Source organism: Nyctibius grandis, chromosome 2 (assembly GCF_013368605.1).
Source record: "Nyctibius grandis isolate bNycGra1 chromosome 2, bNycGra1.pri, whole genome shotgun sequence".
NCBI classification, from domain to species: domain Eukaryota; kingdom Metazoa; phylum Chordata; class Aves; order Nyctibiiformes; family Nyctibiidae; genus Nyctibius; species Nyctibius grandis.
In genome coordinates, this window is record NC_090659.1 from 29,031,194 (window position 1) to 29,607,909 (window position 576,716).

General features: G+C 37.9%; 2 protein-coding genes across 4 annotated transcripts; one reads left to right on the forward strand and one right to left on the reverse strand.

The window, feature by feature from the left end:
* Positions 1–24,938: 24,938 nt before the first annotated feature.
* PRRG1 (proline rich and Gla domain 1) lies at positions 24,939–59,911 on the reverse strand. Of its 3 annotated transcripts, XM_068395382.1 has the most exons (7): positions 59,781–59,911; positions 52,834–52,955; positions 52,088–52,206; positions 51,649–51,782; positions 40,118–40,169; positions 35,744–35,904; positions 24,939–29,002 (listed from the first exon to the last, which is right to left on the reverse strand). In XM_068395382.1, the coding sequence occupies exons 5-7, from the start codon at positions 40,125–40,127 to the stop codon at positions 28,478–28,480; spliced, it is 696 nt and encodes a 231-aa protein (XP_068251483.1). In that variant the 5' UTR covers positions 40,128–40,169; positions 51,649–51,782; positions 52,088–52,206; positions 52,834–52,955; positions 59,781–59,911; the 3' UTR covers positions 24,939–28,477. The 3 variants fall into 3 exon arrangements, with proteins under 3 accessions (XP_068251483.1, XP_068251482.1, XP_068251484.1); XM_068395381.1 differs by lacking the exons at positions 51,649–51,782; positions 52,088–52,206; positions 52,834–52,955; XM_068395383.1 differs by lacking the exons at positions 51,649–51,782; positions 52,088–52,206; positions 52,834–52,955; positions 59,781–59,911 and adding an exon at positions 59,605–59,673.
* A 44,874-nt stretch (positions 59,912–104,785) lies between these two features.
* On the forward strand, positions 104,786–461,481 carry CFAP47 (cilia and flagella associated protein 47). The gene is made up of 64 exons (XM_068422067.1): positions 104,786–104,947; positions 108,301–108,452; positions 112,584–112,699; positions 114,747–114,885; positions 118,750–118,978; positions 119,608–119,768; positions 120,637–120,767; positions 121,368–121,603; positions 122,285–122,477; positions 124,611–124,824; positions 125,216–125,368; positions 126,833–127,022; positions 127,128–127,224; positions 128,458–128,674; positions 129,357–129,601; positions 130,631–130,761; positions 131,907–132,029; positions 133,395–133,526; positions 134,783–134,860; positions 135,387–135,531; positions 136,851–136,945; positions 146,798–146,966; positions 150,134–150,234; positions 151,465–151,630; positions 156,994–157,186; positions 159,132–159,341; positions 169,391–169,491; positions 171,320–171,448; positions 172,705–172,936; positions 173,746–173,955; positions 179,501–179,594; positions 180,188–180,328; positions 185,337–185,532; positions 209,435–209,532; positions 209,839–209,955; positions 226,879–227,013; positions 227,525–227,637; positions 236,592–236,742; positions 237,660–237,748; positions 240,346–240,432; positions 250,320–250,396; positions 252,577–252,722; positions 259,668–259,776; positions 260,656–260,882; positions 268,023–268,203; positions 279,564–279,760; positions 284,943–285,086; positions 286,246–286,419; positions 299,114–299,225; positions 309,410–309,547; positions 334,438–334,535; positions 353,552–353,727; positions 355,994–356,101; positions 363,162–363,273; positions 370,556–370,660; positions 377,445–377,601; positions 388,006–388,101; positions 420,386–420,545; positions 421,188–421,285; positions 424,659–424,820; positions 436,986–437,157; positions 438,625–438,786; positions 446,560–446,728; positions 461,263–461,481. Exons 1-64 carry the CDS (start codon positions 104,786–104,788, stop codon positions 461,479–461,481), a joined length of 9,570 nt encoding a protein of 3,189 aa, XP_068278168.1.
* Positions 461,482–576,716: the final 115,235 nt, after the last annotated feature.

The window sequence follows — 576,716 nt, forward strand, 5'->3', positions numbered from 1 at the left end:
TTATTTTTACAAGTCAAACTAAGGCTTTTTTGAATACCTCTGGACTTTGGTATTGAGCTGTTTCAAATAAGGGAAATAAATCTGCCACTTTCACTTGCATATTTAACCTTTGTAACCTCATTGAGTAATGACTAAAGCAACCTAAGAATGATATGTCATACTTATTTGCAAATTATCTTTTATGTGTTTATTGCAAGGCATGCAAAGATTGAGAATTAAAACTATAAATAAAATTTTATTTATTGTGTTTGTCACACACACACACACACACATGCACACTGGCTTTTTTTAATTTCTGGTGTTCGAAATAACCACAAGCAACGAACAGTTTGGAAAATCAGAAAAAGGTGAACATAAGAACCAAGATAAAATCATAATTATTGCATCCTTTGTAATTATTTAACCACTCCAGGATAATTCCTTTAGATATTGTTCTCTTCACATCTTCAGAGAGTGCAATACAGTTTTTCTGCTCGCAGGCATAAGCCCAACCGTCATTGTTCTTTTTATTCTGTATAAGGGAGATGAGTTAATATTTCTTCCAGATGGAGAATTCTGCATCATATGCGGAAAGTTGTCAAGAACGGTCAAATCAAACAGCAGTATAAAGTATATAACATAAACCAGCTGAAAAATAGAAAAGAAAATTTTTGCTATATTCCTATTCTCTTTGAATCGAAAGCTAGTTGAGAGTTTCTAACCACTCGTGTTTTTCAAATGATTGATCTCTCACTGAAGCAGACAAACAATGAAAATATTGCAAATCAACTCAACCTCCTCAGTATTTTATGCCACTGAAAAATGAAATGTGATTTGCTTTCAGACACTTGCCATAACTTGATTAATAGAACGGAGTCACATTTGGATCAATAGTTGCTTTCTCTCAAAGGACTGTTTACTCCCCACCTTTGATTGTACAACCTTATGAAGGAAGGGCAAGCATCATCGTTGCTGCCTATTCCTGGTGAAGCAAATCTATTCATCTTTATCACTGGCCAGAATTAGGGATTAAACATACCTATAGCGTGGTGGTTGCAGCACTGACCTGCTGACAGTGAACAAATGAGTTTGAGTCATTGCATCCATTGATTTTTAAGTATTTAATGTAAAAATGGTAGCTTCAGTGAGAGTTTTCAAGGCCAAGTATTGCAGCATCTACCTCCTTCAATTCCTTTCTCACTCGCCGCTAATGCTACAGCTCAAATTGAGGCCAGCTCCAAATTGTCTGCCACGTGAATTGTGCCAAGTGAACCCAGACTGCCTCTTCAGTTCATAAAATATTCATTCAGTCCCAGCTGGGACTGTGAAATATGAATGTTTGTTTATAATGTTTATAACCTATCCTTTTCGTTCTGTTACATACTTATTAAGGAAATAGATACACACCCACTCACAAGTACAGCTATACGATAAACTGTAGCTCTAAAAAAAATTTTAAGTTCTCCATCTCACTCTGCTGGAAGCCCATTTGACACTACAATCATCTGTCTAATCCAAATGATAGCAGTAACAAAAATGTTTCGACTTTTCACCCTGCCTTGAATTCCCACCCTCTCCCTTCATGTCCATCTCCCATGTGGGAGAATTTAAGTTCCTCAACATTACCTGCTCCTGGCATTCGATATTCCATATTGGACAAGTATTTGTGGTAGGATCAATGCAATGCAATTCAGAGCTAAAACGCTAATGGAACGTAGAGCTTTGGGATCTCCCAGAATATCCACTATAGTAGTTTAGAGAACTGGGGAGTGCTGAGATATACAACTTTAAACACAGAGAAGCTTAATGCATAGGAGAGTATTTTGGGACACATTTGAGAAATTTTGCCTGGATTACTCTTGTTTTTTCTTTCTCTTTTTTATTTATAGACAAGGATTAATGCAAATCTTTACACTTACAGAGATTAAAATATTCACCTCCCAAAATACCGTTAACGTATTCTGAAAAATATTTAAAATATGACTTTTAAGTAGAAAATAAAATACACACATATCTATCTGTACTAGGTGTGTTTATATGTGTGTAAATTAGATAGTGTTATGACATAATATATAGGTTTATTTGCAAGATTTGGGATGAACGTGTTGTCTTTACAGAGTCCAAAAAACTGCTAATAAAATGCTTAGAATGCCTCATGCTAAGAAGACTCAAGAGAGAAGAGCTGGGACAAGTTTGCCTTGTAGCCCCACTGGTGTGACATGAACAAGAATGACACAATGATAGACACTGCAATTTGAGTTAGACCTATACCTGTCACTTTTAAAGAAAGTGAATGTAGTGTGCTTTGTGAGGTGCTGAACTTTACTATTTGGTCTTTATTGGCATCTGATTTACACAATTCAACAACCTGCCATTTGACTTTAAATCAGAATAAGGTCCCACTCTAGATGAAACCAGTACTCACCACATGAGTGATAATAGGGGTACTTAAATGCTACTTTAAAAAAATGTGTTATATATTCTACTGCTGTTACATTTGGATCATCTCAAATACAAGTTCCTTGCTACTGCAGTTATCATACGATCTCTCTCTATTGGAGATAAAGAACTGAGGAAGGGCTGTATCCTATTTGAATAAAGAAAAAAATCCTATTTAACAGCTAGTCTGTGTTGTGTTGCCTCTGTTGCTGATAAAGGCTATTTTGGTCACAACCAGAGAAGGATAATTTTTTTGAATTAGGTAGGAATGAGAACCAGTTTGATTAAGAACTTTGGATATGTATGAAATGAAATGTCACACCATAGAAAAGCTTATACCAGGAGTAACAGTCATGTAGTAGTCATGAGAGTCTGAATCTCTCTGGCTTTTCTATCTAAAGTGATGAGAGAGAAAGGTAAGGGCAGACACTGGACATGCTGAGTTCAAATGTATGGCCCACTATCATTGCAAGAACCAAATTTAGGTCCCAGTCAGAGAGCAGATGCCTGACCAGCAGAGAAACTCTGAAGAGATGTGACAGTTGGTTGGACAAAGCACTTTTCTATGGGAAAGGGCAAGATGGCTACAGCTCAGGTGCACTTTCAATGATCTGATGAAGAGCTTTATGTTCTTAAGTTTCAGTAGGTACTGTAGGATCACGCTTAAAGAATCCCCCTGTGTGTCACAGGCACATTTATATATAATGTCACAAACCCAGTCCACTGGCCTTCCTTCAGATCTAGTAGACTCCTTTGTGTTCTGTATAAAGAGGTTTCAACCTAGGCAAGATCAGTCGTGCTCTCACCTCAAGAGTCTTCCAGCCACAGTGCTGTGAGATGCAGGGACTTGGGGTTTAGATGAAGCCACTCTTCCCAAAATCCCTTCACTGAAAGTCCAGGACTTTCTACCTTTCCAAGTCATAAGAATATTGATCATGAGGCATCCCTGATCACAGAAAATTTTGTGAAGATATACTTGTGACTTGTTTGTACTGACTTGGACTGTCTGTAAGAATGGTAACACAATCTGTAATTTGAGTGGTATAGAGGGGCAGACTGCATAAAACTGGGCAGGAACATCATGCCCCAGATACAGAGCTTTGCTGCTTCTCAACAAAGAGAACATGTCCTGGTACTTCTCTTTTTGCTTGTAGAATTAGCATTGGCCATCATTGCTTGGATATGAAAGGAAGCACTGGCACACTTTCCAGACAGCCCACATCTCTAGAGAACTGGTGGTGGCTCTTTGATGGGCAGAAAACTCAAATTTCTAAGAGTGAATAAATCCATACACTATATTCAAGTCTTGAGGAATCTGTTACATACTTCCTCCAGCTACTTAAAAGTTCATATTACTTGTCCTGGTTTTGCTGGGATAAAATCATAGAATCAATTTTCTGTTATGTTGTGTTTTAGTTCATGGCCAGCCATGGTATGCAGGTTTCCATGGTGATTAAGGCCATTAGCAGCATTGAGTTAGCCAGGTGCTAAAGCTATGAGGAGCAAAAGCCAGGGCAGCTGACCCAGGCTGGCCCACAGGTGTATTCTACACCATAAACATCACGTTCACTATAAATTGGAAAGTTTGCTGGGGATGGCTCCTGGGTTCTTTGCTTTCTTTGCTCTGCTCTCTTCTCTCCCTTCTCTCTTTTCAGTGGTTGCCATCCCTGGAGGGTCTTGCTATTGCTATATGGGCTGAGTATAACTTTGTGGGTTTTGTATTAGTATTGATATTGTTTTTTTTATTTTATTAAATCTGTTTCAATTCAACCCATGAGTCTCTCTCCTTTTCCTGATTACTTTTCTCAGCTGGGGAGGGGTCTTACGTGATAGAGCAACTGGTTATTGTTTAGCCCTGGGTGTGGGCTAATCAAAGACACTACTAGAAGCGGGATTACAGTCAGGCAGGGGACTGTCGAAAGTGGCTGACACCGAGAGTCTGCTGGTAGGTAATCCAAAGGGAATCCATTTTCTGAGGGAAAAGTCACTGATGTGAATTTCCTTCTTTCTGAGATGAGGGGACTGGTTGTCTAGCCCCTATGCTAGAAGAGAAGCCAGTTGCTGCAGAAGTTCAAACTGGTGAGAAGAGTGTCCAGAAAAGTGATGAGGAAGGTAAATAAGTAGCACCAAAGAAACCAGACTGCACTCTGTCTCCATGAGTTGCATTGCCCGACACCTCAGCCTCTGAAATGGTTGATTCTAAAGTAGAAAGGCACCTGGCTAATTAGTTATTGAGAGGGATTGATAATGAAGATTGATAGCATGGGGAGAGAGAAGACTGCATCCTTCAATATGCCTCCAAAGCTATTATGTCGAATACAAAAGTAGGAGAGGCTGGTAGGTACAAACAAGTGGCCTCCAGCAGCAGTGATGTCTAGCTGAATCTTAGTATCTCGAGACTGTATTGATATGCTGTCATGGAGGATGACTGGCTTCCGAACTGACCACGCTAAAAGATAAATATAGTTTACACTGTTACTTGTGCTTAGTGGCTCTAGATATTTCTAGAGATCAAATGGTAGCCTTTGACTTCTTGCACCACTGAGTCCCATCTGTTCTGGGACTAAAGATCTCCAGGCTCTCAAGAAGATCCTGACTGCCTGCTGTGTTTCTCTTGGCAATGCCTATATATACATTTTACCAAAACTGAAGCAGCAAAGCATTGAATGGCTGTGACCATGGCATCAAGTTTCACTTGTAGAACACTCATGAAGGCGACAGCTTGAATAAGGAAAAGATTAAAAGCTCTGCCTTGAGACAGATCATCAACAACTGCTGTCATTTAGATGAAGAAGAGATGTCTATAAAGGGTGAAAAGAACTCTGTACTTGGTGATTCTAAATAAAACTGTTTGCTATGTGCAACCTTTTACTTGCTATATCCTCTATCATCTCTCCAGAATTCTCATATAAGAATTATTGAACATTTTCATCTTTTCCAAGGCTCCTGCTGTCACTTACAAGTCCAGGATAAAGTGAATTTAGAAGAAAAACAATTTCAGATACAGAGTGCTGCTGTCGCTGTCTCACTTTTTGACTTAGGTGCTGCACAAGGTCCTCCAGATCAAGAAGGCTGTTTCCACCATGTTTGCATTGACTGATCCACTTGAAATGGTGCACGTGGATATAAAATGAATGTTACATCATACTTTATTCCTAGGACAGGGCAATCTGAGGGGGGCCTACTATTTAATCTCATAAGAGCCAAGGAACCTCCATAACTGTATACCTTGGAAGAAGCTGCAAAAAAACACATTCCTACCAAGGCAGAGAAATAAGAAGGTCTGTTGTAGGAAGATGGCCCTAAGTGAGAATGTGCACTTGCAGGGTCTGCTCTGGCTTGGGTGCTGAGAAAATGTGACCTCAACAGTCTGCCCACACTATCTACCAAACAGGCTGCAAAAGGGGATCCTGCTAGAAGGACCAGCATGGAGAAGAGGAAGGTATATATCACACAGCCACCATGTCATAAACCATCTCAAAGAAACTTGAGACTTGTTCTAGTATGTTTAGGCTTTTTTTTGGCAATTGGTGCAAGATTTGGAGGGAGATAGCCTGGGTGTGAGAAGCAGTCTGTATGGTCTTTCAGGGGCTGGAGAGGCTCTGGGAAAGAGCCTGGCCTAAGGCAAACTCCCAAGTTTACCTACCTGACTGGTGCCTCTGAGCCACATGTGGGACTATGAGAGTCCCTTTGGCAAAATCCCTTTCAGCTACCTGACAGCAAGGTCTTGCTCTGGCAGGCAGGAGAAGTTGAGAATAAAACCGGTGGTTTTGAAAAAAACCTTAAAAAAATATAATCTAGATTCCCTTGAGAGACATAAAGACCTCATTCAGTGCTTGCTGGTAAGTCTCAGGACTGAGGAAGTGCCTGAGAAGTGCCCTAAAATCCAGAGAAGGAGATGCTTTGGTGGGTGAAAGCAAAGCCATGTATTTTCTCTTCTCTTCTCTTCTCTTTCATTTTCGTCATATGCTGGAGACCAGCCATGCTGGTTTGGAAGCACTGACAAGGAAAGGAGCTCACTCAAACCTCTTTATATGCTCCAAAGATAAAGAGAGATCTCATATCATGAAGGTGTCAATAGTGATGGAGAAGCCGCTTTCCTGGGCTGCTTTGCAAGTGATTGATGCCTCCTTTCTAGCCCTGGAGTTATGGCTGGTAGAATTTCTGCAGTGTTGGGCCCCTCTTGTTTCTATGTAAGCCAGTGCTGAAGTTTCAGGAAATCATATACTTCCCAGGAACATGCTTTTTTTCTGAGGTAATGTAGTCATATACAGCGTATCTGTCAGAAAGGGAAATCTCTCTCCTGTAATCTGAACTCTACTGTATGTTTCTGAGGAGCCCACAGACAAGGAAAAAAGTCCAATTGCTAAATGAAAGAATGTAAGGATGAAACCAAGCTCAAAAAAGGAGTAAGGTCTGTGTGAGGGCAGGATAAAAAAAAAAAAAAGAAAAGCAAAGAAGCCTCATTTGGCTGGTAGAGAGGCAGTGGTGAGTGCGCTCATCTCTTATAATTATTATGCAACTAAGCAGGAGGTATGTCAGTATGGTTGTTGTTAGGGCTAAAAAATCGTCTTGCATGTTTGGATATATGCACACCACAGTTTGCACGCTCATATGGACAACCACTTGAAGGGAAAACACAATCTGCTATAATGCCTATCTGCTAGACAAAAATGTGCATGATTTGTTCCATATGGCTTTTCTTTCTGAAACAGTAGAGCTCCAAAGTGAGGACAGATTTCAAACAACAGAGGTGATGATGTATTTCAAAATCCCAGTTCAATAATGCACTTATGGAGGAAATTGGCCTCCAGTGGGATTTAAGCACACATTTGTGTGCTTTGCTGAATAGAGATGTCCTTAAACATCTGCTTAAAGACATGTACATACTAAGACGTGATCTTCTTTGGGTGCGCTTTGAATCAACTCCCAAGTGATTTGCTGAATGAGGATTCAGAAGAAGATTATCTGCTGTCCACAGAAAAAACAGGATCTGTGTTCTAATGTAACATTTTCCTTTACTGCTGAGCTGCATTATCAAGTAGGAAAGTGCTAATGCTATTCCTCCTCACACAGTCACGTTTAGGAGATACACTAATGTCCTGGTTTGGCCTATGTGCTCGCTTCGGCAGCACATATACTAAAATTGGCCTGGTTTAGGCCAAACCAGGACATTTACTTAGTGGAAGGAGGTGCCTAGTCTGGTTAAGTGCCTAGTCTTACAGTTACAGGGGAGAGAGTCCTGCAGAGGACAAATCAGAAAATCCAGATGTTGCACTGCATTTTAGTGTAACTCACTGCTGATGACTTCAAAACAGCCCCTGACCTTTAGTTCCAGCTTTGAAAAGTTTCTGGGTGAGTTTTCTTTCTCCACACACCGCAGAAGGGAAATAAGGCAGGCTAGCCTAATTTAGATGTCTAAATTTCTTGCCTAAATTTAAATGCTGTTAGTAAGCAACATAAATAACCCTTTTAGCATAGAATATTTTAGGGGAGATGGGCTCTAAAATCACTCTTTGTCATAAAGGCAAGAAAGAAAACAAAGCGGTCTGTCCAGCATGGCTGTTTGCTTCCAGCAGTCACTTCAGCAGGCGTTCAGCAACGGGCTGTAGGAGTTGCCACGTACAGGAAGTGGCATCTCTGTTATCAGTGCCGGTCCTGCCACTGCCATCTGCAAGGGTGATGTAGCAGGGTGACAGTCATCCCATCACAGAATCAACCAATCAGGTTGGAAGAGACCTCTGGGATCATCGAGTCCAACCATCGAACACAGGAAAATCAGGTATCCAAGTGGCAATGCCCAAAAGCAAATCGCTGAGCACAGAGGAGATTTAAACTAGTCAATCAGAAACACCACGTGTCTGAAACCTTGTCTTTGATGTTTCCCCAGAGAGAGGGACTCAGAGCCCCAAAAGCACTGTCTGCAGTGTCTTGCCTGCTCTCTTCCACAGCCAGGGACTAGGAAATGCGCCCAGGAGGAGAGGGCTAAATCCCAGACCAGCGTCACCCTTGCAGACATTTGAAGTCATGGCTCTGCATTACAGGAAAATAAGTTAGCTGCCAGCTTACGGGGCATTTTCCTCACAGGTGGTCCTCACCTCTCTCACAGAACTCAGACTGCACTGTAGTCAAAAGTGCTGAATTTGTGAGAGCAGACGGCAAGGGTCCCCACAGGGTACTGGGTCAGTAGCCTTGTGTATATGCACTTAGCTTGGGGAGGGGTACTCTGTGGTTCCTCAGGCTACCAAGAAAATTGAAACAGTGCTCGTAAAGCAGAGAAAATGCTCTAGAGCAGGAGCCAGAGTCCTGCCCTCAGGAAATACACAGCCCGCTGAGCTCCAGGTCATGGCTGCTCTCTGCTGGTGCCGTGGTCCTTCCATTCTCAGACGTACAATGGCCCAAGAGTAATGGGGACCATTCCCACCCCAAATATGCAATGCCTGATGGTTAGAGCATTTTTCTAAGCTCAGGGAGGTGGAGGCTCTAACTTCCATGGGATTAGAAGTGCCTAGGACACAGGTTTTGTGTTTTCTGGAGCAGTGCTCTAGGTTATTGGACAGAAGTAGGGCATCATGTTTTGAGATAAAGTCATCTTAATTGAACTCCAGGATAGTTCAGGCTTGTGAAATGAATTCTGAACAGTGTATCAGGCCCCCAACAGCCTCACAAATTTAGCGTACACCTAGCTGATCAGCTCTGTGAAGCCAAGACTGTGTATAGTGTGCCTGTGGACACTGCAGTAGGCTCTCAGGGAAGTTTTCCTCTGGGGATGCAGGTGTCTTGTGTGCATAAACTAAGGGAGGCAGGGTTTCCCTCCTTAGTCACAGCAGGGTAGGACAAGAGCTTATCTTGATTCCTTCCCCTCTGGGAGATTTGCAGGCTGTGTCTCCTCCTCCACCCCAATGTGATTGCTAGTAGCACAGGCTGTGCGTGAAGTCCTAGCTGAATGCAGTTTTATTTAGGAACTTCTATTTTGTATGCAGAAATAAATGGCTCATAACAAGAAGCTGAACCACTGTCATTTTTCCTTTCCCTCAGGCAGAGAAGGGAACTCCCTGCCAGCTTCCTGCACACCAGCAGACACCTCCAGCCATTGAATGAGGCTTTTTGCAATGTACATTTTGGATATAGACTCTTAAATTCTGCCTAAGCACCGCTTTGCATGCTTAAATCTCTTTTTTTTGGAGCTGAGAATTAATCCATGTGCCTCACTTTGTCATCTGCAAAATGGAGAATTTCCTTACCTGACAAGAAAAGTGAGAGGATAAATATTTCAGAGACCATGAAGTACTCAGACAGCTCTCAGTGCGGGTGACAAAAGTACCTTGGCTAGACAGGAAAACGCTGCTTTAAAATTCCCAGAAGAAGAGCACAGAATAGAGATGAGATATAACAACGCGGGAGGCAATGGCAGCAATCTGTGTGATAGATGGCATCATTCACACCAAAGCAAAATGGATCTGTGTGTAGACTTTCATCCCTAGTGCGCTGTCTTCGCTTCTGACACGCGCTTCATCCGTGCGCTATGCCACAAAATAATGTTGTTCCTCCTCCTGCTTTTTAATTACTGTTTGCTACATCAAGTCTCGGAGGAACACAACTGGGTAGAGGAGTTGTACCGTATGTGGACTGCTTGTTGTTTGGACATTATGGGACAATCTTTGCAATTCTGGCAAGGACCTAGCCTCGGAGCTGTTTTCTACAGAAATGCAGAAACAGAAGACTTGGGGGAAAAGCTGACTTATTTGACTAAGTATTTACCGTACGGAGGTCTCTGAACACTTTTTCTCAGTCTGGGCATCACCTGACCGGCAGCTCAGGCCGGTGGGAAGCCGTGACACTGCGGGAGGGCAGCTGGCAGCTCCGGCCCCTTCAGCTGCTGTTCCCAGCCTGGCCCCACGAGAGGGCAATATAGCAACATCCATGGCACTTCCCTGCCTTCATAAAGAAATTAAAAAAAAAAAAGGATCAGGCTCTTGAACTAAGAATTTCATTCTACAATATTTGCATAGTATTTATAGAAAGAGCAGTTACTCTTTTAAAGTGTTGCTATTTTGCTTATAGCAGTAACATATAATCAGTATGCATTAAATTTCTTTCATCTCACAGGAGCTAATATGACCCTCTGCTGCTAGCCAATCTAGGACAACTAAACATTGGAAGAAAACTTCGTGGTTTTTTTTTTTTATATCTCAGACACTCTATAAGACAACTAAATTGGAGGCTCAGTGCTACAACTCATCCTCAGGGGGTAGCCCGTTTACCAGTCATTTTAATAGGACTAACAGTGTGAATAAAATTCTATAGGTTCGTGTCCTTACTTTCATTGACCCTTATGCAATTAAATACCTTATTTTGTATCTCGCCCTCAGGTCTGTAACCTCCCTTGTTTAGCTGACAAATTTCTGTATCGCCTCCTAACCTGGTTGATCTGAATGTGCTTTTCGAAAGCTCCACTGACAGCAAATCACTGCTCCTACTGCAGTCTATAAAAGGTTTATCTTCCACTCAACTGGAAACTGCTACCGTATGCTAAACATTTTTGATAATGCCATCCAGAAATGTTTTTTTCCACGTATTTCATATTCTGTCTTATATTCCAAAAGGCCATGTGTATTTTGCAGCTGTCTTATCAGGTGCAGCTGAAATATTTTTCTTCTGAGTGACTCAGTTCTAGACGAGTGATTTGTCTTTGCCTTGTGTTACACAGAAGTTACTTGCCAGCTCCAGGCTCTGGTAGTGATTTGCAGTGTCACCAGCTATTAGACAGAACACAGAGTTGTTAACCAGAAGTTGAGAGGTAAATGAGAGACAAACCACATCAGAAATGCTTTGACTAATGCTGTTGGAAGGAGAAACACATTCTTACAAGAAACCACTTCAAATGAATAAGTAAGATGAGCTAAAGGACCGTACAGGCTATGACTGCACTATTTGCAGCAGGATGAGGGGCAGATGATGAGGCCGGGAAGGCAGGGTGGACATTGCAGGGATGCAGGGAGGTCTGGCAGGACTGACCCCTCCAGCGGAAACTGGCCGCTCAGCCTGCAGCCGAGCACACCAGCGTGGGCAGGTGGCAACGGGGACCAGGGTGTGGTTGTGCCAGGCTCACTGCCACAAAAGGGTCAACATTTTTAGCATGGCATAGGCATTACTATGTGTGCTTCTCCCACATATCATGCTATTTAATTGCTGTAAACCATCGGGCAGCTCTGTGGAATGGAGGAAGTAACTAGTGTGATTAGTCACTGTGAAATAGTTGCTCACGTACGTGGTCCCCTGCACACATCGCTTTAGATACACGCACTAAGCTGTCATTATGGTGCCTGGAGAGGCACCATACACTCACAGAGAAGTCTGATTTGGCATCTTTCCCCATGAGATGTACTTGAAAGTGTTCTTTAGTAAGTCTATAGTTTCCAAATTTACTTCAGAAAAGATGCCAGGAAGCTCTGCTCAGAAGAAAGACACAGGGATGCCCAGCCCGGACCCTGGGAGCAGTGCAGTGTGAAGCTGGAGCGATACCCCGGAATGCAGGGGGTGCTGAGCAGCTGCGGCTGGCTGTGTGCACCGAACACATGTGACACTGTCGGGGCAAAGAGGGGGAAAGTACTTCTGATTGATAGAAACATGCTTGGCAGAAATAGTGACACATCAGGACTGTGCCCAGGCATGACAAGAAGCAAAGGGCAGACCAGGGCTGGGCTGGGAGGCTGCTGTCCTCCTGTCTGCCCCATCGCACCCTTGCGGAGTAGGCAGAAGGCAACAGGTGGCACTGGAAGGAGGATCCTGATGCTTATGGGGATTAAACCATTCCCTGGGCCAGGTCTGGGGCACCCCAGGGCTCTGCAGCCCCTGCCCAGGTCTGCTCTGATGGGGAAAGCTGGTGAGGTCTCTACCCTGGACTGGGAGCAGACCCCGCTGCCCCAGCTTCACCTGCTGCAGCACCCGTCCCAGCCTCGGAGCTGCCCCATATCCCCGGCTGTGCCTGGTGGTCCCGGGGCTCTGCGGTGGTCCCCAGCCACCACCCCCATCCCGGCTCTGCCCTCGGACTGCTGGGGGAGGTCCCTGTCCCACTGCCAGCCCTTGCTGTGCTGGGACAGCCTGAAGACCAGTACAACCCTTTATAGGTTCATTCCTTTTCATGAAAATAGTGGCCTTCTACGGGCTAATTTTTACCAACTTTTCACTGTACTTTAGCAATAGCAAACTGCTGGCTGGAAAATTTCCTTTACATCAACAAGATTTGCTTAATGGAAAAGGACATTACCAGCAGGGAAAGCTATTTTTCCAGCTCACAGAACCAAATGCCAGCCAGCAATGAAAAAAGAGAAAAGGGGGGGAAAAAAGATGGAAACTATAAAAAGCTTTATGACTTTTTAAATGTGAAGTTTTATTTGTGTTATATATTTGACCATAAATTGAAATAAGCTTTTAAGCCAAAATAAATTTGAGTAGACTTTAAAGAAATTTTATCTGAGACACATATGTAAATAAAACTACACATTTTTTATTAAAGCATCATAAAGAAGAAAATACTGATTTAGTGTGACATGCAGTATGTAACCAATTCATAAATCTATAGTTAAATTTGTACACTGTGAGGGATGTGCATATGCAGAGACTGGACTCTGGATAATCCCCACTATTTAAATGCAGAAAAAAAAAAAGAAGAGTGGAGAAGCCTGAAGAGTTTTGTCAGCTCAGCCACTTCTGAAGTCACATCCCACCCATGCGCAGTCCCATTCTCACAGGACAAAGTGCTGTGCAAAGCCACTCAGACATGCTGGTCACAAAGCATAACCAAACAGGATCAGCTTCTGATTCAAGAAGCAGATAAGATTAAAATGAAACCAAGCTGAAACTTTAACCCAAATAAAGAACTTTTCATAGGACAGGGCTGGTTCTGCCTTGTGGCAGGGGACGGGAGCATTCTTCTGTCCTGGCTGACTTCTCCGGCCTCTCCCAGGCCTGCGCTTACAGCCGCAGCCTGTGTGGATGGTGCTACCCAAAGTTTGCATCTTTCCTGCTTTACAAAGGTTTGTTGCACCACAAAGGGCACAGATAGATATACTACTTCTAGCTGAATTATTTTAGCCTGTATCTAAAATACACTTCTTTAAATCAGCTAGCTTTCAAGGTGCCTCTTTACATATCCTCTTCCCACCACCCAGTTGAATAAATACGTGTTCTTAATAGCTAAACATAAGCAAAGAGGTTCATATTTTTATCTCTTATTTGATTACCACCTTTACTATGAGATTTACAATAAATATTCTACAGCATCCAGATGAATGGGTTGTTACAGAACTGGGGCATTAGCCACTACTAATTAACCACAGTTTCATTCTTTGTATTTTGCCCAGCTCAAATTTAACTGCCTGAATTGGCTCAATAGTAGGGGAATTTGCAGAATATTTAGAGCTTTTGCAGTCAAGTTCATGATAATTTCCTTTTCCCGCAACCGTAACTCTTTCCCTGAATACCTGCATACTTATTTTTTGCTTGGGATGTTTACCTGTTACACTAGGAAGGTCAGTAATTTCAGCTGAGACAGGTTGGGAGAGTTAAGCTCAACAGGAGCCTGACCCCAGGTTCCATAACCAATAGATTAGATAATTGAAGTTTATTACTTTTCAGAAGAAATGACAAAACTAAACATTAACAGACAGATTGACTTTCCTGTGGGGTCACTGTTCATTAAATTTCCCACTGCTTTTACAATCTGAGCCACTGCAGTCATTAAGCTTTTAGCTCAAGTTCTTAAAGTGAGAAGATTGTTTCTTTATTACCTTGTGACCATTCTTCATTTTAATGGCATTTTTCAAGCTCTCATCTTAAAACTGGCGAATGCTATAAAAAATGAAAACTGTGCCTTCTGCGGCTTAAACACAAACAAGCCCATAGCTTCCATCCCTCTCGTTTAAAATCCGACAGGCACCGATTTGTGCCAGGCAGGTAACTAGGTGCCTAATGGAGGCAGCTGGGTAAGGATGAAAACCTCCTTCACCAAAGTTGATGGTCCACTCACAGCAATTATCTATGAAGGTCTGACTCTGTAAAGCAGCAGGCTGTGCAGGAGGCTGTGGGAAAGGAACGAGGAACCAGGATGAGGAACTGGGGACATGTAGTTGCACTGAGAAAGACATGCCAGAGAAGGGTTTTGCCACTGGGAGTATGCACAGATGCCCCAAGTGATCATAGTGCTGTAGCTGGACCACAAAGTAGAGGCTTCAACAACCCTGACATCTTTTGTCTTCTTCTTTCTTCTCCCAGAAGGTCAATACCTGGACTTTGACCAGATACCATTACAGAAGGTCATCCAGGTACATTACAGAGGACTGTTGTGGGAAAGGGGACAGACAGAAAACAGTAAGAAACTGTGCAGAAACTCCCTGCAAGAGATCCTGCCCACCAAAGAAGAAAGATGTTTTTTTTATTTCTTACTAGGTAGATATGCCATAACATTTATAACCTTGCAACAAAAATAATTAAAATATTTATTACCCATCTTAATCACATTCTGTATCTACAGATTTCAATAGCTACAAGGACAGTATTTTATGGTCCTTTCTTTAAGGTCACAGGATATTTAAAATGCAAGGGCCATAATATTGAACGATTGAAGAGTGGTCAGAATAAGAGATGCCTCTTATCTCACACCACTGATTTCCCGAGGAAAACACATTTCCTGCATATACTATATGATTTACAGTAATCTAGTTGCCTCATTTTCTGATAATGCAGGGCTTGGCTTAGCTACTAGATTTTACATTGCTTTGATGGAAGATTGAACAAAACCTTGATTTCATGCTTACCTCCTGGCTAATAGTGACCTTTGAACTCTTGTTTCCTATCACTGATTGTGGAGCAATGCAACTTGACTGCCTGCCTTCCTGCCCATTCCAAAAATGAAAAGGTGCTAAAAGCAATAGACAAGATAGGAAGAAGCAAACATCTGTTGAATCAGTGTTCTTTGACTTAAAGATGTCTTTTAGAGCCCTTAACTCAGCAGACTATAACAGCTAAGGATGCCTAAACCAAGAAACACTTGGGAGAACTTTGCAGCAGAGAAACAGTGGGGGAAGGAGGATGTGTAACATCCTAGGCTGTTCCTAACATTACAAGCTCCGATCATTTTTCTTTTCTAAATCCAGATTTATTGTTGGGGGCCATCACCAAAATGTTCTTTGTTTCTCCACAATGAAACAGATGGCATAAATGTGCCCTGCAATTTTATTGCTATGTTACAATTTCATTGTGTCATGCTTGAACCAATAGGTTCATTCAGCCTACAATAAAACTTTCATTCTGCTGTGCTGCCTATGGATGCATCGAATAAAATGGCAGTTTAAAAAGTTTCAAGTTGCTAAATCAATATTTCATTATTTATCTCATATTGGTTTTATTAGCGATAGAAACAAAGTTCAACAGATAAAAGCTTGAAATAGTTACTTGGAAAGATGTGATGAGAATGGACTTGTGCACAACCACTGCATTTTTCATCTTTTCATTTCATAATACAAACTTAATACATCTTTTCCGACATGATGAGATTAGACAAAATTGCTCAACTCTGTTCTTTGTAAGGTTAGTCAAAGTACCAGCTACAAGAATCTTTCTCAAGGTTATACATAAGTGAAAGAAAACTTCTGTTATAAGTTTACCTTGGCATAGGCTGGAGTAAAAAAAGAAAGCCTGATCTGTGAAAAGATGTTCTGAAGAATGTTCAGTTAAAGAGGAACACGACTAAAGGGAAAATACCTGAAATAAAGTAAGATTTAACTCTCCTCAGATCTTTATCAGTTCTTTTCAACCACAGCAAGAGTCAACCATTCAACACATTTAATCATTTAAGGCCAAAGGCAGGTACAGGAACTTGCTACTCTAACTTCAGAGGTATTCTCATACCCAGGGCAGAGCAGAGTTGATACCTGAATACATAAACATATGTAGAAATCTGACTTCAGCCACAGTTGATTTCTTAAGGTGAAATACGGCAGGCCAGACTCTATTGTTACAGACAGAGCCTTAAAAGGGAAATGACAAGAGATATGTTGATGGCAAAAATTATTTTCTTCTACAAGAAAAACATTGCAAATCTCTTGGCTTTAGGGGACACTTTATCTACTTGCCCTGTAGAGATAGCCTTATACACACCCCAAAGGAGGAGAGAGGCAATTTCATAAATCCTAAGGAATGAAAACACTTATCAGGTTAGACAATCCATACACGTTTGGTGGGATAACCTCATCATTCCTGCTTGCCTCCTTCCCCACTGCCTCGCTCCACCTCAACAAGCCTCCGATTAACCCTCTCTGGAGACTGACTCTTTCACACACATACCACGAGTGCCTGCACTGGCCGATCCAGTTTAGCGGACCAGTATCTCTGGTTGCCCTTGAGGGTGGCTGGTACTGTGTGGCTGGTCCAATATTCCCATTCTGATGGTCTCCTCACTGTGGATTTGCTGAGTATCTCGGTATCAACTGCAGCACGAAGGCAGGCCAAGTCAAAGCGGAGAAGTGTGCATTAACTTGATCCAAATATAGACAATGAAGTTATAAAGATATCTGAGATATGTATACCTGAACAAAGCCAAGGAATTTGGAGGACTTTTAACACTCCTGTACTACTGCTAGTGTAATTGCTTCAATTGACCTGGCCTCTTCCTTTTCTTTTTCTCTCATTTTTTTTTAATTAAGAAAAAGACTAGACCATTATTTAATTGCATCACTTTCTTTAGATTTGACTAAAAGAGACCTTTTAACATTTCTGAGTGCCCTTCCAATAACTAGCCTTGCAAAACCCACCCTGTAGCATTCTATTAGAATTAATTAACTCACCTGCCAGCAGTTTGAATAACAAAGTGAAGAAGACAATTTGCATCAGGCACTGGACAGTGACAGCAGGAACCAAAGCACCCTCACATAATTTCCTTATACTCCCTTCAAAGCTGTGCAAAAAAAAAAGCAGCTTTTACGATGTGCCCCCAAGAAATTAAAATTAAAACCACACAAGTAAGAGAGAGAGAGAGGCAACTCCGTGGACCTGGAAAGCTTTTGGTGCTCACCTGACCTCCTTTGCAGCACTAATCCAGCTAAGATGTTGCAGAGCTATGGCACAAGGAGAGAAGTGATCTCTCAGGTAGAGAGGTCCATGGTAGCTTAGGGGTTTGTAAAGCAGAACAGCTACCTCAGGCCAATGGGCAGCCAGCACGTCTCACAGCCCTTCAGTTATGCGTCTTGCTTGTAGCTGAGCAGTTCTTTCCGCATTAGTTTTGGTCATGCAGAGCATGTTGCCATAGGCTGGTGCTGAAGCAATAAAGGCCTTTAAACAGTGACAGCATCTGCTGCTCAGAGGCATTACTTCATGGTCAAATGCAGTTAGCAGGCCAGGCAGAGTGGCTGCTACCATAGGGCATGCACCACAGCAGCCTTCACTTCAGGACCATGTCCCATTGATGAGTTCTCCATCAATGCTGGATGTCCTTCTCCAGGAGGGGGAAAGGACAGCATCTCTGCCATCTCTCTCATCCAGCAACGCCTCCATCGTGTCTATGCTGAATGTTAGCCAGCCTCAGATCAACATAGATAGTGGTTGTGATGGTGACATACAGTGTCATGGCAGCCTGAGGAGGCTATATGAGAAAGCAGAGGGGAATGCCATGAGGAGAAGGGGGATAGCAGGGTAGCATCTTGCAGCATCTCACCTGTGAAATCTTGTGGAAGAGGAGCATTTGTTCACAACTAACAGCAGCAATCTCTTTAAAAGAAAGGATAATCGAAATGATGTTGACTATCAGCAAGCCAATAATTTGCCATCGTCACTGGCACAGAGGAGATGCCAGATGAAATGTCCACAGGCTGTACATGACTCTGAAAACCCATGTCTGACAGCAGGATGAACTCCACAGGTCTCTCCTTTGCAAGCCCTGGCCCAAAAGTGCTGCTGGGGAAAGGCAGGCCAGAGGAAAGTGAATGTTTTGGTGATGTGGAGTAGTGCTACTCAGCTGCTTGGGAGGGCATTTTGTATATGTCTTGCCCTCGAAACAGGAGTCTGAGAAGGGGGCTTATACCTTTAGTGTTGCTCTCGGAGAAGCCTTTTCAACAGTAGGGGACTAAATTTGGTGCAGGGAGTACTATTGAAGTGAGATGGTTTAGTCAGCCTCATCAAGATAAACACAGCAATCTGGAAATCTCTGGACAAGTGAGCAATGTGGGATGATCTTTTTCCAGCGAAGTTGCTTGGAGACATCACTGCAGTCAATCATATAACCATTAACTACTGCTGCTCGGGAATTTTTTTAATAAACTCCTCTATACTGAAAAGTAATTCAGTGAAGCTAAAATTGCTCATGGGATCACACCAGTTTTGACAAAAACAAACAACAAAATCTGCACTGGCAAAGACGTTTCAGGTTCCAGATGGAATCTGTGATCCAAAAAGTATAATGGGAAGGCTGGTGTCACCATACAAAAAACCCAAGAGGAGCGGCTCAAACCCACACCCTGTGATATCCCTTAACAGAAAAATACTGGTCTGCTTTCCAACAACCCATAAGAAGCTAATAAGGAAATTAAGTCTATGGTAAGCCCCCACCTCATTCATCAGTGGGCCTACATTGCCTCTAGTGTTGGTTTTACCTGCAATGTATTTGAAGAAGCCCTTTCTGTTGTCCTTGACCTCTCTTGCAAGGTTTAATTCCAAGGAGGCCTTAGCTTTCCTAGTTGCCCCCCTACATCCTCTGACAACAGACTTATATTCCTCCCAAGTGGCCAGCCCCTCCTTCCATGATCTGTACACCCTCTTCTTCCACTTCAGTTTGCCCAGCAGTTCCCTGTTTAACCATGTAGGTCTCCTGGTACCCTTCCTTGACTTCCTACCTGCTGGGATGCTCTGATCTTGAGCTCGGAAGAAGCAGTCCTTGAATGCTAACCAACTATCTTGAGCCCCCTTACCTTCTAGTACCCTGTCCCATGGGATTTCCCCTAGCAATTGCTTGAAAAGGCCAAAGTTGGCCCTACTGAAGTCCAGGGTTGTAATTCTGCTAGCTATTCTGTTCCTGCCACATGAGATCCTGAACTCTACCATCTCATGGTCACTACAACCAAGGCTGCCCTCAACCTTCATTGCTTCAACCAGACCCTCCTTGTTAGTGAGGATAAGATCCAGCAGCGCTTCTCTCCTAGTTGGCTCACGAGGATGGAGCCAGGCTCTTCTCAGTGACATCCCTTGACAGGACAAGGGGCAATGGGTGCAAGCTGGAACACAGGAGGTTCCGCATAAATATGAGGAAAAACTTCTTTATGGTGAGGGTGACCGAACACTGGAACAGGCTGCCCAGAGAGGTTGTGGAGTCTCCTTCTCTGGAGACATTCAAAACCCGCCTGGACGCGTTCCTGTGTGATATGGTCTAGGTAATCCTGCTCCGGCAGGGGGATTGGACTACATGATCTTTCGAGGTCCCTTCCAATCCCTAACATTCTGTGATTCTGTAAGTAGTTTAAATTCACTATACTCAGAAATCTGCATATACTATAGGAAATGTCGAGGGAATTTGAAGTTTGAAAAAGATAAAGACTGCTAGACTAGTCTAATGTGCAAAGCTGCCTAATGACCTGCAATGGAGGAAAGCCAAGTTCAAATCCTTGCTCCAGGGCCGTGGGTGAATGGCAAGGTCAGAGCAAGAACCAGCCTTCCTCGTGGGCTGGGGGTTTGCTGACAGCCCCGAGCCACCGAGTATCTTGGCAGTTGTGTCATGATTTTGTGAACAGTCTTCAGGCTGCCAATGTTGTGCTGACGCAGAACAGTAAACGTTGAAATCTGAAAGCCTTGTGTAGGACAGAAAACCCTTTTTTAAACACTTCTACTGCCAATGGGGGAGATGGTAGCATTTTCACAGAGCCAAGCTGCCTGTGTGGAAAGGCTGAAAGGTAATGAAGGTGGCAGCACTAATAGGTAAGAAAAGGGAAACTGAGCTACAAGTAACACTTCATAAGGCTCAAAAAAATTATCGAAGAGAACGTAACATTAGAAATTATTTCCAAACCTACATTTCTTCTAAAGAATTTGCAAAATAAAACTATCAACTTTTATGCTCTTTGATATAAGAGCATGTGAAAGATTTTATGGGGGGACAGAACAAGGAGGTATCATTATTCAGCATTGTTATTAAACAAAATGCAAAAATCAGAAAGTTAAGAGAAAAAAAAAACACCCGGAAGTAGAAAACCAAAGCATCTCGCTTTTTACCATTACTAGTCAGATCTGACTAAACATGCTGGACATCCTTTCACTTTACAAAAGGTATTAAAACTGTTAAAAAAAATTCTGGAGCTCACATTGAGAGTAAAAAAGTTACATAAATGTTAATACCAATTCCTGTAGCCAGTAACAACTCTACTTGGAGTACGGCTTCGGTTGCCTTGCCCAGCGCAGGCTCCATAGAGCAGCGCAGGCTGTTCCGAGGGCACAGGGATGTTATGCCAGGCATGGTGGGCAGAGCCTGGCTGCGCCAACATGGTGCCGACGTGGAACAGCAGCAGTCCCTGGAGACTTTTAGGGGGAAGTAGACATTAAAGCAACGTTTTGTTCTCAGCTGCCCCCACACCTCAAATTTTGGTGAGCACCCACAGGCGGAGAACAGAACCTTAAAACATTACAATACGCTTACTGTGGGCAAAACCCACAGAAGGACCAACATACAATTGACTGGGTTGTGCTAATTGTCAGGATGACAGACCTTCTCCCTGCCCACGAGTCTCGCTATGCCGGCAGACAGGCTGCTGCCCGCAGAGCATGAGCAGCTGTGCCGCAGGTCGCCGGTCCTGTGCCAAACCCTCTCTGATGCAGCAGGACTGCCCAGGGCAGCAGAGTCAGGCTTAGGTCTGAGGTCAGCGTTTTGTTGCTCTGAAGGCAGCTGTTTTCATTTTAAAGTTGATATTTACCTTCAACCTTCCCCACTCCTCAGGTACTTTCACAGAGCAATTTGCTTACTGCTGCCTACACTGCTAGCAAATAACGTGCACATGTGCTCAGCCTCTATTATACTTTTACTAGCACTCTTGAAGTTGCAGGTGAGTTGGAATCGATCCAAAACACCATTTCACATGGCTGTTGGATGGAAGAAGTGAGTACATTTAGAGACATCAACCTAATGTTCAGGAACGCAAGCCTGCAAGACTGCCTGCGAAAAGGGGATACTGAGGTATAAGTATCACTATCAGGAGACACAGCAGACATCAGCGTGGAACTTTTTGGTTTAATTTAAAACTCTGCTGAGGTGGATACATGTGAAAAATGTAGTTTGACCAACTCTGATGCAAGGGGTTTTCTTACAGAGGGCAGATATATTTCATCTTCATCCACCTGTAAGGAAAAAAACTATGGTTACAGTAGAACTACGAACAGAAAAGCAGACAATACACAAATGAAAGAAATAAAAAACAATTCTAATAGTAAATGGAAATAAATTACTTGTGATAAGACAGTTTAGGGGTACCAGGCATGGAAAATTTTTTAAGCTGGTCACATTATCCTTGCTATTCTCTGACAGTATCACTTTTCACAGAAACTCCTGGCAAGAAATGTTGCCTGCAGTGGTTTTAATCTTGGAAATGATCCCTATGTGGCGGCTGCATTAAGACTGAGAGTTAAAAAGCCACGGGTGGTAACAGCTTCTGCCTCACCATGTGTCACAGCAGACTCATGCCTGCTTCTGGCCCCAAATCCCAGCATTCAGCCCCTCAGCTGTGTTTGTCCAGCACTGAAATATTGCATGGGGTGTGAGCAAGCCAGCAAGGCAAGGGGGCAAGGAAGGAAAGTAGGCAAGCTTGGGTCCCAGATCCTCATACATACGGACCTTGCAGTACGCAGTCACTGAGTGAACAACTTGAGTCCTTGTGCACAGCGAAGAGCGGGTGCTGTGCCACTGCCAGTGGCATCAGTTGAGTAAGAAAATAAAAATCAAATTGTGAGTCTTTGACCTATGGAATTGGTCCAGGGTCTGTTTTGTGGGAAAACACATCCTACACCATGGGAAAGGCCAGGGAGACAGTCTGGTACAGATTACTCCTTATGCAGAGAGAGATTTCACTGCTGGGAGTATCGAAATTTTTTGAGTACATGTGTCCTGGTTTGGCCTAAACCAGGCCGATTTTCCTTTCAGTGATTTTTACTTTCAGCTAAGTCTCCTCTAAGTAACTGCACTTTCTGAAACTAACTGCATGTTTGCAGACAGTGTCTGCTTCCAGGACTGATAACGCTCGAAGTTTGTAGTTATCGCTGAGGTACCGGTAGGGATGTTGTGCAGTAAGGCTCTTGCTGTACTTATTCTTAGAGAAACCAAGGTCACTGCTGAATTCCTCATGGCTTACAAGTGAAGAGCTGAAGGGGGGTCACAGCTGCAGCAGGGAGCAGACAGGGCAGGTGACCCAAAATTGACCGAGGGTATTCCATCCCATACACGTCATTCTCGGTATAAAGGGGGGGGATCACGAGGGTCTCGCTCTCTTTCTGCTATGGCCGGTGTCCAAGGAGGACTCCGTCTGTTTTCCTGCTGCCCCCGATCCCGATCCGTGCATCCCTGAATCCAGCTCTCGACCGTCGCTGGGCCCAGCCTGGGCCTTCCCGGAGCCTGCCCTGCAGTGCTGGTGGTGACGTGGCTGACTTCAGGGGAGCTCAATCTTGGTTTTGTATATATATTTGTATATATTTGATTATTTCTATTATTATTATACTTTTTTTTCATTATTATAGTTTATTAAAACTGTTTTAATTTTCCAACCCAGAAGTCTCTCTCCCTTTTCCCTTTCCCTCTGGGGGGAGGCGGGGGGATAACAGAGGGCATCTGCCACAGGTTTAATAGCTGGCCCAGCTTTAAACCGTGACAACATGTTTCCTTCTTGCTTTAAGCTCCTCAGCTAACCCTGGGAGCCACACAGGTACATACAAAGTTTCCACCTGGAGAAGGAAGAGGCAGGTCATGCTAAAAGGTTTTGATTCTTACATTTTGTTGTTTCTAAGACAGGGGAAATCAGCACAGCAGTCAGTGTTTTTATTGCATGATACACTGAGACAGGACAGGGAAAGAGAACACAGGTCCTAATATTATAGCAAAGTTAGAGAGCTAAATGGTAAGCAAATGCTACATAATATATACAATTAAAAGAATATAGGCAAGGCCTTTCATGCACAGACTTGTTACTTAGCATTCAATAACTCACTGCCAAATCAAAAATATAATTCCTGAGATCCTACTGCAGAAGAAAAGTGTAGTCAATTTTCTGTCAAAGCTCAAAGTTCAATTACCCTGTAGCAAATCAATCAAATGTGTGTGCAGCAAGCAATGAAATAGTACAGATGTCACCTCACTGCTTTCAGCTGAACATGGTTTTTCTTTTTACAAATCAGCAAGTCTGTGATTTAGAGTGGCAGAGAACGGTGTTCAGAGCATATGAAACAATAAATAATGAACATTCATCACTAGTAACCTGGTGCAATGATTTCTTATAGACACAGAGATTCACGATACCAATTGAACTTTACAGACGCCACGTTTCAATAGCTAGAAGCCAGGCATGCAGAGGCAACCATGCATTGAACCACGTGCAACGCATCAGCTGATGCTGATGGATGTATGGTCAGGACACTGAACGTGTCTATGCACAGCAAATGCCACTTAAGCGAACGCAGAGCGTTCTGTTTGGATGGCGTGGATCTGAGCTATGCAAATAAAAGCTTACCAAGGGGAGCAAGGTGCTACACTGTGCACGTGACGGCTTGGAAAGTCACACACACTTTGTTGCTTCAAGTGACCCTTTTTGCACTTTTGTTATGACCACTAAGAAACCGCACTCGTGTTCATGGAACTCTAAGATACGTACCTCCTGTCAGGCTTCACTAACACCTCCAATGGACTCCAGTCATGCGGTCAGCTGGTGAACAATACCAGGGACGTATTGTGCTATTTACTAGCAGCTAAGCAAGAAAGGATGACACAAAGTTTGTCTTGACTGGAATGGAAATCTTTAGTTTCCAGCAGGGATCATTATGCGAGGTCTTTTTTTTTTTTTCCTTGTTCACTATTAATGCATCAGTCACAGAGCTGATACAGAATTTCGCAATCACTTTCTTTCAAATGGCTGAAGCCAACTTTGAAATTAAGTCCTCCGACTTAAACATTTTCTCCTACATTGTACTGTTTCATTTTGTTGTAATAATTTCTGCTTTCCCTCTGCCTGTGACTGCTTTTTAGCTATGGCTACAACAAATGCTTTTTTTTAAAATACGGAAAAGAAACAAATTCACAAATCTAATAAAAAATGAGCCTGAATTTTCAACGAATGTCAAGTCTACCTGAAAACAAAATTATATTTAAAGTTATCATAAGAAAACAACTGATTCACTGCAAATGATCAAGTATATAAAACAATGGAAATTAAAAGAGCATCTCTTAAATACACAGTTAATTCTCACTGCAGTTATGTAGAACTGATATTTTGAAACATGAGGCATCTTAAAAAATTTTATTTAGCATATCCAAAAAGAAATGTTACAAAAAATTTGCTATAAACATAGGCAAAAATGTTTAAATAGGATAATTTAATGTAAACCAAACGCCTTTAAAATATGCAATACTGTAATCAGAGGTTATTTACATCCAGTGAAGACAGAACAATCTCCACTAATGCTAAATATCATCTAAGCAAATAATTAATTTCCATAATTACTTAAAACAGCGACACTTATATTTAAGTTAGTTTTAGTACATAAATCATCTCAATCCTAATACAAGATGAAATTCAATGTTACATTCAGAAGTGGGAAAGGCAGTATCCTGACTATTCATGTCATCAGTCAAGACAGTACTGCATTCAGATTTTCAAAACCTTTAGAGAGGTACAACTGTAAATTTATAGTATGTATTGCATGACAATGCAATTACAGGATAGGTAAAACTACTAAGTGGTCTGCAAAAAAAAGCTGTATAAAAACCCAGTACAAATTAAATTTTATTTTTCAGATTAGAAAAGCCAGGCACAAGACTAATCTATTTTCCCACATTTCACAAAAAAGAACAAAATATTTTGTAATTTGACATTATTACAGCATGAAGAAAGCTGTTGATGTCTTAGAGGAAATACATTTGGATAACTGACAAACACAAGTTTTGTTTAATTATGAAATTTATTCACCAAGACATAAGTTTATAGCCCACACTGGCGTTCATGCTCATGTACATGGAAAAGGCATAGCCCAACAAATTGAGCTCATAGATCATTTTGGATATTTGGTTGTGGCTTTTTTGGGAAGACAAGCATCATTTTGCATTGCACATAAAAGTACCTACAGGATACAGCAATATATTCAACTTAGGAGCCAGAAACATAAAGCCGTTAAAAATGGTAGTGGAATATAGGGGATGATGACAGCTGCTGAATGACCTACTGTGAAATGGGTGATCTCCATGCATTTCCTACAGGAAAGTCTTATATCCAAACAAAAAAGTTACTGCTAAAACCGCCAGCTGTGCTGGCAGGCACAGGAGATGCCAATATGGCACGAACATTGAAATACCAGCTCTTTCTGAGGTGGTTCCTGCACGTTGAGATGAGGCACTTTGTTTTGGTAATGTCTACCTACCTATAACTGTTGCTCAGTATAAAAGGAGCTTTAACTTCTACAAGTGGCAATTCAGGACACACAAGAGCTAAAACCACTTCAAAAGAAACAGTCAGACAGTCCAAAACCAAGACCCAGTCAATTCTTACTACAAGTGTCCAAAACATACTGTACTAATCTGCCTAATATCTATTATAAATAATAAATATAAGTAAGAGTTATCTTTTTGACAACAGTTTGGCCTGGAGTTCATCCATTAACTCTAATAACAACTTGCCTTAGCAACTGAAGATCCCCAGTAGACAACTTAGGCAATCTACTCTTTGCCAAAAATGAGAACGTAAAATTAATCATAAAATCCTTACTTCATCTGTCAATGGATTATATCATATTCTCACAGAAGTGTGCATATACACACCCATCTATGACCATATATTTCTTTTCAGCAGCTTTCTGTAAAATTCCTTAGGGAAAAGATGGGCCAAGCCCCCATGAGACGGTAGACACCAATACACATCTCAGATGTTAACAGCAATTTCAAATGGATAGCACTGGCATTTCATTTTGGGTCTTTGGAACAAGATGCAGTTTGGGTTTCTGTTGTAAGAAAGTCAACATAACACAGCAGTCCTTCAGGGCTAAATACATTTCAAGTGGTGCTAGCTGATCAGTAGAACACAGAACAATACTAAAGCTAATGCCATGCTACCTTGGTGTGGGGGGAAAGAAAACTGAAATGAATATTCACAAGCTAAACCAAGCAATGAACTTTTAAATCAAGCTGGGAAAAAATAATCGCCACACTACAACTTGCATCAGATTAATTATCACCAGCATCTAAACCAGGTGGTTGAAATTCTGCACAAGCCTCTATTCTAACTTGCATCAACTCTGACAGAAATCCATATCTCTTCAGCCTCAAAAAGTCACTGCAAACTAATGCCTGGGGCTACGCCTGTGTTGTGCTCTTAGAAATACAACAGAGTGGGTCCTCATGGTTCTACCCTATGTCAGGTGGGCTCCGCAGCTCACAACTGGAGAGAGCAGAGCCAGGCTGGCCACACAACTTCTGGAGCCAGCCTGGACTAACAGGCTTCCTAGCACCTCTCACTCTGAGGAGCACCTGTAACTTAATAACTTGTGAAAAAATGGCTTGTGTACACTGAGAACAGAGTGCGTTTTCAGAATTCATGCCATGGATAAAAGCACTACACTGGTCTTAGAAACAATGAAAAACGTACGTAGTTTTATTTCATTATAACATATTGTTAACTTTTGCAACAGAAGCACCTTGTTGGAGTGGATAAGTGATAAATACATTTGTTGTTGAAAAAAGGTATCTATATTCTCTGTAAGGGAATTCCATAGCCACCAATACAGGTGCACACATGGTACATGTAAGTATGCAAGAGGCAAAAGAATATCATGATTTGAGGAAGGGGTTTTTATTTCATAGTTGGGAAAAAAAAAAAGTCACACACACTGAATGCTTTCCTGTTTTTTTCCCTTTTAAAAAGAAAAGTAATACCTTTGGGTTTATGTGTTTATGGATAATATCCTAGTCCCAGTGAAGACTATGGTAGGAAGACTATAATCAGGATTTTATCCACTCTTGAGTATTTCAGTATTTCATTATTTACCATTGCATGAACTTTCAAGTTCTAAAGTTAACATATGCACACTTCTCACCTCTAGAATACACAAGTAAAAACAGAGAGGAAAGGCAGAACACAGACAAAAAAGTACACTATTAAATTCACTAATTAGTATCTTCCATTGTTAGCTTCTAAACATTTACAGAATTCTGAGTTGTAATAGCAAAAGCTTTAGAATACACCTCTTCCACTAGGACTCTGAAATTATTGCTATTACGCCAGCGTACTCTAATGAGCTACTGGTTTGAACACAAAGGCATACCGCGCTCATCCTTCCCAGGGCCCAGGACAGGGTACAGCATGTAACAAAAATCCAAGTGAGAAAAAGGAACCAACCAGACAAGAGGCAATACTGCAAAATCAGTCCCCTTCAGTGTAAATAACTATGTAAAATGTTGCTTAAGGATTCCCTGAAATAGGGAATTCTGGCAATTCTGCCAGTCTGCAGTAAGAAAGGGGAGGGGGATTCCACAAATCTTGTGAGGAATGTGAACAATGTTCAAAATAAAACAAGTGACATCCCTCAAAGCGGAGGTACTTTTGAGAAGTATGACAGAGCACCACATTTGTACCTGCACTACACTCTCAATACAGATTCCTTATCTTTTAAGACCTGCTATAGGGCAAAAAAATCCCAAACCCAAAGAACAAGTGAATCTAGAACAAAAGTGAAGTTCATTGTACAAGTCCATTAAATTACAGAAATGCATAATAAGCCAAGATAAAGTGCTACAAAATGATTAGTAATTTTTAAAAAAGTCCATAGCATTCTTGTTGCTTTACTTAGTACTAGTGATAATAGGAGATAGTGCAATTGCACTGGCTGAACTGGAATTCACAATGTCTTCATATTGCGGGGGTGGATCTAAATGTTGTTCAGTTTCATTTCCTCTCATACTGATTTCACCAGTGGCTTCCTCATATGAAGGAGGAGGATCACAGTTTGAGAGCCTTGTGGATATTGAGTCTGACCGTCCATCCGTATAGCTCAGACCTCCTGGAGAGAGCCCACTGACTTCATACAATTCCTCCTGTGGGGAATGAACAATGCTGAGAGGCGGCGGAAGAGGACCTCTGCCGTCAGCCACAGCACCATCACCCATTGCTTCGTGGGGTCCCCTATGCGCGTACACCGACTGTCTACGCATTTTCTTTTTAAACAGGCATCTCCATATGACAAAAATGACAATGAGGATAACAAAAAGGCCAATGATTAATGGAAATGCAAGGTAAAATGAATACCAGGTATGTCCTGTGTTACTTTCTCCCTGAAGTCCGTTTTTGTAGACTTTCCAGAACTCCTTCTAGAAAAGCAAGACAGGGTAAGTCAGAAACTATAAGACAGTTAAAAAAAAAAAAATCACTGTAATCAAGTTGTTTTAAATGAATGAGAAAAAAAAAGGCATTTCAAATACTGATGATTAAAACAAGAAACGGTATGGATAAGCACGCACAATAAACTTTCAAATTTTCTTCTGATGTGGTTAGTAATACAAAAGGGCGGGTTTTTTTATTTTCAAACCAACTCCTCACTGCTTTTAAGATTCCTTTACCTGAACTTAATATTTACAAACCTGCAGCACAGATAGGAGTAGGTAAGAAATCTAATCAGAATGCACATCAGACATCTGATGGATAAACATTTTTCAGCACCACTCAAAGTATGTTAGTTTTTTCTTTGTTTTAAAATTGTAATAATATGCTAATATAATTTGAGAAGAAAATACTGTTGTGGAATGACAGACCATTTTGCCAAAGCACAACTATGTTGTACCATCATCTCATAATTTAGACTTCCCCCACCCACTGGCTCATAAAGCAATTGTTGTCAGCTTATTTTGAGTTGATTCAAATCCTCTGTTTATAGCTAAAAATAGCTTCAGCAGTATAAGAATATTACACAGCTTATTATATTCTAGAAATTTTGACAACACAGCTACAGATAAATGGAACAGAAAGTGAAAAGTGAAAATACGAGCAAGGGAAAACAAAGATGAAGGGGGACACCAGTAGTTGAAAGTACTCTTTGCTGTATTAATACGCACAAGCAGGAGTACAAAGATCATGTCACCATCCAATTTCCTCTGCAGTGAATGCTATGAAAAGCTAGTACAAAGAAAAGCATACTCTGCCTCAAAAAAGGAGTCATCCTCACCTTTAAGATCTCTCCTACTAAGAAACACTTCCACTGTGTTTTAAAGCTATGTATAATTTAAGAAAAAAATAATGACCAAAAAAAACCCCAAATCCATGCCAGAAACTCTAAATTCTTTAGTTTCCTTTAAAAATGCAGAGACTTGACCCACTCATATTCATGCCATCATCTATTTTAAATGATAACACACATCTCATATGCAAGTATTTATAAAATATTGACCAGGTAAAATTGATATGGTCTTTGCTCAGTCATTAGTAAATTATGTATTCAGGTTGCAGACTGACTGACTTTGTGTGCACACAAAGCACGTCCATCAATTTTTTCAGTTCAGAACTGCTGCAACATGATCAGCACTAAACAGATAACGCCACCAAACTGATCTCAGAGGCAGCTTCAGTCCAGAAGCAGCATGGTCCCTCTAATGTGGAGGTTAAGCTTGCCCTGTGCAAAGGCAGGACCAGGACACCATGGCCAGAATTTACTAAGGTTAGGAGCAATGCCATGTGCATGAAACAACTGGCTACCATGTAATTTTTTTTTTTTTTTTTTTTAAAAAGATAAATTCAGTTGTTCTTATACCTATAGTCAGTGCAAGTTAAAAAAAAAAAGTTTTACTTAATTCCTATAGCAAACCAGGATCAGATCATCACAGTGCCCCTCTTTGATGTGAACCAGGGTCCAAATCATCTAAGCTAAGTCAGGTGGCCTTAACTTCAAAGTAAGCAAGAAGATGCACTAACCTCTCTAACAAAACTTCACCAAAAAGCAGTAAAAGATTCATTAGCTATTATCTGTACTGGAACCAAGCTTCCCACTTCACTGTTCTGCTGTCTCAACAGCAGCAAAGGAATAAAATGGTACAGTGTATGTTTTCAAGGTCAAAGTTGTGAAGATTTACGTAAAGTCATCAAATGTACTGTGCAAGGATGTGTAATTTTAAAGACTCTGCGGAGGAGAAAGGTAGTTTTGATGAAAAAGAAGAAATCACACTGTTCCCTTAGCAATGTATTTTGTGCTGCAGACTGCAGAGGAAATGCGCCCTCTCCAATGTAAGGGTAGCAAGTTGTGACTGATATTTCAGTAACGTTTCCATGTTACTTCTAACTCAGCTCTATCTCCTGGAGAAAATGTCTCTGTACCTTCTTCAGAAAGCTGAAATACCAGCATCTCTCCTTGTCACTCTGCAACAAGGCAAAGAAGCAGAAAAGGTGTTTTCCCAGAGTGGCAGGCAATTAGTTGAGACTATGGTGTGTGGCTGCAGAGGATGTTCAAGTTGATGGTGTGACCACACAGGTGCATAAGGAGCTTAAGGTAAGAGTTTAAACTGCCTTAAGGATAAAAGTAGTTTAGTGTCCACTTTTATTTGCATGCAAGGCAAAGGGAATTCCAAGACAGTTTAGACACACACACTCCTGTCAAAAATTACAGTGCTTCACATCTAAGGCTATCTTACAGAGACAGAGGAATAAAGTTCTGCACACAGGTGAAAAATACTAAGAAAGAAACACTTTATTCATTTTAAAAAAGCTTTCTTTAAATTTTCCTTTGGAAAAAAACAAAACAAAACAAAAAAAACACCCCCACAAAAAAAACACCAACCAAAAACTTACTAGTGTACTAAACCTGAGGCTTCCAGCTTGCATTTTTGCAAGCCAGATCTCAAAGAGAAGCACAAAGACTGTTAGTTCCAGACTGACAGAACTGACAGGAACTGCAGGAAACTAACACTTCAGGTTTGAGTTGCACAGCTGCCAAGCAGCTCCCCCTCCGCTCTGTCATCCCACAGCTATGCTGAACTGTAAAGGGAAGGCACAGAAGGAGGACAAGCCACCTGGTCAAAGTCAAATCATGCCCAACAAAACCATGGAGAACTTGGATGAATCTGCACAGTGTGAGGTGTGAGGATTTGTACAAACTGCTATGAAAAAAACCAAGAGGGGGAAATACTGAAAACCTAGGAAGTAGCCGTAGAACTCATACAGAAAGTTAAGGAGTAATTTAAAAGTTGGAAAACTCACAGCACAAAATCCCTTCCATAGCTGCTAGTCTCTTAAACCGACAACAAAAAGGACTTTCTTTCTACTTGACAAAATTATTAACTTGTGATTTATGAAAAGGACACTCTACTAACCATTTACCCTTGAGCACTGCACAGCTGGGAATACCAGGCGTATATGCCTTAAAAGGCTGAAAAACTAAGTTCAGTAGGCCACAGAATCAGATAACCGCAATGGAAAAGACTTAGAAAACATCTGACATATATTCCCACCAAGAACTACTTTTCTGAATGTTTCTTACTGCTTTGGCAAACCCAGTTTGAAATAATCAAAAGGAATTCTCAAGGGGATCCCACACAAAGACAGTTACAGCCAATTTGCCAGAATTTTGTTTCCCTTTTATTTCTAATACTTCTCAGAACAGAGTCAGCATCAGTCTGAACACTGAATCAAATAAGGGATCCACATGAAAGTTGAGAGACTCACACCCTGCTGAGAATTTCAGCTGAGGCCTTTACTACATCTGGCAGCCTTGTCAGCCTCAAATGATTCTTGGTCAATTGTCTTGACTTGTTTTAAAGGTGGACTAATAAGATGCCAGTCAGAAGACTGCTTGGTATTCAGCAGGTGGAGGACACAAACAAAACAATAATGGGAAGTGAGAGTACCTGCTACACTATTTTCTTCTGGCCTGGCCTCAATTTCAGGTGGCAGGAAAAGATTCACCTCTTCTCTTCTGGGTATTTATCCAGCATCCATAATTAGAGACAGACTGATGCTAGAAGTCTTACTTGATCACATCATTTTAGATCTGGTGCTGACAAGTCTTGAGTTGCTTGCTAAGCTTTTCAGTGGTTTGTTTGTTTGTTTTGCTAGAATAGAGCTATACAGAGAACCTTGCAATTTCTGTAATACTTAAAATTTGTGGGAAATTTGAAACACAAATAAAGATCTGTGATGTCTAGCTTTTAAAATCTTCATGCAGTATAATTTTAAAAATGAGTTAATGGAAATAAAATTAATATCAGTGCTTCAATCACACACAGATACTTTGCACAATAACCTTTGAACTGAGTCTCCCAATAACCTTTTACAACTGACCAGTGACCACATACAGTGCTGGCTACAGGTACTACAAATAAACAACTTACTAGATCAGACCTAGCGCTCACCTAATCTGTTACCTTCTCTCTGACAACAATCATTAGAGACTCCTGAAAGAAGAGGGGATACAAGCAGGCAGCGATACTCTCACAGCTTCCACATACTTGTACTTCAAGAACTTCCATTAGCCAAAGCTGACCCCTTTTATTCAATGGTCCCAGATTGATTTATCTTCCATTCATTTATATTGTTCTCTGAACCTATATAAGCTTTTAGCACTGAGACATCCTGTGGCAAGACAGTCCACAGCTCTATTATCTGTGGAGAGATGAGACACATCAATTTCCTGCAGGTGCTACCTGCACCTTCTTGTTTCCTTTGAGGCCCTCTTAAACTCTCCTGTCAGAAGGATGGCAAGTGACCAACTTCAGTTCAATTTTCATGCATCTCACAGACATCACCACATATTCCCTGATTTAACTCTTTTCCAATCTATTGTTGTTAAAGAAGTCTCTTCATATCTTTGGTCAACTGTCACACTTCTCTGGTCCTCTGGTCCTTCCTCAGCTACTAGTTTGCTTTTTAGGAGATAGGGAGATCAGAGCTGTACATGGCACATTTGAGACCCGGGTGTGCAATGACCTAATTATATTCTCCATTTTCATTCCTATTCCTTTCTTCAGATTCTTAGCACTCAGGTTTTTGTTTGACTGTTAATCATTAAATTCAAGTCTTCATAGGTTCAAACTCAGATCTTGTTCCCGATTTCAGTTCAGAGCTAATCATTTTATATAATGAATGTTCCCTTTTCCCCCACATGCATTACATTTGTCAACACTGAATTTCATATTCTATTTTATCTACAAAGTCCTGCAATTTCTTCCCTGTTGGTTCTAGCCTTACTAACATAACAGTATTATCTTTATAATTAGCTTTATTATTTTAAATAATAATTCTGAACCTATCAAAATCCCCAAGCCCCCACAATATTAAAGGCATTCAATATTTCCATGACAGCTATGCATGTACACCTAACATAGACAATGCTAGCTTCCAAGAAAAACTCATGCATCAAAAATAACTTGAGGGCACTGCTTGAAATTATTTTAGTATTACAAATCTGGATGTTGCCTACCTCCCCCAAAGACTGCAGAAAAAGAAAGAACCAAGTGGACAAGATAAAAACCACAAATTACACAAAGCAAAATTACCATGAGATAAATAAGCTACTGACCCTATTTTAATTCCAGTCTATTTATACTATGAAATCATTGCATCTTTGTTACTCTGAACATACATTACCATGAGATAAATAAGCTAATGACCCTATTTTAATTCCAGTCTATCTATACTATGAAATCATTGCATCTTTGTTACTCTGAACATACTATACCATGATCCTAGTCTACTGCATCCATTTCCTTCCCCTGGGACACAGAAGTTAAGTCTTCTAAGTGGCTGTAAGGATGGATGCCGCTGAGGGACAATGGACTAAATAAAGCCTAAGTAAATGAGATTGGTCAGGCATGAGTGCACATTAGCAGAGTCTGGCCCATTAGCAAGCTACCAACAACAGAATAAAGCAGCTAGGTAAAAAGGATACAGTAGTAGAAATGGACAAAGGGTCAGGACCTTATTGGAAGCTCTTTCTCCACTGTGAAGCAAAGGTTGTGGCAAGAGTGGATATGTAACTATTTCTATTTTACTATTTCACAAGTATCTCTGCAAGGGAAATGCTATCTATCAAAACACAAAATGTTCCTAAATGGGGAGAAAGAAGCTGAAAAAAAAAATTCTTGACTGTATTGCATTAAATAGGTCAGATGCCTGTGTGCTGTTTTTATTTCTTGGGAAGCAATATAAGATATGTTGGGTATGATGTGTGGCCATTGCTTGCAGAGCCATTAGCCCCACAAGCTTCTTTTAATTAGAGAAGCCAACAGACTTATGCAACAATTCTGTGTGGGCAGTATCTGCTTCATTCCTGTCAAGTTAATGTATCACTGCCCTTGCGTAACACACAGTAGCACTGAAATTATTGTTCTTTCCATGTTTTAGATCACTGCTGCTTAACAGAGTAACAATACCCTCTGGGGGCTTGCAGACTTTAGTTTGAAAGCGGCCACTAGTCCTTCCTTATTTTTAGACTATTAATAGTCTGGCCACTGAACACTTTGGCCAGCTACACCAGCACCTGGGATTCAAAGATGTATTTTAAATGGAAAGCTTTTTGAGTTGCTCGCTCATTTCATGTGAACATATTAATAAATAAGCTATTCCAGAAGGAGGGAGATAAGTGAAGACGTGTGCCCTCTGCTTCGATATGTTCCCCATAACAGTCTGAATCCCATCATTTCTTCCAAGCAAGACAAATGCATTTATGATATCCAGGTCAGACTTAAGTGTGTGATGATAGGAGAACCAGTACACAGGCTATTTGGGTAAACAGCGCTGCCAAACAGACAACAGTTTTGCCCACCTCTTCTCAAGTGGGGTTATTAATTCATGGTTTTTTTCTTCCCAGCTGCCAATTTTCACAGCACTTATGAGCATAATTATCTTTGAGACTTCTACCCCCTTCAAATTCAGTTTAATTGGGACGAAGGATTCGAAAGTTATTGCTGTGCAGTCTATCCATCTCCACTGTACATTTTATTTGCTTAAAGAAACAGGCCAAAAAGAAAAACAAATCTAATGTAATGTTGGAAAACACTCAAGCATTCAGCACACCCAAAAATTCAGTATCAATACACCCCACCCATCTTTAAATACACATCAAAACATACCGTTTTTTCCTCATTTTCAAATGCTTCTCTTGCTTCTTCGTAGCTACAGATTTCTTCTCTGCATTCATGTTCTATGTCACCTTGCTTTAATTCTTCCAGAAATGTGTTGGCTCTCGGGTATCTTCTTAACACAGAATTGGCTTTGTCCTCTGTTAAGAACACTGAATAAGAGGAGAGACAAGAAAGGTTGCTTCTAAAATAGATATCCAAAAACTCATGCTAAAATTGCTCAAAGAAAATGTGCTTTTGAGAAACAGCTTTTTCAAAGTCTTCCCCTTTATTTAATATGATAAAAGGCCTTTCCTAGTTTTGTTCACTATTGTTAAGTAGTTGGGCCTACAATTTCAGTGGTGATTGCTATAACATCATAAATGCGATGGACCTCAATTCAGCATCACAGTCGTGTATGCTTAAACAAGATTGAAGCCGGTGCCTAAGAGTGTTCAGAAGAGACAGGTACATGCTCAGCTCAAGTGACTTCTTAATCTAAGATGACTCAGAACAAACAAATCCTGCTTGTGACCATCCAAAAAGATATTTGCAACTGCCTGAAGGCGTCACAGCCAGAGTGCTCTGAAGTTTTTGATATAAATATTTACGAATATTCCCCAGAGATACACACACCAGAACAGCTGCATTTATCAAAGTTTAAGTCCATTAAGTTTTCTTAAGCAACTTTGAAGCAGACTTGCTCCCTTCACTCCAGAAATCCGAACAATGAAACAGTGACCCTTTTGGGGATGTGGGGGGACGTAGCCTCTATTTTCTTGAATCATACACAAAACCTTACCTTATTTGATGAATCAAATAGAACAACCCCAAAAGGCAACGAACATTCTGACACAGGTATTCTTTATTTGCTTTCCTCAGTTTTCTGTTCAAGGAAGAGAGCTGGAAGCAATCCTTTTTCTTCTGATGTTCCAGCTTTCCCTCAAACTCCCCAACCCAGTGATTTTTACAGTAATATGCAGCAACTGGAACACTCCAGAACCCAGCAGACTGAATTACCCAGGAGGTATATCTGCAGTGAATGATGCAGAAATTCTCCAGGTATTTCAAGTCAGGAAGCAAGAACATCATGTCAGTGCAATGCTGTTCTTGGGCTCTCACTGCCAGCAAGAGAGGCTAATTATTCAATGCACTGCCATACTAATACCACTCATACTACTTTCCTGGCCTATGTAATCACTTCTGCATTGGTTCATTTACAGCTAGTCTGGGACCACTGATATGCTATGAAAACAAACTCTCACTGCCTGCTGAAGGACAGAGACTGACTGGTTTAAGCAATGATTTATTGACAATTTTATATGAATCAGTTTGCTGGGTTTTTTTTCCTTAATCATCTGATTTTGAATTTTAAAAAAGGAAGGCAGCAAGTCTACAAAGATGGTCATTATACTTTTGCTTTCTTGTAAGATAGATGTGGTGACATTTTCCAGCAATGAGGCTACTATCATAATTAGGCTGATTTACTTTAATTTCGTTTAGTCTCTGTGGTACACTTTGTCATAAAATCGTTACACAGCCATCCTTCTTTTGCAAAGGATTAAATGAAGATTTGAAGATTAAACTCCAAACCACCAGTCACTCCTATACTTTCAGTTGAATACACATGGTACGTACACGCACCACACAAATTACACTACTCATGATGCCACGAGAGGTTCAGTGCATACAACTCTACAACTGTACCTATGGCAATTTTGGTTTTCTACAGCACTGCAGGTGAGCACATGGGCACCTCCTATTGTGTAAGTTCACTGACTAAATAAGGCAGAAATTAATATTCAAAAATCTCCTCAAAAAGGAAAGAAAAAAAAGAGGATGGCTTCTTTCCATTTCCCAAACAATTCTCCTGACTCCCCTCCAGGCCTGAAGAATTTGTGGTTCTTTCAATGTGACTCAGTGATCACCTACATGTGATGAGATGAGGGACTTATCCACATCAGGAAGCCAGCACAGCCATGTGTGGGGATGGACTGCCAGTGCCCTACGCACTTCTCACCAACTCCTCCTGTGGGCATTCCTGAAGCAGAACAAGCAACAGCCCGGACTCTCAAGAGTGCCCATATGTAGAGTCACCAAAGAGTAGATAATGCACTATAAATCAAGCCTCTCTTCCCTCAGCAGATAAAACCTAGAGAATTTCATTTCACAGGTGGAATCCATCCCTGAAAAGAGCAATGAGAGAAACTACGACAGCTTTGTACTGGATGCAGAGGGAAAAGAAATAAAGAGGAAACAGAAGCAATATACAAACCTTTGTTTCTGCATGCACTTTCCAATTTACCAAAGCAGCAAACTGAGAATAAAGGTTTAAAAGCTGGTGCGTTATGAAATATTACATTCGCTACACATTGGGATGAGTTTTTAGGTAATAGTTTAGTTTTCCAAAAAGAGCTAAGCATACATTTCTGCTTCAAAATGCATTGACGAAGAACAGCAAAGCACTAAAATAATTCAATATCCAAGAATGGCCAATATATGACTGTCTAAGAAACCCAACATTTTTATTTAGCAATTCATATTCATAAAGTGTCTCTCTTCTCTCACAATACCGTATAGAAAATGCATACATCACAAAGACAAAAAAGCCTACTGAGGAAAATAAACCACACCCCATATTAATTCTGAACATATCTGATAAATAATGATCTACGATTAGTCCAGACCAGGAATGGCTTTTGACCCTGCCAGGCTGGAAAAAATGAAGTATATTAATTTGTTTGGTTCGATTTGACATTTTTAAAGCTCTGCACACTCCCAGTGACTTAAAATCCTATTGAGAAGTCAATATAAATGTAGCAAGGAAACATAAAAATATACACTGATCAAAGCAATCTTGATGGAGATACTGATTGAAATACAATGATTTAATGAGAACCAGTCATTGCCTGATGAATCCTATAAAAAGAGATAATGGAACCATACTGCAGAAACCACTTTGACTTCTTAGTATTCCAGGACCATGATCATGTAGACATTCAGTTAAAATTGCATAGGAATGTGTAAAAAAAAACCCTCTTTGGGTTAGATGCCCACCTAGCCAAGCTACAGTGTGGCTGAATTCACTCTGCAGCTGTTACCATGGAGCTGAAGAGGATCAGAGAATAATTGCATGTGGCAAGAATAAAGTAATGAAGCAAGATAAAACTTAGTTTTTCACTTTGTTAAGGAGGTTTACTAGCAAATACAAGATAAAGGAAAAATCAAAATTATGATTTTGGCATTACATAAGATAGACACAGAAACAAATAATCTAAAGTCTCTTCCTCTCCCCCAATTTTCGTAGAATATACAAGAAGATACACAACTACCAAACTTAATGTGTTGGAATACATGTTTATTTCTTCAAACATGCTCGTGCTCTGTGTGCAACTGTAATACTTGGCTTTTAGGAATTTTTTATGCATCAGAAAGCTACCAAAAAAAAAAAACAACATTCCAAAGTCTTAGTTTGACTTACTCTTATTGAAGAGTAATACAGTCAGATCAATCTATTCTACATTCTCAGGAAAGCTGTGTGCTATTATAATAGTGAATAGATACTCTAGCAAGTTGAAATTCAATCAGAATCAGAAAGAGACAGGCAAGGACACAAGAGGATAAATATGTCCCAGCCTGCCAGCTGAAGCTGTCACATGCAAAGATAATATGCTTCAGGTCTTTAATGATAGAAGGGAGCAGCAGCACGGAAAAAGTATTCTGAGATACAGAAGTGTGGCTGAAGCAAAGCCCAGGGCATCCTGGACACCAAAACCAGCTTTATGGAGATCATTATTGCGGCTTCCTTTTTCTGACTCCTTACCAACACCCAAGCAGATCAAAAGCACCACTAAATACTAGAAATAAACATTTAATCTTAAATTTGAGGCTGCAGCTACTGATAAATTTGAATCTTTCTGTAGGTGATCTTAATACAACTATTTGGTTTGCAAAGGGCAGAAGGAAGAAAAATGATTTGAGCATTTACTTATAAAGCTTAAAAAGTGACTTCTGCTCTGAGATTCTGGAGTTACTGGGACAAGCTTAAGAAGAGTTAAAAGAAAGTTAAAAGAAAGTACTCAAGGCTGGAAATTCAGCTCTGTGGTCTTCATTCTGCAGCCAGCTTTCAAAGATCCACAAACGAATTTGTGATCATTACTATGGTCTGCATAGAATATCTCTCAGAACAGTAGTATGATTCCAGTTCAGTTTAGTGTGGGCAAAGATCTTCATCATATGTAACACCAAAAACAGTTCAACAGCAGAGGACATTTTTTGTGCAAACTGACTGGGATTTTGAGCAGAGGACAGTTTTGGGGTGTGTTAATGCCCACTTCATAGGGAATAACAAAGAATGCACACTCACGACTAAGTTAACAAACTTACCACTATCCATGATGATTATTTTGTCAAGGCAGGGAACTTGCAAATACGAAGTCTGTAAACAAAAGAGGAAACATCCTGTTGAGTTTGTGAATTGTGATGAACTTGGAAAAGTTTCTCTTAATTCCCAAATATTGTTACAAATATATCAGTGTTGGAAACCCCGTGGTCAAGATTAATCCCCCTTTTGAGTTGTACACTACTGCATGCAGACTAATTGCAGTAATATAGGAATACCATCCAAAAAAAGATAACTCTTGTGAAATGGTGAATGCTTTAACCTTTTTCAAAGCTTTCCATATTTAGAATATGCAAAAATGCTAATATGAAATAGAAGGTGTGTATAATTTTAAACTAATCTGCAACCTGTTTTACCTAATTGAACTTGAAAGTTATTACATCCTCCACTGTAATCACTCATGCCTTACCTAAGACTTAAATTCACTCTGCAGAGATCATCAAGTCAACTCATTATCTTTAGTCTATGGATCAGATTTTTTGAAATCAGAATGAACACATGCAAATTCAGTCAGGATGCCTGTATAAAGTTCAAGGGCAGAACAAGACCTGTGATTTGGCAAAGGAACTTCCAATACAACCTGCCCTACAAGAACTTACACGTCCTTTATACCTCATCTTGGAAGGAGAACAGACAAGAGATGCTCTCAGTCAAGAAAGTGCCTGAAGCTCACTGCACCCACCTGGCAGACTGTCAACAAGAACTACACCTGAGGGCAGCAATAGTAGTTTGAGGGACTGTTTTCAGTTTCTTGGAGTCTTTGTTAGTATGGGAAAAGTTAAGAAAATAAAAGCTTTCAGCAAAGTATGAGAAAGGTGCAGCTGTCTAACCAAGTTGGTAGAACACCACGAGGTTAAAGGTTTTTTTACTAATAAATTACCTACTCCAAAAGGTTAGCATTAGTTCTACTTCAGAGGCCAGGTTACATATCAACGTATCATACCATGCTAATGTCCTCACTCTCCATAAAACCAAAACCTCATAAACAAACGTCTCCATAAAAAAGTGATAACTATGCACAAAGGTTGGCCATAGCTGCTGTAATAAAAGAGGGAAAGTTAACACTTCGAGCATGGCTCGTCGAACACTAGAACTCGTCATGCAAGAGCAGACTGCAGTACTTGCAAGGACTGCCGAAGTAAATGGAGCTCTATAAAGACATACCAGTCTGCGAACAAAATTGTAGGATTGGGACTACAAAACATGTGGGATGGAGGAGTAAACTGATTTTAAAGCAAGTTCATCAAATCTCTGTAAAGGCAAATAAATGTGAATAATCAGCAGAGGTTAAAGCACTCAAGTCTTACCATCATAGTCTTTAGATTTTCAATACTAAGTATTGTAGGGTAACAGAAACAGAGGGCTTAAAAATATTCTTCAGAATATATATAACCTCTTTTAACAGCCTGATTTTTTCTTAGCAGACTACTCTAGGCAAAGACAAAACTGCCTTTGTCACTTGCTTCTTCAATAAAACCAAAACTAGTGTCATTTTCTGGGTAGTCACATTGTTACAACCCAAATATCTGTGCCGAAGAAATTGCCAAGCTTTTAACAGTAAACAGGTCACAAAAAAAAATGCCTATTGGTGTAACCATTCTCTTTACCTGTCACATCATGAGTTTCTTTTGCCATTTATTACCCTCCAGTTTCAGGTGGCTGCTTTTCCAACAGCACCTCAAATAAGATTCACAGCAATAGAAGAGCAAGACCCATGAGTGCTCACTCGCTCTGTTGAGCTACAGTAATACAGTGCATGAAATTCACCTTGTCTCTCTATGGAGACGTTTATCTGCATTAAATTTCAGTTAGTCTTTAATATTTCACCCTTTTAACAAATAACTTGGGTGTGGATTTCAACAACATTTACAAAAAAGCAAAACACACGCATCCACATTGATGCTCACTCAGTCATAACTAGACCGTTGTGCCTAGTGGGAACTTTGGCAGAAACAAGGGGACTAACGTGCCTCTCTCCTGCTACAGGACATTTTCCACCAGGAGCAGAGTGCGACACTGCCTAGGCATGCAGTGCTGCCTTTGCACCTAGGTGCTTGGTACATCATGATCTTTGGGAATGAACATCAGAATACTGACATACACAGATTGGGAAATTGGAGAAAACACGTGGAGGAGGAGAAGAAAAAAAGAACACAAAAGAAAAAACATTTTTTATTTTCTTCAGTGGAAATTGATGCAAGTATATTATGAGCTAGTGATAAAATAAAGATTTGCTGAATTGGCAGCAAAACACAAATTACGTTTCTTTTCACCCTTCCTTCATTACAAAAGGAACAAGTGTGCCCTTCTCTAGGAAATACCAAATAGAGCTTTCCAGCGATTGCGGTGCAGAAACTTCCCTTCGACAATCTACATTAGATTCTTACAGCAATTATAAGTATTTAGAGCCCCCTGGAACTAATTATGTCAATTTTCCTAAAAATGTGCGCCTTTTATATGCTCCCCTCCCTTCCCTCTCTGTATCTCCCCAAACTTCTTCATTTCCAACCTCCCACAAAACGTGGCTAGTTTCCTGCTACAACACCCAAATACCTGCTAGGCGAGAGGCTGACTGAGGACACAGGCAATTGGTTGTCCTGCCACTACATGGTCATTACACTCACAGAACAGACTCTCCCATGGCAGAGGAACCACTTGGGTCTTTGCCCTCTACTTAACTGCCCCTTCCCCTAAAGGGAAGGAGCTTAATTATATTTTCGTCCTCTACTCTCTGACAAGTCTTCCTTCAAATTGACTAAATAGTTCAAAGGCTGTTTGGAAGAAAGGACAGAACACAGACAAGTACATAAATCTTTTTTACCTCCATAAACCAGCTAATAAAACTGAAAAGGGCTGGCAACACTACAGGAACATCTGGACTTGCTACTGACTCACTTATTCCTCTACCCAACTCCTTATTTAGTTTTCTGCTTTTAAGTCTTCATGAACCTTACTGAAGGCTAGGATGGTCCTATGGTGTCAGAGCAATATTTTTCATATATATACACAAAAGCAAGATCCAAAAAACCACCAGATAGTATCTTACTAGTAATACCAATGTTTATTGTTTCAGGAATCCCTCTTCCAGCCATCTTCTACATATCATCCCCCACACATTCTCCAAGAGGTTATACATCACCTTAGGTCTGCTTGTGGAAGAAGTGACAACAGGGTGGACAGCATGGAGAGAGCTATAGCCAAGCTGAGTCTCAGATTCTGAGTTCAATAGCAAGCTGACAAACCTGACCAACAAGTGATCTGTTCTGACTGCCTACTTGGCTGTCAGTATAATGGTAAAAAAACCCACAAAACCTAAACTAAAACAATCAACCATCCACTTCTAGTAGAAAATATAATGACTCAATGAGAAATACAATGAGTTCTAAAGCATGTGAGACAGCAAAGGAGACATACCAACAAGGCCCATGCTATTTACCAGCAGTACTATGCTCACCAGGAAAGGGCTGTAAGATCTTACTGAGGAGAAACATTTTGTGTGAAAGTTTAAGAAACTAATATTGAAGTAACAAATCAAGCTGTACATTTCTTTTCACAACTAACCTAAATATTTTTTTCCTGAATCCTGAAAGTGCCCAAACCTTGTACACACTATGTATAAGCACAAAGCATAGAATATTTTTATACACATTTCCCAAGCTGGTAACCATACTCTAGCAGTGCAGTGTATCCCTTAAATTGGGGCTCTAACTAATTGGCATTAATTTAATTGGCATTAAAAGTTCTTGGCTCAAGACAATATTTCTGCAAGATCTTGTTGCATTTGGCGGGTACATCTCTTCTGGCTACATTTCCTGACTACAAGTTTAATGGAAACTTGTGTGTAGCACGTAGCATTAAAGGACAGAGGATCTGACGGAGGGCACCCAAGTCAAAACTGCCTTCACTATTCTCGCTCACTGGCTGTCATGTATTCTTAGAAGACAGAACATCGAGAACAAAGCACGTCCCTTAGGGAAGGGATGACAAAGAGAAGGGAAACAAGGATAACGTAGACCAGCAGCAGTATTTTCCCTCACTCAGTTTCTCACTTGCTGCGTTAACACAGATTTGAACGCTGCAAGGCCAGCACGGTCCTCTCCCAGCCGGCGAGGGATGACAGCATTACAGTACCCAGGTAGGAAAGAGGGAAGTGGCTTTTTTCGTTCTGCAATACAACTCTAACAAGGGATACAGCTGTTAATTTTAGCTTTGTAATCTGTACAATTAATGAGACTACTGGGATGCAATTTACAAGCAGATGCCACATGGAGCTATACAATTTCTTAAAATTATACACATTTAGGTTCTTCTGGAGCTTTTTATGAAAACAGGTACATTCAAGGGACACTGCTAGATAAAACATCAGTAGATGTTCAGTCTAAAAATAAACACCCCTTTTCTAGTCCCCAGCCCCAAACCAGGTGCAATGCAACAACTGAAACACTCCTGTGGGAGGTTTATTTAGAATAAAAATGAAAACATGAAGTAATTACACAGGAAGACAGATGATAATTATCTGACTTCCATTTATTTAAAATGAGTTATGTGCCTGCCTAAAAATCCCAGTCCCATCACATTTGGCTTTTACATTGTTGGAAAAAAATATTACAGAAGACTACAATTTTACTTATAACAATCTATTTCAAAAGAACTTCTTCCCCAGGAAAAGTGCACACAAGGATTTACATGGATTCAAACACTGGAGAAATATATTGATTTTTCTCTGAGCAGGAAGTCCACAGTTTAAGGATATGGGAGAAGCCTCTGCATTTGTTAAGTTTGGTTTGTTTGCAACAGCAAGGTTAGCCAGGGAATTTGGGTGGGAATAAAGAGGGGTGGAAAACTTTGTAAACTGCTCTATCAGACAAGGATGCAAAAGACTTGTCCCACCTGAGACTACACAGGATGAGGAAAAGAGTGAAATAGAGAACTGGAAAAAAAAAACAAACCTCTGCTTTGTAGGTGCTATCCAAACACACCATTTAAAACATCATCATTAATTTTGATTACACAGGGATCCGAACCCACAGGCCAGACCACTAAGAGAAACCTGTATTTAGCGGACTGCCATTACGCCTTAAAACCAATAAAATATATCATCACTCACAGAACTCGCATGCTGAGTACAACTTGAACACCTTCCTGTTAGCAGAGAGATGGTGCTTCCTCATGACTGCAGCTGGACAGGGCTTCAGCTGACTGAGACTGAACTCTAAGCTTCTGCCTCAACTCCATTACCCCTTCTTTAAGCTACTTTGTGGTTTTTGCTGGTTTAAAGCTGCCACAATATTCTGGCTGGCTATTCTCTGGTTACTTTCAGGCTTCTCCTGTTCAAAGGGGGAGTTGCTATAAGCTAAGACTTCTCTTCCTTCCCCTCCCATTCAAAACCAGACAAGAACAATCTCCTGATATATACATTTTGGCGAGGAGGACATCTGGGAGAAGAGGTAACAACGCTCTCCTTTTTGTGAGGGAGAATTTTGGTGGGTTTGTTTTCAAGCGTGTGAGGACCATGCGGGGCAGTTCCTGGGAGGCACAACTGAACACTTACATAAGTGTCTGCATTGAAAGCAGACCTGCACAAATCCTCAAGAGACCGTGCCTTTCTGAGCAGCCTACACAGCAGCATTTCAGATATCTCAGTCTTCTGTAAGCTAGATGTTAAAATGTTAAAAAGACATTGTTTTAGGTTAGATACTATGCTTTGGGAATTAAAATTTAGAGTATTTAAATTGATAATCCATTTAAGTGTTGACATAACAATAACCAATTCCTCTCCTTACTTAAGTGGGAATGGTGAACAATTAAATAAAACTTTCACAGTAGGATTTTTTTTATCCTGATTTTTTTCAGAAACAAAACTATTGACACTGTGTTACTTATCCATTCTACTTTCTGTGTCCCCCCCTCCCCCAAACCTTTTAACTAAATCTGACACAGATTTCTTCTTCTGTGTCTACCGGAGTCCCTCAAGGGTCGGTACTGGGACCAGTTCTATTCAATATATTCATTAATGACTTGGATGAGGGAATAGAGTGCACTGTCAGCAAGTTCACTGATGACACAAAACTGGGAGGAGTGGCTGACGCAATGGAAGGCTGTGCAGCCATTCAGAGGGACCTAGACAGGCTGGAGAGTTGGGCGGGGAGAAATTTAATGAAATATAACAAGGGCAAGTGTAGAGTCCTGCATCTGGGCAAGAACAACCCCATGTATGAGTACAAGTTGGGGGCAGACCTGTTGGAGAGCAGCGTAGGGGAAAGGGACCTGGGGGTCCTAGTGGACAGCAGGATGACCATGAGCCAGCAATGTGCCCTTGTGGCCAAGAAGGCCAATGGCATCCTGGGGTGTATTAGAAGGGGTGTGGTTAGCAGGTCGAGAGAGGTTCTCCTCCTCCTCTACTCTGCCCTGGTGAGGCCGCATCTGGAATATTGTGTCCAGTTCTGGGCCCCTCAGTTCAAGAAGGACAGGGAACTGCTAGAGAGAGTCCAGCGCAGAGCCACAAAGATGATTAAGGGAGTGGAACATCTCCCTTATGAGGAGAGGCTGAGGGAGCTGGGTCTCTTTAGCTTAGAGAAGAGGAGACTGAGGGGTGACCTCATTAATGTTTATAAATATGTAAAGGGCAAGTGTCAAGAGGATGGAGCCAGGCTCTTCTCAGTGACAACCCTTGACAGGACAAGGGGCAATGGGTGCAAGCTGGAACACAGGAGGTTCCACATAAATATGAGGAAAAACTTCTTCACGGTGAGGGTGACCGAACACTGGAACAGGCTGCCCAGAGAGGTTGTGGAGTCTCCTTCTCTGGAGACACTCAAAACCCGCCTGGACGCGTTCCTGTGTGACATGATCTAGGTAATCCTGCTCCGGCAGGGGGATTGGACTAGATGATCTTTCAAGGTCCCTTCCAATCCCTAACATTCTGTGATTCTGTGATTCTGTGATAAGTTTTCCACAAAAATCAATGGCCAAGAAGAACAGAGAAAACGCATTAATGTTCTCACTGAAGCGAAGATGGGGTTTCCCCAATTGCGGCAGTATCTCAGGAAGCATGGTGCCTTTGACGGCTGTAAATCATTATCCATTTTCGCCAGCAGAAAGTAGGTAGTCAGAAAGCACACACCACGCTCAGGACCAGCCACAGCCTGTACAGACCTTTGCAAGCTGGTAAGTCAAAAAAGTTGAAGAGATGAGAATAGGGAAAAAGCGCAGCCAGTACATAAGAGGTGTCAGAATATTGTGGTGATCTGGGTTAGTGACTGGGTCACAAGAATAAGCATGTTAGAGAATGGAGGAGAACGCAGATTAATGAAGTAGGAAAGGGCAAAAGGTAACAGAGACAGGAAAACAGCTTCGTTATAGCTCTGGTGCTCACTACCCTAATTACTGTTTGTGTGTCAGCTTCCAAATCAAATTCAAATTGTCAGCTACTTTGATATTATCTATTCTCACTTAGGCTTGAATAGCTGGACTCTCTAACTGAAGCAAGTACAGTGGTCATGAACAATAACTTCTAAGTGCTGTATATTTATCTCTATCCATGACTATACTCACATTAGCCAGGAATGCAGAGCAATAGGAGCAAATCTGAAGAACAAAACAGTTGGTGCTGAGGACGCAACATTAACACAACATGCACTTGCTGACAATTTTACTTTGGGGTAGCTCTAATTTGGTTCCATGAGCTGAACACTGTGCAGCGATGGGACTGCAGCAGGTATGCTCTTTGAGCGTATCTTCTGGTTTACTTTCATCCAGAAGTAATTCAGTCTGAGAGCTTTGAAATGATTTTTCAACGCAAACCAAAGCACAGTAGGTGGTGACAATAGAGAGTTTTTCTTCCAAAGCACGCTCCTAATCTGAACCAAAACGCCACTGCAGGTACACCGAGTGCGTACTGTATGACTATGCTCAAAGTAGTAAGAAGCTGTGAGGAAGGAAGCTCTAGATAAGCAATTCCTCAGCAAAGAACAAAAGGTTGATATGAGGCGACAGAAATGTCTGGCAAAACTTCCTGCAGAGCTACAAAATTACTTTGACAAACAAATTGACAAAAACAGAGGTAACATGAGGCTCTCCCTCAAACAAGAAAGTAAGTGCTGGAAAGCTAGTTAGGAGGAATACCTCCCAACCAGAACCTGCTGGGGTCACCACCCAAAACCACCAGACTTATCTACAGTATTGTTTGCAGGAGCAAAAAAACAAAACACAAAATAGACAAACAAAAAACCCCAACCCAGAAACAAAAAACCTCACCACAGTAAAAGAGATTTCTGAAGCAGTCTATGTGCTTGTCTCTTGTCTTCAAATGCTGTGTTCTCACTGTGGAAACGTGTCATGGTTTAAGGCTGGGCCGGCTATTAAACCGGTGGCAGACACTCCTGGTTTTGTCCAAACCAGGACAAAATGAAACACTGCTAATACACAGGATACCACAAGGCCCAATCTAAGAGATAAAAACCTAAAATACCAGTGTGTTTCCTCAGAAATACCAGAAAAAAAGAGACATCTATAGCTAATCTGAGAACTAGAAGACAATCTAGCCACCCCTCATCTCCCTCAAAAAATTCAGCAAACAAAAGCACATTCCCTCCCCAAGAGTGGAAACTTGCAATTACAGACTACAAAATTAACATCCAGTTTATGATCACCATTATCAAAATTTTCAATAACTCCCTCTCAGAAATCTGTTACCAGCTTCTAAAATAATAAAGTTACACACAAAGTCAATACACAATAAGCCAGGGAAATTACATTATGATCCTTCTGCCTCACATTTACAGGTGGCTGAAGTTTTAAATAATGTATTGATAAATTCTTATGTTATACTAGTAAAGTGACAGCTGCTTATTGAATAGCTGTCATGTATTTTTTTAAATTTATACTAAGAGAAAATAATAAATGGACCTGCTAGCTCTTTTCAAGAAAGAAAAAAAACACATGAACTGTATCAGAATTGCTGCAGACTGTTTTTATAGCATGTTTTCACTCACAACCTCCCTAAATGAGAAACAGCTTTGAATTTGCACTCATTTTATTTTCCTCCCCTATTTTGTCCCCTTGTTTTCATACAAATGAAATGTTTGCATGTATTTCCTAAATTACAAACAAGCCACCTTTCATTTTGCAGTTCAGACCATGTCCTGATGCCTTGCAGACAACAAATTGAGGAACATTACTCAGAAGCTCTCAACTCCAGTTGGAAACTGGATTGTATACGGATTAAAAATTACATGCTGCTTTTATTTTAAAAAAAAAAAAAGAGAAAAAGGAAAAAAATCCTTTGTGTTTAAATAATCACTGTATAACAAACAACTCAGTTTAGAGAAGGCAGACATTCAGCTGATCTAATCATAACACACAGAGAGACTGTCTGGGTAAATTGGTCTCTTGGCTATATACCTGTGACCAGAAAAGAGAAGACAAACACATTACAGCTAACCATTATTTCTCACAACATGAGAAACAGGAGGGTACCCACTGTCCTAAGCTGACATAGATATAATAAATCAAAGGACCTGAATTTTCACATAGTGCCTAAGTTATGGAACTTGCTGCCATAAGATGCTGTTCAGGACAAAAGCAGAAATAGGCTTAAAAAACAGAAAGGAAATCAGTAAATGAGGGAGAGATTTTATCATTACTATAACACAATTCTCTAGATGTATCCTCTATCCCATGAAGTTTCTGATCTACTGATAACCAGGACTTTATCGGGGAAGGCTTACTCTGTCCATGCTCTGCTCTAAGACTCTTCCCATAGCATCTCCTGCCAGCTTTTGGCACAACACACAACACTAGGCTGATTTTTTGGCTGATCTGGTATAGCAGTTCTTACTTATGTTCTCCAATACGCTAAGAAGGCTAACCATTTACCTTCCAACAATGCTAAAATGGCTGTTTAGCTTCCAACAACCTTCACGTTATTAATACCTAGTTTAGCATTTTCTGCAGTTTGTGGCCAGGCAAATTTCCCAAATGTTCCAACCATTTGCTAAAGTTCAGGAGCCAGTTAACATTCAGATTTTAGTATTACACAGTTTTTCAAAGAAAGTATGTATTATAACACACACAAGAAACACCACATACACCTTTTATTGGTAACTAGCTGGCTATGAAAGGAGGGAATCAGTCCAGTGCCCAGTATGGAATGAATAAATATATCCAGTTCCTCTCCAAAGTGGTTTAAAACTGGATTAGGAGCAGGTAAGTAAATACCAGCACATAATAGAAATCGAGTTGATAGATGGCAAGTGGTGTCTTTAATGGATCCTACTCACTTATCTACAATCTCCCTTTTTCATTTGGCTCTGGGTCTCGCATCTGCCCCCAAATCAACACATCAAAACATTTAGGATAAGCAGAAAGCAGATTATAACAGTGCTGTCTGCCTTTTAAAAGCATTTATAGGTCAGGTAGGGGAAAAAAAAAATTAAAAAAAAAAGAAAAAAGAGTACTACCTTTATTTCCAATTTTACTCCTCCATGTATGACAGAGAAGGGCCAAGCAACAGTACGTGGGCACAGTCCATTCACAAGAATATAATTTCTTTGCAGGTATGGTGTTTGTCCACTCAGAAAAGGTCACAAGATCAAGGCTAAATTTTTCCTACTTTGAAACTCTTATAGATACTTTCTTGCCCAACACATCTTAAAAAGCAACACCATGACCCAAATGTCACAAATAATACCTTTATGGATTTTCCAATAACACAAACTGGCTGTACAAAATCCAGCCTCCAACTGTATCAGTCTGTGTGCAATGTTCAAGTCTCTTCTTTTCACAGAAAGAAAGAGACCTGACAATTCTGTACATTTGAAAAAGATTCTCCTCAACTCACTGAAGTTTTCTTGAAATCATTACAATACTGTGAAGGGTATGGACCAATAGCTATTTTTAAAAATCAGTTTCCCTCTAAACTACTAGTATTTTTCAAGCAGCTATTAAAAAAAAAAGAAAACAGGAAGATTCTAGACCTCAGAATGTGAATTTTTTAGCCAAAGGAAACCTGGATAATTTCACATTGTCATCTTTGTTTTGCATGCAATAATTTTACCACAAACTTAAGCCTACTACTTCATAAAGTTTATTTTGCTTTTCTGTGATGAGGCAAAGGTGAGGCAAATATTTTACTCCATACAGAAATTGCATTTACCACTTGTTTGGTAGGCCAAATGAGTACAATGTCTTGTACCTCATTTAATTTAGAAAAATTAGCCAGAAAAAAAAAAAGAGTAATTTCTTTGTGAAGTGCTAAACTAAGCTAAGAGAAATGTGCAAACAAAGCCTTCTCTTCCAAATATTTATGCAGCATCAGCATGTTTTAATACAAGTTTCCACCCTGCCTGTCTTCCTCTGAAGCAAGGCACATATGACAGCATTTCAGAGCATGTTTTAATGAGATTTTCCAGTCAACCAAAAATCAATTGCATAGAAGTGATGGAAGAGTCATAACTACATATTTCATCTTATTAAATTATATGGTAACTAGGGAAAAGATAACGAGGCACAACACCTTTACAGATTTTTATGAAGTTTTCCGTCACACTGGGAAACTGCATAAAGAGAGTGCACAGAAAGGTGTACACCACCAGAATCCACAGAACAGCTGCAGTCATACTCCTCAGGAAAACAGAAGGGTAAACAGCCCTACAAACCACGGGGAAAAAAAAAATAAATTAAAATACTGCTATTTCCCTCCCTCACAACACCCATGCCCATATCCCCTCACATCAGCTTTACCTAAATTTCCAAATACGTTAAGATGCACACATTATGACTGCCTTTTTTACTGCATTACACTTGATTTTTCCTAATTAGGGTTTGAACAAACCTACACACAAAAGTACTCCAGCTGATTTACACATTTGGAATATAATAAAACATGATGTTTTGGCTTCAGCCTCAAAGGAGAGCCAAGGAATTTCTCCTCCCATGCTACCACTGCTACTCACCCTTTACTGGGGATCAGAGCCCCTGATGTGGGCTGATGCAGCTCTGTGCTCTGGACTACAGCTTCGCACCTCTCCCACTGGCCTCCTCTCCTCCTCTACCCCTTGTCTCTCGAAGACGGCTGCAGAAAGGAAGTATGAATTTCCTAGACTGTATCTGCGACCGAAGCCAACCTATCAGGCAACTAGTTTTGCACCCTCCTCAGTTACCTTGTAGCCTCAATAACATGGATTACACTTGGTTTAATAAGACTGAAATGAAGTTACCAATTTTTATTTAAATGGGTACAATTCTGTAAGAATTACTAGAAATGCAAAAATTGAAAACTTCAACAGTATTTCTTTTCAAAAGGTGTTAACACAGTTTTCCTATTTTGAGATTGTTTTCCTTCAGTAAAAGGGCTTTGTGTATACCTGGGGTTTCTCATGTCCTCTAGTCCAACAATTTTACTCATTGGTCCTTTCCAATCAACTACTATGGAACAGTAGAAAACCTTAAATTCATGGAAGTTTTCCTAAAGAAAGCACACTAGTATAGAGGATGGAGGCATTCTGAACATTGTAACTTGAGAAAAGACTGGAAGACAAATTAACATCTAATTCAAATTTGCCATTTATGAAGAAATAAATACCACAGTAAAGCTATAGTCACAGCTTATAAATGATCAACGACACAGTATAAATCCATAGAAAATGAAGATGCATGAGTTCCAGCAGTCACAAAACTACCAGTATCATGGCATACTTACAAAGAGTTTTCCACACTTTCCAGCACTGTGAGAACACTAGAGCAGCTCACAAAGCTAAAACAATAATTCTGCTGATGCTCTCCTACTCCTTATGAAGTGATTCAGTACAATACCCATTCTGCCTGTGAGTAGGAAGCACAAAAAAAAGTATACAACAAAAACAATTCAGAAGGATTTTAGCTTTAGAATCAGTTTTAAAAGATTTAAGGCAAGAAAAATTTTACACATATTGAAGTTCCCAAAACTGACATGCCAAATTAATGTGTCAAATTTGTGTGCAATTAACCGTATTTGAAGATATAATTTATCTTAGCTACGTCAAAAGCATACAAATATTTAAAATAAATTCTTGAAAACTTCATTCACAACTGAAAGATCCTCTACAGGATCTAGCATGACTAACATTTGTTCTTGGAGGATTTAAAGGGCGCTCCCCCCCACCCCCAAGAAGCTGTATACCTAACTCCAGCACCTAGAGAATGTGGAGGAGTCTTCTAATGCAAACAAATACATCACTGACATTTCTTAAATCTGGTAATTCTGTTGTATTCATTTACATATGTAATACATTGCAGAAGTCACTGGAGAACCTTCCTAGGCATGGTGCCCACCAGCAGATGCATCTCCACCTTTTGTATTTCTGGTGTGGATCACTTCACCCACACAAAAAATTCATAGAACCATAAAGCAGCCCAGGTTGGAAGGAACCTCAAAAGATCGGCTGGTCCAACTTTTCGTGGGAAAGGGAGCCTAGATGCAGTTATCTAGCACCCTGTCCAATTGCATCTTGAAAACCTCCAGTGATGGGGATTTCACCATGTCCCTGGGGAGGTTGTTCCAGTGAATGATTGTTCTCACTGTAAAAAATTTCTTTCTTATATTGAGATGAAAACTTTGATCAAACCTTTGCCAAGAGTTCCTAAAGAACCACCATAGTGAAAGTGCTTTGACACTTCTGTTTTTCTGAGACAACTGCAGATCCAATGAGCTTGTAGTTGGGCACTCCTTTACAGGTCGTCCTAAGTGGCCTTTCCATAAAAGATGAGTTTGTTCACCTTTCTTCCCACTTTCTGAGTTTGACCTGTTTGATCTGTTTGATCTGTTCACCAGGTTCTTGTCCCTCTTGAGGGACTTCCTTGTATCTTCCCCCTCGAACAGTTTACTGCTGTTCTTCAAAGATGTCAGCAGAGAAAGATACCGATACACTCCTGCTTCACTGATAGTTTTGGAGTCAGCACTTAAATCAATCCCAGCTAAAGCTGCCCTCTGAGCAGGTAATCCGCTCCACAGAGCCACATAGTCCCACTCCCTTGAGTCAACACAAGGTCCAGCAGGTAGCCCCCAAGGCTGGCCACCCAGCCAGCCAGAGGTAGCCCTGTGGAAAGCCTTGTGTGTGTGTGTGTGTGTGTGTGTCAACATGCTTCTTTTAGTTTGACTGGTTTCATTTTAAAACAAATCAGCTCCCTGGTTCAGTTGACTGCACAGCACTAAGAGTGCTAGTGCCAGCACAAGGGAAGCGGTCAAAATGCAAAACCTAGCAAGGATGGAGATGAAAAGCAAGAACTCGTTTTCAGGCAACAGGACATGCTCAAATCAGTTAAGCTGCTTACAAAGCCACACACTCAGCTCTCCAGACTAAGCCATGCCTTTATTCTGCTGCTGCCCACAGCTCTGACAACCAACAGTAGCAAACAGAAAACAGCACAGTGAGTTCGTTTCATTTCTGATACTCAGAACTGCTCAGCAGTACTGAAATAAAATGCCAAGGACTGTGCTAATTTCAGCTGCCACAGGGGAAATCTATAGGAAGACAGGCAAGAGAGTTAGCTAATAATTCTGCTGTTGAGACCTCTTTCAACTCTTCCCCGTAGCCATGAGAATGAAGACTAGGGACAGAAAGATGAACAGAAAGCTACTTCTCCTCCCAACTTTATTTAGCAAATAGTTTGAAGAGTAATACTCTGCAAATAGAAGCTGAAGAATACACACAAGGTTAGTAAATAGCACAGTGATAAACCTGGAGGTACAGGCAGGTGCAAAAGTTCACGTCTGATGAAGCCACTATTTCTGAATTTTCCTGGTAGCATTCCCATAAACTACCTCACACCGGCAAGCTAACAAATTCGCACTTTTTGAGCCAAAAAGGAATCATTCTTCAATGCCGAGTAGTAAACGTCTAGAAATACAGGTAATTGTAATAAATATCACCCAGTTTAGACAGTTATATTGGACAGTTAAATTAGCGATAGGGATTGAATGAGGAATTGCTGTAAAGTGAACCTTGAAACCCGTGCGTGGCATTCATTCTTACACTACAGGAAAACAAAGACCTCAGCAAAACAAGAACATCCAGAATTACGACAACAGGGTATAATGTCTTGGTGTAAACAAAAAAGTCTCACCTACCCTAGACTTCTGGCAAACAGAAGTTCTGCAGTTTCAGGCAACAAAATGAACTACTTCACCAGGATTAAGAAGTTTCCTCCTCCGTTACTACCTTTCACATGGTCTCTCTGGATTTTAGTATTACTTCATCTGACCACTGTTGGAGTGAGTAATCATATTGGTGCAGACTGACCACTACATTGAAAAACTGAAAGTATTTTGAGTGGGTGATCTTAAAACATGAGATGCCAACTTTCAAAAGTCATTTCAGAAGTGATGTGAGAAGGTTGATTCAAATGCTTGAAAAAAACCACTCCATTGAACAGGTACACAGCACAATGTAATGTATACAATGTGAGTGATCTCAAACTTTCAAGATGCAATTGGAGGACAGTCTGTTTCTCCTCCATGTAAAGACATCTACTCTCAAAAAAAAAAAAAAAAAAGACTTACACAAAGCAACATTCTTAGTTTGAAAACAGGCAACACTTTTCTTGTGCTACTATATTGTCCAGGAGTTTTAGCCCTGGATGCTAACTCCAATATGCTGGGCTGTGCAAACATGTTTCCTGTCTGATTTTACAAGTGTATTTCTGAAGAGATGCATAACTTTTATCCGAGGTTAAAGATATTTTACATAACGATTATCCATCATGAAAAACAAGCGATAGCCTGAAATACACATAAAATAGCTTTCAACAAACATGTTTCCTTAGCAAGCCAAAACACATTTTAGGTGGTTAGTATGTAATTTCTTTAACTTTCAGTATGAAGACAGGCTTCGCTTTCGAAATGTAGTTATTTTAATAATGGCATTCAGCAACCTTGATTAAAACACAGATCACTTGATAATCAGTACCATCAAAACCGTTGGCAACGAGAATGGGCTATGCATATTTCAGACCTCGCAAATGTATATCAAATTTTACTTAACAAGAATCAGTAAACAAACCAAAGGTAAACAAGGAAAGGGCTGGACACTGTCAGATTAGATTTTAAAAGGTCAAGTAGTTAACAACATCTGAACTCAAAAATAACTGGCAGGAGAACAGATATAGACATTAGGTCATTTAATCCACTCCATTGCCAGTTTTGTATTGTTCTTTATTGCACATTGCAAGTGCTTTTGTTTATAATGTGGAACAGGAGAGGAAGCAAGGGATGGGGGGAGAAAATCAGATTGTCTTTGGAGGCTGAAGCAAAAAAAAAACATTAACGAAGCACAAGCCAGAGAAAGATAGCATCCTGGAAACACAGCTGATAGGAATTCATGAAAGAGCAAGATGAAAAGCAGCAGAGAAGTTCAGAATGGAGATGAGAAACTGAAAGCAAAAGCTCTTCACAGGATGGTTCAAGAAAATAAAATTCTTGCCTATAGGAACCTGGTGTCATTTGTTGAGTAAATGGGAAGAAATGGAGCATATAAAATTTACAGAATTAAAGGAAGAGGGAAGTGAAGGGGCAAAACGGCTTAGGTTTTTCCCAGAACACATACTGAGGGTAAGTGGTACCAACTGTATCTCCTGTTCCCCTGCCCACCCAGCTGTTTATAAGAGCCAGGTAAGGGAAAAGATCCAGGGTCAAAAGTAAGTCATATGTATATTTTTTTTCAACCTGATCAATTCTGTGATCCACCTCACCGGACTATTTTGCTATCACAAGTGACGGAGATCACAGAGGTAGGCAGGACACAATGATGGAAAAGAAGACCACAGGAAAAGGGAGCTGTTTAAAAAGAGCAAACAAAAATGGTTCACAGTAGTGTGGTCTAAAATAAGTTAGCACTGTCCTAAAGAGTATTTTATCCCTGCTTTTGCCACAAAATTCCTTCATGACTCTACATAAATTACTTAAAAATGCTGTTTTCAGTGTGGACACTAACTGCATGCATTTTATTTTAAGGGTGCCTTTCCCAAAATCTGAGTGCTCAATTTGCAAAAGCAGCATAGGCTTAGATCAGATATTAAATTTATTTGCACCTGTGCACTTAATATAAACCAGGACACTGGACTCAATACCCTGAAAAAAAAATAATATCCTACCTGGACCAGATTTGGTCTCCATAGTTTTATCTTTCATTCTTCACATGGAGTTGGAAGATGATTGTCTCCCTTGTCTTGGGAGAGTTTTGTCAATTAAGGGGCGATTTGTCAAGTACTGAGATATTAAGGCGATAAGCACAAGAGAAGACACAAGGAAATTTATAATTCCACAGTCAAAGCAGAATTTGAACGCAGATTTATGTAATGTTCAGAAAATAAGTCTTCATGTCACACAATCAAAGTAATGAGGATAAGACCAAAATACTTAATGTCTTTCATACCTTGAGTATAACAGGGCTTTTTTTGCAACAAACAATGTTACTACGTAATAGAAAACTAGTTCAATGTAGAAGTACAAAGAGGCTGAATTAAAGCTAACTAAAAAACTTAGTTCTCCTCTTCTTCATTTGTGAGTGCTTCTGGAAATGACAATATTAGTATAGTTACTCTAACTCTGTGTAACTACCCACTTCTAGCAAAGGAAAACTGATGCCACCACATTATAATCTCAACACCTATAGGTGTTATAACCAGACGCAATGCTTTGCTGTTTGAACTAATACGTTATCTTGTAGCATTAGCTGGATGCAAATCTCAGGATGAACTTGTGTGAGAAACTGATAATCCATGTTTTGCCTGGGGACTTCCTGATATACGCTAATTCCAAGAAAACGGAGATACTCACAAATCCGGCTCTATCCTAATCAGTTCTGGAAAATAAACTTTTCATGTCTAAAAGAGGTTGAAGGGAGATGGCTGAATAGATGAGTAAAAAGTCTCACTCCTCTGTTTCCATGCAGCACCCTCACACAGAAATTCCCCATCCCCTCTTCTCTGGCTTCTAATATCACTCGCCTGGTCCAGCAAGAACAACTTGTGAAAACTCACCCTCACCAGATATGTCTACTCAGACTGCTACTCACCTCTCGCGCTTGTAAACCTCCCCCACAACCGCTTTATCAGTGGCACTCCCTCTGTTCAACACGAGACCCAGAATGCGCAACATCGCAGATGCACAATCCCTTTACACAGGTGTTTGTGTGCCTATGTGTATACATACACATACATACATAAAAAAACAGTGCTTTTACATACATACGTATTCATTTATATATAAAAAAATAAATTTTTTCCCTCCCCTATAACACACTGAGCTAACATAAGGATCCCTATGGCAGTGCAGAGAACCAGACACGAGTACTAACTCCGTTAATCAGAAAAAACGTTGAAAAGGTTAGTGTGAGCCTGTGGGTGATGCTCCATGCCACTTCACCCCACTGCTGTATAAACAATGGTCCTAGCATGGGGAGAAGACTGTACAGAAGGCAGCAACGAGCAGCAAGGCTGCAGAAAAAGCATGACTAGTTTTTTCTTTTTTCAGTGACAGCATCAGCCTATAGTAATAACAAATTTAAGGTGTTGGTTTTGATCCACAACACCAACATCTGCGTAACTGTCCCTCTTCTGTCCCCAGACTTATCTATAACAACAGGGTAACAAAAACTTGAGATTCTTTCAAGTGTCTTCATTTGCTTATAGTCTTCTTTGCTTTGCTCACTGGATCCATTCCCTCTGTTTTGTTTCAGACAAGCCTGGCCACAACTTGCTCTTCTACCCCTCAACCAACACACCACTCAATCCCAGTTTCAACTGTGATAACACTGAGGCTCCCTGCCCGACTACCTGTTTCCTGTGGATATGAATAAATTGTTCCCTTGCCAGCGCTAGGCCTAGGAGGGGTCTCAGACCTCTGGAGAACCAGGCTCATAGCCTCAATACACCTACCCATACTCAGCATCTTAAAAACTGCAGTGACTGCCCTGCCTACGGCAGATCTAACAGAGGGAGTCTGGGTGACCCTGCTAAAAGTAAAAAAAGTTTTAACAGAAACACGAAAGTGTCAGATGGCTGTGGTTTTATTTTGTGGTTTTGTGATGGTTGGACTCGATGATCCCAGAGGTCTCTTCCAACCTGATTGGTTCTGTGATTCTGTGATGTTTTTGAAAACTTAAGAGAAAAATTTAACAGTTGCCTATTTTGGAGGCAACCATTAACCTCTATCAAAAGTCCTCAGGATTTTTGCTCTGTTAAATACAGACAAAACACTTTCTTCCCTGGCTTAACTGGGAACGGCACAAACCCCTGGAGAGAAGTTTTTCGGGCGGCTCCGCCAGCGTCAGAAGCCGCCGGCCCAGCCGCCGGAGCCCGGCAAGGGGAGGAGGGCGGCCGGGTACGCTTCACCCTTTCTACCCCGCGGCCTCCCCGCCGGGCGCACCCCCCCGGGACCCCCGCCCCACGCACACCCGCCGGGCAGCGCCAAGCGCGCCCCGCCGCGCCCGCTCACCCCGGGGGCTCCAGCCCGGCTGCCCGTTCCGCTCCCGGGACACCGCGGCCCGGCCCGGCCCGGCCAGCTCTCCGCCGCCCGCCGCGCCGCGCCGTGCCGCCCGGCCCGGCCTGCGGGACGGGGCAGGAGCCCCGGCGGCGGCGAGGCGCCGACCGCCCGCGCTGCTCCGCACTCACCGCTGCCGCCCGAGGCGGGGATCCGCCGGCAGACGGTGTGCGGGCGACGGAGGTGGCCAAGTGCTACCGGCCCCGCGCTGCCGCCACCGCCCCGCTCGCTGCCCCCGAGCTCTCCGGTGCGTGGCCGGCGGAGCAGGCGACGCCACCGCGCATGCGCCGCGGGCAGCTCCCCCTGCCGGCCGCCAGGGGCCGCGACGGGAGGGCGGCCGCCAGGGCCGGGGAGCCCCCGGGCGACCGAGGGGAAGCGCGCCCGACTCCCCGCCCGCGCCCGCCGCTTCTCCCGCTGCCCCCTCGCTGCGCGGTGCCTGCAGCCGAGGCTCTCTGCCGAGCTGGCCTCGGGGTCAGCGGCCCCGGAGGGCGGGCGCGGGCCGCCTCCCTGGTGCAGAGTAATCCCTCCCGCTGCCTCCTGGGGGCCTCCCCTCGGCCGTCGCCCGGGGTCGAATAGGTCCCGTTAACGGTCGGAGGCGCGGGCTCGGCGGCAGTTTCCGCCGCGCAGCCGAAACGCCCCTCGGGCGTTTCTAGTCCTAAAGTTTGTGTCAGTTTGTCTGTGTAGACACGCAGCCTTTTCTGGTGGTAGGGAAGTCACTCCCCTCCCGCCCCGGCACTTGTGCCCTGTGATGGAAAGCTAAAAAACGTTACGATTTTCCCCTTCACTGTGTCCCCAGGCGTGGCTGTGTGGGGTGGTGGGTCTTGCTTCCCGGAGGTCTGGGCCTTTGGGTGCACTTTGATCTCACCTCCCTGACAGATGCATTTCAGGAACCCTGAAACCCTAATGCTCCACATTAAAAATTAAGGGATGTTGTGGGTTGGTTGTTTTTGTTTTTTTTTTTTTTTTATACTGCCCAGAATTGGCGCTAACTAACTTTCAGTCCTTAATCTGAAACCGAAGGGTATGTTAGCTTGAGGTTTTTGGTACCTTCATTTTTTGCCTCTGTGATTTTTAATGAATGTGTAATGAAAGAGGATAAAGATGCTCAGAAAATTTACAGTGGATTAATAGTCCCTGACTTCAAAGATGTTGTTGTCAGTGGTGCAGTGGCCTGGTTATAAACGACTTAGAAACTATTCACAAAAATAACAGCTTGGCTTGCCTGAAGAGAGATTGAGGTCTAAATGGTGTGGAGCGTAAAATACCATTCATTCTGTGAAAACAAAGTGAAGCTCCCTATAAATAACCAGTGTTTTTTGAAGTTTACATTGCTGCTGCCTTCATATTCAATGCTCTGTGGCTTCAATTTTTAGTGGACTAGTTACTGTGTACCAGTGCTTTTTACCTTTAATTTTATATTAACAGACAACTGGCAATCAGCAGAAAAAGCAATGAAGTAATAGTAGTGTCACATAGACGTTTAGGGAACTGAAAGATGAGACACAGTTTGCAACAGTTCAGACATGTCTCAGCTTCTTTAATGGATCTTGACCTATAATTAAAAGTTAATGCTTTTAAAGACGTCAGCTGAGACCTGACACTGAGACCATCAAGATTTAAACAAAAGAAATCACATTAATATGTCTGACAGTGCTTTGACAGAATTATCTAGAAACTCAAATCCCTTGAATCAATGGGAGACAAAATACCTTTGCTCTTTGAAAGTACACTGAGGCCCTGACAACAAATGGTCATCAATAAGTCCCATATAAATTTCATATGTAGCTGAATTGGTCAGGTTTACAATCAAGTTGAAGGAGAAAGAAAAAGATAAGGTGGTTGATAGTGGTTAATATTAGTATTATATGCTATACACCTTTCCTAGTTCACAGTTTCCTCAGTTTCTGAATCTTCAGTACCCTCCACTAGTGTTTAGTACGAGATCGTCCAAACAAAATATTTCACAGAGGACAGTTTTTCCTATGTGTTATTCAACTGATAGTAAAAAATACTCTGCAGAATTAATTCCAGTTGGATATTAAAAAGCATTTCAGTAAAGCGTCAATCTTATCCATTCATTTATGTCTGTGAAAGACAAAATCTGTGTCAAAGAAGAATGGTTCAAGTAAACAGAAGATTTAACATTGTCTACATAATTAGATTTTTGTTTATTTGTTTAAAGCATTGACTTTTATAAACTCAAGACTACACATCAAAAATCAAAGTTGAGAGGAGGAAAGGGGCTTTTAAAATTATAAAATTGTATTATGTTCTCTGTAATACAATACCATTAGCAGTGTAATACTTACTCTTATAGTTGAAATGCTGAGAAGGCAAGAAGAGACACACTGTACAAGCAAAGACTGGGTATAGAATAAAGGAAGAATGTCCTGAATCATTTTCAGGTTTCATTTTGTATTACATTTGTCACAGTAGGATGTATGTTTAGTGGACATGGGCACCTGTATGCTTATGATGTCTTTTTTTACCTTTTCCACATGGAAAAGTTGTAAACTCACAGAATCACAGAATGGTTAAGGGTTGGAAGGGACCTCTGGAGATCATCCAGTCCAACCCCCTGCTAAAGCACTTGATCTCTTGAGAATTATCACCTTTGTAAGTGGCATATACTTTCAGCCGTCTGCAAAGACAAAAGATGTTGAGTCATTTCTAAACTCCAGCAAACCTTGGTTGCTAAATAACCTCGGGGGGTATGAGCAATTTTAATGAATGACAACAATCACCAGGCATTTTAGTTTATCCTGAACACTAACCTACACAGAGGTGGTTTCATTACTGGAAGAACACAAAATTGATTCAAAGTTACTTTAAGTTGTTTCAGTCGCCTCTTGTCTGCAGCCAAAGTAGTAAAATGTTTGCCAAGAGAACACTGACAGCTCCTTGGGCAGTTAAGGACTGCCGAAGCAGCATGACAAAAACCATATGGTTTTCAAATGTTGAGCCTGATTTTTCGAGGAATGTTTAAGTTTTGCTGATAACAATTCAAAACTGAAGGTGAAAATATGATATATGCTTTGGAATAATGGCCTCAAGTTTGTACTAAAATAATACCACTTGAAATTTCCATGGTGTGAACAAAAAGCAGTGGCAAGGTCCATTAGGTTGCCTGAGAGTAAGTTGCCTTCATCAGGATGGTCTCATCTAACCTTTTGCATATTCTTGTAGGTGATTGGGACCAATTTCTGTGTAAAAGGCTGGATTTCTCTTCCTACCCGCCACAGCCTAATGCAGATATTTGCGATGCTTTTGTCCCTGCTGGTAAGTGAGAATGGGAATATCTGGTGGCTCATTCTGGCCTTCTCACAGGGCAGCAGCAGAGGCAGTCCACTCACCTCATCTCAGCCTCTTCCCTTCTCCTATGTGGATCAGCAGCTGTTCTGGGTCCCCCTTCCTGTGTTTTCTCCATAGTTGGCTGTAACCTGGAAATTGTTTGGCAAACTGCTGTTGCTGTTAGAGAGAATGAAAGGTGGAAAGCAACTGCTCATGCAGAGGTGTGGCGTAGGCTGCTGCAGCACTTGGAGTCCAGGATGCGTGTATGGCTGAGTCAAGAGACTTGGATTTGACTCCTAATCCCAATGCTGCCAAGGTTGGCCCGTCCTGAATCTAGGGCTTAACATTTTCTTCAATGTCTTAACACCTGATTCTAATGCCATGATACTTAATAACAAAGCACTTTCCATGCGTCTCCATTCTCTGTTTTTCCCATCAACCATGGCATCAGTCTGATTTCTTCCTAATACCGTGGTTCACATAGCAGGCAAAATGGCAGACTGTGATCCTTCACCATGATGAGGTTAGAGGTGAGAGCTGCAGTGTCCACACACACCCTTGAAATTTGTTTGTGGGGAACTACCCAGCTCTTCCATGCACCTCTGACGCATCCCATGAACATCTTGCAGACCCCTGAAAGTCTGGAAACAAGAGATGTGCACCATGTGAAGAAAGGAGGAGAAGTCAAAGCCATATGTGTAGGCAAGGCCTGAGAAAGAAGAGCACTAGAGAGTTTTTAGCAGAAAGGAAGGAACCTGTTGCCACTACCTCCTAAAATATCTGTGCAAAGGGGCTGTTCAGCAACTTGTGTGGAAGCTCATATTCATTAGGAGGCAGGTGAATGTGAAAGAAAGTACAGCAAAAGTAGAGTTTTTGTGGTGGAAAGCTGTTTGAAATATAGAAGACGGCAAAATAAAGAAAAGAAGATTTGGCAAGTCTGTATCAAAGGCAGCTGATCAGGATAGGCAAAAAGAGACAAGTCTTAGAAACTCTGTTAGGGAAAAAGGAGAAGCTTTGTTAATTGTTAAATTAATCTTTAAGGAATGAAGGAAACTCCCAGCCAGGTACAAGCTATGCGGATGCCTGGAATTCAACGATCTCCCTGCAGTTTGGCTGGACAATGGAGACAGGCACACACCACTGTAGGTTAGGTCTCCAAGAGTTGTGAATTTGCATCTGCCTTTCTTTGGAAGGCAGGGAGTTTTTCTGTAATAATTTATGAGTGCTTGCCACAGGTTGTTTGAATACGTGGTGTTCGACCATATCTATTAAACTTAATAGCAGGTGGCTGGGAAATAACCAGGAAAGGCAGTAGATTAAAAATCTCTTTATAAGGGCTAAGAGACAATATTTAACTTAACTAATTATGCAGTAGTTTCTTCCTTAATTCCAGATACATTACACATTTTGTTTGTGAAGGCTTAGAGCCAAAAGCTCAAAAGGGCAATGAAAAAGTTAAAAAGGACTCTGTGAACAGAGGACAAGAAATGTCACAGCTATATTGGAAGAGAGTGAACTGTCATTGAGCCTTGTTGAAAGGAGTAGAGGCATAAAAGCAGACCGATCCTTAAGTAGAACTCATTGGGGAATCTTACAGTTATGTAGACTTTCTCCTCAGAAATGAATCCATTTTTGTGGATATAGTTTAATAAAACTTAAATAGGGAGAGGTATCTTGATTCCAAGGTGGGATTTCCAGAGACTCATTAGTATGGGTAACAGATTTGCTGCGTACATACTTTCCTTGGATTTTTGAAAAGAAATTGAAATCTCTGTTCTTCTACTTGCCGTACATGAGATGGGGAAACATTTGGGTCCCACTTTTCAGAGATGTCTCACTTTATATAAATAATTACGTATTCACCGGAGCAGCAGTAGTAAACCCATCTACCACCAGGAGGTCTTAACTTCCTGTTAAGCTGTATGACTCTCAGTTTTCATGAAAAAGTCTTAAACCTCAGTTTCTCCTTGACTTCTGTTTTGGAATATAAATAATTTTGAAATTTTATGCTGTATCTGCTTTCATCTCTGAGAGTAAACAGTCATTTGTTTTCAAAAAGATTGTCATAGGCTTGTAACCCCAGGGTACCTTTAGGAGGTCCACTCCTATATCTTGAAGAAAAGAGGTATCAAAGTGAGAATACAGCCAGACTCTTCTAGGGTGAAATAATGATCATTATCACACAGCCCGGGAGCAGGACAGGAAGTGGGAGAAACAAGGATTCCAGCTGAAGGGACATGGAAGTCCAAAACCTATCTCAGTAAAAGAACTGATAAGACTTTAAAAAATGGAAGGAAGCAGAGTTGTGGCTAGCACAGTAACTGTGATACTATACTGTTTTATAGAAAAATATATTATAGTATATATGCTAAATTTAGGCACAGTGTACACATATAAAGAAAGTGTACCTTACAAAGTCTTCTTTTTTTATATGTATAATAGGATACAAGTAAAGATACTTTTAAATAGAGAACTTCCTTCAAACAAGCAAAGGGGAAAAATATAAAGTATCATTTACTGCCAAGAACAGTGCAAGTTTATTATGGGTGCTGTCTTTCAAACTCGCATATTAAGTTTTCCTGTTTATGCTGTGCATTGTGTTTGCACAGGTAAATTGTACCTTGCACTACAACATTTCCCTGGACATCACACTTTCACATAAATGTAACTTGTTTGTTATCTCTTTGTCATCAAACAAAGCAAACAAAGGTGAAACCAAGAGGTTTCTAAAAAGCTATGTGAGAGACAGATCCAATGTCCTCATTACTCAACATTTCCTGCTCTGTAACTTTTTCTCATCTGATAAATGACAAATTTCAGCACTGAAAGGGCTATTCTGACAACAAGAAAACTTGTCTTGTTTTGCCATCTAGTTTTGAAACTTCTGATGGCACAAAGAAGCAATAACCTCTGTGGGGAATTGTACAATATTTTCCAGCGTATTCAGCCATTTCTCCCCTCCAATCCCCTGCCTTGAGATCTTGGATTGGAGAAGCATTCCTCTCAGCCCTGTAGGGCTACAATAGCTTCTCTTTAGGGCCCATTAAAGTTGCCTCTTAATCAGGCAGAGGAGTTGGTCTGTCATGGCAGCACTGATGAGTGATGTTCCCAAGGAGCTGAGAGTGTTGCCTTGTAATGACCCCTAACCCTGCTGCCTTGCTAAATCTTGACATCAGCAGACAAGCTTCACTAAGCAGTTGCTTGCTGCATTATGTGAATTTGCACCACATCAATGACTTATGCACTCTTGAGCTATTTTCAAGTGCATTTAAATATCACTGTGTAATACATTAACTTGATTCAAATATTTTAAATTTCTTTATAATCCTTTATTATTCCAGCAGAGCGACATTGGAATGTTTAGTGTTCTGAATGACTGACTGCTCACATCTAAATGGCTTTGTACTTTCAGAAATTAATTTATGATTTGCTACACTCCCTTCCCAAACACAGACAGAATTTGCTGTATATTCCAGTTGTATTATGAATTGTTTAGAAAGCACCATTTTGCATCCATGAAGGTATTCACCTGAATCGCTGTAGATCACACAAGTGTGCTATTGATCAAAGCCAAACATTACAAAGTAATTGCAAGTGTATTTCTATTCTATAACCGGCAGTAAGGAGAGCAGGCTGCATATAATTCATATACTGTTGTTTTTATAGTGTATATTTTAGCTTGATTGGTGGCCTCCATGTGACCAATGAAAGTGCCATAATTATTTTTCTGATCCTGAGCATTTATATCCCTCAGAATTTCTTCTGTGCTGTTGAAATAAATAAAGGAAAAAAAAGAAAAATAAACAAATAAAGGGAAATATATAAAAACAAACTGGGTGCTTTAACTGTGCAGTTCTTCCCTACACATTAGCAACCACAAAACCCCAGCATTGTTGACATGAGTCTGCAAGTTAAGACAGTGGTAAACCTTGGAACTGAAGATTATGTGCCTAGATCCCTATTGGGGCAGCAAAATAGGCAACTTTCTAATCAGGGTTTCTGAGTAGCTTTGTTTCTCACTGGGAAAGAATGCGAGAATATTCAGACTAACACCCTGGAAGAAAAACAAAGAGCTGATGAAATAATACCATTCTTTAAAAAGTCTGACAACTGTTAGGAAAATTCCAGTTCCCATGATATTTGTAGAAATCAGTGATTTTGGATTCACACTGCTAGTCTCTGCCCTGTGAATTTGGAATATATTTCCACCCTGTTAAGAAGAGAGGAAGAATAGGAAATAGGTGAGTGACTTTTCATTTTATAACACCATAAAAAGCTTTTAAAAGTCCATTTGATATGAAAAATAAATAAGCAACTATGTTTAACAGGCTGTTCTAGAAATCTCAGCATCCCTGTAACATCACAAACAACTCAGATTTCTGTGGTTTATAGTGTCTCTCCAGAACATCTCAACAAAATAGCATCCTTGCAATGCTTTTTTTTTCTTAAAGTTTGTTATGCTGTTTGTAATATAAATTTGATACACACATTTAGCAACAAGATGAGCATACAAAAAGAGCAAATATCCCAAGTATAAAATCCAACATAAATTTAAACGACTGGAAATTGACTTATTTAGCACTTTGTTACTTCATGCTGTCAGAATTCCACTGACATGATCTTATAAGATGCAGCACTATGTGCGTTCTGATTGTTAACAAAAGTCTAAGGAGAATTATATTTATTCTGTATGATCCTCCAAGTACATGTTTTGAATTTACTCACAACACAATGGTGACAAAATCCTTTGTTGTGCTATAATTCTGCTAAATGAGAGACCTTATTAGAAGACCCCACTTCTTTTCTGGGAGAAGAATAAGTCTCTGGGATGAGTGACTGATAGACCAGATGGGTGTCTGCCATTCAGAGGGACCTTGGCAAGCTGGATTGATGGGCCAACACAAGTCTCATGAAGTTTAACAAAGAGAAATGACAAGTCCTGCCCCTGGGGAGGAATAATGCTGTACAACCGACGTCCTGGAAAGCAGCTTGGCAGAAAAGGTCCTGGGAGTCCTGGTGAATGCCTGCCTGACCATGAATGAGCCATGTGCCCTTGTGGCAAAGAAGGCCAACAGCATCCTGGTCTGCGTTAGGCAGGGCATCATCAGCAGATGGTGAAGGGAGGTGATACTTCCCCTCAGCTCAGCCTTGGTGAGACACATTTGGAGTGCTGGGTCCAGCTCTGTTCTCCACAGCATAAGGGAAACATGGTCTTAACTCGAGAGAGTCCGCTGAAGGGACATGAAGGTGATTGAGGGACTGGAGCATCTGTCATATGGGGAGAGGCTGGGAGAGCTGGGACTGCTCAGCCTGGAGAAAGGCATGCTCAGGGGAATCTTATCCGTGTGTATAAATATCTGATGGGATGTTTATCCCATAGAAGACGAAACCAGACTCTTCTCAGTGATGCCCAGTGAGAGGACAAGAGGCAATGGCACAAACTGAAATACAGGAAATTCCATTTAAATATAAGAAAAAACCCTCTTTTTTATGGTGAGGGTTGTCTAATACTGGCACAGGCTGCCCAAAGAGGCTGTGGAGTCTTCATCCTTGGAGATATTCAAAACCTGACTGGTCATAGCCTTGAGCAACCTGGTCTGAGCAGCGTTTTGGACTAGATGATCTACAGAGGTGCCTTCCTGCCTCAGCTGTTTTGTGCTTCTGTCTCCAGACTGATTCCACATAAATAAGAGTTTTGCAGGGATAAAGACTATAGCAGTGGGTCTGAAACATAGGACTGGGCCAGGTCTTGTGTTTTGAAACAAATTGTACATGTTTTGAGTAAAAGAGAAGAGACAGGTACGAGGAACGGAGTACATGTAGAATAGGTCTACCTGCAATACAAGGGTGTAGACCTGATTTACAGAAACAGGGTGCAGCAGGTGCCTGCCACCAGATGAGGACCAGGGAGCAAGAGCTGTGGGTGGCAGCGGAGGCAGACACCTCCCACTGCAGCCTCCTGGCCTGGGGCAGAGGCCTCCAACAAGGCTTCCTAATGCTCTTCATCACTGGCCCATGGTTTTCACTACCACCATCATCTCAGAGCCGGCCCCCTCTCCTGGTGCAGGTGTTGCAAAGTGCTGGGACACTTCAGGCCCTGACATCTAAATTGTGCCCACACTGGACTCACTGTCCAGTTTAAATCAGCAATTGCTTCACAGCTACCCATGAGTAACCTAACCAATTGGTCAAAAATGTGCAATGAAAGAGATTTTAGTGTCAGAAAAAATGTAACTACTACTGTTGGGAAAGATAGCAAGCAGAGGACCCCCTGGGGAAGAGCTAACTCCCCGTGTTAGTGAGTAAGCGTGTTAGTGAATGAAAGGCTTCCAGTTCACTGCACCCGCGCTGCATGAAATCATAAGGTTTGAGCTTCTGTATCAGCATCAGTGATGTAATCATTTGTCTTTGGCAACAGATACACTTCCATTGCTCAGGAGAGCCAAGAGAATCCTTAATGGTTTTCACTTTCCCTTTATGTGGTGTCTAGAAGTCTCATGGCTGTAAGGATCTCTCAATTTAAATCTTATTTGGTCTCTGTTTTATTACATGGAATGAAGACCTACATCTGATTGGCAAGACGAAATTCCTTAGAAAGAAGGTGACAGGTATCCCTGATATGTCTGTTTACCTGTTAGAAGAGCAGGCTTGCAAATTGACTGAAGACAACCTCTTCACTCTCTTTAATGCCACTGCATCTTGTAGTGAGGTGTTGAGAGAAGGATGGGGAAAAGAGATAGATGATAAAGCCATGTCAATCAATCAGGTTGGAAGAGACCTCAGGGATCATCGAGTCCAACCGTTGCCCTTACACCACCCTGTCAACTAGACCATGGCACTAAGTGCCATGGCCAGTCTTTTCTTAAACACATCCAGAGATGGTGACTCCACCACCTCCCTGGGCAGCCCATTCCAATGTCTAATAACCCTTTCTGAAAAGAAATTCTTCCTGATGTCCAACCTGAACCTCCCCTGGCGAAACTTGAGGCTGTGTCCTCTTGTCCTATCACTAGTTGCCCGGGAGAAGAGGCCAACTCCCACTTCACTACAACCTCCCTTCAAGTAGTTGTAGACTGCAATAAGGTCACCTCGGAGCTTTATTACATCTTTAGCTATTGTGATGTACAGTCCTGATGAATTAGATAGCCAGTTAACTTTATGAACAGTTTCTGCAGGCAGTGCACTGTACTCTGCAGTAGATGCTTTCTGTTTGTTGGCTCTGAGCTTCCCTGAACTTCCTCCTGCCAAGAAATGGACTTTGTGGACCTAGAGCATTCCCACCGACAGCCTTCAAAAGGAACAGCTGCCTTTTCCCAGCCTGTTGCTGTTACATATCATTCCCTCAGTGCAACTTTGGTGGTTTACTGTAGCACTTTTCTTATCTGTTGCAGTGCCAAGTGAAACAAGTTTATATAAACATTCAGAGGCAGTTTTGTGCAAACACATTTTATTTTGCTTTCCAGCCCTCTAGCAGTACGTACATTGTCAACTGTTACATTTCAGCTGTGGCGTAGCCCTTTCAAACTCAGGGCTGGTAAAATATCAGACTTTCATGACAAAAAGTGAAGTATTATAATACCTTTCAAATGTGTTAGTAATAGTATTTTAACCAAAGCATTTGATAAACAACATTTATTGTTGCCCCAAGGAAAAATATCACAAAATTTGTACTGTCATACAATCAATTACTGTATCTGGACTTAATAGCTAAGGAGAGAGGAGGGAGGGTTTTAAGAGGAAAACAGTTTAAACTAGTGTGTCAGGCAAACCAGGGAGATGATTAAAATTTTATTTTTCTTCCTGATACTTGTGATTTTACCAAATTCACTATATCAACATGAAGATCATATTTTTATCCTACAGGGTAATTTTTGCTAACACAGCATTCTGAATGTATCCTTGAAATCAGACTTAAAATGGTGAATGCACAAAAAAATATATAGCAGCTTTCATTTTTAGAATTTGTTTAAAAAGTCTGAATCAGGCCAAGTAAGCAGATGTTTGAATGCTTCCATAGTTGCACTTATATTACATTACGCCTAACTTGTCAGCTATAATGCAACATAGGGGGACAAATTCAGATTTGGCTGGAAAATAAACATTTTTGTATTGCTGTCTGAAGTGGTGTATTTCAGATCTCCATTAAGCAAACTGATATTGTAAAAATAAATTCAATTTCCTGCTTTCATATTCAATTTTCATGTTAACAATAGTTTGTATTACTGTTGTGTTGTATTGCTTTCCAGCATATGCTGATTATTAAATAAAATATCTAAAATATTCAAATAGGAAGTAATTTATTTGGCAGTTGAATACTGATTCAAAGTCAATGAATTTGTTCTTAGGTTTGATTCTTTCCAAATATGAGAAATTCATGACAACATTTGTATTAGCTCTTTAAGATAATATAAACCAACTCTGATTTCTTCTGGGAACTCTCTATAAATTTATACCATAGTTGCATTTTGCTAATGATTCCAGTTCAAGCCATGCAAATCATTAGTTCTGAAAACTATCAGGTTAAAATTCATACTATTCAAAAAAAAAAATTGTTACACATGGCTTCTGAATTTATTGCAATGGAAGATGTTAACAATATTTTCTTCCATTATCTATCCTTATGTTCACTTTGTGCCATGCAAAGAATATAAACAAAATGATCTGTTTCTTATCAACTTGTCTTTAGGCTTTACACACAAACACCCCCCTCTAAAAAAAAAAAGAAGACAAAGTTGTTGGTTTTAATTGAATTTATATATGCATCACAGAAAAATATTCATCTTTGCTATTGGTCTCAGTGTGTGCAAATATTTGTTCTTAAAATGTTTAGAACTTAAATTTCGGCTCAAAATTGATCTCACAGTGTTCTTTAAAATCTCTAGATCAAAGACACTTTGGAAAACACCTCTCTAATAATACCAGAAGACCAATGCTTTCAAACTTTAAGACTTAATTTAAAGGTTCAGTTCCACAGACAGCTAAGCTGATCTAATTACTTGCTGTGACTGAAAGGAGGAGAGCTTCCTTCACCTTTTCATCTTCCAGTCCCCCCTTATCCAGATCTCCTTTCTCCTTTTTTCTTACCTCAGCCTCCCTTCTCCATCTTCCCTCCTCCAGCCCTTCCCCAGTTCTGACCATTTGATCCATCATCCCCACTCCCCTACCTTATTCCATCTCTCTTGCTCCTCAGGACCTCACCCATAGTGGCAGCAGTGATTTTTTTAGTGACCCACCTTGTGGAAACGAACTCTGAGGTGCATTGGCATTGATAGACTTATAAGACATAGAAGTGACAAAGGTTTCGGGATTATTGTGTTCCCAATAGTCACCCACAAAAATTACTTTAACCTAGAGGTTAGCTATCCTACTGACAGAAAGCCCCAGAGTTCTTCAAACATAGGGTTGTGGTTTTCTGTACTTCATAGTATAGAGAAAATCTGCCTGCATCCCTGTTTTGTCACTTAGAGTTACACAATATGGCAATTTCAAAGAAATAAATAATGCTAATTATGTCCAGCACAGACTAATGAAATTCTTTTCAGTGCGAGGATTTTTGCACTCCATCAGCCTTTGTGGATGGCTTCCTGTAAAACAAAGATGGTGCATTCAGTACAAAATCTAATAAATTGGGAAGAACAGTTACAAGGTTTTGTTCTCCCTAATATAACGTGCTTGGCAACTAAGGACAGGAGAAATTTGACTGCATCAAGAAACTCCTAATGAGTTTGCCAAGATGCTATCATCCTCAGCATGTCTCTCTAATGAGGCTGAGGGCCTGTGGCTGGGGGTGAAATTATATTTATTCTACACACATAGAAACATTAGCAACCCTTCAGAAAGGTTAAGTTCCTTCCTAGCAGTATTAATGAATGCAAAATGAGGATTTTTTTCACAAAGAAAACAAATTAAGAAACAAACACAAGAACATTTGGTTCAAATCAACACCAGCAGTTTTCCATCCAAGAGGATTTTTGCATATTTATATTCTTCTGTCATTTAAAAACTAGATCAGTTTATTTTTTCTTTTAAACGGAAGCCCTGAGCAGTGACCTTACTCAACCCACCAAAATTCCACAGTAAGTGTTTTATAAATTATAACTATTTTCCATGTTAACGAAAGAGTCACCCCTTCCCTTTGCCTGAAGGAGCCTAAACATGCCAAAATACCTGATAATCAACCACACCTTCAACTAGTTTCGGTTAGTGCAGTTTAGAAGTTAATGTATTATGTTTTAAAATATCATAAGGGGTTTGTTTGCCTTATGGTTAGCAAGTATTTAGACATTTAGATTTTTAGCCTTCTACAAGAATTAGAATGAGGCTTCTCATCTTTTTCTTAATTGGAAGGCATACTTCTCAGGAAATTAATTACATCCATGAGAGTCTAAGGGAACAACAAATATTGTAAGATACTTAATAAAATCACAATAATTTTTAATAATTATAAAAAGCAATACGAATATCATTTTTTCAAAATCTCTGACTTACTTATACACAAATATGGTAGTATCTGAAACCTATCAATGTCAGTAAGGTGTTTTTCAGGTCACTGGATGGTGCTGTCAGGGAGCAGCAAGGGTCAGGTTCTCCCCAGGGACAGGCAGCCAGGGGCTGAGGGCAGTGACATGACCAAGCAGGCTGCAGGGCATCACTGGGGCAAGGACTGACGGCCATGGGCTGGGACTGACAGCCCCAGGCTGGGATGAAATGGGGCTCCTGAGCCCATGGACAGGGTTGGGGGAGGCCCTGGGGGTGCTGGGCAGGGCCGGTAAGGCTTCTTCATGCACTCAGGGCCTTTATAGATATGTAGGGGCTTTCCATTGATGGGCAGTAGACATCTTTTCACAGTTGCATTAGCTGGCTTGAACACAGTTCAAGGTCCAGATTGACATGGAAGAAACCTACATTTTTCCCTGCCTGTTTTGAGATAGAGTTGGAGGAAATCACTGGCATGGGAAAGCATTTACAGCTTGTATTGTATTTATCTGTTTTATGGATAAAGTATAAGTTCATTTTTTCTGTATTATGTTAAATACAAAATACATTGTGGAGGGTGAGCAAAATCTCTGAAGTCACAAAATTGCTATGAATGAATGTTTCTGTCATAATGTGAGCATATTACGTGTCTTGTCTAGTGTACAATAAGGACAAAATAACCATCGGTGATGTATTGAGGATTTGGTTTTTCAAGAATGTAATGCATCAGCAGTAACAGATGCTGGGAAAGGGGTTTTCCTGAGGTAGTGGAGCACCAGGAGCTGAGGTAATGTGCCACCCAATTCCAATATAGGTGTAACAGAACAAAGGTTAAAAACAACACTATTCAGAAGAAGAAATCTTTAATGGATTTATAATCTTAAATATTGTGACTGGTCACATATAGTAGTCATTAGAAGGTAAATGTGCTCAGCAGTGGGAGCTACATTACCTACACAAGAACAGTTAGTGCAACACTACTGAGATCAGTGTCAAGGTCCCAGAAGTCAGGAATGGCAGAAGTGAGTTGGGCTGTGGAATCTCAGTTAACGGCCTCTTGTGCTTATGTTATAAGATAGTCCTTGGTTACATCACCATCCCATTCAATTTGCAGAATAAGCAAAGCTTATCTAAAGTGAGATTCATCTTGTTTTCCATAACTATTTACACATTAGGCATCTAGTCTAACCTAGATTTGTAGGTTATCTTTCTAGTTGCTGGAGGAAAGTGGTTGTCTCCAGAGGGTAATACATCTCCCCTCTGAAGATGGATATCTAGGATTTTCAGAAAGGAAAAATTCTCAACTATCTTCATAGAGTGAACTTTCATTTTTTTTTGTAGACTAGAAATCTAAGATTCAAATCACTAGAGTTAGATGAGGTCAATTCCCTCCTGCGTACAGGAGTGTTTCCTTCTCTATGTTCTAGTCCTTGGATGCACACCAAAGCAAGGGGAGCAGAAGATACGAAATCTTTCTGAAATACTGTCTCCCATAGATGGAACACATGCGGTTTGGTTAGTCTGAGGAGCTGCAAGAGGTTGGCAATTCAGCAACATTAGACTCTGTATGGATTGTAGTTAGTTTTCGAATGAGGCTTTACCAGTATGTGCAATCTGAGATTTTTTTTCCTCACTGGCCAGTTGGACAGATTTTCACTAGGTTGCAAAAGAAAACTTTTCCCTGACAAAAAATTAATCCCCGAATAAAGGTCAAGCTCCTGCAGTAAAACCTGGAGAAAACAGAATGTTCAATGAAAAGGCTGACAGCACTGTTTTTTAACATGGGCAAAACAATATGATTCCCTAGCTTTATTCTCAGATACATCTGAATCATTAGTGCTGAAATTGTCCAAAGAAACAGCATTGTGCAAACACCAGATATGGGACAATTTCCGTGTAAGCAGTTGAAGCTTGCATAATCATAAGACCTCAAACCCAAGGTCTTTTAATAGCATATATGGCCCCATCTGTAATAGAATGTATTCCAGTTGCATGTATTGTGATGAATCCCTAAATAAGAAAGCATTACCCAGCTGTCTGGCAGACCCCCTGATTTTCATTATGTCCTGAACATTCAAAGTATATTGAGAAAGCTTCAGTGAGCATCCTGTTCTCAGAGATTTAAACAACCCTAGTGTCTTTTACAAGCAGATAGGAACTCACTCTCATCACATTCTAAGTCAACAGGGAGCTGTGCTGATGTTTTAGGACATTGTTGAGCCCAAGCTGATATACTCTCACCGGGTTTATTAGCTTTGTCCCTTGACAACAGCTCTACATAGCTTCTAGCTTGAAGATGGCTTGTCTCCAGTCTCTCCAGACCATGTCTGCCTGCAGAATCAGTGTAGAGGTGCCCATGGGAAAGAAGTTTAAGAAGTCCTGCCTATCTTGTACACAAGGGAGGCTGCTGAGACAGTGCTTATAATGTGAACAGTAAACTTGCTTACAGCTGTGAGATTTCTCTTTGGCAGCTTAGAGGGAACTGGCTGCAATCGTAAATGCACACTGTGCAAATGGTACTGCATTAACTCATTATAATGGTTTCTATTTTGTTACTACCCGGCACCGTTATGCACACTGCACAGAAACTGGATTATCAGGAAGAGTGAAAACCTGTCAAGGGACAGATATGTGCTGTTAAATCTGACCAACTAAATAACTTGCAATGGCTTTCAGAGCATATATTATTTATTATCAGTCATACAGTCTCCCTCAGCTGTTTTTCAGATTTGACCTGCACTGTGGACTTTTGCCAGCAGAGTTATTTCTGCTGCAAGTGTGAAAATAACCGTACTCCCTTGCTGATAGAGCCATGTTGCAGGAGAGAGATTTTGTTGGCTTGATTAATGTTGCAGGGGAAAAAACCATAACCAAATTGACAGAAAACCCCTCTTCAATGAATGCACGCTGCATCTTCACTAGGCTGCTGTGCCAGAATAGCTGTGCTCAAACTGGGGTGTCAACAAAGTCTCTGTAGGAGAGATGAGCTCTCTGAGATAAACAATCTTTAAAAAGCAGCCAAAATGGAACTTACATGTAAAAGGAGGAATAACAATTTTGCTTATTATGCATCACAGAGATGGTTACACATTCTGTGAAATCCTGGATATGTTGAATTCGTTAGCGAAGGCCGTCTTCTTGTAGGCACAGAACTAAATGCAGGATTCAGGCTGAAATTTATTCTTTGGCTCAGATTGTCCCTGTAGAACTAACTTGTTTATCTCTTCACATTACATCTTTTTTATTTTCCAAAAGAATTCTAGTATTTAATGCTTTAATATATTGAACTATAATATTTATTCTTCATTTCTGCTTACTGGAATGCCAATATGCTCTCTTTCTTTATTGTTGCTTTATTAATGTATTGGATAATGTATTGGATAATGGAAATCGCTAGCATAAGAAAACTATCCATGGGGAACTCTGAGCCTGTAGGGATTAATCATCTTTCTTATCCTTTGAGAGTTTGTTTTTAATTCAGGGAAATCTCTTAAGCTGAATGGACTGGGGGAATGGACTGAGGGTCAGATGAAGCCAGAAAAGTATAATGAACATTTGAAGAAGAGCATTGCTCTGCGCAGTGAACACAAAGATAACAGTCTGAACAGAGCAGAGGTGTAGAATATGCTTTGCAGATAACTACCCACTGGGTCCTGGCTGCAGCTTATTGCAATACACTGAAGTGCTGTCTTCATTAAAACTGCTTGATTTCCTGAGATGTATAAATTGTGCTTGTCTTCCTCCTGGTACAACGTATAAAGTCTCATGTCCTCAGTGGTGTTAGTCTTCTGTGCATGTGTCAAGTCAGTGTTTAATACCTTCAGATAGTCCTATGGTACTCCTCACCTTGCCTGAAGGCCTCAGATATAAACCTTAAAGTGATTAAAAAATCAGGATCAAACTATATTAAAGGCTGAATTTCAGTCTATGAACTACTGAGACTCCTGGGATGATGCAGCTTACAAATCAGAAGATAAAGCAGACAGAGCTGGGAGATTGGACAACCTGAGGATCACACACAATTTTTCTTCCTGAGGAAGCCTCTTCACATGCCTATCTTCTGGCTAACCCAGTCCTCAATTTTGGAGTCGAAATAATAATACTAACTTTATAAAGGGTAGATATATATACTGGAACCTGAGGGAGATCAGATATGTCATGAAACCCACTAAGGTCTTCATTGCTGGAAATCTGGGTTACAAGTAGAAGCTGTTTAACTATGACAGTGATGGGTAGGATTTTAAACCCCCAGATAACTTCATATGAGTTAGGAATAATGATGATAGTATTTAGTGACTTTTATTACAGAATCACAGAATCACAGAATGTTAGGGATTGGAAGGGACCTCGAAAGATCATCTAGTCCAATCCCCCTGCTGGAGCAGGATTACCTAGACCATATCACACAGGAACGCGTCCAGGCGGGTTTTGAATGTCTCCAGAGAAGGAGACTCCACAACCTCTCTGGACAGCCCGTTCCAGTGTTTGGTTACCCTCACTGTAAAGAAGTTTTTCCTCATATTTATGCGGAACCTCCTGTGTTCCAGCTTGCACCCATTGCCCCTTGTCCTGTCAATGGATGTCACTGAGAAGAGCCTGGCTCCATCCTCATGACACTTGCCCTTTACATATTTATAAACATTAATGAGGTCACCCCTCAGTCTCCTCTTCTCCAAGCTAAAGAGACCCAGCTCCCTCAGCCTCTCCTCATAAGGGAGATGTTTCACCCCCTTAATCATCTTTGTGGCTCTGCGCTGGACTCTCTCTAGCAGTTCCCTGTCCTTCTTGAACTGAGGGGCCCAGAACTGGACACAATATTCCAGATGCAGCCTCACCAGGGCAGAGTAGAGGAGGAGGAGAACCTCTCTCGACCTGCTAACCACACCCCTTCTAATACACCCCAGGATGCCATTGGTCTTCTTGGCCACAAGGGCACATTGCTGGCTCATGGTCATCCTGTTGTCCACTAGGACCCCCAGGTCCCTTTCCCCTACGCTGCTCTCCAACAGGTCTGTCCCCAACTTGTACTCATACATGGGGTTGTTCTTGCCCAGATGCAGGACTCTACACTTACCCTTGTTATATTTCATTAAATTTCTCCCCGCCCAACTCTCCAGCCTGTCCAGGTCTCTCCGAATGGCAGCACAGCCTTCTGGTGTGTCAGCCACTCCTCCCAGTTTTGTGTCATCTGCAAACTTGCTGACACTGCACTCTATTCCCTCATCCAAGTCATTAATGAATATATTGTATTTATATGAAATAGGAATGGTACAGTGTTAATTGCTTATGTTTTTGTCTGTTAGATTTATAATGGTATCATACAGATACACTCAGCTAATTGGGTGAGTAACATATTTTATGTCTCAGGGTGGTAAAGGATGAGTAGGACTGAATACAGAAGAAGTCCCAGTTTTGAACACTGATCTTTCATCAGAGACCATCAAAGGTCATTTATCTGCCTCACTGCCCTGTATCTGTCATCTGTCATTTGGATAGTATCCTTTAAATTTTTACATACTTATTGCCAAGGATAGCTGACTAGGAAAAAGAGTAAACTTCATATCTGTATAATAGTTCATTAGAGGAAATTATTCAAAATTCAATTCATTATATTAATTTCTTCTTAGAGATGTTAAAAGCTGTGTCTTTTGAAACGGAGCAGCTATTATTTGGATTTGAACTGAGATTTGAGAAAAACAAGCAAGTGCGATACATAAACTCAAAGGTTAGTCAAATGCAAAGGTAGGTGGATGTCATCTAACATACTAATTCTGTAGTCACAATTAAATCATAAAAATTAAAGTTAATAACAACAACCACAACTGCTTTCCATCCTACAATTTTTCTCTGGAAGTTACAGAAGCATAATTAAGCTAACATAACTGTACTAATATAACTGTCTATATAGATGCATATACCAGTATGAGAGTGGCTTTTTCTGGTCCAGCTGAAATCAGTTCTGAAGTAATTAATGCCAAAACTGGAAAAAAGACCTTCTATAATTAGATTAAAATGTCCACATATGAATTTGTATTAATGCCATTGAGGCACTTCAGAATCACAGCTTACCTTTTATTACCATAATTTTCCATGTGAACAATCTGTAACCTTCTGTCAAATGCCAGTAGCATTAACACAATCTGAGTTCAGTCTTGCATGAGGGTCCTATTCTAAAATAAATTCATCTGTGTTTCAAGCTGTTCCTTGCATTTCCATTCTTTTTTTTCTGGTTCTGGGAAACTGTGCTAAAAGCTGACTAGTCACGTTTTTTGACTTGCACTGCTGACATCTAAGTTCTTTTAGAACTTATGGTATTTTTTACTCTCTATTACAATTTTTCATTCTTCTTGAAGTGAAAATGTGTATTTACACATAGCGTGTCTAATATGATCTTGCCCGTTGAATAGATACTGCTTTGTATATACAAGAATATTAGGTTGCTTAAACAAACATGTAAAAGTGTATTAGTTGATCTAGGAGAAAAGCATTTGTGATCCTAGTGTCATGTTGGTTTCTCTGTGTTGATGAGGAGACATACTGGTTAAAGTAAGTGAATATGCATGTGCATTTTAGCAATAATATGACTCCATAATAATCCTGGTTTACTTTTGGGAAGACCTGAGAGATGTGTGCTTTGGGTATGATTGTGGAGTAAATGTCATCTCATATTTGTAGACACCTGCAACACGTACCAACAGAGCTGTTCATGAACAGGCTGTGTTCTTCATGTCACCAAAGTATCAAGCAGAAGGCAGTAGTGGTGCCTCCCAAGGAGCACTTTCATGTAATTCCTCCTTTCTCAACACTTCATTAGTTGCCATCACACTTTTAGATGTGACGCTTCATCAGCTGTATCAAGATACCAGTAACAGGAGGACTGTCTAAAAAAGAGGTCTCTGTATCTTTTCTGTCCCAGCTACACATGAGTCAGTGCATGTGGATCAGATTATTGACCTCTGCACTCTTGGGATCCTAGAAGGATGAGTTTCATAGCTGCTTAGTTGAGTCCCAGGGCCCAAGTCCCTGAAGGGTCTTGAGAATCCTTTCAGACTCTGGACTATGTCCCCTAAAAATAGCTGGAAGATGGCTTTTCCTTTATTTTCCTGTCAGTTGCTTTTCCAGATGTCTGGCAGCCTTGACAGTTGATGCAGGAATATCGTCTATTTCACGCATGCTGTACAGCTTCTCTGCGAAGGTGTGCATGCGTGCACAGTGAGCCTGCGCTAACTCACTCGATATGACAGCAGTGTGATCATCGTCTATGCACATCAGCTGTGTGAAACCACAGAGGCCCTCAGCCATCGTTGCTCAGGGCCTCCCAGTTCCCTTTGACAGCCTCCAGCAGGATCTCTTAGCCACTTTTTTTTCTCATCGAAGGCAAATTGCCTTTGGACCCGGTAGTTCACCTTCCTTTTCATCCACTTCAGGGACTTGTGTACTCGTACAAGTAGTTTTGCTGTAACTGCAATGCTGTGATGTACAGCCTCAAGAGGAATGTGGTCAAATATCTGGCTGGGACAGGTATTGATGATACCATACACTGTCCGGCTGGCTTACTCAGCCCCGACAAAGGTTGCCACCCTGTTGCAAAGCTGGCAGAAGTAAGTGCTCTTTAGCTCCTTCCCTTAGCAGCCTGGTGGTGTGGCACAAGACCATCTTTGTTGATAGTTTAAGGATTTGCTCTGGAGGAGTTGAACTATGTGCACATACCGCAGTCTGCCAACTCTTCTCTGAGGAAAATCGCCTCTGGCAGAAGAGGAGAGACAGTTTTGAGACAGAGATTATTGTACAGTGCTTTGGCAGGACTCTCTGGAGCTCTTCTGTTAAAGCCCTCTGTGCTACTGATGCTGAGGAGTCCTGCAGAATTCTGTAGGAAGAATAAAGTCCCATTTTATATACAATGACAATTTCTGATGTAAAACTCACATTCCTAGGTGTACTGGGAAAACATAGTCATTGTGGACACTGGGTTTCAGTGATGAAAGTTACAGCTGACTCATTATTTCATTATTTAATCTCATTATTCTGTGAATAATGAAAGCCATATTTAAGACTCTAGGAAAAAAGGAATAACCTGGATTGTTTTAAAGTTACAGAATGTTTCTGTAATACCTCAGAGAGATGAACTTTGGCCCTTTTATAGTTTCAAATAACTTATTCTTCCTTAATTACATAATTTGCTAAAACTTATAATGAAGTGATAAAGGTAATCCCATTTTTTAATGATAGAGTGGAAGAGGTTAAAGTAATTTCCAGTTACTCCAGCAAAGCACCAGGATCTATTTAGAGAAATAAATCGATTTAGATGCCATAAAAAGTGGCAGCACAAAGTTGAAACATTACTCATACTGTTAAATAATTTAGCTAGTAATTATCTGTCTCACTTGAGTATATCTGACTTGCTGCACTTCAGGATTTATATTTGTAGGTTTTGATCTCTCTGAGCTGGCTACCTTTCACACCTCTCCCACAAAACTCAAAGGAACATCTTTGAAATGAAGGCTATGCCTCAAAATGCTTCTATTTCTTTTTCCTATTCACTTCAGTTCCAAAGGGACAAGGCCATTCAGAAGTGTGAAGCACTTTTTCACCAACCATAATATTATTCTGGGCAGCTCTTCCTCCTCCTGCAGGAAAGGCTGTTGTTTATCTAAGGGAGATTTCCAACAGTTCAGTGGATGTCTCAACAGCAATCATGACATCTTGCAGTCAGTTTCTCTGACAAAGCTTCATTTGACTGCGGAGAAAGAGAAGGCTGGTCCCCTGCCTACCTGCTGTCTGTTTACAGGCAGTAGCTAATTTTAACTATGATGTAAGTGAAATCCAGCGTCTTATCCAATATAGTCAGGATGAGTTACTTAATTTCTTAATCACATGTCTATTTTGAACTCCAATGTGGCAGTTAAAAGATAAATGAATATTCTCTGGGCTTGAAGTTGATGGTTACCTTGGGACTCATACTCATCATAAACAAACCATGGGCAGTTCCATTCAGTGTTTTGTATTCACTTTATAGATGTATATATATATGTATGCTTCAAATAGCAAATTAATTTCCAAAGTTGAGCTAATTTCCTAGATAAACTAGCTTAAGACAAAAAATAACCCTGAAATTTGTGAAATAGACTCAGTACCAGGTTGATTCCACAGTCAGGTAAAAAGCCAAGTAAGTGTTTCGCAGTTTATTTTTGTTCAGTGGTAACTGAAGGAAGAAACTAAGGAAAAAAATGAGAGAAATTAAAGAAAGGAAAAAAAGTAAAATGCCAATATTAGCGAGTATGAATTACAAGTTAGAAAAAAGGGAATGTCAATAAGGAGAGATAAAGATATCAGAACAAATGAGACTGGAAGTTCTGAGGACAAAAATAACACCTTCTCGAGGATATTAAGGAGAATATAAAATGTAACTGGTATCCATTGTCACAAGGAGGTGGAAATTTTTGAAGAGCAAGAGGAAAAACTGTTTCTTCAATAAATGCTTTTGACTTCTGTTTGAAAAGAAGCAGAGGAACCTAGTCATAATACATGAGGATGGAAAAAGTACTTTCCAGTCTGCTAGAGTGAAGGGAATTCCACTAACTCTAGTTTGTGTTTGGCAGTCCAGCTCATGCTAGTTGGCTGTACCTCCTCTCCAGTCAAGGGCAGGTACTCCAGAGGGGAGTTTATTCCACTCTCTCTACTCAGGACTGTAGCATTCAAATTACCACCAGGCCTCAGGTGGGGAGGCAGGCCAGGTGTGCACATTACGTTGTCCTTTAATGACAATAAAATGATGCCTGCATTTGCAGCAGCACAGGCTACCACGGCACTCAGTTCTGCACCCCCAGGTCTGCAGCAAGGGAGGTGCACGGCTAGTGGCACTTGGTGTAGTGCCTGTGGGCACGGTCTGATGGCAGCTACGCCTGTTGTCACGGTTTAAAGCTGGGCCAGCTATTAACCTGGTGGCAGACGCTCTCTGTTAACCCTCCCCCCCCCCCCTCGCCCCCAAAGGGAAAGGGAAAAGGGAGAGAGACTTATGGGCTGGAAAGTTAAAACAGTTTTAATAAACTATAATAATGAAAAAGAGTATAATAATAATAATAGAAATAATCAAATATATACAAATATATACAAAACCAAGACTGAGAGCTTAGAAATCCTCCTCAGGCAGAGTTGCTCCCCCCATCACAGACAGAGGGGAAAATGCAGTAGCTGCCCCTGCCATCACACCTGCAGGCTTTTAACTGGAAAATTGGCAAAGCTGGTACCAATCAGTGGGAGACAGGAGGGCCCCTCCCTCCTGGGCCCCACCTCCAGGAGGCAGTGGGTTAGTGATAAATAGGAAAGTGAGAATGACGTGTATGGGATGGAATACCTCGTTGGTCAATCTTGGGTCATCTGCCCTGTCTGCTCCTCCCTGCAGGTGCGACCCCCCTTCGGCTCTTCACTCGTAAGCAGTGAGGAATTTAGCAGTGACCTTGGTTTCTCTAAGACTAATTGGCCTGGTTTGGGCCAAACCAGGACACCTGTGCAGTTAGTTAGGAGCAGCTTCAACATCTGCTGTTTGTGGTTAAATTACATGATCCCCCCTATACAAGGAATGACTTGGTCTCACATAGAAGGTGCCCTTTTTTAGCATCCATCAAGATAATAGTCTTTGATGGTATAACTGTTGTCTCTTCAGGCAGAGCTTATCATTCTTTAAGGTATTCTGGCAGTGTTTTCCAGCTGTGGCTTTGTGATAGCCTCAGCACTTTGCAGCACCTTCTTATTCTAGGGTCAGTGACTCAGTCACATACAAATTCTTGTTGTAGGATTCTAGAAAACTCCCTTTGCACAGCACTTTTTTCAAGAATATAGGTATACATGTATATAATGCTTTGTCACCCATGCATTATTAATATCTGTGTGCTTACAGCAATGTTACAGGTATGGGCTCAAATTAATTTGCTTCTCTTCAGGCTACAATTATTCTCTCCTTCATGGTGACCTGGTCTAATCACAATTTCCTTAAGAGTGCAGCTGGTCAAACTGTTCAGTCCCCAGTCTGCACATAATCACTGGCCTCTTGAGGAAACATTTGGGGTTTGCCTCATAAAGTATTGATTTTTCAGTGCCTTGCTGAAAATAACCTTGAGATAACATATGTAACAAATTACCACTATAGTACATAATACCATAACCTGCATTGCTAATAGTTCAACAATGGATGAAATAGTAAAAATAACAAGCTAGATGTTATAGGACTGTAGAACAGCCTGTCCACTGAGACTTACTAAATACTTAATCTTTGATGCCCATGTGGTAATTTCTTGCTGATCATATTCAGTTTTCTTGGTTTGTTGAGACATTGTCACTGATTAGTTTACTATGGATTCATAATAAAAAGCTTTCTTCCACAACTTGTTCCATTCAGCTCCTGTTGTTCCTGTTACAGTAGTCATTGTCATCCACTGGCAGGGTTTATGTGATATTTTCAGTCATTCTGATTGGAGAATGATCTTTGGTTGAACACCTAAAACTTGGTAAGTATTGACCACAATATCCTTGCAAAAAGTGGGTTTCAATTTTAAAATATGGTCTCACTCTGAAGACACCGTGATAGATGCTTTTTTTTCTGGGCCCTAACAGTTGGCTTTGGATCAGAATAAGTTTTTATGGTGAGTATTTGCTTCCATTGCTCTATAGCAAGAATGCATCCTAATACCTTTCTGAAACTACCCAGTCAGCTCCTTCTTGAGGAATGCCTGGTTTCCACTAGGGATGGATTTTACCAGTTCAAGGGTCATCAGTTTATGTGTGGTCCTTTCATGTATCTGCAATACAGCCCTACACAGTAAAGTAAAGCTATTGGTTTACAGCCTTCTAACATACAGTTAAGATGGTCGACATTTCTATATTTAATTAGGTCAACTTTGCTTCTATTAATCCTTGCAATAATGTATTTTAATATCAGCAAACCACATGGACCTGGTAATATTGCAATCAGATTCATCTGCTATTATTATAGCATTTGAAACTAATGAGAACACAGCTTTTTCAAGGAGCAATAATTCTCCTTGGCTATGTACTGAAACCTGTAGTCTTTCATTTCTCCGTAGGAAGGCTTTAATCACATCATTGCCCATCAGTGATAATTTATCCCAAATGGATTCAATGTCTATGGTATTCAGTGTTCCATTCACTACACCTAAATTTCCTAATAAAATACTTAAAATGCCACCTCTCCCTTTCACTTTCAAATATTTCTCAATGCCTTGCTTAAACAGGCTTTGCTCAGCATATATTCCAGTTGAATAATTAGGAAATTTAATGGAATAGTTTCTTGAGTTAATCTGAACCATATGTAACTCTCTACTCCAGATTTGAAAGACCTTCTGACTTTCCATATTGTCTTTGGAAAGTTAGGCTTCTGGGGGTTTCAGTTCCAACAGTAGTTTGTATTTGCCCAATAAAGGAAACAATATGAGCAGATGGGTAGGTCCAGCACTGATACAAAGCAATCTGACCTGATCTGTTCGTGAATAAGCCTGTTCTGGCAAAGCTAAACATTAGATGGAGTTAGTACTGTGTGATGGTGGCTGGTGCAGAGCAATGGGTGCACAGCTAGCTAACAGTACCAATTGTAAGTGCTCTAACACCTCAAAAACAAATCCAGCTGCAGTGTGTAGGAGGTTTTTGGGCCAGGGTACAGACTAACTCCATAGGACCACTTCGGAAAACCACCTGGGGAAACCAACACTGTTTAGTTATTTTTCACCCATTTACAAAGTGGAGGGAAGCCATTCCTGTGAAAAGAGCTATCACACAGCTTCGATGCAATTCTATAATGTGGCATTTTATCAATAGAAAATTCCCAAGGAAGCCATGTCAAGAGCAAATAATGAGAGAGTTACGCACAATCTTATGAATCAAGCAAAAATAAATCCCACGTAGCAGGACAACCCCGAAGTTCTGGACAAGCGGCATATTCATGCAGAACGAGCAAGGAAACTTAGAAAATGAGTAAAAGGTAGTGATAAAAATTGGGATGAAGGGCTGTCTACTGTACTCCTGGCCCTAAGAGCAACCACTGTGGGTTGATTGGTATACGCTTCTTGAGACTTGAAGAGAACTGAAAACAGGACAATGCAGCTAGCTGTAAGCAGAGTAGCTTGTTGAATGGCAATCTTAGATGAAATCTTGAAAAAGTTCAACCTAACTATCAAACTATGAATTGTTTGTTTTAGAATTTGAAGAATGAAGTTTTACATCTATGACACTGGAATTATACCACACAGATATCTTTTTGTTTAGGTGATTTCCAGCCAAGGTACCTGTGCAAATATCCTGAAACGTTTAAAAGTTAAAATCAGTGGGCTAACTGGACTATTAATGTTAACAAAAGTATTGTAAAAAGTCTAATTCATTTTGAATGTAAAAGGTGAGACCCAGATGGTCAATAATCACTGGTGCTGGTACATAAAACAGCCATACTATTTTTCCTACTGAGGTCCCTAATTCCTTTGCTGTTGCTTTAACTTCAGTGGCATCTAATTCCACTTTAACCATGATTTTCTCCATGTCTGCTGTTACAGTTAATTTATTTTTCAGTTGATTTTTTTTAGATGAAATCTTTTTGCTGTCTCCTTTTATTTCATAGTGTAATCCAAACAGCAGCCTGTGCCTCACTTAATTTTTGGCTTAACTCACTTCTTCTGGGAAGTGTCCTCCTTGTTCCATACTGGTGTCCTTTTCCTGGAAATCCCATAACATAGCTGCTGTCCTTAATCCTTCTGTGATTGCATCACATTCCCAGTTATGCCTGGGCTGGGATCCTGTTTTCAGCTTGCTTCCGAAACAATCCAGCGCCCAAACCACTCGTCCAATAAGCTCTTCGGATACCCTTGGTTATCATTAATATCCATGCCTTCAAAAATATGTTTTGCATTTCCTAACTGCCCATGGAAAGCATCCTCTGTCTGCAGATCAGGATCCTAATGCATCATGATTCTAATTAGCAAGAAATTTTTCACTTCTTAGAGATGGCAAGACAAAGATGCTGATCCTTTTGGTTTGTTGCTTATACCCCCCTCTTTCCACTACTGGACTGGTTACTGTTCCATTGCATATTCAGCAATCTCCCACTGCAGAGCTTATTTGGATGTTTGGACCTGGGTTGCAGTCAGAATAAGACAAAGAATATCTCTTTCCCTTCCCTCAGAGTTTCAGGAAAATCTTAACTGACTGTGCTGCCCACATTCTCCACCAAGCGTAGCAACCAAATTACCACCAGGCCTAAGGTGGGGAAGCAGGCCACGTGTGCATGTGTACATGTCTGAAGCTATGCGACCCCCTTACAATCCCACAGAAGGTGTCTGTTTTTCTTTAGCAGGCATCAAGATAATAGTCCTTAACGGCATAAATGGTGTTTGCTTGGTCACAGATGCATTCTTGTTTTAGAGTTCTTGAAAATTCCCTTTACACAGCACTGTGTACAAGAATATAGGTGTGTATGTATGCAATACTTTTTAACATAGTGTTATTAATATCTGTGCATTTACAGCAATGATACTGGTACATGTTTAAATTCATTTGAACTTCTCCAGGTTACATCAAGATAATTGGAATCAAATGGCTCTACAGGGGATCTTACCTTTCTCTGTTGTGTGGATCCTAGGTAACTTAGCTAATTTGAGATGAATTTAGGTGAGATGAATCACACCAGTAGTAGCCAATGTGGATGTTAAATGACATGTATTAGCAGAACAATATTTCATGTTGGCAAGCCTAGATAGCTTACACCCAGGATTCCTAAAAGCAATGACTTTTTGGTTTGTCTCCTGCAAATGTCAGGTTTGAATAAGTCTTTGCATATGGATGATTTTGAAGATCAAAAACATACTAGTATTTTATGAATATTCAAGAAGTTTAAGGCAGAAGAGAAGGTAACAGGAGGCTTGCTAGATAACATCAGTTCTTGGCAAAATAGTGGAAAAATGATAAAGATACTGTTGAAAAATTAAAAGAGAAGAGATTATAATTAAGCTGGGTAAACACGATTTTATGAAAAATAGGCTTTGTCAAATATATTTGATTTCTTTCTTACAATTATAGTTGATAAAAGTAAGTACATAATAGACTTCTGTAAAGCATTTGATTTACTATAAATGACATGCTGATAAAAATATTAGAACTATGCAGTATCAACAAAGTATATCTTAAATGGATTAAGAACTGTCTCACAGTACTCAAGGAGTACTTGTCAGCAGGGAGTTATTACTGATGATGACATTTTTAGGAAAGCTCTCTAGAGATTAGTCCTAGTTTTTAATCAGCTTTGTTTTCATCAGCTCCGTCCTCTTTATGATTTTCAACCAATTAGCAGAAATAAGTCAAAAATAAAGTCAGTGGTGTTAACATTTGTGAATGGTCCAAAGTTGTAAAAAGTGCAAAAAGGAAGTCACCCAAACAGAGTATTCTGGATTACAAAGGAGAAATTTGAGCTCAGTGAAACATATTGTAGTTTAACACAAACTGCTGGAAGGACATATGATGAAGAGAAAGACTGTAGATCTTACTTAACAGGAGAGAGTCTGTCCCCTGGAAAACAATAAGAGGTTTTAGTAGAGAAGCAGCATGGTCTCCCTGTGTGATTTGCTGTAGCAAAACATTTACGGTGCATAAAATACAGAACTATAAGCGAGGAATATGGAGATGATTTTACATCTCTATACAAAATGCCTAGTATATGAGGTTGTGATATCAACACTTTAAAAAAGTTAGTTGAAAGAACAGAGAGGGGCAGAGAAGAATCACAAAAATGACTCTGAGGTTTAAGAAAATATTTTACTGTAGCAGACATCTTTGTTGCATAGTCAATGCATCAGTGTCCCTGAATACTTCTCTTTCAATGGTGTAGTTCTGTCAATCAAGATTTTTGGTGCCCTCAAAAGATATTTATATATATTTATATAAACTCTCAAAAAGACTTTATATTGGTGCCCTCAGATGAGTTCTTTACATATATATATATGCATATATATATATATTCCTGACCTATATAGGATGAAGGTCAGATATTTTCCTTTGATCTGTTACTCTCACACTTCTCAGGAACATACTAACCACTGCTACACCTCTGTCTGTGCTCGATACAGTAAGAGGTTGTCTTACCTTACAGCAACACAAAAAATATGTAGTATGTGTCCTGAAGTCCTTATGTATTAAGCCAGTGAATTGAGCACTGATGGAAGACACACAATATCTGGCAAAGTTTTGCAACATGATTGTTAACATGTAGGCAGTGCTAAATTAAATGCTGTTCATCAGAAATAGCCCAACCACTAAAATGCACCCTGAGATGCTGAAAAAGCTGAACTTTAACTTATCAAATAGAAGGTGGCCTTATAAGAGTGTATAAGCATTTTCAAGGGAAAAGAATACTAAACAATAAAGGCTTCTCAGTGGAACCAAGCAAAACAATAATCTATGCTTGGTTATTAAGGCCAAAAATATTCAAAGTACAAATCTGACACATTTAGATTTTGTTACTTTTTTAACAGCAAGGCTGATAAACAACAAGAACAATTGTCAAAAGACGCTGAGGTTTCCACAGTTGATGTTATAAAATCAGTGGTAGATATCTCCTGGAAGACATGGTAGAAATTTTCTTTAGGAGTTACTGGAATCTACAAAAGTATTTCTGTGAAGTTTAATAGCCTGTGCTACAACGGAAATCAGACTAATACTGTCATCAAAGGAAATAATCTATGAATAAACTATAGTAAAAGTATTATGTGAGAAATCGGATTGGAAAGCACCATTCAATTATCTTATAAATCACACCAACAGCTGTTATCCTTTCTTGAAATTCTGGGACAGAATCTTTTTTTAATTTCCTACTAAAGCTCAAGTATTCAATCTTGAATTGCCAGGAAACATATATCAGTCATATATAGTGTCATATATTATGGTGATATTCAGAAAACTGAACTGTCTGGGAAGGCATGCTGTGCGATGTGATTGTTAGAGCTGGAAGAAACCCTACTAAGATCAAAGAGGTTGAGTAGAACAGAAAAAGAGGACATCTATCCTTCATTAAATGTAACTTGCAATAAAGGGAGGTAACGGAGAATTAATGTTGTTGGTTTTCTGATGCTTGAGATTAAAGCAGTATTACGCTACATTCATACAGTAGTTACTATTGCAGTGCTGACACAGTGCTTTGAAATTAACCAGCATTGCAGCAAGTATGAAAGATATTTCCCAAAATAAAAGTAAAAAGGATTGCTTTGCCAACTGCAATGATGTTGACTTACTAATTAATTTAATTTAAAGGAGTGATTTCATGATCACTGCCTGCTATTAAATTGTTTCTTGCAGGATCATGCAATGTGTTTGTTTTGAACAGCTACACCAATTTGCCATATAATTGCAAGATCTAAGTGGAGTAAAGTTGAAACAAATTGCAGGAGACAAATTCAAGAGCTATAACTTACAGATATAACAGAACAATTTGTTTTGTGATTCCTAATTGTTAAAAAGTCAGTGGGATGAAATGTGCTTTCAGAAGCTGCTTTGCTGACATCATCCTATTCAGCACAGAAGCCGTCTCTCTGTATTCACGCCCTTTGAAAGTTCCAGTAGTTGATGCTGAACAAGCGAAAAATACCTACAAATACAATAAAAGCACAAAGTATGGGAAACACAGGCTGAGTCATGGAGAGGAAAGAGAAGAAAAGATTAAAAATAAATGGGAAACGAATGAATCAAAAAAATGTTGCTCTGGGCAGGCTAGGATATGAAAAAATCACTGAATGAAAAAGAACTGACAAAATAATGACAATCAGAAAGAATGATGATAAATGAATATAGAATAGTGAATCAGACTAATATGAAACCTTACAACTAGAAAAAAACAAAAGGAAGAAACAAGATAGGGAGTAACTCAGGCAAAAAGAAAATCAACTTGGGAAAGGTAAATTAAAGAAGTGATTCATAGAGGAACAGATCTAAAAGCAGTGAGTTGGTCAAAGATAGATAAGAGGGTCATAACTAACAAAGAGGGCCGTAACTAACAAAGACAATTTTCAAAGGGTCATATTGAGGATGAAATAATCAGTTTTATTAGGTAACAAAGACAAAGAGTAAGGTCAAGAAGAGGGAAGAATCATTGTACTCTGAGCTTTCACAGCTGTGAAACCCTGGTGTATGCTGCAGCTTCCGATTGCTGCATAGGTAATGACAGGGTGGCCTGAAAAAGTAAAGGCAGACATTTTTTTAATTTTGTGTAAGTCCATGCCTTTCTGAAATTGTTTTTCTCATTTGAATAAGAGTAAGTTGAGATATCTGAGGGTTCTTTGTTTACTTTTTGTTTGTAACATTCCCTTTGTAGAGAATTACAAAAAAGCCTTTCGAAGTATGTGCTATATTTAGTCAATGAGTCATCTTAAAATACAAACTCATGTCTTTTGCAAAAATGCTTGCAGATTTTCAATATATAGATTTCTAAAAAATAATGCCAATTCTAGGACTCTCTTAGAACCCAGGAGTGAAAGATGTGCCCTTTTCTTCTTAACTCATTGAAAACCCTTTACTTTCGCTAAATGGCAGTCATGGATTAGTCTAATCCACGGATCTAAACAGGATATAGTTGACATGAAAGAGCCGTTGTCTTCAGAATCTTGTTGCCAAACAATGTGCATGATCTCCCCTCCTAAAAATGACTCATTGAGAGCAAAAGCTCAGAGCAGCTACAAAGAATTGCCCTTATTCAGAGAGACTAAATAACTTACGTAAGCTTTTGTGTTTGAATGCAGGCCACCTGATCACAATAGAGAAGGCTGTGTATGGCCCCTACATATTTTTGACAGAGAGGAAAAAGTAAAATTGTAGATTCTATTCCTCAGTCCCTTTTAGCTGAATGTGGTAGTATTTCTACAGTTTTACCCTTTTTGCTGTTTTACATATTATTTTCCTGAGTCAGGGTCTTGCTACCTACAGGTGGCTGTTTCCCTGGTCTCCTTGAGTCACCTCCCTAGCTGTGCAGCTACTCAGCTGTTTCTGGACCTCAGGCTCTTCTGCACCCTTGAGAGGGTGCCAGTATCACAGCACCTCACTTACTCTCTCTGACTCCTCTGGAGAGCCTTTGAAACCTCCAGATAAGGACTTCCTTTTAATCTCTTAGCAGCCAGTTTTCATCAGTAAAATTGACAGATTATCTTCACCAGCAGCTGCTTGGCTTTGCTGATGAAACTGCATTTACCAGGACTAAATCTCTTTAAGATCTACAAGCATAGGCTCAGCATACTGCAAGATCAGTTGCAGTGGGGAGTGGTAGGGAACCATTCCTCATGTATCATTTAAAGTCCGTGGACTGTACCTGGCTGTCTTATCCATGCCTTTTTCAACCCCCTCCCTTTCTTCTTTTGCCTCTCAGGTGGCACTGGAGCAGTCAGTGCCCTAGATCAGGATGCTCCACTGCCTCCATTGCTAACAACCCTTGCTGCCAAGGTTTTGTTCCCAAACAGCTATGAATTGTCAATGGCCAGTAACTTTTTGTCCAGACTACACCACCATCCTTAACTTTTTCCACTGTTAGAAAACATACATGCAAATCTAGAAAAACTGAGGCAACTGCAGTGAACATAAACCTGCATCCGAATATATTCTTCAATCTACTACAAACCTGTCAGTTAACCAATCCGGCTCTTCTTTATGCTTTACTGTTTGCATTGAGCTTAATGACTAATAAGTATTAACTTATTCTTTTACCATCTTATATACTGAATAGTATACATATTTGTTCAACTTTTCCAGCTTCTCAGTCTGCTATATTTCATGTGTGAATTCTTCTTCCATATCTTTCTAGGTTGCAGCTACTGACCTACAGCTTGTTTGTCTCCTTGCATAAATGTTTTCACATTAGTCTTTTGAAATGTTTTATTATTCTTCATTAATTATTTTGTTCTAGCAATGTGTGAAATGTTTTCTAGTTGCTTCAGATACTTAAGAGTTACTTCAGATACTTCAAGGACTTTGTGCCAAAACTTCTAGCAAACTTCCCTAGTAAGATCAGTTGAAAACACTCCGAGTTATGCTTCAGTTGTCATCTTGGTAGTGTGGGAGTGAGAAGAAAAGTTACTTATACAGGTATGTTTGTTACTTTTTTTTTTACATTCACATTTATATTTGTTTATCTTTCATCCATAGTGTTTAAAAGCTTCAGAAACAACAAAGACTTTCAATTTCTTATCTTTTATTGTCCTTTGTATCTGGAATATGTGTTTGTAAATTTTCACTACATGTTAATAGACTATTTTTATGCTTATGTGCCCTTGGACTTTCTGGTTTTTAAGTGGAGACTGAATATAAGTAAGATGAGGCTAATTAGAGATTTCTGGAATGACAGTAATGTATTTAAAATGCCAGAACAATGGTCTACTATGCAAAGTATCAATAAAACTTCTCTTGGTGTCCTTGATTACCTCTGTAGTCATGAGAGCATCTTTATTTGCAGCCACAGTTCTTGGATTTAGAGACGTAGTAAGTTTGTTCATAGATGATGGACTCTGATCTAGGACAGTACAGTGAATGAAGAAAGGAAGATAAGGATAATTATCTGTTGGAACCAACCAAGGAATACAAGTTCATCAGAACTGGAGATCTTGGTATAAAGATCTCTAGATGATAAGTTTTAGTACAACTCCAGCTACTGGAATTAAATAAGCGATTAGATCTTAGTAAATCACAAAGCTTTTATGTTGCTGAAAGTCTAATTAGATGGTCACAGGACCTTTTTTATCTTAAATGTTGTAAAAAGTCACTGATGACTATGAGAAAACAGCTTTGCTGACTACCAAGAAATGCTTCACAATCTCTGGCAAGACGTAACAAGAGATGTGGGTAGTTGGGCCCCTGAGGCTATACAAGATGACAGAGGAGTGCCAGCCTCATGATGTTATCGTAAAGAAATGCTTATCATGTCCTTGGCTAGAAACTTGAAAAACTTCGTAAGCTGTCTTCTAGCCCTGTGGGTAAGAACTTGGGGGGAAATGTTCCAGTGGTAGCTGAAAGCTCAATTTGAGTTAAATTATGCCACTGTGAAATATAAGCAGGTAATTCAAATATAGGGAATTTAAAATCAGTATTAAAATGTTATACTTCCTCAACAGATAATGGCATTGAGCAGATGAATTTATTTTCAGAATGTGGCCAAAAATATTAAAATATTGCAGTAATGGAATTCAGCAGTATAAAGTCCTATGCTACATCTGACCACTCTTTTGGAAACAGAGAAAAGAAGAGCACTGTCATAAAAACATAGTAGCTTTCTTGATCTCAGTGTACAGCTGTTCTCAGTGCTGGGAGGCCTGCAAGGCAAGACAAATGAGAAATAAGTCATGCATACAAATCCCTGATGAATTACCATTCTTGTGGCTGATAGGCTCAGCTAAGTGCCTCCTCTTAGGACCGATGGAGAGTTACAATCTGCGTACCATTGATTTGTGCAAAGTAAAAGACAAATCCTGAAACAAGGTTCATTAACGGTTGAGAATGCGGAAGAGCGTAAAAACACTCTCCTCATATACTTTGCTTATTTTGAAAATCTGAGACCCTGAAATATTTTTCAAGAAAACTCTGCAGAAAGTGTGTATGGTAACTGCTTTGGCTCTTACACGGATCTTTTCTGAGAACACATGGAGACATAAGAAACAAACACTGCTGAACTGATGAGGGCTGGGTCAGGGACCAATTAAACAATCTGGACGTCCATAAATCCATGGGCCCTGATGGGATGCACCCGCGGGTGCTGAGGGAGCTGGCGGAAGTCATTGCTAGGTCACTCTCCATCATCTTTGCTAAGTTGTGGGCAACGGGAGAGGTGCCTGAGGACTGGAGGAAAGCGAATGTCACTCCAGTCTTCAAAAAGGGCAAGAAGGAGGACCCAGGTAACTATAGAGCGGTCAGCCTCACCTCCATCCCCGGAAAGGTGATGGAACAACTTGTTCTTGGTGCTGTCTCTAGGCACATCAAGGATAGGGGGATCATTAGGGGCACTCAGCATGGCTTCACCAAGGGGAAGTCATGCTTAACCGACTTGATAGCCTTTTATGAGGACGTAACCCGGTGGATAGATGATGGTAAAGCAGTGGATGTGGTCTATCTCGATTTCAGTAAAGCGTTTGACACTGTCTCTCACAGCATCCTCGCAGCTAAACTGAGGAAGTGTGGTCTGGATGATCGGGTAGTGAGGTGGATTGTGAACTGGCTGAAGGAAAGAAGCCAGAGAGTGGTGGTCAATGGGACAGAGTCCAGTTGGAGGCCTGTGTCTAGCGGAGTCCCTCAAGGGTCGGTACTGGGACCAGTTCTATTCAATATATTCATTAATGACTTGGATGAGGGAATAGAGTGCACTGTCAGCAAGTTCACTGATGACACAAAACTGGGAGGAATGGCTGACGCACCAGAAGGCTGCGCAGCCATTCCGAGGGACCTAGACAGGCTGGAGAGTTGGGCGGGGAGAAATTTAATGAAATATAATAAGGGTAAGTGTAGAGTCCTGCATCTGGGCAAGAACAACCCCATGTATGAGTACAAGTTGGGGACAGACCTGTTGGAGAGCAGCGTAGGGGAAAGGGACCTGGGGGTCCTAGTGGACAGCAGGATGACCATGAGCCAGCAGTGTGCCCTTGTGGCCAAGAAGGCCAATGGCATCCTGGGGTGTATTAGAAGGGGTGTGGTTAGCAGGTCGAGAGAGGTTCTCCTCCTCCTCTACTCTGCCCTGGTGAGGCCGCATCTGGAATATTGTGTCCAGTTCTGGGCCCCTCAGTTCAAGAAGGACAGGGAACTGCTAGAGAGAGTCCAGCGCAGAGCCACGAAGATGATTAAGGGAGTGGAACATCTCCCTTATGAGGAGAGGCTGAGGGAGCTGGGTCTCTTTAGCTTAGAGAAGAGGAGACTGAGGGGTGACCTCATTAATGTTTATAAATATGTAAAGGGCAAGTGTCATGAGGATGGAGCCAGGCTCTTCTCAGTGACATCCCTTGACAGGACAAGGGGCAATGGGTGCAAGCTGGAACACAGGAGGTTCCACATAAATATGAGGAAAAACTTCTTTACGGTGAGGGTGACCGAACACTGGAACAGGCTGCCCAGAGAGGTTGTGGAGTCTCCTTCTCTGGAGACATTCAAAACCCGCCTGGACGCGTTCCTGTGTGATATGGTCTAGGTAATCCTGCTCCGGCAGGGGGATTGGACTAGATGATCTTTCGAGGTCCCTTCCAATCCCTAACATTCTGTGATTCTGTGATTCTGTGAACTTAATGTTTTATTTTAAAAATGCAAATATTAGAAGATCACACCGCAGTAGCTCACAGTGTATATGGACATGTGCCTGGCTGCGTGTCCAGCAGGAACAGAGACCTTTATCTTCACCTTTCCTCCTCCTCCTTCCCTTTCACTCCCTCTTCCATAGCAGGTCCGTTCCCTGCTGCACTGCCGTACAAGGTAGGACTCATGAGAGCAGAAGTCGATTCACTTTCAGCAGATTGATAAAAGATGCCAGTTTTTGCTCTCTGTAGGAGATTCATCAAGGTATGCTCAAAGTATTTGTTACCCTGCTAAATTACTTTAGTAGCTCTTAAATGGGATTTTTTCTCTGATTGAAAATGCCTCTCATCTGTAAGTGAGATTGCACTCATCCACACTAAGCTATTTATGAAGTCCAGGAAGAACTTATTTTCTTTGTTTCAGTATTTCCTAGGAATTCATAGTGCTCTTGGAAATAATTTTGTTTTACGTTTTCTTTCACCAAATAACTAAGCAGTTAGATCTCAGAGATATAGGCATATTCAGTTATAGTAAAGGAGCTGTAAAGTTTTGGAACCTCTCGCATTTCTAAAATGCACGTTGAACGTGCTGACCTGCAGGAGAGGCCACGCAATGCCCAGGTAAAGCTAACAAAATCACAACTTCTTCCTGAAAGTGTGAAATCTGCCTGCACACATGCAGATGGTTCTCTGGGTAGAAGAAAGAATTCCATAGGAGACACTGTCAATTTAATGTGTTTTAATTTTCACTGTAAACGTGTCTACAGTTCTAGGCATGTACCTATTGCAAAATTACTAAGAAAAAATACGTTTTCATCATGGCTTGCTCAATGAGTACTTTGAGCATGATTTTCCAGCAAGAATAACATCTGTCAGGACAGCACTGGGCTACGGAGAAGTTCACCACTGAGGGCTGCTTCTGGAAAGCAGCGTCCCTCTCGCTGGGTGCTCTGGGCAACCGGGGTTCTTTGAGCACCACCTGCTGCACCAGAACATGGCCGCACCACTTGCTGTGGGCGCAGGCATTTCAGCACGCAGCCAATGCTCAGGCAGAAGGTATATGCTTTTTTCATGATACAGCTAAGCATTTCTGATGTTTTCTACTGTTCTGCCTTATATGGTGCTTAGCCTGTGCTGCTTAGCTTTCATTTCCACCCACTTTTCAGTGAACCTTTAGCAAGATAGAAAGGTAATAGTTGGTACAGCAGGTCGTAGATGTTGCAGTGGTGGAAGCTCACTGTTGAGAGGACCTCTTCGCATATGAGACACTTGAACTTGTGCCAGCTATGAATTAATCTAGGATCTTTTGCAACAGTTTCTGTAATTTCAGGAACATGGATCCCCCTCCAGTTAATAGAAAGTAGTAAATACTGAAGAAATGAGATTCAGCTCTCAATAGTTCCCCAAACTATTAGCTCTGTGTGAATAGCCTTCAAGACTGGTAATACTGGTGACCTCTGTTCCCACTGGATAATTGCTTTTATTATGCATTGCTTGTTTCTGGGTGGATGTAATTACATCTTGATGGATGTAATTTTGTTGTATACTATACAGGTGCTTAATGAAATTGGTGAAAGAAAGTTTATTGCCAAGTTAAAAAAATGACGTCAACCCCTGAGTCTCAATGAGTGTCTTACCTACAAGCCTGCCTTTTTTTTTTTTCCCCTCATTGCATTCAATGCTTGTTACTATGTCTAGGGAAAATTAGAAAGTGCAAAATGCCCATCGTATGTAGCCTAAAATACAAACATATCTAATACTACCATAATGAATAGACATGCTATAACTGAAATGAAGTGTAGATAAGGTGAAAGTACTGCATGTTGAAAGAGGAGTCAAAGACCTGTGGAATCTCTATGTTGATATGACCAGTAAGAAAGAGAAATGGGAACCAGCAAGAAGAAATCAATTTAGTGTCTGCTTTATGCAAAATATCAATACAGACAGGATATTAAACTGCTTTAAGAAAAGTATCTACAGATAGATTTACAGGTAGACCGCAGCATTTAAAAATAGTGGGTGACTAGAAAAGGGGAAACAAATAGCATGGAAAAACCTTCAACTGATGAAAAAAATGCATAAATACAGGATTAAGCTGAGCAAGAAACATTAGGATAGAGATATATAAAATAAGGAATGGAATAGTGAAGGTCAGTTGAACATCCATGTTTCTCCTTTTTTCCTATTGTGAGACAAAATGCTAAAATAGCAATTTGAAAAAAAATCAGGTAAAATTAATAAAAGAAAGCAGATGTTGACACAATGGATCATTAACCTACTAAGTAGCATGAATTCCCCATAGTACGTATCTTCTATACTCTTCAAGTACATTCTACCCTAATTCCCATTTAATGCAATTCTGAAGCTTTGCTATTGATCTTCAAGGCCATCATTGGATAAGCGACCAGCTAAATTGGGTAGTATCCTTTAATCTGTAACTTATGAAGACAAATGAGCTCTCCCGGTATAATGCGACAAGCTACAATGACATTAATGAGGACTAGGGATAGTGTTTTCAGGCAAAGTGGATTGATAATCCAACAAGTAACCATAGAAGGTTATACTGAACCATAGTCTGATTGCTTTTAAAGTATATAGACATATCTGTTTGGTAATGGTTTCCAACTGTAATTGAAGTCAAGGAAATAAAAACATCAAGCAGCTCCGAAGGCTGAGTACCTAAAAAGCTGAAAACCAGGGAGTGATCTGACACTCCAGATGATCACAATGCAAATTTAATTTGTCTTATTAGGCATTTGGATTCTAAGGAAGTAAGCTGGATAAATTGAATATAAAATGTAAAAGATACATGTATAATAAAAATACACATAATTGTACCTCAAAATGACGAGGCAGTAATTTTCAGCCAGGCAAAATAAAATAAATTCACTAATATCTGAACATGCTCCTCAATAATTTTATCTTTACTGCCTAAGAAAAAGATTCTTGAAATTGTTTAAGTAACTAGATAGAAAGAGACCTGCATAGAGTCAATAGGATAAATAGAATTCTATTTTAAATACCTATGTAAGGAGAGGGGGATGATCATCCTCTGGAGGTACTTATCTCACTCCTAACCATAGTGGAAGCTTAAACTAGACATTGATTTTACATCCGTGAAGTGTGGGAAGATGAATCCCACCTTTAGTAACTTTAGGAAATCGCATCCTAGATGTGTATAGTGGAAATTTAATATTGATTCATTGATGCCAATAGCTGTTGACATCTTGAATTCAGCCTAGAAAGCCTACTGTTCTGTTTCAACTGGTAAATATCATGATTTTATGGGATTCTTTAAAAGCCACAGACAGCTGTTAAAGAACCTCTGATTTATATGAGAGATTTTCAGAACTATGCCTTTTCTGAATTCCCTGTTACCTATGTGTGTGCAGTTTCTCCATAGTTATGTTCTGTTTTGATCAGAGATGATCTGCCCAGCTCAGAAACATGCATCTTCATCATGTTTCTCAGTGTGGTTCAATGATTTTTCTTTCTACCCAGCAATTTTTATAATTGTCTAATACATTAAATCTGTGAGTGGATATGGATGCTTTTAGAGTTAATAAATTTTTCATGAACAAGGATATTTTCATACATTGTGACTAAACCAGATGCAGAAAGCATTTCCGTTGAAGCAGACTGTGGGAAACAAAGGGCACATTTGTACTTTGGTGCAGGAATCTTTGGACTAATTGCTGCGAGCTCGTAAGACCAAAATATTCAGCTCAGCACTGTGTGCTGGTACTAGTCTTGGTCCCCAAATTAGTATTGTCATGTTACAGCAGAACCATGACTTCCCTCCTAGTCAGGCTATTTAGCTAAACTGCAAGATTACACTGATAAAATCACTCTGCTTCTGCTCTATAGATACATGTAATAGCTCAGTATGTGGCTCTTGGAGCCCTAAACCATATTGCCGAATAATGGAGACTGTATGTATTTATGATACAGGTTTTTAATTTACCAATTTCTACAGAGTCACTCTAAAAAGAAAAAAAAGGGAAGGCATTTGTGATTGCCTTGTCTAACTGACAATCTCTCTGCCATTCACTTTTTTCAATAATTTTGGTCCTGCTCCTTTCAACTCAATCTGAGAAAGAAGGATGTCTCGGAGACTGGCAATTCTTACACATTTTGTGAAGACTGATGGTTTCATTGAGCAAAAAGATCCAATAAAATCTTCATTAGCTCTGCTTCTCGCAGAATGCTTTGTTTAGTGAAGAGACCTTTAGAGAGAATTAGAGCCCGAATCTGTCATTTTGAGCATTCTTGTTTTCCGTTAAACAGAGCAATATGCAAGATTAAATGCAAAGGAATATATCTTATTAGTAATCATGATTTGGACTTTGTCTGTTTCTGACTCCTAAAAGCTGATATAAAAATACACACACTTTATTTGTTTTACCAGTAAATGGCCCTATTTCCTTCTAGTATATTCTAAATATATTTATTCCTCCTGAAGTAGAATAAATAATTCAGCATTCACAGTTCAAATCACAGTTCTTCTGGATTCAGATTTCAGCAATGAAGTGCAGTATGAGTGTCAATTTGTTTAAATTAGTTTAATTGTCTCAGGTATTACTGTCATTTCTTGTTGCTGAATTATTGTCAAATAAACCACCCTTATGATCATTTTAACTGCTACTTTTTCTAAACTCCTGAATACTTTCTGAAGGGATTTTTCTATGTTTTCAGAGATTCATGGATGAGCGAGAGCTACTTCTGATCTAATGGATGACTCGGTGCACTTGCATCTTTGACTCACGTTTAGAACATGGGCAGATAGGACCAGTGTCTCAGGTCTCACTGTTTTTTAATACATGTTTTCTAATAATGTTTTCCCATGTGCAGCAGGGGAAAACAGACTGTTGATGGCTTTCAGATTCTGCATCTTGTTTTATGCTGGCCTTGGCCCCAGGATAGATCTGAACAAGTGGGAGCTATTTAATTTTAAACAAATTAGCCTTGTCTATTAATTAGAAAGAACTAATGATGCTATTCCAATTTTCTGCCTGGAACCTGGGAGGATAGTCAGATCAGCAGATAGTCAAACAAGTTTCAAGTCTGGAAAGTCTGGCTTATAAAAGTTGGAAGTAACTCAGAAACTGAGGTGTGGTGGAGATTTATATAAGGTTATACTCTCCACTCTGGTGACTATAATACAGTTTTGAGAAGTTTGCTGTGAAGCTTTATTATTCATCATCTGATACTGCTAAGGTGAATGCAATGTGAATTGTGCAGGTTATTGCACTATAAAATAGCATGAATTTCTGCAGAAGTAAAATCACTCTTAATGTGGTCATATGATTTAGTGATAAAGGAGAAAGAATATACATAATCCATACCTTAGCACTAGTTATAAAGGATTCTGTAATCAAAATAAAGTAAGCCTGTTCCTTTACAATAGTTTTCTCTTTGGAGATGATTATTAGATGACTAATAAAAAAAATTTATGAAGCCAGCATAAGTTGAGGAAACGAAGGAGCAGAGTCCATTATCTAATGTAATTTCATAATGAGATATCATAATGATGGCAATAGTAAGCATTTGGATATAATGGTTTGCAGAAGAGGAAGAGAGCCTAGCCAGACCATTTCAGAGAGATCAGGAGTCTTTTAATGCAGAACTTGGCTCCTCTATACACAAGCTAAATCACAGTTAAAATTTGTTTTTTAAAAATTTAGTTAAACTGATAAAAATTTTGTGTGGACATATCTATATTGAATCAAGTGAAAGTAAGGCTACAAAGTTCTTTGCTACAAACTCTTTTATGACAGAATCGATTTTTAAAGATATTGTCTCTGCTGCTTGCTCTGGCCTCCACTCACAATGTCAATTACCACCCTGTCAATAGTGCTGCTTCAACTGTTCATGAACTAGTGCTCTAAACTGAAGATAAGAAATCATCTTGCTAAAGGCAACCCTCTTCCATCAAAAAAGAAGTGCATGTATGAATGCTTTTACCCTGGATTGTTTCACAGGTCAGGTTTATTATATAGTCCCACATGGAGCTCAGTTACCAGAATGAAGGCTAGTGACTTCACTAGGAGGTGGATGGGAAAGTAAGACACCACCAAGGTCATAAGGAGTAGGGAGGGCAGGGACCTTCCAAGGATCTTCTTGTACTCCAGCAAGGCCTGAACTGAAATGAAAAATCATAACCAATTTTTGTTTCTAATATTTTTGCTAAAAATATTAAATGTTGCTAAATTCTCAGTGGAATGGAAAAAATAAGTTTGTGACTGACTACTTGGCTGTGAAATAGTATATAACAAGTGACATTTGACATTTTCTCTTAACTAGTTAGTTGCTCACTTTTGAATTTGATTATTTCCAAGTACCAGAATGTGTGATCAGAAAGACAGAACATTTCTATATTACTTTAATGTGAAAACTGAGGAATAACCCAAAGTGAGATAACCTAATGAGCTTGTGACCTTTTGGCACCATCATGATATCTGTATAAAGTCTCAAAGGTTTCTCTTTGTTTGGATCAGATATTTCTTAGGTCTGATCTTGTGTCCCTTGACTTCCCTCAAGAATTTATTCAAGAATCAGAGAAACTATGTAGGAGGGTTCTCAATTCTCTAGTGAAAAAGCAGAGAGAATTTAACTCTTTGATAAGGTAATCTTCTCTTTTAATTTTTTTCTTCTTTTTTTTGTGTGTCAGTTAAATACAATTATGTTATCACAAAGTAGATTCAAGTAGTCTTCCCAAAGAACTCCTCCATTCAGGTGCCTGAATTTTACCCTTAGTGCTTGCAATGTTGTATTCCCACTCATTCTTCAGTTATCTACAGATGGGTAGCTACCACTTGAATTTTTAAGAAGGATAAAAAGACCTGTTACCATCCTTCCCCAGCAACAGAAACAAAGGCTCTCCTCTCTCCTTGCTCCCTCTAGGTTTCCTGATCTATTAAAAGTAGGCTTTTTTTGCCTTTTTGTACTTTGTAGTTCTCCTGATCTGTGCCATCCATGTTTGCAGCTTCTCACATTTGACTTTTAAAATATAAATAATCTGAGTCCTCATGCACTTTCAGGGGATGAAGTAATCTGAGGCAAAACATACTGGGTTAATCAAACCTGATGTTTGGAGTTCTGTGTGCATTCTGTGTGTGCTGCTCCCCCTTCCTTGCTACATTGAAGCAAAGCACAGCATGGCCCATTATCTACCTCCAAGTCTGCCCAAGCGCTAAATTCTTGTCAACTTCATTTTACCACTTAAACTACAGCGTAGGAAGGCATAGGGATACAGAACAGGAACACATCTTTCACTATTCAGTAAATGCATGCAATGAATTATTAGCGTAGTCACTGGCACTACAGACACTGAGATTCCCATCAACAAACATGCATGTTAGTGCCCTGCTTTGGTTCTGTGTAGACCATGTCCAAGATTAACATGCATGCCCAGGAGATAAAACAGGCCACTTTTATTTCAATTTAATCCACCTTTACTTTAAGAAACCCAGGGCCAGAAGAGCATCTGTGTTTGTATCACCCTTCCCTGTCCCGGGCTGTTTTTGGAGAGAGACTTGTAGCAGGAAAACACCTCAGGTGAACAAGAGGGACCATGCTGGACAAGCCCGAGCCTGAGCTGTGTGGAGGGGCATCAGTTCAGGTATCTCTTTACTGGCAAACACAGGCTAAAAGGATGGGGTTTTAATTTCCTTTCAGCTCATGCCCCATCTGGCACCCATGAAATGGTAGCCCTCCACCAGCCCTAACAGGCCTACCTACTGCGGCCCCCTGCACCTGCCCAGGCGGTAGCGTGTCAGGGCATAGCAGAGCAGACTCTGGCTGCATGCCTGGGAAGACCACAAGGAAAAGCCACAGTTTCAGGCTAATAATCCCTTCCTTTGGGCAACGACACCGCGGGCCGGGGGCGCCCAGACCCCGCCTGCTCCGCTGCCACCGCCGGGCCGGGCTGGGCCGCTCGCCCCGCCCCTCCACCTCGTCTTTCCTCTTCCGATTGGTGGGTTTGGAAGCGCCGCTCTTTTGTTTCCAATCGGCGTCCTGCGTCCGTTGCGAAGCGACCGTTTCCAGGCCGCGCTGGCCGCGTGGCTGAGGCGGCGGCCATGGCGGGCGGGTGGCGGGACGTGGCCGGGGTGCGCATCTCCCCGGCCGAACTGTGCTTCAGGGACTCGGTGCCGGGGGGCCGCTACCGCGCCGCTCTCAGCATCCAGAACCGGCGGCGGGAATGCTGTCGTCTCCAGCTGCTGCCGCCGCACCGGCCCCAGGTGAGGGGTGGCCGGGGATGGTAAGCGGCGGGGAGTGTCTGCCCCGCCCCCCGGGCCCGGGCGGGGGTGGGTAACGGCGCCGAGGCCTGCTCCTCTCTGCAAGTCAGCTGTCGGCTCTGGTGTGTTTGTACAGCACCTCGCACCACTCCAGCGTGCGTGAATAACGGTAGTGCCTCGTGAGAACACCCCACCCCACCCTGCCCGAGTCCCGTGGGTCTGTATGTCCTCCCCGCCCGGGCTTGCCCTGAGGAGCTAGTACGCAGCCCACTCGCCTCGCGCTTGCCGGGCCCTCCTCGGGGCGCCGAACATTGGCAGGGGGAAAGGGTGTCTCGTGGTGCCGCTTTTATTTTCTGCAGTTTTGAGGGGGCACATCTGCCCAGAGGTTTGCCCAGCTAGGTGGGTCCTGTGTAAGAGGCTGCTTGGGCAGGTGTAAATGCTTTGTCTGCGTTGAGCCACCGCAAATGGAAAATGCTACCATGGATGCCTGAGCAGCTTTTGAGACTGACTGGAATTTGCCAGTGAATTGGAAATTAATTTAAAATAGTTGAATAACTGGATAAACTGGAAAGAATAAGAGGCAATTCTTGGAGCCAGAGTTGTCTGAACTGCCTCTTGTGTGGCAGTTTGGAAAGAGGGAGCCAGTGTCCTGGTTTATCTGTTTCTAGTGAAAATGTGTAGGTGTTATTTCTATGATACTTTAAAAATGTTCTTGTATAGTGCTTCAAATGAGGCTGGTCATTTGAAGCCTGTATGTCAGAATGGAATTGACTCCAGCCTTCACAGTTCTATATTTTCCTGCGGTTGTGAGGAATTTGAAGAGAGCTGCTTTGTTTGTTAAATCCACAGTTTCAGTAAAAGTAAATTAGCTTTCTTGTATGTCTCACTACATCAAGTCCTTTGTTGGTAACAAATCCTGCTTAGCTTTGTTGGCTGGCTTTGCAGTCTCCAGAAATTTTATCCCTCAAGAAGCCCGTGAGTTCCTTATTATTACAGGAGAGTTATGTAGACATGGATCACTTTGCTATGGTGTGAACACCAAATTTGTGAAGTGTTTCAGGTCAGCTGAAGGGCAGGCACAACTTTTGAAATTGTTTCCTTATTTCTGCATCATATTCTTCTAAGTTTTTCTAGTGGAGTAGTCCATTTGTGGTGCTTGCTTGTGGAGAGCTTTCTCAGAAAAGAGAGTTTTCCGATCTTTTCTCAGGATAATATGATTACTGTTAATAGCATCTCATTAGTTCTCAAAAAGTCGTTGCATAGCCAGACTTTTTAAAGACAAATGCATCTTTACAATTCTAACCAGTTTAGCCCTGGACTTGTAACCTATGTGGGCCCAGCAAAACCCAGGTGTGGTTAGTAGTTTTATATTGGTCTTTCATCTAGCTAGTTTATTATCTATTAATTACATTAAAATAAAGATCAAAAGGGTTGAACTGGCATTGGGGATTGAACAGAAGCTGATGTTGCTTTGTATTCACAGCAACTTGAACTATGAATAAGTATATTCCGGGTTAGTCATCAAAATTATTGTCAAACAATTGAAGTACCTTGGATAATTTCACTGAGTAGTCAGCCTTTCTTTTTGAGGGCAAGAGTGGCCAAGACTGTGTATGCATTTTATTCCCCCCTAAAATTTGCTAATTTGCATGACATAGCTTGATTTTTATTACATTGTAACTGAAGAATTTTGGAACAAGCTAGCAACTGTTGAGAGTGCTTGATTTGGTAGGGGTGTGCTTATTCTGTTTTGTTAGTTTTCATCAGACTTATCAATTTTTCGTGTGCTCCAGAAGTGGAAAGGCAGAGTCGGTTTTAGAAAAGAGAAAAGGTTACTCAATCATAACTTATGAGTTTTTACCTCTGTGAGCATCTCATGCCTTTTGCCAAGTATTTTAATGCTATTGTGCATGAGATGACCAATATGACAAATGTCAAGATTCCATTTCATGTGCTCGGTTCCAGAAAGGTCTGTTGTGTTGCCCTTTCTCATTCCCAGACCTTACGCTGCTATCTGTGATTACATAGCTTTGAAGTGTATGACTCATCTGTAAATTTTCTGTGATGTTACATTCATAGAGTACGAGAACTGAAAAATAACCTTCCTTGAGCTGTCATAGTGCATAGCCAAGAAATGCCTTTCAAGGAATTTAGCTCACAAAGCAGTTTTCCATAGGTTTCATTGAAAGTTCTTTGTACAATATATTCATTTGCCCTTGTATAGAATGAATATGCATGGCTGTTTAATTCTCTTTGTAGAAGAGAGAAATTTCACACACTTCAAAATTAAACCATGACTACTCTTTCAAAATCAAGCCCGTAATCACAATGCATATTACATAACAAATTTCCTTTAGCTTAGTGCTTATACTGCTAGGAAAATCTTAAAGGAACAGGAGGCGATGCTCAGACAATGGAATCAACAGGTAGTAAACTATATGTTTGCACATTTGGAACAGAAACTAGAATAGAAAACTTAAAGAATACTAGGATGACTCTCTTTCAGAAATAACCATTAATTAAACTGGACATATGAGCAGAGCCTATTGTGCATGGAGTGATGTGAATTGTAAGGAGACTGAAACACCAGAGAAGCTCTAGACCTTGCTGTGAGGCTTTCCCAGGAACATGGGAACTGCTGGATATCCCACTACATGCTAGTAGGTTACTTGTGTATTCTGTTCATGGAAAGATGTGCAGAGGGTGTTAGATATAAGTAGATGCTTACAGAAAACAACAAGTCACAGAATTTTTTTGAGAGAAAGTATAAAGGTGCTTTCTGTCAGCTGCTTCTGTTTTTTTTGTGGTTTTTTTTTTTTTTCTTTCATTTGACCCCCCAAATTGGAGGTGCCGTGGGCCTTTCAAGCAGATTTTCAATGTACAGTGAGACTTCCTGTTGACGTCAACTGAATGTCGGTCAGACCTAGGGAAAACTCTTATGCTGTCTCCTTTTTTTGCTGCTTTGGACTGAGACTTAATCCTTGTTACTTTCTCAGGTACTAGAAAGATTCTGCACTGAGTAGTAGCTGACTTAATTTTGTGTTGGTTCAGAAGGTTTATGGCAACAGTACGAAAAGCTAGAGCTCTCTTGGAAAGACTAGAAATGATATTTTGCTAAACCAGTTCTTCCGTGTAATTTGATGGGTTACTATTCATTCTGTCTTTCTGTTTTACTGTAAAAAGTCTGGACTTCAGTAAATAGGACGAGAAATTTTATAAAATCCTACATATTTTGAAGTTGCTTGTGAATTTTAAATCAATCTGCGTATTCTTCTGAAAATTACCACATATATATGTTTTTAAATCTAGAAGTGTTTAACAATGTTAACAATTTTTTTTTTTTTTTTAAATTGCAGTTTAAATTGATTGTGAAAAATCCAGAAAAACCTGTTGTGTCTGGGCTTCAAGTTACAGCTTTTGTGGAATATTATCCTGAGAGTGAAGAAGAACTTCGAGATAGACTACTTCTTTTAATAGAAGATGACATAGTTGAAATCCCCGTGCTTGGGTATGATGGTCAAAAGTTCATATGCTGTTACTATTTGCAGTTTAATCTTATGGAAAGTTTGCAAACAGGTGTCACATGGTTATGTAATTAATCTGTCAATTGCATTGAAAACAAATAGTAAGTTTCTTTACAAAAGCAAGATTTTTTTTTTTTCTTTTTTTTTTTTTTTTCAGAGCAGCACACAGGTAAGAAGTTAGCTGGGGTGATGTCCCTCTAAGATCCTGGAGAGAGTTTGGGTTTTTGTTTTTGCTTTATTCTAAGTTGGTTGAGATAACGTTGATAACTTCTAATCCTGTATCAACATCAGACAAGTTAACATCTACTCTTAATGTCTTCCTTCCTTACTGAACCACTTCTATAAAAGATTTTATAGTAATTGTCCAAATTTGCAAAACTGGATTATAGTGAAACATATGTTGCCTAATTCTAAAAATGTGGTGTGTGTTTTAGAATAAGTTCACGCATTCAAGGATCACTTTCATCAATCCGTATGTGATTGTGTGTGCCTATCTATGTGTGTGTATACGGATATATGTCTTGTATATATCGTATATTGCTTGGAAAAAGTAAGCTTCTAAATATAGTTTATCCGACTTAGACTAGGTGGTTATCTGAGGATGAGGGGAAATTGCTCTGGAGTACCTTTCTGTCCTTTGTCTATAAAGAGATATTAGAATGACAAACTTCTGTTTACCGGTCCAGCTTTCAGATGCCTGAATTAGGACAGATGAAGTCCATAAACTATTGTAAATCATAGTTTTTATGAAAATCTTAACATTGCAAATAACATGTACAGACAGAAAGGAATTTCCATGGAGATTAGTCAGTATATGGATTGTTTTTAAAAATCAAGCAGTCCCACAAACGTCTCATGCTAGCCTGAAATATGTGAGGTTTTTCCTTCAGATAAGCAATACTTATTCCTATGTTGCATCGATCTCTTATGTAATGCTCTCTTTCACTAGTTTGCTTTTCCTTGTTTCATCTTAAAATTTGTGGTATTTTTTTTTTTTAGTGTTATACTTTTGTTAATGTAGGACACAAATAGTTAAGTCTGACGTGGACTTTTCCAGTTGTTAATTTTGCCTCTTTTTAGCAAAAGACTATCTACCATCATAAGACTTGGAAATAACAATTTCAATTAGTTGTTTTTTCTGCGGTGTTTGTAAGCTCTTATTTTCTTAGAACACAATATTAAACATTTAGGGTTTTCCATTTAAATTTCTCTAAAGTTAATTAAAGAAAGCTATAAGAGCATTGTTTTTCTTTGACTGAAAGACAGGGGTGACTTTTCATAGGGTAATACAGAACCTAGTAATACAATATGATCACTTTACTATTAAAATTAGCTGTCTCTAAATATGTTCTCCCAACATATATTTTCCTAGAAGAAAAAAGTGATTAGGAAGCACTTTATATTTTTTTAATTTTTAATTTTTAAATTTTTAAATTTTAATTTTTCATTTTTTATTTTTTTAATTTCTTTTTTTACTTTTTGGTTTTGTGTTTACTTTTTAATTTTTCTAATTTAATTTTTTGAAAATTGTTTTTAGGGTAACGTTGTGGAGTTAAGACCACATAGGATGATAATGCTACTGGTGATTCCTTTCTGGAAAGGACTTCTAGTAGATTGTTAAGTATTTGAAATCTTCATGTTTAACTGGCTTTTGCAGGGAAAAAAATTGACAGGCTATAATAAATTTTTTTTTTTTGTTTGGAAAAAAAGCAATATACTTTATGACTCTCTTTTTAATTGGTCTTTTCCCAAATGTATTTTGTCATGCATGTCTGTTGTTTATAGATAGTGACACCTCAGTGCACTAATTGAATATCATCTAAATACATAATATATTTTTCTATACAAACATAGTGTAAAATGAATCATTAATCATTTTGAGAAAATAATGTACGTAGTGTAACACTGGTTGAGAAATACTAGTCAAAAGATTTTTTTGATAAAAACTGCATTGTCACTATGAAGTGCCCACAAAAATGTTTAATTTGATTCAATAACCCGTAAATATTTTCAGGGAAATATTTGCAATGTTCTGTTTTTGGGGACTTTCCCCCCCAAACCCTGAATTTATTTAATTCTGATTTAATTCCTATGTAAAAGTTTGTGTATTTTTTTTACATTTTTAATAACATACATCAGTAGAAATAATATCGATAATAATGTACTAAACACTAATGCTACTTTTCTTAAAACATCAAGAACTTAAATAAATTATTTAAAAAATTGTTAAGGCTATACTTAGATTTACATCAAATTGCTATATATTTTTGTGACACACAAACAAAATTCCTTATCAGCAACAAATTCTGATTTTTGGCCAGCTCAAATATAGTGTTTATTTTTATTTTTTCCAGTGAATGTTGTTCAGATTGTGTACTGGCGGTACCTTTGAAGAGTTGTACATCTGCAAAACAGAATTTTTTTATTTTAAAGCATGTCAGAGCAAGTTCAGAAAATTCATAAATGTAATCCAAGATAATGTGTTATTGTATAAGAAATATTTGGAAGTTGATGGTATTATTGGGACTGGCCTCTTTAGATGTCTGCTACTTCTCCCTTACCTGGTAGCTTATTTATAGTCTTATTTTTTTGAAATTATATTTTTTTTCAGCTTTTGTTTCTGTATGGGTTACAGGGTGATATGTACCTATACATCTAATTCACTATGAATTTGTAGAAATTGTGGGTCTGCATGTTTTGTCCATAGAATTTTATTGAAAGGAAAGTTCACTGGTGGTTTAGGAAAAAAGTGTGAAAAGAAAAAAACATGTTGGGACCTTTTTGCCAACAATTTGTGTGATTTATTCAATCACATCTACTGTTCATTTCAAGATAATCTTTAGTCTGGGATGAGATTCACAGAGAGTGTAGGAAAGGTTAGTTTCCCATACAACATTAAACTGCAGTAACACTCCACTTATTTTTGTAACTATTTATTTGGGAAAAAGTGCCACCAAGAGAATTTTACTTCTATTGTGCTCTAGTGACGTTAATATCACAGTTGTTTAGTTTGCAAGTAAAATAGCTGTTACGTATTTGCCTGGCTCATGAGACTAGATCCAGTGGTTAATCATATTGAATTGTGGCTCAAGTATTTGATATGTTTTGGAAACCAAACAACATTCTTAGCTTAATCTCTACAGCGCCATGGACTCATGACGTGCTTAGTAATAAAAGTGTAGTGATTTAATTATGTAAATATTTGATTGTCATAGAAAATACTTATACTCAAGGTTTGGGAATGTGTTTCAAACAAGCCAGTTACGGTTGTTTCTTTTTTTTTTTTTTTTTTTTTTTTGTGTGTGTGTGTGTGGTTTTTTTTTTTTAAATTTATTAACTGAAACTCTGCATCCAAACTCTTTTTTTTTGGAAATATAATAATTAAGAATTAATTTTAAAAATTAAGAAAACATTTGAAATTAGTAATTTCCAGGTGTAAATGCTATCTTCATAAAAAAACCCAACCAAACCAGCAAACCAAACCCCACCCAGTATTAAAAAAACAAACCCCCAAACCTTTAACTTTACTATCTCCCTTTTTGCATAGGCCTATATCTATTAGAAAATCTCATTGCAGTTAGAATTTATGCTTATTCCTGTCTACTTGGGAAGTGATATATTTGGACCTCAAGAGGAGAGACACCTGTGTTTCATTTTTCCAGCAAAGCTTCTTGGAAGAATGTCCGAATACTTGGAACATGTGAAGTTTTTACAGTCTTTTCAAGCTGATAATAAGATAAAATGAATGTTAACTTTGGTCTTATTTTGTGATGCAACTAATGCAAGATTGTTTTATTTAAAGTTCTTTATACTATAATGAAGTATTTAAAATCAAATAGAAATGTATACATTCCATTTCGACTAATTGTTTAAAGCTATATTATTTTAAAGTTACAGTAGTTAGTTATTAAAGTAAACAGCTTGATAGATAGCTAGATCTTTTTTATATCTTTCCTGTGTACGTTGCACTGCTGAAGTGAGTTGCATAAACATTGGTAGGAGAACTAGGAGAAAAGGAGAGCTCTTTTCCAATGGAATGCTTAATCAAATTTCTTTAAAATGCAAAAGTATTTTCCAGTTTTGGGAAAATATAACCATGTCTTTTTTTTCTGCAGATTAATTCCATGCTGTTGTCTGGAAATAGAGTCAGAGATTAATTTTGGTGCGGTGATTGCAGACAGTAAAATTATTAGTAAAGAAATTAGTATTGCTAACCATGGATCATCTTCAGGTAAATGTTTAGTATGCATTAAATTATACAAATATTTTATTTTTCTGGAAAATGTACTTTTATGCAAGCTAACACTTCAGTGGCCAAGTAGAAATTAACTGTAGTTCTGGGTTATGCAGATTATGAGTATTGTAGCTAAAGGTTCTATAAATGGCCTGTTGCTTCTGTGGACAGTACTATGTTTCCGCTTAGGGAAGAAAATTAATTTAGAACTTTGCCAAATTTCAGGAGTTCTCTAGAGTCCCACCTGAAAGATGTAGAAATAACAGTTGCTCATTGCCTTGCTATGCCCAAAAGAAATAGTAGCAAATCATGTCTGCTCTTGCTTTGTTTTCTTTGTGATTCTGTGGTTCCAATAGCTGTCTGTTAGAACAAACAAACGACTAAAAGCTCCCTGTACTTTCAGAGCTAAAGTCCTCTCATATGGGAATTGAACCATATTTGTTACCAGAAGATAATGAGAGGTTTTTTATCTTACTGCCGTAGCTTTTGAAATCATTCAGCTTTCAAAACGTGCACATCCTTCAACTTCTGTCAGGGACCCTTCCAAGGAGTATAAGCAACATGGAGAATGGAGCGTAAGAGTGTTTATATGATCCAAGTAACCTATTTGACTGCCTTTTCTGCTGGACAAAGCTGCAGACACTTTATTCAGAAGTAGGGTGGCAACTGTGCTGAGTTTCAAACCACAAATTTAAGGCAGTTAATTATTTTTGTTCCTCACTTGTACAGCTGTTTATTATATCACAAATCTTTACTTGCATTAGGCTAAGGTTGTGTGAACACTTCATAGATTTGCACAAGAAATATAGTACCAACAGAAAATACATTGTTTTAGAAACATGGGGACAGGTTGCAATATTAAAAAAAAAAAAAAAATTCCAATGGCTGTCTAGTTACAACAGATTCTATTTTATTTTTATTTTTTTTTCCAAAAAGCAGAGGAAAACTTTTTTTCCCTAGCCAGCTCAACTTAAAAGATGTAGTATGTAGTTTATATATTTAGCTCTAACTCGTACATACTACCTTCTTTGTTTGAGGAATCATGATTAGATAAAGAAAATGAGATAACCTACACTACATATACAACTAATTTGCATGATGTGAAATTTCTCATGTTGTATAGGAACTGTTTCTGGTTATAAAGTCTGTTGCATGATGCATACAGGCTGCATGATGGAGTTTTGCAGGACTGGACACAGGCAAAATTAGAATGAAAGTGGTGGTTAGTGAAGAATATATTGAGGGCAGACAAAGGAAGAGCTGCTGAATCTGTGTTTCTGTAGGCTCTGTAAATCGTAATCTGGCAGGTCACACTAACAGGCAGGACGTAAACTGTGTCAACAGGAAGTGCTGTATGCTGGCCTGTGACTCAAGGATTGCACTTCACGTGTCATCTCGTGTATAAAACTTTGTTCCTGCTTCTGATCTCACATCAGAGATTATTTGTTATCTGAGATGAAACAGTGTATTTTTTTTTTTTACAACATTTGAAACAATTTCTTGCTATTTATGATATAATGACAAGTAATTAGTGCTGCTGGTTAAATACACATTTAATAATTTTTTCATGTTTAAAAAAATATTTTTATATCCTAGAAATATTCACTGTTCTCTTCTGGAATAAGTTGTGTTATGTACATACCAGATCATGAAAACCATTGTTACCTGCAATATGCACTTAACTTTCTGGCTACAGTAGCTGCCTAGAGCTGTGTATAAAACAACTCATAACTTACAAAATATTACTTACAGCTGATTTATGAGATAGATACTCACATTCCAAACAAAAGTGACTAACTTTTCTGTTACAATCACAGCTTGCAAAGTGGCATTGGACATGTGGGTGTAATATTTAAAGAAACCCTGGAAATAATGATCTACTCTGTGTTAGAAATAGTTTTGAAAAAGATTAACTCTACGTTTCCTGTTTTCATAGGAAAATGTACTGCTTGTGAATATCTGCATTATGTGTTTTGTAACTCTAAATGTGTAATAGAAGACTATAAATCTGTGACTTTGTTGTGTAATATTCTGTTTATTTTAGGTACATTTAAAATATCATATGATGGGGTTGTCCTGCTTAACATAGAACCTACCAGTGGAGAGGTAGACCCAAAATCTATAAAGACGGTTAAAGTCGATATCTGCACAGATGTACCCAGAATCATCGAAGAAGTGATAAAGTGAGTGTATGACTAAAGAAATCCAGCTCTATAAATTACATTTTTGTCTGTTATTAATTCTAGTCTTTATTATGAATGTTTATCTGAAAAAGTTAAGCTCCTAGGTGTCAGTTGCTGTCTTCCACATTTATTTTTATTAAATTGATTTGAAGATTATATTATTTCCACAGAAGTGATGCATAAATTGTGTACCTGGCTGTGTTGTTAAAGATCTCTCACAAGTCGTAACGATATGGGATGCTTGCACAGCTCTCGGTATACAACTAACCAAGAGCTTTTGTATCTTTCACCTTTCTACACATCCCATGCTCCTTACTTTTTTTAGCTTCTGTAACTTCGCTGTTTTTCTTTTGGCTCCATATCTTTCAGGAGTCTCAGAAACATTATGATGTCCTTTGGTGTGTCTTATTTTAAATGTATTTGCAACAACTAACTCTTTTAAGAATAACCAGTTTTTAAATGCCTACCTTGTCTCTCTCCAAATGGTGAATATAGACTTTTCAGGAAAAGGCAGAATTGGGAAGTTGACCAATCTGGAAAGTCCTTTTCAATCCTATTTTCTGATAATAGTGCATAGGATGTGGTTGCGTTTTTCTGGGGGGACTGTATTTCCTGTTTTGTTTTTAAATTATTAAGATATATGACTTAAAGTTCAGTTCTTCCAGTTCTTGCTTTTTGTGGGAAAAGGAAATGAAGTGTAAGGAGAAAAATTCTATTAGAGTGACGGGGAAAACAATATCTGTATTTTGCCTCACAGTTATATCCTCCTTCATATCATATTTTCCTTGGTTACTGAGTTTGAACCCTTTGGTTGCAAAGTGTCATGCTTTCTGCCTTTCTTTTTCTGTCCAGGCTACCACCACTGTTTTCTACAACCCATCTTGCTTAAACGGCTGCTGTCTCCTGCAGTCCAGTAGACAGTTTATCTATAAAACTGAAAGCACATAGGTACACAGAGCTCAGATTTCATCTTTCACCCATTCCCTGCCTTAAATTGGGCATAACTCTGTCAGTGAATTTGGTGTTTCTTAGTAGTCATTGCTATATCGTTTAGACTAAATGAAATCTTAAGTTTCCTTGTCAAGCCTTGCACAAATATATATGTGTATACATGTGTGTGTATATATATATATTTAAACAAGTAGGGTAATACTGAAAGTTTTCCAATGGGTATTTGTCAGGAATTTGACTTTAAGAAATAGTACAGTTTTGGTGGAAACAACGTGGTTATTTCCATTTGCCTTGTCCTCTAAGCATTTTGCTCTATATATAAGCAAAATCCTTTTCAGAGGAATCTACTCTTATATTTTTTTGAGATTTCTTTTCTCTCTTAGAGAAACCCATAATCATGCTTCAGAAGCTGAAAGATAATGTAGACAGTTTGAGATCCTCTCCAAGATCCCTTGTGTAGTTATATGTGTGACTATTAAAAACAAAGATTTTTTTATTTTATTTTTTTCAGCTCAGAGGCTATTCAAAAGGATAGCTGACTATACTAGAACAATAAGTTTTATATTAGTAAATTTGATTCTTTTGTGCAACAAGAATGAATAAGCTTTCTTCCAGGAGAATTCAAATAAAGATTTGTACAATATCTGTATGGTCCTTTGGTGTTTTGTGGTAACTAAAACTGGCGAAGGAAGTAAAAGAGAACAAAAAGGACTTCTTCAAATATATCAGTAGCAAAAGGAAGAACAGGGAAAGTGTGGGCCCTCTGCTAAATGAGGCAGTAGCCCTAATATAACCAAGGGTGCAAGAGAAGGCAGAGTTGCTGAATACCTTCTTTGCTTCGGTCTTTAATCCTAAGACCAGCCCTTGTGATCTCCAGACCCTGGATGTAGGAGAGGAAGCCTGGAGGAGGGAAGACTCTCCACTAGTCAGTGAAGACTGGGTTAGTGATCAGTTACGGAAATTGAATACACACAAGTCCATGGGCCCCGATGAGATGCACCCAAGAGTGTAGAGAGAACTGGCTGATGTTGTTGCTCTACCACTCTCCATCGTTTTCGAAAGATCATGGCAAACAGGAGAGGTGCCTGAGGACTGGAGGAAAGCCAATGTCACTCCAGTCTTCAAAAAAGGCAAGAAGGAAGATCCAGCAAACTACAGACCAGTCAGCCTCACCTCCATCCCTGGAAAAATGATGGAGCGGCTCATTTTGGAGGTCATCTCTAAGCACATGGAAGAGAAGAAGGTTATCAAGAGTAGTCAGCATGGATTTACCAAGGGGAAATCATGCTTGACTAACCTGATAGCATTCTATGATGTCGTGATTGAATGGGTAGATGCAGGGAGACCAGTGGATGTAGTCTACCTTGACCTTAGCAAGGTGTTTGACACAGTTTCCCATGACATTGTCGTGAGCAAACTCAGGAAGTGTGAGGTAGAAGAACAGACAGTGAGATCGATTAAGAACTGGCTACACAATAGAGCCCAAAGGGTGGTAATCAATGGTGCCAAGTCCACCTGTAGACCTGTAACTAGTGGAGTCCCCCAGGGATCAGTGCTGGGTGCAGTCCTGTTCAACATCTTCATCAATGACCTTGATGAAGGGACAGAGTGTCTTCTCAGCAAGTTTGCTGATGATACGAAGCTGGGAGGTTTGGCTGATACACCTGAAGGCTGTGCGGCCATTCAGCGTGATTTGGACAGACTGGAGAGCTGGGCAAAGAGGAACCTAATGAGGTTCAACAAGAATAAGTGCAGAGTCCTGCACCTGGGAAGGAGTAATAAAATGCACCAGTACAGGTTAGGAGGCGATCTGCTAGAGAGCAGCTCCGTGGAGAAGGACCTTGGAGTCCTGGTGGACAAGAAGTTATCCATGGGACAGCAATGTGCCCTTGTGGCCAAGAAGACCAATGGTATCCTGGGGTGCATTAAGATAAGTATGTCTAGCAGATTGAGGGAGGTCCTCCTCCCCCTCTACTCTACCCTGGTGAGACCTCACCTGGAGTATTGCGTTCAGTTCTGGGCTCCCCAGTTCAAGAGGGACAGAGATCTACTGGAGAGAGTCCAACAGAGGGCTATGAGGATGATTAAGGGACTGGAACACCTGCCTTATGAGGAAAGATTGAGAGAACTGGAGCTTTTTAGTCTGAAGAAGAGAAGACTGAGAGGGGATCTGATTAATGTGTATAATTATTTGAGGGCTGGGTGTCAAGAGAAAAGGGGCAACCTCTTTTCACTTGTGCCCTGCAATAGGACAAGGGGCAATGAATGCAAGCTAGAGCACAGGAAGTTCAACCTCAACATGAGGAAGAACTTCTTTACCATAAGGGTTACAGAGCACTGGAACAAACTCCGCAGAGAGGTTGTGGAGTCTCCTTCTCTGGAGACTTTCAAGACCCATCTGGATGCGTTCCTGTGTAACCTGCCTTAGATTGGTCCTGCTCTGGCACGGGGGTTGGACTGGATGATCTCCAGAGGTCCCTTCCAACCCCTAACATTCTGTGATTTAGGTGAACTTCTAGCTCCAGCTGTCTAAGAGAAAATTACTAAGTATATGCAAAAATTGGTATCTAGATACAAAAATTCTCAGAAATAAGAGCAATGTATCACCTGATTCTTTTGATATGTCATTCCTATTGTTTCAAACATTAAAAAAGAGGAAAAACTCAAAAATCTCCCCAAGACTCTACCATGTAATGTGTGATTCTTCCTGTTAGGTAATATTCCTGTTAGGTATCACATGGTCAAGTACACTCTCTTCCCCTTCCCTTCTCTTCCCCTCCCTCCCCCCCCCAAGTTTATCTATGGAAAGCCAAAGATTTGGTTCAGTTTTGCATAAATTCTAATATAAACCAAACTTATTATTTCTAACACTTTTCTACATTAACTATTGCTGCTTGCTACTCTTATTGACAGAGTGGAGTTGGAAGGTCATGGCTGCACTGAAGTATGGATCAAGGCTGTTGTGGTTGAACAAGTTCTTAAAGTTCTAGGAGTGTCTTGTGGAAATGTATTGGAATGCATAAACTTTGGACCACTTTACTTTGGTTCTTCAAAGACTGAACAAATATCTTTATACAACGAAAGTCCTGAGCGTATGGACTGGGTAGCAGTACTGGAAGACAGTGCCATTGGAGGAGAGATGGTAAGAAGCTGTTCTGGTTTTTATTCTAGTTGAAAACATGTTTTAATTTCTGCTTTTTCATTTTTTGTTTCTCAACATTCGTCTTTAGTAGTGTTTACTACGTTATACTATTTCCTGATCAATAGGCTTTCTGAAACTTCTGGCCAACCAACAAGTTTTTTACTATAATTTAAACTTGGAGTTAAGTTTTTCAGATATTTCTGTTTCACTATGTGATATCTTAACCTTAACAATGTTAAGAAGGTTTCCTGGGTATGGGGTTTTTTTGTTTTGTTTTGGTTTTTTTTTGAGTGGTTTTTCTTGACCTACTGGATTTCCTATCATTTAGTAGGAGTTATCAAAATATTTTTTGGTATTCTAACATGTTAAGCATCTGTAGTTTCACTTGTTTTTCTCTGACAGTGAAATCATCTGACTGAGCATCACCTTTAAAAAAGGGAATTCAAAACATTGACATGAAATTGATGTTTAAAAATTGGTTAATTAGCCATGTGAGATGTAACTACGTCAGTGCTATTACTTAAGTTATGTCTTTCTACTTGTTGTGAAAACTATGAAAATGTATGTGTCCAAACACAAAAGGGGAAGCAGAACAGGCTGAACTATTCCACATTTTCATTATTTTTTAGGGGACTGATCTTCAAAGGAGTACAGATGCTGTTTTACAAGACTTAAGCCTCAACAATAGAACAGGAGATGTAGATGTTTCCACCTTGATCTTGTGCATTCCCAATCAAGGAACCTTGCTACCTTATGAGAAATCTTTGGTTACATTGTGCTTTAGTCCTAAGTGAGTGAGTGGTCCAAATTAGACACACACACACAAGCTGATTGGTCTAACCTATTCTGTAAAGACCTGTGTTAGAGAAAATAATTTTAAGTTAATGTGTCTGCAAATTTTTTTCTGAATGACTTCTTATGTATTTATGTATGTTAAAAGAAATTGCTTGGCATGATACTACAAATGAGAAAGCAAAGTCTGAAGTAATTTTCTGGGAGTTGTTTTGTAATACATTAAGGATGTATTTGAACAAAGAATTGGTTAAGCTTGTTTTGCAAGAACAAGAATTTCTTCAGATTTTGCCAAGAGAACTAATTGCAGCTCCCATTAAATACGTTGAATCTCTAAAGATTGTTGAGAGAGTTCTACAGTGTCAAATTAAGTGCCTTTTTAACGACTGCAGATTTATTTCATAAAGATATAGTATATACAGCATTATGAAAGAATATATATATTTCATCACCAAGAGACTGAAATATTTTGGAGAGCTTTCATTCCATTAAAAAAAAAAAGTAAGCATAAAGGAACATTTCTTCAGATAAGGAAAAGAAAAAGAAAATGCGCTCTTGCCATTTTCCCTTATTTAAACTCTAAGTGATTATTATGCATGTAATATTAGTTTAGAAAACTGTCGTAGACTAGAAAAGATATCAAATGATTAGTATAATAAGCCTACAGATATTGTTGAGCTTAAATATGTTACTGTTCCATTTTCTGAAAGGAAGTATAAAGATCATTTTTTCAAGCTGTAACCAACAGCAAAGAAGCCAGACTGGATGATGAAAAATAAGCCTTGATTTTTTTGTGGATTGGGGTTTAGTGGTTTGTTTTTTTTTTTTTTCCCCCATCTTGTAATTAGAGATTGTGACACCTACAGAAAATTTAAAAGGGACTTTGGAGTGAAAGACTCATCACGGAAACAAGATTACGTACTGTTTCTGAGATTTGAAGCTGTTGGGAGTAAAGATGGCTACCTGCAGGCCCTTGATGGGGCCACAGCAATCACAAGTATGTTATCAGAAATGTATAATCACCATCAGATAGGTATATATGGATGATAAAACTGTATATCTTGATTTTTTAAAATTTCTTCATCTTCTTAGCAGTTTTATGGGAAACCCATGTTTATTTTATTTATATAAGTAAATTATTGTAACTTACATCTTTAATGCTTTAGCACCAAAACCTCTTTGAACAGTGAATAGTAAGAAGGAGGGAATCATGCATGTCATGCATACACCTGCTGATAATGAACACCTAGAACTTAATTATAAATGTAAATATTTAGAGGACATAAAAAAAACCCAACCCCCAGCCATTTGCAAGTCATCAGCACTTTGGTAATACCAGTTGTGTGCATTTTCAAGTGAATATTTGATCACTCTCAACTTCCTTAATGAGAGAGTACGTTATCTGACAGCCATTAGAAGTAAGCATGTCTGTTTTAAATTTATAGAAAATTGCATTATAAATCATATTGTATTATAGTATTTTGTTTCTGCAACCATACAACTACAGTACAACTTTTTTTTTTTTTTTTGTAAGCTAATAGGTGTGTAAGGTTTTTTGCTTTGTTTCTTTTTTTTTTTTTTTGTTTGTCTAATGCAGTGAATCATCCTCATCACACGGAGTTAGCTTTGACAGGTTCTGGGCTTCCTGTCATGTTAACTTTTAATCCAGGACCAGTTATTAAGTTTATGGACTGTTTCTTGGGTGAACAAACACAAGTTCTATGCACACTCAAAAATGAATCTGAGTCCCTTCCAGTAACATTCAGCTTCCGCAAGACTGCTCACTTTCATATTTCTCCTGAAAAAGGAAAAATTAAAAAAAAATCTGCAAAGGTAACTACCTGTTTCTATTAGATTATGTGGGTATGCAGATTACGGTATAGTGGTCAGCAGTGGAATTTCTTGAAAGTAAACCAGAACAATTTCATTTCAGTAGCCATGACGTTTAATATCAGCCAAACATATATATTTTTTTTTCTCCTTATGTTAGGGTCTTTTGATGCTCTTTCCTGTACTCCAGGAAGCAACAAGTGTTATGTTTGGAAAAAATAATTGTAGTACTAAAGAAACTTTACCCAAGTTTTTCCTGGCTTTAAATTTTTTATATTTTACTGACTTGAAGATTGATTTATACTCAAACTTTTGCAGGATTTCAGTAAATCACAAATACTCGAGTAACATAACATCTATTTTAATGGAAGAAACTTTGCCAAATTTAAGTCAAATATGGAGACACTTATAATTTCACAAACCTGTAACTCAGGATACAAGAGAGAACAATTTGTCCCAGAAATGAGCAAGTGAGACTTTGTGGTGTTCTAATGTGTAGCAGTTTTATATTTCCTTATATTACTAATTCCTGTGTGGCAGTTGGCATATTCTAAAAGCCCAGTTTAGATCACCTATCTTAGAAGTAAGTGTGGAGAGAAGTGACTCAACTAAACAGAGAATTACATAAAACTTTTCTCTTTGCTTTTCTGCCTCATATGTCTCATAATGACTTTTCTTTTCCAGGATGTGATATTTTCATTTTTTCCACATCAAATAGGAACATTTAAAGTGAAGCAAGTTGTGGATATCATTGGTACAGGACTAGAGAAAAATGATTTACAGGTTTCGAAAACAAAACCCCTTCACCAAATATATTTGAGCTTTATTGGTCTGTGCAAATCTAAACGAAAACGCATTCTATTCAAAGTTAATCCTGGTAAGATGCTAAAAAGATAAGTGAAAAGTGATAAAATGTGTTAAAAGTAAAGTTTTAACATTTTCAAAGAGAATTTTTTACTATCTTTAGTTTGTTTTTAAAAAATAATATCTCTTTGGGAGTTGCAGGAATGCCTAATTGTATGACATGTACCCATAAGAATGAGTATAAAGCAATGGCTAAAACAATGGTACCCCCTCCACCATATTTTAACAAAAATTGAACTATTAAAGTGTAAATTTTCATCATATGATTATTTAACTTCTATAAATCAGAAAATAAATGCTTCAGTTTTTGGCAGTGATTCCATTACACAGTGCTAATATGTTTGAGTTGTAAGTAGAGAGATGGGTAAAGCACAGAAAGAAGTTAGGAAAGATAACAGGGTATTCTTTATTGATTGAAAGTTAATACTGCCAGATGAATTTGACAGTTAATACAGCCTGCTACCTGTCTCGTGTCCATTGACTCTTCCCATCCTATGAAGCCTATGCTAGCATAAATAATCTTTCAGGATATGCAATAATTAGTCTCTAATTTGTTCCTTGTGTTCCTAACGTGTCCCACAACCAACCACTTTACAGTAGATTTGACTAAGCCTGTCACCTGATTTTAAAACCAGTCATGGGAAGCGTAGCTTTTTCTAGCATCAAATATGCCATAGCATCTGCAGCTAGTACTAGTGCAATGGGACTGTCCTGTACAGTGGTACATCTGGTTTCTTTGTGTAGATAAGGAGGGGAGCTTGAATACTCCTTAACTGACTGCTTGAAGATGTAGTTGCTAATGAAAAACAGGAAGGCAATACCCTTTCTTTTCAAAGAGAGCAATGTGGGGAAGTAAAAAGAGCAAGTCATTAGAAAGTCAGGATAAAATGCTGTTCTTTCTACAAATACCAGAATGGTTGATAAGCTGCTGGACATCCTTGCTACTTTCAGAAAAGTATTTCAAGTCCATGGCAATCAAATATTGATAAGAAACTAAAGTTTTGAAATTTCTGGATTTTAGTGTTGAAATCCAGAACTCCTGCAGTTTTTCTGCTTCAAAAACACAACTAAAATTTGTTTCTGTGGATAAAAGATTCAATGTAGTATTTGAGTTTGTCAGCTTTTCTAAATGCTCTTGTCTACCATTTATTCTGTTAATGTCCCCATTCTGCTCCTGTTTGCAGGTTTATAAAGAAGTTATGAGGGGTATCTGTACTCTATAGGCTACTCTTACCTGTGTTTTACTTTTAAGCTTCCTTGAAGTGTGGAGGGAAAGTGAGTTTTTTCAGATGATTATGTAGATGGGTTCTATATCTTCCTGTTCTCTTTCTCCCAGTCTCTGTGAATGAGTATGTGTACTTTGCTCTCTATATTCTGTGGAGGGGGGAAGAGACTGGAATGAAGCTTCTTGCAAACTGTGCCTCCCTGGGCAGTGGAAGTTGTACTCACTTCTATAGTTTGGAGGCTGGAAAACAGGTTTTTTTTTTTTGGTAGCCATTTTAGAGTAAAGTAAGGCTAACGTGGTAAAACCAATATGTTAATTTAATGTATCCTTTTTTTTACATGTGAGGGAGGAAAGGGCAGTTGAAGAATGGATTTACTTATTTATAGTGCTGTTTTAAACGTGTGTATCTTTATGTAAGGAGAAGTGAGCAAACACATGGCCTAGTTTCTGTCGTAATTTTTCTCTTTAATGTGTATGTGCTTTTCTAGAACTAGAGTGAAAAAGATCTGAGCTTTCTTTTTAGTTGTGATAGCTTGAGAGTTTTTTGTCAAAAATCATGCCTGTATTTGCAGCCCCTTACAACAAGCTTTAGGACACTGCAGACAGTGTTGTGACAGAGGCAGCTCTGAGTGTTCGGTCATGTGCATGTGCAAGACAAAGTGTCACAGCTGAACATAATAGTAGTGATTTGGGCTCTAGTATTTGTTTGCCTGTGATCTAGGCCAGGGAAGGTGGTTGGTTTTTAGTATGGTCTGAATGCTGCCTTCCCCCTTGTCTGAGGAAAACATAATGGGATGGGTGACTGATTGTTGGGCTGCTGGGTGAACCAGTATAAATTAAGAAACATTGTTTGGATACTTTGAATTTTGTTTAGAAAGTATTAGTATAAGTGTATGTAACATGTTTTATTTGAATTTTAAGGTATAACACCAATGATTTCCAATGCAACTGGACAGTTTGTAGCTGATGGCACAGGACAGTGCACTGATACAGCACCTGTGGCAATACTTAAATCAACCCAAACACAAATTCATACTCACCGGATAAGCAGGAATTGTAAGGGTGATGCACTTATAGCTTTTCCTAATGACCGTGCTGCCAGCATTAGGCCTAGTGAAAGGAATAAAAAGTACAGGTAAAAATTATGCGAATATAATATTTAAAACCACACATTTGTTTATACTGTACAGTAGATCAAGATTGGTTACTCACATGACAGTTTACTGTTTTTACTTTTTCAGGCTGAATGTTCCTTAAAATTCATTGCATTCTACTCGACCTTGAGCCTCTTGCACATAAATTTCTTGAGTTGCTTTTCTTCTGTGAGACTACAAATGTAGCTATTACAGTTTCAATATTTCATTTTTATGGTTGCCTTTACAAGGTCAAACATTAATAATCAGTTGTGATAAAAAGAATGTTTGCAATGAAATATATATGTAACAAAATCAATATCTTTTCATTCTAACAAGACCCAGAATCATTTTGTACACGTTGTGAAACTACTATTCTCTTTAAATATTTAGGACTATTTTCACAAAGACAGAGAGATACAATTATATAGATCCAGAGTTTTCTTATACTGACTGTGAACGACTGTTAAAAGAAGCACATAAGCAATACTATGCAGACTTCATTTCTAGTTTAAGACGGCGTCGTTTACAGAAAGATGCTGCTAGGTAAGAACTTGTTTAAAGGATAAATACTTCAGGCTCATATGAAAAATATGTATATATACATTAGTGTGGATTAAGAATTAACTTAGTGGCACAAATCATACACCTAAATTTGTTCCATGCTGAAATGATTATGGTTTAGGGAACTTCATTTATAATGCATTCAAAACCTGTTTTGTTCAAATGTTCATTTAGACACTTAGAGATCACTTCCTGGGTAAAATGTAGGGTCAGAGGTATGGAACTTGAAATTAAACTTAAAATTAGCTTAAAATAAGATGCCAAGTTTTAAGAAGAGTTGGTTATGGTTAATAGGAAAAACATAACATTGATTGTGTTGGATTCTCTTTTTATATAGTAAATTGTACGTATTTTTAACTAGTATGTGTAGCTCACCCAAAGTGATGGATTCGGTATGTAAATTACGATATAATTTGTGGAATGAAGCAGATAAGATTAAAGGATTGTATTGGTCTTCTAGCATTATTTTATAGTAAATTCTCACTTCGTGCATTCGTGTATTTGGTTGGTATGCTGTGGAGAAAAATTGTGGAAAAGCAGATCTGACAGCTCTGCTACTTTTAAAAGATTTATTTAAAACAAAAAGCCTGTAAAGCCTCTAAAGCAAGAGAATTAATACCTTAAGAATGTTAAATTTGCAAGACACTTTATTTAAAAATTAATAAAGCCAGTGGATTATTCTTGTAATCTCAATTTACTTTGCTCTGTATATATAAATCATGATTTGAACAATGCCTGCATAGCTGGATTTATTTTTATGCATGCACATGATGCATGCCGTTCTTGAAAGGAATAGCTGTTGTGTAGTGGCTGAACTGTTGTTTATATGACTGTAATGCATATATTCAAGGTATATTGCACAAGGAGCAAGAACAGAAAGGAAAATTTCACAGTTATCAGATGAATTTCACTGTTACTATCAAACATAGTAATAATTTTCTGAATACTTGATACGAAACTTCTGTGTAAGATCTCTGGAAGTTTCAGATCTCTTGGTTGCAGGTGAAATTGATTGATTGGAGTTGAACTTTGACCGACAAAAGTTAATTGCTCTGAAAATTAGGCTATAAGTGGTCCAGCTCAGACCTATACAATTAAAGGATCTTTTGTAGTCTTGGCATTTGCTAACTTCTAAGTGCTTGACTTTACAACTTAATTGTTCTTTAAGAGGTATTTTAGACATGATATAATATTTATATTTTGGTAGCCATAATGCTTGCAACTCGTTTAGCTAAGCAATTGCCACAAATCTTAATCCTTGCCTAAACAATACAATAAAAGACTTTTTCAAGGCATTTTCAGTACCTGAGGTTTTTTTAATAATGAAATATTCCTGCTTAAAGTGTTATTTGTTATGTTTAAAAATCTTCAATAGTTTCATGTGTAGAAAATGGAATGCTCAAGCTTCTAGATTTCCATAATAATTTTTTTCCCCCTCCTCTATAGGCAGTTTTATATTTATAATAATCCTGTGAATATAGGCCTTAAACCAGCTGAAGGACTTCAGTCACCAAAGATCTCAATCACAGATTTTCACAAGGAGAAGCTACAGTTCAAAATGCTTCCTTTACCTGAGAATTGCCTATTAACTACTCGAAAATTGGCAGCAATTGGTTCTAAATCTTCAATCAAAGAAGTAAGTTAAGTGCTTGAGTAGTAATGTAAACATACTGTGTTTACCAGGTAAAAAAGCGTAAGAATTTTGATCCTTCTCTGAGAAGATGTCTTGTGCTTTTCACAGATTTCAAGTGGGCTTAGTGCTATGCCATCTTCTACCCAAGAGAAGGAAGACTGTAGTCTAACTTTGACACCCAAGCAGCTTCATCAAATACTCATTGGTAAGATTTTTAATTTGCTTACTAAATGCATACAGTTATTATAAAAGCACTTATTTATAGTAACACAATTTATGTTCATAATTGTTCACCTGAAATAGAAAATAGCTTAATTTGGAGACAGCTTAATATCTACAGTAATTTAACTAAAGCTTTGTACTCCTCAGAAAATGCTGAGATATGATTAGGTATGAACATGTAAAAGGAGAGCTTCCTTTAAAGACTGCTCATACTACAGCTTATTATAGAGATATCAATACAGCACAGCATGAGGGTTGATCATACGCTTATGCCTTGTTATTGGATAGTATCTGGACCAGCATTAATATTAGCAAGATTCATGGGAATGTTCAGAGTGTTTCTGGGAATTAACAGTGAACAGTGATACCCCAAAAGAGTAAAACTTCTTCAGGATCCTCCTTCAAAATAATTTCAGTGGAATGCTCTGTGATGGGGAGTAACACCTAAACTCTGTGAGGGACTTGTCTATTAACAACACTTGATACTGAAACTGGTCTATTTTAAGGTCAATTTTTCTTCAGTAAAATTATTTAGCAGCAAAGTGAAAATTTTCAGTACTTTCTGGGCTTTTTTTATTCTCTGTGAAGCCAAAACTTGAATAGTGTAGCAGTGTATACTGATACACTTGGGGAAAGGTAGAATGAGGTAAACATATTAATACAAAAATTATGTAGAGTTCTGTAAGATGTTTGATTAGTGCCATCAGCATTAAAGTTTGCAGATCAGCATAAAAACTGGTGATAGCAGTAAATAAAGTAGTGAGATAATTCTGTCACCATCAAATTACATGCATTATTAAACCAGATTGTCACACATCAGGGAGCAAATGAACAGGTTAAGTGTATAAAGTCTCAGTGAATTGCTGCTTGTCTAGCCATTTAAATTTCTGATTAATAAAAAGAGGTATTTATGGTAATTAATAATGTGTTTAGTAATTAGCACGTTGCTTTTTAGTAGCTGGCTAACACTGACAGAATTAAGAAATAAATGTTGGTGCTGGCTTTTGAGTTTTACTGCTGAAAACATTCACAAAACATGCATGGTATTTGCTTCCAAATTTTAGTGTGAATTTGTTCTGCTACAGTATTGTTCTAGCTGACTAATTCTGTAATTTGAGGAACTAAAATGTTTTGATCATAACATTTTAGTAGTTATGCTTCCTTACATTAACTTTTACTCTTTAATGTTGAAGATCTTATTTCTTATATATTCCAGGTCCTTCTACTATGGATTTTGGTGATGTTTGTGTGTATTCTACAACAGCCAGGAAACTGCACATCATCAATAACTTGTTAGTTCATATATGGATACAAATTGAGATTGAAATTGATGAATTACAGCAGACTAGTCCATTGTCTCAGGTGGTGCCTCCTCTTACAAAAACTCATGTTCCAATTGTATTCAAGACAAACACTCTTGGAATGTTTAAAAGGTAATGCTTCTTAGATTTGTCTTGATTTACATATTTTCTTTGCAGTAGTAGAGTAAAAAAATCATGTGGCTGGTTTAAACTCAGTGTAATTATGATAAGTGTTAATCGTATACACTCATTTGTGGTGATACTGCAATAATTAATGCAGTTTTATGTTGCAAAATTTTGCTAGTATAGTGATGTTTCTTAGGGTTTAAAAAAAAGAGAAAAAACTGTCCTGTCAAAACCCCATATAGCCACAGATATATCGGGGAAAAAAGTTTGCTATTACAGTGTATTTGTTAAGAGGAAATTTTATGGAAAATACTGTGCTCTCCCCAGCATAATGTTGAATCGCTGCATCTACGCTCAGATCTTTTGATGCACCTCATGGGTAAACGTATAGACAAACCGTTTTCTAGCCTTCTAGTATGGAGGTGGGACTCCAGCTTACTACTAATGCTGTTAAAATGACTGTATGAGATTGATAATCTTTTGGGATTATCTTCACTTTTGACATGATTTAAACTGTATGCAAAACAACTACAAAATGCTTTCTCTTGTCAGTCTTAACTGTGTGTTCACACTCAATTGTTTTGTTAAGTATTTTCTTGCTAATGATTACGTTCCACATAAATTTTAATCTGCCTACAACATAACAGATAAACAAAAATACTGAGAAATATGTATTTTTATGTTGCAGATCTTTCACTTACACAATAAACAAGCAACACCTTGGGCACGTGCTGGTAGTTGCAAAAGCAGTGTCTGTTGAACTTGAGCTGTCTGCAAGGGAACTGATTTTAAATCCTATTCCTGGCTACCTAGCAGAGACAGAGTTTAGAACAACTGTCAGGGTATACAATCCCAGAAACCATCTTGCTGAGTTTACTTGGAAACCTATAATTACAGATAGAGGAAATGCATTTTCTATACGGCCAGTCAAAGGTATGCTATGCAAGTACAGTGGGTGTGCATGTATCTTAAATGTCAATAATGTTAAATAAGACAAACATTCAGCTCATACTAGAAACTGTATATTTTAGATTTGGGTCAATATCAGTGTATCCCAAAAGTAGTATCAGATCAGAGTGATAATACCATAGTAGCACTCCCTGCATAAGCCCTGCTGTGAGTGCATACTCAGTCCAGTTCATTGTTTCTGTGTCCACCCAGTAGCGCTTATGTAAGCATTTTTCTCAGCACAGATTGCTGATATTTAATGGCTGTTTAATAGTAATATCCTACAGCTCATCAGGACATGAAATTTACCAAAAGCACTGTATTAATGAAGTTGATGTAGTATTAATGAAGTTGATGTAGTATTAATGAAGTTGATGTAGACAGTTTGAGTGACACAAGTGGAATTCAATCTGGGATTAGTTTCCACTTGCATTATGGATCAATATTTGTTAGAAGTGCATGAGACCTTAGCTTTTACCTTCTTTCCTTTGAAAGATAGTGTTCTGCAGGAGTATGTTGGAGCTCCATTATTAAAGAGCTAACTGCTAACTGAATTGGCATTACACAGTTCAAATAAGATTTGTCTGGATCAGGAGCTTGGTGTGCTCTGATTCTTAAGAAAATGTATTTCTGCTGATAGGAGTTCAAACTCAATTGCAAGCGAGAAAATGTATATGGTCTTTCCCAAAGCTGTAATTCTACAAGAAGGATAGTCTGTTCTTTTATTTTTTTAGATGTTGACTATTTGAGCAATTTATGGCTAAAAAATACCAGTGAACTCTGTGTGTTTTACTGCAAGATACTAATGAACAGATTATGCAATTGTCATGAGAATCCTGAAACTAATTTTACTTAATTCAGCATACTGTTCAACACCTTTGAAATGTAAGCTTAGTCTTTAGTAATAGAAGGTGATTTCACTTCAATGTACCTACATTATTTCTAATTATACAATGTAATTTGTTAATTGTACATGTGCATGCTGTAACATGTAAATTCTGCACATTTATTTAGGCTTTGTGGAGGCCTATAGAGATCTGGAGTGTGAAGTTGTTTGGCATCCAGGGTTCAACTCTCCAGAAGCAGGAGAATTCAACTTGTGTGTGCGTAAAGGAAACACAATTAGCTTGAAATGTTTTGCGAAGGTAACAGTTCATACAGCAGATTGATTTAGAGAAGAAAATGTGTGGTTTTTTTTTTTTTTTTAAACAAATAATTTCTTAAATATATTTCTATTATCATGTATTCAAAAAATTCAAATAATTTCATATGGCTTCTATTTGACATGTTTAATAAAAGAAGATTGCTCCAAAGATGTGATGGAGAAGGCAAGACAAAGACAATTTCCCTTTTTCTGGCTTTCAATGATATGCTTCCTTTGGCAGCACAACTTAGTGGTCCTTGTGTATTAAGTGGTAATTGTTTTTCTTGGCTCACTTAGTTTAACCAAAGGTTGAGAGGTGGTATAATAGTTCTTTAGATATAATTTAAAGGGATAAAAATCAAGGTGTGTGTGGGAAGATATGTTTCAGAGCTTCAGGGTAACAACAGGCTGTAATGTAATTTTGTATTGTTATTTGAACATGGTATTTGATAATTTGAAAAGCAATGTTCTGGATAGTCTTCTGAACAGTGAAATTCATCTTAGGTTAATAATTTGTTATCTTATGTTGCATTCCAGGGAATGTGCAGGAGAAAGATTTTTTTTTTTTTTTTTTTTTTGTACTGTATTCTACTGGCTGCATGCTCTAGAACTTCTATTTCGAGAGCCACAAAAACTTTTTCTTTTTTTTTTGTTGTGCCTGCTTTCTCTCTTTCTCTTTTTCTTTTTTTTTTTTTTTCCCCAGTACCTTTTTTCTTTTCTTCCTCTTCTTTTGAAGCCTTGGAAATTGCCATATCTAAACCAGGATGTTTGTAAATTAGAATATTGGCATTTCTACTGCTATTAAAATCTCTGAAGTATCTTGTTTTGATCACACGCTTAGGATTAAAAAAATCATGGCACTTGTGCTGTTAAATTAAATTTAATTAAAGTATTTTTATTTGTCTTGAAGTTAGCCCAGAAATATCTCCGGGGTTGTGTCTGTTCACTTTGAATCTAGATAAGCTCAATACATTGAGTAAATCTTGTCTCATGTTTAAACTGTTTGTCTATTTGAATAGTTCTAATTTATGCATTTCCACAAGTATATTTGCTCACTATGTAACGAAAAGAAAATTAGGCTGAATTATTTATTTGTACTTAGTAACAGGTTATTTAGTTTGCTTGTTTTCTCTTCTTTTTTTATAGCTTGGTACCACTAAAGTTCAGTTCATGGAACAAACGATACCCTTCAGTCATAGTCCAATGGGTTTATCTACTTGTAAGACAGCCATTCTTCAAAACATAGGACACAATCATGCATACTTCCAAGTAAACTAAAATTATTTTTAGCATATTTAATTTATTGGGGTGGGGAGGAAGAAGGGAGTTCATTTTAACAGATCGTGTTAGTTTTATGTTCTCAGTTATTGGATACACACCTACTTAAGTTTTTGGCTGGTTTTCTGAAGAAACAAGATTTATGTAAATAGGAATTCTATTCCTCTGTCAAATTTGGATTGATGGGTAGATGGACTGACAGACAAGCAAGGTGATAATGGTCTAAAAGATTCTGGAAGTTTCATGAGAACCAGTGGTGAGGGTAGAACCCCATACAGTTACAGCTTGGGTGTTTTTATATTTTGGGGGACAGAGCAAACTGGCTAGTCATCCTATTCATACTGGCTGCCCAGTCAGTGCATGCGTAGACCCAGACTAGTTGCAGCAAATGTGATTACTTTGCTAGACTAACATCTGATAGGAAGATAAGCTGTATTACGAATTGGATGAGATGAGAAGGATGCCACAGTAGGTAAAGACATAAAAAGCGAATTAGTAGGAAACCTAACCATACTAGTTCTCCTGATCACAGAATAATTTGCTGCATTTATTTAGTGAAGCAAAATAATTTTCATTAAAATCCTCATAATTTTTGTTAAATTATTATGGTACTAGAATCTTGATTGATTTATTTTGATTTGTACCACATTTCTCTGTTTATCAGCTGAGCATTGTAATAACGAGTATTATTACTACACTCTTGGAGGACGGACCTGAAAGAATAAATCAGCATAATCAATAAGACAAACAAACAGACATATCCAGCCTTTTAAGCCTCCACAATTATTCTTAAGCCAAGAGATGGCTGGTTGGTCTTGGTCAGTAGCACTTGTGTAGCTGTACTTCCAAAAGTTATCTGTTTGGAGTGCATTAGAAGAGAACAAATTTTTGTTTTATCCTAACTGATTGTGGGTAAACTGGATATTTACTCCTAGTATTATTACTGAATGTTACAGTATTAGGATCCTGTGTCTCATCTTCTTACTGTGAATGGCAGAAAAGAGGTGATGAATTTGTCTGTCACTGAAGAAATGCTTTGTAGAATATTCTGGAGACTTGCTAGATAGCAGGTCTTAATTTTAATAACTTCATGAAAACAACTTGAAAACCAGAATGTGAAATTTCCAACTGGTGTGCAAAAATTATTTCGTAGTAGAAACTGACAGTCGTCATGTTTAGGAATCTCTTCCTTTATTTTGTTTACCTGTATTTGTACCCCAAACTTCTAACTCCAAGTTAGCATTATATGTTCTCCTTGTAAGAACGTAAAATCTTCATGACAGATACATTGGTATTTTTTTTTAAAAAAACCCCATCTTTTTCAGTATTACTAATGTTTCATGTTTGTGTTTGAAGGTTCTTGATTCAAACCCACTGCCCGGAATGATGATCTCCCCTTCTGAAGGAGTGGTACCTGTGGGAGGCCATGCTGATCTCAAAATCTGTTTCATTCCGAATGCAAAAATGAGTTTTGATACAAGAGTGGAGGTATTCAAAACTGGAAGGACTTTGTCTTTTGAGTGTTAAGTTGTGTGTTTATGCGTGGAGATGTGTGTACATTTGAGCATCTTTTGGATTTTATCTCCGGTCTTCTAATGCTTTTTAATGGAAAAAAAAAAAAAAAAAAAGACAAAAGGTTTTCTTGCAGCAGTTGATGGCTGCTGTAACCTGTTCTGTTATTTTGGTCTCAGTCCTGCTCTGAAGTATCAAACAACCTCTCAGTTTGAGCTGATTCATATTATACCATTGGCTAGCTGTTGAAACTAACGTGTGATTGTCTTCAGAAGATCATGTAGACATATCTGCAGTTTTCATGATCTGTAGAGGAGCAGGACTGGAATACTGCAGTGTCTTTAATTTCTTGACTTCTTTTTGTGGTCATCTTAGAGGCAGATTTACTAGTCGATTTGATTTGATAAGGGGAGTACAATAAACATCTAATCCTATTATGTTTTCTGCATGCCTGCTTCATGAACTGTCCTTGGTCAGATAAATGAGAACAGGAAAAAGGATGCTATCATGGGGCTGATCTTTACTACCTTTTCTGACTCTAATCCTGGATTCTCCATTTTCTGTGGCTGCCTACATTATGCTCGCTAAACCTAGTATCCATTTCTTTTTTCCACTTCTAAAACAGAGTTAGCATTGCTTAGAACAATAGTATCTACTTTGTACCAGCACCTCCATCAAGCGATTTGTGTTGTGATATACTTGACAATCCTCACAGCTGCTGGATAGATCTAACCCATCCACTCAGCTTTCTGCTGTTGGAGAAAACTGTTCATTCTAGTGATACAGCCTCCTGCAATGTTATTTTTGTTTGCAGAAGACTGGTCTTTCCTAAAACTTTTTTGGTTTTGTTGTTGGTTGTTTGTTTTTTTTTTCTCCAATTGACAGTTATGACTATCCCAGACATGGTATGCCACAGAGGCATGAGTGGTTCTTCTTTGAAGCCACATCTCACTGGAATCTGTATATATATGCTCTAGGTATTTTCTTTACCTCTTTATATTTCAATAAAAAAAATGCATTATATTATAAGGGCAGAGTTATTTTCATATTTTCATTACAAATTATGCTGAATGTCTCTCTCCACTTTATGTCTGTGGGGTAGGTTCGTTGTGTTTTTGTTTGTTGGTTTTTTTTTAAAAAAAACTTTTTTTCCTTGTAATCATGACAGATTTGGCGAGATAGTTATGTTAAAATGACCTTGTCAACAATCACACTGTTGTCCATTCACTTAGGTAGCAGTGCGAAATTCAGGAGTACTAATGCTTAGGATTGGTGGATGTGTAGAGATCCCCGAAATAAACATTGATGTGGTACGTATGAAGAATTTGTAGCAATTGGTAAGATTTACAGTGTTTTGCTTTATCTAGATGTTGAAGTGGCTCATCCCTACTTCATATTTTTTGTTTTTTTCCTATACTAACTTCCTGAGAAAATTATCGAAGAACTTAGGAAGAGGAATTAAAAACTCAACGTACATATAACAGTTGCACTAAATGACAGCTGACAACTTTAACTTTTGAACTTGACACTCTATATAAGGTAGTTATAGGAAAAAAAAATGCAATAAGGGGAAAAGGAATCCTCTGATCTGATTACTGAATGATGAAAACTTCCCTGATGATGTAACTGTACTTACGTATTGAATTCTGAACTGTTGCAGTTTATGTCCTGGAAAGATCTTAAAGATAAGGGTTATGCAAGACAATTGATTAACCAAGACTCTTATTGTGTTATAAATTGTGAATCTTTGAACAACTATATTTTTCACATTCTGTTCAATTATAAACTTGACTTCACAGTCCTTTGACCCAAATATTTTTTACTTTAAACTTACAGGAACTATTTGACTTTGATGGTGTTTATGTGGGTTTTACAAAATCCATTCCCTTTTTGCTGCAGAACAAAGGACAAGCATGTACCAAAGTGGAGTTTGATTTTTCTATGTATAAGGATTTTAAATTGAATGCCAATGACCATTCAGGTATTTGCTTTTACTATATCAGAATTTTCATTAAATAAAGAATGGATAAGACTAAGAGAAAATCTGTCAGACTATTTCTGGTATACAAATTTTCTGATTTAAGAAAACCTAAAGCAATTATTTTAAAAGAGGAGACATTTTGGTTTGCCTATAAAATGACATTTGCGAAAAATAAGCATTTGGAAAATGTCAGGTTGCATGTAGATTTTTTTCCTAATGGTACAGGGTGTCTGCAAGTTAATCACAGGACCTCTGTTCTGCACGATGCTCAACAGAGAATGACATTGGGGCAATATGTGCAATTAGATTGCTATTCTTTGTTTCTTGATAGAACTAGCGCAGATTCTTATGCTTCACTCATTGTTGCTCATCCCTTTTCTACTTCAGTCCTCGCATCTCCTTTGCTGTTCCAACATCTTTATTCATGAGAGAATTTTGCAGCTATGCTTATATGGCCTCTTGTCCCTGAGAGCTCAGGAAATCAGGACTCTTTCTTTTGCAAGACAGTATTATAATATTTAGTTGTACCTTTATGTAGAACTGTATGTGGATGACGACAAAAAATGATCTGACGAGAACAGAGGGGTTTTCTTACTATGTGGTGGACTTCAAGGGAAGGTGAAGGCTCCTAGTCGGTCATCTTAACCTGGAAGAGAACTGTAAGACTGTCTACAACGGGAAAGTAGCCAGCATGGGAATTGACTCATTGCACATGATTTCTAGATCAGAGTTTGTGCTTGAAACAAGCAATGTGTCATCCAGTCAGGTCCAGTACTGTTCAAATGGTGAATACTGGATGAATACTGATCCTGGTGTTCCAGGAAGAATACTTGTCTCAGAGGAATGTTACCTTGTTTATTGGAAACCCATGCTTCTGCCAGTGCCTTAAAATTGGACATGAAAGTCTGAAAAATTAAGCACGCCTTACTGGTAAACTTCTATAGTGTAGATTATGATTAGAAAAACAGGTTGAGCCAACTATTTTTCTCCCTGTGGTATTAGTTTTCATTATTTAGTTAGCTATTTTTGCCTAACGCTTTTAGTCAAAGGTAAATGACTGATTTTTTTTTTTTTTCCTAAAATATAGTGTTCTCCCAATTTAATAACTTTAATGAAAGTTGCTGGTGATTAACACTTGTCAAAATTACCTCCAGAATCCTTATGAGAAATACTATATTCATTTGTAACTTTGTGAGTAATATTTAACATAAAAATATGTAGATACCTTATGTTGGAAATCACTTTGAAGTATTGCAACCATTACAAAGTTGATATTTAGTGTAATAACGTGTAATTTGATTCTGAATTTTGTTTGACAGTGGTTGACTGCTGTTCTTCAAAGCCTTATTTGTATTCGGTTAACTTAAAGGGAAAGTCAGCTTTGCAATGCTTATTGTCCTTCACACCAAAAGAGGTAGGTTTATGGGGCAGTGGTGACTATGCTAACTTAGAATAATGCTCTGTGATATTTCTGTGGTGAAAGAACATAGATATTTTAGAAGCACATTTTAGTGTGTGCAGTAGTTTTGTAACAGTAATCCAATTCTTAAGAAAACAAGTTCTGAAATAACCTTTATATAACTTTTGCTGGTTTCCTTAAATGTTTTCATACACAAAGAAAACACACTTTCTAAATGACTTAAAAATGGAAAAGGTATAAACTCAAATTGAAGTGGCTTACCACCCGTTTGTTAAATCATTCAACAAACTGGCAGCCATTTTCTTTTTGCAGCTGTTCGTGCTTTAACTCTCAGATGACTGAGGGACTGCAAAAGTAGAGGAGTTTTGTGTGTCGTAAAGATTGGCAAAGTTGCTTTCTGATTGAACTATTTGGGGGAAATAAACTGAAGAGATGAGACTTCATGGGTTAGTTTTAAATCAGTAAAATAGCATTTTATTGGCAGTAGGTGTCAACAGAGAGTGCTGTAGCAAATTTTAAATCTAAACCTATTGCACAACGCTTTAGAAATGGAGGGTTTGGGGTTTCCACATATTTGGAGAACAATGAACTGAAACAAAACTTAGTCTTTCACATTGTGAACCAGCTTCAGAACAAGCAACTGGGGACCACTTCTACAGCACATAAACCTATTGCATTAACTGCATTTTTACCTTAAAAATAACTGATTATTAGAGATAATGCATCTTGGAAGGGTCAACAATATTATTTTTTCACTTTTCCCCCTCCTCTCTCCTTTCCAGCACTTTAGTTTTTGAATAAAAGGGAATTGCTTTGTTCAAAGCATCATTCAAATAATATTTGCATATTACAGGCTGTGTCTGGTAACACTGTGATTTTTTTTCCTCTTATTACTGTCAGCTTAGATTCTGTGTACACGTGGAAGCTATTGTGAAATAACTGATGGTATGAATTTAGAGCACATTCACTACTCTGAGATAGTTTTTCCTGACAGAACATGAGTCAGTCGATTCAGAAAAAATGAGCTATTTCAAACCAAATTAATTTCCTCCTACAGCATAGCAGGCCTTGAGCTTAGGGGAGAAGCGGTAGATGTCATAACTTTAAGTATCTTGACACTGTCTGATGCAACATTCTCATAAGCAAGGTAGTCAGATTTAGACTAGATACAGTGTTAGGAAAGTATGTAATTGTTTGCAAAACGGTGCATACAGAATATCACCGGTGACCTATTGTCAAACTGGAGAGAAACTCAGTAAGGAGAAATGCTGACATTTTCATATAGGTAGGAAGGGTCAATAATAGAAATGCAAGACAAGATAATGCTGTTGGAGTAATCTATATGTGTGGTATTGTAGATCACAAGCTGAACAAAAATTAAGAGTAGAAGCAGACACCATACTGATTTATATAAATAGGAATAATGTTAGTAAAGCAAGTAAAATAATTATTCTAATCAGTGCTGACAGCACTTCAGCTGGAACGCTTTTCCCATATGGGATGCCATGCTTAAAGAAAGAAATGGGAAAACTTTCCTTGGAAAGAAATTCCAAAAGAAAGCAATGGAAATGATCAGAAATCCAGATAGCACAAACTGTGTTTAAAAAAAAAAAAAAACGGAACTGACTTCCAGTATTTTGTGGAATATAATTTATATATGCCTGTTCACTGCAGTAGATAGGTAATGAGTAGTGGGTTTAAATTATGCTGGGTGGATTAAGTTAGATATAAAAAATCATTGTAGCAAGAGTTGAATATTGGAATAAATTACCTGAGAGGATATCTCCAATATTGAAGACTCTTAAGAAGGGGTTGGATAAGCATCACCAGAAATGCTTCATTCTGTCCAAAGGGGACAAGTCATCTGTAAGACAATCACATTTATGCATTGTAAAATCATATTCTAACAGCATGTTGTTGCTCCAAAGATGAAATTCTGGCCCCACTAAGGCCAGTGTTAAGGCTTTTAGCAAGAGACAGTCACTAAGGAGTATTGTTATAATTGCTAAGTGTGACATTCAAACCAGTTAAACAAAAACTAATACAAAGAAATATATTTTTGGCTTAAAATGATGAAATTGGAATGTGGAAAGGCTAGCTTCCCTTATAAATAGAAAGAAGTACATAAAATAGTGTAGAGCCATGTAAAAGAAAAATGCGGAAAAGATTAATTGAACTTTTAAGGGGTAGGTATATATTATTACTGTTCTTACAGCCAAGCTTCGAAACTTAATTAGTTTTTATTTTTATTTTACCAGTAAAGTCCTCTGAGATGTGTTTTTCATTTACAAAAGGAACCTGTTGTAAGAGCGTTCTCTTAAAGAATATTTTTCAACTTAAAGTCATAAGTATTCAACATGATTTGAAATTTTTTATTCTTATTGAAAGGTTATCAATAGAAATGAGAAACAAAATGGTGCTTTGTAACTGCCAGTTAGCTTGTAGAAAGCCATAGCTATAACGCTAAACAGAGAAGGTAAACGGTTGCTAAAACTGTAATGCCCTTCTGTAAGAACTTTCCAAATCTCCAAGTTTCCATTCTTTCCTGTTTTTAATTTTGTGTCATCTGATTGCTGTGGAGTAGAATATGCTTTTGAGGAGTTTGTTCTGTTTGTGGATTAGATGGGAAGAAGGTAATGACGGTACAACTAATACACTAGCTTAGTTAAGCTAATGGTTCATTTTCTTGAATTTTTTTTTTTTGCTTCAGCATCTATACAGAAAATTCAGTTAGAAGTTCTATGAAAATAGAATGCCACAAACATACTGATTTTAAAATGGTAATAATTGAGAATAATTTTTTAGCAAACAGAACAACTTCCTTCAGAAGTAAGTGAATAAAGTACTTCAAAAAGGAAATTTTCTTGGGGTACCTTATACCTCATAACGAACTAATAAGTGCTGCTTTAATGAAATGTCTTTATTTCAGCTTCCCCTTCCCTCTGTGTGCTCACAGTCTTTCTGTCTCCCTTTGCGCAGAGTAACCTCACTGGACAACCAGTGCCTCCCTTCTGCTCCAAGTGTATTACTGCCTGCCTATCAGGGGACAGCTTACTTATTGCTAGGCAAGACATGCCCAAACACACTTACAACTTACAACCTGCAGGTGGTCACAAGTTAACATCACTGAGAGTTAGTGCAGCACTGATAGCTGGCTGCAGTAGCACTGACTAATGTTAAATTAAGTTAACTTTGAAAACTAAATGTGTTGCCCAGTATGGCATGACTAAAGAAAGCATCTGGAAGTATACATACCCCCCAGGATGCTGTAGCTTTTCTTTGATTTAAGTCCTGCAAAGTAGAATACTAATAGAAAGCATAATTCTATTAAGAAAGTGGTCCAGGTACCAGCATCTCTTACTGTGATCAGAAACTCTCAGTAGTTACTGATTCTTAAAACATTTCCCATCGGATCAGATTTCTTTATCATTCTACCTCATCTAGATTTCCCCCTTTTCTCACCAGATTTCTTCCTCTTTTTTCCTGACTTCCCAGTCTTGAAAAAACTCTAGTCTTCTCTGCATATTGAACTTCCCCTATTCAGGTTTCACACTTGCAACTGCTATTTTCTTCCTCTGCACTTCAACAGCTGTTTCTCTGATCTCCTCACCATTTTCTGGACAACTTCTCTTACCCAGCTTACCTCCCAGCTGCTACAAACCTTCTGTGTCCCATTGAGTCGCACTCTTTTCTGTCCACCTTCTGGTTCTACTAAAACTTCCTGCTGTTTTAGTCATTACTGACACCACTACCCTATAAACCAACAAAACCCCACTATATTGGTGTTATTGCTAAGAAAGCAGATACTAGAACTAAGGAAAAATTAAAACAAAATAATTCGGAAGCGTTGATTAAAAAAGTCACAAAAGCATGAAATTATTTTAATATGCTTTAAAATGTTATTAAAACTACTTGAATTATTAATGCAAGGTTTCAAGTAATTGAGTCTTGAATGCAATCTTGAATTCTGCTAAAAATCAACTTGGCAATAGCTTTCCTTCTGCCTCAAAAAGCTTCAAATCAACAAATGAAATAAATATATAGGAACTCTGAATACCTCCTACAATTCTCACTAAAACTTAGTATGTACAAATACATGTAACATCAAAAGACAGTCTTAGAAATGAAGTATATTGGCACGCTTATAAAATAATATCTAAAAATTTTTGAGATAATTCTCCCAATATTCTAAGTGGTAAAATGAAGTCAATGCATTATAGATAAGGCTAGGATGCTACTCATGGCCTAGCTGTGCCTTCCTGTTATTCCAGTGTCTCAGAAGGTGTTAGAGGTGACAGGGCTCTCCACCTCCCTTGAGAGAGTTTAACCTTGATGTTCGTTGGCTGTGAGTCAGAGCTGTAAGTGAAAGCAGTGTACAAATATATATATATATATATATATATATAAAAATAGGTAAGCTAGCAAATAATTCTTAATGTCATGTTTGTATACAGGTTGGATGCTGCTTTCTTTTCTGTTTTGATATAATTTTATTTGAGGGACACTTCAATTATGTTTTAGTTTTTTTTCACTGCAGTGTAAGGAGGTTTATCCAGCTGAATGTCTGATGGGCTAGGCAGCGTTCTCATTTCAGAGCTGAATAGAAAAAATTTCTAGTAATTAAACAAAACAACTGAACAAAACCAAACAAAAAACCCCATGACTATCTGGCCAAATATCTGTTGTAGCTCCTTCATCCCTATCCAGAGACAGAGCTAAGAATTATTACTAATAATATTATTTATTGATTGATTGCTAGCAATGCTTATTTTTGAAGTGAGTTTTAAATTGTACTGTCCAAGAAGTACAGAAGCATGGCTTTTCTGACCATGACTCTCTTTCTGCAAGCTACCTGTCCAGGTAACAGTGAGGAGCACCTCATTCCTTTGGTTTTATGCCGTGGAAAGAGGCACCATGTGATCACTTTAAATATTTACTCCTCTTCCTTTCTTAACTGTTACTGTGTTTCTCCAGACAGAATGTTCCACCTGCTAGCAGCAGTGTCATGTATGGTCTGGTAAGGAAAGCAGGCAAAGCAAGGTGCAGGAGTGTACTGCTTCAAAATTACTTTTTTTTTTTTTTTTTTTCACCCTGCTGGAAAATAACAAATTCCATCATCTTGGAAAAAAGACAAAATACACAGCTGTGTAATAATGAAGCCAATGAGGGCCTTTGATTGAGATAAACAGAGCAAGTCACACCTGCCAGGGCTTATTGCTTAAGCTTTGTGTAGAGAAGTGACAGGTGGTGGTTTTTTTTTGTGGGTTTTTTTTTTTTTTCATTTTTAATGATGTATTTTTTTTTTAAATGAAAGAACAGAATTCATGGTGTAAGAAATGAATTATACGGAAAATCTGCAGCTGTGGAATTACAGGGTATTGCTGGTGCATCATCTCTGTATACATGGGAAAGATTTATTTTTATTTCAGTGTTTTGAATGATGGCTTTGAACACTAGTTACATTATTCATTGTGGAAAGCTGCTTATCTGTGATATAAAGCTGGGGAATTTAGGCTGCATGAAAAATTTAAGTATGTTTTAAGGAAAAGATCATGTTAAATCTGAGGGGAGGTTGAGAATGTATGTTGTAAACAGTTATAGGACATAAATCCATGGTTTTGCAGTTAGGTTTACATTTGAATCAAACTTTTTTTTTTTTTAAATGTACATTACATTTTCTCTCCTTGTGTCACTGCTGAATCTGTATCTTGTTAGTGTTACAAATAATGAAACTTTAAAATCAGCCTTTGCCTTTACACAAAAATTCTATGACTTTTAATGCTTCAAGATAGTTGAATAGACTGCATGTTATTATATGATAAATACAGGAGTAGTATCCTTTTTGGATAATAATAAAACTATATTATTAACTATATATTAACTATAACTATATAATATTATGTAATAATAACTTAACTTTAAGTCCTAACTTAGCTTACTGCTTTGCTTGCAATTCCCTGTGAAGTTGCGCTTTAAAAGCAAGTACTGTAATTTCAGGAAGATGTCACGTATTCTTTGTGCTAAATGAACTATATGATTCCTGGATTTGACAGCAAAATTTTTATTCAACCTTGACAATATGTGCTATATTACAATAATAATTAGCAAAATATATTTTATAAAGCATAAAATATTGCATTGAGGTACTTAGTAAAGATAGAAATGAAGTAACTGCTTTGAAAGTGTTTTTTGAAAATAATTTTTTTTTTCTGCTCTCAGATTTCCCCACCTCAACCTGACAACTGCTCTTGAGTTTATTTTTTTATGCATGAATTTTATATAAAAGACTGTTTTAATTGTCATGGGTGCTGGGGTAGTTGTTCCCCCTTGTGTTTCTTTCAGTATATCGAGTATTTAGGCCTGAGGCAGGAAGCCATTCAGCTATGGTCACTTTCCGGTGTTGGGTTTAGAGCTACCACACACTTTGTATCAAACCTATTTCATAGATTCAGAAGAGTTTCGGTAGCAGAGCTTTCTTGATCAGATAGATATCTTAAAATCAACAACTTTTATTTGTTTAGTAATTCTAGCAAAAAAATTGGAAGGTGTTTTAAAATGCCCCCTAAATAAAAGTTTGGAGGAATATCAGTTTTATTTAAAGAATTGTTATCTTCTAGTGGCAGCCTACACAAGCATGTCCTTTTCTGGCATCCTGTGGAGGTGTTCTATGTGAACACATAACAAAAAGCCCCTTTGTCTCTTGTGACTATTCTTTTTAAAGCTTCTTTTGAAGTATTTTAAATGCTAAGACTACCACTTTGTAGATGATGCCTCGTTTCCAATTAACATGTGTTATTAGAGTAAATCAGGACAGGAAAAATATTTCTTATAATGATATAAGCAACCTTGAGTGTTTGTGAAAGAGCTCTCTCTAGGCTGCTTGCTTCCTGCCCTTCCATGTATTCTCTGGTTTAGGAAGTTAAATGCAACTTCAGAAAAACATCTCAATAGATAAATAACTGTAAAGTATTCATAGATTATTTAAAAAGCAACTGCAAGTCCAGTAATACTATAAGGACCTTTTTTTTTTTAAATATTGTCATTAATTTTGAGTATATAATCTTATAAGAGAGAATTTTCCATTATGGAGTTTTAGAGATTAAAAATGAATCATGAATTTTTTTCTTAAAATATGTACAGAAATAATGACTCTACTTACAAAGTGAAGTCCTAAAAAAATGAAATTAAGATTTAATTCTGTTTCAATAATGTGTGTGTATGTATATGAATTATAATATGATTTCTAGATATATAGAATTTTTAAAGAATTTTTCATTTGTAGTATAGGTTAGTTAATGTGCAGTTAATGAAGCAAAGATACATATGAATAAAAGAAAAGGTCTATGATTTGTTCTCAGTTATACAAATACATTTCTATGAGTTATGTTGGCTCTGAATTTGCACCATTGTACTTCAAAGCAAATGTAGGTTTTCAGTCAACTTTGTGTCCCACATGTAGTGAATTAAGTGATTGTCTTGCACATGGTTTTGTTTGCCAGTTCTTAGCAAATAAAACCCTTGTTGCATAGTAAGACTAAACCAAATTTTCCTGATAGTGGGGATGAAAACCAAATTTTGAATAGCTGCTTTGGGAGAGAGATAAAGGAATTCCACCTTTTGTTGTCTGACCTAAACATACCAAACATAACAGCAATGATGAAGAACAATTGCAGTGCAAGACTGTACTCTTCTGCATAGCCAATGATGTAATGATATCTATTATAGACTAAGCATTTGAATCTTACCAAACTTTAAAAAATTAGTATCATTATATTGTTATATATGTCATGCATGCTAAGGATGGAAAGGATTTTCTAGCTCACATTTTCACTGCAGTTCTTGACAACAGTGTTTCAAGTGTTAGAACTGCCCATGTAGGGAAGTACCCACTGACTATATGGAGCTGCCAAGGCTGGGAGGAATCTCAGAACCTGAGATGTGCACTGAGACTGCAGTCATCTGCTCTCTGTTCTCCTTACAGTGACCCATAATACTTAGGAGATGTGGCAGAATCCTCATATTGTGTCTATGTTGTGACACAGATGTACGAGATGCTTGACCTAGAGAGTCCTGTAAATTTTTTTTTCCTCCCTCTCTCTCTCTCTGGTATTGGTTCGCTTTACAGTTCTCTCTTACATATGCATTTTAACAGCTATCAAGGTTACCAAATAACTGTGTATTTGGCTTTATTCTATCAAACATCTTTTACGTTTTTGGAAAAAGTTTTAAAAGCTTTTTTGGACAGATTTCAGTCCTGAAATGCAATGGTTATTAGTTTCAACCGTAAGAAAACATAGTCAGCTGTTTCTTAAAACCGTAAGGAGCCACTGTTGTTAGTCATGTGAAATCATGTATTTCGCACATACTTTGAAGTGAAAGGAACTTCTAAAACTATGAAGAAAAGATCATTTTCAGTCTAATTTTTAATTATGTGGTTTTATGCCACAAGAGCATATTTTGAAAATGTAATTCGATGCAGTATTTTATATGGGTGATTTGAGGTACTAAAAATAGAAGAGTACGTAAATCAAACCAGGAGACTTTTACTCAATCTTTGTTTATGACACCCCTCAAGCATTAGTTACTAAAAAATATTAAATGGCATTTGTCATGTTAATTTTGAAAAGTGCAAATCTGTGTTATAAAATCTAATCATTATTAGTATATGTCAAGGGACTGTAGTGATCTTACTAGAAAAACTTGCCCTCATCCTGTGCTTTCCTCTTGCTAAGCATGAATACACAAAATGTTCCTCAGTGCTGAGCACACATCTCGCTTGGCAGGAGCTCGTAATTGTGTGTTACAAACCCTGCTGGAACTCCAAACACTAAGTGCTGCGTTACTTGCTTCTCATTATCTAAGCTCGGAGTTGCTTCTGTTACAGATGGGTACGTGCCTTGTTTCCTGGCTTAGAACAAAAATATTTTTTTCTTACCTGTCATTTGTAGTCATTTATGTATTCTACTCACTACCACATACATGAAAGTGAAGCATGATGTTTGCTATTTTCTGCAGTTTTTGAAAGCTTTTAAATGATTTATAACTTCTTCTGTATATCTGGTTTTACTGCAAATTTTAAGCAGCACACAGATTATACCGGCCAGAGTCCTTCCTGGAGATTTCATTGTTATTCAAGGTGAAAACAGGACTGTAGAATCTGAAGGACTCCAATGGTGGTTTCAGTGTTGAAGTTTTGTTTTTGCTTCTGTTACCTTTGTTATGCTTATCCATACGTTTTTGTTTGGAGAACATACTGCTCTAATGTGTTGACCCATGGAAAGACAGAGTGAGAGGCAAGAGATACCTCTTTGAAAATGAGCTGCAAAATAAATGACAAAGGTTTTAAAAGTATTTTTTTTGATGAGATTTCTCAGTTTTGAATCGTGCTCCATCTTGATCTTGGAGCCCATTTTGCTTATGCTGTGTATACTGTAACAGCTGACCTTTTCAACATTTGAGAAATTGAGAATTTATGTATCTTTGTTTCCTCCTCTTTGCTCATGCTCATCCATTTGGGCCACCATTCCAATATTTTTCTGCTCAGGAGAGCAGTTGGAAAGGAACACAATGCACTGATTTACCAGAAGCCTTATCTGTAGCTGTGCTGATAACCCTGATACTTTTGGGCATGCAGTTTCTTCATTGGTGGGAGAAAAGATGTCTGGCCATTGCTTACTTAAAGGACTGATACTGGATGCTAATAAACAGCCATCCTATTAATATCACGATCAGGTGTCCTAAGTTAATTTCAATAATTCTTCTGAAATAGTAATACCACTCAGGTGGTTCAAGAAGTACCTACAATTTCTTTGGGAAAGTGATCCACAATGATATTTTGTCCTTTAGGTGGCAGTATATGACTTCACTCTTCCACTTAATACTCCTCGAGCTGACTTCCCATCGACACAGCCAAGCCTGGTATCTGCAGCTTCTGTTGGATCTGTAAAGCACATCGTTGCTCCTCAGCCACAGGCGGTGACTGTGGCTGTTCCGTTCTGTAAAGTTAAAGCAGTTGGTAGGTAAACTAGGGACTTCAGCAGATGGTGGATACTTATATTTGTAGTGATGTTTTTGCTTGTATTCTAACTGCAGAGAATTACTGCTTAACTGAAATTTGATTGATAATTGTATAATTTGTAAATTTCTTGAAAACTTGTAAAATTTTCAAATTTTCATTTGTATTTTTATATACATGTAAAGCTGAACGTTCTATACGTAATTATGATGTGCTGGGAAAATATACTTTTTTTATACAGCCATTTGCCTTGTATAAAAATTAGTTTACCAAATCTCATTTGTGTTTCTACTAATTCATTAGTATTTCTAGACCTTATCATGCAGACCCCAGTATTTACAGCAATTAATCTGAAAAGTGTAGAATAGTAGTATGTCATTCATATACTCTTTTTCTAGTCTTACCCTGTCAAAACTAGGAGCTCTAGCTATATTTTAAACTCCTTAAAATGCCTCTGACTGGCCCTGATCCCATCTGAGAGAACTGGGGGTAATTTAGTCCATTTGCTTCTGTTTACTGCACTCTTCTGGCCTGTCAGAGTTTGTTAATGGCCGAAGTTACAGGCCATTTGCCTGCAGCAAGAAATTGATATCTTAAATGATTCTTCTCTGCTTCTCTTAGAAATAATTTGTCGTTCTCTTTAGTCTCCTGTATGATCCTTATAGTCATATAGACCTACACATTGTGAATACTTGAATCCACTAGCTTTCCTCATCTCAGTTTTTAATATGTAGTCACTGTTTAATTGAGATGAGACTTAAGTGCTGTCTTCCTGGAATGATGTTTGTATAATGTTTAAACATCTTGGGAGCACTGAAGGGGGCTTGGCTAATTAAATGCATAATGTGGGGTAAAAGCAATTCCGATTTATTAGGTTTTATCTATGTTGGGTTTTTTTGTTCTTTTTTTTTTTTTTTTTTTTTTCCTCTGTGGGGCTTTAACTTAAGTCTTACTTTTGAGATCTTTTAAGATATCAAGGGAATCAAAGAGACCTTTAGATCCTGTGATGGAAGTAAATTCATATTAAACATTTCTAAATATATCTATTTTAAGAACATGTAGGATAAAGATAAATGCACATATGTATATGAGATTATTAGAAAGCAAATCTCTAAGTAAAAAATCATGAATCGAAGTAACAAATTTCTAGTGTAGAAGTGATTTATGTGACCTGAAGAAAAAAAAGAAAATGCTTATTTCCTTTTCCCTCTCTCTGTGGAATAATGAATCTATACAATCAGTAAGTCTCATTAATAAAAGACAATCTTATCTAAATTTTATCACAAACTTGTAATTCTGCCACATAGAATTTCTTCAAAGTACCAGTATAGGCCAACAACAAGTAATCACAGTATTAAAGTGAATATATAATACAATGAATCAATCAATCAATCAGGTTGGAAGAGACCTCTGGGATCATAGAGTCCAACCATTGAATACTTTCAATTCTAAGAAAAAGTTGAAAAAATAAAGTATGGCTTCTATTTAACTTTGAGTATTGGAATTACATTCTTACTGGGAATTTTGATGGGCTGGGAGGAGAGAGAGAAATGTAAATAAATGTCTTGAGTACTCAGTATTTCACATAATCATACAGATGTAGACATCTAGTCAATTTATTTTTACTGTTAAAAAAGAACTTGATAATTTTATTACATTCTGACAACTTAAAAATTATATCTGTTATTGATTCATCATTTCAGATTATCACTTTAAAAGCTAGAAGTGGGTAAGATGCATCTTGCAAGGTCTAAATTTTGATTTGACAAATATGCCTAATTCTCACTACTGTGTGCTTTAAGGCACATTTGTTTTCCACTCTTACAATTTAGTTTTTTTCCCTGTGACAGTTTTTGTTGTTGACTGGGATTCAGACTGCACAGGACAGTGCAGTTGGCACTTAAATCAATAGCTTATATCTGATGTTTGTATTCGGGATTGGTCACCCTGAGAAAAGAATCACAATAATCTCAGAGTAGTCAACCCAGTCTTTTAACTTCAGTGTAGTCAATATGTATTCAATCCATCATTTTTTTTTTAATATTTTTGAGAACAAAGTTTGTAGACTCTTTCAGCACCTGGGAAAGAAAGCAGGTCTCTTAAATACTTGTAAGACTTTTCCCTTGGAGACTGCTTATCAGTATGTAAGAAAGCACTGAAAGAGGTAAAAAAAAAAAAAAAAAAAAAAAGACAAACCAAAACAGAAAACTCTACTGGAAAAGACACAAGCCCTGCCCTACGTCAGCCAGACACAAAGGAAGAGGACATATTATCAATGTAATGATCTCATGTGAGCTGACTTTTTTTTTTTTTTTTTAATAATCAATCTCTGTTTTTTTCATGGGGTAGATAATTTCCTTTCCTTTCCCCCCTTTAACTTGTACAGGCAGTTTCTGTGAGAGGTAAGGACTTCACGAGTGACATAGTTGCACATTGGTGGAAGCATTCCAGCAGATCAGGTTCCTACTTTGAAACAATATTGGTTTATAGAGTTTATATGCCTGTGCTTTAGAGAAATACCAATAGTATTGTTGTTTACATAATGAGAGATATGTGATTAGGAAATCCTTTGGGCTTTTTAGGGGGAGAAGAGAATTGATCAATACACTTCCTCACTGAGTATGAAACACTTGCAGATTTTAATAAAAGGGTACTGTATGCTTGCTATGTTCATTTCCAGTGTTTAATCAAGAGGCAAAAATGAGACTGTGGGAACATATTCCTTTGTTTTTCTAAATCCTCACTTTAAAATTAATTCCTTTGTGAGTTTCTTTGTTCCAGCTACATGAAATTAAGAGAAATGCTGTTTTTCACAAAATCTTTCTTTTCTGATTATTACCATTACAAAAGTAAATGCATTCATCTGCAATAGGAAGATCATGTGACTCTGTTTATAGCATCTGTATATGAAGGAGAGATGCTGTAAGTCTTGTAGATACAAAATTTAAAGAATTTTAATGTGACTAAAGGATCATAATAAGATAGGCAGTTAAATTACAGTAATTATGTATATAATATGGGCACAATAGAAAGAAAATACAGCTTTAAAACAAGGGGAGAAACATTTCTGGTAAACATGCAGAAACAATGATTTTTATGAAGGGACTTTGAGGAAATATTTGTCAAAATAATGCTGTATAAACATCTTAAATTATTTTTTCCAACAGTACTTAAATCACAATTGGAGTTCTCCTCAATGGAACTTAAATTTGTGCAACATTCAAGTGGCATACATTTCAATATTGCTGATGAAAGTCTGAATTCTCAGGTATGTAATCACAAGTGTTGTTATAGTTATTCTTGGTTATAGCTTTTAATTATTCAGAAATAACTTGGAAAAGAATACACTTTTGGAACTCAAAGTTCAATCATGATCCAAATATATAGTTTAAATATTTAAAAGTTTTCCCGTTGTCATTTTGTTCACTTTTTGATTTTGTGTTTGTCTTTTGATAACTAGAAATTTTTCCAAAACTCAAAACTGGGCTTGTCTTGACTTTCTGATATATGAGAAAGCGTGGGAACCATGAGAAACTGATGATCAATTGTATAAGAAATAGCTTACTTCCAAAGACTTTCTGTCTCTACCTGTACCAGTAAACTAGACAGTGACAGTACAGGAATGCAATGAATGTGCCATGATGATCCATACAGTTAAACTGCTGTCCCAGTAAGGTACTGATCTGTGCCACCTGGCACTCTCCCAAAAAATTCCTGTCCGTGATTTAGGGCTTAATGGGAAAAAGGCACCAAATCGGATATTTGGCCACAGCCATTCTGTTTTGGAGCATAGAGAATTTGACTGTACAAATGCAAAACATACCATAACATAATTTATTGTTTCTAGTTCCCAAAGGCTTTGTTTGGAAATTGTAAAAAATGATTTTTGACAATGATGAAAACACTTGAAACTCGTTTTCAAGTACCTTCAGAAAACATTGATAATACAAGGTCAAGGCCTTTTCCTAACTATGGCTGTGTTAAGAGTTGAAAGAGTAACTCTGAGATAAGAGAATGGAATTTTTTTTTTGTTTCCACCGTTGTCTTATTGAATTGAAAGAATGGGTTTTGAAAACCTATTCTGAACTTGCTTTTTCAACATATCCACCTGTAAGTCTAGATGTCATGAGCCACGTGTTTAGTGCTTGCTGTGCTTCATTTGTATCAGGAAAAACTCCTCATTTCTGTTTGGCTGAGCACTCCCACCATGATGCTTTGATCTATTTACCTCGCATAAATAAGATTTTTCCATTCTGCAATGAAACTATTGCTCTTTGTAAATGTGGTGAGTGACTGGAAAGCATCTAATCTGTGCTGATAGGCATACTCATCTTCTCACCTTACAGATACAATAAACTGGGTTCTTCATTGCTTTCTGGTGCGTTTTTGCTTTCACTCTGATCTGATTGCAAAAAGAATGCTTAGGATAGAGCAATGTGAGAAGTATCATGGTGTTTGCTGCTTTCCCTCTTTTGTGATGTCCTTTCTCTACAAATATTTACAGAAGCTTGACCTGAAGAATATCTCAAAGCAACAGTTGACATGGAAATTGAATTGTGATGATGCAGGCAAAAATATAGAAGATGGTATTTTTAAATTTAGTCTGCAGAGTGGATTTCTTGATCCAGGACAAAAAATCAGTATTGCTGTATTCTTCTGCCCTTGTAAGTAATCTTCTGAATTCTTCTACAGATAGTTTGGCCAATATACCATTTTCATAGATTTGTTTAAATGACTTTTAATGATGAATGCTAGTGCTTGATTTGTTTTTTTGAAACTAGTGCTTGTTTTGATTAACTTTGAGTTAACATGACTAAATAAACTAAAATGCCAAAAGGAAGGTTTGTTTTGGTTCTGAGAAAATAAGACAGCTGCAGATCTAACACAAGGCACAGAATCACTTGATAGCATTATTTGAGAAGTCTGGTTTGCACATATAAAGCATCAAGTTTTACACATATAAAGCATCAAAGGCTGGGATAGCTGAATTGTTTTCAGTACTATACCTTCATGTGTATTTATGTTGACTGACTTAGATACTAAAGCTTTCCAAGAGTAGTTGGAATGTGTGTGAATTTTTTTTTTGAAGTGTCCGTAATTTAGGTAAGAATGGAAATTTCCTGTCTCAATGAGATACAAAATCACTTAATGGTATTTTCTGAGTAGTCTGATCATGCAACCAGACCCTAAGTGAGAAACATAAAACAGATATCTAACAAAACTTGGGAGCATGCAGGAAGATGGTAATCAACCACATACATCAGAAGAGGAATGGCAGAACATGAATATTAGGATTCTCCCTTATTCCCAGTCAAGTGTTTAGGGTAGAGACTAATGTAACACTGTATTTAAGTTGATAAAACCCACCAGTGTATGCAGCTGACGCCTACAGAACTTGGTCATTTTGGCAGTTTTAAGTGGCTTACTTTTGGGGCCCCAGCATTCTCAAGAGGAAGAAAAGTTGTTTTGTCAGCTGGATCTGATCCCGAGTCAGCAAGTGAGCATTCCTGTCCTAAAGAAAGATGTTGCTGCTATCTTTATGACAGAATTGAAATCTATAACCTCAGTTAAGCACTGGGAACAACTTAATGTAATTATAATTAGACTTGGAAGATAAAAAGAGTAAATCTGTATTTCTAGATATCTGGTGATTTTTAGGGCCCAGATGAGCATAGGGTCTCATTTTCTCATTTCTAAGTACCACTCTGGCATTTAAGACAGAGGAAAATTAAAATAATTTTCTAATACTATTTTGTGCAGCAGCTGGAGAGGGATCATGAATAGGTGAAAGGATCATCCATAAGATGGTTCTTCTATTTAGGTGTTTACATCATGAGAATGTATTGAAATTGCTTGTATGTTGCAAAGACTGTGAAGCAGAGAACAGCATACAAAAATAAAAGCTAATGTTTTGAATTACTGAATAAATTGTATGTGTAAATGCAAATGTATATATGTAAATACAACTGATAAATAGTTGTCATTTGAAGTTTGTATTTTCGCTGTGTTCCCATGTCTTTACAGAAAATCATGAATAACTGTAAAAATCAATTGCCCTTAATTCAATGTTCTACGAATTTTCCCATGATTTATAACCTACTTGTGCTACACTGAATATAATTACTCTTTCTTGTAAGAGAACATTAGATACATCAAAACCCCCACAGGAGACCTAGTTCATAAATATAGTGTGCTAATCACCTTAATAGGTTTGTACTGTAAAGTCATAGTATGTGGGGGTGAATAAACTTTAAAATGAACTTTGTGTGTGCATTAATTTTATTTAAATATAGCCAACATTTATAATAATGAGAGTGCAAAATGCTATAGTAAGCTACAGTGTTAAATCAAATGCAAGAGTTTATATAATGCATGGTAATATGATGCTGCTTGTTTAAAAAAAGTATACTAAACTTAATAGAGATTCTCAGGAACTGAAGGTATATTAATATGATCCTCTTCTGCTGTACTATAGTATAATTCATTAACAGTATATGAAAAATTTCACTATATCTTATTATGATATGAAAAAACTTACCTGCAGCACAGTAAGTTACAATAAAATCTATACTCTGGATCCCATGTGAAAAAATGCGCCAGTAAGTTAAGAGGAGTTCAGTGCCCCTGGAAGATGTGATGATTATGTAATGGGCACAGATGACCATCGTGACCTCCATCTTCTAGTTGTTTTTTTTTTTTTTCTGCAATAGTAAGATATTAAATAACTATGCCCTTTAACAGTTTCTGTGGAGAAATAATTAGTTTACTTCTGATTTTTTTTTTATTTTATTGTTTGTAGGGCTTACTTTTAAGTTTTAACTGCCTGCGACTTTTCTTTGAAGTCTATATTTCAGTGTATGGAAGTTCTTCATTGGCACTCGTTTATGCTGAAAGTGTATATAGGCAATGAGGCATGAATTATCGGAAAGTCCAAGGCAACTAAACTAAAAATGTTTATTTGGGACAAATGTAGGAACTGAATAACAATCTAATACAAACTTGAGAGAGTGAGAAGAGCAGATGGTGATTTTAATATCTTCCCACACACTCTCGAAAGATCAAAACCCATGCTATTATATAGTTAAGATTTCTGGGGGGAAAAAAAAAGTCAAAAATTAGATTTGTGCTGCTAGAGAGGAAGAAGTATATGGGCATCCTTAAAGACGCGGCCATTTAAACTAACTTTTGCTGCTAGTTTAAATTGCAACTGAAACAGGTAGAGTGGAAGGTATGGGAATTTCCCTCCAGAAGTGTGTGAGCAATATCAGGAGAACTTACATATGTGTATAACTGACTTTCAGCAGAAATGTAATCTGTTTATGTTTCTATTAGCCAGGAATCTGCATAAATTATAGTCCCAGGGTAGCATGCTAGGGAATTGGGCATTCTGAACTGATGGGCTTTCTAGTGCAAATTTGACTGAAAATGAAGCAGCTAATGAATGTATGCACATATGTACTTTGAGAAGTTGTGTTCCTTTATTCAGAGTTTTTTCTAAGATAAGGCAATGGATGCTTATTTTCCCTAATAAGTACGTCTAGAAAAGACGAAGTGGCAATTTCCCATATAATTCTACAGATTTTGTTAGCCCTTGACAAATTTAGATTGGCAGATTTGTAAATACCATTACAACACCCTAGGAAAATTTTCACATCTGCTGGACTGCTTATTGTTTGCCCTATAGAAATTAATGGTGGTATATCAGAATAGTAACAGTCAAATAGTAACAATCAAAGTACTGTCAAAGCCTTGACAGTAGTCACGAAAGATGTGATTAATAGAATAAATTCATGACTTCAACTGTTAGTTCAGTACATAATTCTCATTAATTTCAAATTAATTTATTTAACATGAAATATCCTGAAAACATTGGTCCTAGGCATTATAAATGAATGAGCAAAGCTTAATGGAATCATTCACTTTTTTTCTCTTTGTGTCTGTTTACAATGAGGACAGTAACGCAACATCCTGGTGTTTCTGACATAAGCAATAAATTACTGGCTAACATATTATGCAGAAATTTGATGTTAGTAAGTGTGTGGAGCCACACACAGGATGATCAGCGATGCAGAATAAGTGCAGTCTGTTCTGCCTTCTGAGTCAGGGATTCTATGGTAAATGGATGTAATCATGTAGTTAATTGATTTGTTAAAACTGTTATGTACAGTATGGATGAACAGTTTGTAAAAGGAAAGTTTAACACTATTCTTTCCTAACTTTTGAGGGTTTAACTTTGGAACTATGGTAAATATAAATATTTTAAAATGTAAGTTAGTGAAAATTGCATATTCTTTGGTATTGACATATGCTCCTCTAGTTTTCTTCCATCATAGCATTCCATTCCTATAGCATTTATTGGTTATGGCCTTTCACTTTCCTTTACCATATGTCATACATGTATATGAAGATAGGATACCAGTTTAGTTAGAGCACAGCTGTAGGACAGCAGACTGTCTGGGTTGTATATGGGAGTAACTTGTATAGCACATCTTCTCTTACAAGCATGTCAAAAATATCCTGTTTGGCTCTTCATACGTCTCCATGACCTTTTCTGATGCTCTCTCATCTTTCTCTCATAAAAGGGCTAAGTCCCAGAAAAAGGTGTGTTCTTGCTGTATCAAAACCTAGAAGCGTAAGCTTCTTAGCCTTCTCAGCAGTATTGTCTCCTAAAGTTGATTTCCATTTAACAGGGAATTAGCTGGATGTTGCAAACACTGCAGCAAGTTCCCATTTAATCTGGTTTTCACTTTGCCAGTTTCATGTTTTCTGGTCTGAAACGAGAGGATCCGCAAGCTATGTTCTGGTGAGCTAACAGGCTTCCGTGAAGCTTCTCTGTTATCATCTCCATGAAGAAATTGGCTCTTATGAGGAGAGAATAAGACAAAATATTTTGAAGACGCTAGGTTTTCTTCTTTGTTTATGTAAACAATGGCAGCTTTTTCTCAGGCTGTGAAAATAATTATCTGAGCTAATCTCAGGAGAGCTTGTCACATGTCTTTTGTTTGCAGTGACACATATGTGCTCATACAGACACAGAAAATACAAAATTATTTGTTTTGCTAGCTCTTTCCTTCTTAAATATTAGGTGAGGATGTTTCCATACTTAGTAATCTGATGACAGAGGGGAATCAAAGGGAAAGGCGTTTGTCTTGAAAATTAAAAGATTGAACTTTTTTGGGTTGTCTTATAACATGTCATGCAGATTTGTTTCTAAATACAAGAGGTATTCATTAGTTGGCCCTCAAAATTGTTTATTTTGCTAGCACTTCAGCAGGCGGGAATGACTGAAAAATTTGGTAAATGGCACCGCATGGTTTGGAACACCATTTTGACAGTCTAACGGTTGCGGAAGGAAACACCTCACTCCTGTATCAGTGATTTTCCATTCCAGAGAAAACTGCCTTGCGGCAGTTAGCAAGATGTCATGGGAAGGGGGCAGAACACAAGGAAATGGGAGATGCTCTCAGGAAGGGTAGAACCAGTCCTGTTGGCTTGTGTGAGGCTAACTTGGCAACAGCATAGGTTTTAGAGTCATCTGTTAAAGTGTAGTGATTGCCATCTTTGAAGGCACCAACTTTTTCTTGTCTTGGCAGTCAGATGCTTCTGATATTTATTCCTTTATAAAATTAGCATTCACTGTGTTAGTTACTGTAATTTATAATATGACTGCAATTCTTAAAATGTTGAAAAGCGTTACATTGATGGTATATGTAAAGGCATATTAATACTGTAAATGAAGAACTCAAACTTTGAAAAATTCCTGACAAATTAAAAAAAGCATGTATATCTCTGTTTTGCTACAGGCAAGTGTTCTAAGCTTACTTAATAAATAATTCTTCTGATACAACATTTACTGAACGTTAAGCTACATTTTGAGTAAGAAAGCAATACTGATGACTTTTTAAAAAGAAGTCAAAAACAAACAAAGTCAAAAGCTCTTACTATAACTCTTTTAGTTGCATGTACTTATGGTAATATAATTTTGTGTTTTGTTTTTTTTTTTTTTTTTCCCCCACCTTTTTAACAGCTTGTCCTGGGACATACACATCTGAAATATCAGTGTGTCTAAAAGATAATCCATCACATTACAAAATAACATTGTCTGGCACTGTGATATCACCAAAAATAAATTTTGATCCTCCCTTTTTAATGCTGATGCCAGTTCCTTTGGATGTGAAAACTGAAACAGCCATCAATATCATTCCACAAGATTATTTAAGGTAAAACTCTCAAAATAAATTTATTACAGAAATCCTGAATAACTCTTGGTTTTGTTCTCTTCTGGAAAAGTGCATTAATTTTTGTTTGCGAAGCTCAGTATTAATTTTATGCTCAGAAGAGGAAAGAGTCTGCATATTTAAGAGAAAATTGATGTAATTAATATTGCTGTACATTCAACAAGCCGATGTTCTGTTCTCAAACCATTCCTGCTTCATGAAGTGACCATCTTCTGATATATTCACTCTGTCAGGTGCTTTTAGAATTACTTTGAATAGCACAAAAATTAAGAAGAGAGTCCTACCATGATTTTTTGTTAACTTTAACCAGATACTAAGCTCATACTCTTATTTCTTTTTTTTTCCCATTGTGGTCAGGTAAAATCTTTCTGTTGTTTTATTTTCTCTGTTTCACAGGTTATAAAGCACTGTTTTGAAAACTAGCTGTTTGAACAATTAGTGAGGTTGTGGTTTGGTGGGTTTTTTTGTTTGTTTGTTTTGTTGTTTTTTTTTTCTTCCTATGCAAGATTTTAGCACCAAAGAGGACATTACAAATGTTTTAATCCTGTCACTTAATATAATAAATAATCCATATATTTTTCATTTTTCTGTGGATCACCCATGTTATCCTGTTATTTGAATTTATAAAAGAGCCTTTTTGTAATCTTTATATTATGTAGCATAACCCAGCACCACGCCTATTCCAATGTGGTAGAAATGAGTCCTCGATGATCAGAGGACTGGAGCATCTCTCTTATGAGGAGAGGCTGAGGGAGCTGGGTCTGTTTAGTCTGGAGAAGACTGAGGGGTGGATCTTATCAATGCTTACAAATACCTTAGGGGCAGGTGTCAAGGGGATGGGGCCAGACTCTTCTCAGTGGTACCCAGTGACAGGACAAGGGGCAACGGGCACAAACTGAAACATGGGAAGTTCCATCTGAATATGAGGAGGAACTTCCTTACTTTGAGGGTGACAGAGCACTGGAACAGGCTGCCCAGGGAGGTTGTGAAGTCTCCTTCTCTGGAGATGTTCAAAACCCGCCTGGACATGTCCCTGTGCAACATGCTCTAGGGGAACCTGCTTTGGCAGGGGGTTGGACTAGATGATCTCCAGAGGTCCCTTCCAACCCTAACCATTCTGTGATTCTGTGAAATCTTAATATTTTAATCTTTCCAAGCACTTTTGTGTATATGTGTGTTGAAATATGCTTTTCTGGTCTCCTAAGATACAACCTTTCGGTTTGTAATTAGTAAAGAACAGTAACATTAGTTTGTTATGCTTATGTAGGCATTGTTTCAATGCCAGAAGAAGTGGACCAAAACTCTTTAAGTTGCTGTAAATTAATGAAATTAACTTTATCTTCAAATTATTATTGTCTTAACTCATTTGGGTTGTAGTAATTTATCAAGTGATTTGTCTATTGTCAGTAACTCAATGGTTGGAACTGGAAGGATTCCATAGGGGCCTTGACTGACTGCCATTCTCATTTCAGAACTGGAACCCACAATTACATATCTGGGGAAAGCATCTTAAGTATCTTAACGAATTTCCCATTAATATTTCTATTTTAAAACTTGCTTTACCTTGTTGTGCAATAATGCAGTTTAATCAATATTAATGAAAGCTTTAAGTTTAGGAAACCTAAAGTAAGGAATTAATATTTATGCCCTTCATAGCACAGTTAGTAGAAATTGCTCTTCATTTGGATGTTGAGCTATTGTGGGTCAGTATAAAACTTTCAGATACATATGTAGAAAACAAACTAACATCTAAATGCTAAAGGAATTTTAATTCTTTAGTTAGTTTCACTTGATCTATACATCAAAACAAGTTATTCTTCTGTATTTAACTCTGAAAAGCAGTTTCGTAAATGTGTGAATCTGTGAATCAACTTTGTGCTCACAGGATGATAGTAATAAACACCATTACTATTTATTTTTAACACAGGCAATCACGAATTCAAGTTGAACTTCCTGAGCTTGAACTTGAAGATGGTGACAGGATTTACCCTTTTTCTGTACAGTTCCCAGAAGAACAAGATATTATTCTTTCATCAGATGGCACAAATAAGGAACTAATTTGTTATATCAGCTTCAGATCATCTAGGCCAGTGTCATTTTTAGGGAAAATTTTCTTCATTGATGAAGAAGAAAACAGGTAATGTATGCAATTGAAATTCATTTGGGGGCAGGGTCCAAACTGACAAAGTCGGATATAAGACACAGAACTCATAGTGGTTGGGTAAAAGCATACAAGAACCATTCTGAAAAAAATGAAAATGAAACATAGAAATGTATTTCTTTTTTTTGAACTGAATTACAATTCAAAACCACAAAATTCAGCTTTGGTCTCTAAGGTAAACTTTATCTAAGTGGCCATCTTAAGGTCTTGAATCTCATTCATAACTACTGGTTATTCTTATGTCTACTTCAGTCTTCTCGGATTGCTTTGGAGAGATGTGGTCTTGACTCAGCAAATCCCAATGTTTTCTATTACAAAATATTTTGCTTTTTGAAAAATACCCTATTAAAATTTTACAGTCCATTCCATGCTGGATTTCAAGGTGGTCTGATTTTGGGTTGAGCCAAACTCTGTGAAATTTTATTCCATTGAACCTTTCTCTTACATTTCATTTTTTTTAAAACAATGAAATGTTTGTGACTGGTTTAGAGTCTCTTTTCTGGCTTTATCCTGATGGCATCTGGAAGAGCTCATGGTTCCTATCACCTATTTGCAAATCTTTACAAAGTTGCAGTGGAGTGATCTTGCAAAGGATTGCTCCATTTTCAGTCCTTTCAAAAGTTTCAAATGTTCCTCTGGTACACAAGAATTCAAGAAGAGACATCTCTGAGTAACTGAGCCGGTACTGTCTCTAAGTAAGAGATTCTGGTTATTTTAAAGACTGTCTGTACAATGTGGAACTGTGCAAGAGTATTAGTTTTAATTTTAATTTTTTTTTTTTTTTTGAGAATGCTTGTGAGAATTCATATGATTTATTATTAACACATGTGGTTTCTTGAGCCTCTGAGCTTCAGAGTAAAGGTAGGGAGACTTCTCATGGGGGAATTACACTGAAAGTCAGAATTTCATTTTGCTAGGGACCAGCAAAGAACATGTCCCAGTCTTATTTTAAAGTGACATCCCTCCCTCTTTGTGTATGTAATTCTTCAGTCTTTTGCTCTCCGTGTTGTCTTTTATTTTTCCCCTGCACTCCACTACTACTTATTTTTTACTTTTTTTTTTGTGTGTGAGAGTGTGTCCTCCCTTTCTTTGATGTTTTTACTTATTTTTAAATGCCAATTTTAACTCATCTTCTATTGTCATATCTTAATCCTTATTTTTTCCTTCTCTGCTTTTATGTTCTCTATTTGTAAGCTGTTTAGAGCAGGACAGTCTGAGGTTTTTATATTCTGAGCTGAGGCATTTCCTGATCTCTAGTTCTTCCTGCAATGTCTGTAATATACCTAATAAGCTAACTGAATAACAATCTGGAGGCTACTGTTCATACCGAAGATTAATATGGAGTCCTTCAGGTGGAAGAGTGTGGGTTGGTTTGATTTTCTTTTGTTTTGGTTGGAGGTTTTTTGTGTCTTTATTTATTTGTTTGTTTGTTTACTTGTGTTTTTTTTGTTAGTTTTGGGTTTTTGTGGTTTTTTTTTTTTTTGCTACTGAGAAGGAAAGCTGCATATCTGTGTTCCAAGAGAGGAACTGGGAACTACTAAGTGATGAATATATTAATGCTTCTGTCAATTTTTTTTTTTAAAATTTGCAAGGGGCAGGGCAGTATCTTTGAGCAGCTCTATAGGGAAACAGGTGGTTTATGCATAAAAAGGAGGCTGACTCCTGGTCTCAGTGAAGGCGTTCTTTGCGACATAAGACAGAAAGGAAGCATTTTAACAGCCAGGTGACACAAGACTTCATGAGTGCATGTAGCTCATCTATATCAGTGCAATTTATTGTTTACAGATTTTAATATATATATATATATGGGCTTTTGTGGGTTGTTTTTTGTATGTGTAATGCTAGGAGTTCGTAAAAGTACGCTAGGGATACATTTCAGCTTCAGACTACACTTCCTGTATGAAGAGTACACAAGATACTGTCTTTTCTCATATACTTCTGATATATGAGACACAGAACTGGATAACAAAGTATGGAAAACTCTTGGTGTCTTCTACCTCTCTCTGAGCTGGGCTCTTCAGTGTATTCTGCACGGCCTTAGAGGGACTTTCTAGACAGCAGCATCGGCAGAAGTGAGCACTATCAGAGAGAATGGATAAGGGACAGATGTGCTTTACATTCTTATTTATTTATTTATTTTATTCACTACCTCAAATGAAATCCTGTGCACAATTTCAGAACGAATTTGAAGTTTTCAAAAGTACTGGAATTATTTGGGAATATAAGCTCTATGTCTGAAAATACTTAGGAATTTACAGGTCTAATTCCCGTTAGACCTAAATTGCTTTAGGACATAACACCTAGAATTTGAAAGCAATTTATATGCAGTGACATACCAAAATTCATCTCTTTAAAACACTGTTTAGTGATGAAGACACATGAAATATGAAGTTCATCTTATTCATGCATCTTATTTTGATTTTAAAGTAGTAGGCTGTTTTTAAAGAAACTTTAACGGTGAAAAGCAATGCAGAAGGTCTCCCCTGCCCCTAGTAAATGAAGATCAAGTCTGTTATTAAATGTTCTGTGCAAAACCAACCGTTTTCAGCATTTGTCCCTTTTGTTCATCTCTTCCCTTGGCAGGATGAATGGGTTTATGCATGAGGAGGAAAGGTAGATACTGTTGTGATTAAAGGTCATTCCTGCAGTTACTATTTTCAGTAAAGCAGCTATTTTGAGGGTTAAATATCTCCACCCTACAGCTTAGGATGGGCTTTTTCCAAAGCATAAAATTAAAAATAATATAAAATTTAAGGGTTATGGAACCTTCAGTTATTGCTGCTCGCATTGGATTAGTATTTTATATTTTTCTGAATAGATTGTCAGCCAATAATCTATTTCTTCTTATTCATTTTATTTAATTCTAAGATTTAATCATTGTGTGGGATATGATTCATAAATGTGTGCTAAAGCTTGCAGTAATTGTGAGAAAAGGATAATTTAAGCTTATGATGAGATCTGAAATACAGCTGCTGAGCAGGCACAATATTTAGTTTTAATAACTGTTTTTATATGATGCACTAGCAGTTTCTCAAACCTTGTTATAGAGAAATAATCTTTTCTGCTGTGTAATAAACTTTTTTCTATATTTGCCATTAAAATGAAATAAAGGATACCATCCTCAATTTAAAGGCAAACTCAATGCATTTTTGAAAAAAAAAAAGATACCAAATGAAAGCCATCCAAGTAACCTTAAAAGGCACCCCTACTCGTGAAGATGAAAAAATTCATGCTCAGGAATTAAATTAAAATTGCGCAGCTGTATTTTAAAAATCAGTAGATAAGTATTTGTTAAAGGACAGAACTGATAACATTGGTTTGCCAATGCATATGTGATTTCCTGTCAGGGAGTTGCATGGGTGCATGGGCTGTAGGAGCAGATGATGTATAACCTGAACACAACTGGAGGCAGTAGCACACCATCCAAAACAAAGGTATTCTGTGTGTGCTGTTAGTCAGTGTAGTAGTTTTATGCATATTGACTTTTGGAAGAAATTCTTTGTATCATAACCAGAAAGAATTCTTTCCTTCAATTGGAAAAGTCTAAGTAAGTGTCCGATTCTCTAATCCTGAGTATATAGTTATTATTCTAATAAAGTCTGTGATAATTTATCCAGACTTGGGTTTCATTACTACTGTTAATATTGCTATGTGCTTTGATATTCCACTCCATAGTAATCTGTAGCTCCAATTGCTTGTTCTTTGCATTCTTCCCAGCTCCCCCCATGGGAGACCTATGCAATGTGTTCAAACTTCAAAACTGATTCAACTAATTATCTAAGAATTTGAGCAGTTTGTTTCAAGCCGTGTAACTAATGAATTTAAACTGCTTTGTTAATTTGAGTCTTTTAGGAAGACAAGGTTTTGGGGCCTTCTAGATCTTTAATAATAAAACAGTGAAACCTATAACCTTTTATAACACCTATAAAAGCTAACTGGTCTTGAATAGATTCCTGTTTGTTTAATAGGCTGTGAAATCTCACAGTATCAGTTGCTGAAGATGTATTAATTTTTCAGGTATTCTCTTTTTGCATTTCCGTTTTCAAAGTAATAATATGGATTTTTAAATGATTTGAACTAAAATTTTGAACTTCAACTCTTATTCTGTGTTCTGGGATGGAATTAAAATAAGTGAGTTAAAAAGTTATTTTCATATGTTAGTAAAATATGTCCTGTATTTAACTACTTAGAAGAGAAGCCTTAACTTCTAAGCAAAACTAATTCTAGGCATATTTCAAAGCATGAGTACTGAGCAGACAAGTACTCTGTTTTGGTCATTTTTTTACTTAGGCTCTGCAGTGTTTTGCTTTTCTAAATTCAGGTCTAAAACTTCAGTACGATTGATTTGCATAGTTCATTTTAAGTCCATCTAAATCATAATGGTTTTTTTCTTTAAATCAGAGTGAACATTGGGTAGAGGATAGATATTGTGAAATTTGGCTGCTTTACCGAAAACGTTTGAAAGACGAAAGGTAACCATGTTTTATAACAAAACCATGTTATATGTAGCTGTAAAAGAAAAGTGAAGGCATATATCATTGTCATTTATGCAAGTAATTTACTGTGTGCACAGATTCCATTAAATGGAACATAAGAAAGTGCTTTAATATTTATTTAATGACTGCCTTAAATGAGAATTTGCAGTTAATTTCTAATGTTATTTTTGATCTCTGTTCTTCCTTTTTGCCCCTTTGACTCCAAAACAGAATAAATGACTTTTCCTTGCATAGGGCTGATAATAATACAGAAGTAAAAGTTAACATAAAATCCAAAAATATCTTGAGCAAGTATTTGGTAAATGTGAAGAAATATTTAGCTATGACACTTATTTACTTCAACTTGAAAAACAAAACAAAAAGCCTCTGTGAATATGGCATGTTTATATAGTTGTCCTCTAATTGTTGTTGTATCTTTTAATTTGCTGATCAGATAAATAATTTAGTAGGAAAGAAAGTTTTCTGCCATCCTGACTGAAGTGACATTTAACTTATTCTTTCTAAAAAATAAGTAGTAAACAACAGGTACATGTTCTTTCATACAATCAAAGGTAGTGGTGCTTTAGGCAGCAAAATATCCAAACATGTGGTGGGTAGATAAATTGCTGTGATCATTGATGACACAGATGTGCTGAGGTCCTTGCCTCCCATGTTCTACAGTTCTCCATTTCCTTTCCATCTCCCACTGGGAAGCTGGGGAAAATCATGCAATTTCTGATGTTCTTCATGTTGTTCATGGCTGGAACTTCAGGAAGAGAGAATGTCTCAGCCTCTAATCACAGAATCACAGAATGTTAGGGATTGGAAGGGACCTCGAAAGTTCATCTAGTCCAATCCCCCTGCCGGGGCAGGATTGCCTAGACCATATCACACAGGAACGCGTCCAGGCGGGTTTTGAATGTCTCCAGAGAAGGAGACTCCACAACCTCTCTGGGCAGCCTGTTCCAGTGTTCAGTCACCCTTACAGTAAAGAAGTTTTTCCTCAAATTTAAGTGGAACCTCCTGTGCTCCAGCTTGCACCCATTGCCCCTTGTCCTGTCAAGGGATGTCACTGAGAAGAGCCTGGCTCCATCCTCTTGACACTTGCCCTTTACATATTTATAAACATTAATGAGGTCACCCCTCAGTCTCCTCTTCTCTAAGCTAAAGAGACCCAGCTCCCTCAGCCTCTCCTCATAAGGGAGATGTTCTACCCCCTTAATCATCTTCGTGGCTCTGCGCTGGACTCTCTCTAGCAGTTCCCTGTCCTTCTTGAACTGAGGGGCCCAGAACTGGACACAATACTCCAGATGCGGCCTCACCAGGGCAGAGTAGAGGAGGAGGAGAACCTCTCTCGACCTGCTGACCACACCCCTTCTAATACACCCCAGGATGCCATTGGCCTTCTTGGCCACAAGGGCACACTGCTGGCTCATGGTCATCCTGTTGTCCACTAGGACCCCCAGGTCCCTTTCCCCTACGCTGCTCTCCAACAGCTCTGTCCCCAACTTGTACTGGTACATGGGGTTGTTCTTGCCCAGATGCAGGACTCTACACTTGCCCTTGTTATATTTCATTAAATTTCTCCCCGCCCAACTCTCCAGCCTGTCCAGGTCTCTCTGAATGGCTGCGCAGCCTTCCGGCATCTCAGCCACTCCTCCCAGTTTTGTGTCATCAGCGAACTTGCTGACAGCGCACTCTAATCCCTCATCCAAGTCATTAATGAATATATTGAATAGTCCAAGTCATTAATGAATATATTGAATAGATAACAACAATATATTGAATAGATAATAACAACATGATGCAATTGAGACACAATCACTGAAAGGTACCCAGTTATGAATTGATTCCAGTTGTTTTGATAGTCCATGAGATCTCAGTGTCTCATGGAGGTAAACAGCACGTTCCCTTTTGCTGTTGGGAAATGTGCCTAAACCATGCAGCTCTTTAATAGGCACTGCTGGCAATTGTCAAATATATGTATTCTGCTAGCATGCCTTAGAGAATAAAAGCTGGCAATTTCTTTCAATATCATTTAAATTTGGAGAGAGCAGGGAGCTAGAAAACATTGGAGTTCTTGTTATTTGCATGCTTTTTTTTTTCTGCATTAATCTGACCTAATAATATATTGTCATTCTACTTCAGATAGTTGGGAGTACTTTTGAAAACCAGGATCCTCCAAACCCATTAATCACTCCTGTTCTTTTCCATGCTTGTGACTTTCTACCATTTTGATGGTCCTTGCCAGCTGAAGCTTCTGTTATTCAGGAATTAAGAACTGACATTACTGCTACTAGAAAAAACATGGCTACTTTCACAGCTATAAGTCTTGTATATTGTGCGAAACCATGTGTCTGTTGCTATTCATTATTGCATGATTTCGATTGCTGTGGAAGCCTGAGCTCCTGCTAGAAAGGATAAGGGCTTCTCAGTGTTAGGGAACTGCTCATTTGTGAATAGAAATGGCAGTTACTCTCATGGTAATTTTTTTTTTTTCTTATGACTAGACAGAATTTCATTTATTTCAATTTTGTGCTGTCACTGAGCACCACTGAGAAGAGTTTGGCTCCCTCCCATCAGATATTTCTACATGTAAATAAGATCCCCCTGAGCCTTCTCTTCTCCAGGCTGAATACTCACACCGCTCAGTCTCTCCCTGTATGGCAGGTTCTTCAGTCCATTCTTCATCCTTGTGGCTCTTTGCTGGCCAAAGTCTGCTCTTCTGAATTCCAGAGTTGTGATATGGCTTTTTGCCTCGTTTCCTCCTTTTGGAATCCTGAACTCCACCATCTCATGGTCACTGCAGCCATAGTAGACCCATGGTTACAGGAGCTAAATCCTTGCTGTCAATAGTCAGTCTTGGCTGTAGAATCAATTGTTGACTTGCAGGATCCATCCACTCATCCTCAAGCTCTTTCCTTCACCAGTATGATTGAAGGGAAGACCACCTGTGCCCCATTCCCTTGATCAAAGGCCATGCAGTCATGTCTGATATGTTCCAGGTCTCCCCATCAATTTCACTGGTGCCCATGTGGAAAAGTAGCAGGGCCAAGGATCGAACAAGCTGCATCGGTCTCTCAACAGCATCCTGGATCAAAGCCTCAGGAAGCAGCAAACCTCCCTAGATGAAGGGTCAGGTTGGCAAATGAGGTTCTCTGTCCCCTGCAGCAGGGATTTACTCACTACTATCACTTGCTGTTTCCTGGTGTTGCTTCACAGCTCATGCTCAGCCAGCACAGCTTCATTGTCCAATTGTTTTTTCATCTTATGAACACTCTGAAGCTTCTAAATTTCTTAGTTAGGAATATATTTGCGTTACATTTGCTATTGGCTGGGTGTATTCATTTTTCTTACTGTAATACCACAGCAGCCAAGGAGGCATGCCCTTATTGGATTGTTAGCAGCATGGAACAGGGAGGAGCTTCTTTTGCAGCAGCACTGTGAAGTCTGAGGCATTTATTTGTACACAAATGTTCTGTAGCGATGGCTGTTCTTTGTATTCTAGATTGTGCAATAGTATTTTTGCTTTGAGTAGTATCACTCATTGAATTGGGGTAACTAGTTAAGATGTACTGCAGTTGTTCTCAAGCACACTTTTCTGTGTTTCATTACTGTGCAAGTCAGAGCATGAATGAAGATTTGGCATATGGCCAAATCTTAAATCAGCATTGAGTATGGAGTAGGCTGAGGTGCTCACCTCAAACTGAGAAATCAGAAAGTTGACTTGAGTCCAATAATACAGACATATGTTACTTTCATATAACTTGAGAGTTATGTCTTTCATTAACCTTCACACAGCTTTCTTCCACCCCTGCCCCCAGTTCTGTTGTCTGAAGTTAACCTAATGTATGCCTCCAGAGTATTGAGAATTGTCGTTTATCACAGTAAAGTCATGATTTGGAAGCTGGCAAACATTTCTGTGTTGTAGTTATTGATCCTGCGTGTGTTCAAATGGCTTGTTAAAGGCAGTAAAAATATTATGCTCTGATACCTGGTTTGGGCATATACAAACGTACATTTTGTACATATAGATAGATGTACATATACCTCTCATATAGTCACCTGTTCTGCTAGTGTCCTGCTGCTGAGATTTTTGCTGAATAAAAGCAGAAAGCATGAAGTAAGCTGTGAAAGAAATACTGTGCTACAAGGTGAAACTGGCCAAGGCCCTTGTCCTGCTCCCAGCCAAGTTCCGATAGGATTGATGTGTCCTAAAAACAAACCAAAACATTGCAGAGATGGATTATTGATTTTAAATAACTGTTAGCTATGAAATCAGAATCTAAATGTGGATATTTACAAATAAGAAAGATGGTTATGGATTTTGTTGGCGCCTTTCTCTATTTAATAAAGTTCCCCTGAAAGTGGTATCTAAGAATATTGTGTTTGGAGAGGGACGTGTGAAAGAAGAAAGAAAAGCTACTTTCTGGTACTTTCAAAACATTTCTGTTTTCCTTGATTATGTTATTCTATAACAAAACAGCAGAAGCTAATTATGTCATATTATAAATTAATCTGAAAGGTCTTGTGATATTTTTAAATATTTGTCTAAATTTATATTTAATAGGAATTTATCCTTCAATACGTACTTTAAAGAAAATAGCAAATATTTTCTTTTATTCTGTGCAAGTTATATTTTCAATATACAGAATTCTCAGTATACTAAAGCAAGATAGATGTCAGCATGCTGTATGAATTATTAAAATACATTTTTATATGTATTTTTGACAGCTTAGTGAAAATAATTAATATTAATGTTAGTTAATAAGTTAATGTGGAGTGCAAAACCAGCTATGTGTTAACATAGGACTAAGTAAGCTCAGCTGAATTACCTGTCAGTTGCAATGAGCTAAGAACATACATACAGATGGCTAACAGGGATCCATTGATGGCAATAATTTGCTTGTTCGCTGCACCCTGCAAGACTGAGGTGGAGTATGAAAAAGGGTTAAAAGGTGAATTGCTAGACATTAATATGGCTGCTAAAGACAGAACAGACACTCTAGTGAACATTGGAGCATGTACATCAATTTCTATTATATTCTAGCAATTGCAGTCAATATCTCATTGTTTTTAAATTGATTCTATTTATTTCTAAATATTTGTTTTGAGATTTCTGTAAAGTCTTATAGAATTAACATTAAATCAAAACAGAAGTTGCTTTTCAAGAAAACTTCCCCTGTCAAAAGTTATAGGATATATTTAGCAAGTTAGCAGTCTCTGTTAGGACACTCATAAATGTCAGCTGTAACTTTGTTTTTTCTTTTCAGAGGGAAGGGTTCATTTATTTGATGAAATCTCTGCTAACTCTTGGACTTTCAGATTAATGGTAAATCCATGCTCATAGTAAAACTATGAAGTAGAAATACTATACTAAACTTCAACATTTCAGCATGTGCAGTCCCATCTGTGTGTTCTATTGAACCAGAATAGAAGAGAAAAGAAGTTACATGGACACCTTCATTGTCTATTTTATTCTTGTGCTGAAATATCTTGATTACCATGGCTAAATAGAAAACTATCACTTTTGTATTTTGTTTTGAACAGGTTTTCAATTCAAGTTGCTGCAACAGCAGAGAATTGTCTTCTTACTTTGTACCCGTATTTGGCATTTCACCGCTCTGATCAACAAATTATCTTAAGAAGCAGTAAGCAGTCAACATTCTACCTCTTAAAATTATATTATGCCCAGTAGTATTATCAATGTTTTCAGTGTGATAACAGGGATATTATCGTCAAGATAGTATCTCCTCATTAATTACAAGGGGATACTACAATGAAATTTTTAAAACAGTTTAATAGCTTTTGTTTTCTTGTTGAAAATGAGGAAAACTTATATAAATGATTAGATAATGTTTATTGAAAAATATTGGACAAGCCTAAATCTTACAGAATGTTTTGTGAAGTTTTTAAAGTATGAGTAGAGAACACAGCCCAAACAATAGAGAATAAATTAACATAGTTTAAATTATATTGATAGAGAGGGATCATCAGTAATTCCTTGGACAACAATTGGGTATATTTTGAAGAAAGCAAAAGAGAAGAAAGCCATATGATGTTATGATAAAATACAGTCATTATTTGCCTGTTGGAAGTAGTTTTCAGGTTTTTTTTAATTGCTGTCCTTGAAGACTGGAGAGCATAACCATATTTTAAGGCCTAATAAAAGCCTGCTATCAGAGACTAGAAATATTTTTATCTGCAATGTGTGTCTCTGCCTGCCTCTCTGTCTCTACATCTCTGCCTTGTTGTTGTGTTCCCCCTCCCCAGCCCTGTCTCTGCCTGCCTCCTGCCCCTCCCCTTTCTGCCTGCCTCAGTGATTGTGATCTCTTTATGTGTAGCTGTGTTTATGGGAAGAGATTAGGATCATTGATTAATTCAGGTCAGAATGGATCTCTAGGGGTCATCTAGTCAAACCTCCTGCTCAAAGCAGGTTCAAGTATGGGGTAAATTACTGTATTTTTATAGTTGTTGGGATCTGATATATTTTGATGAAATAGACAAGTTTTTCAGATAAGCAAGTCATTCCTTAGGTCTGAAATAGATTTAGCTTTGAAGACTGTAAATTCTAAGACTGCATTAACTTAAGTGTGTTACTTGGACTATCTAAGAGAAAAGAGAGTTGGTACTTGTGAAGTTGAAAAAGGGATTAGCAAGAAAACAAGTAATGATTCTTTTAAATTTTTTTTTTCATATAGAAGATAGGTATAGGTACCATATCATTAATGGATCATAGCACAATTAAATGAAGATAAGAAAGGGGGAAAATATTGTCTCTTATAAATGTGTGATGATTTTATTTTGTGACCAATAGATCATTTTTGCAAACTTGTCTTTTGAAGATGCTTTGTAGGTTTCCCTTGAGGATTAAGCCAAAAAAGGAGTAATGATATAAGAATTCATCTCCCATTAATAATGGGATATTTCTGTCCTGTATTGATTGTTTATTTGTTTGTTTACACTATTAGTTTGTATCAGTTTTGAAGCAAGTCATTACTGCTAAATTTCTTGAACCTGTTTTATGTGGTTTTGTATAGACTGTTTTGGTGTGGAATGCTGTTTAAGGTGACCAAACCATATCTATACAACACAGTGGCTTTGAAAGCTATTCAGGAAGGCTTTGCTTCCACATATCTGACACCATGCTCTTGTGTTACTTGCTCCAAACCAAGTTGTTACTTAGAATTCTTAAATTAGAGCTGTTCTGATTGATAGGTGCTTTTCAGCAAGCGTGAAGACCCATCCTGTAAAACATACAGTTAATGGAAAAAAAATTGCATGTGATTTTTTTTTTTTTTTTTGTCCCCGGCCTAATGACCAAAGTGAGATTTTCATCATGAGACAAATGAGAACTGTTACTTGATTAATTGAAGCACAAAATAGAAAAATATAGAAGCAGATATCTGTTTATAAACTGTTAAAGCATAGACAATAAAATATGTTTTCTTAACTGGAGCTTGTAATCTTGTTTTATAGACAGTAAAGACTACAGTAGTGGAGAAGTTGTTCTGCGTCCATGTTACACTCCGCAATCACTTTCCTGTAGTATTTCCTCAAGTTCCTTTGGAGCAGTCACTGACTCAACCTATGAAGATTCTCAGTCTGGTATAGTGCAGCTGTCCATGTTAAACACTTTGAGCTCTTACAACTGCTTTTCAACTTACTGCTTTAGAGAGAGATGTTTCACATTTGTAAGATTTGCCTGAAATGCTTCTGCACATATAATCAATGAATATTGCGGACACCCATGGTGACACCATGGGAAACCTGGCCTAGAGTACAGAAGCAGAAAAAACTCTCCTTCCTTTTAGCAGACTAAGTGGAAGGGAAGTCAGTCAAACTGTTTAAAAAAAAAAAAAAAAAAAAAAAAAAGAGAGAGAGAGAAAACGAACAAAAAAAAATTGCAAGGTCCCATTTGCAATAACATGGCCATGGTGGAGCCAGAAGAAAAATAACTACTGAACAAACCTAAGGTATTAATTGCTAAGAAGGGTATTGTTTCTGTAGTCATGAACTAACCAACCATATACGCTTTGTAAATATGTTATAATCTGCAAAGGTCTAGTTGTACACTCAGGTTGGACTTTGACATTTTTATTGCATTTATGAAGTCCTATATAAAAACCACTGTTGTCAGCAGGGCTGTGGTGGGTTGAGCCTGGCTGGATGCCAGGTGCCCAGCGAAGCTGCTCTATCACTCTGCCTCCTAAGCTGGACAGGGGAGCGAAAATATAATGAAAGGCTCATGGGTCGAGATAAGGAAATTTGTTCTGTTGTTATCTTTATGCAATATTGTTGTTGTTGTTGTTGTTAAAGACTAGTAGTTGATAAAATATATAATCTAAGTTTTTACTGTGTCAGAATTTAGGAGAGAGAAGGCCTAACAGAGGGGAGAAAAGTCTGAAGGCTTATAGATTGGGTTGTAGGCTTAGTTATACCTATACAATACCTGATAAACTGAACACAAGTCAGTTACTGAGCCATGATATGTGATTGGGGTGGAGAACTAGCATTGACTATCTGGTAAACCTATACCTACTGGAACTGTATGTAAGACTTTTTCTTTAAGATGGCTGTCTGTGGTTTTGTAAGCCATGCCTGAATTTATTTTTTTCTGATTGGGTAATAATTTTTTCTTTAAGAGAAATTAGATTCCAGGAATATAATTTGTTCTATTCCCAAGATGTGTACATGTCACTTAAATTGTTTACTCCTGAAATAAGTTGATCATTTGTTGTCTGACAGGTTTTTTTTTTTTTCTGAAAACAGTTGTGTGTTAAAAAAAGTAAATTGTTTTTACTAGACACAAATAGGAAAATAAGCAACCTTTCTGGATTTTTTTTTTTTTGCGTATCATTCAGAGTCAGATACTACTTTTGAAAGTGAGAGTGATGAAAAGACGAGTGAAGAGAGTGAAGCCAACAGTCAAAGTGATGGGAGAGAAAATAAATTTGAATTATCATTTCTTCCTGATGAAGACAAAGAGGAGTATATCTTCTTTCAGAAAACCCTAACTGCTGTTAAGAATTGGTTCACCCTCTTTGGTTGGCCTAAGGGACAAAATCCTATTTCAGTACCATATTCACTAAGACGGTAATTCATATCTGCTTAAAGCTAACTTACGTCTGCCTAATTAAATGTTAACATATATACTAAAGTGTTTTGGATATGATCTGAGTAATATAAACACTCTAATGCATATTAAAATTGTAGCATCTATGTGCTGTTTATATGAAAATGTCATTCAGGTGTTATTTTTAATTTTCTGAAATATATTTCCAACTATGATGCTCTGATATATCATAATGAGGTATATGTTAAATATGCAGTTCAAACTATATGTCACCCTCTTAACTGAAATTGATTCTCCTCCCAGAATGAACACAGTTCTAGCAATTGTCCCTTCTTTGGTGGCATAAATAAGTGTTTTAACAATATGTCTTTTTCCCCCCCACGTGCTCTGAAGATCAAGAAACAGATGGGAAAGCAAATTTCATAATCAACAGTCTTGCAAACACCCTGGAAATATATAAGTCATAGTGGCATCCCTTAGTTGATCTTATCTAGCTTGCTACTAAATAATGAAGAAGTAAATCTCCTGGGACACAGACACATGAGCATTTATAAACATGATAGAAATCAAACTTATGTTTGGCAGAAAGCAGTGACAAACACAAATTTATTTATGAAATATTTCACATATACTTATTAAATATTCCATGCAGTTCAAAATTCTTACATTATTATGAAAGTTCTGTAAAAAGGAAAAAGTACAGTACTTTTCAGCTTTCTTGCTGCTGTTTTTACTTCATGATTTATTAGAATTATCATCGTGATTATATATAATGTTAGCTTGTTTTGTGCATTTAAAAGAATAATATCAGAAACTTCTTCTCTCTTAGTAATGTGTATAAAGTCCAGATGACCTCTTCGCGAGAAAAGGTTTTTAAGCAAAACCTTGGCAGAGATACTAAGACTGTTTGTGACATGTTATTCCATCTGAGCGGACAGTTGTTACCAGGCACTGCATCGAGCCAGTCATTGCCCCTTGATCCAGTTGAACGAATGTTACAGCTCCACTGGCAGCATTCTACATTGCTTGCTTTCCTTAAGTAAGTACATGTATGATAACCTATGCCTGTCTTTTCTTTCCACTTTTTTTGTTAGCATAGTTCAAACATAATTCCAACTGAACAATACACAGTAGGTTTAGGGTTTCCCTTATACTGTATCTTTTGTGTTTTAAGATTTAAGTAATATATTTAAATTAATTTTTACCAAGGTTATCCTCTGCAGTTTATGCTAATAAAGGTGTCCTTTGGTAGAGTTATATCCAACACAGGACTTCCACAGGAACTCTGCTCCCTTAATTATGAAAGAAGATGACTCTCAACCTCATTTCTTAGACAAACTCAGTAGATAGTCGGACCAGGTTTGTCATTAATGATCTTACTGTTCCACTAATGCTCTTTGTCCTGTAATTACTGGCTTTAGGAAAAATTTTGTAGACTTTGTTATCTATTAGTCTTTTATATTAATAATATACCAAGAAATGGAAGCACTGCTACTGGTGCTGAACAGATTTAGCTAATAGCTATCTTCATGGATAATCTTATCTTGTCACATAATATGGAACGACTGTCAAAGACAGTGCAAATCAAAAAAGGCTAATAAATTCTTCTTCATCCTTCTTGGCTGTCACTGCTGTGAAACAGAGAAGAAAATTAACTTCAGAGAAAGTCTAATGTCATGACATCCTCAGAGATCATCAGAAGCCCCGAAACACAGTATCTCTGCTTCTTTTTACCATCCTCACCTAGTGTTCAAGAGGCTGTAAAGCCATTTAGAAACTGTCATTTACATGCTGTTCTAAATACAAGCTTTCCATCCGAGAATAACGAACAGTGATATAGCTGTATCTGAACTCATAATGAGACCAACACACACTGCTTATTATGTAACAGAAGGGCCAGTAGCTGCAGTGATATACCAGCAGACCCAACATGCAATGTGTCTGATGTTTTAAGGTCTGAAAGCATAATGATACTCAGTGTATCAACACTGAATACATTAACAGGTATCTTTTCCAGGGTATCTATCAACAGAAATATTCCAAATAATGATAAATTACAACTTTTAAAGTTTTATGGAAACAAGAAACTGGGCTGTTTATCTACCATTATCTCAAATACCTCTTTCTGTTTGGTTATAGAATTGTACTTTCAATAATTCCGTCTTCCTGGGAACACTGAGTTCCCTCATTAAATCCCATAAGCTTTCTCAATGCACTGAATCAAAAAGCCTGATGGAAAAGTGCTCTGCACAACTTGTTAAATTTAGCTATCTTAAAAAAAGATGTCTTCACATCAGTAGCAGAATGACTGCTATCTATAGCAGAGCAACCAAGTCTCTAGACACAGTGAAAATCATGGGCTTTGAGATAAAGTATTTACAACGTTAACAGGGAAATGAAAGCAAAGATTTCCTCTGGGTCCAACAACACTGGACCTGTATTTGCAACTTTCATCCATTTCATTTGTTTTTAAAAAGAGGCAGAATAGAATTCTTCTGTGCATCATAGATAATATAGTGGCAGATGATTTGGAGGAGCCATTGCAGCAATGGCAGAACAATATCTTTGCCTATCTTCAGTAATGAAGAACAATGCTTACAGATTCCTGTTGTTTTCACAACTTCAACATCCATTCTGAAACTAAATAAAGGAATCGATGGATATATCCCATTATATTTTGCCATTGTATCTTAAAGGCTAGAGCCATTAGGCAGTGGACTGCTGAAGAATGTCTTGCCATCATATCAATTGAAAACTCTCAATAATGCCACCCTGATGATTCTTCTGAAGGAGTGTTGCATCCTTCTGGAGAGCAAGACATTGAGTATGTGGCGATATGATGCTGAACGGTTCTCTAAGTAGATTCAAGAGATTTTCTTATTTATCTAATCAGTAAGTTGATGTTTTCCTGAGATCAGAGTGTCAAAAAACTTCTTTAGTTCCAGCCCAAGGAAAATCCTTTCTGTTGCCACTGCCTTAGGTCTAGTGTTAAGCTAATACTCTGCACAACTCCTAGGAGAGCAGTCAAGAATAACTTCAAGACATGCTTCCTCTTTTGAATCCAGTCACACTTGTTAACAGTTAAGTTTCATTAATCCTCGTATAGGCAGCTCAATTGATTCTGCTCAGTTCCTATCAAGAGAGAGACAAGTGTCTAACTACTTTTCAAGGGTGGAGCTGATGTACCTTTCAGAGCCTTTCACCCTGCAGTATGGCATTTTTGAAGCCTAATTCAAATTAACATAGACTTTGACTTTGGTCTTTTAGGACTTATATTTCTTCGGTCTAGCTTCAAATGTGTTAATATCTCTTCTGTAACTCATTGTTTGATGGATGAGGTCAGTATGAAGGAACCAAAATAACATCACTTTCATTGGATGACCATTAGTCATCTTCCAAGTTTGAGCATGCCACCCAATATCTACGAGTATACCAAAAAGCCTTTTTGGTTGTTGTCAGCTCTGGGAAACACTTCTTTTCCTCACCCTGATTGTGTCAGGTGGCTTGGGCAGACAAGGTAAATTCTTAGCACTTTTTGATTTAGATAAGAGTGGTGCGTATGCTGTGAGGCGGGGAGTATACTTTTTAATATGACCCAGTTTACTGAGTCATTGCACCTGAGAGAGAGAGAATGTCTCTATACTGTATTTGACTCAAGTTTGTTTATTGTAAAATGCAAATAGAAACATTTATTCATAACATTGAAAATAAACAACACAAGTGGAAATATTTCTTCAAGATATAGGTGAAGAAACAGAAGAACGTCATTAATCTACTTACATTAAGGTTGTACCAGGAAGGTCTTCCAGCATACCTTATTTTGTTTATATTCTGGCAGCTTCTGGCAAGGAGTCAGTCAGGTTTCTGTCCTTTTGCATACTTTATGCTTGAAGCTACTGCTAGCAAGCTTTGTTCAGGAGCTTCCATCAAAATATTCATTCACAGAAGTTTCCTTCCAAGAGTTTTCATGGGATACTTTTGGAGAACTCCTAGATAGGGTCAAAATTTTCTCCTAGTGGAGCCTGATGGCTCTTATGTCCAGTTTTGTCATTGAGATTTTCCAGGGAATCTAGGCATCTTGAAACTAGCATACCTGATGTTAGTTGTCTAGTTTAAAATGATCATGAGTATTGGGATAAGTGTTTCCAACCTCTTTTGCTAAGCATAACAGCAATTGGAAAGAAATACTTAAGTGTTTCTAAGGTAGTGTCTTGGGCAATTTAATAGCTAAATTTTAATAAAAGCCTTCAGTCTTACTGAGTTTTGTCTGTTAACTCACTGACATATTCAGAACAGAATTGGAGCAGCAGCCAATTGGTCAAGGCTAAGTTTAAGCGCCTCTGTACATGGATACGTCAAAGACTGATGATTGATGAGTCTGATGATTGGAAATGAAGTAGTAATACATAACAGTCCTAGCAAAATGATACAGGTTGCCACAGAAAAGCGGTTCTAACTGGACTCCTGTGCTTATATGTTTGATGCTAGATGATTAAATTGATGCTCAGTATGTGCTTAGCATTACCACATCCTGTTAGTTTCTGCCTCTTCTAGTTTGTGTGAATCCTATCAGATTTCTTCATTGTTCCTGATTTATGGAAATTCTTTTCCTGCTTGTGCATTTTAGGATCACCTAGAATGTTTGCATTTCTTCACAGGTTGTTATTTAAGAGTGTTTTTATAGATCATAGTACAAAAATGTCTGATATCTGCACTACTGGCACAACTGTATGTAATGATGGTAAGACATCCAGAGCCAGCCTAGATATGAGTAATTAATCTGTGATCTGCTATCCCTGCATGTTCATTGTGATTTGTGGAAAGTGCAAATACCCTCCTGAGGAAGCCCAGAAGAGCACTCTGAGATTAGAAACATACAGTCCTGTTTTCTTCTTCCAACCACAACTTTCTGGTCAAATAAAACATAATTAATCTTTCAAATTTTCCACTTGCTAAAGCAGGTGGGTGTTTGCTGTTTCAAGCAACATTCCAAGTATCAGTTTTATTTTCCTTCCCTCAGAAGGTTTCATTGGTACATGACCACAGCAGTAAAGGAAAAGTTTGGGTATTTTACAATACAACTAACTAATTTGTTGCAAACTTTGTGTCTTGAAGAAAAACATATTAACAGTGTGAAAATGCTGATCGTGGAGAACTGACATCATGTTAAATATTGACTGTAATGAGGAGGAATTTTTTAAGAAAGTCTTCCTCAATAACAAAATGCAGCCGATTATGAGAACATTCAGTTATATAGAACCCATCTTTACTATGATGTCATGTAACGTTATATAGCTTTCTGAAGATCAAAATTGTAGATTACACCTATTCCCATATATCTACTAAGTAAAAACATTGAAAGAAAGATAGGACACCTGAAAAGGTGAATGTTGTATAGCCTCCTTCTTTTATCATTTGGGGAATAACTGAAGTTTTAAAGGGATTTCATGGAACAGAATCTGAGTTAATGGAAAATGGAAATTTCAGACATGGTGAGTTTTAGAACCAGGCTACTAACTTGATGTTATTTTGGGTCCTTGATTAAAATATTTGTGTTTTAAAAAACATTCTAGATAACTGTATAAAGCATGGAATTTCAATAATCTGAGAAGATAATGTCACTATGTAAAATAGAGACAAAAAATATGCTGTTACCAGCATAATATAATTCTGTGGGAAGAGAAATAAATTGTCATGATCCCAATTTCAAACTGTGATGTATGACTTTTAATGTACAAAGTAAATTGAATTTGGACTGTATGGTACCGGAAATGTATGATCACTTAATTTGAATGAGAAACTGGTTATATAACAAGAACAGCTCATCTGATTGTTATTCACATTAACCTTGTGAAAAACACAGAGAACAATATAAATCTAGGTAAGCTAGGATAATCTTTCTGGCCTAAAAGTCAGGAAACTTTTCTGCTCTTCTGACAAAAATAAACTTAAGAATTCTTCATTATTTTCCTCTCTTTCCAGCAACATTTGTTTCAAATGAGTCATTTGAGGCAAAGATATTCTTTCTTCACTTGGAAGTTAGCTTTTTTTGGTTTCAGTCTAATGAAGATGCCTTTTGTTATTACAATTACTTTTCGTATTGCATTTATTAGTCACTTGAGAACACATGGCAGGTCAGTTTATCAATTAATGGAGTTTTGAAATACCTTTGCTTACACCCATAAGACTTCCAATATCAGACCTGCAGACAGATAAAAGCATCATGAAGTTTTAGTTCTACTAACATTATGTAACACTGGTCCTTTGGCTTTCACATGGAAATGGGTATTACGTGTTTTGATGCTTTGTGCTATAATAAATCCTTTATGGAGGAGCAATTCTCATAAAGAAGGCACTCTGTTCAGAGTTGTATGTGCTTTTAGTGTTTAGTTGTAGGCATAGGAATTGAACATGAACTTCGTAAATAGAAGCTATCTAAAGCAATTAATAGAACTGGATCATTAGTCCAACGTGTACTCAGATAGAACTCAGAAGAACTTACACATAGGTTGAGCATGTTGAAAAACTTTGATGGCTCTTAAGAATTGTCTTTCCTATTAACTTTTCCTGCTTTACAATTTCAGAAGCCAAGGAGCATATCTTCCCTATGTTATGCCAGAATTTCTGCTTGAACCTGATGATTATAAGAAATGGATTAAAGTGCAAACTGTACTGAAGGTAGGTTTGGGGTTTTATGTTTTATTTTTGTTTTGTTTCAGTTTTTGTTCCTTTTTTTTTTTTTTTAACAAAGACCATGTGCTTCATGTCAATCCTTTGAAGACTAATGGAAGTCCTCTGTGGACCGTGAGTATTTCTACTGTGGTTACTGTTTTGGATTGCATAAACCTAAGCACACGTGTGAGATTGAACAGAAATTTAAGCTGACACTAACATTTACACCCTCCTCCCTTGGTTTTTCTCTTCCATTCCTTCTGATACTGCTGATATCCACGATCATTTTCCAACAGATATGTTTTCTCAAAGTAAAATAATTTTACTGCTTTCTACTAATTTTTCTATTAAAAAAAATAAAAATATCCTTTGTGTTGCCTCTCTGTGCTGATTGCTGCTTTCAACTCCTGTCAATTCTGTATTGTGCTTCTTATTCCTGAGATAGCAGCAAACTAAATGGTTCTAATGCTGATCACTATTGCACTATAGTAGAAGTTATCAGTCATTCATGCCATTGATTCATCATTGTCCTCTTGTGAATTTCCTATCCAAACTGCTGAAATGAATATCCAAAATAAATGCTATTCCTTTATCTGAAGGGTCACACAGCTGAGCTTAAAAAAGGAGATGTGAAAAACTCAGACATATTTAGCGACAAGTATCTGTTCATTCTGGAGGACAGCATATTTGAGACAATGAGCAAACGAGCTTGGACAGATGTGCTACTGCAGATATACAAGGTAAATTGTAGATACATTTACTACTTAAATTCTGAAGAACTGATAGCAAAGAACTTGTTCTGAAAAAATCTGTGGTATATTCAAGTTCTTTTTTTTCCAAACAGATCTTTAAAACTCAATACTTTTAAGTACTATTTCTAGTACTTCTTACAGTAACAGTTTAAAGACATCTTCAAACCAAAAATAAAAAATGAATTTTTAATTTGATAATTTCTGTAGTGTATCATTAACTTTTTTTTTTTATATTGTTAGAAATGGGGTCTGATGAGGTTTTGTTTAAACTTAATAAATCAAACCAGTGAAGGAATAATATTTGTATACTATGTTCAAATAAATCTTCTGATTTATTTAGTATGATTAGGTAATATGAAAACATTACCTAATTAATCTAAGCAAAATATTTTCTCTGCATATTTTCACAACATTATCAGAGAGTGGCTAGACTGTTAACAACAGTCAAACCCAGTTGTGATTATTCTGCTCCTTCAAAGATAAGATTATAAGATATGAAATCAAGCAGCTGATAGTTTGATGCTCACCTGTTCTTTATAAGAAAAAAAATCAGGTCATTGTTGTGGAGAATACCAATGTCTTCATTGAAGTTTTGGCTTAGAGAAAAAAATTTGTGAGGGTTTTTTTTTCATTTGTGAGGGTGTTTTTTTTTTGTTTTGGTTTTTGTATGCATGGATGTGCAGTTGTTTATTGTGGGGTAGCAGAACGGTTTGTCCAAGATGTCTGTGGTTAGGGGGAAGATGAGAAGATGCAGGGAGAAAGTTGGAGGTTTATTGGTTATGTTCTCATAAATGAAACCTTCTTGCCTTGAAAGGCTTAAAATGTAAAATGAAATATAAGACAGGGTGTGGGAAATGACTTGAAGCTGCGTAGTAAGTGCTTACTTATATCTGTGGCCTTTTTTAATCTTCTAAAAATGTTGATATGATTAAATACTGGTTTTCATGTGGCAATGGTTCAGCTTTGCTGGTGCCTCAATTTTGCTCTAAAACTTTTAATCCTTTTTATCCCTTTTACCATTTTCTTCCATGTGTGCACGTCAAGTGCAAAATTTATCTTTTTAAATAAACTTTGTAGCCTTTCCAATATCTGAGAGCAAAGTATCATCATGAATTTACACTAATGTAGGTGTGGGCAGCAACTGAAAGAACATGTCTTAGATGGTGGGGAAAACCAGGTTTTCCTGGCTGCATTTTGCTGCCCCTTTCCTTATGCTAGAACTAGTGGAGTAGCGTGATGCTTCCAAATAGATCTTTCATCTCTCTGACCATTGGTGTAGACACAAGAATGGGACAGAACATGTGGCTGCTGGGGATATGAAAGAGTTCAGGTTTAGATCAAACAAACCTGTTGTGAAGATGTGCTCTTCATCATTCTAGTTCTGTTTCATGCATGAGAAGCATGTTTCAGCTTCTCATTCATTGTTCCTTCATCTTTCTGTCCTATAATAGTACATTTTTTACAGCCTTATAACATCACATTTATCTTCTTTGTCTCTCCTGCTAATGTTTTAGGAATTATACATCTCTGCTTTACTTTTTTATTGTAGTCTTATGCAGTTTTGCTAACATGGTATTTAATTCAATATAATAAAGCATAAACAGAATTCTTAAGATGATATGACTTTACACTGGAACTAGTCACTTAACATTCAAAGTCCTGTTCTCTCTTCCATACTCTTTTGTTCAAACCCATTCTTGACAGGGGTGACCATGACTGCTGCTGAACAAGATTTATTTATTTATTTTATTAAATTTGTAAGGAAAGCATCAGAACAATAAAGAAAAACAGGATATGTCAAGACAGCAAGACTGGTTTATGCAAAAAATACTTATTTGGGCTAGTGTTGAAATATTCTGAAGTTAAGAGAATGTTTTGTAGCTTAAAAGCAGTTTCATGAAAATGAAAGTAGTCACAAGCTTTCTTGTGATTACAATAGCCTGATTTCAAGCAAGGTAAGATGAAACAGAATCCTTTCTTACTCACATAGCTGCTGCAGATTTCAGAAAATGTTAAAAGAATTCTTCTCTTCACCAGAGATGTTTTGTTGTCCGATTTTATTTTAGAAATAAAATGCTGTTATTAGAAATACTTAATATTCTTTATCAAGTAAAATGTCATCCCACATTGCTTTCATGCACACACCTGATGCATTATGGCCCACTTATTTGTTATGAAAACTTCTGTTGCTGCAGAAGTTCCAGAGGAAAAAATGCATATATAAATTCAGATCAGAAAAATGGAAAATGAAGTTTATTCTGACGAAAGGGTAGAATCTGTGGAGAATAAAAGGGGAAGTTCATCAATCATAAAGATATGCTTTTGGTTTTCTCTTTGAGCAAGGTCTAAAATACTGGTGGTATTCTACCAATCTTGAAAGTCTAGGCTAATGGAAACACATGGACGCTGACAGCAGAAGTGGTAATTTAGCGCTTGGGTCAGGCCAGATTTTCAATAAAGGCAATCTATCTTTAAATTGAATGAGCGTGTAGTAATAAGGATGCTTTTTATAGTTATAATTAATACATTTCCTAACCTTATAGCTGATTTTTTTTATAAACACAGTGTGCTCCAAAAAGCTACTGTATGCTAATGTCCTGGTCACTCGACAAGATCTCAATAGGAATGTAGCCATCTTGTTAAGAGACAGTAAAAGAATGTTTTATGGGTAAATAATGTTTCATAGTTTCTTCTAAATGTAGTTGCCATTACTCTTTTCTGTTTTGATCCTTTTGATAGAACATCAGGTTATACCGATGAAGGAATGTTTCAATAAATTAACCTGCAAAGACACTGCCTTTTAAGAAAGAAGGAAATAGTATATATTTGCTTGCTTTTTTGGCAGTTGTTTTCTTCAGATTTGTATCTGAGGATGCTGATATAAAAGTTTGAGATTTCTTTTTTTCTTAAGATATTCTATGCAAATCAATAAAGTGCCATGGAGAGAAATCCAAATGTTTAAATTAAGTTCGCTCAGCCAACTCTGCATGGAACTAGATTATGCTGAACTGAAATGCTTCAGGGTTAAAAAAGGAATTTCAAAGTGACTCAAATTTTTTTTTCGATTGTAATTAAATATAGATGCTGTAATCTGGGTCTCGTGTACATTAATAGTTAACTAGGTTTTGTATATCAGTATATCACAAAAGATTTTCTTCAGAAAAACTTGAAAGCAAGGGATGACAGTCCTTCATGTCATCTGGAAAAAAAAATCCATATGTAAATGTGGAAGCTGTGAAACCATATGGCTGTAGCTGCATCATACCATATGGCTGTAGCTGCATCATACTATATGTAAGAGTGTTCCTCTCCATCTACAGCAAATGGAGGGATCAAAAAGTTTTAACTCTTTGCCTCAAGAAACTGATACTTTCTTTAATGTACTTGTTAAAGCCTGGTATTGGAAACTAATATGAAGAGAAACAATTATAGAAGGAGTGCAAGCTGTTTTCATTCTGATTAGATGAAATGAAATTAAATAACCTTTTCTTTATGTATATACATATCAGGGAATTAGACATCACTGGGAGTGTTTAAGGGAATGAGAAACTGGGCCCAATTCACACTTCAAAATAACATTTGACTGGATTTGCATTCATTGTCAATAGACATTGTCAATGACTAGGTTGTTACTCTTTTTTTCCCCCCCCCCTTCTTTTTTACCTCCTCCAAACAATTAGTCCTTTACAAACTCATCCTAAATTATCTGTGAATATATAACACTATGGAGCTGATACAGTGTAGTTAACATTTACGGCCATGGTCCTTGACAGTCTTAGTCACTGGTCACAGTGGTCAGGCCTGAGACCTCTTTGATGAGGGAGGATGGAACCAAAGCTGTTGACTTCATTATCATCCTAAAAATCAAATTCTGTGTTCCTCCTTCAAATACCTTTTTCTATGCTGCCATTTCAGTTGGTGAAAAAAAAATCAAAGGTATTGCGTAGAAGTTTTACTTTTAACTACTTCGTTTTTTATATATTTTATATACATATGTTTTTATATAATTTTTTTTAAATGTACGTTCATGCAAGACTTAATCAAGAACCTCTGAGTACCAAGAATTTTATTGTAGGCATTATAACATTTTTCAGGAGAAACAGTCAATGTAATTTGAACCTAAATGAGCAACTGAGTCATGAAAGATACCATTTTGAGATTATCTATAGATTGCACTGGAGATCAGTACAGTAGTTCAGTAATTAATGCTTTGGATAGAATATACACAGTAATTCCTGGAATCCAGATGGGTCCAGTGATTTCATCCGGTTCATCAAAACATGGAAAAAAGTTGTAAACAAAAAATATTTAGAATCAGAGAATCATAGAATATCTCAAATTGGAAGGAACCCATAAAGATCATCAAGTCCAACTCCCTGCTCCTCACAGGATTACCTAAAACTAAACTATATGACTAAGAGCATCATCCAGACGCTCCTTGAACTCTGACAGGCTTGGTACCATGACCACTTCCCTGGGGAGCCTGTTCCAGTGACTGACTACCCTCTCAGTGGGGAACCTTTTCATAATGTCCAATCTGAACTTCCACTGACGCAGCTTCATTCAGTTTCCTTGTGTCCTATCGCTGGGCACCAGGGAGAGGAGATCAGCACCTCCCTCTCTGCTGCCCCCCTTGAGGAAGTTGTAGACTGTGATGAGGTCACCCCTCAGCCTTCTCTTCTCCAAGCTGAACAAACCAAGTGACTTCAGCTGCTCCTTGTAAGTCTTGCCCTCGAGACCTTTCACCATCTTGGTCACCCTCCTCTGGACATGTTCTAATGCAAATAATAAGTTTGCATTTTGTTTAAGAAAGCAAAGGAATTCCCTAAAACCTCGGCATATCTGTGTGTATTATACATTTATGCTAATGTGTAGTCTCTTAAACCTTTTCTAAATTAGAAAACGTTTTGAGTCTGAAGTGTTTTTTTTTTTTATCATTCAACGTGAAATTGTTCTTTTTACAGTTCATGCTTAAAAACACTTTTTCTAATTTCAGGTGTTTGTTCTTCCACGTGTTTCTTCACGTAATATCACTGAACTGTTCAGCTTGGAAAGTGTGAAGAACATGCCAAGAATAAAATCAGAACCTTTATCCAGTAATATATATTCTCCATATGAACGAACCATCCTCACCTGGTTGAATATACATTATGAGAAGAATCGAAAAACTGTGTGGAAAGATTGTCAAAAAGGTGAAATAATTCTTTCACTATACTCTTCCTTCTAATACTCCTTTTGTAGACTTTTAAAATTGTTATTCATAGAGATATCATGACAACTTGCCACTGAAAGTTTTTTGGGGATAAATTATTGCCTATCCATACATATTTCCTTTCCTTGTGTTTCTGTGTTCCAAGATTAGCATCTTTTGACTAGCCCTGTTCATGAAATATCTTGTGTTCTGTGTGTTCTTACAGTGTCTAACTAGTCATAAAGGGTGAAGTGTGGTGAACCTTCTCACTTTCTTCTTTCCATTAATGATGTCAGGAAGGAAGTGCTAACAGTAATCACTTTCTCTTCATTTTCCTGTCTGTAGTCACATGCAGTTCTTAGAATTTGCGCTTATAGTGGTGTGTTTCAGAGCTAGATTTTCAGAATTTTTAGAATAATTTTTGTATTGCCTTTATTCTAATGGCATTTAGGAAGGTAAGAGAGACCAAGGTTCCAGCTTATAAAACTTGTCCTACTTGCAAGGTCAGTTTGATGCCTCATGATCACTTGAGTAAGGTTAGACAAAATGACCTGTTCACTTTAAGACTGAGCTAGGCAGTTCTGGTATTTAAATCTGATAAAACTGTCCAACCAGTAGTAATTATTACTTCTATTTCCTTGTATGTTTTTCTCCCTCTTGCTTCTTGACCCCAACTTCATTGTCTATTTCGGCGTTAATTTTGGATGGGTAGTTAACTCCAAGAAAGGGCAGTCTGATGATGAACAGGGAAGAATGGCTCATAAGCCACATATGGAAAAGATTGTCTAGTGTCATTTTTGCCTTGAATGATTTCTGACCTGTCTGAATTATGGATAATCTATTTGCATATAATCTTCCATAAGTCCTATTTGGGCATATTCTCTACTTTGCATATGCTTTGAATATCCTATTGCTTTTCTCATTTTATCTATATAGAAGCAAATTATACTAGATATTCTCAAATGTGTTGAGTAATTCTGCTGATAAGATTGAAAGGTCAGTCTATAGTCCCCTGCATCCAATAGCTGTCAACTCATAGTTTGGGTCTGTTATGATTATCTCAGGGAGATTCCCTAGCTAAAGTAACATGCCCTACAGTAAGTAGGTGTATTTGCAATGTATTATTTTCTTATCTGTGTCTAGTGCCTGCTTTAGGGGAGCTATCTTACAGTCACGAGCACTCTGCTCTGCTGGGTGTTATCTGAGCCTCGTGTGTATAGACGACAACTTGCAGAGAGAATGACTAGCTACCTGGCCAGGGTTGTGGCTCACCATAAATTCTGCATGGATATATTCCTCAAACCCGCTGTCTGTTCTCTTTATTGTAGACTCTAGTAATACCCAGATGTTGAGGCATGGCTAGCCTTGTTCTGTCGTGTGGGAACCCAGTGGGGAGAATATGAACGTCAAAATGCATTTTATTTAACATTAAACTTTTAATTGAGTTATAATGTATAAAGATGAGAGGGGTGAATCTGAACCATAAAGTGCAGATCTGGTGGACGCTACTGGGTAAAAACCCCAAATGTCTCAGTCCAAGTGAAATATCTACTGATGATGCATTTTAAGGAGCCAATTATTGAAAGTGTTGTTTTAGTTGCCTAACAGTATGTAACAAATTAGAATAATAAAATGAAGTTTTTCTAATGAGTTTTCATATGGTTATCAGCAATTGTAAAGTAGGCTTTTTACAATTATTTAGTTCTAAAGGCTCCCCAAAATTGGCACCCAAAAATAACAATTTAATTATAATATTAGGGTCTCAGAAAATAATAATAACTTCTATTAAATCATGCTAATAGGACAGATAACTCATTAGGTTAAAGTATTCATTTGTGCATACCTGGTTTCAGATTTGGCTCTGGGTCACAGGTAAAGACGAATTTTGTGTTTATTGCCAGTGGGCATTTATCTGTATGACAATTCTGTTTTACAATTTCACTTGATTATACTTTTCTGCTTTCAGAGAAGTGCAAGATTGCAACGAGAAGGCGGAGATTATATATGCTTTCTGTGTATGGGAAGTTACAGATACTGCCTTGCTATATCAACTTGTATACAACTTTTTTTGGTTCATGAGTTCTATATTCTGTTTGCTAGAGGGCACACAGAAATAACTTGGTGTATGCACATGAGCATGCTCTTTTCTTTTGCTTCTATTTCCATTTCTCTCACAAAACTACATAAATGAGCATTGCTAAAGATACCATAATTTTAAAGAAATGAGAAAATTCTGTCAAATTACAAAATTCATAGTCTTAATCTTATACCTCTGCATTACAAAAGTTTTTAATTGTGTGATCTTATTCTGTTTTGTTCCAGATGACCTGCCTCAATATCTCTTTGAATCCTCTGTTTTAGTCTTCATTTTCCTCTTACTTTTTGCTTTTACTGCCTCAGAATGAATTGGTGTCTGCTACTATGCTGTTCTTTCTGCTAAATGGGTTAGAGGATCTGATGACAAAGGACACAGAAAAGACTGAGGTACTCAGTGCCTTCTTCACCTTGGTCTTTATTGGTAAGACTGGTACTGAGCAAGCCCAGACCCTCAAGATGAGTGGGGAAGTCTGGAGCAAGGAAGATTTAGCCTTGGTGGAGGAGGATCAGATTAGGGAGCACTTAAGCAAATTGGACAAACACAAGTACATGGGACCTGATGGGATGCACCAATAAGTGCTGAGCGAGCTGGCCAGTGTCATTGCAAGGCCACGCTCAGTAATCTTGGAAAGGTCAGGACAATTGGGGGGAAGTTTGGAAGAGGTTTGTAAGAAAGCAAATGTCATTCCTATCTGGAAGAAGGAGGATGCGGTGAGCTACAGGCCAGTCACCCTCATCTTGTTCCTTGGGATGGTGGTGGAGTAAATAATCTTGGAAACCATTTCCAAACATATGAAGGACAAGAAATTGTTTGGGAGTAGTCGGCATGAATTTACAAACAGGAAATCATGCTTGACCAACCTCATTGCCTTCCACAGTGACATGATTATCTCAGTGGACAGATGGAGAGCAGTGGATGCTGTTTATCTCAACTTTGGCAAGGCTTTCAACAGCCTTCTGTAACATCCTCATAAACAAACTGATGAAGTACAGCCTAGATAAGAGGACAGTGAGGTTGATGGAAATTAGGCTGAACTGACAGGCTCAAAGGTTTATGGTCAGTGGCACAAAGTCCAGCTGGAGGCTGATCACCAGTAATGTACCTCAGGGGTTATTAGACTGAATTTGTTTTTTAAGATCATACACTGGAGAATAACTTACCTATCTCAGCAGATTTAATATTGTGATATACCATTGGTCCTTTACATTTTTTGATGTTAATAATCAAATTTATACTTAGGTATTAATGACATTTTAAATCATGTTAGTCTTAAATTAAGCATTTAAACAGACTTTTTCAGAGGAACATTTAAAAGTGTCACAAGGAAAAACATCAAAGTATAGTAAATGTTAATACAGCCCAACTGAAAGTCTCAAATATTCTCAATTTTGTATGAGTTTTTGTTGCCAATATTTGCTTAATATCACTAATTTTAAGAGAAGGATTAGTTCTTTTATTCTTGCTACAGTCCAGATCAGAGAGCAATTACACTTTTCGCTTAGCATTTTTGTGTCTGCATATTATCATGCAAACTCTCTGCTTTGAATAAAGAATTAGCCCTGACTAGCAGTATGTCTTGACCATGGAGCTGCTTTCAGCTCGAACTAGTCTGTTGGGTGATCCATGCCTACCACATAAATGAACATCTATCCAGGCCATATTTCTCAGTCTTCCCTTTGATACCTAAACTACTTAAAGTGAAATGTGATAGTGAGCCAAGCCAAAGCTACTGCAGTGCAGAAGGTTTTTAAATATACATCTTTTTTACTTCCTTCTGAAGTTGAAGATAACTATGTCATTCATCAGAACACTTCTCTTGCAAGAGTTAAGATCACAATAGCTTAGAGAGAACATTAGCAAGGAGTTTACTATCTCCATCTTCTGCCGTTACTGCTACTAAAAAAATAAATGTTTTAAAAGCAGTTTGGCATATGTTTTGGGAGAGCAGGCTTGTAATATGTCTTCTTGACCATAAAATGGAAAGCAATGTTGAAACTCGAGACCAAATGCTCTAAAACTGCAAAATGCAACTTTGCCTGTTTTGCTGAGGCCTTAATTATAAGTGAAATACAAGATTCAGTGCCACTTAAGGCATTATATGGGCAAGGGTAATGACAGGAGAGGAAGCATGAATTATTTGAGTGTAATAAATTTTCAGTTTACTTTCTACCATTCCTTATCGTCACATTCCTTTTCAGCTTTTCTCTCTGAAAGACTAACTACTAATAGTATGAAAAAATAAGAGTCAGGAAAAACCCTTAAAAAGTTTCTAGAGTATTGGAATGCCATGATTCATAACCTGTACTTCCTAAACAGAAGAAAATTTTGCAAATTAGTGAATTAAATTGCCACCTGAGAAGCTGTATGTCTCTTCCTTATTAATTATGATTCTTGCCATGGTGAAAAAGATAAATCATGTTTTGGGAAATAAGGGATTTTTCTTGAATGTATCCCAGGAAGATCTTGAAAAGAGTAGATAATTCTACATTTAATATAAAATTACTAGAGAATATTACAGCCAATAAATTGAACAATATCTGAACAGTCAACATAAGTCTGAGATGTAAGAGCTGTCTCCAGAGTAGATACATCTTCATTTGACTGGAAAATCTGCTTAGAATGGAGAGTCTACATAAGAGGAAAGAGAAGTGCTAATCCAGTGCCAATGTAGTTTGTCTGACAATGTTAGGCATAGTAGCATCCCTCAAGCTTCTTACTCTCAAGAGGGAAAGTTTTGGTTTTGATGCATTTTATTCACTTCACTTCACTGTAAGTGAGGTGGGTTTTTTAGTCGTATTTTTTATTTTTATTTTTTTAAATTTTGATATCAATTGAGCATGGCATCTGCAGTAAAAAGGTTGAGGATGGAGAGATTTTAGTGTGAGATGATGTCTTCACAAAACTGTATGAGAATTAAGTAGAATTCTTGGTTGTTTTAAAACTGATTCTCTAGAACTTTTACTTAGGGTTGTTTCTAGTATACCAATTAAAAAGCACACTTTTCTTTCCCCTTGTTTTCATGAATTTTTCTTTTTCTTTCCTCTCCCCATTTTTTGGGAAGGGTATTTATGGAGTCCATTAATTCTTTCTTCTCAATTTAATTGTTCTCAGAGACAATTGAGAAACAAGAGCTAAATGATATTTTTTATCTTTGAAGGGTAGAAGAGAAGAATCTTATATAATTTCATATAAAATTTCTTTCAGTTAAAATCACTGCAAGACAGGCTTTTCCCAAAGAATGAATCTTGCTTTTCTTTTTGCACACTTGATAAAAAGCTGAATTAAAGAAGGGGAAATGACGATCTAATGAACTGTCATCATGAGTATCATAAGTCTGCCTTCCAACAAAATATTATGAGAGAACATTGTTCTTGAGTGATAAGTTCTGGAAATTATTACCTGAAATATAAATGAACAAATTTTTTAACCATTTTTCTGTGTAATATTATTTAATGATTTGCACAGCAGAACACAAGAATGAAACATAATACGTAAATATGAAGTCCAGTAAGTAGGCTTTTCTGTCCTGCTCACCTTTCTTAGTCAACCTGAATACTCCATGTTTAAGGATTGTGTCACATCTCATTCCCTATAGCTGAAAAACCCACAAGATCATACCAGGATTTTATTTGATAGAAAAGAGAAAAAGAATTATTTTGTAAGTTTTAAGTTCATATGCAGTTGAAAAATAAGCAAAACTACATGTTTAATTTACTTTTTTAGACTTTGGAGTAGTATAAAAATATTTGTTTTGTACAGTTTTATTGTTTTATACCAGCTGGCATTGTGCTGCTTCATGGAAATAGAAGTATGAAGAAGGATAGTCCTTGGAGCCTGATATTGAAAAGATTCAAAGTGTTCATATTTGGAAAACTTAAAAAGATCTTTCAAACAAAAAAAAAGCCTCACTCTTAGGGCTGCATATGTGTTTGTATATATTTGTGTGTATATGTATATACATAAATATATGTGTGTGTGTAGACACGTATGCTTATATATAAAAATGTATATCTGTATATGCATATATGCTGACCCTCAAAAACCTAAATGACGTAAGTAGGAATAATTGGGTAAATATTTAAGAAGATATTTTGTTTCCTTACTTGCAATACACTTTGACATGCCTAGATGGCTATTCAACTTTCAGCTAAACAAGGCGCTTTGCAGTGTTTGTATGTTAATTGGAATAAATAAGCTTTCTGATTATTTATGTAATCAATGTACTTCTGCAGTTCATACCAAATATATCTATTGGTTGTGGTATAGCTGTGGATTTAGTAATACAACTTCAGATGTTTTGCAAGGAGATGACATATTTCAGACTATGAAGATTAAAAAAGGTTCTGTTAATTCATTGTAAGTATCAAACAGTGAATTTCATTGACAACAGTATTTAACTTTTTTTTTCGTTTCTAACTAAATAAGATCATGCAGGGATTATAGTATTCATTCTGAAGCCAGTATAGAAGCCAAGTATGTGGAAATGAATTGCTGTGTTTTATTGCATTTTAAATCAAAATCATCTCTAAGTGAAAGGCCATGATAAAAAAAAATAGTGTCAAAGGTGACATTTTAATCTAGAGGCTCTTAGTACCATTCAGTGGTTTTAAAACTAGTTCTCTTTACAAATGGAAGCTTTCTGTTGGAAAGCAACAAAATGGAGACTGATGTAAGGTAACACTATTATGTGATACATAAAAGCCTAAGGAATTTGTCAATTTAAGGTATTATTTGGGATAAGAATCAGCGAAAATAAAACAGAACTGTGTAGACAGCGAAAGACAGTTGGAAAATTTTAGTAGGACCAGAAAGGTAAATGTTGATGCCTCAGGGTAAAAGCCTTCTGCAACAGATGGGAATAAATGAGGCATACCTGCAATGTATCCATTTTTCTGTCGTTATCCCATGTGGTGCTTCTTGAACTTTTCTGCTTAGAAGAATTATGAATTGACAGCGGTATTAAATCGATCTGTCCCTGATATTTCAGGAGTTCTTAGAAGAATAACTATCAGTTTCCATGAGCAAGGGTTGTAGCAGCCTGCCTGAAGTAGGAACTGTAATTTGCCTGAGTCTCTAATAAAAGACTTAACTGTTTTCCATGTTAAGATAAACATAGCCTCACATGCTGTATATGCTGAAGGTAGATCCATTATCATTCTGTTAATCCTAAATACATTTTGGGAAAAACATAATAGCCTTTTTCAAAAAAATATTCAAAGGCATATTTCCTCTCATCTATCTTATGCTCTGTATTGTATATGTCAGTATCATCATTTTAAACCTTGTCCTAGTTCTAATATCAGCACTTACAGAAAAGGTTATTGCTACATATTTCTTCTATAAATGTTTGCATTATTCAGTACCAGATTTGAGCTGTTGAAACAGGACTATAAGCATTATTATAGCCATAGATTAGTTCCTCCTCCAGAGATTTTCAGATTCCAGAATAAGAAGTTGTTATATAATATTATAAAACATTATTACTGCAGTAATTTACATTAAAAAGGACATACTCCAATAGTTTAAAGTTCTATCTAGCTCAGTATTCTACCTCCAACAGAATCATAGAATCGGTTTGGTTGGAAAAGACCTTAAGATCATCAAGTCCAACCATTAAGCTAGCACAGCCAAGTTCACCACTAAACCGTGTCTCTAAGCACCACATCTACACTTCTTTTAAATACCTCCAGGGATGGTGACTCAACCACTTCCCTGGGCAGCTTGTTCCAGTGCTTGACAACCCTTTTGGTGAACAAATTTTTCCTGATATCCAATCTAAACCTCCCCTGATGCAACTTGAGACTGTTTCCTCTTGTCCTATTGCTTGTTACTTGGGAGAAGAGACTGACACCCACCTTGCTACAACCTCCTTTCGGGAGGTTGTAGGCAGCAATAAGCAATAAAGCCTCCTTTTCTCCAGACTAAACAACCCCAGTTCCCTCAGACACTCCTCATAAGACTTGTGCTCTAGACCCTTCACCAGCTTCATTGCCCTTCTTTGGATTCGCTCCTGCACCTCAATGTCTTTCTTGTAGTGAGGGGCTCAAAACTGAACATATTATTCGAGGTGTGGCCTCCGCAGTGCCGAATACAGGGGGACAGTCACTTCCTTACTCCTGCTGGCCACATGATTTCTGATACAAGCCAGGATGCTGTTGACCGCCTTGGCCGCCCGGGCATACTGCTGGCTCATACTCAGATGGCTATCGACCAACACTAACAGGTCCTTTTCTGCCAGGCAGCTTTCCAGCCACTCTTTTCCAAGCCTGTAGTGGTGCATGGGGTTGTTGTGACCCAAGTGCAGGACCTGACACTTCGCCTTCTTGAACCTCATACAGTTGGCCTCAGCCAATCGATCCAGCCTGTCGAGATCCCTCTGCAGAGCCTTCCTACCCTCAAGCAGATGAACACTCCCGCCCAACTTGATGTTGTCTGCAAACTTTCCAAGGGTGCACTAAATTCCCTCATCCAGATCATTGATAAAGATATTAAAGACAACTGGTCCCAGCACTGAGCCCTGGGGAACACCGCTTGTGAGCGGCCACCAACTGGATTTAATTCCATTCACCACAACTCTTTGGACCTGGCCATCCAGACAGTTTTTTGCGAAGAGTACACACATCCAAGACATGAGCAGCTAGTTTCTCCAGGAGAAACAGTGGGAAATGGTGTCAAAGGCTTTACTAAAATCTAGGTAGACAACATCCGCAGCCTTTCCCTCATTTACTGAGTGGGTCACCTTGTCATAGAAGGAGATCAGGTTAGTCAAGCAGGACCTGCCTTTCATAAACCCATGCTGACTGGGCCTAATTGCCTGGTTGTCCTGTACGTACCATGTGATGGCACTCAAGATGATCTGCTCCATAACCTTCCCTGGCACCGAGGTCAGACTGACAGGCCTTTAGTTCCCCAGATCCTCCTTCTGGCCCTTCTTGTAGATGGGCATCACATTTGCTAACCTCCAGTCCATTGGGACCTCCCTGGTTAGTCAGGACTGCTGATATAAACGATGGAAAGTGGCTTGGTGATCACTTCCGCCAACTCCCTCAGTACCCTTGGGTGGATCCTGTCCAGCCCCATAGACTTGTGTGTGCCTAAGTTGTGTAGCAGCTCACTAACCATTTCTGCTTGGATTACGGGGTCTTCATTCTGCTCCCCATCCCTGTCTTCCAGCTCAGGGGGCTGGGTACCCTGAGAACAACTGGTCTTACTATTAAAGACTGAGGCAAAGAAGGCATTAAGCACCTCAGCCTTTTCCTCATCTTTTGTCACAATGTTTCCCTTCACATCCAATAACGGGTGAAGGTTCTCCTTAGTCCTTCTTTTGTTGCTAATGTATTTATAGAAACATTTTTGTTGTCTTTTACGGCAGTAGTCAGATTAAGTTCAAATTGGGCTTTGACCTTTCTAATTTTCTCCCTGCATAGCCTCATGATATCCTTGTAGTCCTCCTGACTTTCCTGCCCCTTCTTCCAAAGCTCGTAAACTCTCCTTTTTTTCCTGAGTTCCAGCCAAAGTTCTCTGTTCAGCCAGGCCGGTCTTCTTCCCTGCCGGCTCATCTTCCGGCACATGGGGACAGCCTGCTCCTGTGGCTTTAAGATTTCCTTCTTGAAGAGTGTCCAGCCTTCCTGGACTCCTTTGCCCTTCAGGACTGCCTCCCAAGGGACTCTATCAACCAGGCTCCTAAACAGGCCAAAGCCTGCCCTCTGGAAGTCTAAGGTAGCAGTTGTGCTGATGCCCCTCCTTACTTCTCCAAGAACTGAAAACTCGATCATTTCATGATCACTATGCCCAAGACAGCCTCCAACCATCACATCACCCACAAGTTGTTCTCTGTTTGCAAACAAGAGGTCCAGCTGGGCACCTTCCCTAGTTGGCTCACTCACTAGCTGTGTCAGGAAGTTATCTTCCACACACTCCAGGAACCTCCTAGACTGTTTCCTCTCTGCTGTATTGTATTTACAGCAGACATCTGGTAAATTGAAGTCCCCCATGAGAACAAGGGTTAGCAATTGTGCGACTTCTCCCAGCTGCTTATAGAATATTTCATCTACCTCTTCATCCTGGTTGGGTGGTCTATAGCAGACTCCCATCATGATATCTGCCTTGTTGGCCTTCCCCCTGATCCTTGCCCATAAACACTCAACCCTATTGTCACCATCATCAAGCTCTAGACAATCAAAACACTCTCTAACATACAGGGCCACCCCACTGCCTCTCCTGCTTTGCCTCTCCCTGCTCGAGAGTTTATAGCCATCCATTGCAGCACTCCAGTTGTGTGAGTCATTCCACCATGTTTCCGTGATGGCAACTATGTCCTAGTTTTCCTGCTGCACAATGGCTTCCAGCTCCTCCTGCATGGGCAACAGCCCATGCTGCATGTGTTGGTGTAGAGGCACTTCAGTTGGGCTATTGATCCCACCATCTTTTTTGGGGGACAAGCCCTAATTCCTACATGACCATTGTCAGGCACTTCTGTGGTTTCTAACCAACCCATGGATTACCCTTGTGTCTTTGCTGTCACATGGCTCGTCATCCCCTACCTCCACTGAGGTGGCAGGCTCAAGGATCTAGCTAGTGCACTGTCCCACAAACATTGGTGTGCCATCCCCAGGCTTATCTCTAGCAAGCCTCGTTTTACCTCTTTCCCCTTTCAAATCTCTTTCAGTGAGCCCTGCTAACTCCGGCGCAAAGATCCTTTTCCCCCTTTGAGACAGGTGTACCAGCAGGTCTGGTGTCACGCAGACCAACCCGTGATCAAAAAACCCCAAATCCTGCCAGTGACAGCAGTCTTAGAGTCAGGTATTGATCTGATGGCTCTTCCTGTTTCTTCCCTCATCATTCCCTGCAACTAGAGGGATAGAAGAGAACACTGCCTTGTGCTCCTGATGCCTTAACCAGTCATCCCAAGGCCTTGAAGTCTCTCTTGATTGCCCTTGGACTACCTGTTGCAACTTCATTGCTGCCTACCTGAAAAATCAGTAATGGATAACCATCTGAGGGCTGTACCAGAGTGGGAAGATTTCTCATCACATCTTTAACCTGGGCCCCAGGGAGGCAGCAGACTTTCCTGTGAAGTGGGTCCGGTGTGCATATGGGGCCTTCTGTTCTCTTCAGAAGGGAGTCTCCTATGACAATGACCCATCTTTTTTTCTTTATGGAAGCAGTTTTGATGTAGAGCTTAGGCTGACTTTAACCTCAGTGACACTTCCAAGATAGATGATCCATCATTCTTGCTATTGTTCGGTTCCACTTGCAGAGTGCTGTACCTATTATGCAAGGGCACCACGGAAGATGGGGTAGACATGGAGGAGACGTGCCTGCTGCACCAGGCAGGAATTTGTTGCCATTCCTCCTTATCCTGTAAGTCCCTCTGTTCAGCCAGGTGGAGAGAGGACGGGGAATCCCCCGTGTCATGTGCTCTGTCTGCCTGTGGGGCCTGTCCCAGGGACGGTAGGGCGGATTCCCATAGTGTCTCTCTCTCTCTCACACTCGCTGGTAGTCCTTAACCTGCTCATCTTCTCCCAGAGCTGTTACTGAGCGGAGAAGTTTCCCCACCTGGGCGCACCTCCCACAGCTGTGCTTACCGCTGCCTTCTGGTGCTGCTGTGAGAGCAGGGCAGGCCCTGCAGCCGGACACCAGGGTGGCCGTGTGGTGCACACCCGATTCTCTATGCCACTTAGCTAAGATTTCAAAGTTTCATTGTGCTTATTCCCACTTCATTTCCATCTCAGTGTCCGGTGTTATTTCGCTCTCAAGTTCGAACCCTAGATTTCCCGAAGCGGACTCTCAGGCATCGGGTTTTATAAAATAGATAATTTAGTAGAGTGGTACAGCAGCATGGCCAGCTCATGTCTCTGGAGAAGGGCTGAAGAGGAGGGGAACAAAAAAATCCCTGGGCAATTACACCCTTACAGACTATTCACCTGCCCCTCACATGATGGTTTGGTCCAGTAGTAATATTTGGGTCCGGTCTGTCGTCTTGTTCCTCATTAGATTCCTTCACTATCTTCAGACACGCCATTGTCTTGTGTAGTTGCAGCTTGCTGTTTTGACTAAGTAGGTATATGTTCAGTAAACCTAAGTGGAAATAGTTTGCGCCCTAGGGCTTCAGCAAATCTAGCTACTCATACTAAGTAAGTAAAGCTAAGCAAGCAGCATACTAAATCACACAACATTGTAACTTTAGGTGATGCATTCTATTGAAAACTTACTTATTTAAGCTAAACAACTAACATTGAGAGGCATCCTGGCTAAAGGGGTGAATTGTCTGGCATTCAGTCCAGTCACCATCCAACGAGAATTCAAATTGGGATCATCCAGCAATCTGTCATCAGTAAAAGATCTCATTGCTTCGAGAAGCAGCCTCGAGAGGCGTCCTCGCTCAAAGGGAGATCATCTCCATGAAGCCACGCTGCCTGTCAGGGCCAGCTCAAAGAAGGCTCACTTAGGCTGTTATATATATGGGATAAAGGGGTTGGCTTGTAGTCAAGTTACATACAATGTGAAAGGTATGCACGAGACTCCTTGTACCCACAATTTATTGGTATTCACTGTGTCGCTCTACTTCTTTGTGGGTTTCCTAGAGGAGTTCTTGGCCCAGCTATGGCTCAGGCCTTTAATTCCTTTGGAGCCTGTATCAGATTGCTGCTGGTTTGGTTAAGGGGTAGTCAAGTGCATCTGTCAAAGCCCGCCCAGGTCTTGTCAGCCTGAAGATGCTTAGAGATGAGTAACAGTGCAAATATATGACAATACTTTCTTTATACGTACTCTGAAACTTCCTGATTTGAAATTCAAGACTAGTTGAGATGGAGGTGGTACTTCTGTAAGGTTGTATGAGATTTTTATTCTGAGAATTTATTTAATTGTATTTTGAACCTATGCAAACTGCTAGCATCACACCATTCTGATGCAGGAAGTAGATTTAAAATCTTTATTGTATGTAAAATATTTTGTTTTGAGCTTGCTGCTTAATACTGTAATTTGATACTTCCTTTAGTGACAAATTTGTGTAATCCACTGAGCTATTTAACAATAATGTCTGGTTCCCATTCTCAATGTCACACCTACTTATACAGACCGCTGTCATATCACCACTTGTTACTTTCCCTTTGTAGTTCCGTAGTCTAATTTATTAACTTCTTATAAAACACCATTTCATACCTTTGATCATTAAACGTCATCAGTTTCAAGATTTTTATGTGAATGTACTAGGTTTTTTTGGAAAGTCTTGTGGAATACTAGTCTAACCCTATATAATTTTACCTCTGTTTTTCAATAACTCAGAATTTGACAAAATTCCTTGTGGCTGTATAACAGAAGATTTATCATTTGCAGACATCTGTTGTGCCTACTTAGACATATATCAGTTGATTTTGCAACTGATAGCAAGAATTTAACTTTTTTATTGCTTGTGAAAACAGCAGAACAGCTTCACAAGAAATACAGTACTTTCTTTAAAGATTTATTGCTATTCTTACTTTTTTATATAAAATAACTCTGAAACTTAGTAGATTAAGCCAAATCTGCTCCTTTAAGAGTTTTAACGCTTGATATAAGACCCATTTTGTTCTTTTTGGATGGTCTTATTATCCAGATAATACCAATATGTCATACTTCTGTATTACAACTTTTTTTCCTTTTCTATTGGATTTTTTCTTTTAAGATTAATGGTAATTTTTCATGGTCATTTTTTTTCCAGAATGAAAGTAGTGTGGTGTGTGTGGTGGAAGAGGTGTTTTAAGTTTTTATTGTATAGTCTTCTTTGGGGAGGGCTAAACAGTGTTCTTTTACCAGAAAGAAGGTCATGATTTTGGCTTGCCAACCATTTTGTACTGTTTTTTGTTTGGTTGGTTTTTTTTTTGGTGGGACTGACGCCAAAGAATACCTTCATGTATCTATTTAGAATAAGATTGGATATTGTTTCTTCCTGGTTTTCAGGAGAGGGGCCAACAGATTTAAAGATTTTGTTTTCCCTGTTAGCAGTGGGATGTGTTAACTATTTTGAAACAGTGTAACGTTTGACTTCATGACTATTGGGAACAACGGCTTTTTCAGAGAATGCTGCAAACTCTTGATCCCATTAGCCATTTTTTCTGAGGTGTTTCTTTGAATAAAAACCCTACTATCTATCTTCAAAGACATACCTTTTTACAAAAAAAAAAAAAAAGAGAAGAAAAACATTTTTGTAAATATTTCTCTTTAAATTGTTTCTCTTAAAACAGATCTTCTGCAGTTGGTGAGGGATAGAATAGTGTGATATAGGAGGCATAAAGGTTGACTTCAAAACATTGGAGGAACTGGAATAAAAGTAGATAGTGGAAAGTAAATTGTACATTTCTGGTGTTTTGCAGTACAAAGTAGGTATAAACCAGTTTTAGTAAGTCAGTGGGATAAAGCATACTGATGGATCAGTGAATAAAAGTGAAATCTGAAAAAAACATACAAAAAAGCACAGAAGTCAGGAAAGGGAGAAATAAAACAGAAATAATGTTTCATTCTTGTGTGCAAAGGCTAAACTGACTATACCTGTAGTGTACTGGACAGGTATTTGCCTAGACTGTTATAAAAATCTCTGAAAAACGACACTCCATGGCCACTGTAGGCAATATCTGCCAATATTTTCCACTCATTTGCATTTGAAAGATTTTCCTATAGTCTAACCTAACCCAAAATTTTCCCTGCTAGAGTTTAAGTCCATCCTTTCTCTTCTAAAATGTGGTGTGCAGTGGATCATCTTTGCTTTTCTAGTAACTTTATACATATTCACAAATTACTATGTTCTGCTTCAGTTACTTCCTCTCCCTCCACTTGACAAAGCAATTCCATTCTTTCAGTCTTTCTCTGTACTCAGCTTATTTGTTTTCTAGTAAACTCTCTTAGCTGATCCATGACTTTCTTGAAGTTTGGTGCCAATTACTGGGTTTTGCACCAGTTGAGACTTTACTAGAACTGAAGAGAAGTGAATGGGTCAGTCTACCTGCCTAAGATACAACTCTTCCGTTTATTGCAGTCTACCACTACCTAAAGGGAGGTTGTAGCGGAGTGGGAGTTGGCCTCTTCTCCCTGGCAACTAGCGATAGGACAAGAGGACATAGCCTCAGGCTTCGCCAGGGGAGGTTCAGGTTGGACATTAGGAAGAATTTCTTCTCAGGAAGGGTCATTAGACTTTGAAACGGGCTGCCCAGGGAGGTGGTGGAGTCACCATCTCTGGATGTGTTTAAGAAAAGACTGGACATGGCACCACTTAGTGCCATGGTCTAGTTGACATGGTGGTGTCAGGGCAATGGTTGCACTCGATGATCCCAGAGGTCTCTTCCAACCTGATTGATTTTGTGATTCTGTGAAAATACTGAATAGTATACAATCTAGGACTTTGCAGTTTGATTTGTGGACAGCTAATAGTTAGGCTTACTGTATTTCAGTGAGTTTTGTGCTCCACCTAACAGTACCTTTTTCCTAGACTACCTTTTCATTGCTTCCTTATAAGAGAGAATGTGACCAAATTCTTACTGAAGTTAAAATGTGTAGCATTTCTCCTTTGTTCACGATATCTTCCACCTGTCAAAGAAACAGACAAAATTTGACCTAGAGGAATTTATGGTGGCTGTTGCTTGCTATTCTGCCAACAAGTACATTGTTTGTCATTTTCATGTAGAATTATTATAGATATTTCCTTGGTTATCTCCATTCGGAAAATAGTTTTCAGATCCTGCAAAAAATCTTGAGGCTTCAAATCTAATCATACAAATGTAAAAACATTTATTTTTGTTTTCTTGAAAACTAAGAAAGATTATGGCAAAAAAGCACTGCAAAACCCCTGTAGCCTTGTGTGCTATGATTCATCAGGGGAAGACCAAATCGAGCCCAAAAAGTGACAGCGAAGAGAGTTTGCTCTTTTCTTTCTCTTTGTGGGAGAAAAGAAGGAAAACATCTAAATCTGAAAACATTCCCACATAAATTTTGGTTTTGACAAATCTGATTTTTCTACATTCAGAATAATTTAGGAGTGAAACTATTAAGTAATTGATGTAAAATGTGGTTCAGGGACTTTTTAAAGGCCATAAATTTTTTAAAAACTCAAGAGATCTGGACTTTGGAAATAAAAAAAAATTAAAATATGGAAATGAATAATTAGAGTGCCACAGCAAAACTTAGCTTCTTCTATCTAGAAATACTTCATGAAAAAAGAAAGCAGTGTATCTTCAAGAGCTGGTTTAACCTGTTACAAGAAAGAGGATGACAATGCTGTTATGCTTGGTTACTGCATGCATGCCACATGATGCCATTACAAGTTAAAAATAAAATTGCCTATTAAAAATACATAAATACAGGAATTAAGTTAGTCCCAAATCACTGAATTGATTATGAATATTACTTCCTTCAGTGTTGAGTGGGTTCAACAACCGAAACAAAACTGCTCTCATTTTACATCACTTACAGAGGCCTCTTGCAGCATATTTTAGCTGTTAGTAACCGTAGTAAATGCCTGAGCACACTACATGAGTGGCTGCACATCCAGTCCAAGTTAATCCTGCTTGGTTATTTTCTTTTACGAAGTATTTTCACCTATTGTCATGGGTGAGACAGAGTAAATGACAGCCTGCGATGGATCAGGATACTGGGGTTTATTGAAGAACCAGGAAGGTCAGAGCTCTTATCCTATTTGATAATTTCACACACTCAGTCGCTCCACGCAGCGCTATGTTCACACAGTCTCAAATTCCCTCCCTGGCAGGGAGGTTCCTACTGGCCTGAGAAGATCAGGTAAAAGTCATGTCAATTCATGCTGTGCCAATGCTCATAGTTACCAGTCTCAGGCATCACCTTCCAAAGTCCCTGGGCATTTGCTGACATTTGTCTCTATGTTTCTCTCTGGTCTTCAGGATCTTCTCCCACTTCAAAGATCTTTCTTCCAGTTAGGAACTTCTTCACCTTCTTTCCAGTCCCCTTCTGTCTCTTCAAGACCACTGCTTCTTTTTGGGAATGCTTCTTTCTGGCCTCTTTCCATAACTCTAAGTCCCCAGTTTTCCCAATCTAAATAATCCATGTGCAGAAGCACAGCTCGTGATCAGCCTAGTTGGTGCTTCTGTCTCACACCTCTTCATTATGGAAGGATTCAGAACATGCCACGTCAGTCTAGGTGTTATTAAAATTTCCAGCCAGCCCCTATGGGATGCAGCTAGCAAGTAGCAGGAATTTGTCTCAGAATTCAAAAGTTCAGTTTTGGACAATTTCTTCTCCCTTTCCCCCCCGGCAACCACGCAGAGTTATCTGCTACCTGTTATTGTTCACGTTTTAATCTACTATTTTTGGCCTACAACACTCATCAGTCAAGTTTTCATCATGATATTGGCTGAGAATCTTCATCTTAAAGATGCATTAGTAATTTTTTATTTTATTTTTTTTTTTGCAAGAAGTACCAATACAAATGAAATTTAATACATTTATATGGTTAGAGGAAAATGAGGTATCCTACATAAGACTTCTGATTTCCATTGTTTATTTCTACTAAAATTAAGTAATTATATTAAGAAAATTAATTATCGTAGAGTGGTTAGCTGGCAGATTTTCTGCTAGATTTGATGTAATTAGGAAAATGCATTATGTTTTCTGCTAATTTATTCACAAGCATTTGAGTTAAGTAGGTTGATTGATAGTAGAAGGATTAACTGGAAAACAAAACATACTTATAAAAGTATTTAATTAGTCAAAATGGGAAAAAAATCCACTTCATGTTTTTTTTTCTTCATGCTCTAATTTACATAGGCTATAAAGCTATAGTTTAATAAATGCTTTTTAAACAATAGTGCTATCATGTTTCATTTTCACTGGCACAGCTGTTTGTGTGGCTGTGTGGTAAACTGGATTGGTGTAATCCAGATTAAAAAGTAAAGAAATGGTTTGCTCTTTCTTTTTAAACCAGTTTTGTTCCCACACCCACTTTGCTGCCACACAGACAATTCTACCAGCATGAAAGAAAGGATTAGTGGAGACAGAAGAAAGTGCATAGGTACTAGGGACAACTGGTATTGCTCAAGTACACTCAGGTAATATTCCCACCAGAAGCCTGAAGGTAGTTAATGGTACACTTAAAGTAAGATTTAAAGTTAAAATAGGATAAACAATAAAGTTTACTTTTTGATCAAAGCATCTGGTTTAATGAGTTTCCATAACCAGGCTGAGCAAATCAATCTAGATGACTAACCAGAAGAACAGTTCAATACTGGACCTAATCTAAAATGAAAACAGAAGTAGTTAATCTTAAAAAAGTTAAAAATGTGGAAATGGTGATTTATTAAAAATACCAGTACTGTGTGCTGAGAGTGAGTCTGAGTTCTATTAATAAAAAAAAAAAGACAGAAAGATTATTAAATTTTATAGGTCCCAACTATGATCAATAATATGATGGATTTGTATTAAAAAGACTAACTTTTTAGGAAGAAAGTTAGCCTTTAAAATTTTATTTTGCTATTTTTAAAGTATTTCTTTTTGCAATGACTGCATTAAATATTTTTGAAATAACTGCAAGCAATTTACCAAGGATTTGGAATGAAATTAATGTCTCCTACTATAAACATTTGCAAAATGGAGGTCTGAATTTAGGTAAAATTAAGTGTCCCAATTTAGATGTTGAGGCCCATACTTACTGTGTTCTGTTCCTGTCATAGGTAACAGGGAGATGTTATATATCAAGTTAGACTCCATCTTTGGTACCTTGCCCTTCAGAATTACCAAGGACGCTTAAACTTTGAGTTTTCTACTTGAAAAAAAAGTTGTTTCAGTTAAACAATAGGAAAAAAAATAATTCTGACACAGTGAAATGTTTTTTTCTTTATAAATTTATAAATTAATGTTTTAATTTTTATTTGAAATCTTACAGAAAATGAAATTTTCATTCTAATCCTCTTTAAATAATTTTTTTTAACTGAACATACATTTCATGAATATTTAGAATAACATGTAAATTGATTTAGTTTTCTTTCTGTTCATATTAGTGAAACAGCAACAATAAAATATCATTTGAAGTCTAAATTGAATTAAAACTTTCTTCAGAAAAGGAGATTTTTAAGACAGTAATTTTAAATAACTTTTTTTTAATGTTATAGAAGAAACTTGCTGTTTTCTGGAAAAGGGAGGAGAGAGCTTCTCTTTCTCTTTAAGCCAGTTCTTTTATTTAAGCTACTAGAGCTTATTTTTTAATAATGAAAATGAAACAAAATAACACTTTAGGGCTTTTCAGAAGAAAAGAGACTGTTTAAGAACCATGTATGATTAATATATGATAGAATGTACTTTATATAATGATTATTTTGTAGTAAGATTTTCATCTGTCTTCTGATATGGCGAATAGGTTTAGGTGGGGAGAGAAGGGGAAGATGTTGGCCAAGGCTACACCTGTTTAGATTCAAGAACTTACTGTTGTGAAAGCCATCTTGTTGAATGTAGTTGAATGTATAAACAATGAATGTTGGGAGGAGACTAAATAGTGTGATGAGGCAGAGAACTGCAGATAGAGGTGTGGGCAGTAGCAGGCATCGGCTTTCAAACTCATTGACCTGCTGGTCTTTTCTTTCATTTGAAATCGTGTTTGAAGACATTTTACAGCATGAATAGGAAAAAATAAGGGATTTTGGACCAAGCCTAAACATCATCATGCTGAAGAAGTGGCAAACTAAAATCATTATCAATGTCAGTGTTAAGCTCAGATGAATTTACATGCCCTTGTTGGTAAGCTTGTGCAGCGTCTGCTCCTATTCTTTCTTACTAGAGCAGTATGACTATGCTAAAGTGTCTGCAAATAGTTGATGCAATAGACATTTAAGGTTTTCAGATGCTGAGGCATTTGTATTCTATAAATGAACAAAAGAATCATGAAAGAGTTTTTGCTTAGAATACAGTACAGGAGTTTGTCACAGGTTAATTTTTTTTTAAGTGTAATTAGTTATTAATATTTGAATGACTTTCCCACTGAATTTTTGATACATTCTTCTTTCTACTGTAACAGAGTGTTTATTGAAGCAGTTAAAGAAATAATCTCTAGTACCCTGCTTAAAAGCATTTTGTAGAGGTAATGTTAACTCTCTAGTGCTTACTAAGTTAGACCAAACAGCATCTTTATTCCCACATAATTGTACCTGAGCATAAAATTAAAAAAAGACATCTGAAATGACTGCTACTAAAAGCAGCAGGTTGCAAGTTTGTTTTAAGGGTATGGTATTTTTCTTGTGATAGCACATTGAATCCTTCTGGGGCTCTTTATTTGGTGCTCATGTCACAAAGAAGGGTCTTTCCCTGCAGAGTATGTTTTTTTCTGAATGTCTACTTTCTTTCTGTGTTATGTCATAAGCAGTCCTGTACAGAATTGTCTTCTAAATAATTCTGTTTGACCTGTACCTCAAATGCAGTTTTAGATCACTAATGGAAGACTTGATTCCTCTGTAAATTTTGTTTCCTTTCAAAATCAGGAAAAGATAATCCAGAACTTCCTCACAAAGTACTTGGTAATGAAAAATGCTTCTGGTTTTTCTATTTTCTTGAAAGGGTACTTTTTTTTTTAAATGATAATTTTTAATTATATTGGTTTGGGGAGTTTCTCTCCAAATAGTATAAAAACCCTCAAACCATTAATATGTTGTAGTGATCCTAACAACTGGAAGATCATTGTACATAAAGGAGCTAAGTGATCCACACAGGAGTTAACTTGAGTAGGTGGAGGCCTGTGCTGTGCTATGTATATCCCTTGGCTACAGGATAAACTTGGGCAGCTAATTGTAACTGAGGAGCCTGTAGGCAGCTCCCACTTGGTACCAGTGATTACGCCACCTGCATGTCCTTGTCTTTAAGGAAAACTGCAGCACCAAGTTCTCATGTGAACATCCTTTTTATCTAATAGCAGAAATGATTAGCAGAATCGTTTTATTTTAACAAAATCCCATAAGAGGTCAAGAGACTGAAATGTCTAACCCTCCCACAGACTGCATCTGCACAGTGTGCTGCATCCTGACTGGAGGTCAGTTTCAATGCTGCATATCTGGGGGTTCCCAGTGTCTGAAGGACTGTAAGGTTATTTATAGTAACCTTTTTTTCCCTATAGCATCAGCTCCAATAACTGGCAGTGACACTTTATGAAGTTTGGGTGTCTGTCTTAGTGGGATCATAATGAACCAGCACCCTCTGGTGAAAAGCATATGTACATCAATATTTTACTTCTGGGTATTCATGAACAATCTTTGAAAATTCTGTAAGAATTTCAGTCTTCTATGACACATAAAGTCACAGTTTGATAAAATTCTATTCCGTGTTAACTAGCTTATTTTATGAAAGAAAGTACTTAAAAATTAGTATTTCCTGGAATTAATTTTTATTTGAGATTATAATTTGATATATTTACTTTGCATTAATATAGGATTTCATCTGAATGCACTTCCTATTTAATGATTAGCCCCATGGTTATTTTATTTCTTCTATTTGGTTCTGGAATAGTTTAACTCTTAAATTTAGTCTGAAGCATAATATTTACAGCACCGTAGATGAATTTTTAAAGCTTACAACTAACCTGTTTGGTATAAATGAGGAGTTCCACAACCAAATTTATACCTGTAGCTGATAATAGCTACTTATTTGCAAATTTGATTTAACTGTACTTCGTGGGGGACCAATTGAAGTTACTTGAGCTGATGTGGATACATTATGATCTGACATTAGCAGCAGCATTTCCAGCTACTTTTTCCCTGTCACTAATTACAATTTTGCAGCTGCACTTACTATTAAACAAAAGAAGTGGGTAAAGGCAACTGAGGAGGTATAAACTCAAGTAAAATAAGTGCTAGTAAGGGAAAAACTTTTTGAAGATTCATAGTGTCTTCAACACTACATAGAATGGTTACCACTGTTTCAGTTTAAGACCAAGTGTATTTATCCAGTTTTAATGTTTTTTGGATTTGTGGCCTGGCTTTTGGACAACAACTTGCTTGGTTACGTAAACCTGGCTGACATCTGAAGATACTTAGGAGTGAATAGGGTTAACTTAAGAAATTTAATAATTTTCAACATACAACAGCCTACTTGCTTTCTTAGTCAAAGTGGTTTTGATAGTTGTTGTTCATAAGGTATATAACATACCCCAAAATACTGTCTCACGTTTAAAACCCATAGTAACACTGATTGAAGTGTTACATCTATAGCATAGTGTCATCTAATTTGTGAGAGCAAAAGATTCAGCATTCTTGACCACTAAACGAGACCATTGTTTTCCAAATGCATAGAGAATCTCTCCTTTTCTCTTTCTTGAGCTTTCATTTAGTTTATAGTGTTCTTTCTGTAAAGGTGAAACATTTTATGCTTCTGCTGTTTTAAATTATTTCTATGTCAAGTACTGGTGCCTCCAAATTCTTGTTTTGCTAATGAAGATAGTGGGTGGTTCTGAACATCATTATATTACTGTCATAACAGTTTAGTGTTACAAACTTTTTTTATCTTTTAATGGTAGCATTTTAAAAGAACATTTCTTTGTATTATAACATTAAGATGTTTATGTGTTTATGATATGTAGGAGATTTTTGATCGTCTCATATTCTGTAGCATATTGGTGGGTTTTTTTCAACTTAGGAGGCTTCAAACTTGGTAAACAATACATCTCTGGATGTATGGTGAAATAAAAGCTATATAATATGTCTTATATGAGAAAGCATGATCCCAGTCTACCTGAAAACCTTGCCTGTAGCTGAAGTCCAAAGTGTTCTTTAAACTTAGGACTTTGGATCTGAGACAGTAAGGAAAACAAAGAAAATTAAACAATAGGTGTTTTTGCAATAGAAATTGCAAGAAACTGCAGATAGCACAACAGAGAGGGCATGACACAGTACCTGAATATTTGTGACCAGATTGCTCTCTTTAAAAAAGGATCAGCTTCTCTGTGTTCATGCTTCACAAAGTGCATATTATCTGGAGAGCAAAGTAGCAGTAATTGGGTATAGACAGTGATTTAAAACATTTAGTTGTTGGTATGTCAGTAACTTTTTTTAGAGAATATCGCAAATTGAGATTTTTCAAGTTACTGTATACTTCCTATAGTTTATTGTGATACTTAAGAACAAAAGTCTGTTGTTTAAATGCTGTGTTAAATATTTAAGATATGGAATGCTTCAAATAAGAAATACTAATAAATAAACTATATTTACTTTCTTAATAATCAGTTTTATTTTAAAAAAAAACCACTAGAAATATAAAAAATAATCTAACCTTGTGAGCCATAGGCCTTTACAACCCAATTGGAGAAGTAGTGATCTGTGCTGCCGGAACTGAGCTATTAGCTTGCATTTATATTGCATTTGTGCCATATAATTTAATATGACCTTAAGAAAATTAATAACCTTTCCTTCTTACATGCTTAAATGTTGCAACTTTAAAGGATTCATGCATATTTTCCTGAGTTTCAGTAGCCGTATGAATGTTATGCCTATAAAAATAAAAACAATTTACATGTTTAGGTTCCTAAATTTCACAGATATCTGTGAGGTTAAGTTTAACTTACCTACTTTCCCTTCCATTGTGATGAATACTCTTGCATGCTATATCAGAGTGTATGAGAAATAGTTACAATACTCTAGGTGAGATTTTTCATGTTTTCAGCAATGGCTATGGAAGAGAATTATGCCTGGGAAATTCTACATGTGATGGAAGTTTCCTTTTTCTGTTTTTTGCTATACTTGGTCATTTCAGATAGTCATCATATCTATCCAGAATAAAATTAGGCATCTCAGGGGAGAAGAGTCTAATTCATCTTGCTCTGTTTTTAAATCAGGTGAAGTACCACCAATGAGATGGATAGTAAATTTTGACCAAGATCTTCTAGATGGTCTGGTATTGGCAGCACAGCTGGCAGCTTATTGTCCATATTTGGTAAGTGCAAATAAGTACATACTGTGCAAGTTTTGTACAATGTATTAATATAAGTGGGTTTATTCAGGCCTTGTTTTCCTTTGGAACTGTTGGCTTATGTGGATTTTGAAAAGAAAAAAAACCCCAACATTTAGGAAGTATAGAGTGATTATTTCAGTATTAATTTTTCTTTTCTCTGGGTATATTCTTAATAGGGAATTTTAGTTCAAGATTTATATCTTTTTGGATTGCTAAAAGAGTGAAAATACAAACACAGTAATTTTGCTTACTGGAATATCAAGAGTTTAATTTCTCTGTCTTTGCTAGATTGCTACTCACTTTGTAAGGATGTATACTAATCCAAGAACTCCTGCACAGTTTCTGCACAACTGTTTGATTCTTGTGAATGCTATGCATGCTGTCAATCTGGCTATAGACATAAAGGTAAATGATTTTATACTAGCGGTATTTACATGCTTTTAATATTTTTTTTTCACTTTTTTGATAGTAATACTGTACATCAAATTAAGGCGAGGTTTCAGTGAAGCAGTTTTATTTCATGATGTGCTACAGTGCAATGGAAACCAAAATATACTTAATCACAAGTAATTTCCTTAATTCCTTGCTTTTGTAGAATTGTATATATGCAACTAGCTGAACATAACAAGATTAATTCAGTTCAGATTCTAGCATCATACATCACAAATTGAAAACCTGAGTGGAATTTTTTATTAGTATTCTAAGGCAGTTTAGAAAAAATATATTTAAGAACAAACATCATGCACTTAAACATAAAAAGGAGTGGTAAAAAAATTATATGAATTTCTGGTGACATTTAGGTGCATCTGTCTAATCAAGAAAGCCCACAAGGGTTCTGTCCCAGCTTTGATGCACACAGAAGTCAGTAGCTTTGGACTGCTCAGGGAGCAATGTAGAAAAGGAAAATAAGAGGGAATCAGCTATTTTAAATAGATAATAGTTCAGTAACTAACACACACAACCAGCACATGCAAGATAAGAGCATGAGTCCCTGTGAGCATGTAGCCTTGTAGTACAGTCTTGCCATTGCTATTAACAGGCTGCAAGCTTTGCACTGAGTTTACATGGCCTCAGGACTGGGGTTTGACAAGCCTTCTCCTTTGCTCCCTGAGTGATTAAAAATCCTGTCCTTACCAAAACTCGTGAAAACTCTTTCAGGTCTCATCTTTCTCTAAGAATTTGTGGAGTGCTGCAGCTTCCATCATAAGCAAAGTGAATGTCAGGGACTGTGATGGGCTGGGGTGAGTGTGCAGCATACTGGTCTGGCTAGAAGACCAGAGGAGGACATAGTAGAATAGACATAGTATTTGTCTGTGTATAAGGAAACTTTCCGAAGGAATTAATAGTATTAGAAATCAGAGGTAGAGATGTGGTGTGAACAATGTGGTATGAAAGGAAGCTCAGTTATAACTTTGTTTTTCCCATTCCATTTGATTGTGTTGTGATTACAGGGAAAAAGTAACGCTGCTATTTCCAGTTCTATCAGCTACTGTCTTGCTCCCGCATCCTGACATGGATATGCTGTTATAAATGGCTTTTCTCTCACAAACTAAACCAAGAAAATCTGCTGCTTCATATACTTGTGATTGAAAGGAAGCATAAAAAGATAATCTAGGTATAGTCCTCAAAATGAAGGTGTATTTTGCCTCAGCTTTTAATAAGAAAAACAGGCAGTTCAGCACATGAAAGCAGAGGCTTGATGCCTCATACACAAAAAGAGTTAACCACATTAAAGGTGGAAGCAGAACTCCAGGACATTCTCCTTAATACGCTTAGTGTGTTTTAAGACTACAATGTCTATGATACTACAATATTATTAGTTCAGCATATTTTTTAGGTATTGGTGTTTTTATAGATGGGAAAGTCCATCTCTGTACAGATTAGGAATTTTAAAAAAGCGATATAATCAGTTAACACCAGAAGAAAGAACAGATCTTGGAACTTCAAGGTCTGAATTTTAGTTCTAGCTAAGGCATGTTCTACAAACAAAATATCATGGGAAGTAAAGAAAAATAGAGCATGTAAAGAATACTTTTGACATAGATTTATTGGAATTCATATATGCTTTTCTAAGCCTACTGTAGAAATTTCTTAAGCTTCTTGTTCTTCAGCAGTAAAAGCAGCAAAATACATGAATCCTGTTGCTGAACTGTCCTAATTTGGGATTTTTCTGTTACTCTTGTTTCTTACATTTATCAGACTAAAACGTTCCAACAGTACTGACAAACTTCTTGACTATCAGGCAATCACTGCTTCTGAACTTTCAGGACAGCTTTGCAGTAATTAATGCAAGGTTGATGGTGACAGCACAACCCGAAAAACGTGTCAGGTCTGGAATAGATGACATTTTCAATCACTTCAAAATCTAAGATTCTGTAATCATAAAGAAGTTTAACTGTCTGGAAGACTTCAGCTGCAAGTTTAAATGATACCTCTAAGAGGGTTCAAGGCTTTTAAATCCTCTTAAGGATTAAGATATAGGCTTAAGATGGAATACTTTGGGCAAGAAATTCTTTGTTTCCACTTTCTAATCATGACTGACAGTCCAACCCTGGAGTATTAATGGTGTCTTTCTATGTATTTTTTTCTTTGTGTTTGATATTTTTAAGTTCTAAACTGCTTTGATTTGAAGAAGATTCAATTGAAAGCCCAAAATAAAATATGCAAGATAGGATGGTGGATAGCAGTGATGTGGAGGGAATGTACGTGACAAGGATAGATTAGGAGAAACGATGCAGTGATTGGGGATTGCCAGTAGAGGAACTCAACTTGTTACTGATTTAAAATTGGGACCAACAATACTGACATTTACATTTGGGACCAAGTAAAAGGGAGGGTATTTTCAAACAAGATATAGAAGATGTTGTGAGTAGTCGGAGAGTGTTAAGAAGCTGAAAATGAATGTGGCTATTCTGTTGAAATGAAGGGGGGAGTTCAGCACTGTTGTGGAGTAGAAAGCAGTGAAACTTGTCAATAACATGGTCATATAAGGAAGAAAGGAGGGTAGATGATAACCCCAAGACTTGAGTCTAAAATGAAGGAGAGAAAGAAAATGATGTCATCAGCCAATGGAGAAGAGGAAAGAAATTCAGTAACATAGAGTTTTTTGAATTTCCAGTATATGTAAGAAATTTTCCTTGAGGTAGTCTACAGATTATTATATACACTTAGAAAGGTAACTTCCTGACTGTCACTTAGGGTTTCACTCGTACTTTTATTGTAATAATCTCTAAGGAAGATTAACACTTTTTTGTCTTCAGTTTCCTGTACTTTAATAGGGAGCTATTAGCTCGGTAAATATGGCAACTTCTTGACAAAACTAACTTTAAGGAAAAGGATTTCTTTCTTAATTCTTAGTTATTTGACTATTCTGGAAAAAACAGTTGAAGAAAGTAGTAAAGGACTGAATCTCCCTAATCATTCTTACAAAAGTGGATGCAACAACTATTTGCTTTGATCTGTAAGACTGATAAATCAGAGCATTAGATAAGAACATTTGGCTGGAATTTAGCTTTATTGATAGTCCTGTGCAAAGCATTTGATTCTGTCCCACACAACATCTTTGTCTCTGAAATGGAGAGTCATGGATTTGACGGATGGACCACTCGGTGGATAAGGAATTGCCTGGATGGTCGAACTCAAAGAGTTGCAGTCAGCTGCTCAATGTCCAAGTGGACACCAGTGACGAGTGGTGTCTCTCAGGGGTCAGTACTGGGACCAGTATTATTCAACATCTTTTTTGGGGACATGGACAGTGGGATTGAGTGCACCCTCAGGAATTTTGTAGATGACACCAAGCTGAGTGGTGTGGTAGATACTCTAGAGGATGCCATCCAAGGACCTTGACAGGCTACAGAGGTGGGTCTGTGTGAACATCATGAAGTTCAACAAGGCCAATTGTAAGGCCCTGCACCTGGATCGGAGCAATCCCAAAGATGGATACAGGCTGGACGATAAGTGGATTGAGAGCAGCCCTGAGGAGAAGGACTTGGGGGTATTGGTGGATGAAAAACTAAATATGAGCTGGCAATGTGTGCTCAGAGCCCAGAAAGCCAATCACATCCTGGGCTGCATCAAAAGAATGTGGCCAGCAAGTGTCATAAGACCCTACGTGGAGTACTGTGTTCAGCTCTGGGGCCCCCAGCATAAGAAAGACATGGACCTGCTCAAGCAGGTCCAGAGGAGGGCCATGAAGAAGATAAGGGGGCTGGAGCACCTCTCCTATGAGGACAGGCTGACAGAGTTTGTGTTGTTCAACCTGGAGAAGAGAAGGCTCTACGTAGACATTCTAGCAGCCTTCCGGTACTTAAAGGGGACTTACAGGAAAGAAGGGGAGGGACTTTTTATCAGGGAGTGTAGTGATAGGATGAGGCATAATGGTTTTAAAATGAAAGAGGGTAGATTTAGATTAGATATTAGGAAGAAATTCTTGACTGTGAGGGTGGTGAGACACTGGAACAGGTTGGCTGGAGAAGTTATGGATGCCCTGTCCCTGGAAGTGTTCAAGGCCAGGTTGGATGAGGCTTTGAGCAACCTGGTCTAGTGGAAGGTGTCTCTGCCCATGTCAGGGGGATTGGAACTAGATGATCTCTAAGGTCCCTTCCAACCCAAACCATTCTGTGATTCTATTCTACGATTCTATCATTCACTGGCATGATGAGGTCTATGGAAACATATGCAATTGCAACAGACAAGTGATCTGTTCAGGCATGTCTAGTTTTAAGTTTACCTGGATTATATCCTTGGGCAACCCATAAACTTGTGGAAATGAAAGAATAGGAAAATGTATGTTTCAAAATCGGTGGTACGTTTTATTTCTGTGTGAGCAACTGAAAATTACTCAAATCTCATGATGGTCTCACCTGGGATATTTCTAAAGAGAAGCTGGATGTGTCTGGGATAGATATAGTCTTTTAATAAGGATATTAATATGTTTATACATTAGAATCATAGAATCATAGAATTGTTTAGGTTGGAAAAGACCTTTAAGATCATCAAGTCCAACCATTAACCCAGCACTGCCAAGTCACCACTAAACCATGTCCCTGAGCACCACATCTAAATGTCTTTTAAATACCTTCAGGGATGGTGACTCCACCATCCCTGGGCAGCCTGTTGCAATGGTTGATAACCCTTTTGGTGAACAAATTTTTCCTAATGTCCAATCTAAACCTCCCCTGGTGCAAATTGAGGCCGTTTCCTCTTGTCCTATCGTTTGTTACTTGGGAGAAGAGACTAGCACCCTCCTCGCTACAACCTCCTTTCAGGTGGTTGAAGACAGCAATAAGGTCTCCCCTGAGCCTCTTTTTCTTCAGACTAAACAACCCCAGTTCCCTCAGCTGCTCCTCATAAGACTTGTGCTCTAGACTCTTCACCAGCTTTGTTGCTCTTCTACAAACATACAAAAATATAGACTTTTAAGCTTTATTTAAACACTAAAATGACTATCTTTTTTTCCAGACTTGCTGACTGTTCCTTCCTCACATTGACTTTGAGCTTATTGAAAACTTGGCTGCTGGACTTGTATGAGCAAAGCCTTTATAAACTTGCGAAACTCCTTTTGTTCACAATCAACATTGTTTCCTATGTGTTTTCTCTTTCAAGTTCAGTGTTTAAGCTGTACATATCTGGAAATAATTAATAAAGATTAAATGTATGGCTTTCTGTTTCTGACATTAAATATAATATTTTTATTACCTTGTGTTTATTTAATACTTTTGCCGTAATTTTCAGTAGTCATTTGCCATTGTTGGTTAAATTTGATTACCTAGGTAACATCTCATGGCCACTGATTCCAAGCCTGTTCTATTTTTCAGTTTTTTTGTGCCCTGCCAGAAGCTGTTATTTGGCAGAGGATTTCTATTTTCATCAATGCTTTGTAGGCTTTGTAGTGGAGGAAGACTTCTGCATGATTTTTACATCTGTTCAGTAGTTTGCTTCATTACACTATTCAACTAATAATTACGTGTTCAGAAAAATTGCGAATGTTATTATCACAAGAACTGGTTCAGCGATCTTCTCCTTTCTGATATCTTCTAGTAAAGTTTTTCTCTGCTTTCCAAAGTCAGAACTTTGGCTTATAGTTACTGTGATTATTTTTGATTTAAAAAACCATGATCTGTTTTTTTCTTTTCCTTTTCCAGCTAGATAGATTAATATTGTTTATAACATATTCTACTATAAGCATCAATCCACTGCACTGCTATGCTAATAAAACAAAACGGGCAGCATTTTCTAAATATCAGGGAATGATTTAGAGGCAGTTAATGCCATTTAATTTTTGCATTAAGTTATAAACCTATTTTCATAAAATTAAAAGGCATTATTTGTAAGCAGCTACAAACTGTTTTCTGAGCCATAGTACCAGCAATACTAAAGACCAGACTTTTATAATATGCAGGTGATTGAAAACATGGAGAGCTGATTATGGAATTAAAGGCACAGAGCAGATGGTGTTGCAACAGTTAAACAACTCTGTTTTCACAATGGAACCTATCTACTAGCCCTTGAATTTCTTGTCCAGTTTTGATATAGTCCTAAATTGGAATATTTAGAATTTGAAGTATAATAATTTACCCAGTCTCCAGCAATTTCTTTAGCTAGGCAACATTAGAGCACAAATAAACACCTAAGAAGCAAGCACCCAACTCTGCAAGAAATGTGAGAAGCTTTTTCATATTTTGAGAAACTTTGTTATGGATACAATTTAAGGCATAAATCTGTTAAACTTTATTAATTACTATTGTTTGCTAAAACAGAATTTTCTAAAGCAAATAATGTGTATAGACTATGTGAATTTTCTGCTGAATGTTATGAAGTACACTGATGTTTATTTTTTTTATTTAGTTCCTAGAGTAGTAGATTAATGCAACAAATACAGTTTTATGAATTCAGCACAGAATAAAACAGAGTAATGTTTTCTGAGTGAATAATTTCAGATCTAAGTGGAAATAAGTAGAAGTAGGTGGCAAAAGAAAGTTAGGCTTCAACAGATAATCTGCTCTGGCATCTTTGCTATCTTAAATGAAAATGCAGGAAAGATGGACAGTAGACGTGTAAAACAACAGCTGCATTGGAATAACTTCTAGAAATACTTGTTCACATTCGATAGCCATTACTGAGATAAGTGAATGGAAAACATCAGAATATTTTTCAGACTTCAGGTTTGAAGAGTTTGGCAAAGAAGAATCTTTTTTACTTTGCATAGTAAGTGCACCCTAAAATTCCAAACTTAAAAAACAGTGGTGATGGAAATAAACAGAAATACAAGATGAGGCATGTGATTACAGCAGTGCAAGAAGAGTACATGAAATGATTCTTAAGCATTATGGGGATAAGCATTATCTAGGAAACTATGGAGAGTGACAGGGAAACTTCAGATCAGTGCCCAGTGATGCACTCACTCTCTTGGAAGGTTAGAGAAGGAGCTGTGCTAGAACTACTGGGAGTAGGGTGTGATGCCTGGCTGGGCACAGGGCAAGGAAAGAGGGAGAAAGCAGTCAGTAACTCTTCCTGCCTTTGTGCTTCATGGAGTCAATGGGTTTTCCAGCAGGGGAGCTCCAGTTCTGCCTTTTCTATGGAATCTCCTACCTGTTTCTGACTTAATAAAACAGAAGGAGAATTAAGAAAACTTGGAGGTTACCTAGTAAGATGTAATGCAAGATGAATTTGATATGTATCTGGGTAAAAATGCTATAAGGCTTGTCTGTTGTAATATATCTTGACAGGTTTCTCCTTCCTGTTGTACCAAACGAACAAAAATTCATGTTCCTTGTAGTACAAAGCACACAGAACACATTCATGCATAACTATAGGCATTTAATTTGCAGGACTACAGGCATTTATTTTAATCAGGGCTGAGCTGTAGTCAGTAATAAATCTGCGAAGCTTTCAGCACCTACATCACCTTTCCAAAATGTTTATCCTTTAGGAAAGGACTGCACCCCTTCTCTCCTTTTAGTCCATGAGCCAAGCCCCACCATCTTTTCCAGTACTCAGAATCTCTCTTTTCTCTTCTCACCCTGCCATATAATGCTTTAGGGTATGGAGAAGGAGAGGTTCCTCTTCCTAAAGTAGATATTAGGAATCTATTCAGGGATATGTCTCCTTCTGGTTTCCTTGCAAACAAGGAGATGAAGCCTTGTTAAAAATATGATTTTCTGAAATGTCTATCATAGAGTCATCAAATGATATAGTCTGAATGCTCTTCAGACTTAGCTACTGTCAAGGCCCTGGGGGCACCCAGCCCTGACTGCTCCTGCCCAGCCGCTCAAGACTCCCTCCACTCTGCCCACAGACCAGGACCCCATGTCAGCCCCCTGGGACCGTCAGCCCCTGTCCCAGCGATGCCACAGCAGGGCTGGTCTCCAGCTCCCCACAGCCCTGCCCTGCCCAGCCATGGGAGCTGCCAAGCCAGACCCACCCATAGGCCCTCATCCCAGCCTTGGCCTGTCCTGGTCCCTAGGGAGGTGCCTGATGGCTGTGGCTGGCGCTGCCCCAGTGCCCCCTGGCTGCCCTGCTCCTGGCTGGGGAGTGGGACAGGCCCTGACTGGCTTCTGCTCTGCAGCTGTGTTATATTGCCTTTGGCTTCTGGCTCCCTGGCCCAGAGAGAGCAGCTGGCCCTTGCTGTGCCCTGGAAACTCTCTCTGCCTTAGTTTCCCTTTCAAGTTTGGAGGAATTATAGCTTCACTGGCCTTTCTGGATTTGTTTTCTCCTACTGAATTGAGGATTCTTACATACAAGACATGGAACATCGCATTATAGCACAGTGCCTCATGGGCTGAAGGAGCCAGAGAAAACACTGCTGCGTTCATCTGTGAGAATTCTTTGATTTCTCCTTTTTGTAAAACACGATGGGAAACTTCTGGCCAGCTTGTAGACTGGATGGGAAAGAACGATTCGGAGAGCTTTAAACTAGATTCGAAGGGGGATGGGGTGGTAGCTGGGCTTGCACCACTGGGGCAACGCTCTAGTGTTGAGGTAGACCAGGAGGCCTCCCATCCCCCTGGGGTGAATTCAGGGGGTGAATCTGGGATGAAACCGGTGTGCCCAGCTCGCTCCCTGAAATGCCTGTACACCAATGCATGCAGCATGGGGAATAAGCAGGAGGAGTTAGAAATCCGTGTTCGGTCGGGGGGCTATGATCTAGTGGCAATTACAGAGACTTGGTGGGATGCCTCGCATGACTGGAATGTGGTCATGGATGGCTATGTCCTGTTCAGGAAAGACAGGCCGCTAAGGAGAGGTGGTGGAGTTGCTCTTTATGTGAGTGAGCAGCTAGAATGTATTGAGTTCTGTCCAGAGGCGGATCAGGAGCGAGTTGAGAGTTTGTGGGTGCGAATTAAGGGGCAGGCTGGCAGGGGTGATACTGTTGTGGGTGTCTATTACAGGCCACCGGATCAGGATGAGGAGGGTGATGAGGCCTTCTACAGGCAGCTGAGAGCAGTCTCGCAATTACAGGGCCTGGTTGTCATGGGGGATTTCAACTACCCTGATATTTGCTGGGAGGCCTACTCAGCCAGCCATCCCCAGTCCAGGAGGTTCCTCCAGTGCGTTGATGATAACTTTCTGATGCAAATGGTGGATGAGCCAACTAGGAGAGGAGCGCTGCTGGATCTGATCCTCACTAACAAGGAGGGTCTGGTTGAAGCAATGAAGGTTGAGGGCAGCCTTGGTTGTAGTGACCATGAGATGGTAGAGTTCAGGATCTCATGTGGCAGGAACAGAATAGCTAGCAGAATCACAACCCTGAACTTCAGGAGGGCCAACTTTGGCCTTTTCAAGCAATTGCTAGGGGAAATCCCATGGGACAGGGTACTAGAAGGTAAGGGGGCCCAAGATAGTTGGTTAGCATTCAAGGACTGCTTCTTCCGAGCTCAAGATCAGAGCATCCCAGCAGGTAGGAAGTCAAGGAAGGGTACCAGGAGACCTGCATGGTTGAACAGGGAACTGCTGGGCAAACTGAAGTGGAAGAAGAGGGTGTACAGATCGTGGAAGGAGGGGCTGGCCACTTGGGAGGAATATAAGTCTGTTGTCAGAGGATGTAGGGAGGCAACTAGGAAAGCTAAGGCCTCCTTGGAATTAAACGTTGCAAGAGAGGTCAAGGACAACAGAAAGGGCTTCTTCAAATACATTGCAGGTAAAGCCAACACTAGAGGCAATGTAGGCCCACTGATGAATGAGGTGGGGGTCCTGGAGACAGAGGATAAAAAGAAGGCGGAGTTACTGAATGCCTTCTTTGCCTCTGTCTATACTGTTGGAGGCTGTCCTGAGGAGCCCCGGACCCCTGTGGCCCCAGAAGAAGTCAGGATAGAGGAGGAATCTGTCTTGGTTGATGAGGGCTGGGTCAGGGACCAATTAAGCAACCTGGACGTCCATAAATCGATGGGCCCTGATGGGATGCACCCGCGGGTGCTGAGGGAGCTGGCAGAAGTCATTGCTAGGCCACTCTCCATCATCTTTGCTAAGTCGTGGGCAACGGGAGAGGTGCCTGAGGACTGGAGGAAAGCAAATGTCACTCCAGTCTTCAAAAAGGGCAAGAAGGAGGACCCGGGTAACTATAGACCGGTCAGCCTCACCTCCATCCCTGGAAAGGTGATGAAACAACTTGTTCTTGATGCTGTCTCTAGGTGCATCAAGGACAGGGGGATCATTAGGGGCAGTCAACATGGCTTCACCAACGGGAAGTCTTGCTCAACCAACTTGATAGCCTTTTATGAGGATGTTACCCGGTGGATAGATGAGGGTAAAGCTGTGGATGTGGTCTATCTCGATTTCAGTAAAGCGTTTGACACTGTCTCCCACAGCATCCTCGCAGCTAAACTGAGGAAGTGTGGTCTGGCTGATCGGGTAGTGAGGTGGATTGTGAACTGGCTGAAGGAAAGAAGCCAGAGAGTAGTGGTCAGTGGGACAGAGTCCAGTTGGAGGTCTGTGTCTAGCGGAGTTCCGCAAGGATCGGTTCTGGGACCAGTTCTATTCAATATATTCATTAATGACTTGGATGAGGGATTAGAGTGCGCTGTCAGCAAGTTCGCTGATGACACAAAACTGGGAGGAGTGGCTGATGTGCCGGAAGGCTGCGCAGCCATTCAGAGAGACCTGGACAGGCTGGAGAGTTGGGCGGGGAGAAATTTAATGAAATATAACAAGGGCAAGTGTAGAGTCCTGCATCTGAGCAAGAACAACCCCATGTACCAGTACAAGTTGGGGACAGAGCTGTTGGAGAGCAGCGTAGGGGAAAGGGACCTGGGGGTCCTAGTGGACAACAGGATGACCATGAGCCAGCAGTGTGCCCTTGTGGCCAAGAAGGCCAATGGCATCCTGGGGTGTATTAGAAGGGGTGTGGTCAGCAGGTCGAGAGAGGTTCTCCTCCCCCTCTACTCTGCCCTGGTGAGGCCGCATCTGGAGTATCGTGTCCAGTTCTGGGCCCCTCAGTTCAAGAAGGACAGGGAACTGCTAGAGAGAGTCCAGCGCAGAGCCACGAAGATGATTAAGGGAGTGGAACATCTCCCTTATGAGGAGAGGCTGAGGGAGCTGGGTCTCTTTAGCTTAGAGAAGAGGAGACTGAGGGGTGACCTCATTAATGTTTATAAATATGTAAAGGGCAAGTGTCAAGAAGATGGAGCCAGGCTCTTCTCAGTGACATCCCTTGACAGGACAAGGGGCAATGGGTGCAAGCTGGAACACAGGAGGTTCCACTTAAATTTGAGGAAAAACTTCTTTACGGTGAGGGTGACCGAACACTGGAACAGGCTGCCCAGAGAGGTTGTGGAGTCTCCTTCTCTGGAGACATTCAAAACCCGCCTGGACGCGTTCCTGTGTGATATGGTCTAGGCAATCCTGCTCCGGCAGGGGGATTGGACTAGATGATCTTTCGAGGTCCCTTCCAATCCCTAACATTCTGTGATTCTGTGATTCTGTGTGATTCTGTGATTATTCCTGCCTTGGAAATGCTGTGTTGGTTTGACTCCTTGCATTTCTGAATTTAGAATCCAGTTTATTCTAGATTTTTCTGGTTTGAAATGCAGAATTGTTTTCACCCATCTGTGACAACAAAAGAGCATCTTATTTTCCCTTTTCTATGTCAGATGTGGGTTCATTCTTGGTAGCAGAAGAGATGGGCACCCTGTTTTGATGACTTTTTAGGAAATGAAGAAAAAATAGTAAGCTCTTTTTATTTACTTCTTGGTGTTCTCTTGAATCTTCAAAAATAAAACTGTACTTTCTGTAGGGCTAGAATGCCATAGGCTGTTGAAAGTGAGCATTACTTCAAATGCTTGGTGTTATTGCATTTATTTAGAGCATGTTCATTAAGAAAAGTTAACTTATAGCTCCATCTTTTCTTCCAGATTCTTTCTTTCTTGTTTATACTGAACATGACTTCAAAAGGAGAGTGTTTTGTTAGGCTGCCTTTACAGTTTTTACACACAGTCAAAGGGAGACTGTGCATAGGCTTAGAATAAAAAGAAATTAAGATTTCTAGCTAGACAGAAATCATATGTGGTTCAGGAAGTCTCTTGCCTTAGCCTGGGAAAATACTCAAGTGTATATGTACTTACCGTATAATCATTTTCATTTAGGCATCAGATTCTAGTGGTGTCCTTTTGGCCCATGATCTGAGCCAATAGGCTGCTCTTAGGTTCTTATTTTGTATAAAGGTTTTTCTACATGGAATATTTGCTTTAAGCTACTGAGGTTTTTTGTGTCATGTGGAAGAATGTGGCTCCACTAGAGTTTCAAATGTTTGCCCTTTATACCCTTTCTCTTCACAAATTGTTGTATTAAAATGCAGCTTTTGCTAGCTGAAGAAAACCTTTGTCTGTTGCTGATTCAACAGCCATCAAGTAGAAGCTGTTTGAGGGTGGAGCTATTTGTACTTGTGCTCAGTAATGCATCATTTTGCTTTCTTAGCGCTCCTGCCGTAGAACTTAAGTCTCAGCTGCTTTTTATGGTGATGTGTTTTAGGCAATAGATTTCTGCCAATATTGCATTTTAATAACATCAAAAGAGGAAGAAAACTCAATAAGCAATTTATAATTAAAAAGAATTCATAAACTATTAATGACAGGCAGGCTTATTTCTGTATGTAAAGAATGAAACAGAGAAGAATTTAAAATAACGACAGAGAGGTGTTTAACAATAATCACTAAATCCTTAAGCCACTAATTTCCAGAAGCTGGCAAATTATGTCAATGGAAAGACCACTTTGTGTTTGCCCAATTTCTACACTCTTTACTCAAGCAACTGCTCTGTTGGCAGATGCAGAATAGTGTGATACCCAGTCTCTGATACTCCAAGGAGATCCATAAGCAATTAGATCTTGTGGATCCTTGTTCAATGTCATTACAGCTGCTTTTGTATTCTGCCAAGGAACATTAATGAAACTCCTTTTTGCCATACCTGCAGGAGGAACTAACTAGAGGAACAAGGGCCTTTCTGCAAAATATGAAGATAGACTCACTGTTGTGTTCTCTTTGGAATATATATTTACTTTTTCACAGAGTATTTTATTACATCTTGAGCTTTTAGTAATTAGGAAATCGAATTGCCTGGTTTGTAGAAGTGCTGCAATATATGCTCTAGTGTAAAATTTTAACTTGGAAATAAAAATTTACTCAGATAGTTAAGATGATAGACGATATGTCTATACATCTCTCTTGCTGCACTAGAGACAGTTCAGAAGAGGCAAAAATGTTTGCTCCCTTTTTCAGCCCATGTGGCTAATAAATGTGATGCCTTTTCCCAAACTCTCTTCATTGATATTTGGAAAGCAGAGTAACCGCAGTTATCCAAAAGTTTCTGATAATGAGAATGAAATTTTTACCTTGATTTCAAGGTTCCTAGTGGGAATCCACATGGGACTGGTTCTTCCAATGAAGTTTCTTTATTGAGTTGACTATTTTAGGCTTATTATCTCCCACTTTTTTTTTTTTTATTGCTAGAATTTTCTGTTCTCGGAAATGACAATCAAAAGAATTTTTAAGTAATTATCCAAAAAACATGTTTTATAGCCTTGGAGAAATATGAATGGAAGAGAGAGAAAAACATAATCCCATATCTATAATTAACTGTGTTAATTGACTTTAAATCCCATATCTATAATTGACTGTGTTTTAGTACATATGGGAACACTTAATTAAGTAATATTGTTTTCAGATGTTTCAATAATCTGGATTTCTATGCTTAATTTTATCTTCTTAATACTGAAAAGGAAAATATAATCTGTACAAGAATTTTATTAGATTAAAAAATTGCTACATTTTCTTAGTGTAATTTAAATGTGTAGCATTTTTCCCATACAATAAAATACAGAATTGGCTCATCTAGAAGCAGACATACACTAAGATGAGACATTAACTAATGCAAATAATTTTTCTACATAGACTCGCATGAGAGAGTAGGTGACTGACTAAATAGCTGCCCTGTTTCCTTCATCCTGCTACTTTAGAAAAAGTATCCACTCCCTTGATTAATCTGCTGGAGAGTATTGAGGTTCTGGAATAAATGGTTCATTATGAAAATTGCCTCATAAGAATCAATTAAAAAAAGATTTAAAGATCTTTTTTCCTCTAATGCTCCATTTAGGCAATAAACATCTTCACGTTGAGGACAAGAGTGTAGTTGGTCATAAAAATAAAATAAAGTGTGGGCTGCAAGTGTGGTCCTGTGAAAAATTGGTATAATGTAGTTTATATAAGAAATATTAATGTATAGGAATATTTGTTATTCTCAGAGATCCCTGGAAAATTTAATAGTATTGACAATAAGTATTAAAATGAGACTGTACTGGCAAAGAATCAAAAGAAAATTAAGTTGATATAACTTTTTCCTCATAGTTTACTATTAAGAGGTTTTGGTCCTAAAATGGTACAGTGGTAACAAAATTTACCCATGTTATCTAGAGTGATATTTTTTTTACAAAACGAGCAAAGTTTTTAAAATATTTCACAAAAGTGGTTGTGCCAAAAACCTGGGCTCCTTATTCAATATAGTTCAAGTAATGTCACATTTTATTAGATGGACTATATTTATTTACTTTAATTTTTTTATTAATCTGACCTTCTCAAAAGTGTCACATTACCATTTTTATTGCTTTCTTAACTTACCCAGAAAAGATAACCAAGGCTTCCGTTGGAGTATCACATTCTCTTTACATACTACCACAGCTGGAGTCATCTGGCAAATTTCAGTTTGAGTTGCCCTGTTCTCATGAGGGGTCTCACAGTATCACCATACACTCTTCTACCGCAAGTCTTTGCTTCATATCTAATAAGTTGCAGGCTTGCTGATTTTTCAGGTTACGTTACAAGACCTTCCTTGTAAAGCTATGCTTGGGGGAAGCATGTACGTGCAGAGAAGCAGGGAAATTGTATACTGGATTTACCAATAGATTACTAGTCTTGAATCAGCAAATATGTTTGTGCTTACAATGTGCATGAGAGATTTTTGTACATATGGAAGCTATACTTATGCAGCAGTTGTTGGTATGACTATTGCTTATCTGGAGAGATCTGTGTGCTGTTACAGCCTCAGCTGTAATTTCCTGACACACAATGTGGGCTAACATTGTGAGTGGGAGGTTTTATTGCTTGCAGTAGTTTCTGGAGGATGGGGGCTGGTGAATATTGAGAGCACACTGTTAATTCCATGCAACTTTTGATATCCCATTTTGCCTACAAGCTACAGACATTTTATCTAGACCTTTTTCCACTGATGTGCCTGCCATGTGTGCACATATGAGACAGATTCATGTACCCTATAGTATACTTGTTTCTAAATAACACTGGTGGTGTAAATACAACAGTTGCAAATAAAACTGATGTTCTAAATAGAACTAGTTATGTATTGTTCTTCATTCCTCTTCCAGATAAACAGAAAAGGCATGCCGTTCAAGATATTTTTTTGGTTTATTTTGTCTTTGTTTGTTTGTTTGTTAAGAAAGACAGTGCAAAAATAATGTAGTCTTCGATATCCCAAGTATGCCTCTTCTGCAAAAGAATGTTATATCACTTGAGACTTGTTTATTCATGTCCTTAGAAACAGATGTGAAACTTTTAATAGTTGCTGACTAGAGAAAGCTCTTTTTCCTTATTGCTAATGTATTTGAATATGAAATATCTGCTAGAGGCTGTTGAGTTCCTAGTAAGTTCAAAAAACAAGAAGTACAGCTGTTTCATAAAATAAAGTCTTGGGATTTAAAACTCTTGTACCTGTTTTCTTACTCTCTCACATAACGCTGCAGATCTAAAAGACGTTGACTTTACGTGTATACAATGCTTCTAACTAATGTACAGGTCAATATTAAAATAAATAAAAATGTGCTCTGTCTATTCTTTGAGTGGTTTAGAGGTGCAAATTCACGATATGATGAAACAATGTGAAGAAGGAAGCGTGATTCTAGAGCGATGGAGTGAGGTTACCTGTAGATATGTGCAACTCATCCAAGCTGCTTAGAGAGGGTGACAGTGACAATCAGCAACAGCACAATAGATCAGGGTTTTTTTTTCTTGAGAATTGGGCGTTTTTTCTTGTAAGGTGTGAGGATTTAGAATGGTAGTCACTTTCTAGGCATTAGGCAAAAGGAGGGTCTTTTTCAAAATATTGCTGTATTGAATGACTCTCAGTTATGTAAGGGATCCAAATAAAGTGTCTTGAATGAAAAAAGTACCTTTTAATGGGGTGACATGTTAATGCAGTGGTTTGCTGCTTAAATCTACTCCCAAGTGTGTATAGGAGAGAAATTAACTGCAGTTGTAAAAGTTTATTTAGTATATTATAGACAAGTTTATTATAATCACATTATATTATCAGTTACTAAGCATGAAGTTTTAAAAAGCTTCATTTAATTAATTTGATTTAGGAACTACAGAATCTTATTTATTTAAATATGTAGACAGATCTTTCCTGTCTGTATTTGTGGGAAACCACTTACATCATTAAGTCTCTTTACTATTTGATTAGCTTTCTGAAAAGTTCATGTGGAGGAGTTTCTACCTCTCTCTTTTCAGTGACTTACCAGAATTGCTGAGGACTAAAGCTTTGACATGTTTTGCAGTTGCCATTTAAATTAATTTCTGTAAATCAAATATTTAAGATTCAGTAATACTTGCTATCTTTTGTAGAGCAATTTGGCATCTGCAACAAAAATAACTATATAGTTGTTAGTTGGATGATTGGCCTAATCCAGTTATTAAAAGTTAGGTTGAAAATATTTTTATAATAAGAATTACCTTAAACTTTTTTGTTCTTCATGATCATATCTCTAAACTATACAGGCAAAATTTTAACTGAATATCTGGTTATTTTTTCTTCTTTTGGTTTCAATATTAGGCCACTGACATCTGTGATCCAAACCCAGTCATGATGCTTATTCTGTGTGTCTACCTATATGAAATTCTCCCTCATTACTTACCCAAGAAGACTATAGAATTTACATGTGCTCTCCATGCAACTGTTGTTAAACAGGTACTGATACCATTGCATTTAGATTTGTAGCATTACAAGGTTAAAACACTGTATGTATATATGTGTTTTTATTATGTATATACTACAACAAAGAATGAATGGGTTTCATGTCATTTAGATACTAAATATAGAAGATGGAAGCATGTATCTTCTTTTCTCTCTTCAAGCTTGGGATCGTGACTTCTGCTGCTGTTTTTTTCCTATGCCTGTAAGCACAGAAAAAAATCTACAATCTAACAAATCTAAGATCAAATATAGAGAGGAATAAGAGATTAATAAGCATAGGAGTGCAGTGTAAACTGCAAAGAGAGTACTCAGAAAAATTGAGGTTGGATAGTCTGTGGGAAATCTATATTCCTTAGGAAGAAAAATGATCTACCTAGTTATTTGAAGTACTTTCTTATTTTGTGATAACCTTAGTTTGTATTTTGGAACTTAGCTGCAGATCACACCTTTTATACTCTAAAAATTGAATAAAAATAAGCTGATTTTGTTGTTGTTGTTGTGACAGGTGTGTCTGAAAAACCCAAGCAGTAAAACTTTGATGTACAACGCTATTCTTGTAGGAAGAGATGCTGATGATTTCTCATTACCTAAAGGAAACACTGTCACCATTGCCCCTAAGTAAGTAATGTTTTTTTTAGTGTTATTAATAAGTCTAGTAGTATGGACATATAAACCTACTAATTTAATAGTGGTGGATCACTAGAAATGTGTTCATCTACAAATGGACAAGACTAGTCAGTATAAAGATCAGGCTTTTTCTCCTTAACCTAGAATAAATCCAGAGTAATTTATCAGTGGGACACTTGCAGTTTAGCTCAATAGAGCTTTAAGAGCAGAATACAAGCCTTCATATCATTAGAGGAGTCATCTGTGTCCAATAAATATTTTTGTCCCAATGTATCGAAAGCTTTAATTTTCAGTTTGGATCTGCTGTTCTTTTATTTTTTTTGCCCAACTAAAGTTGAAATATCTCCTCTGAACTGATTCACATTTTTTACATCAATGCATCGTGGAAACATGAGCAGGTAAAAATTCTTTCTTTGAAGACTGCAGTTTTTGTTTCTTATTCTTAATTGAAGCATGGCTCAGAATTTAAGAGACCATGACAGGTTTGACAGTAGTCTTGGACTGCTTCTTTTTGTCCCCATCCTCTCTCCCCACCAAGACGGAAACTGTTGCAGCTGCAACGTAGTTATTTCCCTATCTTACATTTCTGAAAGCCACCTTGGAGAGATTTAATTTTGGAAAAACATTAGGTTGTTAACATTTCTAGTAGCAGAAATACTCATAGTATGTTGCCATCTTTTTCTTTTTGTTCACTAAGTTAAGTTTTGCTCTTCCTGTGCTTTGTGGCTTTATGACTAGATACAGGAATTTCACTAATCCCTGTTTAACTATTGAAGATGAGGGATGTAGCAGTGACTCTGGCTGTCAGTTAAGATTTTTAAATTTAGACTGCAAGTCTATTTAAGATATTCCTTTGCAGATAAAATGGATTAAAGACTGTAAAAAAGGAAAACGAAGTTCAAGTTTTGTATGAAAATAACCTGTGAAGAAGAAAAATTCCAAATGTATGTAGTCAAATTCAAGAAGACACAACATAAATACAGTGCTCTTTAAGGAAGATCAATATTTCAGTATTAAATGACATGCCTGTTGTAAATATATGCAAAAGGGACAATAAGTAACACTATGTTTTCAGTGAGCTGTGAGGCTGATTTGATTCCATTTTGCCTGCAATTACTTCAAATAAGAATTAGCATAAAAATGTAATCCTTGAAAATATCATGTGTTTCTCTGAAAGGTCAGTACTGTGGTTATTTTTCACTTCATCTTTAAAAAAACCCCTCCAAAACAAGACACAAGTAAATGTGTGCGAACTTGTCATTGAGATAGTTGGCATTATATATAGCAACAAACGTTTGAGAAAATGCATAGAAATAGAAGCTTGTGGAAATGCCAGTCATCCACTGGTGACCTCTGCAGAATTTATCATAATGTAACCTTACTTGTAATCTTGGTCACTAAATGAATAATTGGTTCTTTGTAATGAATAGCTTTCTTAATACTCTGATGGAAGTATTTGAGAACTCCAAGCCTCAGTGGGATGGGAGGGAGTCTTGTAGGTGCTTTATATTAGATCATAATATCATAGGTGGGTTTGGAAGTGATAGTAACATGAATAATAAACCAACACCTCTGTTTAATTGATTTTGTATAGGCTTATTGCTATTAGTGCTGATTGATATTCAGTTGTATAAGGTAAAAAAAACAGTAGAGGATATGTAGGAGAGAATGCTCTGCTTTCTTTGGAAGGAATGCCTTCGGAGAAACTCAGTAATGAGGTAGGCTTGTAACAGACTTCTAGAAAAAAGAAATACATTTATGACCTAAATAAAAAGTAAGGGAGAATTTTCAGTGTATTCAGTTGTCCTGGTTTGGACTAAACCAGACCAATTTTCCTTTCAGTGATTTTTACTTTTGCTAAGCTGCTTCTAAGTAACTGCACTTTCTGAAACTAACTGCATGTTTTGCAGACAGTGTCTGCTTCTAGGACTGATAACGCTCAAAGTTTATAGTTATCACTGAGGCACCGGTAGGGATGTTGTGCAGAAAGGCTCTTGCTGTACTTATTCCTAGAGAAACCAAGGTCACTGCTAAATTCCTCACTAATTACGAGTGAAGAGCCGCAGGAGGGTCGCACCTCCAGGGAGGAGCGGACAAGGCAGATGACCCAAAATTAACCAGTGAGGTATTCCATCCCATACACATCATTCTGAGTATAAAGCGGGGGGATCACGAGGGTCTCGAGCCTTCTTTTCCCCTTCTCGCCCTGCTGGTAAGGCAGGTGTCCGAAGAGGACTCTGTCCATTTTCCTGCTGCCCCCGATCCCAATCTGTGCATCCCTGAATCCAGTTCCCGTCCGTTGCTGGGCCCAGCCTGGGCCTTCCTGAAACCTGCCCTGCAGTGCTGGTGGTGACGTGGCTGACATCAGGGGAGCTTGATCTTGGTTTTGTATATATTTGTATATATTTAATTATTTCTATTATTATACTCTTTTTCATTATTATAATTTATTAAAACTGTTTTAACTTTCCAACCCATAAGTCTCTCTCCCTCTTCCCTTTCCCTTCCCCTTCTGCGGGGGTGAGGGTTTATAGAGAGCATCTGACACCAGTTCAATAATCAGCCCAGCTTTAAACTGTGACATCAGTAAGAAGTTTGATGTCAGTGTATTAGTAAAATTTAATGTAGCTATTTTTTGACAGGAATGTTAGCATCACTGACTATAACCTGTTTAGGAATAAAAGATATTAAAATAGCTAGAAAGAGGCACTTCACATAAAAGTTATTTGTTCTACTGTTAGAAGTAAATAATCCATAAATACAGGATTGGAGGCAGATGAATCAGTGTGTCAAAAATCACTAGAAATTAGGAAAGCCTACTTGCTGTATCAGAGAACAGGAGTTCTAGTTTAAAAACAGGAGTCATACTTTAAAAAACTTTCTGAGTATCTGTAAAGGTTCCGAGAACTTAAGGTCAGATATCTCTGCATACTTGTTCCCCTGAATAGAGACTGTTCCTTATGAATTTATGAATATTATATATAAATATGGATTTGCCTTCACCACTAGTTCGTCTTTCACTGCAAGCTAGCTTGATACTAACCAGCTTTTTTTGCCCTGAAACAACAGGTACTTTATATAAACTAATAAAAAAGAAGCAGTTAAAAATAGCAGCTGTTGCCTGGTGAAGGCCTGCTGCAGGGCTGCATCAAGTTGTAAATCTTGGTTTGCCAAAGTTTCAGGGTAAAAGGTCAAGGGAAATGTTAGCAGTTCAGAGAACATTAACTCACTAGAGTTCAGGCAATTACAGCTGAAAAGACAAACCATAGCCTTGATAGGGAGGCTAAAGAAAATGAAACTTGTCAGTCTTCTCATTGGAGAGCTGGAAGATTTTAAGACATGTCCTGCATAGAGACTTGTCTCTAATTATCTGCCAAATATATATATTCCTATACTTAGACTGGAGTATAATTGGTTTTAAGATGACTGTGGGTCATTGTAATCACTAATGAGGAATAAATATGACTGATTAATCCTGTTGGACCTGCTGGGTGAGCACACTTGGCGTAGAGGATTCTGTAGATGAAGGCCCAGTCTGAAAGAACTGTGTTTACTTTCCAGGAGAGATAAACTGTAGGAAGCTGATAAGCTAAATGGATCAGGGAAAAAATTGAGCAGAAAGGCAAAGTGTAATGAAGAGAAGTTACTTAAATATATAAAGAAGCAGTGGTACAGCATTAGGTAGAGATGCCAACTATTTTAAAATAGTAATGGAGTGACAGAAATATGTAATATATGTCTGTCTGTATTTTCAAAGAAGCATGACAATGTATACTGTGGTCCACTACTATCTGGAGAAACTCATAATTGCTGTGGTGAGTTAAAACTTGGCCGGCTGCTAGACACACACCTAGCTGCTCTCTCACTCCTCCTCCTCAACAGGACAGGGGGAGAAAATATGAAAAACTTTGTGGGATGAGATGAAGATGGGGAGGCTTATTACCAGTTACTGTCACAGGCAAAACAGACTTGACTTAAGGAAAGTTGATTTAATTTATTGCTAATCAAAATAGACTTTTGTAGGGAGAAACAAAGGTAAAAATTAAAACATCACCTCACCTCTTCCCCACCCTCTCCTCCCAGACTTAACTTCACTGCTTTATTCCTGACTCCTCTACCTTCTCCCAATGCCACCCTGAATGGAGCAGGTATATTGGGGAGCGGGTAGCAGCAGTCACTACATAACAGTTCCTCTCTGCTGCTCCTTCCTCTTCATGCTTTTCTCCTGCTCCTTGAGTCCTTCCATGGGTTGCAGTCCTTCAGGAAAAATATGCTCCAGCATGGGCTATCCATGGGCCACAATTCCTTCATGAAATATCCAACTCCTCTGGCATGGGGTTCTCTATGGGCTGCAGTGTGAATATCTGCTCTGGTGTGGTCCTTTCCACACGCTGCAGGGAAATATGTGCTCTGGCAGCTGGAGCACCTCCTCTCATTCTCTACCCTTGATGTTCCCTCTGCTGTTTCTCACTGTTTTTTTCCTCACTCCTCTGCCTTCCTGATGTTTTTGCCCTTTCTTAACTATCTTTTCACAGTGGTGCCACCAACTTGGCCGATGCGCTTAGCTGTGGGTCCATTATGGAGTGAGCTGAACTGTCTCTGTCCTGCACAGTGCAGCTCCTCATCTCTTCTCACAGAGGCTGCCACTGCAGCCCCCTGCTACCAAAACCTTGCCACCTGCATCCGATATCTGCCAAGAATATATGTTTTATATCAATTGGCTGAGATGAAACTGGCTTTAATCCTAAACACCTGAACATCAGGGAAAGCTTCTGAAGACTATGCTGTTGTTCTGCTCTGGCTTTTGGGATGCATCAGAACATTCTCAGTGTAGCTGAGTATCAGATCTTGCATATAATGTAATTAATCTTTGATCTGAGGTTCCCACTCTCCAGGGCACTGCACTGCGCCATATAGACTTGCAGTTCACAACAATAAAAGCATAAACGTCTCTAAGCTCTCTTATGTGGTTTAGACATGTCTGTAAGTTACTCAGTCTGGGTACCGTAGCAAGAGAAATGATGAAGATGACCTGTTCAATATTTAAAAGTACCTTCCTGGAAAGGGACCTGTTTAACTGCAAACAATATAGAATGAAACTTTTTATAAGAAGAAAAGCTTGAAGATGGAATCATACAAATTCAACCTGGAAGTAGCAAAGGTGATTAGCTATTGAGAGGAAGAAACTGTATCTGAATGACAAATTCTTCAACTGTAGGGGTTTTGCAAATCACAGAACATTGAAAATAGTACGGGAAGTGACCTTAGAAAGTTATTTAATTCAGCCTTCTGCCTCAGATAGTATGAGATGCTTTCTCAGAAAAAATGCTTCTGTCAAACAATAGTTATTGGAAACTACTGAAGGATGATTGAGTTGCACATAATGGCCTGCAGTGTATAACTACTTCAGGTTGTGTTATCTAGTGATTTCTGTTGGCCTGAAACTCTGCTGATTTGATCCTCCCAAACAACTTTTTGTCTTTCTTTTCCTACACTGAAGTATAACAAATAGAAAAGAGAATTCGGTTGCTTCTTTTTTTGAAAGATGGTACAGGCTGAGCTGATAAAGAAATTAAGAATCTTTGACCCCTACAGTATATCAATGGAAATGAGTGCGGATGGAGCTAGTTATAATAATATGAGAATGAACAAGATTAGAGAACAATTCCATGAGCTGAATCTTCCCTCACTTTACATTGATCACAACACGGATGAATAGAGAGAATATAACTCTAAGCAACTCTATGTTTTCCCTGATGCTGGCTTTGCCACAGAAGGCAACAGTTCACAACTCAGATCAGATTTCTCTGCCATTGCATGAGCGACAGGGCAAAAATCAGGCACAATGTTCAATACACTCTGTTTCCCTGTCATTCCTATTTGTGACAAGAGCAGACTGCTTAAAACTTAGTCCTTAAAGTGGCTTTAGGAGTGGATGTTTCAGGCAGTATACTTCTCTGAGAGTCTGCAGTCCCAGGATGCTATTTCCAGGATGTTTTGAATGGCAGGGTGGCTTAGGAGCCTTAGACTATGGGGGGCTTAGCAACTTTTCACTCTCAAATGTCTGGAGGCTCTACAGCAGGAACATGAAAGAGGTGAGTGCCAGATTTTCAGATCTTCCAGGATTTCCTCACCAATTCTCAGAACTGAGACCCTGAGACTTTCAGTGTCAGGAAGAACTTTGGGCAATATCATACTCCTTTCTCCTAGGCGTTAAGCCTAGAGATCATGCTGGGTTAATTTTATTACCTATAGTCATTCTTCCTGCAGTTTGAGCTTTTTTCAGTTCTGCTATATCCTTTTTGAGGTAAAGAGGTGCAAACAATAATTAAGGTTTGAGCCCTTTGGGTGGGATCTGGTGGCCTAATGATGATCTCTATGTTGTTGTCTGTTCCTTTTCTAATTATTCCTAACACTTCATTTGCTTTATGGATGTTTCCTGGCACTATGCTGATGTTTTCATGAAACTATCTGTCACAAATTCCAAGTTCTCATTGGTGAGTTTTAATGGCTTGAAGGCCATCATTTTATGTAAACACAGAACTGCTTTCCCTGTGTGCATCTCTTTACAGAATTTCCTTGTAATTTTGTTGTCTTATAAGGTCCTGCAATCTTTGCACTGTCACAGTCTTTGTCTTTACAACCTGGAGCAAATTAGATCAGTAAACTTCCTTACTTTCAAGTTGTCACAGACCCTTAAAGACTCCATTAATGACCTTCCTATATAGTAAGAAGTGTTAGTTCTTACATTATCTCATCTTCCTTCTTTCTCTCTTTCCTCATTTCCCTCTTTCCTCCTTTCTCTCATTCATGTCTGCTAGTTTCCTTGTAAGTCTACATAAAGGGACTTTATTAGAAACAGAAGAATTAAATCACCCTTGATCATGTTCTTGTTGAACTCCTTTAATGAACTCCCATAGGTTTATAAGGGAGGACTACATTTTACAGATGTTGACTCCTGCCAGTTAGATCTTGTATATGTAGAACTTATATTAGATATCATTTATACTTATACTATTCTTTTATTCTTTATAGTTGTTTCTACTACATTACATGGTATACATTTGAGGCTTAAAGGTCTGTTATTCCCCTGATCTTCCCGAAATTTTTTTTAAGATACAGGTGTTCAGTTTGTCACCATCCAGTTCTCAGGTCCCAGGGTAGTTTAAAGTGAGAATGCTTTATATATATTTAATTTTTTTTTTCTCTGGTCCATCATAAGAATGAGATAAAGGACCTCCCAGGAAGTTTCCTTGACAGCAGCTGTCATCCAGGGACAAATCCTACCACTACTCCCATCAAAATAAGTTTATAGAACTTCTGCCATCATTGTGATTGCTCAGCTTACATGAAGAGATGTGTGCATTGAGTTCACTTGAAAAGTAGCTGTTGTTATGAAAGCTGTGAACCAAAGGTAAATTAACATGATTCCATTGAAGACATGGTAGGCTGATTGCTATTACAAGTCCTCTACTTCACCACTTGTGTAAGTATGTACATACAATATATAATAGGCATATTTCACATGCCACTGTTAGTTGATGGCCTCTGCTTTAGAATTCCCAGTTGGCAGAAGACCAATAAATCACACGTAATTTCTCTCTGCCTTCCATTTTAATTCTTTTCTGTCAGGCTGCACAGTTCCTATTAATCGTTTAATGGGGAAGGCTGATTTGGGTTGGGGATAGGCTTCCTTTTGACTTTAGTGTCTGCTATCTCTTCCAGAAAGACAACTAACAAGTCTGCACTTTATAAATACAACCTATATCCTAAGAATTCATTTGAAGTATTATTTAAGTAATATCAGCTTAAGTAAATTAAGAAATTTCAAGATTTTACTGGAGGTTATTTTCTTTCGACCATCTCTTTCATACAGTTTGTTGGAGGTTAAATTTTAAAATTTCTTTAACTACATAGAATGGCATTACAATAACAGTACAAACCAGTCAGCTGACTTTTGGGTACGTATTTTGAGATATTTACTTGCAGCCCCAAAAATTTATGTCTTTTTCTGTTTAGAGAAAGCTCTCTCCACTCTGGTCATATGTATAGAAAAGCAGAATATGTTTAGATTCTACGGTTGTCTTTCTTTTAGAACAAACCTACACACTATAATTTTTCAGACCTTCCTGCCGCCTTAAGACATTAATCTCAAAGTCAGAGAGTGATTTTGAGAGCTTCAAAGTGTGAGCTTCAGCCTCTAAACTTTTCTTATTGATCCTGCTTAAATGCAGGACTAATGCAAATCAAGTTACCTTTACCTAGAATAAACTCTCGTTCCATGTGGTCTAAACTCTCGTTCCATGTGGTCTCCCCTTCTCCAGTTTCTTTTCCCATCAGAGAGTTTAGCTGTTGCTTGTATAAGAGAACTTTGTTTTTTCCACTTCTTAATTACACAGCTTTACTAAATATTCTGAAGGGTTTTTTTCTCATTTCTTCCTCAGTTTTCAGTGAGGATTTGATTAAGAACATCTAGATCTGTCTCACAACAAGCATAACAGAATGTCCGACTGTTTAACTCACAAAAACCTATTCAAATTGGGGAACAAAAAGTAAATCAGTTGTTAACTTAGAGTAATACTGTAAGGAAAGAGAACTTTCTGTGCTAGTATGTGTGGGAAGAAAAAATAAACTACATGCTGAGGTCATAAAAAAGCAAGAAGGACTTAATATTGTTCTTTTTCTATATATAGTTCTTTTATTAGAATGTTTTAAGGTGCTCTTAGGCAGAAGACTGAACTACAACAAAGTATTTTGGAAGAAACAAGTGACTTTCTTTCCTAGCCCCCTTCCCTTACAAAGACTCTAAAATGTGCTCCTGAAATGACATTTCTGAGTAATTTCTGAGTCACAATTTTGTGTCTAACTATTTAAACTACTATTATTATTATTATTATTATTATTATTATTATTATTATTATTATTATTATTATTATTTTACCCAGGAGGCAAACGAGTATAACTGTGGAATTCACTAGTCGTTTTCTGCGCCCTGCTGAAGCAGTGTTGCTATTGGTCTCAAAGACTGTGGGTGGAATAAATGGTGCCACACTGACATTCTCTCTGAAATCTGAAGTCAAGCATATTGAGCCTGCTGTAAGTTTATGTGTGTATGATTAATATTTTCACAAAAATATGGTTCAGCTGTACATTGTATCAAACAAAAGTGAACTGAAGTAAGAATAAAAATGTGAGTTACCATCTCACCTATGAGTTTTCAGGGTTCCAATATTAGCCTGTGTACAGGCAGAGAAAAGCCTAGAGGAATATCTAAGATTCCTAAGTTTACAAATCACACTTAGATCCTGAATAAATCTAAAAATTTTTCACTGATTGCTCTGAAAACAAATCTGGAGCCCTTTCAGCATATGAATGCTTTTGGAAATTCCATTGCAAAAGTGGTGATATGCTCCTTCAGCCTAGTGATTTCAATTGTCAGATGTAGATGGACAGCAAACTTTTGTTAGATGTTGCTAGGTTTATTTGTGCTTTTTTAACTTTAGACAGTTTTTAGATTTATATGTCCCAGAAATAGTCAGAGCAGAGATAGGCATGTGTTCCAGCATTTGTTATCAAACATTCATTGAGCAGATCTGGATGGATCCTTTGCTGAAATTAGATGGAATTTATGCAATTCGTTTTTTTTTTACATGACTCTCTTTACACCATAGCAATAGACACTGATGTTAGAAAGGAAGGTTGGGGCAAGAGAAGAAAGTAGAGGACATGTAAAGATAAGAAGGAAAAAAGATAGCTTGATTCTTGGCCTTGTGTTATCATTTGGAAGAGCATTTAAAACGTGATGAAGTTTAATGCATGTTTAAAAAGAAATAGGCTTTAACTGTTCTTTGCTGACAACAAAGCCTAATGTTTAAATTATGTTAATTTTGTAGTCACCAGTGGTCAAACATATGGTTCTATTCTTTGTAATATTTTCCTGTTAGTTTATATGTTATACATGAATGTAGTTTTGCAACTTTTTCATACTGATATAAATTTTTGTTCTCTTTTAGGATATATTAAAATGCAAATCCCCATGTTATGAGCTGAAGAAAGTTATCCTAGATGTTACTAATCCCTTCAGAACTGATGGCATGTTCAGGTAGACAATGCTGTAAAGACAGGTCTTTAATGATCATGCTGCTTTATCAACCCTTTTCCATAGTTTTCTTCTTCTCCTTAAAAATGTAAAACCTTGAGGTTAAATTACAGAGGTTTAGATTACCAAAATTGTTACAAGCACTATGAAGTGGAAGATATAATAATGAATAAAGAAGATAAATAAGCCTTAATTGAAATCTGTCTCAGTGTAAGCAACAAAGCTAAAGCTTTAATCAAATGGAATTCATGAACCTTGCTTGTATTTTTGTTTTTGGCTGAGGTCCAGAAGAATTCCAAAGAGAAACAAGCCATGTTAATTAATAGTTGGTTATTTTTTCCCCAATCTGCTTTATCCTGCTGTTTGAATTATTAAGCATGCAAAAGAAAAAACATGCTTTTTCCTTGGGGCTCTCATCACTATCAGTTAATCTAATTTTTCATTTGTATTCGTCATAGATGTAACAACTGCAGAGTTATAAATGTTGCTTTCCTTAATACAAAAGAAATAGAGTGCTGTGCCCCTTTAAAATTTATTTACGTGATCTGACTCCATATTTTGTCTTTAGTCTATAGAGCTAAGCATTGGTTCATGTCATTCATTTATTTACAAGCACCATTTTCCATAATATTTTTAGCTTGTTTTACTGATCTGTTTAATATATATGTTGCACATGCTGCAAAATAAATTTCTCTTTCATCCACAGAATAAGTTTGGTATAGACACCTGTAACAGGATTGTTTTCGCTGCTCTAGCAACGTGCTCTGGCATAAGCCTCCGATGTGGGAATCCTACGAGTTTATTTAGCTTCTGTCTTTTTTTAAAGTTTTTGAGGTGGTCAGTGAGGCTGCCTGTAATTAGTTCTATGATGATGTGGATAACTCTCTTGGAAAGAGTAGATTAAAGACTATGAAGTAATTTGGTTTTATCCATATAATTCAAAAGATACTTGGCAACTACTTGAAGTAATTATCAATATGGGCAACATTTGAACCAGTAATTTAAAATAAAAGATTCTTTGTATCATGTTTCCAGTTTTTTGAAACATCTAGTATTCCATTGAGGGTGCATTGCTTAGTTGCAAATAACACTAGGGAATGCACTTGTGATACCAAGGAAGTAGCTCTTTTACAGAAAACTGGGCTGAAAATCTTAAAACGAGGTGTATAATGTAATACCATTTAAGAAAAGAAAAAATTAAAAATATGAGCACCTCTTTTACCTCGTGTCAATCATATAGCAAATGTCATATAGTTCCAAAAGCTGTAAATTCCGCAACTTTAAAGTAGTCCTTGCCTAGCATTTAACTATTTGTTAGGTGTTACTCATTGTATCAACTAAATAATATTTTCTGTTTTTTACAGTTCCTAGCTTTAATACTTATGTATAGATATATATTTCAAAGATTACTGAACGTTTGTACTTCATTAAGAAAAATTAATTGAATACTTTTAAAATTATCCGTTACATTTCTTTGTGAAGTACTGCAGCCATTTCTCTCCCAAGAATAGAAAAGTATTTCTATATACTATAGTAAGTAATGGTCATTATTATTTTTTTTTTAAATGGCAGATTAAAGGCTTGGGCAGAGAATCAACTAATGCTGATGTAGATTATCCTAACTATTGAAAAGTTTGAATTCCAATCCACAGCTAGTGCTAAGATAGTTGACATTGGCTTTTGTATTTTCACTATGTACTCTGTAACCTTCCTTCTGTTTTTACTGTCTGTAAGGGCAGAAAAAATGCAGAAGTCTGATTTAAAATGAATGAATTATATGCTGGTGCCATGTAACAGAAATTCTACAGTGGTACCAAAAACTAATTCTTGACTAATGACTATCAGTATGTCAATGGATTTCCGTTCCAATACCTAGAATGGAAACAATGTGTACACAATGTAATGTACATAAAACGAAAGAAGATCAGAATCTTCTAGGAAAAACTAAAGTGAAGCAGTTGCTTGTGGTTTGTCAGGGAAATCACAATTTACTCCATCTTATTCATTATTTACAAAAGCAAAATAAAATTAACTGAGCTTTTTTTCTTCAAATGTAAATGAATTGATTATTCAATCATGTAATTTAGTACAGATTATAGTACAAATTACATTTTAGAAAATTATTTCCAATTAAAATATGGGTATAATTTGTCTTCATATTGAAATGGGCATTATTTTTCTGGTTTGTAATTTTTCTTTTTCCTCAATTGTTTTAAAAGAAAATTGAAAATTGGTCTGCATGGCATGCTATGGCTGTAGACCATCTCTATGTTTACGAATCAACCTATGGTACTGATGAAGTAGTAGTTTATGATATTTCTCAATAACCCTTGAATAAGTGTCTCAGGATTTTGCATGCTTACATGCAAAAAATTGCATGACTTAAATTGTGCAAAATGTTATTAAATAAAGAAGAATTAATAAATTATTAATTAAAAAAATCTATGTAAGAATTTTTTTACAGTACTTTTAAAGTATCTCCAATTGAAAACAATAAGCTGCTTTACCAAACCTTCATTTAGATGTTTGAATAAACTGAGTTTTGTCTTCACTCTGCAATTTAAAAAATGTGGTGATTATGTGTACTTTCCATACTCCAGGGTCATTTTGCTGGAATCCACAAGTTACTTAATGCAGCCAGAGCAAGTATATCAAGCCAGGCAAGTAAAGCAAGAGCGAACGTTCAGGTAAGTTCTAAATGGTGATTGCTAATTATAATATATTGAATTATACATTTCTGTTAGTATTACATCTTTGTGTATAGTTGTGTGCGTACCTGTTGTAAGGAATTATAGGTTAGGACATGGAAATATTGTAGAATTATGAGACATTTTAAAAACACTTTACAGATAACTTACTCAAACAGTGCAGAAGACATAAATATGGTGTAAAAGATAAAAACGTGTGTAATGTGCTGTTCAGAAAAAGTGTTAGAGAATCTAGGATTGAAAAGAGAATTACTGATGCTGGGATAGGGGCAACTGTGGTAACTTAGGTGACTGAAATGATGAAAACTAGTTCCTGCAAGAGGATTTGTTCTGATTCTTGGGATGAAGAAGGTAGAGATATTTGAAGGTGCAACAGTAAGGTCAAGTTTTTATTTATAAATAGTCAGTCTATAGAATTCTAATTGTGCTGAAGTGTAAAATGTTATAGGTTCAGTAGGCTCTTGGAGATGTTAGGAGTTATTAGTACAGATATGTTGATGTAAGGTAATATAATTTTGTGTCAGGACATTATTACTTAGCTGCCCATGGACAGGTTTTCTATCATAGGAAATCTGGAAGGAGAAGGAGAGTTCAAAGTAAGCATGGTAAAGATAATAAAATGCCAAAGAATAAGAAACAGAGAGCAATTGGAATAGGAGCCAAGGATATAAAAGATATAAAGAAAAATCTATGCTTAAGACTTACAGTCTGAAAGAAGGTATTTCTGCCTTTCCTGTCTTTAGTGGTTAGACAATGAGGTAAATACCAATGAGCTTAGATGAACAAGCAGAAATCTTTGCGGGCGAAGAAGTGAGATGTAAATCAGAAGCACTGATAGTCAAAGTTAAAGGAGAAAGAGAGAATCAAAAAGGTTTGGGAACTAAAATTTGTGGTACTCTCTAGAAGTGGCCCAGCATAAAGAAAGAACTACCACAAATATCTAAAACAATGTTGGAACTTGCCAAATATTAAGAATTGCGTTGTTGTTTTAATAACTCTATTTTTCAGTCATAGACTGGAAGTGTTAATTCTAAGTCTTTTTGATGATAGTTTTTGCATTCACATATTGGGCAATTTATTTATAGAGATCCATTTCTCTAGTCTTCTGTCACTTCAACCGTGTTTTATAATTATTTATTCATAGAACAGTATTTATAATCTTCAGTTGGAATAGTATAGTAGCTAAAAAAAACCCCAACAGAAGTAAGAAGTCAGCTTACAGGAAAGATAGCCAAAGTATAACCAATCAGGTTTCTTCTCATAGAGGCGGAATCTAGCTTTGAAAATACACCATGAGCACTTCTCGCAATACATGTGAAAAATACTCCAGCCCAGAAATACTATCAAAAAAGAATACTATAGGCACCAGAACACTACTGCATAGACATTTTAGATGGATGCATTCAATGCTGTTCTGTCCCTCATTTGTGTTCTGTGGGCTGCGTTGATTGTCAGTGTCCTGTGTGCTTTGTGCACTTACAGCTAAGCTACACTTATCACATGTGCTACAGTGGATGAACCTCCAGTGATTAATGATTGTTAGTTTTGAAATGTGCAGCCAACACCAGCACAACGATATTTATACAAAACCTGCAGATATGTTTAGCAAGGCCTCTATCCAAGGGGGAATAGACATCCCTATTTCATGTAATGCATGCTAGAAAAAAAGTCTGGTCATAACTACCAGTTACTCTGATAAGATCTTCAAACTCAGCCTACTAAACAAATGTTGGACTGCTTTGATTGGATGTTACCTCTGTTCATATTTTTTGCCAAAAAGACATTTGGTCTTTTCTGAATGTAATTCAAAATGTGGTGTAGTAAAGAATCAATGTTCATATCTCCTATGCTATCGATTCTGATGGGGGAGATGGATAACATTTAACTCAAATGCCATTAGCATATGCCTCTATAAAGGGCTCCATCTTCAATTTAAGCAAGAGAAGAAATAAACTGGAAAACTGTTCAACTCTTATTAAAAATTCTCTTAGGACAAGACAGTGATTTTCTAAAGCTACTGTCCAAGGTCTCTTACAAACAAAGAAAACATAATAGAGCCGCTCTGGTAACTCCATCAATGTCTACAGATTTTACTAGTATGTTGTATTTAGAGGTATGAGAAGCTGTTGAAATAGAAAAGGATTTTTCATCATCCTGCATATTTCAGCTTAATTTATCTCTAGGAAATAAATCAGTCTAAAAAGTGTAATTTTAGTCATACATCCAGGCCTCACTCTTACTGAAATTGATTTGAGGGCATCTTAAGTCTTTAGAAATCTCCAGTACTGATTTGCTGTAATTTTAGATGTTTCTGTTATTTGTGATAATAGTAGCCACTTAGGAACTCTTCTTAAGAAGATTTTTTTCTTGAATGGAACATAACAAACTTCTGAAATTGTGTTAAAAAATTAGTATGTGTGCAATACATAACTGATCAGTAAGAAGATTGTACCTGCAATCATTTTTATTCTTTTGATAAATCCAGAAAATGCCTTCTACGAAATGGGGGCCCATTGCTCTATGTGCTCCATAAGCATAAAACTACCGTAAAATCAGTGCTTATACTGTAAGTAATTGTGTCTACATGATTGATACTATTTGCATGCTTTGATCCTAACGACTTAATCATCCATGCAGGTCCAAGTGGGTCTGCTCAGTCTCATAGTTGCTTCTGTGTTCTCATACTATGCCCCCAGTTGTGTCAGACACACCACTTTAAACCTTGCTGTAACAAGCTTTACCTGGCAGTTAGCCCTCTTACGTACTACCTTTCCCCTCTGGCAGTATCACAGGCACACAAAATGGTGTCATTCATACCAAAGAGGAGACCAACCCTTTAGTCACTGTGACACAGGCTCATACTGTGACTGGAAAGATATCCCAAACTGAAGCTAGACTTCAGACAAGCTATATCCTTACTGAGACACAGTGCTGTCTAAGCTAAAAGATCTTACAGTAGCCCATGTCTGAGGCAGGGTGTCATTCAGTGGTTGCAGGCAAGACCTCTTTGTCCGTGGGGAGTTGAAGGATGTTTGGTGAGAAGAATAGCGTTCTTTCTTTCATCCAGTTGTCATAGTTTTTCTTTTAAGTATACTGTGATAGACGTGCCTGGATTTCTTCAAATTATGCACTTTTCTATGCTTTTCCAAGCCCTTGACACTTCAGTTATTATCCTTGGCCTGCATCTGTGTGCCAGCATGGTCTACTCCCTGTGGGAGAAGGAGGACCAGGTGGAGAGATGCACACCACATGGCCCAGGAATTCTAGTATAAAACTACCCATAAGTAGTTTTCAAGCATGTTAGTATTTTGACTGGTGTCCATTAAAAAAAAAAAAGTGTTGAATGACAGTAAAATTTCAAGGTTACATTTAATATCTAACTTTTCCTTCATAGATTTCCTTCTGCAAAAGTAGGAAGTGGTCAATGTATACTAATGATTCACCATGACTAATCAGTTTAGAGTATGCATTACAGGATGGCTTATGATTGCACAGATTGATTTGCAAAAAATGCTGTGAATGTGGATAAATATTTTTACATCAAGAAAAACTCATTCTAAAACAAAAAAGGAACCATTAATTAATGAATTTCAAGACAAGCTTTACAGAATATTGTATATAGCTTCTTAATGTTAATTTATTTACTTCTTTTTTTAAGCACAGATAATACCAGGAATTCCAAATATTTTTGATTTTCTGAATTTTGTTCTTATACCTCCCTCATCATAAAGAGTTTCTTCCTTATATCTAATCTAAATCTACCCTCTTTCAGTTTAAAACTGTTACCCCTTGTCCTGTCACTACAGGCATTGGTAAAAAGCCTCTCTCCATCTTTTCTATAAACACACTTTAAGTACTGGAAGGCCAAAATAAGGTCTCCTGGAACCTTCCTTTCTCCAGGCTGAACCCCAAGTTTTTCAGCCTTTCTTTGTAGGAGAGGTGCTCCAGACCTCTGACCATTTTTGCAGCCCTCCTCTGGACCCACTCCAACAGGTCTGCGTCTTTCTTGTGGTGGGGACCCCAGAGCTGGATGCAGTACTCCAGGCAGGGTCTCACCAGAGCAGAGTAGAGGGGCAGAATACCCTCCCTTGACCTGCTGGCCGTGCTTTTTTTTTTTTTATGCAGCCCAGGATATGATTCGTTTTCTAGGCTGTGAGTGCACATTGCTGGCTCATACCTAATTTTTTGTCTACCAATACCCTCAAGTCCTCTTCCAGAGGCCTGCTCTAAAGCCATTCATCCCCCAGTCTGTATTGATACAGGGGACTGCCCTGACCCAGGTGCAGCAAACTGTCTATGTAGACTTATTTTATGGCAACACCGAGCTTTTCTGCCTAATCCATTTCCTTATATCTCTGTGTATTGAAAGGGGATGTATTGAGCCAGACTGAGAATATAACCATGCTTCTTACGCCTTCCTGATCTTAACTATATTTCTTTTGTTTTTATTATTGCATGAAACGCTATTTCTTTTTGTTACAGAAGAATGAGACAAAGCGTACATGTCTTCCACAACAGTTTTATTTCCCTTCACTTATCTGCAGGTGCTTTGTTCGTTGGGGTGAGAATGAATTTACAGAGACATTCAATACCATGTCAAATCAATGCAATGAGTTTCTCTGTCATTCAACTCTGAAAATAGGACTTATTCAATGTATAGTTCACCCCAGTGAAGAAATATGTTGTAATCTTTATGTTCTCAATGTGTAATGTATTTCCATGTAATATACTCATTATGTTATCATTTTTCATGCAGCTTTTGAGAAATTTGTTATTCTTACAGTGATTCTTCTGCTGTGGTCTCTGTTTTTGCAGTCATGACTTGGCATTCTGATTCAAAGATAAAGCATCAAAAGAGATGAAATTTTATATAAAATTCATATTTTTGTATTTCTATGTGAGATACTGATTTGTAAGTACAGAATAAATAGTATATTGTACTCGCATACCTCAGAGGACATTTTCCTTTCTGAAAAGTGGCCTTTAGGTATAGGTGAATGAATGAATCTCCAGGGTAACGTATTCTGAAAATTTTACAAGTCTATTTATTTAAGGTTGTGATTTTTTTCTTAGCCCAGCAAAATTAACTATTTATTTTTACAGAGACCCAATAGCTATCAAATGCTGTATGTAATAATTGTTTGCTATAAGCTGGTTCATCAAATTTTACTGCTAAAGGAGAATGATTTTTATGTGTGGATAATACTAAACCTGAGTCTAGAGCTGAAACTCTACTTGCAGTAATTTTTGAGATACATTACAGTATAGTTTTCAGCATCTATGAACTCTGTTCTTGTTGTAAATTAAACAAAACTCTCCTTCCATAAATGTAACTGCACAGTCTTAACTCCTGTCACCACTGATAGAAATTGTTTGTGAAGAAGGATAGAAAAATCTATAAAGTCATATCAAGGAAATATGATGGTAAGAAGCACAATTTGCTTTGGAGGGGATGAGAATAAGAAAAGATTTTGTTGTAAGCTGTTTTTTCTAGTATATCTGTTCTTTTCAAATACACTTGAGAAGCAATATTGTCATGAACAGAGCTAAGGTGTTTAGGTTAAGATTCATCCCCTTTATTCCTTTCTCAGACAAATCCTTGATTGCATTAGGTTCCTTGTGAATGATTAACTGCACTGTTAGTGAATATAGATCATTCTTGTAGCCTTGATGTAAAACAGGTACAAGGGACAAGCTTTGCTGTTCCCAGACTTTCTCATCCCCTCTTTTCAGGGCTATAACCTTGTGAAAATAAACCTTGCATGTGAACTAGATTAACTGAAACAAGAAGAGAATTATTTTTGGTAGAAATTACTTGAAGAGCTTCTCATAAGAGATTTGATGCTTCCTAGCAAGATCATGAACTACAAATTAACATGGGGATTTTACATCCCTAATTCCACATTATGTGGTATAAATTCCCAATACTTACTCAAAGAGCCAAGAGTAAAATTAACGTTTGTACAGAAAATCATGGAAAATTATGTCCCAGTTTATATTTATTCTGTGAGTAGAAATGTTGTAAACCATGTGTACACAAGTAAATTTCAAGTGTTTTTTTTCCTGTATAATAATTCTTGTAAAGACAAAAAAAAAGAGAAAAAGAAAAAAATCTGAGGAATATTTTAGAGAAAACTTACTTTAGGTAATTAAACTCCACTCCAGTATTAAAAGGACAAAGATTTTGAGAATGGCAAATACTAGATGCCAAATTCAGTCTGTTTGGAAATCAGCACTGCAAGAGAAACGATTTACAGAAGGTAGAGACAGTGGCAATATCAGTCCCCTATTTTTAGCCATGAAATATGCAAATGGTCCACTGTCTATGTTGCACTTCTTAAATAATTGTGCTCTGTTTTCTCTAAGAAAAAATCATGTCTCAGGAGTTTTAAATAATTTGTGTACTGTTGATTTGTTGCTGTTCATGAATCCCTGGTATACAAAATTGTGGGATTCTAATGGGATTTTTTTTCTGATGGTTTAAATCTGGATCTTGCACTTACTGGATTGAATTTGGATCACTCTTAATATTTATTAGAGTTAGTATAAAATCCATGTTTTACTTAGCTTTGCCGATTTTGTTTGTTTAAAAAAGGAATATTTTATCTTAAATAACAAAAGAAGTAGATTTCCAATTAAATTTCTTAAACATACTGCTGTCCTGGGACTTGGTTAGGTTAGATAACTTTGTATAAAGTCACCCTGGTTTTATAGTAAGATGTATTGTGATGTGTTTTTTACTATTACAATACGTCTGTCTGACTTAAAAAATGTAAATAAATAAATAAGAACTAGCATGTTATTTTTAAGATTGAATTTATAAAATTAGATTTTTATTTAAAAATCTATAGGGAAAATATGCAGGAAGCTGTCTTTGAATTTATTATATATTTATAATAAATGATAGATTAAAACATTTATCTGTCCCTTGTGAGTTATAAATACTCATGAAAAGCAGGGAGAAGGATGCCAAATCAAACCACTGTATGGCCCAGTGTATATGTCATAATTTGAAATCCCAGTGCCTAGTGAGATTATTTAAGTACCTTAGAGACTTTACTAAAATGCATGTGACTTGAAGTGGTGTGTCTTGAAGAAGTATTTATTTCAAATACTTAAATTAGAAAGTTGCATTTAGTGATAAACTTTTCTAAATTATTTAGAGAAATTTTTACTGTTGAGGTGTAGTAGTACAAAAACCAAAACATTACTGTCTTACACTCCAAAGAGAAATTATGAGACATCTTTTAAAGCCGATGATATGTCACACTACACAGGAGTTACTGAAATGGTTGACTTGCAGATTATAAAATTTAGTCTTCATAATTGCTAATATTCTATACAGTAACTAAAGTCTCCACATTTAAGAATATATATAAATGAAATATAAAAAATAAGGTAAAAAAAATCTCTTTGTCATGCTCTATTGACTTTACTGTCTAGGAAGGGTAAAATATAGGACTTTATAAACCAATGAGCCTCTCGTTTCCTTTACTATTGCAAAAGTAAACTTCCAAGTGATTAACTCCTTGTGCATTTCCAGCCAAGATCCACAGTTTACTTTTTCTTTATTTGTAAAAATACAATTTATTAAGTGGACAAAGAAAGGAAAAGAGGAATAATTCATTACAATCACAATATGTTACATTTAAAATAATATTCCCCACAGGTAAAATTTTCAAATTTAGATGGTAAAATACTCTGAGGCCAGAAATCTGCAGTTGCACTGAACAATAAATAACAACAACAGAAATATAACCAGTAACATTTTAATTGGAAAAACTGAAATGAGATAACATTTCAACAGTGTTGTATTTCAGGAAATGGAAGCAATTAAGGCCTAAACCTTCTTTAGGATTTGGTAGTGTTGCCCCCGTATAAATGCAGAATTCTGTTGAAATCAGTGGACCTTTGCACAGGAGTTGTGTTTCTTGTATTTCTCCAGGCCTAAGTAAGGAAACAAAAATGGGATTTGTTAGTTTTATTTGACATTTGTTGAAGTGGTGTTGGGGAATTTTTATTGTACCCCTTAAGTCAAATTAAGCACACGTTTGTGCTTGAATATAAAGATTTAATGAGCAAATGCATTGGACAGAGACTGCCACCATAAGTGGTTCTACTAGGAATCCACAAAGATGAGATATGAGCTGATTCCTCTTATACACTTGCACCAGTACCAATCCTGTGAGTGTCAGTATCAGGTGCATTAACTGGGTGTTTGGTTCATCCCCCAGCACCAGATCTGTTTACCATAAGTGGTTCTACTAGGAATCCACAAAGATGAGATATGAGCTGATTCCTCTTATACACTTGCACCAGTACCAATCCTGTGAGTGTCAGTATCAGGTGCATTAACTGGGTGTTTGGTTCATCCCCCAGCACCAGATCTGTTTACCAAAAGTGGCTCCTGAGCACTTGCATTCCATGATCCATTGCTACAAGATGCTGCTGCATCATTTCTTCTCTCTTCAGCAAGGGAAACTTCACCACCTTACAGGGAGTCTTTGGCATTCCTGCTTCCAGCCAGTTGGGCCTTCTTGCCCTCCATCCTAGATTGTTCCTTGGTCCTGAATTATCATTGCTGAGCAGTTAAAATTTTAATTTCCCCTTCACGGGACAGGGTTCCTTTCCAGATGGTATTGGAAACAGAGCTTAAATTTAGAGTTTAAACCGTGAATTCTGACTCTGGAATAATGGCTAGGGTATATCCAAGGTTTCAAGTAAGCCAAAGCCATAGACTAGAATATTCATTTACTAGATAGTTCTTATTTTTTCATATATGACCTGCTGATATGTTTTCTAATTAAGCTAATAAATGTAAAGTATTTGCCTAAAAGTGTGCATCACACACACACACAAAATCTAGTATTCTATAACATACAAATATATAGCCTGGAATTCAATTAATGTTTAACATAATTCTAACTTTAAATGTATTATTTTTCTTGTTTCTAAATATTAATGTTGTGTTAAGGTACTTTGACCTCTAGGTAGGCAGATAAAAGTGTATAGATTCAGTTAAGTCTCAGGTTGGTACCTGGATAAGGTAATTGAGTCAACATGAGTAAAGCAGAATGCTTACCTTGTCTTTAAAAAGAGGAGACTGTTGAGCTAGAAAGAAGGTAGAGAGAGCTAGAGAAAGAAAATTGGGCTTAAAAAATGTTTAGGTAAGAGGAGATCTAGTCTCTGAAGTATGTTCTGATAAGGGGCGAAGGACAACTGTTACTTTTGCAAATAATTTTCTGTAAGAAGCAGCAGTCTAAAGACATGTCCACAAGGACTATGAATGTGAGTGCTAAAATGAGCACAATATTTCTGAACTGAATTTGGTTTGCAGATATTTAGATGTATTTCTATAGAGTAGTTTTTTGGGGAAAAAATGGAATGACTGAATGGAAGACAACTGAGAGCATCAGAAGAATGCAAGACCTTGCCCCACTTCGTGATGTATCAAGGAACAATTCTTTGCCTATCCCCACAGGATGTTGAAATGATAGAGAAGACTTGGGACTGAAGTTCCCCAAAAGTGTTATTGGGCAGGAGTACTTTTGACTGGCAAAATATAATAGTATTTTTTTTTTAATGTGGAATTTTACTTCTAAGAGTATTACAGAGGTATTGTACTGGTTAATGGAAGGGAGCATGTTCTCTCTCTGCTGTAAATATGACTAGTAACTTAAGTGGAAGAGGTGGTATTTAACAGTATTGGTAGGTAGATGGTTCCAAAACGTGTTTTGTTGGTTTTTTATCTTTCTTGACAATATTTGCTTTTCCTTTTTTTCATAAAAAGGGGAACAAAGCTATCTATCAGTAACAGAAACGTCCAGCTTTAGAGTATTGCTTTCATTTTTATTTTTTCCTTTTAGTTCTGAAAATAACATATTCAATTTTAAAAATGGTGAACTGCCTAAAGATCCAAATGAAGAGAGCAACTTAAATTGCTGTAAGTACCTCTATACAATACTTCTTGTGTCACTACAGTAGAAATTAGACTATTTACATAAGCAAGATTGACATCTAAAGTATGTTCAGTAATTATTATTTATGGGTATGCTTAGTAACTTATTTATAGGAGAGTATCTTCTGATATATTTAATTTAGTGAAATGATTTCTAAGGTTGCACTGTAGTTTTAATGATTTTACCATTAAAAAAAAAAAAAGAAATCTATTTTTCTTTTTTTAAAGGCCCGTGGGCTGGCTTCATGGGAGTCTAATGTGGAGCCTTTGCAACTGACCTAATTTATTTTTGAAAATACTCATCAACAGGGATTGTGCATTTCCTACTCTTATTTCCTATGAAATGTCAGTCAACAGTTCTGTTAAAACATGAATCTAGAGCTACAGCCTTTTCTGAGACTGTCGAAAGTCCACTTGAGCAAAATTTGTAGGATGGCCTTATGAAATGAATTTTGTCCTCGTGGAAAATATTGTTGTGTTTCCATGAGGTCATCTGAATAGTCTAGCCCTTCTAGATATGTTGATTATCTCATATTGTATTCTGAGATGTGATTAACAACCAACTAATACACATTTCATAAAAATAAAAAGTATGTACCTTAAGTAATGAAGTGGGGTACAACAATTGTACCAGTTTATGAATAGCTTACAAAGTTTTTTATGGCTTCAATTGGATTGGAGCTACAGAGGCATTTTTGATGGCATTTCAGGTCTTTGGAATCAAATTTATGTTTTCATTTCTTGTAGAACTGAACGTCTGCTTTGAGAATAATTCCCTTTAATTTTCTCAATACCATGGCAAACAAAACCAAAATAAGAGTCTTCCACACATTTTACACCCTGACCTGAGAGAACATGTCCTATTAAGGGTCAAGAGTCCTAAATGGAGAGCAATAGGAATTAGGAATATTTTTTTTTTCTTTTGGAGCAGCCATAATAAAATGGAAGAAAACTCTAAAAAAAGAATCTAAATTATTTATTAAATGTTACTTTGGCAATTGTTTTAATTTCACAGAATCCAGAAAGAAGGTGAGGAGGGAAGGCTCTCACAAGACTAATTCAGTCTGCTGCACAGTTAGACATAGTTTGAATAAGGAACACTTGAAAAGCACACAAGTTTGGGAGTCAGTGCCTTATTCAGTCAAAAGTTGGTTGCTGTTAGGGCTGCCTTCCCCTGTTTGATGGAAGGGTAAAAATGGGACTTCAGTCCTGTTGGTATTTTTTGTTGGTGGGTTTTTTTGTCATTGTTTATGTAGGCTTTAGAAACACCAAATTCCTATCAAGTTTAGCTGTTGGTTAAAGAATGAATATTGGGAAATTTGTATTTCTATTTTTTGGAAAACAATCTGGACTATGGAAAGAAAAGGTGGGTGGTGGCTATGCCTGTCTTCAGCTTTATTCTTGATGGTTCTGAGGGGTGAAACAGTTCTATTTAATTGGCCAAAGTTTGGCACAGGTTTCTTACATGATCTTCACTCATTTCTGTTGCCTTTACTTTCACTTCTATTCTTAAGTCTGCTGAACTTCCTAGAAAGCTAACCAGCCAAGCTTGAATGAAAGTCTGGTTCAAAAGTAATCTGCGTTATCAAAATATGCCTAGCAGATGAAAAACATGCTGTGAGAAAGTAGTCAGATTCTGCCAGATTCAACGTTAAGATTCTTAGTGTCTTACGAAGAAAGCTCTTTGTCAGTATAATGCTTTTGTGAAAGCAACGCAAAGAGAGCAAGCTTGCCCGTATTTAGTTTTTGTGCATTCTGGAGGATTTCAGACTATAATGTTAACATAGTTACTGACACTGAGGGCAGGATTGTTTGTTTAAATAGTAGAAAACTGTACTCTTACTTCTGGCAGGAGTAGTCATTTGCTTATAGGCTGTACATCCTTAAAGAGTTTTTGATAGCGAGAACTATCTGTTTTCCCCAGTTTTGATTCAGTGCACAGAATAACACAAGGAGTTAGCAAAATATATTTAAATAATACAGCATGCAATATTGCAGCACATTTACACAACTGTAACTGTAAATACTGCTTACTGATTGCAAGTGTGCCTTAAATACCAATTACTACAGGAGGCTGTATACAGTATCCTTATATTTAAACAGGCAGCTACATTATTTTACAAGCCATGCTGTTGTATCTAAACAACCATTTGAAATTTTAACAGCTGACCAATCCAGCCTCCTGCATGAGTTCTTCAGTCCAATGGAAAAACTGTTCTTGGAAGGGAGAAGTTCTGCAAGCTTAGAGATTCAGTTCCTTCCCTTCAATCTGGAAAAACGTTACTGCACTGTCATTCTGGTTAATGAACTGGTAAGAATAGAAAGTATGTTCTGTGAGTGATTTTCATGTGATAGCCTAGCCAGTTGAGAATCAGGATATGTTTGCCAATTATGTGTGAAAAATGTAAATGAATATACAAATTGGTTATGTACATATTTTAGGGTAATGTTTTTGCACACATATGCAATTATAAAGATGTGATCTATGTGCTAACTTTTGGAAGTGAAAATATTTTCTCTTTCACTTTTTTGGTTGAAATACAGTATTCCTATAATTCTTGGAGGAAAATGTTGCTTAAGAAATTGGCCAGACATTTACATGAAATTACAGGCTTCAGCTAAGAAATTTAAACTGAAGTTTACTGCTCTTTTATTTTCCAATAATTAGAATCATATGAAATGCTGCACGTTACTTTTCACTGTAAAATCATTACAAATAAATGTAATAATGCAAGGAATGTTACTTTGATGGCTTTTCTAGGCAACTCAGCTTCAAAACAAATATGGAATTTAAATAATTTTTCTTGATGAGGGAGCAAGAATAATGCTTTTGGATGAGATATAAGCAGGGAAAGGACAAAGGTCTTTACTGTACTGTACTTCTCCTTGTATTTATCACTGTGTCTAGGATATGCTGTCAAAGTAGAATAATAATAATATTCCTTGCTCTGTCTCTTTTTAAATTATTCTCCCGATCCAAATTCCATTCAGTTCTTGTCATCAATGCAAGTAAAACTTTTGAACTGATTGTACATGAACACTGACTCCATTACGTTTCATTTTCTCTTGACTCTTGTGGCCTGGGTTTTGCCATATATACTTAATTGAAATTGATTTCATCAAATTACCAAGACCTGGTTTTGACCAACTTTCAGAGCTTAAAATTTGTACTCCAGCTTCTTTGATGTCCCTGTAATCCTTTATCTCAGTGGTCACAATCTTCTTATTTCTGTGTCTTTAATCCATCTTTTCACCTCTTTAACCTCTCTGTTGTGTTTTGTTTCTAGCTGTCAAAGTTTTTCAACACACTGTTGTTTTTCTAATCTTTCATGTGTCGTTGATCTCAAGGCTTGCATTCTGCTTCTTACTTTCATAATGCTTCCTCTGTGTTTCAGCTTTCCCTCTGTGCAGTTACATGCATCTGCCATTCTCTTTGCCATGTTTTCATGATTTGTAACAATACATCCAAAACTAAATTACCTGTTCTTTTTCTCCTGCATGTTCTCAACTTCCATATTTTTCATTACTATAGAACAAGGGACTCCTGCTAGTGTTTAGTGTTTGTATGTTTGGTGTTTATTTTTATTGTTTAACCAGGACTTTGTCTCTGCCACCTGGCCAACTTAATTTTTTCAGTTCTTTTAAAGGAAAATAAGACTAATGCAATGATGCCTAAGCGTGTCTATCTGACCCTATTCAATATTTGAAGCCACTGGCCATTTTTTAAGAAAGCAAGACATATGGCTGGAAGTCTTAGTGTACGGTTCACTTGAGTTTCTTGAAAATTAGCAGAGAGATAGAAAAGGGATAGTCTGTCAAAGCCTACAGTGAGCTCATGCCTGATTGACACCAGGGAATCACCCACAAACAGGCTGTATAAATGTCCCCATGTCAGATGATAGCGATCTTTGTGGATGGTTCAATGAAAAATCAGTCCAGTGCTCAGCATCATGCAAAAAGAGAAATTATTGGGAAAGAAACAGACATCAAAATGTGAAGCCTCAGTATACCTTTCTAAAGAGCTATGGTGTACACATCTTGAATATTGTATGCAGTTCTAGTCACCCTAGCAAACTATATAATAGGGATAGGGAAAAAAACAGAGAGAGAGAAACAAGGATGATCAGAAGGACGTAACAGTTTCTTTATAGAGACAGACACTTAAAAAACCATTAATTTCCTGTAATTAAAAAAGAGATTGTTAAGGGACATGACAGGTACATAAAATTATGAATAGTCTGCAGGAAGTTAATAGAGCAACTGTGGCAGGACATACAAACTGAACCAAATGAAGCACTTTTTCATACATAATGTTTAACTTATGTAACTCAGCTATCATAGGACACTTTGGATGCTAAAACTGTTAATTAGTTCAAAAGAAATTAGACAAACTCATGAAGGTTAGGTCCGTCAGTTTTATTAATGAAATATCTAGATGCAGTCTCTAGACAAGGAAGATCCTAACCTACTGGTTTCTGGGAGCAGATCTAAGAAGGATCTTCTTTTACTTGCTATGATTTTCTACTCTTTCTTTAAACCTCTGCTATTGGCATTCTGTCTGTTTGTTTCTTTATTAAAAGCAAAAGTGTATACCCTGGCTGAGAAGAGGAGACTTATGCTACATTAGGTATAGAGCCTGAAAACTAAATAATTTAATGAAAAGAAGGGAAATGGAGACATGTTAATGGGAGGAAAGCAAATCTAAGAGATGTGGTCAGAACTATGGGACAGTTATACTTCAGGTGGAAAGGGAACAGAACATCTCTGACAGCCCCAGTGTTGCCTCTAGTGGTGATGTACCACCGCCTAAATTTAGACATCTAGCTACTAGCCACTGTTCTTAAGAAAGAACTACTTGACCTTATCATAGTAGGAAGCATTTATGCCTCAGAGAAGCCACTGTTATGTCCTGTATAGTAACTATTTCTGGAACACCTGGTCCTTTCAGCTTAGCTGAGTAGGTGGAATGCATTTAAAGGCAGGTTAGAAAAATTAAGTCCCATCCACATAATTGTATCATTTGTACGAAAATGTGGTAAATGTCCAGGGAAAGATGAAAGTGCAAGATAGCTAGCATGATTGCAGAGCTGTACAGTAATGGCACAGGAAGAAATTGGCTTGCTTAAATATTGTGTATATGGCTGCAATATTTCAATCATATCATTATCTAATTGACAAACAAGTATAGCTACCATGCTGTATGACGATCATATGGCTTCACACAATGATGAGACTTTTATCATTCAAATATGGATTTATGCTGTATATAATCTAATAAATAATTTAATTTAGCATTTCTGTAATTTCTTCCTACCTACCTTTCCTTCCCTTTTTGACAAATGGACCAAAACAGAAATCAAAGTAAGACTGCTTCTTTGTTACAATCAATGACGAGGGTATTGAGATTCAAATCACTAGTTAGACTTGAATCTGACTAGGAATCCTATCTGTCATTGCATCAACTATATATCTGTAATAAAAGCAGAGAGATACACTGATTCAAGTTTGTTGGCCTACTCAAGTATGTTGCTTAAATTGTTTTGAAATCATAGAATCATAGAAACATAGAATGGTTTAGGTTGGAAGGGACTGTAAAGATCATCTAGTTCCAATGCCCCTGCCACAGGCAGGGACACCTTCCACTAGACCAGGTTGCTCAAAGCCTCATCCAACCTGGCCTAGAACACTGCCGGGGAGGAGGCATCCACAGCTTCTCTGGGCAACCTGTTCCAGTGTCTCACCACCCTCACAGTCAAGAATTTCTTCCTAAGATCTAATCTAAGTCTACCCTCTTTCAGTTTAAAACTGTTCCCCCTCATCCTATCACTACATGCCCTTGTAAAAAGTCCCTCTCCAGCTTTCCTGTAGGCCCCCTTCAGGTACTGGAAGGCTGCTAGAAGGTATCCCCGGAGCCTTCTCTTCTCCAGGCTGAAGAGCCCCAACTCTCTCAGCCTGTCTTCATAGGAGAAGTGCTTCAGCCCTCTGATCATATTCGTGGCCCTCCTCTGGAATCGTTCCAACAGGTCCATGTCCTTCTTCTGTTGTGGGCCCCAGAGCTGGATGCAGTATTCCAGGTGGGGTCTCACAAGAGTGGGGTAGAGGGGCAGAATCACCTCCCTTGACCTGCTGGCTATGCTGCTTTTGATGCAGCCCAGGATATGGTTGGCTTTCTGGGCTGCAAGCGCTCATTGCCAGCTCATGTTGAGCTTCTCATCAACCATCACCCCCAAGTCCTTTTTCTCAGGGCTGCTCTCCATCCATTCTCTGCCCAGCCTGTATTTGTGCTTGGGATTGCCCTGACCCATGTGCTGGACCTTGCACTTGGCCTTGTTGAACTTCATGTGGTTCACACAGGCCCACCTCTCAAGCCTGTCAAGGTCCCTCTGGATGGCATCACTTCCCTCCAGCATGTCAACTGCACCACACAGCTTGATGTCATTGGCAAATTTGCTGAGGATGCACTCAATCCCACTGTCCATGTCACTGACAAAGATGTTAAACAGTGCCGGTTCCAATACCAACCCCTGAGGAACGCCACTCGTCACTGGTCTCCACTTGGACATCAAACTGTTGACCACAACTCTTGAGTGCGACCATCCAGCCAATGCCTTATCCACTGAGTGGTCCATCTGTTGAGTCCATGTCTCTCCAATTTAGAGACAAGGGTGTTGTGCAGGACAGTATCAAATTCTTTGCACAAGTCCAGGTAGATGACATCAGTCACTCTTCCCCTATCCACCAACACTGTAACCCCGTCGCAGAAGGCCACCAAATTTGTCAGGCACAATTTGCCCTCAGTGAAGCCATGTTGCCTGTCACCAATCGCCTCCTTGTTTTCCGTGTCCCTTAGCATAGTTTCCAGGAGGATCTGCTCCATGATCTTGCCAGGCACAGAGGTGAGACTGACTGGCCTGTAGTTCCCCATGTCTGCCTTTTGTCCCTTTTTAAAAATGGGGGTCATGTTTGCCTTTTCCAGTCAGTGGGGACTTCACCGCCATATAATCCGTATGTTAACTTTTCTAAGGTTTGAAATGACACCACAAGTGGTTTATAACATTTCTCAAGGATTTGTTTCAATATTTCTTTTTTTTTTTTCAAAGAAAAATTGAAAGTGACTTTCTTCAAATTTTTAGCATAGATCTTTTCAGAGAAGAAATTCTATATTTGGTAAAATAACTGGGTTGCTTTTTCTCTATACCTTTGTTTCTGGGAGCTGATTTAAATGTGAACAACCTGTGATTTCAATGATAATAGTTTATTATGTCATAGTTTAAGGGTGTCAGTCCAGACATTCACAGCTAAATGTCTAATGTAAAATTTAATGGTTTATTAAAAGAACACTTTACTATCTGTTGTTCTTAATTACTGACTTGTGTGGAGAACTGCAAATTCCTAGCAGCTATACATTCTTTTGAAATATCAGTTAGCAATGGGATTAGATAAATAGCTAACGGCAGTTCAACAGCTATTTTATTAATTATTTTTGTTAACAGTAAACCCTACAAAATGTTGATGCTATCCTGTTTGCAGCTGATGGGAAAGGGAAATATAAAGCATTAAAACCATGGGGATACTACCTAAACTCTCAAAATACATTAAAATACCCATTCTGTTCCAAAGCATCAGGAAAAACCTTAGCAATAAGAAAACAGGATTTGCATTCTGTGGAGATCAAAAAGCAAGACTTTTTCAAAGCAAAGAGAGAAACAGTGGTTTGTTCCTACCTATAAGCATATTGATGTCAGCAATGACAAGAAAAGTGATAGTAAAATGGCATCCTAGCAACGAGTACCTTAATGAAATTAGTTATATATGCTGTGAGCTTGTTAATGGTCCTTACAGAGCCAAAACACTGTGTCAAACAGGAATAATTCCTGTTTAAATTGGTTCCCAGGAGTGGCTATTAGTTTTTGTGTGGGAAACCAGTTTTGCTGTAGGTTTCTTTAATCCTTCTCAAGGAAGATTTGTCTCAACGCTTGAATCAAGGAAGGGGAGAAAATGCCATCAAAGTTGAATAGCTTTCGTTCTGCTGGGTCAGAAACATAATTGCAATTTTTTCAGCCTTAACATAAATATCTGACAAAATTATGAATAAAGGTAAAACAAAAAGCAGACTTCTCTTATGTTATTGACCAATGTTAAAGGGAAAACGTTGCATTGGTTGGCAGATGGGATACATTATATAAATACATTATTTCCTTCATATCTGGAATGAAGAATAAAAGATAGAATATGCATTTTTAGGGCAGAGTCTTACAGAATGTGGTTTATGGAAATAAAGAGATGACCTTCTGTGCAAATTATACCCATTGTTGCAGCAGCGTTTGATCCTTTACCTTGCTATCAGTAGAAGCTAAACTTGTCCAAAAAATGTTTGTGGTAGACAAAAAGATGTTATCAAAGCAGTAGTATTATATGTGTTAAATTTCCTGCCTAGTTCAGAGAGATATATAGGTACCTAATTTAGATATTGTTTAGTTTGGGGATGTTCTGATTGTGGCATTTGTAATTTGGAGTACTTTTAGTGAGTTTTCTTTTTTTAAAAAAATACTCTCTGTCTTTCATTTGCACCCTATTTTTTTGTTTCTTCTATGATTCAAAGTGTTATTTTTCTGCTAGTTAGTTTATCCTTTCCTCTATGACAAGTTACTGTTTTCCTTTGTTCTAGGACATGAAGCTTCTGTAGGTTTTCCATTATTTTTGATGAAACAATTAAGATTTGTTAGCTTTATTTCTTCTTAATGGAGAATTTGTACATGATGCTAACCTTCCTTGACTTCTGCTGTTTTTTGCTCTCTAGAGAAGTGTTACAGGCTCAAAATGACTGTAAACATTTTCTTTAAAAAAATTCTTAACAGTGAAGAGCAGTGAAGTAAGCTCATGTATGTGTTTAAATTATATGTGACTATAGCACATAATTAGGCTTCACTTTATGGCTGTATTTATGGGTCACGGTATCCTCATTCAGTTAAAATGTATGAGGAGTTGGAAAGGATTCAACTCCTTGAAATTTCTTGACTCTTCAGATTTAATATTCTCAATTAAAGGTACTTTGTTATCATAGCAGGGTTTGAAATGATAATTTTCTTTTATTTAAACATTTTTTAAAAATAATGGGTCTCCTGAATATGTAAATTATTTCACAAGTCAGATCTTAAGTATTACTAGGATATCTTTGTTTTTAGTTTTAAGATTTTGCCTTCTGTTCTGTATGAGTTGCTTTCTGAATTGTGTGGATGTGTATGCTGTGTTTCAGATTGGAGAATTCATATACCTGATAGAGGGAACAGGTGATATACCTTTGCCTTCAAGATTGCTTCCAATGGATAGTCCAAATGTTTTGCATGTTAGCAGTACATTAGAAGGTAAAGTGAATAGAAGGGAGAAGAGTAAAATAGAGCAAATCATTCTCCTTTGCAAATATTCTTTAGTTCCCATGCATTTTTGTTAAAATTAATTAAATACATCTGGTAAAAGCAGTTGTTTATAGTGGAGGGTAAGAAAGATATTACATTCTAACTATCCGATATTTCTTTTAATGTTGTCCAGTCCATTCTCTTCAGAGCAGCAGACGGTTGTTAGCTATCTTCTTCAACTTGTATTGTTTTCATAAACATAAGGTCTACATAAATATTTTTTCATAATTTCTTTTATTTTCTACTTCAGAATATATGTTGTAGCCAGATGAACAAGGACAAGTCATCTTTTCCTAGCATCTGGTTCTAAACCAAAAGTTTTGTATGCAGTGTTGTGATTTGACAGGCAATCCAATACTTTTGTCTTCAAACAGCCAGTGATAAACTGCTGTCAGTCCTATTTCAAAAACAGTGTAGCTATTATTTGAAATAATTACTAGTGGCTTCTTTTAGAGGGGATGCAACATCATCTAGAGGGATAAAAGAGTGGTTGTGTTGTGTAGGTAGCAGAAAGATTGTTCTAAACTTTCATTGCTCTCATAATAGTAGTAACACTAAAGCCTGGGATTTTTCATTAACTATCAAAAGCAGCTTTTGGTTTGGATTTCAGTCTGTGATAATTTTTATTTTCCCATTAGGATTAAAAATAAAAAAGTATTACTAGAGTATATAGCATGTACTAGAGTAATAGTGTGTAACTAAACATGAAAGGGATTTTGTATTCCGGCTTCTCTTTGGAGATAAGGGATTTTAAATACGCTATGCAGTTACACTAGCAGCTGACAAATGGGGGGTTTTTGTTTGTGGTTTTTTTTTTTTATTTAACAGATTCAAGTGCAGTAGAGCCAATTTTATATTTGAAATGTGGTCTTGCTCAGATCCTTGAGGAAAATCTGAGGATTCCATTGATCAATGAGTCAAGAGAGAGAGCTCTGGCCATTGCTGCACAACAGCAGATGTCAACTGTTGAATATGAAAGAAGAAAGATCACGGGGACTCTGCAGAGCAGTAGTGTTCGAGTTGCAACAGCATTGTTGGGGCTGTCCAGAGTAGAGGTGAGAAACACAGTAATCTGTTACTGCAATTATTTAGTTGCTCTGAATTTTTTAAGTTTCAGGAAATAGTGTGAAGTTATGGGGTTTTTTCACTCATTCTGTAATCTGAAAGGTAATAATCCCTGTTCCTCTCAGACACTGCAATATTTTACATGTTCATTCTGAAGCTGCTTTCTCACTCATGCTATTAAGAAGTGTTTCCTTTAAGATGTCTTGGCTGCAGTTACAAAAAACTATTAACATTTTACTTCAGTTAGCTTCTGAAAAATACACGTGGATTAAAAAAACTTTCATAGTCTATATTCTATCTAATAGATATCTGTATTAGTACCTTCCTTATACAGATTTTTGTAAGAAATGAAAATTCTCAAACAGGATTTTTTTTTTTTTTTTTAAGAATAGACTTCAAGAGTAAATCAAGGAGCAGGAAAGACTTTTGCTTTTCTTGCAATCAATACAAAGTAGTTTTGGAAAACCACAAATCTTCCTTATAAGCTATAGCTCCCTACTTATACATCATTCCAACCTAGAGATATTTTCCCAAGATTTCAACATCTAGAACCAAAAAATCCTCCCAAGGTAGTCTGTTAAACATTCAATTAGTACTTGTAAATAAATTTATAATAGCAATATTGCCAAATAAGCAAGATTTTTTTCTCAAGTAGAATTCAAATGTAACCTTCTATGGATGATAGCCACACTCTGGGTTTTAATTTCCCTTGTGAACCTTATGTTACCTGGCCTCAGACAGATTGCTGGGCAGCTGTGTTATTCCAGTTTTCCAGTTAGACAGTTCCCTGAGTATACTTCCCAGTGCTACATGATTCCCAGTACAAGAGGAAGAGAATTTTCCCTGGTGTCTTGATGTTGCTAAATTTATGCCTCTTGTTTACAGATAAGTCTAAAAAGTAATATAAAACAAATTAAATGAGGAAAAATGAAAGAGCAGATTTAATCTGTTATATGTTTGTAGTGGGACAAGAATTGTAACTCTGTAATCTAGACTCAAATAGTCTCCTTGTGGATTATAGCTAATCCACTGCTGTGGTAACATTTTATAAATTTTTCATAGTTGAAGTCCCTTAATATCACAGTCACTTAGCAAATACTTGACTAAAGACCTGACTCTTCTGAAACCGTGGGTGTAATCAAGGCAGAACATAATAGGAACACGCTTTGTACCACTAGGTTTGTTAAGATATGAGTTCTAAAATTACTTGTATTGTAGAAGAATGCAGGATGTTAGTTATAAAATACATAATGATGGATACTAACACTGAATAAAATATCAAGTGAGAAGTGAAACTGATATGCAGAAAGAAGTATTTTGCTCCATGTACAGAAAGCCTTATAATTGCTTATGAGAAATAAAATGGAGATGTTCTGCTATATACTAATGTAGAAAAGACTTTACACATTAAAAATATCTCAATATGGTAATCCACTATGTAGATTAAATTCTCAAAAGTGTTCCTAATAACTTTTTGTTGTAAGTTCTTACTGTCTGTATAAAAGTGACAGTATAGGAATTCTGGCATTAATTGCTGTCACGGTTTAAAGCTGGGCTGGCGATTAAACCTGCGGCAGATGCCCTCTGTTATCCCCCCCCCCTCCCCCCAGAGGGAAAGGGAAAGGGAAAAGGGAGAGAGACTTCTGGGTTGGAAAATTAAAACAGTTTTAATAAACTATAATAATGAAAAAAAAGTATAATAATAATAATAGAAATAATCAAATATATACAAATATATATACAAAACCAAGATTGAGCTCCCCTGAAGTCAGCCACGTCACCACCGGCACTGCAGGGCAGGCTCCGGGAAGGCCCAGGCTGGGCCTAGCGACGGTCGAGAGCTGGATTCAGGAACGCACGGATCGGGATCGGGGGCAGCAGGAAAACAGACGGAGTCCTCCCTGGACACCGGCCATAGCAGAAAGAGAGCGAAACCCTCGTGATCCCCCCACTTTATACCGAGAATGACGTGTATGGGGATGGTATACCCTCGTTGGTCAATTTTGGGTCACCTGCCCTGTCCGCTCCCCTCTGCAGCTGCGACCCCCCTTCGGCTCTTCACTCATAAGCAATGAGGAATTCAGCAGTGACCTTGGTTTCTCTCAAGAATAAGTACAGCAAGAGCCTTTCTGCACAACATCCCTACCGGTGCCTCAGTGATAACTACAAACTTCGAGCGTTATCAGTCCTGGAAGCAGACACTGTCTGCAAAAACATGCAGTTAGTTTCAGAAAATGCAGTTACTTAGAGGAGACTTAGCTGAAAGTAAAAATCACTGAAAGGAAAATCGGCCTGGTTTAGGCCAAACCAGGACAATTGCATAAACTTTTTTTGAGGGGGGCTGATGTTCTGCAATTAAATTTGGAGTATGGTTTTAGGTTCATTGTCTAAATTGCCCCCCCCCCCACCAAAAAGATCCCATCCACAGCTGCTGTGGTTTGATGCATTATTTAGGCTCATGCAATCCTTTGGAACGTATGTTGTAGGTTAGAAATAAATCTATAATCTCTGGAAATATGTTACTCTCTTTTTGATTTCTATTCCACCTTTCTAGTCACTTGCTTCAGGTATAATTGTGTTATATAACCGATGGACAGAAGGGAAAATTCCCTTACATTATTACTATTTTGTCCATTTTTTGCCTGTAAAATGGAAGAATAAATAACTAAATAATTACATGCTTTCCATTCTTATTAAACTGTAGATTTTACTCATGTTTACTTAAATTAAACAGAAAGGAGTAATAAAGGTAGGCTATATTTTTGGAGTCTAACTGGATATGCATATTCAGGAACCTTGTGCTGTATGTTTTTGCTCGACCCATCTATACACATGGTTGAAAGTCCTAGCTATATTTGTACTGTGTTTTTACTGCTTCTTTTCTTTGCTGTAAGAAACAAAGATCTACTTTGATTGTCTTTAATTATTAGAGTTACTAAAAAAATAATGAATTTTTATCTCTTTCCCGTCAAAGTTGTGCTGATCAGAACCTATTTATCCTGTTGGGGTTTTGTGCTGAATGGTATTACTACTGGGACAGTATTAGATAATGTGCAATCAGAGTACAGAAGTGCTAGTCAACAAGTCTGAGGAGCTTGGAAATAGACATTCAATGGAAAGGAGCAGGAGTATTAGCTAAATCTTTATTTCTATCTTTTACTTTATAAATTAGGTTAAAGCCATCTCATTAAACATTTCTGCTAGAAATAGAATTTTAATAGTTTATTTTACAATCTTGGGCGCTGAAGGACTTACTAGCAGCAAGGTTAAGTAGTTAACCTGCCATTCTCCCTCCCTGTCCCCCTAAAGTAACTGCTGCTGCCAACACAATCCAAACCATTTGTTAAAGGATTTTTTTTTTGTGCTCAAATTTTGGTATAGTTAAAAAAATAAACAAATGTTAAACCAAATAGCATCAAAATTTAATAAAGCAGTTAGATAAGTTAAGTAATGAAGAGATAGGAAACAAGGATGCTAAAGCAATAGGAATCCAAAGATGAAGATCTCAATATTTAAAGGAAAATGAGAGATTAAAATCAGTGGCCTTATGCAATTTGATTCTATTAGTATACACCCTATAAATATATACAAGGCATAAAACCCGAGAAACTAAATAATAACCTGGTTACATGCCCATTTCTGACTGTGAATTTTTTATTGTTTTTAATGAAAAGCATTAGGAAACTTCTGAATTTTATTTTTTAATATACAGTTGTGTTAATTTCTCACCTGTTGAGTATTTCATTAATTTAATTCCTCCTAAAACATTTTAAAGTAGTAGTAGAGGGAATACAGGTTGGAACTCTCTGCCACTGTTAAGGCTGGGACTGTCATTATTGTGAATAATTACAAATTGCCTTTGTTAATGATGAAGAAGAGAAAGCTGTAGGTGGACGTTTAGGTGAACATAGATAACAAGGGAAGAAAAAGGGTATGTGGAAAGAAAGGGGACAGAATGTGGAAGAAGAACATAACTTGTTTAGATTGAAGTTGCTAATGGTGGTAAATAGAGGGAAATGAATAAAAGAAAGAATGAAAAAACAGAATAACTAGAATTCATTCACTTGGGTATGCAAGGGGAAGGATGTTGCAGTCAGTGAAGTGAAATTCAAAATAACATGCTTCAGTTTTCCTTTTTTCTAGACTCTACCTAAAGAGGCACAAATTAGATAGTTTCTAGATACAGAGATTGCTCTTCATGTTCAGAGATGCCAGTAATCTTCTTGTATAATTAGACATTACAATGGGAAAGGAAGTCCTGTTGTACAAGAATCCCAAAACTAAAGCTTGCACTTCCCATTGTGTCCAGGTATGTCCTCATGGTTAAGCTGTAAAAAGTAATTACTTGAGCTCCATTTTGCCTCCTGTCGAATGAGCAGAGAGCTTGTGCACATGAAGCTATGGCTTCCGCTGCTTGACTGATGTGACAGAATCTCATCCTACATCTGTCCAGCTCTGATCTTCAAAGTCTGTGCTCTTCATAGTCCCCCAGGATTTAAGAAGTATTTTGTGATCTTCCACGTGATTATGTAAAAGTTGTAAGCTCAGTTTGAACAGTTTACTTTTTTAAATACAGGTGTTTTGGTTTTTTTTTGAGAAAGAATCATGGTGTCCTTGAAGATACTGTAATTAAAAAGTTATATTAGATACATTTGAATGGGAACGAACTTTTCACAAAAGTATCTGTAGTCAGATTTCAATTCGTCAAAGTTGTAAGTGGGACTAATGTCTTATATTACATCACTTATTTTTTTGGTATGGGATTACGGGAGATGACAAACATGATTGATCACAGGGATTCTGAGAGATTGAGGTAATAAAATTCTTTTATTCATGATGAATGGTTTTAGAAGTTGATTCCTGGAAGGAACAAATGGGGCTAAATTAGGATTTGGAAAACTAATATGCAAGAAAAGAGTAAGCTGCCTCAGCACTCTGTAATAGAATCTGCCATCCTTTACACATCCTTTACACAATACAGATGGTAAATCTAAGAAAATACCTTGGAAAACCAATCAGTCTGAAAAATATCAAGTTTAATTCTGATGCTTTATATAACCTCCAATCCTTTTTCGAAAAATTATTCTAAAAAAGAAATTAATCCTGGAACTGAATGAAAATACTGTTCTTTACTGGTAATAACACTTCCACACTTGGAATATCATGAACTATTACACTGATGAAGTACATGTTGGAATCTGCCTTATTGTAGCACAACAGTCTTAGACCTGCAATTGCCAATTAGAGTTTAAAAATATTAAGTTCCATTTAACTCTCACTGCCCTGAAAAATACTAAAAAGAAGGAGAGCAGCTGCAACGTTTATCTGAATTGTGTTGGACACTTTCTTTTTTCTTGGAAATGTTACCCTTTGAGGCAACAGGGTTTAGTCTGTGTGTGTTTGTAGGATTTTCTTTTCCCCTTTCAAGAAGATCTATGTCTCTCACTAAAAATATAGTATTTTCATCCTTTACTTTATGACAAGGTACTAGGAAATATTTGAAATGTTCATAGGCTATGCAATACTAACCAGCTGTCTCTTTTCCTAACGTATCTTTAAGAATGAGATAGCATGAACAAGGATCTTAAAGTGAAGCACTTCAGTGATTTTTTTAAATCATAAGATATCTCTTCAAGATAATTATAATTTAAATGTGTTCAGTGTTCCACCAAAGGTCATCTTACAATCGTTTTGTCAATTAAGACTTCCCAAAACTTTTTAATCATATTGGATTTTTATTTCAGTGTTGGAAAATAATCTAATTACCAAAATCACATATAGTTATAAATTTATATTTGAATATGCAGAAGGTCAAAGTCAGATTTAAACTGTTAAATATGTGTAATTCTTTTGGCTTGGAACTTCACATTACAAGTGAGAATGTAATATCTTTTTCCCGCTGCAAAGTCTTCTGTCATTTCAGTCCTATCAGAGAGAAATGGAACTTGTTATTAATATTGCAACTGAATTGTTAGCACCTATGGATTTTTTAATTTATTTTGTATGTGTGTGAGAGAGTACTATCAGTGAACTTCCAGTCTTGCATTACAGAAATTAAAAAATAGTGAGTTCATGTTTTCAACTCACATAATGATTTTTCTTGTCCCTTCTGTAAATTATATTTGCACTGTACAAGTGGTGAAAATATAGTAAAAAAACCTTTGTTAACATTTTGTTTTCATGAGTATTTTTTTAGCCACATACAACTGTTCAGTTGTTCTTCATAGAACAAGAATCTTGTATAGTAATCTGTTTCTGTATGTATTGTGTCAAAAAACTAGATTTGCTTCAAGATAATAACAATAGTCATTAATTCAAAGACGTCTATAAAAAAATGCTACTAGTTTCAGACTTTAAGCTTTTTCAACTTGCAATTAATCTTGAGCATTGCAATTATACTGTGTTATTGGATTAAAAAATGGCAATTTTGAGCAAGTAGTGTATTAAATCCTTGCATTATTTCTGTAATGCTATCTTACAGGAGTCAAATTTAGTTCATTAAGAGTTTTAGATGCCTATTTTGAGCTTGCCTTCACATACTGTGCTAATCCGTTACTGATATGTTCCATGCTGCTGATTAGCAATGCTTTTTACCAAGAGGAGGAGCTTATTTGTCCCTAAAATCAATTCTAAATGCTTTGATTTCTAAAATATATTTTCAACATTAAAGTATCAAAGTTAGCTGAGCTAACTATATAGTTATCCCTCCCAAAATATCAAAGTAATTTTTCCTTTTTATGCTTTTTATTATTCAGAAAATTTATGAAATAATAGAAACATCTGTTTACATCTGATACAAAATATGTTTTGATTGTCATGCTTTTTCTCCCCTTTTCTTGCCTTCCCTGAATACTTATAAAGACTTGCAGAGTGGTTTCTGGGTAGGAGGTGGTTTTACTGTAAATCTCAAAATGCATTTTTCATAAATGAATGTTTCAGATGCATGATGTCTAAAAAAATTATACAAGACAGTTTTTATTTAGAAAGATCTCTCAACAATTTCTATATAATTTGCCTAATTACGAATTCAGTTTTAGAATTACACCCTTGTCTGTATAATTTTACATTTCTTAACCTGAAATTATTATGAGATGATTGTTCATATGTATACGTTATTCCTTCACTTGCAGAGACATGCACTCCTAAAACCTCGTAAATTCCCCCCAGAGCTGAAGTATGTGGATTACAGTGTAGAAGTGAGCATGCAAGAATTCTTTGAGGTTCCTGAGAAGTTCTCCATTCCAGTGTTGGCATCAAGCAGAGTTAATTTGAAAGTTTCATCAGCAAAAGACCTTTCACCTCAGAAAACAGGTAAGAATAGTCTTAAATATGATTAATTTGGGTTTTTTTCCTCCAAATCTGATTTTTAAGGGTTTCTAAAATAGATTCAGAAAATGATCCTTCTCTCTGTTCTACTGTTGATCAAATCCTCAGCCTTGTCTTTGTCATCACTACCCAAGTTCTGTCTTACTAGCTCAAAATAGTGCTTTCCACTTGCCCTTGGTTTTCTCAAAGGCACAAAACCACAGGAGTCTTGCTCTAAAAGAGAAATTTTTTTGGTTTGTTTATCTGACAGATCGTGAATTTGTGCTCGTTTCTCAGTTCCACTTCTTGTCCAGCACTGATATGTGCTCAAATTGTGCTAGTTATACCACATATCTCTTCTTGTTTGCCTCTCTTCAGTAAGCCAGAGGGACGTGTCAACTAATTGTATGCTATTTTTTCCCCTGCCCTTCATCAATAAAAAGTTGTGCATTAGTCTTCAGAGTGATCTTGTCAGCTTTGGTCAGTCTCCATGAGAAAGAAAAATGTGAAAAATCCATAGATTTGTTTCATCATTTATTTTTTTGGTCAATAGAGTCCGTCTGCATGTTTCTGCAGTTCACTTCTCCAAGCATCATTGGAATCAGTCATGAGCTTTTATGGTGTATGTTTGTTTTCATACTTGGTGTACCGCTTGTGTTTTTTGTTTCTTTTCTAGAATAAAAAAAAAGAATTTCTTGATTATTTCTGACAAGTGTTTTTGTTACAGATTCATTCTACCTAGATTACAGTATTTGTGCTGTAAAATATTTTAGGGTATCACTAGGCACGTTTTTAGGAACATGACAACAGTTAATGCAGTATTAGAAGCAAGACTAGCCTGATGAGTAACTGCAGGACTAGCAGTCAGTATAAGTTGTAGAATAGAAGTAACACAGGTTGGAGGGTGAAACATTTCTTGAATGACAGGACATTTGAATCCTAGTTAAAATCTGTTTGTTGCCAAGTTAAAAAATAATTTCTCGTGTTTGTAATAATTTACATAGAGGTGAATTAAAAGAAGTCATAATGGCTTTGCTGAGTGGCATAGGGAATTCTTTGGATTGCATTGTAGAAGAGGGGAACACCAGCTGGGAGAGAGTGCAAAATGTGCACATACAAATCTGACAAGGACATAATAAGTACTCCATCATAATCTCAGAGCAAAAGTTGTTAACTGACCAGATGGCAGGTCACTGTTGCTTAGCAACTTCTCAAATTATTTTTAAAGTTGAAATGTGAATGAACATATCTGAAAATTTTAGAATATTAATTGCTAAAATGTAGTGAAGAAACTACATTACAATAAGGAAGTGGTAATTTTTCTGTTAGTTCATGCTGCTTCTTTATCCGTCACAAGATATTATAAAAGTATCTGAAAGAAGGAAGTAACCAATGGAAGGTCAGAATCTAAATCATACTACAGGGAACACAATCTTTTTGATATTTATTTTTTCCTTCTAGGACGCTTAAGTAGCTACATGAGGGAGCAGAAATTTCAAGATGATGCAGAGAACTAAATGGGGCTTTGGTAGTGAATTCAGAGCAGTGATGAGCTAAAGAACAGCTAAAAAGGGAAACTGAGATAGCCAGCTGATAGCATGAAAACCAACAAAGATGTGTTCAGTACAAAGACAGAGCCAGCTGATTCAGTGTATTTGTTGTGCTAATGAGGAAACTCGGGAATATTTACAGGCACTTAGAAAATCTAATATTGTGACAGAATTCCCCAGACAGTGTTCCTGTGGATGGAAGCAAAATATTAGTCTCATCTGAAAATTTTAACTTCATTATCTGAAGATGAAGCAATATTTTAGCCATGGCGGTAGCTTTCCTTAGGGTGGGAGTAGCTGCTTCTCTGAAGAAATGAGAGAGTGCTTAGATTTATGAGGAAAAACAAAGGTCAAAGCAAGCTAACTAAAATCAATCCTTGGATCAGAATTTCTTAGACTTCAATAGCAGGAAAAGTGTCCAGCCAATATTTTAAGAACTCTGCCAACAGGGATTTAGAAGGTAAAAATCAAAGTCACTCAATATATTTTCTTGTAAAACAGATCTTGTTAAATAACCTTATTACATTTTTTGACAGTATTACAGATCTAATAGATAAAAAGAATACAGTATGTTTACTTCCAATATGACATCTTGATCAAAAACCAAACCATATGCTTGTATGGAACTAAAATAATACAATGGTCAGACTGAAAAACTGTAGCAAATTTTGTTGTTAATTCGTTGCTGGAGAGTCATCAGAAAGTGAGCAGTCAGGAACCCGTAATTGTTGGAAAATGTTAACTACTTTTCATCAGTAATTTAGAAGATTATATAAGTCTTTGTTGAGTTAGCAATGACCCAGATTTTGTGACAGAATAGTTAGTTGGAATTGCTACATACTTATAAACTATGTATTTTAGTGCAACCAAACATGTAGTAGTACATGTGGAACAGAGTCCGCACGCTAAACCAAGTAAGAGGCTGGTTTTGGAAAACAGTTGTTAGTGAAAAGGACTGACAGTCACACAAAATTATTATCTCCGTGTGAGCTCTTAATGCTGAAATGGCCAATGAGATCTATAGATAAATTAGAAGTGTTGTAAGAATTGGGGAGGTGGTCTTGTCTCAGTACATAGTATTGGCAGAAGAGCTAGTACAAAACTGAAGCGTCTGGTGTTTGTAGGAAGTTTATGGAAATTCTGGAAGAATTTGAAGAAGACAAACCACAAAAATGTTCCAGTGCTAGGAAATAAAGCTTAGGACAAGAGAAACCCTGTGATCACTTTGAATTCTGTGTGCCTGCCAAGCAGTTAAAGCACAGCCCCTATAGTGTGTCAGTGTTCTGTGACCCAAGGAGCCTGTATTTATTGCATGTGGAAGATCACATAGTAAGTCTGCCATTAGCAGAATGCCTAAGGACACAGTCTAATCCTCAGCCCAGCTCTGTTTCACACTGAGATTGTTAGGATCCTTTAATCTCATCTGTGCGTTGAACTACACCTTGAGTACCCCCATCCTCATAAAGCTCCTATTGATGATATGCAGAATGTATCCTGTAATTCTTTGCTGTGTAAGAATTTTGATATGTAAGAAGACCACATCACATACCACAGTGATAGTTCACTACTGTCTCAAATAGGATCCTTAAGAGCTTTAGTCTCTCTGGATCATCAGAAGTAGCCTGGGAAATAATTCAATCCTCATGTATAGCTCAGGAGGAAGGTAATTGACAGTAAAACTTTAATGCTTTATAAACCAAAGGATAGTGGATTGAGCATTTAGAAACTCATGTTAGGCATATTTAACTTTGGAATAAGTTGCCCTTTTCTTAGCGGTGTGTTATTAAAGAACGAAAAGGCTAAAATGTCAAGTGGAATTAAAATCATGTCTCCAGATTTTAAGCAACAGAGAAATAGCATCCAAAACCAGCTCCATGCTTCGCCAAACTAACAAGTTGCTAGTTTCCTTGGAGAAAGCATCCATAGAAAGGCTTTGACTGTCTTGCCTTATCTGTTTCTGTATGTGTGTGTTTCCAGAGCAAAACCAGTACAAGTTACACTCGGTTTGAGGTTTTAGCTAATGGATTCTATCCCTTTGTTTTCCTGTCTTTCTCCCCTCGCTTGCTGTAATCCCTTATTAGTCAGGGGGTCATTCCTTTTGTGGTTAATGGTGAAAGGAAGATGTGACATTGAAGTTAACAGAGAAATTGTTATGTGATAAGTGAAATTACAAACACAAGGAATGACAGCCAGTAAAAAACAAAAGGGTCATAAAACCATCAATATTGGACTATTGAATCATAGATCACAGAATGGTTTGGGTTGGAAGGTACCTTAAAGGTCATCTACATCTACATCTGCCTTCTAAAGGGCATCCACAGCTTCTCTGGGCAATCTGTTCCAGTGTCTCACCACCCTCACAGTAAAGAATTTATTTCTACTATCTAATCTAAATCTACTCTCTTTCAGTTTAAAACTGTTACCGCTTGCCCTATCACTACACTCCCTGATAAAGAGTCCCTCCCCATCTTTCCTGTAGGCCCCCTTCAGGTACTGGAAGGCTGCTAGAAGGTGTCCCTGGAGCTTTCTCTTCTCCACACTAAACAACCCCAACTCTCTCAGCCTGTCCTTGTAGGGTATGTGCTCCAGCCCCTTGATCATCTTAGTGGCCATCCTATGGACCCACCTGAGCAGGTCCATGTCCTTCCTCTGTTGGGGAACTCGGAGCTGGATGCAGTCCTCCAGGTGGGGTCTCACAAGATCCAAGTACAGTGGCAGAATCACCTCCTTTGACCTGCTGGTCATGCTTCTTTTGATGCAGCCCTATAACCTAGGGTAAAAGTTTTACTCATTATTGTGCAGTTATAATAAGGTATACCTGCTCCTATAATTCTTTCTTATCAAACCTGTCTTTTCTATTCTGCTTCCTTTTCTTTCCCAAAAAAGCTTTGACTTTTGATGAAATCAGAGAAAATTAAGAAAGGGTTGTGATAAGCTTTTCAGCAACATAATCAGCAGGTTTATTTCAGTGGCTGTCATACTACATGGAGCCCATTCATTACAGAACAGAATTTTATGTAACTAAGTGGTTTAAGGTACTCTTGACCTATTTTTTCCCCATAAACACTTTTTGTTGTCTATTTATAACAGTATGGGCTAGGCTAAATGTTGAAATAACAAGGTATAGTTGTGTTATGATCAGAAGTTTGCATGTATCGTACTTGATGTTGGAATGGGGAAGTTAATTTTTCGTATTCTATGCCTCTAGGATAGGAGGTTTTATTATTATTTTTATTGTTTATATTCTGTCTAACATAACAGGATATAAATTGTTACAAATAAATTGTATGTAGATTGTACAATATAAATACATTCTATTTGGTCACTTCATTATATGTAACATAATTTCATTTAGAGGAGCTCAGTAAATACCAAGATTGGCATGACTATTGAATTTTAGTTTGATATTTACTGGCAATTTAAAAAAGAGAAAGAAATACCAGACCTTTGAATGATATCTAAAGATAGGTATCATTCCCATTCCTTAGCAGAGAGGGTGTCAGTTTTGTATTCTGCCCCAAAATCTACATCTTCAGCAGCAACATGGCACCCACCAAACCTGATAGTTTTTGAATCTGTATATATTTATGAAAATGTTGCTTATGAATAACTGAGTCTATAAAGTTGATCTGCTCTCAGTCTTTTTCTTATGTAGACTAAATTATAGTCTATAGCTAGAAATATGTGATGTTATGTTTTTATTGCCATACTTTCCCATAAATAAAGTGCAGAATAACTAACAATCAAGATTAAATTTTAAATCATTATTTGGCATGCATCATTCTTACTGTTAGAGATTAAAATACTTTTCAGTGTTTTCCTTTTGGGTTTTATATAGTCATACCAGATAGCTAAGTAAAAATATATGCCTACTCTCTATCATCTATAGATGGACTTTTTCGTGTTAGTAATATTTTCTAATCACTATATATATATTTTCTTGATAGTTACATGCTATGTTTTAAAATTTTCATTAATATTTTTTCATGACCTGTGGTCAACCTTATCTCCTTCATTCTGTGACTTTTAAATGTTGTCTCACATACTTGTTCAGCATTGGGTTTAATCAGCGCAATCTTTTTTTAATCTTTTTTTTAATTTATTTATTTCTCCAAAGCAATTTCCTCGGACTTTAAATCTATTCTTCAATAAAGCATTATCAGTAATTCTGTTGTTTCTTCCTAGTATTCCATGGTCCACATGCTTTGTAAATTTTCCTGCATCTTAGTTTTTTTTCTGAATAATGTTTTAATCTTTTAAAGCAAAATTACATAGTCACTGTCCAATAACAAAAATTCTGTTATCTTTTCATTTTACTGTTTACATTTTGAGGTTTTGTTCTAGCTCCTTATCATGTTAAATTTCAGAGTTTTGTTCTATGATTTAACTGACAGTATAGTAATAAAAATTTAATTACATTTGGTGGTCTTAATAATCCAGGATAGTGAGGCACAAATGTGATTAAAAAGTGTAAGTGGTAGCACTCCTTTTTACTCTTCCTTCATACAAAGGTTTTATTTAAAATATGATTCCATTTTAAAATGTGGCTCTGAAAAATGATGATATAGGTCCTTATCTTAATAGTTTTCATTCCAGCTATGTCTGTTGAATAGCTATTTCTACTATATATGTATTAGTAGAAAGTTGTTTTGATCTTGCAATAGTGAGAGGGATTTAAATATTAGGCTAGATACGTTACTTTTCTGTTTAATACCTGCAATAATGAATTCATTGGAGAATAGTTGTATTTACTGCAGATATTTTTGTATTTTGAAAAACTTTTGGAAGTCCTCTCTCTTATGCTCGTGTGTGAATAGGCTTACTGCTGTGGCAAAGAAGGATGTTAATCCTCAGAAATATATCAGAGTATCCTTTACCTCATTCTCTGGTCAGAATTGAAATTTGGGAGATTCACTGAAACCTGGATTCTATCTAGAAGAAGAAGATGTAGATAGACAGCAAAGGCTTCAAGCTTCCTTGACAAATGAAGCCTTTAGGGCTCAGGATGCTGATATGTGATTTAGGTTTTCATCAGTGAACTCTGACATCTGCTCGCATGACTGTCAGTGTCAAGGCTTATCTTTGTCTTTGCTGCAATCTTGAGGCCATTGCATTTGTGAGGCTTAGAAAATACTGCTTCTCTAAAGCCAGTAATAGATCTGGTGTTGGCAGTGCCAGTTTCTCATCGTTGCTGGATTTGTGAGGAATACATTGACTTCCTTTCATTGTATTTATTTTATTAATTTTATTTTATTTGTTATTATGTGCGTATTTGGACTTGTCCCATGCTGTGACTGGAAGAATGTTGTGCTGTCACCATGTTGCGCTGTCACCGTGTTGCTCCTTGTCTTCCTTCTAAAGGTGAAAACACAAGAAACTTTGAATAGAGAGGTTTTATGGCTCAGAGTTGTAACTTGATAAGCACCCGCCTTCACACATTATGTGCACCTTTAGGATGAAACAATAATTTAAAATTTAGTACATTTTGCTGTTATTTTGTAAAGATACATGTTTTAAAGCTTTTTAATTTAGTTGCCAGTGTCACTGACTTTGTAATACATATATATGTTTATAATCTTGATAATTATTACGTTTTACAGTTTTGTCTAAAGATTTCCTGACATGCAGTCTTCATTTATAGAACTGTATCTGTATGAAAGAACATGCTCTTCCTGCAAGTAAGGAGCATGTTTGACAAGTCAGAGATGTATTATCTTTGTTTAATAGAGTTTATACGCAGTTTTTCTGCTGTGTATTTGCTGCTCCTGTTTAGCAGCACAACACTGATTATTGTGGGGAAAGATGGAAATGACTAGGGATTTTGGGGTAAAACTCTGAAAACCAAAAAAAAAATCCATCCTATTTGTCTTTTCAGCAGTTAATGAAAGATCAGCTTTAACTAAATTTTAACTAAGCAGAACAGCTTGCTTGGCAGTTGGATTTATTTGAACAACATGGCTTTTATACTAAATAGTGTTATGTATCAAGGATGAGATAACATAGATTGAAAGGGGAGGAAGGGCTTTGTTTAGCAAAGTGATGTCTCCGAAAATGTTTGAGAAATCTGCAAAGTAGCAGGGTATTTATCTCACAGTGTGAACTAAAGCTTTCAGCCTTATTTCCCGTTCTGTGTTTTTCTGACTTCAGCTCATTCTCACTCCTTCATTAAGGAATATTTTGGAAAATTTTGAAAAATAAGGATCCTTGAATGCATAACTGGAAAAATACAGTGTAGGTATTGAAAAGTGCTATTACCATTTTATGAGAGGGAGTGTATTACTGGAACATCACATCCAGTTTTGGTTTCCATACTTCAGAAGGGAGGTTACAAATGAGGAAGCGTTCAGGAAAGTGCTGTAGTAATTATTTCAAGGTCTCAAAAACTTGAATAGCTTGATCTCTCAGTGATATCTGAAGGAAAGAGGTCCTGTTCGGGTTACCTTTAAGTACTTAAAAAGAAAGAATATGTCTGACTGTAAAGGGCTCTATGCAGAAAGCATAGCACTTTCTACATAACACAGAGATTTGTAACGAAACAATTTATGATACCTGTAAAATGGTGTGTGTGAGGTTTATTAAATACTGACACAAACTCAAGAGAAACAACAATCTTTCTACCACTCAGTCTTATAAAAAAGAAGGTGGAAGCTTTTCTAAGATACACACCTTTTTTCCAACTGTCAACCTAAGGATTAATATAAGAATTATTTGGTGAAATACTAATGTTAAGATAAATGTCCAATAGTATGTCTTTTGGTATTGAAATAAACATTTGATGCAGTCAGATTATACAAACAGGGAAAGAAGAATAAAATACTTACAAGGTAAAAATACACAAAAATAAATAGAACTATACATTTATAGACATCAAGTTGGAATAAATAAAGACTGAAAAATCAAAGCAAAAGTGAAAATTAGTTGAGTGATTAGAGAAAAGAGAAAAATTTTTACTCTGGAAGATGGAAGTTGGTTATCAGATTTCTGAGTACTCATAAATTGTTTGCACCAAAGCTTAACAAAAATTAAGGACCATAATTTTAGTACACACTAGGTGTGGAAAATAAAATTCAGGCATATGTTTTACTTTTGCAAATACCCCTGTTTTGACAACTGTCTCATGACTAAACCCTATTCAGATAAGGATCAAGTAAATGTTTCCCATAGGCATTTGTCTAACACAAATCTATAAAATAAATCTGTTTTTCTATTTCATGTGAAATATCTCCCCATCAGATAATAAATATCCTGTCTAGGGAAGGAAACTGTACCAAAACCCTGTATTGTTCTGCTTGACTTTACACTGTCGGAGAAATGCTTGCAGTCTCATTCATTTCCATGGATGCAGGCTCTGCTTTCTGTTACACAGAAATAGCATAAATGCTGCCCATTTCTTACTGTTTCTACTTTTGTCTCAGAAATTGTTAGGCCAGTTGTGACCCCATGGATTATTTTCATTAAATCTTTGAATTAATTCCTAGACTAATCTTTGCTGAATATCTTATGAGGCTGAGAAAAAAGAAAACATGCTAAGCTGAGAAACTTTTAAGCCCAGTTTGCTTTATGGTATTTAAAATTGGCATGAAAAAGACGTTTTGCAGAAAAAAAAACAACCTTCACATATAATTCACAGGCAAGTGATTTCTGTAATCATCTTGATTTGGAGATACTGTCTCACTTCAGAAACCATGTCTTATTGCATAAAATACTTATTGCGTTAAATAACCATGACCAATTTACTTGCTTTCCTTTTCATTGATTGTAATTGATCGTAGTATTTCAATTATTCTTCTGACGTATTGTTCAATGTATTTTTTTTTAATGCATAAGAAACAAATATTTTAACAAAAGCAATGCCAAACTAAATATTATAAATATGGAATGGGATGGGTAGGAAGACTGCTCTTGTTTTTCTTTTTAATTTTTCTGTAGGAGGCATTTCTGTTTGAAAGTGTGCATTTCAAAGATGGGTCCAACTCAGAGAAAGATAACCCTAATTGTTAGTGATTACAATTTCCATTTAGTGAAAGAAAGTATAACTCATGCAGAAATTTTTTTGAGCTTCCAGTACACTGTGTTATCTTTCTTCAAATACATGTTTTAAACATCTACTTTGTCTTTAAACGCAAGTATTTAGAATGTATACTTTAAACTTTAAGTAAATATTTTGTTTCAACATCCTAAAATAGTTCTTGTAGACAGCGAAAATTAGGGACTGTACTAATGAACTGAAGAATGGAAAGGATACTTTAATTCCTTGCATAACTGACAAACTCAGGTCACTTTTGTGCAAGATAGCCAATGGGGATAATAACTTAGTGACAAAAAAAAAAAGTAATAATTCAAAAATTAGCAAGCCATTAATCTTGTCTTTAAAAGATAACAAACTGATTTATTTCTGAGAGGGTTAAACCTGAGGTGCAATTTATAATCTTTTTGATAACCTTGTAATTTTGAAAGATTAATGATGTCATTCTGTGTGATTCGTCTGTTGAACTTGACCTATTTTTGTGAAAAAAATGAAGTAGTGATGACATAAGGCAACAAGAAATCTTCAATTTGCTGTTCATTTGCGGAGAGGTGAGAACTAAATATATGAGGTGACCACTTTGTGAAAGAGAATGAGCAGCATCACAAATGAAGATTGATTGCACTTTCAAAATTCAGTAGTTGTCATTGAAGATACTCGAATAGAGTGCAGTTGTCATACATATCATCAGAAAAATAAGCCAAATTAGGCAAGAAGAAGGGAAATTCCACAAGAATTTGTTAGATGTTCCCCCTCAGAAAGAAGCGATTTATTTGGAGTTTTATCTGTAAGGTTCTGTTTTGTCATTGCACTCTCTCTGGCCTTCCTCATTATCTATTCCAACTTTTGGCATTGGTTTCTAACCTAGGAAAACAGTGAAAAGAAACAGTCTTTTTTTACATATAAAACTACAGTGAAGTTTTTACAGCTGCAGTCTTCATTTAGCTTTTCATGTTTCTTAGAGACTCTTGGGAGCACTGGACTGGAAAACTCTATGGCCAGCCACTGGAGTTCGTCATGTGCCTTCCCTTCTCCTTTGGGAAGTGTCCTACAAGGGCTAAAGAAGGGCTTAAAATAATGTGAAAGAGTCTGATCCTTTCCGTAAGCAAGAGCAGAAGAGGAAGTCTTTGCAACAGAACTGTTAAACCTGGCTATGTCCAAAGATGGACAGCATTTACATTGCTTCTTCCTTACTCAAGAGATTACTGTGGGGAGTTTTTCCTACATGCTGTGGATTGGGCAAATGGGACTTTTCATGATTCTGTTCCAACTTGGATGCCCCTGGCATTTTTGGAAACTCAGACCTTTCAATCCAAAACCGGGCATAGGCAAAGTCTAATGAGTAGCTCTCATGACAACTACTAAACTTAACAGAATTCCAGTCGTTGAGGCTGCTATTAGCCAAACATACTGTATTGTCTCTGATATCTTTCATGGTAACTGTTGGCAAAAGTATAGTAACTACTATAGGTTTTTGATGTTTACAGAAATTCATATACATTAAACTTTTCTAAGATTTAATAGATCTTTTAAAATACTTCTCTCTGTGCACTACTAAAAACAGTAGAAAATATTGTTTAGATGCTTAAATATACCTTTTTTAGGAAAACAAAAATTTGGCTGTGATTATATGACAACAGTCCTAAAATTCTATTGTTTGTTTTAAACTGTTGCATGTACTGCTGGGGAGACTCTCCTACAGTTTATTGGAACTGTCTCCAGATTCTGCTTGTGAATTCAATCTTTCTGAAAAGCTTTACAACATTGCAATTTTTTGGTTTTGTTTTTAGATAGAAGTGATGCAGTTGAGCTTCCTATAAAATTCATTCCTCCGAATGCTGGTTGCTACCACTGTCAGATTCTTCTGAAGTCCTCCTGCGATGTTCGTGTCTATGAGATTGAATGCGTAGTGAATGCAGACCATGTTGAAGCAGAGCTTGAATTTCTAACTCCAGCTTACCAGGCAGTGATTCAAGATATTCCAATAGTAAGATCATTTTACTACTAGAAACTAAAGAATCAGGATTTTTAAAAACTGGACTTCAGATAAGTACTGTTAAAATTTACAGTTGTAAAATGCACAAATGCATGTAAATACTGACCTGAGTATTATTGTTCAAAGTCCATACTGGGCATAAGATAACGCTTGTTGGGCAAAATAGTTTCTGGCAGTTCTTAAAGTAAATTATTAGTTTGATGGTCTTATTTCTGATGTTTCACTTCTGTCCTGACAATTGTTAATCTGTTATTTAATAATGTTATCACACTGAAAGTGAAAAAAGGAGTTGTTTAACCTAGGGAATAAATATATAGTTTCTGAAAAAAAGGAGAGATGTTGAGGAGTAAAATAGAAGAACTGGATTACATACAATTTAAATAATATGGCAAGCGTAGGCAGTGTATCATATGTAGTTTTATTTTATCTATTTTGTATATGAAACCCTTGACACATGAGAAGTAAAGACGTAAGTGTAAGTAAAGAGTGAAGATGGAGTGAAGGTAATCTCACTCAAAAAATTATTGCTCAAAATTTAGAGAACTTTTCCAATTAAAAAGAAAAAAAAAAAAACAAAAAATGATAGGGAAGGAGCTTAAGCTGCGAGAGAAAGGGTAAAAATTCTTTAAGAGATAAAACCAGTAAAATATTTCCTGATATTTGAACTACAGTTTCATCTATGTACTTGATGTAACCTTTTGATATTAGAGCCACTAAAGAATGCTAGTGAGTTAATTTATAGAAAAATTATTCGGAGATTTTGTAGCCAAAAGAGGAGGGGCAGATTCAAACAAGGAAACTTAATGTCTGGGGAAAGACCATACTGTGGATGCTCTGTGAAATCCTGAAAGTAGACAAGGAAAGAAAAGAAAGTAAGAAAAATGAAAGTAAATCATATTACAGTGCTATCTTTTCTTACACAAATTTTGAGGTATTCATATATTATTTATTAAACATTGATTTATTGAATGTTGCATTAGCTGAAAAACAGCTGGTATATAACACAGAAAGGTAAGGGTTTTTTCGACCTCCTTTAAACAGAGTTTCTAAACAGATTGGCTTTATTATTTTTTTTTTTTTTTTTTTATTTCTGAGTGTACCTAAGTATATGCTTTTAAATCCATGCAGGAGGCATACCTTTACACTTTTAATCCCTGCTTGTTTTCTTATCTAGGAAATAAAAGGTACCACAATTAGAACATATACTCTGTCTGTGTATATGTGTGTTTTTCTGAGAGAAGGAATCACAGAAAGTTTGGGCTGGAAGGGACCTTTAAAGATCATGTAGTCCGATCCCCCTGCAATCAGCAGGGACATCTTCAACTAGATCAGATTGCTCAGAGCCCCGTCCAACCTGACCTTGAATGTTTCCAGGGATGAGGCGTCTACCACCTCTCTGGGCAACCTGTTGCAGTGTTTCACCACCCTCATTGTAAAAAATTTCTTCTTTATATCTGGTCTAAATCTACCTTCTTTTAGTTTAAAACCATTACCCCTTGTCCTATTGCAAGAGGCCCTACTAAAAAGTTTGTCCCCATCTTTCTTATAAGCCCCCTTTAATTATTGAAAGGCTGCAATAAGGTCTTCCTGGAGCCTTATCTTCTTCAGGCTGAACAACCCCAATTCTCTCAGCGTTTCTTAATAGAAGAGGTGTTCCATCGCTCTGATGATTTTTGTGGCCCTCCTCTGGACTCACTCCAACAGGTCCATATCTTTCCTGTGCTGAGGACTCCAGAGCTGAATGCAGTGCTCCAGGTGGGGTCTCACCAGAGCAGAGTGGAGGGGTAGAAACAACTCCCTCGACCTGCTGGCCACACTTCTTTTGATGCAGCCCAGGATACAGCTGGCTTTCTGAACTGCAAGAGCACATTGCTAGCTCGCTCGTGTCTGGCTTTTCATCCAGCATTACCCCCAAGTCCTTCTCCTCATGGCTGCTCTCAATCCCTTCATCCCCCAACCTGTATTGATACCAGGGGTTGCTCTGACCCATGTGCAGGACCTTGCAGTTGGCCTTGTTGAACCTCATGAGGTTCTGTGGGCCCACTTTTTGAGCTTGTCTATGTCCCTCAAGCATGCATTCCCGTCCCTCAGGCGTGTCAACTGCACCACTCCGCTTGGTGTCGCCTGCAAACTTGCTGAGGGTGCACTTGATCCCACTGTGTCATTGATGAAGATAGTAAACAGTACTGGTCCCAGTAGGTAGCCCTGAGGGACACCACTTGTCACCGATCTCCATCTGGACATTGGGCCGTTGACCACTACCCTCTGGATGCAACCATCCAACCAATTCCTCATCCACTGAACAGTCTACCCATCAAATCTATATCTCTCCAATTCAGAGAGAAGAATGTTGTGGGGGACCTTGTCAAATATATATCAGATGTGCATCTCTGTTAGTCTGTCTGTTTCTATGGAATGCATACATGTGATCACAAATTCTGCTCTAAATGTTAGGCCCTAAATTTGCAAAATCAAGCGTTGATGAACAAATATAAAAATGTGACGTTGTTCCTGTCCTTTTACATCTTAAGCTTAATTTTGTGATTTCACATTATTTTTTTCACAAGGCTTCTTTCATTTTCAGTATAAGAAATGTGTGTTACTCTGGTAAGGATACTATACATTTTTATATACACTCCTTCTAACTGGAGCGTCTGCATCTATCAGAAATTTTTCCATACCTATGTTATTAGTTAGCACTGTTATATTTGTCATTCAAATTACTGAACTTTGAAATATGCTGTGGAAGAAGACAGATACTCATAGAGAGTGAAACTGATGTATGGCATTGTTCAATCTGCTAAACTTAGTTTCTTGAACCTAATATTTAGTTTTCAAAGCACTTTTTACAGACACTAGCAAACTAACTGTCATAACATCTGTGTGGTAGGTGGAACACTTTATAAATGGAGCAAATAAATGGTCAAGTGATTTTCTTAAAGGCACACAATGAGTTAGTGACAGAAGCAGAATAAGAACCCACCTGAATCTGAAATCTGTGATTTTTGCTTTGTATGGGAGTTGAGGCTGAACATCTGAAGTTTCTGCAATTCTCACAAGCATGAAATGAATTTAATTGTTCCCTCACTCACTTTCAGCCTCTTCAGTGAAAGAGGTATAGGTCCTATACATGCAGCCTTATTATGTATCTTGGATTTAATCACCTACCATACTGTGAAAATGTTCTAACAACTCCCTTAGCATTAATTGTGTTTCTCATTGACTTAACAGGCTTTGAATAAGATTTCACATTAACCAGAGATCCTGTAAGAATTCGATGATTAAGTAATTAAAATTATTGTTAATGGACAAGTTCAAGGGAGTAGAATTTAACAAATATTTTATTTTCACTTTCTATGTTTGTAGTTCACCTTAATATATTTCTTTAGAATATATTTTTAGATAAATTCATGCTGTATTAGAAGATTTGTTACAGAAGAATTTCAAAGTGACCATGTTTGTCAGCTACATTTCTCCAGTTGACAAATTTTTGTGTTTGAGATTAAGAAGAAATAATTATTGGTGTAATCATCATTAGTGTGGATAAAGGAAGCATCTGATACCAATGGCACTAGAAATAATCAAAAATAAGGCAATGTAAGCCCTCAAATTTTGACTGGCCTCCTGTTTTCCTTACCAAAGAACAATCGTGGTGATGTTTTTCCTCTATCCCACCTTTTAAAACAGCAGATTAGCAAAGGGGGATGACCTGCCAGTTTTAAAACTGGTCAGCCTGGTTTTCAAAAGGATAAAGTTGTTCCTGATGTTGTAGAGAAAAAAAGCATGAGAATAAAAATAAATCTTTTGATGCCTTTTTTCCCTTTGATTTTATCTTCAGCATGAGGATACCAGTTAATTATTTTTTTTTCTTGTTTTATTGTAATAACTGTTATAACTGTTAATATCTGTAATAACTGTTGTTATTACAGAATTGGAGACCACAGTGATGGAAGTATTTCGAAAAACTCAGGCACTGTACAAATCTCAACTTTCCAAACAGGCATTTGTGCTCAACTACTGGGAAATTTACCTCTTACCAACTAAGAATTAAGCATTATCATAGATATTAATCAAACCTTAGATATATGATACTGCATGTCTCGTGCCATGCCATGGGGTTCTGATGACCACAGGTGGTGGTTCTTAGTTTCTGAGGTTGAGATAGCTGAGCTTGAGAGATGTTCAAAGAAGGAAATGAGGGTTGAAGTATTGTCTCTATTCCCCAAAATCCATTGTTTATCTCTGACATTTATATACAGTTTTCCATGGATGAAAACCATTATAGGTCAAAGGATTAATTCCTCTTTTCATAGGGCAGATCAATCTTCTCTGTTTTGGCAAGGCAGATATTAGCTCTTGAATGCCAGTTTATTATCTTTTTCAGATGAATGTTAACCTTTTTGCAGGCTGGATGTTTGGTCATCTTATTCCTTCAAATAGTAGGAGGCCAGATAGCATTATTTTAGTTTTACTATTTTTATGCAGTTTCCAAGCATGTATTACAAAATATCTGGCTTTCTACCATAACCAAGCAGTGTTGTGATACATCTGGATGCAAGACAACCATGTTTCTTGAATAGGCTTTTATACTACTCAGTACAGGCATTCTTTAAAGTGGATTAGTCTCTCGAAAGACCAGTTTCTGAGAACATAGTAGTGTAAATACTCCTTTGGAGATGGGGTCCTTAATTCGTAAGCAAGACTGATCCTGTAATACAGTCAGTAGCCAAATGAGGCAATATATTCTAGTACACCACATCAGCACTTCAAAGAGGTACACTAAGATTTTCCACAGATGGAAAAGGGACAGAATTTTGGCAAGCATTAAACAGCATCATAAAGATACTTGTAAATGTGTATAATGATACTTATAAATGCCATCTTGACTATTAGTGATATCATGTACATATTCTTCTAATGAGTGTTCCTGCTGACAATATTGCTACTGATGGTATTGGTACCAGTACATCTGGCTGCCAGGCATAAGGGATTTATTTTTAGATTAATTAATTTTTAAAATACACTGTTTTATTCTCCCCAAAGGTGCTCTGAGCCAGTACTTTGGGAAAAAGAGTACTGTGCTTTAATGTGATGATAACTGCAAGTAAAAGCTGAAATGCATGTTGAGAACTTTAAATGCATAATCTAATTTCCATCTTTACTTTGATTTCAGAGTAACATGTCCTACCAGGACTGGAAACTTGAAGCAATTTTGGAAGGACAGGGTTTTTATGGCCCTCCTCTAATAAATGTGGGTCTAGGTGAAACAGCTCTGTATCCTCTCATGTTCAAGCCTATTGCTGAGTGCGTAACAATGGTAAGAGGGAAATTAGTTTTAACATTTGAAAAGGATGCTTCTGTCAATAAAATTTACATCAGTGTCCAAATTATGAAAGTGTTTAAGCAGTTATTAACATTAAGCGTCTTCTTGAGAGTCAGAAATTGAAAGATTGCCTACTAGCTGAAGTAAAAAACCAAAGGAACTAACTTTGCAAAGCTTAAGATTAGGCATCCCCACCACCCTTTATTGTCTCTTCCTTTATTTGCTCTTCTATTAAGCCCGCCATTTGAATGAAATGACCGGTTACTCTGTAAAGATTCTGAACTTTGATCATAAAAATATACATTGTATTAGTCTGAATTTAAGTACATATATTAAATTGTATTTCATTACCTAAGCTATAAAGTAGTAATATTGAGTATTTCTCATTGCATGCGTACATCACAAATGAATTTATGTGATGGGTACTTTGTTTCATAAGATAAATTCTGTTATAAGTTAAGCCACTATTTAGAAGCTGCTTTTGCCATCAGAGTAATCACTATTCTGAATGATAAAATGAAGAGCAGAGCAAAGGCTATGACACTTTTACCAAGAAGCAGTATACATATTTTTGCTGGTATACTAGCTGAGAGATTTTGAATGCAGCTTGTTATTTAAATGTGTGAATTGCCAGAGACAAAAAAAAAATTGTTTGTGAAACATTTGTAATCTTTCTGCATGCATTACCAACCAAATAGAATGTAGTTTAGGATTCCAGTGTTATAAAACCATTAAAAGCCAAAAGCCCTGAATCCTTTGACAACTAGTTGAAGGACAGATGGAAATGATTGAGAAAAATTATATTTTACGTGAGGAATAAGGATGCATGAGAACGTACTTTCTTGGATATTTGTTTTCCAGGAAGACGCCAAGAAGTATAAAATCTAGAAGTATAAAATCTAGAAGTATGAGGGCTTTATATTGTTAAATTTCATAATTTAGAAAAATTAAAAATAAAAGCTTTTGTTTCTTTAGTTTTCTTCCCTGTTTAAAAGCAGAGTTTACTTAAGAACCAGGAAAGTCAATAGGGACACTTTCGTGTAAGCATGCTTTGTTGCCTGGATTTAAGATTAATAGACTAAGGGATCTGGTTTGGCAGCCAAAGGGGACTTCTACAGTGCTGAAACTTTTTTTTCTTCTTTCTTTGTCTTAGGGAAGGCTTATTCTGCGAAATGGTACAGCTGGCACTGAAAATATCTTTAGCCTTAAGGGAATAGGGAAGAAACCTCTGGCACAGGATCATATCGTGATAGATTGCCAAGTGAGAGAGGTCACTCAAAAAATTTTATGGGTGCCCAACTATACCAAGAACAAGTTAACGTACAAGGTAAATTTTTGCAATATTGTGACATCTATTTTTCTATCCAAGGGCCTACAAATTATGTATTACAATAGCAAATATTATTGCAATTGCAGATACACTATTAAAATTCATGTATCCATGAGAAATTGTATCTAGCTATAATTTATAGTATACGGGTATGTTTATAGTGAGGAAGTCTGTGAGATAGTGTATGATTTTACTGTATGTTCTATGGAAAAAGATTTCTTAGTTTTTTAGTCTGTTCCTAAGGGGACAACACTTCCACAAGGGGACAACACTTCTACAAGTGCACTCTGTTCATTTGCTAGTCTTTCCTCCCTTCCCCCTCCACTGGTTTGAAACCACTGGCCAATTCCATTGGTTTTGAAATCAGAGAAGGGGCTTGAAAATTACAGAAAATCTTCATAAAGCATTGGAATATTACAGGAAAACTACAAAAAATATTGTCCTACTAAGGGAAAGATTTCATCATGAGCTCACTATATGTATGTTCCTTATGGCCTGGCAGTCAGTGCTTGCATTTCTTGAAAGAAATTATAGCAGTTAGTGTCTTTTGCCCAGCTATTGTTTCAGACATGTTGGAGGAGTTGGGAATACTTTGTATGTTTGTTGATGGGAAAGAAAATTCAGAGGAAATAACAAACTGGAGTTGTTGAAGGGCAACGGGACACGCGGGAGATGGAACAGGAGGTGCTGCGGTACTTATGATTTCAGTTGAGGGACATAAGATATAAATTCTTAGAAAATACACTTTTGTTAGTTTCCCTGCCCAAGAAGATCTTTTTACCATTAAATATAATCCTTATTATTTTTCACTGTTTTACTTAAGTATATTTTGTAACTGTAAATAAGAAAATGTGTTTGTATAAATAAAAACACTGTTGTATTACTGTAACTGCATGATTTTCCTACCATTTATCTTGTCTGCATGTTTAATTTGAAAGTGAGAAAAGTATTTCAGTAGTATTCTTCACCTTCCTTATCAATGTATAGGACCCCATTTCATATGCCAGCAGAGACAGAATGGAGATTAGGGCAAAAAAGATGTCTTCTGCTTTTCTTCTCAGCTACAGAGAAGGTTCCCGAGCAAGAACATCTTGGACCTTGCTCAACAAAAGCCATCTTTATGACTCTATTATGGCATTTAAAAATAGAGTAGATAGGTAGTATCTAGATACTATGTCTGTATGCTATTTGCTAGGAGAGCTCAATCTACGAAAACAAGGCAGGAGAGTGTGCTTTAAAAATTGTTAGCATATGTAAATATATATTTTTGAACTGAGGGGTTTGAGCGTTGGGGTTTTTTTTTGTAGCTTTTCTTTTGAGGGGAAGGAGGGAAAAAAGGAGAATGTAGGTCCTAGATGATAAAATCTGACTAGTTAACTAGTGTGGACTTGTGAAATGAGTGATCTTTTGTTCTCAGCCTGGGTACCAGTAGCACCAAATGCTGCTTTATTCAAAATTACAGCTATTGGTAAAGAGTGGCCTCACCTTATTTTATAAAGAGAGATCATGTATATACTAGGAGCACTCTTCTATTGGTTTGATAGGAATTCATGGCAATGTGAAATCCTTCCTTAAACTCTTGCTCATCTCCAATTTTTCACTGTTACAGGAGGATTTACATTTAATGAACTTAGTATAAAAGTCCATCTTCATGTTCATATTTTTTGACTCAACATTAAACCCTCCAGACAAAGTAGGAAATGTCTTTTTTGGGCATCACCAGCTTTGACATTTTTCTTTTCAACAATCTTAGCTTTTTAGATGTGAATGCATTTCCATTTCTTATCTCTGAAAGAAGTGAATGTTTTTGAAAGTTGACAACAGAACTATTTCCTCTGCTTTTGCATTTTGTGTGAACTGAATATTTTTTTCTGCCAATGAAAGTGAAAGACACTGAAATATCAAACGTCAAAATGAATACATCAAAATTATTCACTGTATGTCTTTTTCAGAAACATTGCATTGAATGGTTTTATGACAGTTGTAACTATTCCAGGGTGGGATGGATCTGATTGAACTTTGATCTCCTTGAGAGTGTTCTCTGGGTACTGAAATCTGTTTTTTGGGTGGGTTTTTCTTCCTCTTGGTGGTTTTTGTGGTGATTTGTTTTGTTTGTTGGTTTTTTTTTTTTTTCCCTCTGTGAAGTCCAGCTTGACAGTCCAACTGTGTGTGCTCTTTTTGCTCTGGAACTTTTGTGAGACAAGTAGTAAGGTCAGCTATTTCATGCTTGTATGCATGTAATAAATTAATCAGTGTGAATAATGTATTTTCTCTCTGCTAGAATTTTACCCAGAAACTGTTGCAGAACATTTGTTGAAGCAAGGTGGGCTGGAATTGTTGGAAAAGACATGATTACAAAACCTACCAGTGTCTGGAAACTGTGTCCAAACAATATTAATCACTTCCAGCATTCTCCAGCAGATGTCACATGGTGTCTTGTGCTATTGTAGTGAGTGAAACTCATTTGCTGGCTTTTAATTCCAAAAGGGTTATTCTGTAAATTAGGATTTAATCAGTAAATCCAGAACATGATCACCCTTATCTGTTGTTATTAGGAGAAAGGGGAAAGCCTTCTCTGAGAGGGAACTGTGACCAACAACCTTGTTAGAAATGCAAAATAAGCTTTATTTACTCAGAAGTGTGCAGCACAAAGGGCAACAGGAAGAAGAAGTGATACTAATTCTGTTGTTGTTCATTCCATGCTGCCTGATTACTGTAATTTCTGGATAGTCTGTTGTGAATCAGAGCACAACAGACTGTGATTTTGTCTTTGTCACTGTTTCCCTTGGGGGCAGCTACTGACAGCCCAATAACTCCTCCTCCTTTTTAATCCAGCATCTTTTGAAATTTTACCTTATTGTCTTTTAGCTAAATTGATGATTAGGTAGAGGAAATCATGTCAGCTTTGGTGGAGGCAGAACAAAGATAATCCAAAAAGTAATAGTTTTAGAAATGTTTTTGACAGGATCTTTTGTAATTTTGTTGGCTAGCATATATATCTTCATTATTGAATTGGTTGATTGATTTGCCCTGTACATCCTCCACTGAGGGAGTGTATCTGCTATACAAGGTGACTTCTCATAGATAAATTAGGACATAGATGATATTTTTAAAAAACATAAGTATTTCATTTACTGAAGTAATAAAGCTCAGCCTATATCAAGAATGGTATAAGATGTGCCAGTAGCTGACGAGCATAATAATTTGCAGGCATGTCCATAAACAATTTACTGAACAACGAATACTTACCAATAAGTAATTTAGCTGAATTAATAGTTGGGTAATTTTGTCTTTGAGGTATAAATTTAGCTTCACTATTCCATTTTAATAACTGAAGATAATAAACTTAATAAAAACTCATTTCATTAAAAAATTAATTACATTATATATCTATTACCCTGTTTCTCCGTATGCACTGTATATATCTAATAGCCTCAATCAAAATAAGGGTACTACTGTGAAAGTGACTATTTGAAATGAAAGTTAAGTCTGGGAGGAGGAAGAGGGAAATAATTCTTTCCTTTCCTCCATTAAGAAAGCCCTCTTCCCTCTGAATAATGGTTTTCACATTTCAAACATATATAGAGTGTTCATGTCTGGAGCAGCAACAATTTTTGTATGTGTGGTTGACTTGTCTGTGCAACCACTAGTACATATTAAGAGAGTTGGGGAGGGAAGAAGTGCCTTTGGTATTCAGTGGAGGTCACGTCCATGTATCCATCAGTCTACCTTTAAAAATGCGAAGCCAAACACTTTCAGTGCCCACAAAGTTTTCCATGATTAAAAAGACTATTTCTATAAATTCCCGTGAAAAACGTGAACATTTTATGAACTATTTTCTACTGATTGATATGTAAACCTTAGGGAAGCACTGCCACTATGCTCTTCATGGCTGGTTCTAGGGAATATTACAACAAATAGTCTTTCTCGTTATTAACTTACTCCTGGGTCTGAAAAAACATTACAACAGAATTCATAAAGAATTTGTGCACATATAACGTCAGCCAGAGAGCACATCCTTCTCTGATGCTGAATTAATATAAGGTTAGTTACTGTAATGTAAGTGGATTTTAGTGGCTGTAAAATTAGATTCAAATCATCCTACAAGAGTAGAAAGTGTAAAGTATTTCTATAAAAACTAATCTGTCAGTCTCATGACAATTTTTTATACAATTTTCTTTTGATTTTTATCTAAAACTCTGTCTGCTGGATATAAATAGTTGTCTGGTGTGTTGATGGTTGCTTCTAATGACACCTTTGATAGTAACTTTAGCTATAAAGGTGCCTAATTCTTTCAAGGCTTGGTTTTGCAGTAAAAATATAAAACAGCATAACTGTTTTTCTCAGTGCTGTTCAAAATAGATGTCATTAAAGTAAACTCTCCAGAGGAATCTCAAGGCTCAGTTAAATTACCTTTCAGGTATTAGGTTATACAAACTGTTAGTAATTTCCAAAAGTATTGTAGAATAAATACATAATCAAAAACTATGAAATCCCCTGTTCCTCAATGCATTTCTCTCTATATCCTCTATATATCCATTTTAGATCTTTACAATTTCAATGAAAGAATGACATGAAGGTTGGGTATTTGTAACAAATGTCTCAAAATAATAAAATTATATACTGTAAACCTTTAATGAGGGGCTTCCCTGTTCAGGCTAAGTCTTGTTTGGTAATGTATGTGAGATTTCCTGAGAATAAAATCCGTGCAACTCTAGTAACATGATTGATGAAGGTCCTATACCCTCATCAATTTTGTATTCTTTAACCACAGGTAAATCTGTGTATTCCGCAGTCCTTCTAATCTTATATGTCCTTCCAATTTCAATCCTTTTGGCTTGCACATTGCTCACTAGAACTTCTGTAACAGGCTTTACTACAGAAAAAGCATTCTTCATAGCAGTAATGAATGGTACAAAGGCCTACAGAATGTAAGAATAACTGTAGTTGTTGGCAGTTTTTTGTTTCTGATTACTAGATATGAAATTGTTTGATCAAGTAAGGGTATAGTAAGGTCTTAGATCTGATTTTTTTATTGAGATAGGTTACTGGTCTTGACTAGTCATCACTCTCTATTATCTACCAGCAGTCCTGGTTAACTGGAGAAGTTACAGCGGACTGGAAATTAGCAAGTGTAACGCCCACCTACAAGAAGGGTCGGAAGGATGATCCAGGGAACTATAGGCCTGTCAGCCTGACCTCGGTGCCAGGCAAGGTGATGGAACAGATCATCCTGAGTGCCATTACATGGCACATGCAGGACAATCGGGGCATCGGGGCCAGGTCCTGTTTCACCAACCTGATCTCCTTCTATGACAAAGTGACCCACTTAGTAGATGAGGGCAGGGCTGTGGATGTAGTCTATCTAGACTTCAGTAAGGCATTTGATACTGTCTCCCACAGCATCCTCCTAGACAAACTGGCTGCCCAGGGCTTGGATGGGTGGAATCTTCGACGGGTTAAAAACTGGCTGGATGGCTGAGCCCAGAGAGTGGTGGTGAATGGGGCAAAGTCCAGCTGGCGGCCGGTCACTAGCGGTGTTCCCCAGGGCTCAGTTCTGGGGCCGGTGCTGTTCAATATCTTTATAGATGATCTAGACGTAGGGATTGAATGCACTCTCAATAAATTTGCAGATGACACCAAGCTGGGTGGGAGTGTCGATCTGCTGGAGGGTAGGAAGGCCCTACAGAGGGATTTGGACAGGTTAGATAGATGGGCCAAGACCAACAGCATGAGGTTCAACAAGAAGAAGTGCCGGGTCTTACACTTGGGCCACAACAACCCCATGCAGCGCTACAGGCTGGGGGAGGAGTGGTTAGAAAGCGGCCCGGCGGAAAGAGACCTGGGGGTGCTGATCGACAGCCGGCTAAACATGAGGCAGCAGTGTGCCCAGGTGGCCAAGGCGGCCAACGGCACCCTGGCCTCCATTAGGAATAGTGTAGCCAGCCGGTCTAGGGAAGTGATCGTCCCTCTCTACTCAGCACTGGTGAGGCCGCACCTTGAGTACTGTGTGCAGTTCTGGGCCCTGCACTTGAAGAAAGATGTTGAGGTGTTGAAGCGAGTCCAGAAGAGGGCGATGAAGCTGGTGAAGGGTCTGGAGGGTCTGACCTATGAGGAACGGCTGAGGGAGCTGGGGTTGTTTAGCCTGGAGAAGAGGCTCCGAGGTGACCTTATTGCAGTCTACAACTACCTGAAGGGAGGTTGTAGTGGAGTGGGAGTCAGCCTCTTCTCCCAGGCAACTAGCGATAGGACAAGAGGACATAGCCTCAAGCTTCGCCAGGGGAGGTTCAGGTTGGACATTAGGAAGCATTTCTTCTCAGAAGGGGTCATTAGACGTTGGAATGGGCTGCCCAGGGAGGTGGTGGAGTCACCATCTCTGGATGTGTTTAAGAAAAGACTGGACATGGCACTTAGTGCCATGGTCTAGTTGACATGGTGGTGTCAGGGCAATGGTTGCACTCGATGATCCCAGAGGTCTCTTCCAACCTGACTGATTCTGTGATTCTGTGACAAGTGGTCTGGCTGGGTTACGAATATGGATTATGTAGCACTCTTCATTATACAGAATCCTCTTGCTTAGATAGTAGATTGTTAGGCACATTCAGGTACCTTTGGGAATGTGGTTTTGCAGATTATTATAGGATGTGAGATTATGTAACGCTACATCTGAGACTAAAATTGTGTCCTATTCTTATATAGAATTCTCATATAAATGCATTCTAATAAGAAATAGTTATTTCTAATATTTATAAGGAAGCTGACTTAAAGCTCATGGTATATAAAGTCTTTCATTGCTTCACTCCAGGCTTTCCTCTACAGTTATGAAATCTTTGCAAGAAGTTATTCTTATCAAAGTTTGAAATTTCTGGACTTTTTCCTATGTGTACTTTTACATTCTCCATCTTTTTCACTTTCTGAGTGTTCTTGTATGTATCGTTACTATATTAATATATGTGTAATATATCTACAGTTAAGCAGACAGGCATTACACAACATTATGCCATATTGGAACCTCAAACATCTGTGAACACTTCTCATTAAATAGGATTCTTGGTATGAATTCCAATATTAATATAAATTGCCTTGTGTGTGTGTGCAAGTGTGAGCATGCACATTTAGTATCCATTTGCCACCTGAGGCTGATGATTTAATTAGTCTCAGTAATACAGTTGATAAATCAGGTGGCCATGAGAGCAAGGCAAAGTTCAATTAAGGGATACATAAAAGGTAACTAGCGAGTGATGTCTACTACAACCATAGATCTTGTCAAGATGTTGGAGGTAGGAGACAATATTGTTGTGGGCACTGTTTGGAGATTGAAGTTCCTAAGGTGTGAATAACTTAAATAGTAGAGACAAATAGGGTTGCTTATAAAGATACATGAATGGGAGTGATTAATTAATGATAAGATGGTGAGTATTCATATTGGTAGGAATAGTGAGCAGCGTGGAGAATACTAGTGAGTTTAATGACTGCAATAGGGAAGGTGACAGAAGGCTCAGGGCAACATCAGTTATGTACAATTTTTAACATGGATTTATAATGGCCAGAGAAATAATGAAATGACCATTTCTTGGGTGCACTTTAGAACCTTACTCTCATATTCATTATAGTCAGTATATGGTCACAAAAGGTTTTAGAATGTGAACATGAATGAAAGAAAAAGACAAACATTTTTGATAATGGGGATCACAGCTGTAATGGTGTAAGAATCCTTTCTGTGGCAGTCTGAGAAACTCTTCTTGCGTTTCCAGTCATCTAAGAGAGTCCAGTGTGATATTACAGGAAGAGCCAGTAGTAACTGGCCATTAGTACTTTTCCCTAAGAGTTTACTGCAGAATCTTCTTGACTTCCAAAAGCAATGAGAATTGAGATACCCAAAAGTTCTTACTGTGATCTTAAGCACATTCCTTCTTTCACTCCAGAAAGTACTTGACTTGAGTTTGTCCATTATTTTTTATTTACACTGTGTTCTATCAGCAGAACACAATGGAGTGAATATCAGTTTGTTGAAGTTGTTTCTTTTTAAGCTTAGCTATATCTCACTAGAGCTAGAAAATAGGCAGAATAACTCCAGTATTTTTGCTATTTTGGCCTAATTTCTTAAAAATGCATTTTTATCAAGATCTGTCCCATTGTGGAAACACAATTCAGTATATAGCAGTTAAACAGGATAAGGGTGAGGAAACAGTGGCAATCACGGCTTAAGCCTTCAGTGAGTATTAGAAGCTGGAATACATTATGTCAGGATGTTCAGTCAGGGAAAGTCAATAGGGAGAACGATACAAAAGCAATACGTGTGTGGTGGTGGTGGGGTTGTTGCATATTTGGGCTTGTGAATTTGACAAAATTATGAACAGAACTATGAATTTATCTTTTGGCATAAAGGTTTAGGTAGTAATGTAGATTAGTTGATTCAGCATCAAGTTATATTAATGCTTAAATTAATACAGAAACAGACATTCAGATTTAAGGTTGCTCAGCTGAAACTCTAGATCATAAGGGAAGCCTTCAGTAATCAGTTGTATTTATTTCATACCCACGTTTTGTAATCTCTTTTTTAGTACTAATTGCTCTACAGCATAAATAGTATTAATGAAATTATGTGTATAACTAGAAAAAATGTTAAATACAGTACTGCTGATTGATGGTTTACTTCTGAATTCCTTTTGTAGTTTGTCATTTCAGATGTGCAAGTTTTTGTACTTTAATTTCCTATTTTGTGTTTTGTGAGAACAGAGATAGAATTCAAATTCTTTGGCTTGGCTTGCATAACTTAAAACAGTCTTCTTAAAATCTTCCTAACGCCTTAAAGAACTAAGGAAAGCTGTTTGTGTCCTTGCTGTAGTGACCATGAGATGGTAGAGTTCAGGATCTCATGTGGCAGGAACAGAATAGCTAGCAGAATTGCAACCCTGGACTTCAGGAGGGCCAACTTTGGCCTTTTCAAGCAATTGCTAGGGGAAATCCCATGGGACAGGGTACTAGAAGGTAAGGGGGCTCAAGATAGTTGGTTAGCATTCAAGGACTGCTTCTTCTGAGCTCAAGATCAGAGCATCCCAACAAGTAGGAAGTCAAGGAAGGGTACCAGGAGACCTGCATGGTTAAACAGGGAACTGCTGCGCAAACTGAAGTGGAAGAAGAGGGTGTACAGTTCATGGAAGGAGGGGCTGGCCACTTGGGAGGAATATAAGTCTGTTGTCAGAGGATGTAGGGAGGCAACTAGGAAAGCTAAGGCCTCCTTGGAATTAAACCTTGCAAGAGAACTCAAGGACAACAGAAAGGGCTTCTTCAAATACATTGCAGGTAAAGCCAACACTAGAGGCAATGTAGGCCCACTGATGAATGAGGTGGAGGCCCTGGAGACAGAGGATAAAAAGAAGGCGGAGTTACTGAATGCCTTCTTTGCCTCTGTCTATACTGCCGGAGGCTGTCCTGAGGAGCCCCAGACCCCTGAGGCCCCAGAAGAAGTCAGGATAGAGGAGGAATCTGTCTTGGTAGATGAGGGCTGGGTCAGGGACCAATTAAGCAATCTGGATATCCATAAATTCATGGGCCCTGATGGGATGCACCCGCGGGTGCTGAGGGAGCTGGCGGAAGTCATTGCTAGGCCACTCTCCATCATCTTTGCTAAGTCGTGGGCAACGGGAGAGGTGCCTGAGGACTGGAGGAAAGCGAATGTCACTCCAGTCTTCAAAAAGGGCAAGAAGGAGGACCCAGGTAACTATAGACCGGTCAGCCTCACCTCCATCCCCGGAAAGGTGATGGAACAACTTGTTCTTGATGCTGTCTCTAGGCAAATCAAGGATAGGGGGATCATTAGGGGCACTCAGCATGGCTTCACCAATGGGAAGTCATGCTCAACCAACTTGATAGCCTTTTATGAGGACGTAATCCGGTGGATAGATGATGGTAAAGCTGTGGATGTGGTCTATCTTGATTTCAGTAAAGCGTTTGACACTGTCTCCCACAGCATCCTCGCAGCTAAACTGAGGAAGTGTGGTCTGGATGATCGGGTAGTGAGGTGGATTGTGAACTGGCTGAAGGAAAGAAGCCAGAGAGTGGTGGTCGATGGGACAGAGTCCAGTTGGAGGCCTGTATCTAGCGGAGTCCCTCAAGGGTCGGTACTGGGACCAGTACTATTCAATATATTAATTAATGACTTGGATGAGGGAATAGAGTGCACTGTCAGCAAGTTCGCTGATGACACAGAACTGGGAGGAGTGGCTGATGCGCCGGAAGGCTGCGCAGCCATTCAGAGAGACCTGGACAGGCTGGAGAGTTGGGCGGGGAGAAACTTAATGAAATATAACAAGGGCAAGTGTAGAGTCCTGCATCTGGGCAAGAACAACCCCATGTACCAGTACAAGTTGGGGGCAGACCTGTTGGAGACCAGCGTAGGGGAAAGGGACCTGGGGGTCCTAGTGGACAACAGGATGACCATGAGCCAGCAATGTGCCCTTGTGGCCAAGAAGACCAATGGCATCCTGGGGTGTATTAGAAGGGGTGTGGTTAGCAGGTCGAGAGAGGTTCTCCTCCCCCTCTACTCTGCCCTGGTGAGGCCACATCTGGAATATTGTGTCCAGTTCTGGGCCCCTCAGTTCAAGAAGGACAGGGAACTGCTAGAGAGAGTCCAGCGCAGAGCCACGAAGATGATTAAGGGAGTGGAACATCTCCCTTATGAGGAGAGGCTGAGGGAGCTGGGTCTCTTTAGCTTAGAGAAGAGGAGACTGAGGGGTGACCTCATTAATGTTTATAAATATGTAAAGGGCAAGTGTCATGAGGATGGATCCAGGCTCTTCTCAGTGACATCCCTTGACAGGACAAGGGGCAATGGGTGCAAGCTGGAACACAGGAGGTTCCACATAAATATGAGGAAAAACTTCTTTACGGTGAGGGTGACTGAACACTGGAACAGGCTGCCCAGAGAGGTTGTGGAGTCTCCTTCTCTGGAGACATTCAAAACCCGCCTGGACGCGTTCCTGTGTGATATGGTCTAGGCAATCCTGCTCCGGCAGGGGGATTGGACTAGATGATCTTTCGAGGTCCCTTCCAATCCCTAACATTCTGTGATTCTGTGATTCTGTGATTCTGTGATTCTGTGAGGGTAGTTTACCTTGCATTCCCAGTTCTCTGATCACTTAGACTTGGGGAATTTTGAAGCATACCCACAGCTGTCTTTTTTCTACCCTTGAAGGGAAAACTGCATGAAATGGCAATGTGCACTCATTGGCATGCAGCTGTGAAGCAGTACATATGATGTGCTTGTGGGTGAGGACAATAGGATACACCTTCTTATGAGAACTTACTTTAGGAAAAGTTTGGGAAGTGTGATTGCAGAAGGCAGACTGACAGGAAAGAAGCTATTTAGGATTTTAAAATTCTGGGGTTGGTCTGTGTAGCACATTGGAAGCATGTATATTTATGGAGTAGTGTGGTTACAACTTAATTAGTAGAAACTTTGTTAAAACAAAGCATTAACAAGAAGACTAAATTTTAGACATGAGGGAAAAGAACACTTTCAGATGGAAAACTGGTATTTTTTTAAAGTCAAATTACTGTTAAGATATGCAGGGAACAGTGGAAAACCCATGGAAAAAAAGGAGAATTAGATGTGTATAAAGAGCAAAATCAATTAACAAATTTTACCAAATATTTCAAGTAGCATTAAATGATTTCCAGAGTTTGAGAGGTGAAAAGATTAAATAGATCAATTGAATGAATGACAAATTATGAAAAAAGAGCTCATGCACAGAGATAAGGAGTTAACTAGAGCTATCTCAAGGTAACAAGTCTACTTCTATCTTTATGAAAGAATTCCATTCTCTATAAATTAGTGAACTACTACACTTAACAAAGTATGACATATCAAAAAAGACGGTTTAATAACACTTGAGGTAAAGCAACTGATGTTAAAATGACACTTCAGATTTTGCTTTGCTCTGTCTAGTTAGATGGATCACTACTGTCAAACCTCTTTGTTGCACTTCTAAAGAAAATGTATGTGAAATAGTAAGGGCTTGACTGTGCAACTCCACGCATATGTAAGTAGTTCCATGGTGTAAGCAAGGTAGAATCATAGAATGTTAGGGGTTGGAAGGGACCTCTGGAGATCATCGAGTCCAACCCCCCTGCCAGAGCAAGACCAATCTAGGGCAGGTTACACAGGAACGCATCCAGATGGGTCTTGAAAGTCTCCAGAGAAGAAGATTCCACAACCTCTCTGTGGAGCTTGTTCCAGTGCTCTGTAACCCTTATGGTAAAGAAGTTCTTCCTCATGTTGAGGTTGAACTTCCTGTGCTCTAGCTTGCATCCATTGCCCCTTGTCCTATCGCAGTGCACAAGTGAAAAGAGGTTGCCCCTTTCCTCTTGACACCCAGCCCTCATATATTTATACACATTAATCAGATCCCCTCTCGGTCTTCTCTTCTCCAGACTAAAAAGCCCCAGGTTGGATACTTTTACTCATGTTGAGCAATGACTTCAAAATTTGTGCTTGATATGATCTGTATATGCCAACACTACTCTTACAGTATGTATTCTTTTCATGTGTGTAAAGGTTAGGACCTACCAATAGCATACTTTATATTCTACTTTTCAAAGGAAGTAGAATGGATATTGTGTTTATAATGTTCTTGCAACAGTAACTTTCTTTTGACGATTTTTCCTCTTTGTGAATTTTCTTCGCCAGGTATCTTCAGATCTTTCAATGGTGGGCGGTGCACCTATTATTACTGTAGAACCAGATGACACAGTTGCTTACACTTTGAATGTATCTCCGTGGAGACGAGGAATCTTTCAAGGTACAAAGTAGAATCCAAATATATAAAATCCCTATAAATTAGCAGATTAAATCTGTTTACAGTTAATGCTTACATTTCTGTTCAGCATAACCTTTCTTCTGGAAGTAAGGCTATAATTACTGGTGATACTGGTTTTTAAACTGGCTTATATTTTTATTTGTAAAGGTATATTACTGCTAAATATGTTGTCAAGACCTTCAAAAATGCCAGCATATGTGCGACTTTATGCATTTAACTGATCCCATGAAAACTGACTCAATGGGAATTAATAATTTTGAATTATCACCAAGTTCTTGGGTCTAAATTTAATTTTCCCAAACCTGTTGAGTAACTGTGGTTATCGTAGCAATGCTAGACCCAAAGATTTAAAGGCAGAGACCAGAATTTGATTCTTTCCCTTGATTAAAGTTCAATTTCTTGACCATGAGGCAAGAGTACATACATAGAATGTGGTGAACCCGATTCCTTCTTTGAGATATGTAGAAGCTAGGGATACCTAAAATTAGTTGCAAATAATTTGCGTTAGTCTGTGTTTATACTGGTATTCTTATGATGCAATAGCAAGACTCTTGCTTATTTTAACTAACATCAGCATGTCATATTTAATGTTTTGTCCTGAAAAGAATATTTTAAACAAATATTTTTTTAACAATTCAGATTTCATAATTTTCAAATGCTTAGTAACAATTCTGCAATTCCATGGTGCTCATTCTTTACTTCATGATATGAAAAGTAGGATTGTGAGAATGAGGCTGTACGATCAGTCTTTTTCTTCCTTGTAGAGTAGCTGTTGTAGTAACTTTCAGCAGAGCAAAGAACAAGAGTGTGTTTGGGAGGGACTTACGGGAACAGAAGAGACCATCTTAAAGTAACTGAATAGCACTCAGGAAACCTAGATTTGAACAACTTCTTAAACAAAAGGGTTTCTGATATTGGATACATCTCTTAATCCAAAATGCTTAGTGTATAGTTTTGATTTTTTGGGTTCCTAACCCCAAACACTTGAGTCTTCTACCTTCTTAGACAATTGAGATTAACGACAGCTTTTTTCTCAACATTAAAGAGCTATTAAATCTTGTCCCTGAGGATGCCAAACTAGTTTTCTCTTTTGGCCATTTTAGTTTTAGTATCTGATGTGTAAAATGTAAGTAATAATGTCATCTCAATTCACAGGTGATTTGTGAAAAGAAATTAATATTTCTAACAAAGCTTGGCCTAGTGCCACAGGAAGACTTCAGTGCCACCTTGCTAAATCTGTAGCCCTGAGACAAAATTCACTTTCTATGAATAGGAGTCAGCTTTCAATGAAATTTGTGACCAGGAAATATTGAGGGTGCACTATATTTTAACTGATGCCTTTTTTTCAGGCTTTAAAGATTTAGGAATATTCTCTTCTTCTGGCTTAGAAAACCCCCAGTTCTTTTATATATTTTGAAAGTTTCAGTAGAAGAGGTTCAAATTTACTATCATACAGTAAATTAATACCAGGTGAAAGCCATGCCTTCAAATCGACAGAGATGGCATGTTCAGGTTAACATCTCTTATGTTCTGTCATTCCTCTACTTCTATTACAATGGTTTCCATTATGTTTGGAAGTATTATATGTTCACTGAGGGAGAAAAAGAGAGAACAGTCAGTCTCTCTAACTTGACAGAAAAGTCATTTGTTCAAAGGTTGGGAAGCCATGTATGCTCTTTTTTTCAGAAAACAGTTCATTTATTTTATGCTTTAAAATAACTTGATAGAAGGCTAAAGTTATCCTTTGAAAAGAGGCAAGGCCCAGTTATCTACCATCCACCCCCTGGCTCAGTGCTTGCTCTAATCACTACCTTAGGAAATCATGTTCATTCTTCTTCTGGAGCAGGGACAGTTTTGGTTATGTCACAGAAATTTGTGCATGCTCTCTAATCATTCAGCTGCTATAGGAGGGAGAGGGGTGGAGGGAAGAGAAGCCACCGTCGCAAGTTTGAAAGGCAGCAGCTGATTTTGCTGTCTGATGCTAGATATGATATAAACCTAACTACCAGGTGTCCTATCTAAGGTAACATCAGTTAGGAAGTGCTTACTTTGTAGCTTTAAGGAGAATGGAAGTCTGTCTGCTTCATACTGTGCGAGGCTGGGATGTCATATTTGTTCCCCAAAGCATATTTTTCAGCTTCTGGGAATCTTTAATGTCAAAGCTGAGATATATGCACATTTTTGGCACTTTTAGGATTTTTCAGCAGCCAGCCTGAAGCTTGAGGATCACAGATTAGATGTAGGTGATTCAAGTGGGAATTAATTAGGACTCAGGAATCTTAGTCCTTTCTGCGTTCAAGGTAAAGTATAATTTAAACACCCAAAAAGAAAGGCACTCTTTATTCAGTTTGTTGAATTTGTTTAGAGGGAACTAAATATTATCTATGGGGCCAACACGATGAATGATTGAAAATAAAAAGCAATGCTCAAAAGCTATCCACAGAGTGAGTGAATTTTATCCTGTGGGGAAAAAAGAACAGCTATTTAGATATCTAGCTGAAGACTGTCATACTGCTGATGAATGATTTCAAGTTTAGAACTCCCTACCTTATAAGCATAAAACTTTGTAGCCTTGGTGGTCTAGTACTGTTTTTGTCATATTAAAATAAATTGTCATAAAAGGACTTTTACCATATAAATTATTGTACTGAGCAAATGGTCTGCATTTTTCCTTTATATTCAAGTCCTTTTCATTGCAAAATTATATAGCTGCAAAATTTTACTTCTTTGGCTTTCCTTCTTGCTATTTTATGATTGCTAAGCTAAAAATGGGCCCAGTTCTTTCCAAAAGTCAAATTGGAAGCATTTTCATAGAGGGCTAATATTATATGCTTTGGCTGGTATGTAGGTGTATGACAGCTTTAACATAGAAATAATAGCTAATAAACATCTCACACAAGATTCTGGCACCAGAAAAAAATCTTCAGCAATCTGTTTTCTAAGTAATAGAGCAATTTCCTTTAGGTTTGATAAAGCATCTTCTACATATTACTTCATCTTTTATCAAACTCTTATTTCTGCTTTTCACAGAATAGACCAGAATTTTTCCAGAACAGACCAAAGCTCCTAGTGCTTGAATATTTCTTGTGCAAAAAATACACAACTAGTATAGTCAGTGTCCTTTTATCAATAAAAGTTTTGTAGCTTTTGGAAAGGAGCTTTCTAATTTTATGTAGTGCTTTTTAAACTATGTCTGTACTTAGTAGGCAACACTTTTCCATGCTACTTGGAGCATTTTAAGCTTACATTGAGGAAAAAGGGCAGTATGTTACAGGCCATGGCCTGTCAGACTGCAGCTGTAAGAATTTTAATGAGATGGTGAAGATCATGCCAATACATTCTGGCTTGTAAATGAGTTGATTAAACTCATTTAACAGTATTTTCCATTCAACACTTGGGTGAAAACTGAGTTTAAAAAAAATATGTTCCATTTCTTTGTTTGATGAAATTCTGCAAATTGATCTACTGATCGTTGGAATTTCAATGGAATCAGAAAATCACATGTGGGAGGAAGACCATCTCTGTAGCTTCTTGCAGCCACTGCTGCATTTCCAGCACCTGTCCATACCTTTGCTTTAAGCACTTCCTCTTCAACCACGACACCCTAACAAATTAAGTCTAATTAATCTGTAATAAAGACAAAGTTAGAAGGATCTTCTGGTTGCTTGATTACCGTGAATGGCTCTGGCATACCTCCACTGCTGGATCACTGGAGTTCACTGAAGGAGGGCTGCTCTATTTGTACATGCCACTGTTGGCAAGATGATCCCCAGCATACCCTTTCCATCTATCCTAGTGCAGTTGGAGTTGCATACTCCTGTGCCCTTTCATATCGTAGTTTCATTGTCACATTAAGAACAGACAGTGAGAATTATAAATAAAACAATTTGCCTCTTTATTAAATGGCAGAAAATCATACATGAATGACAGTTGACAGTGATATTTGCCACTCACTCATTTCTCCTGTGTATGAGTCTTAAAGCTTATTCTGCTTCCTTTTCATTGATGCAGGGAGCAATTCATTTAGTCCCAGTGTACCAACTAGTGGTAGGATTTACAGAAATTCCTTAGAATTTCCATATATCATCATAGAGGTTTTCCTATGCAGGACAGAGATTACGAAGTTTTGTTGTAACCTACAGCAAATATCCTTTTTTCAGTATAAAAATTGCCAGAAGAAAAATTGGCCAAAGCAATAGCTTACTTAAATTACACTCATCTTCTTAATTTATTTTATCTCTTCTGTGGAACTTTTCTGAGGCAGCAACTATACATTGATTTCATTGGTCAGAAAAAGTCAGGAAAAAATAAAAACCCCTCCTCCTACTTCCAAGACCCATGCTTGTTAAGATTATGTTGGTATATTTAAACCACAAGCAAATCATTTCTGTATCTTCTCAGATTTGTATGATGCATTCTGTGGCCACATAGCCTTCTGTTCTTGTTTCCAGTTAAAATATTGGGATGTTGTGGGCTTTTATCATCTCTCTACACTGGAAAATAATAATGTACAATACATATCTTTCAAATAGTCCATTCAAATTATACAAAACACCTTTTGATTGGAATTTTGTTGTAGCCCGTAATTTGAATAAATTCATGTATTTATGTATCATCAGCTATCCTAATCTCCAATAGTGGTCGTTGGATAGCACCATTCACTCCCAAATCAGAAGAGCATTCTGCTTAAGACAATGTTATACTTCCTAGGAAAACATTCTACCTTAATTTAAAGAATCAAGTCATGCAGAGCATACTATATACTAAGCATTCTGTATTTGATGTGAAATTAGTACAATTTTTTTTTATTTAGAGTTCCTGCCAGCAGTGATTTTCTTTTTTTTTCCCTAATAAAAAAATTAAATAGCTTTGAGCCAGTAGTGGCACTTTGGTGCCCATGAAAATTATGGAAGACAATTTATTAATATTTTAAGATTAAGCAGATAAACCAAGTTTAAAAATTTATGCCATCTGTAGTAAAACTGATTATTTTTTATTGAAATACTTTGACAGATTTAATTGAGTGCCTTGCAGAGACCTGAATACATTACATCAATCCAGTCACCTTTATTGATCAAGATTTTAACCTCATTGTTATTAATTCTGTTTGTTTGAGATCTGTTTTCCATAAAGAAAGAAAATTGAGTGACAGCAATTATAGTGCAATTCTTCACTAATTTTTTGGTTGTGCGATTGCCGGATTATCAGCACAGTGGTTTAGCAATTAAAGCAGTTTTTAGTTACCATAGTTCTCCCACTAGCTCTTGAAATATTCTTGAGCATTAGCAATTTACAGTTCTGGAACTTTTCAAGCGTTCCAAGATTTGCTGCAAATTTATTATTCAGAGTTATTTAGCCAATTATTTTGAAGCTTTTGAGAGCAGAGTTTTGTGCAGAGCCAAAAAAGTTACTGTTGTTTTGCCATCCCCCTTTACTGATGAAATACAAATTTTTAAACTGTGAACACTGATGTTCTGTCCCTCTTTCTCTCACACACACATATGCAAAACACAATATTCTGAAATACCAGACAATTGGTAAAAAATACCCTCCATTGTCAATGAAAGCAAGAACTATAAGGAAAAAAAAATAGTTGCATTTTAAAATGAAATGAAACAAAATATTCTCTACTGTAAGGATGCTTTAGAATGTATTAATCTAGTGCTTTTCAGCATTTACTCAAATATTTTTAATCAACTTTAAAGCTATAATTCACCTTTTTTTTGCTAACTTGATTATAATTGTTGATGTCTCTCAAGTATGTTGATGGTTAGGATGGTATTTAAAATTAGTGAAGTCTTTCTCTTGTACTTTGCTTCTCTCTAATATTGTGCTGCAATAAACCAAAGTTATACTAGGATTATATATTGAGACATAAAATCAGATTAATTTGTTGGGGTCCGCGCGAGGAAGGAACTATAGCACACCAATATGGTGCTCTAGTAGCTTCTTTATTTTGGTTAACACACTCTTTTATAACCTACATACTCTATTATATAACGGTTACACACTAAGCTGTTGGCTACAAGTATTGTACACAATCTGGCTGCGTGCCACTTCTACTGTTCTAATTGGATACTTACTATAAACTTAAGCAAGCCACATCCTTATGCTTTCTTGCTATCTCATGCTGTTACATAACAGTGTACTGGTATGTTCTTTCTATAACTTTCCCACGGTCCAGGCCCCTACGTTAATTAGTCAGTATTTATCCTAATATCCATTAGCTATTAGTGCTATCAATATGTCCTCTTACATCAATATTTATATACCTTGACCATTTTCTTCATTGTTCTCCTGAGTTTTCCATAATGATTTTATTTTTTTATTGTACTTCCACATCTGAAGATTTTTTAAAACATATTCAGTAATTTCCTGAAATTGCAATCACTTTTCTGCTTATTTAGACACAATTTCTGGCTTCTGTACTGTGATTAATTTTAAGAATGTGTAAGAAATTTCTACTTATTTTTTTTTTGTTTTGGTTTTAATTATTTTTATCTTCTTATTTAATTTCTATTTTTATAGGTTTTTCTTAACAGACGGCAGAAAATCTGGGATGCTAATATTCTTTAACTTAAAACTATAGAGTTCCTTTCTCTGGATTTAAGTACACACCTATTTCCATTTTTTGGTTTTGTTTTGCATTTTCATGTTTTATACCTGTGCTACCCAGTTGCTGTCTCTCAGAGGAAAAAGACAGTGGTAATGTGAAGATGATAAACCTTGCTTCCCTGTGACAATTCAATGTAATCCTTCTTAGCAGAAATACCCTGTCAGTGTTTGTCATGTTGAAATGCCCACCTGATTATTGAATCACAGAATAGTTTGGGCTGGAAGGGACCTTTAAAGATCATGTAGTCCGATCCCCCTGCAATGAGCAGGGACATCTTCAACTAGATCAGATTGCTCAGAGCCCCGTCCAACCTGACCTTGAACATTTCCAGGGATGAGGCGTCTACCACCTCTCTGGGCAACCTGTTGCAGTGTTTCACCACCCTCATTGTAAAAAATTTCTTCTTTATATCTGGTCTAAATCTACCTTCTTTTAGTTTAAAACCATTACCCCTTGTCCTATTGCAAGAGGCCCTACTAAAAAGTTTGTCCCCATCTTTCTTATAAGCCCCCTTTAATTATTGAAAGGCTGCAATAAGGTCTTCCTGGAGCCTTATCTTATCTTCTTCAGGCTGAACAACCCCAATTCTCTCAGCGTTTCTTAATAGAAGAGGTGTTCCATCGCTCTGATGATTTTTGTGGCCCTCCTCTGGACTCACTCCAACAGGTCCATATCTTTCCTGTGCTGAGGACTCCAGAGCTGAATGCAGTGCTCCAGGTGGGGTCTCACCAGAGCAGAGTGGAGGGGTAGAAACAACTCCCTCGACCTGCTGGCCACACTTCTTTTGATGCAGCCCAGGATACAGCTGGCTTTCTGAACTGCAAGAGCACATTGCTAGCTCGCTCGTGTCTGGCTTTTCATCCAGCATTACCCCCAAGTCCTTCTCCTCATGGCTGCTCTCAATCCCTTCATCCCCCAACCTGTATTGATACCAGGGGTTGCTCTGACCCATGTGCAGAACCTTGCAGTTGGCCTTGTTGAACCTCATGAGGTTCTGTGGGCCCACTTTTTGAGCTTGTCTATGTCCCTCAGGAGTGCATTCCCATCCCTCAGGCGTGTCAACTGCACCACTCCGCTTGGTGTCGCCTGCAAACTTGCTGAGGGTGCACTTGATCCCACTGTCTCTGTCATTGATGAAGATATTAAATAGTACTGGTCCAAATACATGCCCCTCAGGGACACTACTTGTCACCAATCTCCATCTGGACATTGAGCTGTTGACCACTACCCTCTGGATGCGACCATCCAACCAATTCCGCATCCACCAAACAGTCCATCCATCCAATCCATGTAGCTACCTTTGAGCATATCATGAACAAATTTTGCTTTTCTAAGACTTCCTGATAGCATTTGACTTTAGTTATGTTTTATTTGCCTCCCTTTTTTCTTTTTTCTTTTATGAGTCACATCCTTCTGGCATAATGTTATTATCCAAACTAACTCTGGGGACATTTTATTAAGACTGATCCCTGCTGGAATGAAATTAAACTAGAAGGTTTAATGAAGCCTTTTGCAGAAGTGTGTGATTAAGGGAAGAAAGTTAAGCCTCAAGGATTGTAAATGAGATGGGTATGTTACAAGTATGTGGCCAGGAAGCTTGATCAGCTCCTGGCTGCTACAGTCACTGTGGCTTCTTGAGCCAGTTGCTGTGACCTGTGTGGTGCTGTCTCTCCCCCTCACCTCTGCTCCCTTTCCCAGGTTCCACGTGGGCCTTGCTATTTAGCTTTAGCTATTCCTGCTAGTAAGATGCTAAATTCAGCTAGTCAGGGAGCACAGCATGTCCTCTCTGCCATGTGATCTGTTACCACACATCTATCCCACACAAAGCTGGAGAAAAAAAAAATACCATTAAATGTAGATATTTTCAAATCAAATTGTTCTGGGACTCTCATAAAGTTATATTAATTCTCCATTTCAAATTAAAAAAAGCTCCACTATGAATAATTTTCCCAAACCCTTAATAAGACACAGTTACACAAGTTCCCTTTGGGAGACCATTTCGTATAAATTCTAATGATCTCGAATGGGAAAATTTCTCACTGTATAATATAAAATAAGTCACTTCCTCAAATTAGTTTTTCATTTTACGTATGAGGCAAGAATTAAACCTGTAACATACATTTATTTCAGCTTTGAAGCTCTCCAGAATGTACTGAAATATTGAGGGACAGTCATTTAGATAAAATAGTAATGATATCTAGTATTTCCAAAAAGTTGTGTAGGTTTAAAATTCTTAGTCAGAGGCACATAGTGCAAGAAACAAAACCTGCTTATTTAAAGTTGGTATATCAAATCTTCCAGAATAACATTAGTGTTTAAATGAACTGTGTACATAATAGATTTTTTAAAATTAGATTTTATATTATCAAATAGAAATATACCAATTTAGAAATCCTGGGTTTACAACCTGTATCTGTTTTATCTTCCCTAAATACTTGATTACAACTTTTGTCCTGGTTTCAACTGGGATAGAGCTATTTTCTTCTCAGTAGCTAGAATAGTGTTGTTGTTTGGATTTAGCATGGGATTTTGTTGTGAGAAGAATATTGTTAATACACTGATGTTTTCAGTTGTTGCTCAGAAATCAAGGACTTTTCAACTCCCCGTGCTTTGCTAGTGTGCAGGTGCACAAGAAGCTGGGAGGGAGCACAGCCAGAGCAACAGGTCCAAATTGGCCAGTGAGATATTCCATATCACGCAACATCATGCTCAGTGTATAGATGAGGGTTGGCTGGGAAGTCCCTCTCTCTCTCTTCTGGGATTGTGGTTTCAGGGTTTCTCTCCTCCGGGATCGCTAGCCAGGGATGGGCTGGGCATTGGTCACTGGGTGGTGAGCAGCTGTGCTGTGTATCACTTGTTTGTATATTCTGTTGTTGTTCTTGTTATTATTATAATTATTATTATAATAATTATTATAAATATTATTATAATTATTCTCTTTTATTTCAATTGTTAAATTGTTTTTATCTCAACCCATGAGTCCCTTTACCTTTACCTTTCTGATTCTTTACCCTATTCCCTGGGGGGTGGGAGGAGAGTGAGCGAGCTGCTGCGTGGTATTTAGCTGCCCGCTGGGTCAAACCACAACAGAACTTAACATACAATACAAAAATGTATCACAGAAATATTTTAACTATTAATTACATTTATTATCTTATAGCACTAGAATGAGACACTGTGATTTAAGAAAATGACAGAAACAATCAAGACTATGCATAGAAAATTGTGCTGGAAAGAAAGATACCATTATTGTCTGCCATATTTTATACTATCTGAAAATTTTATTTGCTTGTATTTCTTATTACTGATCTTTAGTTCAGGTAAGTAGAAAAACACTTTTGCGAGAAAAAAATGGTTAATTTCCTTGGACTCACTCAGGACATATTTTTTATTACCATAAATTATAATTGGATGGCTGACACCTGGAGTGGAAGTTTTACTTTGTTTTTTTATTAGTTTTAAACTGAGGAAATACTTGTACATGTCTGGCAGTCTGTTTTATAAAGCTAATGCCCTGGCTAATATAACACCTGGTATCTATTTGTTTTAGGTGTAATTTCATTTGTTGCTGAAGATGAAAACCAACAGCAGCCTCGACATAACAGCTCACCAGAGAAGACAGATGGTGAACAGGCCCTTCAGAAATTGTCAACAGAGACACCACAAACTGTTGATGCAGCAAACATGGGTATGTTTGTTATTATGGATAAGTTCATTGTCAGTTTGTATAAACTTATAATTTCTTTTTAAATTAAATGTATATTTAGCATGCCACGCCTTCAAACAGTGTTAAGTCAAATATTTATTCCAGGCATATATGAAACTTCTCCTTTTATGGTTTTTGAAACACTTTAATGAAACTTTAAGATGAGCTTGTTTTTTCTTTTTCTCTTTTTTGCAACAATGTCGCTGAATGTCACTTGTTGTTGGAGAGTGGCAACATTTGTTAAATGCTTTCTTTTAAAAGTATCCAATAATATTAATGGTGCTGATGTCAAGGCAGGTTGTTTCTGAAATTCACATTGATCCACTTGATTCCACTGTGGAAAAAACTTTCTTTTAACCATCAGTCACAGATGCTCCTTTGGTCAGTTACAGAAAATTAGGAAGAGAAAATTCCAGCATACCTGCTTACTTTCAGATTGTTACCTCCTGGTTTATTCTAAACAGTTTCTGCATTATTTTCGAGATTTTAAGTGTCCCAGAGGAATACTTTTGTGATTATGAATGTGCACACCAAATAGACAAAGGTAGGGTTTTTGTTTGGTTTTAAACTAATTTCTCCATTTTCTTTTTTACATTTGCAAGTAAAGCTTTGCCTATAGAACTGTGCTTTTTATGTTTTTAATACTTTTTGGATTAAAATCCAAATTTTAATACCTAATTTGGAATGTATTTGAATTATCAAGCATTATGTTAGAGGCCTAAAGCATATTTCTCAGAAGGAAAGCTATGAAGGAAAGTTCTTTTTAACCTGAAAAAGGTGTTATTTTAATCAACATTTAGTTTTTAGGAAATTGAGAAGAGCTTGCAATTGGACACCTCTTTGTCTTCTTTGTAACTGTATTTTCAATGTAACAGAATTTATCTAGTTTTAAAAAGAATTAAAAGCTAATTTTATTTTTAATAAATAATAAATAATTTGAGTTAATTCAATGTGAATATCAGAAAGTCTGTTCTTTTATAGTCTATTAATTTCTGCATTTAATCATATGTAGAGACTCAGAGATTAGTACCCCATATGAAGCAATTCCAAGAATTTACAATCTGTATAGACAGGACAGAGGCAGGAAGAAAACAGAAGCTCAGAGAGTGAAGTGGCTCTCCCTGATCATACCAGTAGCTTAATGTTGGGGAGTATTAAAAAAAAAAACCATTTTTTTTCCTCACAAGCCAGAGCCCTATCAATGGTATTCATTACCTCTCTAATCTACCATATTCGTTACCACATTTTTTTTTTGCTAAATATTTTATGTGAATTTTGAAACACTTTTTTTACACAGCTCAGACTCCTGGTGTACTTAGCTTTTTAGTGTGCAGTCTGCTGCTTCTTAACAGCTGTAGTTAAAACTAACAAAAGATATTAAAATGTTTTCTGTGATTATGTAGCTCTTATACAAAATCAGATCTTCTAAAATGTTATTTTTGTGCAAACAGTTGATAATACAATGAGAATTTAAAATAGAAAAGGAGTAGAAGTAGAAGAGAATAATGTAGCAGGACACGGCAAATTGCTGTTTTCAAAAGAGAGACAGGAAATAATCAAAAAGAAAAAAAAGTGACCAAAGAACTAAGATTTTTCCATAGTGCTTATGATACAGATAAGACTGTTGCAACAGTAGTAAAATTATAACAAAAAAAGCAAAAGGCAAGTCAATGCTTGACAAAATTAGGCACAGGGGGTTGAGAAGAAGTCTAAAAATTTTAAACAGAGGATTTTCAAAGCCAAAGGAAAAAAGTGTAAACTAAATCCAAAAAGAAATAGAGAGTTTTGTGAGGACAGTACAGATTCAGTTCTTCTGTCTGATATGTTTAAGGGGAACACTAGTAATGTTGTACAGTGGTCTTCTTTTAAATTCTGGCATGAAGAGAGCTAGAAATAGGACAAAGTCCTTAAGAAGACTATTAGAAAGAAAGGAAACAATCAGTATTTAGCTTTCACTGGTTTCCAAGTTTCAAGAATATTTCCTTGCATTGCCCTCCTACAGCTAGCTTTTGTATTTGAATTTTCATGTACAGCAACATGGAAGTTGGTTGACATTAAAACTCACAAAATGCATCACTGTAAGTTTACAGAAGGATTTTAAAGGATTGAATTAAGGCGACGTATGCAGACAATGCAGTAGAGGTGAGAATTAGCAGATTTCAAGATGTTAGGAGGAATTAATCATAAAAAAATATCAAGAGTGATGCTAAGTACAGGGAAATATTGGAGATAATCTTCAAATCTCTACTGAAAGTCTGCAAATGTTCGTTAATTTAATTATATTTCTGTTGTCCAAACTAAACACTTCTGCTTATGAGATATTTAGGCTTTGTAAAGTTAGGAATCATCAGTCCGAAACTAGTAGAGGCTGTAATTGAAAGTAACTGAAAATAGAAGTTTAAGTAAGAAAATAGAAGGTTATGTAAGTGAATTTCTCAATACTGTGTGTATCACTGATACGAATTGAGGGCATTATTCTTAAGTAGAAAATCCAATGCAAGTTCACTGCTGTTATTACTGATAAGTCTTTTGCTCAGTTTGGTTCCCCATTAACAATGTGAGACTAGCTGATCTACTTATGCATTTGGAATGTGTTTTGCAAATATGTTGGAGAGTGATTAGTCTAATAACTTGGTGAGAGGGTCCAGGTAATCAGCTCCAAGTCAGCTCCCTTTTTCACTGCATGCTAATTTACATGGATACAATCACTCCAGCACACAGGGTCCCGTTGGTGGTTGGAGTAATCTGCAAGCTTATTCATCTATGGCTGCGTCAAGTTACTGCATCTTATCTTTCAGTTACCATCTTTTGCTTGTTTTGTGCTACTGTAGAGTTATATCTTTGTCTGATTGTAACCTACGTGTTTCTAGTAAATTGTACTAACTCAAGTTTCATGACTGCTAGCAATGTTTAAGGCATCATTAGGATTGCTTTCTAAAGTGGACTTAAAGTAAGACATGAAATGACTTCCCTAATACAGTATCACTTAATAATAGGAGGGTTTTTTCTTCAATATGGAAGATATGGCCTTACAATGCCCATACCCTAGGAACAGCAAGCTTCCATCTCACCTTCCATCAACCAACTGCTTCTAGTCATTTCACAAAACATTATCTTCCATTACAACCATTCATTTGTACTAGACTTCTATAACTTTTACAAATGGGGAAAGTATCTGCTGAAAATGGCTAAATAGAGATGGAAGGTAACAAGGTGTGATCTAAATTATATGATAGTAGTAGCCTTTTTCTGAACTTACTTCAAAGAAGAACTAAGAGAGTCTTAGCTTTATCCCACAGAGTTTTCTTTTACACCTATATTGTTACTGTAGTTTTTCATAAAAATTAATTATTCTATGGCTTTTCAGAGTAGAATGACTGATGGATATTTCCGAGATTTAGGATTTCTTAATTGCAAGGTGCACACCATTAGTAGAATGCAAACCACTTGCATTTGATCAGAGGCATCACACACTGAAGTGCATCTCAGAACTGAGAATCCCAAGGGCTACTGTTACTGATATGGAGTAACAAAATAGTGGACTTCTGATTAGGAGAAAATTAATATACAGACTTGAATCAGTAGAGGCCAAAACAAGTGTGAGGCTGTCCATAGGTGAATAAGGTTAGAAAAAAATCTCTAATGATAAACACATGTACACCAAACATTTTTGTCTTGCTGTTGCTCAGTGAAAATTATTCTTTTTAAACATACTAGAAACTACTACCTTGTTATACACACCTTAACATTCAATATCATCTTCAGGTACACACACATGTGCATTATGTAAGTATGTATATGTGTACTTACCTTTTTTTATTTTTTTTTCTTCTTCAAATTACATTGTAAGTATGACTGTAGAAGATGATAATTTCTATAATAGTTTTTATATATTCTTTTCTATACTTCCAGTAAAATCACTCATTATGCTCTTCCAAAAAGCTAATGATTCTGAAATTTGTTCATGATTTTTTTCTCCTTCAGATGTAGTTAAGAAAAAACACATTTAGTGCTTGCAGAGAAAACCATTGATACAGCAATCTTTATGACAAAACCTTTTTATGCTGTGTTATACCAGAGGAAAAAAAGGAAAAGAAACGAAAACCTAAACAGAAAAATGTCTATAGTGCAGATGTAGTGAAGGGGCTTGCCCCTTTCTAAATGGACGTGGGTTTTTAGTTCTTTCCAAAGCATATTTCTGTCTTTTGAGAGAAGAGGTCCTCCTAGTTTTTTTTTCTCATGGGAGCCAAAAGTAAAACAAGGCCAAGTAGTTGCTAAGACTGAAAGTAGGATGCAGCTGGTCTTTCATGTAAGATTTATGTTTAGATAGTCCTATATACTAAAGTGCTAAAATCATAAATAAATATTAGTCATTAGTACATATTTGTTTCACAGTCTGAGTAAATGCTGTGAAGACTCCTATACTTAGTCAAAATTTCCTCTCAAAGTAGAGGAATTTTTTCTACTTTACTATGGAGTCCATGGTCACTTCTTAAACTGAACTGCCCTTGGACAATTGCCCCTGTGTTGCGCTGTTTGCTGTGTAGCATGTGGGCAATAGGGAGGATGCTTGGCTCAGCTTCTGCTAGACCAGCTCAGCCATCGTCAGGAATTTGATCCAACAGCTCCCCTGTGAAGAAGAGTCAAGAGCGTGGAGTTGGTGCAGTTGCTGCAGTGGCTAAGGCTTGCACTACAACTGCAAATCCCCCTCTCCTCTTCCAGAATCCCTCCTTCCCTTTCTCTTCAGCAGCAAGCCTCAGCACAGAGCTGGCACTTGAGCAACAGCTTTTAATGTTTCTGCCAGTGGTGATGTCTCACAGAGCTGAGCGCTACAGATGCAGAATGTTTGCTTTTGTACAACACAGGGGAATTTTGCATGTGCTGTTGTCTTATTCTGGCTGCCCTAAGCATTGCCTTTATCAAAAGATTATGCTTCCCATTGTGTTCATCTCACAGAAAGCATTTACATTTTTATGCCATTGCCAAGTTTTTGAACATCTTTGTACTTGAAAGGCATAATATCAAACAGATACACTACTTGTGAGTAAGCCATGATAAAAAAGCATAGTCAAAGTGGTTAGGCCAGGCATTCATTTTGGCAAAGCCTGTTTTAATTATCTTCTTAAAACTAATTTATCCTTCAACCAGGCCTTCAATGACAGGTGACATTTCCTAGTCTAAGTTGTCATTGTAGTTCTCATGATATGTCTCTGACAGTTAAATATCTTTCCTGTTGTCTTTAAAGACAACTGCTTCTGAGCAGATTCATTGAGGAACTGATGCCTTTGAAAGGTAATAATACTTGCACATGTGGTCCTCCTGGACTTTCAGGCTTGAAGTCAATCCCTGAGAGCTGGACGTCTGTGGTAGCACACTGGGGTATTCACATATGGAAGACAATGAAATAATTTCTTTGTTCTAGTAACTGTTAGAGGTGATTAAGAGGAGAACAGTACTCAGGATGGTGACAATTTAAAATAAGACTTTGCATTTATTCATGATAATTTTTAGAAAAGATCATAAGAACTGAGTATACAATGGTAAATGTTAAGATTTATTCAGTATTAATGCAGTAATATGATTAATATAACTTTAATATATTAGGCGTATAATTAATATATCTCACATACATATTTCTGGAATTGCTACCTTTCTAACAGGAATATTCTTAAAAATAATTTTCAGTTATTTACCTCATAAATTTTGATTGTGTAGTTAAGCTATTTTTCAGTCTTATCTGCACACTGTATGTTCAAGCATATTGTGCTCCACCCTCAGATTAGTTTGTTTTAATTAAGTCTCTCTCTTCAGGAAAAAAAAAAGTTACAGAAGAAATAGCCAAAGAAAATAATCCCTGTGTAAACTGCATGCATATTTGAAAATGTAAAATACCAACCAGGGCTTGCTTTTTTTTTTTTTTTAATAGCATTTTAACATTTGCAGCTATACTTATGCTAGTGCATACAAGCTTTTGAGGATGGTTTAGCATATGTAGAACATTAAAGATTAGACTGTTTTATGCTTTTTGTCAAAAAGAATGTTCAATTATTGTTAGCTTTCTCAGTAGGTGCCCTTCTGCAGTACTGCAGCCTGCGAAGTGTTATGCATTTTCCTGTGCCCTTTTGAGACTCAGGACAGCTTGATTCCCTAATAAACTCACATGTTGTTTTGAAACAATTCAGATGTAGCAATGCTTAAAGGACCTATGGCCCACGTGGGGTTTTGTGGGGCATGGTATGTGTGCAATTAAAAATCTGTGCAAACGAAGCGTGGTAGCCCATTTAAAATTAATAACAAAAGCAGTCTGTAATTGCTCAGAGTCTAAGGCTGCTGGTGAGCTTTAGGTTACATCATCCTTCATGCAGCAGGTGTTTTAATATTGCTGTGCTGAGAAGGCTAGTAATGTTGCATCTGCCCTAACCACAAATAAGTCACTCCATTTGTAAACCTGTACATCTGTATATTTTTGGATGTCATAGCATGTAGGATTGCATTTGGATATAAACAGATTCAATTTTCTTACCTAATTAAAAATGTCTGTGATATGTATTTTGCTTGTCTGCATAAACTATAAACTATATTACTGAGAAATGCATTCATTCTGTCGTGTCTGGCAGATCCCAAGTATTTGTGTATATATGGAATTTTGTCTATTAGTAGCCCATTTAATAAAAAAATATTCTGAAAAAAAAATCCTGAGTGAAAATAATGGGTATAGTTGTCATGGTTAAATGGCTAAATGTACTCTGGACTTCTGCCTGTCCCTCTCAACTTCACCTGTGAAATGACAGGTGACTTGCACCTTGCTGAATTGAAACAGCGTGGCAAGACCACACTTAAAATTCTTTCCCATTTCACACTTCACATTAGGTGCAGATTGGGTCTCCAGGTTGTTTAAGCATCAGACACTGGTAAACCTCTCTTGTATATATATACACAACAAAATAATTTTAAGAGAATAAACTTTGCAAAATTTGAGTGGATTTTCACAGAAAGAGTAAAAAAACATGTTTCTATATGTAAGGTGACTCCTTCAAAAAAATGTCATTTCTTGCTCTAAATGATGTGTTACAGCTTCTCAGCAAAATATACAAAAACTATTGCTGTAAGAAAAATGCTGTGTATTTTCTTAGCTGTTACTGGATTCCTTTGGCTAGAAAATTCCAGAAAAGCAACCGAGGAAAGACAACTGGCTTGGACAATTTTGAATTGGAAAGTTAGTTTAGCAAACATTAGCAAATGACACTGAGTTTTAAAATGGAAACAAGTAGGCTAAATTAATAACCTTTTACTTTCCCTATTATTTATTCTTGTCCTAAACCTCATTTGCTGCTGGTGTTGCAAAAACTTGATGTATTCATTCTATGACTTTTTAATTTGTGAGTGCTGCCTTTTGTACATTAGGGGAAATAAAAATGCAAACAACAATGTGAAGTGTCAAATTAAATTTACAATATGGAATCTGATGATTGTTCATTTAACATACCTTAAGAAAATAATAGAAATATAAATATGTAAAAATCATTTGAATGCTATTATAATATTAGCAGAAAGGATTGGAATAGTGCTATTATTTCCAGTTTTTACTTCTTTTGTACATAAAAAAAAGAATTAAAATGTATTACTGCAATGTTTATGTTTGCTAATATGCCACTTTTTGTGAGTTCAAACCATACAAAATCATAGGGTGCATGCATCAACAAATGTGTTAAATTCTATATTTAGGTAGTTTCGATATATATGTTAGAGATTTTGCAGCAACTATCAGTCAAAAGGTAGAGATGTCAGATCCTAGAATGTATCTGGCTAGCGATCACTTTGCTTTTATGTGAGTTGAGGAGATACTTTAGAAAATACTTCACGGCCTCATTATCTGTCTATTAAATATCCCACTTCAGTTCACATCCAAAATGCAATGAACGGGCACATTCTTTTCCTTTACCTTGAAGTAATTTTTTTTTTTACTGAAATATTAGTTTGACTGTCTATAATAAATTTACATATCCACAAACATTTTTTCTCTTGACAGTCATGGTGGGTTTTTTTTTCATGGGAGATTCTTTTTGAGAGAAATTTTGAGTCCCAAGCACATGCTTGTGTATCTGTACAAAAAGGTCCTTTCTTTTTCCTTTTGTTTTACATTAAGCTATATTTATTTTGTTCCACTGAACTTTTGACCTATATTTTCCCGTGAAGACTAAAGAAATCTCACTCTCATGCTTCTATATCAACTGGTTTGCCCAATTTCCTACCAATAAATTTATGGAGAGATCATGTAACTTTTTTTTTTTTATTACTCCTTATAATGTCTTGTGTGTCACAGTGGGGTTTATTAAAAGCATGGTTTGTAAGTGCTGATCATACAATCCTCACCTTTCTACAGGCAGGTGAAGAGATGAACAGGCAATATGTCACCAAATGCTGCAAGGATTCCTGTGTCCTATATGTTTAGAATTTTCTGGTCAAAGTTCATTTGTTTTGAATTAATGTTCACTTGTCAGAATTAATCATAGAATCATAGAATGGTTTGGGTTGGAAGGGACCTTAAAGATCATCTAGTTCCAAACCTCTGCCATGGGCAGGGACACCTTCCACTAGACCAGGTTGCTCAAAGCCCCATCCAACCTGGCGCTGAACACTGCCAGGGAGGGGGCAGCCACAACTTCTCTGGACCACCTCTTCCAGTGTCTCACCACCCCCATTGTAAAGAATTTCTTCCCAAGATCTAATCTAAATCTACGCTCTTTTAGTTTAAAACCATTCCCCCTCGTCCTATTACTACAAGCCCTTGTAAAAAGTCCCTCTTCTGCTTTCCTGTAGGCCCCCTCCAGGTACTGGAAGGCTGCTATAAGGTCTCCCCGGAGCCTTCTCTTCTCCAGGCTGAACAACCCCAACTCTCTCAGCCTGTCTTCACAGGAGAGGTGCTTCAGCCCTCTGATCATCTTAGTGGCCCTCCTCTAGACTCGTTCCAATAGCTCCACATCCTTCTGTTGTGGGCCCCAAAGCTGAATGCAGTACTCCTGGTGGGGTCTCATGAGAGCAGAATAGGGGGGCAGAATCACCTTACTGGACATGCTGGCCATGCTGCTTTTGATGCAGCCCAGGATATGGTTGGCCTTCTGGGCTGCAAGCGCTCATTGCCAGCTCATGTTGAGCTTCTCATCAACCATCACCCCCAAGTCCTTCTCCTCAGGGCTGCTCTCAATCCATTCTCCGCCCAGCCTGTATTTGTGTTTAGGATTGCCCCGACCCATATGCAGAACCTTGCACTTGGCCTTGTTGAACTTCATGTGGTTGGCACGGGCCCACCTCTCAAGCCTGTCAAGGTCCCTCTGGATGGCATCCCTTCCCTCCAGCGTGTTGACCGCACCACACAGCTTGATGTCATTGGCAAACTTGCTGAAGGCGCACTCAATCCCACTGTCCATGTTGCTGACAAAGATGTTAAACAGCGCCAGTCCCAATACGGACCCCTGAGAAACACCACTCATCACTAGTCTCCACTTGGGCATTGAGCTGTTGACCGCAACTCTTTGAGTGCGACTGTCCAGCCAATCAATGTTTGCATTTATACTGGAAAATGGAAATTATCCCTGAAACCAAACTTTGAAAAGCATTAATTTTACTCTTTGGAGATTTTTTTTGTGTTTTTCATACCAAATAATACTGAATGGTGTTTGCTTCTTTTTTAAGGAAGATATATGTTTTCTTTCTAAATATGAAGACATAAGCTGCATTCAGAGTCCCTCTTCTAGACTACACATAAACATTGTTATTACTCTTTGAAAGTATTATGATATTGCATTCAAATCAGTATCACATGCTGTACAATGTGGCAATTAGTATTACATTGTTTTGAAGTGTAAAATGAATATTTTAAACCACATCATACTTTTTGCTTAGGCTTCACATAGTAGTCACATTGTAATTGCAGTAAACCATCCTTTTTACAGAGCAGATGTTTTAAAGATACAGCTAAAGTAAAAGCACCTAACATAAATGTTTTGTATGTCACTGTGGTGGATATATGCAGTACCAAGTAATGTGCAGGGGACAGAACCTAGCCAGATCTGACTTAATTTTTTTTTTAAAATGTGCATAGTATGTATAAAACATGGAAAACGTGCATATGTAAATTGCTGTCCAGTCATTTTCAGTTGGCAATGCCTCATGGTCCCTTATGTCCATGTTATTTCAGACTCAGATTTCATGCATGTTTAAAAATATAGCCCCTAATAATGAGGAACCTCATAGAAAAGTTGCAGTCCAGTAAGTACAATAACAGTAATTCCGAGGGTTTTGGGAGGTTTACAAAGGCTTTTGTGTTTTTGACAATTAGAATGAATTAGAAAAACGTGATTAGCGTTCCTGGTAGGATATTAAAGTAAATTTGTGTTAAGAAGAATGCTTCTGCTTTTGTAGTGTAAGTGATATATATACTAGTTATTGTTGAACGTTAGAAAGAATTAGAGGATTGCTTTCACTAAACTCTCTGGGTTTATCAGTTACGTACACTTTATTTGACCAACTATATTGAGAAATTAGTAAGAACAACCTGATAAAGTTCAGCATCTGTAAATATGGCAGACAATATCCATGAAATTAATGAATGGCTGGTTTTATTTAGTGTGGAAGTACATGAACATAAAGCTCTACTACTTGAAGGCTAATGGAATTTGACTTCATCATCTCTTATTTTATTCAAAACATAAATTGCTCACACAACTCTACAATAGGTTTTGCTGAAATCTACTGAAAATCTGCCCACTTCTTCATTGTGATCAGGATTCTATTTCATATAATTCATTTTGTATTTTATGGATGTATGGAGGAATAAATATAGTTTTCCTAAAATGACTAAGGATTTTTTTCTAAAATGACCTAAATGTTCAACAGAAACATGTTAAAGAGGTCAGAAAATTATATTCATTAATAATATCTTCTTCAGGGAACACACAGTTTTTATCCCAGAATAATGTTGCCTTTTTTTTGTGTGTGTGTGTTGCCTTTTTGCCTTGCCTTAGGAGAATGAGGTCAAATGCCTACTCTGTGGTAGAGCTTGGAACAGAAAGTGATCCAAATCCCAGTGAACTTGATTAAAAGGTTCCTTTTAAACTAAAAGGATTATGCTGGAAAAGAAAATAAATGGACACTTGTCAGATTGAATGTCTTTGCATTTGCCTAGCTGTGTTTCTATGAAACATTGCAGTAAGACTATATTAGGGTTGATAAATTCTTTTGGTTAATTTCATATTTTTACCATACCACCTGTATTATGGAAAAATTAATTTTTATTGGTAAATACAGAATAAAAATTTTTCTAGTGAATGGTGGTCAGGAATCGCTCTGTAGGATGCATGAGTATGATTTTTTCTATAATTCTGGCTTATCTTCACTTAGGAGACAGGCATTCTTAGCCTTAAGATTTCGCATGTTTTTTTAAAGGAAACTGCATAGGGTTAGCCTGCTAGAACATGGTAGAGAATTTCAAAATGAACCCTGTCAGGAAGTGAGCTGTCTTCTCACTGAAGTCTCATGTAGGTTCATGTAATAAAATCAAAGTTAACTGGTAGTTAAAGGTTCATTTAGAAATTCATGTATATTCCAGGAAATGTTGTTAAACTATTTTCCCGGTAGCTAGAAGGGGTAAAATCTTTGAGTAATAATGAAATTCTATATTAAAAATGAGGATATGTGGTCCTCACCATTTCTTGGGTGTTTTAGATATGTTTAAAAGACACTGAATACCAAGCTGAGAGATAGAGATTTTTTAGGGAAACACAGTAATTGCTTTTACAGTAGCTTCTAAATTCCAAGGTATTTCTATAATTCAGTTGATTCAATGGCATTTGCTTCTCAAATGAAAGACTTGTGCTGCTTAATAAAGTGCAGCTTTTAAAGACCTTGCACATGCAACAACTCATAAGAGTACTTGTTTGCTTGTGTGACACAGCACTAGTATAAAATGGCTACATTTGTCTTCAGTAAGCTTATTTTGAATTAATTGTGTTGACAATAATAGAATATGACTCATAATTTCATAATAAAGAATATCTAACCATTGGAAGTATATTTCACCACAACACATTACACCTAGAGAGCACAACAGCTGGAGGATTTTTAAAGAAATTCTAACATGCCTTAGCTGCTAAGACTTAAAAATGAAATGTTTGCTAAGCCTTTACAATAAGTGCCGTATCTGTGAGCAGGCTTCTGAGATTTAAGAACACATGCTGCATTTCTGCTGCCTTTGTTTTTTTTTCTGACTGGTAGGACATTATGTTTCACTACTGTACTTTTATATTTCATTCAATAGCTTGTGATTGACTGAAATAAAAGTTCAAAAAGGCTTTAATTGTACATTGGTATGTTGTTTCAGTACCATGAAGGTTTTCACCAGTTCTAAAATCATACTAATTTCATATTTGAATTTTTCTGGCTACAGTTCATTGATGTTAAATATTATATGTCAAAGAGCTCTTAGTAGCCAAAAAGTTTAATTTCTGAAGTATATAGTATAAAATTATAATCTATTTTATAAAAAACAAACAAAAAACCCAACTATGACCAATTAGATTTTCTCTCTTTCGAGCAATATAATTATTATATGTATAAATGTCTGTATTTTATATGTTTTATATTTACCCTGATGTGGCACAGGAAAACACTTGAGTATCATTTTAAGGAACTTCATGACTAGAAATCATCTAAGTACAGCTTATCCTACTCTACCAAGGGTATATCAACTGTGACTGTGTCCACGACTCCTGAACTGGCTTTTACTTTTTCAGACATGCTAAAATGTCTGTATCACACAGCTTACCCAAGCTGTTTACCTGGCAAGTGATTTTCTAGCATAAGTCACAGTTTATACACACTTAAAATGTGTGTATAAATGGCCAGTGCTATGCTGAACCTGGACAGTGAATACTATTTCCACCAAGATGCAGGAAAAAAAAATCCTAGGTTGTTTTACGCCATCCTTTCATCCTTTTCTGGAACTTCTTCAAGCAATTAGTATTCGTGGCTTTTCTACTACACTGACATAAGATGTCTTTCCCTTCTCTTCTCTTTCCCATCCCATTCCTCATTATGTGGTTTATATTATTTTTGTATGCATCCTTAAATATTACTGATGATTGTCCTAAACCTCCAGAGAGCCCACAGGGAAATTTAGGAACCCCTTTTTCCATGATCACCCTTAGAAGCTTTATAAGCCAGCATAATAAGAATGAGCAGTAATCTTTCTGTTCATTATCTGAGACCTTATAGATCAATACCCAGAGACAAAGTTACCTTTGGATTTTCCAAAGGTAAAACATATGTAGCCAAAGATTTTTTTAAAAAAAAGAAAAAAAAATTGTCAACAGAAATAAAGCCAGATATGGCAAATGGGGAAAAAATCAATAGACCTTTGGAAAAACCTCTTAAGAATTTGAGGAATTTTAAAATTTGTATGAAGTAAGTAGGAGCAGGGAAGGTTAGTGCATAACTTTTTGTGTTCATTGGGTTAAGAAACTGACTGATATGAGCATGATCACGGTTGCATCCACTAGGGATTGCAATCCTAGCTCTGTGTTAACAGGGTATCAACAATTCTAGTTTCATGTGAGCTAGAGATTATGACTGTGAATGAGGGTGTGTTGAGACATTTGCTGGAACATGAGACTCTGTTAGTTAGGTATAACCTGGTAGATATAATTTGTTCCCTTGTGGATTTTGCTAACCATTCCTCTAGGATATTCTTTAAAGCTATTTACTAATGAAGACTGCATGACCTAGGTAATCTGTCCTAGTTCTTCTCTACCCTTACTGTTGTAAAGTTTTCCTGATACTTCTCAAAAGTACTAAAGCCCACCATTTTCTTACTCTTTCCATCAGGGACAGGGAGATTACTTTTAGTAGCAATGTTTTGTGCAAGTGAAGACTGTAATCATTGTCTTTCCTTAAAAATCTTTCTGAAGAAAAGAAAAGATTTATTTAGCATTAATTGTTTTCTGAACTTCAAATTCATACTGATTGTACTAGTTTTTCTGTGTTTTCGTAAGTCTTTTCATCATTGCATAACAATTAGCTACTTTGTGGGGTTTTTTGACTTTTCTTCTCGAGTATCTTGAGTTGTTCTTGTCTCCCTCCCTCTTTGGAATTATGTGCTTATTCTACTCTTAGACTAGATTATCCTGAGTATCTCCTGTACTTAGGCTCAGCTTCTGTCTTTGCCAGGTCTTTGAACTAAGGTAATTATAATAATCAAATAAAATTCTTAAAGCAAATATAATTCATCTTCACATTAGAAGTTACACAGTATTTTAAAAGTGTGTTAGTAGTCTAAGCAATCAAATCACTTCACTATATAATCTCCAATTATATCAAATTTATTCTAATCAGTGAAAAGTTCCAGTTCCTTTTGCTTCCTATTCAAACTTCTAAAGCCACTATACAGTAACTGAAAAAGTATCATCTTCCCATAAATTACCACAAAGATTCTGCTTGTGATGGTGATCTGATTTTGAGTTAACCAATTGAGACATGTTAATATTCTAGGCTAAGAATAATAGAGCCAGACAGTAAAAGACAAAATAATATTGTAAGGGCAGAATTTTGAGAAAGCCATGCAATACAAATGGGTCTGGGGTGCAGGCCACTCCCTAACATACAGACCATCCTACTTGAAATCTACCAGTGCTCCTCAAAGGTGTGCTGTTTATTTTCAATGGCTCATTCATGATGGATTCCTTATGTAGTAGATTGTTTCATCTCCTGTGTCCATTTCATCCCACCTCTTCCGGGAATATTCAGTGGTTTATGGTGCAAGTTTGGGGTTCTTTTCAGTGTGTGGCTATATATTCTTACTAAAGAAGGCAGGGTCAAGAAATGTAATTGTAATTGTGGACCCACCTGGATAAAGTTTGTGATGGTCCTTCGAATTTACTCCTCCAAAATTGATTCCTCCAACTATCAATGTGGTAGAATGTTCCACACCCCTTGCACCCCCACAAATCCAGTGGGTTTTCAACTCTTGTGTTGCTAAAATGTGCTGAATTTCTGTTCAGCATTTGGAATTTTCTTAAGCTTTGCACATTTTGCGTTCGCATATGTCATGCTGCCTGCAGAGCTTAAAAAGGTGAGGGGAGATGAAGTCTAATGCAAAATATATTGCCTGTGTTATTGTCGATTTTTGGTCTCTTGGTTATATCTATATTTACTAGTGGCACAAGTGCTTGGTGTCTGGATGGCATTCTGGCATATGATCTGAGTTTACTCCCTATGCCACGATTTCCTCAGAAAAAGTTATACATGTGAACCAGATCAGACCTTGAGTTCTACTTCAATGTGTACTAGAAGATAGGTCTGTGTGTCACCAGTAGATAGTTGATAGCAAGCTACATTAAATTTCATTAAAAGTATGTCGGCTCAGTTTTGAGGCCAGTGCTGTTCAATATATTTATAGATGATTTAGAACTCAAGCCTAAAGGTGACAACCCTAAATTAATAACTTCCTTGGAAGAATAAAGTGTAGAAGCATTGACTTTCCAAGGATAAGCTCTTCCTCACATTGTAAAAATGAATATTGCTGTCTGCCTTTTTGCATCAATTTGAGCTTTTGACATTGCAACATTTTCTTAATGTGTTAGTGTTTGAGATGTGGAATCAAACTCTATAACTCATTAAAGGGTTATAAAGCAGGTATGTTTATTAAAGCGCTGGGTGCAAGGGGGATCTCTCCTCCAAACCTGCACACCGGACCACAAAGTAAGCATCCATTTATTATGCAAAATATGCGTATTCATTAATATGGGCTGGGTTATTAGAATTAGTTCTGGGAATAGGTGTGACTATGGTAATTAATTCCAGGAACTCATTATCATAAGTCTACGCCTTCTGGTGCTTGCGCACTGTTATCTGGTGGTCATCTATGGGGGTCTTCAGGATGAAGGCTCGTAGTCTTCTTCACTGTGTACTCTCCACCTTTGTCCTAGAAAGCTGAGTTGGCTGAGCTTCTAAACCGCAAGACCAGTTCTAACCCGTTTGTATGCCAGCAGTTCCTCTTATCTATGCATTTTCTCTTGTTAGCAGAATTTTGGGCCTGTTATGTCTCCCTGCCTTCTCATCCCAAGATGTTTTTAAATCTTGGCCCGTTTTCCCGTATCATGTTTTACAGCTTTCTCCAAAAACTAGGTGCAGATTTTCTATACTTGGAAACTAAATGTAGAAAGAGATATCTAGAGCCAGTTAAAATAGGATTTAATATATAAATAGTTTTCAGTGGAGTGATAGGTCTACTTATATAGAAAAATTGCAATTTTTACCTGGGACATATGGACTAATTAGATTTATCTAGAGATACCATTAAAAAAAGCATCCAAAACATTATTGTAAAGGGTTTATATGTCTTTGGACAGATTATTGTAACTAGTTTTGTATCTGGAATAAGCTTTGAGGTTTATGGTAAGTGAGTCTGAAGTAATCCATTACAATTCTGTAAAAAAAAATTTACGCAAAAAAAAATATGTGAATTTAACATGGTAGAGAAACTTGAATTGCCAGGAAAAGTTTACAGAAGAAATGTTAGGTCTTTTTAGTGTAATTCTGAGATTCCTAAGGCCAGTTAAATTTGAAAAATAAGGAACATAAATCATCACATGTGCCTAATAGCTAGTCTGTTCCAAATAATTTATATAAAAATTATTTATACTAAATCAAAAAGGAAAAATTAAATAAATATGACATATACTTATTAACTGATCATTTTTCATGAACAACATCTTTTGTCCTTCAGAGATGATTCTACAGGGGGTTGGTTACTCATGGATGTTGTATTTGCGTGTGAGTAGAATGAAGTCTGAATTTTGTTTTATCCTGTGCTAGCAGGAGCTCTTTAGTGAGCTCTCTACATATTGAAAACTATAACATATTTACATATTGTAGGGAACTAGACAAAATGTCTTTTTAGATTTATGGTTTATATTCTGTAAAGTGCAGTCATATACTATAAGAAAAGCACTAAGGGTACCCACTCAAAAAGAATTTAAATAAATACCAGCCTGGAAAGTTTTTTCGTAGAACCAAGAAACCAAGCTATGTTATTCCTTTGCCTGTTATTGCTAAAAAACATACCCTTAAAGACACATCTAAGAGTGTTGTTGATGTTTTATTTAAAGCTGGAATTGAATCTAATTTATTTCTTTTTATTGCTATATTAGGAATAATATTAGGAAAATATTAGGAAAAAATATTAGGAAAAAACGCTGTGGAAAGAATGCACATTGAATTTGAAAATACTACTTTAATTCAGCTTTTTGTTTAAATAATTATACTTTTGATACCAACATGAGAAATCTGTAAAGAAGTATTTAAAAAAATTAATTTTATTTAACAGTAGAATTCCAATTTCCCCATCATGTCCATATCAACCGCCTCCCCAAAACACCCTAGAAGTCTACAGTTTTCAGGAGACCGAGCCAAATCTTCCTTCATCATCAGTGGTGTGTAATTCAGCTGAATGATAGGCAGCTGTGTCCCAGTCAGGAGAGAAAAATCTTTTCTATTTTTAAGCCAATATATGACCGCTGATGCTTGACAGCACATTTAATGCCTGCTGTAGCAGACACAGGGTGAAAAGTAATTTTCAGGAAAGGACAAGAAAAGGGGACAGAGAGAACAGAAATTTCAGTTTGTGACTGATATGGTAGTAATGCGTTCTCATCCAAGTGAATAGAGAAAAGCATCTTGTGAGTATAAGGAAGGGGATTTTGCAACTGATAACTCTTCAAGACATGATACAAAGTATAAGATTAAAAGTGTATGGCTTACAACTCTGTTTTGTTAAGCAGAAATTTATAACATTTTAAAAATTGCACAATAAAATGAAGACATCTTTCACAGGAGGAACAGCTCATTTGCATCACTAAAGAGAAGTAGGACAGGACACCAGACTGACTAGATTACAAAAGGATATTCAACTCTCTTGAAGAAAAAGTTATGATTTTGGTATATCATATAAGCAGGAGTAAGACTTGAGGACACCTGTGACAATTTTAACCTGAAAAATTTGTTGAAGGCTTAAGTTTAATTTTCATGTAAATTTTAATTTAGTAGTCCTGTGTTTTAAATACAGATCTTTCTATTCAAAAATGTAATTACTGTAGATAAACATTAGTTGAAGAAATTGACTTGTTATTAAGGAAAGGATACAGAAATATGTCTGTTTATTGTTTTGTTTTGTTTTGTGTTTTTCCTCCCCTCAAATTCAGGGTAACTACATGTAATAGAAAGCAAGTACACTGCTTTCTATGCTGCAATGCTTCCATATACAGAAGAAAAGATTTACAAAATAATCAGGGAAAGTTCTAAGAAGCTAAAAATAAGTGAGCTCTTTTATAGTAATGCTGATTGATTGATTTTGCAGTAGTTAACATATGGAAGATGCTGGTTTGCTCTAACCATTAATGACAGATGCTTGACCCTAATTAGCAAGGGCGAAAGCCTACTGACCAAGGGAGAGACTAAAAGAGAAGATAGTGGAGAGTAAATATTTAAGTAGATTCTTATGTTCAGAAGATTTGTGCTCACTCCTTTTTAGTGGTGATTTCCCTCTGAAGTACTGACTAAACTTTGTTTTGTTTGTTTTATGAGATCTGACAAGATCATAACCTGACATTTGCATTAAGCAGGCTAAGGATTTTTATTTGTCATTGAAGCCCCAGAGTGAGATGATAAAGAGATATAGGCCTAAAGTCAAACCGGGTTTATCTCATAACACATCAAAGTACAGTGCTCAGGCCCTAAGAGACTTCAAATGCATTAAAAGTGTCAAGGGAGGTTTAGAAGAGTGGGTGTATAGGTAAGTGTGAGTTTATACTTGTATTTGCAATAGTATTCTCTGTTTTGAGTTGTTCATAGAGTTCTAGGAACATCATGTTCTGGACTGAGACACCTTACATGGAGAAAAAAGCATCATCTCAAACCAATGTCATCAGCTTGGTACATTTTTGTATCAGAATAAACATTTTCTAGGGTAGAGAAAAAAGAAGAGTGTCTACTTTTTTTCTGCCTGTTTTTTGAACATGTGCAGAAAACAGAATCAGACAGACATAATCTTGTTCTGTGAGATGGGAATGAGCCATCTCTGTTTCAGCATGAGTGTATTGAGATTATCGCCGTTGCCTGTGATGTTTCAGCCATGTTTTCCCAGCAACTACTATCTGGTAAAATAAAACTCTTTAAAAAAAACCTGACAAAAACTAGCAAAAGAAATCCCTTCTGCTCTATACTTTAGCAAATGAAGTTCTAATACCAGACCTATTTTCACCCATGCAAGTTCTTCTGCAGGTTTGAAACAGAAATGCTGAGATACAACTGAATGAAAGGTCAAGAGCAATTGTTGTGAATTTAATCTGCTTATGTTAATTTTTTCAGGGAGCTAAAGCTTTAGTAGATTTTTATAACTTTGGAAGTGACTTCTGAGTATTCCTGAGGGTAAGAACTAGGTTCTGTCTTGTGGGTTGCCTTAGCAAGAGAAAAAATTCCGAGTAAAATTAGGCTGTAATTACTTGAGAATGAGGATACTTGAAATAAATTGGCTTTGGGCTACCCTATTCAAATACATTACAGGGATAAAGACCTGAGGTGGGACTTGTCTATAAAGTCAGTATTTGGTATCAGGTTTATGGCTAAGTGGGGACAAAGCCCTAGGTTTTATGTTTTTAACAATGCAAGTGAGCAGCAAAGCAACCATTCAGCTATGTTTCCACTGAGTAAAAGTTGACAGAACATCAAAGTTTATAAAACTTTAAGGCTTAATACTAAACAATACTTGCAGGAATGTTTGTTTGGTAAAGAGGTCAACTGCAAAAATAAACGGAAAGATGCTCCTTCAGCAGAGAATTGCCAGGTTCTTTCCATGTGTTAAGAAAAGTGTTTCGATTAAAGTATTTGACAATTTTTAGGGAAATGCCTGTTGAAGGTGTTATGCAAATAATATTATGATCTAAAGTATCTAAATATATGTAATATCATTTTAAAATGCATACAAGATATTCCCATGCATACAAGATATTCTCTCCCAAACATGATAGCTGTTTTCCAGAAGGGTAATCTGTGGGTTGTGTTGTTTTTTTAGGGTCTCCAGAAAAAATACTTAATTTTCCCAAACTGAGGAAAATTTAAAGAGAAATGAGTCTAAACATTCAAATGCATAAAAAGTACAAAAAGAAATTAAGAGTACCTTACAGAAAAAAGGTTTTAATAGCTCAAAATACTTGAAGTCAAAATTAAAAAGAAAGCAACTTGACCTGAAAGTTTTGCTTTTGAGACATGTCAGGAATTAGAGTATTTTTAGACAACTTGTGTGAACAGAATCAATGAATCTATATATAAAAGCAAGAAGAGGAAAGACAAGCAGATTGTAACTTCTACATTACTATAATTACAAAGTACAGAAAATGATTCAGGAAAGTTAAGAGTACAGAGGAAAAATCTGTGATCAGAGACAGCAAAGCAGGCCGTAAGTCTATATGGAAAAAATATCTTGGTAGCAGTATAGATATATTAATTGCTGGAAGGCATAACATTGTAATGACAAGTAAAAAAAGCAGTTCCACAAAACTTATGGTTGTGCATTAGGGAAAAAGTGAATGTACTCCTAGCACGCTGGAGGTACACTTCCAGTTGATCAGTTCATTAGACACAGAATATGATACCTAAAATATCTGTCCAAGGGATGAAAAGTGGTTAATGACTTTTCATACCAAAAGCAGGCCTTTTCACTTCATTCTTTATCTCTCTTCAAAGTGAGAACTAGCCATTTCTTCCTGTTCTTTGGTTTTTGTATTTTCATCCCAACTTCTAAAGTTCCCTCTTCTGCAGCTTAGTTGCCTTAGAAACCTTTGGAAAGGAGTTTTAGGAATAGATTTTTGGAAAACCAGTGTACTATATGAACCACCTCTCCATTATTCACATAGCTGATGACTTTGTCAAAGAATTCAAATAGGTTTGTGCGTTGTGGCTTCTCTCCCTTATTGTGATTCTCAATAATTTTCTTTGGAATATATAAACAAACTCACATCTGTAATTTCTCAGCTTATCCCAGAGACCTGTCTGAAAATTAGTAGCACATTCTCTGCCTTTTCATTTCTTTGTACCTGAAGTCGACTTCAGCAACAATTCATGTGCCAGTTTGCACCACTGCACTTTCCTACATGAGTTCCTTTCACAATATTGGGCAGAGACTGTCTTGCCCAGGTGATATGCTACTTTCCTCTATCCGTCTGCTCCAAAAACTTTCCTGCTGAAACCTTAATTTGGGAGAGTCCCTCTGACCATTCCTCTCAAAACAAGCTCTAGGGTGGGTGTAGGAAGCCCCCCAACTCCACTATACCAAACGCTACTGCAAAGAATTAATTTAGATTGTGTGCTACAGCCTTATCTTATCTGGGCATGCCTTTTCCACCCTGATCATCTATCAGCCTTTCTGAGTTTGGCAGGCTGCTAGCTTCAGATGTGATTGAAAAGACTTTACTACTGCTTTTTTAAGTCTTTAGCAAGTTGTCTCTGAAGGGTATTTTTTGTATGGGTGTTCTTGAAGGTTTGGGGACAGGAAGGCAGCCTTGTTAATTTTCTGTTTAAATAACAGTTTATGCTCTTTTGTGTTTTCCTTTATTGTACAGAACATTCATTCATGAATGTGTTGCTTTACTTTAACAAATCCCTTTTTCATGCTGTTTAATCACATATCCTCTGTAAAAGGAACTGTACTGTTGACATTGTCTTTTGTTGTTTCCTACCTGAATTTTATAGACTTCTGTTGTACCCTTGTGGTGGTGTGCTCCCCCCGCCTTTGAGCCGTAACCACCAGTGAGGTTTGTGATGGCTGCATCCAGCTTTTGCTGGACTTTGGGGGACAGATGACAATATGGTAGCCAACGGCTATCTGCAACAGTGACACAGACATCTTACTGGTATACAAATATGACTATAAGTCAATCATCTTACTCTATAAATAGTGGACAGCCCAGGACCTGTTGAGCTCACCTGAAATGACAGTGGGCTGCACGTGAGGATCTCCCCTTCAGTAGGGATGCCTCTCAAGGTTACTCCTTGAGGTTGAGAGAATCCTTATTGCATCACATACTCAGTAAGTGAATCAGGAATAAGTGCTGAAACTTTGAAATATTATCTATCTGATATAAAGGATTGATTGTGCACATACAATCCTTTAGACATAAACTGTTGACCAAGTCTGGGACTGGGATTGGATCCAGCCACACCTAGAGTCCTCTCTGAGAAGGAGTTTAGAAAGCAAGGGGGTCCTTCCTGAACCTCGTGACTCAATGGGAGGGTCTCCCTGACAGTTTTGTCTAACCCTCTCCTCTATACAGTAAATACTCAAGTGTAACTTGCCATGGAATCTGGTTAGGTGACTGTCATATTTACTGTTGAAATTAGTTAACTCACAGTTTTATATCAATGAAGTATATTGTTGCTTCTCTCCTACGAGTGAAGTGCATCTCTCCATCTGCGACAACCCTTTACTACAGTTTGACTGCATTCTTGAAGGATGTGCTGTCCCAAGCTATGAGCACTCTTTCATTTTCTTTTGGTCTTTAATTGAGAACTTTTATTTCAAGTTCCAGGTGACATGTTCTGTTTTGGTGTAAGGGCATCCTCCCTTCTTGCAGAAGTCATCTCTTTTCTGTATACTATTTTTTTCACCTTTTTTAATTGATTAAACTCAGGGTTATGTGCATGCCAGAATCCTTTAGTGGACATTCAGAAGGTGTCTTTATCTCAATGATGTTAATTTTTACAAATCTTGAGATACTAAGGCTATTCCAGAGACTGGAAGACTAATATTCTTCTGTTATTAAAAACCAGTAAATTGTATGCATATCAAATTAGCCTGAACAAAAGAATGGGTAAGTTAATACAGGATGTATTCAGTGAAGATTTAAGGAAAGTAATATAATTAAAGCCAATCAGACACAGTTTTATTGGAAATAGGTTTTAAAAATAAAGTCATATATGCAGAATGAGGAACTGCAACAAGGAAAGCAGTGGCTCTGAGAAATGCTGGGGCCATAGCACAAAAGAAAACCAGTAGGAGCTCCCAAGACTAGTGCTGTGGTAAAACAGAACTGCTAATGTAGCTCTCTAGTGTGCAATTCAGGAAAGTGTGAATAGGAGGATTAAGGTTATTTTTATTTCATACAATGTACTGGCAAACAGGAATACGGCAAGCAATTCTTGTGTATGCATTTTTAAAAGTCGCTGAACAACGCTTTTATACTTGCAAAAAGACTACCACATGAAATATTTGTGTTGTGGAGATCAGGCTTTATGATGAGAGACTTTGGGCTCAATCTTTTCACCTATCTGAACAAGACTGAAGAGCTAATTTTATTAACATTCATGACTGTTCTAAATACAGGAAAATGCTAGATACTTAATGCTAAATCTCTTAAATCTATTGAGAAAGTCATTACAAGATCTTTTGGGAGAACGTTGAAGCATATCTAATGGAAATCAGAAATTAGACTCATATTTAAATGTCTTCCAATGCCAGTAATTAGCCACCAGAACAAACTGCTAGTGGATATCTTCAAGACTCAAACTCTTATCTGGAAGATAGGCTTTAGCAAAACATAGATTGCTTGACTGAAGTTGCACAACAACAACCAAACAGAATTTAAGTTCTGTGATATACCAAAGGTCATATTAGATGAACTAATTTTGATTTAATTTTGCTTGATATAATATAAAATTATAAAAATACTATCAGTCTGATATGGACTGCCTGCAGTTCAAAGATCTGCTTGCCTATGCTTCCCATGGTCACTGATAATAAACACTTCCCTGTTTCTGACCTTAATTGTAACACTCATGCAAATTCCAATTATTTAAGGGTTTCATAATCATCAGCATCAGCAGAATTTAAAATCTATATCCTTATAATTTCATGAGTATACATTTGTGTGATAAATAGTCTTCTGTGGCTTCATAAATGATCTCCAAAATTCGAAGGGAGTCTCTGATGCATTTCAGCTTTTGTACATATCATTAGCATTTCCCATCTCTCCTTTTTGGACTAGATAATACAAAATACTGAAGGGAATCAAATCTACTGTATTTCTCGCCAGTTTATTGAGTAATTAAATGTGGGTTTACAAGAGTTTATTGCATGTTTTTTCTGGCCAAACTTTTACTAGTCATTGATAACAGGGCTTAGGATAAGATAGATAACGAATCTGATCTAATAGGATAATACTGATGTGCGAATGTTTTGATGCATATATTTACCATCTTTGAGCATTCTCGGTCTCTTTAATGCCAACTTGCTTGTTATCACAATAACCCAGGATTCCTGTCTCAAAACCTGATGAAAAATGCATTGCAGTATAAATCAATGATGTGTGTTCGAACATGCCTTTGAGGATGGTTTCTATGTAACTGAAAATTCTGGTCTGTTTAATGAATAACTTGTAGTTTTGAATATATGGTGGATGAGCTTTTAATAAAAAATTAATTCAGAATATTTTTTAGCATTGTCTTTGTTGAAGAAAACCAGTTACGAATCAATGATATTTAAAATTCTGAAACAATGTGATAGTCTAAGAAACTAATTTGCCAAAATGCCATTTCCATTCAATCTGTGTATATATATTGATTCTGTTACTATTTTGAATCCAGACAAGATGGGATTAGGTAATGCAGTTTGTTGACAGCAGTTGAATCTGTTCATGATTTGCTTTGTCTCGATATGAACAATGACTGGCATTTCGGCTAAAAGTCCAAATTTCTCATTGATTTGAATGCTACTGGGATTGACCACCTCATGAGATTATTTGTAAGGCATTTTATTCTTTTTAACATAGGAGGAAGCTCTTCAAATTGCAAAGTGTGGTTCTCCTTAAAGATTAACAGCATACCTGCAGCACCAGAAAGAAAGATAGATGTGAAATGCAGAGCTCTGGTAAGATTACTCTAAATATTTAATTTTGTTCTATTGTATTAGTAGAAAAACACAATTTTTATTGTTGATCTGGCTGCTATCACAGAGGATTAATCAATTTTATTAAGTGACCACACACAATCACTTTTTGAATAATAAAACTCAATACTTACTAAGACCTCATTTAGGCTCAGTGATATGAATTAAAATGAATGCTTGGAAAAAAATGTCTTCTTTAACCTGTTTGAATAATTTAATTTTTATTCTGCTGACATCTGCTTCTAATTTTGGATCTCAGATAAGGTTGTATTCTATAAAACTTCAAGCAGTTTCTGTACAGTCCACAACAGAATAAGTCTCTTTTGGTACCCTCCTTCCTTATACACGCCAAATTATTATTGTCATTTAGATTTCATTAATCATTGGTATGTATTTAATCATATTTGTATTACTAGATAAATACATACTTTCACTATTTAAAATTACTTAAATTGTTAGTCGTTTTAAAAGAACGATTGCATCATGTTAAGTTATGTATTTTAAATCACTTAAGTAGGTAAACATAACTGTTTAATATGTTTGCTTAGTTGATTTTTTTTATTCTCCAAAGATTTGTAATTGTATTTATCTTTGAATTATACTTTGTAAGGTTTTTATTTTCAGAGCTAATATTTTTCTTATCTTCTGTAAATTATTTGCTTTATCATCTAGATGTCCTGCTTTCTGCATGAGTTGTAAGCAGCTAATACATACTGACTTTAATAATGGATGATGGTAGCAGGTTCTATGAATAGAAATGACTGGTACGGTATTTTGCTGAAGGAACATTTTTGCAAACAAAAATGTGTTATACAAGTACTAGAGGATTACTTCTTCTAGTAACAGAGGCTGGGAAGGGAGAAGAGTCTCCTCAGTTGATTTTACATCTCAGCATGTGTTTGTGTGGGGGAAAAAAATCCAAACAAATAAGCATTTCTCAAAATATTTACAATATCATTGTTCACATATGACTTCTAGTTTCCTCTTCTTTCTTTGAAGTGTGGTATCCTGATTGTGAACTACTGTAGGGCTGAGAAACAGATAATGGTGTTTTCAAAATCTTGGTGTTGGGTGAGCACAGTGGTAGGGAGGTGGCTGGTGCTGGTAAGAAACACAAAAGCTCAACTAAAAGAGTTTGTGATTTGAGATCTTGAAAAGAATAGTATAGTCTTTTGTCCTACAGGATCATGCATTGTCTTGTATAATTTTCTGATCTGAAAATACTGTTAAAATGGTAAAAGGAAAAGCTAGATTTAAAGTATATTATTGACTCCTATTGTATAATAAATTCTCAAGGTGCATTTTAACTCTGCCTATAATTTTTAATCTCAGTGAGTATGAAAACTTGCAAAAAACACTTACAGTAAAATCCAACATATTTTTACAATGTATAGGGCTCTGAAATTCTTGACCTGAATGAGGATAATTCCTTTCTAGGAAGATGAAGGAGGTAAAGAAGTAGCTATACCTCTTCTTCAGATCTCTATGGAAAATCTCAAAAACATTTTTATTGATGATTTTTGAAGAAGAGACAAAGATTTTTGACTAAAAAACAATACATGTGGTTACTATCACAGAATTGCTGTTTCTGAATTACGGAATCACACAGAATCAATCACAGAATCAATCAGGTTGGAAGAGACCTCTGGGATCAATGAGTCCAACCATTGCCCTGACACCACCCTGTCAACTAGACCATGGCACTAAGTGCCATGTCCAGTCTTTTCTTAAACACATCCAGAGATTGTGACTCCACCACCTCCCTGGGCAGCCCCTTCCAATGTCTAATGACCCTTTCTGAGAAGAAAATTGACTGGTTACATGTCAGGCAGTTGATTTTGGAGTGGGAGAGATTTCTGTCTCTAACGTAAGTGACTGGGATTTTTCTAGGTAATGTCTCACTATAGACAGTCACCGTGACACTGATAAAAAGAACTAAGACAGTCCTTGACTGCCAAAAAATGGTCAAATACAAGCAGAAAGCAAATAATACTGGTGGTACTGCTATTAGAATGTTGTTCACAGATCTGGTTCTTGGAGGTTAAGAACTGAATCAAAATACTGGAAGAAAATAAAAAAAAAAACCACTAAAACCACGGGGAACTGGAAAAACAGGCCTTGTCATATGAATGCTAAGTATTAGTTTGCCAAAGAAACAATGGAGAAGGAATGTGATCATTCACTAAAGCATATTGAAAAGATAGTGATGGTCTCTCAGTTTTCCTGACCAATATGTATCACGAGCTAGTGGCCAAAAATTTAAATCTGAGAAATATTTAATCTTGTGTGGAATGTGTAATGAGAACAATAATTGGAAGATCTTACTGGTGAAAACAGTAGACAGAGTCTTGTGAATCTGAGGACTTGAAACTGCTTCAAAAGCTGTTAAGTTTTTAAAAAGCGTAGATACCTGGTACACCTGATACATCAGTGAGTCAGATTTAATGAATGCATTGATCTCTTCTTGACATTGGAATCTATTTTCTTCCTTGTTGGCCTTTGGAAGGAAAAGGATTAGCAACATTTAATTTAAAATACTCTGAACTTACCAGACTCTCTAGGCACAGCCTATAAAGAGTTAATTGGGCAGTTCAGACCAAGGTCTGAACCTATGGTATGAACACCGGACTTGTCTCCAGGAGTGGTTGGAAATGTCAAGGGGAAAAACAAAAGTATGTACATACACCATGGTACTTTCACAGCTTTTAAGGGTTTTCTGCTCAGGCTTTTTCCTGAGCTGCCAGGTCTATCCTTAAACTTATGTATACATTTAGTATTCATAATCTCCTTTGACTTTGAATTTGAAGTGTTTACTGACCACGGTATAGGAACCATTACCTTTATTTTTAGCTGTGTTCTTTATTTTAGTTTGATGCTCCCTAGTTCTTAAATTACAGGAGTCAGGGGACAGTTAAACTGTATCCAGGCTCTCCATGCTACTCATGATTTTGTAGACTTCTATGTATCCATTCTGAATGATCTCTCTTCCAAGATGGAGTGTATGATAAGGTAGTCATCTTCATTTATGTTTTCCACTTGGACCTTCATATTTTACTATTGTAGTATTTCTCCAAAAGTATTCCTTTCAAAAAGAAAAAAAATGATCAAACATGTATTGAAAGGAAGAAAATCATTTGGATTTTAGCAGTGCTTGCCCTCTAACTGCTTTACTTGATGCACTTTGAAGTGTGGCTATCAAAACCAAGCTTTCAAAACTTAGCTCTACCAGTTAGCCTTTTCAGTTTCTTATCAGTTGATATAAGTCAAAGCAATGATGAGATAATTGAGCAATATCTTAAGATTAGAATTTTTACTACTTTAAAAAATCCAATGCAGCATAAAAAATTAGATTTCCATCGATGACATTTTAAAATATTAGATGAAAAGTAACAAGAGTTGCTAAATCCCATTAACATTTTAAAGTGATTCATAGCACAGCAGCTCCTTATATCAAAAGGCAATCTATGGCAAACTTCCTTGATGCCAGTACTTGACCATACCAACCGTTTAAAGGAAATCTTAGAAGTGGTGTCAGGAAGACCTCATTATTTGTCCCAATCTCAAGAATCAAGCAAGCTGTCTTACGCATAACCTGCGATTACTGTTAGGAAGTATTGCAGTAAATATTTAATTGTGAAGCTCTGATTGTACAACACTTAAATAAAAGAGGAGATTTTTCTTTTTTTTTTCTTTTTGTAGAAGAATTTAATTTGTCAAGTAAGAGTACAGCTTTTACTTTAAAGAAAGGAGCATAACTCTGATATGAGGTTCCCTCAATTCCTCATCTTCTCCTGCCCAATGTGTGCATGGCAAACATTCATAGAGTTAAAAACAGTGTTGATCTGCTCAACATGCAGGAAGCTGTAAGAACTAATATAAATATTTCTCAGAATGGGAATGAAGATTCTAATGGCCAAGACCTAAGCATAGCTCCTAGTGCAAGAGCTGGTAGGGTGAAGTACAGTGTGAGAAGGCTTTAGTTTTTATAGGTAGATCTCCCTCCTATTCCTAGCTTTATTCCAACTATTAAAAGGAGAACAGTGAGACTGAGCAGTGAGTGAGATCCTGAACTCATAGGAGGGTCTGATTTAGCTAAGTTTCATTTTGGGGAATAATGGTATATTTTCCTATATGTAGTCTCCATCTTTTGTGTGTTAGATCACTTTGACTATATCTTCTAAATAATTAGGCGTTAATCTTTGAATTCTTAAAACACTAATTAAACATGTGTGCAACTGTAGAAAGGAATGATACTTTGGCTTATTTGCATGAAACATCTTTATACATTGTACATAATAGCGATAATTAATCATTTAATGTACAGAACTGTAAAGAGGCTTGGGATTAGACCCTGAATCTTCAAGAGGCTAGAATTTTTCAGTGGACTACTATGTAGTTTAAATGCAACTTGCATTTTCTTTGAGTGATTTTGTTTTTTATATATATCATACGCTTGAGAATGTCTACAGAATAGCTCAAAAATCTTGAGAAGAGAAACTAGTTCTCTAATCAAGAATGTGCTTTATTGTTACAGTCTGATTAAATAGATAGATTAATCAAGATTCCTGATATATTTAATCTAGTAAATGGTCTTTAAGAAATACATGATAACCAGGTAAGTATATTTTGCAGCCTTCTATTAAATGAAAAGAACTTATCTTCCTGCTTTTATATTGAGTACTTGTGATAAATCTCATTGTACCATCAACCATGTACATTTTGTGTCTTCTGACAGTAGCGGTAATTTTTTGTTTTGCCGAATATCTCGTGTTTTTACTACAACCATATATCACATCTCTGAGAGAAACAAGACAATAGACTCATTCAGTGAAGACATCAACCAGATTATAAGGAGTTTCAGTGATCCACGTTGTAAACCATGTAGCTTGCTGATCTGGAAATTTTTTCTAATCCACTCATCACCGTTCTGGAAATGAGAAGAACCTTACTGAAATGGTGAAGGATTAGCCTGATGCAGGTTTATTTCCTAAGCCCCATGTACATCAATAGAAATTAGAAGAATTGGTGAAGTCTGGAAAGGTTGTAAGGATGCATTGCAGCTTTGAAGGATTTCTGCCTGCCTTCATTGTTAAAGCTTGGTAAACAGGGGAACCTTTACGAGTGCTTAGATGATAAGCCTAGTTTTCAGAGGAGGGATATTATCAAGTATTGTTAATACTGAAATAACCCAGTCAATCCTAATGCTGCTTATAATAAACATTCCAGCCTTACCTTACAACTTCATCAGTCACTGCCCAGCTTCAAACTCTATTTTTTGCCAGCTGTCAAAATGAAAGCAATCAGTCTAAATTCTAAGTACACATGTCTTTTGACGGTGTCCTTTGCCTTTCAGTCCATCCTGAAAAACAGTTCCGGCAGTTGGCACTGCTGGCCTATAGAGAACATTTCCCCACAGGCATTAAAGACTCCATCAGTTGTGCTACTTGTATAAACATTTCCATAGCACTGTGATGGAAATAATTCCAGTAAGGAAATTTCAAATTTTTGAGGCCTCATTACCTGTTCTATTCTATTGTTTTGAAAAATCTCTCTTAAGTTCTGTTTTGTTCTGCATGATGTAAGGGAGATTGATGTTGGAGACTTGTCACCTTTGGCCTCCACCTCCACCAATGCAAATTTCAGGTTGCATTTCATCCTGACAAAGATTGTCAACCCTATTAGGGAAGTGATCGTCCCCCTGTACTCAGCACTTGTAAGGCTGCACCTCGAATACTGTGTTCAGTTTTGGGCCCCTCACTACAAGAAAGATATTGAGATGCTGGAGTAAGTCCAAAGAAGGGCAATGAAGCTGGTGAAGGGTCTAGAGCACAAGTCTTATGAGGAGCGTCTGAGGGAACTGGGGTTGTTTAGTCTGGAGAAAAGGAGGCTGAAGGGAGACCTTATCGCTCTCTACAACTACCTGAAAGGAGGTGGTAGTGAGACAGGGGTCAGTCTCTTCTCCCACGTAACAAATGATAGGATGAGAGGAAATGGCCTCAAGTTGTGCCAGGGGAGGTTTAGATTGGATATCAGGAAAAATTTGTTCACCAAAAGGCTTATCAAACATTGGAACAGGCTGCCCAGGGAAGTGGTGGAGTCATCATCCCTGGAGGTATTTAAAAGATTTGTATATGTGGTGCTTAGGGACATGGTTTAGTGGTGCACTTGGATGTGCTAGCTTAATGATTGGACTTGATGAACTTAAAGGTCCTTTCCAAGCAAAAACATTCTATGATTCTATCCAGCAGTGTGCCCAGATGGCCAAGAAGGCCAACAACATCCTGGCTGTTATCAGAAATAGTGTGGCCAGCAGGACTGGGGAATTCTATGATTCTATTAAAAGAGATCAGCTAAAAGCTAGTTCAGGGAAAAAGGAAGAAAGTACTCTCTGTGGTCATTGTCTGCCCAGGAGTTTCTTCCTTTTTCTTTCATGAAAACATTAATGTATTTTTAGTGCATTTTTTCTTTTCTGGAGCAGCCTGTGGCAGTCTAATGAATCTCAAAGACAAAGAAAACAAACCTGCAACAGAAGAGATGGTACAGGATGCAGAAGTGTATTTTCAAATGTATATTTTACTTTAAAAATAATTCTAAATTATATTTCAATAATTCTGTGGGTTTTACTCTGTTAGTGACTTCTAGATAGCACAGGCTAAATCAGACTGTTGTTTGTCAGTAGCTGACAGCCTTTCATTATGACTTCTAGAAATCAGGCTGCATCTTTTTCTTATGTGTAATTACAAAAAAGATGTTGTGATTTAGCATGTGGAACTAACATTTCTGTTGATCAAGAGAATGCTGTTCACTTGTCAATAGCTAAGTTGTTCTATAGCTCCAAGAGGAAGTGAGAAGCAACACACTGTTATTATCAGCTAGATCTGAAAATGCAAGTCAGAAAGCAGATAAGGAACTGTTCAGTTTGGAACTGGATTAACCTCAGCACAATGTAGCCTACTGTATAAAGAGAGGAGGAGCCATCCTTCAGACATCCTTTTTTTTTTCCCAAAAATCCTACTGTCTTCTTTAGAGGGCAGACTGAAAAGGAAGGATGGATAGCATCATGGGATTCCTACTAGTCCTACTGCTGGGGCTGCTCCTCAAATTGTTCTCACCCAGCTCCAGAAAAGATTTTGCCTTTTAATGGACAGACAAGCTGTAGATCAGAAGTAACAACACCCTTACCAATTCAGTGATGGTTTTTATTCTCCTAGAATATATTTGGTCAGGGAACGGTTTCCTTCAAAAATCATGGCAGACCTTTAGCACTTGGGAATCATGCTTTGGGGACTGTAGAGATAGTGTCCATCTGTGGGCTATGTTAGTCTGTTTTAATTCCATAACTTTCACAGAGAGCCACAACAATAAGAGATCACACAAAAGACATGTTAATTTTCTCTAGAACATGCCTCTTCCCTGGCACCTCTGCTTCTTTTGTTTAATTATTTGAAGGGAACCCACAAGGAAAGATACATCTGTGTTAGCCTTTCAGTTCAGAGCAAGTGTGTTTTTCATGTGTCTCTCCTGATCATCCCCACTTACCGCACTTTCATTTATATCATACAGCAGTCCTGGAGTGCATGAAATTAATCTCTTTTGGGTGTAACTTAACTGGAGAATATTTTCCAGGTGCTCACCTAGTGTTCTTCAACCATTAATGGGTGTTTAAGTTCATGTGAGCGAAATAGAACTACTCATAAGCAAAATATTCACAGGTGCTTGTGCTGTGTGGATGCTGGGTCCTCACCACCAACTGTTTTGCTCTACGTGCCTACTCCTTTTGTGTCTCACTACATGCTAATATAGATAGACCATAGCACCCAAATCTTTGTAACTCTTCCTCTCAAAAAAGACTGCGTCATGTTTATTCTAACATGAGTTTGCATTTTGTGGGAACCGCCTTATGTCAATAGACAAGTATAATTTAGAGAGTTTGTTACAAATACGACCAGCGTTAAAGCAGATCCAATTTAGAGTTTAAATTATGTCTCAATGTCTCCTTTATTAATTTTTTCATTATTTATTTAATTAAAAGTAAAAAGTATCCAATTAAGAATATTTTTTAATTAATGTAACTTGGCAGTTGAAGAGAGTGACACACTTTCCATAGCTGTGGTACAGTAATTGTTCATAAATCCTAAGCTAAACTGTAATCTGAATATTGTTATACATGGCTGATACTTGGATCATGTTCTCAGAAACTGAGTAACCTGAAGTTCTGAACCATGTCCTAAGACCAGCTTTTAGAATATTCTTTCATAGCAAATGGTAGCATAAAAAGTAACATTCTGTTAAAGAACCATGGCAACATGGTTTGTGGGAATAAAACAAATTTGGGAAGGTGGTAATTATTAATCACTCTAGCTAAAAGCAGTTTAGCAAATAATTCAGACCAGAACATATTTGTATAGCCCATTAACAAAAAACCCCCAGGAATTATCAAAAAGAGGGTAAATTATTAGAAATATTAGAATGTGAGTGAAAATTTTTGATAAATATATAGCAGCTGCTAACCCCTTTCTCTCTTCCAAACAGATGCATGAATCAGTTCTGTGATATAAAAGCAGGAAGCTAATGTAGATCACAAAATGACAGCTGAGCTGTCACTAACTGACATTGAACAAAAATGAAAGATTAGATCTAAACCAAATAATTAGAGGGATGTTTCATCTATGCTAGATGAGTGGTCATATATATGAAAAATAACTGTCAAGTCAAGAAAGAGAGTAGCCTTGGATATTTGAACTACTATGTCACTTAGTCCATACCGCTGTTGCTAGCCCTGGGGCTTATGAATCAAAACAAGAGGGTTTTTTTCTCGACCATTAGACACAGCAAGTCCACAGAAAATTTTTTTTAAAAAAATTTGTTCACTAACAGTATCTGGAGTACAGGTTATACAGCTTAGCAAATTAGGTATTAATGCAACATCACTGAAAGGAAAACAATGTTTTAACTCTATTCTCTGAATATATTTCTGTAATGATTGTCTTTCTAATCAGTGGAACTTGTGCTAGATTTTTAGCTCAAGACAAAACATGGTTGTATATACACTCTGAAGGGTTGTTTTATTTGTTTTGTTTTGTTTTGTTTTTTTTTTTAAATGATAGTGAGAGGAACCTGAAAGAGTTAGAATTTCTCCAAAAAATGTAGCTATCATCTTAAGTATAAATTTTCAGACTATTTTTGGAGGCTCTTACAAGTGATGATCTCTGAATTCTTCTGCAGGAATATAACCTTTAAAGCTGTCCTGGTATTTTTCTGGGTTGCCAAGAAAATTGGTGGTACTGCCACTGTTTTTCCTCTCAGTGACTGATGTGAATTAGTGAGTAGTGAGAACTCACTGCTTTCGTTGTGTAATACAAAGGAAAAGGGAGAAGAGATCTTTATTATTCATTCCATTCCTACGAAGTTTGTCTGTCTGTATAACAGAAAGCTGTATCTTTTACTTAAAACTAATTTGGCAGGGGCACTACTGCTCTCACAAAATGTAGCAATAACCCTGCTTCTCCAAAATAGTATTGTTGTGTTCCTGTGATCAGAATACTATTTAAAAATGCTGGAATGAAATTCAAATACTACTTTATAGATGTGCATGTCTAGAATATGGGTTGAAGCAGCTAGCTGCTGTTTTTTTTCTGCTGGATTTCTATGGATAGTATGCACAACTTCTGAAACGGCAAATGATAATTAAATGGCATCATTACAATGAGCAACAAGTCTGTCCACACATACAAACCTTCTTAAACAACATCTGAATCAGGAACTTCAAGTAAGTATATAAAACTAGTTGATTACAGATTTGATTTGAAAACAGGTGCTGTGTTGAAGTCTGTAAAACTTTGTTATTGCTTTGAACACTTACTCTTTATCAGTTGTCTATTTCATGGGGAAAATTCTAAGTGTATATTGCTGGTTCACTGCGTCAAGAGACTTTCTAATCCATCCATATATTTCAAAAATAGTATTGGCTGTCTTGAGAGGAAGTATCTAATATGTGAGCTCCAAGCAGGACCTGTACAGCAGGAGATAAGCCAGAGGGGAAGGTCTGTTTTGAACAGTGAATTAGTTTCTGCTTTAATAAAACCAAATGCCTGCAAGGGATTGAGTTTGGTTTCCACGTTAAGTGTGGAGACAGTAGTTTTGTTTACTCTCTGCCAAATCTTTCTCTCTCTTTCTCTCTCTCTCTCTCATCCCTGAGGAGCCACGTGAGTACTCAGAAGTTGGTAATGTAACTCTGAAACATATGCTGCCTGCCCCCACTTCCATGAGGGTTGCTCTTGCTGAGATGAAACTTGTGCCACTGTTGCCATTTGTAATGGCTCCCAGATGCGTGCCCCTAATGCACTGCTTCTGTACTCTTCAGTGGTGATTTTAAAAGATCACTGTCACAGTCTTCACACTTAGCAAGATGTTTACATGCAGATCTAAGAATGAGCAGGGTGTTTCAATTACTGGTTCCAACTCTTTCCAACCTTCAAACCTCCTCATTTTTGGCAGTCTCTAGAAAAATGAATGCAACAGCCTGTTCTGTGTGATCTATACACAGCAGATGGTGACTGTAGGATGAATATAACAATTGAGAAACACTTCACTGGTATTTGCCTAAGTTTTAAAATTGAAATCTCAGGAGGATACCTTTTACTCTATTAAAAATATAGGACGAAATAATGGCTTATGTCCAGATACATCGGTATGCCAAAAAATTATATTTCAGGTGATTACAATAGCAGTCCTTTCCCTTACAAGATACTGCCAGATACTCAAAACTGAGCACACAGGAATAAGGAGAGATCAGTATTTGAAGTATTTGATTATATTCTTACTCATAAATCCATGGTTCTCTAATAAACACTTTCTTTCACATCTTTCCCATGCCACCCCATAGAGGGAGAGACTGCTTTCTGGGTGACAGCAGAACTAGTTGGACTGCATAGGGAGACCCAGAGAAGTGCAAGGGTGGGCCTTGGTTCAGGCTGCTCTAATTTTAGCTCTTTCAGAGGTTCTAGTAACAGATATCAGTCAATAATAACATTTATTTTGATGTTAATATTATTAATAAACATTGCCTGTGATATAGTGAACTTGCATTACTTTTTTACAGTAAACACTAAGGGAATGTGTGGGAGAGTTTTCTATTACAGATACCTCTAGTATGTCATATATGGAAGACAAAATTAATGCAACATTTGTGTGAGACAGTAATCTGTGAGCAAACTTCAAGGACTTAAAAGTTAACTTTGTTTGGAGCAAAAACTAACAATGAGAATGTTTTCTTTTTAAAGTTTATCTGAGTTTTTAAGTCATAGTAAGGCATAGCACTAGATAACTCATAGAGACTATTCCTTCAGATTTATACATATTTCCGGTTTCAGAAAAGCTATGAGCATTTAAGAATTTTTCTTTGCATTGTAATACTGATACTCTCTGACTCCTGAGACTGCAGAGATATGCCAAAAATAAAAGTTGGATTAAAAAAAAACAAGTGTCTAGGATTTGGGAGAGGAAGGTTTTTATCTGAGGCATTTTACCTGTCAATGTGAACTTATTTGTAATTTACTACTCTTGGAAAATTCAAGAGAAAAAGTATTCTCAGTACAAACCCTGACAATTTCAGTTTTGTTCTAGAATTATGTCTACCTCTATATGTTTTGTGCCAGTGATAATTATGGTATCAGTCTTCTAAATTGCAAAGAAACGTGCCTCCTTAAAAAAATCTCTTTTTAGACCTACAGAATAAGAGAGTTACATAGGTGTAAGACCTAAGACAGTCAAATTAATTAGCATTTCACCTCTGCTGATTGAATAACTTGATGGTAGGTGGTGTAGCCGAGATGTAAATGACCTCATTAGTATGGTCATAAAAATTCAATAAAATGATATATTATCAGAGTTGGTTACTAGTTTTAAAAAGTAAAGAAGTACTTTTAGTTAGCTCATGAGTTAACTCATGAGCTCACTCCCAACTCAGCATGAGTTGGGAGTAGAGGCACATAGTAGAATATTTGCTTCCACATGTGTAGCAGGAGTCCTTAAAGTTGATGGAAATATTGTAATAATTAGACATTACTGTTACTCTGCCGTAGTACTGTTAGGTTCTGATAGGTGGTTGTAAGTTTTTTTTTACCAAAAAACATTCTGAAAGTTTTTTCTGAAAGTCTTGGAAGCACTGGAATATGGGCAGTGCTGGTCACTGACTTTTCCTGATCAGTTCTGAGTGAGCTGATACCTCCACATTTCACTGATGTAACCTTTATCATGTTTGTAGTTTCATGCCAGAGGGATCTCTCTAACAGCACCACATCAAATTTTTAATCCAGGACAATATGCCCATGGTGAAAATATCAGTTTCAATGTCTAATAGGGTAAATTAAATGCTATTAGAATAAATTTCTGGAAGTAATTGTGTTGTTTCAGTTGCTGACTTCATTATGAATATGCAGAAATCATCAGTTCTCACAAAGCCTTTCAAAATCTGTTCTAATCTATTGGAATTATGAATTTATGGCACTATTGAAACTTAATATAGCACTTGAAAAAAAATCAGTGAGACCAGCAGAAAGTAATTGCAGCTGTTTGTTGTAGCATTACGTGGGTAGATACAATTAGCTCAGGAACTAATCTTTGTAGTTCTGTATACATTCAAAGTCCAGGGATAATAGTGCGCTTCTTTGGTAAATAAGAGAGTGACAAAGATTTGCTTAAATACTTAACCTGACTGACATTCACAATGACCTCTGTGGGTAAGATTTAGTCTAGATGTGAGAGAAATAATTGAAAAAGATGAGTTTTGCTAATTGTCTACCTGATATATCAGAAGCTGCTTGGAAACTGAAAGTATCCTAAATTTTACATCTTGACTTCCCTGAAAGGACTGGTTACAAATGGTGATTGACACTATTCTGAGGCTGATTTTGGGCAAGTATCTCTGTGTCATGACATGCTGGAAGAATTGCATATTGCCTTTCCATGAGACATAACTGACTCTCTGAAAATGCAGTAGTAGCTGACAGCTCTCTTGACTTCATTATCTAAGAGCAGTAAATGTCTAACTTAGAAATGTTGCACTTTCTAGTGCTTTTATTGAGTGATACTGACCTTAAGTATTTTGTTCTGGCATTGTGAATGTGACAGTCTGTGAAGAAGATAGAACATTCTGAAGAAAAGAGAAATGTCTCTTTTTGAGAGATACAGCCTGGATTTACTGACGTGTCAGTCATACGAAATAGTCCTATTGAACAAGGACTGTAAGTACATCTATTGATGCAATTCAGACTATGTTTTCCATCATTGGCACCTCATAAATTACACGTATCTGCACAGCAAAGTGACCTATAAGAATGATGAATAGGAGCTGTATCGAAACCTGTCAGTTGCTGAGTCATGCTTTCCAAAAATGTTGTTGACAAAGTAGATGTAAATGATTTTCCTGTAAAATCCTCTGAAGATTAATTTGGTCCTTTGTTATATTAATGCACTGGCAGATATCTCCTTCCAGATTGGCTGTGGTAACGGCAAAGATTAACCTACTGTTCCATTTTTTTAGTAATGCTCTCTAACATGATTCAGCTTTGATAAGCCAGGTTACTGTACCTGGTGACTTAGGTGAGCTGATCACTGAATGCACCAGCCTTCAGTACAGAGATAATTTCTTCATCTCACACTGCTGGATCTGAAAACGAAATCTGCCTGTGGTCTCGGGAGGATGGAGAATTATTGAGCTTCAGTCTACATGGCCTTGATTTCAAATGCAAAGCAATATTAAGATATAAGCACAGTTATTACTTCCTCAGTTGTGGGAAACTGGGTTATTAATTTGACATTGAGTCAGTCTGTATCCGCTTATCAGGTATGTTTTTTATAATTATCTTACTATAGCATTTCTCTTGTAATTCAACTCGTCTTTGCTACAACTTCTTCTATATATCTATGCCAAACCAGAAACATTATACGGATGGACAAAATTGGTGTGCATGGAAGTCCAAATATATGCATATTATTTAGTTCATTAGCTTTTCCTATATGTGTTACAAATTATTGTAATATCACTTTGGTGTGGGTTTCTCAATTTGCCTGATTTCTTTTGGTGGAGCTGAGGGCATCATAGATAGCTTCAGTCACAGAATATAATGCTTTTGAAGTCCCCTCCTTTCCTTCAATTTCAAAAAGATGCTTTTAGCAATCGTCTGCTGCAGAACATTGTTTTCCCGTTTTGTTTGCTTGGTATAATGTCTAGTCCTTATTGAGAGGTTAGCAGTGTAGTATTTTTCAGTCGATGAGCTTAGAATTATTGTAATAATTTATGAACTAATCGTCTCTGTATTCTGTTTTAGGGCATTATTACTTAGGCGCTAATGCGCATTTCTGCTAAAAGAAGTTCAGTTCAGTGCAATTTTTGTATGTAAATTTATATGTAAATTTACACCTGAAACTCATGGCACTGTTAGCCTCTGATATTAAATGTCCTGTGCACATTTCCTTCTTCTAGTTAGTTTCTTGTACTGTAATAGTGATAAAAATGGATTCCTTACTAGAAAGTTTTACAAATATATAATTTGCTTACGGTTTTTACTCCTAGTTTTCAAGTAGTTCAATTTGCTGTTCTCATAAAGACTTAATTGTTAATGAACAGTTGGTGCCTTGTTGCAAGCTGATATTTTCTAAGGCAAAATATGCCAGGTAAAATGGGAAAATACAGCATCAAGATAATAGCAATGCTGTGATTCTCTGTTGTCATAACCCTACATGGAAAGGAGACGGTTATCTTGGCAATTAGTTTACATCATTGGGGGAGGGGGGAGAAAGGGCTTGTACAGTGAGGGAGGTGGTTCACTTCACAAAGATCTGCTCTGTTAACTTACGAGTGGCTAGGAAGCTGTAAGGACTCACGCCCTCAAGACATAGGAGGTTAGGACTTCCATGCGTCTGAATGGTCAATGCGAGAAAGGCCCACCTGAGTGTGAACATGTGGGTCTGAATTAGAAGTGTTTGTGGAGAAAAGTGGTGAGGTGAGGTGAGATGCGTGTTGGAGGCACATTGCATCAAGCAGTTCAAGAGACAGCTCTGATTTCTAAAACTAATTTGACCAAACTGGGATGAACTATGTTCAGCATGGCCCTGAAACTCTGTCATCAACTCTGCTGATCAATTCACTTGAGCCTCTTTTGTTCCAAGAAACAGAAATGGCTAATGAGGATATAACAGGAGACTCTAGCTTAACTCCTACTACTGACATATAGGCACACCGATGGTGACACTGAAAGCTCTGATCATTCTGAGCCTATGGAAGATAGAAGGCCAAGATCTATTTTTTCAAGAATATTGCTGCCATTGCAAGTTCAGTCTTTTTTTGCTTGTCATCAGGTGCTGCACACAGAAAGAAGACACTTGTTACTTGTCAGTCTAGAAGAATAATTATTTGGACAAGGTCCTACAAAGGGAAGAATATCTGCTGCATTTTCTCACCAGGCCTACCAGAATATCTTTCTTACCACTTAAATGACTTGAAAATTTGCTTCTATAGCAATAGCCTGGCAAACTCAGGAGCAAGTACAAATGCTTTCTCCTCAAGGTCCATGGACTAGAAAAGCTGCAAACAAATGTGGAGTGAATGTCATCTCCTTAATGAAACCGGATTTTAACTGAAAACTATTGTGCTAAAGCATTAAGAAGTGTAGTTAGTCTCCTAGAAACTTTGGCAAGATAGTGCTTTTATTGACACCTGATGATGGTTAGAACAGGATTATTACTGAAGTTTGAATACAGAGAGGTGTTATGCATGGTAATTTTAGAATGTGTCCATCTTCCTGTAAGCTGCCTTGTCAAAGTTAGAGGAGGATTAGTTGATAGTTCAGTGCAGTGTATACATTAATAAAATGTAAAATTACATATTATAGACTTAAATCTTTTAGGTCCAGTTGCTAAAAGAAGAATGTAGAGAATGGGATGATGAGAAAATCTTTAGTGTAAAATATGTAAGGAAAATATTTCAGCAAACAGATATGATATCACAAAAGATAAATTGATGATGGTGAGCAACTTTTGAAGCAAAATCTTGATAACAGAGTATTACACCTATACATAGGCTCAGGCTATTTGTGTAGAATAAAGTGTAAGCCATCAATTGTTTTTTCAAGTTCCATAGAGAATAATGTTATCTCATATTTAAATTTTGGGTTATTTTATTTTATCTTATGTTAGACTGTTTTAAATGACCTGCACTGGATGAGAAGTGGGTCACAGCAAGTTCTAAAGGAATAAAAACATGACATACTGCACCAGAGTGGCTCCCTCTTGGGTATAGGCAGTCTTGATACAAGAAGCAGTTTGAGGAATGAGATTAATTCTCTTCTTTTTTCAACTTTTACATTTTTCCTCTTTCAAAATATTTGTAAAAAACACAACACTGAAATGTGGATCTAAATTAATGACTATAAATGTATTTGGAACTTGCCTATGATGTTAGTCCTTTGCATTCTTTCTGATAAAATGGTAGTTTCATGAAAAATAACACTCTTAGCAATTGCACGGGTGTTTTGCTATTTATCCTAGTACTATCCCTCCCTAATGATCCGTTAAGGCCTAGAAAGGTACAATATGTATACATTCTGTTGATTAATATACATGTGCTGTTATTACCAACCATGGAGTAGCAGATCTTTGAAATGTTCACAGCAATTCAAGGGAAATTTCCCGGGAAATTCCAGGGAAACACATATGAAACGCGGAATCAAACTCTATAACTCATTAAAGGGTTATAAAGCAGGTATGTTTATTAAAGCGCTGGGTGCAAGGGGGATCTCCCCTCCAAACTTGCACACCGGACCACAAAGTAAGCATCCATTTATTATGCAAAATATGCATATTCATTAATATGGGCTGGGTTATTACTATTAGTTCTGGGAATAGGTGTGACTATGGTAATTATTTCCAGGAGCTCATTATCATAAGTCTCCTCCTTCTGGCGCTTGCGCACTGTTATCTGGTGGTCATCTATGGGGGTCTTCAGGATGAAGGCTTGTAGTCTTCTTCACTGTGTACTCTCCATCTTTGTCCTAGAAAGCTGAGTTGGCTGAGCTTCTAAACCGCAAGACCAGTTCTAACCCGTTTGTGTACCAGCAGTTCCTCTTATCTATGCATTTTCTCTTGTTAGCAGAACTTCGGGCCTGTTATGTGTCCCTGCCTTCTCATCCCAAGATGTTTTTAACTCTTGGCTTGTTTTCCCGTATCACATAATCCTAGGCATTCATTTTGTTACTGGCAAGAGAACACTGTTTTACGTGAAGCTAATGTTTGCAATGTAAAATCTTCTTTGTGTTCAAGGTTACAAAGGTTTCTTTGATAGTTGCTGCTTTTTTCCTAAATAAGCAGTCCAATATTTCCTTTTTACTGTAAAAGTATTTCTTCAATCAGCATGTAGATGTTTTACTATAAAATTGTTATGAAGCCTTTAGCAATAAAAAGGTAGATAGATTTAGAAATTTGCTTACACCATTAAAAGCTATTAATCTGAGTTTTAAAATATTTTATGGCAAATTTAAATCCCATCTTACTGATGCAAGGCATTCGAATGATTTAAAATGTTGGTGTAATCTTGCCATCTGTAGAACATTAAATACGTTTTATGTGTGTTCCAGTAGTTATTTTCTATATATAGAAATTTACCAAATCATAGGCAGGCTCAAAGCAGAATGAGGCAACTGTGTGTAGGGTTGTAAAGTATTTCATGTTCAGTTTTTAGTGTATTATTAATTTTAATAGATATTGTATCTTTTTCTTCTTTCATATTGCAATTTGAATTATTTACTTTTTACAAAAGTATATGGCAAAATTTTGTTGTGAGAACCAAATCACCATATTTTAAAAATAAACCCCTACATTTTGAAATAAACTGCTTGGTTAGAGCAAAAGAAAGAGACCAAAATAGGGATAGAGATAAATATAGATACAGAGAAGAAAATAAATGTATTTGGTTTTGGATTTTGCATATTTTTTATAGACGAACATATATGAATAGAACATATGTATTTTAATCTGCAGGTATGCATCCTGAATTGTGATGGTGGACTTCCTTCATTAATATATTCCTTCCTGTCTAAAGTGTTTAGTTTCATAAAATGTATTGATATTTACGCAGGGTACATAGGACGGATTTACACTATTTTTAGCCTTACAACGAAGAAGGGGGTCACTGGAACACTGCTGAAATATAGAGGTGTTTCAAGGGCTGCTCAACAATTCACTGTAGCAACTGTGCAGAGTAAGCTGTCTCTGCCCAATTCCTGCTCATCGTAAAGGTGTTCCACGTGTAAAGTATGCATATTTATCTAATCAGGCCATAGTTTGACTCCCTTTTATTATAGTAACTGGAACTTCATATGCACGTTTAATAGTAGCCATGTTTTCCAGATGGTCAAGAAAAGATGGTCCCTGCCTGAAGTGTTCATAGACTTTAAACAGAAGGATATGGAGACCGCTAGTAAAGGAAATGGCAAAAAGGAATGAGAGAGGGAGTTTATTGTGGTGGTGGTGTTTTAATGTTAAGTATTATGATGAACCTTAAAATTTTAGAGGAATAGAGCCTGCAGAATTCAGACTGAATCATTTCCCAGCTTGCAAAGTGGACATTTTCAACTGTCTGTTCTTGGCTGGTGGGGGATGGCTTGGAGGGTTTACCTGGTGGGGATTACAGTAGATCTGCCTGTAAGGTGCATTTTGGCAAGCCTCAGCCATATCTTGGAAGGTGAAGTAGCTTGTTAGAATGCAGACTTGGCAGGAAGACTTGAACTTTTCCTTATTTATGGAATTAAAGAGTTTACAATTTGAAGATTGGCTGAAACGTCTCTTGCTGCAACTTCTCTTTTTTGGGTTAGTTCACACATGAAACAAAGGTGCAGACTGTGTTTGCATAAGTATAAATCATGAGTAAGCATGTTAACACTTGTTTGAGAAAGATCTGTTATATGTAATGGCTCATAATTCAATTTGTGTTCTTTTTCTAGGATACTACTGAAATTCATATTCCCATCACTAATCCTGCAGATAAAATTATTCAGCTGAGTGTGGTGCTGGAGAATCAGTCACTTTGTGGAGAAAAGGCTTTCACTCTTAGGCCCAAACAAACATTTTTGTATCAACTAAAGTTTTCTCCAGCTGTTGTTGGCACTTCAGATGAAAGGTAAGTTGCAAAGTTTTGATACTTGTGGTTGTGGCTCTTGTACTAATAAGTTAACAACTTTCATTGAAACCTTGGTCACTTGATGTAGATATCACCCTAAAAAAAACTCACAGAAGGTAATAAATGAAATTAAAAAATTGCCAACTTTAAATATATTGTATCCCAAACAGCAGGTTTCCTCTGAGGGGAAAAACCTGACGACAGGCAGTAGAATAACCCCTAGTTATTCTAGTTCACTAGAATTAAGTGAACAATGTTTTAGAAATCTACTTAATATTAGAATTCCTCTCTGAAAACTTCATATGAATTGTTAGTTTTGTAAATTTGTAGGTTCTGTAAAGAGAATAATATGATTTCAGTTTTCCTCTGAGAAGGAACGAAACTATAACAACATAACTAAAACCAGGTGAAGAATCCTTTAACAGTCTTCATATAAATCCGTTTAGCTTCAGAATCTTCCATTAATTAACAATGATCTACTAAATGAATATGAAAATTAAAAATTTTTCATTACATTGGAAAACCCAACGAAATCATGCAGGTATGATAATTAGCAATACAAAGACAGATGACGTCTTGGTCTTAGCTAAACCGGTTCAGCACGTAACTGGAGAGTGGAGAATTGCAAAGCTTATTTTCCTGGAATTTGATTAGCAAAGAATTGTTTAATTGAAGGGCTGGTTGAAAAACAGTTCCCTGTTTTTCAATGATATCGATTCACTGGCAAAAATACAGGGATGGGGACGAGGGTGGGATGGTGGTTTATGAGACAGATGACCTGTGTTCAGAGACCAAATATTTACAAAGCCAAAATCCATGTATTTCAACGTTTTGTTCAATTTGCTTGTATTGATTTTTCCAAAGACCAGAATAATGGCAGGTATCATTGTGCAATACCACTTTTGAGCAATACCGTTTTATAGAAATGAGTACTGTTACCACTCTAGTAAATATTTTTTTTCTGTGGGAATTTGTAGAAATTATGCATTCTGAAGCTGTGAATGAGAATAGACCTCATTTTTTCATACTGGATAATATTTCTGATATTTTTCAAACGCAGAATTTCCAAATAATAAAATAAACATTTGTTTTAACTGGCAAAAGTTTGGGCTCAGCTAATTGGTAGTCTGGGACTATATGCAAGGATGACATAAAGCACGCCTGTACATACTCAATACAATTATGCAGTACTGTGCTAGAAAGCTGTCTAATAGCTGCTTTAAATTGCAATAGCTTCCAAGGACTGCAATTACAGCTGGACAGGGGTACTTCCACATTACATCCACACTATTATCTTTCTTTCTGAAGCCATGCTTTGTTTCCTTTGCTATGATAGCAGCTGGGAAGAAGTGTTATAAAAGTGTTTGTGGCAGGTGTACCTTTTCAAACGGGTGATTCTTTCCTAAGCTGTTTTATGCTTACTTTAAAGGCTCTGTTGGCAGGGGATAGTCTGGAACCATAAAGTCATGGAACAGACATAGCTGTCTATCATTTAGGACAAGAACTAGTCCTTAGTGGGTCATGGGTTTGCACAGTGCATTTCATGTAAGTTGTTATATGCTTACAGTGCATTGGTTTAATGTTATTATGTCTCTGCTACTCAAAAAAGCAAGAAATAGAAAAAGAAATCTGCAATAGGAATGTGTTAGAACATCTGTCACAGAAATATACAGCTGTACATATCTCACCTAGAAGCAAGCAGTTTTCAGTCACGATGACATTTGATTGTATATCAAAACAATATATAGAATATTCCTTTGAAGCATATCTCTTTGTCACGCTCATATAAATGTATCTATATCTATTCCTCAGTTTTCATCACTACATTTGAAAAGATTTTCCTTTTGAAAATCAGTGAATACTATTTCTATTCCTTTGTCCTTTGAGTTCAGAATGTCTAGAAAGGAAATATTGTGACATTGAAATGAAATTAAAGCTTGCTCTTGTAAGTTAGCGGTTGAAATGCTTTTAAGTTGTATTTTTTGAAAAAAAAAAAAAAAAAAACTAAAAAAAAACCAACAAAAAAAATTTTATTCTAAAAAGTTAAGAAAGATGAAGAAGAGATTTTGTTGCATCAGGAATTGTAAATATTATTAGTTTTAGTACCTGAATTCAAATACCAACAAGAAGTATTATGGGAAAACTGGAAGCTCATTAAAGAAGTCACTGTGTTGAACTCATTAGGTTTTTCCTGAATTTTAATCTGTGCATTTTTAATTTTCTACAAAAAATCTGTGTCATATTAAGCTTATGTATCTGTTTTTAGTGTCATATTCCTGTCAGATATGGTTGGAGAGTTTTGGTATGCACTGAAGTTGATTGTAGAGAAACCATTGCCGACTAGTCTACCTGAAATAAAATGTGAGCTTGGAAAGTAAGTATGTAGTTCACAGCGCTGAACTTGGTCGCTGGTTTGAAGTATGGAAAATATATGAAGAGTTTGCATTAAAAAGCCAGAATAGTGCTGTATATGTACTATATTAGTTTGCAGATAATTTTCATAGATATATGTGTAAAGTAAAATTCTCCTAGCAGAAAAACAATTGAAATGGAATTGTAGCCTATATGTAGATTTCCTCTGAAGTTTTTATATAGAAATCACTCTGAAAATACTGCAGAATGTAATCATAAAGATCCATAATAGAGAGTTCTGTGGGTTTGTTTTATTTTCTGTTTCTTTTCTCTTTCTGAACTAGGAATATATCTGACAGTCCTGCTTTACAAATGCTTGTATACCAGTTGTCAATTTCTTTTAACCTCAAGAAATTGCAAAGTAATACAACTTCTATCCTGCAGATCCTGGGGTTAGACATGGTTGGAACACTGCAAGTGTTAAGAAAATGAGCTACTTAGAGCAGACAGAGATATGAACCCAATTCTCATCATCCTTCAATAAAATTTAATCTTGCATTTCAATAGCATAATTTTCAGTTCTGACTTGCAAGAGAGAAATCAAAATATTTAGGATAAGACTTTCAAGAATCCCAGAATTTCAGTAGTACTCTTCTACCTATTATCTCTGGTTAGTAGTAGGTTCTGTGGACACACTGCTCTTCTGAATGCTAAATTCCACTTATCTTTGACTAAATCTATAATTAATATACATTACAGACTGAGAAAAAAATGTTAGAGAGTACAACAATGAAATTTTACCTGATTAAATTTTAGTGAGCAAATATATTCTGCTGTTCATATATGATGCACAGACCAGAGTTAACTGGCAAAGCCTTTGTTACTAAGTTTTTCTAAGAAAATCTGTAGGGCTGCTCATTTCCTCGTTTTTACTTTGAAGTTCTGGGCTGACTGGAGTAAAAAACGTAATTTTTCTCTACTACATAGGCTGACACTGTCAGGAGTTAGAAATAACTTAAAACCTTTCATTCAGACCCTCTGGTGTTTGTAATTTTCTCTAGCATGCACTACCTGTGAACTACCTGCACAAGTGCTCTGGCTGAGAATGGCAAGTCATCCTTTCCTACTGCAAAGAGAATGCATGTTGAAAAGGATTAGCTCCATTAATTACAACACTTGCCTGTCAAAACTATAACATCAAATTCATTGAATTCCATGTTTTATTTTTTCAAATGAGATTTCTTTTCATTTTACAAGTAGATGCATGTTGTAATTCCTATGCATATGTAAATGAACTCATCTACATCTGCCGTGGGCAGATAGTGGTGAAAGAACAATGAAGTACTATTTAGTTTAATTACTAGCAACAGCAGCAACAACAATAATGTATAACAGAAAACTAACAGTAGTCTCTTTAGTATATCTTTTTATATATATATTATAAAACAGTATAACAAAACTGACAAACTTCTTCCTTTTCTGTTTGCATTATCTGCCATATTCTTGGTTTCATAAAGTCTCCTGCTTTTTGTACAGTTATTTCCTTCAACATTTTTTTTTCCTAGAAATTTATTTCTATTGTATCATCAGCATAATATCATCTTCTTGAAGTGCAAAGTTTTGGACAGTGGCAATCAATGATGGCATTGAGGTTACAGTTAAATTACTGAGAATTTCTATACCTGCTGAAAAGATGAGGTAGTCTGAGTAAAGTGGCTGCATTAATGTATGCTGAATATGTAAAGGCAATGCAGGTAGACATTTATGTGTTGTCTGTTTAAGAAAGGTATCAGTTTGTTTTGTTTTGAATGGGTGTGCTTCCTTGCTCTGTTCCAGAGACGTGGACTGTAAATGTCATAAAATGTTTAAAGCATTTCTGGTTGGTGAAGCTTTGTCGTTCTTTAAGAGACTAACTTCCATTCTACCACCTTTTCCTTGAATTCAGAAGAAGCATTATCATATGTGATATCCTTGATATCCTTCTAAGGATAATGTTTTTCATTATGTGCTCACTGCGTTCTTTTTGCTATCAATCTGAAAAGTTTAAGAATGTGTGTCCTTGAAGCATCACTTGGAACTGGATTAGGAGCCAAGAACCCGTTGATACACTTAGAATAAATTTCTATCCAATTCTTGAAAGAGAAAAGAACAAATTCTAACAGTTCATCTTTTAATCCTTCTTCAGATACCCTAACATTCTGTGTTTATCTTGGTCAGATCTGCTTTTCATTTCTGTCGAGGTAAATTTAACACATCCTTTAGCATATGCCTCTAAGCAAGGCAACCTTCTTGATATTCTCCATCTTCATTTATCCATCCTGTTATGGGCTCCACAGTGGAGTCATTGAAGATGAGTCGGTTGAATGATGTTCACAGTGCTCTTGAATTTACTGTCATATGCAACATTTTTTTCACAGTAGTCAATCTGTGTGGGGTGGCAAAGGTTCTTAATGGATTTTGATCACTTGAAGAACCTCTTACAGTTGAATAGTTGCTTACTGAAATTTCAGGTATTCCAACATAGTTTTCCCTTTTACCAAGTATTATGTCTGAAAGAGACCAGACAAAAAAGTAAAGGCTAGAGATGGTAAATATGAAAAATGGGAATTATCAAGTGAATCTGAAGTTCTTGTGTGAAAGTTTCCTGGTATTTCTCTACTCGCTGCTGTTGAGACCTCAGTGATACAATGCTTTGACAGTGTTAGTCAAAAACAAGCTTGCCACTCAGCTGCTGGGGATTTATATCACTGCATATGTTGGAAGGAGCCTACCTGCATACAAGTTTTAGGGCCTGAAGTTACAGTTGTAAAGCTTGACTGAAACACCTTCTCTTCTGAATGTTACTTTTTATATTTGCTTTTTCCTTTCTGATTTAGCTATGATTAACTGACTAATTTTTTCCAGAGGATAAATATGTGGAGCAGTCTGGCAGTTGACCTGCCACAGCTTTGACTAGAGGGAATATCCATTAAGTAGATAAATTATAGCAAAACCAATATATATATATCTCATTTTTCAAACTTTTCTTATTTACTGTTTTCACTGGTTCACCTTGAATTTCTTTTCTGTGTCCCTTGCTGCTATAACAAGAATGTGATTTATGGTCATATATCTTTGTTAAAGGCAAATAATACATTATTTTGATCAGAATAGAGGAATTTTTGGGAATCTTGAGAACTCTTTTGAAAATTGTGCTTCCTATTGAACATATCTTGTGTTTGTTTATTCTTTAATTAGAAAATAAAGGACAGTCTGTGAAATAGAGTGCCAGCTGATTTAATGCATAACATCTTTCTTCTGGGACAGCCACAATACTCATTAAACTATATAATCTACATGCGTAACATAATGATTACCATTATGCTATAATGAACATTGCAACAATTGTACAAAATGAAACAGATTTTGAGTCCATGCAGACGAAGAAAGACAAGGGAGGCAGACAGAATCTCCATTGAAATGACTAGTGTGGAACACTAAGTTTGTTTTGAGATCTCAAGGTTATAAGATGATCAAGAAGAATGATTGCCTAGTGGTACTAAATCAAAAGGTGTTGGCAGCATCAGTTAATTACAAGCTTTTTCTGTAAACCATTGCTTAGACAAAAAGGAGTTACAAATATGATTTATCTGATTACCAACTTCTGTCCAGTGCTTTTCCTGAGGCAGACTATGAGTCCATGGATAGACTACTGAATAATAAGACATTTGCTCTGGAAGAAGGGTCAGGTAACTTGGGAGGTCTATAGGGACATTGCCAGGTCATGTAGGGAGAAGATTAGAAGGGCCAAAGCTCAATTAGAGCTTGATTTGGCTGCTGCGGTCAAAGATAACAAAAAAAGCTTCTACAAATACATCAACAGCAAAAGAAGGGTCAAGGAGAGCCTCCACCACTTGCTGAATGAGGAGGGTAGTGTAGTGTCAGGGGATGAGGAAAAGGCAGAGGTGCTCAATGCCTTCTTTGCCTCAGTCTTGAATGTCAAGACCGGTTGTCCTCAGGAGACTCGGCCCCCAGAGCCTGAAGTCAGGTGTGGGGGGCTGTGTGAACCCCCCATAATCCAGGAGGAGACAGTTAGTGACCTGCTGTGCCAGTTGGACACCCACAAGGCTATGGGCCCGGATGGGATTCACCCCAGAGTAATGAAGGAACAGGCAAATGAACTTGCCAAACCACTCTCGATTATCTACCAGCAGTCCTGGTTAACTGGAGAAGTTCCAGCTGACTGGAAATTAGCAAATGTAACGCCCATCTACAAGAAGGGTCGGAAGGACGATCCAGGGAACTATAGGCCTGTCAGCCTGACCTCTGTTAAAGAAAATTGGCAGAGTCCGGGTCTCTAGGTTTTCTGGTTTTATTAAACAACTCAGAGTTGGACCACCACCGCAGTGAATGGTACCTGACTCAAATTCACTATCGGTTTATATAGAAACTAATAATCAATTACATCATAAACATTTCATAAGCTTCTGTTAATAATCCACTAACTATTTCAATTCCTCTTTCTTCCTTCGCCAAGAGTCCACAAAAGTCCATTCTTTTCCATTGGTTAGCTGATCTTTATGTTCTGGTTCTGCTCCGACTCCGGTCGACACCCCGTCCTCTTTCTTGCTGTGATCGGCGTCCTTAATGTTCTTGCCGTGATCAGCGTCCCGTCCTGATCCAGGTTGACCAGAGTCCGGTTCCCACTGCCAGTGTCTCCTAAACATTCAACCTTAAAAACAACTAAAGTTATATTTAAAACCTTATCTATACTAATTTTTATTTCTAAGTGTCCTATATTTCTTTTAAGGTAAAGAAAAGGTTAACCATACATCCCCTTTACTAAAACCATCACAAGGTAATACTTCTAGGCCTGCTCCTGCTTAGCTACTCATTAAGCTTTGATTGATGATTTGTTCAGTCATAGGTCAGGATTACACAAGGAGCTTTGAGAACAATATTCATGGATTGTGAAAGCCCACCTGTGTTTATTCAGATAGACTTATATTAATTATTCTGTTCTTCATTCTATTTCACCCCTATTGATCCCTGTCTCCCTAACTCATAAGAACTTTTACATTAATTATGTGAAAATTTCTATAACACCTCGGTGCCAGGCAAGGTGATGGAACAGATCATCCTGAGTGCCATTACACGGCACATGCAGGCCAATCGGGGCATCGGGGCCAGCCAACATGGATTCATGAAAGGCAGGTCCTGCTTGACCAACCTGGTCTCCTTCTATGACAAAGTGACCCGCTTAATAGATGAGGGCAGGGCTGTGGATGTAGTGTATCTAGACTTCAGTAAGGCATTCGACACTGTCTCCCGCAGCATCATCCTAGACAAACTGGCTGCCCGGGGCTCGGATGGGTGGAATCTTCGATGGGTTAAAAACTGGCTGGATGGCCAAGCCCAGAGAGTGGTGGTGAATGGGGCAAAGTCCAGCTGGCGGCCGGTCACTAGCGGTGTTCCCCAGGGCTCAGTTCTGGGGCCGGTGCTGTTCAATATCTTTATAGATGATCTAGACGTAGGGATCGAATGCACTCTCAATAAATTTGCAGATGACACCAAGCTGGGTGGGAGTGTCGATCTGCTGGAGGGTAGGAAGGCCCTACAGAGGGATTTGGACAGGTTAGATAGATGGGCCAAGACCAACAGCATGAGGTTCAACAAGAAGAAGTGCCGGGTCTTACACTTGGGCCACAACAACCCCATGCAGCTCTACAGGCTGGGGGAAGAGTGGTTAGAAAGCGGCCCGGCGGAAAGAGACCTGGGGGTGCTGATCGACAACCGGCTAAACATGAACCAGCAGTGTGCCCAGGTGGCCAAGAAGGCCAATGGCATCCTGGCCTCCATTAGGAATAGTGCAGCCAGCCGGTCTAGGGAAGTGATCGTCCCTCTCTACTCGGCACTGGTGAGGCCGCACCTTGAAAACTGTGTCCAGTTCTGGGCCCCGCACTTCAGGAAAGATGTTGAGGTGTTGGAGCGAGTCCAGAGGAGGGCGACCAAGCTGGTGAAGGCTCTGGAGGGTCTGACCTATGAGGAGCGGCTGAGGGAGCTGGGGTTGTTTAGCTTGAAGAAGAGGAGGCTCCGAGGTGACCTTATTGCAGTCTACAACTACCTGAAGGGAGGTTGTAGTGAAGTGGGAGTCAGCCTCTTCTCCCGGGCAACTAGCGGTAGAACAAGAGGACATAGCCTCAAGCTTTGCCAGGGGAGGTTCAGGTTGGACATTAGGAAGAATTTCTTTACAGAAAGGGTTATTAGACATTGGAATGGGCTGCCCAGGGAGGTGGTGGAGTCACCATCTCTGGATGTGTTTAAAAAAAGACTGGACATGGCACTTAGTGCCATGATCTAGTTGACAGGGTGGTGCAGGGGCAATGGTTGGACTCGATGATCCCAGAGGTCTCTTCCAACCTGGTTGATTCTGTGATTCTGTGATATACTTAAAATTTACTTTTTGGAACGAAATTTTTTTTTTGTTGGCCTTGGCACTCTGCATTATTTATTTGACTAAATGTTTTATTCCAAAGTTAGATCTACCGAAAGTAAGGAAAGAAAAGTGAGACATAAATCTGCAAATTAGGGCCTAGGAATAAATATGAAGCTGTGGTATTGGACACACTAGGATACATTTCTACATTCTACTATCTAAAAGTTAAGCATTAAGTTTAAGGCATTAAGTCTAGGCTTCTGCTGTAGACAATGAGAAGTGATTCCACATCTTAGTGATCTACATTAGGACCAATTCTCCCTGAAGATGTTTTTTCCCTTGTTAAGTATTGAGGGAGCTAGACAGTCCTTTTAACCAACTACTTAAACTAACTTCCTGGCAACTGTGGTACAGCAAGACAAATCCTGCCCTTATGAATGACCTGAATATTAGAATGGTTATTGCTCCTGGTTTTTATTGTTATTAATAATGTTAATTAATACTGTTAAATATATGTCCATACTAGAGGAAAAATACTAATGCAGTAAAACATAATTCTTATTTTAAAAGTACTCATTTTTCAAGAAAGAAAACAAGTGATGAATTATAAAATGCAATGGAAGAAGCTTTGTAATTATTAGTCATTGCATATATGTATTTTTTCCAGATGGGCTCGTCTATACATACCTCTCTTTAATCCTACACATGAGACTCTGGAGCTAGAAATTGTCAACAGCAATCCTAGCAATTTTTCAACTGAGACTGATCCAAAACACCCTGTAAGTAAGATTTCTGTGCTTTCACAAAAAAGATAGAAGAGAGACTTCTTTTCAAAACATATTGAATTGTGTATAGTATTGTGGGTTCAGAATACACAACATAGTCTCAAGTATTAGAAGCATTGTACATATGTATTCTAGAGATTTTATAGCTTAAGGACAAAAACAATTAAACTTGAAAAACAATGCAAGCTGAAGTATAGATGTTTTTTTCCCTGGAATGCTTTGTGGCATGGTTTTGAGAAGGACTGTAGTGTTGGTTGCAAATAACATTCAGGAGATACTAGAAGAAGTTGTAAACAAACCATCTGTATTAGAAGCTTCACAAGTTTCTAAGAATCAACAGGGTAACTAGGTAAATATTTAGATAAGTAGATAAAATGGTAATGTAAGAATATAGGAATATCTCATTGTCATGGCAGTTATAACCAACTTGCAGGGTTTATGAATAAGAATTTGACAGATCAACCACAAGGAAGCTTCAAGCAAATACCTGGAATCATTTTACTCTCCAAACTCACATTTACCCTGAGACTGATTTCTACTGAGAAAATCTTCATCCTGTTACTGTGCTGTAGGCTTCTTTTTCTTCCTCCATCATGGAAGACCTTCCATCTTGTTGCCTAACATTTTTGTCCTTTCAAGGACTGAGAATTGTACAGATGGGCTCAGCTTTCATATTTTCATTGAGATCAGCTAGAGTTCTAGATGGTCAGGATTCTGAAAAATATTTGTTATTGACCATTGATTAGCAGTTAATAGTACAGGTCCTATAAAGAACTCTTTGGATGTTATTAAAGATTAATGCTATTAAATATGTGTCCTTTTTATGATGGGGAGATGAGAAAAGGGAGGACAGATGCATGGAAACTCTGGTGCAAGGGGTTTGGGGAACCTCTTATTAGGATGTGAATATAGAGCCTTTGATGTGAAAAAAGAAAATGAAGAAACCTGTTATGGACAGCAAAGAAATGGCAACTGCACCTTTTCTAGACATGAGGAAGATGATATGGGGAAGACATACATCAGAGCTAGTTTATTTGTGCAAACTGTTATAAGGGTCAGAGGGAGAGGAATATTGTGATAAGATCCTAAAAGAAAGCTGAGAAGGCGGAAAATGGATTGTATGGGGAAAATAGAGGAATGCTATAAAGTCCTATAATGTGCATTTTTTGGGTTTCAGAAACTAAACAGCTGTCAGACTCAAATATGGCAGTACAAGGCCAAGTGTTCTTAAAAGGGGCTGTAAAAATAACAGCTGAAGGAGATCACACTTATTTACTGAACTGCCCTATATTTTGCATACATAGTATTACATTAAATTAAAAGTATAAAACGTGAAGTGTTCACTTAGTCTTTCTGTTATGTAATGCATACTAATACATGTTCATACATTACGTTAAAACTCAACAAGTGCTATTACTAATCATTTCATTAACTGGTATTTGAATAGGAGCTAACAAACATAATGGATGCAAACTATATTAATCATCCAGGAGTATTATACATGTTACGTTTAGGTCATTGGCACTGAAGTGGATTAGATTTAATTATAGTGACTTTTGGCTCCTGTAGATCGCATGTTAACCTTGTCCAGGTAATAACTTAAAAAAAAAGCCTTCTCCTTTCAGCTTTCCTAATTTATCACCAGAGATTCACATATCACCAATAACTACATTACATTGCTTAGGAAAAGACACATTCAACACTAACTGCAGTAATTTTCTTTCTTTTCCTTCTTTCTTTTCTTCTTAATAGAATACTCAGTCCTATATATAGTTTATGCATTGAATCCTGAAGTTTTCTTTGTGAATTACAGTAGTTCTTCCAGTTAAAGGATAGCTTTGGTGAATTTGCTATAAGAAACTACCTAATAATTATTTCATGTATCTGTCCCTTTTTGAACTTGTTTCTTCCATGTTTGGAGTGGTAATGTGATTTCCTTCACAGTTTTGATAACAAACGCAGGGGGTGATGTCTAATACCTACAGCTTCGCCTGAATATGTTGCATCCTTGGTTTAGTCCCTCCGTACAGCACTGCATTCAATTTCCAGAAGTTTACTGCTTGTTCTTATAAACTGTAACCTGTGTTTCAGGTATTACTTTATACTAACGCCTGTTTCAAAATCTTTGTGATGTGTGGAAGAAGATTCCCATTTTAATTATTCAAGTTTCTGCTTTCTTTAAAACAAATAACACTTTCTTGTCAGCAGAAAAATTCTGATTTGAGCCATCCTCAGATGAAATGCAACAATCAAGACCAAATTATTAAAACAATAGATTGAAGATGGGATTGTCCAATAAAGATAAATAGGTAATGTTTGAAGAGAATTAGTAGTCAGTTTAGAATTCTGCATATTCTAAATCAGTAATTTTAATATTTCATGTAATTATACATATTTGGTTTTATGTCATCTAAGATGTAGAACTATTGAAGATATTGGGCTGTCAGTCAGAAAATATCTCAAATGGATTTCATCAGTCACTGAGTTATGTAAGATAAACCAGACTGAACAGAGATATCAGAGAAAATTTTATCTTTCCTAGAGATTAATTGTCTAAAATGTTAACCAAAATTTTGACTAATATTTCAGACTTTAAATAAATTCAAATATCATATCTATCATACTTCCAGGTATGTGGAAGTTTGTTCCAGTTTCAGTTTGCAACAGAGGGCATTACTGAAATACCGCAAGGCATTATTTTCTATAGATCTGATTCAAGTACTGACATCATTAGTAATAGGTTTTCCTGAGGTCCAGTTGAATTACACTCAAGTATTCCTGAACTTGTGGGCACTTAATGAAGTCTAAATGAAATTCAAAGGCTTTACATCTCTTGTCAGCTTCATATAAATTAGAAGCAGCTCCATTTACTTCTTTGTAAACTGATGAAAATGAGAAAAGTATACGTATCTTGTTAGCAGCTTTGCAATTGTAGCCTAAAACAGCTTTAAATGGAATATACCATCTTGGTTTTCTTTCAAGAATTTGATATAAGTTTTCAAGGATTTCCTTTAATGTGATTTGGATTTTCATATCTCTTAATTTTTTTTAACAAGCTACACCTAAGTTTTGTTTCCCTTCTTGTCAACCTTAAACTGTATGGGTTAACTTAACATATTTTTAAATGCTGCCAAATTCTCTAAAAGTTGGAACAGAAGTGAACTCCCATAACTTTGCTGCAAAATTCCTAACTTGTTTTTTCATTAGCATGTTGGGCATTATGAGTTTCTGGAGGAACAGTCATTGGGACTGTGGTGGGTTAACCTTGGCTGGATGCCAGGTGCTCACCAAGCCACTCTATCACTCCCCTCCTGAGCAGAACAGAGGGGGAGAAAATAAGATGAAAAAAAACTTGTGGGTCAAGATAAATACAGTGTAATAAAGGAAAAACTGCATGCAGAAGCAAAGGAAAACAAAAGATTTATTCTCTACTTCCCATCAGCAGGCGATGTCCAGCCACTTCCCGGGAAGTGGGGCTTCACTACATGTAGCGGTTGCTCTGGAAGACAAACATAATAACGAATGCCTCCCCCTTCTTTCTTCTTTCTCTTAGCTGTTGTTGCTGAGCAGACGTCATATGGTATGGAATATCCCTTTGGTCAGTTTGGGTCAGCTGTCCTGGCTGTGTCCCCTCCCAAGATCTTGCCCACTCCCAGCCTGCTGATGGGAGGGGAATGTTGGAGAGACAGCCTTGCTCTGTGAGCACTGCTCAGCAGCCGCCAAAACACTGGTGTGTTAACACCTTTCTAGCTACCAATACAAAGCACAGCACTATGGGCACTGCTATGGAGAAAATTAACTCCATCTCAGCCAGACCCAATTCAGGGATATTGTGTTTTGCGTTTCTTTCCTAAACACAGCTTTCTTTAGTGGAGAAGGATTCATGTTCAGCATTTAACAGATGAAAGTTCTCAATCATCTGTAATGCTGTGTTCCCCAACTTACTTCTTTCCCTCTATATAAATACATGGACAGATTTCATGTGTATGTGTATTATATTTATACACACATATGTTTATGAGGTAACTTAAATGTACAAAAAACTCTTACAAATGGGATCATCTCTATTGCCAAAAAGAAACATGCTTTCACTTAAGTCTTCAGCTTGCTATTCTCCTGGCTTATAACTAGCTTAAACCTTTTTCATGAAGCTGTTTTCCCTCCTCATCGTCTATGAAACACAATTTTTATTGAGGAAAAATAACTTAATAAAGAAGGGCTGGAAGAGGAGTGCAGTCTCAAAGTCTCTGTGTGCAAGCTTTATTAGTTTGTTAATGATTGAGAGTATTGTTTTACGGAGTAGGGGATAAACTTTTAGATTTAATGAAAACTTTCCCTCCTTTGCTGGATTTAGAACAGGAATAATGCATGCGTAGTTCCTCCGTCTTCTTCAGACTCAGTTTCTGTATTTGAGCAGTTACGTCTGAGATCTTATGAAGAGCAATGATACCAGTTCCCTTTCACATGAGTATCTTGGAAGACACATTTATGTAAACAAAATGAAAGGCAGGGGATGGGTTAACTTCAGCATATTTTACTGAATGATTGTGGCAAAGTATGACCTTTAAGCATGTTGTTAGTGTTATTTCTCAATTCTAGTTTTTAAAGTGATTTATTCTTTGGTTTTCAGTAGAAAGCTCTCCTTTTTCACCCAGCTCTTTATTTCAAGACAAATTACTTTCTGGATACAGTAGAACATCATACTGTGTAATATAAAATGAATTTTTAAAAACAGATCTATAAGATAAAAAATAAAAATGTTTTCTGCATTCAGAGCAGGCAGTCTCCTGGATTTTCATAACTCCATGTTGATTATTTAGATTCATTATGGCAGTACGTTTTCTATGTAATGATAGTATGTCAAGTAATGTTTATTGAAAATGGAATTCCAGTCTGTTTTCATCTTTATGGGAGAGTTATTGCTCCAAATAATATAGATCTCTTAGTGAAATTACTAACATTTTAAAATTGTAGTTTTAATTTAATCATGGATTCTTATGCTGTGACAACCTGTCTTTACCTTGATTTTTCATTTCATTCAAATGTATTTGGGAGGCGGTAATCATTAAGGTTCTTTCTCCGTTTGTAAGTCTTCATTTGATAAATGGGACTGGCTGGTTTGGACAAAGTAGGTAGGAACTAGACTGCAAATGAAAGTAAAAAATCTCAAAAAAAGTCTATGGATACAGAGCATGCTCAGGAACTCACTGAGAAATGAGCTGTTCAGGCTCCTTTTAGATGATGAACAGCTAACTGAACTCTGGGCAGTGGGACAGATGGAGATGGAGGTGGCTTGTGGGAGGTGACTCTCCCTCAGGTCTGTTATTCTGGGTAATACAGAAGCCTTGCAAAGGTGGCAAGCGTGGGAAGGTGGCAGTTGACTGCTAGTGGCAAATGTGTCTTCAAGTTATCACTCACCTACGGGATGTATGAGATTGTGAAGTGTGGGTGATGCAGCCGTGCTGTGCTCCCCATATGGGAGGTGCAGGTACTGTAAGAGCCGAGTGGGAGTAGGCCCAGAGCAGCGAGCCGCATGCTCTATGTGTGAGACCCACCTACTTACTCTTTCAAAAAATATTTTTCTCATGCAGTGGAAACTGTAAAATTAAATTTGTAAAGTTTGAAAAAATACAATACCACCCCCCCAATAGACAAGACAGTTAATATCTTCAAACCAATAAACTGTTATGGCAATATTCTGATAAATTATTTTAAAATTTGCCCCTCAAAAGAGAAAAATAACATTTTAAATTTTGTGTGTTAGTTGACCACATCTGAGCTCTGTCCTCTCTTCTGCTCAATCTAGCTCTTGCTGCCATCAGTAGGAATATCCATTGTTGAAGGAACACCAGCTTTCTAGTCCATAATTGTACTGGTACCCTATAGACACACCCAGAGTATGACTGGCAGGACCAGGATGCCTGTGACCCCTGTGTGGGTCCAGCTCTGAGATGGCAGGGAAAACCATGGGGCAGCAAGGAAAAGTAACGTAAGCCTCATTAGGGGCCTCTGTGCTGGGCTGGGACAGGACACCTCTGTCCCTGCTTCACCCTCTGGGGCCTCCAGTTTGGCCTCAGCTCTTTGGCCATGACCAGTGGTCCCAGTGCCGCCGTGGACCCCCATCCCTGTCCCCATCACAGCTCTGCTTGCTGTCTCTGGGTGTGGTAATAGTAAATGGTAAAGTAGCCCCAAACAGGGCTACTGGTGGAGGTCCCCGCCTTGATGTGCCATAAGCTCAGGCCTTCCTCAGCCCTGAACCAAGCACCATATCAGAGCACAGGCAGTCAAACCCCTGGAGTCGGAAGAGGTTGCAGGGCTTCTTGATATAGTCAGGCATCTTGCAACCATTGAACGTAGCGAACAAAATGAATGTTTTAATAATTCCTGTTCACTGCCTGTTAGCGGCCTGTTCTTCCAGGGCTGAAATTTCCTTTATAAAAGGGCTTGTCAGTGCCAGCTGTTGTAGAGTGTTGTTTTGACCTTTATTAGTTGTAAATTATATTAATTTTATAAAATACAGCTTGAGTGTCCATAATTCCAATCAATTATCTTTTTTATCTTCTTACATGCAAACATCATTTAAACATGTACTACATTAAAAGCCTAGTACTATTTTTTAATTAAAAAAGAAGAAACGATAATTGTGTATTCAATGATTCTAGCTGATCATTCTCTCAGTGCAGTGGCATTTTTATTATTCATGATTCTGTTCTTTCACTGCTTATCTAGTTCTTGAAAACATTTATGACCCCATTGTAGTCAGCTACTTTGCTTTTCCCTGTGCAATTCAGACTCAAGTAGTATACTTCAGATGAAGTAGAAAACTAGGAACACAATTTACTATGCTAGTTTAGATAAAGGTAAGCAGAAGAGAGACAAAGCACTAGTTCATTAAAACCTACCATGTATTTCCCCAATAAGCCAGTTTGTGTCTTTGGAGGTCAGTGGGATAACCTTTTAGTGTCATCAATAATACGATCAGACACCAAAGTCATGTTTGAATGTATTTGTAAGAGCCGCTGTCCATGTCCTTGGAGCAATCTGTAACACCAGCTCTGTAGTTTCTGGGGAATGAACGTGCAGTGACTGCCACTAGGATTGTTTACTGCAATACACTTGCTGCCTTAGCAGCCTATGCTTGCTGAGAGGAGAGAATGCATCTGGTGGAACACATTAATCACATAGACACCAACGCTTGATACAAAGCACAAAACAGAAATGGACTCAAAAAAATTGATTTTCCCCTTTCCTTTTCTTCTTTCTTGTATTTGTACAGCTGATTGTTGCTCCTCAGTCCACCACGGAAGTACCTGTGCAATTCTGTCCGTCTGCCCTTGGAAGAGGCAATCACAAGGCATCAATAATCTTCAAGTGTTCACAGGTACGTTACTATGTTTGCTGCCCACAACACTTGGAATTCAGATTAGGTAATATTTTTAATAGACATGTAAGTAAGAGTTTCAGTCCATAGGTCAAGTGTAAATTTAATGGCTGGATGCATATGCAAGATGTTCAAAAGTTAGAATTTGTTTTAACCTTAGTTTCACACAGAAATTATTCTATTTACAGTATTAAAATGTGGCGTAATGGCCTAGAAGCTAGAATATATAATGAATAATTTTAGCTTTCTTGGTAATTAGTTCTACCATTTTTAACACCAGAAGACTGGCACTTCTTAGCATTGTCACCTCTGAAATTAAATTTCTTGATGTTTTCCCAACCCCAAACAAAATTAAATTGTTTCATTTTTTTATCTGATCTGAATTTTGGAAGGTCACACACTAGAAAAAAATGAATTCTTCCTTTTTACTTTGAGCATCTTAGAATTGTTGACAGTTTTTTCTCTGAATTTTCCTGATTTTTAATGAGAAACAAGTAAATAAAAAAAAACATGAGTTGTCAACATGGTCTACTAGCTGATTAAAAATGACAATAAGAAATAAAAATAAAAACTGATAATATGATGTAAATGATAATATTTCATCACATGAGCTGTGGTTTAATGAAGCATTTGCTTTCTGTACAGTTTCATCTCTGTATTAATTTTTGGATTTTCAGATGTCCTAATAGACTGCTGACCTGTGAATTACTCCAGTTAAGTGCCAGTAACCAGTAGTTTTAGGTAGTATTTCAAGTAATAGTGCAAAAGCAAATACTCTTTTATATTCTAGGAGGTTCCTAGAATGTGTGGAGGACAACTTCCTCATGCAAGTGGTAAATGAGCCCACTAGAGGAGGGGCCCTGCTTGACTTGTTGTTTGTGAACAGAGAAGGACTAGTGGGAGATGTGAGGGTCGGTGGCCGTCTTGGGAGTAGCGACCACGAAATGTTAGAGTTTTCGATAGTGGGGGAAGTAAGGAGGGGCAAGAGTAGAACTCCTGCCTTAGATTTCCAGCGGGCTGACTTTAGCCTGTTTAAGAGGCTGGTGGACCGAGTCCCTTGAGAATCGGTCCTGGAGGGCAAAGGAGTCCAGGAAGGCTGGACATGCTTCAAAAGGGAATTGCTAAATATTCAGGAGCAGTCTGTCCCAGTCTGTAGGAAGGCAAGCCGTCGGGGAAAAAGACCGGCCTGGTTAAACAGGGAACTTAGACTAGAACTTAAGGAAAAAAAGAGAGCCTACTTGCTCTGGAAGAAGGGTCGGGTAACTTGGGAGGTCTATAGGGACGTGGCCAGGTCGTGTAGGGAGAAGATTAGAAGGGCCAAAGCTCAATTAGAGCTTGATTTGGCTGCTGCGGTCAAAGATAACAAAAAAAGCTTCTACAAATACATCAACAGCAAAAGAAGGGTCAAGGAGAGCCTCCACCACTTGCTGAATGAGGAGGGTAGTGTAGTGTCAGGGGATGAGGAAAAGGCAGAGGTGCTCAATGCCTTCTTTGCCTCAGTCTTGAATGTCAAGACCGGTTGTCCTCAGGAGACTCGGCCCCCAGAGCCTGAAGTCAGGTGTGGGGGGCTGTGTGAACCCCCCGTAATCCAGGAGGAGACAGTTAGTGACCTGCTGTGCCAGTTGGACACCCACAAGGCTATGGGCCCGGATGGGATTCACCCCAGAGTAATGAAGGAACAGGCAAATGAACTTGCCAAACCACTCTCGATTATCTACCGGCAGTCCTGGTTAACTGGAGAAGTTCCAGCTGACTGGAAATTAGCAAATGTAACGCCCATCTACAAGAAGGGTCGGAAGGACGATCCAGGGAACTATAGGCCTGTCAGCCTGACCTCGGTGCCAGGCAAGGTGATGGAACAGATCATCCTGAGTGCCATTACACGGCACATGCAGGACAATCGGGGCATCGGGGCCAGCCAACATGCATTCATGAAAGGCAGGTCCTGCTCGACCAACCTGGTCTCCTTCTATGACAAAGTGACCCGCTTAATAGATGAGGGCAGGGCTGTGGATGTAGTGTATCTAGACTTCAGTAAGGCATTCGACACTGTCTCCCACAGCATCCTCCTGGACAAACTGGCTGCCCGGGGCTTGTATGGGTGGACTCTTAAATGGGTTAAAAACTGGCTGGATGGCCGAGCCCAGAGAGTGGTGGTGAATGGGGCAAAGTCCAGCTGGCGGCCGGTCACTAGCGGTGTTCCCCAGGGCTCAGTTCTGGGGCCGGTGCTGTTCAATATCTTTATAGATGATCTAGACGTAGGGATTGAATGCACTCTCAATAAATTTGCAGATGACACCAAGCTGGGTGGGAGTGTCGATCTGCTGGAGGGTAGGAAGGCCCTACAGAGGGATTTGGACAGGTTAGATAGATGGGCCAAGACCAACGGCATGAGGTTCAACAAGAAGAAGTGCCGGGTCTTACACTTGGGCCACAACAACCCCATGCAGCTCTACAGGCTGGGGGAAGAGTGGTTAGAAAGCGGCCCGGCGGAAAGAGACCTGGGGGTGCTGATTGACAACCGGCTAAACATGAGCCAGCAGTGTGCCCAGGTGGCCAAGAAGGCCAATGGCATCCTGGCCTCTATTAGGAATAGTGTAGCCAGCCGGTCTGGGGAAGTGATCGTCCCTCTCTACTCGGCACTGGTGAGGCCGCATCTTGAGTACTGTGTTCAGTTCTGGGCCCCGCACTTCAAGAAAGATGTTGAGGTGTTGGAGCGAGTCCAGAGGAGGGCAACCAAGCTGGTGAAGGCTCTGGAGGGTCTGACCTACGAGGAACGGCTGAGGGAGCTGGGGTTGTTTAGCTTGAAGAAGAGGAGGCTCCGAGGTGACCTTATTGCAGTCTACAACTACCTGAAGGGAGGTTGTAGTGAAGTGGGAGTTGACCTCTTCTCCCGGGCAACTAGCGATAGGACAAGAGGGCACAGCCTCAAGCTTCGCCAGGGGAGGTTCAGGTTGGACATCAGGAAGAATTTCTTTACAGAAAGGGTTATTAGACATTGGAATGGGCTGCCCAGGGAGGTGGTGGAGTCACCATCTCTGGATGTGTTTAAAAAAAGACTGGACATGGCACTTAGTGCCATGATCTAGTTGACAGGGTGGTGCAGGGGCAACGGTTGGACTCGATGATCCCAGAGGTCTCTTCCAACCTGGTTGATTCTGTGGTTCTGTGATATGAAGAAAGCAAATAGTGAAGGAAGTGATGTGGCAATTTTTTTCCTGATAAAGTATGTTGAACAGACAGATTATTTGTAGATGCTGTTAGCACAGCACTTATTTTCAGGTTCTCTCTTCTTAAATATTTATTAAGGATAAAAACAAGGAGACAGCACTTCTTGTATCAATAATACATATACAAGGCCAGTTCAAGAGGACAGAATGTCCTTATCTTGTCCTAGTGGTACACAGGAATCTTAGCTATATTTTCAAAAAGAAAAAATAAATTCTTCACCAAATACAGAAGCAATAAAACAATACAACAATTCATCTAAATCTTTCAGGAACAAATTGAGCTCTGCCACCTGAATCTTGTCATCCACTGCATGTCCTTTCAAGTAATGGCAAATCTCCAAGTTCTTATCTGCAGTGAACTTTAGTCAGTATTCCATCCTTCTAGATGCTTTGTCAAGACCTCTTTAACTGTTTCAATATATTGGTATAACCTTTGTAATTTCTTAGTGCTCTTTTTATGAGTGAATCTTTTGAATTTTTTAAAATTTTCATTCATTTTCGCTGCTACAGTCCTTACTGAATTAATCCCAGACTATTTTAGTTTGCTAATTGTTATACTGATAGCTGACAGTGAATATTTGCACAGATAAAACTGCCCTTTTTAATGAAGACTTGAAGAATGTTTCTCATCAGTGGTGGATGCCTCAAACAACTTTTAATGTAACCCCCCCGCCCCGACATTGATTTCCCGCCCTTGATTTCTCTGATTAAATATATCTGAATGGACACTTAAGCCGTCTGATAGCTGAATAGTTGACTAATCTAAAATCAATTAATGCAGTACTTATAGAATAAGTCTTAACTATTTCTGATTGTGCTGCTTTGCCGAACTGAGAGAAACTGCTCTGTGCTATTACCTGCTTCATTTGTTTCTGGTTTGAAGCTGTATGAAGAGCTCTTCACAAACTGAATCTGTGTTTAGCAATAATCGTTGTGAAAATCCGAAAGTAAGTTTGTTGGGACAGCACAACTGAAAGGTCAGCTTTAACATAAGCTGCATTCAGAGTTCTAACTTATCTATATTATCCTATTCTTTTACCACATTGCTAGCATCCAGGTGTAATGTAGAGCATTTAACAGTGCTAAGTAATATTAGAGAGAAACTGAGCCCAATATTAGATCCTATCTGTTTTTTTAAATCTTTTTTCCTCTTGATTTCTTGCACTGAGCATACATGATCTTGAGCTCCATCACAAAGTGGGTCAGTGAGGAACAGTAACTGCAGGTCAGGCAAGGCAGGCCTGTCCTATAATCTGTACAATCTTTTGGTTGTCTTGTTTTACTTTCCAGACTGACCGCTAATTTTGTTTGGCTCCTTCTTTAGCTGCTCGGTTTGGTAAAGTTTTGGTGTGTTGTTTTAAAGGTGCTCAGCACTTGAAGCAATGGGGTTCAAAATAGCTCTACTTGTTAACCACAAAAAATCAGTGGAAGGTACAGCCTTTAATGTTTGTAGACTATGAGCCTGAGCCTTCAGCAATAAAGCTCAAACTTGATCTTTTACAGCTCACCTGCTCAAAATATGAACATGTGCACTCCTCCCACCCCTGCACTGTACCTCAATGTAAAATTACATGCTGTGAACAAGGTGGTTCACCCAAACTTACAGTGGGCCTGGAAAGCATTGTTAGACTAAGATTGCCTCATAACTTCTGTATTAAGAGTTTTGCAAAAAAAATTGTTACTGTGGTTGTAAGCAAGCACAAAGTATCAATAATAGCTTGACACATGTGGCTTTCTGAAAACATGGTCTTCTGGCATGCTCATGCCTGTGTTCCAGTCCTTCAAAATAAGCCTGCAAAGTGTGCTCAGCCTTTTGTTTACATTTAACTTCTTGAGGCTGATGTGGTGAGGAAGAACATGAGTCAGGAACACAAATTCTGTAGCATGCTGGCTTGGCAACTGTTGGGCAGTTTCTTGGTGACTATGACCAGCAAAGGGGTTTCACCAAAGAGTTAGTCCTGTGTTGCTTCAAGGTCTGTATAGCAGCAGCATTTGCCTTCCTGTCAGAATCTGAATAGTGAGCGGTGCTAGCTTCCTGCTCACGAGTCTAAACAGTCTATAGGTCATATTTAAGTCAACAACGATGAAATAAAATGTAATTTTAAAGGGAGGTAGTTTTTAATTCTTATTAGCCTGAGTAATGGAAAGGTCCTCGTAAACCAGATGATATAAATCACTGTCTAAATCCTAAACAAAACATAGGCTCTATTTTTATATTCTGACTTTTAGTATTAGATAGTTTCTACATCAGTATATAAACAGTTCTTCCTTTTTTTTTTTTTTTAATCAAAATCCTGTAGCCTTGAATGACTTTTAGAAAAAAATTTTCTTCAGGAAGATTAAAATGTCTTTTTTCTTGTTGGATTGAATGTTTCTCTATAAAACGATAATAAAGGCATGCAATTTTGCTGTCCAAAGCTATTTTCTGAAGACGTACTGTGCCATTTTATTTATCCCTGTTTATGCTGAGAAGTCTCAATATATTAGTCACTTTTTACTGTAAGTATTTCCAGGTTTGTTGTTAGATTTTTGAACCCTGTCTCTTACAGATTTTCCTTATTTTTTTCAGACAGGCTGTGCAGAACTAAATGAAATATTTCAGCTAATGAAAATAGTGTTTTGATTTTACTTATTATTTTCTTTTCTCTTTGTGATGCATACATTTTAGAGTGATAATGAACAAAACAGATCAAAGGGTCACTTTGAGCAGTTTGTAATAAGCCACAGATTTTAGTCTGTATTGTTAGTATTTAAAGGCGGCAACATTAGTGTACAAATTAAACATTTTCCTTAAAATAATGGTAGTATCTTTGTGTTTATCATTCACCTTTGCTGCTCTTTCACCTTTAAAGGGTCCATAATGAGTGGCATTATTAACATCATTTTTTATAACCTTAAAAGAGGAAATGTGGGGCAAGCAACTCTTCACTGTCATGCTGAAAAAAAAATAATCAAAATTAACACATCAATTTAATTGTATTTTCCTTTTTTTCTGTGCTATGGTGATAGTCTATATCTACTAGTTCTTTCCAATATTCTTGATTGTTTTGTGTATAGTGGTTAATGTTCTTTATTATCTTTGGAGTAACAATTTTAGCTTTTTGCATGATTTTGCTGCTGTCCCATCAAAGAATTATTTTCCTTCTTCCTTTGTCTTCTGAAGAGAACTTCTCACTTCATCTGCTTTTAGGTTCTAATACACGTGCTTTGAATTGCTTTCTTGCAACCACCTACATCTTTCCATTCACTACACTGGAAGCTCTGAGTAGCTACATGGAAGTTAAATACTCCGTGCTCAGAGCAGCACAGAAGTTAAATGCAAAGAGGAGATGTGAACATCTCCCAGACCGAAACTATTGATTTCCAGATAGCAATACTTAGAATGACATAACAGCTTGAGGGAAGAAGAAAACAAGCAAGCAAGCGTTAAACAGCAGTTCACTTACAAAAGAAAAGAGACACAGAACGCTAGAAGAAAGAAGTTGGCAAAATGCCTTAAAATGTACAGATCTGACTTGTCAAATAATAAATACTGACACATGTTTCATCTACAGCTTAAAGAGTGGATATTTTACCTTTCGGGGACTGGTCTTCCTCCTCAGCTGATGGAACCAACCAGCATAAGTGCATGCATTGGCCAGTGTTCTTTTGTCGTCATATCCTTCAAAAATCCAACTCCTGAAAATGTGGTGGTAGATGTCATGCTGACAGGTACAGGGGTTTAGATTTTTTGGGGTGGGGGTGGAACTTAAGGTCCTTGGGTTGCATTAAAGGTGTGAATGGGATGCGATTACATTTGCCTCATTCCATTTCCTGGGTCCACGCTGAAAAGGTTTGTAGTCTGTGCTATGGGAGCTAACCTTTTAGAACTGTTCACAGTAAACCTCTTAGGTCATACAGCCTCATGTATAATGGCCTGCACTGTAGCATTCAGGCAATAGGAGCCTCCTGGGGTGTGTTTTGGGAGCTGTATGTCTAAGCCAAATAGCTAATGTTTTGCCTTGGTTTTGTTCCTCAGTTATTTTCCAAAATATTTTATATTATTTTGTCAGATTCTAGATAGCTAAAGGAGTTAGTAAGAGCAAAAATTCTGAGGTTTTTTTGAGATTGACCTTCCAGACAAGTAAGTTTCAGCAATATTTTCAAACATACTTTTAAAAATAAGATCCAGTATTATCAAAGATCACCAAGTCACTACCCATATTGAGATTTCACAAATGCTTTAGAACTCAAGTTGCAAGTCCCAGATTCTCCTTGATGACTGAAATTTACTCAGTGAAAAAGTAAATTTCACTCTCAGTGAAGCAGAGAGCTTTAGAAGGTTCTCTCAATCTCCACCTAGTCCAACATAACATGTAGCATTGGAAAACAGGTGCCAAAGCATTTCCTGGCATCTATGTATAACAAAAATTGAAGACAAACCTTCCAGTGGCCCCTGAGGACACAGACCCCATGGATGGGGAAACATAAGAGAAAAGCAAAATCAAACCTGTGCAAAGGTAAGTTTTAAGCCAGGTTTACACACTCGTGCTGTGATTTGGGGTTTGTAGCACATAGAATAAGCGAAGAAGTCACATAAAAAATGTAGATTCATATTTATTTTTTTCATTGAACTCATGCTTTTTAATTACGCCTTCTGACATTAATTAGAAATACAGCAATACAGCTTTGGCTGCATATACATTTAATATATGGGGGATTTTGGAGATTTTTTTATCTAAATTGTGCGTGGTTGAGAGCATTTTGGTCTCATGACTGAATGCTCTATACTTTTGCTGACCACGATTTTTTGGCAGATTTTAGAGCAGTTTCCCATGTTTAACTGCTAAAGTATTTTCATTCATGACTGTCACAAAATACAGTTCCATTCGTAAATGATCAGACCACTTCTGAGTTTCTGTTGATGTTCTCTCCCAAAGAACAGTGAAGGAAGCAACAGCATGCAGTGGATCCACTGTTTACAGGCTAAGTAAATCACGACCAGGATCTCAGGGACAGTGCCAGAGTTCACCTGCTGAGCAGGGGACCTGGCAGAGAGGGGAACAGAGTCATGTCCAGCTTCCTACTTACCTGGCATCCTGGCACCCTTAATTGACAAGGAGTGTTGCAGACTGGCTCAGCACACAGTAACAGGGCAGTTGATGCAGCAGATGGCATTCAGTGCACATACAGAAGGCTCAAAAGTGCTGCTCATAGTAGAAAAGGATCTGTAAATGTTGACAGCACACCACAGGAGCCGCTCTCAGGCCCTGGATGGTGCAATAATTGCGTCTGTCATCCAAATGGAAGTCCTGAGGGTGGATACTGCAACCCTGAGGCAGTCAGGAGTTCTTGAGGTTTCTCCCTGGCACTGCACTATGAATGGCAATGACCTCACCAGTTAGATGTGTGCTCTGGTAGACTTCCTGCGGTGCCAGATGCAGGAGCTTTATTGCATCAAGGTTAATGAACAAGAGATTGACAGGATCTTTCCAGAGACTCTGCAGAAACAAGAGCCAAACCCTTCAAGGCTGAGAAGTTTGGCATGACCAAAAGAAGACAGAAGCATCAAGAAGACACGGAGTCCCAGTAATGGGGAAGTCTCCATTTTCATTTGCAGCTATTCCTCTAAAGAGTACATTCAGAGCTCTGGAAGAGAGGAAGGGAGAAAAAAGTTCCATTGAGAGGGCTGAGCATCTCGAGTCGTCAGATTAGAACCAGCACTATTAAACAGGAAGCAATGAGTGCTAGTGGTTGAAGTTTTCTTCCTCCGTGGGACAAAGGCTGCCAATTTCCATAGCAACATATAATTCCAGGAAGTTTGCTGCTTTTCTGGAGCTCAAATCTGAGATGCTGCAGGAAAGATTGCCAAGGTTTATCTGACCTTGCAGTCACTATACCTTGCTGTTCATTCATATAGCGAGTACATGAATCTATACTCCCTGTATAGCCAAGGAAACCTTGAACAGATTGAAGGAGAGTAGAAGGTTCTGGGGGCATTCTTTCCTCAAATATTTTTGCATACATTTGCACAGAGCTCGGGCAACAAACAGGAAAAACAGTAAGAACAGCAATTCCAGCCCAGTTGCAAGGCTGCAATGTGGTCACAGTCATGAAGACAGTCAGTGACAGCGTGCACAATTGGAGCATGGTTGTGGATGGGTGCAGGCTGTTTAGAAAGGATGGAGAAAACAAATCTGGTCACTTGTATAGCTTAGGCTACCGTGACCATGATGAGATGATTCAGCTTATTCAAGTCTCTGTACACTAAAGTACAGAAAGGTACTCAGAGCTGGATGTGTTTTGCAGAAAATTTATTAACAGCTCAGGAATGAATCATCTGATTACTTAGGAAGACTGAGAATTTCAGCAGAAGACCCACTTAGTGATGCAGGGACCTTCTCAGTGAACTATTATACAAAAAGGAAGCATATGCTGCTGTGGATCCAGTGCAACATATGTGGGCTAAAGAAACACATCTTATATGTGGCACTAAGAATTTATTAACGGCCTAATCAAAGTCTTAGGTCTGATCAAAGTACAACTGATATTATCAGTCCAAGCACAATGATGGTACCTGTCAGGGAGCAGCAAGCATATGCTGCTCCACAAAACAAAGTGAGACAGAAGTCAGAGGTGACAGCAATACTGGCAGAGGCCTTTCAAAAAAGATTTGGTATTCCACGGTATCCAAACAAGAGGAACATAGCAGGTCTGGTGACAGTAACCAATTTCAGCCAATAGTCTAGTGACTGACAGCCAAGTCCACAGTGAGAAGGCAAGTCCGTGACCAAGCCAGGAAATCAAGCAGGCTAGGCTTGGCAAGGTGTGTGGCCAGAGACAGCATACCTCGGACATAGCTTGGGCAAGGACCAACAGCAGGAGCCTGAATTTAAATGCAACTCGAGGCAGTGGGTGGAGGCCCCAGATGCTACTCACTCACAACTCAGCTGTTTTCACAGAAGTCTGACACCAGATTATACAGCTGCACTGTATCAGAGCAGATCTTGAACACAGGCAGCTGCAGTCTTGTGTGTGGAGAAGAGGTTACAGAGATTTTCAGAGAAGGATGGTTATTGGCTGGACAGATAAATTAGCATACATTGCTGAACTCAGGGCCCTGATCACTAAGACTTTTAGTCCAAATTATCCAATTAATACCAATTGCTGCTAACTGATATACATAAACCTTCCCACATCTACCTTGTATTTCTTCACAGTAAATTATCAGAGAGTCATTAACATCCTACGTTCTTCACTGGGAAGAAAATACTGATAAAATACCAGTTTCCTCCTTCTCAGTCTTGGATCTGCTTGGTGTTATTTTTCTATGTTTCCAAAGGGGTCTGTTGCTACACTTGCTTTCTTATTGGTCCCCAGGTTTAGTTGCACAATGACCCCTTTATTTTGTTAGGTCTTTACCATATATTGTATTATTTCTTTAGGGTAATACCACAAAATTATACATCACTAAGCTGAAGCTGAAAAACAAATAAGGCAACAGTTGGCACTTCGGCTATGTGCTATTACATCTAAAACAGCTCTGGTCCAAACAAGGTGTGACAAGTCCCTGATACTTTGCACTGTTGGCTTAATATAAAGCCCCATGGCCTATTACTAGGAGTGGCAATAATGTGTTCCCTGTACTACACCTAGATGAGGTGGAAGGAAGAAGAGATAACAAAAAAGCAAATGTAAAAGTACCATGAGCATACTTAGCAAAAAAAATCAGGAAGGCCAAAGACCATCAGGTGTGAAGACTAATAGGGAAAGTATAGGCTCACAAGAAGGGGTTCTAAAAGTATGCTAGTTTTGCATAAGGAAGCTTAGGGAAAATGCAGATAGGTCCATTGATGGTTGGGGGGGTGAATCAACTAGTTACGGACAATGCAGAAAAGGCTGAAGCACTCAATGGGGGTTTTTTTGCCATAGTCTTTGCAAGCAAAACTTGCTCCCAAGGGAGCATGTACTGACTTGTTTTGAAAGGGGGATGGGCAGCTCATAGGGGAGCAACAGGCTGTGGACTTCTTAGAGCAGCTGGATGCATTCAGATCCACAAGTCCCGTTGAAATTCAGAGTGATAAAACTGTTGGACAATGCAATTGTGAGGCTCTGGTTCTCTATGAAAATTCGTGCTGATCAGAAGATGTTTCTGTTGACTGGGGAAAGGCTATTTTATTTCCTTCTGTTAAATATGATAGAAGGAAGAGTGAGGGAGTGGTAGGTTGACCAGCCCCACCTCAGCCCCTGCTAGGATCATTGGACACATCCTTTTGCGATCTGTGTAGCCCATAAATTGCACATCCCCTTCCAGTCCATTTCCAAGCACATGAAGGTCAAGAAGATAATCAGGAGTAGTCAAATGGATTTCTTAAGTACAAATCATGATTGACTAATGTGATTGCCCTCTATATGCAAATGAGTCATTATGCAAATGAGGGAGGAGCAGTGTATGTAATATACCATGATTTAGAAAGACTTTTGTCACTGTTTCCTGTAGCATTCCTGTTGGGAAGCTAAGGAAGTCTAGGCTTGATGAACAGACTGCTGAGTGGGTTGAAAACTTGGCTGATCTATTGGTCTCAAATGATAGTGATCAACAACTTGACAGTCAGTTGCTGGCTGGTAATGAGTGTAGTACCCCAGGGATCAGTACTGGGGCCCATGTTATTCAAGACCTTTATTAACGACATGGATGATGACAGAGAGTGCAATGTAAATTAGGGGAAGTGGCTGACACGATGAATGGTAGAGCTTCAGGCCAGAGGTACCTTGATAAATTGTTGGTGTACCTCTTTTTTGAATTGCTCTTGTTTGTCAACTCATCATCCCTGAAGCAGCTGAAGGTTCAGTAAACTTTTACATTGTTAGTAATGCAATTTTCCTTCTAAAATATTAAACATTTCTATTTTCCCCTCTCGTTCCATCTCCGCTTTGTGCTTATCTTAGCTCAGACACTTACAGAAGTACTGTGAATTACTTACTAGCTGTGCAACCCACCCTATTTCAGGAAGTAACTGATTATATAATCTCTTGAAGTGTGGGTATGTATTACACATGTGGTATGAAGGCTCCCATTGCACCTCATGGAGTGTAGCGTGCTTTATTCTAGTGTAAAATGCAAGCTGGTATTCTGATTTGTGCAACAACAAGAGCAACCATGAGAAGCAAACTGCTTGTCTTGTTGAGCATAAATCTAGTGCCAGATAGCATAGTTTAGTACTATAATACTACTAAGTGGTATTGGTAAGAAGGCTAATCTGATATGCTCTTCACAAAATAATGGCAAAGAACAATTGAACTTATCCACAATGCAGTTTAATCAGAAATTATTTATAGAGCTTAAATATTGGTAATAAAACCTAGTGAATTGTTATGTTTTGAGAAACATTAGCAGAACCTGCATTGTTTAAGTATTTTAATGAAAACATAGTCATCTTTCTAACTATTAGAGCATTAACTTGTCCCAGGGAGATTTTTAGTACTAGAGACAGTGCAAAGGCAACTAGCTTAGTCAGTGAAAGACTGATGTTGGTTTTTATGCATGAGAAGTTTTCAGTCTTCATTTTTCTTTACACATCAGTAGACCTGACATGATGCTGATCTAATGTTTCTGTGATCTGTGGAATTAGAAAAAGTTTTCTATGAAAAAATAAATTTTGTGCTGTGACCATTATGGAAAATAAAACCATACTTGTCCCTTAAAAGCTATCTTGAATTTGTTAATCAGTTTAATATGTAATGTTAATTTTCTAATTCAGTTGCTGCTGGTGACCGGTAAATAATGTTTGCTTGTTTCTAATCACAATAAAAGAGTTATGCATTCAAACTATTTTTATAAGTGGTTGTGCAAGCTATGATTTGCCCTCTGTAGGAATATTTACTGTAATTCCTATTTTCTTCTTTTCAGAGGATGAGAAATCTAGTCTTACAAGCAAAGTCATGGATGCACAAGTTCAGCTTAGCATTTCTGGCCCTTACGTATCCTGGGAAATAATTTCCATAATGGCCTATGTATTTAGTTGAACTTTCATGTTCTCAAGACATAGTTTACCTGGAAAGGAAACAAATAATATTTTAATATACTAACTTTGATATTGTATATACCACAGCAATGCAGATATGTTAGCCTAGTGTACTGTAAAAGCTAATTAACTTGTTTTCCTTCAACATTAAGAATGAATTTACCATCCCACAAGGCTAAGCAGTCTGGTGAGGAAGTTATCCTAGTATGATTATATTACTTCTAGTACACTTTCTTTCCTACCAAGAACTGAACTTTGGTAGTTCTGAATTTGCTCTTCCACAAATTTCCTCTTTTTTTTTTTGCCCTGATTATTTTGCTTGTATCAGTTTGTTAATGAAGTGTCTAAAACTGAATATTATTTCAAGACCATTTACAATCCTAAGGTATGGAGAAGACCAGATCTCTTAACTGTGTTGTAATGATCTACACTTTATTTTAATGTGTTTTGACGTGAAGAGCCTATTTTTGTCCTAGGATCTCTTGTAACAGTGCAAGAACACACTTGGGAAAGTATGAGCTAATTAGGAATGACAGTAATATTATTTCAGACATAACAATAGTAATCTTCCATCTGAATGAGTTAAACACAAACATTTTAGTCTGAAATAGAAAATAGTCTTAATTTATTCCTTAAAGAATGACTAGTCATTCTTAAAACCTTTTTTCTCCTGAAAAATATTAATCCAAAGAGTAGAAATGACCCTATCAGCAGGTAACAAAATTCACAGAATTTTTTTAATCCGTCTGAGAACAGCACTTAAAACTGTAAGTTTGGTAATATAAAGCCCAAACTACTACCATTTTGAAACCTCTTAGGTGATATTTTAGCATTAAAGCAAGTTACTGGAATGCTTTCCTTTATTTAATCTTGCACTGAACTTGTCACGCTCATTGCTGGTATTATTGGAGGCCAGAGAGAGGGCAGAATGGGGAAATCGACAGAAAGTAGCAAGTCAGAAGGCAGAATGAAATGTTTGATTGACCTTGATCTTTACAAATTCTGTTTCAGACCATGTGCCGCTTTTTAAGAGAATGAAAAGTAGTAAAAATGAAAATAGGGCATCTCAATTAAAGTTTACAAGCAATAACCGTCAACATTTATAGATTTACTTAATGCTTTAAAGAAGATTAGAGAAGTTATCTGTATCTTGTTTTCAAGTAACACTCCATAGGTGATTTCTGCCCTAGATAGATGTGAAATTATGTTTAGAATTGCATAGTTCAGGAATTAAAATAGAAATTAATTGGCAATTATCATATCTGAACATTATGAAGCTGTCATTTGCATTTCTGAAGCTTTGTCAAACCCAAGAGCTTTATTCCTCTGAAAAGTTTCTTTCTGTGAATTTTGACTGATATTGTAGCACAAACAGTCCTTCATTTTGGATAATTATAGAGCAAGTAAAACTACCAGCCATCTGATAATTTGAGATGAAGGGGTGAAATCCTGGACCTCCTAAAACTTGGTGGTTTTTTACTGAATTTAACAGCAATAAGTTTTCTTCCCCGGATTTAGATACGTATGTGTGGCTTAAATCTGCAGCTCTTATTCACATAAGCATTCATAGCTACATTAAGAATATTCATGAGAGTAATGATACCTGTGACAGCAGGTAATTTTCCCCAATATGAGCCAATGATCAGAGCTACAGAGTATGCAATCTCTTGTGGCAGATGGTTTAGCGACCATTTGTACTAGTTCAGCTGTTTCACGTTGAATGTTACTGCTGTGCTGTAAATACCACCGTATAATATTTCTACTAAGACTTTATGGAAGCAACTAAACTGATATAAATAACTGATAGTACTGAAATCTCCAGCGTAAACCTGACTCCACAGAGTTCACCTGTATTGTCCCTAAGTATTAGTGGTTCATTAATACCTATAATGCTTTCTTTTGGTTGACATGGATAATTTAATTTCATGTTTTCAATGGGCCAAATATATTTCGAAGTTTCAGGAAAAAAGTGCAACTGTTTTTTAGAGGATATTCACTTCAGAGTTTGAAGGGCCATGATCAAATAAAAGATTAATGCTACAGTGGTAATTAGGAATCAGATAAGGGAGGCAAATTGCTTCCTCTCTGGAATCCAGTGTCATCTGCATTATCAAAACTGATATCTTTGGCAGTTTATAAGATTGCTTTTGGTAATGTTGTGTGCACAGTCACATTAAAATAGCGGTCTCATATTCTTGATTATTAAAACTTACCTTATTTCAAAGGTAAGGTTGCATGCACAGTAGCATGGCCATGTCTTTTTCCATACAAAGATTTCCAAACTAGGATTGCCACTTTTCAAATGTGCATTGCAAAATGTTTTCAAACTGCTTTCTCTGACTTTATTATGTAGCTGAACTAAATACTCAAAGGCAGGTCTGCTGCTAACAGTTATTTTTCCTTCAGGCAAAATACATTGGACATAAGTATTATTGCATATATTTAAAACAGTGTTAGAATGAAGTAATACAAATATGGATAAATTATTATTTTCAAATCAGTTTTGAATGTGGATAATCAGTTTAGAATAAAAGTGCTAACATAACTTTGTGCTGATTTTGGCATAATTCAAACCATGTTGTTAGCTACCAATTAAAAAGATAATGTGCAATACATAAATGCACTTGTGAACTGATAAATGCATTTTTTAGATATCATGAAGCATATCCTAGTGCTTTAATTTTATATAGTGAAATTGTTTTTCAGAGAAAAAAAAAGATTTCCAGAGATTAGTTAGCTAATTCTGTGAAAAGTAATTTTTAGCCGAATATGTAGACAAATATAAAGAAAAAATAAATAACAGATATTTTAAACTTTGGAAAACTCTTCTAGTAGGGGAAATTTACAATATTCAGCTTGTTTACATCATGGACCAAAAAACAGAAAAGAATTCCTTCAGAATAATTAGCATTGTAGGGAAGGATTTTACAATATCCTCATTTCTGCCATTGCAGTATCTCAGGTCAAGAAAAATTACAATATAGTTACTTTATTGATATATTAAAATCAGTGTGAAGGCTTTTCTTATGCACCCATCTTTTAATATTTGAAAGGGCCCTTCAACTCTTTTACGTATTTCCCTGTAGATTGTAAATTTCATTTTAAACCTCTAAGCTGGTTTCCAAAACCTGAAACTTTGTTCTTGAGGTGAAATAATTTTGAGGCTATTTCTCTTCTCACAAGAATCAAGAAGTTTGATATTTTCAGGAGAGCTTTTCTTTGCCTTCCTGAACACCTTCACTCATTGTTCTATTCCTTAAAGCTATTTTAACTTTGTTCCATAACCCCAAATGACAGTCTTCCCCTGTCTGTTTGATGCATTCCTGTGTATCATATCTTCTGTCAGCACTTCATCACTCAATGCTACTACCCTTTAATATGATGTATTGTTCAGATATAGTCTGTCCATTGGGCTCAGCTTCTTGGAATTAACTGCTAGATACATTTCCTACAAGGCATTTCCTGCAAATATAAATTCTTTAGCAAGGCACCTTTGGCTACTTGAACAGCTCCAAAACCTGTCTATAAAATTGGACTTCAGACCGGTTTTTCCTATCTCATTTTTCATTTATCCACAGCATTGACAGTAATCAGTGAAAACAATCAAAATGATGCCTAAATCCTCTGTCTCTATGAAGCAATTTGTTAGTTGCTCCGGTAACTTGTCATCAAAAAAGCAATTCTTTTCTACTATCGTTGCAGTACTGCTGGTCCTGAACCCATTTCTCTCAAGATTTCTCTTACATGTTTCACATCACGATGGGCTTTCTTGGCCATTTGATTTTTTTTTCTAGAAAACAGTTTCTTTTGTAGTCTCTAGATGTTATTTAACTGACAACATTTTGAACTTTTTGTTTTCTTGATGATGTGTTATTTTATTTTAATTCTATTTAAGAATATCTCCGTATTATATCTATACTTTTCTTCATCACAATGAGGAAAATTCTGAGAGGAGCTTTAAGCAAAGGGGAAAAAAAAGGCCCATGCACTCCCATTTGAGACTGTATTTTTTAAAACCTCTGTATATGAAGCTGTTTTATTAGGGAAATTGTTCAATCAATTTTGACTTCTAAATGAGTTTCCCTGAATGATTTTTAAATATTTTTTTTAGATCAGGAGCAGTCCAGTTGTCATCTTGGTGCATCTGTCTTATCCACGTCCACCAATAAGGAATCTGTTTTCCATCTTCTGCTTAAACAACCACAAGGTATGTAATTTCTTGTGCAATAATTTTCTTGGACTTTTGAAATATAATTTCTTTTATAAATAATGTCTTACCATCAAAGCACAAATGTCATGTGTGATGTCAAAGTGATGATTATGTGTAAAAGAAACACAAGGGACGCAACCTGAGCTCATAATAGGTGCTACAAGTATGATACAAAAAGGGTGAACGAGCCCATATAGTAATGCAGTCTTGATGTATTCCTAGGAAAGGATTTGAATTAAGAGATTAAATCCAAATAAATATAGTTGTATTTTACGACTGTTAAGATGAGCAACACCACTACAAAAATGTTTATGAAACCCTAGGTAGAAAAGCATCATTTGTTAAAATTCTTAATTAAATTTAAATTGAAAGGCATCTTAAAAGTTTTTTTAATGATAAATTGTATGTTTTTGTAATAAGTGCAAATGCATACACTTGAAAAATAATCTTTTATATATATTTACACTATTATCAATACTTATTTTATCAATTTATCCTGCAACAAGTCACAGTTTCCTAAAACACGAAGTAACAGAAAAGAAAAACATGTAATTGCTAAGAAATTTCTTCTTTAAATTAAATTTTCCTAGTTTGAAGGATCAGTTAAGGAGAGAAGGAAGGGGTAAGAAATTCCAAAAGTAAATGAGTTAAGCATTTCTAACTGCTTTCACTTTTTAGTGAATTAACAGAAAACAAAATAGGAAACAGACTTCACAATTATTTGTTTCTAGGTATGCTTATCTTTCTCTTCAGACTTGCCAGTCCTTTCAACTGTTTTTTTTTTTCTAAGATAGTTTTTCTGTTGCAAATTACCATTTTCTGTATTTTTCCTTGCTGTTCCTGATAATTTCAAATGTGACAATAAAATCTAGAAACTATAAATCTGAACTATCTGGAAAGTATTAAACTATTTGGTTTTATTTTTTGAATTAGATTTTAGGTGATATTGCTGGTCACATCTGATCTGAGATAGGATAGGAAAGGAGTCAATTGCCTTTAGTGTTGTAATTTTACCAGAGTTTATTTATGACTTGTATATGATAGCAATTGATTTATTCATTTTATGTAGCGTAATGATAAAGCTTGGATTACCACAGAATTGAATGTATTTTAATCATTACAAGGTATTCATTGCTGAATTACAGGAGAAAGGTAGATTTCTGTATTTACACATAATATTTAAATATTTTTCCTAGATATGCTTTCTAATTTCAAAACACACAGATAAATTATTCATATCTTAAATTGTTTACCAAAGAAAATAATTTTACTTGCCAGTGTCCTACACAAATGTATGTGTAAGTGTCCATTTCATGTTGATATAGACATCAGAATAAGCCATATCATTTTCCTTGAAGAAATGGTATCTATCTCAAATTAAAGACCTGAGTTAGAAAAATGAAATGAGAGTTACTTGTTTTCCATTTCATTCAAAAATTCACCATACACTGTGATTTTCCTGAAGATGTACTTGCCACGCCTTTGTTTTGTAAAGGATGTTGCACACCTTGACGTTCCCAGCAAGGAACTGTTTTTGTTTTTTCTCCTTGAATCTTGCTATGCCTCAACAATACTTCTGGGTGATATAGAAAGAAGGATTTAGAAGAAAAATAAGATGTAAGAATTGATCTGGACATCATATAATTTTCTATATGTACATTTCACACAGGCATATGTAAAAGTTGTAACTGTTGTCATGAGATTATATTTATTTTTTTCACAGAAGCAGTGAGGAACTGTCCAAAACTATCTAATTCATGTACATAGTAAAACTGACAGAGCAATCACTTGACAGAAATATTACAGCAGCAAAGCAATCTTTATAAATTGTACTTTCCACTACTTATTCTTTTATATCTTAAATATTTTCATGAAGTACATCGATTGCTCTGAGGATTCTGCAGCCTAATCTCCCTTGTTGGGAGGCCATAAGACTGGTGCTTTTTTGCACCCGGTCTCACTCACAAGTCAGGGACAGTGGAATCATGTTAAGAATCATTTTTATGAAAAGACTCTGTGCTTCTTTTTCCCTGCACTTAACGGTAAATGAAGTGTGGATTAGATGCAGGTGGTACTGCTTTACCACTGTTCCCTATAATGAAGAAAGAATACTTTGACAACGTGTTGGAACCAAATATTTTTCTTAGTAGACTTTCTGGAATATGATTGCTAGATCATTTTATGAGCAACATTTATGCTTGTGAAAAAACTGTGCTTGCTGCTAATTAATTACTTGGTTTTTCCTCACTGACTGAAAACTGAATGGAGAAATTCAGAAATCGTGAGATAGGCTGAGAATCTTGGAATCATTTTTTCATCATACTTTTACAAAAAAGCTAAACTACTAGCCATGTTGTGAAATTGGTACTCATGGCAGACTATCCTTTTTTCCTGCCTTGGCTTCACAGTAGCAACATAAGTTTTCTGGACTGCCAGGTACTGTTTCCCAGTAACACAAACTGCATAAATCCACATGGTTCTAATGCTGAAGCTGTGATCTCGTTTTGCGTCCCAACTCCAGTCATTGCATTTTATGGCTTAGCTGATGTTCCAGGTGGTCAGTAAGCCTGACTGTTGTGAATGACTTGCTGTAACATCAAACAAGAACAATAAATGGGGCACTTAGCTGAACTTATTTTTTTAGATATCTCTCCACATTTCAGCACAAGTTTTATATTTAGAAACTTCCATATTTTGAAGCTGTCATGTCACCTGTTCCGTGTTCATCTCTTTTCCCTTTTTACTGAAATCTCTATGATTAGCTATTTAATTTTGCCTTCTAACTTTGCTTTAGTGTAAAATACATGCATTTATTAACTCTCCCAAGCACTTAGGAAGGAAAGATAAAATATATTCGATAAATGTATACACTCTTAGGGAGAAATTTTCCAAAAAGCTGCCTGCAGTGTTAAACCACTTTGATGGCAATCAGATTTGAGATATTAAAATTCCGTGTATGCATTTTGGAAGCATGTTACTATTATAGTTTCATGCTTTATTCAACAATGTTTGAAAAAGCATTTTATCGTACTTTTTATGTCATGTGCAGTCCACTATGATTATGGATAATTTAGCTTTTAAACTAATTTCACCTAAGAAATGGCATAAATTTTGTTCAGGTCCTCAGGCTATTTCCCTAAAATGTTAGATTTTAAGACTTCATTCTTTAATTCTATACTTATTTGCATCTGCTTTTTTTTTCTTTAAGTGATTCTACAGACACAATCTGGTTTTTCTTGTGTTTTATTTCAAAGACTGAAAACCAATGAAACTAACATACTTGATTTTCCTGGTTGTCTTCGTTCCTAGGAAGACTCTGTCTCTTTTATAATGCTTTCCTTACCACAAAATGACTTGAAGAGCTAGAAAAAAAGTGCTGTGAGAAATAGTTCTCCATTCTAGCAGACTATTTTGAAAAGATGTTGGAAAACATTAAGCTCCCTTTCCTCTCCCGTATTTTAACTGCATTCTGTGACCATGGTTTGGCCACTCACAACAAGCAGAAATAATTTTGCACTTTATAACTTAAATCAGAGATTGTGTCAGGAAGTAGTCAATGTTCATATAATGGATTCTGTAGGAAAGGTACATTCAAGCAATAAAAAGGCTGAACAACCAGGTACATGCACAATACTCTCCTATTCCTATCTTCATAAACAGTATTAACAATTAAATTAACTGGAGAAGAACACACACACTGAGACCTCCCTGCAAACCAAAATGAAATAAGTTAGGATAATTAGAAGATTCACTTAAAGTGTTTTCCTTCTTTTTAGGGTTTTAGATTCAACATTTCCTTCTTTTTGACACACAGTTTCACAGGGAAATGGAAGGAATTAGGGTTCCGTTGAAATGCTGGAGGATTCAGGTGCCAGATTTCCTTTGAACTTCCTTAATCTAAGTGTTTTCATGTTTTACCTATTCAAGTATTCCTTCTTTGTCATGAACTTTTGCTACTTTTTTTTGGATTTGATTTTCTTTCATTAATGTTATTGCTTTCCCTGAAGTTTCACCTTTTGAAACTATCAAGTTTCACTTTTTGGAGCAAAACTATTCAATAGAAGTACTTTTCATATTAGTTCATAAGCTATGGTACATTAATTACTTGTGCTACACAAGATTCATTCAGGAAGTATACAGCCTAGTATCAAGTCAAAATCTGCCTCTGTCAGTAAGAGTGACCTCTAATGCCCATGATGCAGATGCCAACATATGGAAAAACAATGTTAATGATTCTTGATTTAGATTTTCTTGAACATCTAGGCAGTGTAAATAATTTCTAGTCTGGATTTATTTGTGAGGAAGATTTTAAACTTGAATATAGAGATATGACTTTCTTATTGTGTAGTGACCACAATAAATAATGCTGAATTTGAGCACCTAATTTAGGAAAACAATTTTAAAATTATGTAAAACTAGGTAGAACAGTTTGAATTGAACATGGGCTGCTCTGAAATTTAGAGTTGAGGTTGTTGGTTTGAGTTTTCTCTTCCTCTGCTGGCCCTTTTACTGACCAAATAGCTCTAGAACTTGCTGTGCCATGGGTGTGTTAACTGTTTCAAGACAGGGTACTGTTTATGCAGAAGGCTTTGCGGGTAGGTGTCAGGCATCTATCTGACTCATTCATGTCTAGGACCATGGGACTGATAGGTTAGTTTTATCATAGATGGAGAAGGAACGAGGTCAGAAAGGAATGAAGGCAAGGAGCAGGCAGCCAGTCTTCTGAAGTCAACCATCAGTGGCTCTCACTGGTACTGTTCCTCAAGCTGTGGGTACATTCAGCTCACAGGACTGCAACTCATCTTTTCTTTCTACTGTACTGTCTCTCTTTGTTGGAAAAGGGAACAGTTCAGTAGATCAGGTTTTTCCTTTTAGTGTCCCCTTTTTTTATCCTGCTACTTTTATCCTGTTTCTAACTTTGTGACTGTTGCCTTGTTTAAACCTTCAGCTAGAGTTTTTCCTTGTTCTATTATCTCTGAAGTGCCATGATGGCACTTGGAAGCTTGTACAGATTTGCTCCGTGACATTTCCAGCAGAAGGGAAGGCATGGGACTCCTTCCTACTCGATGTACGTGGCAGTTTTTGCTGAATCGCCCTGGCTTACCTCTCTCAACCAGGTGAAACCATTATATGGTTCTCATGTTATAGCTGACAGAGAAGCATGCTTTTTTAAAGAGGGCATCATTACTGGGACATGACATGATGACATGAGTGATGAAATCTAAGCCCTGTTTATCTCCAGAGACATATGCTGACAAAGTCAATGCATTCCAGCTGGTGGTATTCTTGAGTGCAGGTTGTCTCTACTGTCAGCATGGGGAAACCTTGGAGACCTCTCTAAAGCCCCAGCACATGTAAGACTTTCCTCAGGTGGAGAAAATCATTAATCAGTAGGGACATTTTTGTGTCACGTTTTAAGGCACTCCTGCAAACTGACCGTGTGAATGAATAGTTGGGGAATCTGTGCTCAAAAATATTCTGACAGCGAAGCTTATTTACAGGCAGTGGGAATTATAGTGTTAATGAGTCATATGCTTTTCAGCACTGAGACAGGTGTGCTTGGTATAGTGGTACATCAAAACATGAAATATTTAAATAAAATGAGCAATAAAAGTTAAATATTTTTCTTTGTACTTTTCTGGAATGTCTTCAGGCCGTATTTTATATATATTTATAGGGCCTGTTATATGCACTCTTTTTACCTTTGAATTTTACTTTCTTTGCAAATTATATGGGGTGGACATATCTTTATATTTTTTTGCAAATCCAGGCAACTGTTTTAGTGAAATAACTTAAAGTTAATGAAGTTAAAGGCAGCACTGTAAGAATAAGCAGAAAATCTATTACTGTTCTTTTAAAAACAATCCCTTGAATTGAAGGAGTAGAACAGTACATTCCCTTGGTTATATAAGGAAATGATTTACCTACTTCAGCATGCTCTCCTGATGTTGCAAAGGGAGAGGGAAGAAAAATATACGCAGGATGCAAGTAAAAGAAGGGAAGACATCAGAAATCCATCTTTTGCATAGTCTTATGCAAATCCACATAAGACTTCCCATGTGAATTTGTCATGGAAAGCATTTTCAAGCTATAATTGCCTTACAGATTTAAGCTAGGCCATGCAATAGGTTTCATCAGAATCTCATGATTTGTTACTGAACATCCAGAGTATAGCACTTCAGAGCATTTAAACTATGCAAATCAACCTCAGGGGAGGCTGTTATTTCACACTACCTTAACCTAGTTCTCTATTTAAAAATATCTGCTGTGTTTTAGAACTTGATAAGAAATTATCTTCTTCAATTTCAATAGTGCTAGAAAATGAAAAGATGATTAATTCTGATGTAGAATAGCATATTGCTGCTAATCTATTTGATAACAGCTGTGGATGGACAAGATGGAGCCAGAATGTGTCCTTGAATAAGACAGAACTACTTACTTCCTCCCCTCCCCTTCTCTTTTCCTCTTTTCCTGGTTCTTGCTTCTAGTCTTCACCTGTTTAGGTAATAAACCCAGTGAAAACTCCAGAGACAGAGATTTGTTTCATCCTATCAATTAATCAGCAAATCTATGTCTGGCTCTAAATTTGCTATAAAAAATTATCTGCTCTAATCTTTTGTTTCCAGCTGCGCACGCACAGTGGGGAAATTGCCAGCAGTATCAAACAGTTCTTTCTTGAGGAGCAGAGCTAAAGCAGCTTGATTTTCTAGAGTTCTATCTTACATCCATTTTTCCTGTCCTTATCTTCTCTTGGAATAATCACTGCATGTCTCTGTCTCCCATGAATTAATCTGTGCAAGACCCTTCCACATCCATGCTCCACCCCAAATATACACTAAAGACTAAGTTTCCCCACTTCCCTAAACCAGCTAGTAATTTCCCAATTGAGAACTACAACTGTTGAGTCTGCTGTAGTGTTTCTTCATTGAAGTTTCTAAGTTGACTTTCCTTGTTTATCCGGCTGTTGAGTTTCACAAAGCATTGAAGGAGCGTTGGAGATCTATGTGTAACTTTGCTGAACGTGGACAGAAGACTAAAAAAGAAACAAACAAAAACCCCTCACCTTACTGTTATTGCTATTAATAGTGAAAAGTATGGAAAGATGAAACAATTATACAGATCTTTTTCCTAAAGAGGAGGCTGAAAACAACTACAGAGTTCTTGAAAATATTACCTTAACATATTGTATTTTTAAATTAGGAGGTATGTGTAGGAAACAAATTGGAAGTTTTGTGTAAGAACTTTTGGAGATGGAAGATCATGATAAAATTTGATGTTTTTCACAAGGTGGTCTGAGGGGTTGAGGGGAAGAAAATCTAGTTGGTTTGAACTTTAATGTTTTTGTTTGTTTGTTTGTTTTAATTACTATATTCTGTCCAGGAGAGAAGAGTCAATTTAAACTTACCTTATTAACTAACTGTCTGGGGCATAGATTTTATTTAAAGCATAAATGCTAGAAGACAGTATTGAAACTGAGCTTTCAACCTTGAAGTGTTATGCCTTAAGAGTGCTTGATAATTACAGTGTTGAATTAATGTTCATTTTTTTCCTATACTGAGTTTTTCTGTAGCTTTTTTTGTAAAATGTTTTCATTGGGTTTTTTTTCCATTTTCTTTTGGTCAATGAAGAATGGGTCACAAATATAAAAGACAAAAGCTAAGGGAAAGTCAAATTCCATATATAGTATGCATTCAGTAGCTAAACAACAATTTTTATGTACAGCAGTAACACAATTCTTCTCAATATAGTGGATCATGCTTTAAAGTCAGAGAAATGTCAAGATTTTCTTAATCAGAATTCGATTTAACTGACCTGAAGGAGCATTTTGAACTTGAGCTTCATTAAAAAGTTTTATTTCCCAAGTGTTAAGCTTTTAATATGTTGGTTTCAGTATGATGATCCCTGCTCTGACCCTTTTTTTCTCATCTGAAGTAACATCAAATGTTCTTAGAAGTTCAGGCTCCAGTGCCAGGGTGAGGAGTCACTGGGCACAGGTATTTAGAAAACAACTGTAAGACTTTTTTGCAAACCCTTGGTACTTTGCCTGACTGCTATCTTGAGGGGCACTCCAGGGGTGTGCCTGGAGTCTTTTTTTGAATTTTATGGGCTCCTTATCCAGTCACAGGCTCAGACCTTGGGTCTTTCTGGATACTGGTCTGCTCTCACTTGCTGGTTACTCCAGCTCAAAGTTCACTAGCAGAACATACATGTATGTTTGCTCACTCAGCATGTCTGCTGGTCTCTTGAATAGTAGCACAGATTTAAGTCTGTCCTGTATGTGTGCTCACTCTGTAAGCCCTTTACCCTGTCACTGGTGCTGACCATGGGTCTTTCCAGATGCTGGTCTCCTGCTACTTGCTGGCTAGTCTGACTTGATATTAGGTAGCAGCTGTCACCCAGCCACTCATGCAAAACACTCTTTTCTCCAATGACTGGTCTTAGACTTAGTCTCTCCAGTAGCTGGCACTCAGGCCTCATCCTACTTGCTAGCTAGTCCAGTTTGAACTTTGCTAGTGACTGGCTCACACAGAGGCTCGGGATAGGGGGTGTACTTACACAGAAGATAGACATAGAATTTAATAAGAGTCTAGGATAGTGATCAAGCCTGAGGTGCTGTCAGAGAGCTTTACTGGCCAGCACCTGCTTACATGACTGGCATCTTTTATCCTCTTTTACCTTAATGCTCCTATGCTTCTTCCTCCCTCATCCACTTTGATCTTTCTCGTTTCCCTCCTGTGATCTCTCCCCTAAATATCCCATAGTAAGTTTTGTGCACACTTAAATAATATGTTTGGTTCTGTGGTAGGGTATGGGATTAATTGAAATAATAGCTTCCAACTGTTGCATTCAGAAGTCAAACTATTCATGAAGGGAATTTGGTTTGTTCAGTTCTGACTGATGGATGAAGTTCTTCATTCAGTAGCATATTTGAGATTGTTTAATTTCAGGTATGCAAGGCAATCCCTAGATAGCAAAGAATTTAAATCTAAACATCTGCTTCAGTTGCACTGAAATTACAGTAAATGTAAATGTGTATGTTAGGCATATATTTTAATGGCTGTAGTGTGAGTTGAGGTGGGATTATTTGTGTGTTTAATTATTTTGATAAATACTTTAGTATGCCAATATCTATATGTTCACCTCAAAATTATATATTTCTCCTTGTTCACAAGATATAACCTGGATCAATAATACTGTAGTTCCAGTTCTTGACAAATAGGGTCTTTAAAACTGTTCTCTGTAGGGGTGGAATAATTTAATTAAAACGAACATCATATCCTTAGTACTCTGCTGCTTTAATTCTCTTCCCTAGATATTTTGTCATACTATTACTAAGATTAACAAATTATTCAAAATATTTTTTTATGGGGGAGATAACAAATTATTCACATTCTCGTTAAAAATTGATATCTTTCAGTTACCAGGGGGAATTGGATTCCCTGATTTACTTTTCTGCCACAAAGCCTGAATGATTAAGCAGGGCCCCTTTTGGTTTGATAAAGCCGCTGGGATTGTACCTGCCTGAGTGTATTTGCAAAAGGAATGCATATCACTCGTACCTCTTTCCTCTTCATATAAATCTCATTAAAAATTGATTTATCTTTTTCTTCTACCTTTTATGATGCATACAGAACCTTATTTTCAGCTTTCACAATATTTATGCTGAAACCCTTCCTGTCTACATGAAGATCAGGTTGATACTTTCAATCATCATTAGTTACGATCTCGCATCTTACAATAATATTTAGGTTTAAGCAATATTTATTTCTTTAAATGCATCACTGATACCGAGCTATAAAAACCCCCCCAAAATCCAAACCAACACAGAAAAAAAAAAGAATGTGGGCACTACTGCTGTGTTTGCCAGGTGTGAAAGAGGAGGACATGCTTTAACTGTAACTCAGTCTTTTCCTCTGTTTTAATGTGATGCTTATCCTGCTCATAAATCATAGTATATAAGCCATCACAGGGGATTTTACCTGTTGGAGACCAGCGTAGGGGAAAGGGACCTGGGGGTCCTAGTGGACAACAGGATGACCATGAGCCAGCAGTGTGCCCTTGTGGCCAAGAAGGCCAATGGCATCCTGGGGTGTATTAGAAGGGGTGTGGTCAGCAGGTCGAGAGAGGTTCTCCTCCCCCTCTACTCTGCCCTGGTGAGGCCGCATCTGGAGTATTGTGTCCAGTTCTGGGCCCCTCAGTTCAAGAAGGACAGGGAACTGCTAGAGAGAGTCCAGCGCAGAGCCACAAAGATGATTAAGGGAGTGGAACATCTCCCTTATGAGGAGAGGCTGAGGGAGCTGGGTCTCTTTAGCTTAGAGAAGAGGAGACTGAGGGGTGACCTCATTAATGTTTATAAATATGTAAAGGGCAAGTGTCAAGAGGATGGAGCCAGGCTCTTCTCAGTGACATCCCTTGACAGGACAAGGGGCAATGGGTGCAAGCTGGAACACAGGAGGTTCCACTTAAATTTGAGGAAAAACTTCTTTACTGTAAGGGTGACTGAACACTGGAACAGGCTGCCCAGAGAGGTTGTGGAGTCTCCTTCTCTGGAGACATTCAAAACCCACCTGGACGCGTTCCTGTGTGATATGGTCTAGGCAATCCTGCTCCGGCAGGGGGATTGGACTAGATGATCTTTCGAGGTCCCTTCCAATCCCTAACATTCTGTGATTCTGTGATTCTGTGATTCTGTGTGATTCTGTGATTTTGATTTTAAGTATAGGACATAATTTGGGTATTCTTAGGGAAATGCAAAACAAAATTTATGTTACGATTAGATGAAGAGTGTTTGAATCATGACCTTTACTATTACAAGGAGTACTGTCTCACAACCATTGAAGATGCAACACAAAATTCTTCATTGGACATCACAGTTCATGTTATCAACATACATAAGATGCTTTATTACTATTGGTCTAGTATCATCTGATGAGTGGAGGGAAATTGAACTTCTTTCTTTGCACAGTAATAATATCTTTTGAGATGACAACACGTTTAAAGGCTTATGAGAACAAAGTTGGAAGAGTGTTTGACTTTCTGGGACTCTTCTTGCTAGGACATTAGTTTTACCATACAGTGGTTTATGCCCAAGGATTTGACACTTCTGATATTACTGTTAGTATGCTATTTTAGGTAAAATCTGTATTTTCAAAACTAGTTATAACCTTTCAAAATTTAAGTAGGTAATGAAAGTGTACTGATACTTAAGTACTTCCCACTCTCCCATATTGTTAAGGTACATGATAATTTTCTTTTCATAAATCTCCACTTATTTGAGGGAAGGTATTTAACATTGTATTCATTTTAACTCGGAGAAACAGAAGTATAGTTGTACTAAAGCTGTGACTGTTTCAAAATAAAATCCAGAGGCTTGAAAGGTAAGCAGATCCTCTTTTCTCATAATTTTTTGGTGAAGCATTTGGAAAATAATTTTCCTACAAAGGTCTAAAAGAAGGCTTAGAATGCAAATATTCCATGCAACCGTCAAGAAGTCTAAGAAACTTCCTGAGGTGATTCAGTTTCTTTCATCTATAAATTGGAACTATTAACTACCTCTTTAAGGTGTGAAATTCAGTCTAGTTAACATATGAGAGTTTTTTGTAATAGATGAACTTATTTAATGTAAATCATATTCTGTGATTGCCTTGTTTGCCTGCTTGTGTTATAAGAATGTTGATGTTAAATATCCTTGTTCTGTATATTGAAGTGAAAACTACAGTCTTGCAACAACTTTTGGTGTTGAATTGTCTAACTTTTACCTGATTGCTTCACAAGTACTGAAAATCTCTTATCAATTACATCTTTTTCTCCTTCATCATAGATATTAAGATAAAACAAAGGTTAATAGCCCATAAAAATGGATATCTATTAATTAAAGGTAGTACTGCCTTTTTCACAATGAATACCAGTAATGTAAACTAATCCCTGAGGTTTCCTGCCATTTTTATTGCCTCTGCTACATACAATCAGCAGAAACTACAAGCTGAATTGTATGTAGTCCTGTTAGAGGCTGTTACAGTTCCTTTTTTCTAGCCATTTTATAAAATTTTCTCCTTCCTATTAAATAGGAAAATAAGTTGATTGTTGAAAAGAACTGTTATTCAGACCTATATGAATAACAAATTAAATTTCTACATGCACAAACAAGCAATTCAGTTTTATCACACACAATAGTGCAAGATGACAATACACAATATAATAGCAAGTCAGAAGCTGTTGAGGAAAATTTGGATGATCCTTATCAGCTTGCTTTACATCTCTTCAAGTGTAAAAGCACCAACTGTATCCTGTTAGTCTTTTCTTCTTATTTGTCCCTTTTCCAAATCAAGAATGAATTTTTATGTTATTTTTGTTTCTTGGATCCACAGATTTACCTAATTCTCCCAACTCCGAATGAACTGGAAATGCCTTTTTTCCCTACTTTTTGATACCTCTGCCTTTACTTATAGAGCCCCTCTATTTGGTGTACAATGTTATTTAGCCTGTGTTGCCTTGTACAGGTGGTGTTCATCTTTGCAATACAAGCATGTTTAAATGATTCAAGATGATAGTGGGAGATTCAGTGATCCCAAATTATTTAGGCTGTGTGGTGCTTACTTGCTAACTGGGGTTAAACCACAACAGTGACCAAAGAGCATTTTGGTGGTGATTTCATTTGTTCTACCTCACTAAAAAACAGAATACTGGTAATGAAGAGTGTTCACTCTACAGGAAAAAACAGGGACTGAAACCATGTCAATGTTATTCAGTAGCCAAATGCAAAATGAAACATGTTTTTAACAATGAGCTTAGTCAACTCTCAGAACAATTCTCAAAGAACTGTGGAGGATTCACCATCACTGGCAAATTTTAAATCAAGCAGATGTGTTTTTTCTAATTAAATTCTCTTGTTCAAGAACAGTTATTGAGACTGAAACTTTATTTTTCAGATGAGTTCTGAGAAATCCTGTGTATTTAGGTCAAGTTAGATGATCACAATGACTGAAATGTTTAGCAGTGAAGAAATGAAAAAAAATCTCTGCAGAGTTCTGGAGGTTCAGGTTAGACATTAGGAAGCATTTCTTCTCAGAAAGGGTCATTAGACGTTGGAATGGGCTGCCCAGGGAGGTGGTGGAGTCACCATCTCTGCATGTGTTTAAGAAAAGACTTGACATGGCACTTAGTGCCATGGTCTAGTTGACATGGTAGCGTCAGGGCAATGGTTGGACTCGATGATCCCAGAGGTCTCTTCCAACCTGACTGATTGATTTATTGACTGATAAGTAAACATTCTTTAAATATGCTTTTATTTTTTCAATCAAAAATAGCAAGAAATACTTTGAAATTTCTGAATTAACATTTTCAGAAATTTCATTACATTTTTTGTGCTTATTCTTTTACTTCAGGATGAAAACAGGGGAAAGAAATCAAGTACTGTCAATAGATACGGACTGTACAATTTTCTTTTCTTTGCACATAACCATTGCAGTCTGTTAACTCTACAGAATCACCATTTTCTTTTAAGTTTTATGGTCATTAGTCTTTATACAAAAGAAAGATATCTAATAATGAAATTAAATTTGGAGATCCAATATGTTCCCTCAGAAAATGTTATAGATTGTAGGAAAAATTAACTACTAATTTTTTTGAACTCTTTTTTAACCTTTTCTCCAACTTCGTGCTGCCATATATCAGAAAATAAACCTTTTCATTTTTTTTTCCCCTTTAAATTGGTACCAAATGACAGCTTGTGAACATCTGTTCACTGTCATCTTTATACATAAGGATTTTTTCCTCCACCATTTCTTCAGTGGATACGTATGACAAACAGCTATTGGGAAAAACTTTTTTCCCTACATTTGTTCAGTGTTTGCAAATCACTTATGTCTTGAGCTAGCTTAGAGTCTGTTCTCAACCATATGGAAAAGGAAAATGCCTTAGATTTGAAGGCTGGCTGCTTCTCGTTTTGACAGGTTTTAAATGGATAATCCTAATTGTTTAAGTCACTTCCATGAAAATTTTCATTTCCAGTTATCACACCACAAGTTACTGTCAGTGAATGTTTCAGTAACTGACCTAAAATGTCTCCTTCCTATTCCAGAAAGGTATTGTTTTCATGTAGTTTTATCCACTACTGTATTTTAACTAAGTTTTAAAAAAGAATCAGCAAAGATGATCTGTTCTCTTTCTTCCTGAATCAAAAGAAAAATAACTCATCTCTTACTAAGAACTAAAAATAAGCAGTTTGTGCAAAAATAAGGAAAAGCTAAATCGTAGACATTTGTTTTGTATTTTGTATGAAAATGTTGATATTGGTAGTCATCTTGCCTCCTGAGTTGTGGATCACATATGATTTCCATTTCTGGATTCACAGATGTGCAGATTCACAGATGTGCAGGATCTGCAGCAGCCACCTCTGTTCAGAAGCACTGTAGCTCATGTTTACCATTGAGTCATCCAAAGCCACACTGTGTCAGTATGATTCAGAATTATCCTGACACTGTCAAGTAATTTTGGTCCTTGATCCCGTCCAGAATATCTTAATAGTAATTCCCACTTTTAATGGCATCTTTTCTTTCTCCACAGGGGGACTTCACCTGATTTTTTTATCTCCTACCATAGCAAGTCTTTCCAGTCCAGTTGATTTCCTACATGTCTGCTTCTAAGGATTTTTTCCTTTTCTTCTTTTTCTGGGGGTCCCCAACCATATCCCTCTATATTAATCTCTGAATTTAAGAGGCCACCAACTCATACATTTATTGGATTTTTGGAATACTCACTACGATTTGCTGTAAATTAGGACTACAGGGTTGATTTTAACCTTGTTCACATAACAGGAAGCAATGCACAATCCCCAACCAAGAACTGCTAATTGTCTTTATGGCTGGAAACTCATGCCACATTTCAACTACCCCTCAGGAAACCAAGAGAATCATACTAAATACCATATTAACCTCAGGAATTTATGGGATAAGATGAGACTTTAATGAAGTCTTAATAAAATTTAAATATGAACTGTTTCTATACCTGAGTCAGACAGGTGAGTAGCTATGTGCCATATTAACTGATCCAACATGTCCCAGATATTTGCAATAGGGTAAAAATATTTCCAAACATATATCTAAACTGATGTATCCTACGTAGTATAATGACTGAGTAGCAGAGATGTACATAAATAGCACATGAGACCACACTGACAATGAAAGATGATATTGTGTAGACATGAGACTTTTCAGAGTTTGAAAAATAAACTATTTTGTATTTGGAGACCTATGGACCTAAGACAAGTACAGTATGTATGGGTTTTGTCAGAAAGCATTCCTGGTTAAAAAAGAGAACAAGTCAGTGTGAATTACCAGTTTGGCCATAAAAATCAAAAATGTCTCTGAAGCAGAAAGGCACTTGACAGCTCAATATAGTTTCTTTCTAGAGGATATTGCTGATGATTTTTTCTTTACTTCCTCTAGGAACAAATTGCTTTTCTGTGGTAGTCTTGATAAACTCTGGAGCAGGTTTTGCATGACAATGATCACAGTCAGAACATAAGATGTATTCTTTAAATTGTCACCCTGGACATATGATTGCTGGCCTCTGTACGAGGCCGCTGCAGTTAAATCAGTGCTCACTCTTAAAACTATAATAAAATCCAACAGCAATGACATCCAGGCCATTATTTGACTTCATTTTCTCCTGGACCAAAGAAGTAATCAAAATGACTTGTTAATAAATGTAAAAGAAATGAAGGTTCTTTGTCTTCTCTGGGGGATTTTCTTTTCCTACATAAAGTTTTATAAATTGAGTCCTGAAATCTTTTTTTCAGAGTGCATGATTTTTATTTTTCCTTTTTCACTTGCATTATTCCACAAGAAATATCTTGAACTCATAGCTAGCATTAGGAAGAGAAAACTGCTTGGTTTAAGTACGAAGTTATCTATTGCTGGTTTTGTTTCTGCATCATATGCTATTTCCTGGAAAGTCCACAAAACATCTAAAACCAAATAAGCAAACAGAATTATTTTGCAGCTGATATTAGTTTATATGTGTAGCATATAAAACACAGTAGAACAAAGGTTTTGAAATGTTTGTTTTGCTGTCTGAGGGAAAGAAACTACTCAAAATTGTGAAACAAAACTTCTACAGAGAGAAGTAACTTGAGGGCAATAGAGATCTCAAGCCTTGAGGATATTCTCTGAAGATACCAGCTCCTAGCCAAAACCCAAATATTTCAGTTACGTTGCAGCAATATTCTGGCTAACCTTTGAATATTTTACCTATAAGGACAAGGACAAAGAAATTTGGTCTGCAAAGTTGTGAGTAGGAGAAAAGTTTCGGTTAAGGGGGCAACTTCTAGAATAGTTCATGTAAAGGCTGAACCTCCAGCTCTAAAAACCATTGCTTTACGTAAGGATTTTGAGTGAAATACAAGTAATCTAGAATTGTCTTTTGTATTTTATTTGCTCTTCTGCTTTTTAGATAGGAGCTTGGCCATATATTTTCATTTAAGCCTGATTTCTTTTCTTTTCAGGCTGAATAATAGGTGTAACTAATTTCTTCATAATGTTTGAACTAGAGATTATCTGCTGACAAGTTTCAGGGGTTAACATTGAGGCTGATGTTGCCACATATTGGGTTTTAGGATGTTGCACAAAAAACACAGTGGGCAAAAGGGTGCACTGGAGGAGCAAAAATTTTCTTATTTGTCTAATTTGACAAACTAATGAAAGTTCTTGTTAGTTCAGTTACAATAATACTACCATTCATAGTCAACAATAATACAGACATGCTTCTGTTAACATAGTTAAAATTGTTACACAGAAAAACTTTCCTATTATCCACCCTTTTTTTCTGGTGTAATTCTCATCCATCTGGTCTCCCTCTCGGTCTTAAGCTTGACAGCATCAGTCCTCCCCCGGTGCAGTGGTTGGATGGGGATGTCAGAGAGCTGTCAATGCCCCAACGTCTTTGCTTGGAGGGCTAGTAAAGTGTTTGTTCCTCAACAGTTTTGGGATCTGGCTGGATTTGTTTCTATGCATTATCTGAACATGATCTGCATAAGTGAACTTTCTCTTTACTGGTTCTCAATTTTTCAGTTTTCTATTCTCTGCTTTATCTAAACTGGTATAACAAGATTGTATTCCTGGAGTGACTGTTGTGATATGTGTTCACGGTTTTGGACGTCTGGTACCATTCTGCGTTTACACTCTTGCAAACTATTTTTTATTCTAGTATCATAGATAATACAGTCTGCACAGATGTTTACGCATATCTCTATAAACTCAAAATATCCTAAACCAAACCTGACTGCTAAACAACTGCTATCATAAGTAGAAGCAGCTTAAATCAACTTATGCCAAGACAAGCGTCAGTCAGATCCTTAGAGTTGATGATTAATTTTAGTGACCTTGTAAGGCCACTAAAAAGCCTTTTAATAGTAATGGAAAGAAACCATATTTACTGGGCTACAGAATTGTTCCCTCCAAGTAGAAACAATATTCCTACTATGGGAAGTATTTACTTATGAAATACACATTGCATATTGTGGGTTCTGTCATTCACAGAACTACTGTTTTGTGACACAAGTCAAATAAATGGACAAAAGTTACTTTTCAAAAGAGATTCTTCTTACCAACTTTGTCTATTTTCTTGAGCTCTAAGAAACCAAAAAAACGGTGTAGAGCTCAATCCCACTTTACTACAGAAACCTGTAAACCTCAAACGATGTATAGATATTAAGACTGTGAATATGCATAAATTAGGAAATATATATGTGTGACTCACAGTGAAGAATAATAGCTAAACTGTCTGTTTCAAAAGTTTATAAACTATGTGAAGAAAACAACTTCGGAAAAGGCAGAAGTGCTGAGTAATCATTCTATCCCATTCAGTTACAAGAGTCAGTTGGAGACATATTTTATATATATATATGTTTCCAGTACTGTCTGCAGTATGAAGTGTGATGTGTCTCCTGGGAACTTGTAACAAGCAGTACAATTTTTGGTTGTATATAAAAAGTAGAAGGATGTAACAGCACCAGTGTCATTACCGATGTCAGAACACTTTGCAGATTTTGATTAAAATCTGCCATAGCTTCAGAACTTGACTGTGCTTTCAGAGATCGGACTAAGAGATACGTATATCCAAGAAAAGTTTAAAATGAAAGTAAAAATATATCTGTCAAAAATAATCAGATATTTGACATATGTCAAAAATTCAATTATGCCTGAACTGAAGCAATTACAGTTTCCTTTCAACCATGGACTCAAGACATTTTTGTGTGTGTTTGGGTCTAGAAAAAAGGTTAAGAAAAGGGGAAGCTGTCATAGTCTTAATTTACTTGCTAGTACTTTATCTCAGGGTAACATGAACTTTCTTTGAGAGAGAAAGGATAAAGTTTGGTGGTTTTTTTGTGGCTGGGCACTAAAAAGAAAGTCACACTTGTTTACAAAGCATATGACATTTCTTGTGTGGCTCTTGCATTTTCAAACTACCTATGTCGTTATTTTCTAGTTTTAGTCAAGATTTTAGGTAGGTTATTAAGTCCTGGTAGACTCTTTTGTTATATACAGAACACAACTCACTGTAGTAGAGGGAGAGAGAGGTTGAGTGGACCATAGTTTTCCCGTTACCACACTAGGGCAGAACATGTAAGATCCCGTTTCTAAAAAATATGACTATCCATGCCTCCGCTCACCTAGCAATCACTCTCCATCCACCCTATGTTTCTGTTCTTTCTTCTATATCATTATTTATCAATTAATCTCTCTTGAGAATATCAGAATTGTATTTAAATGTGTGCAGAAATAAAATGAAAATGTAGTTAATTAAGGACCAATTGACCTAAGGTAACTGAGTTTTTACTTGCCTGTTTTCTAATGTGTCACAAATAGAATTATTCAGGGAAAAGATATATTGATACATCTTTTACAGTGCTGATATAGAAGAGATATTGCAATTTTTCCTTTGACTTTGCAGTATGCCTCCTGCTTTCTGTGACTTTGAATCTAGGACATTACTGTGCTTCAGACCTTTAGATTTTGGATGTCTGGATTTTGGATCTCACAAAATTTCATCACCATAAAGTTGTCATCAGGAAAACAAAGATGATAATTTTTGAATTTATAAAATGGTCAAAGGAAGATGGGATAGAGGTACTGTCTATCAGATTATTGGAGGAAAGTAAATAGATTTGGAAGGAAAAAGTAAGAGAAACTGCCAGTCCACCATAAAGTTTTAGAAAAAGTGTTGGACCATAGGATAGTTACAAAACTTTCACTACTCCCATTCCTGATTATTCTTCCTCACCCCTTACTCTTACCTATTTGGTGCTCCCTCTGCCAAATGAATTCCATATAATGCAGTCTGGCCTCCTCCACTCATTCTGCTCTCTGCCATAGCATAATTTCTTAAGTCACTGTCTATGCCTGTTACCCTTTTTCTGGTCCCTCAGGTGTTTTGTTTGTTTGTTTTTCAAGTCCTATTGCTCACTATTGCCTATCTTTACAATAATTTTCCTTCTCTGACGTGTGTCTTAGTTGTTGATCTGTACTGCTGTTCAACCTTGCTTTCTTACTGTTCTCGTCTCCTACCATTCGGATGTGTCTTTCCTAATGTGCTGGCTGACTGGATTACTGTAAAGTGAACCCAAAGTTCATCATCACAGCACCTCTGAAGGGAAATGGCAAAGATCCCATGCTGCCAAGGCAAATGCATAAGATAACAGCAGAGATGGAAAATATAATTGAATGTGGCATGTATATGAATTTTGGGCAATTTCTTTTTTTTAGATTTAACAGGCCTTTAACAAGAGTGACACCTACCCAAAGTCAAAGTTGCATGTACCAGAGTTTCGGAGATAAGAGGGATGTTCTGTGATAAACCAGTGTAGGAGGTTATGTAATTTCTGTACTAGTGCAGAACATTCTTACACCAAATTTGATAATCGGATGTGATATGGAAGTGATGGAGATGTTGTTCTGTAATATATTAAGCGATAATCTTATACTGGGGTTAAAAAAATTGTTGCCCATTTATCCTCAATAAGAGAGTGTGATCTTCATGATCTCTGTTACATGTATTTTTTTAAAGTTTTCTCAGAGTTAAAGATCTTAAGTGTAATTTTTCTTGCTTTGGTTATCACCAAAGAAGTGAATTACTGTACTTAGGAACATTTTTTCCTTCAGTGTGCTTAAACTTTGTAAGCTTAGTTGTTACTGCACTTCAGCAATAAATAAATGCAATAGGTATTTCTGTCAAAATAATGGTCTTTATTTTGGCTGCAACTGCACTATAGGCTATTAGTTAGAGAATAATAATTTTATAAATGAAAATAAAACTTTATGCTTGGCCTTTTAGACATGCTTCATCTAAGAACAAAATAAATTGCATTAAATAAAACAACATATTTAATTACTGAGACCTGTTCTCAATCCATTTATTTTAATCTAAATAGCAAATGTTTAACTTGTATCCATTATTTTGTACCAGAAAGAAATTCTTCTAAATTATATCTCTTAATGAAATTAGCCAGAAAGACTCTGCCAGAAGTATACAAAATTGTATTAACACAAGGTTCATAAAATGGCAAACAAATCTTATAAACACACTGTATCTAATACATTTTATTGTGTGCTTGTGGTAGTGATGATGTGAAGCCTTTCAGTTAAAGACTCAAACATTCATTCCTTTATTTGCGCCATTTATTTCTTAAAGCAACTTCTCAAGTTTTAACCAGTCATTTGTGAAATTGTTTATTAGCATCTGAGCTGCAAAAAGGATGGAGCCAGGCTCTTTTCAGTGGTGCCCAGTGATGGGAAACACAGGAACTTCCATCTGTCATTATCTAGCATTCCATGTCCATTATCTAGCACTCTGTCCAGTCATATCTTGAAAACCTCCAGTGACAGGAACTCAGCTATGTCCCTGGGGAGGTTGTTCCAGTCATTGATTGTCCTCGCTGTAAAAAATTTCTTTCTTAGGTTAAAATGAAACCTCTCCTAGTGCAACTTGTACTCATTGCCCCTTGTCCTCTCCATGTGGCTGCTTGTGAAGAGAGAGCCTCTATTGTTTTTGTAGATGCCCTTTAAGTACTAGAGAACTCTGATAAGGTCCCTTCTAAGCCTTCTCTTCTCCAGGGTGAGAAGATCTAACTCCTTCAGTCTTTCCTCATAGGGCAGGTTCTTCAGCTCTTTGATCATCTTTCTGGCCCTCCTTTGGACCTTCTCCAGTCTGTCCACTTTTTTGAATTGTGGGAACCAGAAGTGGACACAGTACTCCAGGTGCAGCCTGACAAGTGCTGAGTAGAGGGTGATGATCACATCTCTATCTCTGCTAGTAGTTCTCCTTTGGATGCAGCCCAGGATCCAATTTGCCTTCATTGCTGCAGCAGCACACTGCTGATTCATGTTCAGCTTGTTGTCCACCAGGACCCCCAGGTCCCTTTCAGCAAGGCTGCTCCCCGGCCACATCAGATCCTAGCTTGTACTGAGCTCTTTGGTTATGGAATCCCAGGTGCAGGACCTTGCACTTGTCTTTGTTGAACTTCATGCAGTTCTTGCTAGACAACTTTACCAGCCTGTTCAGGTCTGTCTGTAAGCTGTCTTTCCCTTCTGTTCACCTCACCAGTTTAGTGTCATCAGCAAACTTGGCGAGAACCTCTACCTTCTCAGCATTATATATAACTAGCTTCCCTGCCCTGTTTAGCAATGGGACTGTCTTCCCTGTGCTTCTGCTTACTATTCACATATCTGAAGAAACTTTTTTTGTTGTTCTTGATGTTTTTGGCCAATGTCAGTTCTAGCTGAGCCTTAGCCTTCCTGACTGCATTTCTGCATGCCCTAGCAAGGTTCTTATAGTCCTTGATGGGTATTTGTCTGTCTTTCCATAGCTGGTATGCTGCTTCTTTACTTTTAAGCACACCCAAAAAGTAATTGTTAAGCCAGGGTGGTTTCTTTTTCTGCCTTCTTCCTTTCCCTTTATAGGAGATGCACTGTGCTTCATATCATCTGCAATTCATTGAGATAAGTGTCTGCATCTGGCTTAGCAACCAAGAATGTATTTTTTATATATTCTTAAAAGCAGAAACAAGACAAAGCATACTGGTCTATCATGATCATAGCATTGCAGAATCACAGAACAGTTTAGGTGCTAAGGAACCTCTTGAGATCATCTTGTCCATCCCACCTCTCCTTTGCTCAAGTAGGGTCATCTAAAGTGGGTTGTCCAGGACTATGTCCAGTCAAGTTTTTAATATCTCCGCAGATGGAGGCTGTTGGTTGTTGTGTGATGGCTGTCAATCCAGAAAAATTTATTCGTATTTACTCATTGAGACTGTCTAATTATAATGCTGATGTAGCAAAACTGACACAGACTGCTGCATTCTCACAGTTTAATTAGAAACCCTAACAAGGGATTGTGATCATGTTTTACTGAAAGGGAATAAAAAATTCAAGCAGCCTCATTGGAAGCACTGGAAAAAAAAGAAAAAGCAAACAAAAATGAACCCACCGTTAATAACAGCTGAGGCAGAAATGCTGTCTGTTCTTTATTAAACTCTTGGAATTTAGCACTGAACCACTTTTGGAAGACTTGTTATAAAAAAAATCTTATTCTTCATATGTGAGCCAGGCTTTTATCTCTTCTAGCGGGTGAAAATAAACGAAGAATACCTAGGCCTGACTTTTATTATGTATTTCAGATACTTACTGAACTGCTGGCAATATCTCACTCTTTACTGTCTGATATCAGTTGTCCTTTTCTGGATGAGTTCCTTGAGAAAGAATTAGCAACCCTTCCTCAGCAGCAGCTGCTTTCTGTGAATATTTCGGAGGTTGCCCTTTCCAGATTCTGAGGATAATGGTAGAAAACAGACTGGGTTGACATTTATATGGCCAGTGCTAATTTTAGCAGGGCTGTCTGTGGTTTTAACTGAAATGATACTATACTAATAATTTTAATGGAGAAACTATCAAGAAAAAAAACAAACAAAAGTGCCCACTCTTAAGTGATTCCCCATCAGACTTCAACAAGACATAGTGAGGTCTGCTTCACCTCTCTTTTTTAATTAGAGAAATCTGAACTGAGTGCCGTTCTTTGGGGTACAATCATTGAGAGGCACTCTGAGATGCTACAGACTTAGCAGTGCATCAAGGAGATAGTCCTTTCAACATCTAGAAAATCTGCCATCAAAGCACCTTACTAATATGAAAAACACATGGCTTTAAGATCAGGTAAGATGAGAGGATAATGATTCTTTTCAAAGATATTGCAGGATATTTTGCTCATTGCCATCTCAATGTTATCAGTGTAGCACTGCCTGGGATGCTTGCTCTTAAGCATTTTCCTAAGCTACTGTAGAGGCAATAAATGCATTTTTACCCATCTGTAGTCCTTCCAAATAAAGTCTCAGCTATGGGGATCCACTGCTTCATTACTTGAATTAATTTTAGCTCTCACAGTGCTATTCTTTCTAGCTGACGCAGAAATTACACAGAACTCAACCAGAGTGCAGTACCCCATAGAAGTGAAGCAGGGAATTTGAAATATACTAATTTTGATTTAATTATCTAATTCAGTTCTGAGTTCTAGGCTCAAGTGTCAAAGGATGTGATGCCCAAGGAATGTTTTACAGAATCAGTGCTCTCCACCAGCCTTTTGAGGCAAGGCAAGGCTTAAAAATAGGTTACCTAAAAAAGAAATGAGAGAGGACAGAGATTTCTGCATGCTTCTCTGTAAGGCAGTTGACTTTTAATTGCAGCCCTTGATTTGAATCAGATGGCTTCAGTCTTTTAAAGGGTCAGATGAGCTTACTCTGCTATCAGTGTTTCCTAATGGCCTATAGGACAGTGAAATAGAAGTAGGGTATTATCAAAATCTGGCCCAATGCTTTTTACCAGATGTGATACAGCTTTATTCTGAAAAGAGCCTCACTGTGGATTTCTTATGAAGAATTTGTGGATGCTCATTACAGTGTAAATACTTACATGAAGCTAAGGGATCAGTTGTTGGGATCAGTTCTTGGTATCCCTAGCAGAGTACTTGAGGTCCACAGGCAAATGGGACTGACTTGGTTGGTAAAGCTGATTTGTATTAAAGTTGTCCACATAGATATTATTGTCTGCTGTGCCAGCAGTTGCTGTCCCACATTCTATAAATGGGAAAGAGAAAAGAGAAGCATGAAACAATGTATATTTTTTGCAATTAGGCCTATTTCATCTGTCTTATTAACTAGGTGAAATCATAAGGAAATAAATCTGTACTAGCAGTTAATGATCAGTTGGTTAGCTGACAGCTGCAGGCAAGCCCAGTGATATAAAAATTACTGTCATTATGAACAGCTGCTACTAAGAGGATTTTTTATTAAAAATGTGAACACATTCTATTTCAAAAGTTATATGATAATTTATCTTTTCATGATCTTTAATAACCAATTTTCTGCCAGAATGACCCAGAATGCTATCATATGGGTTCTGTATTAAAATTTATTTAAAAAATCAAGGCACTATGTACTGCAACCTATATAATTAAGCTACAGTTTAAACAGTATGCATATATAGTGTAACTATATATTAGTTTACAGTCTGTTCTATTTGTCATATGTTAGAAGATTTGCAACTGAAATTAGTAAAACCCTGTTCTAAATTACCACTTCTGAAAAGATTTGTTTGTTTGTTTGTTTCCTGTTTGGGTTTTTGGGTGTTTTTTTTTTTTTTAAGTTGCAAGCCATCCAGAGTGTATTATTCTGGTAAAACATTAGAGCCCAAAAATTAGCTTGAACAGCTACTTGGATAATTTGCAATCAGTAAGATGCTGATGTAGCAGCAATTTGTTATTTGCAGTGTATAGGCATCACTGTAGAGGGCATGGAGATGGAAGACATTCTTGGTGTTCCCAGCAGAATACATGAGGTCCACCGAAAAATAGGAGCAACTTGATCAGTCATGCTGATTTATACAAAAATTGCGCACGGGCATATTATTGTCTGCTGTGTCAGTAGGTGCGCTGATAAAAGTGCTGGGATGGTGTTTTCCTACACATATGGGAAAAGGCAGGGGGAGTGTTTTTAAAGAACACAAAGTGGTTTGTGGGGAGCTGAAGCTGCTTTTGCACTTTTGAGGGAAGGGAGAAGTTCCTCTATCCTTCACAGCCTTTCAGCAACTTGAGGAGCAGCCAGCCACAAGGACCTAGAGGGACAACATTCAAGGTCAAGTTGGACAGGACTCTCAGCAACCTGATCTAGTTGAAGATGTCCCTCCTTATTGCAGGGGGGATTGGACTAGATGACCTCTAAAGGTCCCTTCCAAACTGAACTGTTCTATGATTCTATGACAAAAGAGAGAAAAATACCCAAGAAAGAAATGGCTACAAATGACAGATAGACTTGCCCAGTGTTGCAATAGAATAGACACGCGTGTGTATAACTATATATAATGATCTCTATGTATGTACACAGAACGTGTAGTGTATATGCAGTTATATATATATACATACATAAATATACTGTTAAGGATTTAGAGACCTTTGGGATGGGAATGTTCAGAGTGCTGACAAATTAGGCCATTTTTAAACTTTTTAAAAAACCCTAACATTTATTAACAATAAACTTCATGCTAATGAGTAATTCTTACGTACTGTTAATCTCTATTACTACATGTATAAAAGTGTTATTCCTTAACAATCATATCCTAAATTAGCAATAAGTATACAGTGCTGTGAAGTTGATGCCCTATAGTTAGCAGTGATGGTTTGGGTCCTTGATATTTCTTCATCATGGTGGTCAAAGTGATCAGACTTGAGAGAGAAGAACAACTCTGGTGAGAGAAATTGGAACTGAAGTGGTCTTGCTGACTTTCTTCTCCATTTTTCCTTGGTCATTGCCAGTGCTTTATGCTTCTTGCCCCCTGCACCTCCAAAAGGCAATCTCAACAGCTCCCTGTGATGTTTATTTTGGTTTTGCTTTTGCTAATTATCCCTCTTGTGCATTCAGCAGGATGTTCTGCCTATTTGCAGTCCCTTCTGCTTACCTTGTGCCTCATCTTGCAACTTCTGTTACCCATGTACCTCCTACGTGCAGCTTCATATGTCTTTGCCCCATTGGTGGTCACATTGCTCACAAACTTAATTAAACTGCCTATACATTGTGTTTGGACGTGCCATAATGGTGTTACAAAGTGCTTACATGTTGTTGTTGATTACACTATTTTGGTATGCATGTATTTGGATTCAAGGCAATCTAATTGCAAATATATCCTGAGGAACACACTTCTAATTTAAAGATATTACAGGCCTCTGCATTAACTACACCAGAGTAGGCCCCAAGTTGGCAAATCACTGTAGGGAGCTGCCTCTTCTTGCACAAAGGGAGAGCAGTGCATCAGTGCTATAGCTGACTTCTGTTCCAGAGTGATGGATCCTAGTTCAGATGTTTTCAGAAGTATAGCAACAATGTGTGTGATCATCTTAGTTATTTCAGATACTGGATTAAAAAATTAGCTGCTAATTTTTAAAAGTTTTCAAAAAAGCCTTTGAGCACATTCTTGCCAACAATATGTGTATATATATTGTATATCTTTTAAATATTGGGTATGTGCTTGATAGATAATGTGTCACATAGGGAGATTAAGATCTAAAGAAATATCTTAAATCTTTATTAAAAGAAAAAAGAAGGAATATACTTTATTTTTTTTATCTAGATATTAGCATTTTTAATGGATTTTTAATGAGGATATTTTCAAGCTATTTCAAGATACAAGACTTTTCAAGTAATTATTTCAAATACAAATTGCTCATGCCGTGATGGAGTTCTACAAATACACAAAAATTAAGCAATTACAGGTGCAAAGCAGCTGGATAATTTCCATAACTACTAGATGATAAACCTCTTATGTACAGAAATCCAGATATATTTAGGTAAGAATTCTCTATTATTTGTAGAATCCATAATAATGTGAGGCAGTGGTCTATATACGAGGTCTTGAAGCATTGTTACTGAAAGAGGCAGAAATCCTGCAGAAGGAGTGGTTTATCTTTAAATAATCCCAACCTTCCTAATTTAAGATTGATTTTCCAATCTTAATTTGGTTAGTTTATTTTAATTTAAGAGTGTTTCTAGCTAAAAGCTTTCCAGCTACAGAACCACGTCGACTCCAGTGGGGTTATATATTATAGGAAGCACCTATATAACACAGTACAAGATAATTATTCATACAGGTAATTAGTCTGGATAAGGCAATTTATTAATTTAAATATGCTGTTAATCTACTCAAGCTACTTTGGATATCTTTATCTAAGACTGCTGTTTGTGTTCAACCCTCTGATTATTACCCATTGCTGGTTGTCCAGGTTGGCAGTGATGAGGTTGATGAGAGAAGCCCTAGGGCAATCAAAAAGGATTTCAGATCACAGGGGTGACTGGTTGAAGGGACAGGAGCACAGGTGGTGTTTTCCTCGATTCCTCTCGTAGCAGGAAAGAATGGTGAAAGGAACAGGAGAACACACCTGATCAACACATGGCTTAAAGAGTGGTGCCATAGGTGGAATTTTGGCTTTTTTGATCATGGGGCAGTTTATACGGTCTCTTGCTTGAGACAGATGGGGTTCACCTGTCTAATAGGGGCAAAAGGATTCTAGCCTGTAAGTTGGCAGGGCTGATTGAGAGGGCTTTAAACTAGGCTTGAAGGGGGAGGGGGTAAAACCTGGCTTGCTGGAAATGAGCCTAGGGGTGGAATGCCAGAGATGGGGGAGAAACTGATAGCCCAGCTGAAGTGCATCTACACCAACGCACGCAGCATGGGTAACAAACAGGAGGAGCTGGAGGTCATTGTGCAGCAGGAAAGATATGACGTAGTTGCCATGACAGAAATGTGGTGGGATGACTCGCATGACTGGAGTGCTGTAATGGATGGTTACAAGCTTTTCAGAAGGGACAGGAGAGAAAAGAGAGGCAGTGGGGTGGCTCTGTACATTAGGGAGTGTTTTGACTGTATAGAGCTTAAGGATAGTGATGATAAGGTTGAGTGCCCATGGATAAGAATCAGGGCGAAGGCCAGCAAGGCAGATATCCTGGTGGGAGTCTATTATAGACCACCCCACTAGGATGAAGAGGCAGATGAACTATTCTACAAGCAGCTGGCTGATGTCTCACGATCACTAGCCCTTGTTCTAGTAGGAGACTAATTTGCCGGATGTCTGCTGGAAACTCAACTCAGTGGAAAGGAGGCAGTCTAGGAGGTTCTTGGAGTGTGAGGAAGATAACTTCCTAACACATCTGGTTAGTGAGCTCACCAGGGGAGGTGCCCCACTAGACCTGCTGTTTACAAACAGAAGGTCTGGTGGGAGATGTGGTGGTTGGAGGCTGTCTTGAGCACAGCGACCATGAAATGATAGTGTTTTTGATTCTTGGGGGAAGAAGGAAGGGGGTCAACAAAACCTCTGCCTTGGACTTCTGAAGGGTGGACTTTGGCCTATTTAGGGCACTGGTTCAGAGAGTCCCATGGGAAATAGTTCTGAATAACAAAGGGGTCCAGGAAAGCTGGACATACTTTAAGAAAGAAATCTTAAAGGAGCAGGCCATCCCCATGAGCTGAAAGACAAGCCGTGGGGGAAGAAGTCCGTCTTGGTTGAACAGGGAGCTTTCGCAGGAACTTAGGGGAAAAAAAGAAGGTTTATGATCTTTGGAAAAAGGGGCAGGCAACTCACGAAGAGTACAAGGATGTTGTTAGGTCATGTAGAAGGAAAATTAGAAAGGCAAAAGCTCAACTGAAACTCAGTCTAGCCACTGCAGTAAAAGATAATAAAAAGTGTTTTTATAAATACATAAACAACAAAAGGAGATCAAGGGAATATCTCCATTCCTTATTGGATGTATGGGGGAACATTGTGACCAGGGATGAGGAAAAAGCTGAGGTGCTTAATACCTTTTTTGCCTCAGTCTTTCACAGTAAGACCGGTTATCCTCAGGGCAACTGCCCCCCAAGCCAGTAGACAGGGATGGAGAGCAGAATAGATCCCCTGTAATTCAGGAGGAAGTAGTGAGCAACCTGGTGTGCCACTTGGACGCTCACAAGTCTATGGGACCGGATGGTATCCACCCAAGAGTACTGAGGGATTTGGCAGAAGAGCTTGCTAAGCCACTCTCCATTATTTATTATCAGTGCTGGCTAACCGGGGAGGTCCCAGATGACTCGAGGCTGGCCAATGTAATGCCCATCCACAAGAAGGGTCAGAAGGAGGATCCTGGAAACTACAGGCCTGTCAGCCTGACCTCAGTGCCTGGCAAGATCATGGAACAGATCATCTTGAGTGCGATTCCACAGCACATAGAGGACAACAAGGGGATCAGGCCTAGTCAGCATGGGTTTAGGAAAGGTAGGTCCTGCCTGACCAACCTGATCTCTTTTTATGACCAGGGGACCCGCCTAGTGGATGAGGGAAAGGCTGTGGATGACTACATCTTCAGTCAGCAAAGCCTTTGATACTGTCTCCCATGGCATTCTCCTGGATAAGCTGGCAGCCCACAGCTTGGACAGGTGCACTCTTTGCTGGGTTAAGAACTGGCTGGATGGCTGAGCCCAGAGACTGGTGGTGAATGGCACCACATCCAGTTGGCGTCCAGTCACTAGTGGTGTCCGCCAGGGCTCAGTACTGAGCCGAGTCCAGGTTAATATCTTTATTGATGATCTGGATGAGGGGATTGAGTGCACCCTCAGTAAATTCACGGACGACACTAAGTTGGGTGGGAGTGTTGATCTGCCTGAGGATAGGAAGGCTCTGCAGAGGGATCTGGACAGGTTAGATAGATAGGCCGAGACTAATGGTATGAAGTTCAACTAGGCCAAGTGCCGGGTCCTACACTTTGGCCATAACAACACCATACAGCACTACAGGCTGGGGGAAGAGTGGTTGGAAAGCGGCCTCGTGGAAAAGGACCTGGGGGTATTGGTGGACAGCTGGTTGAACATGAGCCAGCAGTATGGCCAGGTGGCCAAGAAGGCCAACAGTATCTGGCATGTATCAGGAATAGTGTGGCCAGCAGGACTAGGGAAGTAATTGTGCCCCTGTATTCGGCACTGGTGAGGCCACACTTCAAGTACTGTCTCCAGTTCTGGGCCCCTCACTTCAAGAAAGACATTGAGGTGCTGGAGCGAGTCCAGAGGAAGGCAACTAAGCTGGTGAAGGGTCTAGAGGGCATGTCCTATGAGGAGCAGCTGGGGGAACTGGGATTGTTTAGCCTGAAGAAAAAGGAGGCTGAGGGGAGACCTTATTGCTCTGTACAACTACCTGAAAGGAGGTTGTAGCGAGGTGGGGGTCGGCCTCTTCTCCAAGGCAACTAGCGACAGGACTAGAGGACATATCACAGAATCACAGAATGTTAGGGATTGGAAAGGGCCTCGAAGGATCATATAGTCCAATCCCCCTGCCAGAGCAGGATTACCTAGACCATATCACACAGGAACGCGTCCAGGCGGGTTTTGAATGTCTCCAGAGAAGGAGACTCCACAACCTCTCTGGGCAGCCTGTTCCAGTGTTCGGTCACCCTCACCGATCCTCAAGCTGCAGCAGGGGAGGTTCAGGTTAGACATGAGGAAGAATTTCTTCACAGAAAGGGTTATTTGGCATTGGAATGGGCTACCCAGGGAGCTGGTGGAGTCACCATCCCTGGAGGTGTTTAAGAAAAAGACTAGATGTGGCACTTAGTGCCATGGTCTAGTTGACACAGTGGTGTTGGGTCAAAGGTTGGACTCGATAATCCCAGAGGTCTCTTCGAACCTAGTTGATTCTGTGTTGAAGGAATAAATGATAGCAACAACAGATTGTGAGGTAGCAATAGAAGTTGCAATGTCCAGTAGACTTTATAATTAAATGCTAGCACAGGATTGGTGCTGATGAGGAGTCCTGACTTTTGTCCTGTGTTTTGGAGAGCTGTCTTTCAAGCCCCTCTCTCCCACCCTGCTGTGGCTTACTTGACCTTTTTTGCTTCTGGCTATTCTTATCTGCCATCATTTTAGTCTGTCTCCCCACATGTCCACTTTCATTTCCAAACTTCCATCCATCTATGTCTTTTTTATACTTTGTCGTTCCCAAGACTGCAGTACAGTTTTCTTATCACCCACTCTGCTACAGCTCTCAGCGTTGGGGTCTTCATTCTCAAGCCACTTAGGCTGTAGGAAGGTGAACATTTGGAGCAAAAGATAAAGTTTCCCTGCTGGCATTTTTTGAGCACACAACAGCCTGTGGTTATCAGCAGAAGCAATCACAGGGAGAGTCCTGCTTGTTCCATGCATGCTAACTTGAGCAGATTAAGTCATTCTCAGGGAATGATACTTACAAACCTGTGTTAGCATGTATCCATTGTAGCAGGCATGAAAAATTATCACAAAAATGAATTCAAAGCTTAATGTAGAAGTAGTTACTCATAACTAAGAGGTTTTTCTACAGATAGAATTAAAGCTGAAACCCTAACCCCGAGATGTCAGTTCCACCAAATTTCAAGAATTATTTTCAAAGCAAGGAGCTATTGAAAAGACTGTATGATTTACTTGTTCTACTTTGTATAATTTTTCTACAACTTTATTTTTGAAATAGCTGGAACACCCTGAGGTAGATGTTCTGACACATGGCAGACTGGCCAGTCATTGGAAAAATGCCCTTAAAAATGCAATGTATCAGGCCACCTTCATTATAGACAGCATACGTTTCTTTCTTTCAAAACAGCAAAATCAATCAGATGAAAAATCGTAGAGAAAAGATGTCCTGTATAAAAATAATGTAAATTCTTTCAAATATATTGCAATTATGTCTTGAACATGAACAATTGCTTTTGGATTGGTCTTTTTTATGCAGTGTTACTCTCTTATGTTGCAACCCACAGATGCTCAAAAAACATGATTTAGGCCCTAGAAAATTATGGGATTGACTTACATATATTACACACGATCTTTGAGTATTAAATGTGGGACATTTACTTAATCGTGCTTGTTTTGAGCCTTCAGAGTCTCCCTGAGTCTCATTCAAAGTTTTATCAGTAAGAAGTCTAAAATAACACTTTATGTGAACTCCTATATTCAGGACATTGAATCAAAAAGTACCTTATTACAGGAAGCCAGGCCACAAATGCTACTATAAGATGAGATTTGGCTGTAGCAAGACCAGGGTAAAATGAAATTTGTTATCACAGGGAGAACAGTACACTATGATAAAATGTTAAAAAGTGTATAAAAAAGTAAAAAGGAAATATATGAGTAAAATGATTTAAATAATTTTCAAAACTTTCAAAATACTGTAACAATCTGTTCTATCTGTATTACAGGAACCCGATTAGCTCCAAAAGAAAAACTGGACATCCCAGTGTTATTCATGCCAGATACAATGAAAATGTATGAGGCTGTGGTGGTAATTCATGTAATGAGGGAAAATGGTGAAAACTGGCCTTATGAGGATTCTACTGAATTAAATAAAGACTTAAAGAGGTAATTTATTCTAATAGGAAAAGAAAAAGTAGTTGAGGATACTCAATCCTGTCATCATTTTACCCTTCGGATATTTGTGTGTAGCTCCCAAGGGCAATCAAGTGTCTGATTATGACGGCAATAGGTATCCAACATAAGCTTTTAATGTACCCTGCAAAGTATGCAGATTTAGGGTAGGACTTTTATCTGTTTCAATACCTACCTTTTCTAACTTTAAATAAAGAAAATGGAAAGTACTAGCTGCCAGTACTGTTATGGATATTGAGCAAACGAAAGCTCTTAGATGCCTCTAGATTTTCAGTATATTTGGGCTCATAATGGTTCTCCTGTGGATATGTATATGTAATGCATAAACTGCATAAACTTTGTTTCAGTGTAGACATGACACAAGAGAGAGCAGATCAGGCCAAATGTTATCATATCCTGACAGAATAATATTTGAAGACACTAAACTATGTGGATGTAAATTATTGCTGTTCTGATTTGGTTGGATTTTATTTCATATTTTTCTTAGATATGTTTAGTGTTACAGCATACAATAAAATGGGGTCTCACCGCTCCAACAACTCTTAAGTCTAGATTACTCAGGAAAAAAATTTCTCAGCAGTCTATCACAATGATACTCTTCACTTATTTTCCAAGCAATTTTACTGTAGCAGAGAATGGAGGAATTCAGGGAATACGCTGGATCTATCCGGTTCATGGAATACCTGAAGCACCACAGCACAAATTAATTCCAGGTAGGTTATGACTGAAAAAAACCTCTAACAATAAATTTAAGAAAATTAAATAGTCATTTGTGTTCTCACCTGCTTAATCACGAGAATTTGCAGTAATACTTTGTTACATCTTAAAAAAGATAAAATCATATATTAAAAAACTCCTTTCCCAACCTACAAAGCAAATCTAGATCTATTATTTTGTTCTTATTGTGGACAAAAGGAGCCAGGAGTAGCTGAAAATCTCAAGTCTTGTGCCCTTCAGTGTCCCAGTTAATGTAGAGCTAGAGAACTGAAGGTAAATCAAGCGAAAGACTGACACGAGGGTAGATTTCTGCTTGTGCACCCAGAACACCCTTCTGGAGAGTTTACAGATGGAGTAGATGTCCACTGTTTCTCTCAGCCTTGAATTTCATGCCTTAATCAAAAACAGAGTATAGAGTAGTGTGAATAGCAGTAAGTTTTCCACTTGCTCCTGAGAAGTAAACTTGCATTAAAAGTTGACTGACATTCATAGGGTTTTTGTTGCTTCTTTTTGGGATAGTACATATTTATAGATTTGATGTACCTATTTTTTAAAGGTGTGATATAATCCCAGAACTGTGAAACAGAAATTGTGAACAGCTTTTTAAATCTATAACCTTGATGAAACTACAGCTGAAGGTGTAGATAAGGGACAATTTTACACCAGCTTGTCCTTTCATCTTATCTTTTGATGAGTAAATATAATACCTTTCTACACTAAATAGGCTAAGGTACAGGAATAACTTCTGGAAAACTATAGAAATAGATATTTTTACTGTCATTAATTTATTTGCTTAAGGACCCTTTACTTGCAGACAAATAGCAATGATGTGGTATTAATTAGAGCTTTAATCTCCTTAAATTCAACTTTAATACCATGAGGAATGAAGCAGAATATTATCATGCAATCAACTGTTGCCCAAATTGATGGCTTTAACGGGTCTCATTAGCATTAAGACTATGTATATTGACGTGAATGTTTCTTGTGTTATTTAAAGCGGTTATGTAATTCATTGGCAGACTTTGAGATAAATCTCCCTTTTAGTGGTCTGTTGTTTTCAGTAGGTATAGAAGTTATGAATTAAAACTATTAGCATTCATAAATTGCTTAAGTGACATCACTTCTGTATATGATCAGAAACTTAAGTAATGTCAACTCTTAAGTAATTTTAAATCCTAAAGGCTTCTTTAGAACAGCAAAACTAAACTGCAGAATATTTATAACTGTGTTATCCACTAGTTTGTGTTCAGTAAATATTTGTAATGCATGCAAGAAGCATTGCATTAATCTCGAATACGTATCTCTTTTTGTCCATCACCATGTTATGTTGGGCTAATTTTTTTTTCTAAGGAAGTACTAGACCTTTCATTGAAAAATGACCTGGAAAACTAAAGTACCTGTTTGTAAGTGTGTTTATGAAACAGATTCCATTCCTGCCTTGATTCTGAAAGCCTATGGTTTTCAGTTATAACTGGACTTTTTAAAAATCCCTGTTGTAAGATATGAATCCAAAGCAGGTAATTTACAAGAAACCTACTTTGTTTTTAAATCATTGTTTTTAATAATGATCAAAATAGTATTGGAATTTCTTTTAATGCAGACATTTATTAAAATTGCCTAGAGGCTACAAGCTGGTATGTCAAAAACCAAAGTTGCTTTGCTAATATATTAGGCAGTTCATCTTTTGTGTCATTCTTCTTTGCATCTTAATATACTTTTAGGAGTCACTTGGCTTAGTATCTCATGAGACCAATTAAAATGATCAGTGGTCACAACCAATGTGGTACATGTTAAGTAGATTGCAACTTGGTTATAACTTATAAAAGTTATTACAAATGGAGAATCATCCAGAATATTTTTTTTTAATTCTTGTGGAGTCAAAGCAGCTCCATACAATAATTTAGATTGTAAGGGACCACTGGAGGTCATCTAATCCAACACCCTGCTCAAAGACAGGTCTAATTAGATCAGGTTGCTCAGGGACTTGTCCAGTCAAATCCCACAGGGATCTGACTTTTATCCATAAATATTACTTAACCTTTTAGGAAAAAAGAAAATGTAGAATTGTTTCTGGTAGTAAGATGAGCTGGAGGATAGAAAATGATGTGGACACAATATGTGCACACAGTAATCTGAGATACTTGGTAAGCTGGTGTAATACAAACAATGTAATTTATTCTTAAGTATAAGGCCGTGCATCTTGAAAAAATGATGTTTTTTTAACTAGTTCAGTCACTCTCCCTCATGGAAATGCTTAGAAGAGAGCTACAGAAACTTAAACACTGTTAAACAGGAAAAGACCAAGTAAAAGTAAAATACTGTTTTTAAAGAAAGGAAATTACTTAAACTTTATGTGCAATTATCTATTTTCCAAAATAATGACAGTGAATCAAGCTGCAGAACTGAAAGTTGAAGTTAAATAAACATGGTATAAAGTAAGGGTTTCATTGCTCCTTTTATAGCACTTCACATAATTGCTTACCAAGGTATGTTTCTAAATTATTTATCATTAAATCTTGATGAAGTTCAGAGTTAATTTTTAAAGAATCATTGTGTATAATTCTATTAAAAATAATGTTTAGACCTTGAAACTGAGAAGTATGTAATCAGCTCTTCTTTTTCATGTTGATTTCCATACTTCTAGAAAATTCTAAGTCTTTTCTTTGGGAAAACATATTTTTTTTTTCAGTTCTTGCATCTAATTTTCTCCTCTTTCTGTGTCAATGATTATTGAAGGAACCATAAACAATACCTATTGAAGTAACCTTTATAAAATCTAATGTATAAGCTAACATCCAACTACCTTGTAATGAAAAAAAGACATATTTTAGAAGCAGTAAATTAAAATCACTTACTGAATTGAAGAAAGCTGTCATGCTTCAAAGAGAAACTTGTGTCAGAATGCTTTTTATTCTGACATAGCTCTGTAAAGGCTGGAGTTTGAACAACAGTAATATTAAATTAGGAAATCAAAGAGTAACTTAATATTCTTTCATTTAACTTTTAAATTCTTTCATTTTTTTTTCCTTTCAGTCTTCCTTTCTCATTGGCATATGTCAAACTATACCACAATTTCTCTTTGCAAATTAACTAAAATGAAGATACATTTCATGATTACATAAAAGGGAGAAATTTGTAAGTGTTGCTGTGAACTACTGTAGGAACAGATTTTCATTTGCTTAGCAATATTTTCTAATACTTCACCTAAATAGAACAATAGAAACTGTGGAATGGGAACAAGCTTTTATTTGTCTTGGTCCTTATTGGAATTCTGTCACTCTCTAAGCACATTTAACTTCTCTGTTTAATTGTTTTGTTAAAATCAAGATGCTAACACTTTACAAATAACAGGTTCTTGCTTTTCTGTAGCTGTGGTACGCAGTCGAGCCAGGCAGAGAGTAGAAAGAAGAGTAGAAGTGCTGCTGACTGGTGTAGTTCCTGGTGCAAATGCTATGCCTGCTGCAAGAAATTCTACCGTGGTCAATACAAATAAGCCAGCCAACATCCAAGAAGAAGTTCAAGTCACTGATGGTAAGAATAAATAGCTTGGATTTCATGGTATTTTAGGAACATTGCAAATAAGGTGAGTACTTCACTAAATGTAGCTCTGCTGTGACAACAGATGAGGTTTGGACAAAGCCTTATCTCAGCCCATATTTCTACCCTGTTGCAAATACGGGACATTCATATAACAGGATGTCTGCCATTAACAGGCATTTTTGAACCTGAACCTTCCTTTTTGTATCTGTCTTGGATGTGTGGCTTGCACACATACCATCTCTCCTTTAAAAGAGAATAACCTCCACAAAGTCTAAAGTTAGCAAAAATATGTCTGTGTAAGCATTGTGAGGAAATATTTATCTGTAGGTTGTCCCTGTTTGTAAGATGCATTCCCACCAGCAGGCCAATATCTGCAACAAAATGGATTGAAGAAGGAGGCCTTTTTTGAAAGAAGCAATAAAGCTTTGTAAAAGATAGCTTCCACTTACTGTTAATCAGCAGAGAACACAGTGAAAATCAATTTCTTCAGAGACACACCAGCATTTCATATTATACTTCTCTTTGAAACAGAATGGTACAACGTATAAGTAGTAAGAAAATAATGCTTGTTACTGCTGTATGCCCGGTATTTCTGTTAATAGATGTGTGTTAACAGTCAGACTCACTACAACAAATTACGCATTTTTGCATTTTACCTTCATCAATTATTACACTGTTGAGACTTAACCTACATTTATTTCTGGGTTCAAAGTCATCCTACTTTTTAAGAAAAATGTTATTTAAAAATTATGACACATGACATGAGACATCCTAATTTATGTTTAAAGTAGCTGTAAATGAGGGGAAGAGATTTCACCCATGCTCCAGATTTAGCAAGAGTGTAATGCATTGTACAGTGGTAAAAGATGAGTCTACAGAAGTTGCTATAATTGCAAACTATTAGGCAATCAGTCTGAGAGGCAGGCAGACTTGGCTTTTGTGTCTCATTTATGCCATTTAGCATCTGGCCCAATAGAGGTTTTGCGGGAATACCGCGTTACAGAGACTCACCTGCCAAAGAAATGTGAGAAACTGAAAAGCTGTAAAATGTAAATCAAGATGCTTTACATCCTTCCTATAAGGATGATATACCAGAAGGCTATGCTGCTATTCAGCGAGACCTGGACAGGCTAGAGAGTTGGGTGGAGAGGAACCTAATGAAATTCAACGAAGGCAAGTGTAGGGTCCTGCACCTAGGGAGGAATAACCCCATGCACAAGTACAGGTTGAGGGCTGACCTGCTGGGAAGCAGCTTTGCGGGGAATGACCTGGGAGTCCTGGTGGACAGCAGGTTCACCATGAGCCAACCATGTGCCTTTCTGGACAAGAAGGTATCCTGGGGTGCATTAGGAAGAGTGTGGCCAGCAGGTTGAGGGAGGTTTTCCTCCCCCTCTACACTGCCCTGGTGAGGCCACACCTGGAGTAATGTGTCCAGTTCTGGGCTCCCCAGTTCAAGACAGATAAGGAACTACTGGAGAGAGTCCAGTGGAGGGTTACAAAGATGGTCAGAGGACTGGAGCATCTCTCTTACGAGAAGAGGCTGAGAGAGCTGGGTCTGTTTAGCCTGGAGAAGAGAAGACTTGGAGGGGATCTTATCAATACTTACAAATACCTTAAGGGCAGGTGTCAAGAGGATTGGGCTAGACTCTTCTCATTGGTGCCCAGCGACAGGATAAGGGGCAATGGGCACAAACTGAAACACAGGAGTTCCATCTAAATAAGAGGAAAAACTTCTTTACTTTGAGGGTGGCAGATCAGTGGTATAGGCTGCCCAGGGAGGTTGTGGAGTCTCCTTCTCTGGAGATATTCAAAACCCACCTGGACGTGACCCTGTGCAACATGCTCCAGGTAAACCTACTTTGGCAGGGGGTTGGACTAGATGATCTCCAGAGGTCCCTTCCAACCTCGACCATTCTGTGATTCTATGATTTTCATGCAAACATGCCCCCACCCTGCACACTGACCAATCTAGTCTCATATTGGCAATCACTGTTCAGATCTTTAAACAGATTTTTTTTTTGAATGCTTTTAAAACAGGAGGGGATCTGAAGTTGAACTGTTCACAAGAGTTTGCATAGCATATACTTACTGATTAGTTAATATTTATAATTACTTAGATAAACTTTATATTTGCTCATATTGAAGTGACAAAGATAACGTATTGTCTGGGCATACTATTATCTTACATTCCTATATTATGAATTGATAGTGATCAGTCTAGTAAAATAAAAAGATGTAAAGTTCTCAAGGTACACTCTTGCCTCTTTGGGGAAATGTAAATACTATTATATATGTTTTTTCAGCCTTGTGAGAACAGCTGTGTATCAAAATGTGTGTTACCTTTTTTTTTTTTTTACTATAGAGTATCAGGCTTAGCTCTTTATTGACTTGTCCCATGAGTAGGCTGCTTTAAACATACCTGGGCTATTTCCCTCCAACCTGGTGGTATCTGAATTGACAAGAAGAACATGCATTGAGCAAGTTGAGGCAGCGTTTTGAAAGACTTGCAGATTCATTATGTGTAGTGCTTGTTTTATTTATGGGAATAATATTTCAAGTTTATTAACACTGGCTTCTGCACATACTGCAAGACATCGATTTGGGACATTGCATCTTTTCAAGCAAGAAGTCTAGTAATGAAATACTTTGCACCATAGGTAGCAAGATCATTTATAACTCTGGTGCTTTTCATGATTTTCAATGACATTATAATGTCATTATTGCTAGGTGAATCTGATGCCTGTTAGGAATCAAATTTAATGGTACTATCTCAGCTTTCTGCAGTCTAGCAGTAATAATGTAAATAAAAGCATAAACCTCTAAGATAACAGCCTGGCAAGCTGTTTTTAATTTTTTCTCTTCTGAAAGAGTGATTCATCAGAGTGTATGTGTGATGCGTAGTAAGCAGTTATTATATCTAAAGATAAATGATAATAATTACTGGCAGATCAGATTTAAACAGCTACTACTGTGCTTCAGTATTTAAATTATTTGAACAACTATAAATTCTTGGGAAGTGAAAAATCTTCAAGCATGTCTTTTAAGTTAAAAGAATTCTATTTAATCCAATCCAGAAGATATTTAAAACAGAAAATTATTATAATTTCTTAAGAAAGAGGGGACCATCTAAATACTGTCTAGCTAAAATGACAGTTTGTTATTCAGAAGTCAGCAAAGTTCCAGAGATCAAATAATTAAAGCTTAATGTTTTAGACATAGCAATGATGATATGGCCCTTTTTAAAAATAATTTTCAGTTGTATTAAATACATATTTTTACCCTATATGTGTTTTTCATCTGTTTTTTTTTTTTTTACATATGACTCTAAAGACATTGTTTTCAGCAAATGAAATCTGAGACCCAAGATTCATCTGAACAAGTGTGAGGATTGTTATTTTTTATTCTAATAAAACAGATTTTCAGTTGACTTTAAATATTCAGTGGGAAATACAAACACGTTTAGTCCTCCATAATCTTCTAAGAAACACATTCACAAATTATCAGTTATCGATATTTGACTGAAATTCACAAATTTCTAAGCAAGCAATCAGACTTGGCTGGGTTGAGAGCACGTGGAGTACACAGCCAGAGTATCTTCTGTTCTGCCTCTGTGTTCGTTACGGTCCTTTGTAACCTATCCTTTTCAATTGCTTCAGTTTATCACATAAACCAGCCATAAGGGCTGAGTATTTATAATTAACTTCCCTAATCTTTATTAGTTCATAGCTCTTCTAATAGCCCAAAGGCTGGTCTTAGTTCCTTGCTCCTGGGTTCTTATTTCTGGGAAGGTTTCACAACAGTTAATTTTTGGGGGGGAACAGTGCTGTCCAGGTTCTCTAGTGTAGCAAAGGTATGAGGTTTTTTTATATTATGTGCAAGTTTCACAGCTATGCTGAATTCTGACTAAACAGATGGACAGTTCAATTGCACCTAGTGGTTAAATAACATTTTCCAGATATGCTAATACATAATGTACATTGGCATATATTATGCACATTGGCATACATTATGCAGTGTGTTTGTACCCTTTGTTTCATCATTTACAAAACCAGCAAATATCTATATATATTCTATACAATTTTATTGCTATTCTCTCACATTCAAAAATTCCCGACACTCATCAGACTATACAGAAAGCCTCTATTTTCTTTAATTTCATTAAAGCAACTCTTTGAAACAGGCGAAGAAGAACAACATGTCCAAACACATGTTAAAAGCTATTCCCCCTCCCCAAGCAAGATTTTATGTTAGCCAGTGGTAAGAATCCCACTAAACGCCAATTTGATGTGGCAGATCTGGATTGGGAAGCTCACTTTTAAGAAATGAATTCAATAAAGTTGGGTATGACCAAAGAAATCTTATCAGCATAAGAAAGAAAAATGCCAGTATAGGTGGAGACAAATATTCCTACAGACTTATCTCTCATCCAGAGATTTTAATTTAATTGCTGATAAAGTGTAGCAGATTAATATTGAAAGCAATATGAAGAGGATAATAATGATGAAGATGGCCCTATATCTTACTTAGGAAAACAGCTAGCATATGTCCTTCTCACACATCCTCAAAACCCACCTAAAACCTTAGAATACACACATTCCCATGCCACGTCTCTCTTACTGACATCCCAGGCAAAAAAGATGAAGTTTCCATTGTGTTCAACAGGCAACCAGATTCTGATCAGTCTGGACTGTTTAAGAGAAGATATTCCATTGTTATTAAGTAAAGTAATGTGTGTCTTTGAAATACCTGCTAATTAAGTTAAAACATTTTAAAACATACTATTATTAATCCTCTAAAACAATCCTTGCATTGTAATTGCAGGCAAGGAGTAGCTCAACAGGTCAGATTGTACGGTCTTTGCAGCTTCTGGAAGTACTGCATTCTGTAGCTGGCAGACTCGATAGATGTAAAAGTGCCTTTAAAATTAACCATAAGCTCTTTGGTATGTTTGTGCTATGTTATATCAAGTGTTGTGAGTTTCAGAGCTTTCACATTAAGAAGTCTTGGATTAGTTTGTGTCAGCTCTACAGAATTTCAAAGGACAAATAAATGGTGCTGGATATAGGAATATTTTAAACAGCAGCATTTTATGATTCACTGAAAAACTGAAACCGGCCTTGCTGAGTAAGAACTGCATCTCAGTGCAGTTTAATACATCCGGATTTTTAGCAGCAATCAGCCAAGGTGTTCCTTCTCACTCAAAATTGTTTCAGACTGATCAAGGCTGATCAGAAAAATCTATTTTTATAAAAGCAAAACTGTTCTAATTTTACACCCAAGTTACAAGACAGAAGTAAAAAGTAGTCAGAAAACACTTATTTTCTCTTGGAACAGGAATTTTAAACTTGTTTATAGCATTGCCATTAGTTTAGGAAAACCACCATACATTATATAGACACACAGCTGATTTACAAAGTGATGCTTAGATCCACGATATTTTAAGATTGTATTCCTGAACATGAAGAATTTTATAAGTAACTATGAAGGAGCTTGAATTTTTAAATGCATAATTACTCTTATTGAGTATAACAAATTATATTTGTATTTTGCATGTAACCCTAACAAGAAACTGTGAAGGAACTGAAATAGCTAGTGATAGGCTAAATCTATTTGTTCTTCTCATTTAGAAGGTCACATTCACACAGCAGTAAAATGATACATTAACTGGCAATTGAAAAAGTTCCATGAATGGAAATGTATGTTCCAAAATACGGAAAACTGTTTTCTGTCTCAGAGGAGTATACTTGACACAATATGTGTTGACAGTGTTGGAAGACAAGGAGTAAGAAAGATGTCTAAAGATAGTGGTTTAAATGAATTTTTAAGAGAGAGATAAAGTAACTAAGTGTATACAACATAATACAAAAAGCTAGAAAATTCTTTGAATACAAGAGTGTGATAAAGGAATTAGAGCAAAATCACTGGTATCCTCTTAATCACCTGTAGAAAATTGGTAATTACAGTCACTGATGCATTGTCAAAAAAAAACCCCAAAACAAAAAACATGCCTTGTGAGCTATGTATTTCCAGTAAACCATGAAACAAGAAAAAAAAAAGCTAAAAACTTGGGTACTTCTGAGGGTGAGAGGGCAGCCATAATGCTGACATATAGAAAGACTGGAAACAACCACCTTGCTATTGCTTCATGATCTGCAGGTTATCTGATGGCCTATCTGTAAACACACTGCCCCTCCAAAGGAATCTGAAGACATTTGCTTGCATTGGAAGTTGGTCTTCCAAACGACAAGCATAGTTTCTTTTAGTCATTAATGTAACTACTTTAAGCATTCAAGTGCATAGACATCATCATGGTGAGTGCAGTGGAAAAAGCTGTGAAATGATAAATAATACTGTTTTCAATTTAGCATTTGTGTGGGCTAATACAAATGGAATGGATAGGTTAAAAGGCATCTTGAGTTGTTACTGATTTCAGGGGGGCAACATTGAAACTGAGGCAAATGAGTCAGGATACCATGGAAAAAATAATGTCTATATGAATTAAGACTACATCATAACATATGCTCATGAAGAAGCTGGTTTGATGTTACCTGTGCCCGGGTACAGATGTGATCTTTATTTGCTAGAATTGATAGATAAATGAAGACAATGCTAAATAAAAAAAAAGAGAATGTTGAAAAAGGAATGCAATGTTTTTGAAAAAATAAATTTTAATCAGTTCCTTTAAAGCATTAATTTATAGATTAGTGTACAAATCTAAGTGCAACACTAGATTAAAGCAGGATGAGAGATCCTTTGGGCTGATGAGAATCCTTTTGCTTTTTCTGAGGTTTTTGTTTCAATTTACTATGCCAAGTAGTATCAAAATAAATAAAGAGGGTTAAGAGGGGAGTATGGATAGACATAATAAAAAGGGAATTAGTCCAAAGAAGATTCAGAGAGAGAGAGAGAGAATATGCGGAAACTAGCTACAAGAAAAAATGTAGAAATATATGCGGAACAGCAGATGCTAGATGCACACCATGTATTTCATATACATGGACTCACAAACTTCCATTTTATTCACTAAATGATGCAGCATTTTGAAGAAAGACGTTCTCCAAAAAAAAAGGGAGGGAAGTGCTTTCTACTGCTTTCTTTACAGTAGAAATTTGCTTTAACTGTAGAAATCTCTTTCAAAGAAGTGTTTTGAAAGAGAAAAAATTAGCAAACAGAAAAATCAAATGTAAGAGAAAATTTAAAAAAAAATGTGGAAGTTGGTTGCTAAGGGAATAAGCAGTGGGATGCAGGGTAAAAAAAGAGGAGGCTAAGAGTGGAATTTTGCAGCACTTTGAAGATATGGATGAAAAGCTTTAATTGGATATGGAAAGAGACATAAATTTGCAGGGAAGAGATACAAAGATTTATACCTAGAACTACACTGAAGATTTCCTTGAATTGCATTGAAGATCAATGAGTATATTATCAACAGAAGGAGATCACTTTATTATCAATATATTTCTTTGTATTTAATGTAATTTGATGTCTGGCTTTTAATGAAATATATGATGTTATCTTTGCTGATATTTATAATGCTCTACATACAGCACTTTTGTACCTGTATGAAGAAATTTAGTGAAAGGCATGTTCAACTACAACCAGGTCTTTTCAGGTTCTTGTGCAATTTGTTTATTCTGCTGCTGTTATCCTGGAGTTATGACATTTTACAGTGAGAAATAAATATTTACTCTCAGGTGAGATGCATTTCTTACTGCCCACATGATACTGTCTACTTAAATGTTAGGATGTTCTTGACCACCAGGCTTCCTTTTATTTTTTTCCTTTATTACTCTTATAAATCACTTTTGCTATTCACTTGAATATTTACTTGAAAACTGTATTAAAGTGATTTAATCTACTGCACAGTAATGTATTCTGTCTGCTGCTACTTTTGCTGGTAAGGCATAACTGCATACTTAATGTTCATTCCTCACTGCGTACTGAGTTCCAGCAGTGTGTGTGAAGACTCCTGGAAGACAGTGGAAAAGCAGGAAAAGGGCAGGTGTCAGATGATGGCTGAATGGGGTTATGAAGAAAGATATTTCACAAGGTTTGGAGGGTCAACAGTAGATGCCTGCTGTCTGGTAGAAGTGACTAGTTAAGGTCTGGTCCTGTAGTTTCTATTTTATCAGTTTGGAGACTATTAGATCAAGAGGGGAAGAAATCTTTGTTAGGCATCAGGACCACAATGGTTATTTAACCTTGAAGAATTAGCAGAACCAGTGGAAAAAAAAATCAGTGAGAGTGCACAGTATGTTTACATTCAACACCAAATAAAATAATTTATCTAGCTTTTGAAAAACACGAAGCTGCAGGTACTTGAATAGCTGGGCTTTCATTCTGTGTTTGCATTCTGTGATATTGCTGACGTCCTTTATTAAATAACTGCAAGTAAGATCGCAGCCTGCTGAATGGGAGGTGGGGAAGGCCAATTGAGTGAATTCACTTGCATCTCCGTTTTATTGCAAGGAAAAGCCTCTGTAATGAGGACAAGTATTTTTGCAGTCTGAACATCTTTCCATCACAGCTTTAATTTCCACCTGTCTCACTGGAAATGGGAGACTGTGAAAGTAAGGAGGGTCCCTTGGAAAGTTCCTCCCGCTTGCCGTTTTTCTGCCACCAAGTTCGCTGCAGGTTAAGCACTATTTGCAGAGAGCTCAGGTAGCTAGATCTCAGGTACCCACAAGAGACTGCAGTCTCACAGGCCAGTGTCCATTAGATTTTTATCATCAGAAACCACATTGTATAATGAGCTGGTCTTCAGTGAAGTCGAACAGTTACTCGCTTTTCAAAAATAAGAGGGAGGTACAAAGGCTTCTTTAATGACTGTGAAACTCTATTCTAGGTCAGGTATATTCAGGGGTCCTTTCACATACAGTACCTTCTGTAGACATTTGGCCCGTCAATGTCTTTGTAATTAACTCTTTCTAAGCTTGAATACAGGTTCTTTTCTACTAAAAAGTAATTTAAATTCCTGAGGTTCTTATTTTGTGAACCTGTTAGACTAATCTTTTAATTTTTAGATGTATGACATCTGTTAACTAGCTTTACAGTAAATCCTAACAGTCACAAAAATTCACATTTGCCCAATTTATATGCTCTGAGTGTAAAATCCTTGGAGTTTCCACACCATCATTCTTATGAGTCAGAAAATAAATTTTAAAAAACTGTTGTATTTCCTTTCATCTTCTTAGAGGCTATTTAAAAAAACCCAACTAATCAACACTTTAATTCTAGTGCTTTTTAAGAAGTATCCTTACTAGCACTTGAAAACAAATGACAGCCAAATCATAGAACTATATAGCTCAAAAACCTTATTGATTTTTAAACATAGCTGCTTCAGTAATTCTGCATACACAAATGTTGCCTAAATGCATATTACCTTTTTGGAAGTCTTTATTTACACAAAGGAAAACACTTAAAGACTAAGATTAATTGCCTTTCAAAACAATAAATGTTTAGTGCTTTAAAAAAAAAATTGTCTTGGAATAATTACCTCAAAAATATATTCTTACTCTTTTTCTTACTTAAATAATGCATAATAGTATTCAGGAAATATGAGGAAGTAGTATTTTTTATAATTGGAATTTCTATTCCCTAGATGTAACAAGCTGTATATAAATAGCACAGTTATATCTTCCCAGTGTTTGGACTGATAAATATCTCTATGTTGAGTCAGGTATGGTTAAAACTCTCCCTGCTGCTCTATATTTACAGAACAGAGGCGGATTAATTGGGGTGTATTTTATATCTGCATATTTTACAATTTGCATTAGATAAAATAAGAATTTTACCTGTATTAAAACGGTGATTTTTAAAAAGAAAACTAGTGAATGAAAACATACAAAGAGCTGGGCTAAAGGGTCAAGGCATATTTGAATCGTATGCTGTATTGTATATGGTATTCTTTAAAGAAAATATTAATTCTTTCTCCAATGTTTTATTTATTTCACCATTTTAATTGAAACTGGAAATTCTAAGAGTCAAGAAAGCTCTGAACATTCGACAATTTGGACAAATTTCTAGTAATGATTCACAACAATTTTTTTGCCTTTAGCTTCTGCCAGTTTGTTTAGGCAGCATGTGTATTATGGAATTATCTAGAATCAAATATTAACATATTCACGGAGGCTTCCCATAGTATGATAATATAGTAGTCTTCAGGGCAGCTGTGATGAGAATAGAATTACGTTTTTCTTTTTTGAACAGTCCTAAACTAGATCGGCAGCATAGCTCAAAACCAGCTAAGGAACCAGCATAATGAAGCTTTCAAATATTGGCACTTATAAATCATCATTTTTCCATAGGTGTTGTAAATATTAAAATATTTTAAGTAAATACTTAATATGATCATAGAACAGGTTACAAAACAGCTTGGAGCAGAAAAAATACAAATATTTAATTTCTTCTGACTAAAAGGTAGTATATACATATGTCAAACCAAACCCAAATGCCTTTGGATACTAAAAGCAGCATGCAATTCACAACATTTTCTTCCTAGCATCTGAACTATAAAATACGCTTTCCTGAGTAGCGCTGTGTGCTATAATGGCTGAAAGAAACATCTGCTCAACAGTTGCAATTTTCTCACTGTGAAATGCTGCAAATGATGTCATCTTTTCTCTCCCATAATAAGTTAATTTTTATGTCTGAATCTTCATGTTTTGTCTAGGGTGACTACTACAAGCTTTGGACTGTATTAGAAACTGAATGCATGGCATAAACATATTTTTAAAATAGAGAAACAACAAAGCATGGAACAATATAGGATGATCCTAGGAATTTTACAAATTGTAGGAAAAATAAGTTTAATTTCATTATAATAAAGTACATTTATTGTAATAAAGTGCATTTATAATTGATGGATTAATACATGGAAATCCTGTCTATTTGGTAATTAGTGTGTATCTACTATGACCGATAATCCCATATATTGGTAATAATATTTTGGTTGCGTCTGTGTAACTCTCTGATCTAGCATAAGTTGTACAAACATCTGTGTGAAGGATCCACTTCAAAGAGTCAGAAATGTTTTCAGTATAAGCTGCTACATTTCCTAGGGTTAATCGGTGTGTTACAAAACCATTGGCAACAAAAGAATGAAGTAGAAAGAAGGTATCTCTGCATTTCAGAAAATGGGAAAGGACTACAAGCATAGGAAGGCATCTCCATACTCACTGACATGGGGTAGCGTTACAGATTGGCAAAAACAAAGTCAGGGTTTGTTCAAATATCTCACAGTGCGTTGTTTCCTGGACTTTAAATAAAAATAAATATAGTCTGTATTTTAGAATTCCAAGTTGGAAGGCCTAGGGAATTAACTCTGCAGCTGACTGGCACCCTGTAGCCAGCATATACGGGAACGTGTACATAGGAGTTCTGCACAACACATTGTACTAAGCTGTACAAATTCAAGATGTGCACTGAGATATGTGGTCATAGTAAAATGAAATCTCCTGTAGGATTAAATGGTTGTGTTAAAAGGCTTTTCATCCACAAAATGTGCAAAATTTTTAAATAGGTTAGCATCTTGAAATTCTTTTCCTCATAGAAACATTCCCTTCTGTGCACAAATCGCTGTTGTATACTGAATATAACAGTTTTCTTTATTACAGCTGGAGGAGACATTTGATTCAAGAAGCTCAGCTGTTTATTCTTATGTCATTACTACTTGGTCTTTTCATAGCTGCTACGGGGAATAAGAGAAGAGGCTGCTAATGACATCTTCACTATTTTTCTGTAGACTCTCAGGCTTGCAGTCATCAATGGCACTGATGTCTTTAATGACTTTTTTTTTTTTCAGATTATCCCAATGGCATTACTCAAAATAGTATTAAATTATTGCAATTTTCATTTGACTGACAAACTAAAAATATCTCACCATAATGCAGAAGTGGTAGCCAGAACAATACTGCTATTACTGTTCACTTCTCCTAAGTACATTCTCCAGCTTCCATTTTGCCAGAAACTACGTAGCCTGTCATATGAAACGGGAAGATTTTGCTGTGCAGTCAGGAGCAAATCACTCAAGTTTTGGATAATTACTAGTTTTACTTTTTTTGTCATTTTTAATAACAAATGAAAGAATTGTAACTGGTAGCCAGAAAACTGTGCGAGGTTGGAGTGCACACAGACTGATCTTTCTCTTGCATCATTTAGGTTTCTCTACATCAGTGGAATTTCACTATGAATTGCAGTATCAATCGAATGAAATTAAATCTCAGCTTGGAGCTTTGGTTGGTATGCATCTGATTCAAAGAGAACAGGATACAGAATCTGGAACCATAACACTGATCTTTAATATAGTGTTTGCACCTAACAAACCAATGAGGTAAGCTCCTGTTCCTTATCACCAACAGAAAGTGCAATAAAATCCTGTCTGGTCACTCTGAGCTATGTAAGCACCTCCCTGCATGGTTTTCTTCATTTTGTTTTCACTTCTGAGATCTATTATTTTAGATTTTCTCACTTGCTACTTCTCAGAGTGATATCTTTGGTATTAAAACTGACAGTGTTTGTTTATAATGCCTGCTAGATGGTTCTGTTGAATTACTGCTTTGGTCTGTATGTGCATAAATTTACTTCTAAACATTAGAATATTGAAAGAATTCCAATGAAAATGAGTTTTCCCCAAAATTTGTGGAAAACATACAGACAAGATGGTTTGTCAGTCTTGGAAAAACTTTTCCTAGCATTTGTGCATATTCTTTGGCTGGATGGGATGGTTGAATTTGAAATTGGTCTCTACTGCCCCAGTAACAACAGTCCACGGGAAAATTTTATCCTCTTTTATAGCTGTGATATTAAAAATGATGGATTTGCTTTCATTTACATTAGTACATCCCACCTCTTCAAAAAGAAACTGTGAAAGGGAGATCCTTTTGGGGAGGGAAGGAAGTTGTGCCTTCCTTTTGGAGAAATCAAATGTGTATGGGGAGGAAAGAAGCTTCAGTAAGGTGCATGCAGATGGTAAATTCAGAGGCTCAACATAAGCAGGAAGATTAGGGAGCAGTCACTGCCAAATATCATGGGTTGCGTGCAGAGGGTATTTTGAGGATGCAGGAGGGACCTGAAATAAAGAAAGAGCAGACCTTTAGGAAAGATTATCCACCGACCCCATGCAGAGGTGTCAGAGGGGAGGTTAATCTAGAAATCCTTTTTATTTCTACTCTATCCTTTTTTATTTGATTATTTTTTTGGTTTGGTTTGTTTTTTTTAATCTTTTTGTTGTTGAGACTAACCAGGCTTCACGTAGAGGATTCAATGACTGCAATTAATTAGTTTCTTTATCTTTAGAAACTACAGCACCAACTTTCTTCTTAGATGGTCTGGAGACATCAGAGTCTGGCATTTTTCTAAAGGACATAGCCCTTCATCAGATCTATTTGATTCTAATATGAACTCCTAACATGTTCTGGACCAAATTGTCCTCTAGCACCACAATAAATAAAGAATAATGTGTAAAGCAAACTAAGTTAAACAAATTTAACTCAACAGAGAGTAAGCAAAAGAAGAATCAAATCTCATGGCTGTGCCCATCATTTTGCTTTCATGTTACGTCCTTTCTTGTACTTTGCTGTAAATATTAAGTGCTATTTAGTCTACATTGCAGTCTATGAAACTAATGTGTACTATGCCGCATAAAATTAAGGATGTATTCCAATTTTAAGCCACCTGTATTTCCATTTTACTGTGGTATATTTCTACACACTCGAGGCTTATTTTGGACATTAATTTACTCAGTTTATGTTTTATAATGTTGTTCTATGTATTGAATGCTTTTATTTGAAATTTTAAGGAATGAAGCAACTCTTGTAATACAGCGCACTGCAGGAGGCGTTTGGAAGTTTCCAATACTGTTCATTGCTACAGAGCCAGAAGTGGATGATGTCATCAACATTGAAGCAGTTGGCCTGAATAAGGAATCTATAGTTGGCTTTAAGCTTACAAGCCAGACAAGGTAAAAATACTTATGATAAATTATTTATACAGTTTTCTGAGGCTAGAACTCACACTGAAACACATCAGCTAGGATGGATTTGGGCAGCAGAAACATAACTGGGCTGCAGCTATTTCAGTAATACATCATTAATTTCAAGTGCTGCATTGTGATTTTGTAACAATTGTGATTTTGAAGCTGTACTGTAGAAAACAGAAGCATTCTATGTTTAGGCTGTACTCCCTCAAGAGAAAATTTGTGGAATAGATCCACATGTTTATGTTGTGACTTCAAAGTTTTGCCCTAAAATGCTTTTGTGTTAAAGTGTGTAATACAATATTAAGGAAGGTGTGTTGTGATATTAAAGGCTTACTGTTAAAGCATTAATGTTTTTACTAATAGATTGTTTTTCAAAGTACTTTATACTCATACTGAGATAAAAACAATCCTTTACATTGTGCTTTAGAAGTTTTTAAATGTGCCTTCTTTTTTAAAGTACTCCTGTTTTATTATATGAGAATGTTATGGATTAATCTCTACTCTGCCCTTTCACTAGAAAAATAATTGTGTCATTTTTCAGTATTTTATTACTCTCCTTTTTTAAAGTCCTGCAGAAATCTCTGTTAATATATTTTTTACACAGTTTTCATTATTTTCTCGGAGTTTCATAATGTTATAGCAAACCCACAGCGTCATTTGTCTACAGCAGAAAGTGAAGGAATAAGTTGTGTGGTACTGATAAGTTTTAAAATAGTAAACAGTGAACCTGAAAGAATCACGATGCTTACAATCTAATTAGCTTATGGAAGTTTTTAAATTTCCTTTTTTCTTTAAAATTGACTTTTTTTACTGTATATCTAGAAAGTGTGTCAGATAGATATGCTGATTGATAGTTAACTTTCATTGTAGATACATGCTTTTGTAACATCCCAAGCAGGAAGCATCCTTGGGTCCGACTGATTTTTCTTAAGAGCTTATTTCCAAAAGCTGTGCATCTAAGATGGACAGTTGTTCCAGCTTTTAGATGGCTGTCAGTGATGATAATTACTGAGGACTTTGTGAAAGGCTCCTATCACAGTGTTCAAGTTAACAGCTTCAATAGAACGGGCTGTTTCAGGAACAAAAGTGAAGCAATTGCTCTGTCAATACTGTAATCTCCTGGTAGGTGTCTGATAGTAGTGAAGAGATCTAATGTTCTTCAGAAAGGCATTATAAAACCCAAATCATTATAGTTATATAAAGAAGGAGCCATGCTGGAAGACAGATTCCCTTTTTCCCTTAAACAAATTCCAACTTTATCTTACATAACAAGGGTTCCCCCCTACATTTCAAACACAAAGTGTAATAATGCTTGCGTGTACTGAAGCTCCATGTTGTAAATAGTCCAACAACTGCTCTGTAAGTTCTATACTGCTTTATCTTATCTTTGATTTACTTAGGAGCTTCTGGTGGTGGATGTTTTGTTATAGAAATAGAACAGTCAGCCAACCAACATTTAGCATACAAGATCTGCAGTTTAAAAGCAATTACACAAGAAAACCATATATTACAGATGTAATTTAATGCTTGAATAACTCAAATGACTTAGATTAAAAATAAAACCATGAAATATTAAAATATGGATTAAAAGTTTCAATTGGGATATGGAGTGTCATTCTGTAGACCTTCCTTGAAAAAAATGATCAGCCCTTTGGAGTTTTTCTTAAGTAAATAGTTAGCAGCACAATCCCATAGAGAATTGGTTCTGATACTTAAAGAGAGGTGAGGTTTTTTTCACCATGCATATAGATATTTTCTGTCTTCCTTTCTTAATTCTGGATAGTACCTCATGACACTGCTACTTTGAGAGTAACTAGTGGAGAAACAGAGATGTATTTCTGAGTAACCCGCTAGAAAGGGACTTTGCAGCTGTCTTTATTTTCCTCTGCTACTTGCAGGACAGAATGGTTGTACAGCATCACTGAGAAGACCTGTAAATTTTTTTGGGCTAGCAGGTTGCATAGTGATGCAATAAAAAATATTTGAGAACACAGCCCCCCACAAAAGGCTTGGTATCTTATTAAGGACGGATTAGGATTCTCTTATATATACCAAGTTGAATAAGGATCTTCAGTGATCCACAGAGCACCTTTGGCAACCACTACAAAGCTATGAGGTCAATGGTTTTAGCTTTCTTTTTCTTTACAGTTACTGCAACTCAAATGTGGGCTTCTCCCTTTAATTCCACCCCTCCTCTCCCCAGCAAAATCCTCAATGTGTACAAAATATTTCAGACTGAATTGATTTTCCAGTTTACTCATAACTACATTTGATGTACTTGCTTCAGAAATGATGAACAGTTACAAATGGGAGGTAGTTGCTACACTGCTCACAATGATCTTCAATGATGAAAGCTCTGAGAATCCATGCAAATATGTAATGCACTCTCTCTTTTAATACATTTAAAACTGACACACACACATGCCCTAATGAGAAACAGCCCAATATCTGCTTCAGTAAATAATGAAAGACACTGAGATTGCAGCCAAGCAGTTTTGTTGTATGAAGAAAACTCAAATATATTTTTAAAACCTGCCTGCACGTAGGACAGTTGTGATATATGAGTAGTCCAAAATTGTATTTTCAGTTTTACGAATTCAAAAGTGACATACTGTTGAATGGTTTCTTGTAATGACATTAAGATTGGTTAAAGTCAAATAAGCAGATTTCACTTGTTAAATAAGAAAAATCTGCCATTTTTAACATTAATAGATGATCTTCGAGTTTTGTGATAGATGTAGGTTTAATTCAACACCAGCTAAATTCATTGGCAACATTTCCACTGAGGTAATTGGCTTTGGTACAAGCCTCTGTTTGTGTTAACGTTAGTGTTTGTTTTAATACCAAATGGATTATTGAATGCCAGATGGTTTACAGAATGACAACAGTATTAACCAAAAAGAATAGATACAATATTATCCCTGGAAATAAAGATTATAGAAACTTCTTTGATATCCAGCTCAAATTATTGGTCTATTATTTTATGTTGATGTGCATAGTTAAAACAGAGACTAAAAATTCTGGAATTAATGCTTTGCTTAAGAAAACTAGTCCTTTCTATATTTGTTTTACTGAAAATAACTTCTTGTCTTTTTAATCAGTTATGTTTTGGGATCAGGACGATTGTATTGATACAGAACTATTATTTGGGGACTATTAACTACTATATGTTCCAGTACAGAGGTATTTTGATGGTTGGATTTATTTCTTCACATTAAAATACTGATATCCAGCTGCGGCAGAATGTCACCTTATTTTTTTTCCACTGCAAATACTTCAGTAGCCAACATGAAACATGTGGGTATATACATATGAACACCATGTTCACCTGAAAATTTTTTGTAAACTACGTGACTTCTGAATGTTTAGTCAAGATGGTGGATAATTCTCTCCTGTCCATTCTATCAGCTGATTTCTCATACACAGAGCTTCCTTTCACCAGCATAATTCTAGCATTCCATGTACCTGTTAGTGATTGTTTTAATCACGTATTGTTTCCCATATACAGTAAAATTTTATCCATCCTTCTATCCCAGCCTCTCGTTCTGATCCTGTATTTATCACAAACAGAATATTTGTTACATTGAGGAAACTTCTCAGATGAACTCAAACTATGCTTCAGAAAAACATACTTAGCGCCTGCTATCACTAAAGCAAATAGTGTGGTATCAATATGGTCTCCATGGAGTGGTATCTGCAAAATCCAAGGCTCCATCTGATTATGGAAACAGAGCTAGAATAAAGAGCGAAGAAAACCAGGTGCACTGGGGAAATGAAAAGAAAGATGAAATTAGGCTTTAAAATGACTGCATGTTCAGACTTCGTTATCTTAACCTACATTTCATATTTTGAACACCACTGTGGATATTTTCCTTATTTCTTCTTTCTAATTTCCTAGTGTATAGAATAAATGTTCAATTAAGACCATTCCTTGATCACACAAAATTAATTTTAATGCTGTCTGAAGAATAGAAAGCAACCCATTTTCTTCTGTACCCTCCCTAATTGTGAAGGGAAAAACAAAAAAAGTTTACAGTTACAACTTTGAGAATTATTTCTATTTTACTATAATTACTGCTGTATTTCTTTAGAATTACCATGAGCCAGAATTATGTTTTTGCAAGAAAATGCATTCATTAAGTTCTCGGCACACGCAGCCTCTCCTCACCCTTTCTCACACATCGCTGTGCGTGTTACAGGCCTGGATTCCTATGCCAATCTCTTGTTACCAGTTCTGCAAAATTCTACCATTAATGTAAAGATGTAATTAGAATACTTTATCTTAGCATCTCCCACATAGTAGCAGCTGCAAAGAACAAATGTTGACTGAGCTCCATTTTTTGGAGTCTGAATGGAGACTAGTGGAAAATATCGAAAATGCAGCATACACATGCGGCAGAGCTTCCAAGAAGTTATGATCATCCTTCCTAATAATACAATACCTGACATGTCACACATTTAGCCAGGAGCTGTATCTAGCCATGTCACCTGGGGCCCTTTTAGCAGGAAAAGTCAGTTTACCAATCTGCAAATACAGTACCCCTGGGTAGAACAGGAATGAGACAGAAATCTTAACATTTTGTGAAGATAAAAAACCCTAGCTCCTGCTTTGGATTTACCACACATACACAATAAAAGTGATGTTATATTTGGTAAAGTATTCCATGACAGTCATTTGCCGTGCAGTGTTTCTTCGTATTTTTTGAAAGTCCTTTAATTCTGAAACAGTCTTTCCAAAACTGTAGAGTGGTAATTGGAGTCAAATCTTTTCTGATGTCCAGAGATCAGGATTTAGAGGGTTCAGTTAAACCAGAGTTGGTTTTGGTATGGAACATAACCAATTCTCATAAATAATGAGGGTTTTCTATTTTTTTTTCCATTGCCATTTTTTTTGTTGGAAATAAATGATGTAAATCATACCAACCCTCACTAATAATTTTATAGAATTTGACAACTGCATACAGTTAATAAGTTTAGAGAACATCACTACCTAATAACTGAAATTTCTTGTGTCATCCAACAGACATTAACTACAAATTACAGGAAGAAAGTTTAGTTATGATTAACTATTTTTGGAAGCACATAGAAGCTTTTTCAAACTGTACCCCTTATTTGCTTAAGCAGTTATATACTTTACAGATTAAGACATTTTGTTATGCTGCTTTTCTTGAGAAAAAAATTTGATCAAAAGCATTATGCATTGTTTTTTATGTATAGTTTGCAAAATGCTGAGTTTTTTAAAGGAATAAATTTTACAGGTATGATATACTGCTTCACTAGTTTGAGGAAGAGGAGTAAACATTAAACTATTTTGAGCCTTAATTTAATAAAGGCTTATATTTTCAGATTTGATGAGTATTTTATAAGTCTTGCAGTGAGGGAGTATAAATTTTAAGGTTTTCTTTAATTGAAGACATAAGGTGCTATTCTTTTTAAGTTTACTAATTTGAAAATTGTCTACCATGAGAACACTGATGAGCACAGACTGCTATTTAAGAACAAGATTAAAGGAGTAATTATAAATATGTCTATTAAATACTAGCTCAATTTCCACTCTTCCTGGTTGCCATGATTTCATTGTCCAATTATTATTTAAATTCAAATTAATATTTACTCTTGTTCATTATTTGAGTAAGGGCAGAGCTCATACTGTCTGATAGCAATATCAAACCATTACGACAGGAGTTACGGAAATGCAGGTGGGAAGACACATTTGCTTTCTCTGGTTTATATGGCCTCTGCCCTTATATTTACTAATTCGTTTGTACTTGGTTCATATGTGTTTTCAAAACTCTACATGTCATTAAACTTTATCGAGTACGTTAGCATCTGCCACCCTTGAGTTAAACAAAAGCCTTCTCGAAAAAATATAGACTGCCTCATCACTGTCCTTCATGGCTGAGAAATGACAAGCCAAACATTGACACCAGAGCGGTTTTACCTGAAGCAGTAATCAAAAAGGAGGAATTAATTTTTAATCATTTTAAACCACATAATTATTAATTTTTAATTATACACTAAATATACAAACACTGAAAACAATAATGTCTGAAATTCAGGTGCTATTCCGGGAATTTTAGCTCCAGTTTTCTCTGTACTACAGATGATGAGAATGACAAGCAATTTACTTATGCTAGCAAGCTAGCCAGGATGCCAGATCATCTCCCTGGTGTGAACATCACTGAAAACACTGCTTGCTTTTTCTCGAGATGCCATCTTTAGATATATTTTCAAAACAAAAATTCATGATTTATCAGCACTACAGGCACTGTGAAAGGTTCCTGTCTCTGATTGTGTGAGAGTAAGTTTTTAATTGCTAGTTTTTATACTGTTAGCCATATATTCATCAGAATCCCTGTTGGCCTGTCATATTATGGCTATACATTTAATTTGCCAGAATTTCTATTTTCCTTATTTGGACATAGCTCCCACCTTGAGGAATATTTTGCATCCAGTAACTGACTTGGGAAGGGGAAGGAAGCAGAGGGGACAGCAGGGCAGGGCAGGGAAGGGAAGGGGAAGGTTTTAGGTGTGACCATATGTGTTCATGTAAGAATGTATGTGTGTATGTGTATATATATACTTTGCTCAACACAGAAAAAAACTATAGCTGCCTCTATTACCTTGTGCCAATGCTGTCAAGAGGCATGCAGATTTTCTTTAACGCTTTTTTATTAGTTTTTCTCAGTTTTTCTTTATGAAAATTAAAATCTGACAAGGTTGGTGCAATTAGATTTTTTCTCTGACTTGGCAAATATCTTGTGTGCACAATTATAGATCAGATTTGTGACAGTCTCATTCTAGTTTCAATTTCTTTTGCTCTCTTTCTGTCCAGGTAGTGATAGAGTTGTCCTCAGCAACACATATAAAGACTAAAAGGAGAATGCCTGACAAAAATATAAAAATACATATTCTTTTCATGCTGAGAATGTTTATGGCAAGGAGTCCCTGAGGACCTGTGGTAGAGAGGCTTCAGTTTGAGATTGGCCTAAGATTGTTTTGTAGTCCTCAATCACTGTCTGTCTTTGGCTGCATCAGTACTTCCACGAAACTAGCAATTAGGCAAGATCTGCAGTACCTGTGACAGAAATTCTTTCAGATGAGAAATATACAATAATATCGATGGAGGAACCTAATTATTATTATTGCAGTATCTTGAAGTGTTTAGTTTACAGGATATGAAAAATGTGGAAAACAGTGATCGAAAACTATTATTTTCCATATGTTCATTTCAAGGCTTTCAGAACTGTCTCCTATTCTAGAAACACTCCACCAGATTGCAAATTCGGTTCTAGTCATAAAACTTAATAAAATGGGTGGCTTGTCAGTTTTATTTGCTTAGAGATTGGAAAAGTGAGGGGCTTTTAATAGGAAAAGTGGATTTTCACTCTGACATGGAATTTGTTTCTATCACTATTATTATATCTTTACAGGTCGGATGATTCTTTTATTCCTGGTGGCAAATGCTATCGTTATTCTGTAGTTATTATAATATTTATAATAGCATGTAAGTATGTTTGAAATGGAAGACCAGTGTGCAGGTCCCTGTGTATAAAGATCATAAATATTTATAAATAAATGTAAATAATTACTACAGAATATTTATTCTGTAAGAATGCTATTAATATTCCATACTCATTCCATGGGCTGCCAAGTTTCCTGAGTCATGCCTCATGGTGGCCTAAATGTTAGATTGCAGTGAAATTGTATTAAGATACCGTAAAAGGCACAATGGGCTCCTGTGCTTTTCCGTAGGAACCCAGAGCCATTCACTGCGCACTTCCTGGCAGGCAGCGATCCCGAGTTCCTTGTACTACCACAAGCTGGAGAACTTCTTCCAGCAGGCACTGTGGGAACCCATATAACGGTGGGATTCAAGCCAAGGATGTATGGGAAGAAGCATACAGCAACACTTGTAATTCAGGTAAGCCTTCCTGAATGCAATACACAAACATACCTTCAGAAGGGGAAGGAAAAAAAAGAAACCCTATACAAAAAGGCAGCATTGAAATACACAAATGCATGCGCTGTGATTATTTTACTGCTCTTCACTGTGGACAAGATTAAAACTAAATTTTGAAAATTAACTCATGACAAGCTGGAAAAACATATTGTATTTTAATTTCTATGTTAACCCTTTGTCATCATCACCAGAGACAGATACTTATCTTGATACCTTTACCCCAACTCCATAGACAACATGACAGAATGACTTTTCACAGAGAATCAAAATAATCATGTTAAGAACTGGTGGAGGATATATGAGTAATTGAATATGTGAGGCCTAGGTTATTGATTTTACTTGTATTATACCTCATAGGATCAAAGGCACTAGAAGGTAGAGCCGAAACTGTAGAAGGCAGAATTTCAGAACATCAAGCCAGGAATAACTTTTTTAAAACAAGCTTCAAAATAAACAAAAAGAATTTGTAGCCAAGTAGCTTCTGGAAGTCTGAAGGTCAGAAAACATTTGAAGACATCTATTCCTTCAGTAGTAAAAATCTTCTTATTACTGCAGGAGTTAATTTTTAAGTGATTCTTTAAAAGGAAACTGTTTGTCGAAAACATACAGCAGCAGCAAACACTCCAAACTCTCTGGAAATAATGGTTTGCACTTTAAATCTATTTACGGCATGCTGGCAATGTTTTCAGGCTACTATATTAGAAGTGAAACAGCAATATTGATTTAAAAAATAAGATGTTCAAAACAAAGTTGATAAAAAGATGCGTAGCAAATGACTGTAGTGTTTTATCTCTCTGATTGGCAACTTGTACAATAGTGAATAAGAAATTCAAATCCTGGAAGAACAAGAAAGCCCTTTTATCCCTTCTACTTGTTTTCTTTTACTGTATTAGGTATTTGATTAATTTAGTCTTTTTACATAAACAGCAGTAATGCTTATTGCTCTTTCATTTGGAAAAGAAAATAACTGACAATTTATTCTGTGTTCTTTTATATTTATATAATACTATATTACACATCTACAGAGCTCAGAAAATTCTAATGTAGTTCTGGAACTGAACTCCTGTTTTTAGGCATGACATATTTAAATGTAGTAGCCGTGTTTGTCTTTGGCTTAATTTCCATCACTGACAAAGAGCTTTAACATAATAAGTTTGTCTGGCATGGGATAAACATGATGGTCAAAGATTATTATTAGCTTTCTAAGTACTCAGTCAGTAATTCTAAATTTCCTTTTAGGAATTTATCAGTACAGATGGGCTTTGCATAATTGTATTTTTAACCTACATCTGCTCACACCTCAGTCTCTGGTTATGATCTAGGCAGACGGCTCTTTACTGTGTGTGGGTATAGGAAGTCACTCATACATATTACATATACGTATCGGATCACATCTTGTCCTATCTACTCCTGTATGCTCAAAAATACATTGAAGACTCTTAACGCTTGTAAGCACAATTTGGACCAATATTACACCATCACGTTATGTTAGAGATATTTCTAACATTCTTACTCTAATTGGAGTATTAAGTTGTTTCAGTAATGTTTTGGTGAGGATTGTGTTCTCTTTGCTCTTATTGGTAGTCCTTTTGTGTACACTGGGCTTCCCCCTTTCCTCTCCCGACAAGCTTTCATTCCTGTTGTTCTAATGTAAGCCAGGGCGTCTGCAACTGCGTGTAATTCTGCTGCTATGCTCTCAACATTGACCTGAAATAAGACTTGATGACATGTTGAGAACACCAGATACTCGTTTCTGCCTTTCCTGTTAGTTGAAATAATTTTAATTAGTGATTTGAGGAAGACAGATTTAGTTAGATGACAAAACCAGTATTAAATCACTCTTATTTGGGGAATAGTAATGGAGGTGGTGAAATGCAATTAGTGTTGGACCTAACACTGAAGAACCTCTCTTGCACATATCCTTTTAGCCAATATATTGGCTGAGGCTTTGGGCTATTTTTAGAAACAGTGAGGAAGTCCTTTTCTTTTACAGTGTCGCCTCTCTTCTGATGCTGCTGTAGTAAAGGACTACAGCAGTCTGGCTGCAAAATTTCCTTTGTATTTCTGGGAGTAAAGTCATAGTCCTAGCACTAATGTATTTTTATTATTAAATTCTATGAATAGTGAGTAGCAGAACTGTCATTTTTCTGTGGTTCAATGAACAGTGATAATTAGGCTGTAAAGTAGCAGAGATGATAGTGTAAATTCTTTGTTTTATGTTGGTCATTACAATTGTGTTGTAAAGTAAAATGGGAGATTAAGATTATGGAGGAAGACCCTACAGTCATCTTTTTCTCATTTATTGTAAACATTAAACCCAAATATAGTAAATGCAATTTTTTTTGTTTAGTTGCCCTGCTGAGAACCCACTCTTGAGGACCTAATTAGCATTAAGAGATTACAATTTGTCTTTACCAGAATTTAGTGTATACATTTTATTAACTGTATGTATATATATAATTGAAATAATGTAGCCTCATTTATATTTGCTGGACACAAACCGGGTATTTCATGGGATATTTTGTGGATTCTTTAAGACTTTAATATTCATTATTTTATTAATAGCAGAAAACCTTAATTACTTTGCTGAAGCAATTAAATGTTCTTTAACCATCATTAAAACCTCTGTTCTCAGTCAACTACATATCAAAACAATTCAGGTTAGACACTTATTTGAATAGTTGTTAGGAATCTTAATTTTGTAAAAATGAGACACAATTAAAAAATTCTGTAGCTCAAAGAATGAAATATAATAAAAAGCCAGTAAAGAAAATAATCATGCTTGTTTCTGTATCTGTGAAAGAACACACCGTAATCTAGTCAAGCTACAAGTAAGAAACAGTGACATGGTGCATGAAGAGCATTTTTAAATAGGTATTATTCCATAATCAAACTTCCACATTTATAATAGTTTTCATAAACAGTGCACGTCTAACTGAAAAAAAGAGTATTGCCAGTAATGATAAATTAGTGAAGAGAACATGCTGCTTAGATAAGCTGTAGAGTGCTGTGACGAGAAGCTGCGCTGACATCTCAGAGCTAGGCTGTGAGGTGCCGGTAAAGCTGCACAGAAAACTGACAGAGCTTAAGGATGGCGAGATGCAGCTGGGGCAAGAGGACGCTCTGCAAAGGCTTCCTGGGGCAGGAATCCCTGGCAGGCACAAGGCGGAGCAGCCAGGAGGCTGGCGAGTCCTTGGAAAAGGGCATCTTCAAGTTGGCTTACAGTTGATCTGCTTGTGCTGTGCTGAATTCAGCTAGAGACCTGAGCAATTGCTTTGTAATTCATGGATGAGGCTTCAGAGATGCTCTAAAGCAGAAGGCACACAAAATAAGTCTTAAATGATAAAATAGATGTCAGAGTAAACCAGATTGCAGGAAACATTATCAAGCCCTCCAGAAGTCAGGCTTGTGCACCTTTATTACTGAATAATCACTAGCTTAGCCTATGAAAGATAGCATATCAAAACCATTTGTCATGCTGTTCTGGAAATAAACGATGCAGTGTGCAAGCCACACTACTTGGGTGTGGCTGCTTCTCCAAGCTTCTCTGTGCAAAATTGCATGTCTTAAGAGCAAATGGTACTGTTACATATTCATTAGCTTGGTGAAAATACGTTCTGCTTTGTTCCTGGTATATTTGTTAATTGCCGTAATTTAATGTTATTCTAAATTGTATCTCTTGAACAGAATGAGCAAACAAAAATGTAACAAAGTTAACAGGGTAATTGAAATAGTTTCACATTAAATAAGACATCATCTGTGTCCCTTGCCACTGGTTGATACTGACCTGAGTTTTATGATTAAAAGCAGAGATCCAGAAAGTTCATTACAGGCAGTGAATGTAGCACATCCCATAATTAGAATCACTGGATTTTGAGTGCAGAATCAATACTCAAAATTTTTGATTCACAAGCATGAGGAAAGGTTACTTTACTTATTGAGACTATAATTCTCATAATGCCAAAAGATTATAACAATATGGGAACCATTGCTGTATGAGGGTATTCAAACCATTGACAGTCCTGAAGGAATGGTTGATATTGATTGCATTATATCTAAGAGATGCTGTGAAATATCTAATATTTGAACTGCAGATGTCAATTAAACCACAATTAATTATATCTGGAAATGTTCTTCTAAGCTAAGGAAATGATTGTTAGCGATTGTTAGCCATCTTCTTCATTAGAAATTGCTCAGAACCTGGCTGGGCAACGGTCTTCTTGTGGGAAGTGGTGAGTGACTGCCTTTGCATCACTTGTTTTTTGTTGGTTTCTGTTGGTTTTTTTTGGTTTTTTTTTTTTTTTTCCTCTTTCTTTCACTTACCAAACTGTCTTTATCTTGATCTGTGAGCTTTCTTGCTTTTCCTCTTCTCTTTCACAGTTCACATACATAAAAGTTTGGTTTAATTTCATTCTGTGGACACTGATCATAATTTGTCATTTCTGCTTGGCATCACTGCAGTATAAATTAAGGGTCAGGGAATATTGGGTGCTCTATCTGTAATTTCCTGTGTTTAAACTTATTTGAAAGTCTTGCAAATTTTATTTGGACTTTCCTGGTTAGCACTGTTTGGAAGATAATTGGAATACCATTTACCTTAAAATTCCTGATATTTGCTCCCAACAGGTAACACACTCCTGACATAGGTTTCTCTGGCAATTAATTAGCATGTAACTCAGTAGCACTGCCAGCCTACAGTGAATACACATGGATGATCTGTGTTCTGAAAATTATTCCTATGAATCATGAGCCATCTGGAAGAATGGATTGAATATCAAAAAATATACTTTTATATAAATTATTTGGTGACTGTTACCAGTATTTGCTGAATGAATTACTTCATGAACATTACTCAGTCAGCCATCAAGATGGTTAAATAACTTACTTGAATAACTTATGATATGTAGTAAAAAGTGGTAGCATGCATCTTGGTTTTGAATTTTTCAAAATATTCTTCAGAAATATTTAGCTCTGCAGATGGCTATTACTCCAGCCAGGTGAGTCAAATTATTCTTCTCTTCACACTTCAATTAGATTACAGTCATCAGGAATTTTGAGGTTTTGATAAGAAGAAGTCATTCCTTTCAAAAAGAAATCCTCCCTCAGCCTGTTAAGGACATTCAGACTGTGGACTGGTCTTTCTTCTTAAATTGTGTGAAATAGTCCTAGAGATGCATTGCAGGGAGCCTGGGATTCTTAAATACCTGTTTATATTAGATATATCTTCTTAACAGATACTGTCTTGTATATTTCTATTCTAGTGGATTATGTACATTGTAGTAGATTCAATACCTTTATCTTTAGACTTTGTTACTACCAGTGTTAGTATTAGAATTGTTCCAATTTTGATATAATAAACTGTAGCGCCTTGAGCACAGGAAGAAGAAGAGTTCCTCTGAATTGGGAAAATTTTGCCTACTACTTAGGCATGTAAATACAGCTTGTAAATCAAATATTATATCATAATTATATGGTCTTATATAGATGACCTGTCAAAGTCTCTCTCTCTCCTCTCCACCACTCCAGATAAGTCTGAAACTTGATGCGTCTTTTCCTTTGCTGAAACATGTCTGACCTGGAAACACAAAGCAGCAGCTTTGAGGCACTTGCATGGATTCTGAACTCGGTAGACTTGCTCTTGCTGCATTTTTCATATGGGTTAGAATAGTTGTAGTTAGGCTGTACAGCCTTATCCCAAAAGAAAATACTTACAGCTTCAGCAGCATTTGCAAACCTAAGATTTTGCCCTTGGAAATTAAATATTCTATTAAAACGGACATTTGTGGGTGTCTAAGGTTTTCTGGAAATTACTGAATTCTAGGTGGTTCTAGTGCTAAACAAAGCACTAACTCAAGTTATGTTGACAGTTACAATAACTTTTTTCCATTCATGTAACACTTGTTTCCCCTTTACCAGAAAATGCTGAATTAAAACAAGAGTCTTTCTTTCAGTAAATCAGTATATAAATAGACAATTTTTTCACGGTGACTTTCTCTAACTGTCTTGAATGATAACACATGGTTTACAACAGATGGAGTACCATAGTTCAAGATGATAAATTAGGGTGGGATTTTGTTATTATTGCTCTTTTTTTGTTGGTGTTTTTTTTTTTTTTAAATTCTACCTTGATGGAGACTATCTATCTAAAGTGTTCATATGACAGTGCCCACAAAACTTTCCCCATTGAACACAACATTTCCATCAGGGAAAGAGCAATCTCCTGCCACAGAACTACCCCTGACACAGGCTACAGCAGTGACAGAATAGGTGGCGTTTTTCACCAAGTCAAGCTACAATCTTTTTTTTTTTTTCACAAAACATACAATCTAGGATATTTGTACAGCAAACAGGAAATTAGCAAAAGGTTATTACTACTCAGAAAGCTATATCAATCATTCGATGCTGACGATAAATGAAATTGAGAGGTAGCATAGCCCACCATTTGTTTAAATCCCACTTCCAACAAATACTGACACTATAGACAGTAAATTTACAATATGTGTGTATTTCATGAACAAAAATGATATTTTAGTAACTTGACACTCAGTTTAAATCGTTGGCTGAAAAACCTGTCAGATCTTTTCTCTGACCTTGAAGTGATCAGTGATACTTGCACACAGTGAATATGACCCTGAGGTTAATTTTCTTTAAACTAAATTGTTCATCTGGCATACTAAAGAAAGATAAAGCACTTAATCTTGTACTGAAGTTGATAAAACAATTAGCAAACTTTGGAGAGTGATTTACTTTTCTTAAATGACAACTTTATCTTTGGACATAAGATACTGATGTTGGTCTATGTCACACCTGCTTTTTCTGGATTTTATCTTTGCAGACGGTAGAGTTACTAAATCATTTCACAGTATTAAATAAGGTTGAGAATAAAGATGAGTTAATCTGCCTGTTTTACACAGGAATAATATTCAATTTAAATGAGATTTTTATTTTAGCAGAATAGTAATGGAAGTTTAAAAAATTATGCATGCATTGTGAAATATCTATTAAGATCTTAGGCTTACTAATCTTATTTGAATAAGGCAATTCATTCAGAAGACACTATGTAAAATCAGTACTGCCAATTTTAAAATAGAGGTTTTAAAAAACGTTTCTTTAAAAACACACAGCAAAAAAAAGTCACCTATTCTTTCAACCTTAGCACAGAAAAGTATGTATTCAGTTACTGTCACGGTTTAAAGCTGGACTGGCTATTAACCAGGTGGCAGACGCTCTCTGTTAACCCTCTCCCCCCCCAAGGGAAAGGGAAAAGGGAGAGAGACGTACGGGTTGGAAAGTTAAAACAGTTTTAATAAACTATAATAATGAAAAAAGAATATAATAATAATAATAATAATAATAATAATAATAATAATAGAAATAATCAAATATATACAAATATATACAAAACCAAGATCGAGAGCTTGGAAATCCTTCTCAGGCAGAGTTGCTCCCCCCAGCACAGGCAGAGGGGAAAATGCAATAGCTCCCCCTGCCATCACACCTGCAGGCTTTTAACTGGAGATTTGGCAAAGCTGGTACCAATCAGTGGGAGACAGGAGGGCCCCTCCCTCCTGGGCCCCACCTCCAGGAGGCAGTGGGTTAGTGATAAATAGGAAAGTGAGAATGACATGTATGGGATGGAATACCTCGTTGGTCAATCTTGGGTCACCTGCCCTGTCTGCTCCTCCCTGCAGGTGTGACTCCCCTTCGGCTCTTCACTCATAAGCAGTGAGGAATTTAGCAGTGACCTTGGTTTCTCTAAGACTAATTGGCCTGGTTTGGGCCAAACCAGGACATTCCACCCCTTATTCCATACCATTCACGTCATACTCAGATCACCACTACCTTTTCATTTTCAAATATATATACACATATCACTAGTTTATGATTCTTCGCTATACAAAAAGTTCATTAAGTTCATTTGGTTCAGGATTGTGGGTTTCCATCTGGCTAACAGTCTCTCAGCAGTCTCTCTGGCTAGCAGTCTCTCTTTTGTCATGGTTCGTGCCCACGGGTTGCAGGTTAAAGATGTCAGACTCGAGGAGGTTACTGGACGCCACTTGATGAAGCTAGCTCCGGTCTCATCACCACTGTCTTAACCTGAAAGACACTTATGCAGCAACAACATACAGTTCAGAATTAAGTAGTCTCACCCAGAATCAGATCACCTTCAGGGACACATCGGACTTCACCATCTTGCAACATCACCCACCAAGTACATCCAGGTCCCTGAGCAAAAGCAATCCCACGAATGGGTTTACCTTTGCCCGTTGCAGGAAGAATCCAGACAGTTTTTCCCAATAGATTCCTTTCATGCACCACAGGGACTTTATTTCCTTCTACTGTATGTAGAAGGTCTGACTGAGCAGGGCCAGCTCGATTGATAGATCCCCTGGTGTTAACTAACCAGGTAGCTTGTGCCAGATGCTTATCCCAGTTTTTAAAGGTTCCACCCCCCATTGCTTTCAGGGTAGTTTTTAACAGCCCATTATACCGTTCAATTTTCCCAGAGGCTGGTGCATGATAGGGGATGTGATATACCCATTCAATGCCATGCTCTTTGGCCCAGTTGTCTATGAGACTGTTTTTGAAATGAGTCCCATTGTCCGACTCAATTCTCTCTGGCGTGCCGTGTCGCCACAAGATTTGCTTTTCAAGGCCCAGAATAGTGTTCCGGGCAGTGGCATGGGGCACAGAGTATGTTTCCAACCATCCGGTGGTCACCTCCACCATGGTGAGCACATAGCGTTTACCCTGGCGGGTTTGAGGGAGTGTGATATAGTCAATTTGCCAGGCCTCCCCATATTTATATTTCAACCACCGCCCCCCCATACCACAAAGGTTTTAACCGTTTGGCTTGCTTAATTGCGGCGCATGTTTCACAATCACGGATAACCTGTGCAATAGAGTCCATAGTTAAGTCCACCCCTCGGTCACGAGCCCATCTGTATGTTGCATCTCTCCCTTGATGACCTGAAGTGTCATGAGCCCACCGAGCTAAAAATAGTTCACCTTTATGTTCCCAGTCCAAATCTATTTGGAACACTTTAGCAGCCTGATCCGCTTGTTGGTTGTTTCGATGTTCCTCAGTTGCCCGACTTTTAGGTACGTGAGCATCTACATGACGTACCTTCACGACTAGTTTCTCTAGCCGAGTAGCAATATCTTGCCACAATTCAGCAGCCCAAATAGGTTTACCTTTACGCTGCCAGTTGCTTCGCTTCCACTGCTTTAACCACCCCCACAAGGCATTTGCTACCATCCATGAGTCGGTATAAAGATACAGCCTTGGCCACTTTTCTCGTTCAGCAATGTCTAAAGCCAGCTGGATGGCTTTTACCTCTGCAAATTGACTTGATTCACCTTGTCCTTCTGTGGCTTCTGTGACTCATCGTATGGGACTCCATACAGCAGCTTTCCACTTCCGATGCTTTCCTACAAGACAGCAGGATCCATCGGTGAACAGGGCATACTGCTTCTCATCCTCTGGTAGTTCATTATATGGTGGGGCTTCTTCAGCACGTGTCACCTCCTTTTCTGGTGGCATTCCGAAGTCTTTGCCTTCTGGCCAGTCCATGATCACTTCTAAGATTCCTGGGCGATTAGGGTTTCCTATTCGAGCCCTCTGTGTAATTAATGCAATCCATTTACTCCACGTCGCGTCAGTTGCATGATGGGTAGTGGGAACCTTACCCTTGAACATCCAGCCTAGTACTGGTAATCGAGGTGCCAGGAGAAGTTGTGCTTCAGTACCAATTACCTCTGAAGCAGCTCTAACTCCTTCATATGCTGCCAGTATTTCTTTTTCAGTTGGAGTGTAATTGGCCTCGGAGCCCTTGTATCCTCGACTCCAAAATCCTAGGGGTCGACCTCGAGTCTCCCCTGGTACTTTCTGCCAGAGGCTCCAGGTAGGACCATTGTCCCCAGCTGCGGTGTAGAACACATTTTTAACATCTTGTCCCGTACGGACTGGTCCAAGGGCTACTGCATGCACAATCTCTTGTTTAATCTGTTCAAAAGCCTGTCGTTGTTCAGGGCCCCACTGAAAATCATTCTTCTTTCTGGTCACTTGATAAAGAGGGCGTACAATCTGGCTGTAATCTGGAATATGCATTCTCCAGAAACCCACAACGCCTAAGAAGGCTTGTGTTTCCTTTTTGTTAGTTGGTGCGGACATAGCTGTTATTTTGTTGATCACCTCTATCAGGATCTGGCGACGCCCATCTTGCCATTTAATCCCTAAAAACTGGATCTCCCGGGCAGGTCCCTTGACCTTGCCTCTTTTTATGGCAAAACCAGCTTGCAGAAGAATTTGGATTATTTTCTCCCCTTTGTCAAAAACTTCTGCTGCTGTATCACCCAACACAATGATGTCATCAATATATTGCAAATGTTCTGGAGCTCCACCCTTTTCTAGTGCAGTCTGGATCAGTCCATGGCAAATAGTAGGACTGTGTTTCCACCCCTGGGGCAGTCGATTCCAGGTGTACTGGATACCTCTCCAGGTAAAAGCAAACTGTGGCCTGCACTTTGGTGCCAAAGGAATAGAGAAAAATGCATTAGCAATGTCTATGGTGGCATACCACTTGGCTGCCTTTGACTCCAGTTCGTATTGAAGTTCTAGCATGTCTGGCACAGCAGCACTCAGCGGTGGCGTAACTTCATTTAGGCCACGATAGTCCACAGTTAATCTCCATTCTCCATCAGACTTTCACACTGGCCATATAGGACTATTAAACGGTGAGCGAGTCTTGCCAATCACTCCTTGGTTTTCTAATTGTCTAATCAGTTTATGAATGGGGATCAGGGAGTCTCGATTGGTGCGATATTGTCGTCGGTGCACCGTGGTAGTAGCAATTGGCACCTGTTGGAGCTTCTCTCGAGCCCCACGTTGGGCGCCAATTAAATCTGTCACAGTTTAAAGCTGGACTGGCTATTAACCAGGTGGCAGATGCTCTCTGTTAACCCTCTCCCCCCACTAAGGGAAAGGGAAAAGGGAGAGAGACGTATGGGTTGGAAAGTTAAAACAGTTTTAATAAACTATAATAATGAAAAAAGAATATAATAACAATAATAATAATAGAAATAATCAAATATATACAAAACCAAGATCGAGAGCTTGGAAATCCTTCTCAGGCAGTTGCTCCCCCCAGCACAGGCAGAGGGGAAAATGCAGTAGCTCCCCCCAGCACGGGCAGAGGGGAAAATGCAGTAGCTCCCCCTGCCATCACACCTGCAGGCTTTTAACTGGAGATTTGGCAAAGCTGGTACCAATCAGTGGGAGACAGGAGGGCCCCTCCCTCCTGGGCCCCACCTCCAGGAGGCAGTGGGTTAGTGATAAATAGGAAAGTGAGAATGACATGTATGGGATGGAATACCTCGTTGGTCAATCTTGGGTCACCTGCCCTGTCTGCTCCTCCCTGCAGGTGCGAGCCCCCTTCGGCTCTTCACTCATAAGCAGTGAGGAATTTAGCAGTGACCTTGGTTTCTCTAAGACTAATTGGCCTGGTTTGGGCCAAACCAGGACAGTTACCAAAATACTGGTTAAAACCAGTTGCCTAACAAGAAGCACTACAATTAGAGATTCATATGGTGATGACTTTTAAGAGCTGTAAGTATATGCAGCCTATGTGTGAAATAGTGTAAATGCTGTATGAGTACCTGGCAGAGAACAAAGCCTGTGCCAAAGGGTTTACAGTTTAATGGTCTGAAACTTCGTCCTGTTGACTAGCTGTAACATGAATGCAAAACCTGCTTGCAATGATATCCCTTAAATATATTTTAGCAATGACAGGATAGCAATTAGAACAATAAGAAGGAGCATATGAAAGATAACAAAGGTAAACATCATTGATTCAAAATTTTTCAGTGGCAAATATAAAATTGATATTTAACAAACCTTAGTAAAGTTAGAGAACCACTTTAACATCCTTTTTGTTCTCTTCTGTATATTAAGTATGGGATGACTGTAGAGAAAGTTCAAGATGGAGAAGGTTGACTACTCTTTCCTGTGGCTTTTGTAGTGCTTTACCTAGACCATAATTAATTGACAAAATACAATAAATAACTAGACAAATATACACACCCAATAGTGACCAGGAGCAGGGTGTTGCATAGGCCAAGATGAGGATGATTCTTTTCACAATCCACTCGGGAGCAAGAGGAATGGAGATCCACAATCAACTTTCCAGACCAAATGGTCCACCACACACCCAGCAATTAATAAGATTAAAAGCTTAAGCGATCAATTTTCCCAACAACAAGAACTCATTTTCCCATGTTAAATCTGAAAACAAGGAAGCAAGGTTCTCGCCGGGTATGCTTTGAACAGTACAGACGAGACAACATACAACTGCCCAAAACAATTTTGCCAATGATGATAAAGGCATACTGCAAAGATTATTATAGCTATACAATTTACAACTATACACACAATTAAAACTTCCATTAAATGTTACTTTCTTCTTCTTCTCTGAACTTCTATCTTACAACCTGTGAAAAAAAAAAAAGAAACTTCTCGGTCCTGTTAGTGAAAGGACCGGGTGAGGTTTTGGTTAACCATTGTCTGGTGGAATAGGCTGGGGTCTTGGGAGTGAGCAAAACCATTCTTTTAAGGCTTGGATAGTTGATGACACTTATGCTCCGTGAAAATTTGTCACAATTTGTATGGATACTGTTGCTCCTCTCCGTAGGCCAAATCTTCTTGGCGTACTGACATGCCCAGCAGAAAAGCAGAAGCAGAGTTCTCAAACTGGAAGGGGCAATTGGCCCACAAAGCCAGCCATGTCAGAAGCTGGGCTGTTAACTAAGTGCTTGAGGGAAAAACTCTTGAGCTTTGAGGTTACTGTTGCACTGATTTCCAGATTGATTTGAGAGTATACACAACCTTTCTGACCTTTTGTTTCCTTGGATGAAAAATGACACTGATGTTAGGTGTAATGGTTATACCTAGAAATAATTGTTCTAAAGATTAAGTTAGTTTTAAACAGGAGATGAATTACATAAATCACAACTGGTGTTGTGATCTTTATGACTTGATGCAGGAGAGAAAGGTGATCCTACAAGCTGTGTCTCTGTAGTTCGATGCAGCATGATGCAAAAGCCGAGCACCAACAAACCTGCGCTAGAACCACAAGCAGCATGGCTGTGTGATTGCTGTGCTGTGCCAAATGTGGAAAGGCAGATCTTGGTAATTGGGAAATATCACTTATTTAGTGTGACTCCACTGCTTTGAGGCTGCAAAGTCATAGAGTCTGGTGTGTTCTGTGTACTGTGTACTACGTACGTATGTACTATGTACATGCACTCTGTTTTATGTTCTGTATAAAAAAAAATTCACTTTTATGAATGTATTTTAATAGACCTACATCATGAAATGTTTATTACTCAGTCTTCCCTACAAGTTTTGCCTTGGAAGCAAAAAAGTCCCCAAACATAAAACCTGGGATTTCCAAACTCTGAGTGTGAAGGAATAGATGACAGTGCATGCCTGAAGTGGGCATGCAATGCTTTGTCTTTCTTTTGAATAGTACAAAACTGGACATAATGACACATCATTTGGAATCTTTGGGTTTTGTAATATTTCTGTTGTTTGTTTGTGGGGTGTTTGTAAAGGAAAACGAGAACAGAAAACTAAAAGCCATGAATAGACCTTTCCCTAAATGTAATGACAGGAAAATGCTAAAGACTTAGAATAAAGACCTGCTTTCAAGAATTAAAGAAGTGATACATTTTGAAAGAAAAATGACTGAAAGATGTGCTATAGCTACACCTGTGTTTTTAGCAACCAAAATCAGATACAAATAAACATGGGAGATAGCAGTATAGCCTTCATATATGTAGAAATAATACTCGTTAAGTATGGATAGATGGGATGTATAGTAAGAACAAGAATCATGTACTCAGTAAGAATCAAGTACTCAAGCATTACAAGACATGACATAGAAACATATGCTCCATTCCTAAAGACCAGTTATAAACAAAAAGCAAATGAAGAGTGTCATTTTCAGTTCACATAAATACTTTTCAAACTAGAGATTTCAACATGAAGCTGCATTTCTCTTGTGCATACTCAGTGTCCTTTTAGCTTTGTTCATAATTTTAATGCCAAAATTACACCATTTGATAATACCATTATTACCAATACCAGAGCTGCAATTAAATCCTACAGTATAAACCTGAGGCATTTATATTGTATTATGGAATAATTACCTTTAAACAACATCAGAGCTATGGGCTTTACTAAATAAAAAAAGAATTTTAGATCAGCCAGGAAGCTAAATTTCTCATCTTTGTTATGCCTGGTCCTGAGTAAAGTTAAATGCGATTTCATGTCTCTGTGTTCCAGGAGTGCAATTTTCATTCTGTGTTATTCCAGTACCTTACATGGAAAAGGATAAATATCTTTTGAAATCAATGTAGCATGGTAAATCACTGACAAATTTTCAAGGTATTTGATCACTGTTTTTTTTTCCTATATCTTTGTTCATTATTTTCAGACACAGTCAATGCAGTGGATGTATGAAATCAATGGACTGCCTCCACAGACTGCACCACCAACAAGGCCAGCAAAAGTCATTTCTACTAGCAGTTACATAAGATCAGCCACAGTTAGACAGCGCAATTTTTTACATGAAAATCTGAAACTTACAACCACTGGAGTATCCTCACCAATCAAGGGGGCACCTTTGGTCCTGAGGACAAAATACACAAAGTGATGATCAGTTATGTTTTGGTGGGGGAGGACACTTCTGTCAAATAAATTCTGCAGATAAAAAGAGGCTATATTTTGTTTGGTTTTTTTGTTTGTTTGTTTGTTTGTTTGTTTTTTAAAGCAGATATGAGATACATTGATTGTATGCTTTATATGGAAGATTCAGAGTGCTCTAATAATATTCTTATTTTTCTATGAGGGATTTTGGATGTTTATGTAACAGTTTATGTATATCATACAGATGTCAGCAAGTTCTAATGAGAAAAGACTTTGAGCTGAAAAAGTATACTTGAAAGCTGGGGAATTCAAACTAATGCTTTGCTTTCTAAGGGTATTAGTTTAGCAAGACTTTAATAGGAAGTTTTAATGAACATTCTGTATGATGTTCAACATACTACACCCATGCAAACCAAACAAGCAAACCAGTCCCTAATCTCTTTCATGATACAATCCTTACCCAAAGTTTGTGGCATTTTGCTAAGGTGAAACATGTTTACATGTCATATGTCCAGAGCTTGAATGCCTTTCAGATTCTTTTGCTTGGGCAAATTTCATTAATTATGACATCTTTGCTTTGTCTAAAATATGAATCCTGATTTATTAATCCCATAACACTTCAAAATCTCAGATACTTATACATAACATAGAATGAAATGAAAATGTTCTCCCTCAGTATTTTTGTGTTGAGTAAATTTTAGAGAGTGCTTTAGAGTACTGAAATATAGAAGGCTATGAAAAGTCAGTGTGGAATGGAGCCAGATTTCACTTTTTTTTTTCCTAAAATAAACAAACCAGAGGTGCATTCATATTGTGCTTCCATTTCCATTCTTCCTGTCCACAGGTGACCTTAGATGGGTATTTAGGCTTTGTTTGCTTTTGATGTAATGTGGAAAATCAGATCTATGCAGATATGCTTTGTAAGATCACTGGATGGGTAACTCCTGCCTTCTTTTTTGAGATTGTCTTTCCTGATTTTACTAATAGAATGTAAATGGTATTTGTGCATTTATTTTGATGGTGGGAATGTACTTTAACAAAAAAATGACTTGGCACAGATTAGGTGCTTTCTTGGCACAAATGCAGAATGAGCATCATTGTTCAGGAATGGGTAGCCTGAGAACAACCTATGTAGGTCAGTGTATATGAGCACCAATAAAACCATTTTACTGCAATGTGCTTGCGGATTTTGTTTATACCACACATTTTAGAGAAGCTATTAGAGAAACTGTTTGGTACATATAAACCAGCAATGGCACTGTTTAATATCTCCTTTTAAATGCAGTGTGCCTATTTCGGTTGGAAACCAGGTAATCTGAAACAAGAATAAAATCTACTTTTCGAATTCAGTACACAACACAGGAAAGATATTGTCAATAGTGATACCTGGTATATATCTAAAAGACATTAAGAAGCTATTGCAATATTTATCTTAAATGCTACTGGGACCACAAATACAGCTAGATTTCATAGGAAGGCTCTATCTGCGTATAATGAATGCATAAATGGAGCAAGTGTTTCTCTGACTGTAAGAAATCAGAATTTATGGATCAGAAATATGCAATGTTTGTGTTCAGGGAACACTTCAGTGACAACTTTTCTTTGTAAAAGTTTTGTTTTCCTTGTTTGACTTTTTTTAAGTTTTGCTTTCCTATTTAAAGTGACTCCTGTTTACAAGATGCTCAAAACTTTGTAATTCTACCAGAGATGGATTAGCAGGTGGCATATAGGTGAGCCACCCAACAACAAAATGGTGCTTACTCCGAAAATTTTTTTCATAATTTTCTTGCCTTCACTTGCTGTTACATGTAGCAGATTTTAAAATTCTGTCATACATTCAAACATTAAAAAAATCCATAGGCAAATACTATGCAATAAGATAATATCAGAGGGGCATTTGCAAAGGTGCAGTTTAATTATATTATCTGTCTGAAAAGGAAAGCATAACCTATGCTTTCTGGACCAGATTAGTTTTTCTTGAATATGTTTGAGCTCAATCCTGAGTTATGCAAGATATGCCATCATCAGTTGTATTTGTACCTATTATTAAAAATGTATTGCATTTTCTTATTTCTTACAGAGTTTAAACAGAACTAAATTTTTTTTTTCTTATATTAAGAACGTACTTGCGAAGGCAATTTAAATAAAGACCGTTGTATCCGTGTGGTTGTAACATCCACAGTGCTTTACATATTATCCACGTGCATTTATGGATTACACTGTCTATACACTGTATATTGAAAAGAAATTCCTTTTTACTTCCTGGCTTGATGCTTTACACTTCCTTCAGTGATGTGACTGTATAACGTAAGAACTAATTCTAAGTATATATCTTAAAAAACGGTTTCTATGCAGCAGCACTGGAAGATTTCCAGAATGATGAGTTTTATTCATCTTGTTCCCTCCTTTTTACTAGAATTACTGAGCCATATTGAAAATCTTGGAGTTTCAACTCATGGAATGAAAGAACTGGCATGAGAAAAGATTGGAAAATGTTTTTATTATTTAACCTTGGAGAATTCACTCCAAAGCTTTTGGACCCACCATTAAATCCAAGCTTCAGAACAGCAGGGCAAGCTGCTCGCCATCATCCCACACCTTAAAAATGTGATCTGCAAAGGAGTTTAGCTATTGGAGATGATAGGTCTAAACACAATTTTTGCAGTTATGACTCAGGACTAAAAAAAAAGCAGTCCAAGTGATTTAGCTTAGAATTTATTCTAAATTACTATTTATTATAATAATCATCTTACCAGGAAGTGGGAGAGAATGAACACAGCCTCAAGGTTATGGCTTTTTGAAGAAGCCCTCACAATGTTTTCTATGCCCTCATGCACACCTCATGCCAGACCAACCACTAACAGAAACTGGAAGAGAAAGAATTAACTTTTTTCTCCACAATAGAGCACCCTTCAGGATCCTTTTCTTCTGAAAAAGATGAAAAAAGGAGTATCTCCCTTCTCATTGATCTATTTGCAGGTACAGTGGAATCTCAGGGAAATGGGGGGATACTGGTTATCACTGAAAAAAATAGCTCTTAATTTCTAGTTGCTAAATTTTATTAGAGATCTAAAATTACTTGTACTGACCACACTTGACCATTACTTGTACGTTTTGATATATATAAATATCAAAATCACAAAAGACATTTTTCTAAGTCAATATGACACTTAAGTCTAATGTCTTAATCATAGACTTACATGACACACAAGTCAGTTGTACATCTGCTTGTTACTGGCTTACGAGAAATACTAGCTGCCTAACTAGTGTAGTCACCACCTGTTTGTTTATGTTTCTTCCTCCTTTGTCTCTTTATGTCTCTCTATAATGATTCATGTTTCTGAGTAATTAAAATAAGGATTAAAACCTTGTGAAGCTACATTATTGTGTAATGTAGAGCTGGTTACTTTGGGAATGCGGTCTACATTTAAATTTATTCCTAAAATACTGTGCAGCTTTTGCTGAGCTCTTTTTTTTATGTGACATGTCCAGTAGTGGGGACAATCCCCCCTAGGGGGTTGCAGGACTGTACAGTCAGAGCACTACCTTTAAAGCTATACAAAAGCAATCAAACTTCTAATTGTTTGATGTTTGGCTAAGCTTTATTTGCCATAGTACCACATAGGAGAATGACACAAGGATAACATGGAAATGTTTTTAGGATGCCTGCCATTAACAGCTCAGCTTGGAGTGGGTTTTGCTGCTGCATAACTCAGAAGATTTCAAGATTGCTTCTTCTACTCATGTCTGCCTAGCCATGGTATCAATGACATTCTAAGACTTTTTTTTTTATACCTGATCTCACTAGTTATAAAAACATTTTAGAGTATCAAACTTGCCCTTCAAGAATAATAAGAGCCTAACATTAGCTCCTGTGTCAATGCAGATTTTGTCTGAGTCAGGAGAATTAAGAGAGAAAGAAAGTAATCATGATCAAGTAAAGAGCCCGTTGGGGCATGGGGGCATATACATTTCTCCTGCTAGCTGCAAGGAAAGGTATTATTTTAAGACAGCTCTTTGGGACTGGAGCCAGGTTAGCAGAGGACATAATGCTGAACCAAGAATGTCCCTACTTGAATAAAATAACATGGCAGCAGCCAAATCTGAGCATGCACTTTTTTTTCTCTTTGATCGCAAACCCAAACTATCTGAAGAAATGGAAGCTTCTGACTCATCCCTCATATAGCAAACATCAGAAAAAAAATTGCTCTGTATTAATAAAAATTCCTAGGGGGAAGGCTTAATATTTAGAATACGAAAGAAAAATCCCTGGCTTTGCCTCACTATTTATTTGCTTGTGAGATGTTTAATAATTTTATTTCTCCCTGCAGTGACTGCTCATTCTAAAATAAATGACTGAACAGTGCTTTACTGCTGACACAGATCACAGTTTGTTGCTAATGAAATGTTAACTGCTTTTTAAGTAACTCTGAATAAACCTGCTGATCCATAGAAGATTCATCTGAAAAGGAATCCAATTAATCTACTAGCTTTTCTGCTTCCACTGACATGAAACATATTCTTCTGCAGTTTACTTTACTGCAGTTATTTTAATACTGAAACTGTCAAATTTCCTACCATAGGATATTTTACATTTTGAGACCATGGTGAGATGACAATGTGGTGAGATCACGGCAGGACATGGATGTCAAGGTCACTGCATGGAAGTCTGTCCAAAAAGCACTGCGTAGTGGCTAGAGAAATAAGGGGAAAGACACGGGGCAAGGAGAATATTTGAGGTTTTTTTCTCTTTATTCCAGGATTTACCTCTTTCCTGCAAAGTATCCAGTTTCTCATGGTCAAAAAAAAAAATTGTGTCAGTGGAAAACCTGGTAACTCACTGCCCATCCCACAATATGAGTACCCAGCAGATGCCAGCAAATTGGTCTGGTGCAAGTCTAAGTGACAAAAGAAATCAGATATATAGAGAAAGGTAAGGCAACAAAGTAAAATCCTGCCACTTATTAAATGACTAGTGTTGGTGTTCATCACATGAGATCCAATGTACCAATCTACACAAAAATCAAAGGCTCAGTTTTTCCACTAATAATAACAGGTTTGCAGAGTGCTTTTGCTGTAGCCTACAGGACTGATATTGTGAATGTAAGGTGTAAAGTGTAGCTGTGTTCTGATTCCATGTCCCCTCAGTCCTGGTTACTTTATTTAATACTGAAGTGCAAAATGTACATTGCAAATCAATGAAAGCCTGCAACTGTACAACTTCCTCCAGTGACAAGCTTCTGTAGTAGCAGCATCTCAGAATCAGGTTTTCATTTTGAAGAAACTAGTCTATAAAAAAAAAAAGATTTCTGATGACCTGTTTATAAACAGACTTCAGGGTGAGGTATGAAACACCTATATTCTTTGATGAATATAGAGTGCATTTTTCTAGTACTGTTTAGGTTTAGCTATCATGACTGATACCTAGGATCCAGCATTTAATATATTGGGCACCCTTGCCAACAATCTGAAATATCTGACTGCTTAATAACAACGGAGAAAACAAACCCAGCATTGCCAGCATCCAAATTCCATTTATGAATAGTTCTCTCAAATGTGTGATATATTATGGAGTTAACATATACATATAGTGTAAGAATAGAATAATGATTATTTTTATTTCTTGAAAAGTAAAGGAAATACATACTTGCAAATCTGTGCACTTGGAAAGTCAAGCTGAATGTGCAGGCAGTCAGGTGTGTGCTTAAAAATTCAGAGCATACATGTGGGTAGCGGGTTGAATACATGGTAAATACATGGAGAGCACTGACTCAGAAGTCTTGCATCACTCCTAGCATGAAGAGTTGCAATCAAATGTAAAACCTTTGATTTTTAAAATGCTTTTCTGAGCCATGCAGCTACCTGGCTAGCATTAATTGGTATTTGCATTCCATTTATCACTGCTTTCTTAAAAAACAAAACCAAACCAACAAAAAACCCAACCCAAAAAAAGGCTACCATGTCCAGGTCTGAGTCTTACTGTGCTCAGCTATCAGTTATTCATCATTATGAAATAGTTCTTAGTAAACCTGAATTTAAATTGCATAGAGATATTGTGAATGGGAGACACAGACAAGCAAGTTCACAGCTACAAAATTAAATCTTCATGGTAAAGATATCATATTGTATAGAAATTATTTCTAAGGAAACCTCTTTTTCCCTAGAGAACTGTATCTAAACCCAGTGGCCTATCAGGGATTAATTGCTAGATGACAAGTTATTAATGTACTGAGACACAAATAGGCTGCGGGAACAGTAGATTAGCTCATTAAAAATATTATTAGTTGGGGGTACAACATCTGTAAGAGCTGTTTGATCATTTGCATGTTTGGTCATTTGTTGGAAGAGGTCTCTTCCAACCTAGTCGATTCTGTGCAGGTCACAGAAGTCAGACTCTTCAAGTTCAGTGGCAGGAGGTGTCTGGGATTGTGATACTGACCAGTGCTCCTACCTTGGACCATAGAGGACAAAAGGCTGCAGAGAAGCTGCCTGGAGGTTCCCTGCCCCTCACTCCCCCCTTGTGCTGTGGTGCTACAGCTGCCAAGATCAGCAGCAGTGTTTAAGCGAGAGCTGTGCTGTTGTAAATAAGAGGGAACAGCTGGGTGATATTGCCACTGGGGGTCCCATGGCTTTAAATGTAATCAGTCTGTGCTCTGACATAATCCTTATCTTAACTTTCAGAGCATGCTGCAAATTATGTCTGCACCTCTTCCCCAGGTTTGTATTAACAGTAATAATCAGAAAGAGGAAATCTGCATTTAGCTTACTTAGTTTACTGATGATAGGGGATAGTGAACTGTGGCGTTGCTCTTGGAAGGAGATTTTTAACTATCATCTAGTGCATCTAGAATGATGGTTGGCTGCAGTTCCTATCAATTCTCAAAATGTAAAAAAATAAATAACTTGTTTATTAACAGAGAGGATTAATGACAGAATCAGCTAGGTATACTATCAATGTATGCGTTAATTAATTAAAAACAGCATGAAGAGGGAAAATATGAATGTAGAGGGTTCACTGGAATTATGTGGGAAGAGAAAGCTTGTAAGTGAGGAATGGCTCCACCTTAAATAAAGTAGTACAAGACAGCTGGCACAGAAAACTGACAAGGTTATGGAGGATTATTTAAACTAGAAACAGGAGGAAAAAATAAGCAGGTGTTAAGGAACACTTGGCCCAATTACAGACATCTGCTGGGACTGTCAATGCTATGTCAGTATCTCTGTCACAATGCAAAAAGAGATACCATAAGACTGGGGGAAGGAACAATGCAGATCCCAGCAATGCATCAAGGAAAATCAGCCAAAGAAATTGTTCAACATAAAAATAAATAAATACCAAACATCTTTCAAATCTCTTACAGAAAGAAACAAAATAAAACCCATACTGCCAAGGAACCAGTACCTTGAGCAGAGGACTATTGTAATTCTGGCTGTAAAGCAGAAAAGACAGAATAGCCCTTAACTGCAGTATAATACTGTGACAGTGGCACAGTTCCATAAAAATAGATTGAGAGAGTGTTTGCAGGGGAGGAGGCCAGCAAGGAGAGTCTGTAAGGATGAGGGGGCAAGAATGGATGGTTCCCAAGAATGAAAACAGTGTAACACTACCAGCTACTGACTCAAAAGAAACAACACTGCATTCATAATGTTGAAGTGGAATGATTAAAAAAAACAAATACTCCTTCCCTTAAATCAAATAGACCTATATCTGATAAAATTAGGTTTAGTAATTTCACTTGATGGACAAAAGATAGTCAGGTTGTTAAGAAGAACTCAGTTCCCCAACAAAATTTCTCTGTGTTTGGTTCCTCTCCAGGAAATATACAAGGTAATTAAAGCCCATATCAGGATAAATTTAGCAAGGCTGTATCTTGACACACTGCATAACTGTGTCTAGTACAAGTAGTTCAAAAGCATTCAAAAGAGAACTATTTTTAACATAGTGTGAAGGTAACATAAAGAAATAACTTGTGTTGAACTTGTGAGCGGATAATGATCATCATTTAAATAAGTTAAAAAAGAGAAATCTCCACTCTGCAATGTTCAATAAAACCTGAAGAAGCAGCAGAGCTTTCTCCCCAGATGCCAGTCACAGTTACTGACACAAATACTACCTTCCATCCATTACTGTTCTCCTTTACATAAATATTACATGTATCTAAATATTAGCATGTAAATATACTAACTCTGATATATTGCTTTGCTTCTTCCCCCAGGCAAAAGCATCTCTTTGAAGAAGAAGAATGTGTGTGTACAGAAGGAAATAGAAAGTTAACCAATAGTTTTCAATCTCTCCCAGAACTAATGCAGACTCAACCAGAAGTGATGGGGTGTGTGTGGTCAGGTCATACAACCACAGCTTTGGGCTGGAAGAATACAAACAAGTGTTGATGAACTGGTGATCAGATGAAGAAGAGTTTGGTCTTGCCTGGGCAAAACAATCAGGATTGTAATTTTGGGAACCCAGCAGCAGTTCCAATCCAAAAAACAACCCCAACATCTGGCACTGATTACATGATCTTCCAGTTAATAACTCTAGCAACTAATTAACGTGCCTAGTGGAGATGACCATCAGCTGTGGGAGCCAGAGGGGTCAGCATGCCTAGAGTTATCTTGTAGCACTTTCTGCTTAAGGGCGTGCAAATTACAGGCACAATTTCACACTAGAAGAAAGAAACCAAAAACACCCTGGACTTCATCAGAATTCAGTACCTCAGGTTTCTGTAGGATTTGATGAGTGATGCATTTCTCTGTGCTATAAAAGAATCCTCATTTAATTAATATAAAATAAAATGTCCTGAATATCAGGTAGAAAACTACAGATGCTAAGACTATAGAGACACCCTTTGTAAATTTGCCTTAATTTACTCTTATCTACCAACAAGTGCTTCATACTTTTGCCTGTTATCTCCAAAGTAATGGCCTAGTGAACATTTACTGACATACCTACTTGCATTACAAGGTTGAACAAGATGCCAAAGAACTGCCTCAAGTTACTGGGAAAGTGATAACCACATTTTGTTTGTTGGTAAAACACCTTTGGTGACACAGCCTATTCTGTTTTAAGAATGGTCCTGAGCTACATCAGCAAGTGATTTTTGCTGGTGGGAACAACCCTGGGTCACATGTAGGGCCATGCTGTTCAACTCTGCTGGCAAACTTGATATGTTTTCAAGTATCTAAAATCAAATTCCTCAGCTAGAAAACTAACCAGCAAACTGAAGCCAACAAAAAGAAAAGAGGCCTGAGTAGGGAGACTTAATAGGTCCCTGCCCACTTTCTCCCTCATGGAGTCCTGCTGTGGTGGCAATCCCTGAACACTTCCCATTTTGAAAGGACAGTAATTCTAAATTAAGAAAAGAAAGTGAAACCAAACTAGACTTCTAAAGAGGTTGAGGAACATGGTTTGGGTACTGAAAACAGGGAGGCAGAAGAGGGTTGTACAAATGTGGTTCCTGTGTATAAAACCACAATGAGGCAACACAAGCTGCTATCAAGTAATTTACCAGGCATGCAAGCTGTGTTGCAGCTGCTGAGCTCAAATGACTGACCAGCACCTAACTGCAAGGGTGAAAATAGCTTCCTATAGGACCTGTTAAAACTGGATGTCAAGGGAGAAGAGGAAGAACCACTATCCTTCATTCAAGAAGTAACTGTAAAAAAACATTAACTTATTATATGCAATGTTGCTGATACTCTGTGCGAAGGGTTGCTCACACTAAAGGCACACCTGGCTGAGAAGAAGAGACCATATAAAGCATGGACAAGCTGCATGAGCTGGCCTCAGTGGAAAGCATGGCATGGCAAAAGCAGATACAAGAGTTTCGTTGGCTGAAACAGGGCATGAGGATTTGAGATCCTGTCTCCTGTTGTCTTCAGAGAAACTGGATTTCATGTCACAGATATCTCTCTTCATCATCAATTTCTCCTCTTATCAGAAAAACTGCAAGTCCCTGTATTTTGGTTAACTGCCTAGGTGTGAGAGAGATAAATGGGTTTAGAGCTGGAGACTCTTTAACTTCAATCTCTGTTAAGTGGCAACTACAGGTGAAGCAGCGGAAGAACTGCTGTAATTATCCCTTTGGGTGTCAAGACAGACTTGTAGGAAGTTGGTAAAAATGGCATAGTTCCTATGACTTGACAGCATGTCTGACTTAAGGCCTTAGACTTGTTTATTGCCTGCAGACTTAGAGAGTCCTGGGGAGCTCGGGCTCATTCTTGTTCTTTTTTCCAAATAGTGGCTTGACAGCAACAGACTGCAATTAGGCTCTGGAGGATTCAACATATAACCACTGGACAGAAAGATTAATAGCCAATGAATTATAGCCTCATGGACAAGAAAAATATTTTTTGTGATTGAATTCCTGTGGACATTTGTGATAGGAAGCAGCCACCAAGTACTTGTCACTGCTTTGCACCAAGCAGCTGTATTTCAGTGGCAGATGGGGCACTCTACACTGGTAATTTAATACCAGCTGAGGATCTTTGCATGAATCTTTATGCAGGGTTGAGCAAGGTTCATGGAGGCTGTGGTTTTCAAAGTTCAAGAGAAAGAAGTCCAAATCTTGAGGACTGAAGCACACCCCAAACTCCTAGACTACCAATTTAAGCCACTATGGCCACACAGATTTTAATAGCAGTGTAGCCACTTCATATGTACCATTGATGCAACAGGTCATGCTACAGTTAAGAGTTCACTAGGGCCATCAATCCTACTGCATTGGTACTGAGAGTTTTCATACAGGATGTATATCATCAATATAATTTGGTATCTGGGACCATCCCCTTCCCAGGCAATCCACAGGGAGTCATCTTTAAACTCTGAGCATAGCATCCTCTCTCTGCGTTTGGTACTTCTTGCAGTTAAAAAGAAACAGAAATAGCTCAAATTTCACCTTATAGCTCCTCCATAAGGACAAGTAAGAGACATGAAGAACTCTTTTTTGAGATTATTGCAACAAGGAAGTGAATAAAATGGTGATTTATTTTTAATTACTGAAATGCTTAAGACTTAAGTCTCTCTAGTTTATGTACACAACCTAGGAGACAGCCAGAGCACACTAATGTAGTGAGCTCCCCACTCAATGCTGTGAGGTTTTTCTGTGTTCGGAGCCTGATGCTTTGGGATATCTTGGCCACTGATTGCCATCTGACAGCCAGCCTAAGGCAAGTTTTCCCTACCCCAGAACTGGATCCCTAAACAGCAAAGGCAGGCCCAAACAAACAGATGCTCACTCAGTCCAGCTCTTGAATAGCCATGAAAAAAAAGCACAAGGAGGAGGAGCGAAAACTGCTTTAATTTCTGGACTAGAAATGTGCTCTTGGACATAAAGAAATGTGCTCCTCTGCTCTGTGCTGCATGGTTTCTGAAGGAGATGTGAAGAGACCATGCCACCATGCTAGCTTCTCACTTGGCCGCAGTGTCTCAGGCTCTGTTTTGGGGGAGAAAGATTTTGTTATTGCAGATATGCTTTAAAAAAGCCGTCCATCTTCACAACTCAGCAAGGCCCTAACACCAGCATTTGGTTCAGCCTTTTAAAAGTGCAGAAATTCCTCCATCACTCAAAGGAGTAGGATGGGTGGATTTCCATGGAAGGAGCAGACCCTGCTAAGCTGGTGCCCACCTCCTGGCTCCCGGAAGTCATGGGCAGAGCAGAGCTAATGCCAGAGCTGGTGGTACCAGGAGAGCTGTGACAAGCCAGGAGCAGAGCTGTGTGCACGTAGCTAAATACACCCTAGCCGCAGCTTGAGGTGCAATGCTGGATGGACACTGCTGCTTTGTTTCTGAGCTTGATCCTCAGCACTCATGCAGAACACATGGCAACTTTGGGATAGCTTTCGTGGTGTGCGGCCTCTGTGGCTGTGTAATGCTGCCTGGTGTGGATGGACTCTGGCACCTTTGGAGCAGGAGAGGTCCCAGGTATGAAGCTTATATCTGGGGTTGATGTCTGTCCGGAGCACAGCCCGAGGAATGGGGTATGAGATATGGAAGACCTTAATGCTCTGGTGCTTCACCACTTCTTGGGAGAGCATTGTTTCTTAACTCTTACCCAAATATGCACCATTAGACCCATCCCTGCCTATGGGGTTAGGGCCTTTTTTCTGAGAGCCCTCTCTCCCTCCATGCAGTCCATGGGGGATTTCAATGCCTTGAAGGTTGCACTGGGGGTGGGTACCCGTGTTCCTTTGTGAACCCAGCCCTTGGTGCAAGGTAGACTACAGAAGTTAAATGTAACAGTGCTGGTGCTGGGCTGGTCCTTCTCTGGAGAGGCGTGGGGTGGACCAGGGGTTTTGAGAAGCTGGTGTGGAGCCAGTGTGAGCTGAACTGCAGCACGGTGAATTAGCAAGCAGGGACACTGCTGAGCCACAGAGCTGGTGGATGTGCAGGGTTGCAGGCTTAAAAAGGGACCTGCCCACTCCAACCTTGCATCCCTGCTCTTAAATTACAAACTTTAGCTCAACAACTGCAGTTGTACTTTTTTCCTCTGAAGAGGCACAGGCTGACTTTGTCGTCTCAGGCAGTTCAGGGACAGAAGGTGAAAGTGAAAAAATACAGGCAAAACATCATTAAAAATACAGAATAGGTACTCCTGGTATTTTTATAGCACTCTTTATCCAAGAATGTGTGTGGCACAGTTAAGATCACTGATTCAAACACCCCAGTTCACAGCAGCTGCAACTGGAGTCAACCACAGATGACACCTTGGTTGGTCATACCATGGTTTGTCTGCTGAGCCTAACTACTTTCTCTGCTGAAGGATGGTTTGAGCCACACTTCAAAATATTTATGTTATTCTTACTGTGTAAATAAACAGCTTGAGACTCATTGCATCGCCCTTTGCTATCATTGGCATTTGTGAAAGAATAAACAAAAACCAGGCAGACCTCAGTCCTTGACCCATGAACAGGTTGACCAGGCCATTAGTCAGACACCTGTGCACTGCAGTCATTACTGAATGAGCAAAAGCATTTACAGAAAAATCCACGACACTCAACCTTATGACACAAACAGTATTGTAGTGGGTTTAGCACCTACCATGCTGCACCTCCCATTTTAGAAGTGACCTGTTTCAATCGCTGCAGTGAGGAAGTGGCAGATGACATCCCTGCTCCTTGGGGTAGACATGCTGTACTCCAGAGGGCACTTCAGAAAACTCCTGCAAGTGTCCCTTTTAAGGAAGTGCATGAAATAGCTGTGGATATCTCAGTGATAAAAGGGCCTCATTCACACAAATATTCAATCTGAAGTTGTTATAAAGTGGGACTTGAAGCAGTCTCTACACAATTGTGTCTGAGCGTAGAAAACCAACCCCAAGCCCGCTCCCCCTTTGAGAGCTTCATGGCTCGCAGCAAGACGGCTCTTTGGCAGCTGCCTCCCCTTCCCCATGCAGCAAACCTGGCTCAGCTCCCCCCATAGCCTGATGCTTTTTTCTCACTCATGCCCAACACTGGCAGATTATTTGACAGCCTGCTGCCTGCTATTTTTACCTTGTAGCTTCTTTATTCAGCAGTCTCAATCAGCTGCTCCTTTGTTTTTCCTCTCCCTCTGCCTCTTAAATAGCAGGCTGGAGGCTCTCAATTCTTGCTCCCGTTCCTGCTCTCCTTGAAGGCTTTTCTGTAAGACTCGCATTAAAGTCAGCCTCTTCTTTCTTCATCCAAACCTTAAACAACCAAGGCATGACACATATGTATTCTTGTATCTGTCTCTTCCAGCTTGACTGTGATAGAAAATGCCAGCTTGTAATGCTTGCTCACACCCCAAGCAGACAGAGAGGCGAGAAAACCCTCATTTCTCAAGACACCAGCTAAGAACCTTAAATAAGCAGAGGGAAGAAAATGATTCAGCAGTAACAGGAGGTCTCAGTAACAGATGGCAGAGTAGACAAGCTCACTTGTATATGCTTGCGTAGCAAGGCCTTTTGTGACAGTCTTCTGGAGGGGCTTCTTCACATGAGCAGTAATTTTACAGGCTGGCAGGACAACGCTGCAACGAGAGCAGGTCCTTTGTGCATAGATCTTTACAACACTCACAGCTGCCTGCGAGTGGTTTTCACACTTCTAGATTATATTTCAAGTAGATAAACATGTTTTTGCTGAAAATTTTTCGTGTCAAGAAAAACTAATTTAGTTGTTCCTGCAGTTGTGCTCTATGTTATTTAATTACTAAGGCTCTTTTCTCAGAGCACACTTAAAATTAAGCTGTTTCAAAACAGAATGCTCCTAACGCTCCTATGCAGATACTTAGTTTAAAGAATGGCTTCATATTCTCCATCAGACATGCCATTAATAGGACTTAGAGGTCAGTAACCTCTAACTTTTATTCTATGATTTAAAGAAACAAAAGAAAACAGAACATGATTTTTCACAGGCTCTAGGCAACAAAATAAAAACTATTGGATGTTGAACAACAACACACAAGTTTTGTGACTAGGAGAATCATGTAGGGTTGATCGTTTTCTTGTAGGGCTTCAACAGCTAGATCACCATATATCTCAATTATAAGATATCACCTAGATTAGTAAGCAGGAATAAAACACTTCAATAGCTCTTAAAATACTGTTTTTTTGAGGTTCACAGTCAGTGCTGTCTCTGACCTTTGTCCAACCCGAAGATCCCCACTCCAAGGCAAACAAGGTACTGGCAGGTACCACTGCCAGACCATTGCTGCCGTTTCACTGTCCTTCCACTCCGTGCAAACACGACTACCTTTAATTCTCCCAGCACTGCGCAGTATACAAGGTGACCTTGAGCATGTAAAACTCATTGCAGACTCCCATTGGAAATCTCATGCTCCATCAGTTGTTGAAAATTAAAGATGCTTTAATAAATGATCTGCCAGCCACAGGATAATACTCCAAGCTTTCTCTTCCATGTGCTGTTGCAGACAGCCATGTCGTAGGCTTACCCATAGATTTAACATTTCCAACCTAAAACCAATAGGTCTATTTTCTTCTAACCTGGGATGCTAAGGGTTGTTTCTGTCTCATCATGGTTATCCATCTGGTGTTACAGTCTTGTGAAATGGCTGAGAAGTGGCTCTCATGCCACTCTGCTCTGCCAGGTGGAATTCCACTTGGCCCATGTTACAGAAAGGGGTTAAAATCAAATAAATACCTGGGAGCTTAAGTCTCTATAGCTCCATGTGGCAGAGGTCTAGTTTTTCTGCCTTGTTCTAATGATCATTTTTTGCTCATACGATCTATACTAGTAGGGTTTTTAAGAACAGGTGTCAACAGGTATGTCTGTATTTATAATTCCTATTTAAAATGTTACACGGTTTTCTTCTATGCAAATGCAATGGCATGTTTTCTAACTTTCACAGTTTTACTGCTTTACAAACAAGTATTTTTAAGATTGTCCAAAGGACTTACTGTTCAGTGAGCTGTGAATGTATAAAATGTCAATGTGAAATGCTTGGCCACTGTCCTTGGAGAGAAAGAAAAAGCAAAATCAAATCAGAAGATGATGCTAGGAAGGCCATGAAGCCTTGTTTTGTCAAGCATCTAATGTACACTTTCAGGGAGAGACGTTCATTGAAATACCCTGATTATAAAAACTTAACTTTGAGATTAGGTTGACTTAGTCAACAAAACCTACGACACTATTTCTGGGTAGCAAATAGAAGCAGAACAAATTCAGTATGTATGGAGGAGTGACAGATGCCTCTTTTAGAGGACAGAGGAATTGGACTGGGTGTTAGGTTTAGTTTTTAGGGCTTAGAATATAGGGCTAAGACAAAAAGGACATGACCCTTGCAACACTTTGTCTTGATAACCCAGCCCTGCATGTAGCCCACCCAAGGTGGGATTTTGATGACGTTTCAAGATACTGAAAGACAGTATTTTAGCAGTGAACAGACCTGCAGCTTTCTAATTTCCCTTGAAATGAGCAGTGCACCAGTGTGAATATCTTTGGGGAGTACATAGCACTCACAGGTAGAGTTTTGTGCAAGCAATAATGCATCTAAACACTTGGGTCAGCACAAAAGAGTGTTATAGCCTTCTTTCAGACTTTTTCCCAAGAATGAAATAGCTTAATGGGGTGCTGTTCTGTTTCCAGACATTCGATTCTGTGTGTGTAGATCAAACATGGAACATTTGACTACCAAAAGGAGACTGTGATGGAAAATTACGAGTCTGTGAAAACAGGGAGCTGCAATGTGTGGTGATTTGCAGCCTTAACTACAGCAGTTGCAATGGGTGACAGCTGTAATGATTAAGAAATATAGCCCAACAAAAATAACTGCATTTTCCAGGAGTGACATGAGACATAAAGTTGATAAATAATCCACTAGGAATCTACTGCCTGTAGTGTTTTATTGCTATTATGAAACAGTATTATTCAATAAAATTAGAAGAAAAAGACAGCACTATTCATTTACAAGGCAGTATAGTGATATAGCTTACATTGCTAATAGTCAACCCAAAAATCTGTGTTCAAACCCATTTGAATTAGCTTTTGTAATTAGTCATTTCCCATGACTATCTCTTACCTAGATGCTACTAACTTAACCAATGTATTTAGGTGACCTTTTCTATTAAAAAACTTGCAACAAAGACTTCCAGAGATAACCAAAGACTTTACAACAAGCAGAGACATTTTTTCACAACACACAAATTGTTCATATTAATGTATGAAATCAAAATTGCAAAACAAATCAAATAAAGAATGTTTACACAACCATTAACTTAAAAAAGAAGTAATCTATATTTGAACAGCCACCAGAGGTTGCTAGAGACTGAACCTTGCACCCGTTGCCCTCCCCATTATTACAAGCTTGTTGGTTTCCCTTGCAGTGTTACTTGTCTTTGACAGCCAGAAGGTCTGTAGTGCCTGTTTTTCCTACCTGACAGCTAGGATCATAATTTACTAACCATACTTAAGCAGCCTTTCCCAGAACCAGAATGTGAAATGTGGATTAAATTCTGCTTTGAACTATGCCAGTTAAAACTTAGCTATTCTAGATGTGCACAACTGAGAAAGCAATGAAGTCCTTTGGCCATATTATTATTTTTTAAATCATATGTAAAAGCATGCAGGATATTTTACCAAGGAGATTAAATTTGTACCCCAAAGACCTTGCAGTCTCCAAAGGTCCAAGAAGACACAGGTGCATTGGCTACAGGCTAAAGGACTCATTTGTTGAAGGTGCATGGTAATGCTAGAAAATCAAATTTCACATATTATTAAACACTCTCTCCAGTTCTCTGCTGCAACTCTGAAATTCTCTGGCATTTGAGGCTGTGGAGCTGCTCGTGCTTTTCTGACAGGGAAGGAGATTGGAGGTTGTGGCTATACCAGTATGGACATTTTTTTCCTCCCTCTATACTCCTTCACACTCCCTAGATCCCATATTCAAATGGATGGAGCAGTCCTTTTCTCTCAGGTTAAAGTCAAGCCACCCACACACCAGTTAAGAAGGTCTGAGACCTTGGTCTGTCCAGACATCAGGACAGCCAAGGCTACCCCAGTCCCAATAAACTTTTCTTGTCTGGGGCAAAGTTTTGGTGTAACTTTTGGGCTACAAAGAAAATTCATTTGGGGAATGCATGCAAAGGGTAGATGGCCTCCAGGTTTTTGTCAGGATGTAGAAAGGGCAATAAAGAGTGGACAGAATGTGGGATTCTCATAATAGAAACATTACTCCTGAGTTTAGATTCGTATTCATGGTGTGGGGAGGTGCTGGTTTCTGAGAATTATCACTCTAAGCCATATGCTGTTGACTTTCGAGTATCTAAAAAGTTATGTAGCTGCTAGTTTTTAAGCTTCTGGTAACCATCTACATTTTTTCTTCTTTTAGAAACAAGTAGGTATATACAATGATACTTCAGAGCTTTCTTCTTAATGATACTTTGGAGCTTTCTTCTAAGCTCCAGTGATAGTTTTTGCATGTGTATTACAACAAAATAATGTAACTAAATAACAGCAGACTCATTGAAAGTGGCATACCCTTGGCTAGGTTATTAGCATAGCTTTAAAGCTCTTTACTGTTGCTGCTAATGTCACTGTTTTCTTCTAAACAGTTTTTTTCCAGATCAATGCAGAATTACTTCATTTGATTTTAAACAACCAGTGACAGCACTTCCTGTTAATCTAAACAATAAATGACAATAACAACAATAAAACATCGTCTGGCAGGATGGGGTACAGGTTATGTTCATATACCACCAATGACTGTGCATCAGCATAAAACTGTCTGCTTTCCTGTTTCAGTTCATAAAAGCTTAAAAATGTCTACCAACTGGATTTTTATTAACTTGGCTATTGAAGTCAGAAAGCAATAAGTGCTCTTTATCTTAGGAATGGAAGAGCCCCAAGTAACTTGATTTAAGCAGTTGTATAACTATAAGGAAGGAAAAGGGAGAAAACACAGTAAGAGCGTACACAAAGTTTTACCACATAAAAGCTTGTCTGAAGAGAAGTGTGCTGAATAAAAGCAATGCCCAAGTTGTAATGTTGGTACCCACTGGGTTGCCCTTCTGAGACCCACTGCCCTTTACCTATCTGTCCATCCCTGGGCAGAGCACGGGCTCCAAGCAGGGAGCTCAGGGCAGGTGTACCCCCAGGACGGGCATACCCACAGGGTTGGCAAGGTGGGGATCAAGGGTTGTTAACAGTCCTAATGGGCCTGCCTAAAGTTATGGGGCTTATAGTCCCCCCTGATGGCCAAGGAGGATCAGCTATACTCCTGTCACACCTGGCAGGGGGCTGTCCCACCAGTCCTTTCCTTTCAAAAGGGTTTCCACAACTTTCTCAGACAACTAGTTTTGGCTTTCACCCTTAGAAACCTTCCTTAATGCTTCTCGGGAATATGTCCTGTTGCCATTTAAGCTTGTTAGTTGTCATCCCCCCTCTGAAAGTGGAGAAGAGGTGATTCCGTGCTCCTCTGAAGCTGCTTTTTACATAGTTAAAGACTTCTGTCACTCATGTGGTGTTTTCTTCTTTAGGCTAAATAACCATTCATCTTTCTTAAGAGTCAACCTTCCTCAAATCTCTGGTTATTCTCTCTTCTAATCTTTTGTCAACTGGTCAGAAATGTGAAACTGAAAACCAGAAGTCCCTGAGCTATGGCCATATCAGTACCACGTATAGCAGGAAACTCATTTCACATGACACGCAGGCTTGACTTTTGTCTCTGTGTCCCAGTCAGCTATTGCAGCAACCTGAGATTGCAGATCAGACAGAATATGAGTCAAAAATAATGAAATGATACCATTTTGCAATTCTCTTATATGTATTTATGCAGCTATTTTCTCCTAAGTGTAAATCCCTATATTTGTCCCTGAATCAGACTTTTTCATATAAAAGTGTCAAGAATGTTTTGAGCCCTAAATCTTGCATTCAGCAGAGTGGTTGGTCCCCATTTAGTCCCATGAGTCCTTTTTGGGGTTGTCAGCAAATTTAATTTGAATACCCTGTCCAGTTATCTAGAACAGCAAAGAAAATATTAAATATTACCATACTCCAGAGAGTCTGCTCAGAATATCCTTTCATTTTGGCAGTGGCTCATGAATAACTACGGTTTGATTACAGTTTTCCAGCTATCTTTGCTCTCACTCCCTTGTGGTTCCCCTAGTCTGATGATGAACATGTCATTCAAAACACTACTAGAAGCCAAGATATGACATCTTTTGCTTTCCTTCTATCACAGTGTTTCCATGTCACATAAGGCAATTAGATTTGGCAAAAGAGAGACTTGTCAGACTAATCCATGTTTCCTTTTGCATTCTTTTTTTTTTTTTTTTTTTTTTAAATTTTGGGTGCTTAAAAATAGTTGGCTTCATGATTTCTTTCCCTACAATTTTTCTGAAATTAAAACTAAGCTGACACATTTGCATCTCTCTGACTCCTTCTTTTCTCTCCAATTTGCCGAAATATGGGCACTGCATTTTCCTTCTTCAAGTGCCTGGCATTCACCCATCTTCTGCAAATTCAACAAGATAATTACTGATGACTTGTGAGATTCCCACCAGCCAGCTTTGGAAGCAAACCAAGGGTGAAGTTCATCATAGTAAGCAGATATTAAATACCACACTTATCTAACCATTTTACCTGACTGAGGGCTGAAGTCTTGCCTTTTTTTTTCCGGCTGGATCTAGTACTCATATTGGAGTCAATTTAGGAATCAAAGAGGTTTTTTTCCCAATCCATCATATTAATTTTAAATTTATTTAAGAAAGAAAGAAAAAAGTCACATCTAGTGTTTTATAATGATGAAGAAAAAGCAAAAAAAATAGAGATGGCTGTTGCATTGTCACCTCAAAACAGAGAAAAATGGTCATGACAGACACTCTTGTCTTTCATTGTGCATCCTGTTCAAGGCACAGAGGTCAGACTCACTCCATTAAAAGAAGAAGAGGCGTTACTGAATGAGGCACATCTCCCCGTTCGCGCAGTGAGATGCACACACTCTTACTGTGCAGTTAAAGTGTTTGGTTGTCAGCCTCAGCAATGCTGCCTTTTTAATGAATATTGTCAAAATATTGACAGGCCCTTTTTATTGTCAATAATTCAAAAACTGATTTTAAGCCTTCTCGCTGTTCCAGATGCAGCTATTTTTCCCTGGGAAGCTCAAGTATATTTCTACATGGAGTTTATCTCCCTGAGAAATTTCTGTTGCTAACTATAGTTACTGGAGAACTGTTCAGAAAAATGGTTTAGAGGAGGAAATGCATATTAAAAAATAGGCTACCTTTGCACAAAAACCATATATATTTAGGCAAAGGCTCTAAGTGGAAGAATGTCAGCCTGAAAGGAAGCTGCAAGGAATACAACACAGGCAATTATAATAGGCAACTTTAGCTCTTGCAACAGCATTTGTTTGACTACATCATAACACTTCAAATTCCCCTTCAGCGCTATGGCCCCAAAGATCTAAACAAACGCTCATTTAAACAGTGTCCTTGCTCCAAAAAGCTTTCCTTTAACTGTTGTTTAAAAACTACAGAGAAGAATGCTAGAGGAATGCAATCACACAGGAAAAGTGCCCCTGAGCTTGCTGACTCTTACAAGTACATTGCTGTATTGTTTATTCCTCTTTCCATACACACCTTGGGGACAATGTGGGTCCAGACCCACTAGAACTTTAAAAACTATCTAAAAACTCTTTCAGAATATTATTTTCCTCCTGCGCAGAGCATGGGTGGTGCATATGCTCACATCGAGCCCAGAAGCACAAATGAACCCAGAATTACATACTGAAACAGGGTGTAACGTGCAGGGTCTGTGCAATAACCCTCACTATGTCTGAGATGGATTCCCATTAGCTAAAAAAGCATTAGAGCCACCACTGCATGCAGCCATAGGCTATCCTTAAAAGTTGTTCTGTTTTCTTAAAAACAACATTTAAAAAATTGAAAAACCCAAACCACCCCTCCTCCCTCCAAATCATGAGTTTTTGCACTGGAGTGGTAACCAGCAGTCTCAACAAGGTTAGTTGCCATTGTGTGAAGTTCTACATGTTTGTCTGTACATAACAACACATACTTGCACACATACATATATATATGCACAGTTGTCTCAGTTCTCAAACTGAATGATGAAGAAAGGCAAACTGCAGAAGAGGGCACACAGAGGTGAAATCATCTGCCTGTGAGTGCAGAGCAGGTGGATACCAGAAATAGAAATACAACTGCATCTGTAGATTACAGTTGGGTGCCCTAGACTTTACCTCATCTCTTTTTTCTGCCTTCAGGGCATGGCTGAAGTTTGCCACATGTCTCTCCAAACCAGCACACCCATATTTTCTTTTGACAGAGAGCAAAGTGTTCGTACATAAAGACAGGAATATAAGGAGAACTGATGTAGACCTACCTCCCACCCACACTTCGGATCTGTGAGTGACTAGAGACATAGACAAACTGAGGGGCCAGTAACGCTCCCAGGTCCATTAATTTTCCTTTTCTAGCGATTTCCTCATCTTGACAGAGCCTGTCCCACTTGGTGCCGGAAGATCCCCTGATGCCTTTGCTGCTCTCCAGGTTAACAGTCCAGGACATGTCAGATAGAGAAAGGCAAGAAATTTCTCAGTTCTGATTGTGCTCTAAATATGTCTGCAAATTCAGCACTACCGAGCCATTGCTAGGATCTGCCCACTACCAACTCTACCATTCCCAGAAATGCAAACAGTATTCAGGGACAAATGAATGCATGAGCCATGTGTCCCCAAAGTCTCAGCAGACGAACGAGTGGGATGAAGCTGGATTTAGTTAACTTTCTATCCTTATCCCTCCTGCCACTGTAAATCATTTTTGTAAGCAAACAGGAGAAAACAACCTATCTATCTGCAGAGGTATTACCAAGGGACAATATGGCTCAGAACTTTGTCAGCTGTCGGAGTAATGATCCCATTTTCTATGAAAACAAGCTTGTTAGTGTCTATTTGGTACAAGAATAGTATGTGTGTTCCAGGGAAAAAAGCGCAAAAGCCAAGAAAGTTTACAGGCAAAGTGGTAAAGGAAATCACATTTGCACTAAATACGGTGGAGACATTCAAGAACAATTCATTTTGATGTAGTGGCAGGTCCTGTAATATTTCCAAGGACAGTGTAAGTTGTTGGTCTTCTAGGCTAGAGCTGACATAGAGTAGTATTTCTCATAAGTAAATATCTTAATTGCGTAGCACAGAAAAAAACCATCATAAAGCTCCCAGTAAATGTGGGCTAAACATTGACATTTTGTAAGTCTTCTAAGCAAGGTGGGAAACCTAAAAATAGACCTTCATTTTCCATCTCCCTCACATGCACCTTTTGTGTTTTTGGTCTGCTCGTCATCTGGTCATTTCAATCTGCTCAAAGTAGCCTTCAGAAAGTCCACAGGTGTTGCTTTTTCTGGCCTTCACAGAGTACTAATAGACTGTGTTATAAAAACAGAACTAAGAAATCTCCAGCACTTTTTGTTCAGGAACTGTAGTAAAATATATAGCTGCAAAGGACTTGGGGAAATAGCTCAAAATAAGGTATGTTCAAAGTACTCAGATGCTTTTTGTGTGAAGCTTTATGCTACATTGAAACCTACATTCACAGCTATATTTTAAAGTTACTTAAGCTATTTCAGCACCACTAGATTGATGAGTCAGTTATATGTAATAGCTATGGTGAATGGAATACTGATTTTTAAAAACTGCTCAAAATTTAGTAAAAGTTTTCAATCAAATCTTGTTTATTAAAAAAATACCTTTATTATACAGATCTGATGTCTGGCTTGCATAATGAAGGAAATTAAAATATTTGTCCTACTTAAGTATCTATATATTTCAACCTGCAGTCATTGTTTGAGTAATTAGTATAAGTGCCATAAAGAAAATCACAAGACTGAGAAATGAGCCTCTTCTAACAGATGCAAATCTGGGGCAATGCCTTTGAAATCAGAGAATGTTACTTGTGAATACCACTCTTGTTCTTTGTTATTTGTTGATAATATTAAGACGAATGTTTTAGCTTTCCACTGAGTTTCATTACTGGACAATCTTGCCCTATATTGCTTCCCTAAATCATGGGAGAAAGAAGCAGCACAGCACTCTTCTCCAGAACAGAGATAATGTGGCTTTAGACCTCCAGATTTTAAGACAGGTATGAAACTCTAACCTGTGCCTGCAATTGGCCTCTGTAGAACACTTTCATAATAGGCAGAGTTATTTACTGCTTGCTAAAGAAACAAGGCAATAATAGAAGAAATAGTAAAATTGCTGTGAAGCAATTTATTGACTCTTGTGAAAATAACAGAAGGTAAGAAAGGCAAGAAGGTATGAGATAATGGAGGAGGGGAATAGGAGCTGGGAAATAATTTTGACTTATGTACATAATAATTTCCTGGACTGTGATATTGTCTGGAGGGAGAGGGGATTGAGCTGAATCTGATTCATACCTAGTAGTCTTTTTTGTGCTTTGGACTTGGCCTAAGCAGTGATTTGAACACCACAATATTAAGGTAGTATCTGCCTCCTGAGAGGTTACAGATAGTATGGCTCTGGCAAAAGATAGGAGTTCCCATCAGTCCAGCATATTGAGAGATGTGTACTGCATTTATGGCTTAAAGCACTGGTATGGGAAATTTTACATTGAAGTATATTCAGTTCCCTTTGTAATCACATTTGATTTAAATATATGAAGGCAGAATTCAGCTGTTCGGCTTTGTGGTTCATACAGAATTAACTTTCTGAAAAATTCCTGGTGGATGGATTGATTTGCTTGAAAGTTAAATAAAATATTCATCCTATTAAATTCAGCACCTACTGTCAGCTGTCTTATTCACTTAGATTATGTCAATAGTTAAAAGGAGATATGGATGATTCCAAATCCCGTGGAGGCCAGCCCCATGAATTTCTGTGCCTGCTACTACACATGAGGCCTTTTTTGTCCTCACTCTGTAAACATGGGAGGTTCTCTTCACTTCAAAAAGTAGGTAACTTTTCACTACGTGGTTTTGCAATTACACTCATCTCAGAATGGCTACTGTAGGCTATTACTCTGAGTGTATTACTGAGTAAACCATGGGGATTTGGGCCTTTGTTTTTTTGAGCCAGTGGGCGGTTGGATTCCTGGTAAGGTTGCCAAAGATGGAAAATAGCCTTAAGGATGACTGTTTCTGTCCAAAATGAGGGGATGCTAGTTCATCTTGTGCTTAGGAGGAGCTAGGATGGGAGCCTGTAGCTGGGAGACATGAAGGAGAGGGGAAGGAAGGCACTGAGAAGGCTGTGCTAATCCCGCACCCCACAGCGGGTGGCCAAGGTCCTGCCAAAACCACCTTTGATACTGCCTGGATGATTCACTCTCACTTTAAACATGCCAGAAACGAAGGCCACATAGAAACTGAATGCTTTGGCAGAAGGTATAACAATGTTGAGATGGAGTGGGAGCCAGGCTTGGAATGTGCTGCAGGATCTTGGGAAATATTCAGGCTGCAAGAGACAGTCTTGGGTCCTCTGTCTTTGCTTGAGGGAAACAGTTCCTCAGGGGTTAATAGAAAAAGCAGCAATTTTACTTGTGTTTTTGAGGGACTTCATTTTTCTTAATGTGCCACCTCTTCTTGCAGAGCAAAATTGATTGGGATTTGGGAAGAAGAAGTCTTATAACAAATTTGTCTGGGGAACTGCTTTCACCACCACCGTAGGAAATGGGTTGGTTAATGGAGAGGAGAATGAGATTTTTGCTGTTGAGTTCTGTAATGGTGCAATACACTGTTTTTGCAGCTGATTGGTTGAAGAGGCTTGGAATATATTTATTTTTTAACTGAAATGTGTTGGAATTGTGGTTGGAAAGAATTCCTTATGTTACAATGGAAAATATGAATGAAAGGCTCTGATGAAGAGAAAGGAGAAATGACTAGAGTCATAGGAGTAGACTAGACTACAGAACTGGTTTAGGTCAGAAGCCATCAAGTTATCTATCCTCATTTGTTTTGGGGAAATTTTAGCTAGAAATCCAATACCTTATGCATAGATCAGATTTCCTCAAAAGTATAGTTTTCCTGCACCTTAAGATAACTTGGGCAGCAGGTATGTAAATTGCATTTAAATGTTTGTATATCTGAAAAATCTTTCAGGAGAGAGACAATTTAACCATACAACCGTTCCCTTCTCAGACATAGTTATTTTAGGATTCATGTGATCAAGATGGCCGTGCTGATGTGTATCTACTGATCCGGAAATTCACTTTCACATGAAACGTAAATTTTTAGACAAATCCCAACCAGCCTTTTCATAGCAAGTAAGAGCTACTTTTAGTTAAAAGCATTATATTTGCATGTGACAAAATATTGAATTAAAAAACAGAAGCAATGCTTGTGTCTTTCAATCCCTCCCTTTTTGATAAATTTCCCTTTTCTTTGTTTTTTCTTCTTATTGCCTTTGTTTCCTATTTAAACAAATAATCTGTTTCTCTCCTTAAGATGTGATTTATTTTTTTTTAATTTTTTTTCTTAATGGAAATGACCTACGACTGATGTCTTCTGCAATGAGCCTTGGTCAGTTGCTTAGGTTGTGCATACAGGCATTAACACAATAAGTAAAAGTTTAAGTAGTACTAAGAGTTTGAATTTTTGCAATCAGTAAAATAATAGTCACTCAGTGACTCTAGAAATAGCAGATTGCTTTGAAGTACAATTTCACTTGTTCCATTCCTACCAAAACTTAAAAAGTATCCTGTGTCTGCTCAGGAGTGTGTTATCTTCTGCTGAAAGTGTAGACTGGGAATCAGATTTTGATTTAGTCTCCTATAGAAGACTTTCATCTTCTAAAGTTTGAGTGCACATGATTGTAAGTGTAAACTGATTCAAAATGAAATGATGTGCCAATATCATTCCAATGATATTCCACAATATACTCCAATATTATGTTGTTAAAGGAAAATATAATAAATTGGGTATAGCCTACCTCATGGCTCCATTGTAAGCAACAGAAGAAAGTGTAAGCGTTCTTATTCTGAGTACAAGATTAGCAGTGAGGGAAGACCCTTATCAAGGAAAGATGTGGAATGGATTTATGATAAATATAAAGATCACTGTACAGCTGAAGGCAAGTATGATGAGTTATCACATTGTAGTTCATTGCATTACCACTTAAAATATTTGTGCATTGTAATAAACAGAATGAAACTTCGGTTTTAATCTTTATAATGATATTGACCTTTCACTTACAAGAACCAGGGATTGGTATCTTTGCTCTATTGCAGAAAAGGTCTTTTTATCTTTGTGTGTCCATACAGATTGAACAGTCTCTGTTCATTCTCTGACAGAAATTTTTCACATTCATAATGCCATTTTACCGTTTGCTACCATTCTGTTACATTTGATAGACTGACGTGTCAGCATTTATCAAGCTCTGTGTGAAGAAAACTTTGCAGGTAAAAAGTATTTATTGTTGTATAAAAATCTGTATGCCATTGGTATATTTAAATACCCTGGCTGTATAAATCATACAACATGGAGAGCTGGAGTCAGTTCACATCTACTTGCCACCAGAAGCAGAACACTAACTTACAGCGAAAATAAATGGTGTGCTGCTTTCTCACTTGCTGTGGTGTCTCTATAGCCTCTTGCCATAGGCTAATTTCCACATCTTCCAACTGAGCCATTCTGTTTCAGAGCTGCAATGACAAAAATTAAAAATCATCTTCCATTGCCTTTTTTGTTTACTTAGACAAACAGGCAAAACATAAAAATAAAGAGCATTTATCTTCCTCCTAGCAAAGCACTCGAATGCAAGCTTGCTTTACATTGACCTCAATGAGACTTAGAAATTCTTAAGAGCTTTGATGCAGGGCCTCTGTTCCTGTTCCTAATCATGCTTGGATGCAAATTTCTCATTGACTGGAGTAGTGTAGGAGACAGCTCTTAATCGCTTATGAGAATGTTACAGAAATAGCTTGAAACACTGTAGAAAGCTATTCTGTGCTTGTACAGCTATATTATCTTGGACCATAACTTTAAAATATGGCAGTGGTTTGTTTTTGTAGTGGAAGCTACAGAAGCAGCTGTGTGTATTGCTCATATAAATGGAAAATAGTTCTGAGTAGTATTGTGTCTTTGTTCTGCTGATTCTCTGGATTAGTTACCTCTATCTTCAAGCTTAAAAGCTTGAGGACTATTCCAAATTAACATATATTTCTCGGTAATCTGTACTCTTTAATTGTGAATCTGATCTTTACCTAAATGCTTCTTTAATCATATCTCAGATATTGGTGCAGTACAGTAAACATAACTTCGACACGCCTAGTTCAAAAATCCAATGTTGTCAATAAAAACATCCTATGGTAGAGCGAGTAAACACCTTGTATGATCCTAATAAATGTAGGAACATATTGCAGCATAATCCTGCAGGGCCTTGAGCATGCATTACCTTGTCACCAACAGTCCTGTACAACTGCAAACAATATGATTACTCCGTGCTTAAAGGTGGAACATTTTCAAGTATTTGTCATGCTAGGCAGAAGAATACCTGATTGAAAGTACATTTTTCTTTAAAGCGGCAGTGCCGTTTCAAAGCAAATTCCCTAGCTGTCCCCAGTTTCTGCACATTGCTTTGTTCTGCAGGGCTCTTCTGGTGTCTGGGAACAAGTCTCTTTGGAGGAAACTAAACAAATTCTGCTCCAGGTGTGCAGCCCAATGCACTTCTAGTCCTCCTGCAGATATAAAGGTTGCAACCAGTGAGTGCTACTTTGGACTGCTTGTTCACGTGCATGGAGAGGGGATGTTCAGTCCTAATGACCAGACTAAACCTAGCCTGAAGTAAAATCTGGAAGACTGTGTATAGTGAAGATGAAGGGTCCTCAGCACCTATAGCTTCTGTCTGCTGATCCATTCCTATTATGCTGGATGATTTGCTAATGTAGGAATAGACTTGTTAAGGCTTTAAGTTTGTTACAAGTGGTCCTTCTGCAAGTCTTTTTCAGATATCTGTATTTTTTTGCATGTTTGCAAAAAAAAACCAAACAAACAAAACACCAAACTTGAAATAAGAGAATAGACTCTTGATGTGAAAACTTTCACTGACAAAAAAAGTGAAATGGAGCACAGTGAGGAAGTAATGGAATATTAGTTTCTAATGGATATGTTCATGGCATTTGCCATTGTCATGCTTTTTTGTTCAAAAAATCCTCAACCAAACCTTATACTAAACACATTACCAATGCTTAGCAAGTCACTGAAAGCAATTACAGATAATGAATGAATATGGTATCTCAGTTTGCATCTTGACCTAATTCTTAGTACAAGAGTCCTCTCTCGCACTGCCGATCTCCTGGAATAGAGATCTACAGGCCTTTGGCATGTTATACCCTACTTATGTGGAGGTTCAGAAAAGGAAAGCACATGTATTCTTTATAATCAACAGATCCAAATTTTTTAAAAGTACTTCTACATCGTCATTGCAAGAACTTAGAAATATACAGATTAAGGAAAAGGAAAGTTTCTGATATAGATAATACACTATTTCCTAAGTTTGATAATTTCCATATGTTCTCTTTACATTGAAATATAAGATAGTATAAATCAAAATTCAAGCGTGAAGTCTTCTGAAGGAAGTGATACAGGAGTTGTCTGCTGTAGCTTGAAAGAGACATGCTACAGGCTTTATGCAGTCCTTCTGGCTGGCTTTGCATACACTCGCCAGGTCTGCCTGCTATTTTGTGCTCTCACCACCTTGTGTATGTTTTGTTGAAATACCAATCAAATAAGGTGTTGAGACCATGTTCTGAAACATATGCAGTGCCTAAATCAGTGGAAGTTAACCTCTTAAGTACTTGCAAGTCTGGGCCACACTGACAGCACATATGAAAGAGATTAAAAGGACTATCAGTACCAAAGAAGGACAATATTAAGTGTTTTCTTCTAACACTTTACACAAGTCTCAGGAAGCAGTAGAATTAAGTCAGATCTTTGCCTCTCTTTGCTTGAAGACCTGTTTTGAGATGGAGTTGAGGCAGAGAGAAATAGTTAGTGTATTGTGTTCTGATGTTCCCTAGTAGGAGTATGGTCCCAGCCATACTCAGCCAGTGTAAATTAAACCAGTCTGATGGGTAGTCCAGTATCAAAAGCAGGGCTGAGCACCATAACCTGCAGCCCTTTCTGTGCACAAAGAAGAATCTGATCATGACAGTTGCATGGTCCTGCAGGAAGCTTAAATATGTATAGGAAACATTCCTTGAGCATCATAGTGGATTAATGCCACCTCTTATGTGTTTTCTTGTTTTTTTTTATTGTTGAGTTTTTCTTCCATTTTGAACCATTAGTGAACTATATGGCAAATGAGAATATGTGACAGTGTCATAGAAAAAATAGCACAGCCAAAGATTTTTGGTATATTCTTTTGTTCACTGAACCATGAACCAATCTCATCACAATATAACCTGTGTGTTGGGCAGCATTTCATGTTGGAGAGCATCTAGACTGCATCCAGTTTGGGGCCCCAGTAGAGGAGAGGCACACATGAATAAAGTGAGTCTAGGGGAGCCCCCAGGATGGTCAGGACAGGAGCAGCAGCCCTGTGAGGAGGTGCTGATGGAGCAGGGCTTGCTCAGCCCAGGGAGGGGGTGGTTGCAGGCCCCCAACAGCTGCCTGTCCCCAGCTGGTGGAAAGTTGCATGGTTGACCACTGAGGAGGCTGACCACAGATTCTAGCTCTGGGAGGTTCAGGCTGGGTCTCAGGAGGAGCATCCCCTCAGGGTTGTTCTGCAAGGATGAGGGTTCCCTGGAGTGAGAGCCCCAATGAGATCTGGGCCTGCCCTGAGCAGGAGGCTGTGCCACTCTCCTCCTGGGGCCTGTCCCATCTGAATTATTTTAGGATTCTCAGATTACTGTATTTTGTTGTCATTTATAAAAGGAAGTAAGAACAAAGATCCAGTTTGCAAGTCATGTCTATGCAGAATTTCCACCACAGCCATTAGTTACTTGGTTTTCCAGGAGGGGATGTTAAATAAGGCATGTAACTCTCCATCAGTGGATGCTTTTGGGAGTGCACTGGCTTTCTGACGTTTCCAAACATGGTGCTGGACAGAATCCACTTAGTTGTATCATACCTCTGCTGTCAGAATTTTTGAGAGCCTAAACATTTTTGCTCATATTGTATGTATAATTTGAGCTGTGAGTTGTGTGGCATGTTTTGATACCATTTAGTATACAAGTATATGTTTGTGTACTTTTTTACCTTAAGTGTGCCAGTATTGGTTTTTAGTCGCTCTTTTTTATTCTCTAAATTACATGAGCTGGAGACTTCAGTACTTGTCACTGATTAATAAACACTTCAAAGTGTGATTGAAGATGTCTGAGATCACAAGCTGTCCTGCAATGTTAGGCTAGGAACTGGAGAGACCTGTGCGTCTATCTTCTGCTCCAGGATTGCCACAGAACGGAGCAATACTCTGGCCATCAACCACTAGAAAGGAGATCTTGCAGTACTTCCTGCAGCATCCATCTGATGCTGTAAGAGGGTCGGGACCTATGAGATGTGAAACAAACACAGGTGAACTCCTTCACAGAGCTCACTATGCCAACAGAGTAGACCCACCAAATGCCACAGCTGTGCATGCTCCTGCTGCAGCGTGTTACAGCTCTTGTCTTCCCATGGACTCATGGGCTCCCTGGATGAGAGGTGCTGCTTCACCCCCTGTAGCCAAGACCCCTGACACTTCATTGGGAAAGAAAACTGCATGTGAGTTGTTGTAAGTCTGGATAGAGAGGATGGATGAAGAGGTCAATATTCAAGGATAGTTTATTGTGTTGATCATGTACAGAAACCTGTTAATTTCTATGCAGGTTATGAAATACATAGTGTCTGTGAAATAGCTACAGTGAATATACCTGCTGATTTTCAGGTATTTGTTAAACTGCCATGTGGAGAGGATGGTTAAAGTACTATTTCTGAGGACAAAAAGTCACACGTCACCTTACAAATTATATATGTGTCCTGGTTTGGACTAAAACAGAACCAATTTCCCTTTCAGTGATTTTCACTTTCAGCTAAGTCTCTTCTAAGTAACTGCACTTTCTGAAACTAACTGCATATTTTGCAGACAGTGTCTGCTTCTAGGACTGATAATGCTCAAAGTTCATAGTTATTGCTGAGGCACCAGTAGGGATGTTATGCAGAAAGGCTCTTGCTGTACTTATTCCTAGAGAAACCAAGGTCACTGCTAAATTCCTCACTGATTACGAGTGAAGAGCCGAAGGGGGGTCGCAGCTGCAGGGAGGAGCGGACAGGGCAGGTGACCCAAAATTGACCAACGAGGTATTCCATCTCATACACGTCATTCTCAGTATAAAGCAGGGGGATCACGATGGTCTCTTCCCTTCTGCTATGGCCGGTGTCCGAAGAGGACTCTGTCGATTTTCCTGCTGCCCCCGATCCTGATCCATGCATTCCTGAATCCAGTTCCCGTCTGTCGCTGGGCCCAGCCTGGGCCTTCCCGGAGCCTGCCCTGCAGTGCCGGTGGTGACACAACCGACATCGGGCGAGCTCGATCTTGGTTTTGTATATATTAGTATATATTTAATTATTTCCATTATTATTATTATTATTATACCCTTTTTCATTATTACAGTTTATTAAAATTGTTTTCACTTTCCAGCCCATGAGTCTCTCTCCCTTTTCTCTTTTCCCTTGCCTTCTGTGGGGGGAGGAGGGTTAATAGAGAACATCTGCCACCATTTAATATCCAGCCCAGCTTTGAATATCAGGATTAGGGTAGCATTATTATTATTATTATGTTTTGTCAGGTGACATAACTCAACTTTTAGCTGCCCTTTGGCAGTCTTGGCCTAAACAGTAGCCACCTTTTCATAGCAATTGCTTTGGGTTGTGAGCACTATTTGAGTTAATTAATATGTTTGGTAACCTTCTAGAAGACTATAACTTTTCATCATCCCTTGAGGAAATGTTTATAGAACAGTACATCACTACCTGAAATCATGATAGATTAATGGATGAATTGATGGAAGTATCTTACACATTACATACTCTTTTGAGCACAGAAGAAAATCTGTATTAATGTCAAAGTCCCAGAAAGTTCTTAACTGTTATAAAATTGAACTAGGAAAAGCAAAGCTTTGAAATACTCTTCATAACACTACAATATAATAAGCTTCATATGCTGAGCCTCACCACTTATTCAGCTCTAAAAAAACTTGGGAGAGAGATATTCAAAGGCATAAAGGGTGATTTTCTTAGAAGTCTCTCTAACTTTCTGTTTCTGCCTCTGAATATCTCCACACTGCTAGCATAAAGACACATGCACAAGCTTTGGGCAGAGAGGCAAACCACTAAAAGCTTTGATTTGATCCCAAGCCATTTACTTTTGTCTGAATTTGGCCTTTAGAGAGGACTTTGACTAAATACAGGAGAGAACTGCACTGATGCTTGTGTAACTACAGCATAACAAGGCTTTACAGTGGAGCAATAGGAATCCAAGCTTCCTGATGGGCTTGTGCTTTCCTTTGCATTTATCCTATGTAGCTTAATTTAGATATTGTAATATTTAATCAGACTTTTCTTACTTTTCTGTCTATCTCTACTAATTTATCCTCTTTGGAATTTGGGCATATGTCATTGGATATGATTTCTTACCTTATCAAATGCTTTTCCTAACTCCATTCTTGTTTTTTCTTCATTCCTTTTGTTTAACTTTTTTGCCATAGGAAATATTATGAATATAAGGTGATCAAATGCCCCAGATTCAAAGATACAATCTTTTTTTGTTGTGATGTCTTCACATCCCACAGAACTCATCAGCATCACTTTTATGTACATATTTTGTTATGATCTTGAGCACTAACAGCCCAAAGTGAGACCCAAACAATTATTTGTCATCAATCTGTTTGCTATCTGCTTGCCCCTATAAAATCAATATCTAATGATGTTACACAGTAGAATATTAAATATGGCACAGCCTTAAGTGTATAGCAAAATATAAATATATTTTATGTATCTGGTATAATACATTGCTTTAACTTCCAATCTCAATCTGTTGTTATTAGGAACACCCTAAGGGTTGTGCTTGGTACTTCTACTTACCCGTATCCCAGAAATATGCAGCTATGTTAGCAATCGTGTAGGTATACAGAAGATATGTAAGCGTCATTGAAATCTAATGGACAGTGTACTGTAACCTAGCCTAGCAATGTCAGTAAATCAATTGATTGCTCTTTGCTTTGTTTTCCCCTCCTGAGCTTTTGGCCAAAGGGCTCCCTCTTCCTGTGCATTTGAATTTGGGGTTCAGCTGGAGACCTGGCGTGTTATATGAGCATTAATGCTATGTACATCTACTAATGGGTGTATAAGAGAAAAAATCTTTAAGTTCAAGAAAAAGGAGCACATTAGATAAACTCGATGACGTTGGATAAATCAGTGGTGCAGTCTTTGTGCATGTATTTTCTGCTGTTTTCCACCTGGAAAATAATATAGCAGAATTGGAGTAGGTTTGTGGATGTCAAAGAAAATGAAAAATGAGTCAATGAAAACAGCCAGAGAGGATTTTTAGATTAGGATTGATTACTTTGAAAAAAACCCAATAACAAGCCTGAAAAAATACAAATAAAATGACAAATGACATGGTGAAAGGAAAGTAGGAGCTTCATTTCTTCTGCTCTCGCTATGCACAAAAAAAGGTGAAAGACTGTTAGATGAAAAGCAGGAAATTCCAGCACGATAAAAGCAAACACATCTCCATACAGTATGTAACTAGATTGGGGAACCATTACCACAGGAAATTAAGGCCAAAGCCTCTGTTGAAACAATCAGTACAGTTATATAGGTATCAAGACTATGATGATAGTTTTTTAGAAAAGGATATTAATCCTCTTCTATCAGGGCATAAGACACCAGAGTGGTATCTAGTATGATTCCCACACTATTCCTGCTCCATGTCTTTTATACTTCCTTATGCAGTATGATCCCTTGAGAATCTGAAATCCAGTGTTGTGAGGTGCAACAGAAAGCCAGTCTTCTGCAATAAGTATATTTTATTCTTTTATTGTTTGGAATTTATTGCTCATGTAAATGCCTCGCATTGCTGAAATGCAGTACAACCAGCTGCCTTTCGTAGTGGTGCTGATTCACTAACACTTGACTGAAAATGCGTTCTGCTGCTGTTTAACCTGCTTGCTACAAAAATGAAGCTGTTTTGCAATGGCTAACTCTCCTGATCAAAGCTCAGATCAGCTGATTGTTTTGAGGCCATATGCCTAGGGCTGTAGAGAACTGTGAATTTAGGATTTTTCTGAACGTTCAAAAAATATGTCTTGTATTTAATTTTCTTCTCACTTGTTCTTTGCTGTATTTATATATTTGCCAGAGGACGGTAGCTTGCTTTCTGTGCACTGTGGACCGAAAGTCATGAGGAAGAGCATGCACAAGATTTGCTGTTAATGCTGGTTTAGTTTCTAGAAGTGGAAGAACATTCGATACCAAAGGGACACAAATAAATATACCCCCTTTGCTGTGTGAGTGTCATAATCTTGACTCCATGACTGGAAAATTATTCACATTTTTTCCAAAGTCTGTCTCTTATTTAAATTTTGTGCAGTTTAAGTATTTAGTATTTAAATATTTTATACCAAGTTGAAGTATTATATGAGGGACACATGCAAATCACTTGCAGAAGAGCTCTAAATTTTTTCCTGTGTTTCATTCTGCTATCTGTGAGCTGCTGTTTTACTGTCTTGGTCTGATGCCTGTATACACAGTTTGAAGTTTATATAAATAGAGAAGATATGTTCCCACGCACTTTTTTCCAACATTTCTCTGCAATAATAGATTTAGTAGAAAGAAATTATTTGGGATCTGAATTTGTTCATACAAGCAGTATGGGAAAAATTGCTGTCCTTAGTGAGTCAACAGGATCAACACCTGCTAATAGAAAGGGTTGTTTCTAGGAAACAGTGCAGGCTTCCTAGAATACCACAGAAATGTGGATTACAATTAAAAATTATTACAATAACATGTATTTGCTATCTGTAATTTTCCTGGGGGTAATCTTGTGCTGTTCTCCTCCCTTTCAAAGTACTTCTTTCTCATAGTGCATAACCTGAAATGTCTGCTGCAGCAGAAAAATGACATAATCATCAAGCTACCCAGTTTACCAATAGGCATTGCTGGTACATTGTGCAGTGCTGTCACAAGTACTTGTGGTAGCTGAGGGTTCCTATAAATTCAATTATAGCAGAAATACCACAGTCTTGTCTTTGCTGAAGATTGATTGCCAAGAAAAACATTTAATGACTGTATAGTTTTCCATCTGACAGTCACTTGTAATGCAAAAGCAGCACACACAATGACATCAGATGTGTGGATAGGTGATATATTAGCAATAACATGGCAATAACAACATATTGGACAGATTTTTATTTGTAAGACTTCTGCCAGCGCAAGGTCAGAAACAAACTACCAACAAGAAGCCTACAGTATAGATGACTGGCTTTAAAAAAATCTGATAAAGCAGAATTGTGGGCACAATTTGATATGTGATGTGTACTATGCAACCACTTGTTCTCCAGGAAGCTCTTTTGCTGTAAGTGGAGCATAAAATATTAGGTAGATTAAGGCCCTAAAGAGCTTAACAAACCATATCTGTACAGAAACAATTTAAGATGACAGAATGAAGAATTCTGTTTCCCAGTGTAAAAAAAACAACCTGTGTCATATATAAACAGTAAAATGCTATATTGGAATAGATAAAGTCAAAGGGCAGAAATATAGGCATTGACAGGTTATCTGGTGTATGCTTTTGTTGCCCTCTCTTTTTCATGTGGTCCTAACATACAATTTTTTCAGATACCTGAAAAGAAAACTTACTGGAATCAGAAAAATACATGAAATATAAAAAACCTTCTCAACAAGAACTAACTCTTGTGGTGAAAAAGCAGGTTATACAGCATATCTTAGAAGCTGAGTTTTTAGAACAGGCTCATTGGAAAGAAAGTTATTTTTCAGCATTTGCTGACAATTAGAAAACAGGTAGGTAAAGTAAAGTTCTTCATCTGGAAAAACAAAGAGGAACAGCTTTTTTTTTTGCCTCAGAGTGCAGATGATGATGTTCTCTTATCAGCAGTGGGGAAAGATCATCTTCAGTGTTGCTTAAAAAATTCACATCTAGTTGAATGCATATCTAGCATTTATGTTCCTGAAGTAAGGGCTCTATGGTCTGGAAAAAAGTTGGTGATCTCATCCTTCTAATAATAAACTTCAAATACAAAATTACGCTTTATTTCCCTCTGATTACGAATTTCAAAGAATATGCTTCTGTGTTGTGTTTGTGTTTATTATGTTACATCGCATCCCCCTGAGTATTTTGCAAGCAAGATATAAAGTCAACTATTAATTATTAGTATTGTAATTAGAGTAATCATAATGAAACTAAATATCATGGAGAATGTGCTGTGTAGCAAAAAATGGGACTGACTATAGACCCAAGTACCTATAGAAGTAGAAGTTCCTGTGCTATCTGAAAACAGTTTCTTTTTGGTGGCTGGCTGACACTTTCAACACATCTTGCAAATTAAGAAAGTATATAAATCAGCATGAGAGTGGTTATGTTGTTAAAGCATAAGCAGAACACATCATATTTGTTCTATACTACTGTTTTGCTGCTTCTAATCTCTCCTGCTCCCATTTCCTCTCAAAAATGTGCAAGTGATAATGTCTAAAATCTGTTCAGGATCAAAGGCTTTGAGTTGCTACATCTATAATGTTTGGATATTGTCTCTGTCTTTGCTTTCCTGTTCTACAAAAACCATTCCTTGTTCTATATGGTGTAAAATGGGAAGAGCCTGCTCTTTCATAAGATAACTGGAAAGGGGCACCTTTTAATTTTGCAAATGCCTAAACTTTAGTTATCTTAAAGCACACTGCTTTCAGAGAACAAAATCATTAATGATTTCCAGAAAAGGGAAACTGGAGAACAGACAATGAAATATCACAAGTTGCTCTGGAAAATCCCAAACTCATCCAAAATTACTATAGAAAGCACTTACTAGTTTGGGCATGGTAGTTGTCTCCATATATTCCCTTGGCATCTTGCCTTACAAATCTTTTTGAGATCTTTGCAGAACAGTCTGGAATTCTTTGGTCCTCTGGTATGGGGGGAAGAAAGGGCCTGTAGCAATAATGCCACAGCTGTGCTAGTGTCTAAGAATGTAATGGAGGAAACACGCATATCAACACAGTATCTCTTATTAGAACACTTTCATCATTGGAAAAAATTTTATGTAATCAGGAGATTCAATATGAGATTTAGATACGAAGATTTTTGAATAAAATGTGAATAATATGCATGACTATAGTATTTCTTAATTTGCTATTAGTATGTTACAATGGCTACATAATTAACTTTTAAATTAATGTTTAATTATTTGAATGTAAAATATAATTCAAAATTAAATATTTTCAGGAGGTAAACATGGTCCATGGGTGCTTACCTATTTTCTTGATAAAATGAGAATGAAAAAATAATGGATGATTTGACATTCAAAAAGCAGTACCTTTGGCAGGTATGTACCTGCCTGCTGTGCTTCTCAAAGCTTCAAGATACTACCACTTGCTTGCAGTGCAGTGACTTCTGGACCATTTTGTAGCTCAGAACTCAGTGGAAAATGTGAGCTTCTGCCAAAGACATGACACTGCTGAATAGTGACACTTGCCCCTGAGGTCACGTCAGAATAGGACACCTGCCTGCTAAACTTATGTGTAGAAAGCTGAGAAAAATTTGAAGTGGGGGGTGTGTGTGAAGGAAAGGAGTTGAGCCCTAGATTACTCTTAAACACAGTTTCCTGCAACAAAGCAAGTGGTTTTGGTGTGTTTATTAATTTCTGAAACAATTAAAATCTAGCAGTTAAGTACCTGTTCTCAGGAATGCCAACATGTGACTTGATGTGGATTCACTGCAATGCAGGTAGAGATCAATATCTGACCAAGCGTGAAAACCTCTGGTGCTTGCCCCAGAAAAAGAACATTTGCTACGTCCATGGCCCTTGTTTTTCCCATAGAAAATTTTGTCCTGACATACCTTGCAGGAACAATTTTCAACCAGTTTCCTTCCTTGTCCTTTCTATGCCTCTGCTGCATCAGGGAGGCAGGAGGGACCCCAGACCTGCATCCTCGCAGAGAATGTCTCTGGAGAGCCCTTGTGAGAGGGCTGGGTATGCAGCCCTGAGTGGGAATGTGTACCAGGTGGGAGACACCATGTGGCCTCTGAAGGGGGAAAGATCAAGAACATCACTGAGTACAGGGGAAGAGGGAGCCCATAGCATCGTACTCTGATGTCCCAAAGTGTTTGGGAACTTCAAGATCTGTTTGAAGTGGTCCCACAGTGTGGCATCATGCTCTGTTCAGGGAGAAAGAAAGGTTCAATACAGTGTAGGAGTTACAATTTCTGTATGTTTGTGAGGGTAGCAATAAGGAGTGTGATTATGTCTGACTCTCATATAGATATTATTATTCATTATTATTATTGACAGGACGAGTAAGGAACCATGGTAACCAAGGGAAGCTTATTGAAAGCTATTTTTACCTGTGTTGTGATTTCCCCTCCTCCTCCTTCTATTTTCTTTCTGAAAACATATATAACCTTTTCCAACACAATTGATTTCTCTGAATCAATCTCCTCCTCATACCTAATAGTGCCTTAGTAACCTAATCAGCCAACAGAAGTTTTTCTGCATTTTCTGCATCATAATCTGTCTGTGCTCCCACAAGTAACTAAAGATAAAATAAATCTGAAAGTATGTTCATCTTCTCAAGATTTTGTACAAAAAAAAGTATTCTCATTGTGGCATAATATGGTTGTCTGTTTATGCTTGTGGAGTTATTTACGAGCAGCCTGGAGAGTTTTGCTTTGATGTGTAAAAGCATTTTGGCCTGTGAAATTTTCCAAAGTGGACATAAGAGTGTGAATGAAATAATTATTGCATTAGGGAGGAAACATGAAAGTGGAATATGATCCAGTTTGCTTAAATCCGCGTAAGTGATGAGAAGAAATGCCCATGGTGCCTCGGGCCTGATAAGGAAATGGAGTGCTAAGTGCCAGCTGAGCTCCTGAGCTCAGTGGGTTTGAGCACAGAGGGTATGTGAGAGGGGACCATGGGTTAGGAGGGTCCATCAAATAGGACCATTCAGGGACTTTTGCTTATAAACACTACAACAGTCCAGGTACTGGGGGACGGGGGGAATATAAAATTCTTCTAATGTAGGTATGAGAAGAGACACGTACCTAGCTCTGCAGAGCTTCAGAAGTGTCTGTGCCTGCCAAATCCCTCTCCATACAGGCACACACTTTAACTGGGCACGCTTGCACTGCCCAGTGCTGAGGCTGCATGCTGGTGCTCTGCCCGCGTGTGAACTGCAGATCTGCTTCCAAAGTGCCTGAGAACGCCTCTGGGTGATGAGTGGAACATAAATTGTATTTATATTGACGTTTTCTTCCTAGCCAAGGGACTGCTTATAACATACTATCTGGGCTGGATATGAAAAGTTTTAATCTTTCATATTTTCTGTTGATAGACAGAAACTCCTTGCTCAGTGAGAAAACTAAACTAGGGCTGAAATGGTATTTGAAGGGCAAGACAGTACAGAAAGCAGTTCCCATCAAGCGAAATAGCTTAATTTTGGGTATTTGGCCTCTCTGCTTCTGAAATGGGATATTTCTATTATTGTTCACAGACTTGAATGCATAAGTATTATCTGATGATTAGGAAAGGAAGTTGCTTTTGATAGAGCAAGTGAATGGAAAAGGGTAGTGAAGAAATAAAGGACTACCAACTGATATAATGGAAAAGGGTCCTTGCTGAGAGCATGGAGGAGGAAACACTTAACAAACAGAAAAAAGAACTGTATACAAAGACTCCTGTGTCACTGGAACTGGACATGCTGAAAGAGGGTGCTGGGAGAAACTGGATCTCTGTTCAGCAATAAAACTGTGCACAGGTTGAAAACAGTATTCAGCCTGGATAAACAAGGCGTTAAGGCTAATGACAAGTGCAAAGTGTGAAGTGACACTGCTGGGTGGGAAGAGATCATATATGCTGCTGCATTTCACCAGAATGGTCAGAAGACATCAAAGGGTCAAAAGTCCATTGTGAAAGTTATATAGGCAAAGGTGTGTGCCATGGATTCAGCAGAAAGGTCAGATAAAAGGCCAATTCTTAGAAGTGCTGTAAAATAAGAAATAAAAATTATATGAGGTTGGAACTGGAAAGTGATGGAAAACAAGGAGTTGAAAAACGGAGACTGCAAGCACACATAAGAGCTTTGTTATCAGTAATGGAGGGGAAGAAAAGAAAACTTACAAATCAAGGCTCACATTTATGCATATGTATTAATGCTATTTTATTCCGTGAGGTCCTTAAAGGCCCAATATGAGAACAAGTATCTTTCTGTAATTAATGAAGTAAACAAAAAAATAAAGAATTGCAATACTTCAGCTGGCTGTATCAATGCTTGGCTCTTTATCTTATTTTGATTTGCATAGATTAGACTATATATTGGTAAATTAAACCACGCCAGGGCAAGGAACATGACAACCTATGCTGTTCAGATGTTACAGTAGTAGCCAGCATGGTTTTAGCTGATGGCCATCCTACTTTGGAGAGTAAGTGTTTAGCACACACGGACCATTTCATCCCAGTTGGCCCCAGTGCCAGAGAATGGTCCCTGGTGTAGGCACGTAGGTATAGCCAGAGTACCCATGGTGCAGACAACCTAAAGCATCGTAAATTTTGTTGATGATGCTCACTTAAACTGTTATGTTATGACAGTGTATTTAGCTGGCTGCAAATTACTTTCAGAGGACTGCTGGGAAAGGTAGAAAAGTTTACTGCTGTGTTGAAGGTGTGAAGGTTAAGAAATAATAGCTTAAATTACAAGAAAGTTGGGTTAGGTTAAATATCAGGGAAAGATCTCTGAAGTAAACAGACCAGGTAGATCACATTAGAAAAGACACAGGAGAGCTCCTCACAAGGGACTTCTTTTTAATATATTGGGTATGTATCTGTCAAGGATAGCTAATCCTGTCCTCAGACAGAGACAGATGACTTCCAGATGTCTATTCCACTCTGTGGACAGCAAGTCTGTACAATGAATATTAAATAGAAAAGGGAGAGCTGTGCCCTCAAATATCCCTAATGCACCAACAAACTGGGGGAGGATGAAGCGAAGGTTACCAGAGGGTGACCAGGCTCACACGCTTTCCTTAAACTGCTTATCTTACTGGCACTGTAGCATGCACAACACAGCATGACAGGCTGTTCTTGTGATCCAGGAGAGCATTTTTTGGTTTGTATATTCTATCATTATGTTGAAAAAAACACATTTGGCTTCTAGAGGAGATATGGATAAAATGGAAAAGCACTATGTGATCATATAAATAAATACTGTTTCATAGTTTACAAGCTGGAAGTACATGGTATCCTCTGAATGCTTGACTTAGCAGCCTTAACATTCTTTTTCAGTGTGTACTTTAATATGATTTCCTAAACTTATCCATCATTTCATCTCACATAAGAAATCCTCCAAATCCTGTAAATTCTATTGGCCTCTCCAGCTATGATTATCAGTTTAACAATGCAAAGCTGGTAATACACAAGATAATCAGAGTGGATCTTGTGGACTCATCATCATCACCGGAAAAATGCACAGTTAGGCTGTGGGCTCCATGCCTACTTGCTGAACACAGGAACAGAAAAGCCTGGAACTCTGTAACTCTAAGTTACGATCATCCAGTGTTTACACATTTCTGTGTTTCTGGGTCCTGTCTTCTACCTGGTTACTTCTTTTCTTCTCTTGTCCATCTTGTTATCTCTTGCTCGCTAACTTGTTATATTTCAACTCCCTCTGACTCCTCATTTTGTCTTCTCTCTCCTTTCTTGTGATAGCATTGCTACGTTGTCTTCTTAATAATTCTTATTTCCTCCATGATTTTTCCTGCTTCCTTTTCCACTTATGCTCTTATACCCTTTACATTTCCATCTGTTTCATGTGGTGAATATGTGCAAAGCATGTTTTCCTCCTCTTTGCCCATGCTTTTGTAGTTCTTACTAGGACTGCTAATATTCAGAGACTACTTGAAAAGGATTATGTATCAGCTGGTACTTTTTAAGTAGCTGAAAACAGTCTTCATAACAGGGGACACTGGATTGACAGTTCTGCCTATGAAAATCTCGTTCTTCTAGACTATACTTCTGATTCAATAATTAAGAAAGTATGCTAGCAGAAGTCCAGAATCTAGAAAATGTTCGTCATCTGCAAAACAAGCAATGTATTCCATCAACTTCTCAGGCTTAGTCTCCAGAGAGCTACAATTAATCTAATCCAGGTATGGACTTCCTGTGAAGGAAAGGATGGGTCAAAAGGGTAAAGTCCCATACATTGGCAAGTGTTAGCATCAGACGTGTTTACGATCATGCGTTGGGGTTGTAGGTGTGTGCTATCCTGGCATTTCTTACAGGGCGAACTTACATTTGCCTCAGCTTTGGATGAATATTTCATGTGTTATTTCTTTCATAAGACTACAGAGAAAGCATGTCACCTGTGACCGCAGTATGCATCAGGGCTCTAGTCTAGAAGGGGGATGAGGGCACCCCTAAAAGCAGGCAAGTGAGCAATGGGAGTCAGACTCTGTATCAGAAGTTAGGTGACACACGCCAAAGCACCTTGCTGGTATGAGCCAGCACCTCATTTCACAAAGGCTGGGGAACGAGCATCAGTTTGTAGAAAAACTTGAGCACTGGTCTTGTGTGGTATTTCAAAAAGTGACTTAAAGGTGAATGCTTCCCTGTCTCATTAATGGTCTTGGTCCTGGGAGGAATCCAGTTTCTCTTCCATCTTTTTACAATCTGCCATAGCATAACAGCAACACTTGAAAAAAATCCTTGGGGAAAGCAGTCTACTCTTATGTCTTAAAGATTTGTGCATTCAAACAGAAGCTGGAAAACAAGCACAAGCAATTTTAGTCTGTCATTTAAGATATTATGTCAAATGTTTACTGTCATATTTTTCAAATGCCTTTATGTCATAAAGAAACAGTTGAGCCAGACAATGAAAGGCAGATTAAGCTCACCTGACAACTATCATCTGGCCTCTAATTCTGCCTTTTGGTGTCTGAAACAACATAGTAAAAAGCTGTATGCTGCAATTATAAAATAGCTTTCACCAGCAATTTTAAAAAAATCACCTTTCTATTTACAAATTAAACTTATTTTTCAGTATTTTTTCCCCACATTTTTCATCTTACTGTGGCCTGGTGCCCTTGTCCTGTGAAACAGTGTGCCACAACCTAAGGTTTTCTGAAATGCCAGCAGTCATTACTGAATATCTAGGCTGTGGCAAAAAATACCTTTCCTCTCTTTTGAAATAGTTAAGAGAACTAAAATCAATAAACTAGACTTCCTCCTTCAAAAGACCTTAACCATTTCTTGGAAGAGTCAGGTTTTTTTAATATAATTCAAGGAAATGATGTTGTAAAACTTTCTGATTATGGAATTCTTCACTGATTCTGGATTTCTTCGCTGATTTTCTCCACAGACATAGTGCAAGATTACCTGTGAAGATTGTCCCTTTGAAAGCAACTATGTAAAAATTGTGCTTTCTGATTCAGGTGCAGTTTGCAGATGCAGTGCCATAGATCAGCCTTTTTCATTGATTGATTGTTTGACTCATTGGACTTGCCAAGCTAGCATTGATTAGAGAGACTGAACTTGATTTTTTTCTTACATATCATTGACAATATGATTTATGCATTTCAGGGAGCTCATTTAGTAGAGGTGCAGGATTAGCATACTCCAGTACGAAGAGAACAATAGTGTCCACAGTTCAGGCTTGAAAATGCTCTATTACTAGCTGGGAAAGGAAGCCACACTAGTTAATGCTTGAGGTTCAAACTGAAATTTGATCTGGCTGAAAAATCTCTCCTTCCACCTCCTATTGCATGTATGGAAATCCTTCTAATGGTGGGAGAACACATGGCATCCCATAACGTTGCTGATACTGCAAAATGGAAAAGCAGTGTTGAGAGATGTTGCCAAATGAATGCAGGCTCTCAGACTTCTCTGCATTATTTGCAGTTTGTGTTTTTCTTTTCTAAGTGTGAAATTTACCTATGTGCATAGATCTCCCACAAATCTGTCCGCCTTTGAATATTGAGAATAGAGCTTATGAGGTATTTTGATGCAGGGTAACTAGTCTTCTAAGCAGTGGGGCAGTGGAAAGAGCAAATCACTTAAAATGGAAACAGCCTTAGGTATCCTATAAAGAAAAGGATGTATTTAGAATGTAAAAGTGCTCTTTTTTTTGCCACTGTCCTATATCTGACCTGTTCAAAGTAATTCATGCTGTCTTTTAAGTTATTACCAGCCTCAGCAAGCAGTTTAGAGAGACCAAATAATCCAGTGGCATAAATCTGGATAGCACTGTTGAAGAGCAGTTCACCTTCTAACTACAGTGTTTGAAATGTATTATATTAGCGAATAGGAAAGTCACATTCTGTTTTCATCTAGAGCACCTAATAGAAATGCAAATAGCAGTGATAATGGCCAATAAATTAATCACGCTCATTAGTGAATTAATAATGAAATGAAGAATTAATTCCATTTTTTAGTGAAGATCATCTTTAATGTTTCATTCATTCTTTCATTTTGTTTCGCAATTCCCCACTGTGATCAAGACTTCCTTTCCAGGCCCCTGAATGACTAGACTGCCCCGTACTTTGAGCACAGCCTTCAAGATTTAGATATGATTTTAATCTAAGAAAATGTTAACTCTTCTTTTTCAGCATATTTCACATTGCAAGGCTCGTAAAAGAGATTTGTATTGTACAGTTTAAGGATATCTGGTGGGAATACTTCACAGTAGACAAGTTTTCCCTCAGGTTTTTCATCCATGTTGAGTCTATTTTTTTTTTGGCATGTTGTTTCTTTCATTGCATGCAGCGTGTCAGTCTATTCTGTCAGAGGAGTAAAGACAAACCACCCGTGAGTCACCTGAAATGAAAACGAGTAAAAAAAAAAGAAATTGATTTATGTAATAATTAAAAGAAAATTATTAACAAGGTGAGACCAAGGCATGAAATCTGAGAGGAAATACCCTCCTTTCCAGCTTGACTGTTATTACCTAGCAGTTGCTAGTTGTGCAGGAAGCTCCCTGTGTGAATCTCCGCATTTCAGCGATGTTCCCCTCCATCTCATCAGCTCATTAGGATTCTTGTGATGTCTGAATTAGCAAAAAAATCAACAACAATCAAGCATAGTAAAGACCTTCTGAGTTGCAGAAACAGATGTCTAATGTCTTGCTTCTGAAGTTCAAGTCTACTAAATCAGGTTTAGTTAAACCCCAAGGCTCAGGTTACCATAGCATTTGTAAACAGAGAAGACACACAATTCTTGCCATCAGTAGATAGCCTTACTTATAAATTATAAGGATGGACAGGTAATTCTGAAAGTGGCTTCCATTTATGTGTGTTTAAATGGACTTCTTTTTTTCAGACACACCAACACTCTCACAGTGATCACGTTGTTTATGAATGCCAGTCCCATCCGTTATACCCTGCACTCAGTAGTGAGATGTCACACTGTCAGCATGCTGTTAGCTTACGGAGCAAGTTATATATTTTTTTTATTCCCTTAAAGACAAAAAGAACCCCGAAGTATTCAAGGTTTCTGAATTACATGATTGTCCATGACAGCTGCTGGAATTGTAAACGTTGATAACCAATGATAAGCAATCAATCTATCTGTCAGCTTTTGGTGAAGTAAATTAAAGGAAAACAGAAGTCAGCAGCCACTATAACATGGTTTTTGTGAGATGCAATGTTCTAATGTGGTGGATATGTTGCTGGTTGTCAGCCATAAACTAGGACAGCTGCTTTAGCTGCTTTTGTACCTTCAGCAGCAGCATTATACCTCCTTCAGTTTCTCAAACTCAGGGCACACAGGCAGGATGTTCTGTTCATTGTAGCAAATGGCATGCATGTCTGAATGCCGAGTCTGTCTTTCTTTCCCTTTCCAATTTCCCTGACAAAAAAAAAAAAAATTCTTCCTTACACTCCTAGATTCTTGGCATAGTCAGAGCACATCGTCCTATTGAAAATGTTTGACAAATTTTATGCCTTGCAGGAAAACAGGTAATCTGTTAAGAAAATCATGTGAGCCTGTAGTAAGTCTTAATAGCCTGTCCTTATAAAGTAATTTTTAAATGCTTTATCCTGGTTCCTATTTTGATTTTATTTCTGATTTGCTGGATGAAAAATTGGGGCCAGCAGGCCAAAAGTGTTAGAGAAAACTATACATTTTTAGCAGATATTTTGAAGAAAACCAAGAATTGGATATTTTTTTAGACTTGTTACTCTAGTTTAATTCAGCTTGTTAGATGTAGAAAACAAATGCACATTAAAAACTATAAGATCTTTTTACCTTCTCTTTAAAAAGCATCTTTGCTGGATGTTTGTGGCTCATTTCTCTTGTTGTCAAAAAGCACAAATCTTCTTTGCCTCCAACTTTTCTAAGGGGATGCTGCTACTGGCACGTTGTGTATTTAGAAACTCGATCCCATGACCTCTACCTCTCTTGCCACTACTGTACTAACTATCTAGCTGGGGTAAAAACCACTGGAAAACTGTTTAATAATTCCCCTGCACTTTTATTTTTAATTTCCTTCTAAATCGTCTTTGTAGGTGTTGCCCTTTTCCATACCCTCCTCCTGCCAGGGAGATGCAGAGAAGGTACCCTTCTTTAAGGACGGATGCAAAGTCTAATGATGTTACCAATGGCACTTCACTGGATGGCCTTGAGGAACAAAGCTATGTATTCATGAGTTGCCAACTTTCCTCTTGAAGTAAAGTAACTGTTATGTACTTGCACTTCACGTGCACAAAGAATAGGGACAAAGTACATACCAAAATGCACGTCCCTTCTGAATCACTGCCATTCATTCTGTAGACAAGAAAAATCATTGTGGTTGGGATCATCAGATTAACAGAAGCCAATTCAGATACAAAGAGTTACTCTCGGTACATATGTAGCCCTTGTCTTTTCACAGCAGCAAAGAATGATGTTTACAGTGGATCATCTACAGGGCTAATTTTGCACAGAAACAATTTATATAGCATAACTAAAACATTTTTCAGCTGTCAGCTGAATCAGCCTTGCCATGTCTGCCCTCAAACTTCCCCAGCTGGTGTCAATGCTCAGTATCTCTCTGCATGCAGAATTTAGCCTTTCTGATTTCGTTGGCATTAGGATGTATGTTCCATACATTCATCTCCATACATGTGTTTCTGTGCTTTAGTTAAAAGAGAACAGTTGAAATGAAAAAAAGTAAGAAATATCCACTTAGGAAATAATATAACACAATGATTTAATGTAAGCTTGGTCTTTTGCCCAAGGAACCTCTCATTATCCATGTCTCTTTAGCTTTGGAGTTTGAGACAGAGCACTATGTTTAATTATTTACTGGTTGCTATAGCGGTGTTAAATGAACCTTTGAGACTGTCATGTGGTGGTTAGATCAGTCGCCTCACAAATACCAGACCAGATCTGCAGCAATTTAAGTTTCCACAGATTCAAGGAGTCCCATGTTCCCATTTTCAGAAGGCAGACAAGAAGGGGGAAAAATCAAACTCTGCACTCTGCATTTAGTGATCCAGGAAGCTCACAGACACTGAGCTGTTTCACTTAGAACTGTCCCCAGTTTCTCTTTTCCTGCTCCCTGCCAATTCATGTTACTTCAGTGTATAAAAATGAGTTTGCAGGCTTTCACATGCTGAGGCTGTTAACTTCCCAAACCTCTCTGTATGCAGACAAGTTCTATCTGTATAAAGAATACAATCATGCATAAAACAGTTACATTGCATTATGCAGCAGTCTAATTTATTTCCTGAAATATATAACAAATGAGCAAATATATTTTGATGACACAGTCATGAACACTGTAGGCTTACAGTAACTCAGCATGACCGATTGAGTTGAAAACCATTATTTGTGAAGTGTGAGTTGATGAGTTAGCAGTGTAAGAAGCTTTGGGTGTCCAGATGGGAATTTTATGAAAGGATACAAAAATTATTGAAGGAGAAAAAAGAAGACAAAAGAAAAAAGAAGAAAAAAAGTATGTAAACTGAAATATTCTGGGGGGAAAATCCAAGACTTGTTTGCACTGAAGAAGTTTATGGTATCTGCTAAGAGGCAACAAATGGATTTCATTTAGAATTGTCATTCTCCTTCATAAAACTAACCACTTTATCTTTTCCTAGTTTATGCAAAAGTACTTTAATAAAACATTTACACACACCTCTTTTTTAAAGCAATACCATGTGAGGAACTTGTCTAGGAAAAAAGTCAAGAATCCAGACTAGTTTTCCATCCACTTCAGAGAATGTTGTTGTTGTTGGGGGTAGGGGAGGGAATAAGGAGAGAAGAAAAAACAAACAAAAATGAAAGATCTATATAGGTGTGACTACAGGTAGGATCCTCGTTCAAAAATATTGCCTGTCAGTCAGTCACTGGAGTCAGCAAGGAGAGGTACTACTTTACTGGGAACAGTAAAGAGATTTTTCTACAGAGTTGCACTTTTAATATTGCATCCCAAGTGTTTTGAGTTCCAACGATATCTGTGGAAGTTTGAAAAATAAAATAGAAGCTTTGTGACTGAAGATGATAATAGAACAACCTGGAAAGGAGGTAACTAGAGTCAAGAGTGACAAGTTGACAGGCACAAGTCAGAGACAAATGTACAGGAAAGCAGCTGAGGCAGCTCTACGTCAGGATACAGCACTTGTGTGCTGGGGATCTGTCCCAGATCTGCTGAAGATATTAAATGCAAGGCTAGGAAGATGAGGGGGGAACCCTGTACTCATGACCTAAGAAAAAATGAATTCATGTACTGAAATATTTTTCCTTGATAAAAAATTTCATAAATATTGTAGAAAAAAATTTCTGTAGGATTGCCAACAACTTGTCCAGTCACTGTAGTGCTGATTTTATTTATGAGTGCCCTAATAGGTCTCATTTCCTTCTGCTTCAGTGAATAAAGCTCTATAGGACAGCAGGCAAATGGAAGACAAACACTGGCTAGGTATAACCTAATAGCTGAGGGGCAGCTTCTGTACATTTCCTACTCACCTTTTGCATAGACCTTTTATTTTGAAAAATATACTGTGCTGCCAGCTTGAGCACTCAAACAAAGGCCTAAATTAAAATCCATGTTGAGTAACATGCTTAGTGCAATTAAAGCAGGGAATTATTGAATAAACAATATCCTTAACTCACCCTGGTGAGATGTAATAAGGTGGAGCTGATAGAGCATGGGGCCTGGCCTGCATTCCTCCAGTATCCAGAGAGTTTTTCTGTGTCAGTACCTTGCACAGCACAGGATGGATCAATTTTCAGCTTTTGTCAAGACTTTCATCTTATAGATCTGCAAATAAGTAATTCTGCAATTTACTGGAATGGACCTACTCATAGCTTTCAAGAAATTTCTATCAGGTTTCCATAGGAAAACTGTTTCAAATGCTTTTATAAAAGTGAGCTCAGACAAATGGAAACAAAGATGGAAAAATATTGAAGAAATAAGTCTGAAATTTTTCAGCTTCCAAAGTCTCGGAGTTGCCTGGGAGTGTAAGTTGCACCAATGGCATTAATGAATTCTGCTTTAGGAAATAACTCAATTCCTTTTCACAGGTTACAAAAACAAGTTTTACTTTCTCTGCATATACATAATTTCCCACATTTTATAAGCATAGACTTCTTAATATATGGACTTCCTTTAAAATACAACAGACTCATACATTTTTCAGTGGTTCTGCACTCTTTATATATGACCATCAGAAATGAATTACCATTGGGTCAATTACAGATTTCTGGTATATCAATTTCTTCTGTATTCATAGATTTAAAATCCCTTAGGAACCATTTAACGATCTAAGACTAACTGATGACATTTATGGTTATGTCTCAGAATCAGCTAAATCATCTGACCACCATTCCTTTAACCACAAGATGACCCTTTATTTTCAAAAAGCTCAGAATATGCTGAATAACCCTGGTAAATCATCTGTGGATAGCAAGGACTGTCTTGCTTCCCTGAAATCTTTGCAATGTATTTTGGTTCATTAAAGACATCCCAGGAACTGTAAGTAACACCAAAATATTATATAACTTACTTCAGCCTTCAATGACAGTGACACAATTCTAAGACGGCATAAATATGCCCAAAAGTGTACAAAGTGATTTAGAAGCAAAAGTGTTTTGGTCAAAAAACTTAAGTTTATACTGAATTCTCTTGCCTCTCCAGGAAATTCAGAGACATTGACTACAGAAATCTTTTATTTAGATTCTATTTTTCTTGACTGGTGTCCCTTAGAGTCAAATTATTTTGAATCTTATTTATTGTATTGCTGCAGATAATCAATACATTTTGTCTAGACTGGCAAGTCGGCTTTCTATAAAGAGAGCTCAAGGAGAGAGTCAATTACAGCATTTGGTGAGTAACTCCTCAAGAGAACAAACCTGTAAGCAATCTAATAGCTGTCATCATTTATCAGGTGGCACTGCATCAGCTGGTACTTTTCTGATACAGGTGAGTAAAGCAAGACTTTTGAATGAAGGATTTTACTTTCTATAGCATAGGAAAATCAAGCTTTTTCAGCATAAAACCCCAAATGTAGCTATTCTCAAAGACATATTTACAGGAATTGATTCTTCAACCTTCCGTGGATCCATTTTACCCAGGTAAAATGAAGCATTGCAGGTATAAAATGTTATTGCTCTTATTTGCACACTGCTTGAGCAGTGTAAGCCTCCAGCATCAGTGTCTCTGGCCCCTTGAACACTGCATTATCATTCAAGATAATGAATAGCTTCCTGTATGACATTAGTTGAGGTGTTCTGATATTGAAAATCTTATGATGAAGTTGTTCTTGCTATCATATACTGACTCCAGTATATGGAGTATGTATGGAGTAACATATACAATGCATTCACATACTCCTGCAAAGCAGAGGAGTAATGAGGAAACTCAGTTAACAGCGCCCAATGTCACTTGGGTCCACCAGGACTGTGGGATTGTTCATCTTAAACACTGTTTGGCTGGATCCAACTGTCATGATGCAATGAATAGGGAGGGTGTTTATAAAAGCGGCTAAAGAAATTTAACCTGCCTCTGTTTCCATTATTGGTCTCAACAGTTGTGTTGTCGTCAGGTTGCTGGGCCCAAGGCACGTGGCTGTGCTGTCCTAGCTGCTCAGACTGCCGCTTCCTCCAGAGGGAGGTGGGAACCTGCATGCACAGGATCGGGGCCATAAGGCATCTTTGTGTGGTGTGACCCACCAGCATGTATGCAGGAGTGTACTTCATGGCATCTCAGTGACTTCCACAGGGTTTCACTGAGAGGCAAAACCACCTAAACCAGGGCCAGGCTGCCAGGTAGAGACTACCAGGAGAATTGCAGTTGGAAGTTGTAACTTCCACCAACATGACTGAAAGTGCCTCATTTGCAGGTAAAGCCCTATCCTCTCTTGTTAGGATGTAGTAAGACTGTTGTGAAATGAGGGCCTTGGGTTTTGGAGTACTTTTCTTTGATACTACTGGAATAAAAGAAGACTTTCTGCTCATTCAAATGGTTTTCAAGGAGAAAAGCCAGTTAAGAGTGGGATTGCACAATCTGTTTTAAATAATTTAATTTATAGATTGGCTTCTTTCATAAATATTCACTCCTGGTTCCTTTCTTTTCTTTTTTTTTTTTTTTTTCTGGCTGTTGTGAGTCCAAATTTAAATGCATCCATGATGTACAAATGTGGATATCCTTCCCTTTGGAAATACAAAAATACAACAAATGCCGCCATAATCTATTGCTATTTTGATGTGTTACTTAGTCACATGGCTAAGTGAATGGATTTTTCTGGCAGGAAAACAACTCTATAAATTATAAGTCTGCTTTTTCTAAAATGTGGGACTTCTTGCTTAGTTTTAACAGTTTCACCATTCTTAGGGTCATGAAATTAAGAAACCACATTTCTTTCTTTTACAACAGCCAGGAGTTACAACAGGGCAATATCCTAAAAATGTCCATTGTTACAACCTCAGTGCTGTGATAGAGTGCTTGTGCTATGCTGTGTGGGATCTTAATGAGGTCATACTAAAGACTACACTTCCCTCTGTCGTCTTGTGCACTGAGGCAGGGCAGATATATTAGTGTATTTGAGTCTTGCCACAGATGAGAGCAGCAGCTCATCAAGGGAGTAGAGAAGGACAAAGCTATGGCTTCATCTTCTCTGTATGGCAAAAGACCTCAATGGAGCCACAGAGAAACTGGTGCATCCTTTCAAAGGTTACTGGAAAAGACTTCTGATCATCCTTTCATTAATATTTTGGAGGCTTAGAGTCTCCTACCATTTTTCGTAGCTAGGCTGTTTCTTTAGATTGTGAGGTGTGTGGAGGCAGTAGCTACCTTTTGCTGTCTGTATGTATGGTAGGAAAGCACCTGTCTGTGGCGATCCTTTGGCTTTAGCATATCATATCTAACAGTGAGGATTGCCGAATGTAAAATATTGAGGAGGTAACTATCAGGCTGGACAAATTTCTGTCTTCAACTTTTGCAGGAAATTGTAATTTCTTCAGGTTTTGTTTTTGGTTTTTTTTGTTTGTTTGTTTTGGCTGGGGGCAGGAGCTTTATACAGTTTTTTTAAAACAGTAAAAGAAATCCAACAGTGATTGCACTTGGAATGATTTTTTTCCAGGACTACATAGAAACTGTTCATATATTGGCTGTGATCTACGATGAATATATTTCTTCTGAAGTGGAAAAAATATCTTCGGCTTTTGGAAGGATTTTACATTTTAGATTAATCTGTTTCCTTTTTTGTATCCTTATCATAGGCATGGTGGGATCAAGAAATTTCTAGAAGTAGTTTTTATGTGAAAGTACTCTTAACAGAAATGGGTTCTAACCGCAGACGTTGTGAAAAAACTCGTAAGAGCTAATAATTAACAGATACTGTTTCTCCTGAAAGTTTCTTTTGCAGGTTAGGGCAGTGTAGTCTTCCCTACAGTGGCTATAGCAGAAGTAGAGATATATTCAACTAGAGCACTGGGCTATGAGACTGGAAATCCAAGGTCTATTTCCATCTCTGTCTCAGAGTCTGGCATTGCTACCTAAGGCAAGTCATAGACTCTCTGTACCCCAATGCTAACCTAAAAAATGGCAATGATTGATAACTTGTGTAATTTTCTGCAGCAATGCTGAGATTAAATAATATGAGATTATAGGGTACATTTCAGATTCTCGTATGGATGGGCGGGTGACTGGAGTAACAGGGTGGATAGCATTTTTAATGTATACAAATGTGAGGAAAATCACTTATTTGTGTCCAGTGAGTGGACAAGGTAAAGATATTAGAAATGGCTTCCTTCTCTGGTATGTGAATGTACACACATGAGATACTTTAACTGCTTCTGACTAAAAATTAGTGGAAATGTGGATATTGGTGAATACATGAGTACAGAAGCAAGCTGTTGTACTGATTGTGTTACAATAGCTAATAACCAATTCACGTGTAAAATTACCTGTTGCAAAGATGCTATTAGGGGAAAATGGGAGCAGGATAAACCTTATCCTAATGTATATCTAAAATGATGAGTTTACAAGAGCAAAATGATCCAGTTGTGACAGGCAGAATAAGACTGCTGTACTGACCATTTAACTGTATGGTAGAGTACTTTGGCTATGCTCAGACTGCCGGTGATCTTATTCTGCATCATGGAGGCAGGTGAAGAAGAGACTTGTTTGCTAATTAGTGTTATGGTTTGAGATGCATGGCTGTAATGAAGCATGAAATGGCAGTCACAAGTGATATTCCTGCAACCCTTGTATGTCAGCCTGATGAGATGGCTGCACTTTGTCAATATCCGTAGGTAGAAAGTCCCAGAAGAAAAATACTAGATAAAGTGAGAAGGGGATATTTAATAGAGAGCAATTAAAGAGTGATAGCCCTAATTACACATGCAAGCGCAGAAACTAGTTAGGTTTTTAGTACTGTGGTGACAAGACTTACAGTCTGCATTAGGTTCTGACTGTTAAGCATGCTACAAAGGGAAACTTGTTAATTTAGAGCATCAAAGAGCATTAGAAAATCCCCACCAGACAATAGCAACCTTGAGAACCTCACCAATCAGATCTGCTGTTGTTTAGTTAATTATGTTATAGAAAGTACTGGTGTGAGTCCACCAGAAGCTATGAAGACACTGTTTCATAAACATGTCAAGGTGGTATACAGTGCACGAGTATTTTGAGGCATCAAAAGTAACACATCCAAGGTGGTTGGCAGTAGTACAGGTATCTTTTTCATGACATTCTATTTGAGATACAAACTTTCAAGGACTTTATGGAATGAGATTAGATGGGACAAATTCTGTTAAAGAGCGTAAAAAATCATAGAGAACAAACAAGTCTTTTTCACTGTGTCCAGCTGGTGAAAAAAACCCTGCAAACAGTGCTTTGTGGTGACGCAGCATGGGGAATAAACAGGAAGAACTGGAGATATATGTGCAGTCGCAGGGCCATGATTTCATTGCAATTACAGAGACATGGTGGGATAGCTCTCATGACAGGAATGCTGTCATGGATGGGTATGTACTTTTTAGGAAGCATAGGCCAGCAAGGTGAGGAGGTGGAGTTGCCCTTTATGTGACAGAGCAACTGGAATGTATAGAGCTCTGCCTAGGGGTGGATAAAGAACGAGTTGAGAGCTTATGGATAAGAATTAAGGGGCAGGCTAATACAGGTGACACTGTTGTAGGGGTTTACTACAGGCCATCTGATCAGGAAGAGGAAGTAGATGAGGCCTTCTACAGATAGCTGAAAGTAGCCTCACGATCACAGGCCTTGATTCTCATGGGGGACTTCAATCACCCTGATACCTGCTGGAAAGACAACACAGCTAGGCACACACAGTCCAGGAGGTTCCTGCAGATCTCTGACAATAACTTTTTGACACAGGTGGTGGAGTAGTCAACGCAGCGAGGTGTGCTGCTGGACCTTGTGCTAACAAATAACAAATGTCTAGTTGGGGATGTGAAGGTTGGGAGCAGCCTTGGCTGCAGTGACCATGAGACAATGGAGTTCATGGTCCTGCGTGGAGGAAGCAGGGCAATAAGTAGGATCACAACCCTGGACTTCAGGAGAGCTGATTTTGGCCTCTTCAAGTTCCTACTTGGGGGATATCCCATGGGTTAGGGCTCTAGAAGGTCAGAGGGTCCCTGAGAGCTGGTCAATATTCAAGCATCACTTCCTCCAAGCTCAAGATCAGTGCATCCCTATGAGTAAGAAACTGAGCGAAGTGGGCAGGAGACCTTCAAGGATGAGCAAGGAGCTTCTGGCAAAACTGAAATGGAAGAAGGATGCTTATGGAATGTGGAAAAACGGACAGGCCACTTGAGAGAAATATAGGAAGGTTGTCAGAGTATGTAGGGATGCGACAAGGAAGGCTAAGGCACACCTGGGATTAAATCTGGCAAGGGACATCAAGGACAACAAGAAGGGCTTCTTCAAGTACATCAGCAGCAAAAGGAAGACTAGGGAAAATGTGGGCCCGCTGCTGAATGAGGAGGGTGCTGGGGTGACGAAGGATACAGAGAAGACGGAGTTACCGAATGCCGTCTTTGCTTCAGTCTTTACTGCTAAGGCCAGCTCTTGGGAATCCTGGACCCTGGAGGTACAAGAGAAAGTCTGGAGAAAGGAAGACTTTCTCTTGGTCGAGGAGGATCAAGTTAGAGATCATTTAGACAAACTGGACACCCACAAATCTATGGGCCCTGATGGGATGCACCCATGAGTGCTGAGGGAGCTGGCAGATGTTATTGCCAAGACACTCTCCACCATCTTTGAAAAGTCATGGAGAACAGGAGAGGTGCCTGAGGACTGGAGGAAGGCCAGTGTCATTCCAGTCTTCAAAAAGGGCAAGAAGGAGGACCCAGGCAACTACAGACCAGTCAGCCTCACCTCCTTTCCTGGAAAGGTGATGGAACAGCTCATTCTGGATGCCATCTCTAAGCATGTGGAGGAAAAGAATGTTATCAGGAGTAGTCAGCATGGATTCACCAAGGGGAAGTCATGCTTGACCAATCTGATGGCCTTCTATGAGGACATGACTGTCTGGGTAGATGAGGGGAGAGCAGTGGATGTTGTCTACCTTGACTTCAGCAAGGCTTTTGACACTGTCTCCCATAACATCCTCATAAGAAAACTCAGAAAGTGTGGGTTAGATGAGTGGACAGTGAGGTGGATTGAGAACTGGCTGAAACGCAGAGCTCAGAGGGCAGTGATCAGCGGTGCTGAGTCTAGTTGGAGGCCTGTAGCTAGTGGTGTTCCCCAGGGGTCAGTACTGGGTTCAGTCCTGTTTAACTTATTCATCAATGACCTGGATGAAAGGACAGAGTGTACCCTCAGCAAATTTGCTGATGACACAAAACTGGGAGGAGTGGCCAATACACCAGAAGGCTGTGCTGCCATTCAGAGAGACCTGGACAGGCTGGAGAGCTGGGCAGAGAGGAACCTAATGAAGTTCAACAAAAGCAAGTGTAGGGTCCTGCACCTAGGGAGGAATAACCCCACGTTACAGTACAGGTTGGGGGCTGACCTGCTGGAAAGCAGCTCTGCAGAGAAGGACCTGGGAGTCCTGGTGGAGAACAGGTTCACCATGAGCCAATCATGTGCCCTTGTGACCAAGAAGATCAATGGTATCCTGGGGTGGATTAGGAATAGTGTGGCCAGCAGGTTGAGGGAGGTTATCCTTCCCCTCTACACTGCCCTGCTGAAGCCACACCTGGAGTACTGTGTCCAGTTCTCGGCCCCCCAGTTCAAGAAAGATAAGGAACTACTGGAGAGAGTCCAGCAGAGGGCTACAGAGATAATTAGAGAACTGGAGCATCTCTCTTCCGAGGAGAGGCTGAGACAGAATCACAGAATCACAGAATGTTAGGGATTGGAAGGGACCTCGAAAGATCATCTAGTCCAATCCCCCTGCCAGAGCAGGATTGCCTAGACCATATCACACAGGAACGTGTCCAGGCGGGTTTTGAATGTCTCCAGAGAAGGAGACTCCACAACCTCTCTGGGCAGCCTGTTCCAGTGTTCGGTCACCCTCACCGTAAAGAAGTTTTTCCTCATATTTATGCGGAACCTCCTGTGTTCCAACTTGCACCCATTGCCCCTTGTCCTGTCAAGGGATGTCACTGAGAAGAGCCTGGCTCCATCCTCTTGACACTTGCCCTTTACATATTTATAAACATTAATGAGGCCACCCCTCAGTCTCCTCTTCTCCAAGCTAAAGAGACCCAGCTCCCTCAGCCTCTCCTCATAAGGGAGATGTTCCACTCCCTTAATCATCTTCGTGGCTCTGCGCTGGACTCTCTCTAGCAGTTCCCTGTCCTTCTTGAACTGAGGGGCCCAGAACTGGACACAATACTCCAGATGTGGCCTCACCAGGGCAGAGTAGAGGGGGAGGAGAACCTCTCTCGACCTGCTGACCACACCCCTTCTAATACACCCCAGGATGCCATTGGCCTTCTTGGCCACAAGGGCACACTGCTGGCTCATGGTCATCCTGCTGTCCACTAGGACCCCCAGGTCCCTTTCCCCTACGCTGGTCTCCAACAGCTCTGCCCCCAACTTGTACTGGTACATGGGGTTGTTCTTGCCCAGATGCAGGACTCTACACTTGCCCTTGTTATATTTCATTAAGTTTCTCCCCGCCCAACTCTCCAGCCTGTCCAGGTCCCTCTGAATGGCTGCGCAGCCTTCCGTTGCGTCAGTCACTCCTCCCAGTTTTGTGTCATCAGCGAACTTGCTGACAGTGCACTCTAATCCCTCATCCAAGTCATTAATGAATATATTGAATAGAACTGGTCCCAGAACCGACCCTTGCGGGACTCCGCTAGACACAGACCTCCAACTGGACTCTGTCCCATTGACCACCACTCTCTGGCTTCTTTCCTTCAGCCAGTTCACAATCCACCTCACTACCCGATCATCCAGACCACACTTCCCCAGTTTAGCTGCGAGGATGCTGTGGGAGACCATGTCAAACGCTTTACTGAAATCGAGATAGACCACATCCACAGCTTTACCATCATCTATCCACCGGGTAACATCCTCATAAAAGGCTATCAAGTTGGTTGAGCATGACTTCCCCTTGGTGAAGCCATGCTGAGTGCCCCTAATGATCCCCCTATCCTTGATGTGCCTAGAGACAGCACCAAGGACAAGTTGTTCCATCACCTTTCCGGGGATGGAGGTGAGGTGTGTTTAGCCTGGAGAAGAGAAGACTGAGAGGGGATCTTATCAATGCTTACAAATACCTTAGGCGCGGGTGTCGAGAGGATGGGGCCAGACTATTCTCAGTGGTGCCCAGTGACAAGACAAGGGGCAAAGGGCACAAACTGAAACATGGAAAGTTCCATCTGAATATGAGGAAAAACTTATTTACTTTGAGGGTGACAGAGCACGGGAACAGGTTTCCCAGGGAGGTTGTGGAGTCTCCTTCTCTGGAGATATTCAAAACCGGCCTGAACGTGACCCTGTGCAATGTGCTCTACGTGAACCTGCTTTGGCAGGCGGTTGGACTAGACGATCTCCAGAGGTCCCTTCCAACCCCAACAATTCTGTGATTCTGTGTTCTTACTGCTTGCCCCGGCTACATCATAACTTCATATCAGGCAAGACTTGATGCATGCTGGCTCTTCTGCATTCTGTTTCACTCCTGTTTCCGTGATAAGGAAATGGGAATATGCTCTGCGTGAGAGCCCAGTCTGACCAGGTGCTGCTCTTGATGACCAAGGGGGCAAAATCTGGGGTCATGTCATCACACTAATTGGTAGGTGTATTCAAAAGCTTTATTGCCAGCAGTGAGTGCTGCTCTCAGAAAGAGTACAGCAAAAGAGCACATAAGGGAGCATGGACTCAGGTTACAGCTAGCGCTTACCTGGAAGTGTGTTTATATCTCTGTACAACTTTGTTACTTCATAGAAATGTATTTTGAAATCAGTCTTACTCATCAAGCATATATAACTGCTTTGATGAAAAACATTCTCTAAATTATTTGCTATTCTTCTATGCATAGACTTTGTGAGATGTGCAAGACACTGAAATTCATAGGCTAAGCCATGAAGGAAGTTACGCTATACAGTGAAATTATTTATAACTTAAAAACTTCACGTTAGTTTATACTTATTCTAAAATGTTCCCCACTTTTCTCGTCTTCCTCCAGATTTTGAAATGGCTTTAGCAAGTCTGATCTCTGACATGCCAGTTATTTTCTTCTGACTTTCATTTGATTCATTTGTGCCTGGTATTATCACTATTAACTTTGTCTGCTCTGAGACCCACCTGCAGCTGAAAGCCATGTCAGAACAGTTTATTCCAGTTCATTAAAACCCATCCTTGTTTTTTTCCTTTCTCCATTCCTTCAGTAATGGATAATTTTACAGTCCCTTTCTAAGAGAGTGTTTAATTAGTAACATATTATCGTATAAGGGGATCTGTTAAACTTGCCGTAATCACACATGATACATGCCATATTTGACTTTTCTCCATGTGATCTGCATCTGGAATAACAGGAGAAGTGGAAAATCAATAGGGTGGCATCAATCTGGTCTCATCTCATACATAAACAACATTTTTAATAAGAGAAAAAGTTTTTGCAATTCTTGATTAAAATTTGCCAATTACCACAAGAAACCACTACAGTGGTTTGGAGTGTGTTCCTCCCCTCACCATCTCTCTTTTGCTGACCCTGAACTTATTGGACTACCTCTGTTCAGGGCAAATTGCAGTACCTAGCTGTATTTTAATCACAGTACATTATAACACATGTTTTAATGCCCTATCTTTTATGTAGCTTCAAATATATAAAATAATAAAATTGAACTGCATTTATTTTTTTTCCTACTCCAGTTCTTAAAAGCTGTGTAAATTCAATCTTAATTCTATTTATTTATTTACTTTCAAAGTATACATGGAGCACCTGATTCCTGATCATAACTACAGAGAACAAATGGTTTAATGGTACTTGAATAGATCAAATCCTTCCAGTTTTGAATTTGCATTTTATCATGGAATTAAGCTGCATTGCACAATTTCCATTTTCTCTATAATTAAATGTGGAAGTTAAATTAGGACCGCAGATGTTCAGAAAGTTCAGCTTGGGATCCACTCCAAACTTCGTATTTTCAATGTATTTTAAGCTTAGTTTCCATTAATTTTTGAGTATGAAAATTTTGTTGTGGATATAGGTGTACCTTTAGTTTAAGTCACCACTCCACATACCTAGCCTTCTCCCCCTTCTTCCCCAATCCACCAAGGGCGCACTTCAGAAATACAATGACAATTCATTAGTGGTATATGATACTAAATACTGTGATTTTTGGAAAAAGCAAATATACCAGCTGTCGAAGCCATAATTTACTAAGGTATGCTAGCTACCTAATGAAAAATTCTGATTCAAAGGCTCCTAAGAAAATATTTTATGGGGAAATGAACTTGATTTTTATAATGAGCAACGTAAAGGATATAAGAGCCACTTAAAAGCAAAGCTAAAACATAGAATTGCCAGTGACACATGGGAGCATGATGATATGACAGGAAAAACAAAGGACGAAACATGATTTAAGAACTTCTATTTATAGCTGAAACACTTCATACTATATAGATGATAAAGGAGACCCCAAAGGAAATGTAAGAAAGAAAAATCTTCTGATAAACCTCACACTTGTTGCTCTGTGTGGGGGAAAACACATCTCAGAAAACCTGGTCTTTACAGTCATATGAGAACATGTAACCAACAGTGACATGAAGAAGAAATTGTTGGCTGTTATCACGACTGATAGAAAACTATTACTTCTAATTTAGTTTCGTCTCTGTACACATATTTCTTCCTCTCTGTATATTAATTCATCAGCCACGATTATTTACCAGCATGAGGACAAGTAAAATTAAGATAACCCTTCAACTGAATTCAGAAACCATATCTTGTTCAACACCAAAGAGATTTTTTAAATATTACATTCCCAACTCAGAGTGAATTTCAAATAGTTTTGGATGACAAATTCACATAGGCTTATAATAAAGTTGGCATCTCAGTCTTTAGATGTACTATGCCTAGATGAACCTATTCTTTGCTCATGACATTTACTCAAGATCATTAACCAAATTAAGTTTTCTGGTCCCATCGCTCATCATTGTTTCTTACAAAACATGCATATGAGTTGTATGGTTTCTCTGATCAGGGAGAAATACCTCTAACAGTTTTCTCTTTTAAAGAGCTACATTTAATGCAGGGAAAAAAAAAAACAACCCTGTTTGTTCTATATTTCAACATATTCTACTTAAATACATTTTTATACAGCCTTCTGAATATAAATATAGACAAGAAATACAGTTGCAACTCTTGCAACAGGTAGAAAGAAACTCTAGAAGGCAGGCATAAAAATACAAAGTCAAGAAATAGAAATATGATCACTTCCAGGACAGCAGGGCACTAACTACCCATACAGCACACCTCAGCTTGCAAAGTTTGTGAGAAAACTCTTAGATTAACATATTGAAATTAAACATAGACTCTGCTTTTGCTACTCACAACACGTACTTAATATGAAAATGGAACATAGACTACAATTCAATTAGCACAAACTCAGATTCAGTTGAAATATTTTAGAGCAGTTTCCATAAATACAGCAGCATTAGCTGTGAAGTCTGTGGTTAATCTCACATACAATTTAAGAGGCATCAATGCATCTTTTGTAGAGTACATGCTTTAACAATTATAAATGCAAGTCCTGGGCTGACCTTGGCCCTGGCGGACCCTAGGAGTGAGGCAGTTTCAAAGGGGAAAAGTAGGTTTAGATATTGGTAAGGAAAAGTACATTCCACTCTAGTTCGGGTCTGGTTTACGGCCTTTCTTTAGAGGGTTTTTGTGTAGGTATTAGCTATGTTTCCTTTAGTGAGCTGGTTCGGAGCAGTGGTGCCGCTTAGAAAGCAGTTTCTTGACTGTCGCAACTTACTGAGCATAGCCTCAGTTTCCAGAGTGGTTTTGGTATGTTGGAACTCGGTTCCTTTTGGAGGAAAATAAACAGAAGCTCTTTTCCAAAAGTGCTCCAATGTTTAATGGGGAAATTAAGATCCAAACCACAGGGTGGGCTGTGCCATGACTAAGCCCTCCAGTACCTGCTGCTGCCTTTTTCCTTCAGAAAGCTTTGCATCACAAGTAGTTGAAATGCTCTCCTCAGAAGGTGAAATTCAATCTGAAATAAACTCCCACTGCCCCATGTAGCGGGATATGTGAGAGGCCTCAGCACAACCTACTTCTATCTACTGATCCACATATTTGCACCAAATTGCTTGCTAAATTCAGCCTAGCTGTTGTGGAAATTATAAATAAATCACAGTAATATAAAGAAGCCAGTGAGTTAGGCTGGCTCTTATTAGAGCAGAGATGTGAAAAGATGACTGTAGAATATGTGCTCTGTTTCTTTGCTCAGCTCAAGAGCAACAAATAATGAAGGAACTTTGGAAAAGTTAAGAGAGATTTACCAGTTTGCTAGCCTTTGATTGTTGTTTTGCTGAATTTTTCAGAAACAAATTGATAAAAGCCACCAGCCTTATTCCATATTTTTCCATCCAGAGTAGAGGAATATTTTATTCAAAGATACATATCTTTATTCGATTTGTGTAAAACGAGGAAAGTTATAGTCCGTATAAAAGATCACAATACTGGGGATACTGGCTCAAAATCAAAACTCTTTGTTTAGAGACTTTCTAGCTTGCTTTTTTTTTTCAAGATGTACAGCATGGAGGCTTTGTACACTATTGTTTGTGTAGTACAGGTGGAATTAAGTGATGCATCAACTTGTGGCCAAAATCCAATAATGCATAGAGTTTTATGCATGTGAATTATTCACAAATCCAAATATGGATTTATATTCAGCTGGAGAAGCAGGGTGATTGAGGGGGAATGCCAGCAAAGCTACGAGTCAAGGAAATCCATCCCCAGAGACATTAGAAATATTTTTCTGTCTCTGTTCTCATTCTCTCTACTATAAAAAGGGCTATGAATACTAATCTTTGGAGAAAACCATAATGATTAATTTTTATTTCCATAACTTGAAAATATAGTATATAGTCTTAATGTATAATTCCAAACATTTGATACTGTGCATGTATTTTCAATAACCTACATACTAATGTATGTATGCAACATATACATGCAGATTAATTATTTTTGATAATGGTAATAATCATATTACCAAAGAAATAGTTTGAAAGGGTTTTTTTGAAAACAGGTAAGTTAGGGTAAAAACAGGTTATACTGTCCTAAAAAAAAAAATAAGAAAAAAAAAAGAAAGAGAAAAACACAGATGATTACAGAGTTGCCTAGGTAGCAAGCCCCTGCAATCAGACACAGACATTCAGGAATGTTTCCTCAATCCTTACTCAGTAGTTAATTTCTCTAGTATTAACAGTCAAACTATCCCCCTCTGCATCCCATACCATCATCCTTTCTTGATGGAATTCTGTCCAAAACCTTCACTGCTTTAGAAAAATAGAGAATATAATTTTCAAAACCAGCCACTTCAATATTTTCATGCAGGATAATAAGATTCTCACCATAGTTATTATGTTCCTGATAAATACCATCTTCTTGAGACGTAATGGCACTGTGTACTATTTTTATGTGTGCTCCAAAGTAACTGGTATTAAGAAGTGGTTCTGTATTTCTCTATTTACTATAATTTTAATATTCTGTTGTTTTCCTCTGGTGTATCATATTCACTCCACTTTCCCATTTCAAGCAACAATGGATATAATTTCTGTCTCATTTTCTTCTTAGGCCAGGAACAGATACATTCTGGGAAATATTTGGAGGGATTCATCAGTATTTCTTTGTCCTGTTGCTGTACTCTTTACATTGGTCCTGTGCTCTTGACTTACTCTGAATAAAGGATACCAAGTTACATGGACTCATCAAATAAATGTGTTTCTAAGTTTAGTGATGCTTATTTTTCCTTTACTCTCTGTTTTTTTTTGTTGATCTTATTTGTGTTTATATTGCACAAGGCAGAAGAGAGATGTAAAATTTTGTCAATATTTTTGCCAATCTGTCAACTTCTTTAATTTCCTGAAAATTAATCTAATCATTTGATCCCCTATGCAAAAACACTACTCCCAGCAGCTCAGGACAGAATCCCAGTTACCATTGCTAATCATATCATCCTTCATTTTTTCCCTTTCTGAATCCTAATCAGATGAACATTTTCAGCATCACCATGGTTGTCTTACATCATTACCACCCTACCTTTTTTTCAAACCTACCCTTCTCTAGCTTGGTTGTACCTTGACTGTGGCATCATTTTAGGATCTATGTGGCCTTTGCAGAGTGACTGCATTTTCTGGACTGTTCTACCCCTTTCCCTTGACTAAAGCACATCTGAAAACTCATTTCTTCAATGACACTTAAGGAAATCAGTTGACTTTATTGCTTACATATTAATTTTGTTTAAAATATACATGGAAGATGGGGTAAATTGTTGTAGGGAAAACTTTAAGAACATTAAAAGCAAGCGTGGAAATTGATGAGGGGGAGATACAAGAAACAGCTTAATCTACAGAAACCCATTTGAGGAACAGATGTGCAGTTAATGCATTACACATGATAATACTTGCATCAGTGTATGTTGCTGATTAAGACCAAAGATGCAGGCAACATCTTGTCTAACAGGACAGGATACCTATCCTACACAGCACAAGTATAACTTTGGTCCTGTCTTCTTTCCAACGTACCAGTAATGACTAGGTAGGAACACAAATGGTACAAATTTGCATTTTGCCTTGCAGTCACTGTAGGTAGCTGAATAGAAAAACTGATTACAAAATAAAGCATGGGTTTGGAATTTTAATTTCTTTTCTTTTGCCTCTCCATGTATAAGTATAATATATGAAGGTTCCTGCCTTCTCCCTCTGCCTCCCTATCACAGGGATTGCCCTTTTTTACTCCTCTTACTTTGCTCAAGTTCTGGCTCACTTTAGTTTCAAGTGCACTTCTGCACGTGAATAAATACAGAGAAATGTGATTTTGTGGAAAATGAGTTTGGCTTAATATCTTCTTTAGTGTTTCTGTTTTAACAGGACCCTGTTCCTAAGAGCAGAGATGCTAGTCTTCACATCCTTCACTGATTTCAGGATAGATAATAACATTCTGACTGTAGCTTAACATGTTTACATTCTGCCTGTAACTCTCCTAGCAGTTCCCCTTCTGCCTTAGTTTTACTGTCCAAAAATATCATTGCAAAGTGTTTCTAATATAATGGCAAAGTGAGTCTGCACTGTTAAAGAACTGTTGTGCTCTATTGCACAAGTGGCTGTGTTTCAGTGACTGGATAAATGATCCATATCTCTATATGTATAAGAGCATGTGTATGTATCTATGCACACATGTACAAGTACAGAATAAAAAATGCATTCCTTACTTTATATAAAGATGCAGGAAGGTTTTAAGTGTTTTTTTTTTCTGTAACATTTTAGCAAAGTTTGAACAAAAACACACTTGCAAAGAAATGAAAATCACATTTGTAATTTTCACTTACAGTGGTACTAAATATATATTTAAAACTTTCCTCCCCAAGCTAGTTCAGCATTCCCAGGGAGGGTTTAAAGATGTGAGTAATGTGCAGAGCAGTAAAGAAATGTCGTGGGAGTGTATAAATCTGCATGACCCTGGATATATTCCAACTACTGCCCTGTAATGTGCTCCAGCAGCTGCTGGCAAAGCTATCGGTTACTTCTTGAAAGTCACCTATTATAATCCTGATTCCACAGTACTACTTCATGCAGCCAGTTGCTGAAGCAATTTATGTATTGGACTTTCAGACTGGATATAGCCAGTCCAATTTGCCTCTTTCCTTGGCTGCATGGCAGCAAAAAAACGTGTAATCCGTAGCCAGGAAACAGATAACTTGGAAAATGGATTGCAAAGTTTAGAGCAGAAAGGATAGAAGATAAGTATGGTAGTTTTTAGTAAGCGAACAGAAGAAAAGGGAAAAACCCCCACAAACCATACCAACAACCAACCCAACAAACCAGAGACAGAAAAACACAGGAAGAGATAAACAGTATAAATAAAGAAGGCTGCAATTTTCTCAACAATGGAGATAAAGAAGATCTGTAGGTTAGCTAACTTTTATAAGAGCCTCAAATGAAGTAACAGTAGAGCCAGATTCCTTTTTTGACCCTTCTCATAGGGCACTGTTCATTAATTCAAATTAAACCTCCCAGAATAAGTACAATCTCCTAGTCTGCTGCCAGTTTGTCTCACATGAATTTGCCCTGGCAGCTGAGCACTGTCTCTCAGGCTTTCTTTTCCTAATATTACCTGTCAATTAGTCTCTCTCCAGCTTCTAATAAAATGGGGTTAACTGTTCCCTAAAAAGCACAAAGCCACCCTGTTACAGATCATCAATGTGGCAACCCAGCAACGTGATTAATTTTGAGATCCACCAGAAAATTGTTAAGAACCACCTGGTGACCAAAAAAGGTAGCTGATTGGGCTTGTAGCGTATACCACATTTGGGTCTTTTTCCCTCCTCTTTCAGTAATTTTAAATGTTTTTACTTAGAAGATGAAGAACAATAGAAAGGCATTTCATCCTAAATGAAGCTGGCATTTAAAAACATCCAGCACTATGTCTATACAAAATGACTCAAAGAAATAAATACCTGATATCTTTTAAATATTATTTTTCTGGGGTTTTGGGGGGTGTGTGTTTTATTTAATTTTGTTTTTCAACTGTCCAACACCATCTGTATTGCCAGTAAGTAAGGAAAGGAAGACAGACAGTGTTGCCAAGCTACTAACTGGAAGAAACTTGAGACTCCTGAAGGAAGGAGGGAGGTGACCTTGAAGTGCAACTATTGCTTGTGGTGAGTGGAGTTTAGCAGGGAGAAAGTTCTTATGCTCTAACAGAATATTTATCTGTCTCTCAAGGTTTCTTTCTTGAAAAGTAATGTGTTTAGATAATTTACTAATTTCTTTTTCTGATAATCCATAAAAAATAGTGAAAGTAACAGACACTGCATTAAAAAAGTAGACAAAAAAGCTAAAAAGATGGATAATTTCCTGTATTCGTGTGCCAGTTTTGCAATTTTTTTTCTTTCTGAGAATGAATTTAATGGGATTTCTGAATATGTGAAGGACTTGTAGGATTTGAGCTTATCCTATAACATGAAAGAAATTATAAATATTACAAAAATAGCCATAATTTTATGCTTTGAAGTATGAACTTCTCTGCTCAGCTGCCTGTGCTCTTTTCTTTCTCTTTTTTTTTTTTGCACAGCAACTGGCCAAGGCTTTTTTTAAAATGAATTCTCATCTCCTTCTTCAGTATTGTTATCAACTTGCTGTGATCTCTGGACAAAGAACATGTTAGAGAAATATGTGGCTGAGAAATATCTTGATCATTCTTTGGCAGAAGTAGTTATCCCATAGTAAGTGGAACAAATATGGAGAGCTATAAGCTTAAGGTTTTGGAAGCAGAAAGCATAAAAAATTCGTTTCTCTGCTTCTGTCACAATGCTCAGGATAGCAGAGGAGATACATCTTTAAGTTCCACAGAAATATAGTCTATGTCCTGGCAGTGCAGAATTGTAAAAGATATTTCAAAGTAGTTGCACTTAATTTATGTGCCAACAGGGATCCTGTAACAGCTGGACAACATTTTTCAGCCAAATCTATTTAAGGCAGCACTTTATTTTAAGGACTATTAAGTAAGTAGGTGAAACTGGTTTTGTCTTAAACTGTTACAAAGGTCTCTTGGAAGATCTAAGGTCTGCTCTGCTGTAATGAGCAAACCTTGGTAATCTATTTAGCAGATTAAATAGCTTTAAATGGATTTAAAATTATAACAGCAAAATATGTTTGTTTGTTTGTTTGTTTTTTATATATTATTCCTGTATACTTCTTAATATTTTACAGACAAAAAAAAAATTTACCTAAAAGAGAGAAAATCTGCAACTGCAGACTAAATTCTTTCTTTCTATTTGTTGAGGCCTCATTCATATCAACTTTGCTTGACAGACATGATGTACTTCTTGTACAGCGTGATGCCTTTTGGAAACATGAGGAGGTCCACAAACCCATTATTCATGTTGGTTCAAGATGCTCACATTACAAAGAACATGTTTTATCTTCTTGCTTTTCCTAGTTAAGTTAGCCAAAGACTAGCACTATATCACGTCATCCTGCTGACTGTATTACTTAAGTGCCTGTTTTCATACTGTCCTTAATAATCCTCTCAAAAAGAAGAAATTATCTTCAAATGTTACTCTGGAAATTTTACTTTTAAAGTTTTGAATGACTTTCAACTGGTCTCTTAGCTAGCATTTGTACTGAATATCCAAGCATAAGGAATCCTCCAGGTAGAGAAGATGCTTATAAGAACCACAGATGAAAACTTTGTCAGTAGTATATTTGAATGCATGAAGGGTTCTCAGAGACTTCTTGCTTTGTCAGAATATAGATTACCATCATTCAAGTCTAGAGTTTTATTCCCCTGTGCCTTTTGGCTAGGAGCATATTGCCACAGACAATGCTTTTAGCATAGTATAGACCCTAGCTTGATACCTATAATGTTTGTTCAGTGATGGATGGATGAATGAATTGGTGATTTTGTGTTAGTATGTTGGTTTTATTACTGTCATTATGTTATTTGGGAATATTTTTCCTCTTTCCCATTTTAAGGTGGTCATTTTATACGCAGTGTTTCATGCTTCAGCTCAAGCAGTTAGATTACTTTAGCAGTTTTCATCAGTGCTGCACCTTACCTGCAGTTTTAATCCACAGGGATGAGACTGAATCATGCTTTACACTATCACTTCCTAATCAAACAGCAGTGCAAAACATGGGACAATCAGGTGAATGTAATATTCTGGATTACATTTAATTCTTGAATATTCTGCAATATTCAAGAGGTCACACTGGACAATCACAGTTCTTTCTGGTCACCTTTCCCATAAACATACACTGCTGGGAGGTTTTGCTTCAGTAAGCATCAGTTTTTCTTTCCCTGTCAGAAAGTCAGGCATAGTGGGTATTGCTGGCAGAGTGACAGCCACTCCTAAGCCAACTAGTGTCCAGTAAACTCACATTTGAAATACTTTATATTACCTACTCTTGGTAAGTTATGCTTTGTAAAGGAAAGACAAAAGAACTCTGTCTCTTTAGACAGAAAAGGCCAAACATTGAACAAAGGCTGGCAAGAAACCCAGAAGACAGTGTTACTGCAGTCATGCCCTTTGTTGTTATTGGGCTAAGGAAGGCCAAGTTTGATAAGATTTGGCTCTTACCTCTATTTCCTAGGGGAAAGAAACACTCCTAGTCTAGCCCTTCTCTTATAAGGGAGCCACCTGCTATTCAGCAAGTAGCAAATGATTCACTCCTCTACACTGGGCCTAAGTTTATAAGTGGTACATGCTTACTCTGGGTGGCTCTGTGAAAACTTTTCTGCACAAGATTAGAAGACAGAGATTCTCTTTCAGTAACTCTCTCTGCATGGTGACAGCTCCCCAAATAGTGGCCTCTTTCCCATGCACCACCCTAGCCTCACTATTATTCAGTTTTAGCTGCTCTTTCAGCATTCTGTTCAGCATTTCTTTCAGTTATTATTCAGTTCAGTTGAGTTCAGTATTTGTCCTTGATTCACAACTCAAATAGGCACTGAGGTAGTCTTGCAGGATATCCTTAGATAAGTGATCTATTGAGCTATTTTATGATAAAATAGACAGATGTGAATGGATAAAAAGACAGATAGAGAAAAAGATAAATATCGCTATTTATAGATATGCACCAGCTTCCATGGTGCAATTCAATAAATGCTTAAGAGAAACAAGAGATAATTAAATATACCATCATGTCATGTCTGATAATCCAGCAAAATGTTTCAGCCAGGAACCATCTTCCTAGATCTGTTATTCAAATAGAAACCAACAAATTATGGTAAGCACTCTGTCAGAAAAGTTCTTTCCCCTGATATTTTAAGATGATTCCACATGATGGTAGTCAAGACACTTCCATTTCTGGAACTGACAGATATTTATGCATTTAATGTATTTTGGGATGTCTATTCCAGTTACAATGTGAAAGGATTGATGTCCTGTCTGACAGTTTCTAAAAGCATGTTATAAAGTCAAGCCTTGAGCCTTGATGGGACTTTGTGTCCCATTCTACAGTCAATGTCTGACCTCTCTTCACTGGGGATGCAATCTTAGTGCTTTCCCCCAGGTCTGGTTTGGTTAGCTGCATGAAACTAGTGCTCAGGAAGGCGGTGGAGAAGTGACATCTTTAAAACACCATGCTGCCAGACAGCTACTTGGCTTGAAACTGGAACTGAGAAGAGAACAGTTATAAAAGAGAGGTCTCATCTTTTCTGTGGAGTACATGAAAGCAATGTTTGACAACATAGAAAAAGGGAGCGAGGCTGGGTTGGCAGAACAAGTTGAGTTGTTTTAAGAGGAAGCTGCAGCACTCATTATTCCGTTAGGAACAAACTATTTCAAAAACTCCAGGAAAAACTGCAGTTTTTCTTCAATTCTTTGTCTGTATAAACAGGCCAAACACAAACGCACTAAAGTGAATAGAATCTGCGCTCTTCAGTTGAAACACTGAATGCACTTTGGTGTTTTAGTTTAACTTGTTTTATCCATTATTATTGAATAGCTTCCTATTCATCATTAGCTTCTTTCTGTTGTTTTGTAGAGTAATTCTTCATAGTTAAACTGTACAAGGAGAACCTGTCCCACTGCTTTTAGGGACAGGATAAAATAATGTGAACAGCAGGAGCAGCCATAGTTCAATTAGCAACACTGGCAACTTCTTTGGAATGGCAACGTTGCTAGAGCCAAAGAGCTCTCCGGCACTGAAGTGCCTCTTGTGTAGAGTCCTTGGTACAGTTTTGTAGAATAGTATGACAGACAACAAAATGGGTAACTAAGTTGGGAAGCTGAAAACACAGCACAAAGCTCTTCCACACTGTGGGACTGTGCTGAAAGATTTTCTCAACAAGAACAGCAAGAGTTTGCTCGGCAATGTATATACCATTTGCTGCTTTCAGTACATTCATTAAAGAAAGTCTGTCTTTTTGTTAGGTTTTTAGATTACTTTTTCTTTTAAACCTCTGTTCCTGTAAATGTGGGTTTGTTTTGAAGTGTAGCCAAGTTTCTTGGTTTCTTATACCTCTGTTGTCATTTCCCTCCTTGCTGAATGTATGATGAACTGTGTTTCTGGAGCAACTTCTCAATAACACAACTCCATCAGAGATTTTACTTTAAGAGTAAATAAATTTCCAGAATGTCTTTTCATGAGAAAATATGGTTGTGAACACTGGTCTCATGAAATAGAATTTATGTGAAGTAATCTGCATAAAGTCTTCCAAACCGTATCTCTTCCATAATTAATATGTTGACATTTTACAAGGAAGGAAGGATTATCTTTGTATAAAGCCATTGTCAGTGAAACTAATTTTAAGTTCTGTTCCCAGCTCCTACTCCAGATTCCCATTGTGATACTGGGTAGGTCAATCTTTGTGACTCTGTTTTTTAAGCAGTGAGATATTAAGCAATTTTTAAATTCTTTGTTGTTGGAAGGTTAAGTTAATCACATTTTTTTTAAGTTGTCCACACAGTATAGCAATCAGTAAAGAAGAGTTTTAAAACATTATACCTCATCTCCTTAAAGGGATGAAATCGTATGAAAATTAAGTTCCTCCAGGTACCCTAAAAACCATCTGAATTCTGTGCTCAGTTCTGAAACAAAGGTCTACAATGTGGCCTACACCAGCATGATTTCAGACAGAAACGCCTGTAGGTAGATTAGGGTATGGCGACCGGAAAACCTCGGCCTGTAACGGAAGGTAGGCGTGGCGAAAGGAGCAGGATGTGCAAGTATCGTGCGAGTTCGTACGGGACAAGACGACTATATAAGGCTGTTGCGCAGTTAAATAAACGCCATTTGTTGCATCCTCACCTTGGTGTCAGTGCTCAATGGCCCTGGGGTGCGAATAGCCTCAGGCCAGCCAGCAACCGAACGGAGCTTGCCGCAGACAAGCAGCAACAAATGGTGACCCTGACGTGATTGCTGGACTGGTGGACCTCAGGCAGTCGGAGTGGGTTCGCGAGCCATGGAAACCTTAATAAAGGTGATTTCGTTACTGGGCGGGGAGTTTAAGATTTCTGTGAAATCGAAAGACGTAGTCCAGTGTGCGGATTGCCTCATTAAAGAGGGGGCGGTGGCAGGACTGGCTGATAGTTTACAGCCGAATACCTGGGAGCTGTGCTCGATGAAGCTCACTGAGCGAGCTACGGCAGCGGGTTCTGCCAAAGAATTAAAAACATGGGGAGTTATCTTGTGGCTGCTACGGGCTGCGCGGGAGGACTGGGCGACATGGGATGCGGCTCGGACGTGTTTACATGGAGTCTACCCTGACCAAGACAGAAGTGGTAGTGGTGAAACTCCTCCAACATATACTCTCTGAGAGAGGAATTAAATATGACGAAGCTGCGTTAAAGCAGTTACTGTTTTGGGCAAAAGATAAAGGACATTTTACAACCTTTAATGATGTCTTTGAAGTGCCTTTATGGGAGAAGATTGGTGACTCTCTCTGGAATGCGGTGTCAAGTGGTGATAAGGAAGCCTTTAAATTGTCTGCTATATGGAGGCTGGTTAGCGAAGCGTTAGAAAGAATAAAAGCAGAGAGAGAAGTCACACATACAGCTTTTATGGCTTTAGGACTGCAAGCGCCTACTACTCCCTCACTGTTTGCAGGACCAACACCTCCCATGGCCCCGGTGGCTGTACCAGTGGCAGCTCCTTTATCACCGTGGGTACGGACGGCTCCGAAAAAAGCTGAGGAGCGGGGAGCGAGTAAAATAGATACAGATCCATCAGAACCGATAGTGCGCCCTAAAACACGAACTCGATTTGAACTAATTGATTCAGACGCTGAACAGGAGACTTGGCAGAAACCCCCTCCAAAACCCCCTCCCTCTCATTGATCTCTCTATGGATGAGGCTGAGCAGGAGGACAAGAAGGAGGGTAAACATGCTTCGTACCCACCTTTACCGGATTCGCCATTTACGGAGTCAGCAGTACCAGAGTCACAAGGACTTAAAGGACTGTTACCATCACGAAATGGACACGAACTTGACATGACAGAGCTTGGTAGACGACTGGAAGAATTAAAGACGGAATTGCAGCAGCATCGTTCAGCCAACGCCTCGGGACACGTGACTACGTCTCCCCCAAAACCCCCCTCTGTGTTCGGGACAAGTATTAGGGCCACCTCAACCTCCTTTACAACTCCCTACTCCACCTTTAGATCAGGGCGGGGGGGGAGGTTTGCGTCCATCTGGTAATGTGGGAGGTGAGGGAGAGGGTCAGCGTCCGCCTGCGTATACAGGGGAAGGAGGGGGAGGTGAGGGAGGAGTGAAATGGAAAGGGGTCATTCGAGATGCATTATTAGAAGGAGTTGTGATTCCACAAGCATATCCAGTGATTGTGGGTGCGGGTCCTGAGGGAGGAAATATTTGGCAACTGTTGGATTGGAGGGTTGTGGGAGAAGCATTGCCACTATAGTTGGCGAGGGACAACACAGGTGAGGACTGCAGAGGGGTTGTTGCAGGGATTGCAAATCGTAACCCCACCTTAACTGAGCTAATGGATGGTTGTGAGAAAGTAGGAACCACCACATTTCAGATGGAGTATTTAGCAAAATCTTTTGCGGCGGCAATTAAGGTAGTTCATCGTTGTTATACATACGAACAGGAAGGTCACTTTAAGAAAAACTGCCTTAAGAAGTTGAAGCTGAGTGGGAGAGATAACTCTGTTTTGATGTGTCATTGCTGTGGGAAGCTAGGGCATTTTGTGAAGCTGTGCAGGTCTCAGTATAATGCTCAAGGTCAGCTGATAACAACCAGCTGCAGAGTACAGGGAAACTGGAGAAAAACGGGGGGGGAACTGTGTGCTGACACAAATGAATCTTCCCAACCAGTTCCAGGCCTAAACAGTTAACTCACAGCCCGAAACGCAGGGAGCGCAGGACTGGTGTTTCCACGCAGGGTTAACCTGCGCGGCTGCCAAGCCTTGGATCTGTGGCAAACAGGGATAATGCTAATGCTGATTGTCAAAAGATCATTGAAGCTTTACCTGGAAAAACAGATTTGAATGCTATGATAAAGGCATGTGCAAAAGTGGGTACTGTGGACCATAAGGCTCAAGTTATGGCTGCGGCCATACTTGGGGCTTACGTCGTCACAATTGCAGCCTCTATTCCAATTATTAACAGGGGACACAACTTTAACAGCACCACGACACACTACTTCAGAGGTACAGCAACTGATTACAGAAATAGAAAGCAGGCTACATTCCAAATTTGTACATCGTATTGATTTGAATCAGGAAATACAAATTATCACTTTGTTTGATAGGCAAATTCTGTATGCAATAATTGGTCAATGGAATTCAGAATGATCAGATTCGTTACAGAGCTATTGGCACAGATTATTCATCAAAGGACGGATGCGATGTCGGGAGCTTGTGGTCAGAGATCCCTGCATCACTAACCGTTCCTATTGCAGCTCAATATTTTGAGTGGTGTATGGCTAATAGCTTTGCTTTGCAAACAGCTATGGAGAATTTCTCGGGACAGGTTGTTTACCACTTGCCCTCCCATCCTGTTATAAAATTGAGTGTGGAACTTCCAATTGCCACGGGAGTGTTGTGCGCAGACACTCCTGTGGATGGAATTACCATTTTTACGGATGGATCTGGGAACACAGGCAAGGCGGGCCTTGTCTGGTATTCTGATGGCAAGTGGGAATCTATGGTAGTACAACAAAAGGGTTCACCTCAGGTGGTAGAATTACGAGCTGTATTAAAAATATTTCAGAATTTTCCCATTCCCTTTAATTTGATTGCTGATTCAGCATATGTAGCTGGCATTATAAAGCAATTGGATAGATCTGTTACAGAGCATATATGTAATCAGTGTGTTTTTGAATTGCTGCGAGCTCTGTGGCAAGAAATTCAAATCCGAACTGCATTGTTTTATGTTTTACATGTAAGAAATCATACTAATTTGCCTGGGTTTATTGCAGAAGGCAATGCTCGAGTGGACTCTTTGGTTTTTCATCCTAAAACAACAATTTGTACCAGAGTGGAAGCAATAGCACAATTGCTTATCAAAGTACATAAAAGGATTACAGACATTACCGGACTAGACTCAGATGCTATCTATTTACCTATCAGAAAGGAATATCTACAGTGGTTAACAAATCAGTCAACTCTTTTTCAAATGGCCTTACAGGACTTTACTGGACAATTGTTAACACATTTGCCAAGAGATAAAAAGCTACAGTTTATTTGAGAACAGCATTGTGAAGAAAAACCTATCAGATCAGAGATACCTGTGACTGGACTAACTGTTTTTACTGATGCAGGAAAGCGATCACATTCAGCAGTTATTACCTGGCAAGAGGATGGACAATGGAAACATTGTAAATTCTCAGGACAAACTGAGGACTCATTGCAGACACTTGAATTTTTTGCGATATATCAGGTTTTTGTAAAATGGAAGGATTTACCTGTCAATATTGTAACAGACTCTCTTTATGCAGCAGGCATTATAAATCGAATTGAAAGAGCTTTTATACGACCAATAAGAAACATGCGACTTTACTCCATTTTGCTACAGTTGCATCAAGCAATAAACCTCAGAGAGATACCTTATTTTGTCACCCACATTCGTAGTCATCAGTTTGATCAAGATTTGAGCATTGGAAATAATAAAGCAGACACACTTGTGTCCTATACGCAAATATCACCAAATTTATTTGAACAAGTACACCTATCCCATCAATTCTTTCATCAATCAGTGAAAATGTTAGCAAAACAATTTCACCTCACCATGACACAAGCACGTGAATTAGTTAGTGTTTGTCTTAGTTGTCAGAAAATTGGCATGGGAATTGGAATAGGGGTAAATCCTCGAGGATCGAGTGCGTTGCAACTGTGGCAAATGGATGTTACTCACATTGCAGAATTTGGAAGGTTCAAATATGTTCATGTATCTGTTGATATGTTTTCACATGTAATATGGGCAACAGCACAAACTGGGGAAACAGGTCGTCATGTCAAACGACAATTACTTGCTTGCTTTGCAAGTCTTAGGATTCCACAACAACTTAAGACTGATAATGGACCAGCATACTGTTCATAAATTTTTCGTCAATTTTGTCAACTATGGGGTATTACACATGTCACTGGGATTCCTCATTCGCCTACGGGTCAGGCGATTGTGGAACGTGCTCATAGTACATTGAAACAGCTTCTGCAAAAACAAAAAGGGGGAGAGGTGACTGAACCTTCTGAGAGACTTGCAAAAGCTGTTTATGTACTTCACCATTTAACTTTAGCAGGAGATAAGGAGCGACCCCCAATTGTAATACATTGTGAGGCAGTTTGACAGGGAGCAAGCTATGTGCAAAACAAAGGCGAAGTGTGGTATAGGGAACCAGGTATTAACGAATGGTTGGGACCAGGGGAACTATTACTAATGGGTCGAGGTTTATGCTTCTGTCTCTACAGGCGCAGGAGTACGGTGGATTGTCTCTAAGAGGATGGTTAGCCGCGTTGTTAAAGGGAATAGCTTATGTAGTTGTGATTATAGTTATCATAGGGATCTGCGTGGGTTGTGTTAAGACAATCATTGAGAATAGTATATGGAAGTAGTGAGATAATAAATCTAACTACTTCCAAAGGGGGAAATTGATACCGGATGGTTTAGCAACAGTTTAGCAAGAGTAGGCCTCAAAGTAGGCTCTAAAAGGCCTGCTCTATGTTACCTTTAAACAGAATCAGCTTTCCTGTCAGTAATTTTCCTTTCAGCTAGAATAATAGAGAATAACAGTATGTTCTGAATCAAACTGCATGTTTTGTAGATAGAGTTTACTTATGGGAATGTTTATAATAGGCATTATCCTACTTGTGTTACCCTGTTTGTTTGCATGTTTGCAGAGAACTGTGCAACGAATGGTCAATACAGCCTTTTTGGCACAACAACAGAGAGCAGGATTTATGGGTAACCAAGGCTGGGATTCTCCGACCGGGCTCTGTGAGACACAGGGAACCAGGTTCCAAAGTACCTGTGGGGGAAGCCGAAACAGCACCAGCCCCGACCTTCAGACGTGAGGAGTCATGACAGTACAGAGAGTCTGGTAAAGCAGCGGGGCGCCAAGAAAGATGAGGAACGGCGACCGTTGCTGAGTGAAACAAAAGCTTTGAACAATGCGTTCATGATTAGCTTGCTTTTGCTTTGCATCTCAGGAGTTGCAGGGGAATCTATCTTACTGGAGAACCTGGGCTCAGGATGTTGTATCCGCCAGCTACGCTTACGCTTTGACGCAAGGCTCCAGAATCAGCGATACGCTTTACTTCGCATGACTTGAAGCATGGGGAGGGGGAAATGTAGGTAGATTAGGGTACGGCGACCGGAAAATCTCGGGCTGTAATGGAAGGTAGGCGTGGTGAAAGGAGCAGGATGTGCAAGTATCGTGCGAGTTCGTACGGGACAAGACAACTATATAAGGCTGTTGCGCAGTTAAATAAACGCCATTTGTTGCATCCTCACCTTGGTGTCAGTGCTCAACGGCCCTGGGGTGCGAATAGCCTCAGGCCAGCCAGCAACCGAATGGAGCTTGCCGCAGACAAGCGGCAACAAACGCCATCTGCAGAGATTCTGCAGGTTGTAGCATTTGCTTCCATATGAATGGGCATGTCAGTAGGGCACACGAATGCAAAAAGTTGGTGCTTTGGAGCAGGAAGGAGTTTTAATTGCTTAGAAGGTGGGACCTTAAAAACATTTAATAAACCTTTTTACAAATGCTAATTAGTCACCTTTGCTCTAATTGACTATTTTCACATTTCAGCAATAGGTTTAATTCTGCCAAATAAGTCACCAAATAAGTCATGATCTATATCTATTAGAATATTATCTAAGACAATACATTAACTAAATTGAAGCATATTTGAGAGAGAACAGAGCGGGCTTTTTTTTGGTAAGGTGTTTCTAAATGGGATATGAGCTAGGCAGAAAATGAAGGTTTAGAGACAACATTTCTGTAGAAATTCATACTTTACAAGTAAAAATGTATTTTTATCTTGTCTTCAGACAAGATTTGGCTCTAATTCACTTCAAGCTGGAACACAGAATATAGTATAAAGTACGGAATTGTATTATGATTGATACTTTCCATACAGGATAGCATTTAACTTAGCAAATTTTACAGTTCAAAGTTGCTGGAATAAAACATCTACATTCAGCAGCAGTTACCACAAAAAGAAACTTCAGCTATGTTAATTTCCAGTGTAATTTTTTAAATTATTGAAGTGTCTCAGATAAACATATGTTGTAATTGTGGGGTACTGTTGATCCTTCAGGTGATGACTACAGTACTGCTTTTGATACGGACTTTCAGGCAGTTATGAGGTTAAAAAAAAATCTAGAATAAAATGAGAATTCCATGGCCCTGCAGGAGGTTTTGTCCATTTCTTCTGATTACAGGTCTGTAGCACATGAAGTTTTTGAGATGATCAGTACTTTGAAAACTCTGTGCTGTTCTATCATCTGTGCTGAGACTCATGAAAAATTAACACTTTCTACCAGCCCCTGATCCAAATCAATACTTAAGGAAACAAATTCTTGCTATTTGACAGATCATGTTACTACATAGGTAAAATTTGGCGACTATATGGGTTGTAAGAGCTTATTCTTGGTGAACTGAGAATTGCAGGTAATAAAATATTTATAGTGCTTTACTCTCTTGTTCTAGGATGGATTGAATTGAGATATTCAGAGTAACTGTGACTTAATTCACTGTGACAGGGCACAGTTATCCCAAACAGATCCTATCTGTAATATAAAAAGGTATTGTTTACAGACACATATTTACCAGGAAACCAATACTCCATCCTTTAAAAGACTGTGATTAGGAGAAATGTAAAAGATTTCTGTGGCTAAAGCTTGAGCCCTAGAAGCAGGAAGTTTGGGTTTGAGTCCTGTTTATAGGCTCAACTTTTTATTTCTTCTTCTAGATAATGGTGATATCGAGGCTTCTTGTCTCACAGTTCGGTAACACACTAGAGTTTTACTCAGTGCTTAGCACTGTAAGGCTTTCTTCTGTGTGAGGTCTTACAGGCATTATTAAAATAACAGTTGGTTTTAGCTATCCTTCTTACTCTTGAACGAGATCAAGTGGTTTGCTCTGTATCAATCACTTACAAAGAGTTATTCTGAAAGTAAGCTTGAGTATGGGATAATCTGCCTCATGTTGACGTTCACCCCTTTTCTAGATGATTGTCTCATCTGCTGGGGGATTAATAAACTGCCACCTATGCTCATGTGTTTCCACATGTTCCCAAGGGCAGGTTCTAGCAAGTTTGGTCAAGAGACACTCTTAGAGTCCTCCTCAAAATGAAGTGCAGATATTCCCACAGTGGTGAGGAATTCTGCATACATACAGAACATAGCTGGGTACCTACATCATACTGCCCATACATATATTGTCTACAGTCAATTTGTTGCAGAGATTCTGTCACTAAGGTAATCAAAGGGAAAGAAAACCAAACAAAACAACACAACAGTTTCAAGGTTAACTGAAATACTTTCATTCTGAAACTTGGATGGTTACACCAATACAGAAAACTGATGTTTGGCCACTTTTTGGAATGCTCCTTCTACAGCTGCCTATAGTAAGAGCTTGGTGGGGTTTGTTTTATCTGTTTGTTGTCTTCCTTTTGTTTTATTTAGTCTTTTAGGACCAGGGAAAATGATGTAGTGAGAACACTGCCTTTGTACAAAAACTACAAATTTGTATGTGATCTGAAGCAATGATCTTGACAGTGACAGTAAAAATACATATGTATTAAAAATTGGAAACAGAGGAGGTAGAGGACTTCTTGTGTCAAGAATTAGTGAAAGAACAAATGCAAGAAATAGCAAATAAAATGTCAAAGCTGGGGTTTTAATACACCAGTGAGACCTGTGAATTGACTTAAAAGCTCAAATGCAAGCACCGAGTCAGTGGTTTCCTAATTCTAAATGAGATTTTAAGGTAAAGGCAGGAGGGAATTACATTAACAGCCTTATTCCCTTCAAACACATGAACAGGAGATGTTATGGTCAGGTGCACATATGGTGCATGTCTTAGCAGTCTGTAGTCACTTATAATGTTTCTAATATCTTTAAAATACATTGCCTGGCTTACGCTTAATAATTTTATTGTGTGGACAAAGAAAGACCACTTTCATTGACAAAAAAGAATCATTTTCATCATGCAAGGATATTGCAATTTGTTTTTAATGTAAGTTTAATTTCTCTCCAAAAAAACAAGATTCCTAGTCAGTCAAGACAGCATGGGAATGTGTCACAGCAGACTTGGGATCTACACTAAGCACTGCCAAGGGCTTGCTAAATGCCTTTAGGGAAATCACCTTGCAGTCACTATCCTTAAGTATGAAGTGCTTTCAGGTTGCTACTGAGTAGTTCTGTATGATGCAAGTAACATATTAACACACACTCTGTTCCAATCAGGGTGACAGGTTCCAATTAAGTTTTGAAGGTATTATCTAAGCCTGTTTTCTGCCTTAACAGACGATTCTAATACTGGCAGAGCAAAAGAATAGGACTATCCAATCAAAAAACTGACCATAATGTCACTATACATTAACAAATATGACCCTTCATTACTTTAACATTAATATAATGGGAAGGCTGTACAGATCATCCAATGCTTTATTTATTTTGCAGGTTTTGCATTTTGAAAATACTAAAAAAAATTACAAATGCTCAATTAAAAATTGAGTAATTACTAATGACCACAGAGGTGAAGAATTAGATTCTTCAAAGAAAACCTTCAGAAGCTGGTTTCTTGCTTAATTCTTTTATAAACTATCGAATAACTTTATAAAGGAAACAAATATTGAATACAACTGATGAGGACTGAAAAGACTATATAATAAAAAGGCATAAAATATAAAAAGATCATAATTTTAGCATGTGGTAAACATCAATCCAGATTTAGCAATTATCAGAAGGTCACAGTGAGACTGAAAATGAGAGTGCTGTGTTTACTTTTGAAAGTTTTTTTATAGGTGAACATTATTATTTCGTATTGATGCTTCCATTATTTTTCAGTTATGTAGTTTCTTCCTGAAATTTTCATTTCCCCTAATCACTAAAAATGTGTTTGTGTTTCAGTTCCATAAAGCAGCCTGTATATACCTGTTTCTACCCGAGTCGATGTATTAGCTGTATCTTTCCCTCACATTGTACTTAGTCATGTACTATACAGCAACACTTTATTGTGACGATACTGTAGCATATGCATAAGATGAATCTGTCAGGGACACTCATTCATGGACAAAATTAAGCAAAAAATAGAACCCTTAAAATATCTGTATTAATTTTAATATGTCTAAACACTGTGAATTTACACGTCTTCTGTGGGAAACAACATGGGTGGAGCGCTAATCCTCTGAATAGTGCATGAAAAAAATAAAAGGCAAAATGCACTGTATAATTTCCTCTGATAGACTGATCACTGTATCTAATATGTGTGTGAACATACAGTCCAGACATAAAAGCCTACCGAATCTTGCTATATATCTGCGTAAGTGTACCTCTGATAAGGACATCACAAGTCTACATAAGTTAGTGGTGATTCAGGTAGTATTTGGGTTCAGAAAGGCACTGAAAGTAGCAAACACTGCAGTGGGTCCTAATAGTACCATAATAATTATTAAAAGTTACACTAGGAAATCAAACAACTGTTGCCATATTTTATGCTATGTTATAACTGTGTGGAAAAGGTGGCAATGAAGCCAAGTGGGTGCAGAAGAAAATGCTCTGTCACTGGGTTTTTGCAAGAAGTTGCACTTAACTGTGATGTAAACATGGTATACATTATTTTTGCCTCCCTTCTTTTGCCACCCACTTCCCCCCTCATCCCATTATTTTTGTTACATATTGAAAATCCAGCTGCTTCTCAGTATACTCCACAGCATTAACGAAGAATGTCTTCCACAATACACATCTTTTATGTTGTGCTGTACAACCACAGGGTTTCAGGCAAAGATTTAAAAAACCAGACATGTGAGTCACAATGCCCCAACTTACATCCAAAATCACTGCTAATCTTGGAATAATAGCTGCTAACACAGCTAGTGAAGAATCTTGGTTATATCAAGCCATGTATTTTTGACTCAAATCCATCTGGAAATGCCTGCTCTCTATTTGCAATCACCCAGTAGTCTTTATTCACCTCGGTCCCTTGTTCTCCTACGACCTCCTACTTCTGGCAGGATTCCAATAGTTAAAAAAAACACTACAGATTTATTTAAATCACATTTCCCAAAATGTGATGCAGTAATAGAAAGAGTTTAATGAGAGCTTCATTATGTGTTCAACAGAGAGATTTCTCACTGATCTTGCTACAAAAAAAGAATCTTCCCCTCATTATTAGTGCCTTTCTGACTCAGTCAGGCTTTCATGTAAAAATAACACTAAGCTCAAAAACTTGTGAGGGAATGGCAGTTATATTAGACACAGTTTTATTACCTCTTACCAGTTATTTTTAGAAACCACAGATCAGCTTTTAACATGAGTGACAGAGTAGCAAACACAGAAAAAATTGTTCATAGTTGGAATTTCTCTGAGGAGGATGTATAGAAGTACCAACACTTAGGGGAGATGGAAACAAAGGCTTAAAAGAAAACTCGTATTAACCAAGGAGCATGTAAAACATCTGTATTGATTTTCTCAACAAACCTTGTCAATTTGATGTTATTTTAATTCTTAAAGCGCTGATCAGAGATTTCTTGATTTAAAAACCTGCAGAGTCTGACATTTACTGCAGATCATGACAGCTCTGAACAGTGTTAGACCTGTTTGTCACTGCACACTCCTGGGTGCGTGTTTTAATCACTCTGGGGCTTTCCTCAGTTTCTGAGGAATTGATGTCTGAGGAAGGGCCAGACTAGATTTTTGTAAGGCTGGAGCAAAACAACAACAAAAAAGATATTTCTTTTCTGAAAATTTTGAATCTTATTTCATCCGAAGTGCTATGGTTTTATACACAATGACTTTTCTGTTCCTTGTCAGACATAGCAAAATTCAAAAGAGGACAATGCTCATGTTAAGAAATCCTGTAGCAGGATTCACTGACAAACGCTTCTCTTACATTTCATTCCTAAGGTCTTTTCAGGACGCCAGCAAGCTAACTCCCTGAGAAAATGAAAAGACAAGAACAGAAGACCATAAATGTTTACACATATCTAAGGAAGAAGTGTCATTGTTGATGATGCTATGAGGTCAGAGAGGTGATTGCTTTGTCTGGCAGGGATGAAAAAATTGCAAGTAGTTCTAAAGGAGAAGTAAATTAAAACCATAATTAAATGAAAATCAAAATCTTATGGATTCTTTAGGTTGTCGAGACAGAATCTTCTGGTAAACTTTCCATAGGTCAGGACAGTCAGTGAGATCCATAAAATACATGAGCATATTCTAAACCAAAATACTAAAGACTCAATGTTACTTCATAAACTCTATTCCTTATTATGACGTTCTTTCTATTTTTCATGGTTTACTCAACATAGTCCTGTTTGAAAGTTTAACTTCTATTCTTTTCCATCTCTTTGTCAAAGAAGTATCCCTTTTTCTTTAACAGGAAAATTTTTCATTTCTTAGAGCTCAAAAATTTGGAATTTATTTGATTTTTTTGTGATTAATGTTAAGTTTCTAAACTCATGTTTTACTCTTAAATACAAGCTATCTGATCTGAAAGCTTTCTGAGCACCTGCAAATTCTAGTAACTTGAATGGAATTTATGGTTTCTTAGCTATTCTGAAAAAAAATAAGTTACTACTATTTTGATGCTTAATGATGGATTTGAGGACCTGAATAAAGACAAGATTGTTAAATTATCTTAAAGAAATAAACTAATGTAAATATGGTACTAACCACCATGTTGTTATACTAACAACCAGGAACTAAAAAAAAAAAAATCACACACTCATCCTTGAGAAAACTACTTTAAGGGCATAAAAATAGCTGCTGTGCAGCAATCATTCTAGTTAGTCAATAAGCATTTATATATAGTACTGTAGGTTAAGATCTTGACTCAAACAGTATCATGTCAAAAGACAAATCTCAGCAAAGAAATTGTCCATAGCTATTATCTATTATTGATGTAAATTTAGATTACATTTAGGATGATATACTGGCTGGTTGATGGAATTTGTACACTTCTGGAAAGGGCAAACAAATACTAACCACTGCCTTTTCTCAGTTTTCTTCCTAAGAGCTTAACTATTATATAATTAAAAAAATAAATTTAAAACACCCCAAACCTCCTAATCTAATGTTGTCACAATAGCAGCGCTTACTCTGTCAACTGTTTCATGAACACCTCCAAATAGCCCCCTATGAACAAACCATCTCCTTCCTTGTATTTTTCCTATCCCTGAATTTCCTATTTTCAGTGTTCTTAGTCATTTCAAACATTTTCTGTCATTCTCATGTTCTCACCCTCAACTATTTAGACAAGAGTTCTTATCAACTTTTCCTGCCTGACACAAATCCTTATCTTAGTTGATAGCATGTTTTCTCATATACTATATCCCCACAGCTTATGCTTTCTTTTCTTGGTTGACAGGTGTGTCAAAAAGGAGCTGAGTCTGGAATGTGAAGGAGGCAGATGTGTTTAGAGTAGCACAGGAAGAAGAGGTAGAAAGGAAGACATACTAGGGACAGAAGAGACTTGTGGAGTAGGAGGGTGAGGTGAAGACAAGTAGAAGCTGAATGGAATAAAAAATGGTGCTGGCATCTAAGAGTATATGATGATAGAAGTGGGCAGCCTGACTTGGTTTTCTGATTACACCAGTTACAGCAGCATGTAACTGTATTAACAGGTTGCTATTTTCCATTTGTCTAAATGCAAACTTCAGAATTACATTCCTCATATAAAGTTCACTTGAACATACTTCAAGACAGTTGAACATTTGCACAGAAAACCCTTTTACCAAGACAGAAGCTTGTATAGTTAGGCTGGTGAAGAAGCATTAGAAATCAGAGATCAGTCAGAAGGTTTCTTGCTGCCTTGAAACTGGAGACTAGCAAACCCCAGTTTATGTTGGTTTAAAATGAAGAGCATGTTAAGGAAGACATGCAAAACAAGGGACTCAACTCTCAAGGGCATGTGTGAGTTTAGTTTTCATGGAAGATCCAGCTACGAACATGTGGAAATAAAAAGCTTCATGCCTGTAGTTCCAATGCCACAATTTTCTCACATAGACAGTATGATTCATTCTTGGGAACATGCTGTAAATGAGACTGCTAGGACTAAGGACTCAGCTTTGTGGGAATTTTTGAAATTTAAATGCCTTTAAGACCTTATCTGCTCCTCTAAAAATGTCAACAATCTCAATTTCATGTCAGTATTCACTTTTAAATTGCATTGGTCTCTTCCATGGAACAGAGAAAGCTTTTATGTAAGAGATCATGTTGTACGTGAGTTTTTGATGTCTTAGTGTCTCTGATGATGTCTAGATGGCCCTGCTTGAACACGTAGATTGGACCAGATGACCTCCAGAGGTCTAACCTCAACCATTCTGTGATTCTGAGATACAATAGAAAGGATGTAATCCATGGTAACAAGAAGAGGTATCCATGGGTCAGTGTTTAGGCCCTGTTGTTGCAGACATACCCAAGAATTCCACTGAATTCAGTACCTGTCTGCTTGGGCACAAGGGACTTCTCGGAAATGGTCCTTGACCCAAGCTGAAATCTTACCCATGGCGTGGCAGAAGCCAAAAATTTTGGGCTGGAAATTGCTTCCTTTTTCTTAATAAAAACTAACAGTAATTTCTTCTCAGTAAGAAATAAAGGAATTCCTGCAGATATTTTTGAAGAAAGGAATATTTAACAGGCATGTAAAACAGATGTCCTACAGAAGTATTTGTTTCTACTAAGTAGCCAATACTGGGATGTAGTTATGGTTACCAAATAGCTGAAGATAAGCAAGGAGGAAGATGTATATTGTTTTCTTTGTCTCCTGAGGGGAAAATGACAGAACATAAACATTTTACGAAATTTTCAGTCCTGCTTACATAAGGTGTTTGGCATTTAAGAAGCTCAAGATCTAATTAATTTTCTGTATTCCTTTACCTTTTAAATTGGAAAACTCTCTGCTCCTGTAAGTAGTTTTGAAACTGTATTTTATAAATTATTTTTAAAATGTTACTTTCAGTAACTTAAGAGTAGCTAAAAGACTGCTAGAGTACAGTGACAATATGATTAAAATTAAACAGTAAAAAAAAAAGGAACTTTCATAATTTTGCCTCAGAACTAACAGAATGACCTCAAATTCCTTTTCAAACTCACAATGTCATGTTTCAAGAGTACTCTTAACACCTACCAAAACTTTCAGACACTTTTGTTAGAATAATTACACATTCTCTGCACATTTATCAAGCTAAATTATACATATTTATACTATATGTTAGCACTGTATAACGAGTCATACCAACGACCATGCTTTCTTTATGCTTAATGCTTTCTGTAGCAGGAGAATTTCAATAAACAAAAGGGCTTACATTTAAGAATACTAGGGCAGACCAGCAGCCTACAGAGTGCATATGATCCATGGCACCATTATATATGGCCCAGTGACTTCTCTACTATGTACTCTCCCAGCTGTTACCGGCAGTAAATAAAAGCCACCAACTTGTGTATCCTGTGGGCCCACACATGAAGTCTCTAGGTTTCTCGAATTACCTGCTGCATCTGTGTTTGGAGGTGTTGTTGTTTGACACCAGTAAGTGGTCATCTAGGCAAGATCGTGAAGAGAGATAAGGAGGCACGGGCAAATATAGGAAAGAGACACACTATATGGAGAGGAGGCATACAGTAATGAAATGACGTGTCTAAGATCTTACAGGTTGTGCAAGTGTCCTGGTTTCGTGGGGATAAAATTATACAGTCAATTTTCTGTTACATTTTGTTTTAGTTTGTGGGCGGCTGAGGTATGGTGATCAAGGCCATTAGCAGTTAAATCTAGGGCAGCTGACCCAGGCTGGCCCACAGGTGTATTCTATAACATTAACGTCACATTCACTATAAATGGGAAAGCTTGGTGGGCTTGGGGGGTTTGTTGTTTTTTTTTTTTCCCTCTGTTTCCCTCTCCTTCTCCCTTCTCCCCTTGATGTTTACTATCCCTGGAGGGACTTGCCACTACTCCATGGGCTAAGTATAATTTTGTGTCTTTTGTATTAGTATTGATATTGGGTTTCTTATTTTATTAAATCTATTTAAATTTCAACCCACAAGTCTCCCTCCTTTTCCCAATTCCCTTTCTTGGTCGGGGAGGTTGGGTGATAGAACAACTGGTTATTGTTTAGCCCTGGGTGTGGGCTAGACAGAGACAGCAAGTCAGAAAAATATGTTAAGCCAGACTCTGCTCCTGAACATAAAATATTTCTCACCTCTTCTAGTTTTTCCCCTCAAATATTTTCTTCTAATAGATGACTTTTTCCTTTTTAGAAAAAATGCAATGAATGGAAATTTTATGTTTTGCCTTCAATGAGTATCAAATAATTGTTAATGCTAATAAAAGCCTAGAAAAACCCTTGACATTCTCTATTCCTTTGATTTATAGGAAGCATTTTTTCACTTGCCATCAAACTTCAATACAGATGTCAACATTATCAGGTATAAAATATTAATTTAATTCATATTCCTGAAAAGTCTCGCCATGACTGTCATTGTTTCTATTGCAGAAAGAGTGTGTATGATGATGGTGCTCTCTGTGACATATGGCAGAATGTCAGATAACTTCAACAGGCACTGATATTACAGGTGATGAAATTAATAGTGATATGTTCCTGAGGTAGTTTGAGGTGCTGTGGTAGTGTCAGGTCTGCCTTTGACATCAGTGGTGGAACAAACCTAACCTTGGAGGATAAAAGAGACTGTTCTCAGACTCAATGTTAGGATTAATGCCACCTCCCTCCAGCAGAACAGCCTGCATTGCTATATAATCAGTTTATAAAGATACAGCAGCCTGTTTAATCACACCAAGTGTCAATGCTGGCATTTGACTTGATCATGTAGATCCCCAAAAGATTAGAGCTTATTTTGTTCCATGGCAGTATTTCAGCGCACAGACAGCTCTATAAATATTCTTCCAAAGCTATACTGTCTAAACAAGTTGCTGTGTGCTTCCAGGTGGTGCAGTATGATGTCACAGCACTTAAAACAGGATAGCACTTAAAACACTCAAAAGCAGGGATTGTGAGGAGGAAAAAAGTAAAGAATTTCAGGAAAAATTCAAGACTGCAGTTCTAAAAGCTAAACATCTTTGATAAGCCTGAGTGAGCAGGAAAGATGATCCTTTGAAAAGGACGGATTGAACCAGCCCATGGGTATATTATGTTGAGAGAGTTAATTATTACCCATTCTGCTACTCTGAACCGAATCTGAAGTTCTTACACATTTTTTTACAAATGTCTCCCTCAAACACATTCAGTGAGATCTTCAACAGGGGGAAAAAAAAAAAAGACAGTAGACTCCAGATTTCTTTTTCTGTATGAAAGAATACAGTATTATTGGGATACAAAAAAATAATTTCAGCATGTATACATGTGCTAGACTATACAGACATCCACCAACCCAGTGACCTCTTTTACCTGTCTTTCAGTAATATGTCAATCATTTATCAGCATTTTAAAAATAACAGAAGTCTATATAACCAGTAATGAAACATGCTAATGGTAGAAATGTAAATTTTTCAAATGTTTGATTGACTTTCTTTGAAGGAAAAAAGATTAATAGCAAAAAAATATTCATAATCTGTGGATTTTTTATATTTGCAAAATTCCTATTTTCCTCTAAAACTTTCACAGGTTTTCTGTAAAGATTTCTCCTTGAAAAATACTTAATAGAACTAATGTTCATATGCATTTGTTCAAGTTGGAACTCCAAAACACAAGAATCCACATGCAGACAGATAAACACGTCAGCCAAACACTTTTATGTTGATAATCGCTGTTCTCTTGAACAGCATGTTCATATATTGTGTGAATATCAGAGACTACTAAATTGCCTCAGTAATTGTTGCCAAAATTTCATCCACATCATCTTTTTTTTGTTTGCTCCTGAGTAAAGTTTCCACAATGAAATTATTTCAAAAACAAGAGATTCATATAATAAAAGTAAAAATAGGAACGGATAGAAATATTCTTTTTGAGACTCAATGGATTTCCTAAGATTAACATTTTCTACTGAAGATAGATTTTTTTTTTTTTTCCAAAATGTCTTTTCATTAATGTGGTCCAGAGTGGAATGAAAACAAATTATTAAAAAATGCATATATTGTAAGGCACCAATGAAGAATATCTGTACCATATAATTATAGTGGAACTGTACTTTCAGTCTACAAACTCTTGGGGGCAGGGGGAAGTAGTCTAGTGATTTTTTTTTTTTTTTGCATTAAACTTTGGATGTCTGATTGTTTTGTGCACACCAGTGTTAATTTTTCTTTAGTTTTTTGTACTTTCTTTCTCCTTTGAGTTACATAAATCCCGAGTTTGATGCTGACCACTTCCTTCAAAGAAAAAAATATCCAAAATGCAAAGAAAACAACATAGAGCCCAGTGAAAGCAGAAATTTGTGTAAGCACTATATCCTTTTTAAAACATGCTTGGGAGGATTTTTTTATTTGGATAAAAGTAATAAATATTGACGTGAACATTTGCTGAGAAACCTCCTCTAATCCCGGATCTCTTTGTCTTTTCTATTTCTCTTTTCTACTGTTCTTTCCTGGCCTTTCTTCACACGGCCAGAATATATTGATATTTATGTCTAGACAGGAGTTGGTTACACGACTGCTGCAGGGAACACAGCTCAAACATTTTAAGGCACTCTAATGGGTAAAAGGAAAAGAAAAAAAGTCCCAAAAAAACCTCCCAACCCTTTTTATATAATTATTATTCATGGAAATTTAAGACCCAGAAAGGAATAATTACAAGGAATATCTAAAGCATAGAAAAGTCATGGATACTTGCTGCCTGATTGATTCATAAATACTTTATGGCTACATCTGAAAACCTCAAGAAAGTTAAAAAATGTGAATAGTCCCCATGGACCTTTTGCTTTCTGACAGAGAAGCTCAGTGGCTTAGTGATATACCTCACAAATTAGATATGTTTTGATTTTTTGGTTTGGGCCAACTGAGAAATGGAACTCGAATCTGCTAGCAGTTGAAATTCAGATATTTTCTTAAAATGTAGCAAAAGAGAAACACAGCACATATTCATAGGATTCTTCCTAGGGAGATCTCAGGTTATTTGCTCCGCATTCTGTTAAACAAAGAGAAAAAGCAAAACTGATCTTACAGTGCTTGACACTGTATTTGACACTTGACACACTGAATTTGACACAATATTCAGTGATGTAAAGGTGTTTATGCTGAAGTGACTATGATATAAATGGGACTGACATGAGCATTCAAGGGACTTCTTATTTTAATGATAATGGAAACAGAAGAAACTCTGTACAGTTCAAAGGTGCATGTGTCTGGTACGATCCTTGTTTTTGATCTTTACAAGCTTAAAGCCATCTTTCTCTTCTTTGTTTGGTAGTGGCAGCAGGAGCTTAGCCACGGCCTATACTTCTCTCTTTCTGCCTTTAAGTGTCTCAGAGCAGCAGAAGCACGCATTCTCCTCTGCACGTCAGTCACTTGATTTGTCAGACAGCAATGTGGTCTCCTCGCGGAGATGCAGGGCAGGACTTGCCCTTGTGTCCTGTTCCTAATTTGAGTGCTTGTAGAATGGCAGCTAAAATGTAACCAAGTGTTTTTGACAAACACAAATCAATCACAAAGTGCAATCACAAAGTTTCAGTGCAGGTGAAACGCAGAAGATTAAAAGTTCTACATTTTCTGCACATATAATTAGTTGTATTACTATCCTAAAATGAATTGTGTCAGACATATACTGTTGCTGTGCTAAACTGATGTTGGGATGAAGTGTGTGAGGTCACAGATTTTCCATATTTCTGGATTTCAGTGTGGTAGTTCGTATTTAACTTTTTTTGTTACCCATAAACTAAAATTCTGACAGCGACATCTTTAAAAAAAGGAAAACTCAGAAATTCAGACAGACTTCCAAATTTCAATGCTAAGATAGTAGAGCAAGATTATTAAATGATCGATTTATGGGCTTAAAGAGGAAAGATAAGTGATAGAAAACCAGACAACACAGATTTACTAAGAGCAAATTATGTCAAACCAATTTAATTTCCTCCTCTGACAGGATAACTGGCTCAGTTAATGAGGAAGAAGCTGCAATTGTGCTGTGTATTGACTTCAGTAAGGATTTTGACGTTGTCTCATGCGACATTCTCGTAAGCAACATGCAGTCCACATGAAATTACCATACAAACGATTTTAAAACTTCACTTGAGCAGAAGCTGTCAGTGATTTTTTATTAAATAAGGGCACCAATTCTCCTGTAGCTCTGTAGAGGTCTGTCTTAGACCTGGTTCTAATCCATATTTCCAGTAATATGCGATGTGATAGTGTAGATGGTGCATTTACAAAATGCAAGATGGCATCACAGGGGGTGGTGCAAATTCTTTAAGAACTGGTGCAGAACTTAGAAACATCTTCATCAGCTGAAGAAATGATACGAATTGGTGATGAGATCTAGTAAAGAAATGTCCTACCTTTCAGGAGAAATCAAATGCATTAAATGCCAAAATATTGTAGAATTAGATAAGAATCAAAATTTTAGAAAAATCATCTAAAAGATCTGATGGATGACGAGATAAAAACGAATTACAAATATTGAACTGTTCGAGAAACCACATCTTATTTCAGGATTATCACAGGTAAGATATGCACAGAAATTATTCTGCTCTACTTAGTGCTGATGAGACCTCATATGACTACACTTTAAGGAAAACTAGATGTAGGCAAATCCAGGGGAGAGCAGCAGGACAAGAGTTTTAGTAACAGTGACATGTAAGAAATGAAGGACAAATTTAAACAATTTTACAAATGGGAAGATAAATGAGGAGGACATGTAGTCTTCCACAATAGAAGATAGTATACTTAAAGGGACAGTAACTAAATGCTTGCTCTCTGTCCTGTACTTGCAGGGCATGGCAATAAAATACTGACTTAATATGTAGTAAGGGAGGTTTAGGAATATGTTGTAAAGATAACAAAGCAATGAGTGGAACCAGCTACTGATACAGACCGTGGAAGAGTTTCACTGGAGTTTTAAAAAATGAGTTTGATATGTCCTGGGCTTTCTTAATCTTTCACTTCAACGTTTCTGTGATTGTTAAAAACATGGCTTCTTTCTTCTTGTAAAATGCATGCTTCAGATAGTTACTTCTCTTTACCATTTTTGTTATAATATATTATGCTTTCTTACAAATAAGAAGTGGGTAGATTTTAAAGCTTATAGAATTTTCTCTCCACATATCAAACACAGTTTCTAAAGTTCTTTGGGATACTGGAGCAAAATACAAAATAACAGAAAACTATTGTAAAAAGAAAAAAAATCAAAAGGACAGAGTTGTGAAAGGTGTAGTTTATTTACACTGTTCTGGTTTTCAGAAAAGTGGTTGTCTTTATTCCTCCATCCACTGCTGACTCTGTTGAGATATATGATACTGGACTATGTCTTTCCCCTCACCTCATATTATTTTACACAGTAGGGTTTCTACAGCTGGGAAATGTTCATTGCAATTTGGCATATGAGTTTATAGCTTGATTCTACCTACCAAGCACAAGCACACAGGTTACCTAAAAGCACTTTGAAATCTGCAAGCTTTTTGTGTAATTTATGCCTATTGAGTATAGTGATGAGTATAAATGTATATTACTTTGAAATAATGTTCTTCCACTACAGAAAGAAGAAACAGTGACTGGTGTTGGACATATTATACGTGTGAGCACAAACCTGCACTGATTTCCAGTGGAACTATGCCATCTTGTACCAACGAGCAGTCCAGGTTGCCTGCTGAACAGCAGATTGCTGAAAACAAGGAGAGTCTGCCAGAGAAATGATGGCCACAACTTTGCCTTGTTTCTTTCATTTTTTCTCTAGGAATCCACTATCAGCCATTGTTCGAACTGTTTTTCCTCTGCTCTGGGATAGGAAACGGCCCTGCAGTCACTGTGATCCCTCATGTCAAGTGGCCACCTCCTGGTGCTGTGGATTACCAGTGAAGCCAGGGTCTCACTGATTTATGGGAAGATCCTATTGCTTATTAGGGGAAAAGGAGATGAGAGGGGAAATAAAATCTGGATGTGTTGCCGCTTGTCTGCGGCAAGCTCCGTTCGGTTGCTGGCTGGCCTGAGGCTATTCGCACCCCAGGGCCATTGAGCACTGACACCAAGGTGAGGATGCAACAAATGGCGTTTATTTAACTGCGCAACAGCCTTATATAGTCGTCTTGCCCTGTACGAACTCGCACGATACTTGCACATCCTGCTCCTTTCACCACGCCTACCTTCCGTTACAGCCAGAGATTTTCCGGTCGCCATACCCTAATCTACCTACATGGATGGGGAAAAATTGTCCATCTGTATGGAAGAACAGAGTGGGAAGAGGAAGGGTAAAGCATTGGTGGTGTAGGGCAGGGGTAAAAGTAGTATAATGGGTACTCCACTCTGTCCCACCAACCTGAAGTCCTTCTCTGCAGAAGGCGGAAAGTGGTGTAGTGGAAAATCTGGGCATGGTAAGAGCTCCAGGCTTATAGGGTTATGCCCACAGAGAGGTGAGATAATGCCAAGAGCAGCCATGCTGCCAGAGTCACAGGTTCTGACATGAGTGTTAGTGAAGGACAGTGCTGTGGGAGATGGTAACTCAGGACAGTGGTGGTGTCTGGGGAAGCAGTGGTCAGGGTGATGATTTATCCCCCTCTTCTGCTTCTCTCTTTCTTTAGTCCAGTGCAAGGCAGGAAAAGGGCAGAGAGAAATCTCCAGGAGTAGGATCAACTACCAGCATGGCCCCCTCCCAGGCAACAGGGCTTCTCTGCCTTATGGCCGGAGATGGCACACTAGCCTACAGAGGTAAGCCTGCTGTTTATCTTCTCTCTCACCTAGAGGCATTGTACACAGTGAAGCCTATAGAAAGAAGTGTTACTATAAGTTACTATGATTTTTTTTTTTTTTAGAACAACAATTGAGTTTGCACAACATATAAAATATACAGGATGTTACAGATCCATTAATTTTTGGAAAAAATCTGTATTTGCAATACTACCAGTAGCAATTCTTACCAACTCCAGGCTTTGCTTATGTAATATTTAAGAACACAACAGGGTCCAGGTACTGTGAATCAGAATCAATATCAGTACCTATTTGTTAGTCTGTCAGATTCTTCAGAACTTAACAATCTTAATGGTCCTAGTAGAGCAGAAGTCCCAGAATGATAAAAAATACATGTGTATATGTAAAAATAGTACCCCATTCAGCCTGCGAATTGAAATGAGGGTAAGGAACTTGAGCAAATGAGGCTTCCTCAATGACATTATAAAGTGCTGAAACACTTAATTGCACTTCCTGGCAAAGGAACTAAGTTTCTTCATTATATTCTTCCATGTTTTTTTAGAACTACAAGGCTGTAATGAGTGAAGGAAGAGAAAAATACCTGGTAAAGTGTCCTTGCATGTTCCAAGATTCCTCAGAGTTTTAGTGAGGTTTTTCTGTACGAGTGATAATGAGAAATCTCTGGTATTGAAGAGTACATGCAGCGAGGTTATTCACTTCACAGATCTCCTCACTGTTGCAAAAGTAGTCTGAGATACAAAAAAGTTTGATCCATTTTCTGGAAATAAAAGTAAAGTTTCTTCTTCCTTTGAACAGGCATCTTATGTAAGTGCTGAATCTTGTTTCTTGGTCCTGGTCAGCAAGACCACTGCAAACACTGTCTTTTTTTTAAGGTTTGCCAGCTTAGTTTCTGTTAGGTCTAAAAAAAATACTGTTCCAGCCAGTGGGATGGAACTCAAAGGCTGCTAGAGGCAAATGAGATAAAAAGATCCAGTTTGGTGCCAGAGTCTGACATTAGTGATAAGGCATTTGTCCACATAAGAAGGACATGGTTATCTGAGTAGAACCCTGATTTCATCTAAGTGCATACTAATATAGGCTTTACCTGAATAAGAATTTCACACACATTGCTTTGGCATATCTCAATAACAAAGTGGTGGTACTGGAACATACAACTTCTTGTTTAAACCACTACATTCTGCATGCTGGTATCTGGATTTCAGTAGCTGTTAACTTCAAGTGTAGCATATTTATTCTCTAGAAAAAATGGAAGTCTCTTCATCATTTTTATTGTAAAATATTTACTGCCTTTTTATGGAAAATAACATTAAATATTCCCTCCCCAAGAAATTCTGCCCTTCCTAGGAACACGTGAATGCAACAAAATTTCATCCCTTCCCTCACATACTCCCATGACTTCAAATACAAGTGTGTGCATTTCACACTTTGAAAGATACTTTTACAGAGAATATTGTGCTAATATTAGTGTGTAGAGCACTCCACCCTTCCTCTACTTTTGATCTTGGCTTACCTAGCCTGACTGCTTATATTCTACACATGATGCTAAAGAATTACAGATCCATTTTGGGCAACAGATGTTATGTGTTGGGCTTTTGATGTGAATTATAGGTGCAATACAGATGTTACTTTTACTTTACAGCTCCTAGGAGTGATTCCCAGTTCTTGAACTTGAAAGCATACTCTGGCCATATCCTTGTTCTCTGCGAGGACAAGGTACAGATTATCAACACCTTCCTTTCCTCAAGTCCTATTTTGTACATAAAGGAAACAAGACTGTGCATTTAAGACGAGTGCCATTAAATGCTCCAAACAGTTACTGGTCTGGATGATTCTAAAGAACTAGGATGCTTTTTCAACTTATTCATTAATGACCTCGACAAATGGACTGAGTGTACCCTCAGCAAGTTTGCTGATGACACAAAACTGGGAGGAGTGGCCAATACACCAGAAGGCTGTGCTGCTGTTGAGAGAGACGTGGACAGGCTGGAGAGCTGGGTGGAGAGGAACCTAATGAAGTTCAACAAAGGCAAGTGTAGGGTCCTGCACCTAGGGAGGAATAACCCCATGCACCAGTACAGGTTGGGGGCTGATCTGCTGGGAAGCAGCTCTGCAGAGAAGAAGCTGTGAGTCCTGGCGGACAGCAGGTTCACCATAAGTCAACAATGTGTCCTTGTGGCCAAGAAGACCAATGGTATCCTGGGGTGCATTAGGAAGAGTGTGACCAGCAGATCGAGAGAGGTTATCCTCCCCCTCTACACTGCCCTAGTGTGAGGGACCAAAATGACAAATAGATGTCTCAAAGTTCGCTTATGCGTGTGTACCTGGACAATTGTGTGCAGGAGAACTTGCCCAGATATTTCCAGGCAGACACTTGTTCCTATCACTCAAACTTGTTTACACTGGAGCGAGCACCGGTCCTTGTCACCTGCCTGTGAACACTCAGGACTGGGACGCATGGACACGTCCATTGGATGGAGAAAACACGGGCACACGTCCATTGGATGGGACAGGTATGCATGCCCACCCTCACCCCCCATAAAAAGAACTGTGCAGACAGGCCTGGGGGCTTACCTTTTCCACTGCTTCTACCTCGTCTGTGTGTGCTGCTACCTTCACCCTGCTGCGTCACTCACCGCTGGAAGACAGGAGATATCGCTGGACCCACGGTGGTGACTATCCCTGCGTATCTCTCTCTGAACGCTCGCTTATTTTCCCCCCTTTATTTCTTACCTTTTCTATCACTCAGTTTCCTCCACCTTTGCTCAATAAAGCATCTTGTTTGGCAGCATTTGGCCTCATTTGTGCCTTAATCTCGCCTCTTGGGATCTCAACGAACCTTCTCAGGGCCCAGACTCAAACCCAGGGTCTGACATCTAGTAAGGCCACACATGGAGTACTGTGTCCAGTTCTGTGTCTCCCAGTTCAAGAAAGACCAGGAACTACTGGAGAGAGTCCGGCAGAGGGTTACAAAGAGGGTCAGAGGACTGGAGCATCTCTCTCTGAGAAAGCTGGGTGTGTTTAGCCTGGAGAAGACTGAGAGGGGATCTTATCAATGCTTACAAATATCTTAGTGGTGGGTGTCGAGAGGATGGGACCAGACTCTTCTCAGTGGTGCCCAGTGACAAGACAAGGGGCAAAGGGCACAAACTGAAACATGGGAAGTTCCACCTGAATATGAGGAAAAACTTCTTTACTTTGAAGGTGACAGAGCACTGAAACAGCCTGCGCAGGGAGGTTGTGGAGTTTCCTCCTCTGGAGATATTCAGAACCTGCCTGGATGTGACCCTGTGTAACGTGCTCTAAGTGAACCTGCTTTACAGGGGGTTGGACTAGGTGATCTCCAGAGGTCCCTTCCAACTCTAACCATTCTGTCATTCTTAGTAGTAAGAACACCACTGTACACATCAAAGAGAAAGCCTATATCTAGGTTAGGTAAATAAATTATTTTTATTGCTTTCTAAAGTGCTAATCTTGGGTCTTAAAGTGTATCAATCTTTTAACTTGGTTAACTGAGTTTAGTATGTGAGGATACAGAAGAAAAATGTATGAATTGCTGAATGAGGAACTGCAACATCAGGATAAGAGGAGATACCCTGTACTAATGGAACACACTGAATACTTCTTTCTATGTAGCTTAGAAATTAGTCATAATTTGTATAAATGGAAAAGCCCTCTGAAAGAATTTCAAAATAAGTCAGATTTTTCTCATGGTACATAGACTCTGAAGACATATTTCTTCTACCAACAAGAACCACTGCTTGACACTTCTTTCAGAAGACAAGAACAAAGCAAGCTAGACTACTGCTAATACCTACCAGTTTATTGCAGCGCTTCTGGAAATAGTTTTATCCTAATGCCAACTGAAGAAGGTGGCTTGACCTTGCATGTTCCTGTTCAGGAATATCAGAAGAGTTGTGCTCAGCTTATGACAAGAAAACTGTGTTAAAGAGAAGTTTGGAGCATTGCTTTGTCAGTTTTCTAATGTAATGAGAGAAGTTGAATTATGCAGGAAGGATGAGAATAGCATTTTGATTCCTAGTGAAAAGACAGTAATTATGATAAGTGTGAATTTTGCCTTCTTTTATAAGTTACTGTACCACTGATGCAGCTTTTCTCAGTGTTAACTGGCTCATCTGGAGACCAAATGCTGTGTGACAAGGCACTTTTAGACTCACTTGATAGTTTGGAGTCTTGAAAGGCACAAGAAGTACCAATGAAAGTGGGCTGCAGCAAGTACACAAGAACATTTAAAGTTCCTCTTGGGATATTAATCTGCCTCTTGACTCATAGAGAGCGATTTCTTTTTTCCGTATTTTTTCCAGTCATTAAGGTATAGGAGCACACCTCTGTGGTGCCCTCTGAGCAAAGTGGAGTGAAGGGAGTTGGACTAGAGCACACAAATCTGGAAAGCATGGGAGGGACAAGGGATCCTTTTGTCCCAGAGTGACAGCATAAGATCAGTACTCAGGAGATAAAAGGAACTGATCCAAGCACTGCAGAGCCCTGATGTATCACAGATACTAGGCAGATGTTCGCAACATTTGCTCCACTGCCAGATTCTTCTGTTGTTTCTGGGCGATCATCCATTTACTCAGTTGCCTCAGCTACAAGGTTTTTCTTTCCTGCCTGACAGCTGCTGATATCCATTTTGTCAACAATACTTCTGCTTTACTTGCTCAGCCTTCCTCATTTAAAGAGAAACTTGCTTTTCTACATGTAATTTCAAAATTTCTGTCACTGGTTAGTGTCCTCCTTGAAAAATCTTCCTTTTTCAGCCAACAAATTCTAAATGTGGGACATGGAGAGAATAAATATCAAAAGAGATAAGGAGCAAGAATCTCTGAAAAGAATATGAACTATGAAACCTTATCAGTAGATAGCTATTTTCCTATAAAATCATCTGGTGTCCTAAAGAATACCAGTTACCTACGAAATTTCTATTATGAGTTTCTACAATACCTTCCAAAAGTCAAAAGTGAAAAAATCTCCAATTGGAAGATCTGAATTTTGAAATTTCCTTTAAATCATGCAAAACAGAACTTGTAGATACTTTCTTCACATATCATGTGATCTAAAAATTCAGAAATATCGTTCAGTTTCTACACGTATGGAAGAATTCAGTGACAAAAACTAAACACAGTCATGAGCTTCCAAGTTATTCTTAGTTTGCAGAATGAAGCAAGCTGCACACTCTACCCAGCATATACTATTAACTGTGAACACGAGTGTCCTGGTTTCATTGGGATTTGGTTTCAGTTTGTGGCCAGCTGTGGTGATCAAGGCCCTTAGCAGTTAAATCCAGGGCAGCTGCCCCAGGCTGGCCCACAGGTGTATTCTATATCATTAACATCAAGTTCACTATAAAAGAGAGGGCTTGCTGGGAAGACGTGGGGCTTTTCCTGCTTTCCTTGCCTTTTTTCCCTTCTTCCTCTTCCTCATTGTGATTCCTGGAGCAACTTGTTGGTGTCCTGTAGATAAGTATAGTTTTGTCTGTTTTGTGTTGTCATTTATATTGATTTCTTCATTTCATTGAATCTGTTCAGCTTCAACCTACAGGTCTCCCTCATCTTCCCAATTCCCTTCCTCATTTGGGAAGGGACATGAGGTGATAGCAAAACTGCTTATTGTTTAGCCCCAGGTGCAGGCTAAATGTGGACAATGAGCAAATGAGAATGGTGAAGAGAAAAATGAAATAACCAACAAATAAGCTCAACTTGATGATGAAACTTTTGCTACCTCCTTAAAAGTGTTTAATAAAAATAATTAATGTAATCAGAAAATGTTGGCAACATTAGAAGAGCTCCTGTTCTCTCTTTGCCATCCTAGAAGTCATTGTGCTTGTAAAAGAGGCAGGACAACCTTGAAAATTGATTTGTTGCACTCGAACCTGTTACAACTGGTTTGCACACTGGATTGCTAAAGTGACATTACCTGTAAAAATGGTGGTTTTACATCATTCTACAGAAGGAAAAGGCATAAGGAACTTTTTCTCTTAATTTGTCATTTGGTGTTAAGGTATATTGCAGTTATGACAAATGTAATCATATTTCATTCTTCTCTGCAGAAGAACTCTTTTGATCATGCCTGAAATACACGTCAGTACTGCAGATCTGAAAAGACTGTTAAAATGTAACTCATGCGACATTAGCAATGCTGAACATGATGCACACCAGTATCACCTCTGAAACCGGTATCTATGAATTCCTGTTGATAATGATGCTAAAATATGAGTGAGGAATGGGTTATTTTCATCCTATTCTCCTTACTTACCTCAGCTGATGTCAGGAGAAGCCTTGGTCTGTATTATTTTCTGCTATGGTCTTTGTCATGAAAATGAAGCATCAGGATATTCATTTCCATCAGAAGAGAATGAGAGCGGCAGAAGCAGGAACTGAATACCACAGACCATTTTCAGAACTTCAGATGGAACATTGCTGATATTATTATGAATGGATATAGCAGAAATGTAGGTTACAAAATAAACGTTAGAATTCTTTTAGGAAAAGTGTGTTAAAAATGTTCACGGCTAAAATAGTATGTCTGTTACATGCATAGACTTTCACAAGCTCCAAAAAGGTTTAGGAATACAAATTCCATCATTTGCAATAGCACTTCAGTTCCAAAGGCAAAGAAATACTTTTAAATATTTGACTCACAGTCTTATTGCATGTGAAGGAATAATTACTTTTCAATTATGCAAATTTCCACCCCTAATAATGTAGGAGGCGTTCACATCTGACAGTTCAGATCACCAGAATTCCCAGACTGAATCAGAAAATGCAAAGGGCTTGTTGTGCTTTGTTAATGGTGCTGCTCTGGGCTTCCATAGGCATTTTGATATCTTGTTTATATGATGAGGGCAAGAATAAAGTTTGGGCACAAGAAACAGTAGCACAGTGTGAATCTTTCACTTTTACAACCACAAGAATGAATACAGTGCACAAACAGCACTGTTTTTTTTTTTTTTGCTACAAGAAAGTCCTGTGATTTGTTGAAAGTCTGAAAAGTGAGGAACATTTCCAAAAAAAACCCAAACACAGCACCACACAGAGTTCTGTTTTTAAAACTTATTGTTAAGACAACGAGCTTATCTGATAAAGTTACCACTTGGTAATTCGTGGGGACTGAAACTGCATTCTTTTTGCTTTCTCCCTGTTCATTATTCCTCTTTACTATGCCTCTGTATCATGACGCTGCATATAGAGTTCTAGTAAAACAGCTATTTGACTACTGGGAAAATTCACATGCATGCGTTCCACTGCCCCATGTAGACTCCCTGTAGCTCCATTCTTCGATCCTCCCCCCTCTTCCTCATTTCCCCAGGCAGTCAGCCTGATAAACATGATGCAGTATTCCCATCACTGATCACTATGCAAACCCCACTGAACAGTGTTATTTTTCCCCTCTCTGATCTCTAGGGAACCCTCCAAAGTACATTCCCATCCCATTCCTTTGGAAGGGAGCATTCTCTTTGAAATTTCCTTTGAAATGAAGCAGGCGCATCCAATGCCAAGCAGCAAGTTTTGAGGAAATGGATCAAAACTCAGGAATTCATATATCCAATCCACTCATCTAATAACTAGGAATGGTTGTAGTAAAATATTATGACTTCATATAAAAAAAAGTATCCTGAGAGCAACTGAAAAAGTACCTAATGTCAGCATAAAAGGTATGATAATACTTGAGGAAATAAGATCCTAATTTATCTTGTCTACTTTTTTAGCAGTATAAGCTAGTTAACCAATTTGGTTCTCTCACTCTGAACATCCTGCTTTATCTTCTTTTAATCGCACACAATTGGAATGGACTTTTGTTGGACTGAGGCCCTAGCATTTAAGTCTAATAACATAAGGGGGTTGGGGGAAATCAGTGATTCCTGAGATAATAATTGCTCATAGGAGAGAGAGAAGTAAAAAACCTGGAGTCAGGACCCTGAAACATTAAGCGAACACTCCCACTTCTCTGACGTTGGAGGAAGAGGATATCTTCCAGAGGTCTGTCAAATAATTGCAAGTTAGTCCGTAGTTTGGAAGCTATAGATCTAAACCAGGAAATCCTACTGTGCTTTCTGTAACCTATATTTTACTGTTCAAATTCAGTTTCGATTTCATAATGCTGGCAGGGTTTGCTAGCACAGTAATTGAAGCTTTTGTGTTTTAAAAGATTTACAAGTAATATTCCTAGGATTTCTAGGGGAAAACACTTCTTTAAAAGATGAACAAGATGCACTTTTTTTTGTCTTAAAGATTATGTGCATTTTTGCCAAATATTTCAGTTGAATTGGATGCGGTTATAAATAGAGAAGACTTTAAAAGAAGTCTTTAAAAGCTTCTAAGGCTTTGATTCACTTCTCCCCTTTTGCCTGGCACTCCTCCTCCCTAGTTCTTCCAAACATTTCATATTCGTATGAAGAAAGAGTCTGTTTACTCTGTTTGGTCTATTGGCAAGATATGTTCCATAAGCAGAGCAAAAAGCGAACTTTTGCCACCAGTTGGCAGACTTCACTCCCATTCAAATAGGAAACCACGCTGTGTGGGTTTTTTGCAGCTCCCCTCGCCCTAATCCCTTAATCTCTTGGACAAAACCAAGGAAAAATCAAACTCCCTTCCCAGCTCTCTGAAGCTGTTCCTTGGAATATTTTATTTTTAAAGCTAACACTTGTTCATCTTTATACCGATCCCATGACTGTTTCCAATACAGCTCTCCCCACATCATGGCAGAGCCTTCCTGTTCCCATTTTTCTTCTTTAACAGTTGAGCCTGTGCAAAGTGCACTGCTCATTTAACTACTACTTTGCAACTTTGTGTATGCAGCCAATTAAAATCGAGTAGCCAAAGTAAGTAATTGAGCTAACCCTTGTGTTTGAGGAAAAGGGAGTGGCACGAGGAAGGATGTGGAGAGGCCAGCAGGAACGGCTTACAGATTAGATGTGGTTTAGACCAATGGTATTGGAGTATGAATTTGATGTACAGACAACTGCCATCTTTTATGATCAACACAGCGGACCTAGTTATTAAGACCTATCAAAGTTGCATTTGTAGTTTCTTTGGGCAAGCTACTATTTCACAACAGTTTATTTTGTGTTGATAAGCAGAATTTTTTTTTTTTTTTTATTCTGCCCGTATGGTTAGGAAGTCCTATAGGATGAAAGAATGTTCTTTTTATAGTGACTAGCTGTGTAGCCAAGAAAGTCATCATACATCCTTGCGCTAGTGTACGTGGATATCAAGCAGTTATTCAGGGTACACAGTTAAAAAAGAGAAGTTTCATAAGGCAGAGAACAAATCCATCTGGTTATTTAGCTATATTGCAAATCCATACAGATCAGAAATATGAGGAAACGTCATATTTTCAGGAGTATTTCAGAGTCAAATCCTCAGTGGGTACAAATGGGTGGGATAATGGGTGGGAAAATAACTGCACTCACAATCAGCAGCATTCTGGCTTACCTTAGGCTGTCTCTGAAGGACACGTAATGCCGAGGTTTGCATCAGACTGTAGATGAATGTCCTGACTGGCAGCAGAGAAAATACTGCTGTGCCAGTTGACAAAAATATACCAAGAACCAGGTTTTGCAAGTTGCAGGTATCCAGGTGAGAGTTTTAGTATGACAATAATAATAATAATGGACACTTTTTTGTTTGAAGATGATAAGCAGCTGCTACAGCTCAATGCTAGATTCACCAGCAGGTGGCTGACAGCAAATAAACTACAGCTGTGTTTGCTGTGGCCTTCATTTTATTTTGAATTATTTATAAATAGCACTAGTAGCAATTTAGGCATTACCAAATGATATGCCCTTTAAATGATTAGTTAATTTTTTTCTCTTGAATGCATTCTAACTGAGCAGGTAGGAGCTAGATGGAAGATAATGTCAGGCAGGTGCAGAATACAATTCTTTTCAGACCTGTGACTCCTGTTGTCACTTCAGCAATAATGAACTTTTGAGTGAGCTTTTAAAACGGAAATTCAGCTAGTGCTTTAATTTAAAGATGCGCTGCAAAGCACCTGACCACACGAATATTCCTCAAGCAACACCATCTGGATATGTCACAATGTCGACAGAAAAGTAGCCTAAAGATTTAGTGAGATGAAGTAAGACTTATTGTTCTGGCTCAATCTTGTCCTTGAGCAGAACATTCTGGTATCCTGTTACACCATCCCCAAATAACAGCAAATTCTAATACCATGTCAGTCTCCCATTTGACATCCCATTCAACAGTGCATTGCCAATGTGCCATTTGTGCTTTTGATGTTCTTCCATTACCACACCTGGAATATGCACAGCTGTGACATGCTCAGCCGCAGGTGACTGTTTTGCTTAGGCAGTCATTCACCTGTTGCCTCTCATTTGTTCCTCTGGCCAACTCTTTATTCTAGCTGCTAATACTTGAACATCTATGCTGTTTTTTTTTCTTTTTTTTTTTCCTGTTCCATTTCTCATGCTCAGAAGAGATTTCTTGTAAATATCTTCAAGGATCTGCTTTGCAACACATTCTCTTAAAATTCTCATTTCCAAGTACACATGCAAAATATTCGACAAAGACGGCTGTCCTGTCATAGTGCCCAAGCATGTCTCGTTCTTACCTTGTCCTGCTCTGCCTGTCTGAGAGCATCTGTTGTCCCATCTCCTAGATTATAAGCACTTTGGCAGAATGTTGCAGAGCTTATTTTAACTGTTTGCCCATCACTGCCAAGTGTCCTAGACATTGGACGATGAGAAAAGACCTTTCTGTCCCAGCAACAGTCTGAGTCTGTTGTGATATCTTATAAAAAGTAATACCTAAATTGTGAATGAGGGCTGAGGATCTAAACTTGTAACCTCTTTGTGCCCAGTGCTCTCTGTTCTTCCACACAGGGATAAAACGGAGCTGTATATACTGAGAAATGCTTTTAGCAAGAAAATGCCGAGAACAGATTTACTGAACTAGACCTTTCCTTCTACTACACAGACTGACACATCAGCTGTGCAGCCAGCCCTCCTCCAACACAGCGGAGATACCTTCTGCTCAAAAGGCAGCATGGTGCCTCAGGAACTGAGACCTCTGACACACAAAATAAGGACATGCAGTTAGTGTTTAGGTTGTGTGCATACTCTAATCCTACCTGTATCAGTTCTGTTCCACAAGGCCATGGGAGCTTGGAGCAGGGCAGGGACAGTGCAGACTCTTTGCATCTGAGTCATAGAATCATAGAATGTTAGGGGTTGGAAGGGACCTCTGGAGATCATCGAGTCCAACCCCCCTGCCAGAGCAGGACCACTCTACGGCAGGTTACACAGGAATGCATCCAGACAGGTCTTGAAAGTCTCCAGAGAAGGAGACTCCACAACCTCTCTGCGGAGCCTGTTCCTCTGTAACCCTTACAGTAAAGAAGTTCTTCCTCATGTTGAGGTTGAACTTCCTGTGCTCTAGCTTGCATCCATTGCCCCTTGTCCTGTCGCAGGGCATAAGTGAAAAGAGGTTGCCCCTTTCCTCTTGACACCCAGCCCTCACATATTTATACACATTAATCAGATCCCCACTCAGTCTTCTCTTCTCCAGACTAAAAAGCCCCATGTCTCTCAACCTTTCCTCATAAGGCAGGTGTTCCAGTCCCTTAATCATCCTCGTAGCCCTCTGTTGGACTCTCTCCAGTAGATCTCTGTCCCTCTTGAACTGGGGAGCCCAGAACTGAACGCAATACTCCAGGTGAGGTCTCACCAGGGTAGAGTAGAGGGGGAGGAGGACCTCCCTCGATCTGCAAGGATTATGATTTTCTCTCCTGTATTTGTCTATTCAGTAAGGAAAAGCAACTGCAACTGGTGTTTTGCAACCCCAGCTGGGTATGCTATAAAAGCAACATGTCACATTTTCATATCATTAACAGCCAGGAGTCACTGCCCCCAGTCCCCTCACTGCAAAAAACTCCATATCCAGAAACAAATGAGGAACAGAAACCATCTCATGGTAGTCTATTATCCATTTCCAGAGGACTCATGGAAAGAATCAAAAGAGAGGGAAGGAGAACAAAAGGAAGAAAGGTGAAGTGCACCATAAGGATGCCCAGGGAACCCAAAAATACACTTTATAGTCCAAAAGAAATTTTACTTCTGCACCGTCATGGGTAAAAATATTTCAAGTCCAAGAAGCTGAGTTTGTTGCCAGCCCAAACAAAACTGATCACTAATTTGGGCACTAAGGAGAATAGTGAACAATTACACATCTATTCACTGCACACTTATCCTCACCCCCACCTGTCCAAACCTCCCCTGTTTTCACCATGGTTCATGCTCTGCCTGTCAAATCATTCCCAGTGAGGCAGCAGGTGGTGTAGAGGCTGGGGTCGTTGTGCACATGATGCTTTTTCCACTCTTTGCTCCTCATGGATCTCCCTCCCACGCTGTTCCTTAGTGTCGCTGCCCTGGTGTGGGTCACCCACGGCCACAGTCCCTCAGGGCGTCCTTGTCCCTTTTGGCTAGGGGTGTGCCCCTCCAGCCTCTCCCCTGCAGCTGCCCAGTTCTTTCTTAAATATGCTTGTGCAGGAGCACCATATGCTCCTCAGATTTGCTCCCCCATTTTGGGAGGGTTTTTCCACCTCTGTTTACCTCATCCTCTGAGCCGTCTGGAACCGGCCGTGACCAGTTCAGGGCAGCTGATGGCCTCCTCCTGCCCAGGGCACCACTGACGCTCCCCGCTACATCAGCCCTGAGATTTGTGCCCGTTACGTATGGGTTTATGTTTTTCTCTTTACTGCTGGGCCCTGCATGAGAAACAAAGTTCAGGGAAAAAGAAAAAAAAGGCAGTAAATGGAGTAAAGGCTCAGAAACCTCCAAGGAAGGGGAGAAGTGGTAAGTGGGAGAAGTGATAAAAGAAAAAAAAATCCTTGCCTGGAAGAGGGTGGGAGCTGCTGTGCCCTCATTTCCCTGTATCCCTTCCCATATTCCTTTTACTCCTAATTGTACCCCCACTCCCTCCCCGTCAGGGAGCCCTGCAGCCTGTGTGGAGCACAGGCCTCTGCCACCATCCCTGGCCTCGCCTGTTGCTCACCCCTTCTCTGTCCGCCCGTCTGTCCTGGTTTGACCTGGCAGGACAGATGCTAAACACCACGCAGCCGCTCGATCCCTCACCCTCACCCCCTGGGGTGTGGGGGAAAGAATAGGAAAGGTAAAGGTAAAGGGACTTGTGGGTTGAGATAAAAACAATTTAATAATTGAAATAAATATTAATAATGATAATGATAATAATGGTAACAATAACAGAATATACAAACAAGTGATGCACAATGCAACTGCTCACCACCCACTGACCAATGCCCAGCCCATCCCTGGCTAGCAGACACGGAGGAGAGAAACCCCAAAACCACAAGCCCAGAAGAGACACAGAGCTTCCCGGCCAACCCTCATCTATACACAGAGCATGACGTTGCATGATATGGAATATTCCATTGGCCAATTTGGATCCATTGCTCTGGCTGTGCTCCCTCCCAGCTTCTTGTGCACCTGCACACTAGCAAAGAATGAGGAGCTGAAAAGTCCTTGATTTATTAGCGACAACTAAAAACATCAGTGTATTATCAACATCCTTCTCATACCAAAATCCCATGCTAAATCCAAACCACAATTTTATTCTAGCTACTAAGAAGATAACTAGCTCTATCCCAGCCAAAACCAGGACACCATCTCAGTCCATGGTGGGGGGGTGGGGGGGCGGTAGGAGCTTCTCCCCACTTTTTTTTTGGCTTTGTCAGCTCACAGGCCTGACAAAAAAGAAAAAGAAGAGGAGGGGAGGGGAGAAATCTGCTTGCTCTCCCCGCAGCTCTTGGTTCACACGCCTGTGCATGTTACTTATGAGATAGAAATGAACAGACACACAGCACTGGTCCCCTCTTACCTTCACTGGGCGATGTTGGAAAGTAGATTGCTAATTCAGTAATGTTTTAATACCATGTATAACCCTTGTAAATAGGTGAAGTGTAGCTTGTGATCACCCTCAAGTAAAGGTGCCTCTGCTAGGTAGCAGGGTGCCTGTGCTGAGCAAGGATGGACCTTGGTTCTGCCAGGGGAGGGGGTTTCTGGGCAAGCAGCAGTGACTGAGCACCCGGTGATACAGGGGTAAACAAACTCCATGCCATCAGACTTCCTGCAACAGGTTCACATTGGAAACATCCTGCTTCAATAAATACTGAGCAGAGCGCTAACTCTTAATCCTGCCTGTGTATTTCCATCAATTTAGCCTAACCACTTTTGATTTATTTTCCAGATTTGCTGGAAGGCAGTGTTTCCCCAGAACAGGCTTTATATTTAGGTCAGTCCCTTTGCAGCCTTTCAGGTTCAATGTACAAATTTGCATTCTACAGTAATATAAGATGGAAAGCATGAAAAGGTGGTCAGGGTAATTTCTAGTGCATGAGATCTTATACAATGTTGTGATAAGCTTTGCAATCACTGGATCATTACTCTAATTGTTTGCCGCTGTGCACATGTGCATATAATCAGCAGCCTTTAATGGAATACATTACATTACTCCTGTGTCAGATATGGTGTGTCTCAATCCATCAAAAGGATGAGTTAAAAATGGCCAGAAATGCATGTAGGAAAGTGTCTAAGCCAGAAGCAGAGGTTCTAATTACTTCAGACTAAGTATTTCACGTATTCACTAAACTGAGTTGTCATGCTGCCATTGATTATAATTGTCTCTGTCATTGGCAGATGATCATTCTGTGATTTCTGTGTCTAATGAAAATTTGTTTTAACTAGAAAATTGTTTTTCTGCTATCCTGGATTCACTTAGAGAAACTTCTGAGCTGTTTGGAAATTGGCTATGATGCAATCTTTACCTCTTAACACATCTTGAAACTATTTCCTATGCTTAATAAAACTTTATTGAGAAAATTTAGATGAGTGCATTTAATCCTTCAGTGCATCTCACAGTACCGACACACAGAAGACATTTCTGGTTTCTGTAGTATGAACGTAGATAATTAGTGGAAAATAAAAGGAATAATTCATTTTTATCTATCTTCATGTTATTACAAACAGATAGGAACTTCATTGAAGTTATGTCTCTTTTTGAAAGCTATGTGATACAATGCATCAGTAAGAACCAGGTATTGAAGCTAAGTGATACCTGCCCACTGAAATCCACCTGAAGTGCAATCAAAATAATTCTGAAAGAGCCTTCAACACTGAGATCAAAATAAAACAAAAGCAGGGCTTTTTAAGTGGCATAAAGATGGTCAAATGTGTTTTTTAACTCTAGTGTTTAATTCAGTGAAGGATGAGGGTCTCATCTCACCTCCTTCTGCTTTCCATCCTCAGCAAGTGACTGAAGCCTTGTTGTGAGACAAAAGGAAAGGATGCCCTGGGGCAGACCTAAGGGAGTGGCAAATCATGTCTTGGTTTCTCTGTCAGAGTGGATGTAGCAAAGAGGAACAGTCTCCTTCATTCATTTGGTCCAGAACTACATCTTAACTCTTGGAGAAATCTTTCTTCCTAATGGAGAGTTTCCAAGGGGCCGGAAGGATGATCCAGGGAACTATAGGCTTGTCAGCCTGACCTCGGTGCCAGGCAAGGTGATGGAACAGATCATCCTGAGTGCCATTCCATGGCACATGCAGGACAATCGGGGCATCGGGGCCAGCCAACATGGATTCATGAAAGGCAGGTCCTGCTTGACCAATCTGATCTCCTTCTATGACAAAGTGACCCGCTTAGCAGATGAGGGCAGGGCTGTGGATGTAGTCTATCTAGACTTCAGTAAGGCATTCGACACTGTCTCCCACAGCAACCTCCTGGGCAAACTGGCTGCCCGGGGCTTGGATGGGTGGACTCTTCGATGGGTTAAAAACTGGATGGATGGCCGAGCCCAGAGAGTGGTGGTGAAGGGTCCAGCTGGCAGCCGGTCACTAGTGGGGTTCCCCAGGGCTCAGTTTTGGGGCCGGTGCTGTTCAATATCTTTATAGATGATCTAGACGTAGGGATTGAGTGCACTCTCAATAAATTTGCAGATGACACCAAGCTGGGTGGGAGTGTCAATCCGCTGGAGGCTAGGAAGGCCCTACAGAGGGATCTGGACAGGTTAGATGATAAATGCGCCGAGACCAATGGCATGAGGTTCAACAAGAAGAAGTGCCGGGTCTTACACTTGGGCCACAACAACCCCATGCAGCGTTACAGGCTGGGGGAAGAGTGGTTAGAAAGCGGCCCGGCAGAAAGAGACCTGGGGGTGCTGATCGACAGCCGGCTAAACATAAGCCAGCAGTGTGCCCAGGTGGCCAAGGAGGCCAATGGCATCCTGGCCTCTATTAAGAATAGTGTAGCCAGCTGGTCTAGGGAAGTGATCGCCCCTCTGTACACGGCACGGGTGAGGCCTCACCTTGAATACTGTGTCCAGTTCTGGGCCCTGCACTTCAAGAAAGATATTGAGGTGTTGGAGAGAGTCCAGAGGAGGGCGACCAAGCTGGTGAAGGGTCTGGAGGATATGACCTATGAGGAACGGCTGAGGGAGCTGGGGTTGTTTAGCCTGGAGAAGAGGAGGCTCAGAGGTGACCTTATTGCAGTCTACAACTACCTGAAGGGAGGTTGTAGTGGAGTGGGAGTCGGTCTCTTCTCCCAGGCAACTAGCGATAGGACAAGAGGACATAGCCTCAGGCTTCGCCAGGGGAGGTTCAGGTTGGAGATTAGGAAGAATTTCTTTTCAGAAAGGGTCATTAGACATTGGAATGGGCTGCCCAGGGAGGTGGTGGAGTCACCAGCTCTAGATGTGTTTAAGAAAAGACAGGACATGGCACTTAGTGCCATGGTCTAGTTGACAGGGTGGTGTCAGGGCTATGGTTGGACTCGATGAGCCCAGAGGTCTCTTCCAACCTGATTGATTCTGTGATTCTGTGATTCTGTGATTCTGTGATTATGCAGTCCTACTGTGGTAAATGCACTGAAAGAAGGAGCTACCCATAATCTTGTTACCCTCTCAGATACATATACACAAAAGTCTATGGCAGCTAGTCTGGACACTGGACAGAAAACATCATGCAATGAGCTGTTTTGATTATGCTAGAAAATGGATGAATACTAACTGCAAAAGCCAAACTTCTGCTGTGAAAGAGTGCACACCTTTTTAAAAAGATACAGTTGCCATTGTGTCTTCTGTAATTTTTGAGCATGTCTTGTAGAGGGGACCACTGATATCTGGAGCCGGTGATAGCCATGTTGTGTTTATTATTGCATGAGGCAGATGCTAAGGGAACAGACAGCTGAACTTTGACAAGAGGAATAATGTTGATTTACTAATAAGACACTATTCCTAAAGATAAAGCATATACAGAATCACACAGAATCACAGAATGTCAGGGATTGGAAGGGACCTCGAAAGATCATCTAGTCCAATCCCCCTGCCGGGGCAGGATTGCCTAGACCATATCACACAGGAACGCGTCCAGGCGGGTTTTGAATGTCTCCAGAGAAGGAGACTCCACAACCTCTCTGGGCAGCCTGTTCCAGTGTTCAGTCACCCTTACAGTAAAGAAGTTTTTCCTCAAATTTAAGTGGAACCTCCTGTGATCCAGCTTGCACCCATTGCCCCTTGTCCTGTCAAGGGATGTCACTGAGAAGAGCCTGGCTCCATCCTCTTGACACTTGCCCTTTACATATTTATAAACATTAATGAGGTCACCCCTCAGTCTCCTCTTCTCTAAGCTAAAGAGACCCAGCTCCCTCAGCCTCTCCTCATAAGGGAGATGTTCCACCCCCTTAATCATCTTTGTGGCTCTGCGCTGGACTCTCTCTAGCAGTTCCCTGTCCTTCTTGAACTGAGGGGCCCAGAACTGGACACAATACTCCAGATGCGGCCTCACCAGGGCAGAGTAGAGGGGGAGGAGAACCTCTCTCGACCTGCTAACCACACCCCTTCTAATACACCCCAGGATGCCATTGGCCTTCTTGGCCACAAGGGCACACTGCTGGCTCATGGTCATCCTGTTGTCCACTAGGACCCCCAGGTCCCTTTCCCCTACGCTGGTCTCCAACAGGTCTGTCCCCAACTTGTACTGGTACATGGGGTTGTTCTTGCCCAGATGCAGGACTCTACACTTGCCCTTGTTATATTTCATTAAATTTCTCCCCGCCCAACTCTCCAGCCTGTCCAGGTCTCTCTGAATGGCTGCGCAGCCTTCCGTTGTGTCAGCCACTCCTCCCAGTTTTGTGTCATCAGCGAACTTGCTGACAGTGCACTCTAATCCCTCATCCAAGTCATTAATGAATATATTGAATAGAACTGGTCCCAGAACCGACCCTTGCGGAACTCCGCTAGACACAGACCTCCAACTGGACTCTGTCCCGCTGACCACTACTCTCTGGCTTCTTTCCTTCAGCCAGTTCACAATCCACCTCACTACGTGATCATCCAGACCACACTTCCTCAGTTTAGCTGCGAGGATGCTGTGGGAGACCGTGTCAAACGCTTTACTGAAATCGAGATAGACCACATCCACAGCTTTACCATCATCTATCCACCGGGTAACATCCTCATAAAAGGCTATCAAGTTGGTTGAGCAAGACTTCCCGTTGGTGAAGCCATGCTGAGTGCCCCTAATGATCCCCCTATCCTTGATGTGTCTAGAGACAGCACCAAGAACAAGTTGCTCCATCACCTTTCCGGGGATGGAGGTGAGGCTGACCGGTCTATAGTTACCCGGGTCCTCCTTCCTGCCCTTTTTGAAGACTGGAGTGACATTCGCTTTCCTCCAGTCCTCAGGCACCTCTCCTGTTGCCCATGACTTAGCAAAGATGATGGAGAGTGGCCTAGCAATGACTTCCGCCAGCTCCCTCAGCACCCGCGGATGCATCCCATCAGGGCCCATGGATTTATGGACATCCAGGTTGCTTAATTGGTCCCTGACCCAGCCCTCATCTACCAAGACAGATTCCTCCTCTATCCTGACTTCTTCTGAGGCCGCAGGGGTCCAGGGATCCTCAGGACAGCCTCCGGCAGTATAGACAGAGGCAAAGAAGGCATTCAGTAACTCCGCCTTCTTTTTATCCTCTGTCTCCAGGACCCCCACCTCATTCATCAGTGGGCCTACATTGCCTCTAGTGTTGGCTTTACCTGCAATGTATTTGAAGAAGCCCTTTCTGTTGTCCTTGAGTTCTCTTGCAAGGTTTAATTCCAAGGAGGCCTTAGCTTTCCTAGTTGCCTCCCTACATCCTCTGACAACAGACTTATATTCCTCCCAAGTGGCCAGCCCCTCCTTCCACGATCTGTACACCTTCTTCTTCCACTTGAGTTTGCCCAGCAGTTCCCTGTTCAACCATGCAGGTCTCCTGGTACCCTTCCTTGACTTCCTACCTGTTGGGATGCTCTGATCTTGAGCTCGGAAGAAGCAGTCCTTGAACAACAAGGACTTCTTCTGCAACAAGTTTCATAGCTGGAGCCTTTAGCATTACTATAATGTAGCAACATATCTATAAATAGCATCATAAAAGCAGTAGTATATATAAAATGCTTAGAAAAATGCTGTGGTTTCTAAACTTTTGAAGTAATTTACAGTTGTGCTTTAAGAATATTAAAAGCAATTTATTAATATATTCCAAATGACATTTAAAAAGTAATTAATTATCTTCCTAGTTTCACCTATGTTATGTAGGCAAAAGACAGAGAAAAAATGTGGAAAAACAGTAGTAAAAATAATGAAATTTATTCTTATTGCAGAAAACTGTCCTGGGTTGCTATATATATATATATGTAAAATGGATTTTCTGCAGTCCTCAGTTTGTCTTCAGATGTCTTAAGCCTTTGAGAGGTTGCTAACATAGGACATGATATCCACTTGTAGTCAAGTTGAACAAGCTGCATCTCCAGTGTATGGAACACCTGTATCTTTTTTATTGACCTAACAGAAAATACTAAGCTCTTTCAAGCCTTCTCCTCAGTCCTGCACTCATTTGTCAGCCTCTCAAAAAACCTTGCTGGGTTTTACATCCTGATTAGCTTTTTGTGAATACCCTTGGATGCACAGAAGGAACCCAGGGAATAGCCTGCTTAGGTGGTTTATCAAAAATGGAAAACCCAGTCAAGGCTTATTGAAAAGTCAAGTTATAGTCGTATTGTGGTCCAGATTTTCAGATTGTCAGTCCTTGAAATTTTAATGCTACTCACCTCCCACACTGTTATTTACTTTGCCTGATAAAAAAAAAAAGCATGCTGGCAGAGAATTATACTCCCATTGCATTTCTGTCCTACAGGTGATGCAAAAATACTTAGAAATAAACTGCCAGAGTATGAATGCCATTTCTTAGAATTTCACAGGCTTTGATGCTAACACAGTTAAAGTACAATATGCTTTTTTACGTAAATACCAATTATATGTAAAATGACTACAGCAAAATACAAATACCTGAGATGCTCAGCAACAGATTATGCCTCAGAGCTGGAAATTCTACAGTAAAGATTTCCTTATCTTTTTTCGCTTCTGAAAGAGCAATTGTCCCGGGAACACCAAGATGAGTGGTGAGGTTGGTGCACTAAAGGGAAGATTGCCATCAAGAGGGATCTTGATAGGCTTGAGAATTGGTCTCGA

Excerpts from the sequence above, each read along its gene's own strand:
- CFAP47 (XM_068422067.1), top strand. The coding sequence starts at position 104,786 with ATGGCGGGCGGGTGGCGGGACGTGGCCGGGGTGCGCATCTCCCCGGCC. Across the intron at positions 180,329-185,336 it reads TGCTACTGCAGATATACAAG|GTGTTTGTTCTTCCACGTGT; the intron begins GTAAATTGTAGA and ends TTCTAATTTCAG. Across the intron at positions 268,204-279,563 it reads CCTTTCACCTCAGAAAACAG|ATAGAAGTGATGCAGTTGAG; the intron begins GTAAGAATAGTC and ends TTTTGTTTTTAG.
- PRRG1 (XM_068395381.1), bottom strand. Across the intron at positions 29,003-35,743 it reads TTGAAAATGAGGAAAAAACG|AAGGAGTTCTGGAAAGTCTA; the intron begins GTATGTTTTGAT and ends TTGCTTTTCTAG.